General features: G+C 43.1%; 6 protein-coding genes and 2 long non-coding RNA genes across 11 annotated transcripts; 4 read left to right on the top strand and 4 right to left on the bottom strand.

Moving 5' to 3' along the window:
* Window positions 1-50,139: 50,139 nt before the first annotated feature.
* Window positions 50,140-52,588, bottom strand: adra2b (adrenoceptor alpha 2B). Its single transcript, XM_034170670.1, has 2 exons — window positions 52,247-52,588; window positions 50,140-52,157 (listed from the first exon to the last, which is right to left on the bottom strand). Exon 2 carries the CDS (start codon window positions 52,104-52,106, stop codon window positions 50,538-50,540), a length of 1,569 nt encoding a protein of 522 aa, XP_034026561.1. The 5' UTR covers window positions 52,107-52,157; window positions 52,247-52,588; the 3' UTR covers window positions 50,140-50,537.
* A 36,893-nt stretch (window positions 52,589-89,481) lies between these two features.
* Window positions 89,482-97,875, bottom strand: dusp2 (dual specificity phosphatase 2). The gene is made up of 4 exons (XM_034170669.1): window positions 97,338-97,875; window positions 97,072-97,187; window positions 96,136-96,355; window positions 89,482-90,436 (listed from the first exon to the last, which is right to left on the bottom strand). The coding sequence occupies exons 1-4, from the start codon at window positions 97,729-97,731 to the stop codon at window positions 90,219-90,221; spliced, it is 948 nt and encodes a 315-aa protein (XP_034026560.1). The 5' UTR covers window positions 97,732-97,875; the 3' UTR covers window positions 89,482-90,218.
* Window positions 97,876-133,394: 35,519 nt separating this feature from the next.
* Window positions 133,395-174,269, top strand: LOC117510796 (myogenesis-regulating glycosidase-like). Its single transcript, XM_034170666.1, has 6 exons — window positions 133,395-133,452; window positions 157,995-158,450; window positions 161,988-162,519; window positions 170,508-171,312; window positions 171,436-171,554; window positions 173,404-174,269. Exons 2-6 carry the CDS (start codon window positions 158,173-158,175, stop codon window positions 173,749-173,751), a joined length of 2,082 nt encoding a protein of 693 aa, XP_034026557.1. The 5' UTR covers window positions 133,395-133,452; window positions 157,995-158,172; the 3' UTR covers window positions 173,752-174,269.
* A 328-nt stretch (window positions 174,270-174,597) lies between these two features.
* LOC117510799 lies at window positions 174,598-190,510 on the top strand. The gene is made up of 3 exons (XR_004560816.1): window positions 174,598-176,437; window positions 184,956-184,966; window positions 190,500-190,510. It is a non-coding gene; the product is annotated as an uncharacterized LOC117510799 (long non-coding RNA).
* LOC117510797 (lymphocyte antigen 6G-like) lies at window positions 178,474-179,757 on the bottom strand. Its single transcript, XM_034170667.1, has 3 exons — window positions 179,605-179,757; window positions 179,062-179,169; window positions 178,474-178,651 (listed from the first exon to the last, which is right to left on the bottom strand). Exons 1-3 carry the CDS (start codon window positions 179,651-179,653, stop codon window positions 178,497-178,499), a joined length of 312 nt encoding a protein of 103 aa, XP_034026558.1. The 5' UTR covers window positions 179,654-179,757; the 3' UTR covers window positions 178,474-178,496.
* Window positions 190,511-192,183: 1,673 nt separating the features above from the next.
* msh3 (mutS homolog 3 (E. coli)) lies at window positions 192,184-342,136 on the top strand. 4 transcript variants are annotated; one of them, XM_034170665.1, is made up of 24 exons: window positions 192,184-192,381; window positions 192,473-192,578; window positions 193,673-193,932; window positions 198,598-198,807; window positions 208,606-208,722; window positions 208,820-208,937; window positions 211,782-211,921; window positions 214,184-214,350; window positions 230,656-230,765; window positions 233,448-233,562; window positions 234,943-235,027; window positions 235,660-235,769; window positions 245,788-245,920; window positions 251,242-251,429; window positions 253,848-254,016; window positions 254,210-254,274; window positions 257,042-257,158; window positions 257,347-257,454; window positions 267,796-267,910; window positions 268,161-268,318; window positions 306,462-306,648; window positions 338,284-338,416; window positions 340,196-340,364; window positions 341,950-342,136. In XM_034170665.1, the coding sequence occupies exons 1-24, from the start codon at window positions 192,259-192,261 to the stop codon at window positions 342,029-342,031; spliced, it is 3,285 nt and encodes a 1,094-aa protein (XP_034026556.1). In that variant the 5' UTR covers window positions 192,184-192,258; the 3' UTR covers window positions 342,032-342,136. The 4 variants fall into 4 exon arrangements, with proteins under 4 accessions (XP_034026556.1, XP_034026554.1, XP_034026555.1 ...); XM_034170663.1 differs by having other exon boundaries at window positions 193,670-193,932; XM_034170664.1 differs by having other exon boundaries at window positions 192,470-192,578.
* On the bottom strand, window positions 253,105-266,269 carry LOC117510798. The gene is made up of 3 exons (XR_004560815.1): window positions 266,259-266,269; window positions 255,161-255,166; window positions 253,105-253,196 (listed from the first exon to the last, which is right to left on the bottom strand). It is a non-coding gene; the product is annotated as an uncharacterized LOC117510798 (long non-coding RNA).
* Window positions 342,137-343,682: 1,546 nt separating the features above from the next.
* On the top strand, window positions 343,683-563,517 carry rasgrf2b (Ras protein-specific guanine nucleotide-releasing factor 2b). The gene is made up of 28 exons (XM_034170661.1): window positions 343,683-344,154; window positions 371,465-371,571; window positions 384,277-384,424; window positions 417,776-417,865; window positions 418,007-418,143; window positions 420,899-421,015; window positions 421,171-421,250; window positions 426,069-426,262; window positions 427,304-427,413; window positions 427,551-427,669; window positions 439,568-439,728; window positions 439,828-439,894; window positions 440,422-440,558; window positions 445,443-445,525; window positions 454,569-454,817; window positions 466,478-466,965; window positions 472,592-472,717; window positions 479,016-479,105; window positions 502,827-502,933; window positions 536,534-536,646; window positions 538,613-538,673; window positions 542,076-542,179; window positions 550,929-551,013; window positions 551,093-551,290; window positions 559,293-559,372; window positions 559,480-559,597; window positions 559,678-559,746; window positions 563,193-563,517. Exons 1-28 carry the CDS (start codon window positions 343,879-343,881, stop codon window positions 563,283-563,285), a joined length of 3,807 nt encoding a protein of 1,268 aa, XP_034026552.1. The 5' UTR covers window positions 343,683-343,878; the 3' UTR covers window positions 563,286-563,517.
* The last annotated feature ends 13,199 nt before the right edge of the window (window positions 563,518-576,716 follow it).

Below are 576,716 nucleotides of genomic sequence, written 5' to 3'. Positions count from 1 at the left end.
GACATGAAAGGTAGGGTGAACACGCATGGAACCAGGCAAAGAAGACAGACGGAAACAGGGTTAATGACGTTTGACACGGGGAAGGGACCAATGAACCTGGGAGCCAGTTTCTGAGAAACACCTCATAATGGCAAATGCCGCATAGAGAGCCAGACTTTTTGACCAGGTGCGTAGACCAGAGCTGTGGACTGTTTGTGGTCCGCAGCAGTTTTATATTGGGCTGAGGAACAACATAGGGCACGATGTGCTCGCTCCCAGGTTCGTTGGCACCTGACAACCAGACTAAGAGCAGACGGGGCCGGGGACCGAAAGGTGGAGGAAGAAAATAGAGAGGGGGTGACCAAACACAACATGAAAAGGGGAAAAAAACAGAAGAAGCAGAGGGCAGACTGTTGTGGGCTAGTTCAATCCAAGGCAATTGGGTGGACCAGGTAGAAGGATGCTGAGAACACAGAATTCTAAGACCTTTTTCTAACTCTTGATTAAATTGTTTGGTCTGACCATTTGCTTGGGGATGATAGCCGGACGTGAGACAGGAGGTGACCCCGAGTAAGCGGCAGAACTCCCTCCAAAATCTGGAAACAAACTGTGGGCCACGGTCAGAGGCGAAAATACACGTGTTAACATAATCTCACCAGTTTCTTTGGCAGAAAGCAATTTGGGCAAAGGCACAAAATGACACATTTTGGATAATCTGTCCACCACAGTTACGACCACAGTGTTGCCATGTGAGAGGGGAAGACCAGTGACAAAGTCCATAGTGATATGAGTCCATGGCTGTTTGGGAAGTGCAAGAGGCAGTAATGAGCCCGCAGGAGGGCGTGACGAGGACTTATGCATAGCACAGATATGACAGGCATTGACATATTCCGTAACATCTGCAACCATATGTGGCCACCAAAATCATTGTTGAACAACATAAACCATCTTTTTTTATTCCTGGATGACAAGAAAACCGGCTATTGTGGGCCCACTCAATTATCCCCCCCGAGGGCATCGGGTACAAATAACTTGCCCGGTGGACAGTCAGATGGCACGTAAACATCACGGAGGGCTTCCTTAACCCGCGATTCAACCTCCCACGTAATGGCAGAGATGAAGCATGTTGCTGGGAAAATATTGCCGGGATCATAAGGAGTATCGGGCTTATCGTATTGTCTGGAAAATGCATCGGGCTTTCCATTTTTTGAACCAGGCCGGTATGAGATGACAAAATTGAAGCGGCTGAAAAAGACTGCACAACGGGCCTGACAAGCATTTAAGCGCTTGGCAGTGCGAAGATAGGCAAGGTTTTTATGATCAGTATACACTAAAAAAGGCAACTGTGTCCCCTCGAGCCAGTGACGCCACTCCTCCAAGGCCACTTTAACCGCCAGCAGTTCGTGGTCGCCGATGGAGTAATTTTGCTCTGCTGTAGTCAACTTATGGGACAGAAAGGCACATGGATGCAATTTCTTGTCATCGGGACTCATTTGTGACAGAATAGCTCCCACACTGATATCAGAAGCATCTACCTCGACCACGAACTGCTGGGCGGGGTCGGGAAGGTGCAGCACAGGGGCAGCAATAAGGCGTTGCTTTAGGACCCTGAATGTCTCATCGCACTCAGGCGTCCACTTGAATGACTGAAGAGACGAGGTGGCGTTATGGAGAGGAGCAGCGATGGTACAATGATCAATCATTGATCATTGATTAATGATCAATGATTCCTAATAAATTTGCGATAAAAGTTAGCAAATGCTAGAAATCTTTGAACATCCTTACGATTGTTGGGCACTGCCCACTCACGCACTGCCACTACCTTGTTTGGGTCCATTTGAATCTCTCCTTCGGAGATGACGAATCCCAGAAACAATATTGTGGCCCTGTGGAATTCGCATTTTTCTGCCTTGACAAAGAGATCATTATGTAATAGGGTCTGCAAAACAGAACGGACATGCTGGGTGTGAGTGTGTAGGTCGGGAGAGAAGATCAGGATGTCATCCAAGTAAACAAAAACGAACTTATTCAAGTACTCATGCAACATGTTGTCTACTGGGGCATTTGTGAGCCCGAAAGGCATCACCAGATACTCATAGTGCCCAGTTGGGGTGTTAAAAGCAGTCTTCCACTCATCTCCCTCTCTAATTCTGACCAAATGGTAGGCATTACAAAGATACAATTTTGTGAACATTTTAGCGCCCTCTAACAGCTCAAAGGCTGATGAAATCAGTGGCAGAGGATAGCTGTTTTTTTACTGTGATGTCATTTAAACCCCGATAGTCAATACATGGACAAAGTGACTTATCTTTCTTTTCCATGAAAAAGAACCCTGCTCCAGCGGGGGATGACGAGGGACGAATCAACCCAGCATCCAGAGATTCCTGGATGTACGTGTTCATAGCTGCTCTTTCTGGAGCTGAAAGAGAAAACAATTTTCCTTGGGGAGGGGTTGCCCCGGGGAGAAGATTGATGGCACAGTCATAATCCTGATGCGGAGGTAGTGACTTAGCCTTAGCTTTGCTGAAGACTAGTACTAGATCATGGTAACAGGCAGGTATGCCATCCAGATCAGGGTTACTAGCATTTGACTGAACCACGGGTGCAGACAGGCAAGACTTTTCACAAGAAGGTCCCCATGCGTCAATTTTACCCTGAGTCCAGTCTAGACTTGGTCTATGGCGTTTTAGCCAAGGGTGCCCCAGAATCACAGAGTGAGTCATATTATCAAGTACATGAAAGCTAATTAGTTCAGAATGATTGCCGGAAATTGTCATGCGAACAGATTGGGCGTGGTGCACAATTTGGCCTAATTCATGGCCGTCCACCGCACGGACCACCAGACCACCAGCTGATAAAATTTAAGGTGGAGGGACCTGGCAACAGAAGATAACATGAGATTAGAATCAGCACCTGAATCAATGAATACAGGACAATCTATGGCGGTATGATCAGACGAAAATTAAGCAGTTAAAACATTCTGAGATGACGTATTAATTGAACTTTGACTCACCTGCACTACCGGTCTTGGCCACACCGGGGCACCCTTTACTGGACAGAGGGTTACAACATGACCTGACAGACCACAATAAAAACAAAGTCCTTCCGCTCGGCGCTGCTCACGCTCCGCCAGTGAGAGGCCTGTCCGTCCCACTCGCATGGGCTTCTCTGCAGCACTGGGCGGAGTGTTGCCGCCAGAGCGGCTGGAAGTGGATGGTCGATCCGACGATGAGAGGACTCGCTGGGCGGAATGATGGCTATTTTGGCGAGGGAGGTCAGACAGACGGCGATCAGTCCGGATAGCCAGTGCTATCAGTTCATCAAGGTCGTTCGGCAAGTTTATTGCCACCAGCTGATTTTAAATGACGTCACTCAAACCCTGGAAGAAGACATCTTGGAGCGCCGCTGAGTTCCACTCACTCTTCATGGCCAGGATGCGAAAATCAATAGCGTAATCTGCCACCTGGCGGCTGCCTTGCTTGAACCTCATCAATGAACGTGCCGCCTCACACCCCGGCAAGGTGTGCTGGAAAACCTGCTCAAGATCATGAGTGAAGGCCACCAGGGAGGAGCAAGATGGCGAACCGCGGCTCCACTCAGTCGTGGCGCACACTGCAGGTCTGGTGAGTAATGACGAATGCTATCTTTGCCCTTTCGGACGGAAACATTGATGCCATTAATTCAAAGTGAAGTTCACATTGTGTAATAAATGGTTTGACGTCCCTGGACTCTCTGGAAAAATGCTCTGACCGTGAGAGTTGAATGCAGACCTCGGGTAAGGAAGCCGGCAGGGCAGTCGACAGTCCTGGAAGTGGTGTGGCGGCGGGAGCCATACTGGTCGTAGCCTGATGCTTTATAGTCATGAGTAGTTGTTGTATCTGAGAGCTCACTGAGGCCATGAAGGAAGCCTGCCGCTTGGCTAACTCACTGATCCCTGCGTTCAGAGCGGCTAGCTGGTCCTCTTGCTGAGCGAGCTGCCGACTGTGGTGGCATACCACCAGCTGGAAGGCGTCTGCATGTGCTGCATCCATAGTTGGCCAGATTGTACTATCAGGTTTCACAGACAAGATGGGCTGGACACAAACGCAGGATGCAGGTACACAGCTCAGTGGAGTTAAGGCGTTTACTCTGTAAACAGCCTGGAGTCGGTGCACAGATAGGCAGTCCAAAACAAGCAACAGTAACAAAAACATCAGGCTTAGGTGTGGTCGAGGTACACAGGCAGGTAGTCAAAAAACACGATGAGGCAAATGAAGCAAGGCAAGGAAATACAAGATACTGAGCTGGAAAGAGGCACAAGGCGCTACAATCTGGCAAAGGAGCAAGGTACAATGGGGAGCTTAAATACACGCAGGTGATGAGGTGCAGATAGAGAACAGGTGTGCGTGGAACATACCAGAAGGAGGGTGTGCCAGACAGAGGGAAACACCCACCACCAAGAGCCAGCAGAGACAGACAGGAAAGACAGAAAAACCCCAGCAAGAGAATAAACAAAATGTAACTGAAAAAACACGAAGCCAAGAAATAAAAGCTGGCAAAACCCAAATCATGACATATTTTGTACATATACAGAATACTGCATACATTTTCTTTATGTACTTTATGTAATGTATGGAAGTTACTTTATGTGTGTGAATAAAAATGGTTATAATTTCCTTGGCAGTATGAGTGCAGTGTTTGATGTCAAACTGTGGAGGCTGCTCTTACTGTGAAATCCTTTTTCTTCAGTTTTATACGTAATTGTATTCTGTTAGTTAGACCTCTGCCATAGTGACAAAACACTGAGGCATTTTGACTTGCAGTGCTTACACAATGCCAAAGGGATGATGCATTTTGGGGGACTGACTATTTATATGAGGAAGGAATTTAGTTTTGACCAATGGTTAAGCCATTTTGGTGATCCATGGTGTGTTGTACTGAACCATGTTGTGTGGGCCGCCAGAAGAGGAGGTACTGCTGGCCCACCACCAGAGGGCGCCCTGCCTGAAGTGCGGGCTTCCGGCACGAGAGGGCGCTGCCGCCTTACAAGAACAGCCGAGGTGACAGCTGTCACTCATCAACTATGACAGCTGTCACCGATCATCTGCATCTCACCCTGGATAAAAGCAGGATGACACCTCCACCACGTCGCCGAGATATCGACTTCTTTGAGAGGTAACTTTCTCTGCCTGCATTGATTGATTCCAAGAGCTATTGTGTTGCAGCTGTCTAACCAGAGGACCGGCGTGGGTCACGACTGTTTCGTCCTACTTCCCGTCAGATAAGTGGTTAAACAGATGCTGCACGAGTGTGTGTTAGAGGTGGAGGTGGAATTCCCACCGTTATTGTTACGGGGTGTATACACACCCACACTTGACTGTCTTTGTTCTCCGCCAGCAGTACCAGATCCGACACGCTGAGACAGTGGCCACCTGGGGACTTCGGGACTTGGCGGCTCCAGTATTCTTCGGGTTCGGTGGCGGTGGAAATCGTGTGGTTCCGGTTCATCTCCAGACGGGCGTCTCCTGTCGTCGAGCCTGCCCACACGACACCTTCATTAATTGACTTGTATCTATTCTATAATCTGCTGTGTGTGGTTGTGACATTCACAACAGTAAAGTGTTCTAATTTAACTCCCTCTATTGTCCGTTCATTTACGCCCCCTGTTGTGGGTCCGTGTCACTACACTTTCCCAACAGGATATCTCGGCCAGCGTCATGGACTCCGAGGGGCGTCACCCAGCTGTTGAACGACCAATGGGAGAGCAGGGAGCGCAGGCGTCTGCAGGAGGCGTGATTGGTGAGCTGCAGCACATCCTCACCGCCTTTACGGCTCGGTTGGATCAGATGACCGAGCAAAACATCCTCCTGAACCGCAGGGTGGAGGCTCTCTCCGCGCAGGTGGCGGCGAGCGCTCAGGGCGCTGCGGCAGCTCCTCCTCCTGCCGACCCTGTGCAGGATATGAATGTTCCAGTGGTTGTTCAACAACCCCTCCCACCATCCCCTGAAGCATACATAAGCCCTCCTGAGCCGTACGGAGGTTGTGTGGAGACGTGCGTGGACTTTCTCATGCAGTGTTTGCTCGTCTTTGCACAACGTCCCGTCATGTACGCGTCAGATGCTAGTAAAGTAGCTTATGTAATTAATCTGCTTCGAGGAGAGGCACGCGCTTGGGCTACGGCGCTTTGGGAGCAAAATTCACGGCTCCTTCACACGTACACTGGGTTTGTGAGGGAGTTCAAGACTGTGTTTGATCACCCTAACAGGGAAGAGACCGCTTCGACTATGCTGCTGTCAATGAGACAGGGACGCCGGGGCGCAGCCGCTTATGCAGTCGACTTCCGCATCGCGGCTGCGAGGTCCGGCTGGAATAACGCTGCGCTCCGCGCCGCCTTCGTAAACGGACTGTCGTCGGTCCTGAAGGAGCACCTGGTGGCCAAGGATGAACCGCGGGAATTAGATGGGCTTATCGATCTTGTTATACGGTTAGACAATCGGTTGGAAGAACGCCGTCGGGAACGAGACGAAGGGTGTGGCCGGGCACGCGCCGTCCCTCTTCCTTCCGGGTCCGAAAAAGGTCCGCCCTTCCCACGCTTCCTGGCCTCTACGCCCCGTGTGGCGACAGCTCCCCCTGCTGACGAAGCTATGGACACGAGCAGGGCCACATTCAGACCACCGAATAGACAGAGGAGGCTTCCCCGCGGGGCCTGTTTTGTTTGCAGCTCAATTGAGCACCAATTGAGAGATTGCCCCGAACGGTTAAACACCAACGCCCGCCCCTAGAAACTGGGCTTAGGGTGGGCCAAGAAATTCACTTGGGACACACACACATTTCCACACGGCTCCCAGTTACAATCCTTAGCGGGGATTTAACCCTTCAGGCCCCAGCACTGGTAGACACAGGGTCAGAAGGGAATCTGCTAGACAGCAGATGGGCCAGGGAGGTAGGGCTCCCTCTGGTGGCGCTTCCTTCACCATTGCAGGTGCGAGCACTAGATGGCACCCTACTCCATTTAATCACACACAGGACGCTACCGGTAACTCTGGTGGTGTCAGGGAATCATCGGGAGGAGATAGAGTTTTTTGTGACCCCCTCTACCTCCCGTGTGATTCTGCGGTTCCCCTGGATGCTAAAACACAATCCCTGGATTGATTGGCCATCCGGGGTGGTGGTACAGTGGAGCGAGACCTGCCATCGGGTGTGTTTGGGATCCTCGGTCCCTCCCGGTTCCCAGGCTAAGGAGCAGGTCAAAGTTCCCCCCAATCTGTCGGCGGTGCCGGTTGAGTACCACGATCTTGCTGACGTTTTTAGCAAGGATCGGGCACTCACCCTTCCCCCGCACCGTCCGTACAATTGTACCGTCGATTTGATGCCAGGCGTGGAGTTCCCGTCCAGCAGGCTGTACAACCTCTCACGACCTGAGCGTGAATCGATGGAGACCTACATCCGGGACTCCTTAGCTGCCGGGCTGATCCGTAACTCCACCTCCCCGATGGGAGCAGGTTTCTTTTTTGTGGGCAAGAAAGATGGCGGTCTTCGTCCATGCATTGATTACCGGGGGCTGAACGAGATCACGGTTCGCAACCGATACCCGTTGCCTTTGTTGGATTTGGTGTTCACCCCCCTGCATGGAGCCAAAATATTCACAAAGCTGGATCTTATGAACGCATATCACCTAGTTCGGGTCCGGAAGGGAGACGAATGGAAGACGGCATTCAACACCCCGTTATGTCATTTTGAGTACCTGGTCATGCCGTTCGGCCTCACTAACGCCCCCGCGACGTTCCAAGCTTTGGTAAATGACATCTTGCGGGACTTCCTGCACCGATTCGTCTTCGTATATCTGGACGATATACTCATTTTTTCTCCGGACCCTGAGACCCATGTACGGCATGTACGTCAGGTCCTGCAGCGGTTGTTAGAGAACCGGCTGTTTGTGAAGGGCGAGAAGTGTGAGTTTCACCGCACCTCTTTGTCCTTCCTGGGGTTTATCATCTCCTCTAACTCCGTCGCCCTGGATCCGGCCAAGGTCACAGCGGTGAGAGACTGGCCCCAACCTACGAGCCGTAGGAAGCTGCAACAGTTCCTCGGCTTCGCAAATTTTTACAACAGGTTCATTAAAGGGTATAGTCAGGTAGTTAGCCCCCTGACAGCCCTGACCTCACCAAAAGTTCCCTTCACCTGGTCGGATCGGTGCGATGCCGCGTTCAGGGAGTTGAAACAGCGCTTCTCGACTGCACCCGTCTTGGTGCAGCCCGATCCCAGTCGCCAGTTTGTGGTTGAAGTGGACGCCTCTGACTCAGGGATAGGAGCCGTGCTATCCCAGAGCGGAGAGACCGATAAGGTTCTTCACCCGTGTGCCTATTTCTCCCGCAGGTTGACCCCAGCAGAGCGGAACTATGACGTGGGCAATCGAGAGCTCCTTGTGGTGAAAGAGGCTCTTGAGGAGTGGAGACACCTGCTGGAGGGGGCGTCAGTGCCTTTCACGGTTTTTACTGACCACTGGAACCTGGAGTATATCAGGACCGCCAAACGACTGAACCCCAGGCAAGCCCGCTGGTCACTGTTCTTCGGCCGTTTTGACTTCCGGATCACTTACCGCCCCGGGACCAAAAACCAGAGGTCGGATGCCCTGTCCCGGGTGCATGAACATGAAGTCAAGACCGAGCTGTCGGATCCACCGGAACCCATCGTACCGGAGTCCACTATCGTGGCTACCCTTACCTGGGACGTGGAGAAGACCGTCCGGGAGGCCCTGGCACGGAGCCCAGATCCTGGAACAGGGCCGAAAAATAGACTGTACATCCCACCAGAAGCCAGGGCTGCCGTCCTGGACTTCTGTCACGGGTCCAAGCTCTCCTGCCACCCAGGGGTGCGTAGGACCGTGGCAGTGGTCCGGCAGCGCTTCTGGTGGGCATCTCTGGAGGCTGACATCCGGGCTTATATCCAGGCCTGCACCACCTGCGCCAGGGGCAAGGTGGACCACCAGAAGGCACAGGGACTCCTTCAGCCGCTTCCTGTGCCTCATCACCCCTGGTCCCACATCGGTCTGGATTTCGTCACGGGCCTCCCGCCGTCCCGGGGGCACACCACCATCCTCACGATAGTAGACCGGTTCTCCAAAGCGGCCCACTTCGTGGCCCTCCCGAAGCTCCCATCGGCCCAGGAGACAGCGGATCTCCTGGTCCACCATGTCGTCCGTCTGCATGGGATACCAACAGACATCGTCTTGGATCGCGGTCCCCAGTTCTCCTCGCAGGTGTGGAGAAGTTTCTGCCGGGAACTGGGGGCCACCGTGAGCCTCTCGTCTGGGTATCACCCTCAGACTAACGGACAGGCTGAATGGGCCAATCAAGAGCTGGAGCAGGCCCTGCGATGTACGACATCCGCACACCCGATGGCTTGGAGTGAACACCTGGCCTGGATCGAGTACGCGCATAACAGCCAAGTGTCCTCTGCCACCGGCCTCTCCCCGTTCGAGGTGTGTCTGGGGTACCAACCCCCTTTGTTTCCTGTGGTGGAGGGAGAGGTCGGTGTGCCCTCGGTCCAGGCCCACCTGCGGAGATGCCGTCGGGTGTGGCGCACCGCCCGTTCGGCCTTGTTGAGGGCCCGGACGAGGGAAAAGGCCCATGCAGATCGTCGACGGTCCCCGGCCCCTGCATATCAGCCCGGGCAGGAGGTATGGCTATCTACGAGGGACATACCACTCCAGGTGGCTTCCCCAAAATTAAAGGACCACTATATAGGGCCATTCCGAATCCTCAAGGTCCTCAGTCCCACCGCAGTGAGGCTCCAACTCCCGGCCTCACTGCGGATCCATCCAGTCTTTCATGTCTCCCGGTTGAAACCACATCACACCTCACCCCTCTGTGCACCCGGTCCGGCGCCGCCTCCTGCCCGTATCATCAACGGGGAGCCAGCTTGGACAGTACGCTGGCTCTTGGATGTCCGTCAAATGGGCCGGGGCTTCCAATATTTGGTGGACTGGGAGGGGTATGGACCCGAAGAACGCTCCTGGGTGAAGAGGAGCTTCATCCTGGACCCGGCCCTCCTGGTCGATTTTTACCGACGCCACCCGGACAAGCCTGGTCGGGCGCCAGCAGGCGCCCGTTGAGGGGGGGGTCCTGTTGTGTGGTCCGCCAGAAGAGGAGGTACTGCTGGCCCACCACCAGAGGGCGCCCTGCCTAAAGTGCGGGCTTCAGGCACGAGAGGGCGCTGCCGCCTTACAGGAACAGCCGAGGTGACAGCTGTCACTCATCAACTATGACAGCTGTCACCGATCATCTGCATCTCACCCTGGATAAAAGCAGGATGACACCTCCACCACGTCGCCGAGATATCGACTTCTTTGAGAGGTAACTTTCTCTGCCTGCATTGATTGATTCCAAGAGCTATTGTGTTGCAGCTGTCTAACCAGAGGACCGGCGTGGGTCACGACTGTTTCGTCCTACTTCCCGTCAGATAAGTGGTTAAACAGACGCTGCACGAGTGTGTGTTAGAGGTGGAGGTGGAATTCCCACCGTTATTGTTACGGGGTGTATACACACCCACACTTGACTGTCTTTGTTCTCCGCCAGCAGTACCAGATCCGACACGCTGAGACGGTGGCCACCTGGGGACTTCGGGACTTGGCGGCTCCAGTATTCTTCGGGTTCGGTGGCGGTAGAAATCGTGTGGTTCCGGTTCATCTCCAGACGGGCGTCTCCTATCGTCGAGCCTGCCCACACGACACCTTCATTAATTGACTTGAATCTATTCTATAATCTGCTGTGTGTGGTTGTGACATTCACAACAGTAAAGTGTTCTAATTTAACTCCCTCTATTGTCCGTTCATTTACGCCCCCTGTTGTGGGTCCGTGTCACTACACTTTCCCAACAGAACCATCCAGGTTATTTTGGCAAAACGCACTAAGTGAATGCAAATGAGCCAAAGCAGTTGAGAAGGATCTTTGCAATTTCGATGGTACTGACTCGTTATATGGGAAAGGAATCTAGTTTTGAAGCATGTGTGAACCATTTTGGGAGAGATATAAGCTTTTGCTAGTGATCTGTAATGTTGTGCAGAACTGTAAGACTGTTTGGCCAAATGATCTTATAGTTTTAAGAATGTCATTTCTGTTTCAAGAAACGAGCCAAACCAATAGAGAAAAACTGTAATATAGAGAAGCCTTTGTCTCAAACAAGTGGTTACTTAGTGAGACTTTGATCAGGACATGTGGTGCTTTTCTCTTTTGCTTGATCCAGCACACAGATGCCTCAGTGTTCAGGACCTCGGTGGATGGAGAAGGCCAAGTCCATGTCCACATTTCACTTGGCTGCAGAAGATTGATGGTTACCTTGCAGAAGTGGGGACAGGTCAGTTGCCTGCCTGGGCGGTTGTCATCCAGGACTCATGGTGGCACATGGTGTGGTGATGTGAAGACGCCTGACACCAGTCCATACTCCGAGATTTGACTCGTCTTGACTTTGTGTGTGTGTCCTCAATAAAAATTACACACTTTTACTGTGACCAGTCTAAGACACATCTGTGCAGCAATCATGCTGTTTCATCAACATTTTGATATGCCACACCTGCCAGATGGAGGAATTAACTTGACAAAGGTAAAGTGCTCACTAAGTCGGATTTTACCAAATTTATGAACAAAACTCAAATGAAATGAGCCTTTTGTGTGCACAGAAGAAATCTTTGATCTTTTACTTCAATGAATGGAAAATGGGAGCAAAAACAAACTTGTTGCATTTATTTTTTCTGGTATAAATGTACCAGACAAAGTGGCATCAAAGCACTCCTTGCACATTTTAATTTTTATTATATGTCTATAAATGGCAGTGACAGTAAGAAAAACATTAGCAAACAGTGGGAACAGCTTAGTGAAGAATGTGGTTAAGAATTCAGATCCTGAGTAAATGTGGAGCGTGGAACAGAGCTTTAAGCAGAAAGTATTTATCTCAAACATTTCAGATAACCAGTGTAAGAAAGGAGCAGACAAGTCAGTCTGATACCTTTACATCCAGACAATCACAGACTAAAAAACACTGTGCGTTAAGTCATTTAAAAGAAAAACATCAGTGACAGATTTCTATCCGCCTACGCCTGCCAGCATTACCACTGGATCTGACAGTGGATAAAAAAACATGCTCATATTAAAATACCGTGAACTGCTGAAGGCATAAAGGAGACTGTTGATTAAAAAAGGCAAAAAGAAGGATGACTCTGATAAGTGCCTCTTTCTCTTTACTGTGCTGCAACTCTCCTCATGTTAGTCACATGGAGACTGTGACCCACGCTAAAAATGAAAACCTAACCACAAAAGTCATTCATGGTTAGTCATCGTCATACTTCAACAATGGGGTCAACCCAGAAAATGAAGGTGGGTGCTTGTGGGACAAATTAATAATTTTGATTAGACTGAATGACTTCCCACCATTCTGGATGCACCATACAGTGCATCCAGAAATTATTCACAGCGCTTCACTTTTTCCACATTGTTTGATCTTACAGCCTTATTCCAAAATCGAGGAAATTCATTTTTCCTCAAAATTCTACTCACAATACCCCATAATGACAATGTTTAAAAGTTGTTTTTTTTTTAGGTTTTTGCTAATTTATTAAAACAAAACAAAACAAACAAACAAACAAACAAAAAACTAAGAACTCATACGTGCATAAGTATTCACAGCCTTTGCCATGAAGCTCAAAACTGAGCTCCGATGCATCCTGTTTCCACTGATCATCCTTGAAATGTTTCTGCAGCTTAACTGGAATCCACTTGAGATAAATTCAGCTGATTGGATATGATTTGGAAAGACACACACCTGTCTACAGTTGACAGTGCATGTCAGAGCACAAACCAAGCATGAAGTCAAAAAAATTGTCTGTAGACCTCCGAGACAGAACTGTCTCGAGGCACAAATCTGGAGAAGGGTACAGAAACATTTCTGCTGCTTTGAAGGTCCCAGTGAGCACAGTGTCCTCCATCATCTGTAAATGGAAGAGGTTCAGATGCACCAGGACTCTTCCTAGAGCTGGCTGCCCATCTAAATTGAGTGAACGGGGAGAAGACCCTTCGTTAGGGAGGTGACCAAGAACCTGATGGTCACCCTGTCAGAGCTGCAGCATTCCTCTGTGGAGAGAGAAGAACCTTCCAGAAGGACAACCATCACTGCAGCAATCCACCAATCAGGCCTGTATGGTAGAGTGGCCAGACAGAAGCCACTCCTTAGTAAAAGGCACATGGCAGCCCACCTAGAGTTTGCCAAAATGCACCTGAAGGGCTCTCAGACCATGAGAAACACAATTCTTTGGTCTCATGAGAAAAACATTTTCTCTGTGTCATGAATACCAGGCGTCATGTTTGGAGGAAACCAGGCACCATCTCTACAGTGAAGCATGGTGGTGGCAGCATCATGCTGTGGGGATGTTTATCAGTGACAGGAACTGGGAGACTAGTCAGGCTTGAGGGAAAGATGAATGCACCAATGTACAGAGACATCCTGGATGAAAACCTGCTCCAGTGCTCTTGATGTCAGACTGGGGTGACAGTTCATTTGTCAGCAGGACAATGACCCTAACTAAGCACCAAGGTTGGGTAGGATTACTTTGAAAGAATACATGTGGATTACATGTATATACGTGGTGTGTCCATAAAGTAACGGTCCTTTTTATTTTTTTTTAAAAACTATATGGATTTCATTCATATGTTTTTACGTCAGACATGCTTGAACCTTCGTGCGCATGCGTGAGTTTTTCCACGCCTGTCTTTGACATCATTCGCCTGTGAGCACGCCTTGTGGAAGGAGTGGTCCTGCCCCCTCGTCGGATTTTCATTGTCTGGAAATGGCAGAATGAAAATGACTTTTTTTCCATCAGAATTTTTTCAGAAGCTGTTAGAGACTGGCACCTGGAAACTATTCGAAAAATTTATCTGGCTTTTGGTGAAAATTTTACGGGCTTCACAGAGAATAAGGACTTTAACTACAGCTTAAGGACCCCTTTAAGGACGGTCGGTGCACCGCGCTCCGAGCTGCGACGTCGCGGCACAAACCACTGGATCATTTCTAAGCTGATGGCTCTGTGGATATGAGACCGTCGTGTGCGCTTTCTCTGGTTATCACAAGAACTGGACATCAGCCATTTTCCAGCAGATTTCACTTTTAACAAGAGATTTTGTCATAGAAAGCCGCGCGGAGGCTTCGCGCGTCACGACCGATTTGCTGATGAAGTGAGACAAAGGAACACCTCCGTTTCGGAGTGTTAGAGGACAAGTTTGGACATGCCTATCTCGGCTTTCAGTGCTTACCAGTCGAGTGAGTATAAGAGAACTTGTGGAGAGCTGGACATGTCCAAACTTGTCCTCTAACACTCCGAAACGGAGGTGTTCCTTTGTCTTGCTTCATCAGCGATTCGGTCGTGACGCGCAAAGCCTCCGCACGGCTTTCCATGACAAAATCTCTTGTTAAAAGTGAAATCTGCTGGAAAATGGCTGTTGTCCAGCTCTTGTGATAACCAGAGAAAGAGCACACGATGGTCTCATATCCACAGAGCCATCAGCTTAGAAATGATCCAGTGGTTCGTGCCGTGACGTCGCAGCTCGGAGCGCGGCGCACCGACCGTCCTTAAAGGGGTCCTTAAAGGGGTCCTTAAAGCTGTAGTTAAAGTCCTTATTCTCTGTGAAGCCCGTAAAAGTTTCACCAAAAGCCAGATAACTTTTTCGAATGGTTTCCAGGTGCTAGTCTCTAACAGCTTCTGAAAAAATTCTGATGGAAAAAAGTCCTTTTCATTCTGCCATTTCCAGACAATGAAAATCTGACAAGGGGGCGGGGCCACTCCTTCCACAAGGCGTGCTCACAGGCGAATGATGTCACCGACAGGCGTGGAAAAACTCACGCATGCGCACGAGGGTTCAAGCATGTCTGACGTAAAAACATATGAATGAAATCCATATAGTTTTTTAAAAAAATAAAAAGGACCGTTACTTTATGGACACACCATGTATGTACATACATTTGGATTACTTGTAATCTGATTACTTTTGGATTATATTTCAAAGTAATCCTACCCAACCTTGCTAAGCACACAGCCAAGATATCAAAGGAGTGACTTCAGGACAACTCTGTGAATGTCCCTGAGTGGCCCGGCCAGAGCCCAGACCTGAATCCAAGTGAACATCTTGAACTTGAAACATTCTGCAAAGAGGAGCTTGTGGCATCATATTCAAGAAGACCCAAGGCTGTAATTGCTCCAAAAGTGCATCAACAAAGTATTGAGCAAAAGATGTGAATATGTATATATACACTCAACAAAAATATAAATGCAACACTTTTGGTTTTGCTCCCATTTTGTATGAGATGGACTCAAAGATCTAAAACTTTTTCCACATACACAATATCACCATTTCTCTCAAATATTGTTCACAAACCAGTCTAAATCTGTGATAGTGAGCATTTCTCCTTTGCTGAGATAATCCATCCCACCTCACAGGTGTGCCATATCAAGATGCTGATTAGACACCATGATTAGTGCACAGGTGTGCCTTAGACTGCCCACAATAAAAGGCCACTCTGAAAGGTGCAGTTTTATCACACAGCACAATGCCACAGATGTCGCAAGATTTGAGGGAGCGTGCAATTGGCATGCTGACAGCAGGAATGTCAACCAGAGCTGTTGCTCGTGTATTGAATGTTCATGTCTCTACCATAAGCCGTCTCCAAAGTCGTTTCAGAGAATTTGGCAGTACATCCAACCAGCCTCACAACCGCAGACCACGTGTAACCACACCAGCCCAGGACCTCCACATCCAGCATGTCCACCTCCAAGATCGTCTGAGACCAGCCACTCGGACAGCTGCTGAAACAATCGGTTTGCATAACCAAAGAATTTCCGCACAAACTGTCAGAAATCGTCTCAGGGAAGCTCATCTGCATGCTCGTCGTCCTCATCGGGGTCTCGACCTGACTCCAGTTCGTCGTAGTAACCGACTTGAGTGGGCAAATGCTCACATTTGCTGGCGTTTGGCATGTTGGAGAGGTGTTCTCTTCACGGATGATGCGAAGGAGATGTGTTGCACTGCATGAGGCAAATGGTGGTCACACCAGATACTGACTGGTATCCCCCCCAATAAAACAAAACTGCACCTTTCAGAGTGGCCTTTCATTGTGGGCAGTCTAAGGCACACCTGTGCACTAATCATGGTGTCTAATCAGCATCTTGATATGGCACACCTGTGAGGTGGGATGGATTATCTCAGCAAAGGAGAAGTGCTCACTATCACAGATTTAGACTGGTTTGTGAACAATATTTGAGGGAAATGGTGATATTGTGTATGTGGAAAAAGTTTTAGATCTTTGAGTTCATCTCATACAAAATGGGAGCAAAACCAAAAGTGTTGCGTTTATATTTTTGTTGAGTGTATATATATATATAAGGATTACACAACAAGAAGCTGTGCATTATACGGTTTTGAATGCACGACACGGAGTCTAAAACACCATGACGCGAAGCGGAGTTACTCCACGAAGTGCATTCAAACCGTATAATGCACAGCTTTGAGTTGTTTAATCCGCTTATACCACCAGCTAACACACAAATATTTATTTAAGTTAACTTCTTTCCTGTTTTCTTCTTCTTTCCCGTCTTCAATCTTGTCCAGTTCATCCAATGTTAAATCTTTATGCTGTTGCTTTTGATGTTCTTCTCGTTTGCTCGCCTACTCTTCCCATTCCTCAAACATTTTATTTTGGCCAAAAATATTAAAATTCACTTGGAAATCCATGTTTTATCGCGTTTCTATCATTCACCTGTCAAAACACAGCTGATCTGCGCCAACTGATTTGCGCGTGTTGCTGTGGTGACGACCAGAGCAGAGTGATATTACAATGACTTAACTCGCCGATCTACGTGTGCGTATACACGAAAATAATGCACGCCAGTTGGACATGGAATTCTCACTGACCATGGTGGTTGTATATATATATATATATATATATATATATATATATATATATATATATATATATATATATATATATATATATATATATATATATATATATATATATATATATATATATATATATACAACCCCTGGCAATAATTATGGAATCACCGGCCTCGGAGGATGTTCATTCAGTTGTTTAATTTTGTAGAAAAAAAAGCAGATCACAGACATGACACAAAACTAAAGTCATTTCAAATGGCAACTTTCTGGCTTTAAGAAACACTATAAGAAATCAGGAAAAATAATTGTTGCAGTCAGTAACAGTTACTTTTTTAGACCAAGCAGAGGGAAAAAAAATATGGACTCACTCAATTCTGAGGAATAAATTATGGAATCACTCTGTAAATTTTCATCCCCAAAACTAACACCTGCATCAAATCAGATCTGCTTGTTAGTCTGCATCTAAAAAGGAGTGATCACATTAAGTCATCATTAAGTCCATGCCTCAGAGACTGCAAGCTGTTATAAAAGCCAGAGGTGGTGCAACAAAATACTAGTGATGTGTTGGAGCGTTCTTTTGTTTTTCATGATTCCATAATTTTTTCCTCAGAATTGAGTGATTCCATATTTTTTATATTGAATAATTTAAATGAAATTGTTTTACACTCGAAAAAATAAATTCATTTTGACAAAATACCAATACGAGGTTAACTGATGCCTCCTGTTGGCTGCTGCCACCATTGGGCAAAGTTAGATGCACCGCTTGGGTCAGGTGGTCGATGACTAAAATCGTGAGGAAGGAAGTGAGTGCAAGTCATGTCTCAGAAAAGAAATTATCCCTCTGGAGTGGAGAAAAGAAAAAAGAAGTTGGAAGACGAGAAAAAACAACAAGACAAAGGTAGGTTTGCATGTCCAATATTACAATTTTTATTGTCATTGTTTGCGAAATGCTCCGTTCGTTTAGTGTAAAGTGCTTTAGGTGTCTTAAAGTCAGATGCGATTGCTCTAAGACTGCAAGGGAAGCTCAGCTTCCCCTAAAATGTAAAAAAAATAAGTGATCAAATATATACTGTTGTGTGTACGTCATTGACTAAATATGCGCTACAACGCGCTCAACTTTTGTTCAGAATCAGCTTCTTATCACTGGTAACGACGCGGCTTTCCTCTCACTCAAACCCGCAGCTTCACAGTGCTTTAAACAGTGTGGACGCTGAGTGTCCACAGAGTTCAATAGCGACACAAAGCATGGAGCGAAACAAGACGAGTCATTGGATAAATGCTGGCCTTTGTCCCGCCCATCGGACGCTCAGCGTGTCTGGGGGTCTATGGGGCAGTGGGCTGGCCTCAGCTGGCCCAGACGCTCAGCTTCTGCATGATGATTGGACGATCTGTCTGAGGCTGAATCCCTTTTTGATTAACAGCAAAATGAGCGAATCAGCGATCTTTTGGTGTAAACATCCGTGGGAGCATTTTCATTCTGTTCTGAGTTGAACCGGAGACTTTCGTAATCCTCTTAGCGGCATTTTCTTTGTTAAAAACGACTAGCGACAAATCAAGCTTCTGTTTCTGGTGTTTGTTTTTTTTTTTGTAGCTGCTTGTGTTTGGAGACTGACTTCTATCACTCTTTCTGACTTCTATCGCAGTTTCTGTCCCTACCGAGCAGCGGGTGCTGCTGAGCCCCTCCACCGTCACAAAGCACTCACGGCGGACAAACTTCACATTAGCCTTGCGCCAGTCCCAGCTAGCGAGCTAGCTAGGTAGCAAGCTGCACATAATGGCAGACAATTTGAATGTTGTGGACCGGATTTTGGCGAAACCATTTGATAGTCTTCCTTACGAGCAGGGCAGATCAACTCCTCAGGTTAATTTGGTGCAAAAGGTGGGAAAAGTAGGTCATTGCAGGTGCGGGCACTAGATGGCACCCTTCTCCCTTTAATCACACACAAGACACAACCAGTAACTCTGGTGGTGTCTGGAAATCATCGGGAGGAGATCGAGTTTTTTGTAACTCCTTCTCTCTCCCGCGTGATTTTGGGCTTCCCATGGATATTGAAACACAATCCCCGGATTGATTGGCCGTCTGGGGTAGTGGTTCAGTGGAGCGAAACCTGCCATCGGGTGTGTTTAGGATCCTCGGTTCCTCCCGGTTTACATGCTAAGGAGGAGGTCAAAGTCCCTCCCAATCTGACAGCAGTGCCGGTTGAGTACCACGATCTTGCTGACGTCTTCAGCAAGGATCTAGCACTCACCCTTCCCATGCACCGTCCGTACGATTGTGCCATTGATTTGGTTCCAGGCGTCGAGTTCCCGTCCAGCAGGCTGTACAACCTCTCACGACCTGAGCGCGAATCAATGGAGACCTACATCCAGGACTCATTAGCTGCCGGGCTGATCCGGAACTCCACCTCCCCGATGGGTGCAGGTTTCTTTTTTGTGGGCAAGAAAGATGGCGGACTCCGTCCATGCATTGATTACAGGGGGCTGAATGAGATCACGGTTCGCAACCGATACCCGTTGCCGTTGTTGGATTCTGTGTTCACCCCCCTGCATGGAGCCAAAATCTTTACTAAGCTAGATCTTAGGAATGCGTATCACCTGGTTTGGATCCGGAAGGGAGACGAATGGAAGACGGCATTTAACACCCCGTTAGGTCACTTTGAGTACCTGGTCATGCCGTTCGGCCTCACCAACGCCCCCGCGACGTTCCAAGCCTTGGTTAATGACGTCTTGCGGGACTTCCTGCACCGATTCGTCTTCGTATATCTGGACGATATTCTCATCTTTTCTCCGGATCCTGAGACCCATGTCCAGCATGTACGTCAGGTCCTGCAGCGGTTGTTAGAGAACCGACTGTTTGTGAAGGGTGAGAAGTGCGAGTTTCACCGCACTTCTTTGTCCTTCCTGGGGTTTATCATCTCTTCTAACCCCGTCGCCCCTGATCCGGCCAAGGTTGCAGCGATGAGAGATTGGCCCCAACCAACAAGCCGTAGGAAGCTGCAACAGTTCCTCGGCTTCGCTAATTTCTATAGGAGGTTCATTAAGGGCTACAGTCAGGTAGTTAGCCCCCTGACAGCCCTGACCTCTCCAAAAGTCCCCTTCACCTGGTCAGATCGGTGCGAAGCCGCGTTCAAGGAGTTGAAACGACAGTTCTCTACTGCGCCAGTTTTGGTGCAGCCCGACCCTAGCCGCCAGTTCGTGGTTGAAGTGGACGCCTCTGACTCAGGGATAGGAGTCGTGCTATCCTAGAGCAGAGAGACCGATAAGGTTCTTCACCCGTGTGCCTACTTTTCTCGCAGGTTGACCCCGGCTGAACGGAACTATGACGTCGGCAATCGAGAACTCCTTGCGGTGAAAGAGGCTCTTGAGGAGTGGAGACACCTGTTGGAGGGAGCGTCTGTGCCATTCGCAGTTTTCACTGACCATCGGAACCTGGAGTATATCAGGACCGCCAAGCGGCTGAACCCCAGGCAAGCCCGCTGGTCACTGTTCTTCGGGCGTTTTGACTTCCGGATCACCTATCGCCCCGGGACCAAGAACCAGAGGTCGGATGCCTTGTCCCGGGTACACGAAGAGGAGGTCAAAACTGCGCTGTCAGATCCACCGGAGCCCATCCTGCCTGAGTCCACTATCGTGGCCACCCTCACCTGGGAAGTGGAGAAGATCGTCCGGGAGGCCCTGGCACGAAGCCCGGACCCGGGAACTGGACCAAAAGACAAACTATACGTCCCACCAGAGGCCAGGGCTGCGGTCCTAGACTTCTGTCACGGTTCCAAGCTCGCCTGTCATCCGGGGGTGCGAAGGACCGTGGCAGTTGTCCGGCAGCGCTTCTGGTGGGCGTCTATGGAGGCCGACGTCCGGGAGTACATCCAGGCCTGCACCACCTGTGCCAGGGGCAAGGCTGACCACAGGAAGTCCCAAGGTCTGCTCCAACCGCTTCCTGTGCCTCATCACCCCTGGTCCCACATCGGCCTGGATTTTGTCACGGGTCCCGAAGCTCCCTACAGCCCAGGAGACAGCGGACCTCCTGGTCCACCACGTTGTCCGTCTGCATGGGATCCCTACTGACGTAGTCTCGGATCGTGGTCCCCAGTTTTCCTCTCACGTCTGGAGGAGTTTCTGCAGGGAACTGGGGGCCACCGTGAGCCTCTCATCCGGGTACCATCCACAGACGAACGGACAGGCAGAGCGGGCCAACCAGGAGTTGGAACAGACCCTCCGCTGTGTGACATCCGCGCACCCGACGGCCTGGAGCAACCACCTGGCCTGGATCGAGTATGCGCATAACAGCCAGGTGTCTTCTGCTACCGGCCTCTCCCCGTTTGAGGTGTGTTTGGGGTACCAGCCCCCATTATTTCCCGTGGTGGAGGGAGAGGTCGGTGTGCCCTCGGTCCGGGCCCACCTTCGGAGGTGCCGTCGGGTGTGGCGCACCGCCCGTTCTGCCTTGTTGAAGGCCCGGACGAGGGCCAAGACCCGTGCAGACCGCCGGCGGTCCCCGGCCCCTGCATACCAGGCCGGGCAGGAGGTGTGGTTGTCAACGAAGGACATCCCGCTTCAGGTACAGTCACCGAAACTGATGGACAGGTTCATCGGACCCTTCCGCATCCTCAAGGTCCTTAGCCCTGCCGCAGTGAAGCTCCAGCTCCCAGCTTCACTGCGGATCCACCCGGTGTTCCACATCTCCAAAATCAAACCGCACCACACCTCACCCCTCTGTGCTCCCGGTCCGGCGCCGCCTCCTGCCCGGATCATTGACGGGGAGCCGGCTTGGACAGTGCGCCGGCTCCTGGATGTCCGTCGAATGGGCCGGGGGTTCCAATATCTGGTGGACTGGGAGGGGTATGGACCCGAGGAACGCTCCTGGGTGAAGAGGAGCTTCATCCTGGATCCGGCCCTCCTGGCCGATTTCTACCGTCGACACCCCAATAAACCTGGTCGGGCGCCAGGAGGCATCCGTTGAGGGGGGGGGTCCTGTTGTGTGGGCCGCCAGAAGAGGAGGTACTGCTGGCTCACCACCAGAGGGCGCCCTGCCTGAAGTGCGGGCTTCAGGCACGAGAGGGCGCTGCCGCCACGGACACAGCCGGGAGTGACAGCTGTCACTCATTATTTCCTGACAGCTGTCACTCATTTATGCTTCATCATCTCACTCCATAAAACCCAGACGTCATCTCCACCTCATCGCCGAGATATCGTACTTCTTTGGAGGTAACCTTCTCAGCCTGCATATCCAGATAAGTGAATAGACAGACGCTGCATGAGTGTGTGTTAGAGGTGGAGGTGGAATTCCCAGCTTAGTTGTTACGGGGTGTACACACACCCACACTTGACTGTCTTTGTTCTTCGCCAGCAGTACCAGATCCGACATGCGGAGACGGTGGTCACCTGGGGGACTCGGGACCTGGCGGCTCCAGTATCCTTCGGGTTCGGTGGCGGTGGAAATCGTGTGGTTCCGGTTCTTCTCCAGACGGACGTCTCCTATCGTCGAGCCTGCCCACACGACACCTTTATCCATTGACTTGTATTTATTCTATAATCTGTTCTGTGTTGTGCTCATTCACAACAGTAAAGTGTTTATATTCGACTCTTTCATTGTCCGTTCATTTACGCCCCCTGTTGTGGGTCCGTGTCACTACACTTTCACAACAAAATACTAACATTATATAAGTTCTTCCTCTTGGCAAAGTTCATTAATCCACTACACTGCATGGAGATCAGCTGAAAGTTTTGTTTAATTTTTTAAATGAAAAAAGTAAAATAAAATCATAAATGTACATAGAATTCACAAGTGTTTCCCAGTTTATATAAAAATGTAATGGGCTCTTCCTCTTATTAACAGATTATTCCAATAAGTTTTTTGTTTTTTTCTCAAGATCAGGTGAAATTTTTTTGTGAAATTGCTTGAAATGTCCAAGTTCCAATCTTTTGAAATTTTGAATGTTCTTCTTCTTGACAAGACTGGTTATCACATTTCATGGTGACTGGCTGAAAACCTTTAGAGAAACGGATTCAGATATTGAAAAATTCTCCAAGTTGTTGCTATTGTTGTTTGTCTTTTGGCTGCCACCAGTTGTTCAGGGTCAAATTTGTGTCCTGATCAAGGCCAAAATTTAAATGGTTTGTTCCTCAAATTCATACTGATAATTCTAGTACAGTTCCCGAAGACCAGGATGAACCTTTTTGGGTGTTCCTTTCAACAAACAGATGAAAACAGTGACTTCTGTCTTGGTGCAACAACAATGCAGGTGTCTGAAGATGTTATCTTCCATGCTGAAATGCAATTCTAATGCAATTGTAATTTATAATTTTTCTGGGGCCCAACAATTTTCTGTTTGTTAGTCTTTTTAACAATGTTGGAGAGGAGGTAGGAGTGCAGTTTCATCAAAGCACAAATATCTTAGAACTCAATGGGAGTTATCATAAATGTAAACACTTATGGATTGGCTCATATTCAAATCACAAACTAACCATCAACCAAATGTCATGTGGTCATGTGTTTTTCAGATGTGTTGGTAACAAACAAACAAGCAAGCAAACAAACAAATAGTGCTGAAAACAGTAGTGGCATTTTACAAAAAAGTCAAGGACTGTGTCCTATAAATATGAGGTCTGTTAGAAAACTATCCGACCTATTTATTTTTTAAAAACTATATGGATTTGAATCATGTGCGCTTGCATCAGCCAAGCTTGAACCTTCGTGTGCATGCGTGAGTTTTTTCACGCCTGTCGGTTGTGTCATTCGCCTGTGGGCAGGCTTTGAGTGAGCACTGGTCCACCCCCCTCGTCGGATTTTCATTGTCAGGGAAATGGCTGAGCGATTGGAGCAGCGCTGAATCAAATTTTTCCAGAAACTGTGAGAGACAGCCAGGTGGAAACCATTTGGAAGATTCAGACTGCTTTCTGTGAGGATACTCTGGGCGTCACACAGACTAAGGAGCATTACAACCGGATTAAAGACGGCCCACAGCAGCGGAGGGCGCGCCACGCTCCGAGCGGCATCGATAGGCTGAATCGACCAGATCATTTCCAAAGTGAAGGCTGTGTTGATCCAGTACGTCGTCTAACTACCAGAGAAATTGCAGAAGAGGTGTACATCAGCACTTTTGCGGCACATTCCACTGTTACAGGAGATTTTGTAATGAAAGACGTGCGGACGAATTCACGCGTCGCCACGGAACCACAATGGCGCACAACAACAAGCACGTCCGTGTTGGAAGTCTCACAGGACAAGTTGTGACATGCCCAGCAGTTACACAATTTCTCGGATACTCACTCGACTGAAAGCCACCGAAAGCTGTCTGACTGTTCCGAATGGTTTCCAACACGGACGTGCTTTTTGTTGTGCGCCACTGCGGCTCCGTGCCGACGCGCGAATTCCTCCGCACATCTTTCATTACAAAATCTCCTGTAACAGTAGAATGTGCTGCAAAAGTGCTGATGTACACCTCTTCTGCAATTTCTCTGGTAGTCACATGACGTGCCGGATCAACACAGCGTTCACTTTGGAAATGATCTGGTCTTTTCAGCCTGTCGATGGCCGCTCGGAGCGTGGCGCGCCCTCCGCCACTGTGGGCCATCTTTAATCCGGTTGTAATGCTCCTTAATCTGTGTGACGCCCAGAGTATCCTCACCGACAGCCTTCTGAATCTTCCGAATGGTTTCCACCTGGCTGTCTCTCACAGTTTCTGGAAAAATTTGATTCAGCGCTGCTCCAATCACTCAGCCATTTCCCTGACAATGAAAATCCGACGAGGGGGGTGGACCAGTGCTCACTCAAAGCCTGCCCACAGGCGAATGACGCAACCGACAGGCGTGAAAAAACTCACGCATGCGCACGAAGGTTCAAACTTGGCTGATGCATGCGCACATGATTCAAATCCATATAGTTTTTTTTTTTAATAAAAAGGTTGGATACTTTTCTAACAGACCTCGTATGCGTTGCAATCCTTCTCAGATCACTCGCTGTGGTTTTATGTGCCAAGGTTGCTGCTGAATGTATTTCAAAACAGAATTATGGCTTATAGGTGACAGCTGCAGTAATCTGCCTCCTGATCGCTGTTGTTTTCTCTGAAAGCACCTCTGCTGTCTCCTTCCATCCAGCTATGTTTGGAATCAATTGTTGGTCTGAGTTTTATAAACTTCCCTCCCCATCTGTTATCATCCTTCTGCACTTTGCAAATAAAGCTACTTGAAAAAGCCTGACTGATTTTTTTCCTTTTTTTAAATGTTGTGCATATTTCTAACACTAAGCTGCAGAAGAATAATAGAAATATTTTCTCGGACAAAACATAGCAAATAACCATTTTAGCAAAAATAAAGAAAGTATAGAAAGAAAGAGTGTGATATGAAAGCACATACCTCAGCCAGCACAGCATATATTTCTGTAGCTGTTATAAATGTGATGTGTCCCTTTTTCAGTGAGGCCCAGAAAGATACATTGAGAAACATCCACATGTTGCAAACAGCATATGGAGCAGGATGCCAGTACTGACCACAAACAGTCAGATAAGGAGACTAAACTTGATACATGGGTATGATTAGACTTGTTTGTTTGATTATTGTGCAATTTTGAGATGTGCTAATATTCATGTGGTATAACCGCGTGATAAGACTTGCTAGCAGTCTTTCAGTTTGCAGTTTTCTGTCCCAAAACAATTTCCTATCAGTTTAGCCACAGGTGTCACTTTAGGAGAAAGAGGAAGCAAGTACACTCCATGGCGCGTGTGGGTAGGACCAATGCCACGAAGAAGAGGGATGAAAACCACTCAGATGAAGGACAATGCCTAAGATTAGCATGAATCATTGTATTAGCATAAGAAGACAGAGGAGTATAAAAACAGAGCCCAGCCCACTGTTCGGGGTTCCTCTTTGCTGAGAGCTTGCTGGAACACCTGGTTGGAAGCTCTCAGCTCCTGGGACCCTCAGAACGCCTGCGTATGATCTCACTCATTCTGTAAAACTTGCATTCTGTTAAATTCTGTGACATTTAAATTCTGTTTAAACAGAATTTAACCCTAACCCTAACTCCGCAGACTAACTCCTCACAGAAGCTGTGCGATGATGTGCGCAATGTGAGTGTCCAATCAGAATTGGTTCACCGTCACATGGTTTTCCAAAGTCCAATTGTAGGGCAGATTTACCTCACGTGAAAAGCCAAAGATTGTTTTCAGGAGTGATATGTTACTAGTTGGCCTGTTTGAATAGCCTCCTGGGTGCTCCAATGAGTACATACTATTAGTACATACTCAGGGAGCCCTGCGCCATTACGTACAGTGAAAGTGAAAGCAGAGGAGCAGATGGATAGCCTCTGATGACAATCTCACGTACTCAAACAAAGAGTGTGTAACTATCAGGATTGCTCCACTAGTTTGCATGTGAATGTTACTGGATAACTCTGGTGCTTTCTCTGCATAAAGCACTGTTTACCATATCAATGGACAACAAAACGCATAGACCATTTTGCATATATTGTTCAAAATGTGCATTTGTGTTTATGTTTGAACCTTTTTGTTGTACATTCTTCCACACAAGACCTCAAATTATCTTTATAAAGTGTCAAAACAGTTGTTTATTATAATTTGCTGTGTGTTTTGAATAAATGTGTGTAAAATTATTTTTTGCTTTATTTTTTCCTTGCCTATTTTTCATTGTAAACCTTTATTACACTTATAAAACACAACAAAAACATATATATTCTGAAAGCACAGGTTGTCCTGAAAAAAAGAGACATAAAACGTGATTGTGGGATGCAGGGAGAGCTGTTAAAAGCAATAATAAAACATTTATGCCAGGCAAGTGAACTGTTCAAAAAATGCCCTCGGACCCCAGAGGGTTAATAAATCTGTGGATTGTGGTCTAGCCCTCAGAGTAATTATGTTCAAACTTAAATAACTGGACAAAACCTTCTTTCAAATCAACGGACGCGCAGGATAAGAGAGACAGGGGAGAGCGAGGTCATTAGAGACCCCTGAATTATCCCAAGACTTCACATGAGTGAATGAATCACAAAGATTTTAGTGACTTCTTATCTTCAATTTTTAAGTTGGATAATGTTTTAATCCTTGGAGATTTTAACATTCATATTGATGACAGCACCTCCTGCCCAGCAACTGAACTTTTAACATTGACTGAAACTTTTAATTTTGAGCAACACGTTTCGGGTCCTACACACCAGAAAGGCCACACCATTGACTTAGTTTTTTCATTGGGTCTTAATGTTGCCAACCTTTGTGTCATTTAAGGTGTTTTTCACTCATGAGCTTGCACCGCCTGAGGTTAGATCTCAAAGGCACATTATCACTGAGGATCCTGCTGTCAGGTTTTCAGCCATGTTTGATGCTAATCTGCTCTTCGACTGTCCTGATGCTGACAGTATGGTTCACAGTTTTAATAGTCGCTGTGAATCCATTTTGGACCAGGTTGCACCAGTTAAATCCAACCTGGTGACTAAGAAGACAGCTTGTTCTTGGCTTAATGATTCAGTTCAACATATGAAAAGACTTTGTTGAAAAACCGATCGTCTGTGGAAGTCGACCAAATCTGAGGTCCATAGACTGCACCTTAAGGAGCTGATGTCTTCGTTAAAAGACTCAATAAAAAAAGCCTCATCGGAATACTTTTGTCAGCTGATAATCATGAATAAGAAAAAACCTCAAGTTCTGTTTGATACTATCAGTTCTATTGTTTGTCCTGCGACAACTCCTATACCTGTTGTGTGCAAAGCTGACAGTAATACATTTCTTAAGTATTTCATTGACAATATTCTGGACATTAAGGCAAAATTACCAGCGCTTTCCAGGGCCGTATATAGGAATGTGAAAGGGGGGGTTCAAATCCTTGAGTTGGGGGTCCAGTGGGCCGCAGGGCCCTCGGTGGGGTCGAGGGGCAACGCCCTCGTGGGGGCTCAGGGGGGCTTTTTGGGGATTTCGAGGGGTAAAAAGCTACATAAATTTCATTTGAAACCCAAAATGTATCATTTTAGGAAATACATTTTTATATACAAATAGTCCTTGCTTGGGATTGGATCAGTTACCATAAGAACCACCCAGGAAGAACCAAGATAACATTAATACAAACTTTATACCTGCCTGTCGGTTGCGTCATTCGCAACCGACAGGCGTGAAAAAACTCACACATGCGCATGAAGGTTCAAGCTTGGCTGATGCAAGTGCACATGATTCAAATCCATACAGTTTTTGCAAAAAATAAAAAGGTCGGATAGTTTTCTAAAAGACCTCGTATTTAGTGGTATTAATATTCGCGTTTACATTATGAATATGTACGTTATGTATTAAAATAGCGGTATTTAATTTGGCGACCTTGTTTAACTCGCGAAATTCGCATAATAAATCCCATGCGAATATTTGCACCTTTACAGTATTTGCAACAGGAAGGAGAAGCTCCCTTTATTTCTCAGCTTATACATACAAACAAGTTTTTATAAACCAGACAAGTGTAATTGTGTGTCTACATGGGTATTTACAAGCCTACTAATCTGTTTGATATTAGAGGAGGAAGGGACCAGGGAACAAAAATTCTCAACCCCCATGGGAAAAGTTTATCTAGCAGTTTCCCCTTTCATCACTTAAGGGATTACTCTGGCAGAGGAAATTGAAACTTGAGGGTGTGTGATAATAGCTGTGTAACAGTTAGTGCTTGTTTCTTATTATCAATGAAAAGAAAATACATAACGTTGATATCCAGATCAGAAAAAAATCAGCAGAAAAAAATCAGCAGAATTCTCCGGGGGGTGGGGGAGTTCGGTTGAACCCCCTGAACCCCCTCTATATACGGGCATGCTTTCTTCTTTTTGTGACTCAACTGTTGTGCCTGCTGCCCCCAAGTGGTCATTTTTCAAACCTGTAACGCAGTTTGATGCTGCTGTGGTGTCAAAAATGAAGTTGTCCTCCTGTCCTTCTGATCCTCTTCCCTGTAAACGTTTCTCAAGACTTTTTAGTGACATTTGCCCCTAGGTCACAAAAATGATTAATGCCTCTCTCTCTACTGGTGTTTTTCCCAGCTTTTTTAAACATGCTTTTGTGGAACCTCTTCTCAAAAAAACAAACCTGGACCCTACAGATCCTAAAAACTTCAGAGCAACAGCAAAACTTCCATTCTTGTCTAAAGTCTTAGAGAGGGTGGTCTCTGAACAAAATATTGAACATCTCTTCTTTCAAATCAACGGATGCGCAGGATAAGAGAGACAGGCAATATTTTCAATATTTTTGACGCTTTCCAGTCTGGTTTCCGCAAGCATCATTCAACGGAAACTGCCCTGCTTAAAGTGTCCAGTGACATTATGATGTCTGCAGATTCTGGGAAATGCACTGTCCTTGTTCTGTTAGATCTTTCTGTGGCCTTTGACACGGTCGATCATAACATCTTACTAACAAGATTGCAGAACTTAGTTGGAATGTCAGGACCTGTCCTAGCACCAGGCCAGCAGATGTGGACATCAGAGCTCATTGCTTCTCATTCATGTCATTTCATGACCATACGTCTATGACCATGGGTCATCTACAGAGGAACAGACAGTTCATACTTGTATTGTTCGCTCGATAAGAGGGATTCAATAAAATGCTGTGTTTTTCATGGTATGTGGTTTTATTTTTTAAATACGTTTATCTCCTTGTTGATTTCAGGCATTTTACGCACCTTTTATAGGAGAGTGATAGCAGTACACTGGTAAAGGTTCTGACTTAGACTTAGACTTGTTATGTGCCGACGCGGGTTGAGGAGCAGACCTGCGTCTGACTGAACCCAGCGCTAAATAACCAGAAAGCGGTTCCAAAAACAAAACATTTATTTCTCTTTCTGTGTAATAATTGTGTACAACATAATATATGGTTTGTCTGGTGGAGTGAAGGACGGCGCGAAGCCCGGCACTTCTGGACTCAAATTCACTGCCAAACACCCCCCAGGTGGACACGACAAACTGACTCTGTGAAGGATAGAAGAGGTGAGGTAAGTCAACAGCTACAACTAATATCCTTCAAAAGGCACACACTGTCAGCAACACATTCATGTCTGACTTTAAGCTTTATGTAAATGAGCAGCTTCTCACAACAGGTGGAGGATCATCAGTCCGCACGCCACGGCCATGAAAAGCGAGCTGCACAATTCTCATCAATGTTCAAATATACTGCGTAACAAAATACCAAATTACTATTAACACTTATTCAGACAGTCAATCACCTCTGATGTGTGCTGACAGCATGTGTCCCTCACCCGTCCTCCTTCACAGGCACGATGTGTCAAACCCAGGCGCGGTCCTCAGCGTCTCACAAACGAACGTCACAAGGTCGAGTTCCCGGCAATTCTGCTTGAACCACTCATGGCTTAAATGCAGAACGCCATCTCATTATCTGCTTCAGCTGAAAGTCTTTAAGTTTACACGTGAGCATCATCCACAGGTGCTGCGAGTCAGTAGGCCTGCACGTAAACATCCTCCACAGGTGCAGCTAATTATGCTGATGAGGGTGAAGGACTCTTCTGCCAGCACCTTCTCCACAGACAAAAAACCAGTTTGCATACCACCTGGAGTGCAAAGAAAAGAAAACACCAAAATGTCCAGCCAAACCCCCCAACACACAACAGTACCCCCCCATCAACGGGAAGCCTCCCGGCGACCGAACAGACCAGGCCCGAGAACAGCACCTCCCTCCGGGGTCCTCGTCAGGAAGCAGACGGCGTAACGCTCCCAAGGTCCACCGCAGACAGCAGGACAGGGCACCGCGGCTGAAAGGCCGGCTGGCATCAACAAAAAAAAACCAAAAAGTCCCATATACAACCCAACATACAAGAAAAAAAACACAAAACCCCCCCAAACCCTCCCCAGGAGACCGTCCCATCCAACCCCGGGAAGAAAAGAAAAACACCCAAATCCAAAAACCCAACATAGCCCCAACAACACAATACCAGCATAAATTCACAAAGAAAAATAACAAACAATCCCCCCAGAACGACTTGCAGAGCCCAACACCCCCCAGAAGACCTTTACCGCCAGTTCCAGGAGTAACAGCCAAAGCCGGAATCCCACAGAGGTCCCCAGGTATTCATGGAGCAACAGCGCCCCCCAGAGGACCGTACCATCAACCCCAGGAAGCACCCTCCCCACAACCCAAGAACCCCAGACCCGGCCACACTTGGCTAGTCGGCCCCACAAGCCAATTCCCCCCCAGAGGACCGTCCCATCAACCCTGGAGGTGGAACCTGGAAGGAAACATAAAAAACACAAAAAGCCAACCCCCGGCGGACTTCAAAAAACCACCCCGGGGGCAAATAAAACAACCGGCAAACCCTGTTACCCCCCCCAGCACCCCGAAAGACCCCAGATCACTCCCAGAGCCAGCCGTTAGCTCTGTTTTGGCGAACGGCACAAAATCACTAAGCCGGGGAAGGAAACAGGAAAAACTAACCCGGTCCCAACCCCGAAGCGCAACGGAAAACCAGAAATACGTCCGGTTCCCCTACCCGACCATACCACCAGCCAGGGGGAGGGGTGGAACTACCGAAATGGCGAACGGCAACAGATCGGCCCACCCCTCCGACTGAGGTATGTTCCCGCTGCACCACACCCCCGTAACACCAATGACGAACGGTCAAAGGCCCACCGAGGCTGGAGTGGAACCGGGCCCTAACAAAACCCAAAAAAACGCCCCTGACAACCCCGCCCTAGGTGCAGAGGTCTTCTGAGAAACACTCAGCGTGACCAACCTGCACCACCCCACAACCCACAAGACGAACGGTATTAGGGCAAGTGAGGTTGGGGTAGGGAAGCAGGGAAATAAAAAAAAACAAAACGACCCAATCCCAAACAGAAAATACCTAAATTCAAATGATAAAAACCGACGATTGGCTGAGTCCAGCCGAGCTCCGACCCGCCAGTCGTTCACTCCACCAGAACCGCCTCCAAACACCCAAACAATTTATAACCCCTCACAAAAAAACAAAAACAGCCCAAGAAACTAATTATGTTTTTTTTTTTTGTGTCCATTATCGTGCCTGTCCCAGAACACCTGGAGATACGTCATCACTATCTTTCTTGACGCTTATGTGACCGGGGCAATATGGCGGCTTCAGCTCGTCCGAGCTGCATGGGCTCATCCGCAAGAGGAGCCAGAGGTCCCGTCGGAGGAGTCACAGTGGGGCGAAGAAGAGGCGGCCCAGATCTGTGTCGGGGAAAGCCCCGAGACGAAAAGACCCGCTCCGAAGTCCGCCCTCTCTCGCGTCCACGCTCCTTTATCCGATCATCCAGACGAATAACCAAAGATATTAGCTCATCTAAATCATTTGGTTCGTCACGGACTGCTAGCTCGTCTTTTAATGAATCGTTCAAACTATCCACAAACACTCCTCTTAAAGCTGCGGTATTCCAACCGGACTGAGCAGAAAAAATTCGGAAATCCACGGAATAATCCGCCGCACTCCGCCTCCCCTGCCTGAGATTCAGCAACCGTTGGGCAACGGTATTTGTTTTCACCGGATGGTCAAAAACCAATCGGAACTCCCGGGAGAAATCCTTAAAGGATCCTAACAATGGAGAATTATTACTCCACAACGCAGTGACCCATGCTAAGGCGTCACCTCGGAGCAAATTTGTCACATATGAGACACGGCTACCATCAGAAGGGAAGGAAGCCGGTCGCTGAGCAAAAACCAGAGAACATTGCATCAAAAACGGAGCACAAGCTTCAACGTTTCCCGCATAAGGCTCCGGAAGCCGAATCTCTGGGTGACGGAGTTATCTGCACCGGTATCGATGGTGCCGCAGCTGGAGCAGCAGGAAGCGGAACGGCTTGCGCTGCAAGCTTTGTAACGCGGGCATCTGTTTGTTTGATTTGGTTTGCGAGATGCTGTAATTTGTTGGGAAAGTGTCAGTACACGGACCCACAACAGGGGGCGCAAATGAACGGACAATGAAGAAAGTCAAATAACAAAGCTTTACTGTTGTGAACACGCACAACAAACACAACAAATTACAATTTTGGTCACAAGTCGAATTCCAACGGTGTCGTGTGGGCAGGCTCGACGATAGGAGACGTCTGTCCAAGTCGAACCGGAACCACCCGATTTCCTCTGCCACCGAACCCCGGGAATACTGGAGCCGCCAAGTCCCGAACTCCCAGGTGATCACTGCCTCCGTTCGTCGGATCCGGTACTGCTGGCGAGGAACAGAAAACAGTCAGATTTGGGTGAGGCTGCACCCAACAATACGTGGGGTGAAAAACACTACCTCCACCTCTACTCAGAAACAACGCTGTAATGTGGGAATAAGAGTACTTATCCAATTACGTCCTTTTCAGTCTTCAGTCGGTTTACACACAAGCAACAATGGATTAATCCGTATGGCTGGCTGAGTTCGTTACCTCCTTGGTAGAGCTATATCTCGGCAATGAGGTGGAGATGCTGTCCTGCTGATATACCTCCCTGTTGAGTGATATCAGCTGTCTCAGGTGATGGGTGACAGCTGTCACCCTGGCTGCTCCTGTGAGGCGGCAGCGCCCTCCGGTGCCTGGAGCCTGCACTCCAGGCAGGGGCGCCCTCTGGTGGTGGTGGGCCAGCAGTACCTCCTCTTCAGCGGCCCACACAACAGGACCCCCCCCTCAACGGGCGCCTCCTGGCGCACGACCAGGCTTGTCCGGGTGGCGACGGTAGAAGTCGGCCAGGAGGGCCGGGTCCAGGATGAAGCTCTTCTTCACCCAGGAGCGTTCATCGGGGCCGTACCCTTCCCAGTCCACCAGATACTGAAAACCCCGGCCCATCCGTCGGACGTCTAGGAGCCGGCGCACAGTCCAAGCCGGCTCGCCGTCGATGATCCGGGCAGGAGGTGGTGTCAGACCCGGAGTGCAGAGGGGTGAGGTGTGATGAGGTTTGATTCTGGAAACATGGAATACTGGATGAATCCGCAGTGAGGCCGGAAGCTGAAGCCTCACTGCGGCGGGGTTGATGACCTTGAGAATTTTAAACGGACCAATGTATCGTTCCTGTAGTTTCGGGGAGTCCACTTGTAGGGGAATGTCCTTGGTGGACAACCACACTTCCTGCCCAGGACGATACGTGGGAGCCGGGGTCCGCCGCCGGTCTGCATGGGTCTTCGCCCTCGTCCGGGCCTTCAACAAAGCAGAACGGGCGGCACGCCACACCCGACGGCACTTCCGTAGGTGGGCCTGGACCGAGGGCACACCGACCTCTCCCTCAACCACCGGAAACAACGGGGGCTGATACCCCAAACACACCTCAAAAGGGGAGAGGCCGGTGGCTGATGATACTTGACTGTTGTGGGCGTACTCGATCCAGGCCAGGTGGGTACTCCAGGCTGTCGGGTGCGCGGCTGTCACACAACGTAGGGTCTGCTCCATCTCTTGGTTGGCCCGTTCTGCTTGCCCGTTGGTCTGGGGGTGATACCCGGACGAGAGACTGACCGTGGCCCCCAGTTCCCGGCAGAAGCTCCTCCAGACGTGCGAGGAGAACTGGGGACCGCGATTGGAGATGATGTCTGATGGTATCCCATGCAGACGGACGACGTGGTGGACCAGGAGGTCCGCTGTCTCCTGGGCCGTTGGTAGCTTCGGGAGGGCCACGAAGTGGGCCGCCTTGGAGAATCGGTCCACTATCGTGAGGATGACGGTGTTTCCCTGGGACGGCGGAAGGCCCGTGACAAAATCCAGGCCGATGTGAGACCAGGGGCGATGAGGCACGGGCAGCGGCTGTAGCAACCCCGATGTCTTGCGGTGGTCGGCCTTGCCCCTGGCGCAGGTGGTACAGGCCTGGATGTAACCCCGGACGTCGGCCTCCAGGGATGCCCACCAGAAGCGCTGCCAGACGACTGCCACGGTTCTTCGCACCCCAGGATGACAGGAGAGCTTAGAACCGTGACAGAAGTCCAGAACAGCAGCCCTAGCTTCTGGTGGGACGTAGAGTCTATTCTTCGGCCCGGTTCCGGGGTCCGGGTTTCGTGCCAGGGCCTCCTGGACGGTCTTCTCCACGTCCCAGGTGAGGGTGGCCACGATAGTGGACTCCGGGATGATGGGATCCGGGGGATCCGACGACTCCGTTCTGACTTCATCTTCATGTACCCGGGACAAAGCGTCTGATTTTTGGTTTTTGGTCCCGGGACGGTAGGTGATCCGGAAGTCAAAACGGCCGAAGAACAGTGACCAGCAGGCTTGCCTGGGATTCAGCCGCTTGGCGGTCCTGATATACTCCAGGTTCCGGTGGTCAGTGAAAACCGTGAATGGCACGGACGTTCCCTCCAACAGATGTCTCCACTCCTCAAGAGCCTCTTTCACCGCAAGGAGTTCTCGATTGCCGACGTCATAGTTCCGTTCGGCCGGGGTCAACCTGCGGGAAAAATAGGCACACGGGTGAAGGACCTTATCGGTCTTCCCGCTCTGGGACAGCACGGCTCCTATCCCTGAGTCCGAGGCGTCCACTTCAACCACTAACTGGCGGCTAGGATCGGGCTGCACCAGAACGGGTGCAGACGAGAACCGGCGTTTCAACTCCTTGAACGCGGCATCGCAACGATCCGACCAGGTGAAGGGAACTTTTGGCGAGGTCAGGGCTGTCAGGGGGCTAACTACCTGACTGTAGCCCTTAATGAACCTCCTGTAGAAATTTGCAAAGCCGAGGAACTGTTGCAGCTTCCTACGGCTTGTGGGTTGGGGCCAGTCTCTCACCGCCGCAACCTTGGCCGGATCAGGAGCGACGGAGTTGGAGGAGATGATGAACCCCAGGAAGGACAAAGACGTGCGGTGGAACTCACACTTCTCGCCCTTCACAAACAGCCGGTTCTCCAACAACCGCTACAGGACCTGACGTACATGCTTAACATGGGTCTCAGGGTCCGGAGAAAAGATGAGTATGTCGTCCAGATATACGAAGATGAACCGGTACAGGATATCTCGGCCATGAGGTGGAGATGCCGTCCTGCTGATATACCTCCCTGTTGAGTGATATCAGCTGTCTCAGGTGATGGGTGACAGCTGTCACCCTGGCTGCTCCTGTGAGGCGGCAGCGCCCTCCGGTGCCTGGAGCCCGCACTCCAGGCAGGGGCGCCCTCTGGTGGTGGTGGGCCAGCAGTACCTCCTCTTCAGCGGCCCACACAACAGTAATTGCTCCCATATTTTCTCCAAGTGTTCTTGAACTCTTTCGGCAAACGGAACCGCTTCTGCCGCTGGGTTCATTTTAAAATGGCCGGGAACTACTGTTATGTGCCGACGCGGGTTGAGGAGCGGACCTGCGTCTGACTGAATCCAGCGCTAAATAACCAGAAAGCGGTTCCAAAAACAAAACATTTATTTCTCTTTCTGTGTAATAATTGTGTACAACATAATATATGGTTTTTCTGGCGGAGTGAAGGACGGCGCGCTCTCCAGCGCCCAAAGGGATCGAAGCCCGGCACTTCTGGACTCAAATTCACCGCCAAACACCCCCCAGGTGGACACGACAAACTGACTCTGTGAAGGATAGAAGAGGTGAGGTAAGTCAACAGCTACCACTAATATCCTTCAAAAGGCACACACTATCAGCAATACATTCAGGTCTGACTTTAAGCTTTATGTAAATGAGCAGCTTCTCACAACAGGTGGAGGATCATCAGTCCGCACGCCACGGCCATGAGAAGCGAGCTGCACAATTCTCATCAATGTTCAAATATACTGCGTAACAAAATACCAAATTACTATTAACACTTATCCAGACAATCAATCACCTCTGATGTGTGCTGACAGCATGTGTCCCTCACCCGTCCTCCTTTGCAGGCACGATGTGTCAAACCCAGGCGCGGTCCTCAGCGTCTCACAAACGAACGTCACAAGGTCGAGTTCCCGGCAATTCTGCTTGAACCACTCATGGCTTAAATGCAGAACGCCATCTAATTATCTGCTTCAGCTGAAAGTCTTTAAGTTTACACGTGAGCATCATCCACAGGTGCTGCGAGTCAGTAGGCCTGCACGTAAACATCCTCCACAGGTGCAGCTAATTATGCTGATGAGGGTGAAGGACTCTTCTGCCAGCACCTTCTCCACAGACAAAAAACCAGTTTGCATACCACCTGGAGAGCAAAGAAAAGAAAACACCAAAATGTCCAGCCAAACCCCCCAACACACAACAAGACTTAGACGACTTTATTCATCCCACCAGGGGCAATTAGTTTCAGCAGCTTGTGTACTGGCACACAAAACACAATAACCACCCAATACAGAAAAACACATAGAAAATAAGTTAGCCAAAAATAAATAAATAAATACATAAAATAGAATAAAATAAAATACCATGGGATAATGGGATACAGTGTCATCACAACCATCTAATATATATATATATACACACACACACACATACGCACGGTTCTGGTTGGCAATCAGAACTTTTGTAAACTGCAGGTTTGAATCCTCTGTACGGCATGTTGTTTTTTTTTCACAGCAGCTGCGCAATGTGGTTATACATGCTCCAGCTGCTCGCACTGTGTTCCCGCTGCGACGGTTTCGTACGCACTCATGCATAGTAGGAAATTATGAACTACTAGGTATGCATGAACAAGAGTTGCCATACTCAACACAACTTTCTTTTTTATTAGATTTTTTTAATTTTAGGATTTTTATTTTTCAATTATTTATTTAGTTTTACAACCTAACGTTCTTGGCATTTTTTTTCCACATAAAGTTAAACAATGTTGATTAATGTGTCTGTGTGTGTTTGTGTGCATGTGTGTGTGACTGAGTGAGAGGAAGAGAGAGAGAGGTTGTTCTAAGACTGTTTATTTTTTAATGATCTGTGTGAACTTGGTAATTCATGCAAACATCCAGTGATGGCAAACAGGGAAATAATATGTCACCCTTATTTACTGTATTCTTCTCAAAAGCACCGTGTTCAGTACGCACAAAGTTTTCCAACTGAATTTATATCATCCACCAAACTAAGAGCAAACAAACATTTAAAAAAAAATGACCAGAGTGGAGCCAGTGACCAACACAACACGAGCCGTTTTCAGCTCTGTTCACCAAGCACAAGTTCACCAAGTAACTTTAAATATCATACAAACCGTAACAGAGGCGAACTGAAGAAAACCTAAGGAGTGCTGTGAGAGCAACGTGAGGTAGAGTCAAGCCAAGCACAGAAAGAGAGATCAGTTCCTGTCTGTGTGTGCGAGAGTCAGGTCTGGGTGCAGAGATGTGTCTGTGTAGGGAGGGGTGGGCGCTGTGTGTGACTGGCCAATCACAGAGCGTGAAGACAGTCAGTTACCCAATCAGGATTTTCCATCAGCATGAGCACAGATATTGCTGAGTTTTACTCGTATCATGCTCGTACTCGTCAAAAATGCTTTATCCGTACTGGATACTCATCTGAACTCATCAAAAAGAGTGGATCCCAACTTCTACTCAAAAATGCTGCTTCCTGAAAAAATGGTGGTAAGTTGTGTAGTCTAACAGTGCAGATTGGGAGCCCAACTTCAGTCCACTGGGATGCGATGGCAGTTGAAGATGTGAGCGGAATATCTTGCACCGCATAGGGACCTGAGAAGTAGGACGCTGCAGAAGTGGCACAGTATTGATGGCTTCCAGCAAACAGAGAGAGATTTGTGAGGAGTGAGAAGATGACAAATAGCACAAACCTACACATGCTTACTGAACACACTCTTCTGCAAACAAGTGTCACATATTGTGTTCGTGTCATGAAATATGCATGATGCACAACACACACACAGGCTTGTCATGACAGCTTGTTATATTTGAGGTCATGGAGCCGACGGTGAATTATAATTGATTTTTTTTTTTTTTTAATAGGCAGTTTGGGGATGTCTCAACGTTACCCAACCAAGAGTGAAGCCTCTGAGCTCCTCTTTCTGTACCGTAGGCAGTTCAAAGAGGTGGCTTAAGTGATGTCTCACTTTTCTGTCTTCTCAGTTTAATTTCCATATTCATGGGTGTTATCAGATAAGTTATCATGCCCAAGCACACATTTGTTTTCCCACTTCATCCTTCAGCCACTGCATTTGCTAGCCTCAGCAAAAAAAGAAAAAAAATGGACTGATCTTGGTTTATTATTCACAAAAGCTGCTTGCCTCAAGAAACTAAAATGCATACTCATATATGCACGGACAGGCCTACACGGATGCACTCGCATATGTGCAGCAGTTACACAGACAACATCACATTAGGTTCCGTTTTCAAATTTATGATAGATGGCGTGCTCTACAGCATGAATATGTATGTGTTTGCAGGGTGTTCCAGCGCTCAGCATTTCCATTTCCAATCTCCTCCATGTTATAAGGCCAGATAGATTTCCTCACTCTGTAATTTGGCTGTTGAAAAACACCCAAGAGGCAGGATGAAAAATGACAGACAGAACATAGGCAGCCACTCTGGCTTGCTCCCTTTTTGAAGGTGCAGGAATTAAAATGCACTTTCGTTTTGTAAAATGTGTGATAAAAATGTCATTTTTAGAGGCAGTAATAATTAGAATCACTTTAGAAGTCTGCAGCTGTTTAACAGACTGGCGCTCAGCATGACTGCGCGTACGTGTGTGCGCCTATGTGTGTGTGCATGTGTGTGAGAGAGAGAGAGAAAGAGAGAGAGAAAGAGAGAGGGGTGGGTGTTGACAAAGCCACTTTGATAAAGGTAACATTTTATAAAGTTGTACCAAAAGGGAAACACTTCTCCCACAGGAAGTATGAGTAGTTTGAATTGTGCTGTATGGTGATGTCATTAAATTAGGGATGCAACTTATTTACTGTCCCCATGGACATAATTACGCCCATGGTTTTAATTATTTTTTTTTTTTAAACATGACATGATGTTATGCCTCCTTGTGTCACCAAAGAAAGTAATCAAGAGACAACAAAACAGTCACATTATTATCATGGGCAGCATCAGGCTCAGCAGTAATATCTTTACTACTGCAGCTGCACACATCAGGGGAAAATTAAACTGTAGCCAGAATTCTGATGTGGATCCAAATCACAATCAAATAATCTAAAAAATAATAATAACAATAAAGTAAGCCTTGGTTTGAAACAGCTTAAAACCAATAACAGATGCACAGTAAAGCGAATCAAGTTAGCAGAACTCAAAAACATTGCTGTAACTTGGATTATGAAGTCACGATATGATTCAGGAATTTTACTTTTACTCTGTATAAACTGATTTGATGCAGTGTGATACAATGCAATTTGATACAATTCTTTGTTTAATGTACACATTCATTTTCAAAGATAAGTTAGAATAAGCCCAAGGTAGCACTTCTTCAAATGCATATTTGATGAAATGTGGCCTTTTCATGTTTTAGGGACTGTGCTGCCTCTGATTACCTTTTGTTAACCACTGGGGCAGCAACGTACAGAAGAAGAAAGCACAGCATAGAAGAAGCTCAGAACAAGCCAACTGTTGTTAGCATAGCATAAACAGCATCACATAGCATAATTTTTCCATTCTGAACTGGTATGATGGTATGAGTTTTTACCGAATAAAAATCACATCATCTCATCATTTCACTCATCTTCAACCACTTTTCCGGGTTCAGGTCGGGGCAACAGCTCTAGCAGGGGACCCCAGACTTCCCTCTCCCAGGCCACACTGACCACTTCTGACTGGGGGATCCCGAGCCATTCCCAGGCCAGTGTGGAGGTATAATCTCTTCACCTAGTCCTGGGTTTTCCCCAGGGTCTCCTCCCAGATGGACGTGCCTGGAACACCTCCCCAGGGAGGCTCCCAGGAGGCATCCTTACCAGATGCCGAACCACCTCAGCTGGCTTCTTTCAATGCGAAGTAGCAGCGACTCTACTCCGAGCTCCCCACGGATGACCGAACTTCTCACCCTATCTCAAAGGGAGACACCGGCCACCCTCCTGAGGAAGCCCATTTCAGCCGATTGTACCATCGATCTAGTTCTTTCGGTCATAACCCAGCCCTCATGAACATAGGTGAGAGGAGGACCGAAGATTGACCAGTAGATCGAGAGCTTCGCATATTGGCTCAGGTCCCTTTTCGTCACAACAGTACAGTAGAGCGAATGCAATACTGCCCCTGCTGCACAGATTCTCCGGCGGATCTCATGCTCCATCGTCCCCACACCTGTGAAAATGACCCAGAGGTACTTGAACTCCTTCACTTGGGGCAAGGCCGTATTCCCTACACAGAGTAGGCAATCCATCAGTTTCCTGCTGAGAACCATGGTCTCAGATTTAGAGGTGCTGATCCTCAACCCAGCTGCTTCACACTCGGCTGCAAACCGATCCAGTGTGTGTTGGAGGTCACCGGCCGATGAAGCCAACAGGACCACATAATCTGCAAGAAGCAGTGATGGGACCCTGAGCCCACCAACCCTCCTCCCCTGTCTACACCATGATTCCTGGTTCTCAAGACCAGGCACCTAAGTGGATCTACTCTACTCTTTTCTACTCTCCTATTTTACTCTTCCTTTTTAGATATTTAGATATACCTTTCTATACTGGCATAGTTCCACCTTAGAATTGGAATATAATATATAAGATATACCTTACTGAATTTTTATGAATATCACAAACAGGATTAGTGACAAGGCACAGCCCTGGCGGAGGTCAACCTCCACCGGAAACAAGTCTGACTTATTGCCGAGCACCCGAACACACTCGGGTTGGATGGCCCTGAGAAGGGACCCCCTCACTCCATACTCCTGCAGCACCTCCCACAGTATCTCCCGGGGTACCCAATCATACACCTTCTACAAGTCCAGAAAACATATGTAGACTGGGTGGGCATACTCCCAGGCACCCTCCAGGATTCTTGTGAGAGTAAAGAGCTGTTCTTTGCACTGGTAACAATTTGGATGGTCTTTTTCCTCATTTGTCCAGAGGACACGACTTCCAAGATTTCCAAAAACAAGTAGAAATGTGGACTCATTAGACCACAGCACACTTTTCCACTTTGCGTCTGTCCCTTTCAAACGAGCTTGGGCCCAAAGAAGGTGGCAGCATTTCTGGATGTTGTTGATGTATGGCTTTCGCTTTGCATGGTAGAGTTTTAACTTGCACTTGTAGATGTAGTGATGAACTGTGTTAACTGACAATGGTTTTCTGAAGTGTTCCTGAGCCCACGCGGTAAGATCCTTTACACAATGATTGTTATGTGGGCCGCTGAAGAGGAGGTACTGCTGGCCCACCACCACCAGAGGGCGCCCTGCTTGGAGTGCGGGCTCCAAGCACGAGAGGGCGCCAGACCCAGAAGAAGTGACAGCTGTCATTCATCCTCTGCACCAGCTGTCACTCGTTCATCATCATCATCATCATCACCATAAAGGCCGGACTGCAACTCAACCTCCTCGCCGAGAAATCGACTACTGAAGAGGTAATTTCCCTGCTGACTCATACGTTGTGTAATAATCTGAACTTCTGTTGCAGCTGTTTTCCTGGTGTTTTCCTTATCTGTGGGATTGGCGTTTGGTGTGACAGCGACGGCTTCGCCTCACACCCCAAACCAGATAAGTGGTTAATCAGGAGCTGCACGAGTGTGTGATTGGAGGTGGAGGTGCTCCCTCCTAACTGTGTGCAGACTGTGGATTACTGAGTGTGCGGACTCACACTCATTCATCTTGTCTCTGCTTTCTGCCAGCAGTACCAGGGTCGACAGCCAAAGACAGAGGCCACCTGGGGACTCGGGACTTGGCGGCTCCGGTGTTCTTCAGGCCGTTGGTGGTGGAAGCCGTGTGGGACGCGGCTTCTCTCTCGTCGGGGGTCTTCTATCTTCAAGCCTGCCCACACGTCACCTGGTGTCAATTGACTTAGCAAATTCTGTGTATTTAGTTGTGTATTATCACAACATTAAATTGTTACTTTTTGGCTTATTCATTGTCCGTTCATTTGCGCCCCCTGTTGTGGGTCCGTGCTACGACACCTTCCCAACAATGATGTCGGTTTTTAATGCAATACCGCCTGAGGGATCGAAGGTCACGGGCATTCAATGTTGGTTTTCGGCCTTGCCGCTTACATGTAGAAAGTTCTCCAGATTCTCTGAATCTTCTGATTATATTATGGACTGTAGATGATGGAATTTCTAAATTCCTTGCAATTGAACGTTGAGAAACATTGTTCTTAAACTGTTGGACTATTTTTTTCACGCAGTTGTTCACAAAGTGGTGATCCTTATCCCATTTTTGATTGTGAACAGTTGAGCCTTTTGGGGATGCTCCTTTTATACCCAGTCATGACACTCACCTGTTTCCAATTAACCTGTTCACCTGTGGAATGTTCCAAACAGGTGTTCTTTGAGCATTCATCAACTTTCCCAGTCTTTTGTTGCCCTATCCCAACTTTTTTTAAATGTGTTGCAGGCATTTCAAAATGAACAAATATTTGCACAAAAACAATAAAGTTTATCAGTTTGAACATTAAATATCTTGTCTTTGTGGTGTATTCAATTGAATATAGGTTGAAGAGGATTTTCAAATCATTGTATTCTGTTTTTATTTACATTTTACACAACGTCCCAACTTCATTGGAATTGGGGTTGTATTACAGCGTGAGATCCGTCCAGCTCCGAGCCTAACGTGTGCAATGATGCGGTACTCCATACGACAGAGAGACGCAGCTGCCCGTGTTATATGCAGTTATGATGGAGACAATAGTTCACATTACTTACGTCGCCCATTTGAAGGAATGGACACATATCTGTACTGTAAGATCTATTGTGGATATAACAGCTTGTTCAGATTGGCAGCAGCGTGCACGCAGTAACACACAGTGCTTTTGGTTTGATAGCTGCTGTTCACATTCACTGTACATGATAATAATTCATAATTATTATCATGATGAAGCGTAGCACATACATTTCAACAGTTCCTTTGCTCTCCAGTGGGGTGGGGGTGGAGGTGGGGGGGTTGGGGTGGACATTATTATACGTTGCACGTGCAGGTCATACCGGCAGGCTTTGCAATGCCAGATCCATCTCGAGGTTCCCTCGTATGTACTCAAATCATTTTCAAATCCCATTTTGCTGCCATCCGAATATGTAAATTGCAGTCAGATGGTCCTCAGATTGCACATGGACCACCGTTGGATAGGTGTCCCATCTCGACCGCCCCCCAAGAGTTTTGAACATGTGCATCACACTAGGGGCCGCCGGCCGATTTTGACCAATTGTGTCGACTTCCGCAGATGGCTGTCAGAACGTTTTGGAACTGAAATCGGACACTTTTCGGATGGGCGTCGATTCATAATTCCAACGCCGTTCTGCGTGATTCCGGCTATGTGTGATGGGGGTATAATGGTTACAGCAAAACATTACGTGCACTCAGAAAGAAAACCCTCATTGGATAAACATAAATATTTGAAGTCCCAAGTCAGTTAAATTAAATTGTATATGACGGATGTTCTTTGAGTTCGGGCCACATATATTTACTGGATGGAAATGATGTATAATATTGAGTTTATCATTTGTTCTGGTATTTTCCAGTGCTTCCTAAAATGTTGACAAGACTTTGATGTTAACTGAAAAACAAAAACAAAAAAAATATTCTGAAATGCTCAGAGACATCAGGGAGGGCTGGTATTTATGATAAACACATTTAAAATACAATATAGCACTGATTCCCAAATTATGGGCTACAGCCCCGTGTTGGGCTGCGAAAGTACTGCAGAAGCTTAAATAATAAAGCTTAAATTTAACAAATGAAGATTAAATTTCCCGAAAATTACTTTAGATTTAAAAATGTAATCAGAAGTAATAAAAAAGACATGAGATATAAATTATATGTAATTCTTTATTTATCTGACCTAGATGCCCATATGTGTGGAAATAATCCATGTTAGTCTCAGGTGTCTTTAAGAATTGTGATTAAAGATTTGGGTGGGTCCCAGAAGATTTAGAGATTTCATTCTCGTTTGGGAATGAATGCTGAAAACACAGCACATTCCCCTTTGAGGTCTTGTTTTTGTTGATTGTGGCTGCTCTAAATAGTTGGAGCTGTGCATAATAGTCATGTGTTACAATGGCTGCTGGCATTGTTGGAGGACCTCGCCAATGAGACAGTAAGAGAAAAACAAGTACTTGGAGACTGTACTGATTTTCTGGCTCCAGATTTGGCTCATGTGCTGCTTTAGGCCTTTTATAGCTGTTCTCTGTGACTCGTGTAAGGTGACAGGTTGAGCTGTATAGGAAACGTCAGGCCCAGAAATTTGTAGGCACAAATGATTCAGTGAGGGTGTTTCTGCAGCCAAATAATTGACTGTCGAAGGTACAGAAAATACGAGTCGTCTGTACCCTAATATCTATCTATGGTGGTGCAAATTTGGTCAGAATCCATAGTTTTGACATAATCCTACATATATATAGAGTGATGAAAATAAGTATTTGAACACCCTGCAGTTTTGCAAGTTCTCCCACTTAAAAATCATGGAGGGGTCTGAAATTTTCATCTTACATTAGGTGCATGTCCACTGTGAGAGACATAATCTGAAAAAAAAAAATCCGGAAATCACGATTTTTTAAATAATTTATTTGTATGTTACTGCTGCAAATAAGTATTTGAACACCTGCTAATCAGCAAGAATTCTGGCTCACACAGACCTGTTAATTTTTCTTTAATTTTTTTCTTTATATTTCTTTATATAACTTTATATATACTATATCTGTGCTGGAAAGTTCGTCAACATCCATGCAGTAGTTTTGATGTAATCCTGCTAACAGTCAGACAGGCAGACAAATAAATAAACGCCGTCCTTGGTGGACGTAACAAAAAGCTTTCCAATAAAATATTGTTAAATTTCTTTTACCACAAACTTGTTGTGGCTTCCTTGAGGATTGAGTTGAAGTCTTGCAGACTGCCATCTGCTCATTGTCCAAGATTAAATCAAGACTACAAGACTACAAGATCAGACTGTATTCCGGGAGTTTGTGCACAAAATTAGGAGTAGGTTTTCTAAAATATACAATCAATTTCTAAGCACCAACTGTAATTTCATTGGAACTTTGAGCAACAAAACTTCTCTGCATATGAGGACTTTTGTCTGGATGATATTTAACGTGCATCCAAACAGTATTCACAGCATTTCACATTTTCCACATTTTCCTATGTAATTTTTTTCCCCCTAAAAATTCTACTAACAACACCCCATAATGACAATATGAAAAAACGTTAATGAAATTTTTGCAAATTTATAAAAAAAAATATAAAACTAATATAAACGCAACACTTTTGGTTTTGCTCCCATTTTGTATGAGATGAACTCAAAGATCTAAAACTTTTTCCACATACACAATATCATCATTTCCCTCAAATATTGTTCACAAACCAGTCTAAATCTGTGATAGTGAGCACTTCTCCTTTGCTGAGATAATCCATCCCACCTCACAGGTGTGCCATATCAAGATGCTGATTAGACACCATGATTAGTACACAGGTGTGCCTTAGACTGCCCACAATAAAAGGCCACTCTGAAAGGTGCAGTTTTGTTTTATTGGGGGGGATACCAGTCAGTATCTGGTGTGACCATTTGCCTCATGCATTGCAACACATCTTCGCATAGAGTTGATCAGGTTGTCAGTTGTGGCCTGTGGAATGTTGGTCCACTCCTCTTCAATGGCTGTGCGAAGTTGCTGGATATTGGCAGGAACTGGTACACGCTGTCGTATACGCCGGTCCAGAGCATCCCAAACATGCTCAATGGGTGACATGTTTCTTCCTGTTAAAAGGGAGTTTTTCCTTCCCACTGTCGCCAAGTGCTTGCTCACAGGGGGTCGTTTTGACCGTTGGGGTTTTTACGTAATTATTGTATGGCCTTGCCTTACAATATAAAGCGCCTTGGGGCAACTGTTTGTTGTGATTTGGCGTTATATAAATAAAATTGATTGATTGATTGATTGAGTATGCCGGCCATGCAAGAACTGGGACATTTTCAGCTTCCAAGAATTGTGTACAGATCCTTGCAACATGGGGCCGTGCATTATCTTGCTGCAACATGAGGTGATGTTCTTGGATGTATGGCACAACAATGGGCCTCAGGATCTCGTCACGGTATCTCTGTGCATTCAAAATGCCATCAATAAAATGCACCTGTGTTCTTCATCCATAACAGACGCCTGCCCATACCATAACCCCACCGCCACCATGGGCCACTCGATCCACAACATTGACACCAGAAAACCGCTCCCCCACACGATGCCACACACACTGTCTGCCATCTTCCCTGGACAGTGTGAACCGGGATTCATCCGTGAAGAGAACACCTCTCCAACGTGCCAAACGCCAGCGAATGTGAGCATTTGCCCACTCAAGTGGGTTACGACGACGAACTGGAGTCAGGTCGAGACCCCGATGAGGACGACGAGCATGCAGATGAGCTTCCCTGAGACGGTTTCTGACAGTTTGTGCAGAAATTCTTTGGTTATGCAAACCGATTGTTCCAGTAGCTGTCCGAGTGGCTGGTCTCAGACGATCTTGGAGGTGAACATGCTGGATGTGGAGGTCCTGGGCTGGTGTGGTTACACGTGGTCTGCGGTTGTGAGGCTGGTTGGATGTACTGCCAAATTCTCTGAAACGCCTTTGGAGACGGCTTATGGTAGAGAAATGAACATTCAATACACGAGCAACAGCTCTGGTTGACATTCCTGCTGTCAGCATGCCAATTGCACGCTCCCCCAAATCTTGCGACATCTGTGGCATTGTGCTGTGTGATAAAACTGCACCTTTCAGAGTGGCCTTTTATTGTGGGCAGTCTAAGGCACACCTGTGCACTAATCATGGTGTCTAATCAGCATCTTGATATGGCACACCTGTGAGGTGGGATGGATTATCTCAGCAAAGGAGAAGTGCTCACTATCACAGATTTAGACTGGTTTGTGAACAATATTTGAGGGAAATGGTGATATTGTGTATGTGGAAAAAGTTTTAGATCTTTGAGTTCATCTCATACAAAATGGGAGCAAAACCAAAAGTGTTGCGTTTATATTTTTGTTGAGTGTATATATATATATATATATATATATATATATATATATATATATATATATATATTTGCTGGTTAGGTAACTGTAGGTGAGCATGCGGGTGTGAACGCATGTGTTAGACTGGTTTTCTGTCCAGGCCGTACGCTGTCCTGTGACTGCTGGGATAAGCTTCAGCACCTCCCTCAAAATAAATAAAGAAAACCATATCTAATAATAACATGAAATCCACAAGCACAGTTTCCAGAAGAATCACAATATAACCTATATTCAAATCTGGATTAGAGTAATTTAGTTATTATTTTAGAAATTGAAAAATTCTGTTGCAAATCAAAAATTATGCCTCGGCAGAGGTTTGCACTCTGGTGTTTATTGGCTATTTCATGGATATTGGATCAGTTACGTGTGGTAGTGTTACCGGTCTGTAAATCATCCAGCCAAACCTGTATGATTGCTGTTAACACTTTAATGCATGATCAGGAAAAGTTAATGACAGTAGCACTGAGGGAGCCTAAACCACACCCCCCCTGCCCCCTACAATATAAGATAAATTGCACTTCAGAGAATGTGCTTATACCCCTGATTGAACAATCCACATAAGCATGAATAAACAGTAAAGACAACTTTACCATTGTACTTGCATTTGGAAAAATGTCACGTTCTTTCCAGTCAACACAAACATAAAAAAGCTTAAATGCTTCAATTCCATAAAGCCAGAATCCAGCAGCACCAATCAAGTTCAACTTATTAAAAATCTCTACAGTGCTCTTATTGTTAGATCAACTCAACTGTGCCTGTCTTTCATAATAAAAGCACAGTAACAGAATAACAAACCGTAACAGAGGACAAACCTGACATAAAAAAAAATAAAAATAAATCAGTGCTCTCTGTCTTTGATTCTCCTCACATATAAACTAATGCTTCATTAAAAGCAACTACACACAGATATCACTGAGTCATGTCGGTCTCCCGAAGCTCTTTGGAGCTTTGATGGTAATCACTAATAAATGTCAGTGACAAATGCTGCATTTAATTCAATAAGACTCTCTCAATGTAATTACAGCTCACTGATTTCAGTCATAAAGCAGAAACTGCCACATGGCTATCTGTCCAAGGGTCACCAGCAATAAATACACTTGCTATTCTTATGGACTTTACAGCTGCAGATCTCTCACGCACACACACACACACACACACACACACACACACACACACACACACACACACACACACACACACACACACACACACACACACACACACACACACACACACACACACACACACACAGGTCAGCAGATTTAGACAATTATTAAATTGAAGTGATGCCGCTGACAGCCCTTGTCCCATTGAGTCAATAATCCTGTGAGCTGCTCACAGTTATAGCCACATTTTTTTTTATGATGAGCAAAAAGGTAGTGCATCCATGTCTTTCCAAGGAAAAATAAAAGGTATCTTTTATCTGTGCCTCTCAGCAACAAACCAACACACCATGTGTCTGCTGCAGGCAATATGCCAAAGGCATTTAAAAAAATGACTCGCCTAAACGCTTTTTAAAATAACTCATGGAGGCATAATTTGTGTTAACATCACACATCCATAAATGCATTGTTCATCTGCCTTTTACGCTTAAATAGAAAATGTTTGAAACAGCTGAATACATGGTGAAGCATGACTTCTGGAAATCAACGTGCACACGTTACAGCAGAGAGATTCTAGATCTCCTTCTTCAGTCCTTAGTAGAGATTCTGCAAATTATCTCAAAGTCATTTTCAAAAGATTTAAATTTGTGTGCTGCAGCAGTTCGTTGGATGATTGTGCAATCCAGGCCTTTGATATTGATATATCAGTTTAAGAAAAAAAGCAGACAAACCAAGCCGCAGATGATGAGCTCATGCTGTCTTGTCTGCATGGTTTTTATCTTCCTGTCATTTTTTTTTCTCTCAGATCCACCAAATGTTCGATAGTCTGCATTTCTGCATTAAAGTCAGTAGTGTGCAGTGTCACTGGGGAGGAAAAAACAAAAACAAAAAGCAGTAAAAAAAAAAAAAAAAACAAGCTTGGGGGTCCTAGGTCCATATCATGCCTGGAGCAAGGTGTGACCTGTGGGTTTCCAAATAAAAATCCTGAATTTTTGGTTTGAATGGGAGCTGTTGTCTGTGTTAAGTGCTATCACATTTTGCAATCTTCAGCAGGCCTGACTTGCTGTGCATCTGCTAAACCTTGGAACACATGGTTGCCCTGCAGCTGCTGCAGACATAAGAAATCACCAATAACTTTGTGTGCTCCTTGTGCTCTGTATTGATACATAAATCACTCTGGGCTCATAAGAATTTAAGGTCACTTTTCTTCTTTTTTACTCATTTTATCATTCGCAATAGTCATGTTGTCTATAAAAGTCATATTGGATTAGAAATTGTCTATACTCCACGAGTAAATAACCAGCAGGTTTTTCTTTTTCTGTCAGGCCCAGAATGCTTTTTTTTTCTTTCTTTTTTCGACACTCATTGTCCTCTCATACTGTGTTCCAGCAATATCCATTAATATCAGCTGCAAAAACATATTACAGTCTGGGCTGCTCAATTTGTGCACATTGTGGTGGTTAAAGAGTGCCTCCATTATCAGCTTTATAGTGGAAAATCCACCATTCAACACATATTTAAAACAGCCCTTTGTAGTGGTCTTTATGTGTCTTCTTTTATCTTTTGCCTGCAAAATTTGGGTCTGTACATTAAAAGAAAGTACCCTTTGTATGTCTGCACAGTATTTTTTTAAAGGCCTTCCGGAAGTCTTTGTTGAATATGGTGTATATAACTGGGTTGAGTGAGGAGTTGCAGTAACCGATCCAGAAGAAAAACGTAAAGAGCGGTCCAGGGATGGTGCAAGTCTCTGGGCACACTGCCTGAAGGGAGTAGGAGAAGAAGAACGGGAACCAGCACACCACGAACACGCCTATGACCACTGCTAGGACAAAAGTGAAGCGTTTCTCTCGATTCATCATTGCTTTACGCCTCGCCGCTCCAGGGCTGGTCTCTGGTTTTGACCTCCTCCCTGGTGCCAAGTGAGTCCCTTTAGATGTGGTGACCATGTCTCGATAGCGTTTGACTAGGGTTGGGGAGTGGACGCCCCCTTCTGCAGGTGAACCTGCCGTGCTAGCGTTGCCTCTGCCTCCGTTCTGACTGTGGTCCATGTCACTCTCTGTGCTTGAGCTATCGCCATTATTATTGTCAGCTTTTTTTCCTGCCTTGCGCTTGGTCTTCTTCTCTTGTTCGCTAGTCTTGGCTAGACCAGACTGAGGTGCAGAGGAGGGGGTCAAAGAGCCGGAGGGAGAATTATTATGTGGGGAGGGGTCAGGGCTCAAAGATGGAGAAAGCAATGGAGGGTGCAGGAGATTATTTTGGACGAGACCGTGGGAGGCCTGACAGTCTCCTTGGGAAGGAGGAGTGATAGCCAGTGTTGGAGATCTGGTTTTGGGGGATTTATTTGCTAAAGGAGGCCTGTTTTCTTTGTCCTCCTTTCCACTGGCTTGTTCATGTCGTGGAGTTTGATGTGGAGTGGCACACCCGGTGCCGTCCTTCCTGGGCTCTCCTGGTGGGCATCTTGTTCTCTGCTTGGCGATTTGGTAAATTCTTATGTAGACCAGGATCATAATGAGGCATGGGGCAAAGAAGGAGCCAATAGTTGAGTAAAGAATGTACCAGCGTTCATCATTCAGCTGGCACTGAGGACCCCTCTCACTCCCTTTCGCTCCTCCTTCACTTTTGTTGAGTGAGAGCAGAGGTGGGAAGGAGATAATGGCAGAGATGAGCCACACCACCACGATGGCGCCTTTGATGCGCCTTGTTGTCCGCTGCCGGCCGTAGGTGACCCTGGAAATGGACAGGTAGCGGTCGAGCGAGATGGCACACAGGTGCACAATAGAGGAGGTGCAGAACAGCACATCCAGTGCCAAGTAGATCTCACACCACAGAGACTTGAAGTACCAGTAGCCGAGCAGTTCGTTGGCAAGGGAGAAGGGGATTATGAGTGTAGCCACCAAAATATCTGCAGCAGCCAGGGACACTAAAAACAGATTCTGTGGACCTCGTAGTGAGTGGCTGGTCAGCACAGCGATGATAACCATGATGTTCCCCACAATGGTGAAGAGGACCATCAAAGTGATAGCAGTGGCAAAGGCTGCAGTGGCTTCAGGGGAGTAGGGCGCAAGCTTTAGGACACTCTTGTTGCAGGGGAAAGATGCTCCTAGGCTCACATTGCTGTTCACATCCATGGAACAATCTGTGTTCACAAGCGTGGCCATGCTTGGTTTCTTTTTCCAAAATTGTCAGTGATTCAAAAATAGATTTAATTGCTGAAAAAAAAAGTTTAAGTTAGTTAATTAGCAGACATCTTTTTTTCCACAACAAATGAAGTATGACGTATTATGTGCTTGATATTTACCTTGGATCTTCTGGTTTTGCTTCCGTATTGTTATTTACAAAACGTTAACTTCCTTGCATCTTCCACCGCAGCTCTTCCAAGTCCATTTTACGCACGCAGAGTCCTGGGCGATGCCTTCAGATGCGGATCACCGCTCATCAGTTCCAAATTCTAGCCACTTTGATCCCCAACAACACAGGATTTTTTAAATCTATCCTGTAATGCTGATTATTGTGGAGCAGACTTGGCACATTTGCAGTCCGATCATCTATAACTTATTTCTTGTACGACAGATTCCTCTTTGTTTCGCGGTGGATAATTCACTGAGGCGCTTTGGGGGGCTGAATGTAATTTTAGAGCATTTACAAAAAATAAAAAAATAAAAAATAAATACCCGAGGATGTCTGTTAAAGGGGAAAAAGGAGTGGAGCTGATTAATTAGGACACTTGTTCGATCGGGCGTCCTTGATTTGCGATGCGCGTAAAATTTAACTTCACATCTGAAGTGCGACTATCGAATTGTTATAAAGTGAAAGAAAGTTAATTCCGTGCAACATTTACATTAAATGGTAAATAATAATTAGAGAAGGCGCGCATATTTCCCAGCTCCACAAAGCGACAGCTTTCAGAATCGAGCCAGAACAGTCAAATTGGAGCGTTTCCACCGCGCGCATTTCTTCAGGTCCGAGACGATTCCCGCACCGCAGCTTCAGCGTGCGTGCGGATGGAGTTGGTTTTTGTCGCTCCTCGGTGCTCCCGTCTCCTCTGGAGTTTATCCGAATGCCCTGATTCTGCAGCTCCGCTTACGCACATCACAAGTCTGGCTCACGGACGCGCAGCAGCATCTTCATTTGTGAACAGGACCTTCCGACCAAATCTAATAAGTGGGGTGCCTCCCTTCTTCTCCCATCCGCGCTTATTCTCGTCAAAGCCAGTGATGTCACTGTGGAGCTGTGGGCGTCACGGGAGTGGTGCTTTCTTCTCCATCCCACTGTAGACCCCCGAAGGGCGCAAACGATTTAGGCGACGCAGCTTTGAAATAGTTTGTTGGTTGGGGATGTTTTGGCAAATAAATTTACATTTTAAGTGTGCAGCTTGAGACTTGAAGCCATCTGCTTTAGAGCTGTCATTCTCACCCTCCTCCTCAACATCATTATTTCAGTTAAAAAGCGTTGTGAGGGTTTATTCAGGCTTTTTTTTCTTTTCTATTTCTTTTGCCACACTGTTTTTTTTTTTGTTTTTTTTTTTGCCTTCAAGTGCTCCATCATTTAGAGTCAATATGCAGCTTCAGTGGAGCATTGAGGGGAGGCGTGTGCGCCTTGTACAAAACCTGTTCTGACCTTTACAACACCATCAATGGTCAATATTTGAAGCTGCACTCTTTTGACAGACTTAAAGCTGCAGTGTGTAGGGTTTAGAGGCGGTGATGAGCAGAAATGTGACAGCCTTCATATCCATCTGTTCAATAGTGTTTAATTCTGCAACAATGCCTTCAATATGTTTTCATGAGCTAGAATGAGGCCTTCATATGGGAGCGGCCCCCCCTCATGGGCGCTGCCATGTTGCATTACCATGATATGGTAGAAAGGTACATACATATGTTGCGTTCATGACATATAAAGTCAGACATGGGCTCCAATTCAGAAGACAATGTAAATATGAGGTACACAAAAATGGCTCATTGGATGAACTCAATTCAATTATGTGCAGGATTTCCATCTAATAAATATATGTATCCCCAACTCAAATAAAGCACATCCATGCAAGATAATTTAATTTAATGTACTTGGGACTACATATATTTATTAGACTGAAATCCAGTGTTCTGTTTTATTCATCTTGATGTCATAAAAACTATCCTCCATTATTAATATTACAAATGCTGTTTAATTACTTTCATCAAATCATTTACAGTTGTAAGTATGTCTGCATTCTTAATAAATCAGAGAAGTTGTCAATATTATAGTCAAGACTGCAGATATAAATCATCCATTTCATTTTCCATCTCTCACCCATGGCAAGCAGCTGTAATAACTTATTTATGTGTTCCTCGTAAACACAACAACAAAGTGACAATATGTTACTGGGGGCATCGATAATGTCTTCTGAGTTCATGGTGTAAATACACGCTTTTCCAAATTGGATTTTCTAAGTTTGCTGCCGTCTTGAATGCAGCATTATGCTTGGATTCCACATACCATTTGTATAACGTCCATAATATACAATCAGAATCACAGAGGAATCAGAATGTCAAGTGATTCGTCAACAAATGTGTTAAGTAACTAGGATATATTATTTTTTAAAATATGGACCCAATCAAATCAAATAAATTATACTTGAATGAATTGTGTATATTCAACTCAATTAGATTAGTTTGTTTTCATAGCTTATTCTTATATTGAACCAATTTACTATAATACTGTTATGTTCAACTAATTAAAATTAAGAATATAAGAAGAACATAGTCAACTTAAGTTACTACTAAACATAACATCTGTCCATTTTTTATACCTGTTTACTCCAATTAAGGGTGACAGGGGCTGTCCTAGGGCAGGAGGCAGAGTACCCTGGACAGGACATCAGTCTGTCACAGGGCCACATATAAACAAACAAACAAACACATTCACACCCACACGCACACCTACGGACAATTTAATGTTTCCAATCCACCTAACCTGTGTGTCTTTGGATGTGGGAGAAAGCCAGAGCACACGGAGAGAACCCACACAAACACGGGGAGAACATGCAAACTCCACACAGAAACGCCACAGATGAGAATCAACCCCATGACTTTCTTGCTGTGAGGTAACAGTGTTAACCACTAAGCCACTGTGCTGCCCACTAAACATAACATTCTTTAGTAAAACCAAGTGCAGTATTTTTTTGGAGCATAAATTACACCCGTTTTCTTTATTAGCAGCTCTTTAATTTGTGATTTTTCTGCATTTGTTATAGGGTACGTTTTAAAATCGGCATCAATGTTCCCACAGTTACTTTGAAAAAGTAATCTGATTACTGATTACTCCTTGAAAGAGTAATTTATTACTTACTGATTATTCAATTTTGAAAGTACCTAAATTAGATTGCTAGTTACTTTATTAGTTACATTCAGTTGTCAGCAGCAGCTTGTGGCAACACTGATCAGCATTTATACTTTTATTCTTGGAATTAATTTTGTTTAGTGCTTTGATTCCTGGGAAAGATCGATATAAGTAGTTCTTATATTTTATATATTAAAAACCAAGTGACCTCTCTGTCCGTGTGTGCGTGTGTATAAGTTCGATCATGGAGAAACTGGGGAGAGTTGACATTTCCCGTTTGGTTATGTACTTTGGGTCAAGGATGAACAGTGCAAAAACATTAAGTTGTTAGGACTAATATTTTTGGAGAAATTAGGGATATTAGCTAACAACAGTGAATAATGGACATTGATATCACCATTAATGAGGTCCTGGTAACCACACAAGCTCTGAAAAAAAGGAAATATCTCAACCTCGCCAGCTGTAAAACATGACATCAACTAAATGTACCAAATAATAAATACAATTAGTCACAAAACTTTCTCATTTTAATTTCCTGCAGTTTCAGTTAAAGACATTATAGAAACTTTGTATAATTTATTACCACCCTTGAAAAATGTCAGCTATTTTTTTTTTTTTTTACATTATCATGGATCCCCATCTGCAACATGCTAATATTATTGTAAGTAACAATCATATGATTTTTTTCAGAGTTTAAATTGCACAGTCTCTCTAATTAGTTTTTTAAGTAGTTTGGGAGCTTATACTTCTGAAAATACAATAATTGAGTTGAATTTGTCTTTCTGTTAAATTTGCCTCTTTTAAATATAAAACATTCCACAGAAACAGGCAAAATATTATTGCAAATAAACAGCTAAAGTGCAAATTAACAGCTAAAGAGCAAATTAATTGCTAAAGTGCATAGGAATTAATTATTGTTTAATAGGCAGGTACACAGGAGAGAAACAGTTCAGGAACAACAATCTGTCAAGCAGCTTGACAAAATAAGAACAGTCAAATAAATGGCAGTGCACTTTGTGGAGGTGTGGCATCAGTAGAGGGACAATTGTTATTAAAGGGACAAAGCTACTGCATTTTGCTCAAGAATGTTGAGTTTGTTCAATGAAAAACTCTTGAGTTAACAATTCCAGTGAAGTTGAAGTTGTGTAAAATGTAAATAAAAACAGAATACAATGATTTGCAAATCCTCTTCAACCTATAGTCAATTGAATACACCACAAAGACAAGATATTTAATGTTCAAACTGATAAACTTTATTGTTTTGTGCAAATATTTGCTCATTTTGAAATGGATGCCTGCAACACGTTTCAAAAAAGCTGGAACAGTGGTATGTTTACCACTGTGTTACATCACCTTTCCTTCTAACAACACTCAATAAGCGTTTGGGAACTGAGGACACTAATTGTTGAAGCTTTGTAGGTGGAATTCTTTCCCATTCTTGCTTGATGTACGACTTCAGTTGTTCAACAGTCCGGGGTCTTCGTTGTCATATTTTGCGCTTCATAATGCGCCACACATTTTCAATGAGCGATAGGTCTGGACTGCAGGCAGGCCAGTCTAGTACCCACACTCTTTTACTACGAAGCGTGCAGAATGAGGCTTGGCATTGTCTTGCTGAAATAAGCAGGGACGTCCCTGAAAAAGATGTTGGATGGCAGCATGTGTTGCTCCAAAACCTGGATGTACTTTTCAGCATTGATGGTGCCATCAGAGATGTGTAAGTTGCCCATGCCATGGGCACTAACACACCCCCATACCATCACAGATGCTGGCTTTTGAACTTTGCGCTGGTAACAATCCGAATGATCTTATTCCTCTTTTGTCCGGAGGACACAACTTCCATGATTTCCAAAAACAATTTGAAATGTGGACTCATCAGATCACAGCACACTTTTCCACTTTGCATCTGTCCATTTCAGATGAGCTCAGGCCCAGAGAAGGTGGCGGTGTTTCTGGATGTTGTTGATGTATGGCTTTCACTTTGCATGGTAGAGTTTTAATGTGCACTTGTAGATGTAGGGGCGAACTGTGTTAACTGACAATGGTTTTGTGAAGTGTTCCTGAGCCCACGTGGTAAGATCCTTTCCATATTGATGTCAGTTTTTAATGCAGTGCCACCTGAGGGATTGACGGTCATGTGCATTCAATGTTGGTTTTTGGCCTTGCCGCTTACGTGTAGAAAGTTCTCCAAATTCTCTGAATCTTCTGATTATATTATGGACTGTAGATGTTGGAATCCCTAAATTCCTTGCAATTGGACATTGAGAAACATTGTTCTTAAACTGTTGGACTATTTTTTCACACAGTTGTTCACAAAGTGGTGATGCTCACCCCACCTTTGCTTGTGAATGACTGAGCCTTTTGGGGATGCTCCTTTTATACCCAATCATGACACTCACATGTTTCCAATTAACCTGTTCACCTGTGGAATGTTCCAAACAGGTGTTCTTTGAGCATTCATCAACTTTCCCAGTCTTTTGTTGCTCTGTCCCAGCTTTTTTGAAACATGTTGCAGGCATCCATTTCAAAACAAGCAAATATTTGCACAAAAACAATGAATTTTATCAGTTTGAACATTAAATATCTTGTCTTTGTGGTGTATTCAATTGAATACAGGTTGAAGAGGATTTGCAAATCATTGCATTCTGTTTTTATTTACATTTTACACAACATCCCAATTTCATTGGAATTGGGGTTGTAAAAGATGCTGACAAACGTATTAACACGCAGAGCTTTTTTGACACTGGACTTGTTTGTATTAAAAGTAGCAATGCCCACAGTGGCAACATGGAGCTGCTGAGGTCAGTTAAGATGTGGTGCAGCAGTAGAGGAGTAAAAAGCAAAAGCAGCCTTTCCACAGACCGTGTGGGCACATTGCAGAGTGCACAGACTGGCTCAGTGGGTGTTGCACAAAACAAGCAGAAATCCACATATTCATAAATGAGTTTAAGGCCTAAATGTTGCTTATGTAAGTTTCTATGTGTACCAACATCTTGTGTACAGTAATCCTTTTGTGACCCATGATTTCTTTGTGGTGAAACTAGCAGATGTCAGTTGCAGTTGTGTGCACAGCTCACCTAAAAGTTAGCTTTGATAATAGCCCGACAACCGGCCCTGAATTGGGCCAGATACTGGCCTCTCTCCCCTAGCCTGTGATTGGTCGGTGGCCAAAATGCTGACGTCAGCCCATGCGTAAGCCTCACGTTGATGTGGCGCGAGTGCTGCTCTCCTATTGGTCGTTTAGGAGTGGGGAAATCTCATGCCAAAATGGAGGCCAGTATCCAGACCAATTTGTAGCCGGGCCGGTTGTCGGGCTAGCTTTGATACAACTTACTTTTATGATATGAATTTTGCTTTGACTTTATTGTACTCTCTAAGACCCCCAAAACCAGACTTAAAAACCCCAGAATTTTTAATATGCTGAAGCGTAACATCAACGTTTCGAAAAAGGTTCAGCGTCCCAAAATCAGATGATGATCAACGTGTACATAATTAAATGAATAAAATAAATTAAACAGCATTAAACATGTACAGAAAATATTAAATATATCAATAAATAAAATCACACGGACCATTTTAATAATGTAAATGCGTTTACTCTGGTTTGGCCTCCTGTTTTTCTGTCTTGAGGTGATCCTTGTTGCCTTTGCGCGATGTGTTGGTTTGCTTATTCAGTTAAGCTCCAACAAGGAAAAACATTTTTAACGACATTTATTCAGAAACTGTTGTCAGGACTAAATTTAGTGCGAGTTAATTGGTCTGCTAATGTTTTTCAAAGTTATCTGAAAAGCTAATCTGCTAATAAAAGTTATCTTAACTAATTAGGAGGGAGGTGATGGTCTAGTGGTTAAGCGATGGGCTTGAGACCAGAGGATCCTTGGTTGAAATCCCAGCATGACTGGAAAATCAGTAAGGGCCCTTGAGCAAGGTCTTTAATCCCCCAGTTGCTCCTGGTGTGTAGTGAGCATATTGCATGGCAGCAGCCTGACATCGGGGTGAATGTGAGGCATTCCATGTTGTCGAACTTAGCTTTGGCAATGACGAACTTGGCCAGGTTGAGACGCTTCACCTGGGAGTACACAGGCGGGCCCGTGGTGGAGATATGGTGGTCAACTCTATGTCCATTATGTGTTGAATGCCCGCCACAGAATCGAAATATAAAGCAACAGTGTGTAGAATTTGGGGGTGTTTATTAGCAGAGAAGGAATCTAGCATTCATCTCTTCATTCGTGTATAACACAGAGTCACCAAGTACGGGGCTGTGCCACTCTCATCTAAGGTGGGCACGGTCTTAACCTTTCCACGGCCAGTCATGGTACAGGCCCGGCAGGAGTTTTTGGGAATGGTGAACTTTTACCATCGCTTCATTCCCAAAGCAACTGTGGTTATGTGCCCCCTGTATGAGGCTTTGAAGGGGAAAGCGCCCAAGCACCTGGGGCCTCAAGCGTGGGCGCACAGGGCTTGGTTGGACTGAACTAACTGTAATGAATGCATAGGGGTGTTAAACGTGTAATGGTATGTCCCAACCTTAGGCTTTGGAAAAGATAACAGCATTGCAAAAGAAGCAGTCTTAAGTTATTTTCGTGACTGTAAATCATTTATAACACTTAATGTCTTCTCTTTAAGATACAGCAGCCCAAGTGTCTTGCTGTGTAGCCTAACAGTTAGTGGTGGTCATATATGTATGCATATATATTAACACCCCCTCACAACGGCCCCAGGTTGGACCAGCCCACCGGGAAAACTCCCGACTCTCCCGATTACCCAGCACGTGGTAGGCCTCAGGTACAAAGATTTGCCTGAATTTCGTACTAAAACATAGTGTTCACCCAAAACCCAGAAACTGGCGTAAGCACAAAAATATTAAGCTGTATCAAAGTGTGCGGATACATGGATCCATTCATGTTCCACTTGTACATCCTAATCAGTGTGGAATTGAGCACACATGCACACACACCAAACTCTGCCCTGGCCACCCCCTATTTAAATATGCAAATTCATGTAAATAGGCCCTGTGAGCTGGGATTCCCCATGCTGTCACATAAGACAACATGAACAGAGGCAAGAAAAGGAACTTTACTGACTGTGAGCAAGAGACACTGCAAATTGAAGTCGAGACATGCAGAGATATCGTGTTTGGTCAGTGGGTGTAACCATGAAAAGGAAGAGACGCGAGTGAGACCGTGTGTGTGATGCCGTGAATGCTGTGCGCTCAGAGCTGCACACACACGCTGAAATTTAAAGAAAGGTCAGAGATTAAGGTGGGCATCAAGTGGAGGATTGCTGCCCACCACTGAAGCGTGACCACAACAGGCGGGGGTGCAGGTATGGAGGAACTCAGCCTCTTCGACAAAAGAGTGGCCACGATACTGGGTGGCACAGCTCTCACTGGAATGGTGGAGGCCCATGTAGACCATCCCCAAGGTAAATATGCTGGGCACATACATGTCATTATTAGCCTCCTAGGGCCTGGCATCCACATATGTGGACATGACATTTTTGGTTGTCTAGACCATAATACTAAGTTTTGTTTCATGAGAACCTCCGGGTCTTAGGAGGTTAGTAGTCATACAAAAGGCTCCTCAATACACATAGCTTGTGCGTAAAGATGGCAAGATATTAAACACTTTGACATGTTTAATTGCGTTACATTTTTATTTTTGTGAGTAGGCAATGAGCCACAGGAGGGCATTCATTGACATATACTGAACACAGCGAGCCAATCAGGGGCATGTTAAGGAGCTCTGCAGCTGTAGCATCACATCACAAAACAAGCAAACAACATAGACACAATAAATTATAACACAAACCATGTTAGGCTGCGCATATGCCCAAATGTGGTTGCACTGATTCCCATTCGGGACAATGTAACAGAGAAACTATTCACCAAGCAGCCACCCATCGCTCACCATGCCAGCCTGTAGCCTGTCCCCAACCATGCTTCTGGTCAGGATGAATGAATCATGCATTGAACCAGGCCACCTAGCTACGATGTAAGTCAGGTGCATTTGCAAATCATGCATGATTTGCATATTGATGGGATTGGAAATGTTTCCTATTAACAAATACATATTCATCATGTGATTGCGCCTTTATGGCAATATGTGTGCAGTCAATAGCTCCGATTACATTTGGGAAACCAACTCTTGCTTCAAATTGCACTGTGATGTTGTCCTGTTCAATAGTATTGCATGGAAATGTGATGTACCTGGATGACATTTGGATGATTGTGTTCCACACAGCTGGCGTGGCTCGGCTCAAGGTTGACCGGCACACTCCTGACCGATTGGTCAGCTCCCGCTGGAATGCCCCTGTTGCCAAGAAGCCCAGCGTGGTCAGCACCTGTGTGGGCACAGACAACCCCTGGCTTCTCGCCATATTGTGCTCAAGGGCTGGCTGCAGGTCTGCATGCAACTCCAGTAACACTGGTCTTGGTAATCAAAATTGGCTTATGGGCCAATTATCATCAAACATCACCTCATGTTTCTTGAATACATGCTCACGTCGGATTGCACCATTTGCAAGGTCCTCTAACAATGCTAATGCTGCCATAGTTCCTGCCATTTTACACATCACTTTGCACCTGCTTTTATGTCCAGCCATATAATTGCAAACATGTGGATGTGTTAATTGCTCATCAGTGTGTCGCTGATGTGCACGACCTTCTGTCTTCCTACACTCTCTCATACCTGCAGTCAGAGGAATACCTCAGCCCTATTGATGTTTTCTTATCAGGACCCCTGTGTGGTTATTGGGTGGACCAAGCTGTTCTATAAAGTCTGTGTTTTGTGTGAACCATTCATTGTTGTTTCCACAATTTGTAAAGAACATATTCAACATATTCTGGTAGCTAAGCTCTGCTAATCATTTTAAATTCTCTATACATATTGAATATGATAGCATTTTCTATTGAGAATAAAAGTTAAATATTTCCATATGCAAGTCTCATAATTACAGATACCTTAAAACTGGCAGTCTTGGATAAATACTTCAATGATGTGTAGTTTTGCTCATTTTGCAGTGGAGGGCAACGGTATAAAGTGCTTCTGTTCTCATGCATTTACATCATCACTTGACTTCAATTTAAATCCTTCAGCATTATGCAACCTGGAACATTTCTTCCTCACAGAAGCATGGACATCTAAAGCATCCTTCATAATTTATGTCTATAAGAGCTCATTGTTTAATTAACATTTCCAAAAAAAAAAATTGCCAGCTATTTTCCTGAGCCATAAATTCAATGGGGGCAGAGAAAGATGGTCTTTGTTAATAGCCTATGCTCACACAAAAACACAATATACATATATTATACCCCCCACCCCCACTACACGTGTACACGTATACATGTACATATGCATGCAAGCACACATTCTGCAGCCTACACATGCATGTTTTCTTATGAATGGTGGTGTGTGGGTAGGAGGACCTGTTTATTTTTTTAATCTCCCACACACTGGTGCTTTAACTAGAGTGAAGCCCCGTTAGTCAACCTTGGAATTACAATTGGGTGCTGTGTACTTTGTTGCTTGACCTGAATTATCTGACAAGGGTTGCGCATTTTTGTTCAACACATTCTAAATATAATGGAAAAAAAGGATAAAGCTTTTAGCAGGAGAGAGCACTCCAATTGAGTGTATGCGTTTCCGTGGGTGAACTCTGCTTTGGAACATACTGAAAATGCATTCTGGGGGAGAGGGTTGTGTCATGAAAGCCAAGGTTACGATGACTGAACAACGAACAATGTTCACCGCACTGTGCCCTGTTCCTGTTCTTGTGCCTGTTGTATAAAAGTATATGGTGCACAAACATTTGCACACATACAGTAATTCTATTGTCATGGATCATGCGCTGTGCTGTTTGGCTCAGGCTGCACACGAAAACTTTGCACCTGATCTCTTAATAAGGGCCCTCATGGTTTGAAAAAAAAATCTCATATCGATCCATATGTACACACCAAGACTTATATAACTCAGAAATATGAAGAGAACTGCTTTAAAGTTCACATAATTGTATGTCAGCATCAGTGGTGGGCACACTTCTGATAATCCGATAACAGATAATTATCGAAGATAATGTCTTCATTATAGGATTATCTTTTTAGATAACTTTAAAAACCATTATCGGACCAATTATCTTCCAATTAATTTTTGTCCGATAACTTTTAAACCGATAACGTAAACAAAGCTGAACAGCAACAAGCATTTTTAAAATTTAAAATCAGTTCAGCACCCACCTGTTAAAAGCTTTGTAACACACGCAAAGTTATAACCTCTGCAAACAGAAGAGAACTGCTTGTATGAAAAGCGTCTCAATTCTCTGCAGACAAAGAAGAAACAGCCCAAAAAAAATAAAAAGTTTCCTTTAACACCTTACTAATATACTGGCAAATCACCTAAGTCACCCAGAGGCATACATTTTTAACTTATGGTTCAAATTTTAACCAAACTAATTTTGGACAAGTTATTTAAAATTACTGTCATGTCTGAAGTTTTATAAAGTGAAAATATCAGATATATGTTTTAGTTTTAAAGTAATGTGCTAATCTTTAAGGTTTTGTGAGCATATGCTGTGCCCCACAGTGCATTATGGGTACGATCATGTAATCTCAGTACGTCAAGACAGGACAAATGCATTTCAGACACTCTGTTCAGGCTCCATGGACAACAGCATGAAAAACTCTACTGAATATATTCTCTGCGTTTATAGACGTTGGTTTTGTATTTGCGTTTGTTAAATTCCACGCATTTTAAATGTAGCAAACAGGGATTAGCTGGAATTTTGTTTTCAAGGCCTCTACAGCCATCTACTGGCCAGTAGTGTTCATGGCAGTATTCGCCCTAAGTACTAAGCATCTGGGAACCAGTAGATGGCAGTGTTCTATTTATTTTGACCCCGGTTATATCAGATGATTGTCAAATCAACTTTTTGGCTTTGCAAATGGCTTTTTTTTTCTTTTTTTTTTTTACAAATGAAGTTTAAAAACAAAACAAAACAACAGCAAAATAATAATAATAATAATAATAATAATAATAATAATAATAATAATAACATTACAAGCCAGCTCTGCAGTGTTTGCACAGGCACAGTGCAAGCGTTTGGTGGTCGTCAGATGTTGACCGCAGCTTGATACTCCATGTACACTACACGATACAGGACGCACGATTAACCTGAAACTCGGTCCAAAAAAATTCCTGCAAGAAAAATCATCTCGCACAGTGTAAAGCACATTTTACAACATCATAAAACGTGCGCACATTCTCTCCACATGCAAAACATTTTGCGATGACACTTCCAGGGCTCCGTAAAAATGCCTGTTTTTACAAATAAAAAATGGAATATTTTACAAAAACACATTTATCTTTAAGCACCAACACACGACAGACGTCACATTAACGTGTTGGTTTACATAATGAATGACTGAACCAATCAGTGTTTAGCAGAGGCACTTTTACCCAGAATCCTTTGCGATCTGTCTGTTTGTTACAAAACCTCAGAATTAGTGCATTATTCAACATTAAAAGATATATGTTATATTTTAACTTTGTACAAATGACAGAATTGACATTAATGGAGTTTTTCTATCAGTATTAATGTTATTTATAAATCAAAACCATAACTCAGCATGACTTTATTTTTCAAGATCTCCACCTGACCGGAGCATTTTAATTGATAGAGAGCTGGTTTTATGGCTGCTCTCGGTGTGCCTCTGTGCTGGGAGCGGTGTAGTAAACAAGAGCTTCCAGCAGGAGCAGAATGTTGAAAGAAAAAAGTGTGGTCTCATTGTTTGGGTCTGTTGTTATTTTTAATATTACTAGAAGCTATTAAATTTGTTTTGCTAGTAGTTGTAAATGTGCCAGAGATAATATTGGAATTTATCGGTTATCTGTAACTTCCGATACATTTTTGTGTAGTTTATTGTTTTATCTTTATTGAAAATAACTTTTCGGTTATCTGATTATCTGTTATCAAAGTTAATTTTTTGGTTATCCGTGCCCACCACTTGTCAGCATAATGCACAGATCAGGTCCAATCCAATTACAGCCCAATACCTGCCCTTTGGCTACATTCAGTTTGGCCATTGTTTGAGCTAATCTTCCCTTGTTTTACTCTTTGTGAAAATCAGCTTGAGTTTTAAGCATTTAAAAGTTTTCTGGAAAATGAAGACCTGGTGTCCTTTACTTCAAACTGTTGTTTGAAGACGAGCATGTGGTGTTCATATCAAAGTTAGAAGTGCAGAATTCAAGACGAAGGTTAAGTTTTGTATGCAGTTGTTGTTTATAGGAAATGTATTATGACATGAAGATACCTCATTAGCTCAGATAGTGGTGTGTATTTGGTACTTTAACGTTTCCCATAATCCCCCTGCGCTTCCCAGAATGCACAGCGGCGCCAGCAGAGTTCCGGTGTTTCAAAGCCATGTAAACAATGGCTAGCGAGGATGTGGATGATGTCATTTCAGTGAGTTCACGAGCAATTATGATGATGATACATTCTCCCAAGTTGTGGAGAGTTATTTAGAGGAGGGGTAGCACCTGTGATGAACTTCTGCAGTGCTCCAATGTTGTCTTGTTGTCCATACTTCACGAGGTGTGTTTGCATTGTGCCCTAAACTGGTGTCACCGACCGAATGGTCCCCTCTAAAAATCAGCCCGCCCTGCCTTCACTGCGCATGCATCATTTGGGAGCCCAGCAACATCATTTTTGAACATCACCAGTGATTCAACAATTATCACCTTGTTTCTGCTTAAAACTGCACTCTATCTCAGCGACAGATATCTGAAGTTTTTGTACAACAATCATTTCCACATAAATTCAACATTATTTCATAATAAAAGACGGGGGAAGCGATCAGAGCAGCACGTCTGAGTCTGACGTGCTGCTGCTGTGCCTACATCATTTCAGAGCATCAGTAGCGACTCACTGATTATCGCCTCGTTTCTGCTTAAAACAGACTTTAGAATGATTTAAGAGGTTTTACTTTGTCATCTGATGGTTAACAATCACATTATTCCCTTTGATCGCTTTGGGTGTAGAGACTCAGTCTCACACGTGCTGCTGTGGTCCCAATGATGAATGTGCAGTGAAGGCAGGGCGGACCCATTTTTAGGGGGGACCGTTCGGTCGGCTACACCGGAACTCTGCTGAAACCGACCTCTCGCGTAAGTCATGGACCGCAAGCTTCACAACTGCAAAATACTGAATGTTTGCATGCTGCATCCCAGTGTGGGTGACACCTTAGCAGCACAATAGTTTCCACCCTCATGTGGTTTTGCACTGGGAAAGCATGTTTAAAATGTGTGCAGAAACAGCCCTTCCACTCACAACTCTTAGGAGATGAAGCTAGACTCCATGTTTTGATAGACTCAAGCATATAGGGAGAACATGATAAAGGATGTTTGGTGAAACCAAACCCATGAACTTCTACCCATCAGACAAAAAGTGCTATCCACTAGTCCATCATGCTACCCACGAAAATGTATGCAAACATAAATTAACATAAAAGTAAGTGAATTTTGATTTAACTGTACATACAACTAATTGAATATGCAATTATGTACATAGATAACTGGACAGTGACAGTTTGTGTTATTTTTTCTTCACCACCTCAATGGAGTTGAAATTAAACAGTCAAGATATAGCTTCTGGCAAACTACATTTGAAATTTCATGCTGTCTTTTATAATAAATTCCACTCCAACATAACACTGTATAACTGGTGATCCAACTGGAAAAAGTTGCACTATGTGATTCCTCCCATCAGTCACAGAAGCGATAACTCATTCAAAGTTGTCAGGGTGTCTTTAAGGCTACCTTCATTGGTCTGTTTCTTGTAATAATTTTTTTAGAACTGCCTACTCCAGACAGATTTACCTTACAGTACCATACCATACTATTTGCATTTCTTACTAAGTCTGATGTAAATAAAGTCCAAGACCAATTCAGCGACTTGAAAATGTTCAAGTATCCATTACCTTATTTGTCTAAAGGAAAATGGCTGTGTAAATTATGATTTGTAGGTACAATAAATTATCCTTAAGTTAATTTGTCTAATCAATAAAATGGATAAATAAATGTCTAATTCCTCAATGGTTAATGTAATATTTTTTGTTGAACTCCTTGAATTAAAACTAAAAGTCAACACTACACGCATGGCTTGACTGTTGTGTTTTAACTCCACTGTGATGAAGTACAGAGGCAAAATTTTAAAAAATCGGATCACTACACAAGTACACTCTTGGCTGTAAAACTGCAGCCTCTTCAACTTACTGAATGTGAGGGTGATTCTTAGACTACGGGCACTTATTATGTCCTTTGATCATATTGTATGAAAAACAGAAAAAAGGGGAAATTTCACACTTTTATAGTTATCTTTACAATGAAAGTGTTTTAAGAAATTTGTTCTAGTAGTCTATGATGACTTTTTCACCTTTTTTCAGCATCATTATATGCAAATATTGCCGTTTTGTGCTTGTCCCACACCCAGACTTTTGATCTTCAATGATAAAAATGAATGGTAAAAAAACGTTTGTTTTTTTTTCTAATGTTTTAAAATATCTCTGAATAAAATATCAGTAAAATAATCAAAACATAATTGGGGTATTCAATGTCATACAACTGTTGTGATTTTTTTAAACAAAATGTAGTTGTCCCACACTATTGCCGTAATTTCCACCACAACACTGTAATGTCCCTTTAAACAGTTTGTATGAAAGATTGTTTGGGTAGTTTCTATGGAGATAAACAGTGAGATCAGAGCACATGTATATAGCGCTAAATCACAACAAACAGTTGCCCCAAGGCGCTTTATATTGTAAGGCAATGGTGTGGTGGAAATTACATTTACAAGGCCAATAGTGCCCGTAGTTAAAGAATCACCCATGAAGATGTGAGAATATAAAGCAAACTAAAATCTAATTCTATGAAATCAACTGTAAAATTCACAGAACCTAAAGTGAACAGAATACAAGGCTAACTGAAAGTTAACTCAATTTAAAATAAACTTGAAATTAAAAAAGTGTCCTCACAAGTAGAGAACTGCAGTGAAACAGACTGAAAGCTAATCTAAAATGAACTGAATAGAAAGTTAACAGATACTAATCAAAAATTAAAAAATAACAGCATATAGAGCTAACAGACCACTATCTAAAAAGTAGCTCAATCTAACCCTGAATATAAAGCTAACAGACTATACCATCATCTAAAAACTACCTCAGTCTAAGCCTAAGTAAATATGAAGTTAACAGACTATAACACCATCTAAAAGCTACCTCATTCTAACCCTAATTGAATATAAAGTTAACAGATGTGAATAGAAAATTAAAAAATAACAGACTATAAAGCTAACAGACTATACCACCCTATAAAAGTAGGGTGACCAAACGTCCTGTTTTCTCAGGACATGTCCTGTTTTCACATCCTGTCCTGGCCATCCTGTTTTTTTTAAGTGATGAAAATGTCTTGGTTTTCATTGTTTTTCATCTTTGAGTAAACTTCAAGTATCATTTGAGTTTCTCATTGCTGGGCTGAGTGTCTTGGTTTTTGGTGATCAAAATATGGTCACCCTAATAAAAGCTGCCTCAGTCTAACTCTAACTGAATACAAATTAACAAATGCTAACAAAAAATTAGAAATAACAGACTAACAGACTTTTCTGTCATCTAAAAGATGGCTCAATCTAACGCTAACTGAATACAAAGCTAATAGCATCTTATACACAGAATATGAAGCTAACAGAATGCTAGCTCAATATAAAAATAGAACAAAAAATGAACTGAATATAAAGGTAGCAGAATATAATGCTGACTGAAAACTAAGTCAATATGAAATTGAATAATAATAAATGAACTACATATAAATGTGAGGGAATATAATGTTGACATAAAGGTAACTCAATCTAAAACTAATTACATATAAGCTAAAAGTAGCTTCAGCTTACTAAATATAGCACTAATAGAATCTAATGGTAGAATGCTAAGTGAATATAAACCTGAATATAAAATTGCTGAATATATGCTGAATATAAAGGTAACAGTCTAAAATGCTAACTCAAGAAAGGTATTGCGGAAATTGCAACGAATGAAAAAAAGAGAAACAATTTCCCATTTTGACAACTCAATGGCATGTCACTTTATTTTCTATAACAGCTCAGCCCCACCCATTAACCTCACAGGAGTCCTGACAGGAAAAGCACCACAGGGGTCGAGACAGCTTAGCATAATGATTATATTTTTTATTTTCCTATAGTATGCTAACAGAGTTACTTTAGATAGATACCAGTACACTCACACACTCATAGCTTCTGCTTCTATAGCTTAGCCTACTAACTATATTTGATTTTACGACTAGTCTACACTAATTACCTATACTACAATCTTCTCCTGTGATGTCTTATCCTTCTTATGTCTTATTATTTCTTATATTATATATACCATTTTCTTGAGCTGCTTGGGTGGGTAGGGAGAGTTCCCATGGGATAAAAAAGCTTTGTCAACCTACCATCCCTGGTTCTCAAGACCAGGCACCTAAGTGGCTCTACTCTACCCTTTTCTACTCTCCTATTTTACTCTTCCTTTTTAGATATTTAGATATACCTTTGTATACTGGCATAGTTCCACCTTAGAATTGGAATATAATATATAAGATATATCTTACTGAATTTTCATATGCATAGCAGGAATAAACATTGCCCATTGCCCGTGCAGGTGCCGAGACAGGAAACATCAATATGCACACCTCGGGGCGTTAACATATGCAGAACAGGGACACATTCTAATCATAAGTGGAAGCATGTTGGTATGTGCTTAGGGAACATGCTCGGTATGGTGAGTTATGTCGATTACATGATGAATGTCTGCCACAGTATCTCATATCTTTAAAGGTAGCTCAATCTCAAACTAACTAAAACTAACAAGAGTCCTCACAATATTTGGTAAATTATAATGCAAACTGTTAAGCTCCACAAAATGCTCATGAAGTTGTCCCAAATAAAAATAATAAATAAAAATGCTAATAAAAATGCTTTACCAACAAACATTCAAAATATGTTTGAGAAAAGAGTAAGTAGTTATAAACTGAAAGGAATAGAAGTCTTTAGAAAACCAAGATACATAACCAAAGTAAAAGAACGAAGTATTGCAGTAAATGGTGTAAAATTATGGAACAATCTCAACAAAGAAATTAAAGAATTAAGGTCGCTTATATTATTTAAAAAACGTATTAAACTAGATGTATTAAGTAAGTATGAAACTATAAAATAAGTTAGTTGGCTGTAAGGAAGTAAAAAAAAAAATGTAATTTGTTAATAATGTATAAAATGTTTTAAGTTTAAAAATGTAACCTGTCAGAGATGTAATCTATTTAATAATGGTCATAATTATGAAATAAGTCAGTGGTATGTGACAAGTTAAAGAAATACAATCTGTTAAATAATGTTGAAAAATGACGCTGGATATTGAAATATTGTATTGTAAAAAGGGGCAGAAAATATAAGACTTGTTCTTCTCTCTGCTCCTTTTCATTCTGGTAATGGAGATGCTTTATTTCTGCTTTTCTGTTTTTTTTTTCTTTTAAATGAATGAAATAAATAAATAAATGAAAATGAATGAATGAAATGAATATATTCATAAGGACAAGAGACACTTCCTTAAGCATGGGTTAAAAGCACATACTGTAGTAATTGTCCAGTTGACACAACATCACATCTATTTCACATTTAATATTTGATGGCTGACATTCATTGTGTGACAGATACAGTCTCCCTCTCTCTCTCTCTCTCTCTCTCTCTCTCTCTCTCTCCCTCCCTCTCTCTCTCTCTCAGTGCATACCGCTGACAGGTATTCCATTTCACATTACCACAGCCTAATGCACTCTGACTGATCCTGACACTAGTTTAATCAGCACGCGGAAGGTGAAGAACAGCATGAGTCTGTTTTTATTAAGCAGCTTGACTGACTGAGAAGAAATTAAAGAAAACAACCGAGCTGGGGGACACATTTCCACACATGAATAAATGAAAATGAAAGCAAAAGTCATTTAAATGTGAAAATGGATAACGATGAGAAGGGGAACATGACAGAGAGGTATGTGTGATGTGGATGGATGTGTGTGTGGCTGAATTCACAGATCAGTGTGCTGGAGCAATGAGCAGGTTTTCCTGTGCCATAGAAGGTTTATGAACAGGCTCGTAGCGACCCCTGCTGGCAGAATCTCATTGTGCACCACTTTAGGTAGTTTAACAACTTATCATTAGAGAGCACTATCTCACTTTGAACAAATGTCCACTGCTGGTTTAATGGTAAAAATTATTGCTGTTAGTGTTGTTATTGAGTAATTGATTAATTCTTTGCTCCTCGGGCCTCTCATGTAAGATGAACAGATAGCATTATCAGGAGTCAAACCCAGGTGTGCTTATTGGCAGCCAAAATTATATACCACTGAAGTAATCTGCTCTGCATGCTGTAAAAAAACAGATAAGATATTGCATAACCACGTTATCATTTTTTTTTTCAGATTTTTTTAATTCAACAACAGCAAAACCATAAAAATTGCCTGGATCTGTAGATACTTTGTGGGTTCTGGACCCTCAGTGTGGTTTTGCCAAGGGCCAAAAATCCATCAGGTCTCCAGAGTCAACTTCTTTCTCTTTAGTAATCTACAGTGACTACAGTGACATTGCTGATTATATTGTGTAAAATCTGTATTTTGTTTTTACAAATAAACTGTAAAATTCCAACATAAATTTGTTTCAGTTCGTTGTGAGAAAAAAAAGTACTTATCTCATGGAAGGAAGAAGTCGAACGCTTACGTCAGTGAGAGGAAGTGGGTTATTTTTTGTTGTGGCCTGATACAGCAGTGGGGGTGGCATAATTAGGATCAGGGTGAAGTGCCAGCTGTTTTTATATGGCTTGTGCGTGGTGGGATTTGGATGGCGGTTTTGCTCACATTGAGCATCGTACAACTGCATTGTTATTCAAAAACTGTTATTTCTGTGTGTGGTTGTTCAGTGAATGGAAAGAAGGTCTTTGACCCATCATGCTTTGAGGCACATCATCTGTTTGTGATATTCTGTGATTAATCATAAAAGAACAAATATTGGCATGTTTGCACGCTTTAGAAATAATAGGAATCCTGCCGGAATATTGAAAATTACTAAACAAGTTTGATCAATCAAGAATGCAGCAAAACAGTGTGCATGGATAGGAAGTCGTGAGGTGTAGTTAGAAGGGTACACATTAACATGTACATCTCCACAGACTACAAAAGGATACACGGTGCTGGAGAGCGATAGATTTTTAAAAGCTTACTGGTTCTGCCCCTTTATGTGGATCTGCCCATAGTAAATCCCTTTGGCTGCCCCCTTGTTTTGGGGGCACCACAGCAGACCTGAGGTGGATCTGCACGTTGATTATGCACATGTTCTGCACTAGATGCCCTTTCTGACACAACTCCATATTACATGGAGAATGGGCATGGGGTGTTTGAACCGGGAGCCTTCCACACTAGAAACAAGAGCACTTAACTGCTTGCTGACCAATGCTGGCCCTTATATGGATCTGCCCCAAAATTTCACAATGTCTATTCAAGGATCTAGTTTCAGTTTTTAATTTAATTTAATTTAATTTTATTTACTGTTGAGGGAATGCTTCCTACCTGGTCCTTTCTGTGTGGAGTCTGTGTTTGCATGGGTTCCCTCTGAGAGCTCCAGCTTCCTCTTACTTCTAAAATCATGCAGGTTAGGTGAATTAGGAACCTTACACTGACCTTAAGCGTGAATGCGCTTGTCTGTCTATATGTAGCCGTATGATAGACTGATGGACTGATTGTCCTGTCCAGGGTGTACTGTTGGGAAAGTGTAGTGACACGGACCCACAACAGGGGGCGTAAATGAACGGACAATGAAAGAGTCGAATATGAACACTTTACTGTCGTGAATGAGCACAACCACAATACAGAGGAATGTAAAATTTTGCAAACAGTCAATCACAAAGGTGACGTGTGGGCAGGCTCGAGGATAGAAGACGTCTGTCCTGAGAAGAACCGGAACCACACGATTTCCTCTGCCACCGAACCTGGAGAATACTGGAGCCGCCAAGTCCCGAGTCCCCAGGTGGCCACCGTCTCCGAATGTCGGATCTGGTACTGCTGGCGAGGAGCAGAGACAATCAGATGTGGGTGTGTGAACACCCAGTAACAACAAATGTGGAGATTCCACCTCCACCTCAAATCCAGAAAACTGGTACGTGCAGTAGTAGTTAGTACTTATCAATAGTTTGGCGTGGGGAGCGAAGACGTCAGCTCTCCACGTATCACAAACTCAGCTTCCAGCTGCGAGTACTCACAGAACTGACTGCAAAACGACACAGAAGCAAACACTGTCTGAAAAGACAAAAAACAACGGCTGAGAAAGTTACCTTCACAGGTCGACGATATCTCGGCAATGAGGTGGAGATGACATCTGGGTTTTATGGAGTAGCATGATGAAGTGTTGATGGGTGACAGCTGTCATGAGATGAGTGACAGCTGTCACCCCCGGCTGTGTCTGTGGCGGCAGTGCCCTCTTGTGCCTGAAGCCCGCACTCCAGGCAGGGCGCTATCTGGTGGTGGTGGGCCAGCAGTACCTCCTCTTCAGGCAGCCCACACAACAGGACCCCCCCTCAACGACCAGGTTTATCGGGGTGTCGGCGGTAGAAATCGGCCAGGAGGGCCGGATCCAGGATGAAGCTCCTCTTCACCCAGGAGCGTTCTTCAGGTCCATACCCCTCCCAGTCCACCAAATAGTGGAACCCCCGGCCCATTCGACGGACGTCCAGGAGCCGGCGTACTGTCCAAGCTGGCTCCCCGTCAATGATCTGGGCAGGAGGCGGCGCCGGACCGGGAGCACAGAGGGGTGAGGTGTGGTGTGGTTTCAATCTGGACACGTGGAAAACAGGATGGATCCGCAGTGAAGCTGGGAGTTGGAGCTTCACTGCGGCAGGGCTGAGGAGCTTGAGGATTTTGAAGGGTCCGATGAACCTGTCCATCAACTTAAGGGAGTCCACTTGGAGGGGGATGTCCCTCGTCGATAACCACACCTCCTGCCCGGCCTGGTATGCAGGGGCCGGGGACCGCCGGCGGTCTGCATGGGCCTTAGCCCTCGTCCGGGCCTTCAACAAGGCAGAACGGGTGGTGCGCCACACCCGACGGCACCTCCGCAGGTGGGCCCGGACCGAGGGCACACCGACCACTCCCTCCACCATGGGAAACAACGGGGGCTGGTACCCCAGACACACCTCAAATGGGGAGAGGCCGGTGGCAGAAGACACCTGGCTGTTATGTGCATACTTGATCCAGGCCAGATGGTCACTGCAGGCCATCGGGTGCGCGGATGTCACACAGCAGAGGGTCTGTTCCAACTCTTGGTTGGCCCGTTCTGCCTGTCCGTTCATCTGTGGGTGGTACCCGGACGAGAGGCTCACGGTGGCCCCCAGTTACCTGCAGAAACTCCTCCAGACTTGAGAGGAAAACTGGGGACCACGATCCGAGACTACATCAGTTGGTATCCCATGCAGACGGACGACGTGGTGGACCAGGAGGTCCGCTGTCTCCTGGGCCTTTGGGAGCTTTGGGAGGGCCACGAAGTGGGCCGCCTTGGAGAATCGGTCCACTATTGTGAGGATGGTGGTGTTGCCCTGGGACGGTGGGAGGCCCGTGACGAAATCCAGGCCGATGTGGGACCAGGGGCGATGAGGCACAGGAAGCGGCTAGAGCAGTCCTTGGGACCTCCTGTGGTCTGCCTTGCCCCTGGCACAGGTGGTGCAGGCCTGGATGTACTCCCGGACGTCGGCCTCCATAGACGCCCACCAGAAGCGCTGCAGGACAACCGCCACGGTCCTTCGCACCCCTGGATGACAGGAGAGCTTGGAACCGTGACAGAAGTCTAGGACTGCAGCCCTGGCCTCTGGTGGGACGTACAACTTGTCCTTCGGACCTGTCCCCGGGTCCGGGCTCCGTGTCAGGGCCTCCTGGACGGTCTTCTCCACGTCCCAGTTGAGGGTGGCCACGACAGTGGACTCCGGAATGATGGGCTCCGGTGGATCCGACAGCACAGTTTTGACTTCGTCTTCGTGTACTCGGGACAAGGCATCCGATCTCTGGTTCTTGGTCCCGGGACGGTAGGTGATCTGGAAGTCAAAACGTTCAAAGAACAGTGACCAGCGGGCTTGCCTGGGGTTCAGCTGCTTGGCGGTCCTGATATACTCTAGGTTCCGATGGTCGGTGAAAACCGTGAACGGCACAGACGCTCCCTCCAACAGGTGTCTCCACTCCTCAAGAGCCTCTTTCACTGCAAGGAGTTCTCGATTGCCGACGTCATAGCTCCGTTCGGCCGGGGTCAACCTGCGAGAAACGTAGGCACACGGGTGAAGAACCTTATCGGTCTCTCCGCTCTGGGATAGCACGGCTCCTATCCCTGAGTCAGAGGCGTCCACTTCAACCATAAACTGGCGGCTAGGGTCAGGCTGCACCAGAACTGGTGCAGTCGAGAACCGTCGTTTCAACTCCTTGAACGCGGCTTCGCACCGATCCGACCAGGTGAAGGGGACTTTTGGAGAGGTCAGGGCTGTCAGGGGGCTAACTACATGACTGTAGCCCTTAATGAACCTCCTGTAGAAATTTGCAAAGCCGAGGAACTGTTGCAGCTTCCTACGGCTTGTTGGTTGGGGCCAATCTCTCACCGCCGCAACCTTGGCCGGATCAGGGGCGACGGAGTTGGAGGAGATGATAAACCCCAGAAAGGACAAAGAAACGCGGTGGCACTTCTCGAGCGCTATCTGGTGGTGGTGGGCCAGCAGTACCTCCTCTTCAGGCGGCCCACACAACATGTACACCGCCTTTCACTCAGGGACTATATCTCCCTCATGACCCTTAATTGTAATAAGTGGGTATAGAAAATGAATGAATTCCTGTTTTATGTTCAAACTTTATTTTAAAACACTTGTCACCTTATGTCTGACTTTTGAACCAACATCTATATCAATGGTGTACAAAGACATTACAGAAAGAGCCAAGAGGCTGCAGGTTTTCTTTGCAGCTACTGACTCCAGCAGGTGATTTCACTGATGAACTCATCCCATCTGCTCAAAATGATGTTTATCACCTGCTGGAGTCAGTAGCTGCAAAGAAAACCTGCAGCCTCTTAGCCCTTTCTGGAATACTTTGGGCACCACCAATCTATATACTAAGAGGCAACTGTGTGTGGGGGGGGGGCCTTGTGTGTGTGTGTGTGTGTGTGTGTGTGTGTGTGTGTGTGTGTGTGTGTGTGTGTGTGTGGGTGTGTGTGTGTGTGTGTGTGTGTCCCACTCCAGTCCAAACAGTAACCCAAAATTGAACCAATTGAGCCACACATACTTTGACATATGAGGAGTGACATAGGCTATTGAGCACTTTAGTAGCAATAATAGTATAGTAGGGAAGTAGTTATCTCAGTCCCATGGGGTGTACAGCCAGTACATTGTAAGTGCCGGTCCCAAACCCGGATAAATGAGTAAGGTTGCATCAGGAAGGGGAATCTGGTGTAAAACAAGCCAAAATAACCATGCAGAGTACAAATCAAATTTCCACAGTGGATCGGTCAAAGCCCGAGTTAACAATGACCGCCTCTGGTGCCATTGTCCAACAGTGTGCCGGCAGAAATTGGGTTACTGCTAAGCAAAGTAGAAGAAGAAGGTGAGAATGTGTCCACAAACAGTGGGAAAAGAAGAAAACTAGAAAGGTGGAAGTGAGAGTTGGGACTTTGAATGTTGACAGTGTGACTGGTAAAGGGAGAAAGCAGGCTGATATGATGGAGAACAGAAAGGTAGACATATTGTGTTTGCAAGAGACCAAGTGTATTAAAGTTGTTGTATCATGGTGTGGATAGGAAGAGAAATGGTGTTAGGGGGTCATTTTAAAGGAAGAGAATGTTAAGAGTGTGTTAGAGGTTAAGCAAGTGTCACAGGTAGATGGTATCAAGGACAGGAATGTAGAAGGGCAGATATGGAAATGGCTGTGGTAAATACCTGCTTTAAAAAAAGAAAGGAGCACAGAGTGACATATAAGAGCAACCCAGTCTCACAGCGAGTCGTGATTCAGCAGCATGAAATATACATTAATCTATTGGTTCATGACATTGTGACTAAAAGTGCCTCATTTTCGTCACGTCAGCACAAATTCATTCTAATTCATTCCGTGATGGCTCCATGAAATTAAAAGTGAAGCAGGGGGGTCGGGGTGGTTATGGTTAGGGTGGGAGGAAGGAGTAGGATTAGGTTATGGTTAAGGTTAGGGTTGGGGGTAGGAGTAGGGTTAGTAATAGTGAGTTTAAAAAACTCCCATCACAAAAATTTGAATCATTTCGTGACAGAGCACGAAAAAAAATGTGAGACTGGGCTGATAAGAGTGAAGGAAAGTGCACACGGATGGACTGCATTCTTTGCAGGAGATGCAAGCTCAAAGAAACTGGAGACTTAACGTGGTGGCAGGAGAGAGTGTAGCTAGACAACACAGGATGGTGGTTTGTAGGATGACTTTAGAGATGAAGAAGAAGAGAGTGAGAGCTCAACAAAAACTCAGATGGTGGAAGCTGAAGCAGGAAGACAAGGAGACTTGATGGTGGAATGAAGATGTCCAGGAAAGCATAAGGAGAAACAGGTTGGGGAAAAAGAATTGGGATAGTTGGAGAGATGAAGAAAGTAGACAGGAGTACAGGGAGACGCAGGGTAAGGTGAAAAGAAAAGTGGCAAAAGCTAAGGAAAAGGCATCTAGAAAGCTGTACAAGAAGTAAGGAAGGAGAAAAGGACTTTTACCAAGTAGGCAGACAAAGGGACGGAGAAAGGATGCGCAGCAGGTTAGGGTGATATAGGATACAGATAGTAACGTGCCGACAAGCAAAGAGAGTGTGTTGAGAAGTTGGAGGGAAAATTTTGAGGAGCTGATGAATGAATAAAATGAGAGAGAGAAAAGGCTGGATGATGTGGAGAGAGTAAATCAGGAAGTACAAGAGATTAGTCAGGATGAAGTGAGGGCAACTATGAACAGGATGAAATGTGTAAAGGCAGTTGGTCTAGATGACATTTCAGTGGAGGCACTGAAATGTCTAGGAGAGATGGCAGTGGGGTTTCTAACCAGATTGGTTAACAAAATCTTGGAAAGTGAGAGGATGCCTGAGGACATGGAGATAAAGTGTGCTGGTGCCTATTTTTAAGAATAAGGGTGATGTGCAGAGCTGCAATAACGACAGAGGCATAAAGTTGATCAGCTACACCAAGTTATGGGAAAGAGTAGTACAAGCTGGACTTAGAAAGCAGGTGAAGATCTGTGAGCAGCAATATGGTTTCATGCCAAGAAAGAGCGCTATAGATGCAATGTTTACTCAGAGAATACTGATGGAGAAGTATAGAGAAGGCCAGAAAGAGTTACATTGTGTGTTTGTGGATTTAGACAAAGCTTATGACAGGGTGCCAAGAGAAGAGTTGTGGTATTGTATGAGAAAGACTGGAGTGGCAGAGAAGTATGTGAGGGTAGTGCAGGACAATGACAAGGGTAGTGTGACAGAGGTGAGATGTGCAGTAGGAATGACAGACTCATTCAAGGTGGAGGTGGGATTACACCAAGGATCAGCTCTGAGTTCTTTCTTGTTCACAATGGTGATGGACAGGTGGACAGAGGAAATCAGATAGGAGTCTCCATGGACTATGATGTTTGCAGATGACATTGTGATCTCTAGTGAGAGTAGAGGGTAGGGTGAGTCTAGCCTGGAGAGGTGGAGATATGCTCTGGAGAGCAGGGGAATGAAAGTCAGTGGGACCAAGACTGAGTAAGTGTGTGAATGAGAGGGAGCCCAGTGGAATAGTGTGGTTACAAGGAGTAGAAGTGGTGAAAGTAGATGAGTTTAAACACTTGGGGTCAACTGGTCAAAGTAATGGAGCGTGTGGTAGAGAGGTGAAGAAGACAGTGCAGGCAGGGTGGAGTGGGTGGAGAAAGGTGGCAGGAGTGATGTGTGACCAAAGAATATCTGCAAGAGTGAAGGGGAACATTTACAAGACAGCAGTGAGACCAACTATGTTGTACAGCTTAGAGACGGTGGCACAAACAAAAAGACAGGAGGCAGAGCTGGAGGTGGCAGAGCTGAAGATGTGTTTCTCTATTCATGAGAATGGACAGGATTAGGAACGAACATATCAGAGGGACAGCTCAGGTGATACGGTTTGGAGACAAAGTCAGAGAAGCAAGATTGAGATGGTTTGAACATGTGCAGAGGAGGATCCCAGGGTATATAGGGAGAAGGATGTTGAGGATGGAGCCACCAGGCAGGAGGACAAGAGGGAGGCCAAAGAGGAGGTTTATGGATGTGCTGAGGGAGGACATGTGGTTGGTGTGACAGAGGAAGATACAGAGGACAGGGTGAGATGGAAATGATTGATCCGCTGTGGTGACCCCTAACGGGAACAGCTGAAAGAAAAAGTTGGGGAGTAGTTAAGAGGAGAAACACTTTCATGCTGCAGAATTGAGCCAAACTTGTTAAACATGCACTTACACATACATTAGTGACATAGGCTTTTGAGCTCTTTAGTAGTAGTAGTAGTAGTAGTAATAGTTAAGGGGAGAGACACTTTTACACTGCAGAATAGAGCCAGACTTGGCAGGTACATACTTTGACATATGGCAGTGGCATAGGCTCTTGTGTGCTTTGGTAGTTGTAGTAGTAGCAGTAGTTGTAGTAGTAGTAGCAATAGTAGTAGTTAAGGGGAGAGACACTGCTATGCTGCAGAATTGAGCCAAACGTGGCACAGATATACTTTGACATACAGGGAGTGAAATAGGCTCTTGAGCACTTTACTACTGTTGGAGTTATTCTGTAGATACACTGTTTTATTTTATCATGCATGTTTTGTGTTCTCTGCTCTGGTAGAATGTAGTTCTCTCTGCTCTGATAAAGTGTACTGTACTGATGTGATGGGTGAAGGTTACTTAAGATATGTGACATGAAGTGTTTCTGCAAGTTGTGGTATCTCTGTGTGCACGCTAAGCTCTTTTTCAGGATATGTGAAGATGACCCAGGCAGAATGCAGCCGTAAGCGGAGCAGTGAGATAAAGAATAGAGAATTGAATGTTCCAACCACAGTGTGATTATGATACATTAGTCCTTGTGTCAGAAGAAGTGTGATTAATCGATAGATGTCTTAAACACATCTTAATCGAGCCCAAGATTAAAAAGGTTCTGAACGTCCTGAATGTATTGTGCAATCAGCGGTTCTGCGGCAACAGCTCACGCGCTATCACTCCTCCCCTTAGGAGCTGTACCGCCCATGTATGTAGGGAAGTCCTTAATAAAAAGAGCGGGAGCGCAGGCCAGACTTTAGTGTAGCTTTGGTGTACAGCCTGACTGCACTCCTCGCGAGCTAAAATTGACATTCTGTCTCACTGGTGTTTCTTGACTCTGTTTGTCTTATCAAGGTTTTAAGAATGTTTGGAGGCGAAAATACCCAACATTGACTGGGGGCTACGTCCGGGATCTCAACAACACCGGAGGTGTCCGGCGGAGGTCGTCAAGTCCAGACGAAAATCCTTGGCCAAGGTCCGATCGATTGATCGTGTCTGCAATTGTCGACCGCCGTTGGCATCGTCTGGTTGACGAGATTTTCCCGAAGAAGACAGACAGGAGGTCGAGTCAGTGAGTAGAATTTCTTTGTAACAGTACTGAGTGAGTGGTGATCAGATCACATAAACAGTTAAATTCCGCAAGCGATGGCGTAGAATCGTCTGTTAATGAAACACAGTTAAATTCTGCGAGGAGGTCGGACTCCTCTACGATGGCGAGGAACGCACGTAGTTAAATTCCGAAGGAGGGTGCGGACTCCTCTGTTTATATACATGTACCGGTAGGGAATAAAAGTGTGAAAGTTGTTGTGTGGGCCGCTGAAGAGGAGGTACTGCTGGCCCACCACCACCAGAGGGCGCCCTGCCTGGAGTGCGGGCTCCAGGCACCAGAGGGCGCCGCCGCCTCACGTGAGCAGCTACGGTGACAGCTGTCACCCATCACCTGAGACAGCTGACGGCAATCATCTGTGGGGTATATCAGCAGGACGGCACCTCCACCTCATTGCCGAGATATCGTTTCTACCGGAGAGGTAACGTATCGAAGCTAACGGAGTGTATCTTTTTGGATTGTGCTAGTTTGTGGATTACTGTTCCAACGAGAGGTGGAGCAGTACCAGGTCCGGCACGCGGAGGCAGTGGCCACCTGGGAGTTCGGGACTTGGCGGCTCCAGTATTTCCGGGGTCCTGTGGCGGAGGAAGCCGTGTGGTTCGGGTCTTACCTTGGAGAGGCGTCTCCTATCTTCGAGCCTGCCCACACGACACTTTTGTGAATTGACTGTTGTCCATTTCGTGATTGGTTGTATTCGTTGTGCACGTTCACAACAGTAAAGCCTTGTTATTTGACTTTCTCCATTGTCCGTTCATTTGCGCCCCCTGTTGTGGGTCCGTGTACTGACACTTTCCCAACAAAAGTCACGGTTAAACAGAGAAATAAGTGCACAGTGAAAAGGCAGTTAAACGTCGCAGGGATGGTGGAGTCCCCTAATGCAGGACATTAGTTAAATTCCACGGGAGGGCGAGCTCCCCTGGCCTAAGAATACGCGTACGGTTATTAAAAGTGTTTCTATGTATTTGTGTAAATAAAATAACTGTGTGTGAGTGTAATAAAGGTGACTGAGTGAGAGTGTGGAGTCACTTCGACTCCCCTCTATGAAAATCTCACAGGAAAGTAAGTAGTAAGTTTTGAGAAGAAGCAAAGGCAAGGCCTTCCCGTGCCCTCCGGGGTGGCGAAAGGGAACGCACTTCTCAGAATAGTTGATTACTACCCTGTGATTGTAACAACACCAGTGGAGTAGGACCCTGTAGGGGCAAAACCATCACTGGTCTAAAACGTTCTGAAAACACAAAATGGGAAAATCTAACAGTAAAAATGAGAGACCTAAGTCCCGGGACGATCTAAAAACAAAAGATTGGATATACATGAATAAAATTGATCCAAATTCAACAAAACACTTAGATAAGTGGATAAAAGATCATGGATTTGATGGACGCTTGCAGAAAGAGTCATTAACTAAACTAAAGAACAGTATTGAGAAAAAGTGTGGAACAAGTGAAAAAAAAGAAAAAGAAAAAAGAAAAAGAAGGTCAAGGTGAAATTGTAGCATGGGAAAGAGAAGTTGAGAAATGAAAGAAGGGCCTTAGAGAAGCAAAGGAAAGACAGAAAGAAACAGTAAATGATAAGAAGGAGCAGGGGAACGTGATGTTTCACAGACAAGAAGATAATGAGACAGGGCCTGCGGCTCCAAAAGTAGAAATGGTAGTAAAATTGGATACTACAAAACACAGTTAGCCAGAAGCTGAAATAAAGGAGAATAAACTCTATCCAGATTTACCACAGGGACAACCCCCATCATATGTAGACCCTACACAACACGTCATGAGAACACGATCCAAAACACCAAAAGATGAAGAAAAACAACCTGGACCATCAGCCCCACCGGCTGATCAGGAACCAGGTGGATCAGGAGTCTATCCAATGATTCATGTGGCAAATCCACATACGTCAGGACCAAGAACTATTCTTGTGTACCGAACTTGGACACAAGCAGACGTTAACGCAGCTGTGGAAGGTGTAACTCCCCCACGAGAAGATGTAGCCCAGTACATTATTGACGTAACCGCTTTGGTTAAATCCTACAATCTTAGAGGGGATGAAGTTCAACAAGTCATAATGGCAACTGTGACAAAGGATTGGGCTGATGTAAAAGGAGATTGGGATCCTGCAGAGGCAGACCACACTCCATTAGCCCATGATAGTCAGGAATTGGAAGATCGATTGGCCGCACTATTGCTGAGACTTAAGCAGAAATACCAGCAGAAGTCAAATTACACAGAAATAAATCGCACAAAACAGAAAGATGATGAACCATTCGAAGACTATCGACATCGAATGGAAAAAGTTTTTAAAGTGCACAGTGGTCTTCTACCACTGAAAAATGATAGCGTGTATGAACATCAATTGAAAAATGCACTCCATGCCAACTCCAGATCAGATATCCGAGCATGGGTAGACAAACACATGATAACGTTCCCAACAGCTGGGTTACAAGAGTATGTAGACCACGCCATACACGTTGAAAGAAATCTGAAAACAAAAAAGGCAGCCCGCTACTGTATATACAAATTTGGCCCAGGCCTGGCAGTGCTCTTTGGATCTGTCGGAATTGAGACAAACTGAACAATTATTGGAGGAAGGTCTGATGACCTGTGAAAACAGCGAACATGTAGTAATGATGTCACCTAAAGATCTACACATAACTATGCTATTCACTCCACGAAAGGATGAAAGGTATGGAGCAGGATTTCTGAAAATTCCATCAGAATTACAGACAGTAGCACACCTATACACAGACAGAAAAACCACCTCTGTGTGTAGTGTAGTGCTGACCCAAAGTGCAGACAAATGGTACAGAGGAAAACCTGAGGCTGTGCCGCATATTTCACTGATAAGGGCAGACACTCAGTCCTGGAAGGACCTTGGAAGAATTGTTAAAATAGCTGAGGAAGCAACTGATTGGCATGAAGCAGATGCAATGTCGGTGTGGGATTTCAGTCCATCCACAGGCTTGTATCGGAAATACAAGTTTGTAAGTGCTTGGACGACACCGGTGATACATGAAGTAGATCTGAATGATTGAAATTTAACATCTGTGTTGTTGACACAGGAAGATGAGACTTTATTGGCCAAACTGCCTCCTCATCTCTGGGTGAATGCACCCACAGATGTAGGACTGTTGAAAAATATTCCGCCAGTCAAAATTAAGCCACGATCTGATTGGAGACCACGGATCAAACAATATCCATTAAAACCTGAAGCAGAAAAAGGAAATGATGACTTTTCTAGGTATCTGTAATTATTGCAGAGCCTGAATTCCATGTTATGCAGAGATGGTGCAGAAATTGCAGGATTTAATACACTCTATACCAATGGCTATGACTGACAAAATACAGTGGAATAAAGAAGCTGAAGAACAGTTTACAGCTCTTAAACAAGAACTTGTGAGTTCCACAGTATTATCTCTGCCCAATTATGCCAAGCCATTCACTCTCATGGTGGACACAAAACGGGGATTCATGTGTGCAGTCTTGCTACAACAACATGGTAATAAAAATAAACCAGTTGGCTATTATTCCAAACGTTTGGATACATTCTTATCGCCTGCCAGACAGACAATGAACCATTAATAGATTCTGACCTTTTATTGGATATGCAAAAACAGGCACCAGCGCAGGAACGACATTTGTGGTTGAAAAATGGGGCAACCCCAAACCCCAAAGGACTTTATTGTATACATAACAAACCCATCCTACCCAAAAGCTTATTCAAAGCAGCTGCAATTGCGACACATGGGTGTGTCGACAGGGGGGATGGTATATATGGTAGACCAATACTTTACTACCTATGGATTTAATTTATACTCAAAAAATTTTTGTAAAGCCTGTGTTACCTGATTGAAACACAACCCACAGGGAAGTATAAGACCCCGGAGAGGGCAATTCCCAAAACCACAGTATCCTTTTCAAATTGTTCATATGGACTTTATTGAACTAAATCGATGTGGACCTTATCAATACTGTCTAGTATTAATTGATGCCTTTTCAAAATGGGTAGAAATTGTTCCATCACAAAAAGCAGATGCTTTAACAGTAGCAAAAGCATTGTGTAAGACAATTATTCCGTATTATGGAATACCAGAGACATTGTACAGTGATAATGGAACACATTTTGTAAATGAAGTTGTACAAAGAGTAGCAGAACACATGAAAATTAAGTTAAAACATCATTGTGCTTACCACCCACAAAGTGCAGGATTAGTGGAAAGGACAAAGGGCACAATAAAAATAAGATTAAGGAAATGTATAGAAGAGACAAAACAAACCTGGATTGAATGTTTGGACCTAGTAAAATTGTATATGAGAATAACACCAACACCATCAGGTTTAACACCATTTGAGATACTTTATGGACGACCATATCGTCTACCAATTTTTGACATGGATACTAAAACAGCAGATGAGGAACAAACATTAGCAGATTTTATGAAAAAGACATTAACACAGAAAGAGATAACTTAAACACATTTACTGCCGAATAATTTTGATCTTCCACAGGACGGCCTTCCAGTAGTCCAGCCAGGAGACTGGGTGTTCATCAGATTAAGAGGAAGAACTGGTCCAGTCCTCGTTGGGAAGGTCCATACCAAGTGCTGTTAACAACACCAACTGCAGTAAAGATAGCGGAGAGATCAACGTGGATACATCTAAGTCATTGTAAGATACAGCGTGTGTTGGCTGCCTCCACAGTGTAAGGGGAAGTCTGGCTACAAAGGGAGTCTATTTAATTAGCAATAGATTGTCTCAATGCCAGTGAAGCAGGGAGATCCTTGCACTATTAGGTGAGGTTGGCTAACAACACTGTATCCTAGCAATCATGACTGAACTACAGCAGACCCCAGAGCAGCGTGCTCAGCGCCGCCGCTGCCGGACTGCTGGTAGGGCAGCCGGTTGCGTTGTGATCTTAGTGTGTTTCGTGCTCCTCGGATTCCTGGCCTGGTGGTTGACCCAAGAATTGCAGCTCACTGTGGACCGAGCCAGAGAACAACGCAAGCAACGTCAGAAGAGGTTTATTCATAATGTGAATGAGACAGATGGACACCCTCATATATACCATACTAATTTGTGGTACAGAGATGTTCATTTATTGGCTATGGAATTACGTTACTAATTGTTATGTTTGTTCGCAAATGCCTATATCCTCAACACACCCAGCTCTGACGGCTAAACCGTACCCTGCTAGGGTGACAGAATGTCTTATCATACGGATGCATAATCAAACTGTATTTCGGGGGCAACAGTTCTCAGCAAATCTGACAAGACGTAACACCACTTGCCTCAGTGCAACCACTTATATGATAGGGATTTTAACAGAGGACGTACAAGCGTGCCCAAGTGCTGCTCCATTGACTAGACTGAAGGGAAATGCAAAAATATCATCACGTTAAATTGTCATCACAACGGCCATTCCCGATTTGCTTTTACGGGACAGGGAATAAAACTGTAGGTAAAATTAAGAAACGTCTGTGTACCCAAACGTATGTTTTATCAAATAATTTAAGCCTAACCAAAACATAATATGTGGATGGTACTTATCTTCATCACATTGGACGGGGATGTAATTATACAGGCTCCTGTCCACGGGGAACGGATGAAGCATGTGCTTATGTTAGTAAGTTTTTGCTACCACCTGTAAATGGTACTCCGGTGTATGATGACATCTATTGGCTTTGTGGTTCCAGACTGTACATGAGTCTCCCACCAAATTGGGGTGGTGTGTGTGCACCTACCCAGGTGACTGACCATACATATGTGGTAGTGCCAAGGACCTCCACAGAGAAGAATGGCAGCACCAGACGGAGGAGATTGATATACCCAGATGTGTTACCACATGATCACATGTGGGGCTCGGATGTACCAAAGGATCAAAAATTGTGGTCTGTAGGAGATAAAATAGCACATTCATTGTTCCCCTGGATAGGAGTGGGAAAAAAAAAAAAAAAAAAATTCATTAATGACTGAAACTCTGAATTATCGATTGGGTCTGTTCATGAATGTAACTGAGAAAATAGTAGCAGCTCAAAACACTGAAATAGATGCTTTACGTACCATGGTGATGCAAAATCGCATGGTTTTAGACTTGCTTACTGGTTCACAGGGAGGAGTTTGTGTTCTGCTGAACACAACATGCTGTACTTTCATCCCAGACTCCATTCATTCAGTGGATGTGCAGGACGCATTGGAAGAGCTGAATAAACTTCGTGATGCAATGCATAAAGACACCCTAGCCGTGAACCGGTGGAATCCCTGGTCCTGGTTGACTTCAGGACCATGGTGGCAGTTACTATTGAAAATGGTGACACCAGTTATTATAGTCCTAATTCTGATTGGACTTTGCATGTGGTGTGTGATCCCTTATATCAAAACAATGGTTGGCAAATTGGTGTCAAATACATTTGTACAGTGTAATCTGGCTTTCCAACAAACTATGCCAAAATATCAAGCATTGAAACAGTCAGACCTTAGTGGAGAAAACTATAATGACTGTGTTGAGAATTATGATGATATTGAAAAGCTCACAACTCCAGTTCAAGCTTGAACTGTTGACATGATGAGTTAACACACTCTTAGCCTATGAAGCTTTAGCTGAAAATGTAATAAGACAAGTGGTGTAGTCGAATAATACAGATAAACGGTTCATTTATACCAGTCAGCCGAAGTGGCGTGTGGTGGTGGTGTGGAGATAATAGAATTTTGACAGATTGCCTAGGAATGTGTCAGGCTACTGTGCTTTAGTGTCCCTACTCCTCCCAGTAAAAGCCATTCCCGTTTTAGCCAAGGACTTGTTGACGCACCTAAAGTCTGTGGTGCCTGAAAATTGCAGCTGAAAATCTGAATAAGAAGTGGTTGCTTAGTAACAATTGTTTACTTTTAGGTGAAGATGTAATACCGTTGGAATGCATGATAAACAGAGGGGAAATGTTGGAGTTATTCTGTAGATACACTGTTTTATTTTATCATGCATGTTTTGTGTTCTCTGCTCTGGTAGAATGTAGTTCTCTCTGCTCTGATAAAGTGTACTGTACTGATGTGATGGGTGAAGGTTACTTAAGATATGTGACATGAAGTGTTTCTGCAAGTTGTGGTATCTCTGTGTGCACGCTAAGCTCTTTTTCAGGATATGTGAAGATGACCCAGGCAGAATGCAGCCGTAAGCGGAGCAGTGAGATAAAGAATAGAGAATTGAATGTTCCAACCACAGTGTGATTATGATACATTAGTCCTTGTGTCAGAAGAAGTGTGATTAATCGATAGATGTCTTAAACACATCTTAATCGAGCCCAAGATTAAAAAGGTTCTGAACGTCCTGAATGTATTGTGCAATCAGCGGTTCTGCGGCAACAGCTCACGCGCTATCACTCCTCCCCTTAGGAGCTGTACCGCCCATGTATGTAGGGAAGTCCTTAATAAAAAGAGCGGGAGCGCAGGCCAGACTTTAGTGTAGCTTTGGTGTACAGCCTGACTGCACTCCTCGCGAGCTAAAATTGACATTCTGTCTCACTGGTGTTTCTTGACTCTGTTTGTCTTATCAAGGATTTAAGAATGTTTGGAGGCGAAAATACCCAACAACTACTACTACTACTACTAGCAGTAGTGGTAGTAGTAAAGAGGAGGGACATTTTTGTGCTACATCATCATCGACAAGTGTGCTAAAATGTTGGTGCCATACTTTTCTATTCTCTTCTTTTTCCTTTGAACTTTTTACCGCTTTCATTTTTGCATGTAACAGTAGCAGTAGCATAGTAGTAGTAGTAGCAGTAGCAGTAGTTCTCTGGAATCCGGGATAGATAGGAGGTGATAGCTTTGTTGGTGAGGATGAAGTTTTCATTTCAGTTTCTGAATGAAACTCATAATCAACTAGTTTAGTAATGAATTATCATCTAAAATATGCACGTGTTTTTACGTGTGTGCTATATTTTATGTGTCCTCAAACTTGCATTTTTATGCTGAAAATGCTCTAGAGTTTAAACTATACACACTTTGAGGGCTTAGCGCTGTGATCTTACAACCAGGTGATCCAGGTTTGATTCCTCATCAGACAGGGGGAAAAAAAAAAAATCACAAAACAGTCTGCAGGTTGCTCCCGGTGTGCAATTGAAAACCTTGCAAGGCAGCATCGTGACACTGATGGCTGAATGTGAGTCACTGCTGTAAAGTGCTTTATGTCTGCATCGGCTGAACAAGCAGTCAGTTTATTCATTCATTTTCTATACCTACTTAATCCATTAAAGGGTCATGGGGGTGGGGGGAGGTGGGGGCTGGAGCCTATCCCAGCAGTCACAGGGAAAGAGGTGGGGTACAACCTGAACAAGAGGGTGCAGTCAATTAATTTACTGTGAAAATGATACTGACCTATGGTGTCTCAATAAACATGCACAGGCAGTTCAACTGCAACCAAACTGACACGAGTGTGTCTGAGAAAAAGATGTAAGTATAAACCTTTTCTTTCAGGGCTTAAAAAGTAAAGATGTCATCCAGACTCAGTGCATTCTTCAGCATGTTTTATTCTGGTAGAAAAACAGCAAGAATCAGTCCGTTCTTGCTTATCATATACATATAAAGTCTAGTAACACAGTACCAGCAGTCGTAACAGTTTTGAAAAATAAATACAAATAAAATCTCTATTTACATCATGAAAGCACCTGGCATTTTTCTACTTTGAAATCCATCATTAATGATTTTTATCTCAGGATGTAGAATAATTAGACAGCTGTAATTAAGTGCATTTATGCATAGTGGACATAACACTTGAGTTATGCATTACTGCCTTAAATTCAGTGTGTCACAACACATCATGACACTGATTGTCTTCTTGTGAAAACAAAACAGCCTTTGCAAAAAGGCACATGTATATATTTCAAAATGCAAAACAAGACTCACATCTGCACACAAAACCAAACAGAGGAATGATTCACCTAAATATAATATCTAGGAAATTAGATCCAAGGTGTTTCAGTTTGCTCTCTGTGAATCACAGTTATGCATACTGCAGTAATTTAATTGGAAATTTTCGCCGCCAAATGCTGCGTGTTGAATCAGGACAAATTTCTCATTTTCTTCTGAAAGTAGAACTCCAGCTGGCATGCAACAGTGGCAACACAGACGGCTTTTCTCCAAAGGTTTATGGCTCAAAATGACACAAGGCACACACGTGTGTGTGAGTCCAGGTAATGTTCCGAGTTCAGCACAACACCTACAGTTTTGTCACTGTGCACGTTCACATCTTCATCCCTGACAGAGAACATCAGTCTCAAACTGCAGCAGCTGCCCCATGAACGCCAGGTTGGGGGAAATGACGTGACGCCGCTGCTTGACAAAGTCAAAGGCCTCATCCAGTCTGACGCGCTGTGTGTGCATGAGGTAGGCCAGACAGATGGTGGCAGACCGTGAAATACCTGCCTGACAGTGCACTAGCACCCGACCGCCGCTCTGCTTCACCGAATCTGCAGAGGAGACAGAAAGAAAAAGAAGAGCAATCAGGAGAGGAAGCCACAACAGAAGAACCTCAAACGTATAGAAAGTCAGTTTTTTATAGATCTGCTGCTGCTCGTCTACGTCATCACAGTAAAATATGTGAGAGGAAAATAAAATATAAATGTGCATTGATTCCCCCCTCTCCAAATGTTTGTGGGGTGTAATTTTTTTAATGACTATGCAGTTGGTAGATTGAAAAAAATGATGATGTTGCACAAGCTGCTTAGAGAAGCAGCTTTTCTTTTTGATAAAGCAAAGTGGAAGGATTATAGAAATGCTTCTAAAGAGCTACTGTATGTGGAATTTAACTGTTGCACAGCTTCGTAGCTGCTGGAAAAGATGAAAATAGGGTTTAACTTCAACTCTGTCTTTCCACTTATCTTTTTCAAGCTCACTAGCCACTACATTAGGCATGTCTCTTCATCTGCCCATCAAAGCAAGTATCTAATCAGCCAATCACGTGGCAGAAACTGTCATGGTCCAGTTTCCATTCTCAGTTCTGGTTTTATTTTATAACGCCAAAACTCACATTTTGGCTTTCTTTCTTTCCTCTTTAGCATGTAATGGTTTGTTATTTTCAGTGATGAGTTCTTGTGTTTAAAGACGTCTGTCGCATGTCCACCTGTGCCTTCAACATCTCACACCTTCAACTATGTCCTCTTGCATTCAGATTCCTAGTGATCTCTTGTTTCAGTGTAAGTTTCCTAGTGTAAGTTTCATTACACTAGAAGTCTTTCAGAAAGCGCTGTAACTAGGTTTAAGGATATGATTCCTTCTTTATGTTCTCTAATGCCATATACCAACACAGTGCAGAGTAGCTACCTAAACTCTGTGAGTGAGATAGAGTATCTCGTCAATAGTTTTACATCCTCATTGAAGACAACTTTGGATGCTGTAGCTCCTCTGCAAAAGAGAGCCTTAAATCAGAAGTGCCTGACTCCGTGGTATAACTCACAAACTCGCAGCTTAAAGCAGATAACCCGTAAGTTGGAGAGGAAATGGCGTCTCACTAATTTTGAAGATCTTCACTTAGCCTGGAAAAAGAGTCTGTTGCTCTATAAAAAAGCCCTCCGTAAAGCTAAGACATCTTACTACTCATCACTAATTGAAGAAAATAAGAACAACCCCAGGTTTCTTTTCAGCACTGTAGCCAGGCTGACAAAGAGGCAGAGCTCTACTGAGCCGAGTATTCCTTTAACTTTAACTAGTAATGACTTCATGACTTTCTTTGCTAATAAAATTCTAACTATTAGAGAAACAATTACTCATAACCATCCCAAAGACATATCGTTATCTTTGGCTGCTTTCAGTGATGCCGGTATTTGGTTAGACTCTTTCTCTCCGATTGTTCTGTCTGAGTTATTTTCATTAGTTACTTCCTCCAAACCATCAACATGTCTATTAGACCCCATTCCTACCAGGCTGCTCAAGGAAGCCCTACCACTGATTAATGCTTTGATCTTAAATATGATCAATCTATCTTTATTAGTTGGCTATGTACCACAGGCTTTTAAGGTGGCAGCAATTAAACCATTACTTAAAAAGCCATCACTTGACCCAGCTATCTTAGCTAATTATAGGCCAATCTCCAACCTTCCTTTTCTCTCAAAAATTCTTGAAAGGGTAGTTGTAAAACAGCTAACTGATCATCTGCAGAGGAATGATCTATTTGAAGAGTTTCAGTCAGGTTTTAGAATCCATCATAGTACAGAAACAGCATTAGTGAAGGTTACAAATGATCTTCTTATGGCCTCAGACAGTGGACTCATCTCTGTGCTTGTTCTGTTAGACCTCAGTGCTGCTTTTGATACTGTTGACCATAAAATTTTATTACAGAGATTAGAGCATGCCATAGGTATTAAAGGCACTGCGCTGCGGTGGTTTGAATCATATTTATCTAATAGATTACAATTTGTTCATGTAAATGGGGAATCTTCTTCACAGACTAAGGTTAATTATGGAGTTCCATAAGGTTCTGTGCTAGGACCAATTTTATTCACTTTATGCATGTTTCACTTAGGCAGTATTATTAGACAGCATTGCTTAAATTGTCATTGTTACACAGATGATACCCAGCTTTATCTATCCATGAAGCCAGAGGACACACACCAATTAGCTAAACTGCAGGATTGTCTTACAGACATAAAGACATGGATGACCACTAATTTCCTGCTTTTAAACTCAGATAAAACTGAAGTTATTGTACTTGGCCCCACAAATCTTAGAAACATGGTGTCTAACCAGATCCTTACTCTGGATGGCATTACCCTGACCTCTAGTAATACTGTGAGAAATCTTGGAGTCATTTTTGATCAGGATATGTCATTCAATGCGCATATTAAACAAATATGTAGGACTGCTTTTTTGCATTTGCGTAATATCTCTAAAATTAGAAAGGTCTTGTCTCAGAGTGATGCTGAAAAACTAATTCATGCATTTATTTCCTCTAGGCTGGACTATTGTAATTCATTATTATCAGGTTGTCCTAAAATTTCCCTGAAAAGCCTTCAGTTAATTCAAAATGCTGCAGCTAGAGTACTGACAGGGACTAGAAGGAGAGAGCATATCTCACCCATACTGGCCTCTCTTCATTGGCTTCCTGTTAATTCTAGAATAGAATTTAAAATTCTTCTTCTTACTTATAAGGTTTTGAATAATCAGGTCCCATCTTATCTTAGGGACCTCATAGTACCATATCACCCCAATAGAGCGCTTCGCTCTCAGACTGCAGGCTTACTTGTAGTTCCTACGGTTTGTAAGAGTAGAATGGGAGGCAGAGCCTTCAGCTTTCAGGCTCCTCTCCTCTGGAACCAGCTCCCAATTCAGATCAGGGAGACAGACACCCTCTCTACTTTTAAGATTAGGCTTAAAACTTTCCTTTTTGCTAAAGCTTATAGTTAGGGCTGGATTAGGTGACCCTGAACCATCCCTTAGTTATGCTGCTATAGACTTAGACTGCTGGGGGGTTCCCATGATGCACTGAGTGTTTCTTTCTCTTTTTGCTCTGTATGCACCACTCTGCATTTAATCATTAGTGATTGATCTCTGATCCCCTCCACAGCATGTCTTTTTCCTGGTTCTCTCCCTCAGCCCCAACCAGTCCCAGCAGAAGACTGCCCCTCCCTGAGCCTGGTTCTGCTGGAGGTTTCTTCCTGTTAAAAGGGAGTTTTTCCTTCCCACTGTCGCCAAGTGCTTGCTCACAGGGGGACGTTTTGACCGTTGGGGTTTTTCCGTAATTATGGTATGGCCTTGCCTTACAATATAAAGCGCCTTGGGGCAACTGTTTGTTGTGATTTGGCGCTATATAAATAAAATTGATTTGATTTGATTTGATTTGATTTGTTGCCGACCAGTGGTTTTGCTCCAAGGATTCCTCGTCATCTTCAGCTGCCTCCTTGTGGGTTTCACTGGTTTATTTCCTTTTGTATATTGAACTCTGCTGCTGGACTATGGATTATTCTGCTCCTTTACAGCCGCCTTTGCCTCACTGAACGCTCTCCTGTGTTTTGGACTTTGGTCTATTTACGAAGAAATTTGACCTCACTCCTGCTGATGTCTCTGCACTGGGATCGCTTGTTGAATTCAGTTCATTACATAGACTAGTTTAGGTGTGAAGACATGGTTGACGGGATCTGCTGACCTTCAACTCAAACACCAGAATGAGGAAGAAATATGATTTAAGTGACACTGAATATGGCATGGCTTGATGTCAGAGAAGACTGAGCAGACTGGTTTAACTTCACAAAAAGGCAACTCCAGTTGCCACTCGTTGCTACAAAGGCATGCAGAAGAGCATCTCTCAAGGCATAATACATGAAACCTTGAAGCAGATGACTACAGCAGTACAAAACCACACTGGGTGTCTCTGCTGTCAGCTAAGACCAGGAAACTGAGGCTATAGAGGGGGCTTACCAAAATTGGACTGCATTGGAAGAATGTCCACCACAATCCAAATTTAATTCTGAAATCAAAGGATGTCTTAGCAGAAATCAAAACTCTGATGAGTTTTGATTTCTGCCCAGACATTCATCTGGCCAGAATTTGGAGTAAAGAATGTGAAAGCATGGATCCATCCTGCCATGGATCAACAATTCCAGTTGGTGGTGTAATGGTGAGGCACACTGTTTGATGCTGTCATGTCAATATGGATCAAGGGCGCAATTTAGAACTAGAAATTGGGGGGGGGGGGGGGGACAAAATGTGAGGCCCGCGGGGCCGAAGCCCATAGGCCGGGGGTCTGGGGCCGCTTTAGGCCCCCAAAAGCCAGCGGTTTCTAGATAAGCTCAGATGCATTCTGAGCATCCAGCACAGTAATTTTAATGTTTTGAGAAGACCATAAAGTGGACACCATTTGACTTATGCAATTTGAAACTGTGGATATAAGTACTTTATTCTGAGAATAGCCAGCATTGATTTTATTAACATCGTGGTGTAAATAAGGTATCACCACATGTGTAGAACTCAAAAAGAATGATAGGTTGAGTTTTCATTAAAAAGACAACTGCAATGTGGTAAAATGTATTCATAAATATGAAAGAACAGGCTCTTAATAATTATTAACTATCGCATACTGTATTTTTTTTTCTCAAGATTTGTTTTTGCATAAGTTTGAAAAAACAACAGATCATAAGTTTAGGATAAATTACTTATCATGAATTTAATTTTCGAAGTGGCACTAATAACAACACTCATACTGAACATAATTTTGCTTGCATAGACTGATTTTGGAGATCAAGCAATAATTGCAGATGGGCTTTCTGAGGTCCCAGATAGATTTTCTGATTTCCTTTTCTAACTTTCAGAATTTAGTAAATTAGCATATGGTCCACTGATACTTATGTGTAGACACTAGTCCCTAGAGGCAACTATTTTTGGTTTCAAATCTTGGCAAATGCAGTCCCAGAAAATTCCGAATGTGACAAACAAGAAACAGGTGTTGCAAACAAGTCAATGCTGCTAAAAATACAAACTTGCAGAAACAAAGATACTATTCTGACATGGTTTTGCACATAAGACTGACATAGCATGTTTCAAGTACACACATATATGTCAGAAGGTGGGGGGGGGGCATACCATATTCTGTCCCCCCTGGTTGAAAAGGTGGGGGGAGACATGTCCCCCCTATGCCCCACAAAATTGCACCCATGATATGGATTGAAATCACTGAGGAATGTTTCTGGCACCTTGTGGAATCTATGCCCAGAAAAATTAAGGCAGTTCTGGGAGGGAAAAAGTTTTTAACTTGCCACAAACAAACTGTACCTCATGAAGTGATCTGTGAGTGTATAAAGAGAATAATTAAATGTTTTAACCTGCCGACAGGTCCTCTGGCAGTTCAATCACAAATGGCATCTTTTGTTTGAAGTGATAAAAAAACATATTTAAGAACGTATCAAGCTGATTACAAGCAGTCTTTCAGATCTGTTATTAGTCACATTTGTCAGTGTGTGTACACTATGAACCACTTTTTTCTGCACAAACCTAAAATACGACTTCAAAAAGGGCCACAGCAGGAGAGTAACAGTTTGTTAGTGACAAAAACAGCATGACAGTTATTTAGAATCTGACTTGCTGGTATAATGCAGCAGATAACATTCAGGGAAATGTGGGAAAATAATTACTTTTGGGTTTTAGGGGAGGGATTTGTGGGTTTGTGGGAGGCACTCACCAATGAAGGCAATGGCTGTGGAGAAGCAGGCCCTGATATCAGCAGCCAGACTGTCCTCCACAGTGAGCCGGAGGTACTGCAGCTCCCCCTCATACAGGTTTGGACATGATGAAGAGACGTTGAGCACAGCTGTGATGCCCGCTGCTGCAAGGGTCTCTCTGCGGGACGAGTGGACAGCACTGCCCAAAAACAGAAAGGGCAAAAGTTCCACCGGACCCCCCTGGAAGACATTTAGGATTTATACTTACAGTAAGCAACACTTCACACAGCCACAATGCATTTTGTTATTTTTGCCCATGTATGTTTGTTGGTTAGGTAGGATTTCTCAAAACATAGAAGATTTTCATAAATGTTGGTGCGAATGTTGGGACTAAACGGATGTAAAAAACAAAACAAAACAAAAAACTATGTTTAATACAAAATGAAAAAAAAAAAAAAAAACCCTCCAGAAAAAAGTTTGGTCTAGAAATACAGTACCATTTTTTTATTCCAGAATGGGATGTGTTAGAATTTATTTTTGATTAAACTTGTTCTGTCTTGAAAGAGGTGGTACAGAAACTTGACATTTCAAAATCATTTCTGCATTATGAATGAAGATATATTAAATTATTCGAATTCATTTTCCTGGAAATATCCGATGTGGGTGGAAAAGTACATTATTACAGTGTGGAATTATATATATATATATATATATATATATATATATATATATATATATATATATATATATATATATATATATATATATATATATATATATATATATATATATACATATACAGGGTTGGGTAGGATTACTTTGAAATGTAATCCAACATCCAAAAGTAATCAGATTACAAGTAATCCAAATGTATGTACATACATACATGTAATCCACATGTATTCTTTCAAAGTAATCCTACCCAACCTTGCATACATGTCACAGTGTTTGCTCACCTGGTCATATGCTGGTGTATTTCGACCTGTGGCTGCTTGTTCCACTGCTGAGAAATGACTGTTGTGAGAGCTGGAACAAAGATCTGGGTAGGCCTCAGAAAACCCCACAAATCCACCTAAAAACATGTCACCTGCATTAGTGCCTTCACTGAAATCTTCCCTAAGAGTAAGTATTAGATGTGATGGTATTTAAAAACATGACAAATCTTTACGGTGGTTTCCTCAGACATTTTCGGGATTTTACGCACAGGTTGCGCACACGGTACCTTGCAAGAAGCAGATCTGTGACTGGGTCTCGCTGAGCAGTGCGCTGAGCAGCATGCACGCCAGGCTCTCCGACTTCAGCTCCGACACCGAGCTGCTCCTCTCGTCCACCACCACCACAGGAGACAGCTCCCCGCGCCGCAGCCGCCCAAGGAGCGCTTTGTCAGGGATCAGCCACTCCAGACACACCACAGAACTTTTGGACCTGCGGCGCAGCATGGAGTTCCAGTTGACATTACGCGCCTCGCAGATGCGCGCCAGAGAAAAGTCCAGGAAAGGTCTGCAGTCCAGCAACACCCAGCCTGCAGCAGAGGAGCACTGCTCCCTGCAGGAGGTGCTCAGGATGTGAACCAGCTCGCTGCCATTGATTTCCAATGGATCCCTGCTGTAAATCATGATGAAAAGCTCAAATATCAATAAATCTAAATGTAATTCTAAACACAATATAAGTTGTATTTTATTATTATTATTATTATTATTATTATTATTATTATTAAAGTTGAATTGTACAATAAATAAGAGTAGTGTGATCCGCTTGAATTCTCCTGTAAGCTTTAAATTCTGAGTTTCACTTGTTTCGTTGATAAAAGGAGAGGGAGGAGCGGAGTCACCGCGGCCCCGCCCTATTTTCCACAGAACAGGGACGTCAGAGACGGAATAGCCATATATGGGTAACCGGACACTCCTCATATGGATAGTGACGTCAGGTCTGAGTTTCCGAGGCGTGCACGTGGTTGTTTGGAATTATACCGTGGCTTAGTGTTCAATGACGTTATTCTGAGGAAAAAAGAAAACAAAGCTTGTGAGGCAGCGCTTAAAAGGTCTTTAAAACGGACTTTATGAAGTTGAGTTTTATTAAACCAGACTTTTCCTGGGCCATGCAAAGTAAAGCCAGTTTTATGAACGCTGTCCTTTTGTGACTTCTGAGCATGCATTCACTTTCAGGAAAACTGAAATATTAATCCAAGCACACGCCAGCGCACAGTCAGAGGAAATCAGCAACGTTTTCTTTTAGTACCACACTGTGAAATCCGTGTCAGACATACAGAAAATCTGTTGTTTTCACTCACTTTGTCAAAGATCCAGATGTGCTGGGGATTGCAACATTCACAGAAGTAGCAGGAAACTAACTACAGATACTCTGTGACAAAATGCATGTCTGAGGAACTTTATATTCTTTCTTAAAAATCAAATAAAATCAAATAATTTATTATTCCCTTTTATAGCTATATTTCATAGTACAAATCCCAAAATAGGACAAAATATCCTGAAAACGGACACAATATGCTGAATTTGTTTCAATCTACCTTTAAAGGGACACTCCACTCATATTAAAATAGCAGTTTCTAAAAGATAAAGATCATATCAACCTTGAAATACAGTTTCTGATCATTATTGGAATTTTTTTTTTTTTTGAGAATTTTTCAAATGAAGTTTCCTCCAGTTGCCTGTGCTGTGACATCACAAGTGCTCTTAACATACTGTTGAATGTAAACACATGTACAGAGATATCAGTAATACTCCTTACAAAATCTCAAAAATAGGCTAATGATTTCACTAATATTCATAAATAAGAGCAAGAAATATAATTTGCTCCTTTCTGATGTCACATTATAATTTAAGTGTAAGATTTTCAGGTGTTTTACTGCAGTATCTATACATGTATGTACACCAGGCTGTGCAAAATCAGCACTTGTGACTTCATACATGTAGCACATGGATGGCTGATCAGTTTTTAAAAAAATCATAAAAATTAAGCTAATTTATTGCAAATCTTGTTTTTATTTAAGATGTCACTATTTCAATATATAATCTCTTATTTTAGGGGTTAACATTGATGAGTAAAATGTCCCTTTAATTTTCTTTAATTTCATTTTTTAAGCTTACAGATACTAATATAATGTATGAGCACAAACATCAAAAAATAGATCTGACGATGAGCAACAAGTGACATGAGAACCACAAAAGGAAAAAAGGAACAAAATAAATAATTTAAATAAAAGCAGAACATGCTTTGAAAAGCAGTCATTTGGGCAATTATAATTGTAATTATCATTGCACACACATGACTGGGTTTTACGTTCAATGTCTCCAAGTTCTGTGAGTCACAATAAATCAATTTTATGCTTAAAATAGCCACTCTTAAGTTCAGTTGCTTCATCTTCCACCTGGGGCTAAGCAGGAGTTTCCAGGTGTCATTTTCACACCCAGCACCCATGTATTTTTTTTTTTAATTAGTCTGTATAGTTGTGGTCATCTGTGCAGCCAGAGTTGTGTTTGTTTCAGGAGCAGCTGTGATCAGGCACAGTGCTGGTGTGTATTTCTATCATGAAGCAGCAATACACCACCCAAAATCTGTTTTTTTTACAGCCAGCTCCATAAGTATTTGGCTGGTGACAAACTTTATTTTATTCCTTTCTTTATTTTACTTATTTATTTGTTCCATTGGTTGAGAGGTTTTTTTTTTAAAATATGAAAACAAGGTGTTTTGCAAGTAAAAAAAAAAAAAAAAAAAATCCAGCGGGGTCAGTTAAATTTCTTGAAGTAAGATCTTGAAATTAGTTCAGAAAACACATTTTGAGCTTTATTTTACAAACATTAGAAATGTTCCATTTGCTTTTACAAATTAAACAACAGCTTTAAAATTTTAGTTAGATTATTTAAAAAAAAGCATTTAATCTAAGATATGACTCAAGATATTTCCAAGACTCTTTCATTAGATTTATTTTTAAAAAAGGTTGATTTTCAAAGTCCTTCTTATTGAAATTTTACTTGTTAAATTAGTTTGTTTCATATTAGTTGCAGATTGGATATTTGGATGAGAAATCAAACAAATATAATGGTAAGATTTTACATTTTGCCGTGGTTCAAAGGGAATTAAAAAGCTTGTTGCTTTTTGAAGGTGACACTGAATTAGAAAAGGATGTATTTAAGTTGAATTGGTTCATCAGGATGCCACATTTCCTATTTGTGTAATTTATTGTCTGCACCTCAAGTCGTCTCAGTTCAGTCAACTTTTCCACTCATGTACAGTATGTGTGGGAGTATCAGTGGGATGGTTTATATTGCAAAGTGTAATCTGACGTCACGTATGTCACTCTGTCTTCATGTCATGGTAACAAATCATTCTGCATCTTCCTACTAATCTCTCCCACTCAAGCCTCCTCGAGTTCCCGCTTTCCAGCTCTGTTTCGTCCTTGCTCCCACTTTGTCATGCTTCCACCCTGCTGAGGCTGCATTTTCATCCCACAGTTTCATCATGGCTGTCAGCAGAGCTGCTGAGGATGCATTTACTGCACCCTCAAACTCAACTCACAAGCCTACAGTCAACCAAGGCTGTGATGGGAGTTTGTAACTGTGCATACACCCCATCTTAAACATACAGGAAACAGCACGGCACAGACATCCTGTCACCATCCATGCAGTCCTCAGCCTCCACACACAAGCACACACCCACACAAGGTACAAACAGATTTACATTTCTCAGCACTTAAAAAGCCAAATATGTTGAAACTACCATAAAAAGTCTGAACAAGTGCCCCGATGGCTCCAGCAGTGACTTTCATAACGTCGATGACTCATGTAGTCAATCGCTGACTGCCAGAATTAGAACGGATTAAGACCAGACATAATACTGAGCAGTGGGCGTGATGCTGATGATGCTCCTGGTAATGATGACATTTGTCCTCTTGAAGGTAATGTGACTTTTAAATGATACACTCCTTGTGCATGAGAGTGGAAAAAAGCCGTAACGTGACACTGCTATTATCAGAAAGTATTTTTTAATGAGGAAAAGAAGGAAATATAAGAAAGCTGAGTGAAACAGCCCTGTTTTAATAAATTATGTGCTATGAGCTCCACATTAAAGTTGTAACTCTTCACTGATCCAGGAACAATAGCATAAAGTTTAATTAGACTGAATATAGGAGGCTAGGGTATGGCTCGATGGAATAAGAGCACTGCCAACAATTTAAGTCGACCCTACTATAATTTGAAAAAGGCCTGTCTCTGTTTGTTCCCCGATTCCTCACAGGTCCATGACCCAATTTCCACCTAACTAACTGTGTGGATGAAGGTTGAGCCTATAATTGCCCTTAAAGAAGTCTATCAGAAAAGGGTGATGTCATTGGGAAGTGATGGCCAAGCAGTAGGCTTGTGATTAGAGAATCCTTGGTTCAAACAATATCAGACCTGAAAATCACTCAAAACCCTTGGGCAGGTCCTTAATCTCAGAGTGCCTTGCATGGCAGAACCCTGACATCAGTGTGTGAGTATGAATGGGTGAATGTGAGGCATAAAGGTAAAGCACTTTGTAACCTTCAATACTTCCAAGTTCTAGGAGTTTCACATGTAAGTCCCTTTGGCTGCTCCCTTGTTTTCACTCGGTGTCACCACAGCAGATCTGCATGTTGATGTGGCACAAGTTTTACACCGGTTGCCCTTCCTGACACAATTCCGTATTATATGTAGAATGGGGAGGGGTGGGTTTTGAACTGCGAGCTGTCTGTACTGAAAACAAGCACACTTAAGGGCTTACGCCACGTCTGCCTTCTACAAGCTTGACACGGCGGTCAGTAAACATCTGATAGCCATCGTCACATTTGTGTTGCTTGTGTGACCGTAGGACCTTTATGGCCGGGTCGGCGGTGGGATCGAACCTCAGACGGCTCGCACTAAAGACCATTCCTCTACCAGGTCAGCCAAAGGGGAATTCCCCGTTAGCCAAGCTAGCGGGAACGTCTTTTCAATCAGGACCCAGGACTTTCATCCTGCTACACTCGATCCTTTCATTTGTCCTTCCTCCGTCAATAAGCAGGTAAGCATCCACATCACTAACAGGAATGGCTGGTAGCCGTTTCAAATCCTGCGTTCACATCACAGCTCTCCCTTTGAGGTCGTGAACAGAGCCATTTGCTGTCATCACCCACTGGTGTTTTCTCTCAGACTCTTCATGATCGCACTTCTCCAAAATCAGGTAAACTTGTGTGGATTTCTCCATAAGACTTATCAGCTCCTGACGTAGTTTTCACTGCAGGAAACACGCATGCAGCCAGAAATTTTTTTCAGTTGTTGGACTGTCACATTCCTGAAATTTTCAAGCTCCTCACTGATGACAGACTTGTAATAACGCATGTGAAATTAATAGTCAACAAACACTAAAATTAATTACAAAATAAATCACATTAGTCAGGTGCAGCTAATTATCACTGTATTAATGCTACTGGAAGTGTGTCTACCTGCAGAAAACATAAAAACCAATGACAAGTTTTCTTGTGTGTTGTAGGCAGTGGTGGGCACATCAGATGACACTGTTGGCTACTGATAAGCCAGTTTCAAGTTTAGGTGCCGCAGGGGCTGCTGGAGAAATTTAAAGGTCAAGTCACAATCAATCAATCAATCAATCAATTTTTTTATATAGCGCCAAATCACAACAAACAGTTGCCCCAAGGCAAAGTCACATAGTGCGCACATTCCCAGGATGACAAATACAAAACACACGAAAAATAAATAAATAAAAATAAAAACCCAAACACTGTCATCATCTTTATCAAAAGCAGTAAATCACAGCATTAGAAGTCACAGTTTATCTCTATATGATATAATTACAAACCGTTAACAGAGGTACGGGTCACCCATATTGCGTTCACAAACACAAAACAAATGCACAAAAAGTAAATTAATAAAAAATAAAATCCCAAACACGGTCATCGTCTTTATAAAAAGCAGTAAACTGCAGTATTAGAAGTCACAGTTTATCTCTGTATTATATTTTTAAACTGTTACAGGAACGACTCACCCATGTTGTGTTTGTAAACATGACACAAAACAAATGCACAAAAAGTAAATGAATAAAAAATAAAATCCCAAACACGGTCATCGTCTTTATAAAAAGCAGCAAATTGCAGTATTAATAGTCACAGTTTATCTCTGTATTATATTTATAGACTGTTACAGGAACGACTCACCCATGTTGCATTTGTAAACATGACAAAACAAACGCACAAAATAAATAAATAAATAAAAAACCCATACTGCATTCATAAACACAACAACAGTTCCTTTTCATAAACAGGAACTAACATGTATGATTTTAGGGTTTCCAAACGTTTTTCACCATTAAACTTTACTCACTTTACCAGCAAAAAAAAAAAAAAAAATGTTAGCGGACTGAAGGTTAGTGGAACTAAATTTAGCAGAAGCTAATTGGTCTGCTGATAGTTTTCAAAGTTAGCTGAAAAGCTAATCCGCTAATGAAAAAGTTAGCTTCACTAATGAGCTGATAGCAGATGAGCGGAACTGTGCCCACCACTGGTGGCAGGGAGAATTGCCCAGTAGGGTCAAATATGGCAATGGTCAGTCATTGGGGCCAAGGTCCTGTCTGCCTGTCTGTTTGTTGGCCAACTCCTCCCAGGTTGTTCTGCTGATTTCTACCATACTTGGTATGTCAATGAAGATAAAATCCAACAGTGACCTCAAATCATTCATTTTGCCAAAAGTAACGGTCATGGAATTTGACTTTCAATTTGATTTTGACCAAATATGGTGCACGAAGGTAGATTTCAGAAATGTAGTGTAGTATAGGTTTTTGCCAACAAGACTCAGGTTTCAGCTTCCCTTGTATTTGCTAATTAATAATGTCCATATCACTGATCAGAAGCAGTTGGTAGTAATTTAGTGATCAACCCCTAACAAACAGGAAATGGTTAAATCATTTAAAGATGTCAATCCTGACACCTCTTTTTATTTGCAGGCATGTCTGAGAATTAGCCACTTCCTCCCCGCGGGCTCTTGTTGCTCCCTGGCATGCCTTTGCTCTCTGTCGCCTCCTGTTGGTCTCCATCTGCCACTTTCATGACTTCTGTCTCTTCCTCTTGTCACCTCTCTTGGTTCCAGCGGTGCCCTGGTTGCTGTCCTGTCCTGTCCTGTGTGTGCCCTCCTCCACCCTTCGCCCACAGTTGGTCTCTGTCCGGCAGCAGGGGTAGGGTCAGCCCCTGCCTTTCTTCTATGGCAGGATTTGTTCTGGCACCTCAATGCGCAGAAGAGGGGGCCAGCCCCAAACTAAAGACTATCTTTTTCTGTCAAATTTAAATCTATGAATAAATGTTTAGTCTTGCATCACCTGAGTCTTGATGGTACAACCGCCTTGACAAGGTCAATTGGAGGCCAATCACTTGGGTGAAGATCAAAGTCACTGGAGTCAAATGTCAGACTGCCATAGTACATAGTGTCTTCATGCCCATTGGTACAATAACTTAGTTTGTACAAAGCTCCCTGCAGCTTGAACTGAAGCGGATAACCTGAGCTCAGACCTCGCTGGAAGCTTTGCTCATCAACAGATCAAAGTACGACGGGTTTCGTGTTCATGCATTCCATTCTTTACTGTGTCCATTTTCCAACCATGTATGAAGCTACATGTTATAAAATGATTTGCGAGCAGGTCACAAAGTGTGAGTGGGCCAATAAGAGCATCAGGCATCTGTCCAACAACTAAATAAATACTTTAGTATTAGATTAGTCTTTACTTCTTTAAGTCATTCTGGCAACAATCTCACTAACAATCAGGAAGTCATCTGCTGGAAAAGAGTCCATACGCATTAAAAGTAACATTACTGAAAAAATGATTTATCTTTTACTCCTCCACTTCTCCACCTCCTCCCACAATAGATTATCTGGGATTAATTACATCACTGGTTCTATTAATCTGTTTAAAAAAAAACTACTAATCCTGGAGATTTACTTTGTCCCCAATTGCTCTCATGAACACGAACATGTCAGCGTAAACATGTTCGTGCACAGTCAGATCACTGACGCGTCCTGTCAAGCTGGTGCTTGATATTGTAGAAGCCTCAGTGGATTATTTATGTCTGAGCTGAGGTAGTCGTCTGTGTGAGAAACATGTTATGATGTTATGTATTTCCATTCATGCTGATTGGCTGTAAATTGCCACCCCTCCCTCCTTTATTGGATCACATGAGCATTGTATCGAAACTTAGGGCTAGTGGCCGGTGATCACCTTAGTATTTCTTGTGTTTTTCTTGTTGCTTAATGTTGACAAATTATACTCTTTCTGATGTCTGATTCTGTTTTTTTTTCTCTCTGTTTGAGGTGCGTGAGATGGGTGTGGTGTCTGTTTCTGTAACCCTCCTGTCCTGTGCACCAGCAACATTTCCTGTATATTCGTTTTGTGAATTGTTTTGTAAATTGTGTCAGTAGCATGGCCCAAGCAGAGGGTCACCCCTTTGAGTCTGGTCTGCTTGAGGTTTCTTCCTCAGAGGGAGTTTTGCTACCTGTGTGCTTGCTCTGGGGGTTAGCAAGGTTAGACCTTACTTGTCTGAAGCGCCTTGAGGCAACTTTGTTGTGATTTGCCGCTAAATAAAATGAAATAAAAGAATCGTATCAGCATTATAAAGACAGATTAGATGACAGGACTGGCCAACATGACTGGATTGATTTTTTTAAAGTTATTATTTCAACTTAGTTATTTCAACTTCCAACTGAGTTAGACTTAGTTAAACTTCTCTAGTTAACTTGAAATAATTTTAGTTAAATTGAAATAACTTTAAGGGCAACACGGTGGGTTAGTGGTTAGCACTGTTGCCTCACAGCGACGAGGTCGTGGGTTCAATTCCCGTGGCCTTTCTGTGTGGAGTTTGCATGTTCTCCCCGTGTTTGCGTGGGTTTCCTCCAGGTGCTCCGGTTTCCTCACACATCCAAAGACATGCGGGTTAGGTGGATTGGAATCTTTAAATTGTCTGTAGGTGTGTGTGTGTGGGTGTGTCTGTGTTTGTTTGTCTATTTGTGGCCCTGCGACAGACTGGCATCCTGTCCTGGGTGTACGCTGCCTCGCGCTCTATGACTGCTGGGATAGGCTCCAGCCCCCCGCGAACCTTAATTGGACTAAGCGGTAGAAGATGAATGAATGAATGAAAGAAATAACTTTAAAAAAATCTATGCAAATTGTTACATCACTTTTTCTTGCTGAGACAGCGGTTCATTTTTAGATTGTATTACCTCATAGACACAATATGCAGTAGACACTGAAACAAGCAGCAACTATCTTTATCCAGTCTGCTGTATGTGATTATGTGGCAAACTTTCTGTATTTTTACTGACATCATAATGAAAGAGGAAGTCAAACTCTTTTGTGTTTCTTTTTTAATTCAAAGTTTTTAAAAAAGCTTATTAAAACAAAAATATTTTTCTTAAACTATTTGTGTGCATATTTTTTTTTACAGTGGGTGGGGTCAGCTCAGGTCAACAGCAAACATTTAGCTGCAATCTGCTCTATTGCTTCTTTAAATCTAAGATGCTGATTTTACACTTAAGGAATTGAGTTTGTAGAAGGAATGAATCAGTTTGAATATTTATAAATCTATTTGATCATCATGTGAAATATGCATAAGCCTAATAAATTAAACTAGTGTGGCCAGTGGCCACTTCCTCCTCCTTCAAGTTTTAAATGATTGTTTTCTGCCTCCTCTGTTGCTTCCTTCACCTCCACCCTTCCTTCTCACCCTCCTTGCTTCCTGTCCTCTTTTTTGTTTTCATTTTAACCACCGCCCACTCTTTGCCTCTCACCTTATGATGTAGATGAGGAGGAAACTTGAGATCAGGCTTAGAACCGCAATCAAGTAGATGACTGACACCAGCTGTGTGGATGACAGGGATCTGTCTTCTTGGAACAACTGGGGCAGATGGACGAGAGGTCAGACAGTTGAATCAGGAAGAACGGTGACTGTTGGGAGGAATTGATTAGCACAGTGCCATTAGTGCAGGGAAAAATTACAGCAGGCTTGTGCTTCTGCTGGTCTCCAAACAGTTACTAAACACAGTGGGGAATATCAGTTTATTTAAGTTTAATTTATTGCATAGAAGTATCACACCTCTGCAGCACTTAGGGTGTACTCACCCTCAGCAGTCTGGATGACGCCTGTTATTGCATTATCTGCTTTATTATATTAACAATGTAGACAATTGTTATGTTACTGGCAGTTATCATGTTGCTGGCTGGTACACCATCTTTGATAGTACTAACCATGACCCTATCCGGCACCATTTAGCACTGATTGTGACCTTTAAAGTCACTTGAGGTGGAATGCAATGGTGCATTTTGAAAGGACACATATGACTTCCTATTGATGTGTAAGTGTGCTGGTCTATCACCTCTGATTCATGAGTTACAAGTCTTAGAAAATTAATAATAATAATAATAAAATACATATTTTATTAACATTCACACAGACACACAGCTCTGTGAGAACAATAATCCCTCCATCATGGAAAAGTGACTCATATTATATGCATATACATATTAAAATTGTATACTTCCTTATTTGCACATTTTTCTGAAGAAAAAGATCAAATATATACATACACCATAGCTTCTGGTATATAAAAACTGCTATCTCAATAAAATAACTATAGTAGAACATTGTTATTAAAAAAAGGTAATTCATATAAGGGGTGAAAATTTTCCATAGCAGAAAAGTAACCGGGGGGGGGGGATTCAGTGGAGACAGAATTCCATATGGCACAGGTGCAAGTGGAGTATTAAAATGAAACAAATATTTCAGAGATGATGTTAAGTTAAAAAAAGAATGTTTTGACACTTTTGGTGTATTGGAAACTTTAACTGAGAATCAGTGAGAATTAGACTCATGAAGTGTTTTTTTTTTATTGCTGTGAGAGTTGAATTAACACTAACAAATTTGTTGTGTATACACCAAGATTGTGATTGTGTCAGTGATAAAGGTTTTATAACACTGTGTGTCACTGTGTGTCAACCACCTGACTGCCACACAGTCAGTGATCACAACTGAATGAAAAACCCACAATTTTGCTTTAATGACGTGTGTAATTATTGTGCTGCACCACTGACAAAGAAGGAGACTCGATAGCAGACGTTTCCACTGTAATCTGCAGCACACAGTGATATGTGCTTTGCTCATGCACGTGCAGCTGATTCAAGACCACAGAAGAGTCATCTGTCACAACCAAACCTCAGAAGTCACTGTCACTCATTTGCACAGAAGAATCAGAACATGAGAGAACACAGGAAATGTAAGGATTCTCCAAAACAAGTCACAACATTAAAAAAGGATTAGTTGCTAATGAGTGTGTTTGTGCCGAATCTGTGATGAGGGACTTTTTTGGTTCCTGGTGCACAAGAGTAGTGGTTCTAATCAGGAGTAAGTGCCACTCTTAGAAACAGTTAAACACGAGTGCTTCTCCCTCTTCAGCCTGCAACCACAGAGAGAGAGAGACACAGAGAGAGCGTGTGTGCATGGTGGACAGATTTTATTCATTGCTTTGGATTACTTGAATAATCGCTTTCATTATCCCTGCACATGGGCTGGCAGAACACACGTTTGCACAGTCATAACAGTATGTGGTCATGCAGCCTGTAGAACTTTACATTCCCACCACATCAACATCAAATCCTTCTTATCCATTCACCCACCCATCTGCCAAAAAACAGGTAAATAATTGAAGATAGTTGGAAAAATAAATCACACCACCACAATCCTGCTGGTGGGACGGGCAGACGTAGCTCTTCACTCTTTGGTGCAAAATTCCTGAATAACAGACACAAACATCTTGTTAAGATGCAGAATATTATGTTTGCATGCAGTCAATTTAAGGCTTTGCAATGATGCAGGAGAAAGGATCAGACATAGAAAACTTACCACACGTTAAGGCACAAATCTAAGGATGAGAAACAAGTTTTTTAGAAACTAAACCACCTGAGACACAGAAAACAGTCTAAAAAATATTACTTTTACTTTTAGTATTACGTCACTTACTTTTGCTGAGGGATTCTTGCAAGTGCTTCTGCAAGATGCTTCTGTCATGGTCCATGATGTGGTAGGAATTTGAAACATCTTTTTAAACAACAACAACAAAACAGGACAGTGTGGTTTTAAAATGTAACACACATATCTTATGTGACATGTAGTAGACAGACAGATACATATATCTCATCATACCTGGTGGTTCATTTGTTTTCATTTCATTGGTCAGATAGTTCTAATACTCAGCTACTGCATTATATAAAGTGGTAGAATCAGGGTAATGAAAAACTGAAAACCTACTTACTGATTTGACTAATATTTTATAGTACAGGAGTTATGCTTGGACTCTGTAACATAAAAGTCAGTGCAATATAAAGCTGAATTTCTAGATCAGTAAAATTCCAAATATTCAAACATGTAAACTCTACTAATCAAAATATAATGAAAAGAAATAACAGACATGATCAGAGAAGATTAAAATGACACATTATTGTTCCCACCAATTACTCCCTTTCCTTTCCTGCTGGTAAAGGGTGTACGCATGATCCCGTTACTCTGCCACAAAGATCTGCTCCAGTACTCTGGAAAATGACTGGATGCAAGATGTAGTCCTGATGGAGTTGGAGGTTCCTGATGCGGCTGTCACACTGCAGACAAGCCTGTACTGTAGAGAAGCAGCAGACCAGGATCATCAGGCTCAGCAGCACGGGACTCATTTCTCTTCTGCACAAACACCATCACATAAATAACAACTGAAAAGCAAGGTTTAAACCCCCCCCCCCCCAAAAAAAAACAACTTACTTTTCACTCAGATTTTTTAAATTATTGTTTTAATATTACTTTAACACATGAAGTACATTGTGACATTATCTTCTTCAAAGTTTCAATGAAAGTAAAACTTACTTATCAGCAGTTCGCAGTATTAAAGGACACGTTTCACAGAATTCATAACAACTCAGACTTAAGCTAGAGGTTGTGTGATGATACACCTATATTAATTTGTGCACTTCTGTGAACAGCCTGTAAGCATACACCAATCAAACCAAACAGCTAGGGAGATTGCTGAAAACAAAGTACTCATCAGCACTCATTTCTCCGAGTGTTTCCGACAGAGTTTACGGCACTCTGATCAAACGTCCCACCGTGCTGTTGATTGGAGTATAGAGCCTCAGATTAATTGCAAAGTTTACATAAGTGTGGCATCGTGTCATGACTCAGTCGCAGACGCAGTCAAAAATTAAAAGCGTTGAGGGTGAAGTCTGTCGTCTCCTCTCTATGAGGACTGTAATGCTCGTGTGCATTCACCAGCTGGTAGAAAGTCCATATTGTTGAGAAAGTGAATGCACAGACCCACGTTAGGGGGCGTAAATGAGCGGTCAATAGGAATACCAATAAATAATTTATTGTGCAAAAGTGCAAACAGGTCTCAAATATGCAGAGTCCAATCAAATAACAAATGGTGACACGTGGGCAGGCCTGAGGGTAGGAGACGCCTATCCAGAGAAGAGCCGGAACCCACGAAGTTCCACCGCCAGCCGGAGGCCTGCAACACACCAGAGCCGCCAAGTCCTGGTACCCCAGGTGGCCACCGCTCGAGGCTGTCGGACTGGTACTGCTGGCAGGAGCAAAAACAGATGAGATGGGTGTGTGCACACCCAGCAAACAGTTAGCAAAACCACAGTAATCCTCCTGAGGGAAAACTCCAAATAACTCCCAGAGTGCAGAGGAAAACTGGAAAACGTGCAGTGTCAATTGTTATACTTAGCAAGTAAGAAGTGAGGAGTGGAGATGCCAACTCCTCCAAACTTCCAACAAACCCAACTACAAGCTGCAAGTATATAAATCACAACTGCAAAGACTTCAGTAGCAATGAATGTGCAGACGGCACAAAAAGGCTGAGTAGGTTTACCTGTTAGGTAAGCTGATAACTCGACAGAGTTATGGTGTCTCTCCCAGGCTTTTATGGATGTGGTGATGAGTGATGACAGACAGCTGATGACGGCCTAACAGTGCACACCTGGTGGTACCAAAAAGACCAGTGCCCCCTCTAGAGGCCCAAACGCTGCCAACATGGCAGGGTGCCATCTGGTGGTGGGCCAGCAGTACCTCCTCTTCAGCGGCCCACACAACACATATCTCCTGAAAATAATATATTTCCAACTTTTTTCAGTTTAAGAAATATAGCTGCTTTTTCAGGCAGCCTGAAAAAACAGCGTCGTGGTGATTTCAGATACACGCATCTGAAACCACTGCATCTGTCTTGTCCCCTCCTGTGCTGGAGACCCTCCTGTCCTGTGCACCAACAGCATTTCCTATATATTCATTTTGTGAATTGTTCTGTAATTTATGTCTGTAGCATGGCCCAAGCAGAGGGTCACCCCTTTGAGTCTGGTCTGCTTGAGGTTTCTTCCTCAGAGGGAGTTTTTCCTTACCACTGCTGCTCTGGGGGTTAGTAAGGTTAGACCTTACTTGTGTGAAGCGCCTTGAGGCAACTCTGTTGTGATTTGGCGCTATATAAATGAAAAAAAATTGAAATTCAAAACATATACACAGCCGGGTTAAAAGAGCGTTATGGAGCATTCACGTGCGTGTTCACAGTGCCAGTTAGAACCGCATTAAAACAGTTTCCTGCTCATATACAGAAAGCACACATCTGGATCCTAAATCCAACAGACTTGCTCAAAAAGTAGGAGTTGAGAACAAAGAGTCTGTCTCCTCTCTGTACGCAGCACTAAACCGGACGGTGCACGCAATGCTGGTGCACATCCGTGAGCTACTAGAAAGTCCATAGCTCCTGAAAATAACATATTCCCAACTTTTTCATTGTAAGAAATACATGAATGTTTAGGCAGCCTGTAAAAACTGCATTGTGGTGAAATTTCAGCTGCATGTCCAAACAACCAGGTTAAAAGAGAGTTTTGAATAGTTTCATGTGTGTGTTCATTGCAGCAGTTATTAAACAACCAGCGTCATGCTCCGGTGTTGTGCAGTACAGACAGCAGGCTCAGCAAACATCTGGATCCTCAATCCAACAGACCCTCTCAAAAATTAAAGGAGTTGAGAGTGAAGTGTCTGTCTTTTCTCTGTACAGAGAACTGAACAGAGTGGCATGAATGACGCTCGTGCACAACCATGAGCTGGTAGAAAGTCCATAACTCCTGAAAATAACATATTCCCAACTTTTCCAAGTGTCTGCTTGCAGGTCCAATGATGTGAATGAATGCTGCAGAGCCATAGGAATGGTCACTAATTTCATGATCTGATGTTGCAGCATTCGTGTCACTTTGTCTGTTCGCCATTATGCTGTTTCTGTGTTTCCTCGAATTTCAATTTTTCAATTTCAATTTATTTTCATTTATATAGCACCAAATCACAACAGAGTTGCCTCAAAGCGCTTCACACAGGTAAGGTCTAACCTTACCAACCCCCAGAGCAACAGTGGTAAGGAAAAACTCCCTCTGAGGAAGAAACCTCAAGCAGACCAGACTCAAAGGGGTGACCCTCTGCTTGGGCCATGCAAACATAAATTACAGAACAATTCACGGACGAATATACAAGAAATGCTATTGGCGCACAGGACAGGAGGATCGCCAACACGAATACAACTCCCATCTCTGGATGGAGCTGCACCTTAAACAGAGAAAAAAAACAGAATCAGGCATCAGAAAGACAAAAATACTGTATAATTTGCCAGCATTAAACAACAAGAAAAACAGAGAAATACTAAGGTGATCGCCGGCCACTAGCCCTAAACTTCACTAAAAGACCAAGAATTTAGGTAAAGTTGAGGCCGCAGTCCGCTCCAATTACTAATAAATGAATTAAAAGAGTAAAAAGTGTAAAACAAAACTGTTCCAGTATGCTAGCCATATGAAAGGGAAAATAAGTGCGTCTTAAGTCTGGACTTGAAAATCTCCACAGAATCTGACTGTTTTATTGACGCTGGGAGATCATTCCACAGAACAGGGGCACGATAAGAGAACGCTCTGTGACACGCAGACTTCTTATTCACCTTAGGGACACAAAGTAGTCCTGCACCCTGAGAACATAAAGCACGGGCCGGTACGTAAGGTTTAATTAGGTCAGCTAGGTAGGGAGGTGACAGTCCATGAATAATTTTACAGGTTAGTAGCAGAACCTTAAAATCTGATCTCACTGGGACAGGAAGCCAGTGAAGAGACGCCAATATGGGTGTAATGTGGTTGTACTTTCTGCTTCGTGTCAAAAGTCTGGCTGCAGCATTTTGAACCAATTGAAGACCCCTAATGCTGGACTGCGGTAAACCAGAAAATAGAACACTGCAGTAGTCCAATCTAGAACAGATAAATGCATGGATCAGGGTCTCAGCATCAGCCATAGACAGGATGGGACGAATCTTCGCTATACGAGGTCTGTCAATAAAGTATAGGTCCTTTTTATTTTTTTCAAAAACTATATGGATTTCATTCATATGTTTTTACGTCAGACATGCTTGAACCCTCGTGCGCATGTGTGAGTTTTTCCACGCCTGTCGGTGACGTCATTCGCCTGTGAGCACTCCTTGTGGGAGGAGTCGTCCAGCCCCTCGTCGGAATTCCTTTGTCTGAGAAGTTGCTGAGAGACTGGTGCTTTGTTTGATCAAACTTTTTTCTAAACCTGTGAGGCACATTGAAGTGGACACAGTTCGAAAAATTAAGCTGGTTTTCGGTGAAAATTTTAACGGCTGATGAGAGATTTTGAGGTGATACTGTCGCTTTAAGGACTTCCCACGGAGCGGGACATCGCGCAGCGCTCCCAGGCGCCGTCATCAGCCTGTTTCAAGCTGAAAACCTCCACATTTCAGGCTCTATTGATCCAGGACATCGTGAGAAACAGAGAAGTTTCAGAAGAAGTCGGTTTCAGCATTTTATCCAGATATTCCACTGTTAAAGGAGATTTTTTTAATGAAAGACGTGCAGATGGGTCCGCGCATCGGGATGCAGCCGGTGCGGTGCGGCGGCACAGGAAAAACACCTCCGTGTTGATAACCATTTGTAAAATCCAGGCGGCTTTTGATTGTTTTCAGTGGAGTGAGTATCTGAGAAATTGTTTAACAGCTGGGCATGTTCCAACTTGTCCTTAAGGCTTCCAACAGAGGTGTTTTTCCTGTGGCGGAGCGTCGCGGCGGCTGCGAGCCGATGCTACAATCCCTCCGCACGTCTTTCATTAAAAAAATCTCCTTTAACCGTGGAATATCCGGATAACATGCTGAAACCGACTTCTTCTGAAACTTCTCTGTTCTCTCACGACGTCCTGGATCAATAGAGCCTGAAATGTGGAGGTTGTCAGCTTGAAACAGGCTGACGACGGCACCTGGGAGCGCTGCGTGACGTCCCACTGTGTGGGAAGTCCTTAAAGCGACAGTATCACCTCAAAATCTCTCATCAGCCGTTAAAATTTTCACCGAAAACCAGCTTAATTTTTCGAACTGTGTCCACTTCGATGTGCCTCACAGGTTTAGAAAAAATTTTGATCAAACAAAGTGCCAGTCTCTCAGCAACTTCTCAGACAAAGGAATTCCGACGAGGGGCTGGACGACTCCTCCCACAAGGCGTGCTCACAGGCGAATGACGTCACCGACGGGCGTGGAAAAACTCACGCATGCGCACGAGGGTTCAAGCATGTCTGACGTAAAAACATATGAATGAAATCCATATAGTTTTTGAAAAAAATAAAAAGGACCTATACTTTATTGACAGCCCTCGTATTTCGCAGGTGGAGGAAAGCAGTCCTAGTAATATTTCTAATGTGGAGGCCAAAGGACAACGAAGGATCAAAAATTACCCCAAGGTTCCTCACTTTGTCAGTGTGATGTATGACACACGAGCCGAGGCTGAGCATTAACTGGTCAAATAAGAAGGTTTAGGGTTTAAGCGCCGCAGCGGCTGCTGGGTAATGTGGAAGGTCAAGTCACTTAAACATTGCGCACAATCACAAACACAAACGCATGAAAAATAAATTAATAAAAACAAAATAAAACCCCAAACAATCATCATCTTTATCAAAAAGCAGTACGTTGCTGTATTAATAGTCACAATTGATCTCTATATTGTACTTATAAACCGTTACAGGAACTAACAGCTCACTTGTGTTGCGTTCGTAAACGTTACACAAAACAAATACTCAAAAAATAAAATAAAATAAATAAGTAAAACCCCAAACACAGTCATCATCTTTATCAAAAGCAGTAAAACACAGAACAGTTTAACTGTACATTATATTTATAAACTGTTAACGGAACTAACGCCTCACCTGTGTTGCATTTGTAAACATTTGGCTAGTGCCACCTGTCTTGCTGTATGGTTGTGAGACTTTGATACTAAACAGTGACCTAAGCTGACGACTGAATGTCTTTGGCACAAAGAGTCTCCACAGTATCCTTGGGTACTGCTGGTATGACTTTGTACCACATGTGCGGTTACTGAGACAGACTAGGTTGAGGAGGATCACTTGCATTGTGAGGGAGCGTCAGCTCTGATATTTTGGCATTGTTGCCTGTTTCTCCTCAGTAGCTGGAGAAGGCCAAGGGGACGTCCATGTTTCACCTGGCTGTGGCAGATAGATGGTTAAATTAAAGATGTGGGAATGACACCGGTTGTCTGTCTGAGTAGCTGCCATTCAGGATCCTGAACAGTTCCATGGTGTTGTAGATGCGGCAAAGAGCAGCCCCAGTGCGTGCTCCCAGACTTGACTTGACTTAGAAATTTGTTGAAAAGCAAGCAGTGAAATCCTTGATGGACTGTTTTGTTTGTATTTACGTTGTAAAACAGCAACTTCATTTTTTTCCACCGTGTCTTTTTAGTGACATAATGTGTCACTAAAAAGAGAGTTATTGCTCCATGTGGAGGAGTTTGAGCATCTCAGGGTCTTGTTCTTTTTCAGCTGGTTTGGGAACACTGTGGGGTTTTCTGGGAAAAGTTACAGGACTTGGCTGAGGGAAGTGAGCTGCTTGGTCTTGTTGGGTAGAATGTTCCATGATGCCTGTCCTCAGACCACTTAATGTTAGACTGGATTTGACCTGACTGCTTTGTGTGCGGCTCTGATGCATGCCCAAAAATGTAATCATTTCCATACAGTCTAAACTGATCTTCGTATCTTTGTCTGAGACAGCGGTGCCATGAAATGTTCTGTTCTTTGCTTAAGACGCTGACACAAACACATTCATCACAAAGTTTTGATATAACACATACCGCTTGAATATAACAACACGATCACAGTCACCCTCTTACAATCAAATGCAACACTTGTTACAACCAATCACATAGCATGGCAAGACCCGCCCACCTGGGGGTGGGCAGAGTGCAGGCTTAAATAGCAGCTTAATCTTAATGTCGTGACTCTTGTCCATAATGGTGCATGTGACGTTTTGTTTCACTGTCTTAGTTGATTCTGTTCTTCCAACCCAGTCTCACATTTTTTTTCGTCCTCCTGTCACAAAATGATTTACATTTTTGTGACACGTTTTTTTTAACTCACTATTACTAACCCTACTCCTACCCCCAACTTTAACCTTAACCATAACCTAACACTACTCCTTCTCCTAACCCTAACCCTAACCATAACCACCCCACCCCCACCCCCCACCACTGCACTTTTAATTACGTGCACCCATCACGGAATTAATTAGAATGAATTCATGCTCCCATGAAGAAAATTCTGCACTTTTCGTGACAATATGACAAACCAAGATTAATGTATATTTCGTGCTGCTGAATCGCAACATGCCGTGAGACTGCTGGTTGTTCAGTGTAGGCATCTTACATCTGGTTTTGAAGTGCGTCCCCTGTCAGTCTTTGAGAGTTTGAGATGCTCACCACATAAAACTACAGCGAGGGGTTGAACAGGCAGAAAAACCCATCTGCTGCCACCATGACCTGGAGCTGGTTAAGTTGCATAAATGAATGAATGAGCAAGTTAATGAACAATATCTGCATCATATTTTGTTACTTTATTCTAAATAGTCACCAGTGGGTGATTTAACTGTCCACGTGGAAGACTTTTGAGTCTATTCTATTTCATTATCCGTTTCCAGCACAACAGAGGTTATGGCAAAATGTAGGAAGATCTGAGAAAGGTCTGATAAATATCACACAATATTATTGTCAATGTGTAAAACAGTAAAATTGGAATAGCTGTTGCCTAACGACATCATATGTAAATAAAAACACAGACCGACAATGATAATAAGTTTTTGTACTTTACACGTTGTATTAATTCAATAAAACTAAAGGCAGTTCAACAATATTAAAAGTTGTTGGAGCACTACTGACACCACGTGGCTGAAAGGCGCATCGACCGCTCATTGCTTCTGAATGAATCATCGATACGATCCCTTATTATCGATTCAATGCTCAGATACAGACCTTAGATGGTCACGTGTTATCCAAACAACGTTGTCACGTGACTCCGAGGTCGTAGTTTGATATCAATTTTCCAGTTCATTTAATATACATTTTAAATAGCAGCCATTAGCAATTTGTTGGAAAGTAAAGTGAAATTTTACATTACAGTGCTCCATTTTTAATTAAATCCTGGCGTAAGTTTTGCCCTGTGGATCCAATTTTACTAAACACATTTGCATTGTGTTTTTGTAGTTTTTATAAACTGGGTGTTTTAACTGTCCACGTGGACAGCTTTTGGATCTGTTTTATAATCTTTAGAGGGTAAGATGTAGATCTGAGAAAGGTCTGATAAATATCACACAACATGACACATGATAATAATTGCCACTGTGTAAAACTGTAAAATTAGAATGAGTTGTTGCCCAGGAATGACATTTGTAAATACCAGTACAGAATAACAAAGACAATGAAACTTTCATGCACAGGGGAAACCGGGGCACTGTGAATCGTGGGGCACAGTGAATCAGTAGCTATATCTGCAAAACGATATATTTGCAGCAGTTATGCCATACTTTTTATGCATAAAGACATCCCCCTTATAAATGAGTGTTTTGTTTTGGATACATTAAGGGTAAACATAAGTGACAAGTAAAGTCAGTTTTTCCTATCAAAAGTAAATTTTGTGGATGTCAGTGTCTTTGTATTTATTTCTGACAACAGAAGAAAGGTGGCCCAAAAAATTTGTTATTAGTTAGAAGACTACTCTGTCCAACTGATGAGCATGTGTTATGTCTTCTCCAGACTATCAGCTATTTGATAACATGACTCGTGTGTCACAAATACCCGGGACACAGTGAATCGGGGCACAGTGAATCAGTCTAGAAAGTGATTTACTAAGCCCCCAGTATCAAGTTATGTTACTTGTTGAAGCTTATACGTTCATTTTTTCCATGAATTATTTCTATAATTTGTGTATATAAACAACTGTTGTGATGTTTGAACAGAAATTATGACAGTTGTAATTATAATAGTTTTTAAAGGACTTACGAGGTCTGTCAATAAAGCAACGGTCCTTTTTATTTTTTTCAAAAACTATATGGATTTCATTCATATGTTTTTACGTCAGACATGCTTGAACCCTCGTGCGCATGCGTGAGTTTTTCCACGCCTGTCGGTGACGTCATTCGCCTGTGAGCACTCCTTGTGGGAGGAGTCGTCCAGCCCCTCGTCGGAATTCCTTTGTCTGAGAAGTTGCTGAGAGACTGGTGCGTTGTTTGATCAAAATTTTTTCTAAACCTGTGAGACACATCGAAGTGGACACGGTTCGAAAAATTAAGCTGGTTTTCAGTGAAAATTTTAACGGCTGATGAGAGATTTTGAGGTGAGACTGTCGCTTTAAGGACTTTTCACGGTGCGAGACGTCGCGCAGCGCTCTCGGGCGGCGTCGTCAGCCTGTTCAAGCTGAAAACCTCCACATTTCAGGCTCTATTGATCCAGGACGTCGTGAGAGAACAGAGAAGTTTCAGAAGAAGTCGGTTTCAGCATTTTATCCGGATATTCCACTGTTAAAGGAGATTTTTTTAATGAAAGACATGCGGACGGGTCCGCGCGTCGGGACGCAGCCGACGCGGTGCGGCGGCACAGGAAAAACACCTCCGTGTTGATAACCATTTGTAAAATCCAGGCGGCTTTTGATGGCTTTCAGTGGAGTGAGTATGTGAGAAATTGTTTAACAGCAGGACATGTTCCAACTTGTCCTTAAGGCTTTCAACAGAGGTGTTTTTCCTGTGACGGAGCGTCGCGTCGGCTGCGTCCCGACGCTCGGACCCGTCCGCACGTCTTTCATTAAAAAAATCTCCTTTAACAGTGGAATATCTGGATAAAATGCTGAAACCGACTTCTTCTGAAACTTCTCTGTTCTCTCACGACGTCCTGGATCAATAGAGCCTGAAATGTGGAGGTTTTCAGCTTGAACAGGCTGACGACGGCGGCTGAGAGCGCTGAGCGACGTCTCGCACCGTGAAAAGTCCTTAAAGCGACAGAATCACCTCAAAATCTCTCATCAGCCGTTAAAATTTTCACTGAAAACCAGCTTAATTTTTCGAACCGTGTCCACTTCGATGTGTTTCACAGGTTTAGAAAAAATTTTGATCAAACAACGCGCCAGTCTCTCAGCAACTTCTCAGACAAAGGAATTCCGACGAGGGGCTGGACGACTCCTCCCACAAGGAGTGCTCACAGGCGAATGACGTCACCGACAGGCATGGAAAAACTCACGCATGCGCACGAGGGTGCAAGCATGTCTGACGTAAAAACATATGAATGAAATCCATATAGTTTTTGAAAAAAATAAAAAGGACCTATACTTTACGGACAGCCCTCGTATGACATTTCACCAGTCATACACCCAGTGTTACAGGCTCTCAGATCATCAACATATAAATTAAATAATACCGGGGATAAAATCCTCCCTGCCTGACAACACTGCAAACACCAAAGCGGCACCGATATACTGCCTCCCAATTTAACCTGCATAGATTAAACAGTATTCTAATCCAATGACATTTTTTTCACAAATCTGATTGGTTAAAGGTGTGAGATTTCAGACTGTATAATATCGGGGTAACTGTTGTGAAAGTGTGGGAACACGGACCCACAACAGGGGGCGTAAATGAACGGGCAATGGATAAGCCAAAACAGTAACAATTTAATGTTATGACGTGCACAACGGAATACAGACAAAACAGGTTTGGAAAAACAGTCAATTATACGTTGAGTGACGTGTGGGCAGGCTTGAGGATAGGAGAAGACGTCCATCCAGAAAACGAGCCAGATCCCACACGGCTTCCACCACCAACGGATCTGAAGAACACTGGAGCCACCAAGTCCTGCGTCCCCAGGTGGCCACCGTTTCCATCTGTCAGACCTGGTACTGCTGGCAGAGAGAACAGAAACAGTGCAGGTGAGTGTGAGTTCGCACATTCAGTAATTCTTCAGTCTGTGTTCCGTAAGGAGGGAGAACCTCCACCTCCAATAACACACTCGGACAGCTCCTATGAAAACCACTTATCTGGTTGGGGTGTGAGGCCAAGCCGTCGCAGTCCACACCAAACACCAATACAGCAGATATGGAACACGTCACAGGAAAACGGCTGCAACTGAGATCAGACCATTATTCATTGTAAATACAGCAGAGAAATTACCTTTAGGGTAGCTGATTTCTTGGCGGGGAGGTGGAGTTGCAGTTCGGCCTTTATGGTGGTGGTGATGATTAGTGGATGAGTGACAGCTGGTACTGATGATGAGTGACAGCTGTCACTCCTGGTCGCTCCGACGCCCTCTCGTACTTGAAGCCCATACTTCAAGCAGGGCGCCATCTTGTGGTGGTGGGCCAGCAGTATCTCCTCTTCAGTGGCCCACACAACAGTAACGGTGGCAAAATATGCGACCGTTTCACATTTAGATGTATTACTCCGTGCTCTGACCAGTTTTCTGATGAGATGTCATTCCTGTCAACAGGCCAGTCCTCCGCGCAACTGCACATGTGCATGCATGCGCAATATTGTCGGGACGCGGAACTGTTGAGACACACAATTCGACAGAACACCGGCTGGACCCTGCTACGCACATGTCATAATGGGGCTGTTAGCTGAGAGAGAAAGAAAGTCGTGTACTGCTGCTGCCGCTGAAATGGGTGAATTTAAGCTAGTACCACACGAAAATATTGATGTGCATTCTGACACAGAATTACCTTTTCACATTTGATGGATTTGATGTATTCTCACATTGGATGGATTACTCCATGCTCTGACCACTGTTGGAGCAACGCTGCCTCACAGTAAGCCTCGCCAACCGAATTACCTACAAAAAAATTAACCGTGCAAACGATGGAATTGGATTAGACTGGGAATAACCCCCTTGCATCTGATGATTTGTGGACATTCATGCTGTTATACGGTCATAAATATACATTTTACCGTTTTACCTAACGCATCGCCGGTAAAACGGTCACTAACACATCACTGGTTATACGGTTGCAAATTGAGTGACCGTATAACAAGCATGAATGTCCGCAAATCATCAGACACAACAGGGTTATTTCCTAATTAACATTGATGAGAAAAAGTGTTAAACAAAATGTGTTAGCTCTTCTTTCTGAACAATTCTTCAACCTGTTTCCCAAAGTTTTTTTTTTTTGGTCTTACACTACATTTCCCAGAAACACACCAGACAGAATGGCATGTGAATGACAGGCGACAGGGCAAATCAGGCTCCTACGTCTGTTTTGGGCGGGGCCAATCTCAGCGGCTGCGCAGTCAGTGTGGTCGATTGTCAGAGCGCTGCTGCACCACCAAAAGCCAGGTGTTGGTACTCCGAATGTGTCGGTAGGGAACTTATCTATTTGTCATTGTTCTAACACAGCAGTTCGCTCTCGAATACATTTCATACCTTAGTTTTCATCGGCGAAGTAGCTAACGTAGACGCTAACTGTGTCCGAGCGTGCAGGAACCTTTATTGTGACCGGTTTGACCGGTTACAGCATCGACGATGCTTCGACGTTTGTTTTCCGTGGACCACATTCAGACATGATCAGGAATGTTGAATTCATGTGTCGAAGCAGGTTTTTTTTTTTTTTTTTTTACTATCTTATAAACCGCTGTAATGCCAGTATGATCATTTAGTCAAATGATCACACTGGCATTACACTAAATTTTAGTGCAACTATAAAAGACGAATCAAAGTATTTCTCACACACAACACAGGAGTTTATGCCAGTCACAGTTTGCTATCTCAACCCATGATTTTGGTTTCGAATTGATTTTGCCTGGTTAGCGGTCTCAATAAGTCTTTTCAGCGTCACCAGTACGCATGCACAGCGCGCGCTTCCGGTGTCGTGCCAAAGTACTGATCCCCGTCAGAATTTGGATCCCCTGGCGCGGGATCGCGCACTGACTCAGTGCAGCGCTTCCAGACTTTCTGCAGCTCTTTAAACGGTCTCCTCCTGCTCCCAGGCAAAAATAACAGCATGTTCGTTGTTCAATACATGACATTAAAAAATAAGTTTCATAATCTTTTGACGACGTTTAATGCATGCGTGTCTTCACGTCAATTACACACACAGACACAGAAACGGTGTCCAACATAAAAACCGCTGAAGACGTTTACAAAAAAAAAAACGCTGTAAGACGTTGATTAAAAAAGAAAACGCTGCAACCCGTTTATATATGTAAAAAAACAAACAAAAAAACACGCTGTAAGATGTTTATGATCGCACCACTGTCAAGATAATAAAATGATTTTCACTCTTCAGTTCGTTCGAGATTAAAATATGAACAGTCACAAACTGTACGCTCTTGTACTTGTCTGTGACTTTTTCTGTTTTTAAATAAAAGATAAGCAGACAAACGTGATGTGGGTGATGGTTGTTTTGGTTTACAAGAAATAAATTCAGCTTTTATACTGTAAAAAAAAATCCAGTTTTTACAGAAAAATTCTGTCAGCTGTGGTTGTCAGGGGAATTCTGTCAAAATTACAATGAATATGTAAATGGTTTGCACATACATCCATTCATTCATTCATTCATTCATCTTATACCGCTTAGTCCAATTAAGGGTCGCGGGGGGCTGGAGCCTATCCCAGCAGTCATAGAGCGCGAGGCGGCGTACACCCAGGACAGGACGCCACAAATAGACAAACAAACACAGACACACCCACACACACACCTACGGACAATTTTAAAGATTCCAATCCACCTAACCCGCATGTCTGGATGTGGGAGGAAACCGGAGCACCCGGAGGAAACCCACGCAAACATGGCAGACTCCACACAGAAAGGCCACGGGAATTGAACCCACGACCTTCTCGCTGTGAGGCAACAGTGCTAACCACTAATCCACCGTGCTGCCTTGGTTTGCACAGACATATTTATGTAAATTTTGCAGTTTAAACCTTTAATTAAAAAATATGAATCTGTAATTTTGACGGTCTTTTTCGTGTTGAATTGGCATGGCCATGCTGATATTACACCTTTTTTTTTTTTTTTTTGTAAAATTTACAAATATATTAAGTCCCTTTGGCTGCTCCCATAATTTCACTCAGGGTCACCACAGCAGATGCAAGGACGGTCTGCATGTTGATTTGGCACAAGCTGTACACCAGATGCCCTTCGGACTGCAACATCACATTACACAGTGAAATGTGGCAGGAGTGGGGTTCGAACCAGGAACCTTTGTTACTGAAACCAAGTGCACTAAACACTTGGCCACCACCCCTGATATCTGTCTGTATCTTAAAGATTAATAAGCACAGTAGCTTTGTGGTTAGCGCATGTTGCCTCAGAGCAAGAAGGTCATTGCTTCGATTCCCACCTGTGGCCTTTCTGTGTGGAGTTTGCATGTTCTCCCCATGTTTGTGTGGGTTTCCTCCGGGTGCTTCAATTTCCTCCCACATTTAAAGACATGCAAGTTAGGTGAATTGGAAACTTTATACATGTTCAGGTCTCCCTTGCAAAAGAGATCTTGATCTCCATGGGACTAACCTGGTTAAATAAAGGTTAAATTAAAATTACACCCTACCATCAGATATTTCAACTTCATATATACGTTAGCTCATCCACAATCACTACAGTAAGTTTCAGGAAGTTTTGTCTTTATTTAGTAGAGTTGCATAGGGGATACATTTTCTAGCAGCCACCATCTGTCAGCCTGCCAGAATTTGTATCCCCTATCTTTATAGCTGGAATTGCAACCTACCATCAGGTGTTTTATGTTGTGAAAGTGTAGTGACACGGACCCACAACAGGGGGCGCAAATGAACGGCCAATAGATGAGCCAAAAAGTAACAATTTAATGTTGTGAAATGTGCACAACGAAATACAGACAATCTCAGAATATAATTACAGTCAATTCACAAAGGTGACGTGTGGGCAGGCTCGAGGATAGAAGACGTCTGTCCTGAGAAGAGCCGGAACCACACGATTTCCGCCGCCACTGAACCTGGTGAATACTGGAGCCGCCAAGTCCCGAATTCCCAGGTGATCACCGTCCCCGACTGTCGGATCTGGTACTGCTGGCGAGAACAAAGACAGTCAAGTGTAGGTGTGTGCACACCCAGTAACAACAACGGTGGGAATGCCACCTCCACCTCTCACTCAATATGTGTTGCAGCGGTCCCTCAGAGGAAAAAGAGTGCCGTCCTGCACAGCCTCCACAAACGAAGGACCGGTACTCCTGCAAACACTCACAATAGACAGATTCAGAAAATAGCACAAAGGCTGAGGATATTACCTCCAGTGAAGTACGATATCTCGGCGATGAGGTGGAGATGACATCTGTGTTTTATGGAGTGCGATGATGAAGAATGAGTGACAGCTGTCAGGAGTTAATGAGTGACAGCTGTTACTCCCGGCTGTGTCTGTGGCGGCAGCGCCCTCTCGTGCCTGAAGCCCGCACTTCAGGCAGGGGGCCCTCTGTTGGTGGGCCAGCAGTACCTCCTCTTCTGGCGGCCCACACAACAGGACCCCCCCCTCAACGGGCGCCTCCTGGCGCCTGACCAGGCTTGTCCGGGTGTTGACGGTAGAAATCGGCCAGGAGGGCCGGATCCAGGATGAAGCTCCTCTTCACCCAGGAGCGTTCTTCGGGTCCATACCCCTCCCAGTCCACCAAATACTGGAACCCCTGGCCCATTCGACGGACGTCCAGGAGCCGGCGCATTGTCCAAGCCGGCTCCCCGTCAATGATCCGGGCAGGAGGCGGAGCCGGACTGGGAGCACAGAGGGGTGAGGTGTGGTGAGGTTTGATGCGTGACACATGGAAAACCGGGTGGATCCGCAGTGAAGCTGGGAGTCGGAGCTTCACTGTGGCAGGACTGAGGATTTTGAGGATCTTGAATGGTCCAATGGAACGGTCCTTCAACTTAGGGGAGTCCACTTGGAGGGGGATGTCCTTCGTGGACAGCCACACCTCCTGCCCGGGCTGGTAAACAGGGGCCGGGGATCGCCGGCGGTCCGCATGGGTCTTCGCCCTCGTCCGGGCCTTCAACAAGGCAGAACGGGCGGAGCGCCACACCCGACGGCACTTCCGCAGGTGGGCCTGGACCGAGAGCACACCGACCTCTCCCTCCACCACGGGAAACAATGGGGGCTGATACCCCAAACACACCTCAAACGGGGAGAGGCCGGTGGCAGAGGACACCTGGCTGTTATGTGCATACTCGATCCAGGCCAGATGTTCACTCCAGGCCGTCGGGTGTGCAGACGTTACGCAGCGTAGGGCTTGCTCCAATTCCTGATTGGCCCGTTCTGCCTGTCCATTGGTCTGCGGGTGATACCCGGACGAGAGGCTCACAGTGGCCCCCAGTTCCCGGCAGAAGCTCCTCCAGACGTGTGAGGAGAACTGGGGACCACGATCAGAGACGATGTTGGTGGGTATCCCATGCAGACGGACGACGTGGTGGACCAGGAGGTCTGCTGTCTCCTGGGCTGTTGGGAGCTTTGGGAGGGCCACGAAGTGGGCCGCCTTGGAGAATCGGTCCACTATCGTGAAGATGGTGGTGTTGCCCTGGGACGGCGGGAGGTCCGTGACAAATCCAGGCCGATGTGGGACCAGGGGCGATGAGGCACAGGAAGTGGCTGGAGAAGCCCTTGGGACCTCTTGTGGTCTGCCTTGCCCCTGGCACAGGTGGTGCAGGCCTGGATGTACTCCCGGACGTCGGCCTCCATAGACGCCCACCAGAAGCGCTGCCGGACAACTGCCACGGTCCTTCACACCCCTGGATGACAGGAGAGCTTGGAACCGTGACAGAAGTCCAAGACTGCAGCTCTGGCCTCTGGTGGGACGTATAGACGGTTCTTCGGACCGGTTCCAGGGTCCGAGCTCCGTGCCAGGGCCTCCCGGACAGTCTTCTCCACGTCCCAGGTGAGGGTGGCCACGATAGTGGACTCCGGAATGATGGGCACCGGTGGATCCGACAGCACCATTTTGACTTCGTCTTCGTGTACCCGGGACAAAGCATCCGATCTCTGGTTCTTGGTCCCGGGGCGATAGGTGATCCGGAAGTCAAAATGTCAGAAGAACAGTGACCAGTGGGCTTGCCTGGGGTTCAGCCACTTGGCGGTCCTGATATACTCCAGGTTCCGATGGTCAGTGAAAACCGTGAACGGCACAGACGCTCCCTCCAACAGGTTTCTCCACTCCTCAAGAGCCTCTTTCACCGCAAGGAGTTCTCGATTGCCAACGTCATAGTTCCGTTCAGCTGGGGTCAACCTGCGAGAAAAGTAGGCACACGGGTGAAGAACCTTATCGGTCTCTCTGCTCTGGGATAGCACGGCTCCTATCACGTTGTATTAATTCAATAAAACTAAAGGCAGTTCAACAATATTAAAAGTTGTTGGAGCACTACTGACACCACGTGGCTGAAAGGCGCATCGACCGCTCATTGCTTCTGAATGAATCATCGATACGATCCCTTATTATCGATTCAATGCTCAGATACAGACCTTAGATGGTCACGTGTTATCCAAACAACGTTGTCACGTGACTCCGAGGTCGTAGTTTGATATCAATTTTCCAGTTCATTTAATATACATTTTAAATAGCAGCCATTAGCAATTTGTTGGAAAGTAAAGTGAAATTTTACATTACAGTGCTCCATTTTTAATTAAATCCTGGCGTAAGTTTTGCCCTGTGGATCCAATTTTACTAAACACATTTGCATTGTGTTTTTGTAGTTTTTATAAACTGGGTGTTTTAACTGTCCATGTGGACAGCTTTTGGATCTGTTTTATAATCTTTAGAGGGTAAGATGTAGATCTGAGAAAGGTCTGATAAATATCACACAACATGACACATGATAATAATTGCCACTGTGTAAAACTGTAAAATTAGAATGAGTTGTTGCCCAGGAATGACATTTGTAAATACCAGTACAGAATAACAAAGACAATGAAACTTTCATGCACAGGGGAAACCGGGGCACTGTGAATCGTGGGGCACAGTGAATCAGTAGCTATATCTGCAAAACGATATATTTGCAGCAGTTATGCCATATTTTTTATGCATAAAGACATCCCCCTTATAAATGAGTGTTTTATTTTGGATACATTAAGGGTAAACATAAGTGACAAGTAAAGTCAGTTTTTCCTATCAAAAGTAAATTTTGTGGATGTCAGTGTCTTTGTATTTATTTCTGACAACAGAAGAAAGGTGGCCCAAAAAATTTGTTATTAGTTAGAAGACTACCCTGTCCAACTGATGAGCATGTGTTATGTCTTCTCCAGACTATCAGCTATTTGATAACATGACTCGTGTGTCACAAATACCCGGGACACAGTGAATCGGGGCACAGTGAATCAGTCTAGAAAGTGATTTACTAAGCCCCCAGTATCAAGTTATGTTACTTGTTGAAGCTTATACGTTCATTTTTTTCCATGAATTATTTCTATAATTTGTGTATATAAACAACTGTTGTGATGTTTGAACAGAAATTATGACAGTTGTAATTATAATAGTTTTTAAAGGACTTACGAGGTCTGTCAATAAAGCAACGGTCCTTTTTATTTTTTTCAAAAACTATATGGATTTCATTCATATGTTTTTACGTCAGACATGCTTGAACCCTCGTGCGCATGCGTGAGTTTTTCCACGCCTGTCGGTGACGTCATTCGCCTGTGAGCACTCCTTGTGGGAGGAGTCGTCCAGCCCCTCGTCGGAATTCCTTTGTCTGAGAAGTTGCTGAGAGACTGGTGCGTTGTTTGATCAAAATTTTTTCTAAACCTGTGAGACACATCGAAGTGGACACGGTTCGAAAAATTAAGCTGGTTTTCAGTGAAAATTTTAACGGCTGATGAGAGATTTTGAGGTGATTCTGTCGCTTTAAGGACTTCCCACGGTGCGAGACGTCGCTCAGCGCTCTCAGCCGCCATCGTCAGCCTGTTCAAGCTGAAAACCTTCACATTTCAGGCTCTATTGATCCAGGACGTCGTGAGAGAACAGAGAAGTTTCAGAAGAAGTCGGTTTCAGCATTTTATCCGGATATTCCACTGTTAAAGGAGATTTTTTTAATGAAAGACGTGCGGACGGGTATACTGCCTCCCAATTTAACCTGCATAGATTAAACAGTATTCTAATCCAATGACATTTTTTTCACAAATCTGATTGGTTAAAGGTGTGAGATTTCAGACTGTATAATATCGGGGTAACTGTTGTGAAAGTGTAGGAACACGGACCCACAACAGGGGGCGTAAATGAACGGGCAATGGATAAGCCAAAACAGTAACAATTTAATGTTATGACGTGCACAACGGAATACAGACAAAACAGGTTTGGAAAAACAGTCAATTATACGTTGAGTGACGTGTGGGCAGGCTTGAGGATAGGAGAAGATGTCCATCCAGAAAACGAGCCAGATCCCACACGGCTTCCACCACCAACGGATCTGAAGAACACTGGAGCCACCAAGTCCTGCGTCCCCAGGTGGCCACCGTTTCCATCTGTCAGACCTGGTACTGCTGGCAGAGAGAACAGAAACAGTGCAGGTGAGTGTGAGTTTGCACACTCAGTAATTCTTCAGTCTGTGTTCCGTAAGGAGGGAGAACCTCCACCTCCAATAACACACTCAGACAGCTCCTGTGAAAACCACTTATCTGGTTGGGGTGTGAGGCGAAGCCGTCGCTGTCCACACCAAATGCCAATACAGCAGATAAGGAACACGTCACAGGAAAACGGCTGCAAATGAGATCAGACTATTATTCGTTGTAAATACAGCAGAGAAATTACCTTTAGGGTAGCTGATTTCTCAGCGGGGAGGTGGAGTTGCAGTTCGGCCTTTATGGTGGTGGTGATGATTAGTGGATGAGTGACAGCTGGTACTGATGATGAGTGACAGGTGTCACTCCCGGTCGTCCGACGCTCTCTCGTACTTGAAGCCCGCACTTCAAGCAGGGCGCCATCTTGTGGTGGTGGGCCAGCAGTACCTCCTCTTCAGCGGCCCACACAACAGGACCCCCACCTCAACGGGCGCCTCCTGGCGCCCGACCAGGCTTGTCCGGGTGTCGTCGGTAGAAATCGGCCAGGAGGGCCGGGTCCAGGATGAAGATCCTCTTCACCCAGGAGCGTTCTTCAGGTCCATACCCCTCCCAGTCCACCAAGTACTGGAACCCCCGGCCCTTCCGACGGACATCCAGGAGCCGGCGCACGGTCCAAGCCGGCTCCCCGTCGATGATCCAGGCAGGAGGTGGCGCTGGTCCAGGGGCACAGAGTGGAGAGGTATGGCAGGGCTTAAGTCTCGACACATGAAAGACTGGGTGAATCCGCAGTGAAGCTGGCAGCTTCAGCTTTACTGCGGCCGGACTGAGGACTTTGAGGATGGTGAAAGGTCCAATGAATCTGTCTTTTAGCTTCTGGGATTCCACCTGCAGGGCGGTACGTCACACCCGATGGCACCTCCTCAGATGGGCCTGGACCGAGGGCACCCCGACCTCTCCCTCCACTAGCGGGAACAATGGGGGCTGGTACCCCAAACACACCTCAAACGGGGAGAGGCCGGTAGCAGATGATACTTGACTATTGTGAGCGTACTCGATCCAGGCCAGATGGTTGCTCCAGGCCATCAGGTGCGCGGAGGTCACGCAGCGGAGGGCCTGCTCCAAATCCTGGTTCGCCCGCTCTGCCTGTCCGTTCGTCTGAGGATGGTACCCGGACGAGAGACTTATGGTGGCCCCCAGTTCCCTGCAGAAACTCCTCCAGACCTGAGAGGAGAACTGAGGACCACGATCTGAGACGATGTCCGATGGAATCCCATGCAGACGCACGACGTGGTGGACCAGGAGGTCTGCAGTCTCCTGGGCCGTTGGGAGCTTCGGGAGAGCCACAAAGTGGGCCACCTTGGAGAACCGGTCCACTATTGTGAAGATGGTGGTCATGCCCTGGGACAGCGGGAGGCCCGTGACGAAGTCCAGGCCGATGTGAGACCAGGGGCGATGAGGCACGGGCAAAGGCTGGAGGAGGCCTTGGGCCTTATGGTGCTCAGCTTTGCCCCTGGCGCAGGTGGTGCAGGCCTGGACGTATTCCCGGATGTCGGCTTCCAGAGACGCCCACCAGAAGCGCTGCCGGACCACTGCCACGGTTCTTCGCACCCCTGGATGGCAGGAGAGCTTGGAACCGTGACAGAAGTCTAGGACTGCAGCCCTGGCCTCTGGGGGGACGTACAACTTGTTCTTCGGACCAGTCCACAGGTCCGGGTTCCATGTCAGGGCCTCCCGGATGGTCTTCTCCACATCCCAGGAGAGGGTGGCCACGACAGTGGACTCGGGGATGATATGGTTTCCGTTGGGTCTGACAGCTCGGTCTTGACTTCCTCCTCGTGCACCCGGGACAGGGCGTCAGATTGTTGGTTCTTCATCCCGGGGAGATATGTGATCTGAAAGTCAAAACGCCCGAAGAACAGTGACCAGCGGGCTTGCCTGGGGTTCAGACGCTTGGCGGTCCGAATGTACTCCAGGTTTCGATGGTCCGTGAAAACCGTAAATGGTACCGTAGCTCCCTCCAACAGGTGTCTCCACTCCTCAAGAGCCTCTTTCACCGCTAGAAGTTCCCGATTGCCGACGTCATAGTTCCTTTCAGCCGGGGTCAACCTGCGGGAAAAGTAGGCACATGGGTGGAGAACCTTGTCGGATTCCCCGCTCTGAGATAGCGCGGCTCCTATCCCTGAGTCAGAGGCGTCCACTTCAACTATAAACTGGCGTTCTGGATCGGGCTGCACCAGAACCGATGTTTCAACTCCCTAAATCAGGGGTTGGCGTCGAGGATCCGAGACACTGCAGGTTTTCCATGTAACCATTCACCTCAGCAGGTGGGTTGCTGATGAGCTTCTGCTCTGAACATAAACACCTGGTTGTCAATGAAATCACCTGCTGAAACACCTGATCTTTAATGAAATCACCTGCTGAGGCGATTGGTTGCATGGAAAACCTGCAGTGTCTCGGCCCTTTATGGCACATGATTGCCCACCCCTGCCCTAAATGCTGCTTCGCACCGATCCAACCAGGTGAAGGGGACTTTGGTGGAGGTCAGGGCTGTCAGGGGGCTAACTACCTGACTGTAGCCCTTGATGAACCTCCGGTAAAAATTTGCAAAACCGAGGAACTGTTGCAGTTTCCTACGGTTTGTTGGTTGGAGCCAGTCTCTCAACCTTGGCCGGATCAGGGGCGATGGAGTTGGAGGAGATTATGAACCCCAGGAAGGACAAAGAAGAGCGGTGGAACTCGCACTTCTCGCCCTTCACGAACAGCCAGTTATGACGTGCACAATGGAATACAGACAAAACAGGTTTGGAAAAACAGTCAATTATACGTTGAGTGACGTGTGGGCAGGCTCGAGGATAGGAAACGTCCGTCCAGAAAACGAGCTGGATCCCACACGGCTTCCACCACCAACAGATCTGAAGAACACCGGAGCCGCCAAGTCCTGGGTCCCCAGGTGGCCACCGTTTCCATCTGTCAGACCTGGTACTGCTGGCAGAGAGAACAGAAACAGTGCAGGTGAGTGTGAGTTCGCACACTCAGTAATTCTTCAGTCTGTGTTCCGTAAGGAGGGAGAACCTCCACCTCCAATAACACACTCGGACAGCTCCTATGAAAACCACTTATCTGGTTGGGGTGTGAGGCCAAGCCGTCGCAGTCCACACCAAACGCCAATACAGCAGATATGGAACACGTCACAGGAAAACGGCTGCAATTGAGATCAGACCATTATTCATTGTAAATACAGCAGAGAAATTACCTTTAGGGTAGCTGATTTCTTGGCGGGGAGGTGGAGTTGCAGTTCGGCCTTTATGGTGGTGGTGATGATTAGTGGATGAGTGACAGCTGGTACTGATGATGAGTGACAGCTGTCACTCCTGGTCGCTCCAACGCCCTCTCGTACTTGAAGCCCGCACTTCAAGCAGGGCGCCATCTTGTGGTGGTGGGCCAGCAGTATCTCCTCTTCAGTGGCCCACACAACAGTAACGGTGGCAAAATATGCGACCGTTTCACATTTAGATGTATTACTCCGTGCTCTGACCAGTTTTCTGATGAGATGTCATTCCTGTCAACAGGCCAGTCCTCCGCGCAACTGCACATGTGCATGCATGCGCAATATTGTCGGGACGCGGAACTGTTGAGACACACAATTCGACAGAACACCGGCTGGACCCTGCTACGCACATGTCATAATGGGGCTGTTAGCTGAGAGAGAAAGAAAGTCGTGTACTGCTGCTGCCGCTGAAATGGGTGAATTTAAGCTAGTACCATACGAAAATATTGATGTGCATTCTGACACAGAATTACCTTTTCACATTTGATGGATTTGATGTATTCTCACATTGGATGGATTACTCCATGCTCTGACCACTGTTGGAGCAACGCTGCCTCACAGTAAGCCTCGCCAACCAAATTACCTACAAAAAAATTAACCGTGCAAACGATGGAATTGGATTAGACTGGGAATAACCCCCTTGCATCTGATGATTTGTGGACATTCATGCTGTTATACAGTCATGAATATACATTTTACCGTTTTACCTAACGCATCGCCGGTAAAACGGTCACTAACACATCACTGGTTATACGGTTGCAAATTGAGTGACCGTATAACAAGCATGAATGTCCGCAAATCATCAGACACAACAGGGTTATTTCCTAATTAACATTGATGAGAAAAAGTGTTAAACAAAATGTGTTAGCTCTTCTTTCTGAACAATTCTTCAACCTGTTTCCCAAAGTTTTTTTTTTTTTTTTTTGGTCTTACACTACATTTCCCAGAAACACACCAGACAGAATGGCATGTGAATGACAGGCGACAGGGCAAATCAGGCTCCTACGTCTGTTTTGGGCGGGGCCAATCTCAGCGGCTGCGCAGTCAGTGTGGTCGATTGTCAGAGCGCTGCTGCACCACCAAAAGCCAGGTGTTGGTACTCCGAATGTGTCGGTAGGGAACTTATCTATTTGTCATTGTTCTAACACAGCAGTTCGCTCTTGAATACATTTCATACCTTAGTTTTCATCGGCGAAGTAGCTAACGTAGACTTTTTTTTTTACTATCTTATAAACCGCTGTAATGCCAGTATGATCATTTAGTCAAATGATCACACTGGCATTACACTAAATTTTAGTGCAACTATAAAAGACGAATCAAAGTATTTCTCACACACAACACAGGAGTTTATGCCAGTCACAGTTTGCTATCTCAACCCATGATTTTGGTTTCGAATTGATTTTGCCTGGTTAGCGGTCTCAATAAGTCTTTTCAGCGTCACCAGTACGCATGCACAGCGCGCGCTTCCGGTGTCGTGCCAAAGTACTGATCCCCGTCAGAATTTGGATCCCCTGGCGCGGGATCGCGCACTGACTCAGTGCAGCGCTTCCAGACTTTCTGCAGCTCTTTAAACGGTCTCCTCCCGCTCCCAGGCAAAAATAACAGCATGTTCGTTGTTCAATACATGATATTAAAAAATAAGTTTCATAATCTTTTGACGACGTTTAATGCATGCGTGTCTTCACGTCAATTACACACACAGACACAGAAACGGTGTCCAACATAAAAACCGCTGAAGACGTTTACAAAAATAAAACGCTGTAAGACGTTGATTAAAAAAGAAAACGCTGCAACCCGTTTATATATGTAAAAAAACAAACAAACAAAAAAACACGCTGTAAGATGTTTATGATCGCACCACTGTCAAGATAATAAAATGATTTTCACTCTTCAGTTCAGTTCGTTCGAGATTAAAATATGAACAGTCACAAACTGTACGCTCTTGTACTTGTCTGTGACTTTTTCTGTTTTTAAATAAAAGATAAGCAGACAAACGTGATGTGGGTGATGGTTGTTTTGGTTTACAAGAAATAAATTCAGCTTTTATACTGTAAAAAAAAATCCAGTTTTTACAGAAAAATTCTGTCAGCTGTGGTTGTCAGGGGAATTCTGTCAAAATTACAATGAATATGTAAATGGTTTGCACATACATCCATTCATTCATTCATTCATTCATTCATCTTATACCGCTTAGTCCAATTAAGGGTCGCGGGGGGCTGGAGCCTATCCCAGCAGTCATAGAGCGCGAGGCGGCGTACACCCAGGACAGGACGCCACAAATAGACAAACAAACACAGACACACCCACACACACACCTACGGACAATTTTAAAGATTCCAATCCACCTAACCCGCATGTCTGGATGTGGGAGGAAACCGGAGCACCCGGAGGAAACCCACGCAAACATGGCAGACTCCACACAGAAAGGCCACGGGAATTGAACCCACGACCTTCTTGCTGTGAGGCAACAGTGCTAACCACTAATCCACCGTGCTGCCTTGGTTTGCACAGACATATTTATGTAAATTTTGCAGTTTAAACCTTTAATTAAAAAATATGAATCTGTAATTTTGACGGTCTTTTTAGTGTTGAATTGGCATGGCCATGCTGATATTACACCTTTTTTTTTTTTTTTTTTGTAAAATTTACAAATATATTAAGTCCCTTTGGCTGCTCCCATAATTTCACTCAGGGTCACCACAGCAGATGCAAGGACGGTCTGCATGTTGATTTGGCACAAGCTGTACACCAGATGCCCTTCGGACTGCAACATCACATTACACAGTGAAATGTGGCAGGAGTGGGGTTCGAACCAGGAACCTTTGTTACTGAAACCAAGTGCACTAAACACTTGGCCACCACCCCTGATATCTGTCTGTATCTTAAAGATTAATAAGCACAGTAGCTTTGTGGTTAGCGCATGTTGCCTCAGAGCAAGAAGGTCATTGCTTCGATTCCCACCTGTGGCCTTTCTCTGTGGAGTTTGCATGTTCTCCCCATGTTTGTGTAGGTTTCCTCCGGGTGCTTCAATTTCCTCCCACATTTAAAGACATGCAAGTTAGGTGAATTGGAAACTTTATACATGTTCAGGTCTCCCTTGCAAAAGAGATCTTGATCTCCATGGGACTAACCTGGTTAAATAAAGGTTAAATTAAAATTACACCCTACCATCAGATATTTCAACTTCATATATACGTTAGCTCATCCACAGTCACTACAGTAAGTTTCAGGAAGTTTTGTCTTTATTTAGTAGAGTTGCATAGGGGATACATTTTCTAGCAGCCACCATCTGTCAGCCTGCCAGAATTTGTATCCCCTATCTTTATAGCTGGAATTGCAACCTACCATCAGGTGTTTTATGTTGTGAAAGTGTAGTGACACGGACCCACAACAGGGGGCGCAAATGAACGGCCAATAGATGAGCCAAAAAGTAACAATTTAATGTTGTGAAATGTGCACAACGAAATACAGACAATCTCAGAATATAATTACAGTCAATTCACAAAGGTGACGTGTGGGCAGGCTCGAGGATAGAAGACGTCTGTCCTGAGAAGAGCCGGAACCACACGATTTCCGCCGCCACTGAACCTGGTGAATACTGGAGCCGCCAAGTCCCGAATTCCCAGGTGATCACCGTCCCCGACTGTCGGATCTGGTACTGCTGGCGAGAACAAAGACAGTCAAGTGTAGGTGTGTGCACACCCAGTAACAACAACGGTGGGAATGCCACCTCCACCTCTCACTCAATATGTGTTGCAGCGGTCCCTCAGAGGAAAAAGAGTGCCGTCCTGCACAGCCTCCACAAACGAAGGACCGGTACTCCTGCAAACACTCACAATAGACAGATTCAGAAAATACCACAAAGGCTGAGGATATTACCTCCAGTGAAGTACGATATCTCGGCGATGAGGTAGAGATGACATCTGTGTTTTATGGAGTGCGATGATGAAGAATGAGTGACAGCTGTCAGGAGTTAATGAGTGACAGCTGTCACTCCCGGCTGTGTCTGTGGCGGCAGCGCCCTCTCGTGCCTGAAGCCCGCACTTCAGGCAGGGGGCCCTCTGTTGGTGGGCCAGCAGTACCTCCTCTTCTGGCGGCCCACACAACAGGACCCCCCCCTCAACGGGCGCCTCCTGGCGCCTGACCAGGCTTGTCCGGGTGTTGACGGTAGAAATCGGCCAGGAGGGCCGGATCCAGGATGAAGCTCCTCTTCACCCAGGAGCGTTCTTCGGGTCCATACCCCTCCCAGTCCACCAAATACTGGAACCCCCGGCCCATTCGACGGACGTCCAGGAGCCGGCGCATTGTCCAAGCTGGCTCCCCGTCAATGATCCGGGCAGGAGGCGGAGCCGGACTGGGAGCACAGAGGGGTGAGGTGTGGTGAGGTTTGATGCGTGACACATGGAAAACCGGGTGGATCCGCAGTGAAGCTGGGAGTCGGAGCTTCACTGTGGCAGGACTGAGGATTTTGAGGATCTTGAATGGTCCAATGGAACGGTCCTTCAACTTAGGGGAGTCCACTTGGAGGGGGATGTCCTTCGTGGACAGCCACACCTCCTGCCCGGGCTGGTAAACAGGGGCCGGGGATCGCCGGCGGTCCGCATGGGTCTTCGCCCTCGTCCGGGCCTTCAACAAGGCAGAACGGGCGGAGCGCCACACCCGACGGCACTTCCGCAGGTGGGCCTGGACCGAGAGCACACCGACCTCTCCCTCCACCACGGGAAACAATGGGGGCTGATACCCCAAACACACCTCAAACGGGGAGAGGCCGGTGGCAGAGGACACCTGGCTGTTATGTGCATACTCGATCCAGGCCAGATGTTCACTCCAGGCCGTCGGGTGTGCAGACGTTACGCAGCGCAGGGCTTGCTCCAATTCCTGATTGGCCCGTTCTGCCTGTCCATTGGTCTGCGGGTGATACCCGGACGAGAGGCTCACAGTGGCCCCCAGTTCCCGGCAGAAGCTCCTCCAGACGTGTGAGGAGAACTGGGGACCACGATCAGAGACGATGTTGGTGGGTATCCCATGCAGACGGACGACGTGGTGGACCAGGAGGTCTGCTGTCTCCTGGGCTGTTGGGAGCTTTGGGAGGGCCACGAAGTGGGCCGCCTTGGAGAATCGGTCCACTATCGTGAAGATGGTGGTGTTGCCCTGGGACGGCGGGAGGTCCGTGACAAATCCAGGCCGATGTGGGACCAGGGGCGATGAGGCACAGGAAGTGGCTGGAGAAGCCCTTGGGACCTCTTGTGGTCTGCCTTGCCCCTGGCACAGGTGGTGCAGGCCTGGATGTACTCCCGGACGTCGGCCTCCATAGACGCCCACCAGAAGCGCTGCCGGACAACTGCCACGGTCCTTCACACCCCTGGATGACAGGAGAGCTTGGAACCGTGACAGAAGTCCAAGACTGCAGCTCTGGCCTCTGGTGGGACGTATAGACGGTTCTTCGGACCAGTTCCAGGGTCCGGGCTCCGTGCCAGGGCCTCCCGGACAGTCTTCTCCACGTCCCAGGTGAGGGTGGCCACGATAGTGGACTCCGGAATGATGGGCACCGGTGGATCCGACAGCACCGTTTTGACTTCGTCTTCGTGTACCCGGGACAAAGCATCCGATCTCTGGTTCTTGGTCCCGGGGCGATAGGTGATCCGGAAGTCAAAATGTCCGAAGAACAGTGACCAGTGGGCTTGCCTGGGGTTCAGCCGCTTGGCGGTCCTGATATACTCCAGGTTCCGATGGTCAGTGAAAACCGTGAACGGCACAGACGCTCCCTCCAACAGGTTTCTCCACTCCTCAAGAGCCTCTTTCACCGCAAGGAGTTCTCGATTGCCGACGTCATAGTTCCGTTCAGCTGGGGTCAACCTGCGAGAAAAGTAGGCACACGGGTGAAGAACCTTATCGGTCTCTCTGCTCTGGGATAGCACGGCTCCTATCCCTGAGTCAGAGGCGTCCACTTCAACCACGAACTGGCGGCTAGGGTCGGGCTGCACCAAAACTGGCGCAGTAGAGAACCGTCATTTCAACTCCTTGAACGCGGCTTCTCCACCTGACCTCCAGGTGGAGAGGTCAGGGCTGTCAGGGGGCTAACTACCTGACTGTAGCCCTTAATGAACCTCCTATAGAAATTAGCGAAGCCAAGGAACTGTTGCAGCTTCCTACGGCTTGTTGGTTGGGGCCAGTCTCTCACCGCCGCAACCTTGGCCGGATCAGGGGCGACGGAGTTAGAGGAGATGATAAACCCCAGGAAGGACAAAGACGTGCGGTGAAACTCGCACTTCTCGCCCTTCACAAACAGTCGGTTCTCTAATAACCGCTGCAGGACCTGATGTACATGCTGGACATGGGTCTCAGGATCCGGAGAAAAGATGAGGATATCGTCCAGATATACGAAGACGAATCGGTGCAGGAAGTCCCGCATTACGTCGTTAACCAAGGCTTGGAACATCGCGGGGGCGTTGGTGAGGCCGAATGGCATGACCAGGTACTCAAAGTGACCTAACGGCGTGTTAAATGCCGTCTTCCATTCGTCTCCCTTCCGTATCCGAACCAGGTGATACGCATTTCTAAGATCCAGCTTAGTAAAGATTTTGGCTCCATGCAGGGGGGTGAACACGGAATCCAACAATGGCAACGGGTATCGGTTGCGAACCGTAATCTCATTCAGCCCCCTGTAATCAATGCATGGACGGAGTCCGCCATCTTTCTTGCCCACAAAAAAGAAACCTGCCCCCATCGGGGAGGTGGAGTTCCGGATCAGCCCAGCAGCTAATGAGTCCCGGATGTAGGTCTCCATTGATTCGCGCTCAGGTCGTACAGCCTGCTGGACGGGAACTCAGCGCCTGGAACCAAATCAATGGCACAGTCGTACGGACGGTGCGGGGGAAGGGTGAGTGCCAGATCCTTGCTGAAGACGTCAGCAAGATCGTGGTACTCAACCAGCACTGCCGTCAGATTGGGAGGGAATTTGAGCTCCTCCTTAGCCTGTAAACCGGGAGGAACCGAGGATCCTAAACACACCCGATGGCAGGTTTCGCTCCACTGAACCACCACCCCAGATGGCCAATCAATCCGAGGATTGTGCTTCAACATTCATGGGAAGCCCAAAATCATGCGGGAGGTAGAAGGAGTTACAAAAAACTCAATCTCCTCCCGATGGTTTCCAGACACCACCAGAGTTACTGGTTGTGTCTTGTGTGTGATTAAAGGCAGGAGGGTGCCATCTAGTGCCCGCACCCGCAATGGCGAAGGAAGCGCCACCAGAGGGAGCCCTACCTCCCTTGCCCATCTGCTGTCTAGCAGATTCCCTTCTGACCCCGTGTCCACCAGTGCTGGGGTTTGAAGGGTTAAATCCCTGCTCAGGATTGTAACTGGGAGTCGTGTGGCAATCTGTGTGTGTCTCACGTGAATGTTTTGACCCCCCCTTAGCCCAGTCTCTGAGGGCAGTTGTTGTTGTGGCCGTTTGGGGCAGTTTTTCTGTGTGTGCTCCTTTGAGCTGCAGAGAAAACACTCCCTGCGGATCAGCCTCCTCATTTTGGCCCTGTGCGTTTCCCTAACAACGTCAGCAGGGGGAGCTGTTGCTGTTGCTCCACAGAGCGCTGCGGCTGTGGAGCGTGGGGAGGGCGGCCCCTTTTCGAACCCGGAAGGGAGATGGGTGGCGCGTATCCGGCCACGTCCTTCGCCTCGCTCCCGACGGCGTTCCTCCAACCGATTGTCTAACCGTATAACGAGATCGATAAGCCCATCTAAATCCCGCGGTTCCTCCTTAGCTACCAGATGCTCCTTCAGGACCAACGACAGTCCGTTTATGAAGGCGGCGCAGAGCGCAACGTTATTCCAGCCAGACCTCGCAGCCGCGATGCGGAAGTCGACTGCATATTCGGCTGCACACCGGCGCCCCTGTCGCATTGACAGCAGCATTGTTGAAGCGGTCTCTCCTCTGTTAGGGTGATCAAACACTGTTCTGAACTCCCCCACAAACCCAGTGTATGCTGATAACAACCGTGAGTTCTGTTCCCAGAGCGCCGTAGCCCAGGCGCGTGCCTTACCCCGAAGCAGAGCAATCACATAATCTATTTTACTAGCGTCTGACGCGTACATGACGGGACGTTGTGCGAAGACAAGCGAACACTGCATGAGAAAGTCCGCGCACGTCTCCACACAACCTCTGTACGGCTCAGGAGGGCTTATGTATGCTTCAGGGGATGGTGGGAGGGGTTGTTGAACCACCACTTGAATGTTCATATCCTGCACAGGGTCGGCAGGAGGAGGAGCTGCAGCAGCGCCCTGAGCGCTCGCCGCCACCTGCGCGGAGAGAGCCTCCACCCTGCGGTTCAGGAAGATGTTTTGCTCGGCCATTTGATCCAACCGAGCTGTAAAGGCGGTGAGAATGTGCTGCAGCTCACCAATCACGCCTCCTGCAGACGCCTGCGCTCCCTGCTCTCCCATTGGTCGTTCAACAGCCGGGTGACGCCCCTCGGAGTCCATGACGCTGGCCGAGATATCCTGTTGTGAAAGTGTAGTGACACGGACCCACAACAGGGGGCGCAAATGAACGGCCAATAGATGAGCCAAAAAGTAACAGTTTAATGTTGTGAAATGTGCGAAATACAGACAATCTCAGAGGAAAAAGAGTGCCGTCCTGCACAGCCTCCACAAACGAAGGACCGGTACTCCTGCAAACACTCACAATAGACAGATTCAGAAAATACCACAAAGGCTGAGGATATTACCTCCAATGAAGTACGATATCTCGGCGATGAGGTGGAGATGACATCTGGGTTTTATGGAGTGCGATGATGAACAGCTGTCAGGAGTTAATGAGTGACAGCTGTCACTCCCGGCTGTGTCTGTGGCGGCAGCGCCCTCTCGTGCCTGAAGCCCGCACTTCAGGCAGGGCGCCCTCTGTTGGTGGGCCAGCAGTACCTCCTCTTCTGGCGGCCCACACAACATTTTATCTTCATTTCTACTTTAGCTCATCCACAATTACAGTAAATTTCAGGAAGTTTTGTCTTTATTTAGTTGAGTTGCATAGGGGATACATTTTCTGGTAGCCACCATCTGTCAGCCTGCCAGAATTTGTATCCCCTGTCTTTATAGCTGGAATTACACCCGGCCATCAGGTGTTCTATTTTCATTTCTACTTTAGCTCATCCACAATTACTACAGTAAATTTCAGGAAGTTTTGTCTTTATTTAGTGGAGTTGCATAGGGGATACATTTTCTGGCAGCCACCATCTATCAGCCTGCCAGAATTTGTATCCCCCATCTTTATAGCTGGAATTGCAACCTACCATCACGTGTTTTATCTTCATTTCTACTTCAGCTCATCCACAATTACTACAGTAAGTTTCAGGAATTTTTGTCTTTATTTAGTGGAGTTGCATAGGGGATACATTTTCTGGCAACCACCATCTGTCAGCCTGCCAGAATTTGTATCCCTTATCTTTATAGCTGGAATTGCACCCTACCATTATCTTCATTTCTACTTTAGCTCATCCACAATTGCTACAGTAAATTTCAGGAAGTTTTGTCTTTATTTAGTGGAGTTGCGTAGGGGATACATTTTCTAGCAGCCACCATCTGTCAGCCTGCCAGAATTTGTATCCCCTATCTTTATAGCTGGAATTACACCCGGCCATCAGGTGCTTTATCTTCATTTCTACTTTAGCTCATCCACAATTACTACAGTAAATTTCAGGAAGTTTTGTCTTTATTTAGTGGAGTTGCATAGGGGATACATTTTCTGGCAACCACCATCTGTCAGCCTGCCAGAATTTGTATCCCTTATCTTTATAGCTGGAATTGCACCCTACCATTATCTTCATTTCTACTTTAGCTCATCCACAATTGCTACAGTAAATTTCAGGAAGTTTTGTCTTTATTTAGTTGAGTTGCATAGGGGATACATTTTCTGGTAGCCACCATCTGTCAGCCTGCCAGAATTTGTATCCCCTGTCTTTATAGCTGGAATTACACCCGGCCATCAGGTGTTCTATTTTCATTTCTACTTTAGCTCATCCACAATTACTACAGTAAATTTCAGGAAGTTTTGTCTTTATTTAGTGGAGTTGCATAGGGGATACATTTTCTGGCAGCCACCATCTATCAGCCTGCCAGAATTTGTATCCCCCATCTTTATAGCTGGAATTGCAACCTACCATCACGTGTTTTATCTTCATTTCTACTTCAGCTCATCCACAATTACTACAGTAAGTTTCAGGAATTTTTGTCTTTATTTAGTGGAGTTGCATAGGGGATACATTTTCTGGCAACCACCATCTGTCAGCCTGCCAGAATTTGTATCCCTTATCTTTATAGCTGGAATTGCACCCTACCATTATCTTCATTTCTACTTTAGCTCATCCACAATTGCTACAGTAAATTTCAGGAAGTTTTGTCTTTATTTAGTGGAGTTGCGTAGGGGATACATTTTCTAGCAGCCACCATCTGTCAGCCTGCCAGAATTTGTATCCCCTATCTTTATAGCTGGAATTACACCCGGCCATCAGGTGCTTTATCTTCATTTCTACTTTAGCTCATCCACAATTACTACAGTAAATTTCAGGAAGTTTTGTCTTTATTTAGTGGAGTTGCATAGGGGATACATTTTCTGGCAGCCACCATCTGTCAGCCTGCCAGAATTTGTATCCCCTATCTTTATAACTGGAATTGCACCCTACCATTATCGTCATTTATACTTTAGCTCATCCACAATTGCTACAGTAAATTTCAGGAAGTTTTGTCTTTATTTAGTTGAGTTGCATAGGGGATACATTTTATGGCAGCCACCATCTGTCAGCCTGCCAGAATTTGTATCCCCTATCTTTATAGCTGGAATTGCACCCTACCATCAGGTGTTTTATTTTCATTTATACTTTAGCTCATCCCCAATTGCTACAGTAAATTTCAGGACGTTTTGTCTTTATTTAGTGGAGTTGCATAGGGGATACATTTTCTGGCAGCTACCATCTGTCAGCCTGCCAGAATTTGTATCCCCTATCTTTATAACTGGAATTGCACCCTACCATTATCGTCATTTATACTTTAGCTCATCCACAATTGCTACAGTAAATTTCAGGAAGTTTTGTCTTTATTTAGTGGAGTTGCATAGGGGATACATTTTCTGGCAGCCACCATCTGTCGGCCTGCCAGAATTTCTATCCCCTATCTTTATCGCTGATATTGCACCCTACCATCAGGTGTGTTATCTTCAACTATACTTTAGTTCATCCACAATTGCTACAGTAAATTTCAGGAAGTTTTGTCTTTATTTAGTGGAGTTGCATAGGGGATACATTTTCTAGCAGCCACCATCTGTCAGCCTGCCAGAATTTGTATCCCCTATCTTTATAGCTGGAATTACACCCGACCATCAGTTGCTTTATCTTCGTTTCTACTTTAGCTCATCCACAATTACTACAGTAAATTTCAGGAAGTTTTGTCTTTATTTAGTGGAGTTGCATAGGGGATACATTTTCTAGCAGCCACCATCTGTCAGCCTGCCAGAATTTGTATCCCCTATCTTTATAGCTGGAATTGCACCCTACCATTATCGTCATTTATACTTTAGCTCATCCACAATTGCTACAGTAAATTTCAGGAAGTTTTGTCTTTATTTAGTGGAGTTGCATAGGGGATACATTTTCTCTCAGCCACCATCTGTCAGCCTGCCAGAATTTCTATCCCCTATCTTTATCGCTGATATTGCACCCATCCATCAGATGTTTTATCTTCATTTATACTTTAGCTCATCCACAATAACTACAGTAAATTTCAGGGAGTTTTGTCTTTATTTAGTGGAGTTGCATAGGGGATACATTTTCTGGCAGCCACCATCTGTCAGCCAGCAGGTGTTTTATTTTCATTTATGCTTTAGCTCATCCACAATTGCTACAGTAAATTTCAGGAAGTTTTGTCTTTATTTAGTGGAGTTGCATAGGGGATACATTTTCTGGCAGCCACCATTTGTCAGCCTGCCAGAATTTGTATCCCCCATCTTTATAGCTGGAATTGCACCCTACCATTATCGTCATTTATACTTTAGCTCATCCACAATTGCTACAGTAAATTTCAGGGAGTTTTGTCTTTATTTAGTGGAGTTGCATAGGGGATACATTTTCTGGCAGCCACCATCTGTCAGCCTGCCAGAATTTGTATCCCCTATCTTTATAGCTGGAATTGCAACCTACCATCAGGTGTTTTATCTTCATTTCTACTTTAGCTCATCCACAATTATTACAGTAAATTTCAGGAAGTTTTGTCTTTATTTAGTTGAGTTGCATATGGGATACATTTTCTGGTAGCCACCATCTGTCAGCCTGCCAGAATTTGTATCCCCCATCTTTATAGCTGGAATTGCAACCTACCATCAGGTGTTTATCTTCATTTCTACTTCAGCTCATCCACAATTACTACAGTAAATTTCAGGAATTTTTGTCTTTACTTAGTGGAGTTGCATAGGAGATACATTTTCTGGCAACCACCATCTGTCAGCCTGCCAGAATTTGTATCCCCTATCTTTATAGCTGGAATTGCACCCTACCATTATCTTCATTTATACTTTAGGTCATCCACAATTGCTACAGTACGTTTCAGGAAGTTTTGTCTTTATTTAGTAGAGTTGCATAGGGGATACATTTTCTGGCAGCCACCATCTGTCGGCCTGCCAGAATTTCTATCCCCTATCTTTATAGCTGGAATTGCAACCTACCATCATGTGTTTTATCTTCATTTATACTTTAGATCATCCCCAATTACTACAGTAAATTTCAGGAAGTTTTGTCTTTATTTAATGGAGTTGCATAGGGGATACATTTTCTGGCAGCCACCAGCTGTCAGCCTGGCAGAATTTGTATCCCCTATCTTTATAACTGGAATTGCACCCTACCATTATCGTCATTTATACTTTAGCTCATCCACAATGGCTACAGTAAATTTCAGGAAGTTTTGTCTTTATTTAGTGGAGTTGCATAGGGGATACATTTTCTGGCAGCCACCATTTGTTAGCCTGCCAGAATTTGTATCCCCTATCTTTATAGCTGGAATTGCAACCTACCATCAGGTGTTTTATCTTCATTTATACTTTAGATCATCCACAATTACTACAGTAAGTTTCAGGAAGTTTTGTCTTTATTTAGTAGAGTTGCATAGGGGATACATTTTCTGGCAGCCACCATCTGTCAGCCTGCCAGAATTTGTATCCCCTATCTTTATAGCTGGAATTGCACCCTACCATCAGGTGTTTTATCTTCATCTATACTTTAGTTCATCCACAATTGCTACAGTAAATTTCAGGAAGTTTTGTCTTTATTTAGTGGAGTTGCATAGGGGATACATTTTTCTGGCAGCCACCATCTGTCAGCCTGCCAGAATTTGTATCCCCTATCTTTATAGCTGGAATTGCACCCTACCATCAGGTGTTTTATCTTCATCTATACTTTAGTTCATCCACAATTGCTACAGTAAATTTCAGGAAGTTTTGTCTTTATTTAATGGAGTTGCATAGGGGATACATTTTCTAGCAGCCACCATCTGTCAGCCTGCCAGAATTTGTATACCCTATCTTTATAGTTGGAATTACACCCGACCATCAGTTGCTTTATCTTCATTTCTACTTTAGCTCATCCACAATTGCTACAGTAAATTTCAGGAAGTTTTGTCTTTATTTAGTGGAGTTGCATAGGGGATACATTTTCTGGCAGCCACCATTTGTTAGCCTGACAGAATTTGTATCCCCTATCTTTATAGCTGGAATTGCAACCTACCATCAGGTGTTTTATCTTCATTTATACTTTAGATCATCCACAATTACTACAGTAAGTTTCAGGAAGTTTTGTCTTTATTTAGTAGAGTTGCATAGGGGATACATTTTCTAGCAGCCACCATCTGTCGGCCTGCCAGAATTTCTATCCCGTCTTTATCGCTGATATTGCACCCTACCATCAGGTGTTTTATCTTCATTTATACTTTAGCTCATCCATAATAACTACAGTAAATTTCAGGGAGTTTTGTCTTTATTTAGTAGAGTTGCATAGGGGATACATTTTCTAGCAGCCACCATCTGTCAGCCTGCCAGAATTTGTATACCCTATCTTTATAGTTGGAATTACACCCGACCATCAGTTGCTTTATCTTCATTTCTACTTTAGCTCATCCACAATTACTACAGTAAATTTCAGGAAGTTTTGTCTTTATTTAGTAGAGTTACATATGGGATACATTTTCTAGCAGCCACCATCTGTCAGCCTGCCAGAATTTGTATCCCCTATCTTTATAGCTGGAATTGCACCCTACCATTATCTTCATTTATACTTTAGCTCATCCACAATTGCTACAGTAAATTTCAGGAACTTTTGTCTTTATTTAGTGGAGTTGCATAGGGGATACATTTTCTGGCAAACCCCAGCGAATGTGAGCATTTGCCCACTCAAGTCGGTTACGACGACGAACTGGAGTCAGGTGGAGACCCCGATGAGGACGACGAGCATGCAGATGAGCTTCCCTGAGACGGTTTCTGACAGTTTGTGCAGAAATTCTTTGGTTATGCAAACCAATTGTTTCAGCAGCTGTCCGAGTGGCTGGTCTCAGACGATCTTGGAGGTGAACATGCTGGATGTGGAGGTCCTGGGCTGGTGTGGTTACACGTGGTCTGTGGTTGTGAGGCTGGTTGGATGTACTGCCAAATTCTCTGAAACACCTTTGGAGACAGCTTATGGTAGAGAAATGAACATTCAATACACAAGCAACAGCTCTGGTTGACATTCCTGCTGTCAGCATGCCAATTGCACGCTCCCTCAAATCTTGCGACATCTGTGGCATTGTGCTGTGTGATAAAACTGCACCTTTCAGAGTGGCCTTTTATTGTGGGCAGTTTAAGGCACACCTGTGCACTAATCATGGTGTCTAATCAGCATCTTGGTATGGCACACCTGTGAGGTGGGATGGATTATCTCAGCAATGGAGAAGTGCTCACTATCACAGATTTAGACTGGTTTGTGAACAATATTTGAGGGAAATGGTGATATTGTGTATGTGGAAAAAGTTTTAGATCTTTGAGTTCATCTCATACAAAATGGGAGCAAAACCAAAAGTGTTGCGTTTATATTTTTGTTGAGTATAGTAGAGTTGCATAGGGGATACATTTTCTGGCAGCCACCATCTGTCAGCCTGCCAGAATTTGTATCCCCTATCTTTATAGCTGGAATTGCACCCTACCATCATGTGTTTTATTTTCATTTATACTTTAGCTCATCCACAATTACTACAGTAAATTTCAGGAAGTTTTGTCTTTATTTAGTGGAGTTGCACAGGGGATACATGTTCTGGCAGCCACCATCTGTCAGCCTGCCAGAATTTGTATCCCCTATCTTTATAGCTGGAATTGCAGCCTTCCATCAGGTGTTTTATCTTCATTTATACTTTAGCTCATCCATAATTACTACAGTAAATTTCAGGAAGTTTTGTCTTTATATGCTGGAGTTGCACAGGGGATACATGTTCTGGCAGCCACCATCTGTCAGCCTGCCAGAATTTGTATCCCCTATCTTTATCGCTGGAATTGCACCCTACCATCAGGTGTTTTATCTTCATTTCTACTTTAGCTCATCCACAATTATTACAGTACATTTCAGGAAGTTTTGTCTTTATTTAGTGGAGTTGCATAGGGGATACATTTTCTCGCAGTCACCATCTGTCAGCCTGCCAGAATTTGTATCCCCTATCTTTATAGCAGGTATTGCACTCTACCATCAGATGTTTTTATCTTCATTTATACTTCAGCTCATCCACAATTACTACAGTAAATTTGAACAAGTTTTGTCTTTATTTAGTGGAGTTGCATAGGGGATGCATTTTCTGGCAGCCACCATCTGTCAGCCTGCCAGAATTTGTACACCCCTATCTTTATAGCTGGAATTGCAACCTACCATCAGGTGTTTTTCTTCATTTCTACTTTAGCTCATCCACAATTACTACAGTAAATTTCAGGAATTTTTGTCTTTATTTTGTGGAGTTGCATATGGGATACATTTTCTGGCAGCCACCATCTGTCGGCCTGCCAGAATTTGTATCCCCTATCTTTGTCGCTGGTATTAGATATTCCAGTAAATGCTCATTAGTTTATTCCATCGTAATGTCACCACAAGCTGGCATGAGACGGAGTGATAAATAATGTTAACGGAGGGGCTCACATTGCTCACTTCCATCCTATGCTTTACTCTGAAAATACTTTTATGCTATGTGTTTTTGTCAATAAGGATGGCACTCTCTCTTAAAGCAATACGTTATGTTGGTGCAATTCCAGCTATAAAGATAGGGGATACAAATTCTGGCAGGCCGACAGATGGTGGCTGCCAGAAAATGTATCCCCTATGCAACTCTACTAAATAAAGACAAAACTTCCTCAAATTTGCTGTAGTAATTGTGGATGATCTAAGGTATATATGAAGTTGAAATATCTGATGGTAGGGTGTAATTTTAACTTAACCTTTATTTAACCAGGTTAGTCCCATAGAGATCACGATCTCTTTTGCAAGGGAGACCTGAACATGTATAAAGTTTCCAATTCACCTAACTTGCATGTCTTTAAATGTGGGAGGAAATTGAAGCACCCGGAGGAAACCCACACAAACATGGGGAGAACATGCAAACTCCACACAGAAAGGCCACAGGTGGGAATCGAAGCAATGACCTTCTTGCTCTGAGGCAACATGCACTAACCACAAAGCTACTGTGCTTATTGATCTATAAGATACAGACAGATATCAGGGGTCGTGGCCAAGTGTTTCGTGCACATGGTTTCAGTAACAAAGGTTCCTGGTTCGAACCCCACCCTTGCCACATTGCACTGTGTAATGTGATGTTGCAGCAGGAAGGGCATCTGGTGTACAGCTTGTGCCAAATCAACATGCAGACCGTCTTTGCATCTGCTGTGGTGACCCTGAGTGAAATTATGGGAGCAGCCAAAGGGACTTAATATATTTGTAAATTTTACAAAAAAAAAAAAGGTGTAATATTAGCATGGCCATGCCAATTCAACACGAAAAAGACCGTCAAAATTATAGATTCATATTTTTTAATTACAGGTTTAAACTGTAAAATTTACATAAATATGTATGTGCAAAGCCATTTACATATTCATTGTAATTTTGACAGAATTCCCCTGACAACCACAGCTGACAGAATTTTTCTGAAAAAACAACTGGATTTTTTTGACAGTGTAAAAGCTGAATTTTATTTCTTGTAAACCACAACAACCATCACCCACATCACGTTTGTCTGCTTATCTTTTATTTAAAACAGAAAAAGTCACAGACAAGTACAAGACTGTACAGTTTATAACTGTTCATATTTTAATCTCGAATGAACAAATGAACTGAAAAAAGAGTGAAAATCACTGAATTATCTTGACAGTGGTGCGATCATAAATGTCTTACAGCGTGTTTTTTTACATATATAAATGGGTTACAGCGTTTTCTTTTTTAAAACAAACGTCTTACAGCGTTTTTTTTTTAAATAAACGGCTTACATTGTTTCTTTTTTAAAATAAACATCTTATAGCATTTTCTTTTTTTTTTTAGCAAATGACTTCAGCGTTTTTTATGTTGGACACCGTTTCTGTGTCTGTGCGTGTAATTGAAGCAAAGACACGCATGCATTAAACGTTGTCAAAAGATTATGAAACTTATTTTTAATGTCATGTATTGAACAACCAACATGGTGTTATTTTTGTCTGGGAGCAGCGGGAGATCGTTTAAAGAACTGCAGAATGTCTGGAAGCACTCCACTGAGTGAATGCACGCTCCCGCGCCAGGGGATACGAATTCCGACGGGGATAAGTGCTTTGGCACGACACCGGTCGGCAGCTATCGGGACAAACAAAGCCATGTGCGCAGTAAGTTGGTTCCACTCCAGCCAAGGCAAAGGAGTCTGTATCAGGTTATTTGGTTACGTGACTTTTAGTCAGGATTTTGACATTTTGCTGATTGGCTGCAGCCTTTATTTACAACGTAATTTGGTTCCACTCCTCCAAAGAGACTGTGGTACCAGTGCTATTCGGTTTGTTTTTCACATTTTTGGCGGTTACGCCACAGCCAATAACAGAGCGTGGCGTGATAGCCAATACCGGCCGACGTATCAGATGGACCAATCACAGCCATGTTTTCAAAACGCTACCAGTCTCTTTGCACAAGAGACTGTGGTACCAGTGCTATGTGCGCAGCTGTCAGTTACGGAAGCCTAATGCATTCACTGGATAAAAAAAAAAAGACCGCTGATCTCTTAATTACGAGAAAAGATCTCATAATTATGACATCAGGATCACAAGATCAGTCTATTTTTATTTTTTTATTTATTGTGTGTGTGTGTGTGTGTGTGTGTGTGTGTGTGTGTGTGTGTGTGTGTGTGTGTGTGTGTGTGTGTGTGTGTGTGTGTGTGTGTGTGTGTGTGTGTGATTGATTGCTTCCGTACAATGTGCTTCCGTACTTCCAGTCCCTCGGTAAAGACAAGCATGAGAATTCCTGAGTTATAATCGAAAATCGGCCAATTTGTAACCTCCGACACTAGACTGTGATCACACACCACAGTGCGCTCAAGGTGTGGATTTCCCCCTAAACTATTCCTGGATGAATGAAACTCCTCCAGGGAGGCGGGGCACGGGACCCACAGACTGGCATGCCCCCAGCTGGGAGTGAGCCCCGCTGTGTCCCTCAGTGGTCAGTGGGGCTGTATGAGTGAAAGCTGAAAGACACCCCGTGCTCCTCCCTGGACATTCATCCAGGAGCACTTCAGGGGAAAATCTACACTTTGTGTTTAATTGCAGTGTGTTATCATCGGCTGCGTTCAGCCCGCTTCTTTGCTGAGGGACTGGAAGTACGGAATTATATACATAAAACAATTTAGACACCTGATCTTTTCTCATAATTACGAGATCCTGATGTCGTAATTATGAGATCTTTTCTTGTAATTACGAGATCAGCTGTCTTTTTTTTTTTTTTATCCAGTGAATGCAATACGCTTCCGTAACAACACAGTCCAGTAGACTGGGAAACATTTATTATGCTTACTTTTGATGAGAAATGCCATTTACCACACGCAGTAGTGAGCGATATTACGTTGATTACGCGTCCACCGTCACGAGCTTGCATTTCTTTGTCCCGATGCCTTCCCATCAGCCCCGTGCGCCTGAAATGCTGACAAGGCTTATTCGATGATATTATCATTGAAAAGGTGCCAAACCTCTGATTGAAGTGAATAATTGATTTTTAAAAATAATGTTCTTAAATTGGTCTAGATGCCTACATCCAGTTTTGACCTAATCTGTACCATCTAAAGTGACTAAACAACACTTAGAATAAAGCACCAGTATACTCAGGCAGGATTACATGTCATTTGTCTTTTGACTGCCCCCATTTTTTTTCAAGGTCACCACAATGGAACCAGTACAGCATTGGGATTTGGTTTTATGGCAGATGCTCTTCCTGACGCAGCTCCAGTTATACTTGGAGAAACACGCACAGCCCCTGGTCTTCCTAAGAAGTCTTCGATTCACATGTTAATCAGAACTCACCCTGCTTAGTTTTGAGATCTGACAGGCTTAGACTTACACAAAGCAGAATACCTGCTCAGTGAAGGATTACATAGGAGTCAAAAACTTAAAGGTTGTTGCTGTTGATACGGTATCATACGCAAACAGCGAATTGCTATTATTACAGCACTTATTCTTGTTTAAACTACCCAGTGTTTAGGGATGTGTATAAAAATTCTGTCCCATACCAATATAAAATCTGACTGTGAATTCAGAAAGCACATAAAAAAAACATTTAAAATGACACCAAAATCATGTGATTATCTTAAGTATTAAGGAAGTTAGGGCATTTTTTGTGCTGGGAATCAAGCTTGTTTTCCTGGCCTCGGTTAGTAGATGAAACAATAGGGCCTTTGTGATTGATTTGGACTCTTCTCATAACTTCCTTTATATCCAAGATATCTCCATGAAATTTTCAGGAATGATGGATTACCACCTCTCCTTCAAAAAGTCCAATATGGTGGATGCATGCGTCTCAACACTGGCAGTCACTGCATTTCTGGCGATTGACCAAACTCTTTGTGAAACGGCCAATCCTTCTGAAAATCAGCAAAAATGAAGAGAAATACTTCCTCCTTATTACCTATACATTGATTTTTAATCCCTATTCTTCCTTCCGGTACAGTTTAAGTGACTTTGACAAAGCAAAACAAGAAATCAGGCAACTTCCCTCTCCAATTGCCTGTGACGAAAATTCGAACACGAGGTGGGAGCTGGGTAATTCTTCTACATCATCGACTTACAAATAGATCAGGATATCCCTTCAACAGCCAATAGCAACGCGAATTGCAGGGAGCTCCCTGTGCGACTCCCGGAAATAGGGTCACATGCAGTTATGCAGAACCTAATCGAGGCACTGGCCTACTTTGTCCACATCCCTACAGTGTTACATATGCATCCCTATCCCTAACCCTAGCCCCAGCCCAAAACTTTGAGCTTAATATTGTCAAATGCCTTCTGTACAGCTTCAAAGCCATGATGTCAATCGTTATCTTGTGATAATCATGCCAAGTTCTTCTCGGATGCCGTATGATCATGGTGGTTTGTTATTGCATGCTGTACATGTAAATGGCAGAATATGGCACCATATCAGTTGCAACTTTAAATTTAAAAATGCTTAAATAATAGTGAAAAATATACCACAGTATTTGTCTCATCATAAGGATTATATTATAAAATGGTATATTTAGCATAATCTACAGTCAAACAGTATTGATTTATGGGATAAAAAGCAAATATTGTTACGAAGGATGACGGGACAGTGGCTTAGTGGTTAGCACTGTTGCCTCACAGCAAGAAGGTTGTGGAATCTCTTTCCTGCCCGGTCTTTTCTGTGTGGAGTTTGCATGTTCTCACACCTCTGACCACCTCTGACTGTAGGTTTGAATGAATTGTCTGTCTATATGTGGCCCTGCGATAGACTGGGATTCTGTCCAGAGTGTACCCTGCTTCTCACCCTGTGACTCCTCCTGAATAGGCTCCAGTCCCCCTATGAACCGTGATTGGAGTAAGCGGGTATAAAAAATGAATGAATGAATGTTATAAAGGCCAATTTTGGTTTGTGCAGGGGCCAGAAATTATAGTTGTTGCAAAGGTAATGCAAATTATTGGTCAAGATAATAGGTCCAAAAATGAAATAGCTTTATTGACTGTTTTGAATGTTTTGTCTCCAAAGTAACTGGCAAAAATCATCACCTTTGATTGGTACTGTGACATATGTTATCACAGACTGTGATAACTAAGCTTAACAGCTGGTGCATACTCTTTATTTTTATAAATCCTACTGGTTCAACCAATAATTTGTGTCATATTTTAAATAAAAAAAAATTGGAGATGCTTTTAATTTTTGACTCTTGTGCAAGCCACAATTGACCTTTGTCACAGTTTTTGCTCTTGTCAGCCAATAGGTCAGTAATGAATAATTTCAGGTCTAATTTCTTTTTTTTTTTTCCTCACAGAAGGGTAGTTTCTACATGCACAGTCATAAATTGTGAGAGGCAGTAGTGTCTTATTAACAACTCATTTAATGTACCTTCAAAGACTACATGCAAAGGTCTGGAAATCTACATTTTCCTTGAAGGCTGTTCTATATAAAGTCAAAATCGTCTGTGTATTTTCCTCAAATCGATCGGTGTCAGTTTATTTAATTTGTTATTTGGTCAAACATTGCTCCTGAAAATATCCCCTGCTCGAGAGAATGTGTGCTCCTGCGTGATATCAGAGCAGGGACAGCCCATTATCAAATGTGATTTGGAATACTTTTCGTCCAATATTTCTCTGAATGGTGACGATGAAAGGGACCAAATTGAGGAGATTTTGACAGTGTAGAATCCAGGTAGTTTATAGTCTTACAGGTTAGAGCCAGAACAATCATAAGGAAAAGATTCAGGTGAGGAATGGCACTAAAACAATGACTGTGACTGTGAACGTAGCCAGGAAGCCAGGCATTTGAGAGGTCAGAAAGGTTAGTTTTGTTTGTGTAATCATCCAAACCACAACTTTAAATGGGTAACACATTGGACACGTGGGCCTTTGAAGTGTCGAAATAGCCATATGATCAAATGAAGCATCTGACAGACTACATGTACAATACTCACCCTTAAAGATAGTCCATGTTCTAATGTGAAATTGTGTGCACAGATGAAGAACTACTATACAGCATATTAAAGTGGTCACAAAAATCTTATCAACTTTTTTGCGTTCAGACACTTTTCTTTGCAGGATATGCACATGCAAGTTTTACTTCCAGGAGAATAAACACTTCAGAATGTAATAATACCTGCAGGGATGTTAAGTAGGGCCCTGTTCTGGATGATTGGCCTGTACTGCACCAAAGTACTGTTATCACACAGTAGTGCACTTATTTAAGGGCTACAACTTGTAAATGTTATTTACTGGTGTCTACGGTGCTCTCACCTCACAGATAAATATAATGTATGCTGACAGGTCATCTCTTTTGTCTACACAGACATATACAGTATGTAATGGTAACAACTCTAATGGCGTGAGAATGTGTGGGTGCAGGGCTGCAGTATCTGCATTTGCCAGCATAAAGTTGTGTTTTTGTGCAGCTGGATACAGCATGATGGCTTAGTAGTTGTCACTGTTGCCTCACAGCGAGAAGGTCACAGGTTTGCTTCTGACTTCGTCTTTCTGTGTGCAGTTTGCATGTTCTCCCTGTGTTTGTGTGGTTCCCTCTGGGTGTGACTGTGATGTAAATGTGTTTGTATGTGTGTCGGCCCTGCGATAAAATGTGTGTGTTTTGAGAGAAAGCACAATAACTTGAGAGTTTTAAAGTTTTGAACAGAAAATATTCCAGATATGCACCTTAGCATATACACGTGTGGAGAAAATTGTTGGTACCCCTATATTTTATGTACATATTTTAATATATGGTCAGAAATAAATGCAAACAGTTATTTTGTTTAATCAAAAATGTTTTAAAAATGTCTGAAGTTATTTGGCAACAAGAACAAAACAAAATGCTTTTGTAAAGCGAAACCAAAAATCTTGACATAAAATGTATGCTGGACACAGTTATTGGTACACTTTGATGAATTTATAGTAAATCATCACTTTTACAGCAAGTTGTATTTAGGCAAGTCAGGGGATGGATACATGAACATTTCTAATTCACTGAATAGGACTTGGTCTTCATTTTCATCAGTCTTTAAGAAATACAAACAGTATAGTACTGTATGATAAATCTGTTGGGGGGAGGCAGTTCTCAAAAACTGAGTGACTATGAAAGAAGGAAAGTAGTGAGGGAAGCCACCAAGACATGCATGACAATTCTGAAGAAGTGATAGGCTTCTGTGTGACTGGAGAAATTCTGCATAGCGCAACTTTTGCCTCTTGCACCATCATTTACAGCCTCACAGTTGAGTGGATCAGAGTAGGATTTCCATATGACAAAATGGATCAAATCTAGACTTGGATCTCTCATGTACCTTCTGGCAAGCTATCGGAAATGTCTCATCTTCTTTTTAAGAAAATACTTCTCTGTGCCACTCCACCATGAAGCCGTATAACTGGTGATGCAACAGTTAAAAGTTACACTGTGCGCAGTTTCTACAGTCACAGCTACAGACACCTATAACTTCTTCAGGGTTGTCATGGGTGTCTTGGTGGCTTTCCTCATTTCCTTCTTGCACGGTCACTCAGTTTTTGAAAACAGCCTCCTCCAGATCAATTAACCATACAGTACAGTACGGTTTGCTTTTCTTCAAGATTAATGAAATGATGTCTGAGACATTTTCAGTGACTTGTAAATGTTCATGTATCTATCCCCTGACTTGTCTAAAGAAAACTGTCTGTAAAAGTGATGATTTACTGTAAATTCATCAAAGGGTGCCAATAACTGTGTCCAGCATCTACATTATAATAGCCAAGTGGCTTCTGTGTGCTTGCGTGAGTATGTATGGCTTTGATCACGCAAAATCCAGGTCGAGCTGACATTTACTGTTTAGTATTTTGGGTCAAGGATGAACGCTGCGAAAATGGAAAGTTGATAGGACAAATATTTTTGGAGAAATCAGCAGTTTTAACTAACCAATAAACAATGGATGTTGTGCTGCAATGCACCATGGGAGTTTGGGGTTTTGGAGTTTTAAATGTTGTTATTGTGGTTCATGTTACTTTAACAGTATTGTTAGTGCTATTGATTTATTGTGTTTTTGTAGTTCAGTTGGTTTAATCAGTTTAGATAAGTGTTATGTTGCTGTTACCATGAGTGAGTTAAGTGTTATGTTGGCACCATGAGTGAAATGTGTAGTGTTTTTAATGTCTTTCGCCACCATAGTGTTTGTCAAATTAAAATCAACTGCATACAGCATAATGCAGAAAAGATGAACAGCTGTGCTTGTACTATGCGTACGTGTGTGCAATTTTAACTGTGCACAAACTGGGGAGAGCTAACATTTGCCATTTGGGTCAAGAATGAACGGTGCCAAAACCGAACACTGATAGGACTAATATTTTTAGAGAAGCTACATATATTAGCTAATAACACAGAACAATGGACCTTGATATTTACATTCTGGACTCACATGCCAATCCAGCAGGGGGCGAGTGCGTGATTTTATTTTTTAAATTCAAAGTAAGTACATAATATAATTGTAAATACACTAGAAATACATGGATGTCACAAGAAAATGAAAGCACTTATTTCCACTGTGGTCCATTTAAAAATCAAATGACAAAATATAAGTAAAAATAAAATAATAATAATAGTCATAATAATAATAATAATAATAATAATAATAGTGTGTATATGATAGCAATAACCTAAACAATTGATAAATACATTAAGACAGTAAACTAACGGTAAATAAACAAACACTACCCAATCTAGAGCTCGTGGATCCCCATAGTCAGTGCGCTAGTACATTTTATGTGAGGTTTTTTGTTTCAATTCATGAAAGCATTTTGTTTTGTTCTTGTTGCCAAAGAATGTTAGACATTTAAAAAATAGTTTGATTAATCTGCTTTGCTTGCATTTATTTCTGACCATACATATATTATAATGCGCCTTGGGGCAACTGTTTGTTGTGATTTGGCGCTATATAAATAAAATTGATTGAAATTGATTGATTGATAATGTGTACATAAAATAAAATATCCAGGTACCAACAGTTTTGTCCATGTGGATATATTTTCGACGTGTTTGCATATAAATGTTATGGCCAAGTTTGTGTTCATCCAGTTATTATGTTTTTAATTTCACCTGCACACAGTACTAATACATGCCAAGGTATTGCTTTCGGTCCTGTGTCCCATCGGTCTGTGAACAAAATAACTCGGAAGAGTTTTTATCCAACTTGGATGAAACTTGGTGAAAATTATTGGTGGAATGATTGACGGTCAACCAAAGACAAAACTACACGTCAAAGCCATGGGTCATTGTCAGAATTTGGACCTGTGTGGTTATGGTTATGATCCTTCAGGTCCACTAGCTGTTCCAAATATTAAAATGTAACCTTAGTTGATGGGATATCACACTGATGATATTCAACCTGACTTTCAAACATATTGCATATTGCAAACTGTATTGAATATTTATTTCTGTTTTGTTACCCAGATATACAACTCTGCAGTGGTTCAAAAATGGAGTTTTTGTTGATGGTCACCAGGTAAACGTCAGGTAATCTCTCTTCCTTCTCCTCCGCTTCTACTGTTGTGAAGAAGACAACTGATGAACTACATCTGTGCACTCTGCTAACCTGCTCCTTTACACCCGGCTGCCTCAAGTCTTCAACATGTATGAGATTGTTCCGGTGGCTCCTGTGGAGCAGCACATGTCTGGGAAAGCTGGTGGTTCTCCCTTAAAAAAGAAACTGGCTCCAGAGACACAGCCCCTGGTGTTTTCAGGTATGCTGGGCTGTGTGTTGGTGCTTGCTGCTGTGATCTCCTGGTGCTACTACTCGGCGTCTGTCCGTAAAGCCCACCTGCTGAAGAATGAGCAGCTGGACCTCAACAAGGATGGTTTCGTCATTCACAACCAGGCGGGGGCAATCATCTTCACAATGACCTTCAGGTTGGTTTATTATAAAACCTCTTGTCCCTTGAACTTCATGCAGGGTTCTACAAAGTGACTGATAAAATGGAAGATGTACACACATTAATAAGTTACAGTTCAGCTCAAAACCAAAAATATTCTTGTTTGGCATGACAGCTGTTGTGTTTTGGTCTGACTTCCCTTTTGTGTGCTGAGTTTTGCCACGGTTGTTTGCGTGCATTGTGTGGATGGATAATGAAAAGCTCAGTGAGGCAGATACATGGTTACAGCTCAAGGGAAGAGTCATGTCTTTTAGCACAACAACTTTCACTGACACAAATAGCCACAGTGTAATACCTGCGGAGAAACGGAAGAGAAGACACAGTCGTTTGCCGGATGTAAATGTACTCATCACGTCAACCAAGCAGATTATATGTTTGCTTGCAGATGCTTTTTGGATTGTCAGCAGGATTACTCAAACACAGATGAACTTATTCATCCAAACTTGCTGAAATAAGACTTAGAAACTTTTAGGGTGGACCTGAATAAAATACCACTGACAGAATATTGTAAAATATGAGGTCTGTTAGAAAAGTATCCAACCTTTTTATTTTTTTCAAAAACCATATGGATTTTAATCACGTGTGATTGCATCAGCCAAGCTTGAACCTTCGTGCGCATGCATGAGTTTTTTCACGCCTGTCGGTTGCGTCATTCGCCTGTGAGCAGGCTTTGTGTGAGCACTGGTCCACCCCTCTCGTCGTTTTTTTATTGCAAATAAATGTCTGAACGATTTGGAGCTTTGTTGCATCAATTTTTTTCCAGAAACTGTGAGAGACCTCCAGGTGGACACTGTTCGGAAAATTAATATGGCTTTCAGGGACGATTTTATGGGGATTACACAGATTAAGGAGTGATCCAGATGGTTTAAAGACCACCCACAACTGCTGAGAGCGCGCCACGCTCCGAGCGCCGATCGACAGGCTCAAACCCCACTGAAACAACCAGATCATTTCCAACGTGAAGGCTTTGTTGATCCGGGACGTCGTCTGACTTTCACAAAAAGGCAGAAGGCGTGGATATCAGCACTTTTTCGGCACATTCCACTGTTACAGGAGTTTTTTTCATGGAAAGACAAGCGGAGGGACGCGCCACGGAGCCGTTCATTACGCGGCACAAAACTACCTCCGTGTTGGTCTCACAGGACGGCTTTCAGGTGGATTTCAGACGGCTGTCGGTTGCTTTTCAGTCGTGTGATTATCCGAGAAATTGAGCATGAGCTGGACATGCCCCAACATGTCCTGTGAGGCTTCATCACGGCGTTGCTTTGTGCCATGCGGCTCCACCGCGACGCGCGGAATTCCGCTCCTCTTTCCATGACAAAAACTCCTGTAACAGTGGAATGTGCCATTCATTTCTAAACTGGACGCTGTCTTGATCCGGTATGTTGTCTGACTAGCACAGGAATTGTGAAAAGACGTGGACATCAGCACTTTTTCGGCACATTGAGACAGATGTGCGGAGGAGTTCCGCACATTGCGGTGGAGCCGCATAGTGCAAAGCAACGCCGTGATGAAGCCTCGCAGGACATGTTGGGGCATGTCCAGCTCATGCTCAGTTTCTCGGATAATCACACGACTGAAAAGCAACCGACAGCCGTCTGAAATCCACCTGAAAGCTGTCCTGTGAGACCAACATGGAGGTGGTTTTGTGCCGCTTAATGAACAGCTCCGTGGCGCGTCCCTCCGCTTTTCTTTCCATGAAAAAAACTCCTGTAACAGTGGAATGTGCCGAAAAAGTGCTGATATCCACGCCTTCTGCCTTTTTGTGAAAGTCAGACGACGTCCCGGATCAACAAAGCCTTCATGTTGGAAATGATCTGGTTGTTTCAGCGGGGTTTGAGCCTGTCGATCGGCGCTCGGAGCGTGGCGCGCTCTCAGCAGTTGTGGGCGGTCTTTAAACCGTCTGGATCACTCCTTAATCTGTGTAATCCCCATAAAATTGTCCCTGAAAGGCATATTAATTTTCCGAACGGTGTCCACCTGGAGGTCTCTCACAGTTTCTGTAAAAAAATAGATGCAGCAAAGCTCCAAATCGTTCAGACATTTATTTGCAATAAAAAAAACGACGAGAGGGGTGGACCAGTGCTCACACAAAGCCTGCTCACAGGCGAATGATGCAACCGACAGGCGTCAAAAAACTCACGCATGCGCACGAAGGTTCAAGCTTGGCTGATGCAATCACACGTGATTCAAATCCATATGGTTTTTGAAAAAAATAAAAAGGTCGGATACTTTTCTAACAGACCTCGTATACTTTTAAACAATCAAAAGTTAAACTGTTGTGTGTGTCAGTGTTGTGTTTGGTGCAAGGTGTACAGTACTTTGCCTATGATGGTACAGGATTAGTGACCTTGCAGAGGTACCAGAACCCCACCAGGCCAAAAACATGTTTTGAGTAATGCCAAGGGAAAATAATGCTGATGAAATTACAAAAATTAATGGGCAGTTTCCAATCATTTCTCTTTGGGTGAGTACCACTAGGCCTGAAAACAATCCAGGGGAAACCCTGTGATGTAGTTACTCCAAGTCTGAGACAGGGTTGGTGTATGTGCCTTGGCATCTTTAACCTCCATAAAGTTTTGTACTCATTTTATTTTATTTTGTTATGGTACTAGTACCTCTGAGGTGTGGCAGTAAAGATGTCCAGTTTGCGGTTGTAATTTAAATTAGTATAAACTCTGTTTCTTGAGTGTAATTAAGTCACCATTTAAAGGGTGATGATTGAAACTAGTGAGCTGAGCTGATGAGTTGCACTTTTTTTTCTTTGAGAGAATTTATGCAAGGAAATCACTTAGCTTTTATTGTATATATATTAATGTGTTTCTGCTAAAATTGATTGCTCGTTGTACCATTCAAAATGAGATTAACATTTTAATGGTGTTTTAATGCACTTGCAAAGTGAACGTCCTCCTGTCTAATGTGTTTCAGTAGGTCTCTCTCTCTCTCTCTCTCTCTCTCTCTCTACTGTCACCTGCTGTTCCACAGAATGTTTCAGTGGTTATTATGCCTTTAGAAGCCTTTTCACTCTTGAACTGTACATTCTGTGTCTGACAGCCACAGATAAAACTATGGCAAGGTTTAACATTTTGAAGCAGGAAGTTTTAAAACAGTTTTTCAAGGATCTGAAGAGTAAGAACCCATTCTTCAAAAGATCTGTAAAAATGTTGGGACTGGCCTGATACGTTGAAGGTGGCAGAGGCAGTCCAGGTGTAACGATTTTAATATTAGATTGTGTGATTGTTTTAGTCCTTGGTAGAGATTTGTATTGTTTGTATGTGTAAGTGCTTTTCTGGGTTTGTTGCATTTTTTTTTAAATATTCATTCTGCTTTTTCATAACTGCATTTTAGTTGTGTTGATTATTTTTTAGTAAGCTTAATTTGTCAGCATTGTCATTTTACATTCTTCACATTGCTGCTGTAAAGTACAGCTCACTGCTCATGACGCTCAAGCTTTGAACATTGTGCTTCACCACTTTGTACTCTGACTCTCTCTCTTGTCAATGTGCCTTTTCAGGTCTGGCACACTAAATTTGGACTCCTGCTCAAAGGAGGGAAATACTCTAAGCTGCACTCAGTCAGATTCTGGTAAACTCAACTTCTTTATTCAGACAGTTCAGCCCAAGGACACAGTGATGTGTTATCGCATTCGCTGGGAGGAGCTGGAAAAAGAGCTTGCGGTGGAACATGCCATGGCCTACAATAACTCATATTGGTATGGAGGGGCAGAGTTAGCCAAACAGTATTGGCCTATCAGGATTTGGGGGGAAGAGGAACCACGACCATTCATCACCAGTGATGTCTACTCAAATCGGAATGCTTTTGGAGGAATCCTGGAGCGCTATTGGCTGTCATCTAATGCAACTGCAATCAAGATTAATGACTCTGTACCTTTTCATTTGGGTTGGTCAGAGCAGGATCGGATACTCAGGTTCCAGGCCCGGTATCAGGACACCTCCTACAGACCACCAGACGGACAGAAGCCCTTTCCCGAACTCAGCTATAGAGTTTGTGTGGGTTCTGATGTGACCTCCATTCACAAATACATGGTGAGTGATGCGCCATCATATTGTTTTGATTGCAGATCCAACAGTGCTTGTCCTGTCTTATTAATTACAGAATATAGACGCTAGTGCTATGATGAAATTCAATAAAATGGGCTTTAAAAGTAGTGAAATTAATGTCTGGAGCATTTTGACATTATATATAGTAATAGATAGATCAAGGGTGGGCAATCATGTGCCATGAAGGGCCGAGACGCTGCAGGTTTTCCTTACTACCATTCACCTCAGCAGGTGATTTCTTTCATGATCAGGTGTTTCAGCAGGTGATTTCATTGGCGATCAGGTGTTTATGTTCAGGGGAGAAGCTTATCAGCAGCCCACCTGCAGAGGTGATTGGTTGCAAGGACAACCTGCCATGTCTCTGCCCTCGCTGCCCACCCCTGAGATAGATAGATATCTATCATGTTGTATGTATATAAAACTTACTTATCCGACAGCTTTGTGTTGTAAGATACAAAAGCGCATAATAAAAATGAAGTGAGGGTATTGATTTTTACAAAGTATTGCTGCTTTAATGTTTATTTTTTTATTATATGATAAATATCTATCTATCTGTCATCGATCTATCTATCTATCTATCTATCTATCTATCTATCTATCTATCTATCTATCTATCTATCTATCTATATATGTGTGTGTGTGTGTGTAGCCAAGTGGCCTCTGCGTGTACGAGGTCTGTGAGAAAAGTAACGGACCTTTTAATTTTTTTCAAAAACTATATGGATTTGACACATATGTTTTTACGTCAGCCAAGCTTGAACCTTCGTGCGCATGCGTGAGTTTTTCCACGCCTGTCAGTTGCGTCATTCGCCTGTGGGCAGGCTTTGAGTGAGCACTGCTCCACCCCTCTCGTCGTCGTTTCATTGCGAGGAAATGGCGGAATGATTTGGGCTTTTTTTCCATCAGAATTTTTTCAGAAACTGTTAGAGACAAGCAGCTGGAAACCATTCAAAAAATTTATCTGGCTTTCGGTGAAAATTTTACGGGCTTCACAGAGAATGAGGAGTGTTACTACAGCTTTAAGGACGGCCCACAATGGCGCTCGGCGCACCGCGCTCCGAGCCGCCATCGAGAGGCAGAAACCACCACATCATTGCTAAACGGATCACTGTGTGGAGCCGGGACCGTCATGTGCAATTTCTCTGGTTATCACAAGAGCTGGACATCAGCCATTTTCCGGCAGATTTCACTTTTAACAAGAGATTTTGTCATGGAAAGCCGCGTGGAGGCTTCGCGCATCACGACTGATTCGCTGATGGAGCGAGACAAAGGAACACCTCCGTTTCGGAGTGCCAGAGGACAAGTTGGGACATGCCCAGCTCTCCACAATTTCTCTTATAGTCATTCGACTGGTAAGCACTGAAAGCCGAGATAGGCATAAGTGTTATGATGGTATGAGCATAATTTTTCTGACATGTCCCTCCTGTTTGTAGTTTGTGAATGCAGAACATCAGATGACTATCACTTGCTTTCACACCTTCAATAGGCACATCATAAAAGCATTACGCATTCTCATATCCTGCACTGACATTGTCAATTTGTTGCCGCATAGGTTCATAGCTTCTATTCTGCTGTTGTATCAGGACTTGGTACTGCAAAAAAGAACGGTTCACCGTGCGGGTGAGCATGCTACGGATACATGGAAGCACACAAGTCATCAGAACACAAAACAGAATCACAACAGCAAGGAGAGGAATACAAGTTTTCAAAAGGAGTTGCCACCAAGTTCCAGATGTGAACCAAGACCAAACGTCCCAGCTCTTTGAATTCATGGAAGCCTGCACAGCATCTCTGGTGGTAGTCATTTCAGCGATGGCCTTTTGATTGGCCCCTCCGTCGGCAGTGGGGTCCGGAATAAAGGTGCAGCATGCAGTTCCCACTGTCACGCACACACCTCCTTATGGTGCGGTTAGGAGGTCGAGAACCATGCAGTTCTCTAGCACCATCAGTCGTAGAGCGGTGAGTTCTTCCGAAGTGGCCTTTGCGAAAGTCAGTGATGAGTTCATGAACTGTACGACCTTGTATCTGGTGAATTCCACTTCTCTTCTTACATCGGAGATTCCAAAGTTGGGAAAGAGTGCTTTGGCGATGTCTCGTCCTGTGGAAAAGATATGTTGATCGTTTGGGATTTCTGCATATCCTCGCTTGGTCCAGTGATGGCTCGGACGGAGACGGTCTGGTAGCTTGGATAGCTTGAGGAGCTGGTCTTTCGGGATGTAGACCAGAGCCTGATGTAAAATCACCAAGCTGCAGACTCCGGACCAGTTGGTAGGTAAATTGACATATATGTTTGTGCCACACTGCCAACAATAGTCTGTCAAGACTCTGGTGCCTTTTAATGATGGGGCAATGGGCGAACACAACACCTGTAAGGGCCGTCTCTACATCATGCTCTGTCTGGCTCATGTACCTTGTTGTACCTTGTTACGCCCGCAGTCTTCATGTTCAGCACAGCGTAGATGTGCCTTCTCACTGACGTATGTGCAAAAGGTGTAAGTTTTCTTACAGAGTGAGGGTGGTATTTCTCCTACTTTGTTTGTTCCGTTTCCTGTCACGCACACGTCATAGACTCCATAGTGGGTAACACCCACCATCATCTGGGGTTTGGACATTTGCGGCCAAGCCATGTACACTGTGACGTGGATTCGTGCAGCCGAAGAAGTTTAGGGGATTGTTTGTCTTGTATGGCTTTGAGTAATCAGCCTGTGCCATTGTCTTTCCCCTGCCAGGGTTTGTTGTCGCTGCTATCAGACATCCTGGGGCCACAGTCCGAGGACTAGTGGTGTAGACGCTGTGGTGGGATGTCGACGCTGGCATGAGAGCACAGACATAACAGTTGGTCATGTTGTTGGAGGTGGCGGTGTAGTTGATAAAGCGCCACCACGTTACCTTGGTAATGATGCATCAATGTACCATTGGGAAGTGCTTCAGAGCGGCGGTGTCTGTCTTGAAGCCCACTTCTTCTCTCCCACTCTTGGGTCAGCCACCACATAAGGAGTCCAAACAGATTCACACACACTAAGCCCACAACACAACAGCTACCTTCGCAACGCCGGTGACAGCGACGTTCCTGTTGACGTTGTCCAGCCGGAACACGGCGCACCACCAGGGATCAGGTGGTTACTTCACTGACGTTGAGACGAATCACCTCTAGATGGTGAAACCCCTTTGTAGTCAGACTTCCCTACTACTCGTTGGAGGGTCTGGCACACGCTGTAGCTTACAGTGGCTGAGGTGGATCCAGCTGGGTCGCTCGGCGATTTTCACAGCGGTGGGTGACATTAACAGCACTTGGTATGGCCCTTCCCAACATGGACTGGACCAGCACTTCCTTTTGATGACCTTCACGAACACCCAATCACCGGGCTGAACCAGTGGTCTGTCCTGTAGGGGCAAAGAATCAGACGGCAGTAAGTTTGTTTTTGACACATCTCTTTCTTGCAACAATCTCCTCATATAGTCTGCTAATGTGAAACCCCCCCTCAGCAGTTTCAAGGTCTTTTGGGAACACTGACAACCTATAAGGTCTACCATATAAAACCTCGAATGGTGTGAGGCCTGTTCCTGCAGGTGTGATACGCATATAGAGTTTAACTAGTTCCAAACATTCTGGCCGTGGTCTCCTCGTCTCTTCCATGCATTTTTTTAAGTCTGCCTTTATCTGTACCATTAGTTCTTTCCACCAACCCTGCACTTTGTGGGTGGTAGGCACAATGGTTTTTCAAAACCATTTGTAAATTTTCTGCCATTCGTGAAATCACTTTGTTCACAAAATGAGGTCCATTATCACTGTAAATGATCTCTGGAATGCCATAATTCGGTACAATAGTTTTGCAAATGGCCTTTGCTACAGATAATGCATCCGCATTTTTGGATGGAACGATCTCAACCCATTTGGAAAACGCATCAATAAGAACCAGGCAGTATTTATATGGTCTACTCTGGTTGAGTTCAATGAAATCCATGTGGAGCGTTTGAAATGGATACCGTGGTTGTGGAAACTGGCCACATTTTGGTCTCACATTTCCTTGTGGGTTGTGTCGAATGCATGTTGGGCACATTCTGCAGAAATTTTTGGAGTAGGAACTGAACCCAAATGTTGCAAAATGTTTACTAATGAGGGTTACCATCCCTCCTGTGGACACATGGCATGGCCCGTGCGATAAAATGGCTGCTGCTTTAAATAACCTTCGAGGTAAAACCGGCATGTCACGTATACAATAGAGTTGTTTATTGTCGAGTGTAGCGCCTTTGTCTGTCCAGAGTCTTTTTTCTGTGAGTGGAGACCCCTGTTGGCAGCTCCTCAGTACCTCAACATCAATCAAGGATGTGTCAGTCTCAGCTGAGTAAATATCAGACACTCCAAATGTACCTGAGGCAGCAGTTTTAGCAATTTCATCAGCGAATCTATTACCATTAGACACCATATCTGTGCCTTTAGTGTGTGCTGCACATTTGCACAAAGCCAATGAGGTGGGTAAACAAATACAGATAAAAGGTCTTTTAAAAGAGCAGCATGTGTTACTGGTTTGCCAGTAGATGTCACCATTCCTCTTCGCTCCCATTGTTTAGCGAAGAAAAAGATTGTTGAAAACGCATACTGGCTGTCTGTATAAATAGTCACTTTTTTATCTTTGGCCAAAATACAAGCTCTAGTCAGAGCGATGAGTTCAGCAGCTTGTGCAGAATGTATGGGTGTTATCTGTTTTGCTTCAGTAACACCATTCTGTGATGTCACTACAGCATATCCTGTTTGTGTCTCTCCCTTATCATTCTTGGAGCAAGAACCGTCAACAAACCAGACTTCTCACTCAGGCAGGGGAGAATCTGTCAGATCGGCTCTGGGGAGCTGGAGACTTTCAGTAACAGCAACACAGCTGTGTGGGTCTCCATCCTCCTCGGTGGGGAGGAGAGTAGCTGGATTTAGTGTGGTGCATTGCTTTATGACCATGTGGGGTTGTGACAACAGTGTCGCAGTATAAGATAAATCTCTCGCTGGCGATAGAAAGTTAATTTTAGCCTGCAGCAACAACACATCTACAGCATATGGTACTAACAGTGTAGTTGGATGAAATAATACAACATCAGCTGATGAATCAATAGCCATGGCTGCAGCACAAACAGCTTGAACACAAGGGGGCAGCGCCTGTGCTACAGGATCCAATCTTTTTGAATAGAACGCAATCGGTTTCAATTTTCCTCCATGAGGTTGTAGGAGCACAGATTGCATGAAACCTGACCTGCAGTCAACTGTTTGTGCGAATGGTTTAGAATAATCAGGCAGTGACAGGTTGTTCCAGTGTGGCTTGAGCCATAATTAGCAAGCTGTTAGTGACCTTAGAAAATGGGTTTTGTGTCAAATCAAGCGAATAATAAACTCTATGGTTATCAGCTTCTACGTGTGCGTGAAGAATGTCATCTGGGTTGATCCTGACTGCTTTCATGCCCTTTGATGTAGGAACAACAGCGATATGGAGGAGCTTCATTAAATCTCTCCCCAGCAAGTTAACAGGACAGTCTGGTGAGAGAACCACTGAAGCTCGAACATTATCACCACTCTCAGGATCAGCGACACAAATTGGTTTGGATAATCTTCGTTGCTCAGTAGAACCATTAGCCGATTTAACCCAAATTGTTCCATTTGACACTTGGACGTGAGGCACTGCTGTTTTAAGAACGGTCCTGCACGCACCTGAATCACAGAGAAACTCAAAGTGTTATGATGGTATGAGCATAATTTTTCTGACAGTGTATATGATAACAGGAACCTAAACGATTTATAAATACACTAAGACAGTAAATTAACATTAAGAAATTGTGTAGTTAACAGGAAATAAAAGGGTTGAGTTCTTTGTGTCTCCCAGATACGGGGAGAAGCTCGGTCATCCGTGGGGAGCTCGAAGTAGAGCCGCTGCTCCTTTGTGTTGAAAGGAGCCATCTGAGGTGGCTCGGGTATCTGGTAAGGATTCCTCCTGGGTGCCTCCCTAGGGAGGTGTTTCAGGCATGTCCATCTGGGAGGAGACCCTGGGGACTCCCCAAGACTAGGTGGAGAGATTATATCTCCACACTGGCCTGGGAATGCCTCGGGATCCCCCAATCAGAGGTGGTCAATGTGGTCTGGGAAAGGAAAGTCTGGGATCCCCTGCTGGAGCTGTTACCCCATGACCAGTTCCCAGATAAGCGGTTGAAGATGAGTGATGAGTGAGTGAGTTCTTTGTATAAAACCTGTTGAGGTCTAAGGTTTTAAAAACATTCTGGACTCACACGCCATTCCAACTCATTATAGAAACTTGGCACAATTTATTATCACCTTTGACAAATGGCAGCTACCTATTTTATAAACACGACCCAATCTAAAGCCTGTGGATCCCCACTAGCAACGAGCTAGTATGTATATACGAGGTCTATTAGAAAAGTATCCGACCTTATTATTTTTTTCAAAAACCATATGGATTTGTATCACGTGTGATTGCGTCAGCCAAGCTTGAATCTTTGTGCGCATGTGTGAGTTTTTTCACGCCTGCCGGTTGCGTCATTCGCCTGTGAGCAGGCTTTGAGTGAAGAGTGGTCCACCCCTCTCGTCGTTTTTTTCATTGTTTAGGAATGGCTCAGAGACTGCCGCTTTGCTTGATCAAAATTTTTTCAGAAACTGTGAGGGACATCAAAGTGGACCATTCGAGAAATTCAGATGGTTTTTGGTGAACATTTTATGGGCTTCAAAGAGATTACGGAGTGTTACTGTCGCTTTAAGGACGGCCCAGAGCGACTGGTGGTGCGCCGCGCTCCGAAGCCGCCATCGACAGGCTGAGCGACCATTTCATTTCTAAACGGATGGCTGTATGGATCCATGACCATCGTGTGCAATTTCTCTGGTTATCACAAGAGCTGGACATCAACCATTTTCCGGCAGATTTCACTTTTAACAAGAGATTTTGTCATGGAAAGCTGAGCGGAAGCGTCGCGTGTCACAATGGATTCGCTACTGGAGCGAGACAAAACCACCTCCGTTTTGGTCTCACAGGACGGCTTTGAGATGGGTTCAAGCTTGGCTGACGCAATCACACGTGATTCAAATCCATATGGTTTTTGAAAAAAATAAAAAGGTCGGATACTTTTCTAATAGACCTCGTGTATATATATATATATATATATATATATATGTGTGTGTGTGTGTGTGTAATGCTATACAGCCGCACCTGCAAAAGCTGCTGTTCTGTGGATGTGATTGTGGAGACCGAATAGGGCACATTTGATGTGTTACATCACTAGTCACAGCTTCATAGCTGGAGCTGAATAGAAAAGGTGTTTAATACAAAGAAAGAGATCAGATAATGGTTCAAGTTTCCCATGTGCCTTCAGGCAAACTGCACGTGAACTTTCAAACCTTCTTTTTAAGAAAATCCTTTTCTGTTCCACTTCACCATAATGTCATACAAAACTTGTACGAGTCCCACTTTTCCAACTGTAGCCAGAGAATTCAACTTCTTTACAGTTACCATATTTGTCATGGTGGCTTCCCTCACTTTTCTCTTTCTGGAACAATCACCCAGTTTTTGAGAACTGCTTCCTCCAGAAAGATTTACAATAGAGGACTGTATACAATTTGTATTTTTTAGTGACTAAATTACGTTCAAGACACACTGAGTGACTTGTGTCCGTCTCCTGAGTTATCTGAAGAAAACTGTCTGAAAAGAGATATATTACTTGTGTTATACTCAAGTATCATCATTTTGCCTTTGATCATTTTATTTAATTTACACCAAGCTGTACATATTTGTTTTCCGTTTGAATTTAAAGAGGATAATTTTTGATATTTTAATACAGAGAAGTCTGAATTGCTTTTTTCCTAAAGAAATCAAAATGTTTAAAGGCTCAGTGGTGTCTGTCAAGTTCAACAGACTTTTACCACGTGGAGGCTAAGATAAGCACTGTATATGAATACACTTCTCATAGCCTTTTTGTTTTGCTTTCAGGTGCGTCAGTACTTCCAAAAGCCTATCAAGGTTCCTTCTCCTGAATTTTTTAAACACCCAGTGTGGTCAACGTGGGCTCTCCACAAGGCTGCTATCACACAGGAGAAGCTGCTGCTTTACGCCTCAAACATCACCAAACGTGGCTTCACATGCTCACATCTGGAGCTGGATGACCAATATACTGCTGATTATGGAGAATTTGACTTTGACCCACAGAAGTTCCCCAGTGCCAGTGGCATGTTCAACAAACTCCGAGAGGATGGGTTTAAGGTCACACTCTGGACACATCCTTTTATTAACTACGACTCTATTAATTTTGGTGTTGCCGTTGAAAAGGGCTTACTTGTTCGTGAACCACGAGGTGAATTGCCTGCACTTGTCCACTGGTGGAACGGCATTGGTGGAATTTTGGATTTTACAAACCCAGATGCCCGTGAGTGGTATTCTTTCCATCTACGCATGCTCAAAACCCGCTATGACATCGCCTCCTTCAGGTTTGATGCAGGAGAGGTGAGCTACCTCCCTTGGCAGTTCAACACTTTTGACCCAGTTGCCGACCCCTCCACCTTCACGCGCCGCTACTCAGAGATGGCTATACCGTTCAGTGAGCGTGCAGAGCTAAGGGTAGGTTACCAGAGTCAGAACATCTCCTGCTTCTTCAGAATCATTGACAGAGACTCTGTGTGGGGTTATGAGTTGGGTCTCAAGTCCATCATCCCAACTGTTTTGACTGTCAGCATACTGGGCTACCAGTTTGTCCTGCCTGATATGATTGGGGGCAACGCATACCCCAACCGCACAGCAGGTATGACATGCCACAACTTCCATACTTAAGAAAGTAATGAAAAAAAAAGGTTAGTTATGGTTGCGAAACACTGAACATAACGTGATGATTTTAGTCTACAGTGTCATCTTTATTGTATTTTAGGTGGTTTAAATGAAAACAGTGGTCTGCCAGACAGAGAGCTTTACATCCGGTGGTTGGAGCTGTCTGCTTTTATGCCTGCCATGCAGTTCTCAATACCTCCTTGGGCCTATGATGATGAGGTGAGCAAATATATATATATATATATATATATATATATATATATATATATCTCGGCTGGCTTGGGAACGCCTTGGGGTTCCCCCGGAGGAGCTGGGGGAGGTGTGTGTGGATCGGGAGGTCTAGGCGGCTTTGCTTGAGCTGCTCTACTCTGGATAAAGCGGAAGAAAATGGATGGATGATGGATGGAGATATATATATAAGTGTTCGGAATAATAGTAGTGCTATGTGACTAAAAAGATTAATCCAGGTTTTGAGTATATTCCTTATTGTTACATGGGAAACAAGGTACCAGTAGATTCAGTAGATTCTCACAAATCCAACAAGACCAAGCATTCATGATATGCACACTCTTAAGGCTATGAAATTGGGCTATTAGTAAAAAAAGTAGAAAAGGGGGTGTTCCCAATAATAGTAGCATCTGCTGTTGACGCTACAGACTCGAAACTATTATGTTCAAACTGCTTTTTTACTTTTTCCTGTGAATCACTAAACTAGTATTTAGTTGTATAACCACAGTTTTTCATGATTTCTTCACATCTGCGAGGCATTAATTTTGTTGGTTTGGAACCAAGATTTTGCTCATTTACTAGTGTGCTTGGGGTCACTGTCTTGTTGAAACACCCATTTCAAGGGCATGTCCTCTTCAGCATAAGGCAACATGACCTCTTCAAGTATTTTGACATATCCAAACTGATCCATGATACCTGGTATGCGATATATAGGCACAACACCATAGTAGGAGAAACATGCCCATATCATGATGCTTGCACCACCATGCTTCACTGTCTTCACCGTGAACTGTAGCTTGAATTCAGAGTTTGGGGGTCGTCTCACAAACTGTCTGCGGCCCTTGGACCCAAAAAGAACAATTTTACTCTCATCAGTCCACAAAATATTCCTCCATTTCTCTTTAGGCCAGTTGATGTGTTCTTTGGCAAATTGTAACCTGTTCTGCACATCTTTTATTTAACAGAGGGACCTTGCGGGGGATTCTTGCAAATAAATTATCTTCACACAGGTGTCTTCTAACTGTCACAGCACTTACAGGTAAGTACAGACTGTCTTTGATCATCCTGGAGCTGATCAGTGGGTGAGCCTTTGCCATTCTGGTTATTCTTCTGTCCATTTTGATGGTTGTTTTCCGTTTTCTTCCACGCGTCTGTTTTTTTGTCCATTTTAAAGCATTGGAGATCATTGTAGATGAACAGCCTATAATTTTTTGCACCTGTGTATAAGTTTTCCCATCTTCAGTCAACTTTTTAATCAAATTACGCTGTTCTTCTGAACAATGTCTTGAACATCCCATTTTCCTCAGGCTTTCAAAGAGAAAAGCATGTTCAACAGGTGCTGGCTTCATCCTTACATAGGGGACACTTGATTCACACCTGTTTGTTCCACAAAACTGATGAACTCACTGACTGAATGCCACACTACTATTATTGTGAACACCCCCTTTTCTACTTTTTTTTTTTTTTACTAATAGCCCAATTTCATAGCCTTAAGAGTGTGCATATCATGAATGCTTGGTCTTGTTGGATTTGTGAGAATCTACTGAATCTACTGGTATCTTGTTTCCCATGTAACAATAAGAAATATACTCAAAACCTGGATTAATCTTTTTAGTCACATAGCACTACTATTATTCTGAACACTATTGTATATACACATATGCAGCTTTAATGCAATTATGTATTGGCATTTATGTGGTCATATATGGAAAACTGAGGCTTTTATGTTTTGTTTTGTTTTTTTTGTTTTTTTATTCAAACTGTGAGGCAGACTTCTTTTTACACAAATGTTTATTTTTGGTCACAGTGGAATTCTAACATTATTTCTATGTTTCTTCAGGTTGTAGAGATAGCACACAAGTTCACAGCCCTCCATGAAACTGTGGTGGCCCCAAGGATTCTGGAATTGGCTAGTGAGGTTCTTGACACAGGTGACCCAATCATAAGACCTCTCTGGTGGATCGCCAGTGATGACGAAGCGGCCTATAGGATTGACTCCCAGTTTCTGATCGGGGATGACCTGATGGTGGCTCCAGTGTTGGAGCCCGGGAAGCGGGAGAGAGATATATATTTGCCTGCAGGGCGGTGGAAAAGCAACAAGGAGAAGTACTTTGATAAAGGCTCTATGTACCTTCCTGACTACCGCGTGGACTTAGATGAGATAGCGTACTTCACGTGGGTGCACTAAAGATATGAATGTATGCACAGTACACATGATTCCTTATGAGTGCACAAACCAGAAAGAGCAGTTGTTTGTTTTCCATCACAAAGTAGTCATGCATGGTCTGCTCTAACAGCAAAACATGATCTGGTAAGCATTTCAAAGTCACGTAGATTCTGACCTGCTCTTGGCCCGGAGTACTATCTGCAGTTTCTGACGCTCCAACAAAAGAACTTTCATTTTACTCCTGATTGTCATTTTCAGTCATTTTAGTTTGGTGTCTGAAAATCAGCCTATGTTCCAGTCAAGATCAGGTGTATTGATTACCAAATAACCATATGGCAATGTTTGATCTGCCAGCCAGAGTACTTTTATTTCATTGCCAAAATGTTGTTCATGTGCCCACTTTGAATTTACAGCTCAGGGTAGATTAAAAATAAAGCATTAGCTTTATGAGTTGATGGCTGTTGAAAGCAAGTGTTATACAAATAATGAATGTTTATGAATTCAGTGGTATGAATATTTCATGACGTGAAAGCTGGAACAAACCATTCAACGAGGCGAAGCTGAGTTGAATGGTTTGTTCCAGCTTTCACCGAATTAAATATTCGTTCCATTGAAAGAATGTAAAAACATTCATTATTTGTTTTATATAATGGGTAAAATAGATCCTTGTCATTTAATATTTTATTAATTTATAAACAACACAAAAGGGACTTACATTTTGGTGTTCCACTGCTGCTAAAGTCCAGATTGTAATGTGTAGTTCAGTGATGCTGTGCACTGACTTCGAACTTCCATAAAAAAAAGACTTGTGCGTGCATGTATAGAGTGCAATGGTATCAAATGTATGGAACCAAATTTGCACTCTAAATGGAACCAAGCCGCACTCTAAATGCAATGCAACACAAATGGGATGAATTAATCCATGTGATGTGACATACAAAGCACCAATCAAATGACAAGGATCCACTCAGCCGTTATATAAAGTCAAATACTAATGTGACATAGTACCGCTGCCAATTTTTCTCGTGAAACAGAAGTTGCTTTTTTTGATGCTATCTAGTTCTGCCTTTTTTTTTTAACCTGCTTTGCCTTTTTTGCAGAATTAAGCTATACTGAACTTAAGGCAGACAATAGATATCAAAAACTCCGCTGTGAACACAGTCAGCTACTGTAACTTACATTCTACTGTAAATTACATTTTTATTATTATTTTACCATAGTGTAAAGTGTATGACAATTTATTTCAAAAGCACATTGGTCATGTTAAGGTTTGTGATCTCTACTGGTGTGAGAGTACACAGCAGTTCTCCTGTATAAGAGAGACGCCTCTAACAACGTTGATCCACACCGTTTGTACTCTCATACATTTAATATGCACATGGAATACAAAGTGATAGCTGCAATAAAACAGTTGTACACCTTTTTGGCAAACTAATGTCAAACATTTAAAAACAAATTTGATGCAGCTTAAGAAAAAAAATCAGTTCTCCAAAAGCATCCTGTTTCTGTGGCTGGTGCTTTAAATGGAAAGGAGCTTCTGTTTGTCACGCCCTCTTTTCCTTCACAGAGGGAGCGTTTCCATGTGCCTCCCAGGATCAGGAGTCCAGATATGGACTTCTGTTTTGTCACACAAATTATTTTAAATCAAATAGATTTGATTTAAAGTAGAATTTCTACATTCATGTTCACAGAATTGTGTGACATTGGGAGTGTTTAATATCAAATATTTATGTGAGACTGTAAAAAGCAGATAAAAACAGGTTGTACAGATGTGACTTTTAAGTGAGCATCACTGAATGTGAACAAAATTTGAATCATTGATGACTAAAGAGTCACATTGAACAGACAAATAAAAAGCCTGTGCTAACAGAAACCTGTGGTGAAATGTGGCAAAGAAAAATTTGAGGAATTCCATTGATTAATGTTGGAATAGGATGTAACCGGGAGCGAATGTACTGCTGATGAATATTAATAGGTTTTGCATTGTTTTGAAAAATTTACTGGTTAGAGCTTGTACTTTCTATTCCAAATAGTTTCACTTTGACATTATAGAGAAGGTGATTCCTGAAAACCTTCTAAATGATAAGTGGTTATGACAACTATGAAATTTTCTAAATGAAGTGAAAACCAGAACAGAGCTGGCACTGTGTTTTTACACAGCTGCAGTGAAATACTGCATTTCACATTGATGAGGTGATGAATGTGTCTTGTTTGAGCTTCTACGTACATATGAACAATACTAACTTTAGATCATGCTCTTAACCATCTGTTATTTTGATTGCAAATGTATGTTTTGCACAAACTTGCTTTCACAGATTTTGGATGTGTTCAGTCTCTGTGTGCCATATGAACACTCAACCATGTTGCCAGATATGTGTGTGGATAAGCATGTAATCCAACAAAATGTTTCACAGATGATAGAAATGTATATTTTTAACAGGTTCATATCTATATAAAGAACTGGGATCATTTTGTTTGAATAAATTCCTATTTTGATCATAGAATGCAGTGCATGCTGAATCTTTTCTGCACGCTGAATTGGTGCTTTGTAAAGCACTGGCTTATCATAGCAAAGTGGGAAGATTGAAATATTTGAATGTCTGCTTTGTTGTTCCTCAGGTTTAACTACACTATTAATAGTTTTCTTATGATTGTTCATCTTTCATGTACATTTTATTTAAAGCAGCAGTGTGTAGGATTTAAGGGAGTTTATTAACAGAAATGGAATACAGAATTCATAACCATCCATTTATTGTAGAATTAATGTAAATAATAAATGTGCTTGTATGAGCTTTATAACTTTAGAATGAGATCTTCTTATCTTCATGGGAGTGCACCCCCATGGAGATCACCATGTTGATACTGTAGCCCAAAAGGGACATACTACTTCCTCCATCTTTTGCATTTTGTAGGCTGAAATAAAAAACAGAGGGATCAGCGGTTGCTGTCCTATGCACCGTTTATTGGTTGCTAGTTTAGGCTAAGACGTTTGAGAAGCCAGGGCCCTTATGCACGAAGCAGCCTAAGGCTAAAAATAGCTCCTAGTGACATTATTCTAAGAAAAAATCTTAGAATTTCTCAAATTCTTAGACATTTCTTAGAATTTTCACTTGGTAAGATGAAAGTTGTCTGCAACTTAGGCCGTAAGAGAGCTCCTAAGGTGCCAAACTGGTAAGAGTAGTGAGGAGGACTTTTAAGAAGCCTAAGCAGACAAGCTGGTGGAAAATACAGAGGAAGCAGAGATATTCTTTGTATAGAATGACAGTGAGTAACACAATACCAGCTTGATCTATGTAATTATTTTATGTTAATTTACTGTCTGAATGTATTTATAAATTGTTTAGGTTCTTGTTATCATATTCACACATTAATAAAATTATTTTATTATTATTATCAGTATTATTGATACTTTATTTTATTCTGTCATTTTAAATGGATAACAACAGAAATAAGTGTTTTCACTTTCTTGTCATGCATGTATCTTTAACATATTTACAATTATATTATGTACTTATATTAAAGTTAATAAAGTCACGCACCCACGCACACTTTTAATATGTAGATAATCGGCATGTGAATGAGATACATTCAAACATCTTCAAGGTGTGTAACAATTCAGTTTGTGGTGAGCTGTGTGAAATAATGAAAGAAGCGAGAGCTTTTGTCTTTTTGGCACTCTGCCACTAGGAGGTGATCTTATTTTTCAGATAAAACAACACGGACAGCATCAAACATAACACTTTTCACTTATGGTGACAACATGGTGACACTTAACTCACTAAGTCAATTGAACTACAAAAACAATAAACAACACTAACAACATTTTTAAACTATTATGAACCACAATAACAATATTTAAAACCCCAAAACTCAGAACTCCCATAATGGATTGCAGCACAACAATTTACAGGTTTAGTGACCGGCCGGTGATCGCTCCAATTAAATTTTGCTGAGTATCATCATCATGACATTAAATTATTTCACGGTTACACATTTCTTAATGCAGTTATAATTAGTTGATTTTATTGTTCATTCGTATGTGGGAGCACAGAGCGCATTATCCCCCCCCCCCCCTTTCCTTTTTGTGACAGCCAATCACAGCTCTGACAGGACTGCATCATACCTAGCAATGGGGTCAACCCCTGCCTCCTCACAAAGATAGAAGTTTCAGTCTTCTTGCTCAGACTCACTCTCAGATAAATGCTGGCTCACTCTTAGGCTAAGATTCCTTGCCAGGAAATTCTGGGCTCAGTTAGGAGCTCTTTGAGAGGACTTTGACATGCTTCCTGCACACGGGCCCAAATCGGAACTGGTGACAGCTTAATGCAATCTGCATTCTCACCACTAGATGACACTGAATCCTACAGACTGAAGCTTTAAGGAGTTCACTGCTGTTTGTTGTAGCTACTGATATGAAATGTGGAAACAAAAAAATAAAACTGATTTTGTGGGTTTTGTTGAACAGATGTCATTTTCTTCCATGGACACAGATAATAGAAGAAAACAGCAAAAAATAAGACTTGTAGCAGAATTTAAACATAGTAAGTCACTTTATTTCTCAGTTTTACAGTTTGTGTGAAAAGAAGTGCATGTTGCACTTCTTACCACTGTTTTTTCCTTACCACTGCTGCTCTGGTAGTAAGGTTAGACCTTACTTGTGTGAAGTGCCTTGAGGCAGCTCTGCTGTGATTTGGCTCTATATAAATGAAAATAAATTGAAATTGAAAATTGAAACATGTATAACTGCCCTAAGCTGTTCCAAAGCATCAGAAGAGAAGTGTGATGATGGCCAAGGGCCCCAGCAGGAGGATCACAGAGGGGCCGGTGTGTGTGGCAGCGTTACACAGGTCCCCTTCACAGCAGGACATGGGACCTACACAGAGCACACTGTTCTGACAACCCTTATTGACCAGGCCATCCCCTGTAAGACATGATGGGAAAACTCAAAATACTCCTTTAACCCAGATGGTGAATTTTCAGAGTTAAGAAAACTGATTGTTCATGCACGTCAGTTTCTTTGTCAGAATGAAAAATCTGGGTCAGACAGACTTGTTTGTGTAATGCTAATGTGAGGAATGGTGCAGGGAAACAATGGAGCTGTTTGGGTCACTCTGACATTTAAACCACCCAAAGTGTTTCGGAAAATTCTGTCCATCTGTAACTTAACCCATTACATGGTGCAGAACTTTCTGCTGTAATCTTATTAAAAACCTATGCATCTTGAACAGGTGTCATCATGGAAACTTCAAATAGAGCTCAGAAGTTAATTTTAGTGTAACTCAATTTGATAAATATTAGTTATCAATACTTAGGGGGTTTATTCCAACTTACCTTCCACTTTTAATGTAAAACAGCGATTCAATAGGGCAGGACAAGAAATGGTGTCAGTGCAGGATTGAGGTTTACTCATTATGCAGCTGAAGCATCTTAATCCTTGGGCTGTGCAGAAAAGTTAAAAACACGTTTTTATTATTATTATTATTATTGTAGGGTGAGCACCTTAATGCAATTTTCAACTTATATGTTTCCCAACAAAAGTTTTGTAGCTCTGTTGCAAAAATGTATACGAATCAGAGACATCGCTTATTTTAATGTGAAAACGTGAAAGAAGATGCACGAGTTGTTCAATGTCGTGTATAAAGCAAGAAGACATGATACAACTGAAAAATGATTACATAGAAACAAAAGTTTAAAAAATTTGTTAGGAATTAAAATTGATACACTTTAAATTTATATATGTGTAATACACATAAAATAGTGAACTCTATGAATCTAACTTCATTTGGCACCACATGGTGGTTTCACCTCCACACATATGTGGAGTCTGTGTGTTTGTTTACTCAGTCTCAGAATATAGTTGTTGTGTTTAATTACCTGCAGACAGAGTCATGAAAAGGACGATCAGTGATCCACCGAGCTTCATCGTGCCTGAAGAGCAAATCGGAGCGGAGCAGAACCAGAGCAGCTTTCCAAAGACTTCGTTATTCAGTGCAGCTTTTCAAGAAGCTTTGAAAACTTTGGGAGTATTTGCATTTCCTTACACAGCCTCCTCCCACCTGACAGCCATTATAAACATACTCTTTGTGCCCTTGAGACAGCTCGCACACTGATTACACAAAATAACAGCGAATCGATGCTGGCAGATATTGACATCCTGTAGCATTAAAAAAAGAAAAGTCTATTTCAAACAATATCGCAAATAGATCTGCCACCTCATCTCTGAATTACAAACCTTTAAAAACTACTTTTATTCTGATTTGTTAGATATATTAGTGTGTTTACTATCATTTTGTTTTCTTTGCTATTTGTTTTAGTACTAACTAATTATTTTACTTAAATGATTGTATTTTAGTTTGATATACTTTTATTCTGTTATTTGTTTGAATGTGCATTTTAAACTGGGTTGAACCGGTTTGACTGCTCAGAACAAAGAGATTCAGATTACAATATGAATCATACTAAGGTTAATCAGACTAAGGTTAATTATGGAGTTCCACAAGGTTCTGTGCTAGTACCAATTTTATTCACTTTATACATGTTTCCCTTAGGCAGTATTATTAGACAGCATTGCTTAAATTTTCATTGTTACACAGATGATACCCAGCTTTATCTATCCATGAAGCCAGAGGACACACACCAATTAGCTAAACTGCAGGATTGTCTTACAGACATAAAGACATGGATGACCTCTAATTTCCTGCTTTCTGTTGGGGAAAGTGTAGTGACACAGACCCAAAAGGTAACAATTTAATGTTGTGAATGTGCACAACGATTATACAGACAATCACAGAATCTGACAGCAGTCAATACACCAAGGTGACGTGTGGGCAGGCTCGAGGATAGAAGACGTCTGTCCTGAGAAGAGCCGGAACCACACGATTTCCACCGCCACAGAACCTTGAGAATACTGGAGCCGCCAAGTCCCGAATTCCCAGGTGATCACCGTCCCCGACTGTCGGATCTGGTACTGCTGGCGAGGAGCACAAACAGTGAGATGTGGGTGTGTGCACACCCAGTAACAAAAACAGTCAGAAAGTGGAAAGTCACCTCCACCTCTAATCACACACACGTGCCGCTCCTGTCTAACCACTTATCTGGTTGGAGTGTGAAGCGAAGCCGTCGCTGATCACACCAAACGCCAATCCCACAGATAAGGAAACACTTACAGGAAAACGGCTGCAAAGAAGTTCAGACTATTAGTGTTTTCAGTTTAGCAGAGAATTACCTTCACAGATAGATATCTCGTCAGCGAGATGGAGATGACATCCGGCTTTTATGGAGTGATGAAATGAAGATGGGTGACAGCTGTCATGAGTTGATGTGTGACAGCTGTCGCTCCCGGTTGTGTCCGTGGCGGCAGCGCCCTCTCGTGCCTGAAGCCCGCACTTCAGGCAGGGCGCCCTCTGGTGGTGGGCCAGCAGTACCTTCTCTTCTGGCGGCCCACACAACACTTTTAAACTCAGATAAAACTGAAGTTATTGTACTTGGCCCCACAAATCTTAGAAACATGGTGTCTAACCAGATCCGTACTCTGGATGGCATTACTCTGACCTCTAGTAATACTGTGAGAAATCTTGGAGTCATTTTTGATCAGGACATGTCATTCAATGCGCATATTAAACAAATATGTAGGACTGCTTTTTTGCATTTGCGCAATATCTCTAAAATTAGAAAGGTCTTGTCTCAGAGTGATGCTGAAAAACTAATTCATGCATTTATTTCCTCTAGGCTGGACTATTGTAATTCATTATTATCAGGTTGTCCTAAAAGTTCCCTGAAAAGCCTTCAGTTAATTAAAAATGCTGCAGCTAGAGTACTGACAGGGACTAGAAGGAGAGAGCATATCTCACCCATATTGGCCTCTCTTCATTGGCTTCCTGTTAATTCTAGAATAGAATTTAAAATTCTTCTTCTTACTTATAAGGTTTTGAATAATCAGGTCCCATCTTATCTTAGGGACCTCATAGTACCATATCACCCCAATAGAGCGCTTTGCTCTCAGACTGCAGGCTTACTTGTAGTTCCTAGGGTTTGTAAGAGTAGAATGGGAGGCAGAGCCTTCAGCTTTCAGGCTCCTCTCCTGTGGAACCAGCTCCCAATTCAGATCAGGGAGACAGACACCCTCTCTACTTTTAAGATTAGGCTTAAAGCTTTCCTTTTTGCTAAAGCTTATAGTTAGGGCTGGATCAGGTGACCCTGAACCATCCCTTAGTTATGCTGCTATAGACTTAGACTGCTGGGGGGTTCCCATGATGCACTGAGTGTTTCTTTCTCTTTTTGCTCTGTATGCACCACTCTGCATTTAATCATTAGTGATTGATCTCTGCTCCCCTCCACAGCATGTCTTTTTCCTGGTTCTCTCCCTCAGCACCAACGAGTCCCAGCAGAAGACTGCCCCTCCCTGAGCCTGGTTCTGCTGGAGGTATCTTCCTGTTAAAAGGGAGTTTTTCCTTCCCACTGTCGCCAAGTGCTTGCTCACAGGGGGTCGTTTTGACCGTTGGGGTTTTTCCGTAATTATTGTATGGCTTTATCTTACAATATAAAGCGCCTTGGGGCAACTGTTTGTTGTGATTTGGCGCTATATAAATAAAATTGATTTGATTTGATTTTGATCATAAACGGACAATAAATGGAGTGTTTATACGCCCAACCGTTGGTTCAATAAAATACGCGAGCATATACACCCACCCACAACTGACCAATGAGCGCGCTTGTAAATTCAGAAGAACACCGTCGGGAGCGGGGTGAAGGGCGTGGCCGGGCATGAGCCGTCCCTCTTCCTTCCGGGTCCGAAAGGGTGCCGCCGTCTCCATGCTCCACAGTCAGAGAGCTCCGTGGAGCCACAGCTCCTCCTGCTGATGAAGCTATGGACATGAGCAGGGCCAAAGTAAAATCACATGACAGACAACAGAGGCTGGCTCGCGGGGAGTGTTTTTTCTGTGGCTCTGATGAGCACATACAAAGAAACTGCCCCAAACGGTTAAACTACGACGCCTGCCCTTAAAGACTGGGTTAAGGGTGGGCCATAACATCCACGCGGGAAAAGCTCATAGATCAGCACTCATCCCAGTGACGATCCTTTTTGGGGATCTTACCCTTCACGCCCCAGCTCTGGTGGACACGGGGTCTGAAGGGAATCTGCTGGACAGCAGATGGGCCAGGGAGGTAGGGCTCCCTCTAGTGGCACTACCTTCCCCATTGAAGGTACGGGCACTAGATGGCACCCTTCTCCCATTAATCACACATCAGACACAACCAGTGACATTGGTGGTGTCTGGAAATCACAGGGAGGAGATTGTTGTGGGCTGGGGTGTTTGGCTGGCTTTGTTTTTGTTTTCTGTTTCTTCCTCCAGGTGGTATGCGTTCAGGACTGAGTGGCTGACGTGTGGCTGAGTATTAGGACCTCACCCTGAACACCTGAGGCTTGTTATCACGTGCAGGTCATCAGGACTCACAGCTGTGGTGTATCTGTCTTGATCAGAGCTTGCTGCACTTAAACCATGACTGCACAGTGTGTGATTGCCAGAGACTCGACCTTGTGAGCAGACGTGTGAGATCAACGTCAGGAGAACAATCTCACCATTACGGACACAGAGACCGCTCCAGGTTTTACGCCACAGTCTGTGAAGGAGGATTGGGTGAGGTCTCACGCTCTTCAGCACACTTCCTGAGGTAATTTGGTTTTGGTGACTTTCATGAAGTAATGACAGTGGATTTGGTGTCCCTCACACCTTGTTATATTGAGCTGTTATGCTATGCTAATCACCTAATCGGCTTCTGCTGCAGTGGAGATTTGAACTGAGTTGTTGCGTGCCTGCAGGGTGAGAAGCTGAGTTATATTAAAGCCAGGAAGTGTTTGCTGATTGTGTGCACCTTTGAGCTGTGTCTCTCTGTGTGGAGAGTGTTGGACTCACCTCATGATTTCTTCCTTCGCAGACTCGGTTTGTCGCGGCCGCCTGGGGGGGTGTCGGCGGGGTCCCTGGGTCCGAACTGCTGTGGCTCCATTTGCGCTGCTGAGAGCGCGCCGTGTTTTCCACCTCACCAGATGGTGGACTTTTTGGGTTGTTTATCACTCCACTCACTATTATGTTTATTAAATTCTGTTACCTTTTGAACCGTGCTCTGCTTATTTTATGCTGGGTCCTGTCAAATGCTGGGTCGATGCTCCGACCGCGTCCGACACATAACAGAGATTGTGTTTTATATAACACCTTCTACCTCCCGAGTGATTTTGGGGTTTCCATGGATATTAAAGCACAATCCCCGGATTGATTGGCCGTCTGGGGTAGTGATGCAGTGGAGCGACACCTGCCACCGGGAATGTTTAGGATCCTTGGTTCCACCCGGTGTGACAGCTAATGAGGAGGTTAAAGTCCCCCCCAATCTGTCAGCGGTGCCTGAGGAGTACCATGATCTTGCCAACGTCTTCAGCAAAGATCTGGCACTCGCTCTTCCCCCGCACCATCCGTACAATTGTGCAATTGATTTGATCCCAGGCGCTGAGTACCCGTCCAGCAGGCTGTACAACCTCTCTCGTCCTGAGCGCGAATCAATGGAGACCTACATCCGGGACTCCTTAGCTGCCGGGTTGATCCGGAACTCCACCTTCCCGATGGGTGCAGGTTTCTTTTTTGTGGGCAAGAAAGACGGTGGACTCCGTCCATGCATAGACTACAGAGGGCTGAACGAAGTCACGGTTCGTAATCGATACCCGCTGCCTCCGTTAGATTCTGTGTTCACACCCCTGCATGGAGCCCAAATTTTCACCAAATTAGAAATGCGTACCACCTGGTTCGGATCCGGAAGGGAGACGAATGGAAGACGGCATTTAACACCCCGTTAGGTCACTTTGAGTACCTGGTCATGCCGTTCGGCCTCACCAATGCGCCCGCAATGTTCCAGGCATTGGTTAATGACGTCTTGCGGGACTTCCTGCACCGGTTTGTCTTCGTATACCTGGACGACATCCTCATCTTCTCCCTGGATCCTGAGACCCATGTCCAGCATGTACGTCAGGTCCTGCAGCGGTTGTTGGAGAACCGGCTGTTTGTGAAGGGCGAGAAGTGCGAGTTCCACCGCACTTCTTTGTCTTTCCTGGGGTTCATCATCTCCTCCAACGCCGTCGCACCCGATCCGGCCAAGGTTGCGGCGGTGAGGGATTGGCCCCAACCGACAAGCCGTAGGAAGCTGCAACAGTTCCTCGGCTTTGCGAATTTCTGCCGGAGGTTTATTAAGGGTTATAGCCAGGTAGTTAGCGCCCTAACGGCACAGGGTTAGGGGGGCCTGACCTCCACTAAAATCCCCTTCACGAAGCCACGTTTAGGGAGTTGAAATGTCGGTTCTCGCCTGCACCCGTTCTGGTGCAGCCCGATCCCAATCGCCAGTTTGTTGTTGAAGTGGATGCCTCTGACTCAGGGATAGGAGCCGTGCTGTCCCAGAGCGGAGAGTCCGACAAGGTTCTCCATCCATGTGCCTATTTTTCCCGCAGGTTACCTGACCTGACCTAATAACTATGACGTTGGCAATTGGGAACTTCTTGCGGTGAAAGAGGCTCTTGAGGAGTGGAGACACCTGTTTGAGGGAGCTACGGTACCATTTACGGTTTTCACGGACCATCGGAACCTGGAGTACATTCGGACCGCCAAGCGTCTGAACCCCAGGCAAGCCCGCTGGTCACTGTTCTTCGGGCGATTTGACTTCTGGATTACCTACTGTCCCGAGACTAAGAACCAGTGATCTGATGCCCTGTCCCGGGTCCATGAAGAGGAGGTCAAGGTCGAGCTGTCAGATCCACCGGAACCTATCATCCCCAAGTCCACTATCGTGGCAGCCCTCACCTGGGACGTGGAGAAGACCGTCCGGGAGGCCCTGGCATGGAACCCGGACCCGGGGACCGGCCCAAGGAACAGACTCTACGTCTCACCGGAAGCCAGAGCTGCTGTCCTGGACTTCTGTCATGGGTCCAAGCTCTCCTGTCACCCAGGGGTGCGAAGAACCATGGCAGTGGTCAGGCAGCGCTTCTGGTGGGCGTCTATGGAAGCCGACGTCCGGGAGTATGTCCAGGCCTGCATCACCTGCGCCAGGGGAAAGGCAGACCACCAACGGGCACAGGGTCTCCTCCAGCCATTACCTGTGCCCCACCGCCCCTGGTCCCACATCGGCCTGGAGTTTGTCACGGGCCTCCTGCTGTCCCAGGGCATGACCACCATCCTCACGATAGTGGACCGGTTCTCCAAGGCGGCCCACTTCGTGGCCCTCCCGAAGCTCCCGACAGCCCAGGAGACTGCAGACCTCCTGGTCCACCACGTCGTACGTCTGCATGGGATTCCATCCGATGTCGTCTCTGACCGTGGTCCCCAGTTCTCCTCGCAAGTCTGGAGGAGTTTCTGTAGAGAACTGGGGGCCAACATGAGCCTCTCGTCCGGGTACCATCCCCAGACCAATGGACAGGTACAGCGGGCCAACCAGTAATTGGAACATGCCCTTCGCTGTGTGACCTCGGCGCACCCGACGGCCTGGAGCAACCATCTGGCCTGGATTGAGTACGCACACAACAGTCAAGTCTCGTCTGCCACCGGCCTCTCCCCGTTTGAGGTGTGTTTGGGGTACCAGCCCCCATTGTTTCCACTTGTGGAGGGAGAGGTTGGGGTGCCCTCGGTTCAGGCCCATCTGAGGCGGTGCCGTCGGGTGTGGCGCTCTGCCCGCTCTGCCCTGCTCAAAGCCCGGATGAGGGCCAAGGCCCATGCAGACCGCCGGCGGTCCCCGGCCCCTGCATACCAGCCTGGGCAGGAGGTTTGGCTGTCGACTAAAGACATTCCGTTACAGGTGGACTCACAAAAACTGAAGGATCGGTACATCGGCCCCTTCCCCATCATTAAGGTCCTCAGTCCTGCCGCGGTGAAGCTCAGGCTGCCAGCTTCACTGCGGATACATCCAGTCTTTCATGTCTCCCGGATCAAGCCTCACCACACCTCATCCCTCTGTGCCCCCGGACCGGTGCCGCCTCCTGCCCGGATTATCGACGGGGAGCCTGCGTGGACAGTTCACCGGCTCCTGGACGTCCGTCGTAAGGGCCGGGGGTTCCAGTATCTAGTGGACTGGGAGGGTTATGGACCCGAAGAGCGCTCCTGGGTGAAGAGGAGCTTCATCCTGGACCCGGCCCTCCTGGCCGACTTCTACACCCGTCACCCGGACAAGCCTGGTCGGGCGCCAGGAGGTGCCCGTTGAGGGGGGGGGGGTCCTGTTGTGTGGGCCGCTGAAGAGGAGGTACTGCTGGCCCACCACCAGAGGGCGTCCTGCCTGAAGTGCGGGCTTCAGGCATGTGAGGGCGCCGGAGCACCGGGAGTGGCAGCTGTCACTCATCAACAACGTCAGCTGTCACTCAGCGTCACACACAGCATCTTCACCTCACTGCAGAGAAATCGTCTACCGACAAGTAAACGTCTCAGCCTTTTGGTGTCATACAGTGGTAACGTTTTTACTTCTGTGCTGACTGACATAATTCTGAGTTTGCAGACTCTGTTTAAGTGTGACTTCAGGATCTGTACAAGCTCCATGTGCATTGTGATTGAGAGGTGGAGGTGCTTTCCACCTTTATGTTGAACTGTTTGCTGGGTGTTCATACACCCACCATCACCTGTCTGTTCTTCCTGCCAGCAGTACCCGATCTGACAGCCGGAGGCAGTGGCCACCTGGGGACCCAGTGCTTGGTGGCTCCAGGATTGCTTCAGGTCCGGTGGAGTGGAAGGCGTGTGGGATCCGGCTCTTTTCTGGACAGGCGTCTTCTATCCTCGAGCCTGCTCACACATCACCGTAACTTATTTGACTGTTGATCTCAATTGTGTTGTCTGCTGCTCTGTTGTGCACATTCACAACATTAAATTGTTATATTTGGCTTATTCCATTGTCCGTTCATTTGCGCCCCCTGTTGTGGGTCCGTGTTCCTACACTTTTCACAACAATTGCGGTGTTTTTTGGTTTTTTTTGCAGTAATTAAAGACGGCGCCTTTAAATGTGTCAAACATACGCCGCTTTTCACGCCGCAATAGAGCCTTAAAAAGTGGTGTGAAAAACGTAGTTTAGATGCACAAAACGTGTCAAATATACGATTACGGTTGGGCGAATAACGTAAGACATTATCTGCCCAACTGTTGGGCGAATAACCTTTGCCAATCATAAATCCTGTTATCGTGTGAGTTATGGGCAGTGTTGGGGAAAAAACACCTTCCTACAAAAATAACCTTTACTCAAAACATAGAAAATCTCAGGTTTCCCCTCGTGAGTCCGTGGGCAGTGCAAATAGAATACACAGACAACAATAATTTAAATTCAAGTTAATCCTACCAGGTTTATTAAAACAGCAGAGCAGATCAGTCATCAAAAATCATTCTTTGAGCAAAAATGGGTTCAGAATGCATACACATATTTAATGCCACAAAAACCTTTACCCACAGCATGTGCAGCAAAAAGAACACACTTCTTTTCAAAAACAGAGTTTTTAAGCTTGCGGTTCAGAAATCTGTCCGGGCGGGGCTCCCAGTCCCACACGTCCTCGGCCTCATGTAAATATGTAACTCCATGAAGTCCATAAAGCAGGCATTGTTGTTAATTCTTAATGTCCAACGTTGTGATGGGAACTGATTTGATAAATGCCCTGGGTGCAGAGATTGCCAGTACATACATCCCCAGTTTCTGCCTTTTTGCAGCAAAGTGTAACTAATTAATTAAAGAATCACTGTTTTCAGCTCCGTATGAGAACAGGTCCATGTGTTCAGTTTTAGTGTCGTTAATGTCTCTACAGACACTTTCAAGGTTGCCTCCCCGATAACACATAATCCAGTCATTGTTCTTCCCTGTGGAAACAAAGTTCTTTCACAGTCAAAATATGAAATCACTCACATTTTACAGAATGCAGAAGCAGCAATTAATCTGAACAATATAATCATTCAACTGTTCATTATTGATCAGCATAGTTCAAACATAAATGTCCAAACCATTTGATTATAAACAGAGGCAACAACAAAATTATTTGCAGTACATATCTTGACCTCATGACCTTTGAATATATCATGAAACATCATGTCAGGCATTAGTCAATGTCTGACATGTTTTAAACCAACATGTTACACCCTACTTAAGCATATATTTTTTTATGAAAACCTTAAACCAAAACACTTTACTGATTTGAGAGTCAACAAATCTGTCAGCAGTTCAACATGTTCAATACAATTCATCATAAGCACATATTTCAATCATTAATCAAACTGTATAATATTGCATCATTTCAAAACCATCATAAATCAGTTGAACACCTCTCAAAGCATAGGCATACACATTTTCATTCATTTGACATCATGATAAAACCCTTAAACACATTATGGCACAAGTATACACTCTGTTCAACTTCATTCATTCAATACAATATCTAGTTCATTTAAACCTGCATGGTGTACATACTTCTAAACATTTGTTACTTTTTGTAAATAATGAACACAAAACCTTTTATTCAGTTTGGTAACTTTTAGCATTGTTAGCATGCAAAGCTAATTATAAGTAAAATAGCACATATTTTCATTTATTCTTAACAGCAGGGTGGCAGGACCTCCCCTGAATGCCCAAGGGGACCAATAAGGATTTTGCGAAATAAGTTCCACCTTTGTTACGCCCATGTTGTGCTTTATAAAAAGTTTTGTCCTTTGTTCATGGTTCTGAACAGTAGAGGTGGGCGATACCGGGAATTTGGTATTGATCCAATACCAAGTAAATACAGGCCCAGTATCGGTGATATCGATACAGATACCGATACTTTTTCATATTTAAGCTTCATAGATCCAAAGGATCCAAAAGACCTAGGATAAAAGTTCGCCAAACATTGTACGTGACAACAAAATACTTTCTTATCACAATCAACATTTTTATTAAAAAAAAATATCACTCAACACAACTTAAACTCTCCTGAGGCAGAGGTCTGACAAACCACAATACAAGGGTGCGCTGCTCTGTGTGTGACAGCGCAGCTCTGCTCTTACAGAGAGTAGACTTTGATGAATCTGCGTGCGCAGCAGTCAGTGCATGCGGGAGAGAAAAAAGCTTGAGTATTGATCTTTTTACATGAGGATCCTTCAATTTCAATTTTCAATTTAATTTCAATTAAGTTCAATATCAATACCAGCGTTAGTATCAATATTATCGATATTAGGATCGATCTGCCCACCTCTACTGAACGGATGGATCTCCTCTGTGAGAGAAGTTCTTCAGAATCTAGGCCTGTTTTTCCACTGTGACTTTGAATAAATTTAAAAATGCAAAATAGTTTGACTTGGAAGAAAGTTGTAACACTATAATACTGAAAGACAAAAAAACATCTACAAAGTGATGCTTAAATCAGCCTGAAAGCCAGAAAGCTGCTGCAATCAAAACAACACAGAGAAACCACATGATGACAATTGCAAATGAAATGTACATTTTTATGCCTTTCCTAACATTTATAACACCTCCCCATAAATATATGGGGATGTAATGGTGTAGTGGTTAAGCCTTGGGCTTCAGACCAGAGGATCCTCAGTTGAAATCCCCGGACAATCACTACAGACCTTTCTTTGGACAAGGGCATTAATCCCCAAGTTGCTCCAAATGTGTAGTGAGCGCCTTGCATGGCAGCACGCTGACATCCGTCTGTGAGTGTGTCTGTGTGAATGGGTGAATGTGAGGCATCATTGTAAAGCACATTGAGCTTCTGATATAGATGGAAAAGCATTATGTAAATGCAGTTCATTTACCATTTATAAGAGACTGCATGCATGAGACCCTTGAAAACGTGCTAAAAGAAATACTCCAAATATTCCATGTGTGCTACCTTCAACCTGCGTGGAACTTCATAAAGGCAAACTGAATTTCAGACATCTTACATATATTACTCTGGAACAAACAGCACAAACAGTGTTGTAAAGGACAATAACCACAGGTTATTGACACTCTAAGATGACATGGTGGTATGGTGAATTATGTTCATAATGTCCATTACGTGTTGAATGTCCACCACACACCTTTCTTTTGTCCAGACTGAGGGCAAGATTGTGAGATATGCGCCATGCTGTTAAAGTCTCTACCTCCATACTATATTTACACTTAGACTCGTTCTTATTATTATTCAGTAAAACAAATCACAAATGTTGTCTCAGAATGAAATATTGATGTACCACCACTGTTGTGTCTTCGGCAAACTTAATAACGTGATTGTTGCTAACTCTTGTAGCATATATGTGGGTGAGCAGACTGAACAGTACAGGGCCTGTGGGGGGGTGTCTGTGTTTACAGTGATGGCACTTAATCTGAGGCTTCTTCTTCCAGGAAGTTGAGGACCCAGTTGCACATGCTGATGTCCATGTTTCCCCATGTACAATGAATTGTCAGATTTTCAGTATGTTTACTTTAAAATCCAACCACAATTCACTGTAAAATATAATTTTATACAATCTCTTTACAATATTTTGTTAGTTAAAGAATATCTCCAACAATTTGTTTTAGGTAGTTTCCATTTGGGATATCATTAAGAAGAGTCTATAGTTTTTCTAAATCATTTTATTTGTTAAACAAAGAAGAGGAAAATGGAAAGATTAATATTTACAAGTGCCTCCTTCAAATTGTAACATCAGTGTGATTTGTCACTTTTACGTTGGTATTGGATAAAAGCATCAGCTGAATGAATGTAATGTAACTTTTTATCTTGAAGGAACGTGTGGTGTATCTGCCACAGCCACTGGACTGTGGTTTGTATGCAATAAGTTTACAGTGCGGTTTGGATTGGATTTATTTAGGCAAAATTCATGCCAATAAAAAAAAAAATACAAGGTACAAATAAAACCGAGTATAACACATTAAAGCAAGTAAGTCCCTTCAGCTGCTCCCGTGTTTTGCACTCGGGGTCGCCAAGCAAACAAGCACTTTTTGATTTATTTGGCAATAAAATACAAGCACATAAAATACATACAAACAAGATATAAAATTGCAGAGGATAACACAAAAAAGCATAAACACTTATTTCCATTGTGGTCCTCGAGAAAAAAAGAGCAAATTAATTAATAGTAAACAAAATCCTGATGATTATCAACTAAACGTTTAGTCATAAAGAATTCCTTAATACTTTTCTTAAAAACATCTTTAGTCATAACAATTTAACTGAAACAGGGAGACCATTGCATAATTTAACACCTGTATGACTAAAAGAATTCTTACTGAAACTACCAACACGATTAACAATGAAAGATGTCTGACTATTTCTGGTACGGTTAATAGAAGACACTAACCACTTGTTTCTGTTAGTGTATTGGTGGCTAACAAACTCCAGCACTTCCTATGCCAAGATGGCGGGCAAAAATATCGCAACAAGTAGCTCCCTGTCCTTTCTCGTGTATCTCGAATCTCTATGGAGGTGTAGCTTGACTCACGGCGTCATTGGCGCGACTGTGACATCAGCACATGCGCCGCTATGTTTTGAAAATCAGGTAGCTGAAATAATTTGTGTACATCATGCCGAGGTCGATGAAAAAGCCGTGCACCGTTCAGACGTCAGTCAGCAGCTACTTCAGAAGACCGAACAATCCGTGTACCGTGAAACAAACTGGTGCTGATGGGCAGCAGGTTAAAGCCAGGGTAAGGTGTTTCTCTCTGTCTCTCTCTCTCCCCCTCACACACTCACATATGTCCCTTCTGTGGTATTTGACTTTTCCTTTTCCTGAAGCAGAAATTTTCCTCTGATGACGTCACTTTGCCAAGAAAAAGAGCTAAACTTTGTGTGCAGGATGAGCAGGTGGAGGACTGTGAGCAGCACTTACATCACAGTGCTGAAGGTGAAGATCAGCTCATTCACAGCCACATGCACATTATCCTCATCCAGGAATGAAAAACAAAAAGTGTCTGCAGAGACTGACAGCACGGGGTCGGTGACATGTCAGTTTATCGCAGAGAGATTGTCACCTCTCCTCATGAGGTTTGGAGGTGCATCAGGAAGAAAGAAGTGAAGTCTGGGGGAGGGTGCAGGTTGCATGCAGCATATAGTGTACAAATAATGAATAATGAATAATGTTTATGAGTTTAATCGTACGAATTTTTAATGAGGTGAAAGCCAGAATATACCATTCAACAAGGCTCATTGAATGGTTTGTTCCAGCTTTCACCTCAAATAAAGAATCTAAAAAATTCATTATTTGTTTTATATAAGAGCTAAAATATATCCTTGTCATTTGACATTATATTATTAATTTATAAACAACAGAAAAGGGACTAAAATTTTTGTGCATCGCTGCACAAGTAAAAGACTGTGTACCTCCTCACTCCAACAAAAAGTCACATCAGAAATTTGTCCAGCTTTGGTTCATCACTGCTGCTCTGACATCAACAGTCCAACGCGAACTTTAAATAGGAGTGCAAACTTAAGTGAAAAAGTCACATCCGAAATTAGTCCAGCTTTTCATTCTAACTTCTTCCTGACAGCTGTTCTTGCCTCCAGACTGCTTACAGTGCAGTGGATTTGTTTTTTTGTGTGTGTGTGTGTGTGTGTGTGTGTGTGTGTGTGTGTGTGTGTGTGTGTGTGTGTGTTTGTGTGTGTGTGAGCGCGTGAGCGCGTGTGTGTTTGGAGATTTAGCACTGTCAACTAGCTCCTCCAAATCATCGTCTGTCAGCAAAACAAACTCTGCATGTTTAGCTAAACGCTGCCTGCATTAGTGGGCGGGGTTCGCAAATGTATGGAACCAAATTTGCACTCTAAATGGAACCAAATTGCACTCTAAATGCAACACAACACAAATGGGATGAATAATCCATGTCACGTGACATACAAAGCACCAATCAAATTACAAGCATCCACTCAGCCGTTATATAAAAGTTTCTAGGTGTGTTTGATCTCATAATAATGATGATTTCACTATTATCCTTCTTTGCTCAGAGCTGAAGGTGCAGACGGTGGGAGGTGCGAATCGCCTCTGCTCCTCTACCATGGAGAAGCTGAAACGTTTCTCTTGCACAGCTGAGTCATGCCACACTGATGGAGACACAGGCAGTGCTAGTGGCTACAGGAGCGGTAGCTGTTCCCCCCCTAAAGCTACAAATCGTCATGGCACTGATACGAGGCTCCACCCACCAGAGGAGGATCAGAGACACACAGAGCAGAAACAGGAGACGTCAGCACTGGTTGATCCACAGCAGGTACTGTGCCACTGACATATCAGACACGACTAACTGTACCTTCTTCCCAACAAAGAAGAAACCTGCCCCAACGGGAGAGGAAGAGAGTGGAATGAGTCCGGCAGCCAGGGAGTCTTGGATATAGCGCTCCATCAATTCCCTCTCTGGGTGTGACAAATTGTAAAGCCGACTGGAAGGCAGGGGCGTACACGGGAGCAAATCGATGGCGCAATCATAGGGTCTATGCAGAGGAAGGAAACAAGCACAGTCTTTGTTACATACCTCCTGGAGGCCATGTCACTGTATAGGGACATGTGCCTTAAATAGTCTGTGCCCCTTATCCCCAGTGCCAGGAGGAATGACCTTAAACTTCCTGGCACTGGGGATAAGGGGCACAGACTATTTAAGGCACCTGAGGTGGCAGGCTTCGCGTCACCAGGTGATGGCACCGGTCGGTCAATCTAAATCAGGGTTGTGTAAAACTAACCTGAGATGCCCTAGCACTAGCGACAGTGAGGCGGTGCAAACAAAAAAAAAAACGAACGGATTCCTGGTGATTACCTGAGAAGATCAGCATGTTGGGAACAGTTTGATGTGTGATTTCGGGGAGTGGAGTCCCATCTAACACGTTCACTGAAATAAAAGTGTTGAGTGCCTCCACCAGAATGTCTGCTTTAGTGACGAAGCTATGGTCAATTAAATTAGCATCAGCCCCGGAATCCACAAGGACAGGGATAGAAATGACTGATCTTGGAACAGAATAGTGGATTTTAGTGCGAGTGGTGCAATCACCCATGACATGCGTACGGCTCACCAATAGCCCGGGGTGTATTGGTGAGCATTGGCTTTTCGCCATACTGGGCACGACAATACAAACACTCCCTGGCCGTGAAACAGCACTTTTGTTCTTCAGGTGTTAATCGAGCCCTGCCGAGTTGCATAAGCTCCTCAACAGGGGACGATGTCTGTGCGGGGAGTGTGCTCCCGGTGGAGCACCAGGAATAAGGTACGGAATCCAGATGTTGCTGAGTGTATGCCGAACGTCTGGTCCTTTGGCCTTTCTCCCACCGCCTTTCTCTTAAGCGGTTATCAATTTTGATGGTTAGGCAAATAAGCTTGTCAAGGGAGTCAGGTTCGTCCTGGATCGCCAGTTCATCTTTGAGGGCCTTGGATAATCCATTAACAAATGGCGTTCCAGCCTGACTCCATGGCAAGAATCCAGAAGTCAACTAAAAATGCTGCCACACTGCGGTTCTCCTGCTGGAGATAAAGCAACCTCTTGGAGGTTGTCTTCCCCCGCATCGGGTGATCGAATACCATCTGGAACTCCAGCTCACAGGTGGTGTATCTGGCTAAAATGGGGGACTTCTGTCCCCATAAGGCCGTAACCCGGGACATGGGCTACGGCAAGTCAGAAGGATCTTGAGGCCCCGCTTTCACGGTCTGCAGTCATACTGAAAATCAAGATCAAGCGAGCTTTTGCCCTTCTGCTCTACGGGAGGTTTCTGTTCTCCAGGAGTTTGCCTGAGGACACCTGTGTTACCGTTTGACAGGTGTACCGCCCCACTCAACCCCCCCAACTGCCACTATCTCCGGAGTGGGTCACGCCCAACGGGGGCCGGGTGCTTGATACCAGGGTTTGCTATCAAAAATTCCTGAAGTAATTGAACTGTAAACTAGTTAAACTGAAAGAAAATATATATCATGAGTGATATTCACATTTTGCGACTTATTTTTTGCGAGACCTGCGTTCAGGTTTTGTGGGATATTCTATTCACGATTTGCAGCAAAATAATTGTTTGTGGATAATTCATGATTTGCAGCAGATTCACGTTTTGGGGGTCAGCAGAACTTTTGAGGCAGAAGAAAAATATAGCAACTTTACAAATAAGTTAACCAGTATTATGCAGATATGCAAAAAGGAATATAAGATTAGGACATAATAAAAACAATATCAAAGATATTTGAAATTTGTTGAATAGTATAATTACAACCAGATCAATTCACGCAAATCATGCAGGCAATTTTATTGACAATGATGGAACTCTAAATAATGTGAAGGATGTAGTTTATGGTTTGAATTTAATAAATCTTTGTAAATATTAAGCCTGAATTAGCAGAAAAAATAGCTGAGCCAGGCACAACCAGAGAAGGAGCAGGGCAAGATAATCTGGATAGAAATCCACGGTCAGTGTATCTCAGTCTAGTAGATGAAAAGGAAATAATAGACATTGTTAATATATCAAGGCAAGTCTGGGAGCATGTGCTGGTGTGGCACTTTACCACATCCACAACACCAGGGAATGTATGCAGATGAGCAGGTTCACAATGAGAGATGGGTTTATGTAGATATACAGTGAGGAAAATAAGTATTTGAACACCCTGCGATTTTGCAAGTTCTCCCACTTAGAAATCATGGAGGGGTCTGAAATTTTCATCTTAGGTGCAAGTCCACTGTGAGAGACATAATATAAAAATAAATAAATAAATAAATAAAATCTGGAAATCACAATGTATGATTTTTTTAATAATTTATTTGCGTGTTACTGCTGCAAATAAGTATTTGAACACCTACCAACCAGCAGAAATTCTGGCACTCAAAGACCTGTTTGTCCGCCTCTAAAAAGTCCACCTCCACTCCACTTATTATTCCAAATTAGAAGCACCTACTTGAGGTCGTTAGCTGCATAAAGACACCTGTCCACCCCGCACAATCAGTAAGACTCCAACTACTAACATGGCTAAGACCAAAGAGCTGTCCAAAGACACCAGAGACAAAATTGTAGACCTCCACAAGGCTGGAAAGGGCTACAGGGCAATTGCCAAGCAACTTGGTGAAAAAAGATCAACTGTTGGAGCAATTATTAGAAAATGGAAGAAGCTAAACATGACTGTTAATCTCCCTCGGACTGGGCCCCCATGCAAGATCCCACCTCGTGGTGTATCAGTGATCCTAAGAAAGGTGAGGAATCAGCCCAGAACTGCACGGGAGGAGTTGGTCAATGACCTAAAAAGAGCTGGCACCACTGTTTCCAAGGTTACTGTGGGTAATACACTAACACATCATGGGTTAAAATCATGCACGGCACGGATGGTTCCCCTGCTTAAATCAGCAGACGTCCAGGCCCATCTTATGTTTGCCCATGACCATTTGGATGATCCAGAGGAGTCATGGGAGAAAGTTATGTGGTCAGATGAGACCACAAATTTTGGGGAACAACCTCCTTCCCTCAGTTAGAGCATTGAAGATGGGTCGTGGATGGGTCTTCCAACATGACAATGACACGAAGCACACAGCCAGGATAACCAAGGAGTGGCTCCGTAAGAAGCATATCAAGGTTCTGGAGTGGCCTAGCCAGTCTCCAGACCTAAACCCAATAGAAAATCTTTGGAGGGAGCTCAAACTCCGTGTTTCTCAGTGACAACCCAGTAACCTGGCTGATCTAGAGAAGATCTGTGTGGAGGAATAGGCCAAAATCGCTGCTGCAGTGTGTGCAAACCTGCTGAAAAACTACAGGAAACGTATGACCTCTGTAATTGCAAACAAAGGCTTCTTTACCAAATATTAACATTGATTTTCACAGGTGTCGAAATACTTATTTGCAGCAGTAACATACAAATAAATTATGAAAAAAATCATACATTGTGATTTCCGGATTTTTTTTTTGATTATGTCTCTCACAGTGGATGTTAGATAAAATGTATTTGTAATTTTGCTCTTGCCATCAGGGAGACGGTATCGTGCTGTCATGTGTAAGAGTAACAGATTTAAAAATTCTTTTGTTCTTTTGTCTATTACTCTTCTGAATAAATCTGGATAGTATTTGCAGATGCATTACTGGATGTTGAGGGGTCTCACTAAAGACTGTAATTTTAACTGACTGTTTCCTGTGTTCCCCTATTTGTATATTATGTTCTTGTTTTATGATTGTATGTGTTTTTACTATTTTAACCACAGCATTGCAAGCCCAAGACAAATTTCCTTTAGGATAATAAAGTTAACCTTGACCTTGACCTTGGCATGAATGTCATGATAATTTTAGGGTTTTAATGATGCTTTCAAATTGCATACATCATTAATGACTTTAAAAGGACTTGGAGAAGTATTGGTCAGTTCATTGGGTGCTGTCAAACACATCCTTTTTATTTTATGGTGGCAAAGAGAAACTACCAGTTGTAGTCAGTCATGATCACGAATGAGAAGTTAATAAACCTTGGCCTTGTCACGTTAAAATACATTGTAGAACCGTCAGCACCACTTATAAATATGTATGTACATATTTGAGACTGTATGTATAATTTTGACTCTGTGTGGATTAGAGATTATCCAAAATCAATTCAAGTTTTGTGCACCCAGTCCTTGTTTTTCAAAGTCACTAATGATGCATGCTGTACAATCATTCCACCCTGGCAAAGAACATCATTAAAAGCCCCAAATGATCATGACATTCACGCCCATGATGAGTGTATTTACTGTACTGCAGGATGGTTCTACATGGATTTAACATGCAAATGTAATGCAAATGTCTGCATATATTTGTGTTGTGATCTTTGCTATATGCATATTAGGCCATTCTTTCTTTTTTAACAACAGTGCCTTGTTTCAGAAAAAGTATTTATTTCCAGTACAAGTGTGTGTAATCCGCATTGACCAGTTTCTTTCTAAATTTCTTTTGTCATTTGCAGGGTACATGTTTGTCTCAGTTTGCCAAGCCAGGAGGAAGAGTAAAGGGTGCAGAGTGCTCTCCTGCAGAGGGTAGCGTCCCCTGCAAACACACAAAGAGTGTGTACACACCCTTGGAGCAACAGGTCATCCAGCTGAAACGGCAGCATCCGGGTGCCTTGCTGGCAGTGGAATGTGGATACAAGTACAGGTTCTTTGGCGAGGACGCGGAGGTCAGAAAAACACAGTGTCTGTGTCAAACAAGGGTATCACATGTAAAGTATATTTTAAATATTTTGTTGTTTTGAAGTTTATGTCACTATTCTGTTAAAGCTATAGGGCCTTTCACATTTCACAAAACAGAACATTTAGTTTCTATCGAAATCCAAGCATTATAATGTAGGTTTATTTTGTAAATTGTTGCAAAATTACAGTTCATTTTAATGAAGATGACATAAACTGGGGGAAATCCCATATTGAATGTTGTCTTTTCCTTCCTCGCTGTCATGCAAACTACGGGAGGAAGCACATGTGTGCATTCGTGAGGTTTTGAGATTACCTGTGACCCAGCTTACATTAACATCCATAAGATTTCTTGTAAATGACTTCCAAGCTACCACATGTTGGTCATAGCATCTGATCCCTTGAGTTTCTCCCCCACGGGTGTTGAAATTCTGAATTGTTTCCAGAGAGCATGAATTTTCATCATATTGGCAATATCATATTATGAATCCCTTATCTAAATACTAAGGAATAAAATTATAGTGGTGCCAAAGAAAATTATTTTTATGACTTAAGTATTAAAAACCCATTGGCAGTATACCTTTAATGTGCAAATTTTAAATTTCACATTTTTTAATTTCAATTTATTTTAATTTATATAGCAAAAAATCACAACAAAGTTGCCTCAAGGCGCTTCACACAAGTAAGGTCTAACCTTAACAACCCCCAGAGCAAGCACACAGGCGACAGTGGTAAGGAAAAACTCCCTCTAATGATTTGAGGAAGAAACCTCAAGCAGATCAGACTCAAAGGGGTGACCCTCTGCTTTGGCCATGCTGTCGACACAATAGACAATACAGGAAATTAAACAGGAAATTTTGGGAGTCCATGCTGGTGCACAAGACAGGAGGCCTGCAGAAGAAAAACACCCACTCTCATCTCTGGATGGAGCCACACCTTAAACAGAGAGAAAAAAACAATCAGCCAACAGAAAGACAACAAATACAGTATAATTTATCAGCATTTAGCAACAAGAAAAACAGAAGAAATAATAAGGTGATTACCAGCCATGAACCCTAAGCTTCACTAAAAGACTCAGACTTTAGATAAAGTTGAGGCGCCGGCCCGCTCTCTTTACTAATAAAATTAATTTAAAAGTATAGTACCACACTATGCTAGTGTGCTAGCCATACGTAAAGGAAAAGTCTTCTTAAGTCTGGACTTGAAAGTCTCTACAGAATCTGACTGTTTTCTTGATGCAGGGAGATCATTCCACAAAGCAGGTGCATGATAAGAGAAAGCTCTGTGACCCACAGACTAAGAGAAAGCTCTGTGACCCACAGACCTTTTATTCACCAACACACAAAGTAGTCCTGCACCCTGAGAATGCAGAGCCCGGGACGGTACGTAGGGTTTAAGTAGGTCAGCTAAGCGTGCCTAGGCTAAGCGTTAGCTGATCACATTGATGCCGACGTCTCACTGGACCAAGAACCATCATTTCAGTCTTGTCAGGGTTTAAAAGTAGGAAATTGCTAGACATCCAGCTTTTCACTGATGCAAGGCAGTCCTCTAAGGATTTTATGTGGATAAGATTACCAGCAGTTATCGGCATGTATAACTGAGTATCATCAGCATAGCAGTGAAAGGTAATCCTAAAACGCCATAATATGTGCCCATATTATGGGCACATATTATACATGTGGGGTGCTATATAAAGGGATAAAAGCAGAGGGCCTAAGACAGACCCCTGTGGAACCCCAAATTTCATGTCTCTAAGGTTAGTGTTATTGTGCAAAACACAGTGAGAATGACTGGTCAGGTATGATGTCACCCATGCAAGGGCAATCCCAGTAATCCTAAAATGATTCTCCAGCCTACTGAGTAGAATATGGTGATCCACAATATCAAACGCAGCATTAAGATCTAACAGCACCAGAACTCTACTGGTGTCCGAATCCATTGCAAGCAAAAGATCATTCACCACTTTAGTGAGCGCTGTCTCTGTGGAATGATATTTTCTAAAAGCAGACTGCAGTGGCTCAAAAAGATTATTCTCAGTAAGGTAGTCCACGAACTGCCGTGAAACCACCTTTTCCAGAATTTTAGAGCAAAATGATAGATTTTATATCGGCTTATAGTTTTTCAATACACTAGGGTCAAGATTAGATTTTTTAAGTAATGGTTTAATCACTGCTGATTTGAAACATTTAGGAACAGGTCCAGAGGTTAATGAAAGATTAATAATTTCCAGCACAGTCTGCCCAAGAGTGGGCTACAGGTCCTTAAACAGTTTTGTTGGTATGGGATCAAATAAGCAGGTTGTGTTTTTTGTAGATGTTACGGGTTTTGTCAGCATGCCTAGTGAGATACTATCAAATTCTGTAAATCTAGGTAATACCTCAGTGATGGGACCCACCTCAGTAGCAGGGTGTCGTGGCTGGGTTAAGGCATGCTATTATATATCTATTTTCTTCTTGAAGTAATCCAAGAAATCTTGTGCTGTAAAAGGAGAGTGGCTTATAGGTGGTTGTCCATGAATAAGTGTTGCCACCATGTCAAACAAGAACTTGGAGTGCTTGTTTTTGTTGATCAAATCAGAGTAATTGGTCCACTTTTGTAATATTGATGTATTTTTTCTGTTGGGGTGCCCAAATTTATGCACCTGCCTAATTTTGTTTGAAGAACACACAAAAATACATCAGTATTTAGTAGATCAATCAATCAATCAATCAATCAATCAATTTTTTTATATAGCGCCAAATCACAACAAACAGTTGCCCCAAGGCGCTTTATATTGTAAGGCAAGGCCATACAATCCTCCTAGATCCTCCTGTTGCAGAAATAACAGCCTCTAAAAGCTTCTTATAGCTTCCAATGAGAGTCTGGATTTTGGTTGAAGGTATTTTGGACCATTCTTCTTTACAAAACATCTCAGGTTTGTTGGTTTCTGAGCATGGACAGCCTGCTTAAACTCAAACCACAGATTTTCAATAATATTCAGGTCTGGGGACTGAGATGGCCATTCCAGAACATTGTACTTGTTCCTCTGCATGAATGCCTTAGTAGATTTTGAGCAGTGTTTAGGGTTGTTGTCTTGTTGAAAGATCCAGCCCCGGCGCAACTTCAACTTTGTCACTAATTCATGAACATTGTTCTCAAGATTCTGCTGATATTGACTGGAATCCATGTAACCCTCAACTTGAACAAGATTCCCAGTACCTGCACTGGCCACACAGCCACACAGCATGATGGAACCACCTCCAAATTTTACTGTAGGTAGCAAGTGTTTTTCTTGGGATGCTGTGTTCTTTTTCAGCCATGCATACCGCCCCTTGTTATGTCCAAATAACTCAATTTTAGTTTCATCAGTCCACAGCACCTTATTCGAAAATGAAGCTTGCTTGTCCAAGTGTGCTTTAGCATACCTCAAATGACTCTGATTGTGGTGTGTATGCAGAAAAGGCTTCCTCTGCATTACAGCATCTTCTTGTGGAAAGTGCGCTGTATAGTTGAACGATGCACAGAGATACTATCTGCTACAAGATCATGTTGTAGGTCTTTGGAGCAGGTCTGTGGGTTGACTATGACTGTTCTCACTATCCTTCATTTCAGCTTATCTGAGATTTTTCTTGGCCTGCCACTTCAGGCCTTAACTAGTACTGTGCCCGTGGGCTTCCATTTCCTCACAACGTTCATCACAGTGAAAACTGACAACTGAAATCTCTGAAATAGCTTTTTGCATCCTTCTCCTAAACCATAATGTTGAACAATCTTTGTTTTCAGGTCATTTGAGAGTTGTTTCGAGGGTCCTACGTTGCCACTCATTAGAAGAGATGCAAAGAGGGGAATTATTTGCAAATGGCGACCTTAAAAACCCTTTCTCATGATTGATTCACCTGTGTACGGAGGTCAAGGGTTAATGAGCTTAAAGTGTCCCTGCCACGCTATGATATTTTTACATATTCTTGTAGAATAAAAAAAAGCTTTTTCCACATGTTGTCTTTGTTTTTTTTTTACCATAAAATTACTCTGAACAAGTATTTAGACATTTCGTTACCCATCTGAGAATTTGAATTTACCGCCTCCGAGTTGACCTACTTTTTCGCTGCGACGGGTGTGACGTCATTCGAGTAAATGTCTCGCAACGCCGCTCTGTTTACCAATACGGCAGACACAGACAGCGAAGGCATAGTGTGCGATTATAGCGAAGATTTAAGTGACATATCGATTGTTTTTGAAGAAGATGAGGAAGTTTCTGATGAAGATTTTAACGGTGTAAATAATGAGCGGATCCAGACCGTGTATATGTTCCAGCCGAATGCGACAGAAAGAGGATGAAGCTGCAGCTGTCAGCTGACAGCAGCAGCGTTGTGGAGGATGACAGAATGATTTGTTCACTCACCACTTTCTTATAAATGATCATTTATTCCTGGCACGGTGTGTTTGTATATGAAAAAAATATTTGAGCAGCACAGTGTGCTTTAATTCAGGAGTTTGTTCTAAAATTACTGAAAATAAAGTTTCTGTACATTCTGTATATATTTAATCATTTATAAGTCAGTTTCTTGTGATTGCTAATTCTTCACTTTTTATTCAAAGCAAATGATTGCAAATCATTATCTGAAAAGCTGTAGACCCACATGGGATGGGGGAAAAGATTTCTAAATAAAAGAAAATTTTACTTCTATATCTGTTGTCAAATTTGATCAGGCATAATATTGTAGAAAAATGTTTATGCTAAATGGGGACTTTCCTGTCTAAATACACATACAGAACATCTGTTATCATAACTTGTATCACATCTAATCTACTTTGAATGAACAGACATCTGAACAAAAAACAGGCTGTTCAGTTTACATGCATATGTATATTTGGAAAACAAAAAAGTCAATGTTCTGTTTTTTTTTCAGGTGCTCATGTGAACACAGTCAGCCGATGCCACTCGTGATCGAGTCTGGCTGTTGCAGGGAAATTTCTGCAGTCTTGGCGGAGATGCAAAGTGGTGGCGAAAAGCCTCAATGTGTCACACAGCTGGCTAGTTTCTCGATTGTGTGTTTGGATGCAGATGTCCTCAGAGTGGCACACTATGCCTACATGATGCTCCACAGTACGAGTCAGCACATGAAATAGAAAGTTTCATTTACATGGTTTATAGAAAAAAGTAAAAAATATTAAAATAAAAAGAATGAACTGTTGTTTTGAACATAAATCCATGCTATTTTTTGTTGCAGAAAGTATCGTCATATCAGCAATTTGTGTGGTTGTGCTGGGGACACTTGGGAAGGCGCAGAAGGGTGCCACTACCAGCTTGTGTTGTATTCAAAATAAGGTACATTTCCATCACCATCATCCGACTACACTGGCTTCCAGTTTCCTCCTCTGGAGTGAGGGGTTGGGTCATCGGTGGTACCTGGTCCGCTTGGCAGCATCAGCCTCAGCTTCGTCCGTTCACGTTGGCTGCTCAGTGGAGGAGGATCATTGGTGGGGATTTCTGGTTGGTTTGGTGTTTTGCAGATCTGAAGAACCTCTTTTGCTATGTTGCTCATATAGACTGAATAAAATGTTTTTTAACAAATTGTAAAACACTTCTCATTTGAATGAAACAATGTGAAACTTATGTGAAATTATATTTTTATTCATTTTATCATGCTATATAAAAATATACAAATAACAATCTGTTATTTGAGTGTCTCGCAGATGAGTGGCATCTGCGAGACATTTACTCAAATGACGTCACATCCGTCGCAGCGAAAAAGTAGGTCAACTCGGAGGCGGTAAATACAAATTCTCAACGAAACGTCTAAATACTTATTCAGTGTAATTTTTTGGTAAAAAACAAAGACAACATGTGAAAAAAGCTTTTTTTAATTCTTCAAGAATATGTAAAAACGTCATAGTGTGGCAGGGACACTTTAACAAACCAATTTTGTGTTCCAATAATTAGTGCTAAATGTATTCAAATCAATTAAAGGACAAGGGTGCCCAAATTTATCCACCTGCCAAATTTTATTCAAATAATTATTGCACACTTTCTGTAAATGGCAGAAACTTCATTTCACTTCTCAAATATCAGTGTGTGTTTGTCTGCTGTATGATATAGTAAGTCCCTTCGGCTGCTCCCTTGTTTTGCACTCGGGGTCGCCACAGCAAATCCAACATGGATCTGCATGTTGAATTGGCACAGGTTTTATGCCGGATGCCCTTCCTGACGCAACTCCACATTACATGGGGAAATGTGGCAGGGGTGGGATTTTCTTTATGATATATTTAACTGAAATTGCTGATCCAAACAACCAATGATTTGTAAAGGAAAATCATGGAAATCATCAGGGGTGCACAAACCCTTACATACAACTGTACTTCTAAGTAAATAAAATGTTTGTATATTTTTCAGCTTTGAAACTTTGTATAACTTATGTTTGTTTTCTGTAAATAAGATTTTGGGTTGTATTTTATCATGTGTTGCATTATTTCCCTGGATTTGTGTTTTTATGTACCAGGTAGTACTCTAGATGCTGTATTTAATGAAATAGTTCAAAATGTCTCATTTGGTTTTTGTTAGAAAAAGGAGTGTGAACACATTTCAAATTATTTTCTCTTTATCCACTTCTTCTTCTTTGTCTTTCGGGTGTTCCCGTTAGGGGTCGCCACAGCAGATCAATCATTTCCATCTCACCCTGTCCTCTGTATCTTCCTCTGTCACACCAAGCATGTCCTCCCTCAGCACATCCATGAACCTCCTCTTTGGTCTCCCTCTTCTCCTGCCTGGTGGCTCCATCCTCAGCATCCTTCTCCTTATATACCCTGGGTCCCTCCTCTGCACATGTCCAAACCATCTCAGTCTCGCCTCTCTGACTTTGTCTCCAAACCGTCCCACCTGAGTTGTCCCTCTGATATGTTCATTCCTAATCTTGTCCATTCTTGTCACTCAGAATGCAACATCTTCAGCTGTGCCTCCTGTCTTTTTGTTAGTGCCACCGTCTCTAAACCGTACAACATAGCTGGTCTCACTACTGTCTTGTAAACTTTCCCCTTCGCTCTTGCTGATATTCTTCGGTCACAAATCACTCCTGCCACCTTTCTCCACCCACTCCACACTGCCTGCACTCTCTTCTTCACCTCTCTACCACACTCTCCATTACTTTGAATATTTAAACTCATCTACTTTCACCACTTCTACTCCTTGTAACTGCACTATTCCACTGGGCTCCCTCCTATTCACACACATGTACTCAGTCTTGCTTCTACTGACTTTCATTCCCCTTCTCTCCAAAGCATATCTCCACCTCTCCAGACTAGACTCAACTTGCTCTCTACTCTCACTACAGATCACAATGTCATCTGCAAACATCATAGTCCATGGGGACTCCTGTCTGATCTCATCTGTCAACCTGTCCATCACCACTGCAAACAAGAAAGGACTCAGAGCTGATCCTTGGTGTAATCCCACCTCCACCTTGAATGAGTGTGTCATTCCGACTGCGCATCTCACCGCTGTCACACTATTCTTGTACATGTCCTGCACTACCCTAACATACTTCTCTGCCACTCCAGACTTCCTCATACAATACCACAGCTCTTCTCTTGGCACCCTATCATAAGCTTTTTGTAAGTCCACAAACACACAATGTAACTCTTTCTGGCCTTCTCTGTACTTCTCCAACACTATTCTCAGAACAAACATTGCATCTGTAGTGCTCTTTCTCGGCATGAAATCATATTGCTGCTCACAGATCTTCACCTATTTTCTAAGCCTAGCTTCTACTACTCTTTCCCATAACTTCATGCTGTGGCTGATCAACTTTATGCCTCTGTAGTTGCTGCAGCTCTGCACATCACCCTTGTTCTTGAAAATAGGAACCAGCACATTTCGTCTCCACTCCTCAGGCATCCTCTCACTTTCCAAGATTTTATTAAACAATCTGGTTAGAAACTCTACTGCCATCTCTTCTAGACATTTCCATGCCTCCACTGGAATGCCATCTGGACCAGCTGTCTTTCCACTCTTCATCCTTTTCATAGCAGCCCTCACTTCTTCCTTACTAATCTCTTGTACTTCCTCACTTGTCAGCACATTACCATGTGCATCTTTTACCACCCTAACCTGCTGCACATCCTTTCCAGCGCTGTCCCTTTGTCTGGCAAATCGGTACAAGTCCTTTTCTCCTTCCTTACTATTCAACTTCTTGTACATCTCGCAATATGCCTTTTCTTTCACTTTTGCCACTTCTCTTTTTGCCTTACACCACATCTCCTTGTACTCCTGTCTACTTTCTTCATCTCTCCGATTATCCCAAAACGTTTTCGCCAACCTCTTTCTCCTTTCCTGGACCTCTTCATTCCACCACCAAGTCTCCTTGTCTTCCTTCCACTGTCCAGATGTCATACCCAGTACTGTCCTAGCTGGCTCCCTCTCCACTTCTGCAGTTCTTTTCCAGTTATCCAAAATTGCTTCTCCTCCATCCAGTGCTTCTCTCACCTGCTCGCTAAATTTCACACACCAGTCTTCCTCCTTCAGCTTCCACCATCTGATCCTTTGTTGAGCTCTCACTCTCTTCTTCTTCTTTACCTCTAAAGTCATCCTACAAACAACCACCCTATGCTGTCTAATGACACTCTCTCCTGCCACCACCTTACAGGCTCTGATTTCTTTAGCTTGCATCTTTTATAAAGAATGTAGTCCACCTGTGTGCACCTTCCTCCACTCTTATATGTTACCCTGCGCTCACCACAGCCATTTCCATCCTTTTTGCAAAATCAACTACCATCTGTCCTTCCCCATTCCTATCCTTGATACCATATCTACCCATTACTTCCTCATCACCTCTGTTCCCTTCACCAACATGCCCATTGAAGTCCGCTCCTATCGCCACTCTTTCATGCTTGGGCACACTCTCCACCACCTCATCTAACACACTCCAGAAATCTTCTTTCTCCTTCATCTCACAACCTACCTGTGGGGCTTATGCACTGATGATATTCATCATCACCCCTTCAATTTCCAACTTCACACTCATCACCCTGTCAGACACTCGCTTAACCTCCAACACACTTTTAACATACTCTTCCTTTAAAATGACCCCAACACCATTTCTCTTCCTGGCCTCACCATGGTATAACAACTTGTACCCACCACCGATGCTCCTGCTCTTACTTCCCTTCCACTTGGTCTCTGCACCCACAATATGTCTACCTTTCTCCTCTCCATCATATCAGCCAGCTCTCTCCCTTTACCAGTCATACTACCAACATTCAGAGTCCCCACTCTCATTTCCACCCTTCTGGTTTTCTTCTTCTCCCGCTGTTTGTGGAAACATTCTCCTCCTCTTCTTCGTCGTCTTCGCCCAGCAGTAGCCCAATTCCCGCCGGCACCCTGTTGGGCAACAGCACCGGTGGCAGATGTTGTTAACCCGGGCCACGACCGATCCGGTATGGAAATTCGATTCTTAGTCTGCATAGTTGGGTTGGCTTGTTTTACGCCGGATGCCCTTCCTGACGCAACCCTTCTCATTTATCCGGGCTTGGGACCAGCACTCAGAATGTACTGGCTGCACACCCCATGTGGCTGAGTTTTTCTCTTTATCCACGATGTAAGGAAAAAAAAAAAAAATCCCCAAACATTTACATCAAACTTCGTGGGTGCCTAAATCTTTTGTGCAGTGGCACAGTACTGTGTACACAAGATCATATCAAAAACCTACTGTACAACTTTGGAAATCAGATGAACTGTCACTCATGATTCATTTCATGTAACGCAGCAGTGAGTGCATCAGTACTATGTGTGTGTGTGTGTGTGTGTTCATGCACAGATTGCAGCAAAGGAGTTGAACATCTTCTGTCACCTGGATCATAACTTCATGACCTGCAGCATCCCCGCACACCGCTTGTTTGTTCATGTGAGACGGCTGGTGTCCCAGGGACACAAGGTACACGATGTACTTTAAAAAAGGTTAACACCAGACAAACTGTTCTTTTAGCTCTTCATTGTTGTGATTTTTGTGTTTTTTGTCTTTGATTTTGGAGGTTGGCGTGGTGAAACAGACAGAGACGTCTGCAATCAAAGCCTCCGGAGCCAGTAGAAATGCTCTGTTCACTCGTCAGCTCAGTGCTCTCTACACAAAGTCCACTCTGGTGGGAGAGGGTATCCTGATCCTGTGTGCTTGCAGTATTTCTCAGTGCTTTGTATATGTGTGTCTTTGAAGTGATGTCCTCAACAGTTTGAAAGATCATTTTGATTCCAACACTTAGTGCCGGATAACTCTTCTGAGTTACCTTTGTAAAACCATGGAGACAATGGCGAATAACCATCTGGATTGGATGCTAGTATCTGAGAGCCAGATGAGTCGATTCCTGTGTATTTCAGATGAGGCAGGAGTGCTGTGGACCATCTAATCAGATTAGAGTCTTATGTACTCAATGGTTTTCAGAAAGGAACATGTGATTGCTGCCCTTTTTTAATATGTAGAAGTGTGTGATAAAACACAGAGATATGACATTTTAAAGGACCTATGTCAAAGGTGTTTAAGGGGATGTTTGCCCATTTATTATTTTTAGTGTTTTATCCATTAGACAGTTCAGAGATCAGACTGAAACTACTTTTTTGAATTTGCGCTTGCAGGAGCTAAAAATTACTCAGGAAAGCATTCGCTCCGCTGTTGCATCTGCTACAGTGGAAAATACACAAGTACATTTGAGAGACAGTTGCATCGTGACTCTAAGCTCTACATGGGTGAAGCTATTAAAGTGGAAAAGGAAATTCATTTCCTTGGACTTAGTATAATTAATAACATGCTGTCTTGTATTCCATACATGACATTTTTGAGAATGAGCAGTGTGGTGGCCAAATGATTATTCCACTGGCTTCCAAAACAGAAGGTCCCTGGTTCAAGACCACCGATGCTTATTCCTCATGTCACGTGGAGGTGTGTCACAAAGGGCAGCAAGCATAAAACCTTTGCCAAATAAGTGTGCAGATCTGTGTCTGATTCACTCGGTGACCCTGAGCAGAAAGGGAGATGCTAAAATAACTGGGACCGGCACAAAAATACAATTGCCACACATTTGTACTTCTATGGTTTTATAGAACGCTGGGCAGATCCTAGACTATGGCAGCATAGTTTACAGGGCTGCAAGAAAGTCGTATATAGAGGTGGTTGATGCTGTTCATTAGGGTGCATCAAAAATATGAAGGTTGGAAATCTAACTTTTACCTATGCTTAATTTTTACATTGGTATAGGGTATGTCACATGTGAAATATTATGGAAATACACGCATGTTTAGAGGTCCCACCGAACACAACAAATTATGCTCAAAAGTCCCGAAATCGTATAATTTGTGTATTTGGAGTGTGTGTTTGCATTGTGTATATAATATATCACAATTTATAGTATTGACCTGCCAAAAAGTTGCCGTTTTTAATGAATAAATTGCTATTTAAATTTCTGATTTCAACTTAAATCATATAAAACACAATACATCCCATTTTTAGTCCAACCTTATGTTCTGAAAGCTTCAGAATGCTCGCTACAAAATTGTCCATTTTTTAGAAATATGCTTGGCCGCCAAATTTCCCCAAATATACAAGTGGCTGGTGGGACCTCTAAATATTGAGCAACTTCAATAGTATTGGGTTTGGATATCTGAGAAGAGCAAGTGTAAAAAAATTAGACAGGGTAAAAGTACATTCTATGATTAAATTTTTTTTTTTTTGCATAATAACATGATGCACCCTACTGTTCATCAGTAAGAATTCAAATGGGCTTTGATAGCAGCCTCTATGTGGAAGCACATGAGAACAGGTGCTTAAAACAGGTTCTTTGGTGCACAGTCAAATTCAGAAGCAATCAGAGATAACTGAGCCTACTCTGGCACCTTTCACTCCCAGCAACTACAGTGGTATGAGGCAAGATCTAAGTACATCAGTGCTTTTGGAGTCTGCATAAAACCTCATCTGGAACCCAGTTACATTTTTGTTGTATTCTCCCTTGGAATTTGAGACTACCAAATATCATTGTGGATTTAAGCCTGTACAAGAAGTCATACACACTCCCACTTGTATATCAGCAGCAATTTTTGCAAATATGCAGTTTTTCTTGTCATACAGCTATATACACTAAGGGGTCTAAAGTGGATGACCGTGTATCTGTGGTAGTAGTGACTGTACACAATTCCAGGGCAGTTTTCACGGCCGTACTTTGTGCTTAGCAGTGGAATATGTAGTGACTACCCCAAAATAGCACTCTTCAATGTTTGCAGACTCTCAATCATGACTCCAGGCGCTTAACTTTTTAAGTATGGATCACCGATAGATTATCTGTATTTTATTGAATTTTAGAAAGATAAAAGTTTTACAGAGACAGAACTTGAGTGTGGTGTTCTATTGGGTCACAGGCCAAGTTGACCTGCTCTAGTAAGGAGCAGGCAGACATTGCTGCCAGGAAAGACCTCCCTGAAGACATCATTGAACCTCAGATCCCAGCTGTGGACCCCAGATCTGTATTGTTCATGTATATTTCAAGGAAATGCTAAATTGAATCGGATGCTGTTCTGGAAACAAATTGCTTGAAATGAATGTCAATAAGAGATTGTTACATACCTTTGAAACCATTCAAGGCTCACACATCCTTGTTTATAAAGGGGGAAGAACAATCATTATGCCATCTTCCAAATGATTAGGTATATTTTACTTTCTTTCCTGCTCTTAATGCCCTGTGCTTTTGAACAGTATTTTTACAAAAGTGCCACTGCCAAATGTTTTGCACTTTTTAATCATGTGTGGATCTGAAGAATCTTATTTAGTTGTTTTCTTATCTGTGTAACTTATTTATTTGTTTATTGTTTTCTTATCTGTGTAACTTACTTATTTGTATTTTCATAATGTCTTTGTATTTAAGACATTTTTGTTGTGAAATACCATAGCCATAGATGCTGATGTGGCATTAAATCACAACTTAAGACTATTACTACTACCCTTAACAGTTTGAGATGTGAACCCAGTGTGCCGCCTGGGAGATGTGGATGAGGGCAGCTGTGAGGATGTGGTGTTGGACCCTCCTGACAGCTTCTTGTTGTGTATCAGTGAGAACTGGGACAAACTGGGGAAGCAGCTCACTGTTGGACTTGTGGTGAGTTACTGAATTCTGATGCAGAACAAACTGTGTTTAGTTTTTTGACAATAAATGGAAAATTGTACCCTGTATCACATTTGTTCAAAACAAGCAGAGGTCTCATTTCTTGTACCCATTAGGGCCCTGTCCCACTGGCGTTTAGGAGGATTTGCGTATGGATTGCGCACACAATTGGCCCATATTCGGCAAACATCCGCAATATCCGTGCAACATGCCTGTATGAGTCGGCCGTCATCCGAACACGCCCGTGATCATCCGCAGAGGTACGCATGTCCGCAGCCAGGATTTTTGAGCTGTTCAAAAATCTGAATGTGGATGACATCTGCCTTACATACTCCATATATACTCAATTTATACACAAAACATACTCACTCGCTGTATATCTTTCCTTAACCGCTGATATCCGCAACTGACGGGGATTTGCGGCTTGGCAGCGGACCGGAACCGTGTGTAAAACAGATATATATCGTGCCTATCATGTCCCCATCACAAGCTAAAATATGTTGTAGCGAATGCGCATGACATCCGCCTTACATACTCCATATATACTCAATTCATGCACAATACATACTCACTCTGTGCGCTGTATATCTACCGTTAACCGCTGATATCCGCGACTGATGGGGATTTGCGGCTTGGCAGCGGACCGGAACAGTGTGTAAAACAGATATATATCGTGCCTATCATGTCCCCATCACAAACTAAAATATGTTGTAGATAATGCGGTTAACATCTGCCTTACATACTCCATATATACTCAATTCATACACAATACATACTCAGTCTATGCACTGTATATCTGCCGTTAACCGCTGATATCCGCAACTGACGGGGATTTGCAGCTTGACAGCGGACCGGGACAGTGTGTAAAACAGATTGCGTGCCCATCATGTTCCCATCACAAACTAAAATATGTTGTAGCGAATGCATACAAATTGGCCACGAATAAAGCGTTTTTATTACATCTGCTTTGCAGCTAATCTGTGAATGCATAACAAACACGTCACGTAAACCCAAAGTGTGGCAGAAAGCGACATACCTGCCAGTCAGTGCCGGTCTGGCTGTGTAAATCCACAAAGACGTAGCCGCTGCAATCCAGGACTTTTATTTAACACCAACAAAAGGAAGAGTTGCTGTTTACCCACAACTCACTCAAAAAAAAAACAAAACACTGTCTCACACCCCGAGCGGCTTCCCCCCCTCCCGCTCCCCAAACTCATGAACAGTTAACCCTCGCATGACAAAATGAACATTAACTCTGTGATCAACTTGTCCAAGTCCAACAAATGCTCCAGAGGCTGTATTGTTGGTGGGAATAGTGATGCCGACGGCCCTAGTGAGCTTATTTTATGACTGCAATGCAGATGCCGTGCACGTGCAACACGTGCGCAATGCATTCACAATACACCCGTAATACTGCCGCGATAATCTCAATGTGTCGGATCAGTTTCCTCACTACATGCGTTATATAACCATGATTGTTCATCATATATTCGCTGTATATTATTAATATATCCGTAATTCATACTGGGACATTTGTCATTTTTGGCCATTTTTGTTGCGGACGACAACGAACGCCTGCAATTTGTATACTCAATTCATGCGCAATTAATCCTCTCCCCAGTGGGACAGGGCCCTTACAAGAACAAAAATTTTGCATGGTATATACAATAGAAGTCACCCTGTCCCTGTGTCCATGAGTCTTACAAGTGCAGGTCCTCAGTTTGGTGGATAGCATTGATACATCACACAATAGTAGCACACCATACAAAGATTTGCATGAAGGAAAATAATAGTGGTCAAATTCTTCAAGGGGAGATGATTGGACTTTTGTTTTTAATTGATGCATTGTACTCTATAATATTGACACTGTCAACAATCAACTCCTATGCCACTTTATAGATTTCAATAAACCTTCACATGATAATAGCACAACATGTGAGGCTGTGCATGACTGTAGTCTAATGTCTTCAATAGGAAATAATTAGGCTTTTATTTTTTTTAAACACATTTATTAATTTCACATCCAGAAGTTAAAAGATTTACTACCACTAATATACGTACAGTACTTTCATGTAACAGAGTGACATGTGACACAGATGCAGGAGCATAACAACATTTTGTGAGGTGAGGGCAAATTAGGCAACACCCATGGTTAGCCTCGCAATACACAGCAAAGAAAAATATTTTTACTATGACATATGCAAGGTGGTTTTTAATTGTTATAGTGGTGCACTGATTACATGTTGATGTTTGCAGGCAGTTCAGCCGAGCACTGGAGATGTGCTTTTGGACTGTTTCCCTGACGGTCCATCCCGCTCTGAGCTGGAGGGCCGTATCCTAAAGGTCAACCCTGTGGAGATCCTGGTGCCCTCTGACCTCTCAGAACAAACCCACAGACTTTTGCAGAGCATCAGCAGTGCCAGGTAAACTGACAACCAGACAGTAGGGGTCAGTCTCTGCCTGTTTTCTGGGGAACACCACACTGTATTTTGGATGAAGCGTTGAACAGTGCTGCAAGAGTGAGTGAGTGAGTGAGTGAGTGAGTGAGTGAGTGAGTATTTGTCCTGCGTTGCTGCCTATGTAAATGTATTCCTCACCACCCTGGTTTTACCTGGGCTAAACAAAGCACAACCACCACTTTGTTCTGCGATGTTCATGCTCAAGCTTCCCTTAAAACAGCTTTAATAAAGTGATTTGATATATGATAAATTAAAGGTTTATACTTTTGATGCATGTAAAATATTGTTACTGGAGATACCAGCAGCCTCTTTAAAAGTTGGGGTTGTGGGGGGGGGGGGGGGGGGGGTTGACTCATTATAATTCCACATTATCATTTATTGAGTTTCAGTATAATTATACAGAGATAATGTATGATCTTACCAAGTCAATGTTGTACAACGTTATTTTTTGTTGTTCAAAATAAGCTCTAATTATAAAACTTCTGTGACATTGCAGTACATATGTTTATTTCTTTTAAATAAGGATTTGTGTATAATTATATTCTTGGTACATATCCAGTATCAGAACCTAGTATTATTATTATTATACTAATAATTAACACCACAGTAGAGCACTGCTGCATTGTTATAAATCCTCATTATTGAAAACATTACTAAGGCAAAGTAGAAACAAAAATGAAGAGCAAATACCAATAGGTCTAACAAATGTATAGTAAAATTGAAATATTAAATTAGATTGTGAGTATTCCTATATCTGATAGCTTAATTTCAAGTCATGATAGACGATGGCCAGAAATCAGATCCCTGTGATTATGCTGATCAACACGAGTTTTTCAACAGATTTTGGGTAATTTTGGGGCCCTGAATCCGAATCTAGTTTTAGTTTTTGCGAATCACATCACATTTTTGAGATATGAAAATATATTTCTTGTATCAAGCATTGAAGCAAAAGCTACAGTCTCGCACACCTCTTTGGGGCCATAAACAATATTACGGCTCTTGTTCACATTTTACGAACCTGGCTTAAAACTGCTTTTGAAGCTGCTTTTGTGCATGATTAGTGGTGTCGAACTCATGAGTGAATGAGCAACTTTTGCATAATTCATCAATAAAGAACATGCAGATTGTAAAAAAAACATGAAGTGATAGAGGAAATCTGAGCTCAGATTTAGATTCAGCACCTCAAAATTACCCTAAATCAGTTCTCAAAGTCCATGCAAGAAAAAAAATTGTTGACCAGTGTTTTTTGAACAGGAAGTTGTCAACTTTTATGTTGCATAATTCTGCAGCGTGTTGCCGTGTGTGCTGTAATAATGATAATTAAAAAGAAGTAATTGTTTCTTGTCACTATGTGACTGAAGATTGCAGTATTTCATAAACAGGAGCACACAAGTGTTACATTGGAGAGTGGTGGTGAGGGGTGGGGGGCAGCTGGATAATAAGTATTATGCAAAGCTTTTATTCACTCTTGTTATACTTGAAACCTTTTAAAATAATGAAAATCTCCTGAATGTAGATTCACTCACTCACTCATCTTCAACTGCTTACTCCAATTAAGGGTCACAGGGGACTGGAGTCTGTCCCAGCAGTCATAGGGCATGAGGTGGAGTACACCCTGGACAGGATGCCAGTCTGTCGCAGGACCACATATAGACAAACAAACACATTCACACCCACACGCACACCTACGGACAATTTAAAGTTTCCAGTTCACCTAACCTGCATGCCTTTGGACGTGGGAGGAAGCCGGAGCAGCCGGAGGGAACCCACACAAACACAGGAAGAACATGCAAACTCCACACAGAAAGGCCACAGGTGGGATTTGATCCCATGACCTTCCTGCAGTGAGGCAACAGTGCTAACCACTAAGCCACCGTGCTGCCCATAGGTTATTTATAAAAATTTAAGGAGACTGGTGAGGGAAGCCACCAAGACACCCATCACCACACTGAATGAGCTGTAAGCTTATGTGCATGTGATTGGTGAAGCTGTGTAATGCAACTTAAATCTGTTCCATCACCAGTTGTACAACATACTCTGTTATACTTGCAGATATTTGTTTTCACTGTTAGCTTAAAGGGCATAAAGAAACCTGATTCTCTATTTTTGAATTTGATGTCACCAAAAACATTAAATCAATCAATGAGTACTTTATTTGTCATTGTCATAATAACACAGCTATAAATATCAACAAGATATCGTTTAGAGCAACTTATTACTGACACAAAAGTATACTTAGAAAGTGCAAATAGTGCATATGACATGACATGAGGGACCATAAACCTTTTCTATTTTTATTTTAACCAACACTGTAACTTGAACATATTGTATGTGATTTTCATTAAATTTGAACTGAACATCCCAAATGAAAGTATCTTGGCTGAATTTGAATTTGAGCATGAATGGATTTCACTGTGACTATGTAGGTCGTCCCAAGTGAGTGTATTTTGGGCTAGATGGAGTTTGAGCATGATTAGTTTTAACCAAGGTTCTCTAAAGGCATTTTATTGATCAGAGTATTGATTATTAGAATTTATTATCAATCAATATTTGGTTCATAAATTATCAACTTGCCAACTGTGTTTTGGAAGTAACACCTAAATCTCATGGTAGTGTGATTTGGTCAACAACACAGCTTATTGTTGTTGCTTACAAATGCAGTTGTTGTATGGCTGGGGGGGCCTGGCTGCCTTTTTGTTTCTGTCTTTTGGTTTTCCTTCCAGGTGGCTTGCATTTGGGACTGAGTGGCTGTGTAGCTGAGGTTATCAGGACCTCACCCTGATCACCTGCGGCTCGTCAGGACTCACAGCTGAGGTGCATCTATATGGATTGGAACATGGTGGCATTTAAGACTGGAGTATACAGTGTGTATTTGCCAGAGACTCGACCTTGTGACCAGACGGGTGAGATCGTCGTCTCGGGAGCCATCTCATCATCAGTGGATGCAGAGAACGTCCAGGGTTTGATGCACGGTCTGTGAAAGAGGAGGGGGTGAGGTCTCACGCTCGTCAGCACACTTCTTGAGGTACGTTAGATTTTGTGACTAACATTTATACAGTCAGTAAATGTGGTGTCCCTCACACCTTATTATATTGAGCTGTACGTTAGTCATGTATCGGCTTCCACTGCAGTGGAGTTTTGTGAACTGGATGTTCCATGCCTGCAGGTTGGGAAGCTGATTAGTAATTAAGCCAGGAAGTGTTTGCTGTTTATGTACACCTTTGAGTGGTCTCTCTGTGTGTAGAGTGTGGACTCACATAATGGTTCCTTCTTTCACAGACTCGGTTTGTTGCGGCCACCTGGGGGGTGTCGGCGGGGTCCTTGGGTCCGAACGGCTTCTGGCTCCGGACCGTTAGCGCTGCTGGGAGCGCACCGTATCACCACCACGCCAGACTGCACACTCTTTTGTTGTTTTGTATCACATCACTGTTATGTATGTAAACAGTGGCTTGCCTCTACTGGTGGTTGGCTCTCACTGCGGTATTGTATCACTTCCTGTTCCGGAGCACAGCGGTGTTTTTCTGTATCTGTTAGCTGTTTAATCTGCGCAGTTAGATTGATCTAGTTATCTAGATTACGATTTGTTTCCCAGTGTAATCTTTACGTGCCTTAACTAAAGCACTCCTTCTGCTGAATCACCTCTAAATTATTTACACATTATTCACTTTGCGTGTTTTTAGGAATCCGCTAGCTTAGCGTAGCTACTAGCTCTTAGCCAGTTTAGCATGGCGGCTTCTCCTGTCTCTCCCGCACTTTTCTGCTCTGGGTGTGAAATGTTTAGTTATTCCTCGGCCTCCTTTAGCAGTAATGGTACTTGTAATAAGTGTAGCTTATTCGTAGCTTTGGAGGCCAGGCTGGGCGAATTGGAGACTCGGCTCCGCACCGTGGAAAATTCTACAGCTAGCCAGGCCCCTGTAGTCGGTGCGGACCAAGGTAGCTTAGCCGCCGTTAGTTCCCCCCTGGCAGATCCCGAGCAGCCGGGAAAGCAGGCCGACTGGGTGACTGTGAGGAGGAAGCGTAGCCCTAAACAGAAGCCCCGTGTACACCGCCAACCCGTTCACATCTCTAACCGTTTTTCCCCACTCGACGACACACCCGCCGAGGATCAAACTCTGGTTATTGGCGACTCTGTTTTGAGAAATGTGAAGTTAGCGACACCAGCAACCATAGTCAATTGTCTTCCGGGGGCCAGAGCAGGCGACATTGAAGGAAATTTGAAACTGCTGGCTAAGGCTAAGCGTAAATTTGGTAAGATTGTAATTCACGTCGGCAGTAATGACACCCGGTTACGCCAATCGGAGGTCACTAAAATTAACATTAAATCGGTGTGTAACTTTGCAAAAACAATGTCGGACTCTGTAGTTTTCTCTGGGCCCCTCCCCAATCAGACCGGGAGTGACATGTTTAGCCGCATGTTCTCCTTGAATTGCTGGCTGTCTGAGTGGTGTCCAAAAAATGAGGTGGGCTTCATAGATAATTGGCAAAGCTTCTGGGGAAAACCTGGTCTTGTTAGGAGAGACGGCATCCATCCCACTTTGGATGGAGCAGCTCTCATTTCTAGAAATCTGGCCAATTTTCTTAAATCCTCCAAACCGTGACTATCCAGGGTTGGGACCAGGAAGCAGAGTTGTAGTCTTACACACCTCTCTGCAGCTTCTCTCCCCCTGCCATCCCCTCATTACCCCATCCCCGTAGAGACGGTGCCTGCTCCCAGACTACCAATAACCAGCAAAAATCTATTTAAGCATAAAAATTCAAAAAGAAAAAATAATATAGCACCTTCAACTGCACCACAGACTAAAACAGTTAAATGTGGTCTGTTAAACATTAGGTCTCTCTCTTCTAAGTCCCTGTTAGTAAATGATATAATAATTGATCAACATATTGATTTATTCTGCCTTACAGAAACCTGGTTACAGCAGGATGAATATGTTAGTTTAAATGAGTCAACACCCCCGAGTCACACTAACTGTCAGAATGCTCGTAGCACGGGCCGGGGCGGAGGATTAGCAGCAATCTTCCATTCCAGCTTATTAATTAATCAAAAACCCAGACAGAGCTTTAATTCATTTGAAAGCTTGTCTCTTAGTCTTGTCCATCCAAATTGGAAGTCCCAAAAACCAGTTTTATTTGTTATTATCTATCGTCCACCTGGTCGTTACTGTGAGTTTCTCTGTGAATTTTCAGACCTTTTGTCTGACTTAGTGCTTAGCTCAGATAAGATAATTATAGTGGGCGATTTTAACATCCACACAGATGCTGAGAATGACGGCCTCAACACTGCATTTAATCTATTATTAGACTCTATTGGCTTTGCTCAAAAAGTAAATGAGTCCACCCACCACTTTAATCATATCTTAGATCTTGTTCTGACTTATGGTATGGAAATAGAAGACTTAACAGTATTCCCTGAAAACTCCCTTCTGTCTGATCATTTCTTAATAACATTTACATTTACTCTGATGGACTACCCAGCAGTGGGGAATAAGTTTCATTACACTAGAAGTTTTTCAGAAAGCGCTGTAACTAGGTTTAAGGATATGATTCCTTCTTTATGTTCTCTAATGCCATATACCAACACAGTGCAGAGTAGCTACCTAAACTCTGTAAGGGAGATAGAGTATCTCGTCAATAGTTTTACATCCTCATTGAAGACAACTTTGGATGCTGTAGCTCCTCTGAAAAAGAGAGCTTTAAATCAGAAGTGTCTGACTCCATGGTATAACTCACAAACTCGTAGCTTAAAGCAGATAACCCGTAAGTTGGAGAGGAAATGGCGTCTCACTAATTTAGAAGATCTTCACTTAGCCTGGAAAAAGAGTCTGTTGCTCTATAAAAAAGCCCTCCGTAAAGCTAGGACATCTTTCTACTCATCACTAATTGAAGAAAATAAGAACAACCCCAGGTTTCTTTTCAGCACTGTAGCCAGGCTGACAAAGAGTCAGAGCTCTATTGAGCTGAGTATTCCATTAACTTTAACTAGTAATGACTTCATGACTTTCTTTGCTAACAAAATTTTAACTATTAGAGAAAAAATTACTCATAACCATCCCAAAGACGTATCGTTATCTTTGGCTGCTTTCAGTGATGCCGGTATTTGGTTAGACTCTTTCTCTCCGATTGTTCTGTCTGAGTTATTTTCATTAGTTACTTCATCCAAACCATCAACATGTTTGTTAGACCCCATTCCTACCAGGCTGCTCAAGGAAGCCCTACCATTATTTAATGCTTCGATCTTAAATATGATCAATCTATCTTTGTTAGTTGGCTATGTACCACAGGCTTTTAAGGTGGCAGTAATTAAACCATTACTTAAAAAGCCATCACTCGACCCAGCTATCTTAGCTAATTATAGGCCAATCTCCAACCTTCCTTTTCTCTCAAAAATTCTTGAAAGGGTAGTTGTAAAACAGCTAACTGATCATCTGCAGAGGAATGGTCTATTTGAAGAGTTTCAGTCAGGTTTTAGAATTCATCATAGTACAGAAACAGCATTAGTGAAGGTTACAAATGATCTTCTTATGGCCTCGGACAGTGGACTCATCTCTGTGCTTGTTCTGTTAGACCTCAGTGCTGCTTTTGATACTGTTGACCATAAAATTTTATTACAGAGATTAGAGCATGCCATAGGTATTAAAGGCACTGCGCTGCGGTGGTTTGAATCATATTTGTCTAATAGATTACAATTTGTTCATGTAAATGGGGAATCTTCTTCACAGACTAAAGTTAATTATGGAGTTCCACAAGGTTCTGTGCTAGGACCAATTTTATTCACTTTATACATGCTTCCCTTAGGCAGTATTATTAGACGGTATTGCTTAAATTTTCATTGTTACGCAGATGATACCCAGCTTTATCTATCCATTAAGCCAGAGGACACACACCAATTAGCTAAACTGCAGGATTGTCTTACAGACATAAAGACATGGATGACCTCTAATTTCCTGCTTTTAAACTCAGATAAAACTGAAGTTATTGTACTTGGCCCCACAAATCTTAGAAACATGGTGTCTAACCAGATCCTTACTCTGGATGGCATTACCCTGACCTCTAGTAATACTGTGAGAAATCTTGGAGTCATTTTTGATCAGGATATGTCATTCAAAGCGCATATTAAACAAATATGTAGGACTGCTTTTTTGCATTTACGCAATATCTCTAAAATCAGAAAGGTCTTGTCTCAGAGTGATGCTGAAAAACTAATTCATGCATTTATTTCCTCTAGGCTGGACTATTGTAATTCATTATTATCAGGTTGTCCTAAAAGTTCCCTAAAAAGCCTTCAGTTAATTCAGAATGCTGCAGCTAGAGTACTGACGGGGACTAGAAGGAGAGAGCATATCTCACCCATATTGGCCTCTCTTCACTGGCTTCCTGTTAATTCTAGAATAGAATTTAAAATTCTTCTTCTTACTTATAAGGTTTTGAATAATCAGGTCCCATCTTATCTTAGGGACCTCGTAGTACCATATCACCCCAATAGAGCGCTTCGCTCTCAGACTGCAGGCTTACTTGTAGTTCCTAGGGTTTGTAAGACTAGAATGGGAGGCAGAGCCTTCAGCTTTCAGGCTCCTCTCCTGTGGAACCAGCTCCCAATTCAGATCAGGGAGACAGACACCCTCTCTACTTTTAAGATTAGGCTTAAAACTTTCCTTTTTGCTAAAGCTTATAGTTAGGGCTGGATCAGGTGACCCTGAACCATCCCTTAGTTATGCTGCTATAGACGTAGACTGCTGGGGGGTTCCCATGATGCACTGTTTCTTTCTCTTTTTGCTCTGTATGCACCACTCTGCATTTAATCATTAGTGATCGATCTCTGCTCCCCTCCACAGCATGTCTTTTTCCTGGTTCTCTCCCTCAGCCCCAACCAGTCCCAGCAGAAGACTGCCCCTCCCTGAGCCTGGTTCTGCTGGAGGTTTCTTCCTGTTAAAAGGGAGTTTTTCCTTCCCACTGTAGCCAAGTGCTTGCTCACAGGGGGTCGTTTTGACCGTTGGGGTTTTACATAATTATTGTATGGCCTTGCCTTACAATATAAAGCGCCTTGGGGCAACTGTTTGTTGTGATTTGGCGCTATATAAAAAAAATTGATTGATTGATTGATGTATTAAATTCAGTTAGCCTTTGTACCGTGCTCTGCTTATTTCATACTGGGTCCTTCAAATGCTGGTCGGTTCTCCGAGCTGCGTCCGACACATAACAGCAGTATTGGGAAACAAAATACATTTTTATTAATAAATACATTAATTTTCAATTTAATTAAATCTATTTTATTGATATAACAATGCTGCCTCACGGCACTTCACACTGGTAAGATCTAACCTTACCAATCCAAAGAATATCTCCTAATTTATTTACCAAAGTGATGAAGCCAGTTGAATGTCATGGTTCACGAGATTCAGATTCAGATTCTTTACTGTCATTGTAACAAGTACAATGAAAGGTAAGGTGCAGGTCTTTCAGTGCAAATATAAACCTGAGTAAATCACGCGCAGAATTAAAAGTCTGGAGAAGAAAAGAAATTAACATAAAATTCAACAGAATGAAAAAGGTGTGTTCAAATCACAAATAAAAAAGAAAAAATTATAAGTACGTAGCAGGAAAAAAGAGATTGTGTATATACAAAAAAGTATGTACAAAACTGGATATTTTAGTGGCAGTGGATATTGCACATGAACAAATGTTGCACTCATTTCAAGTGTGGCATGTGACCTGGATATTTGGTTGCAGTGGTATTCAAAGCCTTAACAGCAGTTGGGTAGAAACTGTTTTTCAGCCTATTTATTCTTGCTTTAATGGCCCTATGCTGTCTGCCTGATGGCAGTAGCTCAAACAGAGAGTGGCCAGGGTGGGATGAGTCTTTTAGGATGGTGTTGGCTCTCCTGAGACAGTAAGAGCCATGAAGTTCCCCCGGTGTGGGTAGAGGGCACCCCGTATCGGCAGAGGGTGCTTGGCATGAGTGTAACTTTTGTTTTGCTTTAATTGAATGTTGTCTTTGTGATTTCATGTACCAGGCAAGAAACCTTAAAAAAAATCCTGTTTTTCAGTTGTTTCTTTAATTTAACTGGGTTGGGGGTGATGGTGGTGGTGGTGGGGGAATTATTGCATTTGATTCTGGTTGTATGAGGAGTATTTAAACATTTCAGTTTTTCTGTTGCCCATCTGATTAAGAACAAGACACCATCCAACACTGCTTTGTAATTACGAGTGCCTGCCTAAAACGTTTGCACAGTATTGTGTATCTGGTGTTGTCAGCTGATCACGACTCAAGTTTTACAGCAGGCAGCAAACTTAATGTAGATATTTTGTTTTAGCAGAAAACCAAACATTTAATGCTGTGATAATGTAATTTGAGTAAAATAAAACTAGTCTCTTGTGACTCTGTAGTGCAGGGGTGGCCAAGTACGGTCCTCGAGAGCCACCTTCCTGACACTCTTAGTTGTCTCCCTGCTCCAACACACCTGAATCCAATGAAAAGCTCATTAAAGGTCTGCTAATGAGTCTTTCATTGGATTCAGGTGTGTTGGAGCAGGGAGACAACAAAGAGTGTCAGGAAGGTGGCTCTCGAGGACCGTACTTGGCCACCCCTGCTGTAGTGTTTGATCAGTATTAAGTGATTATTTCCGGAGGGGTGTTGGTTGCTGTTTTCCTTGCGAAGGCTTTGAGAAGCACTGACACATTGTGTTGCAGACGCCTGCTGCCTCCCGTTGTGTTGCGACTCGATGCCTCTTTGCTGACAGTTTGCACCCAGTGTGGTGTCACCAGTGGGGACGGGCTCCTCTGGAGGCTGCCAGTGATTGCATTATGCTGTAAAAATGAAACGAGGGAGTGCAGCAGATGAGATTACGATGGGATGGTGGGATAAATGGGCGGAGGGATGTCTGCTGCTTTTTGCCTCTTGTCCTGGGCTCTTTACATCTTGATTTCTCATGTTCACCTTTTTGATGTCTGGGCCTATTTTCTTTCATTTTTCCCCCTGTTTAAATTCTACACTGGGAAATTTGCTTCATTTGTATTCATTCTTCTTGTTCACTCACTCACTCACTCACTCACTCACTCACTCACTCACTCACTCACTCACTCACTCACTCACTCACTCACTCACTCACTCACTCACACACACACACACACACACACACACACACACACACACACACACACACACACACACACACACCAGCAGTGTTGAGTAATTATAGTTGAGATGGGCCTGCAAAGGCCAGTTCAATTATTCTGTTTGAAGAGTACGGCTCTTGAGACTCTTCTCAACTTGTAGATCCTGTCAAACATATAGAAGTGCAGCTTCGTCAGTTCAGCTCTGACAGAATATCACATTTATATTCATGCACGACACAGCTGTATTTCTGCTGTTTTTTTTTCTTTCTTCAGTCTTCCAGCTTTGGTGTAAATAGTGTAAGGCAGAGCATGTATGTCCCTTTTGAGCTACTATATCAGGATGGTGGTGCAATATGGCGCCCTCCATGATGGGGCCCGCTCCCATGGAGATATTAAAGACTCATTGTAAGCTAATGAAAACACATCAATTCATTGTTGGTATTACATACTAAAGAACAAATGGTTATGAATGCTTTATTCTATTTCTGCTAATAAATGCCCCTATTTCCTACACACTGTAGCTTTATAAAAGGATAAAGGATCCTGATTTTTTTTTTTGCTTTTTAAATAACATTTATTTATCTTTTTTCCAAAAAGAAACAAAGCACCAGCACACCATCTTCAAAAGTACAAGCACAACTAAAGCAAAATGAAACATGTGCTACAACTCCAACATTCATGAACATCCAATCCCAACATACCAACCACAGGCACCATGAAACAACAATACATAAATAAAGAAGAAAAATAAAGAAGAAACCCACAACACACCCCTGACAATCAGCTCAATCAGTTCCAAAACTTTTCAGTGATCCAAGATAAGCGATACACTCTAAAACATTGCAGCCTTGTTTAGTTTAGTTATGTCCACTTGCTACTAGAGGTAGCAAATGGACATAACTAAACAAGGCTGCAATGTTTTAGAGTGTATAAGGTTGCCACAATTTTAGAAACCTATCAGCCCTCCCTCTGAGTCCAAACTTTGGACGTGGAGCTTTCCAGGATAATTATCGTGCGTCATGCTAGCAATGAGGTAAAGGCATATGACTTAAATCACAGGGAGAAGTGTTACATCTATCACACAGATCAGAAACATTGGGATAAATTTTGGATAATTTGGAGTTTGATAAATGCAGCCTGTATACTACTATAAATTTTTAAATTGAATTAAGGAAAGTCTTGTACAAGATGATGACATACAAATTCTGTCTACAGCCTTATCCCAGAAACCTTCTCCAAACTCAAGACCCAACTCTTGTTCCCACTTACATATAATTTTATTGACTGGACGATTATCCATTGAAAGAACAAGATTATATATCCGTGATATAAAAGCCTTCTTATGGGGCATAAGTTCCAAGAGGTCCTCCCAAGGATGTTTAACGGGCCGAGTGGGGAATGCCGGAAAAATAGTAGGTGCACAACGTGCAATTTGGAAAAAAAAATGAAATAAATCAGATGAGGGCAGGCCATACAAGGAAGACATATCAGAAAATTAAGAAAGGCATTATCCTTAAAAAGATCATGAAAACATTTAAGTTAAAATTGATACCATATTTTATATATTTATTGTCTGTATACTGAGACGGGGACACGGGGAGAGAAGAAAATAATAAGGCTGGGAGAGAGGTAGATAACACGACTGAGCTTCTAACTGACACCAAGTTGTACTCGTATGAGGATCTTTTAACCAGCAAATGTATTTTTGAATGTTAGTTGTCCAGTAATAAAAATCTAATTTGGTAAAGACAGACCTCCACTAAGCTAACATTTTTGTATTAATGTCTTATGTACTTTTGGAGTTTTATCCTCCCATATAAATGAGGAAATCATTTTATCAATAGATTTAAAAAAGGTTTTGGATTATTTTCAACAATATATGCTGATACTCTGATCCATGCTTTTTTGTCTCTTCTTGACCGGGTTGCTTTCACGGCCTATTCTCTGGCTTTCCGCAATCCAACATTAGAGGTCTCCAACTGGTTCAAAATGCTTTTGCTAGAACTTTTGGCTAGAAAATTTTGCCTCCCTTCATTGGCTTTTTGGCCCCTGCAAGGTCCGAGTTAACTTTTTATTAATAACTTATAAAATCCTTCACAGACTAGCTGCCTCCCTACCTAGCCAACCTAATAAAACCTTACATAATGGTCCATGTTCTGTGTTCTCAGGATGCACAACTATTGTTAAAAAGAAGGCAGCAGGCCACAGAGCTTCCCTTGTCGTACACCGATTCTGTGGAACAATCTGGCTGCGGAGATAAAATAGTCTGATGCTGCTATCGTGACAGATGCCTCAAGCTTTAATGCCACCTGCTGGATCCCTGGTGGAAGACACAGCGATTAACTCCCCGTGGACATTTACAATGACCTGCCACTGGACTTTTGTTTTCCATGTTTGGCAATTCTTTGTTGTACTTTCTTTACTGGATCTCTGTTACTGCTAGAATGGTTTAAGAAGTAGGTCACCCCTCTGAGTCTGGTCTACCACTGTCACCTATGTGTCTATGTGTTTGATCAGGGGGGTTGGTAAGGTTAGACTGTACCCTTGTGAAGCGCCTTGTGGTGATTCATGTTGTGACGCCATATAAATAAATTGAAGTGGATTAACATCAGAGCAATGGTACTTTCTATAAAGCATACCCCACTCAGGTAATATTTAGAATACAGAGTTTTTGTGGCCATTGACATTGGCTTGACAGCCACTCTGTCTCCAGGGAGGGGGGGGATGAGATGGGCCCTCTGGCAACGGGGCGTACGTGTGTCCATGGAGCAACAAGTAATGAGTCCCTGGGAGTTTGGTGGCAGCTAGGTGCCGCTTTGGTTGCTTAGGTTTTCTGCAACCTGGAGTCAGGGATCTGAGCAGTGTAGGGGATTAGAAGAGCAGGAAAGCTTGCTGCTTAATGATGTCAACACAAATACACAATGCTGTGACTCAGGCTGCGTCGACAACACACACGCCAACTGACGTGTTTGTTTATGATGTTTTATAGGCTGCTGCAGTCATTGATTTGTGTTTATGCCAGTTTTATACAAATCGATCATCTTCATTAACTTCTGATCTCTGGGTGGTGACACTTCTGTGTTGACATTTAGCTTTTCCTTCTTTCGAATGTCACTCTCACAGCGCTTTATGAGTTAAAAAATCTCTGACAGTGTCACTTCAAAAAAAAATTACTATGCACTTGTAGAGTGAAGCTCTCATCCTTCATATTTGCAGTGGTAAACTCTTATCTGACTTTAAGCTCAACTGGATTTATGAGAGAAGCTGGAATTGTTTGAAGTTGCTTTTTGCCTAAATGTTAGAATCATGTCAACCTGAATTTGCCTTAGAGCTCCTAAACCCGAATGATCACTTCCATTATCTGTTGATTTGTGCGTTATAAGGTAGCTGTTTACTCAAGTTGAAGTTTATCTCTTCAGTGCAACAAGTTTGTTGACCTGTTACTGAAATACAACAACAGGTTATTTCCTTGCTGCCAAAGGTGAAAATGGGTATTTCTGGTAATCATCAGAAAAAGTATTTCAATATATCAAATTTGAACTGTGGGGTCATGAGTAATTTAAGCTCCATTAACTCATCAAGACAGCACAGAGGATTGTCTGCTCTCCTTTCCCAAACCTTTTTTGTTTAATTGGAGCCAGGCATGGACTACCACGGCCCACCCAGAAGGCGTCTTGCATCACCCAGACAGACCCACATCACACCACCCCCACCACATGCCTGGGTTGGACTGAGAAGTCTGAGTGTTTGGGTTTGTGGTTGTCCTGGATCAAGATGAAGATTCAGGCTTTCATCACTTCTTGGACCTGGCCATCAGAAGTGTGTCTATGTGGTGAAAATGCTGAACTTCTAAGAGACCTGCGCTTATGTCTGCAGTGACATTCACGTCTCTGGGTCCTTGGCCTTTAAGATCGAGAGACTCCTGGGAAGAGCTGATTGAACCATGAGGCCAATGGACAGAAATGTTTGGTGATGCCAATACCTTTGCAGGTGAATGAAGGTTCAAGTTTCTTCACTCTTGGTGCTTCTTGTGTTCCTGTGTGGTTGTGACAGGTGGGCACTATTCAGTGACCTAAGGCACCTAGGTTCACTGGTAGTAGGTGAGTTTGGAGACTTCTTTGGATACCACTGGAATGACTTCAAATGGTCACTTAGGGACACAGTGCCACAGCGTCACTTGCACTGTGAGGGAACATCAGATGTGACATTTTGGCCATGGGGTGTCTTTCTCAGGGTATAATCCAACACACAGCTTGCCTCAGTGACGAGGACCCCCAGCACCAAGTGGACACCCATGTTTCACATAGATGTAACAAATACATGTTACTTTCAAGAGGTGTGGATGCAGCAAGTTGTGGCACCAGCGCATGCTCCCAGACCTGAATATAGTGACGTGTCAAGGTTGTATCTGAAAATAATACAACACCAAAATTAATTAGACACACCAACAGAATATCATTTTTAAATGTTTTTAAAAATGTTTTGAGTCATTTCGTCAGGTTAGTGGATTTGTTGGGTTGGTAGATGAGTAAAGCATTGATGAGGACTTTATTAGTACCTGCTGCTGTAGTGTTATACTGTAGATGGGTTCCACCCATGTGTATTTTCACTGTGCGATTTCTTGACACCAAATCTTTGCAGACCAATCAAATTTGGCATATAAATGAATGTCGCAGTCCTCTTGCATGAGTTCTGAGGGCACTGACCTTGACCTACTTTTTCTGGGTGAAATCGGGGAGGATTCAAATGTCAGCAAGTGTTGCCCACTAGCGACAACAGCTTTCCAGGCCGTTACTGGGTTGATTTTAAACTTGTAATTGTTTTTAAAGCCCTCAATGGCCTGGCCCCAGTGTATCTTTCGGCGCTTCTTATTCCTTACACCCCAAACAGAGCCTTGAGGTCTTCTGACCAACTGTTGTTGGAGGTGCTAAAACCAGATTAAAGACTAGGCATGACAGAGCCTTTGCAGTGGCTGCTCCCAGGCTGTGGAATAGTCTCCCTTTTAATATTAGATCATCCCTGACCCTAGAGAGTTTTAAAGCCTCTTTAAAAACCTATTTCTTTTCTTGCGTTTCCTAAATGAGCGATTACGTACATCTCTGTTTCACCTTGGTATTTCTTCTGTTTTTCCTGTCGCTTAATGCTGACCAATTATACCTTATTTGTAGTCTTTTGGTAGCATGGCCCAAGCAGTGGGTCACCCCTTTGAGTCTGGTCTGCTTGAGGTTTCTTCCTCAATATCATCACAGGGAGTTTTTCCTTACCACTGTTGCCTCTGGGCTTGCTCTAGGGGTTGGTAAGGTTAGACCTTACTTATGCATTGTGCCTTGAGGCAGCTTTGTTGTGATTTGGTGTTATGTAAATAAAATAGTGAGTGAGTAAATCAAATTAAATTATTTCCTATTACTTTTTACTCTTTATTTTACTTTATCTTTTATTTGTTTTATTGCCTGTTGTAATTTTATTGTTATTTGTAATTCATTTATTTACGTTTGGGCACTTTGGTCGACTGCTGTTGTTTTAAATGTGCTTTAGAAATAAAGGTTGAGTTGAGAGCTGCTGGTCCTTCAGGACAGATCTATTGTTTTACAGCAAATGAGAAGCTGAAATAAGAGAAATGCTTAGTACATTGATTTTTTTTTTTTGTGTGTTAATTTGCTTTCAATCAAATTAATCAAATAATTGTCTTATCTAACATTTTCCTCTAAAGGTCAAAACAATGTTGAATTGACGTGTTAGTGATGGAGTCAGGTTTTGTTCACAGTGCAACCAGCAGCAGAAATGAACGAAGAAGATTCCTTCATGGGTGGTTTATGTGTATGCATACTGTACATTAGGAAGTGAAGGAGGAAATTTCACAATCCACAGCTTTGTGTTTGCCTTGGTTGCCCTGGCAACAACAGAACAGACAAAAGAAGAGTCCTTAAAGTCAGCAGTGGCGAGCGTGTGAGTGGAGCAATGTGGAGGCGCTGGGAAACCATGCACTCCTCTGTGCATCCATTTACGCCACGCAACGATGCATGAAACACGCAGTGCTGAGGGGAATAATGCTTCACATGGCACACAGACATGATGACTGCATTAACATGTTGCCGCCATTAGCATCAGTCATGTCATGCTTTCACCTGCTTTGACCCCTCCTCCTCTTCCTCCTAGTGCTCGGGCTGACGACAGAGTGCGGGTGGAGCAGAAAGACAGAGCTCAGTTCGAGTTTGGTTCTGCAATGAACACGGTTACTGAGTTCTATTGCCACGCCAGCGACAAAGGTGTGTTAGTGTTGCACATGTAAATGTATGTGACACTTTTTCTCCATACTGCAGTCTCATTGTATTCATTCATAAATATTTTTTTTCTTTCAATTTCTTTTGTTTGAAATAATGAGTGATTGATTCATGGAAGATGTTCAGATCCAGGATTTAGTCTTTATATGTAAGTTATCTAAAATTGGTTGTCAGTGGTAGAAAAAAGCTCAAATCCTCCAATATGGGGAGAGCAATCTGTCGTGCAAATTATCCAGCTGGGGAAAATATATATTACAACCCCAAATCGGAAAAAAGTTGGAACAATATGAAAATACAGAAAAGAAGAAGGAGAAAAAAGCCTACAATATTTATATATTAATGTAATTTGCATTTTCCATATCATCCCAACTTTTTTGATTTGAGGTTGTAGAATAAAGATGATGATGTGTGCTAGTACTACAATATTTTGAGCAAAGCGTTACAAAATTGACATGGTTCTGTGATGAAAAATATCGGGCTGTCCACAGAAATCACAGGAGGATGTACTGGGGCAGATTAGTGCCAAAAAGCACTCGCGCAATAAAACATGCATTCGGGTGTATTATATTATTTCACATGCGAAGATATTATCCGTGATGTTATCTTTGCGCACGCGCACTTAGAGGAAACTGCTCCCCGAGCATGGAAAAAGTGCCGTGAATGAGGATGAATATGTAACCAGCGTGCTAAACAACCACTCAAAAATCACCTCACTCTCTCGAAGTTGATTTCTGCTCCCACAAAGTGGATTTCGCGCGAAACCTTTGGCACAATGGGGAAGGGAACCAGTGTCAGTACTGGCTCTGCTGTGATTGGTCATTTCTGAAGAACGAGATTTCATTGACAGCCCTCCATTCAGAAAGCCCGGTAAAGTGAACTCTCAGTTCCGGAAGAAGAAGATGTCACCACTTCAGTTTTGTTCATTACAAGTGCTCGAATTCAGCCAGCGTTTTCTTACCTGAAGGAAGCTCTGCCCAGACACCGCTGTTTTCTTTGTTTCAGCAGAGTTCCGTGTCTGAGAGGAGGGCTGTCTCAATCAATCAGGAAGGAGTTTCCTCTGAGTTATTGCACAAATGCTTTTTGACACTAATGTGTTGCCATAAGGATGTGAAGAAATATCCAGGAGAAGCCATCACTGCTGTGCCACTCCCTCATTCTCTGTGACTCAGCAGTGTTAATCTGTGGATGAAGAAGTAACTCCTATACACGCCCCGGGGCTCATTGTGACAATACGTATTACGCTTGTATTCCAAAGCGTGAAGTGAAATAGTCTCTGACTTCCCTTGAATGGGACGCCAGTCCATCCCATAGGGGTGTGAAGGATCACAGAGATCATGGTTGAGATCGGATCACGTTTTTTAGTCATGAATTGGATCATTTTTTTGGTTCAGCAGAAAAACAGGGGAGACAATCTTTTTTCCACTTTAAAAAGATGCTAAAGAACAGTAATAACAAGCAACTTTTGCCAGTGGTCCTGAATGGAAAACAAGGTGTCCATTGTTAAAACAGTCTTTTAAAATAAAATACTTGTTATATTAAATTGCAATATGAGCAGTTCTAGTAAATAAAAATAGCCAAAGTCAAAGTCAATAAAAATGTAAAAGAAATAAAGGATGGTATGAAAAAGACATTATGCACAGTCACTGACCTGAATGCAATTTCATTCTCAACTCCTGATATTTCGGAGTGAGTCTTTTCATGTTTAGACCCTGATGTGTGTCAAGCCACAGGGTGCCTTGAGCAGGCACAAAGTGATGGGGGCTGTCTGTTTCGTTCATGTGAATGTGCAACTGCTTTAATTTAACTACCGCTCTGCCTCGAGAGTTATACAGTGAGTGCATTAAAAATCATTCACCATGACAATAGAAATCTGTTTTTAAAACTGTTTACAATTAATCCACTGTTCATATGCGTGCCAATCCGTGGTCAGGATCTGTACAAATCATGGCACAGCTTTGGCCCATTACACCCCAGGTTACTTTCCCAGCCAATGCTACTACCCATTTACAGTTGGTTGGCCTGAGACAATGTAGATGAGGTGTCTTGTCCAAGGACACAGATAGATAGCCTGAAAATCCAACTCAGGTTGATGATGAATAGATGGTGATGCAAATTAGAATAAAAAAAAAACATATATCAGCTTTTGCATGGAAAGTATGGAGATGTTGGTCAATAGAAGCCCAAATATTTTAAACTCACTTTGTGGAAGAGTCATATGAAGCATCATAGGATTGAGAATCTCCTGCTGTAGAGATCAGTCATCAAAGACAGGTTTTAAAAATGATTTAGAGTAGTATGTGTACTGAGAGGAATGTCACTCAAGGGAAAACTGTGAAATATGTGAAGATGTGTTACTGTGCTTGTAATTTTTTTCTTTCGGGTGTTTTTCTGACGTCTGTTGTGGTTGATCTGCAGTTTTGTTGGCCAGAGCGGATTGTAAGCCACAGCTCAAATCCTTCGAATTTATCCTGAGCACTTGTATATTTAGGTGTCATGAACATTTTGGAAATAACACTGAGTTGCATAAAATTGTGACTCCCACGCATCCAGAGCCAATGCATTCTGTAACTGTTTATTGAATGATGCAAGTCAATAACACAGCGAATGTTTCTGTGGAGACTGTGTTTGTGTTGTGGAAAATGTGCAATGTGTGTTTGTGTCATGCAGGTTCACGCTGTCTGTCGAGTGTCGTATCACTGGAGAGGCCAGTGATCTGCTGTCTGGGGCCTCTCATCCAGTACCTCCAGGATTTTAACTTGGAAAGAATTCTTACAGATGACAGGTGTGCGCACACTCACACTTCAAAACAGATGGTGAGCATTTTATTTCAGTGTATGTGGCATTAAAAGGCAGCTTTAACTTGTTTCTGTCATAGTCAAACCACATTCAGCCTGTTTGAGGATTAACTACAGCGTTTCCCAGTTATAAGTTTGAGCTGTGGAAGAGATACAAGGAAGCTTTCATTACATTCTTATCAGGGACAAATTACAACCAGTAATTGTCTTTAAAAATGTTCAGAAATAAAACTGTATTGATTGTACTTTCCCCAAGAAAAAATACTCAGCTTCACATTGTTTGACGGGACACAGAGTGTGGTGCAAAGTGATATTTTGCCTGGGCAGCAAAGTACACCATTGGTAGTCCATGCAGAAGCAGAAAGGCTGCTATGAAATGGTCATCAAATACATTTGTACCATCAGTGAAGAAGGGAGATCTGGTATAGCTGCTGGCTTTGCTAAACGGTGTGCTTCGTTGAGCTGGGAAAAGGTAGAACAGAGAAGCTCAGCTGGCCAACCCTTACTCATATGGAGCCATTGCGAATCAGCTTCCTCCTTGAGCTATGACCTCCTCCCTAAGCCCACACACCTCAAGCAAACCTGAAAACACCAGCTCAGGAAGAACCTAACCAAGTCATGAAGTTCCACAGGGAGGTTGAACAGCATCAGACAGTTACTGTAGAGAGAACTAAACAGCCCAGACTGCTGAACTTAGGCCAAAACCTGTAAATGTTGGTTGACCTCTCTGAAGGCTTGTACTTTCTTACTCATGATAGAGGCACAATTTAATGTCCAGATATTGTAATTTAGCCCAGTGCATACAGATGTGTGTACCTCGTTGAACTAACCGTACTGTGGCAAGAGAGCTTTGTCAAGGAATGCAAAATGACTCAAGTCAAGCTCCTTTGAGCTATATTTGAAAAACCGAGACTGGTCCTGCCCTTGAAGTCAGTTGCCTTGGCTTCATCACTAGATCGGCAATGTCCTTCCTGTCAAACTCTGGACCCGGACCCTCCAAGAATTCAGTGATTAAACATCAAGTCTTTCCAAGAAGAAGTGGTGGCAGCATCTAACTGCCCCTGGCAAACAATGCACAGTGTTTCACACAACTAAGCATGTACTGACCAAGGATGCAGTTTCATTGGTACTGCACTGAAACTGGCAGAGATTTTTCATATCTGCTACCTGGGATTACAACAGCCCCAGGTCAAGGTGATGGCTTGCAGTTGGCATTTGAAGCCTTTGTGTGATGTTCTCGCACTTGGTGTTTCGGTACTAACCCTCAAATGTAAAAAAACAAACAAACAAAAAAAAAACTTTTCTGACAATGAAAGTTGAGTTTTTGCTGATGTGACAGTGTAGTTATGATCCCGTGCTTCTTGCAGTTCATTTCGGCATTTGTCCTGTGAGTCTGAGGGGATGAGTCTCAGTGCTGCTACAATTAGGAACTTGGAAATTCTCACCAATCAGGTAAACACATATCACAGCTTGTCATGATGACTTATTTAAAACATTGAATGGGTCCAAGACATTTCTGTTACATCTTTGACACTATACTGTTATATTTAAACCACCTTAGATTGTGCCATTTTTGTGCTCACTTCATAGAACTGTGTCAACCCAAATGAGAAAACACTTTCCTTATACTAGACATGAAAATCATCTGGCTATTTTTTTTGTACTGTTTGCATAAATTGGTTATCCATGATTGCTAAATTTGTTTGAACCAAAATAAAGCTCAGTGACTTGTCAAGCTTGTGTAGGTGACAGCACAGAAGTTCAGCACAATTTCTGTGGTGTGCATGTCTGTCATGCGTATCACACACACACACACACACACACACACACACATGCACACGCACTTCAAATGTGCCTTTGCAGTTGGAAGACCTCTTGCAGCCTTCTCACTTTTCTGTGTTTGGCTTCCATCACTTTCTCACTTGTTAATAATGTCAGGGCGGCATTCTGCTTCCTCTCTTGATGTCATTTGGCACATTCAGGCTGTCACCTTCTGCTCGAACTTCTGGCATCATGTGGGCTTTGGGTAATGTACAAGTTGTGGGTATGTGCGCACAATTTAGTGTGTATTATTTCCATGACAGACAGATGGTGATGTGAAGGGCAGCTTGCTGTGGGTGTTGGACCATACTCGCACTCCGTTTGGGAAAAGACTGATGAGGAAGTGGGTGAGCCACCCACTCACAGACTCAAAGTGAGTAGAGAAGACCCTTGACCTCTCATGACCAAACTGCTTTGTTTTTTTGTTTTTGCTATGAATGATGGTTTTCAGGCATGCTGTGCCTCCAAGGCTTTGTACCATCGATGCCTATTTACTCTCTAGATGGAAGGATGGGGCAATTCGCTCATTCGCTGACTGTTGCCAGAGCGCCACCATCTTGGTTAGCGTCTAACAACCAGACATCAATAGAAATCAACGTGGACATGATCAATGTTTTTAAGAGAGTTTCAGGATAAATCTGCATTTTCTGTGCTATTACTGTGCTGTTACATTTATTCAAACTCAGTCCCACATTTGTACAGCCACTATTTGTCAAAACAAATACAGAAGAGGATCAGATTCTTTATATAATAGACTTTAATGAATTTGTATAGAAAATAATACCATCAGATTGTCAAACACACTGTCTGCCACAACATGAGATACTAGTCTGATCCTTAATTAATTTCATTATAAAGTTAAGTTAAAGATGGAAAATAATCAGGGGTGAAAGTAAGAGCTTCACACGCTCACATCATATTAGAGATATTAATATTAAAGACTGCTCTTAACCCACCTGCAGCGCCGCTGTTATGGAGCGCTTCTCCGCAGAAATATCAAATAAAATAAATAAAATGAAACAGCTACGCCAGTCAGGGTGAAAGTAAGATTATTCAATAATTTTTGGACCAAGTTGATAGAAATCTGAAAAACACTACACTGGAATGTAGATTATATCATAGAGAAATTAATCTCATTCATGTATATTCTTACACAACCCCAATTCCAGTTAAGTTGGAGCGTTGTGTAAAATGTAAATAAAAACAGAATACAATGATTTGCAAATCCTCTTCAACCTATATTAAATTGAATACACCACAAAGACAAGAAATTTAATGTTCAAACTGCAAATATTTGCTCATTTTGAAATGGATGCCTCCAACACATTATAATAATAATTTGTTATAATAAATAATAATAATAATAATAAAAATAATAATAAACAGCGCAATTACAATAGGGTCCTCGTAGGACTTTTTCCTACTCGGGCCCTAATGAAGTTGGGACGTTGTGTAAAATGTAAATAAAAACAGAATGCAATGATTTGCATTATTCAACTGAATACACCACAAAGACAAGATATTTAATGTTCAGCCTGATAGACTTTATTGTTTTTGTGCAAATATTTGTTCATTTTGAAAGGGATGCCTGCAACACGTTTCAAAAAAGTTGGGATGGGGCAACAAAAGACTAGGAAAGTTGATGAATGCTCAAAGAACACCTAATTGGAAACAGGTGAATGTGATCATGATTGGGTATAAAAGGAGCATCCCCAAAAGGTTCAGCCATTCACAAGCACAGATGGGGCCAAGATCACCACATTGTGAACAACTGCATGAAAAAAATCATCCAAGAGTTTAAGAACAATGTTTCTCAATGTTCAGTTACAGGGAATTTAGGGATTCCATCATCTATAGTCCATAATATAATCAGAAGATTCAGAGAATCTGGAGAACTTTCTACACGCAATCGGCAAGGCCGAAAACCAACATTAAATGCCCGTGACCTTCAATCCCTCATGCGGCACTGCATTAAAAACTGACATCATTGTGTAAAGGATCTTACCGCGTGGGCTCAGGAACACTTCAGAAAACCATTGTCAGTTAACACAGTTCGTCTCTACATCTACAAGTTCAAGTTAAAACTCTACCATGCAAAGCGAAAGCCATACATCAACAACATCCAGAAACGCTGCCACCTTCTCTGGGCCTGAGCTCATTTGAAATGGACAGACGCAAAGTAGAAAAGTGTGCTGTGATCTGATGAGTCCACATTTCAAATTGTTTTTGGAAATCATGGACGTTGTGTCCTCCGGACAAAAGAGGAAAAAGACCATCCAGATTGTTACCAGTGCAAAGTTCAAAAGCCAGCATCTGTGATGGTATGGGTTTGTATTAGTGCCCATGGCATTTGTAACTTATACATCTGTGATGGCACCATAAATGCTGAAAGGTGCATCCAGGTTTTGGAGCAACACATGCTGCCATCCAAGCCACGTTTTTTTCAGGGGCGTCCCTGCTTATTTCAGTAAGACAATGCCAAGCCACATTCTGCACATGTTACAACAGCGTGGCTTCGTAGTAAAAGAGTGCGGGTACTAGACTGGGGGTACTGCGGGTACTAGACTGGCCTGCCTGCAGTCCAGATCTGTTGCCCATTGAAAATATGTGACACATTATGAAGCGCAAATACAACAACGGAGACCCCAGACTGTTCAACAACTGAAGTCTTGCATCAAGCACGAATGGGAAATAAGTCCACCTACAAAGCTTCAACAATTTTTGACAAAATTTTTGACAAAACAAAATTGACAAACTCACTGACTGAATGCCACACTACTATTATTGTGAACACCCCCCTTTTCTATTTTTTTTTTTTTTTACTAATAGCCCAATTTCATAGCCTTAAGAGTGTGCATATCATGAATGCTTTGTCTTGTTGGATTTGTGAGAATCTATTGAATCTACTGGTACCTTGTTTCCCATGTAACAATAAGAAATATACTCAAAACCTGGATTAATCTTTTTAGTCACATAGCACTACTATTATTCTGAACACTACTGTACGTGTAGAAATTTCTCCAGATTCTCTGAATCATCTGATTATATTATGGACTGTAGATGATGGAATCCCTAAATTCCTTGCAATTGAACGTTGAGAAACATTGTTCTTAAACTGTTGGACTATTTTTTCACGCAGTTGTTCACAAAGTGGTGATTCTCACCCCATCTTTGTAACGGCTGAGACTTTTGGGGATGCTCCTTTTATACCCAATCATGACACTCACAATTAATGTCCTCAGTTCCCAAATGCTTATTGAGTGTTGTTAGAAGGAAAGGTGATGTAACACAGTGGTAAACATACCACTGTCCCAGCTTTTTTGAAACGTGTTGCAGGCAACCATTTCAAAATGAGAAAATATTTACACAAAAACAATAAAGCCTATCAGTTTGAACATTAAATATCTTGTCTTTTTGGTGTATTCAATTGAATATAGGTTGAAGAGGATTTGCAAATCATTGTATTCTGTTTTTAATTACATTTTACACAATATCCCAACTTCATTGGAATTGGGGTTGTACATATATTGTAGTGGTTTTTCTTTATGGATACAAGTAGGAAACCTGAGCCATCTTCGTGGAGCAGAAGGGTCTTCAGTGCAAGAACTGTACAGCTTTTCATTCGTTATTCACAGTCTCAGAGATTCACCCAAAAAAAACTGCATAGTGTAGGGGTGTCTGAAGCATGCAGGTGTGAAGAAGCTACAGGCCACAAATATAACACCAACACAGTTTGTCACAGACATTTGCTGCACACCTTTATGTAATGTATAAATACCGTATTTACTCATTATTACTCTTTATTAAAGCTCCCCCCCAATTAAAACTCTCCCTGATTTTTTTCTGACACATTGCATGTAGTGAAATTTTGAAATCCTGAGAGAACAGATTAAAATGAAAATGAAATAGTCCTACTTCACTGCCACAAACTCTCATCAAGTCTGTTCTGGTTTCCATGTTGTTTATGCACCTGCTGTGCCTCGTATTTCAGAATCTTCCCTTTCACGCAAACACGTGCCATTCTCCTTTCCTGGAACCATTTTATCAGCTCCTCTTCAATGTCCTGATAATGCACTTTCATTCCCCACCAGGCAGCCATTTTGCTGTTTTGGGCAAGGTTGCAAGCTTATCCTTGTTCCTACACCACTCCCGGACGTGTTTCCTACAGATGAGGAAAATCCAAGCAGCATGGTGCTTCCCCTTCTCTTCTGCTTCTTTCATGACTTTTAGCTTGAACACTGCCAAGTAGCCAATTGACTTCACCTACAACACAGACAGCTGCCATGTCCAGAAGTTCTCTGATGACTCCGTCATTGTGGGTCGCGTGTCTGAGGGGAACGAGCTGGAGTACCGGTCGGTCATCACAGACTTCGTGGACTGGTGTGAGCGCACCCATTTGTGTCTCAACACCAGTAAGATGAAGGAGATGGTGATCGGCTTCAGGAGGAAACCACCACCTCACCCACCGGTGAACATCCAGGGGGAGGACATAAAGACTGTGGACAGTCTCAAATACCTGGGTGTTCACCTCAACAGCAAACTGGACTGGACTCACAACACAGATGCCCTGTACAAAAAAAGCCAGAGTCGCCTCCACCTCCTGAGGAGACTGACATCCTTTGGAGTGAGCAGGCCTCTGCTTAAGACCTCCTACGACTCTGTTGTAGTTTCTGCTCCCCTCTATGCTGTCATCGGTTGGGCCCCAGGCAGCACAGAGCGGGAGAGAAAGAGACTGAACAAGCTGGTCAGGAAGTCCAGCTTTGTCCTGGGCTGTCCTCTGGAGTCTCTGGAGGAGGTGGCTGAGAGGAGGGTGTTAACCAAGCTCAAATCCATCATGAACAACTCCTCTCACCCTCTGCACCGGACTGTAGTGGAGCTGACCAGCTCGTTCAGTGACAGACTCAGTGCAAGAAGGAACGATACCACAGGTTGTTGAACGATACCACAGGTTGTTCCTCCCTGCTGCTGTCAGACTGTACAGTAACACTGTGAAATAACCACATGCAATAATATGTCCACAAATCACGTGCAATATCAATATTAATACGTCCACATATCATGTGCAATAACAACTCGTTTACAAATCCCAGCACTAATGTCACCTTACCACATCTAAACTCCATTTCACATATTGGAAAGAAGATGCTCCTATCTCCTATCTCCCTTTCAATCCCAATCATGTTTATATATATGCATATGTATATGTGTATGTGTATAGGTATGTGTGTGCATATGGGTATGCGTGTATGGGTGTATATGTATGTGTATGTATGTTTATATATACTCAACAAAAATATAAACGCAACACTTTTGGTTTTGCTCCCATTTTGTATGAGATGAACTCAAAGATCTAAAACTTTTTCCACATACACAATATCACCATTTCCCTCAAATATTGTTCACAAACCAGTCTAAATCTGTGATAGTGAGCACTTCTCCTTTGCTGAGATAATCCATCCCACCTCACAGGTGTGCCATACCAAGATGCTGATTAGACACCATGATTAGTGCACAGGTGTGCCTTAGACTGCCCACAATAAAAGGCCACTCTGAAAGGTGCAGTTTTGTTTTATTGGGGGGGGATACCAGTCAGTATCTGGTGTGAGTGACCACCATTTGCCTCATGCAGTGCAACACATCTCCTTCGCATCATCCGTGAAGAGAACACCTCTCCAACGTGCCAAACGCCAGCGAATGTGAGCATTTGCCCACTCAAGTCGGTTACGACGACGAACTGGAGTCAGGTCGAGACCCCGATGAGGACGACGAGCATGCAGATGAGCTTCCCTGAGACGGTTTCTGACAGTTTGTGCAGAAATTCTTTGGTTATGAAAACCGATTGTTTCAGCAGCTGTCCGAGTGGCTGGTCTCAGACGATCTTGGAGGTGAACATGCTGGATGTGGAGGTCCTGGGCTGGTATGGTTACACGTGGTCTGCGGTTGTGAGGCTGGTTGGATGTACTGCCAAATTCTCTGAAACGCCTTTGGAGACGGCTTATGGTAGAGAAATGAACATTCAATACACGAGCAACAGCTCTGGTTGACATTCCTGCTGTCAGCATGCCAACTGCACGCTCCCTCAAATCTTGCGACATCTGTGGCATTGTGCTGTGTGATAAAACTGCACCTTTCAGAGTGGCCTTTTATTGTGGGCAGTCTAAGGCACACCTGTGCACTAATCATGGTGTCTAATCAGCATCTTGGTATGGCACACCTGTGAGGTGGGATGGATTATCTCAGCAAAGGAGAAGTGCTCACTATCACAGATTTAGACTGGTTTGTGAACAATATGTGAGGGAAATGGTGATATTGTGTATGTGGAAAAAGTTTTAGATCTTTGAGTTCATCTCATACAAAATGGGAGCAAAACCAAAAGTGTTGCGTTTATATTTTTGTTGAGTATATAAGTTGCTTCAGAATACATCACAGGACCTTTTATCGCCAAACATGAATATTGTATTTTTTAAAGGTGTAAAGTGACCATACATATTAGCTATTGATACATTTTAGATATGTGTAAATTTTCATTAAATATTATAAGCACCTTAAGTTTAAATTTAATGTGCATTAAGTTTTAAAGGTTTTATGCAGTACTGCATGTCATTTATTAGAGTTTTCACTAGTGTCACACAGGACTTTGAAAATGTTAGAGATTTTAAATCCAAATTGTTCAGAAAATCAAGAATGATTTTTACCTTATTTATCCTCAACCGTAAGATGTTAATCAGCTTCGGCAGTTCCTGAAAGCACTGGATATTCAAAGTTGTTGGTATTTTTATCCCAGTGTGTGACTTTTTTTTTTCTTTTCAGCTCCAAAGTTGACTAGCAAAGTATTATGTGTTGCTTCAAGATGCTATCCTTTTACATGGTTTATCAAATCTATTTTGGAGATGCATTTCTAAATGAATTCCCAACAAAATTTGATAACGTGAAAAGAAAACTAACACATCAGCTAACTTGGGTTTTTGGTGGAATTTTGCTAAATGTTAACCTGCCACAATGATACATAATGCAGGTCGTGCTGCTTTGACATTAAAATAGTTTTATTGTGAAGTGCGGTCAAGAAAATTAGTTCCCAGCAGCAGTTTTACATTTAAATTGCTACTTGTAGCACAGAAACCTGCACACTGCACAATGTTGGGGTAACCCAGGGGATGCAAAACGACCCAAAAGCAGCACAGAGCGGTAATGGTACGGTGTAACATCAGGCGAAACCCACAGTCTGCGCTTGCAGTTACATAGAATGCAGTACTCAGTGATTGCAGTATTATTGCTATTTGTTCTGCATTGCTTTGAAGAATAAAGCGTTTCTCATTTCATTTCATAAGTTAGAATCTTGAAAGGCACAAATGTAGCACATATACAGTAAGTCGGTATCAGGTAGCTCTTTCTTCACCAAGTGTCTGAAACTTACTCTGCATACTGATACCTATTAATTATATTATTGCTGTAGTATCTGCAGTGTAATATGTTATTATCCAAATATTGATTGTGTAATTTGTGTGTTTCACCCTCTCCCCACAGTGAGCAGGGATTACAGCTGTGGATTGAAAACTGCTGTCAGATTACAGAGACAGCTCCTCGACACAATTCAGCATCACTAAACCCCAGATTATACCCAATAACTGCCAGACACACAACGCAGCAATACAGTACACAAAACATTGACAGTATTTTTATGAGTGAATAAGAATGTTGTGTCTGTTTAAGTAATTGTTAAGGCTGTTGTTTATTTGGTTTTGGCTTTGGTTTTGGCTTTCTGGTTTACGCTTTTTGTAGCAGCATAAGTACTGAGCCTGTTCGTGTAAAGCATTTAGTTCAGTTGGTCTGACTGTACTTTGAAATATGCTGAGAATTTGTGGGATCCCAGTAACTTGCTGGACTTCATAATCTGCCTTTGCACAGATACTGTCAGTGCTGTGTGGGGCGGGGGCAGAATGGCTGGCTACTTCTCAGGGAATACTGGTGTTGGCCTCTTTATAGATATAATGAGTGCTAAATTCTGTAGGCTTTCCAGACATTTTGCATTGGGATTGAGAATGTTTTGCAGGTGATTTAATAAGAATAATTGCGCAAATGACAGTGGGTGGTAACATGATGTAGACATTCGTATGTAAATGAGGATTTTGTGTGTGTGTTAATGACCAAGTGCAAAATTAAATTCAGTCAGTCACTTGTAGGTATACACACAATAACACAAACATTCACATTTTAATGGAAAACATTTATTGAACACTGGCCAAGTAAAAAATGAATATGCCTTCATAATATTTTATCAATGGAGGTGCACAGTTTTTGGCACAAGTCCACACTCGGCTCCACTTGCATTAACTTTCAGTTTAAGGTGGCAATCTTCAAATGTGGATGATCACTCTGTTGTTAACACATTCTCTTTACCTTCACAAGATGTCGAATGAAAACACGTGAACACAGAGCTGTCCGCAGTCCTGACCATATACTTGTGCTGATGCTGTCAACCCCTGGGTGCAGTGACATGCTGGAGCTGAACAGATGCGCACAGCACAGATGTGAATACATAATAAGGCATAATGAGTTTCCTGTTAAATTTTTTTTAGGCAGTTGGTGTTTTGTTTTGTTATAGGCCACTATAAATGACTGTTTAGTTGTGGTGTTTTGTCATAAAAGATTGAGTGAAAATAAAGAAATGCAAACCCAAACAGCTCATGGGGAATGACTGAATCAAATTTATGCATGTCTGCCTTTATTGCAGAACACTTTGTATATTTATATGTGCTGAATTATGCTGCGTTTACACATAGGCATGGCGCGTTACCAATGTCATATTTGCTTCATTCTTGGCACATTCCTGACATTCTTAATGTGATTTAACGCATTTGAATAGGTTTCTTAATAATGCGTGTTGGAGCGTGATATTTGTGATTTTCGTGGAGCATGTTTTTGGCTGTCAAAAAATCTTCCACGAATGTCACGCACCATCCTCATTTCGCCTCATGTCTTGGAGGTTGCAACTGAGCGTGTTGATCCGTCTTGATTAGTGGTGATCCTTAATAGAGTGTGACAGTGTTCTTCTCTGACATGTGCACATTTAAACCCTGCTGCACCGTGTTCAGTTCCATTGCTGCAGTATGCTGAAGAAGGACAGTGACGCCAAGTCGGCTAAAAGTCTCGTTCCAATGCTCATCAGTATGCTCATGCAGGTGTTCCATCTGCTGTTGCTGCTGTGCCAGATGTTTGGGAAAATGAGCAAGACGAGAGCCGCATGGAGCCACACATCTGGTTCTCTCCGTCTCCTCCTCCTGTCTGCGTCACTCCATGGCACAGAGCCCAACTAAGCATGCAATCACAAAGTTTTGCTGTGGATTAATCTAGATTTTGAGGAGCAAACTGGAGTGATCTGAATTGTTCAGCAGCAGATGGTAGGATGAATATGGGTGGGTGTGTTTGTGGAGACAATTCGCCTCATTCACAACGTGACAGAACGTAACGATGTGCTGTTGCGCGCAGTCGTGAGGAACATTATTTTTGACCGTGTGTAATGGTTCCTGATAATTCACCAGCAACATGTGCCATTAATCGTAACGCGTGGTAACAGGTTGCAGAAGTTCTGAGGACACTTGATGCCTCTGCCTCAAATCATCACATTCGTGATCAGTGGCCAAAAATGTATACTTTGTGGCATTCGTGACTTGTTGTCGTTATGTGTAAATGCACCATTACAGACACAGTTTCACCTCCTGAAATTGCTTTTAGCCTTGATAAATCGTATTGTGTGTGTAAACCTTATCTATTTGTATGTTCAAAACCCACAATGTTGCACACTCAAGTGGACACACCCCAAATTGCATATGCATGAAATCAAATATGATAAATGGAGGATGTGCTCTATTTTGCGCATTGGGAAGACTCTATCTCTGGTGTGCACCATTTGTAAATCAGTATGCATGGTTGTTTTTAATGCTGTGTTTGCACATGTTTTTACACAGGCAAACTTTTAATAATTCAATCTGTATATGTAAAATGCAAGTTGCTTATTGATGTAAGATTAATCTGTTGATTTACTGTTTTTATAGGTCAAAAAGCAAAATTTATTTGAGGCCAGACACCTGCCCTTCAGCTAGTTTTGTGATAACACTGTTTTTGATTAATCCTGCTAAGGAACCAGGTGTATATGTCTGTCATGCATATGACACAGACAGACACACACATGCGGTACAGCTGATAGTGTCACCTCTTCTTTCAGACTCATCACTGGATTTATGAAGAAACTAATCAGTGGCCATCATCTGCTCTGCCTTTGATGCTCCTTTCTATCATTCACTTTTTGCCATTGTGGCTTTTTAAATGATACGCTTCATGTGCTGATGACTCCTCTTTATTTCTGTTTCCTTGGCTCCTTCTCTTGAGCACAGGTCTATCTCAGAGAGGCAGGAGGCGCTGCAGGAGATTCTGCGGTCGGAGTCTCTCACTTTAAATTCCATCAAAACTCTGCTGTCACATTTGCCAGACCTGGAGAGAGGCATCTGCAGCATATACCACAAAAAGGTAAATGAATAAATATTAGTGGGACAAAAACAACAACAACAAACCTTGGCTCAAAGCAGAACTGTAAAAGTTGTGTCTTTTTAAAAATTTCCAAATAATCATTCATCCCTGGTGGCTGCCAGTGAAATTAAGATCTTATTTTATTATTATTTTGTGTGTGTGCGCGTGCGTGCGTGCATGCTTGGCCATGGCCATCACTTCTCCCTGTTACTGCATTATATTAGTCATCAACTAAGATCTGCTGGTGCGGTGATTGTGCTAGTTTATTAAGACAAACAAACTGTGGATTATTTAGGTATGAAAACATAGATGGCTGTGCCTACACAGATCCAGCTGACTATGTCATGGTTACTTGCATCGTTGGACTCAATTCTAATGATGTTTTTAACAATATCACATTTTAAAATATCACACAAAAACCAGAGATAACTGACATTTGCCGTTTGGTGCCTGGTTTCTTCCAAACATGAGGCTTGACATTCATGCCAAAGACTTCAATCTTTGTCTCATCACAGCAGAAAAGTTTGTTCCTCATGGTCTGAGAGTCCTTCAGGTGCCTTTTGGCAAGCACCATGTTTGCTGTCATGTGCTTTTTACTAAGGAGTGTCTTACATCTGGCCACTCTACCATATAGGCCTGATTGGTGGATTGCTGCAGAGATGTTTGTCCTTCTGAAAGCTTCTCCTCTCTGCACAGAGGATGCTAGAGCTCTGACACGTTCTTGGTCACCTCCCTAACTAAGGCCCTTCTCCCCCGATTACTCAGTTTAGACGTGTGGCCAGCTCTAGGAAGAGTCCTGGTGCATCCAAACTTATTCCATTTATGGATGATGGAGGTGCCTTTGCTCATTGGGAACTTCAAAGCAGCAGAAATTCCTTTGACTTCATGCTTGGTTTATGCTCTGAAATGCACTGTCAGGTGTGGGACCTTATATGTAGACAGGTGTGTGTCTTTCCAAATCATGCCCAGTCAACTGAATTTACCCCAGGTGGACTCCAGTTAAGCTATAAAAACACCTCAAGGATGATAAGTGGAAACAGGATGCACCTGAGCTCAGTTGTGAGCTTCATGGCAAAGGCTGTGAATACTTATGTCTGTGATTTCTTAGTTAGATTTTTGTTGTTGTTTTTTTTGTTTTTTTTTTGTATTTTTAATAAATTTGCAAAAATCTCAAAATACTTCTTTCATATTGTCATAATGGGGTATAGTGTGTAGAAGTTTGAGGGGCAAAAAAGAATTTCATCCATTTTGGAATAAGGCCGTAACATAACAAACTGGAAAAAGTGAAGCGCTGTGAATACTTTGCGGATGAACTGCAATGGAGGATGGCAAGCTCATGGGCTCGACTCTTTGTCCTTCTGGGTTCCAAAAAGAGCATCACGGGAGACAAAATGGCAGTGTCTGATTAACACAATACACCATTACTTGTGACTCCTATTAACCTTTGACTCTGTACTTACGCAGTAACATTACTCAAAGAAAGCAGAAGCTTGATGATTTAAACTGATTGCATAATCAAGTTATGATTAGTGGTGATGGTTTCATTTTTTCAAGCACATTGTGGGATTCAGAGCGCAGCACTACATGTGTCTATAAAGCTGCAGTTCATGAAAAGTAAACTATATTCATTTGTGCTAAATTTGTAGCCATGAATCAGAGTCTGTCTAACCTTACCTGAAGGTGATGGTAAACAGAAATAAATAAATGTTTTACCATATGTGTAGTGCTTGAAATCAGCTGACATGATTTGTTTTTGTGATCTCCCTCCCACCGGGAATGGTTGTTGGCTGTACTGCTTTAAGCTTGGCTGTCATATCAGTCTAGATGAGATTTAGTGGTCTAATCTCCCTGGTCTGCAGCCTCCCCATGCAATAGAAAATACAGATATAAATATACAAACAAATCGAGGGACATTCATGAGAGTGCATGCCTCCATCAAGGTCATGGAAATTACACTTTTAGAATTACCTTGCTCTACCCCCTTTAACAGTATGTACCCTTATATGTAATAGATTTTATGCCGGGCTACACCTTATAACACAGGTCTTCAATTCTTTCCAGAACGGGCTGAGAAGTGCAGGTGTTTTTTTTTTTTTGTTTTTTTTTTGCAATCACCCACTCCACCAGGTGATTTCACTGATTATCATCATTTTGAGCAGATGAAATCAGTTAATCAGTAAAATCACCTGGTGGAGTGGGTGGTTGCAAAGAAAACCTGCACCCTCTCGGCCCTTTCTGGAATTTGTTGAAGACCTCTCTCTACCTTATAACTTTAACATGCCCTGTTTGACAACTTTAATGAAACTTTCTTCATTTACTGATTTCAATTTTTTTTCAATTTATCTTCATTTATATAGCGCCAAATCACAACAGAGTTGTCTCAAGGTGCTTCACACAAGTAAGGTTTAACCTTACTAGCCCCCAGAGCAGCAGTGGTAAGGAAAAACTCCCTCTGAGGAAGAAACCTCAAGCAGACCAAACTCAAAGGGGTGACCCTCTGCTTGGGCCATGCTACAGACACAAATTACAGAACAATTCATAAGTTGGAGAGCCCTAATGCTGGACTTCGGTAAACCAGAAAATAGAACATTGCAGTAGTCCAATCTAGTCAATATTCGTGACAGCAATACCACATGCGAGAACCAAATCCATGGTATTTCCACTAATGTGCGTCGAGTCCTGAATGTTTTGCCGAAATCCTAATGCATCCACAGTTTCCGTAAATGATTTGCAGATGGGATCAGAAGGCTTATTTATATGAACATTAAAGTCAGCAATGATGAGAATGTTATCTGCACTTGTTGACAAGTTACAGATCAACGCACCAAATTCATCTAAGAATTCAGAATATGGGCCAGGAGGCCTATATACAGTGATGAAGTAATACGGCTGATTTTTATTCTTCTGACCTTGGCAATGCGTAATATCCTGTTCATAGTGGAGAATCAGATGCTCAAACGAGTTATATTTGTGACCCCCAACAGCTAATAAGCTAAACCTAGATTTAGAAATAAGAGCAACACCTCCGCCTTGTTTTGCATCACGAGGGATGTGACTAAATGTATATGCTGGGCAGATTCAGTAGATTCTCACAAATCCAACAAGACCAAGCATTCATGATATGCACACTCTTAAGGCTATGAAATTGGGCTATTAGTAAAAAAAAAAGTAGAAAAGGGGGTGTTCACAATAATAGTAGTGTGGCATTGTCAGTGAGTTCATCAATTTTGTGGAACAAACAGGTGTGAATCAGGTGTCCCCTATTTAAGGATAAAGTCAGCACCTGTTGAACATGTGTTTCTCTTTGAAAGCCTGAGGAAAATGGGACGTTCAAGACTTTTCAAGACTAGTTTGATTAAAAAGTTGATTGGAGAGGGGAAAACTTATACGCAGATGCAAAAAATTATAGGCTGTTCATCTACAATGATCTCCAATGCTTTAAAATGGACACAAAAACCAGAGACGTGTGGAGGAAAACAGAAAACAACCATCAAAATGGATAGAAGAATAACCAGAATGGCAAAGGCTCACCCATTGATCAGCTCCAGGATGATCAAATACAGTCTGGAGTTAACTGTAAGTGCTGTGACAGTTAGAAGACGCCTGTGTGAAGCTAATTTATTTGCAAGAATCCCCCGCAAAGTCCCTCTGTTAAATAAAAGACGTGCAGAAGAGGTTACAGTTTGCCAAATAACACATCAACTGGCCTAAAGAGAAATGGAGGAATATTTTGTGCACTGATGAGAGTAAAATTGTTCTTTTTGGGTCCAAGGGCCGCAGACAGTTTGTGAGATGACCTCCAAACTCTGAATTCAAGCCACAGTTCACAGTGAAGACATTGAAGCATGGTGGTGCAAGCATCATGATATGAGCATGTTCCCACTATGGTGTTGGGCCTATATATCGCATACCAGGTATCATGGATCAGTTTGGATATGTCAAAATACTTGAAGAGGTCATGTTGCCTTATGCTGAAGAGCACATGCCCTTGAAATGGGTGTTTCAACAAGACAATGACCCCAAGCACACTAGTAAACGAGCAAAATCTTAATTCCAAACCAACAAAATTAATGCCTTGCAGATGTGAAGAAATCATGAAAAACTGTGGTTATACAACTAAATACTAGTTTAGTGATTCACAGGATTGCTAAAAAAGCAGTTTGAACATAATAGCTTTGAGTTTGTAGCGTCAACAACAGATGCTACTATTATTGTGAACACCCCCTTTTCTACTTTTTTTTTACTAATAGCCCAATTTCATAGCCTTAAAAGTGTGCATATCATGAATGCTTGGTCTTGTTGGATTTGTGAGAATCTACTGAATCTACTGGTACCTCGTTTCCCATGTAACAATAAGAAATATACTCAAAACCTGGATTAATCTTTTTAGTCACATAGCACTACTATTATTCTGAACACTACTGTATGTGCTGAGATATATATTAAGAAGTGACAGTAAACCTGATTCTGATTCAATTAAGTTTTCTTTAATACAGTGTGAAATCTAAATAAAAGTCATGCAAAGCGCTATAGATGCATTCTAGACCTTACCCGCCCCATGAGCAAGCACAGTGGCAAGGGAAAAACTCACCAATAGGTTTTTGTTATTTTTGAGGAAGAAGCCTAAAGCAGAACAGACTCAGTGTGGTGGCCACCTGCCATTCTGTCAAGACAGAACAGAAGAAGAACAAGTACAAAATAACAGAATATGTGGTGACTGATAAGGGGAAAGTGGCAACTGATACAATCAAATATAATTCATTGTGCCCAAAGGTAAGTGAATAGACAATAATAAAAAGGACAACAGATCAATTAGAGTTTCAGAGTACAAAGTGCATACACTCTGCATCTCTGTCAAAGTCTGATCTAAGTCATTCAGATACCAGAAATCCAGAATTATATGTCACACCAACTGTACCGTCCAGTGGTCCCAAAGGCATCCCATCACACACCCAAAGGACTTCGTGTGTAAAAGTGTGATGATGGTGAATTGGAGCTGATATTGGTGAGTTAGAGATAGATCAGAGTTGGCAAAGGCAGATTGAAAAATTGGGTATTTGGCAGCAATGGGAGCCCACGGTTGCAACTTATTCTCAGTAATGTTGAAAGCCATGGAGCAGCGTAGAGGGGGTCCACATTGCAACAGATCAGGCAGAAGTACAGATCTGAGCTAATGTGAAAAGGAAATAACAGTTTAACATTGGTAGAATATGTGTTTAAAATTGAAACTTCCTGTACATTTGACCTGCAGTATTGTTGGATGCTTATATTATATAGTCACTTACACTTGGTCTTCATTTTGATATGTGTGTGTCTTCTAGTCTTCCACTCAGGAGTTTTATCTCATTACGAGCAGTCTTTCTCAACTTGGGCTGAAGCTGCATTTCCTGTTACCTGCTGTACAATCACAGCTACACTCAGAGTTGCTTCGAACCCTTTTGCTCGACATTCCTGACCTACTAGTTCCTGTCCATGATTTTCTCAAGGTGCTGAATGAAAAGGCTGCCAAGTAAGTATCGTTAGTATGACCAGACTGAATGCAGGAAATGTTCTCTGAGATACCTGTAATGCAAAAACATTACACTGTGAAGAGTTATCTACAAGTCACATGGGCAACTTTTAGGATTCATTCACAAGTAAGGAAGGGAAGAATATTTTCTAGCTAAAGGTGAGATGGTGATGAAGGTTGAAGGTGATGAGGAGCCACCAGGACAGGGAGGATCCTCTAGCCATCCAATCATCTAAAATCCTTCCAGAACTAGGACATGTGGGGTCTGTGTGGTTTGACATGAGAAGTGGTGTAATCTGGAGCCGCCTATAGGCTGGAGATCACCATATGGATGAAAAATAGGTGATCCATTTGTGAATCCATTTATGTCGGACTTTACGGTTCACCTCTTGGATGTCTTTTGAGCCATTTGTCATGCAATATTGCTAATTTAGTGACTTTGTCGCTAAATTTAGTGACTATTCAGATCTCACTAGCAACTTTTTTCAAAAAAGTAATTAACAAGAAATCTAGCCACTTTTCCTGGTGTTATTGGAGACTAACAATAGACTAACCAAAGCACTCACAGGAGACCGTTCACCTCCTCAGCTTGCACAGAAAAGGAGGCAGATAACCAGCAACATGTTCCTTCATTTCATTGGCTGAGAGCTCTTTGCACTAAGTACTGAGGACTGATTGGCTCACACAGACGCAAGATAGGCTTGTTCCCACCTCTGTCTTCGCAACTGTACATGTTGTTTATTTTTTGCCACATAAAATTCTGTCCATAAATCATTTTTAGTCCGAGTGTTAAATGTTTTTTTCATGCAAAATTAAAGCAGAACAGCAAATTAATAAATGGTAAATGGACGGCTTTTCCATCTGCATCAGACGCTGAAAGCGGTTTACAATTATGCCTCACATTCACCCAATCACACAAACACACTCACACACCGATGTCAGGGTGCTGCCCTGCAAGACATAACGTGAACAACTTGGGGATTAAGGACCTTGCCCAAGGGCCCTTAGTGATTTTCCGGTCAGGCTGGGGTTTGAACCGAGGATCCTCTGGTCTGAAGCCCAACGCTTAACCACTAGACCATCACCTCCCCAAACATAAATAAATAAATGTCCCAACTGCCTGCTTGTCACTTCAATTCCAGCAGATTTTTCTTTGTCAAAATAAATCACTGCACTAAATACTAGAAAGTTCATTTGTAGTTCTTAACATATGATGTTAATCCTTTCCCCTACAACGTCAGTAATGTACACCTGGCTATTTACGCAAGTTAGGTGATGATGTCATTAGCGACTTCTTGCAACTTTTCGGACAGCCAATAGCGACTTTCCTTACTGAGAATTTGGCAACTGTGAACAACTGAACTCTATATGTATGTGGTTGCTTAGCAGCAGCATTTCTATCTCTGCTTGTTTGACAGTTCCTTCTTGTACTTTTGTTCTGTTTTTGTTAATATGGTCAAAACAGATCGTCACCCCACTGAGTCTGGTCTTCTTGAGGTTTCTTCCCGTAATAAATAAATAAATGCCCGAGGGAGTTTTTCTTTACCCCTGTAGGCAAATTGCTCCCTCGGGTGGTGGGTGAGGTTACATAGATCTTAATCATATGTAGTCCTTTGGAGCGACTTACGAGGGGATATCAAAAAGTTTTGAGCCTCACACATTTTCCCAGTCGGATATTATAATGCATCACACCTGATCTACATTAATGCCTTAGCTACTTATTTCATGTAGGATCATATTGCTCACTTCAATTGTTGAGTCATAACACTGTGTGGAAGAGACATACCCTCCAGTGTCAGTTGTGGCATTCTGCTTTTCCAGGACAGTGCACCAGTCCACACCAGCCGGGTTGCCATGGACACTGTGCGCAAGTGTGGCTATGAACTTCTTCCTTCCCTTGCGACTTCCACCTCTTTCCCAGGCTGAAAAAATACCTTCGGGACAGAGATTTGAGGATGATGATGAGCTGACTGCTGCAGCGGAGGGCTGGTTATTAGCAGAGGATGTTGACTTCTACCCATTGGGTATCAGTAACTGGCAAACTAGATGGAACAAGTGTATGGAGTTGGAAGGGGACTATGTTGAAAAATAAAACATTATAAATCCAAATATCTTGCTCTTTTTGTTTGATGCTCAAATCTTTTTGATATCCCCTCGTATGTTGTGATTTGGTGCTGTATGATGAAATTGAATTGAATAGATAAAAACCTGGAATTGAATGTGAAGAAAGCTTTAGGGTAGACAAACTTGCTGGTGACTAATGACCTGTCCACAGTGTATCTCCCATTTCTCCCAGTGCATGCTGGGATTGACTCCAGCCTTCCATTACTCTCAACAGGATAAGCAAATTAGCAAACAGAAGAAAGTATTTTGTTTGCACCTTGAAATAATGACACATTGTAACTGCGTTGTATGCAGGTCAGGGGATAAGGCTGAGCTGTTCTCAGATCTGTCCAGCTTTCCACTGCTGTTGGAACGGAAAGATCAGATCCAAACTGTTCTCGGTGAAATTCAAGAGCACCGCAAAGAAATCCGCACCACACTGAAGGCCCCCACGCTGGACTACGTCACAGTGTCTGGACAGGAGGTACAGTCTGAGTGTGACTGAGACAGACCGGGTAGGAGGAGACTGATGTTGTTCTTTGACTGCAAGGCTTAGTCACAGCTTTGTGTGCATTTCAAGTGCATGTGGTTCAGTTAAAAGTGATACATTATTACGTCTGCCAGCAACAGTCGTATTTATCAACACCTTCCTCCTCCTCTTCCTCCTCCTCCCTCAGTTTCTGATTGAGGTGAAGAACTCACTATCGTTCAGCATTCCGACTGACTGGGTCCAAATCAGCAGGTGAGACATGGACCTAATCACAACTCTAAACATGTCGTATTTTAAATTTTCCTGGATCAGACCCAAAATTTAATAGTTAGGTCATGACTTTTTAACTTTTCTATGTATAAAAAGATAATTAGTGTTTTTTTTAGAGTGCCCTGGCCCATCCATTTATTCTGCTGTAATTTCATGGTACCCTTTTCACTAGAGGCCTAGCGTTTTAACCAGGATTTGTGAAAATCTTTCAGTAGGTTTTTATTTTAACTTTTAAATAATAAACAGCAATAAACATTAACTGAAGTAAAAATTACTGAGACATCAAACATGCTTTTATTTGATCTTTCATACATATGAAAGAATAATTCCTCGAATCAGACCAAAGTGTCACTTTTAAAAATTACTGACTTGGCAGCAAAAAGTGTCACTGTGTGATCTGTCCCCATCATATTCATTAATTTCTCATATTGTTACTATGGCTGCACGATTTGGATAAATGTTGAGACATTTGATGAACTCCTGGATAATCTGATAATGATTGATTCACTAAACCAGACGTGGGCTCTATCTTCCATCTGAATTCAATCGATTTTATTTATTTAACTCCAAATTACAACATACGTCACCTCAAGGTGCTTCTCAAGGGTAAGGTCTAACCTTACCAATGCCCCTGAGAAAGCATCTTGGCAACAGTGATGAGGAAAAAACTCCCTCAGATGTTTTTTGAAACCTCAAGCAGAAAAAGACTCAGAGGGGTGACCAACTGCTTTGACCATACAAATAATAACAAAGATCAAATCAACAAGGTACATCAAAGAATTGCCAAACGTAAAACAAAAGCAAGAACAAAAAACAAACAAAAACAAAAAAACAAACAAACAGAAAAAGCAGTGTGTATAGTTTCCACCTGCCACTGTTGTGATTTCCACGCATCCTTTAAATTGCACTCGTCTTGGCACCCACGGGTGTGTTGTTCTATAAATGAGGTCTGGTCAGACAGGTGGATTACTGTCGCAAGGCAGCAGAAAGTGTTGACACCACTCACTCACTCATCTTCAACCGCTTACTCCAATTAAGGGTTAGGGGGGCTGGAGCCTATCCCAGAAATCGTAAGGCGTGAGGCGGAGTACACCCCGATCAGGATGCCAGTCTGTCACAGGACCACATATAGACAGACAAACACATTCACACTCACACCTACGGACAATTTAAAGTTTCCAATCCACATTACCTGCATGTCCTTGGATGTGGGAGGAAGCCAGAGCACCCAGAGGGACCTCACGCAAACACGGGGAAAACATGTGTTTACACCATCAACTGGCAAAAAGCTGGCCTAAAGTCTAACGCAGAGTGGTTCTGCTACTTAAAGGACTCGATAATCGCACACATCTTACATGGCATTACAGTCGCTCAGCCATCACAGGGTTAACTCACACAGACATTCACATCCATGGTCACATATTCTGTACATCTGGATTGTTTGAGTAAAGATTTGAATACATCAAAATTCCTACTGCCCAGTTGGGATCAAACACAAGACCTTCTTGTATTGTGACACTCAGGTCTAATTATTTAGGATGCTAAAGTAGAGAAAAAGTTCTATCCCTTTAAAGAAAATTCTGTGTAGAACTGCAACTCAGGAAGGGAATTTGACATAAAACGTGTGCCAAATCCCAATGCAGATCTGTAGCACATTGGCTGAAGTGACCCCTAACAACTAGGGGTAGCAGAAAGTACCCCCCCCCCCCCCCATACACACACGCACACACACACACACACACACACAAAAAGGTGGTACAGATCACAACTGCAACAAAAGAACATGCCATGCATCTGAAATGAAATGAAATGCCTTTATTGTTATTGTACATACATATATACAATAAAATTTGTCCTCTGCATTTAACCCGTCCTAATTACAGTTGGACACAATTCAGCCACTAGGAGCAGTGAGCAGCCACAGTCCAACGCCCTGGGACCAACCCCAGATGTAGAGATGCTGCCTTGGTCAGGGGCATAGAAAGGAGTAGACCCAAAATAAGCATGTTTTTGATCTGTTCTGTTTCATTTTAAAGAAGTAGATGAAGTAAGTTATATACTGGTTGTAAGGCCCATTGGTACTGTTGCTTATAACCAAATTCCATAGCGTGAAGTGGATTACACTCTGTGACTCCTCCTGCAGTGGATGCCAGTCCATCACAGGTTACATCTGCAGCTAAGGCCGTTACCCATTTCCAGCTGGGTGAAGTGGGACAGTATAGATGACGTGCGCTGTTCAGATATCAGTGTTGCCACAGTTATTTTGAAAAGTTACTTTATTAGTTACTTTTTACAGTTACATTTTAAAGTTACTTTATACAGTTCCTTCATTTGCAGCTGTGGACAACTTGTTGCTGAATGTAACTAAAAAGTAACTAGTAATCTAACTTGGTAATTTTTAAGATTGAATACTCAGTAAAGTAACTTATAGTTACTTTACTGAGTATTCAATCTTAAGAGTAACCAAGTTAGTAGTTACCTCATGAGTTACATTACTTATTAGTTACAAGTTGTCATTAGCTGCTAATGAAATAACTGTATAAAGTAACTAATAAAGTAACTTTTCAAAATAACTGTGGCAATACTGCCAGGGACACAGACTGGTAACATGCCCAGGAATTGAAAAAAGTGCTGCATATTGGTAGTCCAACTCCTGATCCTTTTTATTCAGGGGACTGTCCACTGTATCTCTCAACTGTGTTTTTGTATGATGATGGATCTCTACCCACCACCTCCATCTCCTCTGTAGCACCAAGACGGTCATCAGGTATCACTCGCCTTTCCTGGTGGAGCGTTACAAGAAGCTGCTGCAGCTTCGAGAGCAGCTTCTGCTGGACTGCCAGCGGGAATGGACCAGATTTCTGGAGTATGACGGCCACACACACAGTTTATTACACACTCAAGATAATAATAATAATAAGCTGTCATTGTCCTCAGCCTCTCATAAACAATGTGTTTTACTTAAGTATAGTATCACAGGTCTCTGCTCAGAATTCTAAATACATTCACCTCATATCACTCATGAAAATCTCTTTCCTCTCTGTTTTTCTGCAGCCAGTTTGGGGAGCACTATCATACCATGAAAAGGGCTATTAGTCACCTAGCAACCATGGACTGTCTCTTTTCATTGGCTGAGGTGGCTAAACAAGGGGGCTATTGCAGGTGATGTCCTCTCATGCTGATCGTAAATATTGGTGTACGTGTGTGCGCTTGCATTAGTATGTGTTTGAGTGGGTGTTGTGTGTCGTGTCCTGTAGTCTCAGACAGGCTGTGTGTGGGAGTCTGCACCGGGCTCAGCAGCGCACTTAGCCAGAACGCCAACATCTCTCCCACTCGTGCAGACACACAAACTCACAGCCACCTTTATATTGTCCATTTGTACCAATTTAGCTAAAAGCATTTCACCAGTCTGTCTCCTGTAATCCCTCTACTTTTGCTGGATTTGGGCGTTTAGTTCATCGTTCCTGTTGTTTGTGTTAAACTGTTCTTCTCCCTTACTGTTGTTCGCTCTATTTAAATCATAGTCACTTTTACAGGTTTGGTGCATGTAAATGTTTCAGTGGGGTCAGAGGCTGTGTTTTACACCAAGGGACCAGGTACAGCATCCAAGCACCATTCCCTGTTAAGTAAGGTGTTAATATTTCACCAGTCATTCCTTTGTCTTGGGGTACAATTTTCTGATTTTCTGAAATATCTATTGTTACATCATCCCAGTTCAGAGGCTGCTATGGCGTCAGATCAGTGCCAAAACCACTCTTGTGATAAAACATGAATTCCGTCATATTGTATTAGTTCACACACATTGATATTAACTGTGAGCGCACAAATTACCTCTGTGTGCACGTGCACACTTATAGGAAACTGCTCGAGTGAGGAAAAAGGTGCTGCGAGCGAGGATGAATATGTCTTCGCTCCCCCGCCCCGCCCTCTATAAATGGATTTCTTCTCACGCGCAGTGGATTTCTACTCTCTCGCTTGAAGCTGGGGGAGGGAACCAGGGGTTGGTACTGGCTCTGCTGTGATTGGTCGTTTCTGAAGCGCGATATTTGATTGACAGCCTTCCTCTCAGACATGGAAGTCTATTGAAATGACAGAGACAACAGTGTCTGGGCAGAGCTTTGTTACCTGAAGAAAGGAGGTTTCTTAACCCTGCCCAGACGCCGTCGTCTTCTTCAGGGAGGTGGTGGCGAAATGGTTTTGGACGTGATTTAAGTGGTTTTACTTTGTCATCTGATAGTTAATAATCACATTATTCCCTTTAGTTGGTTTGGGTAGAGATTCATACTAATGCCGCGTTCACACCGGGTGCGACGCGAGCGACAGGTTGCCATGTAATCCCTATGGAAGGAGGCGTTTTGGAGCCATGCCGCTCAGCACAACGAGATGGACGCGAATGAAGTAATGCGAGTGAAGCGATTTTGAGCGATTGGCGCTTTTGTGGCGCGATATTGCGTCACGTCGCGTCGCGTTGCCCTCCTCCCCAAGTTGAAAAATCAGAACTTTTTCGTCTTGTCGAGCCTCGATGACCAATCAGGGACTGAATATGTAGTGACGTGGAGATGTCTGGAGTTTGACTGAAGATGTGAACATGTCCTGTATCTGGTAGCAGCCTGTGAGCAGGTGTCTGAACAAGGAACACTACTAGCCAGCCTGTGAGCCTGTGAGCTTGTCCCTTTTGTCCTTTATCAGTTTTTGGAGCGAGCAGCAGCCCCACAGCAGGGGCAGCGGAGATTTTTTTTTTCTGTTACGTGCGCACGCGAGCGAATTGTCCATGAAGATTATTTTATTTATTAACTACATAGATGTATAATAAAGCAAATGGTGACTGGTTTCTAAGCACAATTGTGACAGAGTTTTTTGGGGAAGAGCGAGGAGCAGCCCCGCAGCAGAGGGAGCGGAGTTTTTATTTTATTTAATTTTTTTATGTGCATGCGCGAGCAAGCGAATCCTCCATGAAGATTATTTTATGAATTAACTGCACAGATGTATAATAAAACAAATGGTGACTGGTTTCTAAACACAATTATGACAGAGTTTTTGGAGCGAGCAGCAGCCCCACAGCAGGGGCAGTGGAGGTTTTCTTTCTTTTTTTTTTTTTTTTTTTTTTTTTACGTGCGTGCGAGCGAATCGTCCGTGAAGATTATTTTATTTATTAACTACACAGATGTATAATAAAGCAAATGGTGACTGGTTTCTAAATACAATTATGACAGAGTTTTTGGAGCGTGCAGCAGCCCCACAACAGGCGCAGCGGAGGTTTTTCTTTTTTTTAATTGTATACATGTGCGCGTGAATGGGACAGAAGGTCCTCAAACTGGGTCCTGCAGAGGTGGAAGGAAAGCGGCCGTCATCCAGATGCAGCTCCTGCAGCAAATAATGATAATCCCTGAATTGGGAACGTCTCATGATGTTTGTCAGCTTTCCACAACAACTCGCTCCATGTGATCAAGGTCCGTCATGTTAACTTGACTGACAACCAGAGCCGGCGAGCGGAATGGAAGCTCCCCCTATTTGATGATGCACTGGGGTGAATTTTCGCAGAGAAAGCAGAGCGACACACTGGGCGATGGTGGCACGTCTGTCGCCATGCGACCAATGGGAATTTGTGGCATCTGGTCGCGCCCGGTGTAAATCCAAAAGTAATCAGATTACAAGTAATCCAAATGCTGGGTTTCATTAATCTCAGGTGATTTTTAGGACTTTCTCTAATTTATTGTTAAATAATGTTGAATTTATATGGAAGTGGTTGTTGTACAAAAGCTTCAGACATCTTTCGCTGTGATAGGTGATGAGTAGAGTGCAGTTTTAAGCAGAAACAAGGCAGTAATCAGTTATTTGCTGCAGTGCTCTGAAATGACACATGCGCAGTGAAGGCAGGGGGATCGATCAGACGGGGGACCCGATCAACTCAACTCTCAACTCAACCTTTATTTCTAAAGCAATGACAACAGTCGACCAAAGTGCTGTACATAAAAAAAAAAAAAACTCCCTCTGATGATATTGAGGAAGAAACCTCAAGCAGACCAGGCTCAAAGGAGTGACCCTCTGCTTGGGCCATGCTACCGACACACTAGACAGATATACAGGACATTTTGGGAGTCCATGCTGGTGCCAAGGACGGGAGGCCTGCAGAAGAAGACACCCACTCCCACCTCTGGATGGAGCGGCACCTCAAACGAAGAGAAAAAAACAGAATCAGCCGACAGAAAGACTACAAATATGGTATAATTTGTCAGCATTAAGCAACATGAAAAACAGAAGAAATACTAAGGTGAAATAGAGATGTAATCACTCATTTAGGAAATGCCAGAGAAAAGAATTTTTAAAGAGGATTTAAAAGTCTCTGATCTAATATTAAAGGGGGGACTATTCCAGAGTCTGGGGGCAGCTGCTGCAAAGGCTCTGTCACCTCTTCTCTTTAATCTGGTTTTAGGCACCTCCAACAACAGTTGGTCAGAAGACCTTAAGGCTCTGGTTGGGGTGTAAGGAAAAAAGAAGCTCTGAAAGATACACTGGGGCCAGGCCATTGCGGGCTTTAAACTTGATTAAAAGAAGTTTAAAATCAATCCAGAACAGACCGGAAGACAGTGAAGAGTAGACAAGACGGCGTAATATGGTCAAACTTTTTCTTTCCCAAAAGAAGACAAGCAGCAGCGTTCTGAATAAGCTGGAGGCGGCTTAGAGAGGTCTGATCCAAGCCAAAGTACAGAGAGTTACAATAATCTAGTCTACTTCTGACAAAGGTGTGGATAACCTTCTCAAGGTCAATCCTAGAGAAATATGGCTTGGACTTGGCTAAGAGACGGAGTTGGAAGAAAATTGTTCTAACAACAGTACTGATCTGTTAATTAAATTTAAAATGGCTGTCAAAAATCACCACAAGGTTTCTCACACAGTAATGAATGTTGGAACCCAGGGGACCCAGGACATCGGCACAGCAGGCTGTGGAAGTGCTCCCTCAAACAGGATAACCTCTGTCTTGAATTCATTAAGATTTAATAGATTAGCACTCATCCAAGATTTGACCCCACTCAAACAATCCAATAATGGCTGCATTGGGTCATTGCGTAATGACCTTAGTGGCAGGTAAATATGGACATCATCGGCAAAGCAAAGATATTTGGTATTTTCAAAAGATACAGCTGAAAAGCAATATGTACAAAATGAAAAGAATAAGACCTAAAATGGAGCCTTGAGGGACTCCACAGGTCAGTAGGGCCACATCTGAAGAAAAGTAGCCCAGCTGCACAGAAAAGCTCCGCCCTGTGAGGTAAGAACTGAACCAGGTGAGAGCAGAGCCTGTAATCCCCACACACTGCTTGAGACGACGCAGCAGAATTGCGTGGTCGCTGTGTCTAAGGCAGCTGACAAGTCTAAAAGCATCAGGATGACAGGACTACCTGAGTCAGCTGCTAAAATCAAATCATTTAAAACTCTCAGTAGAGCTGTTTCGGTGTTATGTCTTGGTTTGAAGCCAGACCGAAACTTTTCAGAAATGTCATGCTGAGCTAAAAACGACTGCAACTGGATCAGACCGCAATTTGCCAAGCTCCCAACTGGCACTTTCAACAGGAGTGCTGGGAAGGAGTGACAGACACGTGCTTAGGGCTAACTTCTTTTTCTTATTCTTCAGCATCTGGGCAGAGGTTCCTTCAGGTTGTCTCCTCTGTGTGAACCCTTCAACATTTACATTTTGAATTTTCTAATAACATCAGATTTAAAAAAAACACACACACTCACGCAATTCAGGCTTCTTTATACTTTTCTAAAATGAAGGCCTATAAACTCACATGACATGAATAAAACAAGAGCAGTCAGAGATTTCTGATGTCCGCCAATCTGGATCCAGATCACCTCCAAAATTCAGTGCAGTCGTCCATGCCCTAATATGTATCTGTGGTGCAAATTTGTTGAGAATCTGTGAAGTAGCTTTGACATAACCCTTCAAAGCCTATATAAAGTGAAATTTTGATCCAGTATCTAGATCGCCTCCAAAATTTAATGGACATAATAAAAATGGCAGATGTAATAAAATTGTAAAAGTCAAAACAATGGTGTACTGGGTATATACCCTTTAGGATAACACAGCCAACTCAGAACTGACTCCTCCAGACCGATTTAGCATACTTTACCATACTGTTTGTATTTCTTAATATTTGAATGATGGTGGTCAACCGCACAGTGGGGACAACTTGGGAATTAAAGACCTTTGGTGATTTTTCCAGTCTGACAGGGATTTAAACCAAGGATCCTTTGGTCTCAAGCCCGCTATTATGTAGAGCTAGCAGCCACAGATGGTCACAGTCCACTCTGTCTGTTTTCTGCCTGTTCCTGTGGGGTTTGGTGTGTTTTAATTGGTGATCCCTGGTTTTTCTTGACTTGACTGCTTGCTTAGTCCACCCCCAGTCTGTCTGTGCCCCTGCTCTCCATGGATGAGTTTGTGTGAATGGATGTGTCACTACAATTTGTCTGGTCTCGTTCCACACAACTGCGCTTCATTTAATCATGCACTTGTCTCAAGATCTGTGTTCATCAGCAGGTGGCTATCTATCACTGGGTTTTTGTTAGCATTTGTCAGCATTGTTTGTCATTACTGAGTATCACCCTCATGCTCATGCGTGGGTTCCTTCTGTAGTCTTTTCCCGTTTGAAGCTTGCGCTGGTTTTTTTCCTGTTCTGCTGTCTCCACACCACGGCTGCCACCTTGCCTGCCATCAAGATCTGTCAGCCCATTTGTCTACCTGTCCGAGGTCCCTCTCTGTACTGTGTGCAATTTCAGCGCTTTGTTTCATGAATCTTTGCCACTTGTAAAGTCTGTTTTTTTTTGTCTGCAAATTGGTTCAACTCAAATCCTGTAAATGTCACACTTTAAGTCAACTTAACTGCTTAACCATATTTTACAGACTATAAGTTGGAGGTTTTTTTTTTTTTTCTTTCTTTCTAGTATGGGAGGTTCTGTACTTCTGAAGCAACTTGGATGTCAAAAATTGGGGTGTAACAGTTGCAGTTCTTTTTTTTCCTTTTCAGGACAAAATGGTTGGTAAATTAAGTAAAGCATACATTCATTTATTCATTCATTTACCATACCTGCTTACTCCAGTTAAGGGTCACGGGGCGGCTGGAGCATATCCCAGCAGTTATATGGTGTGAGGTGAGGTACACCCTGGACAGGACACCAGTCTGTCGAGGGGCCACATATAGACAAACAAATGTATTCAAACACACACCTACTGACAATTTAAAGTTTCCGTAAAGTATGCAGTTGTGCTCAAATTTGTGAATCCTTAAACTTTTAGAAAAAACAAAAACAAACATAATTCAGGTGCCATATCAAGATGCTGATTAGACATCATGATTAGTGCACAGGTGTGCCTTAGACTGCCCACAATAAAAGGCCACTCTGAAAGGTGAAGTTTTATCACACAGCACAATGCCACAGATATCGCAAGATTTGAGGGAGCGTGCAATTGACATGCTGACAGCAGGAATGTCAACCAGAGCTGTTGCTCGTGTATTGAATGTTCATTTCTCTACCATAAGCCGTTTCCAAAGGCGTTTCAGAGAATTTGGTAGTACATCCAACCAGCCTCACAACCGCAGACCACGTGTAACCACACCAGCCCAGGACCTCCACATCCAGCATGTTCACCTCCAAGATCGTCTGAGACCAGCCACTCGGACAGCTGCTGAAACAATCAGTTTGCATAACCAAAGAATTTCTGCACAAACTGTCAGAAACCGTCTCAGGGAAGCTCATCTGCATGCTCGTCGTCCTCATCGGGGTCTCGACCTGACTCCAGTTCGTCGTCGTAACCGAGTTGAGTGGGCAAATGCTCACATTCGCTGGCATTTGGCACGTTGGAGAGGTGTTCTCTTCACGGATGAATCCCGGTTCACACTGTCCAGGGCAGATGGCAGACAGCGTGTGTGGCGTCGTGTGGGTGAGCGGTTTTCTGATGTCAATGTTGTGGATCGAGTGGCCCATGGTGGCGGTGGGGTTATGGTATGGGCAGGCGTCTGTTATAGACGAAGAACACAGGTGCATTTTATTGATGGCATTTTGAATGCACAGAGATACCGTGACGAGATCCTGAGGCCCATTGTTGTGCCATACATCCAAGAACATCACCTCATGTTGCAGCAGGATAATGCACGGCCCCATGTTGCAAGGATCTGTACACAATTCTTGGAAGCTGAAAATGTCCCAGTTCTTGCATGGCCGGCATACTCACCGGACATGTCACCCATTGAGCATGTTTGGGATGCTATAAGACAGCGTGTACCAGTTCCTGCCAATATCCAGCAACTTCGCACAGCCATTGAAGAGGAGTGGACCAACATTCCACAGGCCACAATTGACAACCTGATCAACTCTATGCGAAGGAGATGTGTTGCACTGCATGAGGCAAATGGTCACACCAGATACTGACTGGTATCCCCCCCCCCAATAAAACAAAACTGCACCTTTCAGAGTGGCCTTTTATTGTGGACAGTCTAAGGCACACCTGTGCACTAATCATGATGTCTAATCAGCATCTTGATATGGCACACCTGTGAGGTGGGATGGATTATCTCAGCAAAGGAGAAGTGCTCACTATCACAGATTTAGACTGGTTTGTGAACAATATTTGAGGGAAATGGTGATATTGTGTATGTGGAAAAAGTTTTAGATCTTTGAGTTCATCTCATACAAAATGGGAGCAAAACCAAAAGTGTTGCGTTTATATTTTTGTTGAGTGTACATAAAATAAAAATGGAAAAGTCAAAACAGTGACATGCAATGGCAAGTATACACCCTTTAGGATAACACAGTCAATTTAGAACTGACTCCTCCAGACAAATTTCACATACTGTCCCATACAGTCTGTATTTCTTAATGATTGATGTAGACACATTTAGTGACTTGGAAATGTTCATGTATCCATCCTCTGACTTATCGACAAAAAAGTGCAGATTTGGTTGTGTAGTACATATAATGGTCTGCATAGTTATGCACACTATTATTTTGGCTTTTATATTTTTATCTTAGTCATGTCATGTTGTAGAGATTATTTTTGACTGTGAGTTTAAAGGGTGTCATTTTTTTTTAAATTTTAATATGAAGTAGCCTGAATTATGTTTTTTTTTTTTAATATTTGATGTCATCACAGAAGTCAAACGCGTAAAAGCTCAAGTTGTCATAAACTTTCAAGCACCACTGTTAATTAGTGTTGAAAATGATTACTGAACAATGGGTTATGCCCACTACGCTAACTTGTTGCATACAGCTGTCAAGGTTGCTAAGCAACAGGGGGTAGGAGCTGGATGAGCTAATGACACAATTGCAGAATTCTCCATAGGCTAGATTCTCTTATTTCAGTTGCAGTTGGTTCATCCGTCACTGTCTCAGGTCAAATATTCATGCAACACAGCCTTCTAAGGCTGCAGTCTCAGAATTGAGACACAGCCACTGAATATATTTTGCGTAGTGTTCCTTGTTCAGACACTTTGCATATATCTATAAAGCTTGGAAAATAACAATTTTCAGTTTTATTTCAACTGTGGTGCATAGATTATTGGCAGTTCTTGTTTTACTGTAGGTAGCATCCATCTTAATTTTGCTGGTCCAGAGTGGGAATTGTACAATAAATTCACAATATATAATAAGGGGCAAATCAGATTTCAGCTGGGGCCAGTGCTCCTCAAGCCCTGCCCTGGAGCTACTGCTTTCAATGAACAAAAACAAAATAAATAAATAAAGAGCTCATCATTTTTAATTTGAATATTTTAACAGAGTTCTCTCCCAAATCTGATCAAATGTGGGCACTCTTTTTTTTGAAGGAGGGCTATAAATTTGCTGCTTGTCTGAGTGTTGTCATTAAACCCCTCAGGCAGCTGTTTCCAGCAGAGAGGCTTTATTAAAGCCACGCTCTCATACCTACACCAAATGACACAAAGACGAAAGATAGCTGGAGGGGAAAGGTGGACAGAAGAAAGCCACATTCTCAGGAGGAAATTACCAAAATGGAGCAAAAAGGACAAGTTTTGATTGATGAAATCACGATACCCCCACACACACCAGGGTGCTATCATGCAAGGCATTCAACTGTACACCAGGACCCACTTTTAGTGATTCTGCAGTCTAACGGGGATTTGATCCAAGGATCCTTTGGTCTCAAGCCTACTGCTTTAACCACTGCACCATCACCTTCTTGAAATTTTATATGTAGAGCTAGCAGCCACAGATGGTCACAGTCCGCTCTGTTTTCTGTCTGTTCCTGTGGGGTTTGGTGTGTTTTAATCGGTGATCCCTCCCTTTGGTTCACTTGACTACTTGTTTAGTTCAACCCTAGTCTGTCTTTTCCCCTGTGCTCTTCATGGATGAGATTTGTGTGAATTGATGTATCTGGTCATTCCACATACGTGTGCCTCATTTAATCACACACCTGTCTCAAATTCTGTCTTCATCAGCAGGTGGCTGTCCGCCCCTAGGTTTTTGTTTGTGTTTGTCAGTGTTTGTCACCAGTGAGTATCACAAACATGCTCATGCACAGTTCCTGTCTGTAGTCTACTCCCATTTGAAGCTTGCGTTCCTGTTTCTCTGTCCTGTTTTTTGTCCTGTTCTGCTGTCTGCACACCAAGGTTGCCACCTTGCCTGCTATCAAGGTCTGTTAGGCCATTAGACGGAGGTTTGAGGTCATTCCCTGTATTGTGTGCAGTTCCAGCATCTTATTTCATAAATTTTAGGGACTATAAATTGCAGTTTTTTTAACTATTTTGGGAGGTCCTGTGGCAAAAAAGAAAGGGGGGAAAATGAGGGTGTAACTGTACACAAAAATCATGGTTTGGTATGTTCTCAGTACAGTGGAAAAAAGAAAGACATTAAAGATATTAAGTCTGTGTCCAAATTTAGGCTAGTGTGTGACTAAATAGTTTCTCCAGATTGTTATAAAATGTTTGTTCTTGAATTCTTGAGAAATTGTTTCAAAAATAAATGTGACTTGTACTCCAGAATGACATATGTTTTGTTTTGTTGTTTTTTTTTTTCCCTCTTGCATTTTTTGACTGGTGCGCTTATTCTCCAGTGTAAGCTGTAGTCTGGAAAACACCGTACTTGTAAATGAAATAATGAGACAGTAATTTGAGCCAGGCTGTGGAAAAGCTAACCATAAATAGTCCTTTTGCTTTTGAGCTCCTTAAATTGGGAATCTGCATTTTAAAATGGGCATCATTGTGACACCTTTCACACAATAGTGATGTAAATACACTTAAATTAAGACTGAAGGCCATGCGAATATCTCCATTTCTACCATGCTTTCATCGATTTCTTTTTAAATCCATTGTGGTGGCTACCAGACACCAAAAGACAAACTACTGTTAATGCTCAGTTGCTTGAAGAACTAACTTTATGTATTCACTGTCAATCGTCAATCTGTCAGCTTGTTTAAACAGTTTTTTTCTTTTGCCCTCTAAAGGTTAAAATTGATCCATATATATATTGACTGAGCATGTTTTCTGTCTTCAGGCCAGAGGTGTGTAAAAATCGACGTCAGATCATGATTAGGGACGGCAGACATCCTGCTTTAGACTTACTAATGGGAGAACATGACCAGTATGTGCCCAACCACACTGAACTACAGGTATGTGCACACATGAACGCTGATATGCACCCTTGAACATAATGCCCTTGTCCGCTCAGAGCTGGAGTGGGTGTAGGTTTTTTGACAGTAGAAGAGCAACCCAATAGGAAGAGAAGCCTAGTTTTTGATCCACTCACCTCCTCAGCTGTGAAGGACAACACGCAAATATCATATCATTCCATCTCAATGCCTTCTGTCTATGTCGCCTCTGTTTTTATTTTCTCCTCTCACCCAAAACACTTCCCTGCAGGGTGATGGCAGAAGAATTATAATAGTAACTGGTCCTAACATGGGGGGTAAGAGTTCGTACATCCGGCAGGTTGCACTGATCTGCATTATGGCGCAGATTGGTTCCTACGTCCCGGCCTCTGAGGCCCGTCTAGGCGTGCTGGATGGCATATACACCAGGTATGAACACAAATAAACGTGGAAGAGAACTCTGCTGTTGATGTGACAAGCAGTCTTGAATAAATAACCAAGAGCAGTTGTCTTCAAATGTTTCTGAGCAAACTGACAAAGTCAAGCACTGATCCACGCTCCCTGTATGGCAGTCTGCTTTAACTTTAAACTAGTGTGTTGCCTGTGGGAACCCACGGGCAACACGCTAGGCTGACATTTTTCAAGGGTGGTAATAAATTAAGCAATGAGTTGGAATGGCGTGTGAGTACAGAATGTTTGTAGAACCTCAGACTGCAACAATTTTTAGAAGGGGAACTCAACCCTTTTATTTCCTGTTAATTATGTAATTTTTTAATGTTAATTTACTGTCTTAACATATTTATAAATTATTCAGGTTGTTGTTATCATATACACACTATTATTATCATCATTATTATTACTTCTATTTTGTCATTTTATTTTTAAATGGACCACAATGGAAATAAGTGTTTTCACTTTCTTGGATCATCCATGTATTTTTAATGTATTTACAATTATATGCACTTTCACGCTTTTAATATACAACCCCTGGCAATAATTATGGAATCACCGGCCTCGGAGGATGTTCATTCAGTTGTTTAATTTTGTAGAAAAAAAGCAGATCACAGACATGACACAAAACTAAAGTCATTTCAAATGGCAACTTTCTGGCTTTAAGAAACACTATAAGAAATCAGGAAAAATAATTGTGGCAGTCAGTAACGGTTACTTTTTTAGACCAAGCAGAGGGAAAAAAAAATATGGACTCACTCAATGCTGAGGAATAAATTATGGAATCAGCCTGTAAATTTTCATCCCCAAAACTAACACCTGCATCAAATCAGATCTGCTCGTTAGTCTGCATCTAAAAAGGAGTGATCACACCTTGGAGAGCTGTTGCACCAAGTGGACTGACATGAATCATGGCTCCAACACGAGAGATGTCGATTGAAACAAAGGAGAGGATTATCAAACTCTTAAAAGAGGGTAAATCATCACGCAATGTTGCAAAAGATGTTGGTTGTTCACAGTCAGCTGTGTCTAAGCTCTGGACCAAATACAAACAACATGGGAAGGTTGTTAAAGGCAAACATACTGGTAGACCAAGGAAGACATCAAAGAGAACATGTAAATTTCCACAGTCATTGATGATATGGGGCTGCATGTCAGGTAAAGGCACTGGGGAGATGGCTGTCATTACATCATCAATAAATACACAAATCTACGTTGATATTTTGGACACTTTTCTTATCCCATCAATTGAAAGGATGTTTGGGGATGATGAAATCATTTTTCAAGATGATAATAGAGAGCATAAACTGTGAAAACATTCCTTGCAAAAAGACACATAGGGTCAATGTCATGGCCTGCAAATAGTCCGGATCTTAATCCAATTGAAAATCTTTGGTGGAAGTTGAAGAAAATGGTCCATGACAAGGCTCCAACCTGCAAAGCTGATCTGGCAACAGCAGTCAGAGAAAGTTGGAGCCAGACTGATGAAGAGTACTGTTTGTCACTCATTAAGTCCATGCTTCAGAGACTGCAAGCTGTTATAAAAGCCAGAGGTGGTGCAACAAAATACTAGTGATGTGTTGGAGCGTTCTTTTGTTTTTCATGATTCCATAATTTTTTCCTCAGAATTGAGTGATTCCATATTTTTTTTCCCTCTGCTTGGTCTAAAAAAGTAACCGTTACTGACTGCCACAATTTTTTTTCCTGATTTCTTATAGTGTTTCTTAAAGCCAGAAAGGTGCCATTTGAAATGACTTTAGTTTTGTGTCATGTCTGTGATCTGCTTGAACATCCTCCGAGGCCGGTGATTCCATAATTTTTGCCAGGGGTTGTAAAGAGGATTTACTGCCCTCTGCTGGAAAGACGTGTGAGCCCAAAATGTAATTAGCAACTGTAGCTAATATTCTCCAAATCTATTAGTCCTATCAGTGTTCCATTTTGGCACCATTCATCCTTGACCCAAAATACATAAGCATACCAAACAGCAAAAGTCAGCTGTGCTCTGTTTGTCCCTGATCAAAGTTGCATGTATGTACAGCTGCTGTAAGCAGGTGCTTTGAATTTGACAAACAAATACAATGGCTGAAAGACATTAAAACCACGGCACATTTCATTCATGGTACCAACATGAAACTTAAGTCACTCATGGTAAGAGCAACATTGAACTACAAAAACACAATAAATCAATAACACTAACAACACTGTTAAACTAAGCTAAACCACAATAATAACATTTAAAACATCAAAACCCCAAACTCCCATGGTGCATTGCAGGACAGCATCCATTGTTTATTGGTTAGGTAAAATTGCTAATTTCTCCAAAAATATTAGCCCTATCAACTTTCCATTTTCGCAGCGTTCATCCTTGACCCAAAATACATAAGCATGCCATACGGCAAATGTCAGCTCTTCCTGGTTTTTGCGTGATCAAAGCCGCACGCACGCGCGCGCACACACACACACACACACACACACACACACACACACACACACACACACACACACACACACACACACACACACACACACACACACACACACACACAGGCTACTTGGCTATTATAATGTAGATTAAACTTTTACTGATGCCAAAATATAGCCATGGTTCATGCATGTTTTTTCATTTAAATTTTATTGTTACTGTTGAACAAATGAAAAATGCAAGTTACAAGTTGTCCAAGCTGTCCTTGTGACCAAAATATCTTTGCAAAATTGACAGGGTACCCAGGTAAGTGATACTGCAGTATTACTTCTGTTTTGGGTTTGACAGTTTGAATGTCATTTCATTTTGTTTTCTTTGGCATCAAAAATCTATCTGGTGGTTCTTTTTCCTATCGAAAAACCTATTTTTTTTTCCCCCCAGTGTACATCATTATTTTTCTGTACCTGCTTATACCAATTAAGGGTCGGGGGAGGGTCTGGAGCCTGTCCCAGCAGAGGCAGGGTACACCATAAACAGGACACCAGTCTATTGCAGACCCACATGTAAGCAGAGAAACACATTCACACATATGGTCTATTTGGAGTCATCAATTCACCTAACTGGCACATCTTTGCAAGTGAGAGGAAGCTGGAGCACCCAGACAGAACACTGGGAGAGCAGGAAAACTCCACAGAAAATCCCACAATTTGCATGTCCCTATATTGCTCCCTGTTTTAGGTTAGAGTCTGGTTGGTTTAGAGTCAGCATTAGTGGCAGACTGCATTTGACAAATGGCAGAACAAGCAGTAACTTGGTGCTTTTTTAACATGTAACTTCACAATCACACATATGCTCAGAGGTGCACTACAACCCCTGGCAATAATTATGGAATCACCGGCCTCGGAGGATGTTCGTTCAGTTGTTTAATTTTGTAGAAAAAAAAAGCAGATCACAGACATGACACAAAACTAAAGTCATTTCAAATAGCAACTTTCTGGCTTTAAGAAACACTATAAGAAATCAGGAAAAAAAAATTGTGGCAGTCAGTAACGGTTACTTTTTTAGACCAAGCAGAAGGAAAAAAATATGGACTCACTCAATTCTGAGGAATAAATTATGGAATCACCCTGTATATTTTCATCCCCAAAGCTAACACCTGCATCAAATCAGATCTGCTTGTTAGGCTGCATCTAAAAAGGAGTGATCACACCTTGGAGAGCTGTTGCACCAAGTGGACTGACATGAATCATGGCTCCAACACGAGAGATGTCAATTGAAACAAAGGAGAGGATTATCAAACTCTTAAAAGAGGGTAAATCATCACACAATGTTGCAAAAGATGTTGGTTGTTCACAGTCAGCTGTGTCTAAAGTCTGGACCAAATACAAACAACATGAGAAGGTTGTTAAAGGCAAACATACTGGTAGACCAAGGAAGACATCAAAGCGTCAAGACAGATAACTTAAAGCATATGTCTCAAAAATCGAAAATGCACAACAAAACAAATGAGGAACGAATGGGAGGAAACTGGAGTCAACGTCTGTGACCGAACTGTAATAAACCGCCTAAAGGAAATGGGATTTACATACAGAAAAGCTAAACGAAAGCCATCATTAACACCTAAACAGAAAAAACAAGGTTACAATGGGCTAAGGAAAAGCAGTCATGGACTGTGGATGACTGGATGAAAGTCATATTCAGTGATGAATCTCGAATCTGCATTGGGCAAGGTGATGATGCTGGAACTTTTGTTTGGTGCCGTTCCAATGAGATTTATAAAGATGACTGCCTGAAGAGAACATGTAAATTTCCACAGTCATTGATGATATGGGGTTGCATGTCAGGTAAAGGCACTGGGGAGATGGCTGTCATTACATCATCAATAAATGCACAAGTTTACGTTGATATTTTGGACACTTTTCTTATCCCATCAATTGAAAGGATGTTTTGGGATGATGAAATCATTTTTCAAGATGATAATGCATCTTGCCATAGAGCAAAAACTGTGAAAACATTCCCTGCAAAAAGACACGTAGGGTCAATGTCATGGCCTCCAAATAGTCCGGATCTTAATCCAATTGAAAATCTTTGGTGGAAGTTGAAGAAAATGGTCCATGACAAGGCTCCAACCTGCAAAGCTGATCTGGCAACAGCAATCAGAGAAAGTTGGAGCCAGATTGATGAAGAGTACTGTTTGTCAATCATTAAGTCCATGCCTCAGAGACTGCAAGCTGTTATAAAAGCCAGAGGTGGTGCAACAAAATACTAGTGATGTGTTGGAGCGTTCTTTTGTTTTCCATGATTCCATAATTTTTTCCTCAGAATTGAGTGATTCCATATTTTTTTCCCTCTGCTTGGTCTAAAAAAGTAACTGTTACTGACTGCCACAATTTTTTTTCCTGATTTCTTATAGTGTTTCTTAAAGCCAGAAAGTTGCCATTTGAAATGACTTTAGTTTTGTGTCATGTCTGTGATCTGCTTTTTTTCTACAAAATTAAACAAGTGAATGAACATCCTCCGAGGCCGGTTATTCCATAATTTTTGCCAGGGGTTGTACATCCTGCCTTTGAAGGATCATAAATCAAAAGGGGAGGTGATTGCCTTGAGGTTAGAGAAGGTGGACTTGTGACCAGGATGCTCGGTTTGATTGCTTCATCTCCACTTTGCCCCCAGTGTGCAGCTAAAGAAACCAGGAGCAAATTGTTGATTAAGGACCTTACCCAAGGACCATTACTGATTTTTCCAAGTCTGAGAAGGAATTAAACTGAGCATCCTCTGGGCACAAGCCTACACAGTAAATTTTGCAGAGTAAAATCAACTCTTATTGGAGTAGACACATTTGACAAGACTGTAGAGCTGATTTCACTCTTTAACAGAGTGTATTTTACTCTCTTTAGACTGGGACCAAATGTAACGGATACCATTGACTGGCTGCGTCGCTCACCTGACCTTAATCCAACAGAGCACCTCTGAGACATTATATTTTCATCCATCTGACACTCCCAGGTTGCAAATCACACTGTCCAAGAGCTAAGTGATGCCCTGGTCCAGATCTGTGAAGGGATTCCCCAGGACACCACCCGTCGTCTCATTTAGGAGCGTGCCCCGACATTGTCAGGTGTGCATACAAGTATGTGGGGGCCTGTACAAATTACTGAGTACCATTTTAAGTTGCTGCAGTGAAATTTCGGCAAAATGAACAAGCCTGCTGCATCATTTTTTCACTTTAATTTTCAGGCTCTCTTTAAAATCAGCCCTCTCTAGGTAGACAATTTTCATTTCTATCAGTCAATGTGGCATCCTTTCATTCCTAACACATCACTCAGTCCATATCAGGAAAGACATCCAGCTTGATTCCCCCCCCAATTGAGATCTGAAGTGTTTATTTATTTATTTTTTTGAGCAGTATGAGACATCATTGTAAAGGGCTTTGATCGTCTGCTTCACACAGAAAAGCACTGTAGAAATGTAGGCCATTTACCATTGTTGTGCAGTTGCATTTATGTTTCACAGAAAAGTAACATTTAAAAATCAAATCAAATTTATTAATTTATATAGCGTCAAATCACGACTAGTCTCCTCAAGGCGCTTCACAAACATCATTTAAAAAGCAGAATAAAATGAATTAAGATTAAAACACAACAAGAAAATTAAAACATAAATAAGTAAAAGGAATAAAATAAATAAAAAGAATAAAAGAAGACACACAATCATATAAAATACTAATGATAAAACAGGGAAAACAAGTGTGTCTTCAGTCTGGCTTTAAAAGTCTCCACAGAGTCCGACTGTCGGATCTGCGCAGGCAGATCATTCCACAGAGCTGGGGCACGGAGAGAAAAATCTCTGTAGCCCGCTGACTTTTTTTCACCCTAGGGACACAACAAGCCTGTCCAACCGGTGGCTGGACAGTCTGTGCGCACACGCACCAAATGGCTGTGCGCACGTTCACATGCCGTCTGTGGCTGGAACATGCGTGTGCACACACATTGTTCTCAAGACAGACCTGTTGTCAAAACCACCAGATCTTGCACCTGCAGGTGTTGTGGAGAGCGTAGAAATGATCACAGGCTGGTGCTTTGTCTGATACCCGCTGTCAGTCACGTCATCATGAATTTCAATTTAAATTTATTTCATTTATATAGCACCAAATCACAACAAAGCTGCCTCAAGGCGCTTCACACAAGTAAGGTCTAACCTTACCAACCAATGAATGTTTTTTTTAATTTTGTTTAAAGCATCAAGGTTGCCGTTTGCTTAGTTTTTCTTTTGAGTTTCGGTTTTGTTTTGTTCTTTTATGCGCTCTTGACTCGCAGGCTTTTCAGTGATGGGGAAGTGCAGGCTCATTTATCCACATTTCCTCAACGATTTGTGACTTTGTGACTTTTTTCCTTCGTTCAGCTATCGCCGTGTGCCGTGTGATCGGGCCCTAGATTCATGCAAAAACCTTTCTGCAGGGTGGTGTGGATTTGTAATTAATAATGATAGTTATTTGACTCACTCTCTTACACAAACATGAAATAATGATTTATTTCTCTGAGTTAGTACATTTCTTTGTGGAAACAGTGTCTCTCGCAGAAGCCATAAAGTGGAGCTTCACCATCGCTCTCCCCTTCTTTTATTTTATTTATTTTTGCTAAATTCTTGGAAACATCTCATATATTCATTCCCAGATGACATGATTAAGTTGCTTCCCTGACATTTGTGCTTTCTTCCATTCTGTAAAGCACTTAAGACCCATCTGCTTTAATATTGATGACGTGTTTTAGGTACCTTCAAATTAATGGCATTGTTTTAATGTTGCTTCATTACTGCCTACCTACTGTAAAACACTAATAAAACACTTGGTTCCTATACAACAAAGTCTGGTTTGCAGCCTTAAAGCCAAACAAAGTTTGTCTGATCGAATAAATTCAGATTATTGCTGAATGTTGATCCATTCGCTAGTGAATTGCTTCCATAAGCAACAGGGGACAAAATAAATTGGCCAGTTTAATTGCAGCAGAAATTAACACAGCTGACCTTTAAATGCTGCAACCACTAAATGTGCTCTTCGGCAGTGCTCCAGAGAGAAAATCCTGCATTCTCTTTGTGAAACCTCTCCATATTCATATAGTTTGAGCCTTACAGATTAGGCTGTAATCCTTCAAACGTTTCAGACCAACATTTCCAGTGATTCACCTTGTGTTGTGAAGTGCAGGTTTGGTTTTTTTTAATCAAGTTAAGTCTGGGTGCATACGCTGGTGCTGCACTTTGCCACATCCACAACACCACCGGAAATGCCTTGGGTCCTGGATGACAACCACTCAGGCAGACAACCGGCCCATTACTACATCTCTGGAAAAAAACATCTATCTGCCACAGTTAAGTGAAACGTGGTCATCCCCTTGGCTTTCTTCAGCTACTGGGGACCTCCACTCTTAGGCACCTGCACGCTGGATCCTGCACAGAGAAACGGCCACATGGCCACATGGGCCAAATGGAAGCTGACGCTCTCTCACAATGCAAGTGATACTCCTCATTTTAGCCTCTCTTAGTAACCGCTTGTTTGATACAAAGTCATTACAGCGGTATCCAAGGATCCTCTGGAGACGCCTACTACCAACGACATCCAGTTGTCCTCTTTGGTTACTGGTTAGCGTCCAAGTTTCATAACCATACAGCATGACAAGCAGCACCAGGACCTGAAAAACCTAGACCTTCTCTCGCCTGCAAAGATATCACCAAACACCAACGACCTCATGAGGCACCTCTCAATCTCAAAGGCCAAGGATCCAGAGACATAAAGCCCTGGTCCCACCGAATAATGAAGGATGAATAATGAGCCACGTAGCATGTTTTTTTGGTACGAGTCCAGTTATTCAACAATCATGGCAGAATTGTGGCTCTGAGAGGCTCTTACAGGCAGAATATTTGGCTAATGAGGCTCATCTCTGAGCGTGGTGCTAATTTCAAGAAGTTAAAAATTTTGTGACAACAGCATGGGGCAGTTTGTGTACGAGGTACTACGAGGACAAACAAGGATTTTGGAGGCATGTTTGTAGGGAGGATGAGGCTGTTAAATACCCTGGTGGCTACGAGGAGAGAACAGGCTATTTTGGACAGACTATTTTGGCTCAACCCTCTTGTGCACTAGAATCCCACCTGCTTTGTGCACGAGACACTGTATATAAACTAATTATTTTGCAGCAGATTAATCATTTTCTGTCAGAGCTTGGCAGTTGAAAACATCTCTAATTACTTCTGGAATCACAGAGGACTGTTTCATCTGGACCCTTTTTTCCGCTCTCTCTCTTCTTCCACTGAGGTGGAGAACGTATTTGAAACAGCTTAAAAGGTGAGCATTTTTAATGTTTTCATTGTAATAGCTTGGTAAAACAGTTGCATGTTCATTCCTTCTTTATAAGCAGCTGTAAAAGTATGTTTATGATAGATTCATCTTGTTATAATGGATCAGATGAGCTCCACTGTGTGTGCACACTGACACAATGACTTGCACTCAAGACGAGCATTTACGCAGAATGCGAGCGTGCAGAAGAGCGATTTTGGAGACATTGATGGACGAAAGCGAAGTTAGAAGTTGGATCACCAGTGAGCCGCAGAAGAAATATAGCCAGCAAGAAGAAGTGCATTTAATGACTCTGGAACACAGGTGAACTGCAGCCTGGCGCTCTAGAGTGACCCTTATTTGGTGATTTTTGAAATGTTTTGCTCTCACCCCTCTAAATGAACCACCATAATGAAAAACTCAAGTGTACCAAATATTTTTTTTAGATTTGAGTTTATTTAGGGTGTGCTCAACAAAACTGAAAATAAATATACTGCGCGCATAAGACATTATAGACTTTTGTATATAATAAATGTGCTCTATACAACTGAAAATAAATATACTCCTCACATAAGACATTATAGTCTTTAATACATACACACAAAATGCTGTTAAACATGGCAAAAACCAGTGCAATGATATACATGAGATGCTAAGTTTGTCTTGCTCTCTCCAGCAGAAGAGCTAGAGTTTCTGCCAGCGAGATCAGCTTTGTGTCGCTGTTTGTCATTCCGCCTAAGTTTTGCCTTGGATTTTGCAACTTCCTGCTTTGACAGCTTTATGTCTACTCCTGCCATAATTACATGCTTGCCTTTCTCCCGCTGTACTTCCAGATATTTCTGTCTTCCTCAGTGGTGATCATCTTTAGTGCGTCTTGGTGGGCGATATCAAAAAGTTAATTAAATATCGCTTTGAACTGTTCTTCTTTCTCCTTTTGCATTTCACTTTCTCACCCCTTATTTTTCTTCAAAGACTCCCATTTTCCTACAAGCTCTTTTAGAGCAGTGGCGTCCAAAGAATTCCAGAAATGGCCAAGAGGGTGCAGGTTTTCTTTGCAGCTACTTGCTCCAGCAGGTGATTTCATTGATGAACTCATCCCATCTGCTCAAAGTGATGTCAATCAGTGAAATCCCCTCTTGGAGTCAGTGTCTGCAAAGAAAACCTGCACTCTCTTGGCCTTTTCTGAAATACTTCGGATACCACTGTTCTAGAGCCTTCACTGCATGCTGGAAGGGTCAAATGGGAATCCGGGCCCTTTTCCAAAAGTCTTGTACCTCCTTCACAGTCTGCATTGTTGTATCTTTTCTTAGTGCCTTTTGCCCCATTCTGTACAAATACACTCTGAGTACATCACCAACAGATGGCAGGTTGCACCCTGTCAAACAGTTCTTCTTTCTTCCTAGCAAGTATACTTCATCTTACTTGCGTAAAGTGGCCACAGTCATGAGTAAATCATAAATGGAAGAAACTACGACACCCATCACCAACTAAACCTTGACGTACCTGAAAAATAGAAAAATGGAAAACATTACTGGATTAAGCATACCCGAAATCACTCTCTATTAGGATGAAATTTCAGAGATATTAGTTTCTACCAACGGTGAAACAAATAAGAGGGTGAGAAGTCAACATTTCTAAAAACAACAAAAAACATTGCATCATATAAGGGCCACCCTACTGGCGCACAGATGCGCACACAAGCAGGATTGTGCAGGAGTGTATTTTTTTTGGACTGCGTTTAAAAAAAAATCAGACATCTTGAATGGATGCTGTGAATTGAAAACCCACACTTTAAAGGGACCAAGTGTGGGAGGGGTGGAGGGTTGGCCCAAACCCTTGCCTAAGTATGCACAAACGTCGCATTACATGGCACTACATGGATCATATGTGGCTTGATGTGGATCATATGCGGTGACATGAGCCATTCGAGGCTGGACGGGGGTCAAATGGCAATCGATCGTGGCTGTTTACAGGCTGATATGTGGCACATGTGAGCTACTTAGAGGCACGTAGAGGCTTCTTCATAGCGTATATGTTATAGATTTATACGTGGTTCATTATTCAAATTATCACTGAAATTTCTGGCAAATCCATACGTGGCTCATTATTCATGGCTTTATTATTCGATGGGACCGAGGCTTAAATGTCAATCTCGAGATAAGTGAAAGTCTCTACAAGTTCAACACTTTCAACACATACACTTCTGATGGCTGAGTCCAGGAAGTCATTAAAAGCCTGAATCTTAGTCTTGATCCAGGACAATTTCAAACCCAGACACTTGGATTCCTCACTCATCTTCTAGTAAGTAAGTAAGTAAGTAAACTTTATTTATATAGCGCCTTTCACAGACAGGGGTCACAAAGCGCTTTACAAGGTAAAACAATAAAAATATACAGTAAAACACTCAGTACTAAAAGATTATTGGCCATGAAAAGCCTGTTTAAAAAGTAGAGTCTTTAGTTGCTTTTTGAACATCTCAACAGAGTCCAGGGATCGCAGGGACAGAGGGAGTTCGTTCCAGAGACGAGGCGCTACGGCTTTAAAAGATCGGTCTCCTCAAGTTTTAAAGGAGGTTCGAGGAACCATCAACAGGTTCTGACCTAAAGATCTGAGGCTGCGGGCTGAGGTGTAAGGCTGAATCAAGTCAGCAATGTAATCAGGAGCCTGACCATGTAGTGCTCTGAAAGTCAAAACCAAGATTTTAAAATTAATTCTGGAGGCAACAGGGAGCCAGTGGAGGGATTCCAAGATAGGCGTGATGTGGGCTCTCCTGTTGGTGCGGGTCAGAAGCCTCGCAGCAGAGTTCTGGACATACTGCAACCGATTTATCTCCTTCTTACCCAGGCAAGTGAACAGGCTGTTGCAATAGTCCAACCGCATGGAGACAAAGGCATGGATAATTTCCTCTAATTCTTTCTGTGACACCAACTGTTTAAGTTTGGCGATATTTCGCAGTTGAAAGAAGCAATTCTTCACAAGCTTGCTTGCGTGCTGAGCAAGAGACATTCCTTCATCAAAAATAATGCCAAGGTTTCTAAGGCTTGTTTTTGCCGTTAAGCCCAAGTCACCAATGAGGCTCCTGATAACAGGAACAGCACTGTCAGGGGCAACAATAAGTGTCTCAGGTTTTTCAGAGTTCAGTTGCAGACGGTTTCCATTAAGCCACTTCTTCACCTGTGACAGGCAGTCAAATAAAGAGTTCAGTTTGTGGACTTCTGAAATCTTAAAGGAACAGTACAGTTGTAAGTCGTCCGCAAACAGGTGGTAGGAAATATCCCTGAAGTCCTGAATCAACTGGCCGAGGGGAAGGACATACAATTGAAACAGCAGTGGCCCCAAAACAGAACCTTGCGGGACACCATACTGTAAAGCAGCTGTTTTCGATAGTTTATGGCCAGCCAACACACTAAAAGTCCTCTCCTCCAAGTATGAGGCAAACCACTTCAGCACTTCTTCTCAAGTTCTGCAATCACAGTCTCCATTGTTTCCGCAAAGATCACATCTTTGTCTGCAAAGTCAAGGTCTGTAAACCTTTCCTGTCCAACACAAGTACAAAAGTCACTGGTTTCCACGACCCGACCAAACACCCAATTCATAGACTAGAGTAGGAGCCAGAACACACACCTGACAAACACCAGTTTTACCTGGGGAAATCTCGGTCTCTGCCTCGACTCCAAACCGCACTCTCAGTATCCGTGTACAAGGTGGCCATGATGTCCAGTAGCTTGTTGCACTTTTTTCTAAACACTTTTTTAAATTAGAGTACTAATTAGATCAGATATTTTAACAGTGTTCCAGTGATGTTATTCCAGGACCACCGAGTAAATCTTTGCATTACACTGAGCAACCGGTGATAGTGATTTCTTTATGCACAGGAAATGAAGGAAATCAGCAGTGATGCACAATATTTATATGATTTTGGTGTATTGTGTGTGTTGGAGTAGTAATAACTCTAATTTGTTGAAAACAACAACAAAGTAAGATGAGTGTACTTGCACATACTCAGACAACCTTGTCATGAACAGACCAAAAGTGCAAAATAGAATAAAACTTGGCACACTATTTAAAAATGTGCGGTTTTTACACACTTGATACCCGATCTGTATTTTGGAGGCAGATGCAAAAAGGACTTTTGTAAAGGGCGCAAGTCTGTATTTGGGTAAGTTCAAGCACACCTTGCTGTTTACGTGGTAGGAAACACTACCACAAAGCTGGACACTGGGTACAAAAGGGTTTGGTTTACTGTGTGCATTGTTCATGGTCATTTTGCAGTGACATCAACCAATCAGAGTGGCACCTATCTTCTCTAAACTGGAGTGCCTCCGTTGCACAGTGCAGAGGTATCAAAGAAATGGACATGAGCAAAAGGATTTCTGGCTTGTTAACATAATAGTGCACATACATTTGTCCTTCTTATAACTTCATTCTTGGAGACTCCATCATGAAGCTGTCATTCTTTGCAATACCATTCATTGTGTGTCAAACCTTTCTCTCTCTGGGAGACCATGGCAGAGCTGACTGAGTACAAACACAGGCTTTTCAGGTGCAGATTCTCTTGATTCAGAGCAATTAAACAGACATTTACCAGTGATTCTAAACTGGTAACTTGAGGGGGGTAAAAGGTTTATTGATTCGCAAACACTTCATGCACCCGCTGTCACTTTCTCTTCATGTCTGTGGTGTCTGATCCCGTGTGAAGACGAGACAGTTTTACTTTTAAAAGCTGCCAATGATTGCGTCAAACTTTGCTGTGTTCCTCGACGCACAGGAGGAGCTGTGTGACAGGAAAAGAGGCTGTTTAACAAGGCTGCCTCAATTGTTGTGTCATGGTTTGGTGCGGTGCACCTCTCACACAATAAGGCTTTGTTGGAGAACATCTTTTTTTCCAGCTGATGATCATTCCCACTATGATGAGAGTAAGCCCCCTATAGCATGAAGCACTCCGTGTAGTTTCCAGCCCTGACTACGTATTAGTGTGGAACACAGGCCAATATACTGTACATACTCTGTTATTCTGCTTCTCTCTGTGATTAGGCCTAATGACTTGCAGATGTGTGCAGTTGTCTTTTTTCTAGCCTTAAGCATGTTCTTATGTATTAACCCAGTGGGAGCCAGGCTTGTCAGCAGACCAAGGCTGTGTGCTTGCCTCTGAGTGTGTGCGTGCACTTGTGCTTCAGTCCTTTAAAGAACCAGATGTCCTATTAGTTAAATTTTTTTTTTCTTTATTGCAATTGAACAAAACAACAGATAGCACAATCATACAACATGACAAAAACACAAAGAAATACAGGGATACAGAAGGTATAAGGAGGAATGTGCGTGTGTGTGTAGTGTGTGCGCAGAGTAAGTACATGACTGTTATTTCACAACAAATTTAGCATCTGAGAGAATAAACAATTAATAACATCATAAATGTGCAGAAAATAGGGACAAACAATAACAGGCACTGGCAACAAATAAAGGCAAGATAAAGGCAAGAGGACAAAGACAACATGACAACACAAAACGAAACAGGCAATAACGAGCACTGGCAACAACGGTAATATAAATAAAGATAAATGCAAGAGGATAATAACCATATAACATAAAACGATACAGACATGGTACACAAGGAGGTATATATACATACGAGGTCTGTGATAAAAGTAACGGACCTTATTATTTTTTTCAAAAACGATATCGATTTGAATCACGTGTGATTACATCAGACATGCTTGAACCCTCGTGGGCATGCGAGAGTTTTTTCACGCCTGTCGGTTACGTCATTCGCCTGTGGGCAGTCTTTGAGGAGTGGCCCACCCTCTCGTCATTTTTTCATTGTTTAGGAATGGCTCAGAGACTGCTGCTTTGTTTGATAAAAAATTTTTCAAAAACTGCAAGGCACAACTGAGTGGACACCATTCGATAAATTCAGCTGGTTTTCGGTAAAAATTTTAATGGCTGATGAGAGATTTTGGTCTGTAGTGTCGCTTTAAGGACGGCCCACGGCGCCTGACGGCGATCTGCGCTTCGAGGCGGCAGCGTCACGCCGTTTCACGTTGAAAACTTCCACATTTCAGGCTCTGTTGACCCAGGAAGTCGTCAGAGAACAGAGAACTTTCAGAAGAAGTCGGCATGAGGAGTTTATTCGGACATTCCATTGTTAACGGACATTTTGTAATGAAAGAACGTGCGGGCAGAGTCGCATGTCGGGCCGGACCCAACCGCGGGGGGTCGCGACAGGAAAAACACCTCCGTTGGAAACCTTAACGGGCAAGTTGGAACATGCCCAAGCTGTTAAACAATTTCTCAGTTACTCACTTGTTGAAAGCCATCAAAAGCCGCCTGAATTTTACAAATGGTTTTCAACACGGAGGTGTTTTTCCTATCGCGGCGCACACAGATTTGCCGAGTCATCACGGAAACGACTCGGCGAATTTGCGCGCACGTCTTTCATTACAAAATGTCTTTAAACAGTGGAATGTCCGCATAAAGTCCTCATGCCGGCCTGTTCTGAATCTTCTCTGTTCTCTCACGACGTCCTGGGTGAATTAAGCCTTAAATTAGAATGTTTTCAGGTCGAAACAGGCCGACGACGGCGCCTGGAAGCGCTGCGCGATGTCCCGCTCCGTGGGAAGTCCTTACAGCGACAGAAACACCCCATAATCTCTCATCAGCCGTTAAACTTTTCACCGAAAACCAGCTTAATTTCTCGAATAGTGTCCACTCGGATATCCCTCACAGGTCCAGAAAAAATGTTGATAAAGCAACGCACGCCATCCGCAGCGGCTATTCAGACAAAGAAATTCCGGTGGTTTAGTATACGGAGCTCAAACTTGTCAAGGCGGTTGTGAGGGCGAGAGAATGTAGCTACTCTGGTTAGCTGTATAGGCTAACACTTACTGACATGACTGCTCCCATTTGCCTCGTCTTCCCTTCTCCATCGGGAACCGAAAAAAACCTGCACTTTTCACGACTGCTTCAGTGATTCCAGCCAAAAACAAAACAGTACTGTCAGGTTTTGAAATTTTGTCTTGTTTTCTGTTTTATTTTTTGGTCTGTTTTATTATTTCTTTTTGTTTCATTGCTTTTCTGTATGTTCATTCTCTTGCTGGTTTTTTCTGCTTGGGTCTGTCTGTCGCTATCTCTCTTGTCTGTCCCTGGGTTCTTTGGTGGTGGGCATCTCTCTTTCTCTCTGACCACGCCCTTGCTCTGGTGCTATCCACGCACACCTGATCCTAATTTGCTGCTCATCGCCTGGGTTATATAAGGTTCACTGGGTACAGTAGTTCCTCGCCAGATTGCTAGACCTTGTACGGTCTCTCCAGCTCTATACTTCGTGTTCCATAGTTCTGCCTGCCTTGTTGTGTTCCTGACCTCATGCCTGTTTGAACGAACATGCCTTAGCCTGATGATTTTTGTACTGCTGTGTTTTTTGGACTGGCTTCTCATGTACCGACCTCTGCTATCCACATCAGAAAAGCCTTTTACTAATCAGAGCTGTTTGTTTGAGCCTTGCATTTGTGTCCAACCATTTTTGGCCAACCTTGCCTGTCAAATACACCATTTTTCCGTATGAAGTTATGCTGTGTATATATTGTGCAATGGGAGCTGTCCCCATAAGCGGTCAAATCCCGCAATACCACGCAGGGTTCAGTCGAGACTGCGCTGCCCTATTTTCAGACTGGCTGTACTCAGTGGGTGGGACAAATCAGCCTTTCCTCATGGGGAAAAGTGATATAGAGTTGAGATACTGGCCAACCAGTTCAGAAGTTCAGAAATTTTGTCATCTTTCTGATCCATTTGTAATTTGTGACTTACCTATGTTGACTGAAGAAATTATGTAAATTAAAGTGTATGAAGAAAAGTGCACCCAATCTACTGATGCTAGTGCACAACTTATGGTTTATGGCTCTGACATATCTGTCAGAGCCATAAAGTTACACTATTTATCATGTAATGGGTATTTGAGTATTAGTGCAGAAGGTAACTTTTTTGAGATCAACTTTTTATTTTCTTTTTAAATCAGAAATATAATCAGTCAAATAATCAGTGGATAACAAATTGTAACTCAACAAACATTTGATACCTGGAAAAAAAGAAAAAGGGGAGGGCGCAAAACCCCACAGAGAACCCTGTGACAACCCCTCCCACACCATCCCATAGGTCTCCAATTGCAAGTTTCCTAACAAAGCATGAAAAGTATAAGGTACAGATGTTTCTTTTTCTTTGCTACCATTTCTTGCCATGCTGAAATGGTCCTAGCTTCAGCATCATGCATTCTTGACACTGGTAATTTCATATTAGTGATGTCAATATATGTGTTGATCCATTGAGTTTTGGTGAGTGTGTGAAGTGGTTTCCAGCTGATAGCCAGCATCTTTTTGGCTGCAGTGACACCTGAGAAGAGGGTCCGTCTTGCTGCACCTGTTAGTATCAGTGAGGTGGTCCAGTCAAAAGTAACAGTATGGGGGAACTTAGCACAGTTAAGACCAAGATGTCAGGCAACATGGCACATACATTCCCCCAAAGATTTTCACCTCTCTACAAACCCAATAATGTCCCAGGGATGAGAATCAGCACCTTTAAATCTGAGGCCATGGTTCTCAGTAGGAAACCAATGGATTGCCTACTCTGGGTAGAGAATGAGGTCTTGCCCCAAGTGAAGGAGTTCAAGCACCTCGGGGTCTTGTTCACGAGTGAGGGGACAATGGAGCGCGAGATTGGCTGGCGAATCAACACAACAGGGATAGTGTTGTCACAAAAAGGGAGCTGAGCCAAAAGGCGATGCTTTCGATCTATTGGTCAATTTTTATTCTTACTCTCACCTATGGTCATGAGGGTTGGGTCTGAAAGAACTAGATTGTGGTTACAAGTGGCTGAAATGGGTTTCCTTGGGGGGGGGCTGGTGTCTCCCTTAGAGGTAGGGTGAGAAGCTCCATCAAGGGGAGGTGATGGTCTAGTGGTTAAGCGTTGGGCTTGAGACCAGAGGATCCTTGGTTCAAATCCCAGCCTGACTGGAAAATCCCTAAGGGCCCTTGAGCAAGGTCCTTAATCCCCTAGTTGCTCCCGGTGTGTAGTGGGCGCCTTGCATGGCAGCACCGTGACATCGGGGTGAATGTGAGGCATTGGTGTGTAAAGCACTTTGAGCATCTGATGCAGATGGAAAACCGCTATATAAATGCAGTCATTTGCCATTTATCTTCCGTGAGGAGCTCGGAGTAGAGCTGCTGCTCCTTTGTTTCATGAAGTAAGCGTTCCTTGGAGTGACATAAGTCCTGTGAATATAACTGAAATTTATCGGCTGGTAGTCCAGATTTTTAAAGGCAAGTACAATGGAGGGCCATATCCTGTCCCAGTCAAGAAGGTTCTCACAAATGCAATGCTCCAGGTCCCTGAGGAGTGAAATATAATTGAGACACCACACATCTTTTGTAATGCAGAAGGTAACTGAAATAATCTTTCAAATATTTGTGCAAGCACAAAATTTGGTAAAAATACTCCTTAGATATTTCTCTTTTGAAAAAGGTGATGCTCCACTTGAATTTTCAAGATGAAAAAGAAAGATGAAAAATGACTGTCATTCTGGCATATCAAACTTCACAGAATCGTACCACATGGGCCAATTTGGTGCCCAGTAATAGTTTTTGACTATGAACAGCTAAGTCCTTCACAGGCCATGAGGCCCATCATTCTGGTGCTTATTGCCATATGTCATGGCACAAAGGGGATGAGAGTCTAAAACACCCAGTGCTGGTATATTAATTCATCACAGGTATATTAATTCATTACAACTGTTTTGTTTGCGATGATGCAAATGAAGTGTCTTGTACAAGGACACAGACAGGTGGTGTGATTGGGAATCAAATCCCAGTTTACATACTGATAGGCAGTATGCTTGTTATGTTGAAGTAATGCTGCTTGAATTGAGGAATGCAGTGATCCATATATGGTTTCAACATGGTTAAAAGCTGTTATTTGGTGCCAAAGATCATAAACTCAAACCTTGTGGCACAAAATCTCTACTGTCACTCAAGCTTGAGCCACCAGATGTGGGACAGAGGATGGCCTCTGGACTACAAGGATGTTTTGGAATGTTCACAGCATCACCCACACTCAGAGGGAGTGACTACAATTCTCAAATACATGTACATATGTTTTAGGCATCATAACTATAATCATTCATATTTTGTCTTCATTCATTTGCTATTGAAGTCTTTTGAAAGTTAGTAAATGAGCATCTTTAAGTATTTCAGTGAAATAAAACACTTGTTGGCTCATCTGGGTTAGTTGCATTCAGTAGACAAGAAATTAACATGTAATGTTCACTGAATTTAAGAATGGTTAAGTGAGCAGGTCAGGTCATGTCTGGGAGCATACACTACACCATGGAACTGCCTTGAGTCCTAGATGACAACCACCCAGGCAGACATCTAGTCCAGCTCACCAATCAGACATAGCTATCTATCTTTTGTAACCAGGTGAAATGTGGGCATCCCCTTGGCCTTCTCCAGCCACTGGGGCCCTCAACATTGAGGCATCTGCATACTGAATCATGCCACAGTGAAATATCCTACATGGCCAAAATGTCATAGCTCCAAATTCCACCAAGTTCTCACCTGAGACCTGCTAAGTAACTGCACGTTTGGCAAGTTATTCCAGTGGTGCCCAAGGATCCTCCAAAGAGATCAACTACTAAAGTCACCCAGTTATCACTTGTACACTGGTTAGCATCGAAGTCTCACAACCATACAGTAAGATAGGAAGCACCAGGATCCTAAAGACTTGGACCTTCGTTCTTCTACAGCAGTACCAGCATCACCAAACACCTCTATCTCTCCATCTCAAAAGCTGACAACTGAGAGAGTCAGTGTCACAACTGAGATTGGTGAAGTTCAAAGTTTTCACTGTATACAGATACACTTCTGATGGCCTTGGTTCAGGACAATCGCAAACCCAGATGCTCAAATTCCTCACTCAGCTTTTCAAGTGCTGGAGTCAGGGTATCTATTCATTCCACAAAGATCACAGCATCAAAACCTTTCCTTGGCAATAAAGGTACCTAATTGTCCGATTTCCACAACCCTGGCCAAAAATAAGTCCATGCTTTCATTTAAAATTGAAAATGATACACATTGAAAATTACTTTTTAAATCATGTAATTTGTTTCCTAAATTTTTGTACTTTTTAAAAATGTTTTTTAAAAAGTCAACAGCTTGTTTGCATTTTCTGACAGTTTTTACTCAATTTCCTTTCAGTGAAGTTTGTGTTGCATTGATGGACCATTTTTGGTATTCAGAATTGGATTGTGGGAAATACTAATATCTACTTGATGTTTAATTGGTGATACAAGTTCATTTTTGAGAATAACAGTCATTAGCCAAGGTCCCAACAGACTCCATGAAACGACGAGGCCACGACAGGTGAACGGCGTTATAGCGAGGGACCACTGTATTCTCTTTTCACATGTCAATAATTCCCACAGGCAACACGCTAGTTGAGAGGAAGTTGATACGTGTTCAGATACGTGTTGGTTTACGTGTTGGCATCAGAATTTTGGCTCTCTGTTGGGACTGTTTACACAGAGACTGCTACCTGCTGCTTTGGACTTGAATTAACAGTCTTTTTCAAGACTTTTTTACTTTTTTACCTTTTTACTTTTTTTTACTTTTTTACTGTGCTCCAACGCCTAAGGAAGACCTCTAACGGTCAAAACATCGCGACGGAGCACTTTTATCAGCTAACTTTCATCAGCGTTGGCAAGCTAACTAGCTTGCTAACGCTTTCGTTTTATTTATTTATTTTTATTTTTTTATTATTTATTTATTTTTTTTCTCTTTTAGCACTGTTGTCGTGCGTTATCTGTGCTGCTCCACAGCGTGTTTAGTTGATTTTTATTTTATTTTAGCACCGTTGTCGTGCGTTGACTGTGCTGCTTCATGGCCTGTTTGGTGCCTTGATTGGGGCACTCCTTCTGCTGAATCACCTTTAAATTATTTACACATTATTCACTTTGTGTGTTTTTAGGAATCCGCTAGGTTGCGTAGCTACTAGCTCTTAGCCGATTTAGCATGGCGGCTTCTCCTGTCTCTCCCGTACTTTTCTGCTCTGGGTGTGAAATGTTTACTTATTCCTCGGCCTCCTTTAGCAGTAACGGTACTTGTAATAAGTGCAGCTTATTCGTAGCTTTGGAGGCCAGGCTGGGCGAATTGGAGACTCGGCTCCGCACCGTGGAAAATTCTACAGCTAGCCAGGCCCCTGTAGTCGGTGCGGACCAAGGTAGCTTAGCCGCCGCTAGTTCCCCCCTGGCAGATCCCGGGCAGTCGGGAAAGCAGGCTGACTGGGTGACTGTGAGGAGGAAGCATAGCCCTAAACAGAAGCCCCGTGTACACCGTCAACCCGTTCACATCTCTAACCGTTTTTCTCCACTCGACGATACACTCGCCGAGGATCAAACTCTGGTTATTGGCGACTCTGTTTTGAGAAATGTGAAGTTAGCGACACCAGCAACCATTGTCAATTGTCTTCCGGGGGCCAGAGCAGGCGACATCGAAGGACATTTGAAATTGCTGGCTAAGGCTAAGCGTAAATTTGGTAAGATTGTAATTCACGTCGGCAGTAATGACACTCGGTTACGCCAATCGGAGGTCACTAAAATTAACATTAAATCGGTGTGTAACTTTGCAAAAACAATGTCGGACTCTGTTGTTTTCTCTGGGCCCCTCCCCAATCAGACCGGGAGTGACATGTTTAGCCGCATGTTCTCCTTGAATTGCTGGCTGTCTGAGTGGTGTCCAAAAAATGAGGTGGGCTTCATTGATAATTGGCAAAGCTTCTGGGGAAAACCTGGTCTTGTTAGGAGAGACGGCATCCATCCCACTTTAGATGGAGCAGCTCTCATTTCTAGAAATCTGGCCAATTTTCTGGGATCCTCCAAACTGTGACTGTCCAGCGTTGGGACCAGGAAGCAGAGTTGTAGTCTTACACACCTCTCTGCAGCTTCTCTCCCCCTGCCATCCCCTCATTACCCCATCCCCGTAGAGACGGTGCCTGCTCCCAGACTACCAATAACCAGCAAAAATCTATTTAAGCATAAAAATTCAAAAAGAAAAAACAACATAGCACCTTCAATTGCACCACAGACTAAAACAGTTAAATGTGGTCTATTAAACATTAGGTCTCTCTCTTCTAAGTCCCTGTTGGTAAATGATATAATAATTGATCAACGTATTGATTTATTCTGCCTAACAGAAACCTGGTTACAGCAGGATGAATATGTTAGTTTAAATGAGTCAACACCCCCGAGTCACACTAACTGTCAGAATGCTCGTAGCACGGGCCGTGGCGGAGGATTAGCAGCAATCTTCCATTTCAGCTTATTAATTAATCAAAAACCTAGACAGAGCTTTAATTCATTTGAAAGGTTCTCTCTTAGTCTTGTCCATCCAAATTGGAAGTCCCAAAAAACAGTTTTATTTGTTATTATCTATCGTCCACCTGGTCGTTACTGTGAGTTTCTCTGTGAATTTTCAGACCTTTTGTCTGACTTAGTGCTTAGCTCAGATAAGATAATTATAGTGGGCGATTTTAACATCCACACAGATGCTGAGAATGACAGCCTCAACACTGCATTTAATCTATTATTAGACTCTATTGGCTTTGCTCAAAAAGTAAATGAGTCCACCCACCACTTTAATCATATCTTAGATCTTGTTCTGACTTATGGTATGGAAATAGAAGACTTAACAGTATTCCCTGAAAACTCCCTTCTGTCTGATCATTTCTTAATAACATTTACATTTACTCTGATGGACTACCCAGCAGTGGGGAATAAGTTTCATTACACTAGAAGTCTTTCAGAAAGCGCTGTAACTAGGTTTAAGGATATGATTCCTTCGTTATGTTCTCTAATGTCATATACCAACACAGAGCAGAGTAGCTACCTAAACTCTGTAAGGGAGTTAGAGTATCTCGTCAATAGTTTTACATCCTCTTTGAAGACAACTTTGGATGCTGTAGCTCCTCTGAAAAAGAGAGCTTTAAATCAGAAGTGTCTGACTCCGTGGTATAACTCACAAACTCGTAGCTTAAAGCAGATAACCCGTAAGTTGGAGAGGAAATGGCGTCTCACTAATTTAGAAGATCTTCACTTAGCCTGGAAAAAGAGTTTGTTGCTCTATAAAAAAGCCCTCCGTAAAGCTAGGACATCTTTCTACTCATCACTAATTGAAGAAAATAAGAATAACCTCAGGTTTCTTTTCAGCACTGTAGCTAGGCTGACAAAGAGTCAGAGCTCTATTGAGCTGAGTATTCCATTAACTTTAACTAGTAATGACTTCATGACTTTCTTTGCTAACAAAATTTTGACTATTAGAGAAAAAATTACTCATAACCATCCCAAAGATGTATCGTTATCTTTGGCTGCTTTCAGTGATGCCGGTATTTGGTTAGACTCTTTCTCTCCGGTTGTTCTGTCTGAGTTATTTTCATTGGTTGCTTCGTCCAAACCATCGGCATGTTTATTGGACCCCACTCCTGCCAGGCTGCTCAAGGAAGTCCTACCATTATTTAATGCTTCAATCTTAAATATGATCAATCTATCTTTGTTAGTTGGTTATGTACCACAGGCCTTTAAGGTGGCAGTAATTAAACCATTACTTAAAAAGCCATCACTTGACCCAGCTATCTTAGCTAATTATAGGCCAATTTCCAACCTTCCTTTTCTCTCAAAGATTCTTGAGAGGGTAGTTGTAAAACAGTTAACTGATCACCTGCAGAGGAATGGTCTATTTGAAGAGTTTCAGTCAGGTTTTAGAATTCATCATAGTACAGAAACAGCATTAGTGAAGGTTACAAATGATCTTCTTATGGCTTCGGACAGTGGACTTATCTCTGTGCTTGTTCTGTTGGACCTCAGTGCTGCTTTTGATACTGTTGACCATAAAATTTTATTACAGAGATTAGAGCATGTCATAGGTATTAAAGGCACTGCGCTGCGGTGGTTTGAATCATATTTGTCTAATAGATTACAGTTTGTTCATGTAAATGGGGAATCTTCTTCACAGACTAAAGTTAATTATGGAGTTCCACAAGGTTCTGTGCTAGGACCAATTTTATTCACTTTATACATGCTTCCCTTAGGCAGTATTATTAGACGGTATTGCTTAAATTTTCATTGTTACGCAGATGATACCCAGCTTTATCTATCCATGAAGCCAGAGGATACACACCAATTAGCTAAACTGCAGGATTGTCTTACAGACATAAAGACATGGATGACCTCTAATTTCCTGCTTTTAAACTCAGATAAAACTGAAGTTATTGTACTTGGCCCCACAAATCTTAGAAGCATGGTGTCTAACCAGATCGTTACTCTGGATGGCATTTCCCTGATCTCTAGTAATACTGTGAGAAATCTTGGAGTCATTTTTGATCAGGATATGTCATTCAAAGCGCATATCAAACAAATATGTAGGACTGCCTTTTTGCATTTACGCAATATCTCTAAAATCAGAAAGGTCTTGTCTCAGAGTGATGCTGAAAAACTAATTCATGCATTTATTTCCTCTAGGCTGGACTATTGTAATTCATTATTATCAGGTTGTCCTAAAAGTTCCCTAAAAAGCCTTCAGTTGGTTCAGAATGCTGCAGCTAGAGTATTGACGGGGACTAGCAGGAGAGAGCATATCTCACCCGTGTTGGCCTCTCTTCATTGGCTTCCTGTTAATTCTAGAATAGAATTTAAAATTCTTCTTCTTACTTATAAGGTTTTGAATAATCAGGTCCCATCTTATCTTAGGGACCTCGTAGTACCATATTACCCCATTAGAGCGCTTCGTTCTCAGACTGCGGGCTTACTTGTAGTTCCTAGGGTTTGTAAGAGTAGAATGGGAGGCAGAGCCTTCAGCTTTCAGGCTCCTCTCCTGTGGAACCAGCTCCCAATTCAGATCAGGGAGACAGATACCCTCTCTACTTTTAAGATTAGGCTTAAAACTTTCCTTTTCGCTAAGGCTTATAGTTAGGGCTGGATCGGGTGACCCTGGACCATCCCTTGGTTATGCTGCTTTAGACGTAGATTGTGGGGGGGGTTCCCATGATGCACTGTTTCTTTCTCTTTTTGCTCCATATGCATCACTCTGCATTTAATCATTAGTGATCGATCTCTGCCCCCCTTCACGGCATGTCTTTTTCCTGGTTTTTTCCCTCAGCCCCAACCAGTCTCAGCAGAAGACTGCCCCTCCCTGAGCCTGGTTCTGCTGGAGGTTTCTTCCTGTTAAAAGGGAGTTTTTCCTTCCCACTGTTGCCAAGTGCTTGCTCATAGGGGGTCGTTTTGACCGTTGGGGTTTTTCATAATTATTGTATGGCCTTGCCTTACAATATGGAGCGCCTTGGGGCAACTGTTTGTTGTGATTTGGCGCTATATAAGAAAAAAGTTGATTGATTGATTGATAAGTAAACACTGCTTATACAGTTCTCTTGGTTAGTTCAGGCTACCATTTAAATTGTAAGTCAAAAGTGTCAGCATTCCAGAAAATTGAATTTTAAACTCATTTCCACAGAGGACACCAGCACTTAAAAATCACCCACATCCATTTGTTCACCCCCCTCTGTTGCATTTGTTGTTCTACCCAACACTGAGTAGAAGATGGCACAGAAAATTTGTCTCACCATCAATCAGTTGCCACTGCTGTGTCTAACACCAGAGAGTCTCGGTGGGAATCGCTTCATTTTGAGATGTTAGTGGTTTATGAGAGAAAGAGAGGTTGTGAATTTCATTCGCGTGGATGATTAAAATGATCTGTGGAATGGGGGTAATGAGTTGGTGCGTAGGTGTCTGATGGGATATCCTGTCTGAACTGATCTAGATGATTGATCATCAATGAGGGTAAAATTGAATCATCAGGGGATCAGATTTTGTCTGCAGTATTCTGCCTTATAGTGTTTTGGTCTCATATTTCTGCTATGTAGTGCTTTATTTGTAATTGTGCGTGTGTGTGTGTGTGTGTGTATGACTTTTATGCGATTTGTCATTTTGTCATGTTTTTGTTTTCTAGAAGCTGATCTATGCACGTCTTTATTTGTGTACATATTCATTGCTGTTGTATGTTTTCTTGTCAGTATTTAGTCCTGAAGGTTATAGAGCACATTCTTACACCCCTTCATGGTTGTTATGGAAACAGCAAAAGGAAGCAGAATTTAAAACAGTTTTGAAAAGGACCTTCAAATTGGTCATGGAGTTGTAGCAGTGATTGTCATGTTTTACAAGTGCTTCACAAACTCCCCTCTTCTCCAAAAAATTAAAAAGTGAGAATTTTTACCAATGGCACACTGAAGCTGAGGTTATGTGCTCACTAATGTTTTTTTATTGTTTTATTTGGGATGGTAAAACTCAAAAAATAGTTTTTGGGTTATAATTATATTTATTTCAGAGATGGCTTTTGGATATAGGAAGGGTAGAGCAAATTTGGTGCCAATCACGATCCTTTAATACTATTTTCCATCAGTTTCTGTAATGGTTTATTTTCCTTTTATTGCCTTCATGTTCATGCCTTATGATGTCACAGTCAGATACCAGATGGGGATAAAATTCTGTATTCTGGCTGTCCTCTTCTGTTAATTGGCAGGAGCAATTATTCTTGGCAATTTGTGTCCTGGAAGAGTTATGCAATTTCTGAGTGGATTTATTATTATTGTTTATAATTGGCAGGAGTCAGTCTATTATGTTTAATCACGAATGTTGTCATGATGTCATGTTTCTGTGTAGCAGCATTACTGAATTCAGTATTTACTTTTTTTTTTTTTTATTTTGCGGTTACAGTGGCATGCAAATATTTGAAACCTTTAGGCTGGTCATTTTTTCTATGATGCCACATTCTTAAAAACAATTCACATTTCTCTACATTAAAATTTCTATAATTATGCCCTTTAAACTTATGATGAAAACTTGGAAAGGATTTGTTTTAATATTATTTTTAAAGAAAGAAACAAGACATTTCAGCTGACGTTTGCCAGAAGACACACGGGAGGCTCGCTCCTAGAGTTTGTTTTCTTGTGACAAAGTATTTTTCTTTTCTGCCCTACCATGAAACTGTATAACGAATCATGCTACAGACACAAGTTGTACTGTGAACAAGTTTTCCCATAACAGTCAGAGAAGTCTATACTTTTCAGAGTTGTTATGTCTGTCTTGATGGCTTCCCTCACATTATCTTTCTTGCAGGGTTACTCATTTTTGAGAAAAAAATATGGACTCACTCAATTCTGAGGAATAAATTATGGAATCACCCTGTAAATTTTCATCCCCAAAACTAACACCTGCATCAAATCAGATCTGCTCGTTAGTCTGCATCTAAAAAGGAGTGATCACACCTTGGAGAGCTGTTGCACCAAGTGGACTGACATGAATCATGGCTCCAACACGAGAGATGTCAGTTGAAACAAAGGAGAGGATGATCAAACTCTTAAAAGAGGGTAAATCATCACGCAATGTTGCAAAAGATGTTGGTTGTTTACAGTCAGCTGTGTCTAAACTCTGGACCAAATACAAACAACATGGGAAGGTTGTTAAAGGCAAACATACTGGTAGACCAAGGAAGACATCAAAGCGTCAAGACAGAAAACTTAAAGCAATATGTCTCAAAAATCGAAAATGCACAACAAAACAAATGAGGAACGAATGGGAGGAAACTGGAGTCAACATCTGTGACCAAACTGTAAGAAACCGCCTAAAGGAAATGCGATTTACATACAGAAAAGCTAAACGAAACACCTAAACAGAAAAAAACAAGGTTACAATGGGCTAAGGAAAAGCAATCGTGGACTGTGGATGACTGGATGAAAGTCATATTCAGTGATGAATCTCGAATCTGCATTGGGCAAGGTGATGATGCTGGAACTTTTGTTTGGTGCCGTTCCAGTGAGATTATAAAGATGACTGCCTGAAGAGAACATGTAAATTTCCACAGTCATTGATGATATGGGGCTGCATGTCAGGTAAAGGCACTGGGGAGATGGCTGTCATTACATCATCAATAAATGCACAAGTTTACGTTGATATTTTGGACACTTTTCTTATCTCATCAATTGAAAGGATGTTTGGGGATGATGAAATCATTTTTCAAGATGATAATGCATCTTGCCATAGAGCAAAAACTGTGAAAACATTCCTTGCAAAAAGACACATAGGGTCAATGTCATGGCCTGCAAATAGTCCAGATCTTAATCCAATTGAAAATCTTTGGTGGAAGTTGAAGAAAATGGTCCATGACAAGGCTCCAACCTGCAAAGCTGATCTGGCAACAGCAATCAGAGAAAGTTGGAGCCAGATTGATGCAGAGTACTGTTTGTCACTCATTAAGTCCATGCCTCAGAGACTGCAAGCTGTTATAAAAGCCACAGGTGGTGCAACAAAATACTAGTGATGTGTTGGAGCGTTCTTTTGTTTTTCATGATTCCATAATTTTTTCCTCAGAATTGAGTGATTCCATATTTTTTTCCCTCTGCTTGGTCTAAAAAAGTAACCGTTACTGACTGCCACAATTTTTTTCCTGATTTCTTATAGTGTTTCTTAAAGCCAGAAAGTTGCCATTCTAAATCACTTTAGTTTTGTGTCATGTCTGTGATCTGCTTTTTTTCTACAAAATTAAACAACTGAATGAACATTCTCCAAGGCCGGTGATTCCATAATTTTTGCCAGGGGTTGTATACCGAGGATGCTGAAAGACCAAAGTGGGAACAGTGCATATCAGAGCGCACGGTTTGTTTTCTGCAAGCCTGTTTTGAGTGTTAGTTTGAATGGTGGAGGAGGAGGAACTAACTCTGTTGGACGTCACAATTCCTTTTTGTTCAACGTTTTATCAGAGCCTGTCTGGCATCAGTTTTCCTGAGAGTCCAAGGCATTAACGCACTAACAGCGCAAATTGGCCAAAGAAATGCAGCAGCATGTCTGCCACACCCCTCTGATATCCAGCATGTGGCATATCCATGGCAACTCAAGTGCAAGAACCTCTTGTTAGCAGTTTATTGATACGTACTATGATGTAGGTCAGTGTGGACAGGAAAAGGCAGATGCAGAGGTAAAACACACAGCTCAGCTACATGGGGTGTGCAGCCAGTACATTGAGTGCCGTGCCCAAGCCCGGATAAATGAGGAGGGTTGCGTCAAGAAGGGCATCTGGCGTAAAAACAGAAAAGCCAACCCAAATATGTAGAACACAAATCAGTTTTCCATACCAATCAGCCGAGGCCTGGTGTCGTCGACCAAACGGTCCCCCCTAAAAATTGGTCCGCCCTGCTTTCACTGTGCATGCGTCATTTCTGTGTCAGCCGTGGTTCGCCGATTATCACCTCATTTCTGTTTAAAACTGCACGCCAGTCATCATCTAGCTCACAGACAAATATCTGAAGCTTTTGTACAACAATCATTTCCACATAGATTCAGCATTATTTCATCATAAACGACGGAAGAAGCGATCAGAGCGCCGCTGCTACAAGAGTTGCTAGTTGATGTGTTCACTGCGCGTCGGTCATTTCAAAGCGTCAGAGTATCACCTCGTTTCTGCTTAAAACAGCCTCATTTCTGCCTTAAACTGACTTTAGAATGTTTTAAGAGGTTTTTCCTTGTCATCTGATGGGTAATAATCCCATTAATCCATTTGATCGCTTTCGGTGAAGAGACTGTCTCACAGGAGCTGCTGAGATCCGAAATGGCACATGTGCAGTGGAGGCAGGGCGGATCGTTCGGTCTGCGACACAGGGTTAACAATGACTACCACCAGTGCTTTTGCCCAACAGGGTGCCTGCGGAAACTGGGCTACTGATGGGCGCGGAAGAAGAAGAGGAGGAAAATATGTCCACAGACAGCGGGAGAAGAGGAAAACTAGACGTGAGAGTTGGGATTTTGAATGTTGGCAGTATGACTGATGAAGGGAGAGAACTGACTGATATGATGGAAAGGAGAAAAGGTAGACATATTGTGCAAGAGACCAAGTGGAAGGGAAGTAAGAGCAGGAGCATAGGCAGTGGGTTTAAGTAGTTGTATCATGGTGAGGTTAAGAAGAGAAATGGTGTTGAGGTCATCTTAAAGGAAGAGTATGTTAAGAGTGTGTTGGAGGTTAAGAGTGTCTGACAGGGTGATGAGTATGAAGTTGGAAATTGAAGGGGTGATAATACAATAACATGCTTTTGGAGGGCGGTATGCATTTTCAGAGGCCCGACGTCCATGCCCAGGTGCCCAAAATGACCGATATTTGTCCAAGTTAGACGAAGGCAAATATCTGTCATTGCGGGCGACTGGGCATGGATGGAAGGACTCTGAAAATGCATACCGCACGACAACTGCATGATATTTGCATTATTAGCACTTACTGAGATACACAACACGTGGAATCACATTAACAATATTTAATGTCATTTCGTAATGCACGACACCCAGCAAATGCGTACATAAAAAGTTGGCTCACTTTAACTTTTGCCGTGTTGGCTGGTACGGCGCTGCTCTCCAAATTTGGCAGGGCATCCTAATCAAGCTGGCTGCTTTGACTGCTGTTCATTGTCGTACTATTCATGATAAAATCATCCGGAATATCCATATTGGGACCAACACACACTTCTCGCCTTTCCATGTTATCGTCTGCGGACAGTTCTTGGGTTGCGCATGCTATAACGTCATCACGTTATGCACAGAGGGCGGGTATTGGGATACCTGCCCACTACTCAATACTGCGGGCAGGTATGGACAGGTAGCATAAATGTAAATCTATGCTACCGGCCCAGCAACGCCTCAGTAAGTGATAATAATGATGAATATCAGCTGTGTATGTATGCCCCACAGGTAGGTTGCGAGATGAAGGCAAAAGAAGATTTCTGAAGTGAGTTAGATGAGGTGGTGGAGAGTGTGCCTAAGCATGAAAGAGTGGTGATAGGAGCGGACTTCAGTGGGCATGTTGGCAAAAGGAAAAGAGGCGATGAGGAAGTGATGGGTAGATATGGTATCAAGGACAGAAATGTGGAAAGGCAGATGATAGTTGATTTTGCACAAAGGATGGAAATGGCTGTGGTGAATAAAAGTTGCTGTTCTTTTTCCTGGAAGACCCCCACACACTTTTCTGTTAAATACAACAGACAGGCTCTTGTGAAACGGAACAGTCATATATATTATAGCTACACAGTTGTGCCAAATTTAAGGAAAAGTAAAAAAAAAAAAAAAAAAAATGCAATATTCACCACCACCAACCACTACAAAGTAGGGCTGGGTATTAATTCCAATTCTTAAGATTCAGAATTGATTATTTCCATCCGATCCGATCCCATATTGATTTGTGTTTTTGAAAAACTTTTTTCTTTTTTTTAGCTGTTACCTGATTGTCTAGTTATGCATCATATTAATACTACTTCACAAAATTTGGCTCTCAAAATTCAGGCAATAGTGTTTCAGAGAGTTATAAACTAAAACATTTTCAGGGGGAAAATAGCCCCGGTCTCCCCTACAAAACCCACGCCTGCAGCGCGCTGCGCATCACGCTGCAGGGGCAGTGGGGGGAAAGTTCTCCTAAGTTCTCCTGCTGTAGGAGAATTCCACAGAACTTTTCTCCTGTAACAGGAGAATGCGGCTATGGGAAACGTTCTCCGACACACCAGAGAACCTTCATGCGCTGTCCCATGGAAATGGCACATTATGAGGACGGAAAAAAACCCAATGTGTGAATTAAATGGCAGACGATTCTTTTTTTTTTACCTGCAACAACAGTCACGGTAGTCACGATTGACATCTTTAAATGGCTTTGACAGAGGTTGATGAATAAATTCTAAATCAGAACCAGCATGTCCACAATCAGTGTAGAGATATGATTATTTTTCCATTTGAAACAGCCACGCCGGCCAGTTTTATCAGTGCTGAACTTTTCCCCTTAACTCTGATCATGCGCTGGGCTCCAGCAGGAGCCGATCCGTGTGTGTGTGTGTGTGTGTGTGTGTGTGTGTGTGTGTGTGTGTGTGTGTGTGTGTGTGTGTGTGTGTGTGTGTGTGTGTGTGTGTGTGTGTGTGTGTGTGTGTGTGTGTGTGTGTGTGTGTGTGTGTGTGCTCGTTTGGAGTCCCAGGCACAAATGGTTTTCACCCTCCACAGTCTCCTGTTCCTCAGTGGGGGCGCAAATTCAACCTGTCATTTTATATATTATTTGTCTTTTAAACTTGTTTTATGTCAAATACGACACTTGTTGCAACAGGAATGGAAGGCACTGCGCTCCGGCTGTAAAGGACTGTATCTCTTCCCGTTGTACAGCTGTGCTCTGGCTTACTTTCACCACACTCATTGCCTAATCAAATTTCTTCTACTTTTATATTGTAGTAACAAGTAACGAAGGTGTTTAAGGGAAATGTATCAGAGTAAAAGTATACGAGGGCTGTCAATAAAGTAACGGTCCTTTTTATTTTTTTCAAAAACTATATGGATTTCATTCATATGTTTTTACGTCAGACATGCTTGAACCCTCGTGCGCATGCGTGAGTTTTTCCACGCCTGTCGGTGACGTCATTCGCCTGTGAGCACTCCTTGTGGGAGGAGTCATCCAGCCCCTCGTCGGAATTCCTTTGTCTGAGAAGTTGCTGAGAGACTGGCGCGTTGTTTGATCAAAATTTTTTCTAAACCTGTGAGACACATCGAAGTGGACACGGTTCGAAAAATTAAGCTGGTTTTCAGTGAAAATTTTAATGGCTGATGAGAGATTTTGAGGCGATTCTGTCGCTTTAAGGACTTTTCACGGTGCGAGACGTCGCGCAGCGCTCTCAGGCGGCGTCATCAGCCTGTTCAAGCTGAAAACCTCCACATTTCAGGCTCTATTGAACCAGGACGTCGTGAGAGAACAGAGAAGTTTCAGAAGAAGTCGGTTTCAGCATTTTATCCGGATAGTCCACTGTTAAAAGAGATTTTTTTAATGAAAGACGTGCGGACGGATCCGCGCGTCGGGACGCAGCCGACGCGGTGCGGCGGCACAGGAAAAACACCTCCGTGTTGATAACCATTTGTAAAATCCAGGCGGCTTTTGATGGCTTTCAGTGGAGTGAGTATATGAGAAATTGTTTAACAGGCAGGACATGTTCCAACTTGTCCTTAAGGCTTTCAACAGAGGTGTTTTTCCTGTGGCGGAGTGTCGCGGCGGCTGCGTCCCGACGCGCGGACCCGTCCGCACGTCTTTCATTAAAAAAATCTCCTTTAACAGTGGAATATCCGGATAAAATGCTGAAACCGACTTCCTCTGAAACTTCTCTGTTCTCTCACGACGTCCTGGATCAATAGAGCCTGAAATGTGGAGGTTTTCAGCTTGAACAGGCTGATGACGCCGCCTGAGAGCGCTGCGCGACGTCTCGCACCGTGAAAAGTCCTTAAAGCGACAGTCTCACCTCAAAATCTCTCATCAGCCGTTAAAATTTTCACTGAAAACCAGCTTAATTTTTCGAACCGTGTCCACTTCGATGTGTCTCACAGGTTTAGAAAAAATTTTGATCAAACAACGCGCCAGTCTCTCAGCAACTTCTCAGACAAAGGAATTCCGACGAGGGGCTGGACGACTCCTCCCACAAGGAGTGGTCACAGGCGAATGACGTCACCGACAGGCGTGGAAAAACTCACGCATGCGCACGAGGGTTCAAGCATGTCTGACGTAAAAACATATGAATGAAATCCATATAGTTTTTGAAAAAAATAAAAAGGACCGTTACTTTATTGACAGCCCTCGTACATTTTATTTAGGAAATGTAGTGGAGCAAACGTGAGTCGCCAGAAATGTAAATAATGAAGTAAAGTACAGATACGTCAAAATTCTACTTAAGTACAGTAACAAAGTATTTCTACTTCGTTACATTAAAACACTGCAGACAGCATAGGATGGCAGTTTGTAGGATGATTTTAGAGATAAAGAAGAAGAAGAAATGAGAGCGCTCAACAAAAGATCAGATGGTGGAAGCTGAAGAAGGAAGACTGGTGAGACAGGTGAGAGAGGCACTGGATAGAGGGGAAGCAATTTTGGACAACTGGAAAAGTACTGCAGATGTGATGGAGACAGCTAGGAAGGTAGTGAATGTGACATCTGGACAGTGGAAGGAAGACAAGAAGACTTGGTGGTGGAACAAAGATGTCCAGGAAAGCATAAGGAGAGATTGGTGAAAAAGAATTGGGATAGTCTGAGAGTTGAAGATTGTAGACAGGAGTACAAGGAGTTGTAGCGTAAGGTGAAAAGAGAAGTGGTAAAGTCTAAGGAAAAGGCATATTGTGAGCTGTACAAGAAGTTGAATAATAAGGAAGGAGAAAAGGACTTGTACCGATTGGCCAGACAAAGGAACAAAGCTGGAAAGGATGTGCAGCAGGTTAGTGAGGTAAAAGAATAGAATAGAGCCTTATTTTCATTGTACATATATACAATAAATTTGTCCTTTGCATTTAACCCATTCTAATTATAGTTAGACACAATCCAACCACTAGGAGCAGTGGGCAGCCACAATCCAGCGTCCAGGGACCAACTCCAGATGTTTTGATTTAACCTTTATTTAACCAAGTAAGTTATTAAGAAAAAAAATTCTTATTTGCAATAATGACCTGGTGGAAATGTAGAGCTACTGCCTTGGTCAAGGGCAGAGAAAAAACATAAGCATGTTTTTGATTTTGGGAGGAAACCCGAGTGCCCGGAGGAAACCCTCGCAGACACAGGAAGAACATGCAAACTCCACACAAACAGGGTGGGAAGTGATCCCACAACCTTTTTGCTGTGAGGCACCAGTGCTAACCACTAAGTCACCTTGTCACCCAGATGGTAATGTGCAGATGGTGCATATGGTAATGTGCTGATAAGTGAGGTGAGTGTGCTGAGAAGGTGGAGGGAATATTTTGAGGAGCTGATGAATGAAGAAAATGACAGAGAGTAAAGGCTGGATGATGTGGAGAAAGTAAATCAGGAAGTGCAAGAGGTTAGTAAGGATGAAGTTAGGGCAGTTATGAAGAGGATGAAGAGTGGAAAGGCAGTTGGCCTGATGATATTCTAGTGGAGGGATGGAAATGTCAAGGACAGATGGCAGTGGAGTTTCTAGCCAGATTGTTTAATAAAATCTTAGAAAGTGAGAGGATGCCTGAGGAGTGGAGACAAAATTTGCTGGTTCCTATTTTTAAGAACAAGGGTGATGTGCAGAGCTGCAGCAACTACAGAGGCATGAAGTTAATCAGCCACAACATGAAATTGTGGGAAAGAGTAGTAGAAGCTAGGCTTAGAAAATAGGTGATCATCTGTGAGCAGCAATATGGTTTCATGCAAAGAAACCGCACTACAGATGCAATATTTGCTCTGAGAATACTGATGAACTACAGAGAAGGCCAGAAGGAGTTACATTGTGTGTTTGTGGATTGATGAAAATTGAGAGTTTTTACCCAAGGTGTTTGCAAGCATATGCTTCATCTATACCATAAGTGAACTTAGGTGTGTGGGTCTGTAACTCTGTATGTGTCCTTATCTGAAACGTAAACGGCACTCTTGGCATAGTGGCTCTGTGTGCGTAAACTGCCACCTCACTTGTGAGAAAAACCCGGGGAACACACCTCTTCGATGATCTGTTTGGCCAATTAATAAAAAAAAGCCATATTACCACAAATGTTTGTAATAAAATGCACACAAAAGAACCATTCGGTCATGCTAATGTTAGCTGTTACCAGCATGCTCTGAAATGTTAGTGCCTTTTATATAATGGTTGAGTGGATCATTGTCATTTGATTGGTGGCTTGTATGTCACGTGACATGGATTATTCATACGATTTACCATTGTGTTTCATTGACTGTGCAATAGTTCTTTTTTTGCGTGCAATTTTGGTGCTAAATATACTATTGCACTCCCTGACCACCACGGATGCTCACACTACTGGGGGCGGCGGCTGAGTTCATTTTCCTGGTGGATGACGATTTGAAGGAGCTAATTGACGCTACTAATTCTTTTAACACCCCCCCCCCCCCCCCCCCCCCAAAAAAAAAACAAAAAAATAAAACAAATCCACCATGCTATAAGCCACCTGGAAGCATAAAGAGCTGTTGGGATGAAATGCTGGACAAATTTTGGACGCAATTTTTTGCTGGCGTGAGGAAAGGAGACAGCAATCTGTACACGAAGTAAGTGGACGGCATCACGTACTATTAAGATCAATTTTGGACTCCTGTATAAAGTTCCAGTTGGACTGTTCAGCACCAGTGATGCACACCAAAATATAAGTCCCATTTCTGTTATGTTTTCTGTTATAAATTAATAAAATATCAAAAAAATACAGATCTATTTTCAGTGTTATATAAAACAAATAATGAATGTGTTTCCGTTCTTTCAATGGAACGAATATTTAATGAGGTGAAAGATGGAACATACAATTCAACTCAGCTTCGCCTCGTTGAACTGACGTTCCATCTTTCACCTCATGAAATATTCATACCATTGAACTCAAAAACATTTGTTATGTGTATACTAAAATCTGGCATAGTTTTCATGGTGTGAACAATTAAATCCATCCTGAATCAGTTCTTTAAGGCGCTTGCCTTAAAGCCTTTGTTGGATCATTAGCCACAGTTTGAAAATAAACTTAAACTTCTAAATAATAAAAATGAAACTTCTTTGTGTTTACCAGTGAATTGCAAACCAGCTTTAGAGCTGCATACCGCCACCTATTGTATCGGAGCATGTGGAATTATGACATTAATTATTCTGTCATTACTGTACAGAGCGTGAAGCAATAAAGTGAAAAATAATATTATTAAAATGTATCATAAATAAATAATATTAAGACTATTAGATTACAAGTTTGACAGTTTAAGCACAATGTTGCAGCACTTTTAAAAGCAGAACATGAACAAAGACAGAATCCATTTAAAATGGTTTGTGATGGTGATGAGGAGCTTCAATGGTTTTCCTTCAGATTAAAATGCCTTACTGCTGTTTGCAGTTCAGTATTATGTTGTTTCTGTATCTTTTATTGTGTGTAATTAGATTTGCTCACAGTAAACCTTTTACTTGTAGACTCTTTATCAGAAAGCCACCATAACCGATTCTCAGTTTTTCGGTTTTTGTTTTAAATCATACCACTATGTCCAACTGTGAAATAATCTCAATGGTCAGCAGGTGTCAAACAGCACTGAATCGGTAAACTACTGTATTAAGGTAGAGGTTGGTTAATGACTGCAGTCTTCACCTTTGTTTAATTTATGAATTTATGCTTCAGTATTGTCATTATTTTCTTGTTCGTTTGATGACCTCAATATGACACTGGGCATCATCCCAAGAAGTTGGGTTTTTGCTTAATTTGTTAAATTTGCATATTCACAGGGAACAAATTAAGCCTCGGTCCCACCGAATAATGAAGGCTGAAGAAGGAGCCACGCATGGGTGTGGAGTGATTATTCAAATAATGACCCACGTTTTCATCTAACACGTATCCACTACTAAGGTGCCTCTCTGTACCCCGCACGTGCCACGTAGAAGCCACGGCTGGCAGGTCATTAGAGCCTCGAATGGCTCGTATCAGCCATGTCTGAGCCACGTATGAGCCACGCAGTGCTGTGTAGTGTGATGTTATCAAGCTATAAAAACATTAAAAATAGTTACCTTAAGCTGTTCAAAATATATTCCACATGGAGCAGGAAAGAGAGGGGAAAAAAAGCATCCAGATGAAACAGTCCTCTGTGATTCCAGAAGTGATTAGAGGTGTTTTCAGCATCCAAGGTTTGGCAGAAAATGATTACATTATTTATATAGAGCTCAGCGCACAGAGCAGGTGGAATTGTGTGCGCAAGAGGAGAGCCGTTCCAAAAATAGTGTCTCAGGTCCTGCGTAACTGCCAGGCGCACGGATAATGGGCTTTTAGCAGACTCGTAATCACCACGCAAATGCCTCTAAGCCGTCGCAGTAACTCGAACACAAACTGCGCCACGCTGTTGTTGCTAAATTTTGAACATCTTGAAATTAGCGCCACGCTCAGAGAGGAGCCTCGTTAACTGAAGATAATGCCTCTAAGAGCCACTCTGAGCCACTATACTGCCACAATAGCTCACGAAAAAAAAAAAAAAAAACAGGGTGCGTGGCTCCTTCTTCACTCCTTCTTCACTCGGTGGGACCGAGGCTTTATAAAGATTGTTTTGAATGAAATTCACACTGAGTTATTAAAATTGAGTGCAAAATTAGAGAGACGTTAAAGGTCCTTCAAATTTTTTTGAATAAGCGCACTTGTTTTTGTGCTTGTATTGGTTTAGTTGTGACAAAAGCATCAAAAGCATTCAGCACTAGAGGCACAGAGGATCACAGCATTTTCAGTCTGCCTCTTTTCACTCGTCGTACATGTGAACTCTGGACTTTCTTGTTTTCTTTGTGTGATTGGCTGTCAGGATGGGGGCTTCAGACAACATCTACAAAGGTCGCAGTACCTTCATGGAAGAGCTGACCGAAGCTTCAGAGATCATTTCCCATGCGACCGAGAACTCTTTGGTTATCCTTGATGAGCTTGGGCGAGGAACTAGCACACATGATGGAATAGCCATTGCCTTTGCCACCCTGGAACACTTCATCAGACAGGTAAGTACATTTACATGTGTCCATAGTAGTGATGCTACAATAGTAAGACAGACTGAATTTTTAAAAATAAAACAGAATCTCCTAAGAGGAAACAGCTTGGATTATGCAGCATTCTGTGGCTGCAGATACTATCAACCACATACATATTGCGGGATATTGTCTAGCCCGATTAGCCATCAACTAATTTTATCCTCGAGTAAAGTGTGTATTTGTGTGTCAGTTTCTGTACACTTGGATCAGGTGACCCTAAACCATCCCTTAGTTATGCTGCTATAGACTTAGACTGCTGGGGGGTTCCCATAATGCACTGAGTGTTTCTTTCTCTTTTTGCTCTGTATGCACCAATCTGCATTTAATCATTAGTGATTGATCTCTGCTCCCCTCCACAGCATGTCTTTTTCCTGGTTCTCTCCCTCAGCCCCAACCAGTCCCAGCAGAAGACTGCCCCTCCCTGAGCCTGGTTCTGCTGGAGGTTTCTTCCTGTTAAAAGGGAGTTTTTCCTTCCCACTGTCGCCAAGTGCTTGCTCACAGGGGGTCGTTTTGACCATTGGTGTTTTTACGTAATTATTGTATGGCCTTGCCTTATAATATAAAGCGCCTTGGGGCAACTGTTTGTTGTGATTTGGCGCTATATAAATAAAACTGATTGATTGATTGACTTGCTAGAGAGTATTTGCACAGATTTCCTGTACCTTCACTTTGTGTTACTAATGATCAGTTGAGGTGTGCTTGTGTTGGTCTGATAGTATTGTCCCTTCATTGTTCCAGTGTAGCAGTATTGCTTGTCTGTGTCTCCACACTCATCGATACACTGACAACAGGTGCGTAGTGTTGGAATTTGGCTCGTCATAGGTGACGTATTTGTGGGTGGAGGAGCTCGTACAAGTTCATCGCTCAAAACAATCTCTTTTGAATGCCATAGTTCCCCGTGCTCACAAAATTCTGCTACTGTCCAATAAATAAATAAATAAAAAATCAGTTTTGAATTTCAGGCTTGTGTTGTCACATTTTATTCCAAAATATATCATTTCATGGAGCAAGCAACTCTGTAGGGTAAGATTTGGACTACCAGTATGTAGACGTGGGTTCGATACCCTGTCAAGCTACCAATCAGTGAGACAATTAATCTGCATTGTCTCAGTCCACATGGGAATGTGCAAACAGAACAACATAAAACTATAATGTAGCACTAAAATCTTACACAAATCTGGTCTACCTTCACTGTCTGTCTGCCTTATAACAACAGTTCGGTGATCCATCATGGCACCTTGCAGCTCCACTATGAATCGTGGTATCATGTGAAATCTCTCTTTGAGTAGGATTTCCCCTCTTCCCCTTATTGTATCTTTATTTTATACAGTCTTACTTACGGGATTTAGTGTATGAAGCTCCTGGATTTTAGGCAGAATTACTTTATTCTTAAATATTACAAATACAGTAGTAAGCCAGTAATAATAATAATAATAATAATAATAATATTCATTATCTTATTTTTTCAAAGCATTAGAATCTGTTTATTATTATTATTATTATTATTATGAGTAGTAGTAGTAGTAGTAGTGATGTAAGACCTTTTGGCTGCTCCCTTGTTTACACTTGGGGTTGCCATAGCAAATCCGAGGTGGAATCCACATGTTGAATTGGCACAGGTTTTATGCTGGATGCCCTTCCTTACGCAACTCCACATTACATGGAGAAATGTGACAGGATGGGGTTTGAACTGGGAACTTTCCACACTGAAACCAAGTGCACTAACCACTTGGCCACCGCCCCCTTATTAATATGTGCAAAAATGTCTTTTAATGTCTTCAAAATGGCTACAAAAGTGGACTTTTAAGGGGTTTTGGTGGGGGGCCATTCCCACCCTTTGCCCCTGTGGTTTCACTCCTACACCAGGGGCCTGCAGAGTGTGTACAGCTGCAGAGAGAGTTCTCTGTCTGTTCTAATCGACCCTGTGCTCTTGAACAGTGACACAGGTAAACTTAAATCCACTTATTGTGTTTTTAAAGTGAAGCAGTGTGTTCATGTTTTAAACAAAAACACACACCGCGCTGTGCCAACCCTAGCCCTAACCCTTGGAGAGAAAGGACACAACTTTTTTTTTCTTTAAGTGAATCAACTGACTAATCAAAAAACACCTTTATTGGACAGGTTCTTTTTGGATTTCATATACTCATATATTAATCCAAAGGATGAACAGGAGATTTATGAGGGGGGTGGTGACATAATGGTTTACACGTTGGACTGGGATGCTGGCAATTTCCAGTCGCAGCCAAGCTCCTACCTGGAACATTGAACAGGTGTGCTGGGGAGGAGGAGAGACACGTGCTGTGGGCCCTTGTGGAACTAAGCTGCTAATAAGAGCTTTCCTTCCCACATTAAATAAGGACCTCGTCTTTAATGTGACTTTTGTGGAAAAGCTTCACACACGCAAAGCTGATTTCACAGGCTACGGTCACAACGTGTGCGCTATCGTGAAAGCTCCGAATCTCGCAATGACACAAAAACAAAAATGATTTGACCACATCAGAAAGAAAAATTGGACTTGTTCCATTCGGGCAAGGTTATAAAGAATCTGCACTTTTTTTTTTTTTTACATGTAATCGTTATTTTTTGTAGGGCTTGCAGCATTGCCCCTCAGCAGGTGGCACCCTAGGCAACTGCCTGTGTGGCCTATACCAAGAGCCGGTGTCGCAGACCGTACGGCCCCCCCTAAAAATCGGTCCACACTGCCTTCACTGCGCATGTGTCATCAGCCAAGGTTCACGGATTATCACCTTTTTTCTGCTTCAAACTGCACTCCAGTCATCATCTATCTCAGCGACAGATATCTGAAGCTTTTGTACAACAATCATTTCCACATAAATTCAACATTATTTCATAATGAAAGACGGAGGAAGCAATCAGAGCGCTGCAGTTACACGAGCTGCTAGTTGATGCATTCACTGTGCCTCCGTTATTTCAAAGCATCACGGAATATCGCCTCGTTTCTGCTTAAAACTGACTTGAGAATGATTTAAGAGGTTTTACCTTGGCATCTGATGGTTAATAATCCCATTAATCCATTTGATTGCTTTGGGTGAAGAAAGTCCATCTCAGACGTGCTGCTGTGGTCCGAAATGCATGCGCAGTGGAGGCAGGGTGGACCAATGTTTAGGGGGGACTGTTTGGTCTGCGACACCAGCTTTGGCTGTAACATAAAAAAAAATGTGGAAAAAGTGCACTGCTGTCAATACTTTCTGAATGCACTGTACATATAGAGTGTAGTAATTACGAGTTGACCAGTGGCTCAAAAGACAACCAAGAGGTGAAGAGCAGAGTCTCAATAATGTGGACTACAATTTGTTTTTTTGGGGGGTTTTTTGTGGCCATATGATAATCCCCAACCTATAGGCACACACCGGATCTCAAACAGCTCCTATGTAGACCTTATTTGTCCCAGTCCTGGCTAGAACTTGGATGGGTCCTTCAGACGTGCCATCTAGCAGCACAGACTCCCAACATGTACCTGTGCTCCGCGAAGCTCCCCTGCTTTTGCCTGAAGTGCAGTAGAGGAACCTTCTGGTCTAGGTGGACCTTGTCACTTTGACTTTCCATGATGGGCGGTGAAGCTGGCTTGCCAGGGACATAACTTGTGATGGACTTCATGCTACGGTATCCAGGACCTGTACAGGACTTACTACTTCTTTTCTTCTTTATATCAGTGTCAATAAGTCAGAAAACAAATATCCTTTCTGATTCAATCTTGTAAAGCAAAACTGGAAACGTAAAGAATATGTATAATTTTCATACACAATGAAAAAAAAACTAGTACACATGTACCGTAACATTACTAACATATGGTGACTTGAGAGTGCACATGAATGTGTGTGCTCTGTGGGAAAACACACCTCTGGTTTCTCTGGCGGACTCAGACTCCATGTACAGTATTACATGTTGTGCACCTCAGTACACAGTGACAGATGACTAGTGATACTTTTGTAGAGTTTTATTTTTACTGCATACCATACCTGTTGCATCATTTGTTCCCTTCAGGATAATCACTACTGACAAGCTCTTGACTGCATCCAATCTATGAACTCTGGTATTTTAGTGTTTATTTCCTCTTTTTTTTCTTCCAATACCTAAGTCAGTAAGCTCACATTGCCACGAACATTCCTTGTTCAAATATAGAAAAGTAAACATTAATTTTCCAGTTCCTTCCAGTTTCATGTTTTGCCAGTTCTGCATGAATCTTTGGACACGATCTTGGGAGTTATATAATGTGTGCTGGAAAACGTAAAATGAAAATGTTTAAGGTGCTGCTAATGCAGCATGGAGGTGTTGTTGGCAGGAGGACGGAGCGCTCTAACTGCCTGTTGTGTAACACCATTGATTTGTTCGAAAGCTCTGCTATTCAAGGAAATGCAAACCAGAGAGCAAGAAAGGTTTCAGTGAGAGAACTCGTCAGCACAGGCAGACCTGCAGTATGGTCCGTGCACGCTCCTCATCCTCCTCATTCTTATCTTTTCTAGACTTGACTGCAAAACTATCCGCCTACTCATTGTTTGACTCAGTTGTTATAGTAACATGTTTTGCTGTGTGCAGCACTTGGCTGACAGATAGATAGAAAATGAGATGTGTTTCATAACATCACATAATACAGTGACAGCCTTGAAAGGGTAAATATAGCAGAGGTTTCCCAACGTGTGGATCCGCACTTTCTGATCAGGACCAGTGAGGCACCTCATTTATCGTCCTGTTTGGATTCAGCTGAACTGACTGATGTGAAGATGCCGCAATATATTTTGCACAAAATGTGCACATTTTCGACACTCAGACTTGCGTGTGATGAAATTGGAGCCACATTGAGCTTTTGCACTTGAACTTGCACACAGTCAAGCTCACGTTTTGCTTCACACTGACTTCATTTGCAGAGGAGCCTGAAGTGCTCACGTTGGTAATCAAATCTACAAAACTTCTTGCATGGTCCGCTGTGCTCTGCACGGCTTTTCAATGAGCCTACTCACCACCATGCATGCAGCGTATTGTAATTGCTCATGTGCGTGTGTTAACCTTTGGAACAAATCAAAGTCAAATGTCAAGGTCAAACAAAACCTAAGGGCTCGGTCACATGGCACACAGCGATAGCTGAACGAAGGCTAAAAAGTCAAAAAGACACAAATCTTCAAGGAAAGGTGGACGAATGATTCTGCACCTTTCCTATCACCGAAAAGCCTGCAAATCAAGAGCGCTCATAGGAACAAAACAAAACGGAAACCAACGCAAGAAAAACAAAGTGAACGTCAACCTTAATGCTTTAAACAAAATCAAAAGGAAACATTCACGATGACGTGGCCGACGGCAGGTATGAGACTGAGTGCAGCCAGCCTTGTCCTGTGCGCAGTACTTGCAGGTATGAGATTTGGTTGTTTTGACAACGGGTGAGAGATGTTTGTCTTCACAACAACGTGTGTCCACATGCAGGCCAGTCACAAATGGTTGAAACTTGTGTAAATAGTAAAGTAATTAATAACACGTTTGTTTCTGTATGAAAACGTTGCTTTTCGTCCCACACATGAATGAGTCATCAGCAATGCAAGGATATTACGTGTAGCTCCTCGGAGCTTTAGTTATTGATCCGTTCAGATATCGTCAACAGTCGTGCAATATGTCGGACTTGGGAAGTTGGACAAAGTTGGATGGCAGTCAGACAGAACACTGATGTTGCGGAAACTACGCAAACGATTAGGAACCGTCAAGACACAACAAAACGAAACTCGGCTGAATTGAGGTTGTCGTCGGGTTTCGTTTACATTTTTCAGCAGTTTGAAAATTCTGACGAAGCGCCAATTACAGGAATGAAGCTGGATGACGGTTAAACGATGCCTCCAAAAGTCTACATCAGTCCAGATTTCTTGTTTCGTTTGGGCTTCGTTGTCCTCGATCGTGCCGTGTGACCGCAGCTTAACCCAAAAAACATGTTTACTATAATATCCCAGTTACTAATGTGACTGGAGATTTGATCAAACGCTCATGTTGATCAGTAAAATATTTGTGATTGATTGGTATAACTGAGTTCATGGTGAAGTCACACTCTGAAGTCTTGAATAGTAAAAACTCTACCTTACCTGACTATGTGTGGTCCTTTGAAGCTCACTGCTTATATTGCTGACAATAAATATAATTCATAATATAAACTTATATCTCAATGGCTTTTGGAATGTAACTTATGTCACACATTCTTTACAGTGAAATTCAAATTAAATTTTTAAAATGTTTTTAACTATTGGATTCACTTTAAGCAGTGGAGGACATTTGTTTGGATCTTGGCCAAATGATCACATGCACAATTCCTTATGTAGAAAGATGATGATACTGACATTATTACACAAACATAGGGCTCTGTCACACCTTGATGATTTAGTCAGTGTATGCCGACTGTATTAAAAACATTGGCATACACCATTTTTTTTCCCACTGTTGGACGCATACAAAGTGTATTCATAGCCAGTATATGTCATATTCTTAACTTATATACATTGAACAATAATATAAGCGCTCCCATTTTCCATGAGCTGTACTCAAAGATCTAAAATATTTTTTATATACACAAAAGACCTATTTCTCTCAAATATTGTTCACAAATCTGTCTAAATCTGTGTCAGTGAGTACTTCTCCTTTGCCGAGATAATCCATCCCACCTCACAGGTGTGGCGTATCAAGATGCTGATTAGACAGCATGATTATTGCACAGGTGTGCCAACAAAGGAAATAGAAAATGTTATATTAAATGTTTTAGATCTTTGAGTTCAGGTCATGAAAAACGGGAGTAAAAACAAAAGTGTTGCATTTATATTTTGTTCAGTGTATAACATTTCAATTAGTTTACATCAATGACTGTGTATCGTGTTGGCAGCGTACGCAACTTACAGCCAACAATAATTCCACTTACGCAAAGCGTGCGGCAATGTACCACTGACAAGCACGTGGTGATCGCAGGCACCTTGATACTTGCATGAATTTGATCCCCTAACTGGCACGCAATTTGGCGTGCGGGATAGTAAACTACTTGTGAGCATTGCACATCCTATTTGAAAATACTGCATGTCAATGGATGTCATTGCGTGCAGCGCATCTGAAGGATTATGATGCAGTGTTTAATTTAATTTAATTAGCTTATAATGCGCCAAATCACAGCAAAAGCCGTCTCAAGGCGCCTTACATAAAACAAGTCAACATAAAATTTAATAAATAATTAAAAATGAATAAAAAAATTTTTTCAAATACATAAATAAAAACAGAAGTAAAAGAATAAAACAAATAAAATAAAAACTATTCATAAGAAAGAGAATAAAAATAGGTTTTGAGTCTTGACTTAAAAATGTGCACGGACTCAGACTGCCTCACGGTCGCAGGAAGACTGTTCCACAGGGTGGGTGCATGATACGAAAGGCTCTTTGACCTGCTGACTTCTTCTTCACCTTGGGAACACAGAGAAGTCCCGCATCCTGCGACCGCAAAGCCCGGGCCAGCACGTAGAGTTCCACCAGATCAGCCAGATAAGATGGGGCCAGTCCATGAACAACCTTATAAGTCAATAGCAAAACCTTAAAATCTGCTCTCACAGAGACAGGGAACCAGTGCAGAGATGCCAAAATGGGTGTGATATGTTCAGATCTTCTGCTACGTGTCAGAAGTCTGGCGGGAGCATTCTGAACCAGCTGAAGACCCCTAATGCTGGACTGTGGTAACCCTGAAAATAGAACATTACAATAATCTAGTCTAGAAGAAACAAAAGTCTGAATCAGGGTCTCAGCATCAGCCATGGACAGGATGGGGCGGATCCTCGCTATATTTCTCAGATGGAAAAAAGCAGTCCTAGTAACATCCCTGATGTGGAGGTCAAAAGACAACGTGGGATCAAAAATTACCCCAAGGTTCCTCATTTTGTCCGTATGATGTATGACACACGAACCCAGGCTGAGCGCCAGCTGGTCAAACTGATGCCGATGTCTCGCTGGACCAAGAACCATCATTTCAGTCTTATCAAAGTATAAAAGTAGGAAGTTACTAGACATCCAACTTCTCACTGATAGAAGACAGTCCTCCAGGGATTTTATGGGAGTGAGACTTCCCGCAGTTATCAGCATGTACAGCTGAGTATTATCAGCATAACAATGAAAGGCAATCCCAAAACTCCGCAGTATACACCCAAGGGGTGCCACATACAGGGAGTAAAGCAAGGGGCCTAAAACAGATGCCTGTGGAACCCCAAATCTCATGTCAGCAAGGTCAGAGGCAGTGCCATTATACAAGACACATTGAGAAGGACTGGACAAATTCTCCAACCTATTGAGCAAAATATGATGATCCACGGTATCAAATGCAGCACTGAGATCTAACAACACCAAAACCGTAGTGGTGTCTGAGTCCATTGCCTGCAGAAGATCATTCACTACTTTAGTGAGCGCTGTCTCTGTGGAGTGACATTTCCTAAAAGCAGACTGCAGTGGCTCAAAAAGATCATTCTCAGTGAGGTGGTCTATAAGCTGCCGTGAAACCACCTTTTCTAAAATTTTGGAACAGAATGATAGATTTGATATCGGCCTGTAATTTTTCAATACACTAAGCAGGGGTGGGCAAAGAGGGCCGAGACACTGCAGTTTTTCCTTGCAACCAATCACCTCAGCAGCTGGGTTGCTGATGAGCTTCTCCCCTGAACATAAACACCTGATCATCAATGAAATCACCTGCTGAGGTGATTGGTAGCAAGGAAAACCTGCAGTGTCTCAGACCTTCATGGCACATGATTGCCCACCCCTACACTAGGGTCCACATTAGATTTCTTAAGTAATGATTTAATCACTGCTGATTTAAAACATTTTGGAACAGATCCAGAGGTTAATGACAGATTAATAATTTCCAGCACAGTCGGCCCAAGAGTGGGCCACAGGTCCTTAAACAATGTTGTTGGTATGGGATCAAATAAACAGGTTGTGCTTTTTGTAGACGCCACAAGGTTCGTCAGCACACCCAATGAAATACTATTAAATTCTGTCAATCTAGGTAACACCTCAATGGTAGCGCCCACCTCCATCGCAGGTTTTAATGGCTGAGCTGAGGCATGCTCAGCCTAATATCTTCTATTTTCTTCTCAAAATAATCCAAGAAATCCTGTGCTGAAAAGGGAGAACGACTAACACGTGGCTGCCCGTGAATAGGAAATGCTACCGTATCAAACAAAAACTTTGAGTTATGTTTGTTTTTACTGATCAAATCAGAGTAATAGATCCGCTTCATGGCGAGTAGTGCATGCTTATAATCTAAAATAGCATCCCGCCACACAAGGCGGAACACCTCTAATTTGGAACAATGCCATTTCCGTTCCAAACCTCTAGTCTTCTGCCTGAGGTCACGCAAATAATCATTGAACCAAGGTGACTGTGCCTTAGGAGGGTATGACCTTAAAAGAGGAGGTGCAATCTTATCAAGTGTAGTTTTAAGCACTAAATGTAGGCTATCCGCAAGGCTGTCCGCTGATTTAGCATTCTCCAGACTCAAAGCTAAAATATCAGGTAGTCTGGCCTCAAGTTCAGTCACAGTTGAGGGTTTAATATGACGCCGCAATTGTAGACAAGGTTGTTGTTCCACTAAACGCGGCAACGTAAATGTAAACCTGATAAGTGAATGGTCAGAGACTATAGATGCGAGAGGCAAAATGTCAATATTTGTGACAGTAAACCCATGTGCAAGAACCAGATCCAGGGTATTTCCATTAATGTGTGTTGGGTCCTGAATGCATTGCTGGAATCCTAAAGCATCCACAATTTGCATAAATGATTTGCAGAGGGGATCAGAGGGCTTATTTATATGAATGTTAAAGTCACCAATAATCAAAATGTTATCTGCACTAGTTGACAAACTACAGATGGACGCACCAAATTCATCTAAGAAATCAGAATATGGGCCAGGGGGCCTATAAACAGTTACAAAATAACATAGCTGAGCTCCAGTTTTATGACCCTGACAGCACTTAGCATCATAGGCATAACGGAGAGTCAGATGCTCAAAGGAATTATATTTGTGACCCCCAACAGCTAATAAAGAAAACCTAGATTTGTAAGTAAAAGCAACACCCCCGCCTTGCTTCACACCATGTGACACGTGACTAAATGTGTATGCTGGTGGGCAGGCCTCATTCAGAGGGAGGAGAATTGTGGGTTTGAGCCAGGTTTCACACAAGCCAATCATGTCTAAATGATAATCCATGATTAAATCATTAATCAACAATGATTTCGAGGACAGTGATCTAATGTTCAGGAGACCCAGGGTAAGGACCTCAGTGGGGATGAGAGTCTCACTGTTCGGAACCCGGCGAAGCAAGCCCAGGTTCTGAGAGCACCACTGGTGCACATCAATCCGGCGAAGACGTGGACGGCCGGGCCGACAGTCCTCAGAGCCGACCAGCGGCACCACACAGGCTTTAACCGGATCCACAAGGCGCCAGGGCAGCACAGATCCTGCCAGAATTCTGTGCACAGCTTGTCCGGAAGCCAAACAGCAGACTAAACAGAGCTTCAGCTTCACCAGACGTCCACTTTGTCTCCCGCCGTGATGACTGTGCTTTCGGCCGAAAGGCAGCGCAGGAGCATTGCACAGAAAAGCCGGCACCTCCAATAAAAATGGGGGGCGGAAAGTTCTGTCCACCCGCCGATAACCACACCGCACCACGAACCGGGGGCTGGAGATCCAGCAGAGTTTGGTGATCATACACCCGCAGTGCCTCTGATTCAAAAACAGCATAAATTAAAAACAATAAAATAACAAACGGACTGGAGAGCAGCAGACGAGCAGCCAGACACAACGGCGCCATCTTGGCACTCTGTTACATCTGTAAGAAACAAGGAATGAAAACACAACTGTTTTACCATTCTATTACAATATATATTATAATTACCTTTGAGACAAAAGTCCAACTGTGTTTTCCAGCGCGTGATGCGCATGGGGCAACCTGCAGCTGTCAATAATTTCTCTGTGATTCTGGGAGCGATGAGCGAATGGTTTCATCAGCCGAGCTCTGAGCGCAAATGTGTCATCGGCTACGAAATGATTATTTGATATAGTGTGGAGACAAGTGGGACAATGCAGGCATCAAATTCATGCAAGTGTCAAGGTGCCTGATCGACATTGCTGTCATGCCGAAATGAACTTCTGCTAACAAAAACTCTCCTGGCTAAGGCCATGGTCGTGGACATGAGCGTACCCATGTCCTTCTCCCTCATTCATTTCTTCTCCTGGCTCTGTTGGCATGCAGCTGGTGCAGTGTCAAATCCATGAGATCATGCTGATGTTGGAGGACAGCTAGGAGGTATTCTCATTGCCTGGCTGGATACTGCATGTCTGTTCATCGTGGAGTCCGAAGAGTACTGATGGGTTCCTCCTGCCAAACCCTATTTTTTATACCAATCGCTGCCAGTGCGCTATTATACCATAGCTGACATGTTTAGTAAGTTCTGTGGTCGCCGAGAACACATCAAATAAGTTACACATGGGTTCACAGCAGATTACTCATAAGTTATAAATACGTTTTGGGTACACTAAACATTATCTCTCTGTATTTCATCTTATAAGTCACTTACAAGAAATGTGTGTGGGTGTGTGCATAACTTACCTACAACTTGCCTGGTTCTGCTGGAGGTTTCTTCCTGTTAAAAGGGAGTTTTTCCTTCCCACTGTCGCCAAGTGCTTGCTCACAGGGGGTCGTTTTGACCGTTGGGGTTTTTACGTAATTATTGTATGGCCTTGCCTTACAATATAAAGCGCCTTGGGGCAACTGTTTGTTGTGATTTGGCGCTATATAAATAAAATTGATTGATTGAATTGATTGAACTTATGTCCCACACATGCGGGACATATGAGACATATGCTGGTATCTGCTGAAAATAAATTTGACAAAATGGCTATGATAATTGTCTGTGTGTGTGTGTGTATATATACAACCCCTGGCAATAATTGTGGAATCACCGGCCTCGGAGGATGTTCATTCAGTTGTTTAATTTTGTAGAAAAAAGCAGATCACAGACATGACACAAAACTAAAGTCATTTCAAATGGCAACTTTCTGGCTTTAAGAAACGCTATAAGAAATCAAGAAAAAAATTGTGCCAGTCAGTAACGGTTACTTTTTTAGACCAAGCAGAAGGAAAAAAAATATGGAATCACTCAATTCTGAGGAAAAAATTATGGAATCATGAAAAACAACAGAACGCTCCAACACATCACTAGTATTTTGCTGCACCACCTCTGGCTTTTATAACAGCTTGCAGTCTCTGAGGCATGGACTTAATGAGTGACAAACAGTACTCTTCATCAATCTGGGTCCAACTTTCTCTGATTGCTGTTGCCAGATCAGCTTTGCAGGTTGGAGCCTTGTCATGGACCATTTTCTTCAACTTCCACCAAAGATTTTCAATTGGATTAAGATCCGGACTATTTGCAGGCCATGACATTGACCCTATGTGTCTTTTTGCAAGGAATGTTTTCACAGTTTTTGCTCTATGGCAAGATGCATTATCATCTTGAAAAATGATCATCATCCCCAAACATCCTTTCAATTGATGGGATAAGAAAAGTGTCCAAAATATCAACGTAAACTTGTGCATTTATTGATGATGTAATGACAACCATCTCCCCAGCGCCTTTACCTGACATGCAGCCCCATATCATCAATGACTGTAGAAATTTACATGTTCTCTTCAGGGAGTCATCTTTATAAATCTCATTGGAATTGCACCAAACAAAAGTTCCAGCATCATCACCTTGCCCAATGCAGATTCGAGATTCATCACTGAATATGACTTTCATCCAGTCATCCACAGTCCACGATTGCTTTTCCTTAGCCCATTGTAACCTTATTTTTTTCTGTTTAGGTGTTAATGATGGCTTTCGTTTAGCGTTTCTGTATGTAAATCCCATTAGGATTTACATACAGGATACATTAGGATTCATTTTAAAATTCTTTTGTTTTTTTAAATCCCTGAATGCTCTTTCACCGCCATACCTCTTTCAGCTCCTACACCCTTATAAACCCAGCCGGTCTCTCAGTTCAGCTGACCAGCTGCTCCTAAGTGGGCCTAAAACTAAGCAGAAACTCAGAAGGAACCGCGCATTCACTGCTGCAGCTCCAAAATTCTGGAACAACCTGTCTCAGCAAATGTATGTTTTTAAATCTCTTCTGAAAATCCAGCTCTTCTCCTAGGTCTTTGACACCTATTAAGACATTGACATTATCTTATTGCTTTCTATTATATAGTTGTTATTTTTACTCTTGTTTTATGGCTTTTATTTATTTTAGTTGTATTTTATGTCTTATGTGAACTGTTGTGTCTTTTATGATGATTTTTATTTATTCTGTACAGCACTGTGGTCCACTGTGGTTGTTTTAAAGTGCTTAACAAAGTTAAAGTTGATTCCTTTGTTGGTATTCTGCAAATTCATGAATATAATATATATATATATATATATATATATATATATATATATATATATATATGTACAGTAGTGTTCAGAATAATAGTAGTGCTATGTGACTAAAAAGATTAATCCAGATTTTGAGTATATTTCTTATTGTTACATGGGAAACAAGGTACCAGTAGATTCAGTAGATTCTCACAAATCCAACAAGACCAAGCATTCATGATATGCACACTCTTAAGGCTATGAAATTTGGCTATTAGTAAAAAAAAAGTAGAAAAGGGGGTGTTCACAATAATAGTAGTGTGGCATTCAGTCAGTGAGTTTGTCAATTTTGTGGAACAAACAGGTGTGAATCAGGTGTCCCTTATGTAAGGATGAAGCCAGCACCTGTTGAACATGCTTTTCTCTTTGAAAGCCTGAGGAAAATGGGACGTTCAAGACATTGTTCAGAAGAACAGTGTAGTTTGATTAAAAAGTTGATTGGAGAGGGGAAAACATATACGCAGGTGCAAAAAATTATAAGCTGTTCATCTACAATGATCTCCAGTGCTCCAGACTCTACTGCAGTGATGTAATCTACTGTCGGTATATGTTTAGGGGTCACTGAGAAATTTAGTCCTTTAGCGAGCACATCCTTTTCTGACAGAAAAGGATGTGCTCGCTAAAGGACATTAAACATTCAGCCATTAAACATAACAGTTTGTCAGAGTCAGAAGCTGGGGACCTCCGACTAAGAGTCACAGCAGTGCTGAACAGTGCTAAGCCTCCTCCGTCCAACATCACAGGGGAAGAACGGAAAGCTTTGTCAGCACTGAAAAAGGACCAAAGCATCCTTATCCTGCCAGCGGATAAAGGCAGATGCACGGTGGTCCTGAACACATTGGACTACGAGGCCAAGTTCAACAACTTGCTCAGTGACTCCAATACATAGGAACGTCTGAAGAGAGACCCTACGAGCGGCTATAAGAAGAAAATCATTAGCTACCTCCAAAACCTGGAGAAAGAGGGACTCATCGACAGGCAGACATACTACAGACTGTACCCTGGGGACGCCACTCCGTGCATCTATGGACTGCCCAAAATCCACAAACAGGACGTGCCACTCAGGCCTATTGTATGTAGCACAGATTCCATCACATACAATTTGTCCAAGCACCTCAAGTGGATTTTGGCTCCTCTAGTGGGTAACTCAGACCACCATGTGGAGAACACACAAGATTTTGTGAACAAGATCAAGGACCTGCAGCTGGAGGCAGATGAAACAATTGTGTCATTTGATGTGACTTCGTTGTTCACCTGCATCCCCACCGCTGAGGCCGTCTCAGCTGTGAGGCAGAGACTGCTGGAGGATGTGTCTCTTCTTGAAAGGACCAAACTTACACCAGACCACATCTGCCAACTCTTGGAGATGTAATTGATGTAATTATTCGTGTGTCGATTGATGATGCTTTGTGAGATTGTATTGTAAAAAAGGGGGCAGAGTATATAAGACTTGTTCTTCTAAACTGCTCCTTTTCATTCAGTGGTTTGTGGTGTTTTGTTGATTCTGCTTTTCTGTTTTTTATTTTCTTTTAAATGAATGAAATAAATGAAAAATGAAATGAAATGAGATCTGTCTTAATACCACATATTTCCTGTTTAGGGGGAATTACTACAGGCAGATTCATGGTTGTGCAATGGGGTCGCCGGTATCCCCCATTGTGGCCAATCTGTACATGGAGCGAGTGGAGAAGACAGCCTTGACGTCTTTCACGGGCATCTCTCCCAGTCACTGGTTCAGATATGTTGATGACACATGGGTTAAAATCAAGCAACAGGAAGTTGAGGACTTGATAGAACACATCAACTCGGTTCAAGGTTCAAAGGTTCAAAAGGTTTATTGTCATATGTACAGTAAGAAACGTATTTCCCTGTGCAATGAAATTCTCTTCTTTGCTGCTCTCACCGGGTGTCTATAATAATAGTCAAAATAGGCATTAAAAAAAAAAAAAAAAGCATTAAAAGCATTAAGCATTAAAAAGTAAAGTAACAATAAAGGTGCAGTTACAGTATGAAGTGAAATTAAATAATGTGCAAATAGCAAGATTCAAGTATTAACAGTTAACAGTAAAGTAACAGTAAGGTGCAGTAACAGTGTGAAGTGACCCCAGGGGGTCTGCTCAGTCCTTAGCAGCATTCAGCAGTCTGATGGCAGTGGGGTAGAAAGAGTTTTTGAAGCGGGTGGTTTTGCATTTCACACTCCTGAACCTCCGTCCTGAAGGCAGCAGTGTGAACAGTCCGTATTGGGGATGTGTAGGGTCTTTTATGATGGCGGCAGCTCTATTGTGGACTCTCCGATGGTAGATGCTCTGCAGAGATGGTAGTGGCGTCCTCGTGATCTTTGATGCGGTCTTCACTACTTTCTGCAGGCGTTTGCGGTCATTCACCGTTGAGCTGCCATACCACGCAGTAATCGAGGTGGTGAGAATGGACTCAATGATGCAGCTGTAGAAGTTGCTGAGAATCTTGGGTGACATGCCAAATTTCCTCAGCCTCCTCAGGAAGTACTGCCGCTGCTGAGCCTTCTTTACCACCTGTGTGGTGTTAAGTGTCCAAGTGAGGTCACTACTGATGTGGACCCCCAGATATTTAAAGCTGCTCACTCTCTCCACCTTGCGGCCTTGGATAGACAGTGGCTGATGAGGTTCCCTCTCTCTCCTCATGTCCACTATCATTTCCTTGGTTTTATCTGTGTTCAGGGTGAGGTTGTTGACTCCACACCATGTCACCAGGCCTTCCACCTCCCTCCTGTAAGCTGCTTTGTCTCCGCCGGTGATGCGTCCAATCACAGCAGTGTCGTCAGCAAACTTTATGATGGTGTTGTCGGGGTGAGAGGCGGGACAGTCGTAGGTGAAGAGGGTGTAGAGAATAGGGCTGAGGACGCAGCCCTGCGGGGTACCGATGTTGGTGGTGATGCTGGCTGAGGTCTTATTCCCAATCTTGACAGACTGTGGTCTGCCAGTCAGAAAGTCCAGAAGCCAGTCACAGAGGGTGGGGTGGAGTCCAAGGGCAGACAATTTGTAGGTGAGTTTGTGAGGGATGACCGTGTTGAAAGCAGAGCTGTAGTCAATGAAAAGTACTCTGATGTAAGAGTCTTTATTTTCCAGGTGGGAGAGGGAGGCGTGCAGGGCGGCGGCAATGGCATCCGAAGTTGACCTGTTGTGCCTGTAAGCGTACTGCAGGGGGTCTGTGATGTCCGGTATGCAGCCCTGAATGTATGACAGTACCACTCTCTCGAAACACTTCATAATGATTGGAGTGAGTGCCACTGGCCTATAGTCATTCAGGCAAGATGGGGGGTTCTTCTTGGGGAGGGGGATGATGGTGATGGTCTTGTAGCAGGTGGGAACAGTGCATTGACTGAGGGAAAGGTTGAAGATGGAGGTAAGAACGTCAGTCAGCTCGTTGGCACACGCTCTGAGGGCACGACCAGGTATGTTATCCGGGCCAACAGCTTTCCGGAGCCGAATACTCCTCAGTGCTCTGTGTACCTGGGCTGGTGTGATAACGAGAGGGGAGGAGGGAGGTTGGGCAGCCGAAGTGTGTGTATGATCTATGGATGTGGTACAGGTGGAGGTGGAGCTCTCAAAGCGTGAGTAGAACACATTGAGGTCTTCCAGGAGGCTGTCTGAAGAGCTGATGGTGGTGGTCCTGGAGCCGGTTCTGAAGTCTGAGATGTGGTTCAGACCTTGCCACATCCTCCTGGGGTCAGCATTGGAGTAGAAGTTCTCTGTCTTCTCTCTATGCTGCCTCTTGGCCGCTCTTATGGCCTTCTTCAGTCTATATTGTGTGGCTTTGCGCTCAGCCTCGTTGCCAGATTTAAATGCAGCAGTGCGAGCACGCAGTAAGCGCCAATATCAAGTTCACACGTGAGGATGCCAGAAACAACCATTTAGCCTTCTTGGACTGTGATGTTACGATTGGAGAGAACAGGCAGCTCCAGACAGGGGTTTACAGAAAACCAACTCACACTGACCAATATCTGCTCTTTGGCTCAAACCACCCCCTTGAACACAAGCTCGGGGTGATCAGGACACTTCAACACAGAGCCCTACAGGTGTCCACAACTGCAGAGGGAAGGGCTAAAGAACAACAACTTGTCCGGACAAGTTATTGCCCTCACAGTATGTGGGTACCCACGATGGTCCCTGGACAAAGTGCAGAAGTCCCAGAGAACAAAGAGACCAGATAGACAGGAGACGGAGACAAGAAGAAGAGGAGTGTCTCTCCCTTATTTAGCAGGAGTAGGGGAAAAACTACAGAGGATCTTCAGACAGCACAAAATCCCAGTTTACTTTAAACCGGTTAACACCTTGAGACAGAAATTAGTTCACCCTAAGGACAGGATCCCTAGTTACAAACAGAGCAATGTAGTGTATTCTATCAGATGTCAGGAAAACTGTAACGAACACTACATAGGTGAGACTAAGCAACCTTTACACAAAAGGCTATACCAGCACCGCATAGAGGGTGCCAGTGGACCTCAGTCTGCAGTTCATCTCCACCTTAAAGCCACTAACCACACGTTTGAGGACAAGGAAGTTAAAATATTAGCCAGAGAGAAGAAATGGTTTGAGAGAGGGGTCAAGGAGGCATTCTTTGTGAAATGTTTGAAACCCAGCCTTAACCGGGGAGGAGGTCTGAGACGCGCTTTATCCCCTGTTTACAATGGGGTACTCAGGTCAAAGCAGTTTCAGTCTTTTGTTTATGGTAATGAGTCATTCACGTCATCAGCAGAGTTGTCAAGGGAGCCATCAAGAGAGGGTCCATCCCATCATTAGGAGGGACAGCTGCTCTGTCATTAGGAGGGTGCTAATTAGAGCACAATAGGTGCTAATTAGAGCTATTGGTTAGTCACTGGCCTATAGCAGTCTGCCTCTCGGTAGGAGGGGTCTGGTTAGGTTTAAAACTCCAGCTTTTGTGACTTCTTGATTATTCTTCTCTACAAGAGTCAAGATAGAAGTCAGACCACCAGAGCAAGAATTTTAGCTGAGGAAGCTTCTGCGATTTGAAGCGAAACGTCCTCGCATCAAGCAACCCAGTCCAGTCGAAGATTCAAGCTTCTCTACTATGGAAACCACCTGGACAACTGAGAGCCTACACAGAAACTCCCACACTATAAAATATGCTTATTTACATCTGCCCTCGCTGCATTGGCGACGCTCGCCCAATTGACGGCCACCCGTTCACTGAAGTCGATGTGGACGGCACCATGCTGGACCATGCCAAGCTTCTGCTACCTCGGCGACATGATATGCAGTGGAGGAGGCAGTGAATTGGCCATCATCACCAGATGCAGATGTGCTTGGGGCAAGTTCAAGAAACTGCTACCCATCCTCACCTCTACATATGTCACATCTAGGATGTGAGGGAGGTTGTACACCGCCTGTGTGCGCTCAGCACTGTTGTACGCAAGCGAGACCTGGGCGCCAAATGCTGAGGACCTGCAACGACTGCAGCACAATGATCGAGTGATGGTGAGGTGGATGTGTGGTGTGAAGGCGTCAGATGATGTCCCCATTGACTCACTCCTCATAAGGCTGGGGCTAGAAACATGACCACCGTACTGCGCTCCTGACGCCTCAGCTGGTATGGTCATATCTTACGTGCTGATTCGGCCATCAACACCATCACGAGTATGGCTATGCCTGGTCGAAGAGAATGAGGAAGATCCAAGAAGACCTGGTCTGACTGTGTCAAGGCCGACATGAAAGTTGGCAACCTGGCCAGCACTGACCTGTTGGACCGAGTTGCTTGGAGGGCCTCTGTACGAGGAGCTAGTCACTGCTGCCTACCCCGATCCCAGGGACTCGCTCTCCTCCGACAACCAGAAGCCAGGGGCGGGCATCCGCAGCTGTAAATAATCCCAGGATATGATGATGATGATGATGATCAGGGTTTGCTCCTTTCTCTGCCCCTGACCATGGCAGCATTTACATCTGGAGTTGGTCCCCGGGTGCTGGACTGTGGCTGCCCACTGCTCCTAGTGGTTGGAATGTGTCTAACTGTAATTAGGCTGGGTTAAATGCAGAGGACAAGGTTGTTGTGTGTATATATGTGCAATGACAATAAAGATTCTATTCTATTCTCTGTCCATACTTCAGTCCAGAAAGGCAGCGTTACAGGCTTAATTAGGTGCTTGGAACATATTGGCATCCTCAACCAGTTGATCCGGGAGGCCAAGGAGAGTAAAGACAACCTTACAGTTGTCTGACTTGAGTTGGCCAAATCATACAGATCGATCCTTCATAACCTCATTAATGTGGGTATGAAACTCTTCCAACTCCTCAATCACATCAGGGGAATGATCACCAGCTAATTTGGAGGATTCAGATTGCATTTCAAGTCTGCCCATTTCACAATCCATTGGCATGATTCTGAAAAGGGAGTTATAACGGGTTGCACCATCTCTCCCATGATCTTACTATAACAGCGCTAACCAATGTACAAGCAAGATGGATACTGAAGGCACTTGATGACGTGGCATCTTGGGCCCGAATGAAGTTCAGGCCAAGGAAATCAACAAGCACGGTGATCAGAAATGGAGGATGACCAGTAAGTTTCAGCTGTGAGTCCAGGGGGAGACTATTGCATCCATTGAGGGGAACCCAGTAAATTACCTAGGTAAGTGGTATGATGCCTCTCTTACGGAGAGAAGTAATGTTTCCAGGACAGTAAAACAGGCAGATTGACAGGCTGGAAAGGGTGGACACAAATGCAGGGCTCACACAGACAGCTCTGGTTGCAGAAGGGTTTTAATGTGGGAAGCAGTGGTCGGTACACGTGAAGGCAGTCCAAAATACACAGCAGCAGTACAATGAGCATCAGGCTTAGTCGTAGTCGTAACAGGCAGGCAGGAGGTCGAGAACACACAAAAGCAGGCAGGACTAGACAACACAAACTCAAGAGCTGGAAAGATGGCACAGGGCGCATCAATCTGGCGAGGAACAGACACAAGCAGTGAGTATATATACTCCCGGGAGCTAATCAGCAAATCCAGGACAGGTGTGCATGGAAAGGACCAGAAACAGGGCGTGGCCAGAGACCGAGTGCAAGAAAGCAGCAGACACACTCCAACCAGAAAAAGAACATAAAGAAAAGCATACATGAACAAAGAGGAAAAAGGCAAAGCTAAGCAGAAACAAAGCAGAAAACCAACCCCACCGTCAGACCCTGACACAGATGAATGATTGAGAAAGATCAAGGGGTCAGGACTACCAGCAAAATTCCAGGCCTGGTTCTTTGAGCATAAGCTGTTACCAAGACTGATGTCGCTACTGACAATTTATGAAGGGCCTCTGACAGCAGTGGAAGGAGTCGAGAGGCGAGTGAACAAACATCTTTGCAAGTGGCTTGGGATTCCAACAAGCTTCATGTCAGTAGGGCTTTACATCAGATCCAGTCAGTTACAGCTACACCTGTCTTCACTGGTTGAAGAATACAAAGTGGCCAAGTGCAGAGTCACAATGGTGTACCAAGATTCCATCAATGAAAAGGTCAGGAGCGCAGATGTCACCATGAGATGAGGATGCAAATAAGCAGCTGACACATAAGTGGCACAAGCAATAAGTACACTGAAGCTGAAGGGTATCATCGGGAACCCTTGCACGGGGAGGCAAGGACTCAGATCCACCCATTTTCAGCAGTGGGGTAAAGCAGACCCAAGGCAGAGGAGAGACGTGATCCAAGCCGAGGTCTGACACCTGCAGGAGGAGAATCGAAGGTCCAGGTCCATGGAAATTGAATCGCAAGGGGCCTGGACAAAGTGGGACCTGCTGAAACGGAAGATCACTTGGCCTCAGTTCTGGAGGCTGGAGCCCTTTTGCGTCTCTTTCCTGCTCTGTTCAGTGTATGACACCCTTCCATCACCATCAAACCTTTATAGATGGGCAATGAGGGAGGACCCACTATACAGGAGAGAGAGCAACCATGGTGCACATATTGGCAGGATGCAAGATTGCTCTTAGCCAGGGAAGATACAGATGCGTCATGATAAGGTCATCTGTTCACTGGCTGACATCTTGGAGCAGATGAGGCTGGAAAAGCGACAGTCCAATGAGAGACCGGCACCGGCCATACAGTTTGTCAGGGAACGGGAGAAGCCACCAGTCCCCAGGAAGACTAAGAAGAGCATTCTACAAGCAGCACAATTGTGGGAGATGAGAGTGGACCTGAGAAGGAGACTAATCTTCCCCAAGTTTGTGCAAAGATCCCTGAGGCCTGACTGTCTTATGGTTGGAAGAGTCGAAGAAGATCACTGTGATTAAGCTGACAGTCCCATGGGAAGACAGATGCGAGGAGGCGCACCAGAAGGAAAGCTTCTTGGCTGAAAGCTACAGTCATACAGGTGTGACTGAAATATATAGCATCAATGGAGATGTATTCGACAGCTCTTCAGAATAGTTAGTAGTTCCTACTTTCTTACCTTGGATGTCAAAACTAAAAACCACAAGATTTGATGTGCACAATCTTGCATTTAAAGAAAAGAGAAAACGTTCCTTAAAGTAAAAGTGTTGAGCAATGCCACCTGCCATTGACCCAGGCAGGGACAATGATAATGGTTGAACATGATTGGCTAACAGCCAAGGTCAAGGGTCAAGTCACACATGTATGACTCATTTCCACAAATTCTTTCCTGTCTATAGCATAACAGACTGAACACTCGAGGGAGCTCCTTGTTATTCTGAGGTGAGACCAACTTGAAGAAGGGAAAGGCCTTGTTACAATTTGATTTGTGTCAAATTGGATCGAGAAACTTGAGACAGAGAACAAGAATGTTGTTGACACTTCTAGCCTTTTCTTCAGTGGATCACAGTGAAACATGTGCCTTTGTGCAAATAAGTGATATCTCATAGGGTCTTTGACAGCATGTCAAAAAAAAAAGAAACGTGGTGAGGCTCTACAGGTATGCAGTAAATCAGACGCAGGGAGCTCAAACCCTATCAACAGACAGCGTTACTGCTGCATTGTCAGAAATGCTGTTTTATTTCACTTCCACTCAAATCTAGTGGGCTGAGCAAGTGTTAGCATGTTTTTACTGCTGGACAGGTTGTTGTGGTCAGTATATTTTGTCTGTTTTTAACAAACAACCCTGAAATATTTGAGATTATGGTTCCTTTTTTGTCTTGTGCTTCACTTATGGTGAAAGCTATTCCTTCCATGGCTTCAATTTGTGACAGTCACTTACCACAAACAAATAATAAATAGATTATATATATTATAATAGCCAAGTGGCCTCTGTGTGCATTTGTATGGCTTTAATCATGGTGAAACTGGGGAGAGCTGACATTTGGCGTTTGATGTACTTATATTTTTGGGTCAAGGATGAATGCTATGAAAATGGAAAGTTGATAGAACAAATATTTTTTGAGAAATTCACCATTTTATCTAACTAGTAAACAATGGACATTGTGCTACAATGCACAATGGGAGGTTTTGGTTTTGATAGATGGATAGATACACTTAAAGTTCCTGAATCTGGGGCTAAGCACATACACCAGTGGGGCTCAGGGCCTGTATAGGACTTAGTTCGCCCCATTGATATTCGCCCTCGTCTAACTCGGGCGAATATCGGTCATTTTGGGCAACTGGGCATGAACGTCAGGCCTCTGAAAATGCATACCACCATCCAAAAGCATGTTATTGTATTATTGTTCCATTCTGGTGTTATGTTTGAAAAAGAGAGATCAGTTGATGCATAAAGGATGGCGACCTAGTACCAACGATAATTCTGTAGAAAAAAGAGGGATGATTTCCATAGCATTTGACACTAACAGAGTGGTGTTGCATTTAGAACAAGTATGTTGTTTTCAGATAACCTTATACAATTTTTATGTATCCATCCTGTCATCCTGGCTCTGTGCAACAGGAAAGCCATCAGTCTGAGACAGTGCTGCAAAACAGCTGTATCCCATCACAACCACAACTTTTTTTAATATGTCATTTTATTTATTAATCCATGCTGTGCTATAGAAGATGCACAGCACAGAGAGTCACTGATGTGAACACAATCGCCTGATTTCAGAGAGTCCATTGGTACTATATATGAACAAGAGTGATATGGTCAGTCTTTCATAACAAAAAAACTTAAATGTGAATGTCAAATCTCTGCTGAGGCTGGGTTGACTGCCTTTTGTAAATGTAACCAGTGTAAAAGGGGCTTCTGAGTGCCCTCTTATTTAGTACTGTAGCTTCAGGACTGCAGTAATGAGAGTGACCACATGTCAAACAAGCCATCAGAGCAGCGTGCGCTCTGTTCATGAAAATCCATTAGCACCTGCTCAGCTTTTTACCCAGACTGCAGTTGCTCTCCGTTTGTTATAGCTGGTCGATTTGTATGTGAGCATATTGGGTGTGTGAGTGCATTGTTTGGGAGTCACCCTTCACGCATCCTTCAGAGGCAGCTAATTCTCCTGACGTGACCTTTCGTGCACTGAGCTGATAGCGGACCCTTCTTGAAACCTGGCAGGTCCTGCAGAGACCTGTCTGCTTTGATGATGTAAGACACAGACCTGCTTCGTCTTGATTTCCAGTGTTGATTTATCACAAATACCATTATTGGCTGTGATGATGGTTCACAGTAACATATTCTCCAGGCATTTCATACAGCATTACCAACTGTGTGCACAGAGGTTGCAAGACGATTTCCTTTTAATTGAGAATTCTACAGAATATTTCTCAGATTGATATAATAGTCGGTATAGAAGGACATCCAGTCTCCTTAGCTCAGCTCCAAACCAAAATCGAATACTTGGTCTACTCTAGTGGACCACATCTGTCCAAAAATGTGCTGTATTTTTCACACCGAAATGGGATCATTATCTGGATCTTGACAAAATTTCACCTACCTCAGCATACACAGTATGCTGCACTTTAATTGATCCTGATTGTTGAACTAATTACTAATAATGATGAAACAATCAGAGGTGTCAGGCTCAAACATCAAAGATCAGAGACAGGAATAGGATCAAAGGAATCATGATCAAAGGTTGTCGTGATCTTTGTTCCTGTTCATAAATATAGTGGGCGATTTTAACATCCACACAGATGCTGAGAATGACAGCCTCAACACTGCATTTAATCTATTATTAGACTCTATTGGCTTTGCTCAAAAAGTAAATGAGTCCACCCACCACTTTAATCATATCTTAGATCTTGTTCTGACTTATGGTATGGAAACAGAAGACTTAACAGTATTCCCTGAAAACTCCCTTCTGTCTGATCATTTCTTAATAACATTTACATTTACTCTGATGGACTACCCAGCAGTGGGGAATAAGTTTCATTACACTAGAAGTCTTTCAGAAAGCGCTGTAACTAGGTTTAAGGATATGATTCCTTCTTTATGTTCTCTAATGCCATATACCAACACAGTGCAGAGTAGCTACCTAAACTCTGTAAGTGAGATAGAGTATCTCGTCAATAGTTTTACATCCTCATTGAAGACAACTTTGGATGCTGTAGCTCCTCTAAAAAAGAGAGCTTTAAATCAGAAGTGCCTGACTCCGTGGTATAACTCACAAACTCGTAGCTTAAAGCAGATAACCCGTAAGTTGGAGAGGAAATGGCGTCTCACTAATTTAGAAGATCTTCACTTAGCCTTGAAAAAGAGTCTGTTGCTCTATAAAAAAGCCCTCCGTAAAGCTAGGACATCTTTCTACTCATCACTAATTGAAGAAAATAAGAACAACCCCAGGTTTCTTTTCAGCACTGTAGCCAGGCTGACAAAGAGTCAGAGCTCTATTGAGCTGAGTATTCCATTAACTTTAACTAGTAATGACTTCATGACTTTCTTTGCTAACAAAATTTTAACTATTAGAGAAAAAATTACTCATAACCATCCCAAAGACGTATCATTATCTTTGGCTGCTTTCAGTGATGCCGGTATTTGGTTAGACTCTTTCTCTCCGATTGTTCTGTCTGAGTTATTTTCATTAGTTACTTCATCCAAACCATCAACATGTTTATTAGACCCCATTCCTACCAGGCTGCTCAAGGAAGCCCTACCATTATTTAATGCTTCGATCTTAAATATGATCAATCTATCTTTGTTAGTTGGCTATGTACCACAGGCATTTAAGGTGGCAGTAATTAAACCATTACTTAAAAAGCCATCACTTGACCCAGCTATCTTAGCTAATTATAGGCCAATCTCCAACCTTCCTTTTCTCTCAAAAATTCTTGAAAGGGTAGTTGTAAAACAGCTAACTGATCATCTGCAGAGGAATGGTCTATTTGAAGAGTTTCAGTCAGGTTTTAGAATTCATCATAGTACAGAAACAGCATTAGTGAAGGTTACAAATGATCTTCTTATGGCCTCGGACAGTGGACTCATCTCTGTGCTTGTTCTGTTAGACCTCAGTGCTGCTTTTGATACTGTTGACCATAAAATTTTATTACAGAGATTAGAGCATGCCATAGGTATTAAAGGCACTGCGCTGCGGTGGTTTGAATCATATTTGTCTAATAGATTACAATTTGTTCATGTAAATGGGGAATCTTCTTCACAGACTAAAGTTAATTATGGAGTTCCACAAGGTTCTGTGCTAGGACCAATTTTATTCACTTTATACATGCTTCCCTTAGGCGGTATTATTAGACGGTATTGCTTAAATTTTCATTGTTACGCAGATGATACCCAGCTTTATCTATCCATGAAGCCAGAGGACACACACCAATTAGCTAAACTGCAGGATTGTCTTACAGACATAAAGACATGGATGACCTCTAATTTCCTGCTTTTAAACTCAGATAAAACTGAAGTTATTGTACTTGGCCCCACAAATCTTAGAAACATGGTGTCTAACCAGATCCTTACTCTGGATGGCATTACCCTGACCTCTAGTAATACTGTGAGAAATCTTGGAGTCATTTTTGATCAGGATATGTCATTCAAAGCGCATATTAAACAAATATGTAGGACTGCTTTTTTGCATTTACGCACTATCTCTAAAATCAGAAAGGTCTTGTCTCAGAGTGATGCTGAAAAACTAATTCATGCATTTATTTCCTCTAGGCTGGACTATTGTAATTCATTATTATCAGGTTGTCCTAAAAGTTCCCTAAAAAGCCTTCAGTTAATTCAAAATGCTGCAGCTAGAGTACTGATGGGGACTAGAAGGAGAGAGCATATCTCACCCATATTGGCCTCTCTTCATTGGCTTCCTGTTAATTCTAGAATAGAATTTAAAATTCTTCTTCTTACTTATAAGGTTTTGAATAATCCGGTCCCATCTTATCTTAGGGACCTCGTAGTACCATATCACCCCAATAGAGCGCTTCGCTCTCAGACTGCAGGCTTACTTGTAGTTCCTAGGGTTTGTAAGAGTAGAATGGGAGGCAGAGCCTTCAGCTTTCAGGCTCCTCTCCTGTGGAACCAGCTCCCAATTCAGATCAGGGAGACAGACACCCTCTCTACTTTTAAGATTAGGCTTAAAACTTTCCTTTTTGCTAAATCTTATAGTTAGGGCTGGATCAGGTGACCCTGAACCATCCCTTAGTTATGCTGCTATAGACGTAGACTGCTGGGGGGTTCCCATGATGCACTGTTTCTTTCTCTTTTTGCTCTGTATGCACCACTCTGCATTTAATCATTAGTGATCGATCTCTGCTCCCCTCCACAGCATGTCTTTTTCCTGGTTCTCTCCCTCAGCCCTAACCAGTCCCAGCAGAAGACTGCCCCTCCCTGAGCCTGGTTCTGCTGGAGGTTTCTTCCTGTTAAAAGGGAGTTTTTCCTTCCCACTGTAGTCAAGTGCTTGCTCACAGGGGGTCGTTTTGACCGTTGGGGTTTTACATAATTATTGTATGGCCTTGCCTTACAATATAAAGAGCCTTGGGGCAACTGTTTGTTGTGATTTGGCGCTATATAAAAAAATTGATTGATTGATTGATTGATTGTTCACTCACCTTTGATCTTGTTTGCTAAACTGAGATCATGATTCTTGAGCTTTGATCTTGATCTTTGTTGATTGTTGAACTAGTCAATAAAACTAATTACAGGATGAGATGAGGCAGGAGCAAAGATCAAAGATGGGATCAGCCTCAAAGGAATCATGGTCAAAAGTAAATGATTAAAATTATTGAAGGCAAGATCCACCCATTTATCCAGATCTGTACCACAATTTCATAAACTCTTGTTTGAACTTAGGCTTCACTGAAAGTCAACTCTGACTCTTAGTCTAGGACGTAGCTTAGACACGTATGTACATCATTTAGGAGAGGATAACTCAACTGTTTTAGACGAATACGACCCCAATGAACAACTTGGGATATCTCTATCCAAAATCTCTATCCAGGGCGAACAGCCCGAAAATAACCACACCCTTTTTCATCTCGAGTGTTACTTCAAATAGAGCTGCAAATAGAACCTCCCTAAACTGCAGCAGCTACACATTTTCTAAGGTGTTCAAAATGTTCAGAATTACCAGTACATGCTTGGGAGAGTCACAGAAAAGTGTAATTTTTTTATTTGATATTTTAAGAGAAAAAAAAAACACATTAGGTCAAATAACCTACATACAGTCCGGAATCATTTAGTAACTTAAACTTTCTGGGCTTAAATTATGTGCATTTGTGTTGGGAAATTTCCATGATAATCTTTAAAATATTTAAGATTTCTAGATGCTGATGTCTTGCTAAAGCAAAAAGTTTTGTTTTATATTTTCAGTTTAAATCAATATTCCCTTGATAACAGTATGACTGAAAATAAAATGTCATTATATTTGGAAAATGATCATTTTCTTTTGATGTTTTTCGATAAGTTGACCCACTTATTTTAGCCATTTTCTCTTAAAATATCAAATTAGAAGTTCACTTTTCTATGACCCTCCCAAACATTATTCTGAACATTTTGAATACTTTGGAAAATCTGTAGCTGCTGCAGTTTAGAAAATACAGCTATATTTGAAGTAACACTCGGGATGTAAAGGGTGTGGTCATTTTCTGGCTGTTCATCCCACATAGAGATTTTGGCACATATCCCAAAGTGTTCATCGGGCTCCTATTAGTCTAGAACAGTTGCGTTATCCTCTCCTAAATGATGTGCATACACCCTCTCTACTTTTAAGATTAGGCTTAAAACTTTCCTTTTTGCTAAAGCTTATAGTTAGGGCTGGATCAGGTGACCCTGAACCATCCCTTAGTTATGCTGCTATAGACGTAGACTGCTGGGGGGTTCCCATGATGCACTGTTTCTTTCTCTTTTTGCTCTGTATGCACCACTCTGCATTTAATCTTTAGTGATCGATCTCTGCTCCCCTCCACAGCATGTCTTTTTCCTGGTTCTCTCCCTCAGCCCCAACCAGTCCCAGCAGAAGACTGCCCCTCCCTGAGCCTGGTTCTGCTGGAGGTTTCTTCCTGTTAAAAGGGAGTTTTTCCTTCCCACTGTGGCCAAGTGCTTGCTCACAGGGGGTCGTTTTGACCGTTGGGGTTTTACATAATTATTGTATGGCCTTGCCTTACAATATAAAGCACCTTGGGGCAACTGTTTGTTGTGATTTGGCGCTATATAAAAAAAAATTGATTGATTGATTCTCAGCTAGATCCTCTACTATCTACAAATCTGGCTTATTGTCAGAACAGTGTTTCTCATATATGGGAGTCAATATTGTGGCATTATTTTGGATGTGAACAAATTTGCATGTAATTGATTACTACAAGGAACTGGATTTGTTTTAGTGAAGCGCTCTACACAGCCATCCTGAGAGGAAAAAGCATTTGCGAGTGGGTGCAACCTGTTTTGTATGTAATTTTCTTGACTTAACCTTTAAGCAGCCTGAGGGTGGTTTCCAGGCCTGATGTTTTAAAGAATGGTGAGACAAGGTGAAATACCTTCGCTTAGGTGGAAAGTGTTTGCTTTTAATTAAATTACATAAATCCAAAACAAAGCTAACACAATAAAATAATGAAGTTAATAATGCGATACTGAAAATGTGTTTACGCTGGTAGTAAGAATCACAGGTCATCTGTTTATGTACTCACACAACATACTGTAGAGTGCACACACACACTTTAATAAGACAATGCACAATAAATGTAGATGTAGATTTTAGCTGTGACTGTTGTTTAGTTGTGTTAGACTGTTACATAATGCAACATTTGCAGAGCTGCCAACCGTCCTGCATTCAGCAGGATTTACCCTCGTGTCCTGCATCCCGCATGAGTGTGTGTGGGACGTCCATTTAGTCCTGCAGTTGTATGGGTCCGGGCGGGCCCCCGGACCCCCCTGTTTACACTCCATGCCGTTGCCGCTCGAGGCTACACGTGAGTGTCCCACACTGGTAACATCAAATGTTGGCAGGTATGCATTTGTTATACCAACCAGGGTTTTACTCTGAAATTTTATAGTTCTCCCATTGCTTTCTTTTCATTTTAAAAATTAAAAATGAAATATTGTGGCACACTCGCTGAGGTCAAAGGTCATACTGGTACTGTGCCCCCACACTATGTAACTGCCCTCAATCCTGATTAGCAACCAACTATGAAGACCAAAGGCCCACCCACACCTTCCTAGAGTGGCCATCTCTCTGTTACAACTAGGTGAAACATGACTACCACCTTGGCCTTTCCCAATTGCTGGGGTCTTGAACGCTGAGGCACCTGCGTGCACTGACTGGATCATGCTCAGGGATGCCGGCCACATGGCTGCAGCGTTGTTGCTGAGCTTTCTTCACAATACACGTAGTATGCCTCCCTAAGTAAATGTTTGACAGAAAGCCATTCCAGTGCTACCCAAGGATTCTCCAAAGACAGAGTATCAACGACTTCCACTCATCACCTTAGGTCAGTGGTCTGACCAACATAGAGTAGGTTACTGTGAAGCACAAATATGATGCTATGTATTGCCTTGCTGGCTGTCACATGACCTCTGGCCTTGTGTAACCTTTAAAGGTCAAACTCAAGGTCATAACTGTTTAAACTGAGTTTGGAACCAATATGGATTAAACGTGCTGGAAGTGTTAGTTGAGAACACAGTCATTCAGTTTTTAACAGACTGGCTCAAATATTAAGAGGACTCAGAGCTGTACCAGTATATTATGGTAAGGCTTAATCCAGGAGAGTTCATTTGCATAGTTGTCAAATATACAAGGTGCATGCGTTGCGCTCTATAAGGTGTATTGTGGCTTTGCCTGCGAAGTCTAATCATGTCGTCAAGTTTGGGAGCATGTGCTAGTACCGGGTGTCACCACATCCACCATGCCATGGAACTCCCCTGGGTGATGGATGGCAGCCACTCAGAAAGACAACTGATCCATCCCTACCTCAGCATTGATCCTGATAATAGTAACATTGTAATGCAGCACAACCTGCTGCATGGACGGGTGATTGGCATCTAAAAACACTCCCCCTCTAGGGTTCACCCGTGGTGATGAGCGTGGCATGTCACCCAGCAAGACGAAAAATAAGAGATGTCAACGGGCGGATGGGCTCCTTGTGAGTCAACAGCTGTCATGTTTTTGTTACTTATTTTTAAATTTTCCCATGGCACTGTGTTTTATGTATTTTATATGTGTGCGTCCTGGCCATGGCATCACCCTGCCTCCAGGGCCTGTAGGTGGTCCTCTAGCCTGCACATAATCATTTTTGGGGGTTGTTTGCAGAATTTGTACTCTAGCAAACATAAAAATAGCTTAATGCCAACAAAGTACAATTCTTGTTTCTGTACTTTGTGGGAGTAACTCTGCAGCTGCCTTCCATCGGCGGGTAGTGTGTGCTATGACAGGGATGGGGAAGTGCAGTTTGGAGCTTCATCTCTGGACAAGAGGAAACCACAGAAGAGCACCAAGGGTCTTCTCTTTGGAGGGTGGCGACTGTCAGGGTGCGGATGGATCCTCCAGTGCATAGTGGCACCCAGGTCCAAACCTGTGGCAGCTCCTACAGGTGGACACCTGAGACATTTGTTGCTCTCCAGTTTGTACTAAATCTACAGACTAACCTCCCACAGGTTTGTCTTCTATGAGCCCTCACTGTGATGAAATTCCTGCCCTCCACTTTAATGTTTTTACCAATTATGGATATTGTTTTTGGCATTGTGAACACTTTGACTATGTTTCACCTGGCACTATTTCATGCATTATTTTCTGTTTTGAAAGGCTTCTTTTTTGCAGTGGCATGCTAAAATCTCCCTGCTCGCTCTTCCCAGGTGAAGTCCCTCACCCTGTTTGTGACTCATTACCCTCCTCTTTGTGAGTTGGAACAACTGTACCCCACACATGTGTCAAACTACCACATGGCTTTCCTACTCAATGAACCTGACATCACCACCGACACTGAAGGTGTGTGTGGAAATGTATGTGTGGAAATGGCTTCACTGTGACTTCTTGCCAGTGTTTTTTTTTTTTCTTTCTTTTTTTGGGCTGTTGCCTTACAGCTACAGTAAATGTGTAATAGTCATAGTTTGCTCATGTCTGGTCTGAATCAGGATCCCTGTGTATTTCCCTTACCAAAAAGTAGTACAACCCCTGGCAAAAATTATGGAATCACCGGCCTCGGAGGATGTTCATTCTGTTGTTTAATTTTGTAGAAAAAAAGCAGATCACAGACATGACACAAAACTAAAGTCATTTCAAATGGCAACTTTCTGGCTTTAAGAAACACTATAAGAAATCAAGAAAAAAAGATTGTGGCAGTCAGTAATGGTTACTTTTTTAGACCAAGCAGAGGAAAAAAATATGGACTCACTCAATTCTGAGGAATAAATTATGGAATCACCCTGTAAATTTCCATCCCCAAAACTAACACCTGCATCAAATCACATCTGCTCGTTGACATTGACCCTATGTCATGAAATTGACCCTATGTGTCTTTTTGCAAGGAATGTTTTCACAGTTTTTGCTCTATGGCAAGATGCATTATCTTCTTGAAAAATGATTTCATTACCTCAAACATCAGACAAGTGTCCAAAATATCAACGTAAACGTGTGCATTTATTGATGATGTAATGACAGCCATCTCCCCAGTGCCTTTACCTGACATGCAGCCCCATATCATCAATGACTGTAGAAATTTACATGTTCTCTTCAGGCAGTCATCTTTATAAATCTCATTGGAACGGCACCAAACAAAGTTCCAGCATCATCACCTTGCCCAATGCAGATTCGAGATTCATCACTGAATATGACTTTCATCCAGTCATCCACAGTCCACGATTGCTTTTCTTTAGCCCATTGTAACCTTGTTTATTTCTGTTTAGGTGTTAATGATGGCTTTCGTTTAGCTTTTCTGTATGTAAATCCCATTTCCTTTAGGCGGTTTCTTACAGTTCGGTCACAGAAGTTGACTCCAATTTCCTCCCATTCGTTCCTCATTTGTTTTGTTGTGCATTTTCGATTTTTGAGACATATTGCTTTAAGTTTTCTGTCTTGATGCTTTGATGTCTTCCTTGGTCTACCAGTATGTTTGCCTTTAACAACCTTCCCATGTTGTTTGTATTTGGTCCAGAGTTTAGACACAGCTGACTGTGAACAACCAACATCTTTTGCAACATTGCGTGATGATTTACCCTCTTTTAAGAGTTTGATAATCCTCTCCTTTGTTTCAATTGACATCTCTCGTGTTGGAGCCATGATTCATGTCAGTCCACTTGGTGTAACAGCTCTCCAAGGTGTGATCACTCCTTTTTAGATGCAGACTAACAAGCAGATGTGATTTGATGCAGGTGTTAGTTTTGGGGATGAAAATTTACAGGGTGATTCCATAATTTATTCCTCAGAATTGAGTGAGTCCATATTTTTTTCCTCTGCTTGGTCTAAAAAGGTAACCGTTACTGACTGCCACAATCTTTTTTTTCTTGATTTCTTATACTGTTTCTTAAAGCCAGAAAATTGCCATTTGAAATTACTTTAGTTTTGTGTCATGTCTGTGATCTGCTTTTTTTCTACAAAATTAAACAACTGAATGAACATCCTCCGAGGCCGGTGATTCCATAATTTTTGCCAGGGGTTGTATATGCAAGTATGTTTCAAGTATACTTCTAGTTTACTTTTTATATACTTATCAGTACTATTTTTTGGTAAGGGTTTGTGGAGATTTTAAAAGGTTCATGTGTGTTTTAGGGGGAGAGCTGCAGCCAGAGTTCATCACTTTTCTCTACCAGTTAACTGAAGGAGCTGCCGAGCGAAGCTATGGCCTGAATGTCGCACGATTGGCTGACATCCCAGACCCTATAATACACACTGCTGCACTCAAGGCCCGAGAGCTGGAGAACATGGTCAATGCCAGAAGGTACAGTGAGTGCACCCCAGCTGCTTCTCTCACAAATCACAATACAGAACTTTGTCTGGTTTGAAGAAGTACCAAAGTGTGGGTGGACAAAGTCCAAATGCAGTGGCATCTTGCGTTTGTGACCACATGCCATAGATTACCAACAAAGCACACTTTGTGTTTATTTTTAATGATGCACACTGTAATGGCTCATTTTCCACAGGTACATATTTTTGCATTTTTCCCCACCTGTAGAGTGTACAGCTTGAGAGGAAAGATGAGAAAATTTTATATAATAGCCAAGTGGCCTCTCTGTGCGTGTGCCTGCGTGGCTTTGATCACACAAAAACCGGGGGGAGCTGACATTTGACATTTGGCATGCTTATGTATTTTAGGGTCAATGATGATACTGCGAAAACGGAAAGTTGATAGGACTAATATTTTTGGAGAAATGAGCAATTTTAGCTAACCAATAAATAATGGATGCTCTGCTGCAATGCAGCATGGGAGTTCAGGGTTTTGAGGTTTTAAATGTTATTGTGGTTTATGTTAGTTTAACAGTGTTGTTAGTGTTAGGGATTTATTGTGTTTTTGTAACTCAATTTGTTTAGCCTATTTAGTTAAGTCTCATGTTGCTCTTACCATGAGTGAGTTGAGTTTCATGTTGGTGCCATGGTTTAGTGGTTTTAATGTCTTCAGCCACTGTCTTTGTTTGTCAAATTAAAACCACCTGCTTACAGCAGCTGTGCCTGTGTGCGTGCATGCAACTTTGATCAGGGACAAGCAGAACACAGCTGACATTTGCCGTTTGGTATGCTTATGTATTGTGGATCAAGGATGAAAGGCGCCAAAATAGAACACTGATAGGACTAATAGTTTTTGGAGAAGCTATGAATATTAGCTAACATTGCTAATTACATTTTGGACTTGCACACCTTTCCAGCAGGGGCAGTAAATCATCTTTACATTAAAAGCGTGAGTGTCAGGGCATATAATTGTAAATACGTTAAAAATACCTGGATGACACAAGAAAGTGTCTTATTTCCATTGTGGTCCATTTAAAAATCAAATGACAAAATAGAAGCAATAATAAAATAATAATAATAGTGTGTACATGATGACAACCTAAACAATTTATAAATACATAAAGACAGTAAATTAACATTAAAAATGACATAATTAACAGGAAATAAAAGGGTTGAGTTCCTCTTCTGAAAATTGTTGAGGTCTAAGGTTTTAAAAACATTCTGGACTCACACACCATTCCAACTCATTGCTTAATTTATTACCACCCTTGAAAAATGTCAGCTACCTACCACATGATACGCTGTCACTATCACAGATGGCCTGCTGGGAGCTGCTGATCCACATCATCACTTATCCTCACTATATGAGCAAACTCTGTCAGTGTAATCCCCCAATATGAAATATTTGTAGTTTGACACAGTTGGTGCAGAGTAAACTATTAATATTTGAGTTGCTAGCGGAAAGAAAACTTATTGCACTCATGCGTGTGAATTTTGGGTCAACATTTATGAAGCTGTACGAGGTAATAACATATTGTGATATATTTTGTTTGAGCAGCTCGTCTGTGTTTGCTTTCTAGGAGGAATAAGAAACTCCTTTCAGAGGTTTGGAGCATCGCAGACAGATCATCGCTCACGGAGTGGCTGCAGTCAAACTCCTGATGTGACGGCAACATGCACGCACAGCATTCTGTAGTGCACATACACTCTGACACACACTAACTCATAGAAGGAAATGCTCCTGTCATGCTGCAGTATGTGTATAGATTTTACATTATAAAGAGGTGATTTGGTGCAAAGCTGTGACTGTTGCACTTGAGTGTGGCTGGTGTCTTATTTTCAACATCCCAAAGTCCCACAATTCTGTTTTTAAGACTCATGCTGCCATAAATGTGACCCCTTTAATCACCTCAGGGTCTCCTCCTCATCAGGTTCTGTACTATGAATGAACATGAGCATCAGTTCAATATTATCTGAGTAAGTGTGAACATTTGCTGACATGCTTGTTTGATTATGAAATAAAGACTAAAAATGTAACAGTTTACACACTTGTTGCATTTGTTTTGCAGTTTAGACAGTGGAAAAAGGAAGCTTTGACATCCCGAGCAATAAAGTACATGCCAGTTTATTTAGTTTTATCATTACGGCACAGGTAATGTTTTCGCCCCTATTTGTTTGTTTGTTTGTTTGTTTATGAGCATCCTGTAGCCCACAATTTTTCATATATCATGAAATTTTTACTGAAGATTCATTTCCTGGTAGGCAAGAACTGATTTAATTTTCAAGGTCAAAGTCAGGAAAAAATCTAGGAAAATTGGAAAAATCCCTATTTGTAACATTGTGATTTTTCAAAAATTAATAACTGTCAGAAAATTTTCAATTTTCTTTCGTATTTGAGAGAATTGTGTAGAATGGTATCCTCTATCGACTGACAAAGATCTGATCCAGATTACAAATTTTGTGTAACATTGAAACTCCATTTAATGTATATTTTACATTATATCTTAATCAAATGTACCCCAATCACACTCATATTTGAAAGTGAGGTGCAGACTGGCACTCACTATCACCTTACAAAGTTTGATCTGGAGCTGAGCTGGATTGTGGGTTTTGTGGACATTTGAAATTAATATTGAAAAGCCCATGATATCTCAATCAAAAGTGCCTTAATCACTCTTGTTTTTCTGTTATGGGTTTATCTACACCACCAAAATTGGATGGAAGTTCCAATTTAACGCCTGTTTGTCTATCTTCCAGTTATCAGTCTGAAACCAAGTGCCAAAAAGCAATGACAAATTGTGCACAGCAGAGATAACCAATGTTCTGTGAAAATGATCTGAAAAAGAATTCAGAAACTGAAAAAGCTGGATTAAAAAAAACCTGTCAACACTACAAAAAACTTTGATTAAAGTGCATGAACTAAATCTGTACTCCTGATATTTGATCACATCTAATTTATATTATGAAAAGACACTTCTAACAGGACTTTGACCTTGAAATTTTTTTCCAAGGTAAAATTTTGTGCAATTGGAAACTAGTGTTGGGTATAATTACTTATTAGAATATCATTTGTTTAACCCAGTTTAATTAATGACGCAGGAACAAATCCCCCCCCCCCCCCCCCCCCCCCTCTTGCTCCGCCTTTAATTCCACCAACTCCACGACCGTTGAGCATCGAGAGCGAAAGACAGACACGGGGCGCGCGCGCACGAGCGTGTGAGAGTTACCCACAGTCAAAGCCGATTACAGTTTATCGGATGTGATTGAGCGCCTGAGCGCCTCTTCTCCCCCCTGTGCTGTCTTTCTTTCGTTCCTTTGCAGCAGTGTGACAGGATGGTCTGTTGGCTCGGTGAGCTCCTCTGCTGAAGCTTCCACCGGCGGATGAACTTTTCCGCGCGCCACGGCTCCGCTGAGCCACGCGCTCGTCTCTCGGCGGTTCAGCCGATGGGAGCGCACTGAAACTCTGCCGCTCTCACTTGGGTCTCTCCTCTTCCAAAACGTTTGAGAAAATGCAGAAGAGCGTCCGTTACAACGAAGGGCACGCGCTGTTTCTGTCGGCGGTGGCGCGTAAAGACGGAACCAAGCGTGGCTACCTGAGCAAGAAGACGACGGAGAACAGCCGCTGGCACGAGAAGTTCTTCGCTCTTTACCAAAATATACTGTTCTACTTCGAGAACGAGCAGAGCGCGCGACCTGCAGGGATTTACCTGTTGGAAGGATGCACCTGTGAGCGCGCGCCGGCACCCAAGATGTGCGCAACAGCGAAAGAGGCGCTGGAGAAACAGGTGAGAAATGACAAAAGGGGAGTTCATCCTCAGAATCCTGCTGGGATCGGATAATATCTGAGCAAATAGGTAAATTAAGTGACATCCTCGAGGCAAATAATCACACGTGCACATCAAAATGAAATCCAAAGTGCGCATCTGTTGCGCAATTATTTCGGGTGGAAGTTCAACAAGAACTGACTGCAGCATCTCTGCAGTAACAAGTTCTTCAGGTGGGTTGGACACTTCAGTTCGAATACGAGTAAGTCTTAACTTTTCAGAGGAAATACAAAATTTGCCGTCTAGTATTTAAAAAAAAAAAATATTGTGTCTGGATGTGAAGCTAACTGGAGGACTCCAGTCAGGATTATATGACACCTGTGTTTCAGCGTGTGTGCACCCTGATGAACATGAACACAAGTGCAATATTTTAATGACAGACAAATACAAATAAGTCATTCTAAAGCCCAACTTGCAGTCTGCTCCGTAAGTATTTAGAGAGTGACAGATTATTGTAGTTTTGCATCTGTACACCACCATAATGGACTAGAAATAAAACAATATGTTCTCATAGTGTTGACTATCAGCTTTCATTCAAGGGCTTTTAAGGTTCAATTGATTTTCATTTATATAGCGCCAAATCACAACAAAGTTAACTCAAGGTGCTTCACACAAGTATGGTCTAACCTTATCAACTCCTAGAGCAAGTACACAGGCGACTGGTAGGAAAAAACTCCTGATTTCAGAACACACACATAATTGGACAAAAAATTATTATGACTCGCTTTTTAAAACAGTTTTCTTTAGACAACTCTGGAGATGAAGATGAGAGACCGAGTATGTCGGACTTCACTAAAAGTCAATAAGAAATACAAAAATCGGACTTGAATCAACAACTCTCAAAAACTGACACCAAGTCACCCAAACAACTCTGAAGGAGTTAACATCTGTGAGTGTGACTGGAGAAACGGAATGGTGCAACATGTTGCTGTTGCATTCCAGTCAGCTTCATGGTGGAGTGGAACAGACACAGCAACAGGGATCAAATCTAGCCTCAAGTCTCCCATGATCCTTATGGCAAACAAGCAGAAATATCACACAGTTTTTGGGAAAAAAAAAAAAAAATCTGCATGCCACTCCACCATGAAGCCGTACAGTTAGAACAGACAAAAGTTGCACTACACAGTAAGCTTCCTTCAGAGTTGTCTGGGAGTCTTTGTGGTTGTACTCACTCTTCTTACATGGCCACTGTTTTTGAGAACTGCCTACTCATGACAGATTTATGCTACAAGCACATATTTTTTTTTTAAATTCAACTTTGCTGTGTTGATGTACAGAGGCAAAATTACAAAAACTGTCACTGCCTCAATACTTATCACACTGTATAAATGAAAACGACAGCTGAAAGACAAATCTCTCCCACTGAGCTCATATTGATTGTGAAGGCACAGTGAAAGGCAAATACAACAGGTTTGCCTTATAAAGTTAAACAAATCCACTAGTTCTATGATCAAATAACATTCATAATTTACTTCTTTCAAAAAGTCATTGAAAAATATAGTTTGCACAGTTGCAGAAGTGTGACATACCCAGAAGTTACACTGGACAAAAATATAAAATAAACACCTGTTTTTGCTCCCATTTTTCATGAGCTAACTCAAAGATCTAAAACATTTTCTATATACACAAAAGACCTATTTCTCTCAAATGTTGTTCACAAATCTGCCTAAATCTGTGTTAGAGAGCACCTTCTCCTTTGCTGTGATAATCCATCCCACCTCACAGGTGTGGCATATCAGGATGCTGATTAGACAGCATGAGTATTGCACAGGTGTGCCTTAGGCTGGCCACAATAAAAGGCCATTCTGAAATATTCAGTTTTATCACACAGCACAATGCCACAGATGTCACAGGTTTTGCGAGAGTGAGTTTTGAGGGACCATCTACCAGAGCTGTTGCTCATGAATTGAATGTTCATTTCTCTACGATAAGCCGTCTCCAAAGTCGTTTCAGAGAATCTGGCAGTACATCCAACTGGACTCACAACCGCAGACCACGTGTGACCACATCAGCCCAGGACCTCCACATCCATCATGTTCACTGCCAAGATCGTCTGAGACCAGCCACCCGGACAGCTGCTGCAACAATCAGTTTACAGAACCAAAGAATTTCTGCACAAACTGTCAGAAACATCTCAGGGAAGCTCATCTGCATGCTCGTCATCCTCATCAGGGTCTCGACCTGACTGCGGTTTGTCATCATAACTGACTCAAGTGGGAAAATGCTCACATTCAATGGTGTGTGGCTCCTGATCAACTCCATGCGAAGGAGATGTGTTGCACTGCGTGAGGCAAATGGTGGTCACACCAGATACTGACTGGTTTTCTGACCCCCAGTAAAGCAAAACTGCACATTTTAGTGTAGCCTTTTATTGTGGCCATCCTAAGGCACACCTGTGCACTAATCATGCTGTCTAATCAGCATCGTGATATGCCACACCTGTGAGGTGGGATGGATTATCTCGGCAAAGGAGAAGCGGTCATTAACAGATTTAGACAGATTTGTGAACAATATTTGAGAGAAATACTGTAGGTCTTTTGTGTATACAGAAAATGTTTTAGATCTCTGAGTTCAGCTCATGAAAAAAATTACGGATTATCATTATGGATGTGTCATTACATAAAATGAAAATGATTGAGATGTCCTTTGTTCCTGAGTGTCTGGATTATTTTTAACTTGAATTCATGCCTGATCTTTGGGTGCTTGTCATCTGTGGAATGCATCAGAGACTTGTGACTTTGGAAAAATATCAGGACATACTGATGTAATTATTTGGTGGCTGTTGTACAATCTCAGACGTTGTTGCAGTCATACTTTTTTGCTTGGAAACAATTTAGTCACCTGGCTCATTAAGAAAATGATGACAAAAGTGTACACTCAAGCTTTGGAGTGTAGGAAAATATCTTAATGTTGTATAACAATAGTGCCAGCATGATTTCTGCTTTGAACCTTTTCACTTAGCAGTGTACATTGCTTGTGTGTACCATTCATGCTTCAAGTAAATCCGCATTTCTGATTGATTGATTGAGATATACATCTTTTGATGTGCTTAGATACATCATTGAAGTACTTGGAGTCATAGGGGGTTTTGGGTCTTTCAACTTCAGACCCCCTCGCCTGGGTGACCCGACCAGAAGTGATCAGTTCCGATCTGTGTCCAAGCTGCATTCGCCCACTGCTTGTCCCGCATGATCCACAACCATCTTGAGGCATTTTCTGCCTTTTGAGGCCTTGCTGATGGCTTTCCTTTTGCATGTACTAGTGATGCCCAGGAGGCTGTAGACCTTGCATGGTGATCTTCCCGCAAAGCCCCTGTTCCCCACTTCAATAGGCATGCACTGTGCACGTCAACCCCGACTGCAGCAATCCTCCACTAAATCTGCATATTTCTCCATCTTCCTTCCGCTGGCCTCCTCTATGGAGCTAAATCAAGGCCAAAAGTTTTGTAATCTGAAAATAAAAAAAGATTGAAAAAATAAGTTTTGAAACTGAAAATTAAAGTTTTGTAATCTGAAAATAAAAAAGATTGAAAAAATACATTTTTGAAACTGAAAATTCAATGTTTGTTCTTGAATTTTATAATCATTTGAAAAGTATTATCAAAATAAAAATAAGTGTAAGATATATATTTTTCAGTTTAAATAAATTTTTGATTCAGCTCTGTAATTTTTTTGATCAAATAATTTTTTTTCATTCATATTTGTTTTTTTCACTTTCAGATCTTATTTTTTCAGTTTCAAACTTTTGGCCCCGTTCTGGCGTGGGAGGGCGTGGCTTCGATTGAGAGGGGTGTGGAATTGTGAGTGACAGGAGAGCAAACAGTCCTCACATGATGTTGTTTTCAGGAAACGTGGGTACTTTGATAGATAATGACTCTGCTCCCGTCTCCATCGTTTATTTACTACACGGCTGGCGCATGAAAGAAAATAGAGAGAATGAAAGCTTATTACAAGGCTTTAAACCCTCAAGATAAAGCTGTTTATTGTGATCGATGTGTAGCAGTTGGTTCAGTGGATCCGTATGTTGTACCGGATAGTGAATTTAATGACAATGTAACAAAGTTGACCGCCCGTAAATCCAAAGCCGCCCGGAAGAGCGCTCCGGCTACTGGCGGTGTGAAGAAGCCCCACCGTTACAGGTGCGGCACCATGGCGCTGAGAGAGATCCACAAGCTGCCCTTCCAGCACCTGGTGAGAGAAATCGGTTAGGACTTCAAGGCCAACCTCCGCTTTCAGATATCCTTCCAGGATATGTTATCTCGGAGGACTCCAGAGGCAGTTGCAAAGTACCGACAGGCCCGAAGGGCAGCAGCCTCTGCTGTGGGGGAGGTAAAGCAGTGGGTGTGGGAGGAGTTCGGAGCAACCATGGAAAAGGACTTTCGGTCGGCACCAAGGTGCTTCTGGTGGACTGTGAGGCACCTCAGGAGGGGAAAATGGGGAACCATCGAAGCTGTCTACAGTAAGGATGGGACTCTGTTGACCTCAACTGAGGATGTACTCCGGTGCTGGAAGGAACACTTTGAGGAACTCCTGCATCAGACCGGAGCGCCCTCTATAGTAGAGGCATCGTGAGGATTTTCATAAATTTCCCTGGTGGAAGTCACTGAGGTAGTCAAACAACTCCGCAGTGGCAAGGCCACGGGGTTGATGAGATCCGTCCAGAAATGCTGAAGGCTCTGGGTATGGAGGGATTGTCTTGGATGAGACATCTCTTCAACATTGCGTTGAGGTCTGGGACAGTGCCTAAGGAGTGGCAAACTGGGGTGGTGGTCCCCATATTTAAAAAGGGGGACCAGAGAGTGTGTGCCAAGTACAGGGGCATCACACTACTCAGCCTCCATGGTAAAGTCTACTCCAGGGTGCTGGAAAGGAGGGTTCGGCTGATAATCGAACCTCTGATTGAAGAGGAACAATGAGGGTTCCGTCCTGGTCATGGAACAACCGACCAGCTCTTAACTCTCACAAGGATCCTGCAGGGTGCCTGGGAGTATACCCACCCAGTCTACATGTGTTTTGTGGACTTGGAGAAGGCGTATGATTGGGTACCCCGGGAGATACTGTGGGAGGTGCTGTGAGAGTATGGAATGTGGGGGTCCCTTCTCAGGGCCATCCAATCTCTGTACTCGCAAAGCGAGAGCTGTGTTCGGGTGCTCGGCAGTAAGTTGGACTCGTTTCTGGTGGAGGTTGGCCTCTGCCAGGGCTGCACCTTGTCACCAATCCTGTTTGTGATATTCATCGACAGGATATCGAGGCGTAGTCGGGGGGAGGAGGGTTTCTGGTTTGGTGGGCTCAGGGTCTCATCACTGCTTTTTGCAGATAATGTGGTCCTGTTGGCTTCATCGGCCAGTGACCTCCAAGACTCACTGGCCATGACTCACTGGATCGGTTTGCAGCAGCGTGTGAAGAGGCTGGGATGAGGATCAGTACCTCTAAATCTGAGGCCATGGTTCTCAGCAGGAAACCAATGGATTGTCTACTCCAGGTTGGGAATACGGCCTTGCCCCAAGTGAAGGAGTTCAAGTACCTTAGGGTCTTGCTCACGAGTGAGGGGACGATGGAGCGTGAGACTGGCCGGAGAATCGGTGCAGCAAGGGCGGTATTGCATTCACTCTACTGTAATGTTGTGAGGAAAAGGGGGCTGACCCAAAAGGCGATGCTGGTCAATCTTCGTTCCTACTCTCACCTATGGTTATGAGTGTTGGGTCATGACCGAAAGAACTAGATCGCGGGTACAAGCGGCCGAAATGGGCTTCCTGAGGAGGGTGGCTGGTGTATCCCTTACTGATAGGGTGAGAAGTTCGGTCATCCGTGGGAGGCTCGGAGTAGAGTCCCTGCTCCTTCACATTGAAATGAGCCACCTGAGGTGGTTCAGGCATCTGGTAAGGATGCACGTCCATCTGGGAGGAGACCCCGGGGAAGACCCAGGACTAGGTGGAGAGATTATATGTCCACAGTGGCCTGGGAACGACTCGGGATCCCCCAGTCAGAGGTGGTCAATGTGGCACGGGAAAAGGAAGTCTGGGGTCCACTGCTGGAGCTGTTGCCTCCGCTACCCGAACAGGGAAAAGCGGTTGAAGATGAGTGAGTGATCAATCAATCAATCAATTTCTTTATATAGCGCCAAATCACAACAAACAGTTGCCCCAAGGCGCTTTATATTGTAAGGCAAGGCCATACAATAATTATGTAAAACCCCAACGGTCAAAACGACCCCCTGTGAGCAAGCACTTGGCTACAGTGGGAAGGAAAAACTCCCTTTTAACAGGAAGAAACCTCCAGCAGAACCAGGCTCAGGGAGGGGCAGTCTTCTGCTGGGACTGGTAGGGGCTGAGGGAGAGAACCAGGAAAAAGACATGCTGTGGAGGGGAGCAGAGATCGATCACTAATGATTAAATGCAGAGTGGTGCATACAGAGCAAAAAGAGAAAGAAACAGTGCATCATGGGAACCCCCCAGCAGTTTACGTCTATAGCAGCATAACTAAGGGATGGTTCAGGGTCACCTGATCCAGCCCTAACTATAAGCTTTAGCAAAAAGGAAAGTTTTAAGCCTAATCTTAAAAGTAGAGAGGGTGTCTGTCTCCCTGATCTGAATTGGGAGCTGGTTCCACAGGAGAGGAGCCTGAAAGCTGAAGGCTCTGCCTCCCATTCTACTCTTACAAACCCTAGGAACCCTGGATAGTCACGGTTTGGAGGATTTAAGAAAATTGTCCAGATTTCTAGAAATGAGAGCTGCTCCATCCAAAGTGGGATGGATGCCGTCTCTCCTAACAAGACCAGGTTTTCCCCAGAAGCTTTGCCAATTATCTATGAAGCCCACCTCATTTTTTGGACACCACTCAGACAGCCAGCAATTCAAGGAGAACATGCGGCTAAACATGTCACTCCCGGTCCGATTGGGGAGGGGCCCAGAGAAAACTACAGAGTCCGACATTGTTTTTGCAAAGTTACACACCGATTTAATGTTAATTTTAGTGACCTCCGATTGGCGTAACCGGGTGTCATTACTGCCGACGTGAATTACAATCTTACCAAATTTACGCTTAGCCTTAGCCAGCAGTTTCAAATTTCCTTCAATGTCGCCTGCTCTGGCCCCCCGGAATACTTTTGGAGTGGACTGTATTTATCCCCTTTTATGGACAGCATGGTGGATTAGCGGTTAGCACTGATGTCTCCCAGCACCATGGTTGTGAGATTGCTTCCCGCCCTTTCTTTGTAGACTTTGCATGCTCTCCCTGTGTCTGCATGATTTTCCTCCCACAATAATAAAAAACCATGCTGTGGAACATCTACCAGTGATAACAGATGGAAATTAATCAATGGCTGTAATCCGGCTTGTTTACTTCGTTGTACGGTGATGTTCATGAACTTGCACTGTCCCTTCACAAATAACCTTTACAAACTTTACCCTGTTGATGCGTGTCTCACTTTGTTTCATGCAGGATCTTTTCAATCAAACATGCTACATTCTCACTTTTTCCAGCCGTACAGATGAGGAATCATATGGTTTGATAATGTTTCATCTGACCTATCAATCTGTCAAAGCTTTCCGTGTGTGGACCAGGTGAGGTTTCCCATGTTGGGTCAAATTAATCCAGGAACCTGGTGTTTGATAAGCCCCTGCAGGTCAGCTCCTGCCACTGTTTGTTTGGTAGATGTTAGAAATGGTGAACCCCTCATGTCCTTTCTGCTTGTCACTCTTTCTCTGTGCAGTAAACCCACCTGCAGCACCACAGCCCCTCTCGCTCTTTTTCTCACTCTTGTACTCATCGACAAAAATGCTTCAAATCTCTTGGTACATTTGCTGAGCTAAATGGTTTCCACAGACTGTGAATGTGCCTCTCTGTAAAAGACTGCAGATTTAAGGTGCGTTTACACATAACCAAGACGCGTTACGAATGTCATTTTTCTGTCATTCGTGACACATTCCTGACATTCTTAATGTGACTTAACGCATCTGAATAGGTTTCTTAATAGTGCGTGTTGGTGCGTGATATTCTTGATATTCGTGGAGCATGTTTTTGCCTGTCAAAAAATCTTCCACGAATGTCACACACCACCCTCATTTCGTCTCACGTCGTGGAGGTCGCAACTGAGCGTATTGATCTGTCTTGATGAGTAGCGATCCTTAATAGAACGTGACAACGTTCGTAGTGGTTCCTGTGATGGTTCTTGGAGCCCAAACTGTCACGCGTTATTACGAAGTGACACAGAAACTGTCAAGTTTTGACACGACTTGTAATGCGGCGTCACATTTCATTGCGCGCCACGACAAATCAGTTTTCTGTCACGTGCGCACAATTAAACTCGGCTCCAAATGTCGTTCCACAGTTCCTGCTGAAGCTCCTCAGGATGCTCCTGCAGGTGTTCCACCTGCTGTTGTAACCGATGAGCGGGAGAACGAGTCTGAGCAATCAGAGGAGCGAGAGGAGACTCACGTGCAGCCAGACATCTCTGCACCTCCTCCAGTCCGGCGGAGGAGGAAGCGCGTGCACAATTAAACCCTGCTGCACCGCATTCAGTTTGATTGCTGACACCAAGTCGGCTAAAAGTCTAATTTCAGTGCTCTTCAGCGCGCTCCTGCAAGTGTTCCACCTGCTGCATGTGCCTGATGTTTGGGAAAATGCGCCAGACGAGAGCCGCATGAAACCACACATCTGGCGCTGTCCTCCTCCTCCTCTCTGCGCCACTCCATGGCACAGAGCCCAACTAGGCATGCAGTCACAAAGTTCTTCTGAAAAACTGGAGCGATCTGAATTTGGTTGGATGAATATGGGTGTGTGTGTGGAGACAGTTCACCTCGTTCACAACGTGACAGAACTTAACGATGCTCTGTTACGCGCAACAACACGGAACACTATTCTTGACCGTGCGTAATGGTTCCTGATAATTCTCCAGCAACACGTGCCCTTAATCGTAACGCGTGGTAACAGGTTGCAGCAGTTCCTGAGGACACCTGACGCCTCTAACCCGAATAATCACATTCGTGATCAGCGGCCAAGAATGTGTACTTTGTGGTATTCGTGACTGGTCGTCATCATGTGTAAACGCAGCATTAGGTGTGTATAATTGTTGCATTGTTGCTTCGCTCCCATCGTTAAACGCTTAGCATTTTACTATCCCTGAGGAGAAGCACAATTCTTCACAGGCAGATTGGAGAAGATGAACATATGGTGTGCTGGCTCTAGATTTATCTTTTTAAAGGTTTAATATTATTTTATCAGGTAATGGCCTTTTTCTGGGATCCAATCAGTACCTTTGTATATGCAAGGCCCTTGGCCCCTTCGAAGTGCATCACTGGTACACTGGACAGTAAGTGAGGGCTTGAAACATCTTTAAACAAGCTACTCTCTTGTTCCACCAACCTCACGCTAGCCTCCATTTCCACACAGGAAAGGTGTTGCTCTCAAATCAACCACGGTACCAGAGTTTGGAAGTCTTGGTGTTGCAGGCTTAACAAACCAGTCTTTTATAATGTACATAGTTCAGATGTCAAGAAATTAATGGTTGAACTCACATTTTTACTTTTTTTTTTATTTTTGTTGTGTTAGCATTCTATGATAGTGAATGGCAAAAGCTACTAGGGATAGTGTGACACACACACACACACACACACACACACACACACACACACACACACACACACACACACACACACACACACACACACACACACACACACACACACACACACACACACACACACAGAGAGTCGGGTACAAAAAATAGTTGAACACTGACACAATTTTTTTTTTAACTTTGCCACTTTACTTCACCATAATGGAATTGAAATGATTAAGTCAAGATGTGCTTGTAGTGTGGAACCGAAAAGTTCTACACAGGCCCTGGACACCGTAGCATGAAGCAGATGATGGTGTACGATTCTTTCGAAAAGGTTGAAATCAAAGTAAATCATTGCTTGATGACTTAAAGTGGCTTCATGCTGCGAGACAGATCCTACTGTAGTAACTATTAGACATGAATAGGAAGTCATATATGGGCATGCTGTTGGATTTGACCTTGACTGGCCCTGCAGAGCAGGCAGATCAGTGGATAAGGAGCTGCACTGCCAATATATAGACTACATGCTACCTGTCTGTGCCATTGGACAAGACACTTAATCTGTATCGTCCCAGTCTATCCTGCTGTAAATGCGAACCAGCTTTGTATGGGGAAGCAAGCATTGTCAGACTGGTATCCCGTCCAGGGGAGTCTCATCCAATTCGCACTATGGAATCTACTGATAAGCATTGGCATCAGCAATCCTTGAAGGGTTAGGGTACATCACACTGACAAAGTGAGGAATCTTGGGGTAATTTTTGATCCTACTGAACATTAGAGATATTATGAGGACTGCTTGCTTCCACCTGCGAAATATAGTGAAGATTCGTCCCATCCTGTCTATGGCTGATGCTGAGATCTTGATTCATGCATTTGTTTCTTCTAGATTGGACTAGTGCAATGTTCTATTTTCTGGTTTACCGCAGTCCAGCATTAGGGCTCTCCAACTGGTTCAAAATGCTGCTGCCAGACTTTTGACACGAAGCAGAAAGTTTGACCATATTACACCCATTTTGGTGTCTCTTCACTGGCTTCCTGTCCCTGTGAGATCAGATTTTAAGGTTCTAATACTAACCTATAAAACTGTTCATGGACTGGCACCTCCCTACTTAGCTGACCTAATTAAGCTGTACGTACCGGCCCAGGCTCTGCATTCTCAGGGTGCAGGACTACTTTGTGTCCCTCGGGTAAATAAGAAGTCTACGGGTCACAGAGTTTTCTTTTATCATGCACCTGCATTGTGGAATGATCTCCCTGCGTCAATAAAACAGTCAGATTCTGTAGAGACTTTCATGTCCAGACTTATTTTCTCTTCAGTATGGCTAGCATACTGGCATAGTGTTTCTATGCTTTTTACCCTTTTAAATTCATTTTATTAGTAAACAGAGCGGGCTGCGACCTCAACTTTATCTAAATTTTGGGTCTTTTAGTGAAGCTTAGGGCTAGTGGCCGGTGATCACCTTAGTATTTCTTCTGTTTTTGTTGTTGCTTAATGCTGACAAATTATACCTTATTTGTTGTCTTTCTGTTGCCTGATTCTGGGGTTTTTTCTCTCTGAGGTGTGGCTCCATCCAGAGGTAGGAGTAGGTGTCTTCTTCTGCAACCCTCCCATGCTGGGCACTGTATATTTATATTGTCAAGTGTGTTGGTAGCATGGCCGAAGCAGAGGGTCACCCCTTTGAGTCTGGTCTGCTTGAGGTTTCTTCCTCAGAGGGACTTCTTCCTTAACACTGTCACCTGTGTGCTTGCTTGCTTGCTTTAGGGGTTGGAAAGGCTCGACCTTACTTGTGTGAAGTGCCTTGAGGCAGCTTTGCTGTGATTTGGTGCTAAATAAATGAAAATAAATTAATTAAAACTGAAGGCAAGAAAAAAGGAGAGACTCATATTTGCATGTCTGAAAGTAATTCTACAGTCACTTTGGTCGACCAAGAGAATAATGTCTCGTGTTCAAATACATATTTTAAATGTTTTAATCAGCAATACGCTCCATCAATTTGTATATGTATGCATGCATGTGTGTACATAATTTTCACTCCATAGCTCATTGTATGACCCCCTCTAGTCTGATCACATGGATTAGCTGTGGATTTTCCCCAAGTGTGATGTTTTGCCGCTGCAGGCTGTTTTGTAATTTCTGCAGTTGTCTGCTGTTTTACAGCCATTTTCTCACCCATTAACATATAACAGTTTAAGGCTGGCATTTGTTCTAAAATGTGTCTCTAGTGCTTGAAATCCTCACATTTATTAGGGTGTCGGAGCAGACGTAAATGATTGGTTGAAGGCATTTGGAGCTGGTGTGTGTGCTCAGACTCCCTGGGTGATAGAAGCTCTCGGTGCATTGAGCCCAGATGATTTTCACTTGTGTTGCTGCTTTTTGACTTGTGTTGCTTTGAGCTGCTTCTGTCAGCAGCTACAGGTGCTGAAGTGGAGAGAAGAATGTGTGCACAGTCCCTGCAGGGAGTGGAGGAAAAATCATGCATGCTCGTTGTTGACTGTGCGCAGTTTAACTGTGTGCTCAAGGACATGGTAACACGGGATTTGTGTGTGTGTTTCAACACCGCTGGGAGCTGAAAAAGAACTGTTGTTTATTTTTATGCCCTGTGTAGCGCTTGCGCCGCGAGGCGGGGCATATGGCATCTGCGTTGTCCGACCCTCCGTCCTTCCGTCAGTTCGTCTGTCAGTCTGTCTGTCCGGCCACAATTCGCCCGCCACAACGTAGCTTGGCACCTATTGCTCGCAGAAACGTATTTGGTGGGTACATGCCTTGGAGGAGTACACATGGTTCGAAGGCCAGTGACCTTGACCTGCTTTTCAAGGTCACCAATGGTCGAAACTGTCAAATCCTTTGCCACAACGCAGCTCGGCACCTATTGCTCGCAGAAACTTCATATTTGTTGGGTACATGCCTTGGAGGAGTACTTCGCATGTGTTCGAAGGCCGGTGACCTTGACCTAGTTTTCAAGGACACCAATGGTCACAACTGTCAAATCCTTTGCCACAACGTAGCTCAGCACCTTTTGCTCGTAGAAACTTCATACTTGGTGGGTACATGCCTTGGAGGAGTACTTCGCATAGGTTCAAAGGCTGGTGATCTTGACCTCCATTTCAAGGTCACCAGTGGTTGCATTTGTTCTGAAGGCTGGAGACCGTGACCGACTTTTTATGGTAACTGTGCCAATCTCCAATTTTTTTCATTGAATATCCCAGTTTACATCAAACACATAAGGCTTCAACCAAATACCCACCCCATACAAGTACATATTACTGCACTTTGCATGGAAAATAATACTGCACGTGGGGCATTTCATGATGAATCTCTCCAGTTTGCTTTGTTTTTGTTTTCTTGTCTATTGCAAAAAATTGCTTTTCAAAGTTACTTTTCTTCTTAAATTCCCTAAAGATTTAATGTTAGTGATTGAGTGATTGCAGCTGCAGAAAATATGTAAAGTGATATGAGAGAGAGAGAGAGAGAGAGAGAGAGAGAGAGAGAGAGTATTAACCTGTATAATCAGCAGATAGACAGGTAATCCCTGATCACAGTGTTCTGAGCTAATGCAACACTTACTTTACTTGTGTGACTCTGCACAGATGCACAAGAAAGCGTGTCAGATGGAATGCAATTTGCCTTTTTTTATTTTTTTTTTTCCAGGACAATGAAGAAACAGCAGATTGTGGGATGTAGTGTCACTGACTCACTGCCGTCGGACAGATGCTCAACGCACACACACACACACACACACACACACACACCATGTTGATGTAGTTGCTCACAAAACAAAATTCTGTGTTCTGATGAGACAAAGATGGAACTCTTTGGCGTGAATGTCAGGCATCATGTTTGGTGGAAACCAGGCACCATCCCTACAGTGAAGCATGGTGGTGGCAGCCTCATGCTGTGGGAATGTTTTCAGTGGCAGGAACTGGGAGACTAGTCAGGATTGAGGGCAAGATGAATGTAGCAATGACCAGAAGCATCCTGGATGAAAACCTGCTCCAGAGCGCTTTTGACCTCACACTGGGGTGACGGTTCATCTTTCAACAGGACAATGATCCTAAGCACACAGTCAAGATATCAAAGTAGTGCCTTCAGGACAACTTTTTGATCAGGATATGTCATACAAAGCGCATATTCAACAAATATGTAGGACTGCTTTTTTGCATTTACGCAATATCTCTAAAATCAGAAAGGTCTTGTCTCAGAGTGATGCTGAAAAACTAATTCATGCATTTATTTCCTCTAGGCTGGACTATTGTAATTCATTATTATCAGGTTGTCCTAAAAGTTCCCTAAAAAGCCTTCAGTTAATTCAAAATGCTGCAGCTAGAGTACTGACGGGGACTAGAAGGAGAGAGCATATCTCACCCATATTGGCCTCTCTTCATTGGCTTCCTGTTAATTCTAGAATAGAATTTAAAATTCTTCTTCTTACTTATAAGGTTTTGAATAATCAGGTCCCATCTTATCTTAGGGACCTCGTAGTACCATATCACCCCAATAGAGCGCTTCGCTCTCAGACTGCAGGCTTACTTGTAGTTCCTAGGGTTTGTAAGAGTAGAATGGGAGGCAGAGCCTTCAGCTTTCAGGCTCCTCTCCTGTGGAACCAGCTCCCAATTCAGATCAGGGAGACAGACACCCTCTCTACTTTTAAGATTAGGCTTAAAACTTTCCTTTTTGCTAAAGCTTATAGTTAGGGCTGGATCGGGTGACCCTGAACCATCCCTTAGTTATGCTGCTATAGACGTAGACTGCTGGGGGGTTCCCATGATGCACTGAGTGTTTCTTTCTCTTTTTGCTCTGTATGCACCACTCTGCATTTAATCATTAGTGATCGATCTCTGCTCCCCTCCACAGCATGTCTTTTTCCTGGTTCTCTCCCTCAGCCCCAACCAGTCCCAGCAGAAGACTGCCCCTCCCTGAGTCTGGTTCTGCTGGAGGTTTCTTCCTGTTAAAAGGGAGTTTTTCCTTCCCACTGTAGCCAAGTGCTTGCTCACAGGGGGTCGTTTTGACCGTTGGGGTTTTACATAATTATTGTATGGCCTTGCCTTACAATATAAAGCGCCTTGGGGCAACTGTTTGTTGTGATTTGGCGCTATATAAAAAAAAATTGATTTATTGATTGATTGACAGAAGCCAAACGTTCTTCCAGAGTTGTGTAATTATACTACAATAGTAGAATATAAAGAAGGGGGAAAAAAGAAAAAAAAAATAGACAATATATTCGGCAATCGCAATTATTTGTCTGACAATTAATCGTCTCCAGAAATTTCTAATCGTGACAGCCCTACTTGAGATCAGAGCGCAAAATGCTTGAGGATTTTCGAAATGCGATGTTTTCTGTATCGATTTTCTATTGCGATAATTGGGTTTTGCGCAAAACCAGAGGTAATAGCATTATAATATTATTTTAGTTAGTGGTGTGCCGCAGGATTTTGTAAATATAAAAAGGGTGCCGCGACTCAAAAAAGGTTGAAAAACACTGATTTAATGTATTATTTGTGTTCGGCCCCTTTTGTTACTGATCTCTGTGGGAGAGGGGCATGTCGTATGGAAGTCACTGACCGGAGGATTTTTATTTTTATTTTACTTTATTTTTATTTTTAGAGACAACCTCCAAAGATACCCACGTCTGAGACTATTCTTTAAACACAACGCAGAGTCAGACACAACCGGTTACATAAAACTGGATAACAACAAAGTAGTAATAAGTACATACCCTGAAACACAGCTGCATCCCGCTGATATTACGTCTCCTGTGTTAGCACATAGGAGTCATTTGTCAACAAAGTTACTGTACACTTGATACTTCCAAGTTCTATGAGTTCCACATGATGGTCAGTGAACATGCGATAGCCATAGTCATGTTTGTTTTGCTTGATTTTTCCATTTGACTGTGCTCAGTCAATAAGTAGATGAGCATACACATCACCAACACGAGCGGCTGGTAGCCGATTCAAGTCCCATGTCCACATCACACCTGTCCCATTGAGAACGCCAACACAACCGTCCACCACCATAACCCAGCATCTCTTTCTCTCTGACTCTCCATGGTCACACTTCTCCAAAATTTAATAAACTTGTGCAGCTTTCTTCATGAGACTCACCAGGTCCCAGCGTAGTTTGCCTCTTACAGGGAGACATTTTTTTCAGCTGTGGGGCTGTTCTTTTGTTTATCTTCACATTGTACTACAGACTGTTCTGTTGTGTTCACTTATGTTATTTTATTGATTGGTACTTGTTGTTATGAGTGTATTTAAATGTGTATTTAGTAACGTGCGTTTATAAGCTTTTTCTTCAGCCCACACCCTTTTGGCCTCACCAAATTGGGAAGTTGTTTGAGTTATTGTTGTATTTTCTTATGTTCCTTTTGTTTTGTTAATGAGAGATTTTTTTGTTGAGTGTGTTTGCGTGCGTGCTGAATAAAAAACTCATTCATTCTCATTCATTCATTCATATGTGGCGTATTCCTGTTGCGTGTAAATTGCCCTTTGAGGGGCAAAGAATAAATTGAACTTGAACTTGATAATATATCCAAATTTGTGTCCCGTTGAAACCCACAGTTGGAAGCTGGGGTGGAGGTGGGGCTGAATGCATACAGCAGCATTAATGCAGTGGAGGCAGCAGTTAACAGGTAGCGGGGAAGAGCTGGGAAATTGAGATTTAAATAGCCCGCCCTATTTACAGGAAGTGATTGGAAGTTATGTGAAGAGTGAGGCATCACAAGTGAATGTGCGGCAAAACACACACAGAGTTGCCTTCCAGAGTGAGCTCACAGGTTTGCTCCATGTTTCCAAAAGTGTTGTATAAATCAACTTATGTTTCATAGTAGAGATCAGGGTCAGACGTCTCATCACCCTTCTTCCAGTTATAAAAAACACACACAAAACTAGATCAATATATATATCACGGCAAGATATTAAAAATAATTCACATTTTTAATGTTATGTACAAATAGATATGGAAAAACAACAGAGTAACACAAGTTAAAATATATTTTATTTTGTGCGCTTTCCATGACAGCTGAAGTTTTTCTTTGTTCTTGGTGCATTTTGTGAAGCTGCGTTTGGCACAAAACGACAATGCTGCTCCTGTGGGCGAAATTAGAGGCATATAAAGAGGGAAGAGGCTGACTGTAAGTCTGATCCAGAAGAGTGGTGGGTGGAAACCTGCACTTTTCTCCACGTCTTCATCGGCAACACATCATTTCACAAATGATTTTTATTGTTTTAAAAACTCTTGAATATTGTAACTGTGACAAAACAATTTTAAATGCTCTGCCTGTGTGCAAACGTAGAATGTTCAGTTGTTGTATAGTACAGTAACTACTTCCACAAATAAAGCCAATCAAGTACTTGGATTATGTCTCTTGTAGCAAATGTGGTGGCATGCATGTTTTGTTGACCATATCAGCTGGAGTTCATTGTTTATATCTCTTTGATGTTTTACCTGTTTGCACGTGAATGTTAGCAATACCTGAAGGTATGTATTTTTGAAACAGTCAGAGTTGATGTAACATTGGGTGCTGTGTGATTACACTTACTCAGAGCTCTGTAGCCACCTGCTGTGGGATAAACTCTGAATTATAAATGGTTTGGTAAATTTTGACAAATATTTTTGTACTTCATCCTGTATTAATTTAGACAGTGGCCATATGAGTTTGAGTGTGTGTTTTCAAACTGATGTTTGGTTAACACCATTGTTTAGGGCCCCTTCACACATAGCACGAATAGGTAAGAATCACGGCGAAACAGGCCGAATGAGCAAACCCCGAAAACATCGAGCAGATGTTGGAAGGGACACATAGTCGGACAGGCGTGCACGATACACCGGCGATGGTTTTGTGCATGCTTGTGCGCATGCATGAACACAGTGCGAGCAGCTGGAATGTGTTGCGCCACATCGTGCCGCTATTGTGGAGAAACAGACCAAAAAAACAAAACAAAACACACAGACCATAAAAAAAACCACCACAATTTATTTAATCACTCTTATCAAGCGGATAATACAATTATGAACGGTCTGTTCCTTTGTATATGGTCCGTGCTCATAGATGTACAGTCATGAAATGACATGAATGAAGCAGTGCACACTTATCATATCCACATCTGCTGGCCCCACATGTCCAGCGAGTGCCGCACCGGAGGAGTGACACCACATCATGTGGACCAGAGCTCACGTGGGTGACGTGACATTCAGATCACCAGCTGAGTGTTCACACAGTCAGATGGTCCTTTTCACATGGAGCAGCCTGCCGATGTGCACGCTGAGCAGCCACTCCAGCCTGTGACAAAGGCGATATATATTTTATGTATTTCTACGTGAGGACAGCAAGCACACAACCTCACGGTGTAGAGTTGTTATGTCCTTAAAAACACAGTACGTGTTCTCCAGCTGTGAGGTCCATGTCCAGAGATTCCATCAGCAGCGGTTTGCGTGGACACGCCCCCTTTGTCAATCATCCGACAGAACAAAGTGTCACTCTCCTTTTTTTGCTTGTGATTAATTTTTTAGTTATTTGTTATCTAATTATGTCTGTAGTTATTGTAGTAATTATTTATATACCTGTCCTGGCTGTGGTCTCTTTGTTTGTAATGTTACACATCGTGTGCACTGCGCCATCATTTCCAGCTGTCAGTGTGTGGTGATTAGCTGACAGGCGCCTTGCTGTTCTGCGTGTGCTTAGACATGGTTGGCCGTCCCCATGTGATCATGTCTGTACATACATATCAGCATTTCATGCAAGTGTGCCTCCCCCTGCCCCTCGCACACCACCTGTTGCGGTTCGACACGTGCGATACACGCATATCACCACGTATTGAGGGGGGAGCTGACACTCTGGCATGCCACATGTGTGTTGCTTGCCGATGCATCACTTGTGGGGCACTTAGACAAATTTCACTGTAAGCTCGAAAGTAGTCACCTGCTCTCTGTTTTCCTAAGAAAAACTAAGAAATCACGTGCACAAGTATTCACAGTCTTTGCTATGAAGCTCAAAATTGAGCTCAGGTGCATCCTGTTTCCACTGATCATCCTTGAGATGTTTCTACAGCTTAATTGGAGTCCACCTGGGGTAAATTCATTTGATTGGACAAGATTTGGAAAAACAAACACCTGTCTACATATAAGGACCCACATTTTACAGTGCATGTCAGAGCACAAACCAAGCATGAAGTCAAAGGAATTATCTGTGGACCTCCGAGACAGGATTTTCTTGAGGCACAAATCGAGGCACATTTCTGCTGCATTGAAGGTCCCAATAAGCACAGTGGCCTCCATCATCCATAAATGGAAGAAGTTCGGATCCACCAGGACTCTTCCTAAAGCTGGCTGGCCATCTAAACTGCATAATTGGGGAAGAGAAGGGCCTTAGTCAGGGAGGTGACCAAGAATACGATAGTCACTCTGTCAGAGCTCCAGCATTCTTCTGTGGAGAGAGAAGAACCTTCCAATAGGACAGCCATCTATGCAGCAATCCACCAATCAGGCACATGGCAGCCCACCTGGAGTTTGCCAAAAAGCACCTGAAGGACTCTCAGACCATGAAAAAAACAAAATTCTCTGGTCTGATGAGACAAAGATTGACCTCTTTGATGTGAATGCCTCATGTTTGGAGGAAACCAGGCACCATCCCTACAGTGAAGCATGGTGATAACAGCATCATGCTGTGGGGATGTTTTTCAGTGGCAGGAACTGGGAGACTCATCAGGCTTGAGGGAAAGACAAATGCAGCAATGTACAGAGAGGTCCTGGATGAAAACCTGCTGCAGAGCGCTCTTGACCTCAGACTGGGCGACGATTCATCTTTCAGCAGGGCAGTGACCCCAAGCACACAGCCAAGATATCAAAGAAGTGGTTTCAGGACAATTCTGTGAATGTCCTTGAGTGACGCAGGCAGAGTCCAGACCTGAATCCGATTGAACATATGGAGAGCCCTGAAAATAGCTGTGCACCGACGCTCCTCATCCAACCTGATGGAGCTTGAGAGGTGCTGCAAAGAGAAACTGCTCAACGATAGGTGCACTAAGCTTGCAGCATCATACTCAAGAAGACTTGAGGCTGTAATTGTTGCCAAAGGTCCATCAACAAAGTATTGAGCAAAGGGTGTGAATACTTACGTACATGTGATTTCTTAGTTTTATTATTTTTCATAAACTTGAAAATAAATAAATAAAATCCTGTTTCATGTTGTCATTAGGGGGTGTTGTGAGTAGAATTTTCAGGGGGGAAAATTAATTTTGGAATAAGGCTCTAATATAACAAAATGTGGAAAAAGTGAATTGCTATGAATACTTTCTTGATGCACTGTAAAATGTCGTCTTAAATTTTAATCCTAGTTTCATTCTGGAAAACTACACCTGAAATGTTATGTCTTCTTTTTCTTTATTGCTCCTCTGTCTTTTTATGTAACTGAGTAAAATAAAATAAAAAACTAAGACTCACTCATTCATATACCTCACTATATAACTCACTAATTCATGTACCTCATCTACAACTAAATTTCAATCTGTTCTTTGTTTCACACATCCTTTTTTTCTCTTCTCTTATTTTCTTTTATATTCTTTTTTATATATATTTTCTTTTCTCTTATTGCACATTTTACTTTTCTTGCACATTTCATTTTATTACTGTGAATTATTCAGTGTTAGTGTATATTTTACATGCCGTATAGAGAGAGTGCAGCTCAAACTGAAGCCAAATTCCTTGTATTCTGTGGATACTTGGCGAATAAAAGCTATTTGAATTAAACATAAAATTCACACAGACAATGCTTTGAAATGCTTTGGTGCAGACTCTGTTATGATTTCTGCCTGTTGTAAAAAGCTAAATGTTACTGTACTGGCTGAGAGAACTCTCCTTGAAAAAGTGAAATAACTAAATAATCTCTTCCTTTGAAGATCTGGCAACTTGCTTCTGACGGATTGTTTGTTGCTGTGACGCCACTCTTAACTTCACACGGTTGTATACGCTTCTTTTATTTCTGTTTAGCACTCTTCTGATTATTAATTGTATTTACTCTGAACGTTATTTAACAACAGTCTTGTTGTGAATCGCTAGCGGTTCGCATTCGCTAGCTAGGTCGACCCCTCCCCTCTCCGTCATTACTTTTTATACCTGTTTCTTTTTTACCCGTTTAATACTTCTGTTCGTTTTTCAGTCGAACTGCTGTGAATTTTAAGTAATTATTTTACTCCTGTGTAATATCTTAGGAGCGTTTAGCATTTTCGCTAGCAGTTACCATGCGTTAGCTATTTCGGACCCTCGTCATCATTTTTTCATTTCATTTTCTTACACTCCTGTTAGTTAATTAACTGTTTAGTGTATTTTATAGCTGCTGCTTTTTTAACCTGTTTAATACGTCTGTTAGTTTTTCAGTGTAACTGCTGCGAATTTTAATTCATTTATTTGTGTCTGTGTGAGCCTTAGGAGTGGTTAGCTTATCCATTATTGGTTAGCTCGTGTTTGCTCGGCTACATTCTTGAATTTCTTAGTGCACAAAGTACACTACTAATTCTACTTGACACCCTCCGTAAATCCTGCATGATGTTGGAAGATAGGGTGGCTCTCCTAGAGAGCCGTGTCCATAAGTTAGAGCAGCTTCTTAGCTCAGTGGAGTTAGATGTTACTGGCACTCCAGATGAGGTTAGTGATGGGCCGGCTAGCAAGCCCATTAGCATCAGCTTTGAAATGCTGGCCGTGGAGGACGGCTTTCGGACTGTGGCTAGGTGGAGGAAGCCCCGTAGGGCTTGGTGCCTGGTTGTGGCACCCCGATCACACTCACCAGTGCGAACTGTGAATCGGTTCTCCCCCTTGGATTTGCCTGATGTGAATTCTCTGAGCCCACAAGTGACTTCCACTCCTGTCTCCAGGCCGAAACACCGGACTTTAGTGATAGGGGATTCTATCACCCGCAAAGTCAGGTTACAGACCCCGGCTGATGTTAAATGTATTCCTGGGGCCAGAGTTCCCGACATTGCATATCATCTTAGGTGCTGACACTGCACAAGGGAAGACAGATGAAGGAACATGACATGAGATATAGTCACATAGTTATTCACGTCGGCACCAATGATATCAGGATGAAGCACTCAGAGGTCACAAAAATGAACATAGAGAGGACTTGTGACCTTGCCACAGTTAAATGTGGTCTATTAAACATTAGGTCTCTCTCTTCTAAGTCCCTGTTGGTAAATGATATAATAATTGATCAACATATTGATTTATTCTGCCTAACAGAAACCTGGTTACAGCAGGATGAATATGTTAGTTTAAATGAGTCAACACCCCCGAGTCACACTAACTGTCAGAATGCTCGTAGCACGGGCCGGGGTGGAGGATTAGCAGCAATCTTCCATTCCAGCTTATTAATTAATCCAAAACCCAGACAGAGCTTTAATTCATTTGAAAGCTTGTCTCTTAGTCTTGTCCATCCAAATTGGAAGTCCCAAAAACCAGTTTTATTTGTTATTATCTATCGTCCACCTGGTCGTTACTGTGAGTTTCTCTGTGAATTTTCAGACCTTTTGTCTGACTTAGTGCTTAGCTCAGATAAGATAATTATAGTGGGCGATTTTAACATCCACACAGATGCTGAGAATGACAGCCTCAACACTGCATTTAATCTATTATTAGACTCTATTGGCTTTGCTCAAAAAGTAAATGAGTCCACCCACCACTTTAATCATATCTTAGATCTTGTTCTGACTTATGGTATGGAAATAGAAGACTTAACAGTATTCCCTGATAACTCCCTTCTGTCTGATCATTTCTTAATAACATTTACATTTACTCTGATGGACTACCCAGCAGTGGGGAATAAGTTTCATTACACTAGAAGTCTTTCAGAAAGCGCTGTAACTAGGTTTAAGGATATGATTCCTTCTTTATGTTCTCTAATGCCATATACCAACACAGTGCAGAGTAGCTACCTAAACTCTGTAAGGGAGATAGAGTATCTCGTCAATAGTTTTACATCCTCATTGAAGACAACTTTGGATGCTGTAGCTCCTCTGAAAAAGAGAGCTTTAAATCAGAAGTGTCTGACTCCGTGGTATAACTCACAAACTCGTAGCTTAAAGCAGATAACCCGTAAGTTGGAGAGGAAATGGCGTCTCACTAATTTAGAAGATCTTCACTTAGCCTGGAAAAAGAGTCTGTTGCTCTATAAAAAAGCCCTTCGTAAAGCTAGGACATCTTTCTACTCATCACTAATTGAAGAAAATAAGAACAACCCCAGGTTTCTTTTCAGCACTGTAGCCAGGCTGACAAAGAGTCAGAGCTCTATTGAGCTGAGTATTCCATTAACTTTAACTAGTAATGACTTCATGACTTTCTTTGCTAACAAAATTTTAACTATTAGAGAAAAAATTACTCATAACCATCCCAAAGACGTATCGTTATCTTTGGCTGCTTTCAGTGATGCCGGTATTTGGTTAGACTCTTTCTCTCCGATTGTTCTGTCTGAGTTATTCTCATTAGTTACTTCATCCAAACCATCAACATGTTTATTAGACCCCATTCCTACCAGGCTGCTCAAGGAAGCCCTACCATTATTTAATGCTTCGATCTTAAATATGATCAATCTATCTTTGTTAGTTGGCTATGTACCACAGGCTTTTAAGGTGGCAGTAATTAAACCATTACTTAAAAAGCCATCACTTGACCCAGCTATCTTAGCTAATTATAGGCCAATCTCCAACCTTCCTTTTCTCTCAAAAATTCTTGAAAGGGTAGTTGTAAAACAGCTAACTGATCATCTGCAGAGGAATGGTCTATTTGAAGAGTTTCAGTCAGGTTTTAGAATTCATCATAGTACAGAAACAGCATTAGTGAAGGTTACAAATGATCTTCTTATGGCCTCGGACAGTGGACTCATCTCTGTGCTTGTTCTGTTAGATCTCAGTGCTGCTTTTGATACTGTTGACCATAAAATTTTATTACAGAGATTAGAGCATGCCATAGGTATTAAAGGCACTGCGCTGCGGTGGTTTGAATCATATTTGTCTAATAGATTACAATTTGTTCATGTAAATGGGGAATCTTCTTCACAGACTAAAGTTAATTATGGAGTTCCACAAGGTTCTGTGCTAGGACCAATTTTATTCACTTTATACATGCTTCCCTTAGGCAGTATTATTAGACGGTATTGCTTAAATTTTCATTGTTACGCAGATGATACCCAGCTTTATCTATCCATGAAGCCAGAGGACACACACCAATTAGCTAAACTGCAGGATTGTCTTACAGACATAAAGACATGGATGACCTCTAATTTCCTGCTTTTAAACTCAGATAAAACTGAAGTTATTGTACTTGGCCCCACAAATCTTAGAAACATGGTGTCTAACCAGATCCTTACTCTGGATGGCATTACCCTGACCTCTAGTAATACTGTGAGAAATCTTGGAGTCATTTTTGATCAGGATATGTCATTCAAAGTGCATATTAAACAAATATGTAGGACTGCTTTTTTGCATTTACGCAATATCTCTAAAATCAGAAAGGTCTTGTCTCAGAGTGATGCTGAAAAACTAATTCATGCATTTATTTCCTCTAGGCTGGACTATTGTAATTCATTATTATCAGGTTGTCCTAAAAGTTCCCTAAAAAGCCTTCAGTTAATTCAAAATGCTGCAGCTAGAGTACTGACGGGGACTAGAAGGAGAGAGCATATCTCACCCATATTGGCCTCTCTTCATTGGCTTCCTGTTAATTCTAGAATAGAATTTAAAATTCTTCTTCTTACTTATAAGGTTTTGAATAATCAGGTCCCATCTTATCTTAGGGACCTCGTAGTACCATATTACCCCAATAGAGCGCTTCGCTCTCAGACTGCAGGCTTACTTGTAGTTCCTAGGGTTTGTAAGAGTAGAATGGGAGGCAGAGCCTTCAGCTTTCAGGCTCCTCTCCTGTGGAACCAGCTCCCAATTCAGATCAGGGAGACAGACACCCTCTCTACTTTTAAGATTAGGCTTAAAACTTTCCTTTTTGCTAAAGCTTATAGTTAGGGCTGGATCAGGTGACCCTGAACCATCCCTTAGTTATGCTGCTATAGACGTAGACTGCTGGGGGGTTCCCATGATGCACTGTTTCTTTTTCTTTTTGCTCTGTATGCACCACTCTGCATTTAATCATTAGTGATCGATCTCTGCTCCCCTCCACAGCATGTCTTTTTCCTGGTTCTCTCCCTCAGCCCCAACCAGTCCCAGCAGAAGACTGCCCCTCCCTGAGCCTGGTTCTGCTGGAGGTTTCTTCCTGTTAAAAGGGAGTTTTTCCTTCCCACTGTAGCCAAGTGCTTGCTCACAGGGGGTCGTTTTGACCGTTGGGGTTTCACATAATTATTGTATGGCCTTGCCTTACAATATAAAGCGCCTTGGGGCAACTGTTTGTTGTGATTTGGCGCTATATAAAAAAAATTGATTGATTGATTGATTGAATGTGTCGGCATCGATTAATAGTCTCTGGTCCCCTCCCCTCCCGGGGTACTGATGAGGTGTTTAGCAGGCTGACATCATTAAATAGGTGGCTGGCGCAGTTTTGTCAACAGCAAGGCTTTAGCTTTATTGATAACTGGCCTTCGTTCTGGCTTGCTGATGCTGGACTGCCTTCACCCTACTGGGGAAGGCCCCGTCATCTTGTCTGCAAACATAGATAGAGATCTACAGGGAGGGTAACATTAGGAATCTACAGCAGGCCACGGAGGAGGTGATTAGAGACCCTGCAAGGCTTATGACAAATGTGGGTGTTGAATCCATTAGCTTAGCGGGGAATTTAGTGCAGAAAGTCCACTATGGTGATAGTGCAGTTTATTTGCCAGGGAGGGAATTTCAACAAGTTGAGACTGTGGCCTGCTTCCGTAGTCATGTCCATAAAAATCATAGAAGGATATGCTTTCCAAACTTAATACCCATTACTATATTGGATGATGTTGAAATTGAGGATGGCCCAGTGGTTGTTCCAGCAATAGCAAAGATTTCGTGTCTGCTAGCTAAAAACGCACGTGGAATGTCTCAAACCTAAACCTACTTCTAGGCATCTTATATATCATCTTAAGAAAACATGCTTAAAGTTGCTGTGAAAATAATGAAGAGCTTGTAAGCATTAATGAATAAACACAATGAATATCTTATGTGACTATTCGTTCCCTGTAAAATTCCTTTAGGTGATTTGTCAAGAACATCATGTTGATCAGTTGATTATTTCCCCCTACTTGCTCTTTGTGTTGAATCATGCACTGGGCTATACAGTGTTACTTTTCTAAAACAGAAAAAAAAGTCTATGTAGCATCTCATTTTTAAAAATTAACATTTGGACATACTAATGAAGAAAAACACCAAACCTACACTTACATGTAAACATGAGGTTGCTTAAAACTTTTGTGCTTTTGCAGCATTAACACATGAACATGATCAACAGGTGATTTGATAGTTGAATAAAAATGTGATTGTTGTGTGTTGTCTCATCACTAACTAGGCTCCAGAAGTCTGATTTATTGTAAATTCCTGATTCTTAGTGTCAGTATGTTACACACAAAAATAAATGTGCAACTCGAGCCTGGATCTCAGAAACTGACGGCAGCAAAATAGTTTTATTTTCTACTTGGTGCACCTTTTAGCATGATGTCTAAAACAGTAGGATCGATGAATAAAAGCACAGCGGTGACACCGAACAGAAGAAGATGGAAGTGCAAAACCCTGCAGAAACATCAGATATTGTGTTGCCATGGAAATGTTATTTTGTTAGGTGGTGACACAATTCGGAAACATAGTCGGTTAGGAAATATTATGTAATGTCTCTCTTTTCCTGCATTGTGTCTCTCATCCTCCTGTCAAAGATGATTAGAGCTCAGATTAGTGTTGATGTAATAAAATGCTTCCAGCGGTGAATTGAAATGACAGCGAGATAAAATGCAGGGGCATGAGGACAGAGATGGAGGAGGGCATACGTCTCCATCACCGTGGTGACTGTGTCCTTAGCCCGTCTTCACTGTAGGGCTGATCCCGCCCAGGTTCATGCAGGGAAATCATCTCTTCTATGGATTCTCTTTGCTTCACTGAGTCCTCACTGTGAGGGCGAGATGCATAAAGAGAGGAAAGTATGAAGAGATGGAGGAGGAGAAAGAGGAGGACTGGATTTCAACATGAAGAGCAGTGAGGATAGTAACAGAGCAGGGCAGAGGAGGTGGAGTGGGATGAGAGGTGAAGGGCAAAGAGAGATGCTGGATGCAGGAAGAACGAGTGCAGTCTTCTCTCTTCTTCCCTGACTAAGAATAGCGGCTCTTCTAATCCAGTGCTGCAGGACAGGAGCATTTTTATAAAAGCCTGTATCACTTCACATCATGCTGCTGTGAGTGCACATATAGATGTGTGCACGTGCTGGCATGTGTGCTCAAACGAGTATTGTTAAGGCAAATGCTCAGGGGAATTCATGAGGATGATAAAGAGAAAGACAGGAAAGAGGACAGAGTGTGACTTGGGTGTGGGCTGGAGCTAGTTGATGTTGATGATAACGGGCTGGTGAAGAAAGAGACGCGTAGTCTGAATGTTTTATTTCCCTGAGCAAATAACTCTGTCATGTGTGTGGAATCAGGCAGCCGCCCCCGCCCTGTCTCCCCTGTCTGCGCGGCTGAGATCTCTGAAAGTTTCCGGGTAAATTCTGGGAAAGACAGCAGCAGAATCCCGCGTGTCTGAGCCATATGATCTGCTTCTGTCTCCTCAGCATTACTTCCTCATTGTGTTTGGACACGATGGACAGAAGCCCCTGGAGCTGCGCACAGAGGAGGAGAGCGAGTGTGATGAATGGGTGGAGGCCATTCAACAAGCCAGGTACTAACATGTCCTTTAAAGTTACATTTTCTGTGTCCAGACATAACTGGACAAACAAAATACAGTGGAACCTCAGTTTTAGAACTTAAGTGGTTCCTAAATGTTGTTCTTAAACCAAGTTGTTCTTACAGTGGTCCCTCATTTATCGCGGGAGTTACGATCTAAAAATAACCCACGATAGGCAAAATCCACGAAGTAGTCAGTGTTAGTTTTTAGAATTATTATAGATGTTTTAAGGCTGTAAAACCCCTCCCTACACACTTTATACACTTTTCTCAAACAGACATTAACATTTTCTCACTTTTCTCTCCTGTGTAAACACTCAAAGTTCAAACCTTAGTAGAAAAAAAATAGAACGTTTTCCTATAAATAATTATGATGGCTTTTAGATCCGCTGTCCAGATTGGCTGATTACTCGGGTGGTATGAAAAATATTACCCGTCCGCGAAAAGGGTGTATAGCTATTTATTCTTTAGTGTTTTATCCAATCATATTGGTGTATCATTTATAGGTATATGATAATATCAGTTATGAAGTTGTTCACCAATGAATATGGCTTCGGCCTCAGGGTGTATGGTTTTCTTCAGGGTGTAAAAAGCCATATTCATTGGTGAACAACTTGATAACGATTTTATCATATACCTATAAATGATCAATGTACGCAGAACACAATGCGCGTGCTCTCCCTTCGCTCACTGCCTCCGGGGGTACGGATGCGGTTACCGAGACCATGCAGCGGGCGCTGTGCATCAAAACAGCGAGTGTAGTCTCTGGACCTGGTGCTGGAGTTGGATGCAGCTCGGCACAGCAGACAGGGGGACGGAGTGAGTGGCCCGCTGCGGCACTTACCGAGCCCGCAGACACAGTAAGCACATCGGTGTTGTGAAAGTGTCGTGACACGGACCCACAACAGGGGGCGTTAATGAACGGACAATGGATAAGCCAAAAAGTAACAATTTAATGTTGTGAATCACACAACGATGTACAGACAATAACAATACAGTGACTGTCAATCATACACCAGGTGACGTGTGGGCAGGCTCGACGATAGAAGACGCCTGGCGAGAGAAAAGCCGGATCCACACAGCTTCCACCGCCAACGGAGCTGAAGAACACCGGAGCCGCCAAGCCCTGCGCCCCGGGTGGCCGCTGTCTTCAGCAGTCAGACCCGGTACTGCTGGCAGAGAACATAGACAGTCCAGATGAGTGTGAGGTCGCACACTCAGTAATCCCACAGTCTGTATTCAGTAAAGGAGGGAGAACCTCCACCTCCAATCACACACTCGTGCAGCTCCTGAGATAACCACTTATCTGGGTGGGGTGTGAGGCAAAGCCGTCGCAGTCCACACCAAACGCCAACTCCACAGACAGGGTATCTGTCCCAGGAAAAATGGCTGCAAAAAGAGATCAGACTAATACTTAGTCAGCAGAGAAAATTACCTGATTGGTAGTTGATTTCTCGGTGGGGAGGTGGAGTTGCAGTCCGGCCTTTATGGTGGTGGTGATGAGTAGTGGATGAGTGACAGCTGGTACGGATGATGAGTGACAGCTGTCACTCCTGGTCGCTCCGACGCCCTCTCGTGCTTGAAGCCCGCACTTCAAGCAGGGCGCCATCTTGTGGTGGTGGGCCAGCACTACCTCCTCTTCAGCGGCCCACACAACAGGACCCCCCCCCCCTCAACGGGCACCTCCTGGCGCCCGACCAGGCTTGTCCGGGTGACGGGTGTAGAAGTCGGCCAGGAGGGCCGGGTCCAGGATGAAGCTCCTCTTCACCCAGGAGCGCTCTTCGGGGCCATAACCCTCCCAGTCCACCAGATACTGGAACCCCCGGCCCTTTCGACGGACGTCCAGGAGCCGGCGTGCCGTCCACGCGGGCTCCCCGTCAATGATCCGGGCAGGAGGCGGCGCTGGTCCCGGGGCACACAGTGGTGAGGTATGGCAGGGCTTGAGTCTTGACACATGAAACACGGGGTGTATCCGCAGTGAAGCTGGCAGCTTCAGCTTCACTGCGGCTGGACTGAGGACTTTGAGTATGGGAAATGGTCCGATGTACCTGTCCTTTAGTTTGTGGGATTCCACCTGCAGGGGGATGTCCTTAGTGGATAGCCAGACCTCCTGCCCGGGCTGGTATGCAGGGGCCGGGGAACGCCGGCAGTCTGCATGGGCTTTAGCCCTCATCCGGGCTCTGAGCAGGGCAGAGCGGGCGGTATGCCACACCCGACGGCACTTCCTCAGATGGGCCTGGACCGAGGGCACCCCGACCTCTCCCTCCACCAGTGGAAACAACGGGGGCTGGTACCCCAAACACACCTCAAACGGGGAGAGGCCAGTGGCAGATGAGACTTGGCTATTATGAGCGTACTCGATCCAGGCCAGATGGTCACTCCAGGCCGTCGGGTGCGTGGAGGTCACGCAGCGGAGGGCCTGCTCCAGTTCCTGGTTAGTCCGCTCTGCCTGCCCATTCGTCTGGGGGTGGTACCCAGACGAGAGACTGACGGTGGCCCCCAGTTCCCTGCAGAAACTCCTCCAGACCTGGGAGGAGAACTGAGGACCACGATCCGAGACAATGTCTGATGGAATCCCATGCAGACGCATGACGTGGTGGACCAGGAGGTCTGCAGTCTCCTGGGCCGTCGGGAGCTTCGGGAGGGCCACGAAGTGGGCCGCCTTGGAGAACCGGTCCACTATCGTTAAGATGGTGGTGTTGCCCTGGGATGGCGGGAGGCCCGTGACAAAGTCCAGGCCGATATGAGACCAGGGGCGACGAGGCACAGGCAGAGGCTGGAGGAGGCCTTGGGCCTTGTGATGGTCGGCTTTGCCCCTGGCACAGGTGGTGGAGGCCTGGACATACTCCCGGACGTCGGCTTCCATAGACGCCCACCAGAAGCGCTGCCGGACCACTGCCACGGTCCTTCGCACCCCTGGGTGACAGGAGAGCTTGGAACCGTGACAGAAGTCAAGGACCGCAGCCCTGGCCTCTGGTGGGACGTACAGTTTGTTCCTCGGACCTGTCCCCGGGTCCAGGCTCCGTGTCAGGGCCTCCCGGACAGTCTTCTCCACGTCCCAGGTAAGGGCGGCCACGACAGTGGACTCGGCGATGATGGTTTCAGGGGGGTCTGACAGCTCGGTCTTGACCTCCTCTTCGTGCACCCGGGACAGGGCGTCAGATCGTTGGTTCTTTGTCCCGGGGCGGTAGGTGATCCGGAAGTCAAAACGCCCGAAGAACAGCGACCAGCGGGCTTGCCTGGGGTTCAGACGCTTCGCGGTCCGGATGTACTCCAGGTTCCGATGGTCCGTGAAAACCGTAAATGGTACCGATGCTCCCTCCAACAGGTGTCTCCACTCCTCAAGAGCCTCCTTCACCGTAAGAAGTTCCCGATTGCCGACGTCATAGTTCCGTTCAGCTGGGGTCAACCTGCGGGAAAAGTAGGCACATGGATGGAGAAGCTTGTCGGACTCCCCGCTCTGGGACAGCACGGCTCCTATCCCTGAGTCAGAGGCATCCACTTCAACAACAAACTGGCGCTTGGGATCGGGCTGCACCAGAACCGGTGCAGTCGAGAACCGGCGTTTCAACTCCCTAAACGCGGCTTCGCACCGATCCGACCAGGTGAAGGGGACTTTTGTGGAGGTCAGGGCTGTCAGGGGGCTAACTACCTGACTGTAGCCCTTGATGAACCTCCGGTAGAAATTTGCAAAACCGAGGAACTGTTGTAGTTTCCTACGGTTTGTTGGTTGGGGCCAATCTCTCACCGCTGCAAGCTTGGCCGGATCAGGGGCGATGGAGTTGGAGGAGATGATGAACCCCAAGAAGGACAAAGAAGTGCGGTGGAACTCACACTTCTCGCCCTTCACAAACAGCCGGTTCTCCAACAACCGCTGTAGGACCTGACGTACATGCTTGACATGGGTCTCAGGATCCGGAGAAAAGATGAGAATATCGTCTAGATATACAAAGACAAACCGATGCAGGAAGTCCCGCAAGACGTCATTAACCAATGCTTGGAACGTCGCGGGCGCATTGGTGAGGCCGAACGGCATGACCAGGTACTCAAAGTGACCTAACGGGGTGTCAAATGCCGTCTTCCACTCGTCTCCCTCCCGGATCCGAACCAGGTGATAAGCATTCCTAAGATCCAATTTCGTGAAAATTTGGGCTCCATGCAGGGGCGTGAACACTGAATCCAACAGAGGTAACGGGTATCGGTTGCGAACCGTGATCTCGTTCAGCCCTCTGTAATCAATGCATGGACGGAGTCCGCCGTCCTTCTTGCCCACAAAAAAGAAACCAGCACCCATCGGGGAGGTGGAGTTCCGGATCAACCCGGCAGCTAACGAGTCCCGGATGTAGGTCTCCATTGATTCGTGTTCCGGACGTGAGAGGTTGTACAGCCTGCTGGACGGGTACTCAGCGCCCGGTATCAAATCAATGGCACAATCGTACGGACGGTGCGGGGGCAGTGTGAGTGCCAGATCCTTGCTGAAGACGTCAGCAAGGTCGTGGTACTCGGCCGGCACCGCCGTCAGATTGGGGGGGACTGAAACCTCCTCCTTAGCAGTCACACCGGGTGGAACCGAGGATCCTAAACACTCCCGGTGGCAGGTTTCGCTCCACTGAACCACAACCCCAGACAGCCAATCAATCCGGGGATTGTGTTTTAACACCCATGGAAAACCCAAAATCACTCGGGAGGTAGAAGGTGTTACATAAAACACAATCTCCTCCCTGTGATTCCCAGACACAACCAAAGTCACTGGTTGTGTCTGGTGTGTGATTAGTGGAAGAAGGGTGCCATCTAGCGCCCGCACCGACAATGGTGACGGTAAGGCCACTAGAGGGAGCCCAACCTCCTTTGCCCATCTGCTATCCAGCAGATTCCCCTCCGACCCCGTGTCCACCAGTGCTGGGGCGTGAAGGGTTAGATCCCCACTCAGGATCGTGACTGGGATTCATGCAGATCGTCGGGGTTTTCCCACGTGGGTGTTGTGACCCTCCCCTAGCCCAGTCTCTAAGGACGAGTGCTGTTGTTTTGACCGTTTGGGGCATTCTCTCTGTATGTGCTCGGTAGAGCTGCAGAGAAAACACTCTCCACGGATCAGCCTCCTTTGTCTCTGATCTGATCGTTTTTTGGCCCTGCTCGTTTCCATAGCAACGTCAGCAGGGGGAGCTGTTGTCACGTGGAGAGCCCTGGCAGTGGAGCGTGGGGAAGTCGGCTTCCTTTCGGACCCGGGAGGAAGAGGGACGGCTTGTGCCTGGCCACGCCCCTCGTCTCGTTCCCGTCGGTGTTCCGTTAATCGGTTGTCTAACCGTATAACCAGGTCGATAAGCCCATCTAAATCCCGCGGCTCGTCCTTCGCCACCAGGTGCTCCTTAAGGACCAGAGACAGTCCATTTACAAAGGCGGCGCGGAGCGCAACAGCATTCCAGCCGGCTCGCGCTGCCGCGATGCGGAAGTCAACTGCATACTTCGCTGCGCTCCGACGCCCCTGCCGTATCGACAGCAGCACACTTGAAGCGGTCTCGCCTCTATGAGGGTGGTCGAACACCTGTCGGAACTCCCTCACAAACTCAGTATAAACCGTTAGGAGCCGTGAATTCTGCTCCCAAAGCGCCGTAGCCCAGGTGCGTGCCTCTCCTCGAAGCAAATTGATCACATAAGCCACCCAGCTGGCGTCTGCTGCGTACATGACGGGACGCTGTGAAAAGACGAGCGAGCACTGCATCAAGAAGTCCGCGCACGTCTCCACACAGCCTCCGTATGGCTCCGGAGGACTTATGTATGCTTCAGGGGAAGGTGGGGGGTTCGTTGAACAACCAGCGGAATGTCTGTTTCTGGCACACGGTCAGCAGGAGGAGGTGCTGCAGCAGCACCCTGAGCACGCGCTTCCACCTGGGCGGTGAGAGCCTCCATCCTACGATTGAGAACACTGCTCTGCTCGGTAATTAAGTCCAACCGAGCGGTAAAGGCGGTTAAGATGTGCTGCAGCTCACCCAACATGCCTCCTGCTGGCGCCTGTGCACCTCGCTCTTCCATTGGCCGTTCAAGCGATGGTTGACGCCCCTCGGGATCCATGACGCTGGCCGAGAAATCCTGTTGTGAAAGTGTCGTGACACGGACCCACAACAGGGGGCGTTAATGAACGGACAATGGATAAGCCAAAAAGTAACAATTTAATGTTGTGAATCACACAACGATGTACAGACAATAACAATACAGTGACTGTCAATCATACACCAGGTGACGTGTGGGCAGGCTCGACGATAGAAGACGCCTGGCGAGAGAAAAGCCGGATCCACACAGCTTCCACCGCCAACGGAGCTGAAGAACACCGGAGCCGCCAAGCCCTGCGCCCCAGGTGGCCGCTGTCTTCAGCAGTCAGACCCGGTACTGCTGGCAGAGAACAGAGACAGTCCAGATGAGTGTGAGGTCGCACACTCAGTAATCCCACAGTCTGTATTCAGTAAAGGAGGGAGAACCTCCACCTCCAATCACACACTCGTGCAGCTCCTGAGATAACCACTTATCTGGGTGGGGTGTGAGGCGAAGCCGTCGCAGTCCACACCAAACACTAACTCCACAGACAGGGTGTCCGTCCCAGGAAAAACGGCTGCAAAAAGAGATCAGACTAATACTCAAATTTTAGTCAGCAGAGAAAATTACCTGATTGGTAGTTGATTTCTCGGCGGGGAGGTGGAGTTGCAGTCCGGCCTTTATGGTGGTAGTGATGAGTAGTGGATGAGTGACAGCTGGTACGGATGATGAGTGACAGCTGTCACTCCTGGTCGCTCCGACGCCCTCTCGTGCTTGAAGCCCGCACTTCAAGCAGGGCGCCATCTTGTGGTGGTGGGCCAGCAGTACCTCCTCTTCAGCGGCCCACACAACAATCGGAGGCAGTGAGAGCAATCGCGGTGATGCCAACCGGTGCCGCGACTGGCCTGCCTGATAAGGATGCAGAACACAATGTGCTGTTAAAAAAAAAAAAGAAGCAGCATGCAAAATTGCAGTAAAAAAAAATCTGTGAAACTGCGAGGCCGTGAAAGGTGAACCGCGATATTGCGAGGGACCACTGTAAACCGAAACCAATTCTCCCATAAGACACAATGTAAAATGGATTAATCAGTTCCTGGTTCCAAAAAGAACACTGTGTGTTTACCTTTTTAACAGTATTTCATGCCTAAAAGGCAGACAGAATTCAAAGAATATGCCTACTATCTTCTACGAAGTACTGTACTCCTTCACTTGGGGTAAGACTAGTGAGGGGAGCCACCAAGAAACCCATGGCAACTCTGAGGCAAATTTAGACTTCTGTATCTGTGATTAGAAAAACTGTGCCTCATGCAACTTTTGTCTGCTGCACCACCAGCGTCATGGTGGAGTCTCACAGAGAAGGATTTTCTTCAAAAGAAGATGTGAAAGTGGGTTTTTGTATAAAAAAAATCCTTCTCTGTGTTGCTCCACTGAAGCTGTGATTGTCAGAACAGCATACAATAGCTGCACAAGGCCCAGTTTCTCCGATTACAGCAATAGAGGCCTACGGGACAATTTGAGCCAATGTCACTTCTAGGGATATCCTGCTCCTGTAGTGGCCTGGCCTTCACTGCAGCTAACGTGCGACCGCCATAATCCACATCAGTGCACAGGTTTTAGCAATCAACACTGAAATGGACAATGGGTAGCAATGCATCACTTATGAATGTACAAATAGGGACACAAATGAACAAATTGGCCTGAAGGTCCAAAGGGTGAATAAGGAGAAAGCAGTGGTTAGAAGCGACCAACAGGAGGGACCCAAGTCATGAGAAAACACTGGAAACCAAGTGACAAATGCATGTGATTGTAGTGGTCACTCCATCAAAGGTATGTTTTCTATCACAAATAATGTCCTATCATATAATTAATTTGATTTGTAAATAATGCTCATCAGTCGTTAAGGGTGGTATCTCACTGAGCTGCAACTGATGATGAGTAGTTGGAGACTCAAATGTGTGACAAAACACGTTAATTAGTGACATTTTGCATTTGGAATCCTACTGAAATGATGACACGTTTGTGCACAGAGTGCTCAGGATGCCTGTGGGCTGTTATTATACTGCTATTATGTGAAAAGAGGCTGTGGAAATACCCCAGACTATAGCCATGGAAGGCAAAGCCCTGTAAATAATAATAATAATAATGAAGAAATAATAAATAACATCCATCCATCCATCCATCTTATCCTAGGTCGGGTCGCGGGGGCAGCTGCTCAAGCAAAGCCACCCAGACCTCCCGATCCACACACACCTCCCCCAGCTCCTCTGGGGGAACCCCGAGGCGTTCCCAAGCCAGCTAAGAGACGTAGTCCCTCCAACGTGATCTGGGTCTTCCCCAGGGCCTCCTCCCAATGGGACGTGCTCGGAACACCTCTACAGCGAGGCGTCCAGGGGGCATCCAGAAAAGATACCTGAGCCACCTCAGCTGGCTCCTTTTGACATGGAGGAGCAGCGGCTCGACTCCGAGCTCCTCCCGAGTGACAGAGCTCCTCACCGTATCTCTAAGGGAACACCCAGCCACCCTGCGTAGGAAACTCATCTCGGCCGCTTGTACTCGTGATCTTGTTCTTTTGGTCATGAAATCTGACCATAGGTGAGGGTCGGAACATAGATCGATCGGTAAATCGAGAGCTTTGCCCGCCTGCTTAGCTCTCTCTTCACCACGACGGTCCGATACAGCAACCGCAACACTGCAGACACTGCACCGATCCATCTATTGATCTCACGCTCCATCCGTCCCTCACTTGTGAACAAGGCCCCGAGATACTTAAACTCCTCCACTGAGGCAAGGACACCCCACCGACCTGAAGAGGGAAAGGCACCTTTTTCCGGTCGAGAACCATGGCCTCGGATTTGGAGGTGCTGATCTTCATCCCGGACGCTTCACACTCAGCTGCAAACCACCCCAGTGCATGCTGAAGGTCCTGGTTTGACAAAGCCAACAAGGACCACATCATCCGCAAACAGCAGAGATGAGATTCTGTGGTTCCCAAACCGGACCCCCTCTACATCCTGGCTGCGCCTAGAAATTCTGTCCATAAAGGTAAGGAACAGAACCGGTGACAAAGGGCAGCCCTGGCAGAGGCCAAAGTGCACTGGAAAAAGGTTTGACTTACTACCGGTAATGCGAACCAAGCTCCTGCTCTGGTTGTACAGGGACCGGATAGTGCTTAGCAAAGGACCCCGGACCCCGTACTCCCGGAGAACCCCCCACAGGGCGCCTCGATGGAAATGGTCAAACGCCTTCTCCAGATCCACAAAGCACATGTGGACTGGTTGGGCGAACTCCCATGAACCCTCGAGCACTGATGGAGGGTGTAGAGCTGGTCCAGTGTGCCGCGACCAGGACAAAAACCATACTGCTCCTCTTGAATCCGAGGTTCGACTATCGGTCGAATTCTCCTCTCCAGCACCCTGCAATAGACCTTACCGGGGAGGCTGAGGAGTGTGATCCCTCTGTAGTTGGAACACACCCTCCGGTCTCCCTTCTTAAACAGAGGGACCACCACCCAAGTCTGCCAGTCCAGGGGTACTGTCTCTGATCGCCATGCGATGTTGCAGAGACGTTTCAACCAGGACAGTCCCACAACATCCAGAGACTTAAGGTACTCAGGACAGATTTTGTCCACCCCAGGAGCCTTGCCACCAAGGAGCTATCTGACCATCTTGGTGATTTCGGCCTGGGTGATCGACGAGTCCGCCTCTGAGTCCCCAGTCTCTGCTTCCTCTTCGGAAGGCGTGACGATGGGATTGAGGAGATCCTCAAAGTATTCCTTCCACCGCCCAACAACATCCCCAGTCAGGATCAACAGCTCCGGGATCTGGGAGAAGCTCTCCCGGAGGTGGGAGTTGAAGACCTCGCTGACAGAGGGTTCCGCCAATCGTTCCCAGCAGACCCTCACGATATGCTTGGGCCTGCCAGGTCTGACCGGCTTCCTCCCCTCCCAGCGAATCCAACTCACCACCAGGTGGTGATCGGTCGACAGCTCAGCCCCTCTGTTTACCCGAGTGTCCGAGACACGTGGCCGAAGGTCAGATGATACGACCACAAAGTCGATCATTGACCTCCGGCTCAGGGTGTCCTGGTGCCATGTGCATGTGGCACCAAATAACAATAAATATAATTTCAAAAGCATAGGGTGGCTCCACAGAGGAGAAAAAGGAAGTAAAGGGTGGATGACAGCACACTCACCAACTTGCAGATTGTTATCCTTAGTGACACCCCGCTGTGTCTCATCATTATTATTGTCCTGCTAGATCCACTGGAGTAGGGGTACATACAGATCTTCATTTTGCTTCTCAGGATTGTTAAGTATACTATCCTCCACTGGACGGGCTCCGGGATCGTCTTGAAGAATTCCTCAATGAGCAAGGGCTCCGAGGCCCTCTCAAACCATTTCTTGATGCACTAGAATGGCCATCTCTAGGCGTCTGGTGCACCACCATGTCCAGCAACACTTTGGCTTAGTGTGTCTTGGCTGCTTGGTTGGGGGCTGCTGGAATCACTTGCTCATGTTTGCACCACTTCCACAAGCACTGTTCCTCTTTGATCATCTACGCAATGTTTTTGCACTGCCATAGGTCCCAGGGCAGTGCACACGTGTCTCCTACCCAGAATGTCAGATTCTCAATTTTGTGTTCATCTCCTCACAAAGTTGTGTCACATTTCTCGCATGTTCTGAGTTGCGGAGACTAAAACCCCTGTCACACATAACAAGAATGTGCAGGAACCAGGCCAACACGGCAAAAATGGCCATACTCCGGATGCAGTTGGGAGGGAAAGAGGTGTGGAGACTACCTCATCCACAACTGCATGATTGCATCCAAGGCATATTTAGGCAACAGTTAGATGACACAGACTGCTGTCAGACGGCCATAAAAGGTGCTGAACCGAGTGCTGGACATCGGCGTACAACCAGCGTATGGATGGACTCACGCCATATATGTCCAAGCTGGCATCGGTGCAGTCACTCACTCTCTCATGCAATCACATGTACACTCGTCCTCCCCTTCCCAGCGCTCACTGATTTCACATGCGTGTACTTGCGTAGAACAGGTGGTGACATGATGAGATAATCACTCAGTGTGTATATGTGTGTGTGTTCATAACGGCTGAATGAGCTGCTACTTGTGTGCGGGGTGCATGTGCGTGCCGCTGTCAGCCACTGGACACCTTTGCTGAAAGTTTGCTGGCAGTGGGCCAGACACGGTCCAAAAAAATAAACAAACAAAAAAACAAAACAAAAAACATTATATTCCTGTAGGCTTCCAAGTTTTTGTAATTTTTCATAGCTGTTGAGCTGGACTCACAATCAAATGTGTAGATTTGTTCCAATTCCAAACACAGTTTGTCAGGTCACAGCCCCATTTCCCCACTGAAATTTTGTATGGCTCAGGAAGAGTTTTCAGTCCCTTACCACACCTCAAGTTGGTGAGGTATTATTCCAGAGCTTCCGCTTCTATTGACACAGCGAATGTTGAAACATCAGACATAATTTTAGGGTTACAAGAATTGTTGCCAGTGTCAAATGGTAAGTGGACTACTTTCCCAGCTGCATCAAAGCGCTTTACAAATAATGCCTCACATTCACCCCGAAATGGTAAATGGACTGCATTTATATAGAGCTTTTCCATCTGCATCAGACGCTCAAAGTGCTTTACAAATAATACCTCACATTCACCCTGATGTGTGGCTGCTGCCATACAAGGCGCTCACTAGCCGCAATAGGGGATTAAAGACCTTTTCCAGTCAGGCTGGGATTTGAACAGAGGATCTTCTGGTCTCAAGCCCAACACCTTAACCACTAGACCATCACCTCCCCTATGTCACAATTCAACAAGAATGATGTCACTTTTGGGATCCCCATGCTCTATGACTCCTTCAGAGCTGTCTGGGTGACTTGGTGGCTTCCCTCACTAGTTTTTGTGAAGCGCCTACTCCAGATTTTCCATCCAGTACAATGCTGTTTGTATTTCTTAATGACTGATGTAAATGAAGTCCAAGACATATTCAGTGACTTGGAAATGTTCAAGTATCCATCCGCTGACTTTTCTAAAGAAAAGTGCATAATGAAGTGATGATTTACTGTAAATTCATAAAAGTGTGATAAAGTGTGCCAAAGTCTACTTTTTGAGTCTGGTTTTCATTTGACTGTATCAATGCATTTTGTTTTGTTGTTCAGTAACTTTAGACATTTAATTAACTGTACTCATTAAACAAAGCTGGTTAATTTGCATTTATTTTTTGAGCATAGCTGTCTATTCTGACCAGGACCGTATAAATATTCAGCTTCACCCATTGATTTTTGAATTTAAAATGGAGAAAACAGTTTGTGAATTATCCAAAATGACTTACTGATAATAATTGATCTGTTTTGAAACTAGTTGCAGGAATCTTTTTTTTTTTTTTTTGCAGTGTGCAGAGCTGTACGAAAAACCATTCTAAGTAATATAAAGACCTCTTATTAGAATTCAGTTTTTTGTTGTCTTTGTAAAAGTGGAAAAGCTCTCAATTCATGGATCTGTATCATTTCCGAAACAGCATCAACAGTGATGATCACCTCCTGTTTACACGTGAAGTCTCTACTACATTGTTTTGTTAGACTCATACTCACATTTCACACTCAGGCTCCTCTTAATACCTCATACTTATCATACTTCGTCTGTATTTTCAGTTACTCAGACATCATCATCGAGCGTGAGGTGTTGATGCAAAAATACATCCACTTGGTGCAGATTGTGGAGACTGAGAAGGTGGCGGCCAACCAACTGCGCACACAGCTGGAGGATCAGGACACAGAAATCGAGAGGCTGAAATCAGAGGTACAACACAAACTCTTAGATTCAGCTTCATTGTCAAAAACAAAAAGAAAACATCAGTCATTTGACTACAAATCCTGTGAAGATCATGCACTTGGTTAAAGGATAAATTTGCATTTTCTTTTTTAACCACATGCATTAAATGCATTAAAACATTGTTTGCAGTCAGTCATAATAACCTTTGATGATTGCCTTGTTAGTGAGAAATTATTTTTTTGGAAAAATTGGTTATGGAAATTGGCAGCACAGTGGCTTAGTGGTTAGCACTGTTGCCTTGGTGTGGGTTCCCTCCGGCTTTCTCCCACATCCAAAGACATGCAGGTTAGTTGGACTGGAAACTTTAAATTGTCCGTAGGTGTGCATGTGGGTGTGAATATGTTTGTTTGTTTACATGTGGCCCTGCAACAGACTGACGTCCTGTAGTGTCAGCCTCATGACCTATGACTGCTGAGATAGGCTCCAGCCCTTAATTTGAATAAATGGTTGAAGATGAGGGAGTGAGTGAGTTTTGGAAATTAATCAATGAGAGTGAACAAACCATCTGTCCCAGGACTTTAACCCTCTGGGGTCCAGGGGTATTTTCTCGATTTTTCCACACTTCTAATGTACTAATGTTTTGGATAATGTCCATGTGTTGCATATCAAAATGGTTTCAGCACATGCAGCTTTCAGAATATGCATCACACATTTGTCTGGAACACTGCATAGAGAGATAATTTGATGTTAAACCTGAATAAATGAAAAGCATTTTTGTAAATTCTTCAAATCTTTTGTGAAAATAAACCTTTATTCATGTGGATGAACTGTTTTGGTGCTATAAATGGGTTTACCAACATCACACAATAGTAGTGTAATATATGAAAACGATTTTAACACAATATGAATAAATTCAGCCATCAGAAGTGTATCTGTATGTGGTGAAAGCATTGAACTTGGAGAGACATTGACTTACCTCAGCAGTGACATATATGAGAGGGAGAAAGAGAGAGAGAGAGAGACTCTGTATGTTCCAACATGAACAGCCGCCAAACATGATGCTTACTTGTAGCAGCCACTACACATTTCTGTTGCCTTCTCACAGCACAACAAAGTGTAGACAGTCATTCACACAAACACAATCATATAAATTCACAACGCCACAACAGTGCCCAGCAGAATGACTCCATTGATTGGATGTTGTTTAATGAGAGCCCTTATCAGGCTTCCATCTCTGAGTGTTGACAGATTGTCTATACTTCAGTACACATGGGCACGCACAGTATGTGCACGCTGCACTAAAATTACTACAGAAGGAAACTGACCCAATTAAACTGCCAAACACAGATGTGCTGTAATTTACCAAATCAGATCTGTTGGTCCTCATATACAGTTTGGTCCATGCTCATTTGGACTTTGGCATATTTTGTTATTTTAGATGCCCATTACAGAATATTAGTGTTGAAAGCACAGCATGTGTTTGTAGTCTGAGGGTAATTGCGTTCACATGAACAGTGTTGAAATTACTTTGATTTTGTGTGTGGTTTGACTTTTTTGAATAATCATAAACACTTCAACTGGCTGCTGAGCTGTTTTACCAAAGGGTCTTTACTATTCTGTGTTCCATGTCAGAGGCTGACATTTATAGAATTTTGTTTCATAGGTTCATGTCAGTGTGTTACAGAAAAGACAGAATGAAGAAGACATATTAAACCTTCTCTGTGCAACTCTACCACAAAGCTGTAAAGATATATACAAATATTGTGTCCATAGTCTCTCCAGTCACAGCAACTGAAGCATGCAGTGTTGTGTAATTCTGATATTATGGAAATGATGGATAGAGGTCCTGCTTGGCTGAGGCCGATATGGTCATACGCCCCGGACAGGCCAGCAGTCTATCGCAAAGCAAACACATATCGACAGACAAACACATTCATTTTCACACTCACACCTGCAGTACAGTCAGTTTAGAGCAGTGGTGTCCAAACTATTCCACAAAGGGCCAAGAGGGGGCAGGTTTTCTTTGCAGCCACTGACTCCAGCAGGTGATTTCACTGATGAACTCACCCCATCTGCTCAAAGTGAAGTTAAGTTTAGCTGGCACTAAAATTCACCATCAAAAGCTGTCAATTGACACTGACCTGGCGCCACGAGGGGGCGTTTGGGGGCGATGCCCCCTCACGTCATCAACCTCGCCCCCTCGGATGTGAGAGTTATCAAAAAATAAAAATAAAAAAGAAAGAAAAAGAAATACTGGAAAATATAGCAAAATATTAGTTATTCAATAATATCACGTATTTAACAAATAAACCAAATTAATTAACTAAAGTAATTAATTTTAAAACAAACGGATATGGCGTGTGTCTGTGTTCAAGCGATTTGATAGGTTGAGGGTTGTGCTTGTCAGTGCGGCAGAGGTCAAGGATCCTGAGTCCAGCGATTATGGCAAGGTGGACGAATTTATCGATTTACTCAAGCAGTGTCAGAGCTGGAGTTCTTGGGATTCGTCAAGTCCACCAGGTCCACCTTGGACCCTGCAAGTGAGGACTTTTTGAACACCCAAAAACTGAAACCTTTATTGGATTTAAGTCACACTGAAATAAACAAGACGCAGTTCATCGTTGCACGCGAGTTTGTCCGGAGCCAGCCAATGACTTTAAGTGAGCTAGTCACTAAACACAGAACTGTATTCACTGCTATGCCTCAGGTCTTTGCAGCCTTCAAACAGGCAATGACATTTGGGGCTTCGACTGCCATGTGCGAGAGTGTTCAGTGATCACAGACGCAGCATGCTGCATGAATGAAAGGCGAACTTAATAAGGCTGGCATTTGAGAATGACCTAACCAGGAAATTCAATGGAGAGTGGCGAGATGTCCTTCTCAGAAGATTCAACGCGGCATCCAACTGAAGGCTTCAACTCTTCTGAGGTAGGCTAGCATCCAGTTTCCACACAGAATTTTATGTTAAGATATGGACTTTTATGGTAAGATAAAAGTTATGTATTGTTGTAAATATATCTACATGAAAGGTTTATCTTTGACCCGTTGTGTGACTGTCATGCCCAATTGCGCTGTTTGCGCTTGTGATGGAGGGCTGTATGTGGGGTTAATCTACTGTCTCGTGTCGTTTCTCAGATCAGTTGTTGGTTTGGTTTTGTGGTATGCAGGAGATCACTTGATCGAGGGTCTATACGTTCAAATAATAATTAAAAAATACTGTCATCACTCTTTACTCTTACTCAGTCAATCTCTTACAACGGTGTAGCCTAAATACATGAGCTTTCCAGGAGCGCACCCAATTCATTACGCAAGCTCAGAGGCACGTCCCCTCCGGTGCGCACTTTTTTTGGGGGGGGGGTGTACCCCGCCCATAAACTCATCGCCCCCTTAATATTTTTTTTTCTGTCGCCGGGCTTGATGACAGCTGAGCACACGCGCACACATGCCTGCACACGCACTCACACATAGTGGCTTGTTAATGAAAACACACACACACTAAGCGGTCATTTCCTCATGTCAGCAGTTCTATGCACACACGCATGTGAGGTCAGTGAGCCTGGGAAAAAGAGGATGAGTGAAGGAGTGATTGAATGGGACTGTGGGTGACCACACGGATGGACACATATGGCGTGTGTCCGGTCTATACGTTGGTTGTTGTTTGATGTCCAGTACAGGTCCTGTGCAAAGGGAGAACAGAGCTCTGCTGCCTCCCACTCCCTGTGTTTGCCATTGTCGCGGCTCGTCTTTAGTCTTCTCAGGATGTCGTCTTTTAGATAACACAAACTAATTGCAAGTGATATGCTAGAAAATGACACAACACTTTAGAATAATTCAGCCTTAAGCAAGATAAAATGCACAGAGTTTTTAAGTTTATTTAAGCCTTCGACACAAAGCTTAGACAAACTGAGTCCTCTAGAGAGACTGAATATGACAACCGCGCTCGTCTATTTATTGGAGACCCGCGGGCATCGCTCCTCCTTCGACTTTTTTATTTATTTCATTCCCAAGACATGGTTTTCTATTGGAAGCGTCCTCTAGTGAACCCTAAGCAGGTGTTAGGCCATTATTTCAATGTGACAAACGCTCCCATTAAAACATGAAGGATTTACAACTGATTTTTTTAAAAGACCTTCAGCCACAGGTGCAGCTGGCCTGAGGCCCCCTCCACACGTGGCCTCAGCCACACGTGCAGCTGGCCTGAGGCCCCTGTACGCGGCCTGCGGGAAAGCACCTAAAAGGCCTTGGAAAGCCCATGACAGACTAAATGACTAATAGAGCCCTTTTTTTTGGGTTGAACACCTGCTAGTTCAACCAGAGGACATACAGTTCGGATCAGGACACTTGATAGTTCATCACAGTTCAAATATGGACCTAAAAATTCTTCTACAGTCCCTCCTCTGGGACTCGAAAGAGTCCCATTACATCAACTATACTCTTGGGTTGTTTACTGACAAGACATCCTCGTTTGTGCATTGCAATAAAAAAGAAAAACACATCACTAGACTTACTGATAACTCTGGTGCGGATATGAATATCAGTGATACTTCACACGGTAAATATATTGCAGTGCAGGTGAACCTACATACTAAGGCACAAGGTGAGCAATTAGCTGGATTATATCAACGCAAGGTGACATTCAAACATTGAGTTTTGGTGTAATTCAAGGCACTTAAAATGGCCACATAAAACAAGTTACAGCAACCTCTTAATCATGGCAAAGTAAAGGCTTCACATTGACATCAGTGCAACCAATCATCTTCTGGCATCTATTGACTCACTCAACCAGAGGCTCCAACCCATTATACTTGGTTCTACATATTATTTTGTTAAAGCGTCACACATTTATTATTTAAATGCATCAAATAACCCCTACGTTACCACTATTTAGTCAACCAATCAAGAAACTATTCTAAGGTTAGCGCAGCTATGTCTAGTTAAATGATAAACACAATAAATGGTTTCCCTTCATGTCCGTCCTTAAGTCATTTGCCTTAGTCAATCATATAATGGTTTTCATTATAGGCCATTTCTCAACATTCTCCACTTTGTTTTTCTTCTTTTTCAGCTTGTTTTCTAATGCCCTTTTTGGCCAGACGCCAAATTTAGGCGATGCATGTCTCTTGAGGCATGCTATAATTTAAGAAAAAGGGGTCCCTATGGTGCATTTTTACTACTAAATCTACAAACACGCCGTGTAAGGGTCCCCTTTTTATAACTTTGCAATGTGATATCTATGTGTATGCATTTAGCTTTATCTGTGTTACGCAGATGATGGTAAGGACAGACATTTACCCAACCTTCGTTACTAACATATATCCTTCTTTGTTTTTATTTACACTCAGATTTCTGAAACCAGTCCGCAATTCAAACTCAAGAACCAAGATCATAGTCCGTGTTCAGTGCCATTACGTCAGTCCGCGCTCCTCAGCATTTACTCAGCATCTGAAGTTTTGGGAGAAGTTGGGGAACATGGGGAGGTTGGCCTTTCAGGGGTAGTGGGGGGAGGATCAGGAATTCTGGCTTTCAGACAGTCGTGCAGTTCTCTGATGGATCTTTCCAGCTCCTTGTGCTGCTTGGCCAGGTTGTACAGGGCCCCCAGAGAATTCTTGCCCACATTCAGGGTGGTGGTGGCCAGCCCTAGCTGTTCCCTTTCCATATGCTCCATCATGCAGGCTAGCATGTCCATACTAGACTGAAGACCACACAGTTGAGTATGGAGGCCCTCCTGAGCACAAGAGATGTTGGCATTGTCACGGTGTATCCTGAACAGGTATGCAGCTGTCTGACTTAGTTGTGGCATGATTTCCTCAAATAGCTCATGGGGAATGTGATTTGTGAGGGGCAGGAGCTGCTCCAAGGTTTTTGGAACAGACTCTTGTGGAAGACGAAGCTCTCGAACCAAGTTTGCCATGTCCTGTGGGGTGACCATGACCAGATTAAGGTTGTGCAGTCCAGGGGACAGGAAGTACAAGGGGGAAGGCATTTCGTGTGTGGGGGGAGTATTGTTGATGTCGCACAGGCAAGTGTGTGGGACACTCTGGGCATTTAGCAGCCTGTACAAAGCTCCCCTCTGTCCTGGTGGGTGAGTTCGGCTAAGGTCTACCCCTGCTGATCCTCCTCCAGAGGTACTGGGCTGATCAGAATATCTCTCCTGCCTTGGGGGTGGAAAGCTGGGGACAGGTCCTAGCAGTGAATTGGGTCTAGGATGCACTCGGGCGGTTGCTGCATATGGCCGACCTTGGCTGCCTCCCCTGGAGGGTATCGTTGCCACTGGCACATGTGACTGTCTCCATGGCATCTGCGGAAGGGGTGTGTTCCTGAGTCCAAAGGGTCCTTCAGGTGATGGTGGAGTCCTCGGGCCGACTCTTGCTGCAGGCAGATTCTGTGAAGCCGTCATCGCCAGGTGCTGGAACGATGAAGATCCTTCTGTTGCCAACTGGTTTAGCTGCTGGATGGAAGGCGGCTGTGGCGACCAATCATGTCTCGACCATCCCTCCTGTATATCCTCTCCTCCAAACAGTTCTGAGAGTCCAATCAGACTTGATAGAAGCAGATCAGGCATAGGTCCCTGATCAGGGGAGTCTGGTCTCTCAGCCATACTCCTGTGTCCTAGTAATATACATATACGTTCATTATTACAGCTCCATGTCATTCTTTCAGATATTGTCTATCCTATCCCTCATTTTTGTGGGTGCATGTGTGTGAATGTAAATGTGCGTGCATGTCTTCTTCCTCGTCTACAATATCACCAAGCACGGTCCATCCCAGTCCTCCCTATCTGGGGTATACGCCACAATATTAGGGAGCTGGGGGCTGTCGGGGAGGATAATTGGTATTTCATCCATTTCCATATATTCTGGTTCTCTGTCTGTTTCGTTTGTGCTTTCTTCTAGGGCTCGGATGGCTAACAGTGGGAGCTGTCCTACTGTGGATGAAATCAATTTATTGACCAGAAATTTTATCAAGGGAATACCACAACATATTACCAGCAAGACCGCCACCCCTGTTAGTGCCAAAATTACACCTATCTGGTATAACCAGTCTTTCCATGATATCCACCCTCTCCTTAGAGTCCCAAACAGTGAAAACAGTGGGCCAATATTCATTCCATTCCCTACAATGTATCCAGAATCGTCAGTTTCATTTCTCCCTCCTATGGAGTTACTTAATAGTTCCTGTTGCATCTCTTCAAGTGTGATTAAGAGCTCTGTCAAATTTCCGTCTTCCCCTGTACGCATGGGAATAGCTGTGCAACATTCGGTGGCTTTGATCATAATACAAACTCCTTGTTCATCAGCCATCATCATCTCAATAGCTAATCTATTTTGCATTGTCATTAGCGAGGTGGCGTGCAGTTGTTCGGTTAAGGCTCCTACTGCTGCCAATGTCCAGTTCAGGTATCTTTGCTGATTATACCACAAGTAATTAATCCACTGCACCTCCTGGAACCTAGAACGGATTTTTGGAGTAACCCCAAATAGAGCCAATGCCCATCCCCATTTATCCGCATCTTCATCTGCTTTAACTCTGCTACTGTCTATGGCTTCTAACTGTCGGGGTATCCCTTCTGGTATCCCGTTTCTTACTGTGATGTTGTAGTCTGTTTTAAACGTCATTATTCCTCTTTTCTTACGAAGTTTCTGTGGCATGGGTTGTATTGAATTTGGCATTTCAATTACTGTTATTGCTCCTGTGAGCATCACAGGAGCACAAAGGCCTTTCCATTTCGGGGACAGCGATGACAGGAGTTTCCTTTTTTGTCCGCATATCCAAAAGATGTCAGCTAAGGGTACCGTTCCCTTAGCTAAATTTGGAGTAGATACCCATGAAGCATGGGTGAGATTCAGTCCAATTACAGACCCCCCTGTGGCCGGTACTATTTGTTCACACTGTATGCCTGCTGCTGGCAGGGTGTGACAGACGGTAATGTTCCATGCTGTTTTGGCCGGTTTGTATTCTTGCTGCTTTTGCATACACTGTATGTGGTGTTTTGGCTGGGTCGTCCCTACCTGCCAATCGCTTATGTATTGTGCTACTAAGCCTTTAGCTATACAGAATGGGTGTATCATCCCTTTCTCTATTTTAATCATAGGTGGAACGGTTCCTTCTGTACTTAGGGGCACTGGACAAAGTTTACTGTCGGCAGCATATTTTTCATCACCTACTGCCATTTTCATAACACATTGTGTATAGCATTCTGCTTGGTCTGAGTTATGTTGGGGACTCCTATAACAGTTGTTGATATCAGGTAGGGGTTTAGCCTGAGGTATCACACCTTTCCGGTGACAGGCTATGCAAGGCTTTTCACTGATCTGCCTAGCCGAAAATTTCAACCATTGGTAAAATAAATTGGTCTTCAACCCTTGTGTGCGGGCTAGGTCTGTACTGGGATCCCATCTCCCTAAGTGACTGCTTGTTTCTAGGCTTCTAATTGTCCTCTTTTTCCTTGGTTTGATTTTTACCCATTTTGTGGCTTCATGTACTGTAACAGTTACGTCTTGCTTGGTTTCCCTGCATCCTCTTTTATCACAAATTACCTCTATGTTGAGTGTTCCCTCCTCTTCACATTTGATGCTAATGGCTTCGCCTAATATGTAATCCCCCAGCTTTCCCTGTATTCCTATGTTCTTGTAGGCTTTTGATTTAATGTATACCAAATTATATGTTTTTCCTGTGTTTAGAATGCCTTGTTTAGCTGTTATTGCGGCCATGGCCACGGCACAGTCCGTTGTATGTTTTGGATGTCTATTTTCTCCCATACTGACCACCAGTAGTATTGTCAATCCCTTGAATAATTCCTTAATCATTGCTCTGATGACTGTTGAGATGTGCTACTAGATGTGCTACTAAGTGAGCCGTCACTAGATGAGCTGTCACTAGGGATGTGTGGTGTATCTGTGCTTTGTCTGGGTTGTACTTCCTGCGGTTCTTCTGTCGGTAAATCTACTGAGTTGCTGTCCGAGTCTGATGTCTCCTGTGGCCTGTCTATCTGTCGGTCTGTATTTCTGTCTGTCTGTTGGCCTGCGTCTCCAGTTGTCTCTGAGTCTGCATCTGAGTCTGTCGCTGCTCTATCTGGCAGGGATCCACTACTCTCTGAAGCTGTGCGTCATCTTTGTTCAATCAGTCTCTGTGAGCGCCTTGGCCAGTGTTCGCCTGGCTGCAGGGAGGCGTGGCCTTCCCTCGGTGCTTCTTCTGGTTGCAGGGAGGCGTGGCCATCCCTCGGTGCTGCTGTAGGGTCTCTGGCTTCTCCTGCTTCCCCCCTTGGCCCGGCGGCTCTGCCAAGACGAGCTTGCCGACGCCGCAGGGGCGCTGGGCCACCAACCCTACAGCAGTGGTTTAAATGAAACCAAGTGTCCTTACCGTCTACTTTGACTGCTGTACGTGAGGCAAGAATAACTTTGAAAGGACCTTCTCGGCGGGGCCTGTCCCACTTCTTTTTGAACACCTTGACGTAAACCAGATCACCAGGCTGGATGCTCTGATTTTCAAGTGGAATCTCTGCTTCTCTGTCTTCTGTAGCACCTTTGACCTGCAAAAAGATAGTTTTGTGTATTTGGGTTAACTGTCTCAGATAATTATGCCATTCGTCTTGTAGCTGCTCCAGCGATGGTCCTTCGTAGGGTCCTCTCAGGTATGGAATAGGCATCGGCCGACCTGTAAGAGCTTCAAATGGTGTCAAATGGGTTAGTCGGTTAGTTTGTGAGCGCATTGACAATAAAGCAAGCGGCAACGCATCCAGCCAGGTTAGTTTGCCATTGCTGTCTGCTATGATTTTTGCTAGTTTGTTCTTTAAAATGCCATTAGCCCGTTCCACCGCCCCATTTGATTGGGGGTGATAAACACACCCAAACTTCTGTTTGATACCCAATTGTTTGAATGTTTCTTGTGTAACCTTGGCTACAAAAGCCCTACCGTTGTCAGATGAGATAGTATCTGGAATGCCAAATCTTGGAAAGACATCTCGGCACAAGAATTTGGCTACCGTTTTATGGTCTTGATTTGCAGAGGCTACTGCCTCAATCCATCGGCTGAATCTGCATATCACTACCAAAACAGATCTCATTCGTTTAACTCGGTTTTCAGCTCCCATGTCTATGAAATCCATCATAAGATGTCTGAATGGCCCATCAGGGACCGGAATGTGGGCTAAAGGGGCTGTGAATGATTTCCGGACATTGTACTGTGCACATACCTCACACTCATTCAACAAACGGTCCACTGTTGCTGCCATATATGGTGACCACCAGACAGCTTTTAGTTTGTTCATAATTTGGACTCGCGAACAATGATCGGGTCCGTGGGCCCAAATGATTGCATGTCGTAATAAATTGGTGGGTAACACAAAATGTCCATGACTACTGCGCCACAGCTTGTCCGCTGGCCCCTGACTGCGTGTCTCAATAGCGCCTCATTTAACCCACATTCGTTTTTCTTCTCCACTGGCCCTACTTTGAGCCACTATCAGTGCGTCAAGTGAAACCAGTGGGGCACAATCTTGGATGGTTAGCAGGGGAAACATATTTTCTCCTTGTGCTCCTTTGCGAGCTGCGTCATCTGCTAGATTGTTACCTTGAGCTATGATGTTATTATTCTTTTGATGACCTGCACATTTAATGATGGCTACCTCAGACGGTAATTGGAGAGCTTGTAACAGTTGGGAAATCGCTTCTCCATGAGTGACAGGGGTGCCATCTGCTCTCAGGAATCCCCTTTGTTTCCAAATGTTTGCATGTACATGACATACGCCATAAGCGTAGGCTGAGTCTGTGTAGATATTAACACGTTGATCTTTAGCTATCTGGCAAGCCATAGTTAAGGCTTTGATTTCTGCCAGTTGGGCTGAACAAGGCTGATCAATTCCTTGGGACTCCAGTAATTCAAAGGTCTCGCCATCCGTGTTTAGTTTAACTATCCCCATACCCGCATGCAATCCCGCGGCATCCCGAAAGCATGAGCCATCCACGAACAGGGTTAGATCTGCATCTATGGCGTGATTATACAAATGTTCTCTGGCTCTCAAAAATTTCTCTATCTCTGCCACACAGTTATGTGGAGTACCATCTAACGGTGTGGTCAATTTGGTGGCGGGATTCACCGTGTGACAACGTTGTATTGTTATTTCTGGAGCGGACAACACAACTTCATATCCAGTGCGTCTAGCTTGTGTTAAGACAAAACGTTGACTGGTTAGCAGGGCATGTAACTGATGCGACGTGTACAACGTTACTGCATGTCCCATGATTATGGATGATGCTTTTTGAAATGCAAAAGCAGCTGCTGCTAGACCCTGATAGCATGGTGGCAATCCTGTTTCAATGTTGTCAAGCTTTGTACTATAATAGGCCAATGGTTGTTTTCCTTCATTTGTTTCCTGCATTAGTACAGCACAAGCATATCCAGTTTTTTCAGTAACATACAAATGGAAAGGTTTCCCATAATCTGGGTTACCTAACGCGGGAGCAGATTGCATGTCTGTTTTTAGGGCCTCAAAAGCTCCCGTTGCCTGATCTGTCCAGACGAGGAGAGCTGCATTGCTTGTTTGCCCCACTGCTCTAATCATGGCACGCAAAGGTGCAGTTTTTATAGCATAATCACAAATCCACGGCCGACTGTACCCTGCCATCCCAAGGAATGAAAGCATCTGTCCCACTGTTTGGGGTTTGGGAGCCTTGACTATAGCCTCCACTTGGCTTGGGGCTATACATCGCGTGGTCCCACACAACTGTCTTCCCAAGTATTCTACTTGTTGTTTGCAGAACTGCAATTTGTCCTTACTTACTTTATGACCTCCATCTGCCAATGCATGCAATACAATTAATGAATCTTTTTCACACTGTTCTTGAGTCTCTGATGCAATAAGGAGATCATCCATATATTGCACCAATGTACTGGGTATATCAAGGTGTTGTAAATCTTCAGCCAGGACTTTGTTAAAGATGGCTGGGGACAGGTTCAGTCCCTGAGGTAGCCGTGTATACGTTAGCTGTTGTCTCAGAAATGTGAATGCAAACAAATGTTGTGAGTCTGGGTGCACAGGCACACTGAAATAGGCTGAACACAGATCAATTACTGTGTACCATTTTGCTCCAGCAGGGATGCTTGATAGTATAGTATGCGGATCAGGTACTATAGGTGCATCCATTTCTATTATTGCATTGATAGGACGCAAATCATGTACCAGCCGATACTCTTTGGTATTGTTTTTAGGGATAGGGTAGATAGGAGTATTGCATGGGCTTGCAGTTTTTATTAAAACTCCAGCTGCCATTAGTCCCTTAATTACTGGTTTTATGCCTTCAATAGCCTGAGGTTTTAATGGATACTGCCTTTGGTGAGGCAGTTTTGCTCCCGGTTTTACTTTTATTTTTACTGGTAAGGCTGTTTTTACTAGTCCTACATCCGTTTTGCTTTTGGACCACACCACTGGTGGTATTTGCTCTAACAATTTCTCTTGTTGGGCCGATAACACCATCTGTCCCTCTGGTCTAGGATTGAGCTCCACTTTTTGAGCTATAGCCTCATCATTTACTTTTAAATTAATTCGTACAAACTGCTGGTCTTTTGACAGATGTACTTGTGGACTTTCCATGTTTTGCCATTCTTCAACTTCTGAGGCTGTCTTTACCATTGGACCTAGGTCATGGGATTCGTACTTTTCTGAGACTAAAAGGGTCACATGAGGTGTGGCATTCGGCACTTGATACCATTGTTGTTCAGCTGAAGTTAGCTTGACAGAAGCTGCGGCCCCTTGGGGGCCTAAATAAATTTCTGTGGTTGTTATGTGAAACAGCCGTTGATTCATCAATACATCCCAGCAGCATGCATAGTCAGTTTGTTCTTGTTTGGCATCGAACATCAGGGTGACATGTAAAGGTAAACTAGGTGTATATACTGCTTCATAGTGTTGTTCGGCCCAGGGCTTCCATTTTTCCCATTGCAGTTGAAGATTTGAATTTTCTGGTTGTAACTTCAGCCAGTATACCATGGGTTGCACAGGTCGGACCTTGTTTTCCATGTCCATAAGCACCATAATGTTGGCGAGTGCTTCGTCAGGAAAGTGTATTTGCAGTCCTTGGTGGGTACACACTATCTGGGTTTGTAGCTTACATAAAATGTCTCTTCCCAGCAAATTCACAGGTGTATTTTGTGAGTATAACAGGGGTGCTTCAATTGTTTTTCCTGCAATCGTTACAGGAAGTGGGCGTGTAAAAGGTATTATTTGAGTCTTCCCAGAGAAGCCGATGGTCTTAATTACAGACCCAGAGAGGGGGAGATGAGCGCCCATTTTCCCTATGCAAGAGTATGTTGCCCCTGTATCCACCATGAAAGGGAAATCTCTGTTTTGTATATTAACAGTGACGGTAGGCTCTTCCTTAGGTATCATCGAAATAGCCAATGCCACCGTTTCCCCCTCTGTCTTCTCTAGGCCCCCCTATTGCCAATAGGCAGAGGGTCCAACCCAAGGTCGGGCCGGACAATTTCTCATTCGATGTCCAGGTTGTCCACAGCTCCAACACTCATTAGAGGGTTGATCCCCTATTGGGGGTGTTGGTCCCATAGGCGGTCCCGCTTGACTGTTCCTGGGAGCTGAGTTTTGGAATCTGTTTCCAAATGAAGGTTGGCGAGATCCTCTTCGCCACCCTCCTCTTTGACCTTGAAAGTTCCGTGACTCTCCTCTCCACCCATGACTGTAGGTGGGTCCATTTCCGGGTGTGCCAGTGCTATGGTAGTGATAGTGATGCTCCACTGGTGCTGAGACTTCTCCTGCAGCAGTGCTCCCTGCTGCTCCTTGGGGGCTCTGTGTGGCTGTTACCACAGGTGCCTGTAAGGTGGCAGCAGTGTTTGCCGTAGGGCCTGTGCTTGCCGACTCAGAAGGAACAGGGGTCATCATTGGTGCCTGGGTCTTTGTTTTTTCTTTCTTGACTTTGGTTAGCTCTCCCAACTGCATCTGCACCAATTTTTTCGTCAGGGATTTTGCTGCATCTTCTTCTTTTTGTTTTTCTTTCTTGTAGATTTCAAGATGGTGACAAATATGCTCAGAGTATAAAGCCCAATTCATTTTTGATAGTCCCACAACTCCATCTAGGGCTTTCTGAACCTCATCTGGTAGAGCCTTTTTTACAGTTATTTTAAACAGGATTTCAGTTGCTGGAGAATGGTTCCATGCATTTCCTGTTTCCTCCGCCCATCTCTTCTGGAATCGGTGCAGGAACTTCTTTGGGCACTCTTCAGGTGTCCACTCCTCATCATCCAATTTAGAGGGATCCAAGACCTCAGGGTACTTTCTTCTCAGTCCTTCCCACATGGAGTTTCTATAGCGATTAAAGGGGACTTCATCATGTTGATTTGTGCCCATCATTTGTGTTAGTCCAACCTTTCCTGCTAATTCTTCAGTGTCATGTTTTCCCATGACATGCATTAGCAAGGCTTTTATGTCACCTAAAGACAAGGTTACCCCTGCAGTGCCTTCTTCTAAGGCAGTTATCCATCTCCCAGCTCCTTGGGTGATGTCTGGCAGCCTGTTGGCCAGCCCCACCATGTCTGTCCAGCTCCATGGGGTATACACATGATGGCCATTTCTAACCACCAATGGGCATATTAGGTCTTCGTCCTCCTCTTCTTCTGTGCGGGCTCCATACTGTCTTCCAGATCGAGTGCGACTGACTGGTTCCAGGCAGTCCATCCAGTCGGTTATATTCTGTTCTAAAGCCGCTATGTCTTTGGCTACACATTGTTGTCTTTGCCTGAGTCGGGCCTCTTTTGCAGTCTCAATGATGATCTCACCAGAAATTTTTCGGGTGGGTGGCTCTATAATGTGATTCCCTTGATTGGGCGTCGATTGTTGTAATATTCTTCTTTCCTCGGCGTCCCTATGTCTTTGTATTCTTTCCTTCGCTAGCCGAAGTTGCTCAGCTAGTTCTTCATTATCTCTTCTGGCCAGATCCAGTGTGTCACAGAAGCTCTTGTGCCACTCTTTGGAGCCTCTATAGCCTGTGAAGGTCCAGTCGGCTGACTTATGGTGGGAGGGGACGGTTTTCAGTGGACCTCGATGTGCAGGCGGAGCCTTCAGGTCTCTCTCTTTATCCTCGTCTGCCTCCGTGTCACTGTTATTTGTGGCCCCCCCTGCTGGTCGTGGTGAGCGACCACTTACTTTCGGACTTGGAGACCTTGTATGATCCATTTGACAGACTGAGGACCTGTCTCCTTGTGGCTCTCGAGCTTTTAGTGTCAGTGTGAATTTGCCCTCCACATCCATGCCTTGGTCCTCTTCACGAGTTCCTAATACAAATTGTCCAGCTGTCTTCCCCATATCATGACGTTTATATGGGGGTGGCTCTGCTTCCCAGCTCGGTGCACTGGCTTTAGTCTCTTTGGATCTTTCCTCTGTCATTTTTTCTCTTTTCTGCTGTAGCCTCTGTGCTTCCTGCTTGAACAAGGCCAAAACTTCTTTTTCTTCAGTGCGTTTTTTGTTGTTTTTTACGTTCTTCTGCTGATCTTTAATTTCTTTTTTCTGTATTTCTACCGCAACTGCTTCACACATCACCGGATCAAATGATCCCACCAAAGGCCATTGCCTGCCCCCATGTGACCTTTTGTGCCACTTTCTCATACATTGGTTGGCCTTAGTGCGTTTTCCTGGATATTTTCTTAGTACTAAGTCTAGCGGGGTACTTTCCCGACCTTGACCTTGAGAGTTACCCATGTAACCCTGACAAACGCTATGTGAGGTGTTTCTATGGTGTTCTGGTAGTCCCTCAGGGGCTGTCCTGATCCAGACCAATAACTTGCTGGCTGTAACACCTGTTTTGTACTTTAAACCCTTAAAAGGATTAAATTTCCAACTGCTATGCCCGTCTTCTTTTTCTTTAACTAAATATGAAAATTTACCTGTTTCCCACCGAACCTTCCTTGGGACCACAGTCAGAGTCAACCTAGGAAACAGTTCTTCACCTGGATCGGTTGGTAGTGTTACTAAATGATTTAATGGTATGCTAAGTTCTTTATTAGGGTCAGCACAAAGCAGCTCCAGCCACGGGGTTAAACCCTGATGCCACAGACGTCTTATCAGCAGCTCCCAATTAATTAGAGGGAATTGTTCTTTCTTTTGCTTCAGATTGATTACCTTAGTAATCTGCCATAATTTCTGATTGATCTCTTGTTCGTCCTGCCAATGTTCTGCTCCTACCCTGTCAAAATAGGTCCTTTCCAGCCAAAAATGTGTCCTGATTCCCTGGGTTTCGATGTCTCCGTCAGTCAAGTAATGTTCTGGGAGTATTATTTCATCATCACTTAAGTCTCCCATCAATGACTGTCCCAAGCATTGATCAGTCTGTCAGCTTTTTCACTATAATCTAAGCTTTATCTCTTTTGATTTATAACCAATTTTATTTATTTAATCCTCTTACAACCCTAACACTTCCTAATGTCTTTGCTCCCGACTTTCTATTTTCCTTCTAATTTTTTTTTTTAAATTTCTGCTTCTCGTCTTTTTCTGCTATGTTTGTTTATTAGTTTTCTCTCTTTGAAATAATATATTTACATAGCACTCTTCTCCTGTCTTTTTCTTCACTGTCTCTGTTTCACACTTTCCTCTCTGCCTGTCATGCACCTCCCAAGTCCTCCTGTTGGGTCTAAATACCTCCCCCTCGTACTCTTTCACATTAATCTTGTATGTCAGCCAGCCTGCAAATTCTCACAGCTTTACACAGATTACTCTCCACTCTCCCACACACCAATCTTCAAAAGCTTTATACACAAAAATTATTAAAAACAACTTTCTATATATCTCTATCTAGACTTCTGCCACTTTTCACTCCGCAGCTTTAAACAACCTTTTTATTCACTTAACACCAATGTGTTCTGTTTAAGCATGTATCTCTTCTTCACGTTAGACAGCTTCTCCGGCGCTGTCATTAACTTCATATATTACTTTTTTAAAGCCCTCTTTGAGCGTACAATATTTCATTTACTTCTACGCCTTACCGCGCCTCGCGTGCGTATCCTGTGCTTAATATATTATTTTCCACCAGCTCCTTTCTGAGCATACAATATTTCATTTACTTCTACGCCTTACCGCGCCTCGCGTGCGTATCCTGTGCTTAATATATTATTTTCACAAGCTCCTTTCTGAGCATACAATATTTCATTTATTTCTACGCCTTACCGCGCCTCGCGTGCGTATCCTGTGCCTTTCTGCACTTTCTTCTGCCTTTTTTTTTTTTTTCACTTACTGAGCTCCTCGTGAGCTTAATGTGCCTTTGCACTGAAAATATTCTCTTTTTCTTTTCTTATAAAAAAAACTCATATTACTGTGTACTTAATTACTTATTCTTCTCCCACGCCCCACAAGCGTGTATTTGGTGCCTTACTGCACTATTTTCTGCTTCATTAATTCTCATGTATTCTGCACTAACTCTCTATTTATTTTATTATTTTTTTATAGTTTTTCTCTTTTCTTAAAAAATGACGTCCTTTATTGAGCTCTTTTACTTACTGTCAGCTGTGCTTCTTTGCACTTTTCTCTTTAAATCTCTTTATCACGTACGGTATTTCTACTGCGCCCCCTCAGGCGCTTATCTTGTGCTTTCTCTGCACGTATTCTCTTGTTAAACTCTTTTTTCTCACTTATTTCACTTCAGTCTCTGTTAAACTCTTTAAATAACCTTGTATTACCTTGTATCTATTTGTCAGTATACTCCCCTAAATTAACCCCTACAGCGCATGCTATCAGCCGGCACGTTAGTAACGAATTTCAACACCAATTATTCCCCAAGCATCCAGGTTAGTTCTCCACGCACTCTTTCCGCACCAGAGTTCATGAACATTCCTGACCTTTCACTCACATAGACATTCTTTTTCCCGGGAACACACACACCTTCTGAGCATTTTATCTACAAGGCCTGATAATTTTCAATCTTATCTTTTTTTAGTCTCTTATCAATTTTCTTAGTCCAGGTTCTTTTGGGTAAGAGGCAATTAAAAAATATCACCTGTCAACTTGGGCGGAAATCCCGACTCACTCCTCCAGATCGTGCAGAAATTATAAAAGGTTTCTGCTTACCTTTTAGTCGTGATCACTGTTATTTACGGTCTGGAGGGATGAGCTGGACTGCCCCAGGCTGCCGGAATGCCCCTGGACCCTCCTGAAGCTGGCTCGCCAAGTTCTGTCGCGGCTCGTCTTTAGTCTTCTCAGGATGTCGTCTTTTAGATAACACAAACTAATTGCAAGTGATATGCTAGAAAATGACACAACACTTTAGAATAATTCAGCCTTAAGCAAGATAAAATGCACAGAGTTTTTAAGTTTATTTAAGCCTTCGACACAAAGCTTAGACAAACTGAGTCCTCTAGAGAGACTGAATATGACAACCGCGCTCGTCTATTTATTGGAGACCCGCGGGCATCGCTCCTCCTTCGACTTTTTTATTTATTTCATTCCCAAGACATGGTTTTCTATTGGAAGCGTCCTCTAGTGAACCCTAAGCAGGTGTTAGGCCATTATTTCAATGTGACAAACGCTCCCATTAAAACATGAAGGATTTACAACTGATTTTTTTAAAAGACCTTCAGCCACAGGTGCAGCTGGCCTGAGGCCCCCTCCGCACGTGGCCTCAGCCACACGTTCAGCTGGCCTGAGGCCCCTGCACGCGGCCTGCGGGAAAGCACCTAAAAGGCCTTGGAAAGCCCCTGACAGACTAAATGACTAATAGAGCCCTTTTTTTGGGTTGAACACCTGCTAGTTCAACCAGAGGACATACAGTTCGGATCAGGACACTTGATAGTTCATCACAGTTCAAATATGGACCTAAAAATTCTTCTACACCATCCAGACATTTGGACATCGGGCAGTCTTCAGCGCCTTTTATGGCCATCTGACAGCAGTCTGTGTCGTCTACATACATTTTGGATGCAATCTGACAGGTGTGCACGAGGCAGTCTGTCTGCGTTCTGACACGGCTGACCATGCCTCTTTTCCTCCTGACTGCATTCAGATTATGACCATTTTTGCCGTGTCGGGCCTGCTTCCTGCACATTCTGGCTATGTGTGACGGGGCTTTAGAGTCACCAGTTTGCCTAACCTGCATGTCTTTTGAGGTAGGAGGAAGCTGGAGAACAAGTGGAAACCCACACAAACACTAGGACAACATGCAAACTCAATGCAGAAAAAAAAACAGGTCAAAGCAAACCCAGGACTGTCTCCTTGTGAGGCAGCAGAGCTGACCACTAAGGCACCGTGCTGCATAATAATAATAATAACAAAAAGCATCAGAGGGCTGATGCTTACCCTGCATGCAGAACATGATATAAATGTGCAAGCAACTATGCATACTTTGTGTATTTTCTGTGTAGGCTCTCAGTTGTCTAGGTGGTTTCCATAGTAAAGAGGCTTGAATCTTCGACTGGACTGGGTTGCTTGACGCCAGGACGGGTCTGGTTAGGTTTAAAACTCCAGCTTTTGTGGCTTCTGGATTATTCTTCTCTACAAGAGTCAAGACAGAAGTCAGACTACCAGAGCAAGAATTTTAGCTGAGGAAGCTTCTGCGATTTGAAGCGAAACGTCCTCGCGTCAAGCAACCCAGTCCAGTCGAAGATTCAAGCTTCTCTACATACTTTGTGTAATAACATTTTTGGCTATGCATGACTTCATCATATGATTTCTGTGTGAAATCATGATGAAGTCATTCATACCATTCAATCACAAATATTTTGCTGATCAATATGTGCTTTACATAATCCATCTAGGCTAATTAGTTGTTGAGATGTTTATTTTGGACCATGTTTTCCTTGACCTTTATCCAAACTATAAAATCTAATCACCTTGAGATATTTATCTCAGCAATATTCCCACCATGATTGAAGGAAATTCTGTCCAGTAATTTTTGAGTTATCTTGTCCACACACACACACACACGCACGCACGCACGCACGCACGCACGCACACACACACACACACACACACACACACACACACACTTTGGACATGCACAGGGTAATAATTTCATTTATATGTAGCACTTTCTCACAAATCAAAAATCAACAAGGTGGCTTCCATTAGTTTCCTTCATACAGTAGTGTTCAGAATAATAGTAGTGCTATGTGACTAAAAAGATTAATCCAGGTTTTGAGTATATTTCTTATTGTTACATGGGAAACAAGGTACCATTAGATTCAGTAGATTCTCACAAATCCAACAAGACCAAGCATTCATGATATGCACACTCTTAAGGCTATGAAATTGGGCTATTAGTAAAAAAAAAAAGTAGAAAAGGGGGTGTTCACAATAATAGTAGTGTGGCATTCAGTCAGTGAGTTCGTCAATTTTGTGGAACAAACAGGTGTGAATCAGGTGTCCCCTATTTAAAGCTGAAGCCAGCACCTGTTGAATGTGCTTTTCTCTTTGAAAGCCTGAGGAAAATGGGACATTCAAGACATTGTTCAGAAGAACAGCGTAGTTTGATTAAAAAGTTGATTGGAGAGGGGAAAACTTATACGCAGGTGCAAAAAATTATAGGCTGTTCATCTACAATGATATCCAATGCTTTAAAATGGACAAAAAAACAGAGACGCGTGGAAGAAAATGGAAAACAACCATCAAAATGGATAGAAGAATAACCAGAATGGCAAAGGCTCACCCATTGATCAGCTCCAGGATGATCAAAGACAGTCTGGAGTTACCTGTAAGTGCTGTGACTGTTAGAAGATGCCTGTGTGAAGCTAATTTATTTGCAAGAATCCCCCGCAAAGTCCCTCTGTTAAATAAAAGACGTGCAGAAGAGGTTATAATTTGCCAAAGAACACATCAACTGGCCTAAAGAGAAATGGAGGAATATTTTGTGGACTGATGAGAGTAAAATTGTTCTTTTTGGGTCCAAGGGCCGCAGACAGTTTGTAAGACAACCCCCAAACTCTGAATTCAAGCCACAGTTCACAGTGAAGACAGTGAAGCATGGTGGTGCAAGCATCATGATATGGGCATGTTTCTCCTACTATGGTGTTGGGCCTATATATCACATACCAGGTATCATGGATCAGTTTGGATATGTCAAAATACTTGAAGAGGTCATGTTGCCTTATGCTGAAGAGGACATGCTGTTGTGAAAGTGTCGTGACACGGACCCACAACAGGGGGCGTTAATGAACGGACAATGGATAAGCCAAAAAATAACAATTTAATGTTGTGAATCACACAACGATGTACAGACAATAATAATACAGTGACTGTCAATCATACACCAGGTGACGTGTGGGCAGGCTCGACGATAGAAGACGCCTGGTGAGAGAAAAGCCGGATCCACACAGCTTCCACCGCCAATGGAGCTGAAGAACACCGGAGCCGCCAAGCCCTGCGCCCCAGGTGGCCGCTGTCTTCAGCAGTCAGACCCGGTACTGCTGGCAGAGAACAGAGACAGTCCAGATGAGTGTGAGGTCGCACACTCAGTAATCCCACAGTCTGTATTCAGTAAAGGAGGGAGAACCTCCACCTCCAATCACACACACGTGCAGCTCCTGAGTTAACCACTTATCTGAGTGGGGTGGGAGGCGAAGCCGTCGCAGTCCACACCAAACGCCAACTCCGCAGATAAGGCACACCACAGGAAAATGGCTGTAAAAAGAGATCAGACTAATACTCAAAGTTTAAGTCAGCAGAGAAAATTACCTGATTGGTAGTTGATTTCTCGGCGAGGAGGTGGAGTTGTAGTTGGCCTTTATGGTGATGGTGATGAGATGAATGAGTGACAGCTGGTGCTGAGGATGAGTGACAGCTGTCACTCCCAGTGGCTCCGGCGCCCTCTCGTGCTTGAAGCCCGCACTCCAAGCAGGGCGCCATCTGGTGGTGGTGGGCCAGCAGTACCTCCTCTTCAGCGGCCCACACAACACATGCCCTTGAAATGGCTGTTTCAACAAGACAATGACCCCAAGCACACTAGTAAACGAGCAAAATCTTGGTTCCAAACCAACAAAATTAATGTTTTGGAGTGGCCTGCCCAATCCCCGGACCTAAATCCAATTGAGAACTTGTGGGGTGACATCAAAAAAGCTGTTTCTGAAGCAAAACCAAGAAATGTGAATGAATTGTGGAATGTTGTTAAAGAATCTTGGAGTGGAATAACAGCTGAAGGGTGCCACAAGTTGGTTGACTCCATGCCCCGCAGATGTGAAGAAATCATGAAAAACTGTGGTTATACAACTAAATACTAGTTTAGTGATTCACAGGATTGTTAAAAAAGCAGTTTTAACATAATAGTTTTGAGTTTGTAGCATCAACAGCAGATGCTACTGTTATTGTGAACACCCCCTTTTCTACTTTTTGTTTTTACTAATAGCCCAATTTAATAGGCTTAAGAGTGTGCATATCATGAATGCTTGCACATATCACAGTTGTGATATGTGTACAATTGTGATGTATTTGTTTTAGTATATTTAGATTTGTTGTGATTTGGCACTTTATAAGCCAATTAAATTGAAATTGAATTGAAATTGAACATTTTATTGAGTCTTAAAGTAAATAAATATGAAATTGATCACTGGATCCTTAAACTTTGGACATAATAAACTCTACATGGTGGATCCTTGATATCTGGACATAAACAGGAATAAACAAAATCTGTAGTTTTTGTCAAAAGCATTTCCTTTCAGACATTATTGGCATGAATGTCTTTCCATATATCTGAGTTGAGCTCTTGCAGCTGTGCAACTGACTGTGCTGCACGTCAGGATGTAATTTGTAAAGAAATACAGCACGTTTCATTTTGGGAAGAAAAAAACGATTTAGTCGATTGTAGTTTCTTGTCTGTATTACAATGTTTGTAAGAGGTGTCATTTTATTTAAAGTGGCAATTCATTTTGAAGTTATTAATTCCGACCGGACTCTGTCTCGGCAGAGAGCCGCGCAGTGTTTCAAGCTGTGTGAACGGAACGGAGGACGATTCTCGTTTCTTGACTGCAACAAGACAAGAGTCCCAGTTAGTGACTTTAATACACACAAAACTGACTCATGATATTTTAATGGCTTTGAGAGGGGTTAAGAAGCAGACTCACCACAGACTCTGAAGAGCAGCAAATCAAAGAGCCATGAGCCATTGAATCGAAGCATTGCTTCAGTGGTTCACGGCTTCAAAGTGGAGTCGCGCTGCAGAAGCGGTTGATTACACACCCGCTGCAGACCAAACCCTGAATATCTGACTTTATTTGTACGTCTGTATGACTCTGAAACTCGAAAAAATCCGTATAATTTATGGATTCCGTTGACATGAAAACCAAAGCTGTGTTCACCGTGGGGACTCGTTCGGCACTATTCGGGATTATTCAAGATTTTTTTTTTTTTTTACCGATGACGAACGATGCATAAAAAAATTTGACCGATGCAACTGCATTGATCCAAACTGGTCTGGATCCAGGCCTGGATTATCCCTCAGTTCCTCAGTGTTTGAAGTGGTTCTGCTGTGTGCAGATTAAGCAGACTGCCCTGTTGTTCCTGTTTCTTAATGACATATTTCATGCACATGTTCATAATAACTTGAACATTTATTAGATTTGTTTTTTCACACTGGACAGTCCAAATCAGTGCACTGAGATTAGTCAGAATTTGAGCACTATAAGGTTAAGGACCCCCTATAAGAACCCCCACACCACCACACACACACTTTACTGATTTTTTTTTTTTTTGTCAGCATCATTTGCACTGTTGTGCAAGAAAAAAAAATTATCTGTGTGCAAATCAACATATATGTATATGTTTCAAACTTGTAGACACACAGAATGCAGTGCAGAGGTACTCTTGTACAGGTGTTTCATAAAAAAAAAAAAAAAAAAAATCAATTCTCATCTGCACAATAGCAGGCCTGAGAAGAGTCTAAATGCTCAGTGCACCAACTGCCACAATCTCTGTAATCCCACACCGTCACTGTCATTTCCAATTTTGTGCCTGCTCATTTATGTCAACAAGCTCTTGTATAAACAAAAAGGCACGCGTGTGCCAAACATCCCCGCTGGTAATTTGTACTGTGGCATTTAACTGGCTTAGTTTTGGCTTGATCATTTTGTTGATGAATTAGGAGCTGTTCACTGAAGCATGACTTTTGTGTTGTCATATTGTTTTTGGAAATAAAGATGGCTGTGTCGCTGACCTAACTATGCTATCACATGGAGATTTGGGTAAATAGAATATCAACTGGTCAACAACAGTTTCTTTTTCTTGCATGGACTTTGAGAACTGATTTAGGTGGATCTGAATTTGATATCAGATTTCCTCAATCACATCATTTTTTTTTTTTTTTTTTTTGTGATGGATTACGCAAAAGTTGCTCTTTGACTCCACTAATCATGCACAAAAGCAGCTTCAAAAGCATAGGTTTTAAACCAGGTTCGCAGAATGTGAACAATATCGTTTATGGTGCCGAAGAGATGTGTGAGACTACAGCCTTTGCTTATATGCTTGATATGAGAAATATGTTTTCATATATCAAAAACATGATGTGATTGGCAAAAACTAACACCAGACTCAGAATCAGTGCCCCCAAAATACCCAAAATCTATTGAAAATCTACCATGCAAGAAAAATCGTGTTGACCAGTGTTACTGAGCCATTTGCGCTATTCGAGTTTAAGCAACACTTGAGGCAAACACGTGTCTCAGCCAGAATGTGTCTCCTGTTGATGATGATAATCTGAACACATTTATAGTCACAAACATCTGCCTGTTTAATGGGGCCTCTGATGAGAAAAGGATTAGATGTTAAGCGTGACTGTGCAGTTTGTGAAGTGTCTCATTAAAATGTACTCATGTTTGTTTGTGCATGTGCCACTCAGTGTTTATGAATAATTAATCTGACTGCACTGTAACTATAATCATTTGGCCGACTGGCTTCTCTCAAATGCTGTCTTAACGCCAAAACACGAGAACAACAAAGCACAACTAACTGAAAGTGTTCTTTTACTTTAGTCCAGTTGTGAAAAATTGCTGTTATAAGAGATCAGGATTTAAAAGTAACTCTACTGATTTGATTTCTGGCAAGAAAAAAGCTCATTAAATTTGGTCATCTGTGTTATTTTAAGAGAAATGATATTGTCTGTTATTACATTTACAACATGCAGTGAGAGTTCTCTCCCCAACTTAATAACTGGTGTTTTATATTCACCGGCCTCATTCTTTTTGTCATTTTTCATATCCGTGTTTCAATTTTCAAATCTGTAAGTTTACATTAATTTGTTGCAGAAAATTACTTGTACCACGAGCTGGGTGGATGTCTAAAGGCTAATCTGACCTTCCTGTGACAAGCCATTAAAAAGTAGATGACATCATTAGAAAATTGTTTTGGGTTTTGCTCAAACTCCTACAAATCTGGGTAACACTTTACTTGAAGATACCATCATAATAGTGACATGTCATTGTCATAACTGTTACATGACACAGTCATGAAGGTGCCATAAACATTATGTCAATGTCATAAATGTTTATGACTGCTGTCATTAAGTGTCATTCAGTTTTTGGAAAGACAAGTTGACAAGTTTGCATACAACTGAAGACCAAAAAGGCCAAAGACAACTTCTGGTTATGTCGCTTTGATTAATATAAAGTTGTCATATTCAAGACAATCCAAAAAATATCAACTTGTCATTGCAAAAACCGAATGACATTTAATGACAGCAGTCACAAACATTTATGACATTAACATAATGTTTGTGACACATTCATGACTGTGTCATGTAACACTTATGACAGTGTTATGTCACGATTATGATGATACCTTCAAGTAAAGTGTAACCCAAATCTGCATACATGATGTCCTGAACATTATTTCCTCAATAAAACAGTTTGGTATCCACAGCAAAAAAAAAAAAAGTAATTACAGACAAGTGGCACTGAGGTCCATGGGTCAAACCGTAACCTATGGGGCACCCACGCATCATGCAGCAGAGTTCCCACTCACATATATCTGCTCCTGATTGTGTACACAGGTGTTTGTGTGGCTGGAGGAAGAGGTGTTTCAGGAACGAGACCCTTATTTACGTCACCTCTGGGTGCTCTGGCGGATAACTGTTGCTTCCACGTATGATATTTTCTTGCTTGAAAAATTTCTGACTTCTGTCACCGACTTAGTCAACCATCTAAATAACAATGTGCCAGTTGCCACCACACATGGCTTTTAAGGCCCATGACAGATGACATTCTGATTGGTGTAACCCAAAACACACCCATATTTACTGAATTTCCTAAATACAACTCGTTTGCAGCCTGGAACCTTTTTGCACATTCAGATTACATGCTGTGTGAATAGCAAAAGTAGAATTGGATCTTATGTCATGCACTTTAGACCATGCCATAGATCTTCAAGATAGGGTCCAGCAGGTTTTGTGAATATATCCACATGTGTTTTACATATGTCTTGTAAATTTGTAAATGTAATAATTCATTATTTATTATCTTGGGTTTTTTTGTGCTGAGAACATCCCGTGTCCTTTGTCATTTGTATTTCTTAGTGAATGCATGAGGATGATTAGGTCTGGTGTGAATCTGGTAGAAATGTTGGGAAAGTGAATGCACGGACCCACGTTAGGGGGCATAAATGAGCGGTCAATAGGAATACCAATAAATAACAATTTATTATGCAAAGGTGCAAACAGAGTCCAAAATGTGCAGAGTCCAATTAATAATAAATGGTGACACGTGGGCAGGCCCGAGGGTAGGAGACACCTATCCAGAGAAGAGCCGGGACCCATGAAGTTCCACCGCCAGCGGAGGCCTGCAACACACCAGAGCCGCCAAGTCCTGGTACCCCCAGGTGGCCACCGCTCGAGGCTGTCGGACTGGTACTGCTGACAGGAGCAAAAACAGATTAGGTGGATGTGTGTACACCCAGCAAACAGTCAGCAAAAACTCAGTAATCCTCCTGAAGGAATAAATCCAAATACTCCCAGAGTGCAGAGGAAAACTGGAAAACGTGCAGTGTCAATTGTTATACTTAGCAAGTAAGAAGTGAGGAGTGGAGACGCCAACTCCTCCAAACTTCCCACAAACCCAGCTACAAGCTGCAAATATACAAAGGTCACAACTGCAAAGACTTCAGTACAATGAATGTGCATACGGCACAAAACGGCTGAGTAGGTTTACCTGTGTGGTAAGCTGATAACTCGGCAGAGTTATGGTGTCTTTCTCAGGCTTTTATGGAGTGTTGATGATGAGGATGAGAAACAGCTGACAGCCAGCAGAGCGCACCTGGTGGTGTCCAAGGAGGCCAACAGGCCCGTGTGCCCTCTAAGGGCCAAAAAGTGCCAGCATGGCAGGGTGCCATCTGGTGGTGGGCCAGCAGTACCTCCTCTTCAGCAGCCCACATAACAGGACCCCCCCCTCAATGGGAGGGCCGGATCCAAAATGAAGCTCCTCTTCACCCAGGAGCATTCCTCAGGGCCATACCCCTCCCAGTCTACCAGATATTGGTAACCCCGGCCCCTCCGACGAACATCTAGGAGTTTCTTGACGGTCCATGCTGGCTCTCCATCAATGATCCGGGCAGGAGGTGGCGCCAGTGCAGGGGTACAGAGGTCTGACTTATGGTGTGGTTTGATCCGGGACACATGGAAAACAGGGTGAATCTTCAGCGATGCCGGGAGTAGCAGTTTCACTGCAGCAGGGCTGATCACCTGAACTATTTTGAATGGTCCAATGTAACGGTCAGTTAGCTTAGGGGAATCCGTCTGCAGAGGTATGTTCTTAGTTGACAGCCAAACCTCCTGCCCGGGCTGATAAGCTGGGGCCGGGGCTCGTCGGCGGTCCGCATGGTCCTTAGCCCGCGTCCGAGCCTTCAGTAGAGCAGAGCGGGCTTTCTTCCACACTTGACGGCATCTCCTGAGGTGGGCCTGGACCGAGGGCACCTCGACCTCTCCCTCGACAGCTGGGAACAATGGGGGTTGATACTCCAAGCAGACTTCGAATGGGGAGAGGCCGGTAGAGGACGACACTTGGCTGTTGTGTGCGTACTCGATCCAGGCCAGGTGTTGACTCCAGGCCGTCGGGTGCGCTGATGTGACACACCTCAAGGCTTGCTCCAGGTCCTGGTTAGCCTGCTCTGCTTGACCGTTCGTTTGTGGGTGGTACCCGGACAACAGGCTCACCGTGGCCCCCAGCTCCTTGCAAAAGCTCTTCCAGACCTGCGAGGAGAACTGAGGACCACAGTCTGAGACGATGTCCGTGGGGATACCATGCAGATGCACGACGTGGTAGACCAGGAGGTCTGCAGTATTCTGGGCTGTCGGGAGCTTCGCGAGGGCCACGAAGTGGGCCGCCTTCGAGAACCAGTCCACTATCGTCATGATGACCGTTTTACCCTGGGATGCAGAGAGACCCGTGACGAAGTCCACTCCGATATGGGACCAGGGGCGATGAGGCACCGGTAATGGCTGGAGGAGCCCCCTCTCCAGTTGGTGGGATGCCTTGCCCATGGCGCAGGTGGTGCATGCCCGGACGTAGTCCCTGGTGTCGGCTTTGACTGACAGCCACCAGAACCACTGCCGGACCACTGCCACGGTCCTTCGCACCCCCGGATGGCAGGAGAGCTTGGAACCGTGACAGAAGTCCAACACGGCAGTCCGAGCGTCTGGTGGCACGTACAGTCTGTTGGATGGTCCACCTCCGGGGTCCGGGTTTCACGTCAGGGCCTCCCTGACCACTCCCTCCATGTCCCATGTGAGGGATGCGACGATAGTGGACTCCGGTAAGATGGTGTCTGGTGGGTCCAACAGCCTTGTTCCAACTTCCTCTTCGTGCACCCGGGACAGGGCGTCAGACTGGATGTTCTTGGTCCCAGGGCGGTAGGTGATCTTGAAGTTGAAGCGTCCAAAAAATAGCGATCATCGGGCTTGCCTGGGGTTCAGACGCTTGGCGGTCTGGATATATTCCAGGCTCCGGTGGTCAGTGAGAACCACAAATGGGACCACAGCTCCCTCCAACAGATGTCTCCACTCCTCAAGGGCCTCTTTCACCGCCAGGAGTTCCCGATTGCCAACGTCATAGTTCCGTTCAGCGGGGGTCAACCTGCGGGAGAAGTAAGCACAGGGATGGAGAACACTATCGGACTCCCTGCTCTGTGACAGCATGGCTCCTATCCCTGAGTCAGAAGCATCCACTTCAACTATAAACTGGTGATTAGGATCGGGCTGCACCAGAACTGGTGCAGTCGAAAACCGGTGTTTCAACTCCCTAAACGCGGCTTCGCACCGATCCGACCAGGTGAAGGGGACTTTGGTGGAGGTCAGGGCTGTAAGGGGGCTAACTACCTGACTATAGCCCTTAATGAACCTCCTGTAAAAATTGGCGAACCCTAGGAACTGTTGCAGCTTCCTACGATTTACCGGTCGGGGCCAATCTCTCACCGCAGCTACCTTAGCCGGATCAGGTGCGACGGAGTTGGAGGAGATAATAAACCCCAGGAAGGACAAAGAAGTGTGATGGAACTCACACTTCTCAGCCTTCACAAACAGCCGGTTCTCCAATAACCGCTGAAGGACCTGACGGACATGCTTAACATGAGTCTCAGGGTCCTGGGAGAAGATGAGGATATCGTCTAGGTATACGAAGACGAATCGGTGCAGGAAATCCCACAAAACGTCATTAACCAAAGCCTGAAACGTCTTGGGGGCGTTTGTGAGGCCGAACGGCATGACCAGGTACTCAAAGTGACCTAAGGGGGTGTTAAATGCCGTCTTCCATTCGTCTCCCTTCCGTATCTGAACCAGATGGTAAGCATTCCTAAGATCCAGTTTTGTGAAAATTTTGGCTCCATGCAGGGGCGTGAACACTGAAGCCAATAGAGGTAATGAGTATCGGTTGCGAACCGTGATCTCGTTCAGCACTCTATAATCAATGCATGGACGGAGACCGCCGTCCTTCTTGCCCACAAAAAAGAAACCTGCACCTAACGGGGATGAAGAATTTCGGATTAGCCCAGCAGCTAATGTGTCCCAGATGTAGGTCTCCATTGAGTCGCGTTCAGGACATGAGAGGTTGTACAGTCTGCTGGACGGATACTCAGCGCCTGGAACCAAATCAATGGCACAATCATACAGTCGATGCGGTGGCAGGGTGAGTGCCAGATCCTTGCTGAAGACATCAGCAAGGTCATGATACTCAGCCGGCACCTCCGTGAGATTGGGGGGGACTCTGACCTCCTCTTTAACTTCATCACCAGGTGGCACTGAGGATCTTAAACACTCCCTGTGGCAGGTTTCGCTCCATTAAGCCACAACCCCAGACGGCCAATCAATCCGGGGATTGTGCTGTACCATCCATGGAAAGCCCAAAATTATCCTGGAGGTAGAAGGTGTCACAAAGAACACAATCTCCTCCCTGTGATTCCCAGAGACAACCAAGGTTAAAGGCTGTGTCTGGTGTGTGATTTCTGGTAGTAGGGTGCCATCTAGCGCCCGCACCTTTAATGGTGAAGGAACGGCCACCAGAGGGAGGCCTACAGCCTTAGCCCACCTACTATCCAGTAGGTTCCCTTCCGATGCTGTGTCAATCAGTGCTGGAGTGGTAAGGGTTAAATCCCCACAGAGGATTGTGACTGGAAGTCGTGCGCATTTGCGTGGAACACCCGTGTGGTTTGTATGGCTCACTCTTAGCCCAGTCTCTAAGGTTGAGCTTTGGTGTTTAACCGCCTGGGGCCCCTTATTCGGCGCATGCTCATTTGAGCCGCAGTAAACACACTCTCCATGTGCCAGCCTCCTTTGTTTTACTTTCATTTTCGCCCTGCTCATGTCCATAGCTTCGTCAGCAGGGGGAGCTGGTGCTATGCGGAAAGCTCTGGCTTTGGAGCGGGGAGAGGACGGCGCTGCTTCAGACCTGGAAGGGAGAAGGACGGCATGCACCCGGCCACGCCCTTCATCTCGCTCCCGCTTGTATTCCTCTAACCGATTGTCTAGACGAATAACTAGATCGATAAGCCCACCTCAATCCCGCGGCTGATCCTTAGCCACGAGATGCTCCTTTAGGGCCAGAGACAGCCTGTTTACAAAGGCGGCGCGGAGTGAGACTGAATTCCAACCGGACCTCGCTGCCGCGATGCGGAAGTCGATTGCGTAATCAGCTGCACTCTGTTGTCCCTGTCTCATTGACAGCAGTATATCAGAAGCGGCCTCACCTCTACTGGGATGATCGAACACCAGTCGAAACTCCCTTATAAACTCAGTATAAGTAGAGAGGACCCGTGAATCTCGTTCCCAGAGCACCGTAGCCCAGGCGCGTGCTCTGCCCCGAAGTAAGTTAATTACGTAAGCCACCCGGCTGTGCTCTGACGCGTACATAACGGGCCGTTGTGAAAAAACGAGTGTGCACTGCATCAGAAAGTCCGTGCACATTTCAACACAACCACCGTACGGTTCCGGTGGACTTATGTAAGCTTCGGGCGACGGGGGGGGGGGGGGGACCTCTGAATGACCACTGGAATAACTCTGTTTGGTGGCTGATCCACTGGAGGGGGAGCGGCTGCAGCCGCGCCTGACGCGCGCGTGTCTACCTGCGCGGTGAGAGCCTCCATCCTACGGCTGAGGTGAGCTTCCTGCTCAGTTAATAAATCCAACCGAGCAGTGAGGTTAGACAGAATGTGCCGCAGCTCACCCAGCGATCCTCCTGATGGATCCTGCGCACCTTGCACTTCCATTGGTCGGTCATTAGGTGGTAAACGCCCCTCGGCGTCCATGACGTGGCCGGGTTATCCTGTTGGGAAAGTGAATGCATGGACCCACGTTAGGGGGCGCAAATGAGCGGTCAATAGGAATACCAATAAATAACAATTTATTATGCAAAGGTGCAAACAGAGTCCAAAATGTGCAAAGTCCAATTAATAATAAATGGTGACACGTGGGCAGGCCCGAGGGTAGGAGACGCCTATCCAGAGAAGAGCCGGGACCCACGAAGTTCCAACGCCAGCCGGAGGCCTGCAACACACCAGAGCCGCCAAGTCCTGGTACCCCCAGGTGGCCACTGCTCGAGGCTGTCAGACCAGTACTGCTGGCAGGAGCAAAAACAGATTAAGTGGGTGTGTGTACACCCAGCAAACAGTCAGCAAAAACTCAGCAATCCTCCTGAAGGAATAAATCCAAATACTCCCAGAGTGCAGAGGAAAAGTGGAAAACGTGCAGTGTCAATTGTTATACTTAGCAAGTAAGAAGTGAGGAGTGGAGACGCCAACTCCTCCAAACTTCCCACAAACCCGGCTACAAGCTGCAAATATACAAAGGTCACAACTGCAAAGACTTCAGTACAATGAATGTGCGTACGGCACAAAACGGCTGAGTAGGTTTACCTGTGTGGTAAGCTGATAACTCGGCAGAGTTATGGTATCTTTCTCAGGCTTTTATGGAGTGATGATGATGAGGATGAGAAACAGCTGACAGCCAGCAGAGCGCACCTGGTGGTGTCCAAGGAGGCCAACAGGCCCGTGCGCCCTCTAAGGGCCAAAAAGTGCCAGCATGGCAGGGTGCCATCTGGTGGTGGGCCAGCAGTACCTCCTCTTCAGCAGCCCACATAACAAGAAACATATAATCAGTGCTTTGGTGCACATCACATAGCAATGACATATTTACAGAAATGGGTTTCATTTTACCCTATTTTCTGGAGGATAAGTCACAATTTGTTTTAGTACTTTTAGAGGTCCTGCGACTTATACTCCAGTATAACATATATACCACAAAATCACACAGCACTAAACAAAATAACCTCCAGTTATACTATAATAATACTATAACAGTGCACAAAAATGCCAAATTAAAGAGCTCATAAAAAAATCAAATTGACTCACATTTTAATTATAATGTTTCCAATGCTGTGGACCAGCAATCTGTGTCCATCTGATGATCTCTTTTATCCAAACTGCATCAAGAAGTATCCAGTTTGTTGTGGATTGCACATTTATTTGTATATCCTGTTTAATTTTAGAATTTAACACTCCTTATGTTCATACCACAAGCTGAGGGCTTCCTGCATGAATCCACTATTCACTTCTCCATGTTGTTGTGCAGCAGTAAGCCGTGTCCATAACATCCAGTATGCACATGTATTTGTCCATCTTGATTAATTTTGGAATTTTAAAGTTCTTATGTTAAGTAACACCACATGCTGTGGCGTGCACATGTGCTACACTGAGTTCATGTGTGTTGTTAAACTCACCTCCAAGGAAATGCTGTGTTAAAAAGTGAGTTCCACATACAGAAAAAGGTTTGACTTCTATTATGGTGCAACTTATCCTCCAGAAAGTATGGTACTTGTAATCTTCATATATTATATCTTTCTGCAACACCTCATGAAACTACAGTCATAAACACAAAAAAATATTTTGTTCAAAAACCTGCTGTATTTTGTCCATCTTTGTATTTCTGTTACAAGATTGTAGCGCTGAACAAAACTAAGGCAAGGATGCGATCTTACCATGTGAGCCATGAAAATGAAGACCCGGACATTAAAAAGATCAAAAAGGTAATTAATTGTTTGCTTGTAGCATGCAGAATGTAGTCTTATTTGTTACCTGTGATTTTTGGATCTGTTGTGTACTAACGTGTTGTGTATACATGTGTTTACAGCACATGACTAGTAGCTTCTATATGTATTTGTGTTCAGGTGCAGAGTTTCATGCGAGGCTGGCTCTGCCGGAGGAAGTGGAAAATCATCGTTCAGGACTACATCTGCTCTCCTCACGCTGAGAGCATGAGGAAGAGAAATCAGATTGTCTTCAACATGGTGGAGGCAGAGACTGAGTATGTACACTGACTACGAGTATGAGCACATGTTTCAGAAATGTTACCAGGTAGTATGCTCTGATTTGTTAAGTGGATGATGTGTCTTACGATGCTTTGTATTGTTTCATTTTCAAAAAATTCTTGGATCACGGCTCTGGCATAATTCAATATGGTTTATATGTAATTCCCTGCACTGGTAACAGTTAGTGCTTAAACATTAAAAAATTATAGTTGAGTGAGTGAGTGAGTTCACACCAGCCTGGTTGTGGAGACAATAACCCAAGAACAACAAATGCAATCATCTTGTAACTCATCAAATTATAACAATATATTATAATGAGGACAAACAATACTGCATCTTTTGAACTTTGATGCACCTGATAGATTGAAAGAGCACCCTTGTACTTTGGTTTGTAAATTTGGTATGTAAGAGCCCATAGACATTTTGACCCCTCTTGTTTGGAACAAATTGTACTTGAATGTGCACTGATAATGACTTAGTTTACAAAGTTTTTCTTGAATTGATTTTTACAGCTTGTCTTCACAATCATCTTTAAAAAAAAAAAAAATCCCTCCGTACCCAAGACCATTGCAGCAGGCTTTCTTAAGACAAAAAGTAGTCATGAAGCACAGACTGGAGTATGCTGCAAATGATCATGCAGTAAATGAATCAGAATAATGTTTGTCGATTGTTTGTTTGTAAAATCATTTTTAGGTTTGTGTACAGATTTGCAAACATAATATTAAACATTCAGGCCACACCCAAGCTTTTCACCATTGAAAATCACTTGAACAGACCATTTATTATTTTTGTTTTATTTATTTACTTCTTTTTATGAACAGGTTTAAAGTCAAGCTAGAAATTTGTTTAAAAAAAAGCTTACTATAGAGATTATTGTGAGAAATATTGGAATTTGCAGTTGTAATATAGTAAATGCATGGTTTGTTTACCAAGTTACCAAAGTTAATGACTAAAAGCATCATGTGTATTTTACCATATTTATTTGGCAAATCAATTAAAGTATAAAGTGTTTGTGGTATTTCTGTGTGTTGTAGCACATTTCACCTTGTATAAGGGGAAATTTTTGCTAGGATTTCATTCCTAATGAAGTTTTAATTAACTTCTGTTGTATTTAAAATATTAACCAAGTTTGTAACTCTAAAGTCAGAGAAACTGCTGGTTTTGAACTTTAATGCAACACGAGTCACATGGAAATTTTAATTTAGTTAGGCTGACTTGTATTCAGGGGCAGATTGAAGTTGCCAGGGTAAAATACATAAATAAATAAATAAAAACACCCCCCCCCCCAAAAAAAAACAAAACAAAAAACAAACACAAAACAGAAATACCTTGTTTAAACCACACTTTTAATACATGATTTGCATGGCAATATTCAGTATTATAAGAAACTCCATGAGATGTGTTAAGCATTCAGTGGAACAGTTCTATGTATTTAACAAATAAATGGCTGTTAAAGCTTGCTCTTTTAACAAGTGCTGTCAATGTGTTTGTGCAAATGTATACAGTTCACACAACAGAATCATATTTTGGTGATTTTGGTGCCTGATGTTTCTTTGTCTGGTTGTTGTTCATTCTGTTCTCCCTGTGCTTTTTTTCCCTCAGGCGGACTTATTTTCTGGTCGTGTCCTATATATTTCCCTTGGTGCAATAGTATTGTTTCTCTCTGTGGCTTTAGCGACCTCGCTGGGTTGTTGTTTCCTACAATGCATGGAACAATGTTCTGGTGTCTCTTCAGTTTACTTTTGGTTGGGTGCACTCCTGTCGTTTTTGTCCTCCCAGGATGAAATACTGGGGGATGTAGCGATCAGCATGTCTGTCCATCTGTCCATCCATCCATCCATCTGTCCATTTTAGCTTGTTAGCATGATATATCAAGAACCAGTTGACCAATTTCATTCATATTTAGCATAAGGGCGTATTTGGGTAATCCCCTCACCCCAGTCCATTCTGGTGACTTTGGGGTCATGTTCATCATCACAGCAAGATATTCAAGATATTGTCATTGCCACCCTTGTTAGCGCGATATCACAAGAACCAGTTGACCAGTGTCATTTATATTTAGCATAAGCGTGTTCTTGGGTGATCCCCCAACACTTTGTATTACTGACTTGTGGGGACTAGGGGAATATTTCATCTCCTGATGACTCTTGTTATATTATTCTGTCATGTTTGGGTCTTTTTCCTCTGTGCCTTTTGTGTTCTTGTTCACATCCCTTCCTTGATTATAATTAATCAAGGAAGGGATTAATTTCCTTGTCATGTAATTGGAGTTTCTTAACAAGAGGTGTTTTCCAGCCTGTCACACAGCTGGCATGTTCGTAGTGAGTTAGAGGTGTGTAAAGGAAGGCCCTTTGTAGAGTGGTGAGGGTTTTGGACATGTTCAAAACATTTGCCACACCCTGGTGGGTGTCACGAACCATGTGGCATTATGTGCCCTGTTTATGGTGAGTAGGATTGCGGCGGATAGTGGTGAATTGGGTTCCGAGTGCTACACGTGCCTCTCATACCTACTGACTGCTTTGGTCACTATCAGTGTACAGTTTGTTAAAGAATTTGAACACACCACTTTCATTCTATTTGTGTAAGTCTGTGCATTTTTAATGTGTTTTGCTGTGAATTCACGTTTTCAATTGCATTCTTCATTTTTCACTTGCATCTAAACTCTACAAAAATGGATATTATTATTTTAATGTTCCTTCTTCATGCACAAAGTGCATTTTGCATCACGTCATTGTGCTTCTGTGATGGCAGGTACGTCCATCAGCTCTACATCTTGGTGAACTGCTTCCTCAGACCGCTTAGGATGGCTGCCAGCTCCAAGAAACCTCCCATTAGCCATGATGACGTCAGCAGCATCTTCCTCAACAGGTGCCTGTGTTCTGCTGTTTTGGCTTTCTGTTCATCTTTGCCATGATCTGATGCAGTGATTTGTGAATTCTGATGCAGGAACAATTAGACAGTAACAGTTCCTATCCACAATGAAAAAAGTCATCTTGTATTTTGACACTGTGCTTCATCTTCAGTGAGACCATTATGTTCCTGCATGAGATTTTCCATCAAGGCTTGAAGGCGCGGATAGCCAACTGGCCAACTCTGGTGCTGGGTAAGCTCGTCTTTATTACAAAGACAATATCACAGACTCATAAATATTCACTGTGTGCACACATTCTGCAGTGACGTCAACTCAGGGTTTTCAGTGGATCTCCGTTTCATTCAAACATTAGTCTTGATGTTACACTGCACCGTTCACACATACAGTCGTCCGCTTATCTCAGCCTGCAACTCGCTTATTCATTGTCCTGAGAGACAAACACCACCCACACGCCAAGGCATCGCATAATTTCACCTCTTAAAGGACAGAAAATAGAATCACCAAGGAGATGGGCTGTCAAACGAAACAACACTAAATTACTTTAAAAACGAAAAAGGCCCACTGACGCGCTACTTTCATTTAAATATCTTGAGAGTGGTCATCAAAAATGTTTGACATCTATCTCATTTTCTAGTTTTTCATTTTTCTTTGTAGTAGGTTTTTTTCATGTCTCTGGGTCCTCTGCCTTTAAGATCGAGAGATGCTTGAGGAGTCATGAGGTTGCTGGTTAGAGGTGTTTGGCAATGCGATTTCTTTACAGGAGAATGAAGCCTTTCAGGTCCTGGTGCTTCCTGTCTTACCAGTGACCTAAAGCAATGCCTACATGTCTTTGATGCCAGGTCTCTTCAGATCCTTGGGTACCACTGGAATAACTTTGTGTCAAATTAGAGGTTACTTAGTGAGACTGAGAGGAGTATCACTTGCATTGTGAAGAAGCGACACTATGACAGTTTGGCCATGTGCCGTTTTTCTTTTTGCATGATCCAGCAAGCAGATGTCTCAGTGATGAGTATTCCAGCATCTGAAGAAGGCCGAGGGGGACGCTCACATTTCACCTGGCTGCAGCAGATAGATGGCAGGTTTTGGAAGGTGGGGTAGACTGGAGCCTGGGTGTTTGCCATTTAGGACCAAAGGCAGTTCTGTGGTGTTTAGAATTTATGGGAGTTTATTAGCAGAAATGGAACACGACTTTATTAAGCCTCTGTTCATTAGTGTACAGCTATGAATCAGTGTTTTCATAAGCTTAGAATGAGACTGTCATATTTATCTCAGGGAGGCTGCCATGATGCAGCACCATGTTCATACAACAGCCCAAAAGGGACATACTTACTCCACATTTTGCATTTGACAGCATGGCTGGAAGAATGAAGAAAAAAGAAGAACAGGAGTCAGTTGTTGTTTCTAGTTTTTTCCCCATGCACTGTCTACTGGTTGCTAGTACAGACGAAGAATCAGAATCAGAATCGCCTTTATTGTCATTGTAATTTTCATTACAACGAGATTTGAGTGCAACTCCAAAAAGGTGCTTTCCATGATGTGAGTTATTTTTAGCCAGTATAAAAGATAGTGAAATTTAACGGTAAATTATTCAGAGTATATGTACAACTAATATAAACATAAGGTAAAATAAAATGAAATGTGGACTAAGTAATGTAAAACTGCACGGGAAATTGCACGGGAAAATTGCACATGGTTTACAGATATTGCACAAGAAACTTGAAAGATGTGGATTAGAGTGATTTGTTATTGTTCAGTGCAGTGATTGCTCTGGGGAGAAAGCTGTCCCTGAGTCTGTTTGTCCTAGTTTTGATTGACCTATACTGTCGGCCGGAGGGTAGTAGGTCAAACAGGTGGTTGCTGGGGTGGGATGTGTCTTTGCTGATGCTGGCAGCTCTGCTGAGGTAGCGAGAGCTGGCAGTGTCTTCCAGGCTGGGCAGAGAGCAACCAGTGATCCCCTGGGCCATTTTGATCCATTTTGATCACCCTCTGCAGCACTCTCCTGTCTCCCCCCCGCCCCCCCGTACCACACTGTGATGCAGTATGTCAGGATGCTCTTGATGGTGGCTCTGTAGAACAACACCAGCAGCTTCTCCTCCAGATTGTTTCTCCTGAGCACCCTCAGGAAGTGGAGTTGCTGGTGGGCACCACAGTGGACACAACCACTGTGGTGTTGGCAGTCCAGGAGAGGCTGTCAGAGAGCTGCACTCCCAGGAACCTGATGGAGCTGACCCTTTCCACACAGTCCCCTTGGATGTGGAGCGGGGCTGAGTCAGCCCTGTTCTTCCTGAAGTCCAGGATTATTTCTTTTGTTGTTGTAGTGTTCAGCGGCAGGTTAGCTGAACACCACGCTGTCAGTCGATTGACCTCATCTCTGTAGTCAGTCTCATCCCCCCCTGAGATGAGCCCAATCACGGTGGTGTCATCCGCAAACTTTATGATGGTGTTTGTGAGATGGGTCAGAGAGCAGTCGTGCATGTAAAGGGTGAACAGGAGGGGGCTCAGTACACAGCCTTGAGGGGAACCGGTGCTGAGTGGGATGGTGGATGAAAGGTGGGGGGCAAGTTTCACGGACTGTGGGCGGCTTGTGAGGAAGTCCTTGACCCACTGGCAGATGGGGGTGGAGATGCCCAGATGTGTCAGTTTCTGGACCAGGATCTCCGGAATGATTTGGTTGAAGGCTGAGCTGAAGTCCAGGAAGAGCATCCTCACATAGCTCCCCTGGTGCTCCAGGTGGCTCAGCACGGTGTGGAGAGCTGTGGTGATAGCATCCTCTGTGGCAAACTGGTGGGGGTCCAGAGTGGGAGGCAGACAGGCTCTGATGTGCTGAGAGACCAGTCTTTCAAAGCACTTCATGACTACAGGCGTAAGTGCAACAGGCCTGTAGTCATTTATGCTCTCCACTGCTGACTTCTTTGGGACTGGAGTGATGGTGAAGGATTTGAGAAAGAGTGGAATGATGGCCTGCGACAGGGACAGGTTGAAGATGCAGGTGAAAACTCCAGCCAGTTGAGCATCTTTCCAGGTACACCATCAGGGCCGGCCGCCTTCCTGGGGTTCACCGCCTTCAGCACACGTCTCACTTCGTGTTCCTGAAGTGTTAGTGTGCTCGTGCTGGAGGGTGGTGGGTGTGGAGTTGCTGCTGGTCTGTCTGCTTCGAAGCGGGCAAAGAAGCGGTTCAGCTCCTCTGCCAGCGAGGCGTCAGACTTAGCATTTCCTGGGTTGCTGCTTCTGTAGTTGGTTATATGATTTATTCCCTGCCACATCCTTCTGGGGTCATTTGCAACGAAGTGGTCCTCTATCTTTTTCTTGTAGGCAGCCATGGCCTCTCTGATGCCTCTTTTCAGATCGGACCTGGCCGCTCTGTACAGGGCCTTGTCCCCTGATTTAAAGGCGATGTTGTGGCTTTTTAATAGGGACTGGACTGCACTGTTCATCCAGGGCTTCTGGTTTGGAAAAACCCTGACCCTTTTGTTGACGGTGACAGTGTCAACACAGTTCTTAATTAAGAGAGTATGGTGTCAGTGTACTCCTGCAGATTGTGGCTGGAAAATAATCCCATACAGTCCGTGAGAAGCAGTCCTATAGCTGGGAGAGCGCTCCCTCAGGCCAGGTTTGGATAGTCTTTTGTTGTGGCTTTGTTTGCCTCAGGATGGGTGTGTAGGTGGGGGTGAGGGACAGGCAGAGATGGTCAGATCCAGCGAGATGGGGGAGGGGAGTGACTTTGTATGCATGTTTTATGTTTGAGTAAACATGGTCCAAAGTATTTTCTCTTCTGGTGGCACACTTCACGTACTGGATGAACTTAGGCAGCACAGTCTTTAAACACGTTTGGTTGAAGTCACCAGCAACAATACAAATGCCATCCGGGTGGGCCAGCTGCTGTTTATTTACACAGGCAAGCAAGAGGCTAAGGGCTGTGCTAACTTTAGCATCGGGTGGGATGTAAACAGCAAACACGACTACTGTGAACTCCCTTGGGAGATAAAAAAGTGTGCACGAGACTGCCAACACCTCTAAACAGTGAGAGTCAATGATCCTGCTGCTACAGCACCACTCGCGGTTCACATAAACACAGAGCCCTCCACCTCTGCACTTACCCGAATCACTGGTTCTGTCCTGCCGGTGTAGCGTGCGGCCTGCTAGCTCGACTGCAGCGTCGGGGATCAGCGGGTGAAACCACGTCTCTGTGATGAAAATAATGCTGCAGTTCTGCACAAAGCTGTTTGTGGCCATTCGTAGCTCCAGTTCGTCCATTTTGTGGGTGATGGATCTGGGGTTTGAGAGGAAGAGGCTCGGTAATGCTGGCCTGTGAGGTTGTTTACGTAGCCTAGCATCGGAGCCAGACTGACATCCTCGCTTCTGCTTCCTGTCTCTACGCCACCTTCCCCGCCTGCTGGGCAGGCTGGTAATCCATGGAGAGCCCGGTGTTCTCGCTATGTCCTCCGGGATGTTGTGGTACTGGTGGAATTTGCTCGTAACCGACAGTTTGTACCTCAGATTGAGGTTGATAAGGTTCTGGCGGCTGAAGCTGTGGGTCGCTTTACACAACTCGAAGAATATACGCGCAAAGAGTAAGAAAAACAAGCACCAAATTGGAGTGCTAAAAGCCGCTGCACCCATGCGCACCGCCATTTTGCTTTTGTTTGAGAACCTTCATTTTTGCAAATGGGGGGGGGGGGGTGGAATCACACGTGTTGCTTATAGAGAAGGCAAGTGAGCATGAATCCCCACCCTCACAGAAGAAAAAACAAGGGAAACGGTAACATGACTGCCGATGGCATCATGCAATTCACACACTCACCACTAGATGATACTCAGTCATACACCCTGTAGCTTTAAAGGGTTCTCTGTTGCCCTTATGCCCCAACTCTCCACCAATCTTCCTGAAAAATAGAAAATAAATTATTGAGTAATTATAGGAGGACGCAATAAGCACCACCTCCTTTTGGATAATATTATACCATTAAATTGCTATTTACCTTTTACCACTCCTGAACATTTTCCTACATGACTAACACACATTATGCAAAAATGTGTTTTTGTGTGTAGCTGACCTGTTTGACATCCTGCTGCCCATGCTAAACATCTATCAGGAGTTTGTGCGGAATCATCAGTACAGTCTGCAGGTTTTGGCGAACTGCAAGCAGAACAGAGACTTTGACAAGCTGCTCAAACAGTACGAGTCCAACGCTGCCTGTGAGGGAAGGATGCTGGAGACCTTCCTCACATACCCCATGTTCCAGGTACCCAATGAGCATTAACAAGCATCCACATTTGTCATGCAAATTCTCATTCAGTTCTTTAATTAGTACATCGTAGGCTGTGTCAGCAAGCTGCTAATTGTCTCAGACACCGTTGACTATACTTTCTTGTGAAAGAAGCTGCTGATTACGTAAAACAAACAAGTATAAAGGACGAATTAAGATTTTAGACTCAAATGTAAGGTGGTCATGAAAGGCCACAACACTTCCAAATTAAGACAACACTAGCAAATGCAGAAAACACTTTCAAATACAAAAACACACCTGCTTCAAAAAGTACTTACTGTGAATCAAAAAACACCTTGCAAGTTGGAAAAAAATGCTTGCAGACACAAGAAGATGTTTCTGCCCAGGGGACTTTTACTGACTCTTCAATGCATTGCCAACAAAATGACAAGGCACAAAAATATATCTACGTTAAGAGCAAAATCATCAGTAAAGAAAAAAATAACTTATTCAGCTTTGCCGGCCAGGTATAAATAAACTTCTTTTTGTGTTGTCAGTATGTCCATTGTGTTGTGGAGATTTAAAACACATTTTTTCAAATTAAATTGTTGCACATGCTGCAGATTTTGATGTGTTGCCTTTGTTGCAAGCATTTTTTTTTAAATTGCAAAACATTTTTGATGCAACTACATGTTGTTGAATTGATACAGGTGTTTGTGTGTGTGTGTTTGCATGTGTGTGTGTTTGTGAGTGTTTTCAGCCACCATGCAAATGTGCCTACTTCATGGCAGTTATGTGAAATTTGAAATTGTTGCTGTAAAATTTATAAATGATCTTAAAATAAAAAATTTGCACATATTGGTGCACAAATTGTTATTTTCGAGCTGTTTAAGCTGTATGTAGTTCAGTGTAGTCCAATGTACACACAAAAACTACATTTACATCTGTGATACAACCATTAATTTAATTTAATCCCATGAATTTGATTTCTGTAATTTTACATTTGAATTTATAATGCACAGGGTCTACTAGCAGATTTAAATAGTCTTTTGTAACACTTTTTCTCCCTCCTATGAGATCCCACGCTACATCATCACCTTGCATGAGTTATTAGCACATACGCCTCATGAGCACGTGGAACGCAAGAGTCTGGAGTTTGCCAAGTCCAAACTAGAAGAATTGTCCAGGTATGTGACTAACTGTGACAATCACCAACTCTACTGATGCACTTTAATGTCTCATACTGTGTGTGTGTGTGTGTGTGTGTGTCTACATATAGTGTATGTTCATTTAATGCACACCTTTTGTGTTTGTGATTGGCCAGAGTAATGCACGATGAGGTGAGCGACACAGAAAACATCCGGAAGAATCTGGCCATAGAGAGGATGATAGTGGAGGGCTGTGACATCCTGCTGGACACCAGCCAGACGTTTATCCGACAGGGTGAGTCTGCAGCAGCATCAAATATGCTCCTGACTGTCGTTATATGATTTGAAAGCACAAACACAGAACCAGTGTTGAATTCAGTCACTGAAATCTGATGAGAAATTATGTATACTATGGAAGATTTAGCAATTTGACAGTTTGACAGAAAATAAATTGAAAGCCTGCATAGATCCCTCATCAATTAAGGCCTCTATTTCAAATCAAATCAAATCAATTTTATTTATATAGCGCCAAATCACAACAAACAGTTGCCCCAAGGCGCTTTATATTGCAAGGCAAAGCCATACAATAATTACGGAAAAACCCCAACGGTCAAAACGACCCCCTGTGAGCAAGCACTTGGCGACAGTGGGAAGGAAAAACTCCCTTTTAACAGGAAGAAACCTCCAGCAGAACCAGGCTCAGGGAGGGGCAGTCTGCTGCTGGGCTGGTTGGGGCTGAGGGAGAGAACCAGGAAAAAGACATGCTGTGGAGGGGAGCAGAGATCAATCACTAATGATTAAATGCAGAGTGGTGCATACAGAGCAAAAAGAGAAAGAAACTCTCAGTGCATCATGGGAACCCCCCAGCAGTCTAGGTCAATAGCAGCATAACTAAGGGATGGTTCAGGGTCACCTGATCCAGCCCTAACTATAAGCTTTAGCAAAAAGGAAAGTTTTAAGCCTAATCTTAAAAGTAGAGAGGGTGTCTGTCTCCCTGATCTGAATTGGGAGCTGGTTCCACAGGAGAGGAGCCTGAAAGCTGAAGGCTCTGCCTCCCATTCTACTCTTACAAACCCTAGGAACTACAAGTAAACCTGCAGTCTGAGAGCGAAGCGCTCTATTGGGGTGATATGGTACTATGAGGTCCCTAAGATAAGATGGGACCTGATTATTCAAAACCTTATAAGTAAGAAGAAGAATTTTAAATTCTATTCTAGAATTAACAGGAAGCCAATGAAGAAAGGCCAATATGGGTGAGATATGCTCTCTCCTTCTAGTCCCTGTCAGTACTCTAGCTGCAGCATTTTGAATTAACTGAAGGCTTTTCAGGGAACTTTTAGGACAACCTGATAATAATGAATTACAATAGTCCAGCCTAGAGGAAATAAATGCATGAATTAGTTTTTCAGCATCACTCTGAGACAAGACCTTTCTAATTTTAGAGATATTGCGCAAATGCAAAAAAGCAGTCCTACATATTTGTTTAATATGTGCATTGAATGACATATCCTGATCAAAAATGACTCCAAGATTTCTCACAGTATTACTAGACGTCAGGGTAATGCCATCCAGAGTAAGGATCTGGTTAGACACCATGTTTCTAAGATTTGTGGGGCCAAGTACAATAACTTCAGTTTTATCTGAGTTTAAAAGCAGGAAATTAGAGGTCATCCATGTCTTTATGTCTGTAAGACAGTCCTGCAGTTTAGCTAATTGGTGTGTGTCCTCTGGCTTCATGGATAGATAAAGCTGGGTATCATCTGCGTAACAATGAAAATTTAAGCAACGCTGTCTAATAATACTGCCTAAGGGAAGCATGTATAAAGTGAATAAAATTGGTCCTAGCACAGAACCTTGTGGAACTCCATAATTAACCTTAGTCTGTGAAGAAGATTCCCCATTTACATGAACAAATTGTAATCTATTAGATAAATATGATTCAAACCACCGCAGCGCAGTGCCTTTAATACCTATGGCATGCTCTAATCTCTGTAATAAAATTTTATGGTCAGCAGTATCAAAAGCAGCACTGAGGTCTAACAGAACAAGCACAGAGATGAGTCCACTGTCTGAGGCCATAAGAAGATCATTTGTAACCTTCACTAATGCTGTTTCTGTACTATGATGAATTCTAAACCCTGACTGAAACTCTTCAAATAAACCATTCTTCTGCAGATGATCAGTTAGCTGTTTTACAACTACCCTTTCAAGAATTTTTGAGAGAAAAGGAAGGTTGGAGATTGGCCTATAATTAGCTAAGATAGCTGGGTCAAGTGATGGCTTTTTAAGTAATGGTTTAATTACTGCCACCTTAAAAGCCTGTGGTACATAGCCAACTAATAAAGATAGATTGATCATATTTAAGATCGAAGCATTAATTAATGGTAGGGCTTCCTTGAGCAGCCTGGTAGGAATAGGGTCTAATAGACATGTTTGTTATATGGCTGGGGGGGCCTGGCTGCCGGTTTGTTTGTCTTTTTGTTTTCCTCCCAGGTGGCGTGCATTTGGGACTGAGTGGCTGTGTTGCTGAGGCTGTCAGGACCTCACCCTGATCACCTGCGACTCGTCAGGACTCACAGCTGAGGTGCATCTGGCTGGATTGGAGCATGTTGGCATTTAAGACTGGAGTGCACAGTGTGTATTTGCCAGGGACTCGACCTTGTGACCAGACGGGTGAGATCGTCGTCTTGGGAGCCATCTCATCAGCAGCGGACGCTGAGAATGTCCAGGTTTGATGCACGGTCTGTGAAAGAGGAGGGGGTGAGGTCTCACGCTCGTCAGCACACTTCCTGAGGTACGTTGGATTTTGTGACTAACAGTTATACAGTCAGTAAATGTGGTGTCCCTCACACCTTATTGTATTGAGCTGTATGTTAGTCATGTATCAGCTTCCACTGCGGTGGAGTTTTGTGAACGGGATGTTCCATGCCTGCAGGTTGGGAAGCTGATCAGTAATCAAGCCAGGAAGTGTTTGCTGTTTGTACACCTTTAAGTGTTCTGTGTGTAGAGTGTGGACTCACATAATGGTTCCTTCTTTCACAGACTCGGTTGTTGCGGCCACCTGGGGGGTGTCGGCGGGGTCCTTGGGTCCGAAACAGCTTCTGGCTCCGGACCGTTAGCGCTGCTGGGAGCGCACCACGCCAGGCCGCACCTTTCTGTTATTACATTTTCACTGTTATGTATTAAATTCAGTTAGCCTTTGTACCGTGCTCTGCTTATTTCATACTGGGTCCTTCAAACGCTGGTCGGTTCTCCGAGCTGCGTCCGACACATAACAGTAGTCTCTGGCCAAACATCACGGACCCAGCGTTAGCAGAGACGGTAACGCGCCGGGAAGGCGGCAGCAGACGTTCAGTGGTTATCCGGATCAGTTGCGGGGCTCTCCGCCCGGAAGGTGCGTGTTGGAGACCCATTACTGGATACTAATTTGTGCTCTCTTGCAGCCGTGTTCCTGTGTTGTGCCTCATCCGTGGATCGTGGTGGAGTGTGACTGGCGACGGCTTCGCGTCACACTCCGACCGGATGGGAGGTGTAAACGGGAGCTGCAAGAGTGCGTTTGTAATGGGTTCACGCGCACGGCGGAGCTCTGTTAGCACGGGTCGCTGGGCTTCCTGTGTTACAGTCGTAGCCCCGTTTCCCCGGATAAAGGTAACTACTGCGTCTGTTGTATCAGCTCCGGCGTTATTTAGTTGAGCACATTTTGGTTGTGTGTTGCACTCAGCTGCGCACACAAAAGCAGCTCGTTTGTTTTTTTCTGTCGCCCAAGGGGTTTTTTCATTTTTAGCACTCTGGTTCCCCCTTGTGGTGACTGAATCACGGTACCGTCAAGCTCTGGAGTAGGAACAGGTGTGTTCCATTTGGTTGAGCTTGACGGTATAACTCACTGATTTGTTTTGTGTTAGTTCATTTTGTGTGGGTGTTTTTTGAGTTGGTTTTTGTGTGGGCTTTTCTTTTTTGTTGTCCACTATTTGTCTGGGGGTGTGACCCTGTAGCCTTTGCTAAACAAGAACAAAAAAAAAAAAAAGAAAAACGGGGACCCAAACAACTGTGTGTTGGTCTGTTTTTTTTTTCTTTTGTTTCTTTTTGTTTCACATCCCCAGGGTTAGATGGAACGGTCCCCTGGGGGGTGATGGGGTGGTATTTGGGTTGTTTTTTCTCTTTGTTTTTTGTTGTGCCCTCTCTTCTCCTCTGACTCCAGCCGGGTGTGCCGTAGTGTCGGCATTGCTGGAGGGGTGCAGTTAGGTTGTGCTGGGCGTTTCCCAGGTGGCCTCTGCACCCGGGAGGGGGGGGGGGGGGGGGGGGGGGGTTTTGGGTTTTTTTTTTTGTTTTCCCTCCCCCAGTTTCCGCCCTCAGGGTTTGACTGTGGTGTCCTCTGGGGGGGAAAAGGCGTTGGGTCCATCTAGCCGTGGACGGCCGGGGCTGGGTCCATTGGTCGTGAGGGGAGGCGTCTCCTGGGGTTGACGAGTGGTCCTCTGGGGGGCGCTGGTAGTCCCCGTGGGTGACGGTGGATCCCAGAGGGACCTCGGCCGTGGTTATTACTCCTGGAGCTGGCGGGTGGCCCTCTGGGGGGTGTTGGTCCCTGCGTGTCGTTTGGGGGGGAGGAGGGGGGGTATTTTGGCATTTTTGTTTGTGAGCTTACATGTGGGTTGTTTTTCTTTCTCCCCTTCCCTGGGGTTTGATGGAACGGTCCTCTGGGGGGGGGGGGGGGGGGGGGGGTGTTTTAGTATTTTTGTTTGTAGGCTTGGGTTTGGGTTGTTTTTCCTTTTTCCCCTTCCCTGGGGTTTGATGGGACGGTCCCCTGGGGCGGGGGGGGTGTTTTGGTTGTTTTGTGTTATGACTAATCACACATGTTTGGTTAAAGGCTGACCGCACAGGTGTAGGAACTCCTGGCCACACCTGTGCTGAGACTGTCAAACAAGGGCAAAGATGCAGCCAGTTCAACCAGTCTGTTGGAGGACGAACGCAGACGCGGTTTCCAGCCATGGTCCCTGGAGGGGGGTGTTTCTCCTGGGCCAGGTGTGTGTGGTCGCCGGGAGGCTTCCCGTGAGGGTGGGGTACTGTTATATGGCTGGGGGGGCCTGGCTGCCGGTTTGTTTGTCTTTTTGTTTTCCTCCCAGGTGGCGTGCATTTGGGACTGAGTGGCTGTGTTGCTGAGGCTGTCAGGACCTCACCCTGATCACCTGCGACTCGTCAGGACTCACAGCTGAGGTGCATCTGGCTGGATTGGAGCATGTTGGCATTTAAGACTGGAGTGCACAGTGTGTATTTGCCAGGGACTCGACCTTGTGACCAGACGGGTGAGATCGTCGTCTTGGGAGCCATCTCATCAGCAGCGGACGCTGAGAATGTCCAGGTTTGATGCACGGTCTGTGAAAGAGGAGGGGGTGAGGTCTCACGCTCGTCAGCACACTTCCTGAGGTACGTTGGATTTTGTGACTAACAGTTATACAGTCAGTAAATGTGGTGTCCCTCACACCTTATTGTATTGAGCTGTATGTTAGTCATGTATCAGCTTCCACTGCGGTGGAGTTTTGTGAACGGGATGTTCCATGCCTGCAGGTTGGGAAGCTGATCAGTAATCAAGCCAGGAAGTGTTTGCTGTTTGTACACCTTTAAGTGTTCTGTGTGTAGAGTGTGGACTCACATAATGGTTCCTTCTTTCACAGACTCGGTTGTTGCGGCCACCTGGGGGGTGTCGGCGGGGTCCTTGGGTCCGAAACAGCTTCTGGCTCCGGACCGTTAGCGCTGCTGGGAGCGCACCACGCCAGGCCGCACCTTTCTGTTATTACATTTTCACTGTTATGTATTAAATTCAGTTAGCCTTTGTACCGTGCTCTGCTTATTTCATACTGGGTCCTTCAAACGCTGGTCGGTTCTCCGAGCTGCGTCCGACACATAACAGTAGTCTCTGGCCAAACATCACGGACCCAGCGTTAGCAGAGACGGTAACGCGCCGGGAAGGCGGCAGCAGACGTTCAGTGGTTATCCGGATCAGTTGCGGGGCTCTCCGCCCGGAAGGTGCGTGTTGGAGACCCATTACTGGATACTAATTTGTGCTCTCTTGCAGCCGTGTTCCTGTGTTGTGCCTCATCCGTGGATCGTGGTGGAGTGTGACTGGCGACGGCTTCGCGTCACACTCCGACCGGATGGGAGGTGTAAACGGGAGCTGCAAGAGTGCGTTTGTAATGGGTTCACGCGCACGGCGGAGCTCTGTTAGCACGGGTCGCTGGGCTTCCTGTGTTACAGTCGTAGCCCCGTTTCCCCGGATAAAGGTAACTACTGCGTCTGTTGTATCAGCTCCGGCGTTATTTAGTTGAGCACATTTTGGTTGTGTGTTGCACTCAGCTGCGCACACAAAAGCAGCTCGTTTGTTTTTTTCTGTCGCCCAAGGGGTTTTTTCATTTTTAGCACTCTGGTTCCCCCTTGTGGTGACTGAATCACGGTACCGTCAAGCTCTGGAGTAGGAACAGGTGTGTTCCATTTGGTTGAGCTTGACGGTATAACTCACTGATTTGTTTTGTGTTAGTTCATTTTGTGTGGGTGTTTTTTGAGTTGGTTTTTGTGTGGGCTTTTCTTTTTTGTTGTCCACTATTTGTCTGGGGGTGTGACCCTGTAGCCTTTGCTAAACAAGAACAAAAAAAAAAAAAAGAAAAACGGGGACCCAAACAACTGTGTGTTGGTCTGTTTTTTTTTCTTTTGTTTCTTTTTGTTTCACATCCCCAGGGTTAGATGGAACGGTCCCCTGGGGGGTGATGGGGTGGTATTTGGGTTGTTTTTTCTCTTTGTTTTTTGTTGTGCCCTCTCTTCTCCTCTGACTCCAGCCGGGTGTGCCGTAGTGTCGGCATTGCTGGAGGGGTGCAGTTAGGTTGTGCTGGGCGTTTCCCAGGTGGCCTCTGCACCCGGGAGGGGAGGGGGGGGGGGGGGTTGGGTTTTTTTTTTTGTTTTCCCTCCCCCAGTTTCCGCCCTCAGGGTTTGACTGTGGTGTCCTCTGGGGGGGAAAAGGCGTTGGGTCCATCTAGCCGTGGACGGCCGGGGCTGGGTCCATTGGTCGTGAGGGGAGGCGTCTCCTGGGGTTGACGAGTGGTCCTCTGGGGGGCGCTGGTAGTCCCCGTGGGTGACGGTGGATCCCAGAGGGACCTCGGCCGTGGTTATTACTCCTGGAGCTGGCGGGTGGCCCTCTGGGGGGTGTTGGTCCCTGCGTGTCGTTTGGGGGGGAGGAGGGGGGGTATTTTGGCATTTTTGTTTGTGAGCTTACATGTGGGTTGTTTTTCTTTTCTCCCCTTCCCTGGGGTTTGATGGAACGGTCCTCTGGGGGGGGGGGGGGGGGGTGTTTTAGTATTTTTGTTTGTAGGCTTGGGTTTGGGTTGTTTTTCCTTTTTCCCCTTCCCTGGGGTTTGATGGGACGGTCCCCTGGGGCGGGGGGGGTGTTTTGGTTGTTTTGTGTTATGACTAATCACACATGTTTGGTTAAAGGCTGACCGCACAGGTGTAGGAACTCCTGGCCACACCTGTGCTGAGACTGTCAAACAAGGGCAAAGATGCAGCCAGTTCAACCAGTCTGTTGGAGGACGAACGCAGACGCGGTTTCCAGCCATGGTCCCTGGAGGGGGGTGTTTCTCCTGGGCCAGGTGTGTGTGGTCGCCGGGAGGCTTCCCGTGAGGGTGGGGTACTGTTATATGGCTGGGGGGGCCTGGCTGCCGGTTTGTTTGTCTTTTTGTTTTCCTCCCAGGTGGCGTGCATTTGGGACTGAGTGGCTGTGTTGCTGAGGCTGTCAGGACCTCACCCTGATCACCTGCGACTCGTCAGGACTCACAGCTGAGGTGCATCTGGCTGGATTGGAGCATGTTGGCATTTAAGACTGGAGTGCACAGTGTGTATTTGCCAGGGACTCGACCTTGTGACCAGACGGGTGAGATCGTCGTCTTGGGAGCCATCTCATCAGCAGCGGACGCTGAGAATGTCCAGGTTTGATGCACGGTCTGTGAAAGAGGAGGGGGTGAGGTCTCACGCTCGTCAGCACACTTCCTGAGGTACGTTGGATTTTGTGACTAACAGTTATACAGTCAGTAAATGTGGTGTCCCTCACACCTTATTGTATTGAGCTGTATGTTAGTCATGTATCAGCTTCCACTGCGGTGGAGTTTTGTGAACGGGATGTTCCATGCCTGCAGGTTGGGAAGCTGATCAGTAATCAAGCCAGGAAGTGTTTGCTGTTTGTACACCTTTAAGTGTTCTGTGTGTAGAGTGTGGACTCACATAATGGTTCCTTCTTTCACAGACTCGGTTGTTGCGGCCACCTGGGGGGTGTCGGCGGGGTCCTTGGGTCCGAAACAGCTTCTGGCTCCGGACCGTTAGCGCTGCTGGGAGCGCACCACGCCAGGCCGCACCTTTCTGTTATTACATTTTCACTGTTATGTATTAAATTCAGTTAGCCTTTGTACCGTGCTCTGCTTATTTCATACTGGGTCCTTCAAACGCTGGTCGGTTCTCCGAGCTGCGTCCGACACATAACAATGTTGATGGTTTGGAGGAAGTAACTAATGAAAATAACTCAGACAGAACAATCGGAGAGAAAGAGTCTAACCAAATACCGGCATCACTGAAAGCAGCCAAAGAGAACGATGTCTTTGGGATGATTATGAGTAATTTTTCTCTAATAGTTAAAATTTTATTAGCAAAGAAAGTCATGAAGTCATTACTAGTTAAAGTTAAAGGAATACTCGGCTCAATAGAGCTCTGACTCTTTGTCAGCCTGGCTACAGTGCTGAAAAGAAACCTGGGGTTGTTCTTATTTTCTTCAATTAGTGATGAGTAGTAAGATGTCCTAGCTTTACGAAGGGCTTTTTTTTATAGAGCAACAGACTCTTTTTCCAGGCTAAGTGAAGATCTTCTAAATTAGTGAGACGCCATTTCCTCTCCAACTTACGGGTTATCTGCTTTAAGCTGCGAGTTTGTGAGTTATACCACAGAGTCAGGCACTTCTGATTTAAAGCTCTCTTTTTCAGAGTAGCTACAGCATCTAAAGTTGTCCTCAATGAGGATATAAAACTATTGACGAGATAATCTATCTCACTCACAGAGTTTAGGTAGCTACTCTGCCCTGTGTTGGTATATGGCATTGGAAAACAGAAAGAAGGAATCATATCCTTAAACCTAGTTACAGCGCTTTCTGAAAGACTTCTACTGTAATGAAACTTATTCCTCACTGCTGGGTAGTCCATCAGAGTAAATGTAAATGTTATTAAGAAATGATCAGACAGAAGGGGGTTTTCAGGAAATACTGTTAAGTCTTCAATTTCCATACCATAAGTCAGAACAAGATCTAAGGTATGATTAAAGTGGTGGGTAGACTCATTTACATTTTGAGCAAAGCCAATCGAGTCTAACAATAGATTAAATGTAGTGTTGAGGCTGTCATTCTCAGCATCTGTGTGGATGTTAAAATTGCCCACTATAATTATTTTATCTGAGCTAAGCACTAAGTCAGACAAAAGGTCCGAAAATTCACAGAGAAACTCACAGTAACGACCAGGTGGACGATGTTGGGGAAGTGTCGTGATACGGACCCACAACAGGGGGCGTTAATGAAGGGACAATGGAATAGCCAAAAAGTAACAATTTAATGTTGTGAAGGTGCACAACGTAGGACAGACAAATACAAATATGCGGTATATCAATCTGACACAAGGTGACGTGTGGCAGGCTTGAAGATAGGAGACGTCCGGTGCGAGAAGAGCCGGATCCCACACAGCCTCCACCACCAATGGATCTGAAGAACACCGGAGCCGCCAAGCCCTGCGCCCCAGGTGGCCACCGTCTTCAGCAGTCAGACCCGGTACTGCTGGCAGAAAACAGAAACAGTTCTGGATGAGTGTGAGTTCGCACACTCAGTAATCCCACAGTCTGTATACAGTTAGGAGGGAGAGCCTCCACCTCCGAATCACACACTCGTGCAGCTCCCGAGATAACCACTTATCTGGGTGGGGTGGGAGGCAAAGCCGTCGCAGTCCACACCAAACGCCAACTCAGCAGACAGGGTATCCGTCCCAGGAAAACGGCTGCAAAGAGATCAGACTAATGCTCGGATTAAGGTTCAGCAGAGAATTAATTACCTGTATGGTAGAAGATTTCTCGGCGAGGAGGTGGAGTTGCAGTCTGGCCTTTGTAGTGGTGGTGATGGGTGACAGCTGGTGTTGATAGGTGACAGCTGTCACCTCCCGCGGCTCCGACGCCCTCTCGTGCTTGGAGCCCGCACTCCAAGCAGGGCGCCATCTGGTGGTGGTGGGCCAGCAGTACCTCCTCTTCAGCGGCCCACACAACAGACGATAGATAACAACAAATAAAACTGGTTTTTGGGACTTCCAATGTGGATGGACAAGACTAAGAGTCAAGCTTTCAAATGAATTAAAGGTCTGTCTGGTTTTTTGATTAATTAATAAGCTGGAGTGGAAGATTGCTGCTAATCCTCCGCCTCGGCCTGTGCTACGAGCGTTCTGGCAGTTAGTGTGACTCGGGGGTGTTGACTCATTTAAACTAACATATTCATCCTGCTGTAACCAGGTTTCTGTAAGGCAGAATAAATCAATATGTTGATCAATTATTATATCATTTACTAACAGGGACTTAGAAGAGAGAGATCTAATGTTTAATAGACCACATTTAACTGTTTTAGTCTGTGGTGCAGTTGAAGGTGCTATATTATTTTTTCTTTTTGAATTTTTATGGGTTTGAATTTTTAGGTTTTCCCCAGAAGCTTTGCCAATTATCTATGAAGCCCACCTCATTTGTTTTTTTTTGGTTTTTTTTGGACACCACTCAGATCACCACCATTTGAACAATGGTTGCAAAATGACCGTGTACAACTGGCACTGGAGGCCATTTGGGGCATGTCCCAGCACACTTTCCTAGTTAAGAAGTACCAGCACAAAGCTGGTGTCGCAGACTGAACGATCCCCCCTAAAAATCCATCCACCTTGCTTCACTGCGCATGTGTCATTTCAGACCACAGCAGCTTGTCTGAGACGGGGTCTCTTCACCCAAAGCGATTAAATGGATTAATGTGACTATTAACCATCAGACAATAAAGGTAAAATCTCTTAAATCATAATCATAAGTCAGTTTTAAGCAAAACTCAGTGAAATTCCGTGACGCTTTGAAATGACTGACGTGCAGTGAACACATCAGCTGCAGCTCGTTTAGCCACAGTGCTCTGATCGCTTCCTCCATCTTTTATTATGAAATAATGCTGAATTTATGTGGAAATGATTGTTGTAGAAAAGATTCAGATATCTGTCACTGAGATAGATGATGACTGGAGTGCAGTTTGAAGTAGAAACGACGTGATAATCCGTGAGCCGCGGCTGATGACGCATGCATAGTGAAGGCAAGGGAGACAGATTTTTAGGGGAGACTGTTCGGTCTGTGACACCGGCACTATGGACAAAAAGGTTGGGATGAGAGAGAAACAACCAGTGAATTTCCTTTTTAAATGTGGTTTTATTCTTTGTCCTCCCTTTTTTCTTTGCCTACAGTGATCATAATAACCATCATATTAATATTACACCATTACAGGTGACCAATGACGATAAGTGCAGGCAGTGTATTCCATTGTGAAGCTGCTTATACTGAGTGCATCTGACTTTGTGCATCGCTAGACAAAAGTCCTCAAAACATGATTTCAACATGGCTCTAAATAAATTGCATTTATTTTTGTTTAGTTATATTTTAGTACATTTAATTACATATACCATGTTTGGTAAACATCAGGCAGTTCAAATGAAGTTATTGCATTCTTACAATTTTTGCAAAGTATACTCCAGTGACTTTGGCTATTGACCTTTTGACCCCAAAATTAACAGGCTTCTTGAAGTCACTATGCGTAATGCTTAGACCAAGTTTGATGAGTCTGGCTAGTACATCTGATGTAATCTCACTCACATGTGAAACGCCGCACTGCTGGCTGACCGTTATTCAGAGTCTGATCTGATCTCAGCTTTCTTGCCTTATGACATCACAAAGGTCTAATAAGGAAAAAGTCATAATTCTGACCACCCTCCTTTCATTTGGCCAGTTTTTGTACAGTTTGTGAGCTCTTCTTACCATTTTAATAATGTCCATTTCTAATCAGTACTTTTCTTTCATGTGCAAACATCAATCAGAAATAATTTCCTGTGATACCCTGGTTGATCTTCAGGTTCTCTGATCCAACTGCCATCGGTGGAGCGAGGGAAGCTTAGTAAGGTCCGCCTGGGCTCTCTGTCTCTGAAGAAGGAAGGGGAAAGACAGTGCTTCCTCTTCACCAAACACTTCCTGGTCTGCACACGCAGCTCTGGGGGGAAACTGCACCTTCTCAAGGTCAGCACACTTTTACCTCATTAAAAAAAGCTTATGTTTAATCCAGTCGGCAGCAACAGTCTAAAGCCGCCGTCCACTCTTGTTGTTAAACTCTTGCAGCAAGGTGGAGTTTTGTCCCTAATTGACTGCACACTCATAGAGGAACCAGATGCCAATGATGAGGAGTGTAAGTTCTCCGTGGCAAGTGACACACAGACACGCCTCACTGGCCCGCTCAGGCGCTGCACTGCTCATTGAGGTTAATTAAGTGTCAGGTGATAAGTGTTGAGAAAGGACTCCCCTTAAAATATCAGATGGCTTCACCTTTAAATGTCACGATCTGATATTTGGACGTCACTGGTCCATTAATTGCCCCCTGTCAGGCTGCTAAATTAATGTGATACACACACACACACACACACACACACACACACACACACACACACACACACACACACACACACACACACACACACACACACACCTTCAGTGATGGGGGTACAGAATGGAGATAGCAGGGTGACTTAACCCCTTTAGCTGTGTGTGTGTGTGTGTGTGTGTGTGTGTGTATGTATGTGTGCATGCATGTGTGTGTGTGTGTGTATGTATGTGCGTGCATGTGTGTGTGTGTGACTTTTCCCTTGTATTTTTTTTTTTACTGTACAGGAAACATTTTAAAATCTGTGTTTTTATTTTTATTTTCTGTGCGTACAGCTAAATCTGGTGGTCAGGTATTCGGTCAGCTGGACTTCAAGCTTGTTGTGGAGACACCAGACTCTCCTTCATTCACTGTAGTCTTATTGGCACCATCGCGCCAGGAAAAAGCTGCATGGACGAGTGACATTAGTCAGGTAATACACAAAGACATGGAATAACAAGAAGCTCCAAATAGTCAGAGCACATCTCCACTGGGTATTGTGGAGGCTTAGAGATGAAGTAAACACAGACACAGGTGCAGTTCCCCCAAGGTAACTCCAGTTCACTGCCACACTTCTCCACAAACACAGTAAAGCACTGGATCCATTCTCATCACATCACATCACATCACATCACATCACATCACATCACATCACATCACATCACATCACATCACATCACATCACATCACATCTATCTATCTATCTATCTATCTATCTATCTATCTATCTATCTATCTATCTATCTATCTATCTATCTATCTATCTATCTATCTATCTATCTATCTATCTATCTATCTATCTATCTATCTATCTATCTATCAAGAGTTTCAATATCATAAGCAAATGTATAATTTTACAAAATTATATTTTGGAAATATAAATTATACAACATTTTACAAAAGTATAACAAGCTTGAACTGCTGGGATGGGCTCCAGCACCCCCCAAACTCCCTTGATTGGAGTAAGTGGGTATAGAAGATGATGGATGGATGGATGGATGGATGGATGGATGGATGGATGGATGGATGGATGGATGGATGGATGGATAACAAGCTTGGAACCATACAGACTTTATGGGCTGTATCTGTATCTTTCACCTGGTTTCCGTTGTAAATGACAGGTGACGCTCCAATTGGTTTGTTTTCTTGTTAATGCCCAAAACACACCCATGACTAATTAGAAGTACAACCTCGCTGCACACTGTGCCCTAATTTGTGCTCAGATTTTCACAGCTAAGAAATTTAATGAAGGATTTGGAGGCATCAGACAGAAATGTGACATTGTGCACCTTTAAGAGACCACGGCATCACCTTGACTTCAAAGGATATTGCTGCACTGGGTTCTTGCTCAGGAAAAATAACAATAAGATCGGTGTCTTGCTCACTAGCTGACCAAATGAGACAGTTACAAAATCAGTGAGATAAGTGTCTCTTAACATAATCATTTTGATGAGACAATTGTATTTGCATGCTTATCTTTAAGTTTTTTCTTGCTTAATGCAGCCTTTTTAGTCGTTAATTTTATTTGTTTGAGAATGTAAGTGTGTATGCCTTAAGCTTTATGTGCCCTTTAATTTACCCACTGCAGTATCAGTATACCAGTGCGCTTGTAACATGTCTGCATAGTGAGTGACTGAATGACAGTGATGTATTTGGGTGTTGTTGCTATTTGTTTATTTTAACTTCACATAGATGAACATATTTATAATGCACATATCCTATTTATTTACCAAAGTGCATTTCTTACATTATGTAGGACCTTGGCATGTATGAAATTAATGTTTATCTTAAGTTTTAAACATTTTTATAGCTTAAAAATTCTTTCTTGCATGAACAATATTGAATAATGACTATGATTATTTCTATTCAGTAACGTTGCTGGTTCCCTGTGGAACATTTAGTACTTAATAAAACTTTACATAATTATCCTCAGTGAGTGGTTTGTTAAGTCATTTTTATTTCTATTTTCATTCTTATAAATGTCAATGAAGTTTCTTATTTAACTTAAATTTTACATAAACCTTTACATTGTACTAATAAAATAAAAATGGCCCTTGAGGTGCATGTCAGTAACCCTGTTTCAGCTGCTGCAAAGGGTTGTGGATCTTCAAAGTGTTTATATTGTTTTTAAAATGGCACTTTGCCCTTAACAACTCAGATGTCTGGTGTGAAACGGAAATTACTGAGGAATTTTTAGGGCACCAATGCGTCATTTGAACTGTAAGAGAAGGTTTCATTAAAAAAAAGGCTGAAAAATAAAGTCTGCACAAAAATATATTCTAGGCAGGAGGAGGAGGGTAATTTTCTAATATTGACATATCAATGTCTGCTTCCGTGAAAGCTCTGACTGATGCAGAATTTTTATCTCCAGCTGGTTGAAGGCTCGAAGGGGGATTATGTCATGGCTATTTCCATCTGTCTGTCCGTCCGTCCGTCCATCCATCCGTCTGTCTGCTTGTCCCAAAAAGGGTACAAGCACTTGAAATCAACTCCTCTCACATTTTTAGGAGGAATTTCATGAAACTTGGTGCAAGTCCTTCTTATAGGCAGAATAGGTATAATACACATATTATCACATTGCTCGAGTTGGACCCATTTTACCAGAGTTATGGCCTTTGATTAACAAATCGACCCTACGTCAAGTTCATGAGAGGGTGCTTGCATTCGGAAATCAACTCCTCTCACACTTAAGAATTTTGTGAAACTTGGTAGAAGTCCTTCTTATAGGTTGGTAATACGCATATTATCATATCATTCGACTTAAGGTGCATCATAGAAAATCTCTTTTTATTTATATTTTTCATTGCAGAGTCTGAATCAACAGGCTAACTTTGAAAAGTGATATATTTATTATTCTATCCTGTGATTCATTAACAAGAAATATTTCTTTTGATTTTTGAAAGAAATTCTTTAAAATTAGCTCATTGTACAGTTTTTGCTAATAGGTGCAAATAGGTGATGTATGTTCATAAAATAAATGTTATCAGATACCTTGAAATATCTAAATGTACCAAGCACATGTACCAAAGCAGTATTTGCCAGCGGGGGATACTGTGCTCTCAGAGCACTCTTGTTAACATTGTGGTGCTATCTGTCAACCGACCTCTTCTTAGGGCCCTGTCCCACTGGCGTTTAGGAGGATTTGCGTATGGATTGCGCACAAAATTGGCCCATATTCGCCAAACATCCGCAATATCCGTGTAACATGCCTGTATGAGTCGGCCGTCATCCGAACACGCCCGTGATCATCCGCAGAGGCACACATGTCCGCAGCCAGGATTTTTGAGCTGTTCAAAACTCTGAATGCGGATGACATCCTCCTTACATATTCCATATATACTCAATTGATACACAATACATACTCACTTTATGCGCTGTATATCTGCTGTTAACCGCTGATATCCGCAACTGACGGGGATTTGCGGCTTGACAGCGGACCGGGACAGTGTGTAAAACAGATTGCGTGCCCATCATGTCCACATCACAAACTAAAATGTGTTGTAGCGAATGCATACAAATTGGCCACAAATAAAGCGTTTTTATTACATCTGCTTTGCAGCTGATTTGTGGACAATCTATGAATGCATAACAAACACATCATGTAAAGCCAAAGTACTATATGTGGCAGAAAGCGACATACCTGCCAGTCAGTGCCGGTCTGGTTGTGTAGATCCACAAAGACGTAGCTGCTGCAATCCAGGACTTTTATTTAACACCAACAAAAGGAAGAGTTGCTGTTTAGCTGTTTGTGACACTCTCAAAAAAAAAAAAACACCATCTCACACCACGAACAGCTTCCCCCCCTCCCGCTCCCTAAACTCATGAACAGTTAACCCTCGCAAGACAAAATGAACATTAACTCTGTGATCAACTTGTCCAAGTCCAGCAAATGCTCCAGAGGCTGTATTGTTGGTGTGAATAGTGATGCAGACGGCGCTTCTTTTATGACTGCAATGCAGATGCCGTGCACGCGCAACACATGCGCGATACATTCATAATACACCCGTAATACTGCTGTGATAATCTCAATGTGTCGGATCAGTTTCCTCACTACATGCGTTATATAACCGTGATTGTTCATCATATATTCGCTATATATTATTAATATATCCGTAATTCATACTGGGACATTTGTCATTTTTGGCCATTTTTGTTGCGGATGACACGGAACACCCGCAATTTATGTACTCAATTCATGCACAATTAATCCTCTCCCCAGTGGGACAGTTAGGTAAAATATTAAAACATAAGCGGATTAAAGCTGTGTCAGATCAACAGTCAAAGTGCTGTGGATGCACCACAGTGACTGACATCCAAATTAATTAATACTTTAAGCTCTTCAAGTCACCAACTGACGATGTATTTTGTGAATGTACTTGCAGCCAACATATTAAGGTGAAAAATGGTGACTAACTGGTCACCACAGCGAGTGCTTTTAAATGGACTTTAATGATGCCACAGTGGATGCTTCCATTGTGGGACCCATTGTAACATTTTGCATTGCCCTGACAAGAACCCTGCTGGAAAATCAACATAAAAAGCTATACACAATTTTACAGTTGATCACCTGGACCGTTTTCCTTTTCTTTTTTGTTTTTCCTCTTTGGCTGACATCCTTTTAGCTGATAGTGATGCAGTGCTCTCTTAACAGTGAGCAATGTTACATTTCTCTCTGATAGTAGAGAAACCGAATGATCCGCACAGCCACAGTGTTCCGATACAAAAATTTTTATTTAACAAAGGATAAATGTAACATTTCGGGCAATAGCCTTTCGTCAGACGGGCTGTTGCCCGGGCTGTTGGTATGACGAAGGGCTGTTGCCTGAAATGTTACATTTATCCTTTGTTAAATAAAATTTTTTGTATCAGAGCGCTGTGGCTGTGTGGATCATTCGGTTTCTCTCTTTGGTATATATATTTTTTTTGGTCCTGCACGCCTTTTTATGTGTTTTGGATGTGTGTGTCTATATTACATTTCTTTCTGATGCCTTTAGATCCTTCATCGATTCCTTAATTAATTTAACACACAAACTGTATTGTTTGATAAAACAGAATGTGTACAGTACGAAAAGATCAAGTTTAAACATTTTTAGACAAGGATTAACTTATTTGGGAAAGCAAACAGACAACAAACATACAAATGATTACTAGAAACATGAGATTATATCATGTTGCCAACTCCACTCATGTTCTGCTTCAGATAGTGGAAATCAAACAAATGTAGCAATGCTTTGCAGATGTTGACATTTGCATGCTTTTAGCCTGTACTATAAATGTGTTGTTACTTACTTTGCTTTTGCATTTGCTCTGTCTACAGTGCATAGATAATATCCGCTGTAATGGCTTGATGACCAGTGTGTTTGAGGAAAACTCTAAAGTCACTGTGCCTCTTTTGATCAAGTAAGTATGTTGGTGTGTGTGAAGAGGAACATCCATCTCTTCATACCCATGTTGCAAAACATAAAATAACCTTGTTGCAGTGGTACCAAACTTTGGGTGTCAGGTTCCTTTTATGACCTGAAAACATTCAGGTATCCAGGCTCATATTTGTCTGACAAAACATTAAGGCCCCTCCACACACAACACGAATGAAGCCAACTGGCTCACAAAGGAGGAATTGTATGCCATGCGTGAAAAAATCAGAGCCGCCTCAAATGCCTCGTACAGCTGTCGCCACAACCGTTTGCACACACAAGCAGCCGAAAGACAGCGAGTGCCCTGTGAGTGCTCATTTGACCCTGTCTCTTTGCAGGTGTCAGTCAAATTCAACATGCAACACCGCTTGCTAGACACTTAGAAAAGGTGGGGCTATTCACGCTGGCATGATAGTAGAGTGCAGATGACCACATTCGATCTGTTTGTGAAAATTGTCAAAGTGCAACATGAGTGTGCATTTCCAAGCAACACACATGGGTGATACTGTGCCGAACCCCCCCCAACACAAACACACAAATGGCTTGTGGAGTGTGTTGTCCCCCCCAGCACAGTGCACTGCTGGAACAGCTGACCGCTGTGTACTGCAGCTCAGTTGGTGAACACGCAATGCACATTTGTGGGCGGCGCTCATGCCCTCATGAGGACCGGCCTGCATCTGAGCATGTGGCACGGTGTGAAATTAATGCTCTGGCTGGGCAGGCTGATGTCACTTCCACCACATAAATTGTAGTTTACATGACAGACAGAAAGAGTGGAAATTAAATAAATCAAATAAGTGTAAAGGTGTGAACTCATTCATGTGTGATTGCGTTGCTCATACTCTTTTCTGTGGACATATGGCACATGTTAGCTGACTGCCGACTGCACACAAGGTGTTAAATTACAAAAACACAGATGCACGACAAAAAATAATAATACATACATAAAATTAAACTCAGAACAAAGGAACAGAGAGTGAGCCTTTTTTCTATGACCTGACGAGGCCCACAGACAAAGATGGGCGTGTCCCTGTGACGTGAAGCTGTTCAGATATCTTTGATCGCAAGTCACAGCTGGAGAACACCTGTAGTGGCTTGTAGAATATGTCATTGCATAACTTCACTGTGAGGCGTGGACGTCAGCTTGCTGTCCTCATGTGGAAATAAATTAAAACACATATGGCTTCAGCTGACCACTGCGTCAGTGCACTGCTACGCTGGTGAAGATTGTGCCATGCTGAAAATCACCACGAGGCGCATGTCACTGCGGGATTTCCCCACTTTATAATACTTAAAACACATATTACATTTGCAATGCGGTCACCAGTGGAACACTGTGCGCCATGCTGACTGATGTGTTCATCACATAGGAGCTGGCTCTGCATGAGACGAGAAACCAGTTGATACATAAAAGGGAGAACAGTAATCCATGTAATTTCATTACTTCCTGGTGTACGTCGAGGCATTAAATTGTGGTGTTATTTAAATTTTTTGCTCCGCTGCTGTGTGCGCAACTTTCCACGTGCTCGCACTGTGTTCATGCGCACGAACATGAGCACGCACAAAACCGTCACCACGGTATTATCTACACCTGTCCAACTATGTGTCCTTCCCAAAGCGTGTGGAATGTTTCTTGGTTCCCCATTTTGTTTTTTGTTCGTGGATTTTCTTCCGGTTTCGGCATCTATCACCCAACGTCGTGTTATGTGTGAAGGGGCCCTTACAAAAACCAACATGTGGAGTCACCCTAAAATGCTCATATCTTTAACATATGCAGCACTTCCAAATTAACACAAACAAATGCAGAAACAATTGCAAATACAACTAGAACACTACACTCATAGAGCGCAAGCCTCCACCAACACAAGCTGACAATTCCACAAAATTTTATATTGGAAAAAAATTTCAAGGTCAAAGTTAGAAGTGGCTTTTCATAGCTAAATTAGATGTAATCAAATGTCAGGAGTATATAGTTCATGCACTTGAATTAACAGTCTTTTGTGGTGTTGTCAGGTTTTGTTTTGTTTTTTTTTCTCAACTTTTTCGGTTGTAGAATTCTGTTTCAGATAATTTTCATGGTCAAACCCTATCAAGGAGAGTAATTGTTGGACTGTGAAAACCTCGACCAGGAACAACCGACCAGCTCTTCACTCTCACAAGGATCCTAGAGGGTGCCTGGGAGTACGCCCATCCAGTCATGTGTTTTGTGGACTTGGAGAAGGTGTATGATTGTGTACCCTGGGAGATACTGTGGGAGAGGTACTGCGGGAGTCAGTGACATGCGGTGCGGTTGATGGCTGGTGAGACACTGACTTCATCACAATCAGAATTAAATACATATGAAGCTCACAGAGTAGCTTATTCACCGTTTGATTGACAGCAGTTAACGGGTTATGCTTAAAATCTCATATCAGTATTCTGTACACATACAAACTGTAGCACACAAAAAGCACATTTAATTAAAAAAAAATGTTATTATGGTCTTACCTTTACTTATAAATGAAGTCCATGTGCCGCTCCTTCTGAATAAAACCATTGATGACTTGCTTGTGGAAGTTTTCCTTATCTTCCTTCAGTTTTAGAAGTCTCTCTGTCTCAGTGGAGATCACTGCCAGGCAAGAAAGTCGTCCTTCATCTGTCCTGTTCCGACTCTGCTTTCTGGCTTTGACCGCTCATCTGTGATGACACTTCTTTGTAAATTCTTCAGGTCACAATATCCCATCTGAGTCCAGACATTGTCACAAGTTGAGAAAATGAGTCAGGAAAAACAGAAAAAGGCAGTTCCTTGCTGGATGTCTACACAGTCAGACTTTAGTGTGTCCCACTGCATTTGAAAAGAGCGGGTCTTCTGTTGTCTGAAGCAAACTGTTCAGCTCTGGTGTTGGTTGTCCTTTAATTACTACCTCCTGCTTCGATTAAAAGTGCAGTTTAGAAAATTGTTTCAGTTTGGGTATGTAATCCTCCATTCTGAAACTAAAGTCCAGGCGAGAGGAAAATATAAATGAACGGCTGCTCTTGTATCTCACCCTGCTCAGAGTGCCGCTCTCATTGGACCGAAATCTCTGCTATTATGGAATTGTGGGACAGCTCGCGCCCACAGATTGAGATCACCGGACTACTTTCGCCACACTGCTCTGTGTGCCGCTCTCATTGGCGTGACCATGGAAATATATCAAGTATCAAGTCAGCATTATTGTCATTTCTACAATACATCGCAGACATATTGAGAACTGAAATACCTGATCTCTGGACTCCCTGACCTCACAAAAGAAGGTATTTAAGAAATATAATAACAAAGTATAAATATCAAGTGTAGAGATCTAACAGCTGTAAAAAAAAAAAAAGTTGTAACAGTGTAATTGTAACAAAATTGTACAAAGTTATACAATTTAAGTTAAGTTATAGGTATATATTTCCATGGGAGCGACAACACACAGAATGTGTCTCTTCCCAGAGAGATCTCTTTCAGTGCAGCTTCTTGTTTTGACTTTAACACCCAAGTCTTTCATCGCCAACTGTAAATAGTAATCAAAACATTCCAATTGTATCTTTCTGAACTCTTCCACATCAAACTCCATCGTGTCAATGTTTACAATGTGCTTGAGCGATAACAGGTGAAGTTGCTCATAAACTTTAAGTTTCTTAAATATTTATTGCGGCGACTCTTAAAACTTCAGTTATCTTTAGAATTTTATTACTGGTAAATTTTAGAATTAATGTAGATGTGATATACTCATTATCAGTTATCTGGGAACTACTTTTTGCGCAGGAATTCATCGAGCACGTCGGCCACGGGCGCGTACTAACACAGAATACCCAGAAACTGGAGAGTTGTTTGGCCATAATGAGAGCGTCCACTTTTAGCTTGACATAAGCTAAGCTAGTGGCGCTCGTGAGAGTGTGCTTGTATCTTGCTGTCACTTATTCTGCAGCTGAGGAATTGCTGCAGGAAGAATCCCTGGGATCACTAGTGCCCCCTAATGTGAGGCAGGAGAACTGCGTGCCTCAATTAGTGCCTTTTTAGCAGCCTTTTATGATCGATCGCTCAGCACACGAAACACGTTACACACACATACAGCTGTTGACAAAAAACACAGTGTTTGACTATTTTAATAGTGCCATACAGAGAGACAGCGAGACAGTCTCCCTGCACAGCATGCCAGCAGTTAGCCCAGTGATTGTGCAATCCAAGGTGAGGCACAGCTGGCTGCTGCCTCAGAGCACGGCTCTTCTCAGTATTTGAACGGCAAATGTGAAAATTCAGCGATTTTGAATAAAAAAAAAATCATCTAAAACTGGTGAAGTTATATGGAAAATAATTTTATAGTACAAATGACTGGATAAATATAACAATTTAATTTATTTTTTCATTTTACATTTTTTTCATTTTACATTTCAGCCGCACCTGACTGCATGTCACTGGCAGAAGTATGGAGTGAGGGGTCCCTTCTCAGGGCCATCCAATCTCTGTACTCACAAAGTGAGAGCTGTGTTTGGGTGCTCGGCGGTAAGTTGGACTTGTTTCCGGTTGAGCGTGGCCTCCACCAGGGCTGTGTCTTGTCACCAATCCTGTTTGTGATATTCAAGGACAGGATGTTGAGGCGTAGTCGGGGGGCGGAGGGTTTCCCGTTTGGTGGGCTCAGGGTCTCATCACTGCTTTTTGCAGATGATGTGGTCCTGTTGCCTTCATCGGCTGGTGACCTCCAACACTCACTGGATCGGTTCTCAGCCGAGTGTGAAGCGGCTGGGATGAGGATCAGCACCTCTAAATCTGAGGCCATGGTTCTCAGCAGGAAACCGATGGATTGCCTACTCCGGGTAGGGAATGCAGTCTTGCCCCAAGTGAAGGAGTTCAAGTACCTCGGGGTCTTCTTCAGGAGTGAGGGGACGATGGAGCATGAGATTGGCTGGAGAATCAGTGCAGCAGGGGCGGTATTGCATTCGCTCTATCATGCTGTTGTGGCGAAAAGGGAGCTGAGCCAAAACGTGAAGCTCTCGACCTACTGGTGAATCTTTGTTCCTACTGTCACCTGTGGTCATGAGGGTTGGGTCATGACCGAAAGAACTGGAACGCGGATGCAAGCAGCTGAAATGGGCTTCCTTAGGAGGGTGGCAGGTGTCTCCCTTAGAAACATGGTGAGAAGCATGGTCATCTGTGGGGAGCTCGGAGTTTCAGCACATGTAGCTATTTAATTTGATAATGTATCTGCTGTTAAGTCACACAACACACCCAAACTCAGATGTGCTGCAAAGCTCCACAACACAATGGATGTATTCACAACACAAAAAGTTTTTTCTGCCAGGAGGACCTTAATCGACAAATAGTTCAGTCCACACGGCATTCTGCTAGGTATCTCTACATGGTTCCCCTCCCTCAGTTTGAGAACCACTGCTTCATGGGGTAAAAATGGTCAAATTGCACTGTTCAGTAGATGTAAGCTCTTTCAGTATTTTTATTTTTTATGCTCATTTATGGCCTAGTTCAAAAATAATGAAGCCTAACTGCTGATTTGCATTGCATTTGTCATGAACAGTGTTGCCACAGTTACTTTGAAAAGTAATCCAATTACTGATTACTGATTACTCCTTGAAAAAGTAACTTAGTTACTTTACTGATTACTCAATTGTAAATGTAACTAAGTTAGATTACTAGTTACTTTTTTAGTTACTTTCCCCAGCTGCCGACAACAACCCACGTCAACATGACAATGATACCTGTTTTGCCAAAACTCACTTTATAGTCACCCTTTCTTGACTTCAATGAAAATAAATACTTGTTTTATAAAAAGTAAAATAAAGACCTCTTTCTTGACCTCATATTTAACTGTTGACAGCACTGTAACAGTAAAACTTGCAATTTCAAACCTACATTTTTTTATAAATGTAACTATTAAATTCTAACATTTTTCTAACATTTAAATTCTCTCTAAACATTTTACTTGTCGAAATTATTATTATTTTAAGCAATATTAGTAGTTGTAGTAAAAAACGGCTTCAAAACTGGACCTTTAATCTAGGGGTGTTGTGAGGGGGGCACATCCCTCCCCCACGCCCCCATTCCATCTGGATTCGCCCCTGCTTTGGTGTTTGAGCACAAATAATGGATAACATTTATTTATGCAGAAAACAGGACCAGATTTACAGGTAAGAAAGTTTTATTGCGTTTTCACATCATGTGGTCCTCAGAAAGAGAGTTTAGGTGCATTTGAGTGGAAAATAGTGTTAGTTGTTGACGCGTCGCGGACAATCAGCTGTTTTTAACGAGACGATACGGAGCGGCTCAGCTCAGAATTCTAAATAAAGGAGGGAAAAAAGCATAAAAATGTCTCACCTGCTCAGTGCAGGTGTGCTGATCACCGCGCTTTAAGATGTGAGGACGAGTCGAGCAGCTGCAAAAAACCGTGGATGAAAAGCTCACAGCTCACTTAAAGTGGGCAGTTCAGTCGAACCCCGACCTCCTGCCCACAGACCAAGTTTAATGCTGCTATCAACCCACAATGAAAAATAATAGTAACGCACAGTGACATGGAGAAGTAACTTTAATCTGATTACTGTTTTGGAAAGATTAACGCGTTAGATTACCCGTTACTAAAAAAAGTGGTCAGATTAGAGTAACGCGTTACCGGCATCACTGGTCATGAACAAGCCATTATTTTATTTAGCACCATCCAGATTTATCTGTGAGTTGCCTATAGTCTCTTTGACAGGTACTGAAAATTTCATGGAAAAATTCCGCACAGTTCCAGAGATATGCATGAAATTTACCCCAAAAATAGCACTTTTTCATCAATTTTGTGTGACATTGATATTTAGCATTATCATTTAAAGTTGAATGTTAAAGAAATAACCTTGTATTTTGTCAGTTTGTTTGTGCTTCATAGTAACATACAGTAATACATTTTTGTAAAGGTAGAAATGTCATTTCCTAGAACAAACATCATGTTTCTAAAGCAAGGTAAAACTGTCGCAAGCGTAATGCGGAGAATAAGTCCTTGATTTATTTGTGTCAGAATCTTAGCTATATCTCCTACGCTGCTTCAATAGTACCAGGAATTAATGGACAGAATTTTTTTGTTTCAGGCTTCTGCAGACTGAAGAAGATACCTCCAACTGTTGTCGCAAGCATTGCACTCTAGCACATTATAGTATACAGTAGTGTTCAGAATAATAGTAGTGCTATGTGACTAAAAAGATTAATCCAGGTTTTGAGTATATTTCTTATTGTTACATGGGAAACAAGGTACCAGTAGATTCAGTAGATTCTCACAAATCCAACAAGACCAAGCATTCATGATATGCACACTCTTAAGGCTATGAAATTGGGCTATTAGTAAAAAAAAAAAAAAGTAGAAAAGGGGGTGTTCACAATAATAGTAGTGTGGCATTCAGTCAGTGAGTTCATCAGTTTTGTGGAACAAACAGGTGTGAATCAGGTGTCCCCTATTTAAGGATGAAGCCAGCACCTGTTGAACAAGCTTTTCTTGTTGAAAGCCTGAGGAAAATGGGACGTTCAAGACATTGTTCAGAAGAACAGCGTAGTTTGATTGAAAAGTTGATTGGAGAGGGGAAAACCTATACGCAGGTGCAAAAAATTATAGGCTGTTCATCTACAATGATCTCCAATGCTTTAAAATGGACAAAAAAACAACAACAACAAAAAAAACAAAAAAACAGAGACGCGTGGAAGAAAATGGAAAACAACCATCAAAATGGATAGAAGAATAACCAGAATGGCAAAGGCTCACCCACTGATCAGCTCCAGGATGATCAAAGACAGTCTGGAGTTACCTGTAAGTGCTGTGACAGTTAGAAGACGCCTGTGTGAAGCTAATTATTTGCAAGAATCCCCCGCAAAGTTCCTCTGTTAAATAAAAGACATGTGCAGAAGAGGTTACAATTTGCCAAAGAACACATCAACTGGCCTAAAGAGAAATGGAGGAATATTTTGTGGACTGATGAGAGTAAAATTGTTCTTTTTGGGTCCAAGGGCCGCAGACAGTTTGTGAGACGACCCCCAAACTCTGAATTCAAGCCACAGTTCACAGTGAAGACAGTGAAGCATGGTGGTGCAAGCATCATGATATGGGCATGTTTCTCCTACTATGGTGTTGGGCCTATATATCGCATACCAGGTATCATGGATCAGTTTGGATATGTCAGAATACTTGAAGAGGTCATGTTGCCTTATGCTGAAGAGGACATGCCCTTGAAATGGGTGTTTCAACAAGACAATGACCCCAAGCACACTAGTAAATGAGCAAAATCTTGGTTCCAAACCAACAAAATTAATGCCTCGCAGATGTGAAGAAATCATGAAAAACTGTGGTTATACAACTAAATACTAGTTTAGTGATTCACAGGATTGCTACAAAAGCAGTTTGAACATAATAGTTTTGAGTTTGTAGCATCACCAGCAGATGCTACTATTATTGTGAACACCCCCTTTTCTACTTTTTTTTACTAATAGCCCAATTTCATAGCCTTAAGAGTGTGCATATCATGAATGCTTGGTCTTGTTGGATTTGTGAGAATCTACTGAATCTACTGGTACCTTGTTTCCCATGTAACAATAAGAAATATACTCAAAACCTGGATTAATCTTTTTAGTCACATAGCACTGCTATTATTCTGAACACTACTGTATGTATATGCACTGATCATTTCTAGCAATGACTGAACTGAGACCAATAGAAATATTGAAACTCTGATATATAACCATAGCTAAAATGATAACATTTCACATAAAACACCACTTTTAAATTTTGATGGTTATGTCGCACTTTGGCTTCATTATTTTTGAACCAGGCCTTATGTCTTCTCATTTATGCTGTCACTGAATCCTGCTCCAAATTATCCTTTGGATTTAAATCTTTTAATCTTGTGTTTAGCATCCTTTGTGATAGAAGCTTCTTTTTTTAATTTCTCACTTTTAATCCACTGGATTTGTTACTTTTGTGAACATTTGTTTCGCAGCCCAGCAGTCACCCATGCTTGGTTATGTGTGTGTATATGTGTTTACACGTGTTCAGATCCGATGTGCGCCTCCATAAAGATGATGTTGACATTTGCTTCAGCAAGACGCTCAACTCCTGCAAGGTCCCCCAGATCCGCTATGCCAGCGTGGAGCGGCTGCTGGAAAGGCTGACTGACCTGCGCTTCCTCTCCATAGACTTCCTCAACACCTTCCTGCACACGTACAGGATTTTCACCACGGCAGCTGTGGTCATGGACAAACTGGCTGACATCTACAAGAAACCCTTCTCTTGCATTCCTATCAGGTCATCCTGTGTTCCCACACAAACATGCAAACTCACAAAAGAAACCATGCTTAGATGTGGAGAAAACTCGAGAGCCAGCTGCACACATTTACCATTACCAATGAATTTTCCCAGAATTCCTCTTTAATGAATCTTTATAAATACATCTTTTTCTTAATTTGTAGTAGGGGTGTAAAAATTCACAGATACAAATCAGAAAATGGTTTTAAAGTAAAAGATACGACTATTGAGGCTTTTCAGGTTTCAAATCCCGCAAAACCTCGGAGAGGTCACCGCGCTGCGAGATCTCAGTAACATTGAGAACTGCATTGAGACGCTCTGATCACGCTGCACTTTAACCGCTGCACACAGACAACACCATTAACATTGCAACATAAAAGTATTTTTATATTGTGCCTGAAACTGTCGTAAATATTATCTCTGGGTTTTTGGACATTGTTATTGCATTTGTTTTATGTAAACATGCAAGAATCACAGGCTGTCTCTCTGTTATTTTCAATGGGAGCTGCTGTGAGCTACGCTCGCTTCCTGTCGTTCTGGGAGAAAGTGAAGTTTGCTCTTTAACGTCTTGATTATTGTTCTTTACAACACTGTTTGCCGTCTTTGTTCCAGACTAATATATATAATATGTCTGAAATTCGGTTTGCGCTTATTAAATTCCACGCAGATTAAACATAGCAGACATGGATTATTTGTTATAAGTATAACTTATAACATAACTTCAATGGTTTTTGTTGAGTGAACGATGCATGGGGATATGGCTCAGGGTTTTGGACTTAGCAGGAAGTTTTTACCTCTGCCCACAAGGTTAAATACACACTGGCTGGAACACTTTGTGACCTGTGTGTGTACTGCAGGCCAGCAGAACAGATACTTCTGCAGAGTTACACCGTGCCTTAAAGAGTTGCTCTCTGCTTTTCATTTTCTTGTTGAATACAGGTTTTGTGTTTATGTTGTGGCCTTGACTGTACTCAGATTTTTAACTTGGAAAAGTTTCTTTTTTTCCTCTGCCCAAGGGCAACTTTCTACACAAATCCATGTGGCCTCTTTCCCTGGAAGAGAACACGGTGACTCACTCGGGCACCATAAGGAGCACAGGACCTGTGGAGAAGGGTTGCATAAGAGGGTTTTTTTTAAGTAGTATTGAAGGGGATTCATCTTATTTGGTTCTATAACAGTTTGATCAAAAGTCACAAATAATTCAAAACCTTTGATGAATAATTTTTTTTCTCAACTGTTTATAAACTAATATAGCCAAATCATTGGTAACAAAAGAGAAGCCAAATGAACTCACTTGACTGGGAGATAATTTTGATACACAGGTTCCCTGGTTGGGGCAATGTGGTGTCTTAGAGGTTGGTGCTGTTGCCTCTTGGCTTCCCACCTGATCCTTTCTGTGTGGAGTTAGCATGTCTCCACATTTTCTGGCTTCCTCTAACTTCCAAAGACATGCAGTGTTTAGTGAATGGCAAACTTTAAACTTTAAACTGCATGGTTAGCACTGTTAAAACTGACCTAGTCCAACCTGTTCTCCCCAGGTTTCCAGTGGTCCTTCTGGATTCTCCGGCTATCTCTCTCTTCCAGAGACATGCAGGTTAGGTGAATTGGACATGTTAAATTCACTGGAGATGTGATTAAGTTTGTCTGTCTGTGTATCGACTTTGCGATTGACTGGCAGCCCATCCAGGGTGTACCTCACTTCTCACCCAACAGACTACAGCCACCCCTCCCACCAGTGACCCTTAATTTGAATAAGCAGGTTTAGAAAATGAATGAATGAATGAAGAGAAATAATAAAAACACTCATGGAAAGATAAACAATTTCACCTTACTGCTGGCTTCACCTCAGGGAGTTTTTGGTGGTCTTTTTTGTTTAAGGTTTAGAAAAAAAATGTTTATTGCCAATTAAGCAATTTTTGAAAATGGGATTCTGGAAGAGTTTCAGTCAGGTTTTAAGCCGTTTCATAGCACACAGTCTGCGTTAGTTAAGGTTTTTAATTACATTTTTCTTGCATGTGATGCTGGGAACTGTGTTATCTTGGTTTTGCTCTATTTAACTGCTGCTTTTGATACTGTTGATCACAGTATTTTATTACCTACGGTTCTGGTCCTATTTGACAGGCAGGGTGTTTTCTGTGAATATTAGTGGCTTTGAATCTTCTGTAGTCCCTTTGTCATGTGGTGTTCCAAAGGGCTCTATTTTGGGACCTATGCCTTTTTCTCTGTGTTTATTGCCTCTGGGGACTATTTTTAGAAGACTTGGGATTTTATTCCATTGTGATGCAGATGATCGCCAAATGTATTTGCCTGTGACTCAGAAGGATGGTCAGTTGTTGAAATGACTCCTGACATGTTTAGAAAAAATTAAAGCCTGGCTTGCCTTGAATTTCCTAATTTTTACTGAAAAGAAAACAGAGGTGGTGGTTTTTGGACCTAGTAGTCTTTCTGAGCACTCCTCTGTCGATTTGGGACCCCTGGAAGCATATTTTAAACCTGTTATTCTTAATGTTGGCTTTAAGATGGATGGGGATCTTAAAATGGACAGTCAAATTGCAGCAGTGGTGAAATCTGGTTTTTATCAGTTGAGACATTTGGCGATAGTGAAACATTTTCTTTCCAGGCAACATTTTGAGATGGTTATTCATGCTTTTGTGTCATCTCGTCTGGAGTACTGCAATTTGCCCTATGTGGGTGTAAATCGATCACTTCGTTCCCGTCTGCAGTTGGTCCAGAATGCTGCGGTGCGGCTTTTAACAGGGTCTCAGAGGAGGGAGCATATGACTCCTGTCCTGACTGCACTTCACTGGTTGCTGGTTCATTTTAGGGTTCATTTTAAAATTGTTATGTTTGTTTTTAAGTCCCTCCATGGTTTAGCTCCATCGTACCTCTCTGGGCTTCTTCAGCCTGATACACCTAGACGGTCTCTCAGATCGGCTGACCAGCTGCTCCTGCAAGTGCCCAGGTCGAAGAGAAAGCTCAGAGGGGACAGAGCTTTTTCTGTTGTTGCTCCCAAATTGTGGAACATCGTGCCTCTGGGTGTTAGGGAGGCACCCTCATTGGTCTTTTTTTAAAGTTTATTTAAAAATGCATCTTTTTTCCTTGGCTTTTAACACCAATGAGGCTTAGTTTGATCATTTTTTCATTTCTTATTTGCATTGTTGTGGTTCTTTTTAATTTTATTGTGCTTTAATTTGTATTATGTTTGTAGTGTACAGCGCCTTGTGTCAGCGCTGGCTGTTTTAAGGTGCTTCATAAATAAAGTTGGTATGGTATGGTTCTCCAGTTAGGGCTCCTTCACACATAGTGCGAAGTTTGGACGAAGTGCACACTTAGTGCGCATGACGCAGGAATCTGTTGCAAACCATGTAATGTTGTCCCTGCCTCCAACTCCTCGTACACCTATTACTACAACTATTTGCGCACACAAGCACCTGACAGACAAACTGTGCGCTGTGCGAACCCATCACACCCTCCCGCGGCAGGTGCCGGCCAAATTCCAGATGACACGCACGACCGTCTAACACCGTTTGCATGGCACTTAGAGAATGTGTGGCCAGTCACACTCTTCACACAACAACAGACTGCAGATGACCACTGTCGTACTGCTGTGAAATTTGTCTCAGTTCCCCATGAATGTGACTTTGCAAACACACACTGACACGTGGGTGTGTACGCTCCACTCACGGGAGGTGTGGCTTTCCGACAGAAGCAGCTGTGGTGATCTGTCATTCTGGACATTCCAGCTAGACAACACCTACTGTGTTGGGACAGACATGGACTAACAACTGTCCACTGTGAGGCATGTGTGTCTGATTGCTGTATTTACATGGACATAAATAAAAACATATATCGCTGTGGTGGTGACAAGCTGCAGCAAATGAGCGCGCACACAGAGTGGACACTGACAGCCCCCCAGGTTGAAATGGACCATCAGATAAGAACACGCAGCAGGCGATCTGACTGTCATGTCACCCACGTGAGCTCTGTTCCACATGACGCGGTGTCTGTGCTGCGGCGCGCCATCCACAAGACATGCGTGTCGGCCAGAACACGCACACGGCCGACTGGACATACTGGACCAGTAGATGTGGACATGATCAGAGCACAGTGCTTCTTATTCATGTCATTTCATGACTGTATGTCAGTGACCATGGGTCATTTACAGAGGAACAGATGGATTATATTTGTATTGTTCGCTTAATAAATGCTGTGTTTTTATATGGTGTGTGATTTTATTTTTTGTAATACTTCCATGTCCTTCCTGATATGAGGCTTCCCGCAGCTTTCAAAGAACAGCTCTATAGCTCAGTGGTAAAGTCTCTGACTAGGAATCAGAGGTTTTGAAAGGCGCGAGTTCGCATCCCGGGTTGTGTATTTTTTTTAATTGTTATTATTCCACATAAGCGGCATGATGTGGTTCCACGTGTACCAGCTGGTTCTTATTTCTTCCACATAAGTGGCCCCATGTGCTGCACTTGGCACTGTTCCTGCTCGTCGGACACCAGCGCATGCATGAACTCTAGCACTGGGTTCGTGCATGCCTGCCCGTCAGTGCAGTGTTTCGTGTGCGATGTTTTGTGCGCTAATCTTGAACTGTTTTGCGCTGCTTTGCCGTTTTTCGCCCAAACGGTGTCCAAACCTCGCACTGTGTGTGAAGGGGCCATTAAACTGGAGTGGGCCAGGTATACAGAAAATTCAACCCTTAGCAGTCAGTATTCTGCTGTTTGTGCTGTGTACCCTTGTACACACTCCTGTGTTTAAAAAAGCTTTGCTAATAATATATATTTGTGGAACTTATTGGAACTGTGTGTATAAATGCATGGGGGGATGTTGGGGTCATTAAACAGACAGAGGGAAAGCACAACCTGCTGGCAACATTGAGAAAACAAGTTTTCAAATATCTTTGTATTTGCTAAAACGTTGATTTGTTATTATTGCAGCTTTATGATTGATATTATGTACTTTGCTCTTTTCTCAGCCACATTGTGGGATTTGAAAAAAGGCAAGGTTGTGCAACATCAAATTCTGCAATCATGAGATTTCAATGTAATTGAGGGACTGTATATTTCTACAAGACCTACAGGACTGTAATTTTCATTTTGTTCCGTAAAAAGTCTGTGCATACTGCCTTTAGGGAGATTCATGTCTGAGCTTCATTGCTCAGTTCATCCTCTATTATGATCATGTCTTTGACTTGCTGTTTGTGTATGTCATACCTGACCATATCCAACAGAGCCACGCAGTCATGTTTCCACCTCATCCATCGCTTTGTCTCTTCATGTCCGCTCCCACTGCAGGACTCAGCACTACTCATTTGACCGTCTGTCCATCACATCCATCAGTCCTGACTACAGTCTGAAGATCAAGAAGATAGCCATGGACCAGTCCAAGTAACCATATCTTTAATTTTGTCATGTTACTTTCTAATTTTCCACTTGATGTCTCGTTCCTGATTTTGCTGCTTTTGTTTTGTCCAGTCTGTTTGGGTTTTCCCTACTTTGACTTGTTTCTCTTGCATTTTTAAAAATATTTACATGTATTTTGTATTTTTTAATTACTCAGTGACCCCAATGTTCTCTTTACTTCAACTGCTAATTTTTCCTGAACGTGACTGTAGAATCTTCTTTTTTTTCCAATTTTGATACTGATGAGCTGAGTCCTTGCTGTATTTCAGTCACCAAGATGGTTCCATTGAAGAAATAAGTGAAACAGTTTGGTAAAAAAAAAACCAAAAAAACAAAAAACAAATAAATACCAGAAACATCACAGTTAAATACCAGTCTTTCAACTTATGGTGACTTAATGCAAAAGTGAAATCATTTAGCATGTTGTGAATATTTTGACAGTAAACTTAAAAGTGCTATGAATGATTTCTACACTCTAAAACATTGCAGCTGGATTTAATTATGTCCATTTGCTGTGTCTCTTTAACATAAAGAGCTCTTACAAGTTTTGGATGTTGAACTCAACTTTACAACTCAACTCAACTTGTAAAGTCTGTAATGGAACCAAAGTTTGCATGATTTGTTTCACTCCAACAGCTACAACTGTGGCGTTCCAGTATCTCAAGTTAGCATGCTAACATATCAATAACATGTCTTGTAAATCACTTCAGAGATACTAATATCTTGTTACAAAAACAACATTTTTACATTTAAAAATGCTTATTTCTCTGTAAATTTTACGAAATATATGAGAAAAATGAAAAACATATTAGATTTATACAGCACATGCAAAGACTGCAGCTGTTTCGCACCATATTCTGCCATCTTGAGCAGCCATCTGACGTCAAGCTGCCTTTTTACTCAAATTGACAGTTGCCACGTTACATCTATGAGCATTTGCATAAAATAGGCTTCTGATTTATTTTGGCCCTGTCTAACTGTCGCCATAGCAACTGTTGTCTCTAGTTGTTGCAAAAATCCCACTCTGAAAATTAAAGCAATGAATGGTTCCTTTGCCTCTGTCATGTTAGTCCATGTGTCCTTTTGACATTTGACTTGTGGTGCTGCAGTGTTGCAGCTTGCTTAGGGTGTGAATGCACATACACACACACCATTCATTTCTTTACTCCTTGTGCTGGTGGCGTATTGGTGACGAGGATAATTGGCTTTGATCAAACATCAAACCAACCCAACCAGTCCCAGCAGAAGACTGCCCCTCCCTGAGCCTGGTTCTGCTGGAGGTTTCTTCCTGTTAAACGGGAGTTTTTCCTTCCCACTGTAGCCAAGTGCTTGCTCACAGGGGGTCGTTTTGACCGTTGGGGTTTTACATAATTATTGTATGGCCTTGCCTTACAATATAAAGCGCCTTGGGGCAACTGTTTGTTGTGATTTGGCGCTATATAAAAAAAAATTGATTGATTGATCATACTTGGATCATAGATGTTTCAGGAACTGACTCAGCAGTTGTAACTTTGCCAATTCCAAACACACCAGGTTGACATGTAGGTGGAATGTTTTCCTGCTGGAGTGAGAAAAATGAAATTATTTTGGAGTCTTCCTGCTGCAGAGTGTATCACTCCCTGGAGTGTCTCTTCTGTCACCTCTCTCCATATTGGTCTGTTTGTTGCTACCCTGTGTTTCACTTCCCTCTCTGAAAGCTCAGTTCTCTGGCTTCTCTCTTTTTCTCTGCTGCTGGCTTCAGGAATCTTCAACACTCTGCTCACTTTTAGGATTTTCTTTTCTTTTCTTTTCTTTTCTTTTCTTTTCTCAGTGTTCTTCTTGGTCCATCATAGATGCTGTTTGTTCTCCTCTTTTCTGCTGATTTCCAAACAAATGTGAATGATGTTTGGCTGTTTATCTGTGTGCTCCTCCTTCAAATGTATTGTCAGAACAGGATTGATGGAGTCACAAAAATAACTAGACCTGCCAGCAGCTATACACGGGGTCCAAGTCCTGCATACAGGCCGCCTCCCGAGCCCCTGCAAGCCCCACATAACTTGTAACGATGCAGCTATGAGATATGGGTCGGACTCGCAAAACCACATAGATGATGGCGCTGTCATGGTAACTTTGCCGTCAAGAGGACTTTGAATATATTTTGAAAAATATATAGTGACGGACTTCAAAGCAGACAATGCATCATTGTATGAAAGTTTGGTCTTAATCATTGGATATGCTAAAAATGTTTCAGCTCTGTAAGACAAATGGGTGATTATCGATGAATTTTTGAAATTTTGAGCAGGGAGGTATTTTTGAATATCTTTTGTATAATGAGGCATGCCCACTTTGTGCAATCATTATCAAATTGTAGGGTTTAACTCAGGCATGATCCCTTATCATGCCATGCATTTATAGCACTCCTTATTCACATACGCAGCCTTTACTTGTTCTTCTGTGTTCTTGTGTTAAGTTTCATGTTTATATGAGGTACTGTTGCAAACATATGTAACACTTTCTGTTTTGACTGCTCTCAGAAGTCTGTTTTCCTTTTATAAAGTTGGCATCTTTTGAGCAATCATGCTCCTTTTAATAACTTAAGCTCTAATTCATCCCTAGACAGCACATGCAAAGACTGGTATTGATCTAAGTGATGGCCTTGGGTGAGATAGATTTTTCAGGTTTTAACATATTTTGTAATACTGTGTAAAAATGGAGAAAAGAAAGGGGTGTGGCTTATATCAAAAGAGTTGTCACACTCTAGAGTTGTTACTAAGACATAAAGAATCTGATGATATATGAATGTTTACTGTATAGGCACCTTGACACTTGTACGAATTTGATCCCCGCACGGCCGTGCAATTTGTCACGCCAGTGCGTCCCTCTTTGGCCCTCTTGATGCCATGAAATATAAAATAATAATTTCGTAGCCAATGACGCATTTGCTCTCAGAACTTGGATGATGAAACCATTGTCGCATCGCTCCCAGAATCACACTTTAAATATCTGCAGCTGCAGGTTGTCTCGTGGGCATCGTGAGGTGGAGAACGCATTTGAAATCTTGTCTCAAAGGTAATTATTTATAATATATATGGTAATGGATGGTAAACACTTGCATTTTCATTCAAATTATGTTTATTATAAATGTAACATCTCGTCATAATCGTTCAGATGTGCTGTGTACAGTGACACACATTGACATGCAGTGTTTTTGAATAGGTTACACAATGTTCATGACTAGCTCACAAAATTAATGCATGCAATTTTTTTTTTTTTTGTGCACTGGCATGCAGCCGGACACAGTTCACACATAGTTTACAACAGTTTATGACATGTTTACTCATTGGCACGCAACATTGTGTGCCAGTGCGTGGATCAAATTTGTGCAAGTTTCATGGTGCCTTATGAAGTACAGTGTTGGACGTTTGGTCCAAAATGTATTTTTCTTTATTATAGTACCACCTGTAAATGCAAAAAATGTCAGACGGGGCAACAAAAGACTGGGAAAGTTGATGAATGCTCAAAGAACACCTAATTGGAAACAAGTGAGTGTCATGACTGGGGATGAAAGGAGCATCCCCAAAAGGCTCAGCCGTTCACAAGCAAAGATGGGGAGAGGATCACCACTTTGTGAACAACTGCGTGAAAAAAATAGTCCAGCAGTTTAAGAGCAATGTTTCTCAACATTCAATTGCAAGGAATTTAGGGATTCCATCATCTACAGTCCATAATATAATCAGACGTTTCAGAGAATCTGGAGAACTTTCTACACGTAAGCAGCAAGGCCGAAAACCAACATTGAATGCCCGTGACCTTCGATCCCTCAAGCAGCAATGCATTAAAAACTGACATCATTCTGTAAAGGATCTTACCGTGTGGGCTCAGGAACACTTCACAAAACCATTGTCAGTTAACACAGTTTGTCGCTACATCTACAAGTGCAAGTTAAAACTCTACCATGCAAAGCAAAAGCCATAAATCAACAGCATCCAGAAACGCCGCCGCCTTCTCTGGGCCTGAACTCATTTGAAATGGACAGACGCAAAGTGGAAAAGTGTGCTGTGGTCTGATGAGTCCACATTTTAAATTGTCGTGTCCTCCAGACAAAAGAGGAAAAAGACCATCCAGATTGTTATCAGCGCAAAGTTCAAACGCCAGCATCTGTGATGTTATGGGGGTGTGTTAGTGTCCATGGCATGGGCAACTTACACATCTGTGATGGCACCATCAATGCTGAAAGGTACATCCAGGTTTTGGAGCAACACATGCTGCCATCCAAGCAACGTTTTTTTCAGGGACATCCCTGCTTATTTCAGCAAGACAATGCCAAGCCACATTCTCCACGTTACAACAGTGTGGCTTCGTAGTAAAAAAGTGCCGGTACTCGACTGGCCTGCCTGCAGTCCAGACCTGTCGCCCATTGAAAATGTGGGGCGAATTATGAAGTGCAAAATACGACAACGGAGACCCCGGACTGTTGAACAACTGAAGTTGTACATCAAGCAAGAATGGGAAAGAATTCCACCTACAAAGCTTCAGCAATTAGTGTCCTCAGTTCCCAAACGCTTATTGAGTGTTGTTAGAAGGAAAGGTGATGTAACACAGTGATAAACATACCACTGTCCCAGTTTTTTTGAAACATGTTGCAGGCATCCATTTCAAAATGAGCAAATATTTGCACAAGAACAATAAAGTTTATCAGTTTGAACATTAAATATCTTGTCTTTGCGGTGTATTCAATTGAATATAGGTTGAAGAGGATTTGCAAATCATTCTGTTTTTATATACATTTTACACAGCATCCCAACTTCATTGGAAATGGGGTTGTAGTAAAAGAAAAAAGAAAAGAAAAAAAAAAAAAAGAAAACACACACACACACACACACACACACACACACACACACACACACACACACACACACACACACACACACACACACACACACACACACACACACACACACACACACAAAACCCCACAAAAAAGAGCTGTGACTTATACTCCAGAAAATACAGTATATAGAAATTACCCTGCCTGGCCATCTGTTCTTGAGTCTTGTTTGCACAAGTCCTGCGAAACCGGTTCATGAATTTCAATGGAACTTCACACAATGGCAGTGTACCATATGAAGATGTTCATGAAGCAAAACATTTCTGGTCCAGTGTCTTCAAGGGGAGACATTGAACTTTTATGTTGGTTTTTAATACATCATCCAAATTTGTCATATGCATTGGGCTCTTCAATACACAGAGTGACCAGTTTGTTAATTCAGGTATTTCATTAACTACTACCAATAAATATACGAGGTCTGTGAGAAAAGTAACCAACCTTTTTATTTTATGCAAAAAATATATGGATTTGATTCATATGTTTTTACGTCAGCCAAGCTTGAACCTTTGTGCGCATGCGTGAGTTTTTCCACGCCTGTCGGTTGCATCATTCGCCTGTGGGCAGGCTTTGAGTGAGCACTGCTCCACCCCTCTCGTTGTTGTTTCATTGCGAGGAAATGGTGGAATGATTTGGGCTTTTTTTTCCATCAGAATTTTTTCAATCACAATGGCAGAAACCACCACATCATTTCTAAACGGATCGCTGTGTGGAGCCGGGACCGTCATGTGCAATTTCTCTGGTTATCACAAGAGCTGGACATCAGCCATTTTCCGGCAGATTTCACTTTTAACAAGAGATTTTGGCATGGAAAGCCGCTCTCAATTCAGTTGCACACACGATGGTCCTGGCTCCACACAGCCATCTGTTTAGAAATGATGTGGTGTTTTCTGCCTCTTGATGGCGGCTCAGAGCGCGGCGCGCCGTGCGCCATTCTGGGCAGTCCTGAAAGCTGTAGTAACACTCCTTATTCTCTGTGAAGCCCGTAAAATTTTCACCAAAAGCCAGATAAATTTTTCGAATGGTTTCCAGCTGCCAGTCTCTTAACAGTTTCTAAAAAAATTCTGATGGAAAAAAAGCCCAAACGACGAGAGGGGTGGAGCAGTGCTCACTCAAAGCCTGCCCACAGGCGAATGATGCAACCGACAGGCGTGGAAAAACTCACGCATGCACACAAAGGTTCAAGCTTGGCTGACGTAAAAACATATGAATCAAATCCATATATTTTTTGCATAAAATAAAAAGGTTGGATTCTTTTCTCACAGACCTCGTATAATGCATGCAAGCAGCTGCTATGGGAGACTGATAACATATTATTTTGTGAGCTTTTTCACAAATCTCGAGTTAAATTGTTTTCCTAACATCTTGTCCCCCCCATCCCACCCCTTCAGGTCCTTGGAGTTGTTTTTTGCCACCAGTCAGAATAACAGAAGCAGTGAACACATGAACGACAAATCCCCTCGTCTCTGCCGCAAGTTCTCCTCTCCTCCTCCTCTTTCCATCTCATCCCGCACATCTTCTCCTGTTCGTACAAGGAAGCTGTCCCTCCACTCCCCCATCACATCAAGGGTCGGGGGCCTCGATCTTGCCAGTCCTCTTTCTCATTCTACCATCATCCACAGCAGCTCCCAGTCTGCAGCCAGCAGCCCCACATCTGCATACAGTCCACAGACCCCGATGCCTCAGACGCCGACTCCAACCACTTCCTCTCCTCCCCCCTCCTCCACATCTCCCCCACCCAGCAATGGCAAGCCGACACAGGATCAAGTTCTTCCTGATCCTTCATCCCCGGACCAGAGTCCCTACTCCAACGTAGAGGGAGATGAGCTGCCAAGGATCGACCCTTTCAGTGGCAAACTGCGAAGAAGCTTCCGCAGAGGTGATTTATAAAAGTCTAGTCTCTGGTGTGAAAAACTTTTACCCTGTATAAAATAATAGTGTAGATAAAATTTTGCATTAGTTCATCATATTGAAACATTTTCCTGTCTGATTTTGTTATTTCAACAGTTTGATGGTGGTTTTTGTAGTGATCCACATCTGAAGGTTCTATTATTTGTGATGTAGCTAAATTAAAAAAAATGGGCCCTCATTCTTCAATATTGTGTAGAAAAGCATTTAAATTCACAATCAGAATTTGCAGTGTTCACACCCATAAAACGTGAAAGATATCAATTTTTCATACGCTTGTTGTACTTACTTTATAAAATACCAAATCTAAAACACGAGTCTGATTCACATAAAGGACTGTGTTTACAGTTTACAAAGACAAAGGTTAATAAGACTGACCTTTATATGAGGAAGAACCACATATTTAAATGTAATAGAGGACAAATTTAACATCTAAATTAGTTGACATTAGTTTGAAAAGAACATTCCATAAGATGGCTTCAGAGCTGTTGGTGCAAGAATAGTTAGCTGCATGTACAGGTGCATCTCAAAAAATAGAATATAGTGGAAAAACATCAATATTTTTTGTCAGGTGTTTCAGAGAGTAAAAATGTTATATATTCTTGTTTCAATTCATACAAAACCTAAAACGTCTCAGTCATTTTTTTTTATTTAATTTTGATAATTACTGCGTACAGCTATAAAAAAATTAAAATAAATATCTCAAATTATTAGAATATTTCAGCAGATCATATTTAAAAAAGGATTTATAATACATAAATGTCTAACTTATGAAAAGTACAGTAAACCCAGAAAGTATCTTTACTTTTTCCACATTTTATTATATTACAGCTTTATTCCAAAATGGATTAAATTAAATTTTTTCCCTCAAAATTCTACATGCAATACCCCATAATGATGTTGTGAAAACAGTGTTTGACATTTTTGCAAATTTATTAAAAATAAAAAACCCAAGAAATCACGTGTACACAAGTATTCACAGCCTTTGCTATGAAGTTCAAAATTGAGCTCAGGTGCATCCTGTTTTCACTCATTATCCTTGAGATGTTTCTACAGCTTAATTCACTTGATTGGACATGATTTGGAAAGGCACACGCCTGTTTACATATAAGGTCCCTCAGTTGACAGTGCACGTCAGAGCACAAACCAAGCATGAAGTCAAAGGAATTGTATGTAGACCTCTGAGACAGGATTACCTAGAGGCACAAATCTGGGGATGGATACTAATATTTCTGCTGCTTTGAAGGTTCCAATGAGTACAGTGCCCTTCATCATCCATACATGGAAGAAGTTTGGATCCACCAGGACTCTTTCTAGAGCTGGCCGCCCATCTAAACTGAGCAATTGGCGGACAAGGGTCTTAGTCAGGGAGGTGACCAAGAACCTGACGGTCACTCTGTCCGAGCTCCAGCATTCCTCTGTAGAGAGAGGAGAACCTTCCAGAAGGACAACCATATCTGCAGCAATCCACCAATCAGGCCTGTATGGTAGAGAGGCCAGACGGCAACCCATCTGGAGTTTGCCAAATGGCAAACTTATGGTCTGAAGGACTCTCAGACCATAAGAAACAAAATCCGCTGGTATGATGAGCTAAAGATTGAACTCTTTGGTGTCAGTGCCAGGCATCATGTTTGGAGGAAACCAGGCACCATTCCTACAGTGAAGCGTGGTGGGAGCATTATGGAGTGTTGCTGGTATTATTGTTGTTTTGTCATTGCATTTTCTATTTTTTTTTATTAAGTTTAACCATTATTACAAAATTGACAATCATATACTATACTGAATATACGTCCACATACATTCAGATTCTTATTGGCATGCTGACATGTTTGTGCTGGAGATCACTTTTTAAAGGAGACAATGAAGTGGTAGTTGTCAGAGCAGTACAGGCTCCTGGTGAGACAGTATTATCTCCTTGAATCTGTGCGCTGGAGTCAGCTGAGCAGATCTTCCGTCACACTTGCTCTGATCTTGTAATTGTGATGTTATGAGAGCCCTCAGACTAAAAAGAGGCACTGTCAGATCATCTGACACAGCACAGCAACGACAAGCTGCAGTTAGACTCTCATTAGCACACACACACACACATATATGATGTGTGTGCATGTGCACAAAACATGTGCATGCAAAGCAGTTGCTCCCCTCTCACTAAGACATAAAGAGCCATTAGCGCTCAGCATGCTACTCTCATCGACTCTTTCTCTTTTTTCTGTAAGTCTTAAATGTTTGTGCATTTGTATACTGATCTCACCCTTCAAATGCACAATGACAATTTGCCACATTTCATAAATACATGTAAATGATATAAGCACTGGATTATCAGATTGAGTACACTTCAAGAAGACGTCAGCACGTGTTGATGCGTGGTGCTGAGTGTAGTCATCAAAATGCTGAATTTACTCATGCTTTAGGCTCAGTTTTAACACCTGCTGAGATCCCTCAAGACAGACTCAAGTTATTTGTCTTTTACTCTGAATGCATACTGGTGTGTGTTTGTTGACATCTGTGTCCATCACATGTGACACAAGTGCACTCTTGATCCATCTCAAAGAGATAGTCAACAAGTGAGCTAAGGTGATGACTGGATGTCTTTGGTCACACACAGTCACAAATCATTGAGAAATGGTAGATGAATGAGCTTTCACTTTTCCCATCACCGAATAGCCTGCGAATCAAGAGTGCAAAAAGAAGGAAAGAGGAAGGAAATGAAACCAAAACTAATGTTGACCTCAACGCTTTAAACGAAACGTTCACGATCACATGACCGACAGAAGCAAATTGTTCAAAATAACATCTCTGTTTTGTTTCAGCGAGTTGCTCCTGTTCCTCTTTCTTGCTGAGGAGGTGTCAGTGAGCTGTGCATTCGCGCATACGTGTGTGCGTGCGCGTATAGGCTGAAGGCACACTAGAGCTGCAGCATGCATCCCTTTGTCTGAAGCGTCTGGAAAAAAATTGAATTTGCATACTGCTGCAGGCAGCCTCTCCCTCATTTCCACAGTAGTTGCAGGTGAGTGGGGAACTGTCCATGTGACATGGACAGTTACCCATGACCAGTGCCAGACATGGACAGTTCCCCATGACCAGTGCCAGACACGGACAGTTACCCATGACCAGTGCCAGACATGGACAGTTCCCCATGACCAGTGCCAGACACGGACAGTTCCCCATGACCAGTGCCAGACACGGACAGTTCCCCATGACCAGTGCCCGACAAGGACAGTTCCCCATGACCAGTGCCAGACACTGACAGTTCCCCATGACCAGTGCCCGACAAGGACAGTTCCCCATGACCAGTGCCAGACACTGACAGTTCCCCATGACCAGTGCCCGACATGGACAGTTCCCCATGAACAGTGCCAGACACTGACAGTTCCCCATGACCAGTGCCTGACATGGACAGTTCCCCATGACCAGTGTCAGACACGGACAGTTCCCCATGAACAGTGTCAGACACGGACAGTTCCCCATGACCAGTGCCAGACATGGACAGTTCCCCATGACCAGTGCCTGACATGGACAGTTCCCCATGAACAGTGCCAGACACTGACAGTTCCCCATGAACAGTGCCAGACACTGACAGTTCCCCATGACCAGTGCCTGACATGGACAGTTCCCCATGAACAGTGCCAGACACTGACAGTTCCCCATGACCAGTGCCTGACACGGACAGTTCCCCATGAACAGTGTCAGACACGGACAGTTCCCCATGACCAGTGCCTGACATGGACAGTTCCCCATGACCAGTGCCAGACACGGACAGTTCCCCATGAACAGTGCCTGACATGGACAGTTCCCCATGACCAGTGCCAGACACGGACAGTTCCCCATGACCAGTGCCAGACACGGACAGTTCCCCATGAACAGTGTCAGACACGGACAGTTCCGCCTGACCAGTGCCTGACATGGACAGTTCCCCATGACCAGTGCCTGACATGGACAGTTCCCCACTCATCTGCAACTACTGTGGAAATGAGGGAGAGGCTGCCTGCAGCAGTATGCAAACAAATTCAATTTTTTTCCAGACGTTTCAGACAAAGGGATGCATGCTGCAGCTCTAGTGTGCCTTCAGCCTATACGCGCACGCACCCACGTATGCGCGAATGCACAGCTCACTGAAATAAAAATATCAAATTAATATAAAATAAGACTAAAATAACAAAAAATGTAATGGAAAAGCAATAATACATCAAATAAGCTCACCAATATTAGTCACAAAATGTAGTAAAAACTTGAAAAAATATTTAAAGGCCTGGTCACACAACACAGACGAAGGACAACAAAGCCCAAATGAAACAAGAAATCTGGACTTTTGTTGATTTTCGTTGGCATTGTTTAACCTTCGCTCAGCTTCGGTCCTGCAGTTGGCGCTTTGTCGGGATTTTTAAACTGTCGAAAAATTTGAACAAACGTCGCCAATAACCTCAATTCGTCCATATTTCCTTTTGGGTTGTTCTTCATGGTTTCTTATCGTTTGCTTAGTTTTTGTAATGTTAGCCTGTCGTTCTACTTCGTTTACACTTCATTCAACCTCACAAGTCTGACGTATTAAATGAACGCAACAACATCTGAACGACTCAATAACTAAAGCCTCAACCAGCTGAATGTTTTCATACAGTAACAGTAGCGTTAAGAACATTTTATCAACTATGTACGGACGTTTCAGATGTTTGTGGCTCACATGCGTGTGGGTGTGGCTTTCATCTGACACAGACAGTTCCCCATGACCAGTGCCAGACACAGACAGTTCCCCATGAACAGTGCCTGACACAGACAGTTCCCCATGACCAGTGCCTGACATGGAGCATGCGCATATAGGCTGAAGGCACACTAGAGCTGCAGCATGCATCCCTTTGTCTGAAACGTCTGGAAAAAAAATTGAATTTGCATACTGTTGCAGGCAGCCTCTCCCTCATTTCCACAGTAGTTGCAGGTGAGTGGGGAACTGTCCATGTCACATGGACAGTTCCCCATGACCAGTGCCAGACACGGACAGTTCCCCATGACCAGTGCCAGACACGGACAGTTCCCCATGACCAGTGCCAGACACGGACAGTTCCCCATGACCAGTGCCAGACACGGACAGATCCCCATGAACAGTGCCAGACATGGACAGTTCCCCGTGAAGAACAACCCAAAACGAAATATGGACGAATGGAGGTTATTGGCGACATTTGTTCAAATTTTTCCACAGTTTAAAAATCCAGACAAAGTGCCAACTGCAGGATCGAAGCTGAGCAAAGGTTAAACAATGCCAATGAAAATCAACAAAAGTCCAGATTTCTTGTTTCATTTGGGCTTTGTTGTCCTTCGTCCGTGTCGTGTGACCAGGCCTTTAAATATTTTTTCAAGTTTTTACTACATTTTGTGACTAATATTGGTGAGCTTATTTGATGTATTATTGCTTTTCCATTACATTTTTTGTTATTTTAGTCTTATTTTATATTAATTTGATATTTTATTTTAACTGCAAAGCACATTTTACTTATCTTTTGAAAAGTGCTATACAAATACTTTACACAGTTAGGTAAGTACCACCAACAACAAAATCATCATCATCACAAATCATTACATGTCATTCTTTCCCTCCTGCTGTATAGCTGTCCTGGAATCTGTATCATCTGAGAAAATAATCCCAGAGTCTCCTCAGAACAGTGAAGCAGGAGACATGTCCCCGTGCCGCTCCCCTTCCACACCGCGACACCTCCGCTACAGGCAGCCTGGAGGTAAGACCCTGTGTTTGAGTTTATTTACACATCAATAAATCAAAAAAAAAAAGAAAAAAAAAAGACATTCATCATGAAATGCCCCGCGTGCAGTACTATTTTCCATGTAAAGTGCAGTAATATGTACATGTGTGGGGTAGGTATTTGGTTGAACCCTCATGTGTTTGATGTAAACTGGGATACACAGTGGAAAAATTGGAGATTGACATTATATTTATTTAGAGGATGTGGCCAACAGTGACCATAAAAAGTCGGTAGCCTTCGAACAAATGGAAGTATTGGTAATTTTTTAAAAGTAGGTCAAGGTCACTGGACTTCAAACCCATGCGAAGTACTCCTCCAAGGCATGTACCCACTAAATATGAAGTTTCTGCGAGCAATAGGTGCCGAGGCACATGGTGGCAAACAAATTTCAGGCGAAGGATTTGACAGTTGTGACCACTGGGGACCATGAAAAGTGGGTCAAGGTCACCGGCCTTCAAATCCATGCAGAGTACTCCTCCAAAGCATGTACCCACCAAATATGACGTTTCTGCGAGCAATGGGTGCTGAGCAATGCTGTGGCGAAGGATTTGACAGTTGTGACCTTGAAAAGTAGGTCAAGGTCCCCGGCCTTCAAACCCATGCGAACTACTCCTCCAATGCAAATACCCACCAAATATGAAGTTTCTGTGAGCAAGAGGTGCCAAGCTACGTTGCTGCAAAGGATATGACAGTTGTGACCATTGGTGACCTTCAAAAGTAGGTCAAGGTCACTGGCTTTCGAACCCATGCGAAGTACTCCTCCAAGGCATGTACCCACCAAATATGAAGTTTCTGCGAGCAATAGGTCCCGAGCCACATGGTGGCGAACAAATTTCAGGTGAAGGATTTGACAGTTGTGACCACTGGTGACCTTGAAAAGTAGGTCAAGGTCACCAGCCTTCAAACGCATGCAGAGTACTCCTCCAAAGCATGTACCACCAAATATGAAGTTTCTGCGAGCAATGGGTGCCAAGCAATGTTTTGGCCAAGGATTTGACAGTTGTGACCTTGAAAAGTAGGTCAAGGTCCCCGGCCTTCAAACCCATGCGAACTACTCCTCCAAGGCATATACCCACCAAATATGAAGTTTCTGTGAGCAAGAGGTGCCAAGCTACGTTGCTGCAAAGGATATGACAGTTGTGACCATTGGTGACCTTCAAAAGTAGGTCAAGGTCACTGGCCTTTGAACTCATGCAAAGTACTCCTCCAAGGCATGTACCCACCAAATAGGAAGTTTTTGCAAGCAATAGGTGCCAAGCTACGTTGCGGCGAACGAATTACGGTCGGACAGACGGACGGATGGACAGACGGACAGATGGAAGGACGGATGGACAACCCAGATGACATATGTCCCGCCTCACGGTGCAAGCGCCGCATGGGGCATAAAGATTCCAACAGAACACATGTGGCCTCCGTGTTTATACATGATAAATCTCTCGTTCCCAGTTTAATGTTGGAGCCCACCTCAGGATGGCGCCAAAGATCACAAGGGGTGCCCTAACTTTTGTCTTTTCATAATCTAAATAATCAAAATCAGACATGCACATGTTAAAGCTACAATATGCAGGATTTAGGGCATTTATTAGCAGAAATGGAATATTCATAATCATCTGTTCATTAGAATTTACTGCAACAAAGAGCTGATGTGTGTCTCAAGGTTAGAATGAGCCCTGTACATGGGGTGGACCCCCTCATGGAGGCCGCCATGTTGTACCACTATGCTGCTACAGTAACCTAAAAGGAACATATTTATGGCTCCTTTTGCATTTTGCAGCATAACCAGAAGACTGAAGAAAAAAGAAGAGGATTCAGTGGTTACATTTCAATTTATTTCATTTATATATAGCACCAAATCACAACAAAGCTGCCTTAAGGCACTTGGTTGCTCAGTTATACATACACTCAACAAAAATATAAACGCAACACTTTTGGTTTTGCTCCCATTTTGTATGAGATGAACTCAAAGATCTAAAACTTTTTCCACATACACAATATCACCATTTCCCTCAAATATTGTTCACAAACCAGTCTAAATCTGTGATAGTGAGCACTTCTCCTTTGCTGAGATAATCCATCCCACCTCACAGGTGTGCCATATCAAGATGCTGATTAGACACCATGATTAGTGCACAGGTGTGCCTTAGACTGCCCACAATAAAAGGCCACTCTGAAAGGTGCAGTTTTATCACACAGCACAATGCCACAGATGTCGCAAGATTTGAGGGAGCGTGCAATTGGCATGCTGACAGCAGGAATGTCAACCAGAGCTGTTGCTCATGTATTGAATGTTCATTTCTCTACCGTAAGCCGTCTCCAAAGTCGTTTCAGAGAATTTGGCAGTACATCCAAGCAGCCTCACTACCGCAGACCACGTGTAACCACACCAGCCCAGGACCTCCACATCCAGCATGTTCACCTCCAAGATCGTCTGAGACCAGCCACTCGGACAGCTGCTGAAACAATCGGTTTGCATAACCAAAGAATTTCTGCACAAACTGTCAGAAACCGTCTCAGGGAAGCTCATCTGCATGCTCGTCGTCCTCATCGGGGTCTTGACCTGACTCCAGTTCGTCGTCATAACCGACTTGAGTGGGCAAATGCTCACATTCGCTGGCGTTTGGCACGTTGGAGAGGTGTTCTCTTCACGGATGATGCGAAGGAGATGTGTTGCACTGCATGAGGCAAATGGTGGTCACACCAGATACTGACTGGTATCCCCCCCCAATAAAACAAAACTGCACCTTTCAGAGTGGCCTTTTATTGTGGCAGTCTAAGGCACACCTGTGCACTAATCATGGTGTCTAATCAGCATCTTGGTATGGCACACCTGTGAGGTGGGATGGATTATCTCAGCAAAGGAGAAGTGCTCACTATCACAGATTTCGACTGGTTTGTGAACAATATTTGAGGGAAATGGTGATATTGTGTATGTGGAAAAAGTTTTAGATCTTTGAGTTCATCTCATACAAAATGGGAGCAAAACCAAAAGTGTTGCGTTTATATTTTTGTTGAGTATATTTACTGGTTGGTAGTTCAGCCTAACAAGTTTGAGATCCTTCATTTTTGTGAAATGGAGGGATCATATATATGGCTTACACAAGCGAAGAGAAGGGAGCATGAGTCCCTGTCACCAAAGAAGCGAAAACATGAAGGGAAACAAAATTGTTACTGGCGGCTACATAATGCAGACTGCAACCTCACTGGTAGATCACACTGAATCATACACAATGTAGCTTAAAAAAAAAATCATAATAACACACTTACTGCTCAATCACAGCTAATTAAAAATATCACTCTTTTTGATGAAATAACGTGAAGGGGGGGGGGGTCTGTGTGTGATGTGTTCAGCCTTTTTACGTACAGATATGGGGTCTCCAAGAAAAAATGGTTGGGAACAACTGTTACAAACTAAATGACAAAATATATTTTCATACATTTACTGACTACTTGACTATGTCTCAGCTATCAGAAGTGTATGTGTATGTGATGAAAGTTTGTTTTAACTTGTAGAGACATTCATTTATCTCAGCAGTGGCATACATGTCTCTGGGTCCTCAGTTTTTGTGATCGAGAGGCGACTGGGAAGCGCTTATTGAGTCATGAAGTTGCTGAACATTAGCTATGCTAATTTCACCATGCTAACATCTTTGCAGGAGAGCACATGTCCAAGTCTTTAAGGTCCTGGTACTAGCTGTCTTGCTGTATGGCTGTGAGACTTGGATGCTAACCAGTGACCTAAGGTGATGACTTGTCTTTGGTACCAGTTCTCTTTGGAGGATCCTTGGGTACTGCTGTAATTACTCTGTATCAAACAAGTTGTTACTAAGAGAGGCTAAGATGAGGAGTATTGTTTCCGTTGTGAGGGAGCATCATCTTTGAGATTTTGGCCATGTCACGCATTTGTCTGTGCATAATCTAGCACACAGGTGCCTGAGTGTTGAGGAGTAGCTGGAGAACACCCAGGGAACGCCCATGTTTTATCCAAGGTGGATTTGTTTTTTGATTTTGGCAAAGGTTTTACAATGTATGCCTTTCCTAATGCAACTCCACATTACATGGAGAAATGTGGCAGAGGTGGGATTTGAACCCGGAACTTTCCGCGCTGAACCCAAGTCCACTACCACTTGGCCACCACCCTTGCTAAGAGTGTGAATAGTTATGTATGTGTGTATTGTACTTGTACAATAAATTTTTAATAAACTTTTGTTCATGTTGTCATTATGGGGTGTTGTGTGTAGAATTTTGAGGTAAAAAAAATTAATTTACTCCATTTTGGAAGAAAGCTGTAACATAGCAAAATGTGGAAAAAGTGAATCTTGTGAATCTTTTTACCATGCACTATATATCATATAATTTATATAATACTAAATCTGACATAAAGAGGTTATGGTAACATCATCAGACTACTCAATTTAGAGTAGTGTTGTGACGTTCGCGAACGAGCTGGTTCTTTTGAACGGCTCTTTAATATGAACGAAGGGAGCCGAGTCGCGGCTGCGCGGGAGCCGTTCTTTTTTTTCATGCGTGTTTGTTTCACACGCTCCCAGGAACATAATCCAGTTGCGGTTGCGGCTGTGGCTCCCCCCGCATAGAAAGAGAGCAGCTACGGGGGGAGACGCACAGGCAGCAGCAGCATGTGCCTTCTCCTGCAGGGGGGAGGGGGGTCCTTGTGGCACGAATAAGCGGCGCCATGCCGACACGCGCACACGGTGAGGGGAAAAAAAGTCACCCAGAGTCAGGCCAGGCCAGTCTTGTGCCACCCACATACGGACGGAGGTGCTGAGGTAAATTTCTGAATTAATCGAGAACAGCATACATTTAGCCTTCAGTGTATTTTCACCATGGTATACAACAAGTTGTCTTATGCCGCGTTCACACCGGGCGCGATCAGACGCTACAAATTTGCGTGGGTCGTGTGGCGACGGACGCGTCTCCTTCGCCCGGTGTGTCCCTCTGCTTTTGCTGCGAAAATTCGCCCCAGTGCGTCATCAAATAGGAGGAGCTTCCATTCCGCTCGCCGGCTCCAGTTGTCAGAGTCAAGTTAACATGATGGACCTTGATCACACGGAGCGAGTTGCTGTGGAAAGCTCCCAATACAGAGAGTATTTTTCCTGCAGTATATTTGCTGCAGAAGCTGCGTCTGGATGACGGCTGCTTTCAGCGGTCTTTCCTCCTCTGTGGGACCCAGTTTGAGGACCTCCTGTCCCGTTCACGCGCGCACATGTAAACAACAAAAAAAAAAAAAAAAAGAAAGAAACTGCTGCCTGCTGTGGACTGAAGCTTGCTCTTCCCCCAAAAACTCTGTCATAATTATGTTTAGAAACCAGTCACCATTTGTTTTATTATACATCTGTGAAGTTAATTAATAAAATATTCTGGACAGACAATTCGCTCGCGCGTGCACATAAAATAAAAAAAAAGAATGAAAGAAACTCCGCTGCTTGCTGCTGAGGCTGCAGCTCGCTCTTTCCCCCCAAAAAAACCTCTGTCATAATTGTGTTTAGAAAACCAGTCACCATTTGCTTTATACATCTGTGTAGTTAATTAATAAAATATCCTCAACAGACGATTCGCTCGCGCGCGCACGTAAAATAAAAAGAGAAAAAAAACTCAGCTGCTGTGGTGCTGCTGTTCGCTCCAAAAACTCTGTCATAATTGTGAAATAAAGGACAAAAGAGACATAATTTCTGCTCACAGGCTGCTCTATATACGGTATATATGTCCACTGCTGGCAGAAAAGGTAGGGAGACACAGAATGGGGAGCAAATTTGAAAAGTGACATTGAGATGGCTCATTTCTCTCTCTCTCTCTCTCTCTCTCTCTCTCTCTCTCTCTCTCTCTCTCTCTCTCTCTCTCTCTCAATATTTTTAGGCTTAATTATCAATTTATGTCACAAATGGCACTAGGAATTTCTAACCAGAATGGATTGTAATGGCAAAGTGCGCATGCACGCTGCAGCATGCACCACCACGAATGTGCACATGGCAGAAATTGATAATTAAGCCTAAAATACTTAAAAAAAAAAAAAAAAAAAGAGCCATATGAGCCACTTTTTTGAACGGCTCTTTGAAAGGAACGAGCCATAAAGATCCGGATCCCCCCAAAGAGCCATAAATCCCATCTCTAATTTGGAGCCAGTGACTGCCAATAATTGTTTTTATGTTGTTTTAGAATGAGAAAAAAACAAAACAAAACAAGGTGTAATGGGATTAACTCCACTTAATGATGCTAAATATTCTGACAGTGTTGTTGATGATCATTTATGTGTGTGTAGTCCAGTTAGGGGAGAACTCATGGTGCTCAGTTTCTCCAGCATCAGCCTTCGCTATTGCCACTGCAGCAGCAGGACATGGTACAACACCAGGTATGTACATGCAAAAAGACTCAAATATCAAAAACTTTGTCTCTGGTAGGCAGGACTCGTACCTCTGACAATGAAATAGAAAGGCACCACCCCCTCCAAATCTGAGAGGTTTTGCTCTTCTAATGTTGAAAAGTTCTTCTGAAGTTACTCTGAAACTGAACGGTTTTCATATGATTATCATGTGTTTATGCATTAACTGTACTGCAATGTGCTGCTACATGCTATATGTTTGAAAACTACTCTTAAAATTTGTAGTACAAAATATTTCTCATTTCTCACCCTGAAAATATCAGAATATTTTTGATGATGCTCTTTATTTAATGTTATCAAATGTGCTTTAAGTCATCTTTTTATCCATTATCTTTTCATCATAGTAGCAAATGGAGCATTTGGATTAGATTAGAAAGAACTTTATTAACCCTTGGGAAGACTCCCTCAGGGTAATTGAGGTGGGAATTATGTTGGAATTGTGTTTTATTTCCATTTCTCAAAGTGATGTAGTTATTTTTGCACCACCACGTTTCATAAATTATGCTCTTCTGTATTTATATGGTGACTTTAGTTTGTAGAATGCAGAAAATGACTTGTTAGGCAACATGTGATCAGCTCATAAATCACAATATTCCACCCTATTGTGTGCTTATGTGAAAGCTGTTACGTGCACTGGGCACATAATGGAGGAGGTAGTGACCTGCAGGTTTGAGAGGTGGTCTTCTGACAGGAAATGTACTAAGGCGCCTTTGATTAAACTCCGTAATCATCAAGATTAAGGAGTACATCAAGAGTAAAGTTACTCTTAATGTACAGTTGGGCACTTTGGATGGAGCATGATGGTATCTGTGTGTGTGTGTCCTTCCCACTGTCGCCAAGTGCTTGCTCACAGGGGGTCGTTTTGACCATTGGGGTTTTTACGTAATTATTGTATGGCCTTGCCTTACAATATAAAGCACCTTGGGGCAACTGTTTGTTGTGATTTGGCGCTATATAAATAAAATTGATTGATTGATTGATTGATTGATTGATTGATTGTGTGTATGTGTGTGTGTGCATGCATGTGTGAATGTGAAGCATTACGTAAAGCGCTCTGTCACTATTAACGATGTGAACAAAAAATACCCAGGAAAACAGAGAAGGAACATCCTAAAGTGGAAAATCTGCATGATGGCATAGCAGCATTGTTCCATTGCTTAAGGAGAGCCCTGGCACTATTAACATTGTTGTTACCTCCGCCAAGGAGGTTATGTTTTCGGTCACGTTTGTTTGTTTGTCTGTCTGTCTGTTTGTCAGCAGGATAACTCAAAAAGTTTTGAACGGATTTTGATGAGATTTTGTGGAGTGGTTGGAAATGACACTACCTAAACTCTGTAAGTGAGATAGAGTATCTCGTCAATAGTTTTACATCCTCATTGTAGACAACTTTGGATGCTGTAGCTCCTCTAAAAAAGAGAGCTTTAAATCAGAAGTGACTGACTCTGTAGTATAACTCACAAACCCGCAGCTTAAAGCAGATAACCCGTAAGTTGGAGAGGAAATGGCGTCTCACTAATTTAGAAGATGTTCACTTAGCCTGGAAAAAGAGTCTGTTGCTCTATAAAAAAGCCCTCCGTAAAGCTAGGACATCTTACTACTCATCACTAATTGAAGAAAATAAGAACAACCCCAGGTTTCTTTTCAATCAATCAATCAATCAATTTTTTTTTTATATAGCGCCAAATCACAACAAACAGTTGCCCCAAGGCGCTTTATATTGTAAGGCAAGGCCATACAATAATGATGTAAAACCCCAACGGTCAAAACGACCCCCTGTGAGCAAGCACTTGGCTACAGTGGGAAGGAAAAACTCCCTTTTAACAGGAAGAAACCTCCAGCAGAACCAGGCTCAGGGAGGGGCAGTCTTCTGCTGGGACTGGTTGGGGCTGAGGGAGAGAACCAGGAAAAAGACATGCTGTGGAGGGGAGCAGAGATCGATCACTAATGATTAAATGCAGAGTGGTGCATACAGAGCAAAAAGAGAAAGAAACAGTGCATCATGGGAACCCCCCAGCAGTCTACGTCTATAGCAGCATAACTAAGGGATGGTTCAGGGTCACCTGATCCAGCCCTAACTATAAGCTTTAGCAAAAAGGAAAGTTTTAAGCCTAATCTTAAAAGTAGAGAGGGTGTCTGTCTCCCTGAACTGAATTGGGAGCTGGTTCCACAGGACAGGAGCCTGAAAGCTGAAGGCTCTGCCTCCCATTCTACTCTTACAAACCCTAGGAACTACAAGTAAGCCTGCAGTCTGAGAGCGAAGCGCTCTATTGGGGTGATATGGTACTACAAGGATCCCTAAGATAAGATGGGACCTGATTATTCAAAACCTTATAAGTAAGAAGAAGAATTTTAAATTCTATTCTAGAATTAACAGGAAGCCAATGAAGAGAGGCCAATATGGGTGAGATATGCTCTCTCCTTCTAGTCCCCGTCAGCACTCTAGCTGCAGCATTTTGAATTAACTGAAGGCTTTTTAGGGAACTTTTAGGACAACCTGATAATAATGAATTACAATAGTCCAGCCTAGAGGAAATAAATGCATGAATTAGTTTTTCAGCATCACTCTGAGACAAGACCTTTCTGATTTTAGAGATATTGCGTAAATGCAAAAAAGCAGTCCTACATATTTGTTTAATATGCGCTTTGAATGACATATCCTGATCAAAAATGACTCCAAGATTTCTCACAGTATTACTAGAGGTCAGGGTAATGCCATCCAGAGTAAGGATCTGGTTAGACACCATGTTTCTAAGATTTGTGGGGCCAAGTACAATAACTTCAGTTTTATCTGAGTTTAAAAGCAGGAAATTAGAGGTCATCCATGTCTTTATGTCTGTAAGACAATCCTGCAGTTTAGCTAATTGGTGTGTGTCGTCTGGCTTCATGGATAGATAAAGCTGGGTATCATCTGCGTAACAATGAAAATTTAAGCAATACCGTCTAATAATACTGCCTAAGGGAAGCATATATAAAGTGAATAAAATTGGTCCTAGCACAGAACCTTGTGGAACTCCATAATTAACTTTAGTCTGTGAAGAAGATTCCCCATTTACATGAACAAATTGTAATCTATTAGACAAATATGATTCAAACCACCGCAGCGCAGTGCCTTTAATACCTATGGCATGCTCTAATCTCTGTAATAAAATTTTATGGTCAACAGTATCAAAAGCAGCACTGAGGTCTAACAGAACAAGCACAGAGATGAGTCCACTGTCCGAGGCCATAAGAAGATCATTTGTAACCTTCACTAATGCTGTTTCTGTACTATGATGAATTCTAAAACCTGACTGAAACTCTTCAAATAGACCATTCCTCTGCAGATGATCAGTTAGCTGTTTTACAACTACCCTTTCAAGAATTTTTGAGAGAAAAGGAAGGTTGGAGATTGGCCTATAATTAGCTAAGATAGCTGGGTCAAGTGATGGCTTTTTAAGTAATGGTTTAATTACTGCCACCTTAAAAGCCTGTGGTACATAGCCAACTAACAAAGATAGATTGATCATATTTAAGATCGAAGCATTAAATAATGGTAGGGCTTCCTTGAGCAGCCTGGTAGGAATGGGGTCTAATAAACATGTTGATGGTTTGGATGAAGTAACTAATGAAAATAACTCAGACAGAACAATCGGAGAGAAAGAGTCTAACCAAATACCGGCATCACTGAAAGCAGCCAAAGATAACGATACGTCTTTGGGATGGTTATGAGTAATTTTTTCTCTAATAGTTAAAATTTTGTTAGCAAAGGAAGTCATGAACTCATTACTAGTTAAAGTTAATGGAATACTCAGCTCAATAGAGCTCTGACTCTTTGTCAGCCTGGCTACAGTGCTGAAAAGAAACCTGGGGTTGTTCTTATTTTCTTCAATTAGTGATGAGTAGAAAGATGTCCTAGCTTTACGGAGGGCTTTTTTATAGAGCAACAGACTCTTTTTCCAGGCTAAGTGAAGATCTTCTAAATTAGTGAGACGCCATTTCCTCTCCAACTTACGGGTTATCTGCTTTAAGCTACGAGTTTGAGAGTTATACCATGGAGTCAGACACTTCTGATTTAAAGCTCTCTTTTTCAGAGGAGCTACAGCAACAGCGCTTTCTGAAAGACTTCTAGTGTAATGAAACTTATTCCCTACTGCTGGGTAGTCCATCAGAGTAAATGTAAATGTTATTAAAAAATGATCAGACAGAAGGGAGTTTTCAGGGAATACTGTTAAGTCTTCTATTTCCATACCATAAGTCAGAACAAGATCTAAGATATGATTAAAGTGGTGGGTGGACTCATTTACTTTTTGAGCAAAGCCAGTAGAGTCTAATAATAGATTAAATGCAGTGTTGAGGCTGTCATTCTCAGCATCTGTGTGGATGTTAAAATCGCCCACTATAATTATCTTATCTGAGCTAAGCACTAAGTCAGACAAAAGGTCTGAAAATTCACAGAGAAACTCACAGTAACGACCAGGTGGACGATAGATAATAACAAATAAAACTGGTTTTTGGGACTTCCAATTTGGATGGACAAGACTAAGAGACAAGCTTTCAAATGAATTAAAGCTCTGTCTGGGTTTTTGATTAATTAATAAGCTGGAATGGAAGATTGCTGCTAATCCTCCGCCCCGGCCCGTGCTACGAGCATTCTGACAGTTAGTGTGACTCGGGGGTGTTGACTCATTTAAACTAACATATTCATCCTGCTGTAACCAGGTTTCTGTTAGGCAGAATAAATCAATATGTTGATCAATTATTATATCATTTACCAACAGGGACTTAGAAGAGAGAGACCTAATGTTTAATAGACCACATTTAACTGTTTTAGTCTGTGGTGCAGTTGAAGGTGCTATATTATTTTTTCTTTTTGAATTTTTATGCTTAAATAGATTTTTGCTGGTTATTGGTAGTCTGGGAGCAGGCACCGTCTCTACGGGGATGGGGTAATGAGGGGATGGCAGGGGGAGAGAAGCTGCAGAGAGGTGTGTAAGACTACAACTCTGCTTCCTGGTCCCAACCCTGGATAGTCACGGTTTGGAGGATTTAAGAAAATTAGCCAGATTTCTAGAAATGAGAGCTGCTCCATCCAAAGTGGGATGGATGCCGTCTCTCCTAACAAGACCAGGTTTTCCCCAGAAGCTTTGCCAATTATCTATGAAGCCCACCTCATTTTTTGGACACCACTCAGACAGCCAGCAATTCAAGGAGAACATGCGGCTAAACATGTCACTCCCGGTCTGATTGGGGAGGGGCCCAGAGAAAACTACAGAGTCCGACATTGTTTTTGCAAAGTTACACACCGATTTAATGTTAATTTTAGTGACCTCCGATTGGCGTAACCGGGTGTCATTACTGCCGACGTGAATTACAATCTTACCAAATTTACGCTTAGCCTTAACCAGCAGTTTCAAATTTCCTTCAATGTCGCCTGCTCTGGCCCCCGGAAGACAATTGACTATGGTTGCTGGTGTCGCTAACTTCACATTTCTCAAAACAGAGTCGCCAATAACCAGTTTGAGTTTGATCCTCGGCGGGTGTGTTGTCGAGTGGGGAAAAACGGTTAGAAATGTGAACGGGTTGGCGGTGTACACGGGGCTTCTGTTTAGGGCTACGCTTCCTCCTCACAGTCACCCAGTCAGCCTGCTTTCCCGGCTGCTCGGGATCTGCCAGGGGGGAACTAACGGCGGCTAAGCTACCTTGGTCCGCACCGACTACAGGGGCCTGGCTAGCTGTAGAATTTTCCACGGTGCGGAGCCGAGTCTCCAATTCGCCCAGCCTGGCCTCCAAAGCTACGAATAAGCTACACTTATTACAAGTACCATTACTGCTAAAGGAGGCCGAGGAATAACTAAACATTTCACACCCAGAGCAGAAAAGTGCGGGAGAGACAGGAGAAGCCGCCATGCTAAATCGGCTAAGAGCTAGTAGCTACGCTAAGCTAGCGGATTCCTAAAAACACGCAAAGTGAATAATGTGTAAATAATTTAGAGGTGATTCAGCAGAAGGAGTGCTTTAGTTAAGGCACGTAAAGATTACACTGGGAAACAAATCGTAATCTAGATAACTAGATCAATCTAACTGCGCAGATTAAACAGCTAACAGATACAGAAAAACACCGCTGTGCTCCGGAACAGGAAGTGATACAATACCGCAGTGAGAGCCAACCACCAGTAGAGGCAAGCAGCACTGTAGCCAGGCTGACAAAGAGTCAGAGCTCTATTGAGCCGAGTATTCCTTTAACTTTAACTAGTAATGACTTCATGACTTTCTTTGCTAATAAAATTTTAACTATTAGAGAAAAAATTACTCATAACCATCCCAAAGACGTATTGTTATCTTTGGCTGCTTTCAGTGATGCCGGTATTTGGTTAGACGCTTTCTCTCAGATTGTTCTGTCTGAGTTATTTTCATTAGTTACTTCATCCAAACCATCAACATGTCTATTAGACCCCATTCCTACCAGGCTGCTCAAGGAAGCCCTAACATTATTTAATGCTTCGATCTTAAATATGATCAATCTGTCTTTATTAGTTGGCTATGTACCACAGGCTTTTAAGGTGGCAGTAATTAAACCATTACTTAAAAAGCCATCACTTGACCCAGCTATCTTAGCTAATTATAGGCCAATCTCCAACCTTCCTTTTCTCTCAAAAATTCTTGAAAGGGTAGTTGTAAAACAGCTAACTGATCATCTGCAGAGGAATGGTCTATTTGAAGAGTTTCAGTCAGGTTTTAGAATTCATCATAGTACAGAAACAGCATTAGTGAAGGTTACAAATGATCTTCTTATGGCCTCAGACAGTGGACTCATCTCTGTGCTTGTTCTGTTAGACCTCAGTGCTGCTTTTGATACTGTTGACCATAAAATTTTATTACAGAGATTAGAGCATGCCATAGGTATTAAAGGCACTGCGCTGTGGTGGTTTGAATCATATTTATCTAATAGTTTACAATTTGTTCATGTAAATGGGGAATCTTCTTCACAGACTAGGGTTAATTATGGAGTTCCACAAGGTTCTGTGCTAGGACCAATTTTATTCACTTTATACATGCTTCCCTTAGGCAGTATTATTAGACGGCATTGCTTAAATTTTCATTGTTACGCAGATGATACCCAGCTTTATCTATCCATGAAGCTAGAGGACACACACCAATTAGCTAAACTGCAGGATTGTCTTACAGACATAAAGACATGGATGACCTCTAATTTCCTGCTTTTAAACTCAGATAAAACTGAAGTTATTGTACTTGGCCCCACAAATCTTAGAAACATGGTGTCTAACCAGATCCTTACTCTGGATGGCATTACCCTGACGTCTAGTAATACTGTGAGAAATCTTGGAGTCATTTTTGATCAGGATATGTCATTCAATGCGCATATTAAACAAATATGTAGGACTGCTTTTTTGCATTTACGCAATATCTCTAAAATGAGAAAGGTCTTGTCTCAGAGTGATGCTGAAAAACTAATTCATGCATTTATTTCCTCTAGACTGGACTATTGTAATTCATTATTATCAGGTTGTCCTAAAAGTTCCCTGAAAAGCCTTCAGTTAATTCAAAATGCTGCAGCTAGAGTACTAACGGGGACTAGAAGGAGAGAGCATATCTCACCCATATTGGCCTCTCTTCATTGGCTTCCTATTAATTCTAGAATAGAATTTAAAATTCTTCTTCTTACTTATAAGGTTTTGAATAATCAGGTCCCATCTTATCTTAGGGACCTCATAGTACCATATCACCCCAATAGAGCGCTTCGCTCTCAGACTGCAGGCTTACTTGTAGTTCCTAGGGTTTGTAAGAGTAGAATGGGAGGCAGAGCCTTCAGCTTTCAGGCTCCTCTCCTGTGGAACCAGCTCCCAATTCAGATCAGGGAGACAGACACCCTCTCTACTTTTAAGATTAGGCTTAAAACTTTCCTTTTTGCTAAAGCTTATAGTTAGGGCTGGATCAGGTGACCCTGAACCATCCCTTAGTTATGCTGCTATAGACTTAGACTGCTGGGGGGTTCCCATGATGCACTGAGTGTTTCTTTCTCCTTTTGCTCTGTATGCACCACTCTGCATTTAATCATTAGTGATTGATCTCTGCTCCCCTCCACAGCATGTCTTTTTCCTGGTTCTCCCCCTCAGCCCCAACCAGTCCCAGCAGAAGACTGCCCCTCCCTGAGCCTGGTTCTGCTGGAGGTTTCTTCCTGTTAAAAGGGAGTTTTTCCTTCCCACTGTCGCCAAGTGCTTGCTCACAGGGGGTCGTTTTGACCGTTGGGGTTTTTACGTAATTATTGTATGGCCTTGCCTTACAATATAAAGCGCCTTGGGGCAACTGTTTGTTGTGATTTGGCGCTATATAAATAAAATTGATTGATTGATTGATAGATCCAGAAGAAAACCGCCATTAACGAAAAATTGTTTTATACAATATCTTTTGAACTAATAAAGACATAAAAGTGATTCCAAGTTCTAGTGGTATGTTTTCATGGTCAAGGATGTCAAATATAAAGGAAAGAAAAGTGTATGTATCATAATTTTGGTTGTAACACTGAATTGTTGAATAGATCACTGTGCCAAGGAGGGAATCTCTTTAGGGTCAGTGACCCTATGGCCTTGTTTAGAGAAGTGTTTCATAAATGTTAAAAAATTCATATATTTGCAGTTTAGTTGAATAATAAATTGAATTTTGTGTCTTATTTGTTTTTTTCTATAAGCACATGCAATATCAATATCAGTGCTCAGATGACAGTAGCTTCTGGGAAAGGTGCAAGTTGCAATAAACTGTGATGCCAAGCGCTAAGGATACATGCTATCCAGTCACAGCAGATGAAACTTTTTTTACTACTGAGCAAACATAATTGTTAGACTTTTTTAGGTTCAATGATTCCACAGCGTGGAATCATGTTATGGCTGTTGTGTGTTGGGGGGTTTGGCTGGGCATTTTGGTGCTGTTTTCTTTTCTTTGCTCTCCAGGTGGTATGCAAACTGTTTTTTTCTGTGGAGAAGGTGCTGGCGGAAGAGTCCTTCACCCTCATCAGAACTATTGGCTGCACCTGTGGAGGATGTTCACGTGCAGGCTTAACAACTTGCAGCACCTGTGGATGATGCTCACGTGCAGACTTAAAGACTTTCAGCTGAAGCAGATAATGAGATGGCGTTCTGCATTTAAGCCATGAGTGATTCGAGCAGAATTGCCGGGAACTCGACCTTGTGACGTTCGTTTGTGAGATGCTGAGGACCGCGCCAGGGTTTGACACATCGTGCCTGTGAAGGAGGACGGGTGAGGGACACATGCTGTCAGCACACATCAGAGGTGATGACTGTCTGAATAATTGTTAATAGTAATTTGGTATTTTGTTATGCAGTATATTTGAACATTGATGAGAATTGTGCAGTTTGCTCCTCACTGTCGTGGCGTACGGATTGATGATCCTCCACCTGTTGTGAGAAGCTGCTCATTTACATAAAGTTTAAATTCAGACCTGAATGTGTTGCTGATAGTGTGTGCCTCTGAAGGATATTTGTTGTAGCTCTGTTTACTTACCTCACCTTTTCCGTCCTTCACAGAGTCAGTTTGTCGTATCCACCTGGGGGGTGTTCGGCGGTGAATTTGAGTCCAGAAGCGCCGGGCTTTGATCCATTTGGGCGCTGGAGAGCGCGCCGTCCTTCACCTCGCCAGACAACTGAACATTTATGTTGTACACAAATTATTGCACAGGAGGGAAATAAATTTGTTTTGTTTCTTGGAACCGCTTTCTGGTTATTTAGCGCTGGGCCATTGTCAGATGCTGGTTTGGTTCTCTGACCCGCGTCAGCACATAACAGTAGTTCCCGGCCATTACAGGATGGACCCAGCGGCAGAAGCAGTTCCATTTGCGGAAAGAGTTCAAGAACACTTGGAGAAGATATGGGAGCAATTACAGCATCTCGCAAATAGAATTAAACAAACAGATGCCCGCGTTACGGAGCTTGCAGTGCAAGCCGTTCCGCTTCCTGCTGCTCCAGCTGCGGCACCATCGATACCGGTGCAGATAACTCCGTCACCCAGAGAGTCGGCTTCCGAACCAATTATTGGTCATTCGGAGCCTTATGCAGGAGACGTTGAAGCCCATGCAGCTCGGACGAGCTGAAACAGCCATATTGCCCCGGTCACATAAGCGTCAAGAAAAATAATGATGACGTATCTCCACATGTTTTTGGACAGGCATAATATATATATATATATATATATATATATATATATATATATATATATATATATATAAAAAAGGCAGACCTTTGGTTATTTAGTTATTTGGTCTGTTTTTGTTTTCATGTAGTGGTTATAAAGTGTTTAGGGAATTAGAGGTGGTTCTGGTGGTGTGAACGACTGGCAGTTCGGAGCTCGGCTGGACTCAGGTAATCGTATGTCTTCATTATTTGAACTTAGGTATTTTTTGTTTGTGGATTGGGTTGTTTTGTTTTGTTGTTTTTTATTTCCTTGTTTCCCTAACCCCAACCTCACGTACTCTAAGACCGTTTGTCTTTTGGGTTGTGGGGTGGTGCAGGTTGGTTACGCTGAGCGTTTCTCAGAAAACCTCTGCACCTGGGGGGGGGGGTTGTCAGGGGCGTTTTTTTGGGTTTGGTTGATACCCGGTTCCACTCCAGCCCCGGTGGGCCTTTGACCGTTCGTCATTGGCGTTACCGGGGTGTAGTGCAGCGGGAACGTACCTCAGTCGGAGTGGTGGGCCGATCTGTGCCATTCGCCATTTCGGTAGTTCCACCCCTCCCGATAGGCTGGTGGTATGGTCGGTTTAGGGGCACCGGACGTATTTTCGGTTTTCCGCTGCGCTTAGGGGATGGGACTGGGTTAGTTTTTCCTGTTTCCTTCCCCGGCTTGGTAGTTTTGTGCCGTTCGCCAAAATTGTACTGACGATAGGCTCTGGGAGTAATCTGGGGTCTTTCGGGGTGCTGGGGAGGGTAACAGGGTTTCCGGTTGTTTTATTTGCCCCCGGGGTGGTTTAATGAAGTCCACTGGGGGTTTGGATTTTTGTGTTTTTTATGTTTCCTTCCAGGTTCCACCTCCAGGGTTGATGGGACGGTCCTCTGGGGGGGAATTGATTGTGGGGCTGACTAGCCAAGTGTGGCCGGGTCTGGGGTTCCTGGGTTGTGGGGAGGGTGCCTCCTGGGTTTGATGGTACGGTCCTCTGGGGGGCGCTGTTGCTCCATGTATACCTGGGGATCTCTGTGGGATTCCGGCTTTGGTTATTACTCCTGGAACTGGCGGTAAAAGTCTTCTGGGGGGTGTTGAGCTCTGCACGTCGTCTGGAGGGGTTGTTTGGTATTTTTCTTTGTGAATTTATGTTTGTATTGTGTTGTTGGGGCTGTGTTGGGTTATTGGATTTGGGAGTTTTTCTTTTCTTCCCGGGGTTGGATGGGACGGTCCCCTGGGGAGGATTTGGGTGGGTTTTGTATTTTTCTTGTATGTTAGGTTGTACTTGGGACTCTTTTGGGGTTTTTGTTGATGCCAGCTGGCCTTCCAGCCGTGGTGCCCTGTCCTGCTGTCTGCTGTGGACTTTGGGAGCGTTACACCGTCTGCTTCCTGTCGTGGACCCCGGAGGGAGGTGCTGTTCTCGGGCCTGGTCTGTTCGGTCGCCGGGACGCTTCCCGTTGATGGGGGGGTACTGTTGTGTGTTAGGGGGGTTTGGCTGGACATTTTGGTGCTGTTTTCTTTTCTTTGCTCTCCAGGTGGTATGCAAACTGTTTTTTTTCTGTGGAGAAGGTGCTGGCGGAAGAGTCCTTCACCCTCATCAGAACTATTGGCTGCACCTGTGGAGGATGTTCACGTGCAGGCCTAACAACTTGCAGCACCTGTGGATGATGCTCACGTGCAGACTTAAAGACTTTCAGCTGAAGCAGATAATGAGATGGCGTTCTGCATTTAAGCCATGAGTGATTTGAGCAGAATTGCCGGGAACTCGACCTTGTGACGTTCGTTTGTGAGACGCTGAGGACCGCGCCAGGGTTTGACACATCGTGCCTGTGAAGGAGGACGGGTGAGGGACACATGCTGTCAGCACACATCAGAGGTGATGATTGTCTGAATAATTGTTAATAGTAATTTGGTATTTTGTTACGCAGTATATTTGAACATTGATGCGAATTGTGCAGTTTGCTCCTCACTGTCGTGGCGTACGGATTAATGATCCTCCACCTGTTGTGAGAAGCTGCTCATTTACATAAAGTTTAAATTCAGACCTGAATGTGTTGCTGATAGTGTGTGCCTCTGAAGGATATTTGTTGTAGCTCTGTTGACTTACCTCACCTTTTCCGTCCTTCACAGAGTCAGTTTGTCGTATCCACCTGGGGGGTGTTCGGCGGTGAATCTGAGTCCAGAAGCGCCAGGCTTTGGGCGCTGGAGAGCGTGCCGTCCTTCACCTCGCCAGACAACTGAACATTTATGTTGTACACAAATTATTGCACAGGAGGGAAATAAATTTGTTTTGTTTTTGGAACCGCTTTCTGGTTATTTAGCGCTGGGCCCTTGTCAGATGCTGGTTCGGTTCTCTGACCCGCGTCAGCACATAACAATGGCATCAGTGACCCCATGGCCGTGGCGGAGGTTTGCACTCTCTGAGTGCTTCTAGTTTTAAAATGCAAAAGTTTTTTTTATCCGATTACTCGATTAATCGATAAATCAATCAATCAATCAATTTTATTTATATAGCGCCAAATCACAACAAACAGTTGCCCCAAGGCGCTTTATATTGTAAGGCAAGGCCATACAATAATTACGTAAAAACCCCAACGGTCAAAACGACCCCCTGTGAGCAAGCACTTGGCTGACAGTGGGAAGGAAAAACTCCCTTTTAACAGGAAGAAACCTCCAGCAGAACCAGGCTCAGGGAGGGGCAGTCTTCTGCTGGGACTGGTTGGGGCTGAGGGAGAGAACCAGGAAAAAGACTTGCTGTGGAGGGGAGCAGAGATCAATCACTAATGATTAAATGCAGAGTGGTGCATACAGAGCAAAAAGAGAAAGAAACACTCAGTGCATCATGGGAACCCCCCAGCAGTCTAAGTCTATAGCAGCATAACTAAGGGATGGTTCAGGGTCACCTGATCCAGCCCTAACTATAAGCTTTAGCAAAAAGGAAAGTTTTAACCCTAATCTTAAAAGTAGAGAGGGTGTCTGTCTCCCTGATCCAAATTGGGAGCTGGTTCCACAGGAGAGGAGCCTGAAAGCTGAAGGCTCTGCCTCCCATTCTACTCTTACAAACCCTAGGAACTACAAGTAAGCCTGCAGTCTGAGAGCGAAGCGCTCTATTGGGGTGATATAGTACTATGAGGTCCCTAAGATAAGATGGGACCTGATTATTCAAAACCTTTTAAGTAAGAAGAAGAATTTTAAATTCTATTCTAGAATTAACAGGAAGCCAACAAAGAGAGGCCAATATGGGTGAGATATGCTCTCTCCTTCTAGTCCCCGCTAGTACTCTAGCTGCAGCATTTTGAATTAACTGAAGGCTTTTCAGGGAACTTTTAGGACAACCTGATAATAATGAATTACAATAGTCCAGCCTAGAGGAAATAAATGCATGAATTAGTTTTTCAGCATCACTCTGAGACAAGACCTTTCTAATTTTAGAGATATTGCGTAAATGCAAAAAAAGCAGTCCTACATATTTGTTTAATATGCGCTTTGAATGACATATCCTGATCAAAAATGACTCCAAGATTTCTCACAGTATTACTAGAGGTCAGGGTAATGCCATCCAGAGTAAGAATCTGGTTAGACACCATGTTTCTAAGATTTGTGGGGCCAAGTACAATAACTTCAGTTTTATCTGAGTTTAAAAGCAGGAAATTAGAGGTCATCCATGTCTTTATGTCTGTAAGACAATCCTGCAGTTTAGCTAATTGGTGTGTGTCCTCTGGCTTCATGGATAGATAAAGCTGGGTATCATCTGCGTAACAATGAAAATTTAAGCAATGCCGTCTAATAATACTGCCTAAGGGAAGCATGTATAAAGTGAATAAAATTGGTCCTAGCACAGAACCTTGTGGAACTCCATAATTAACCTTAGTCTGTGAAGAAGATTCCCCATTTACATGAACAAATTGTAATCTATTAGATAAATATGATTCAAACCACCGCAGCGCAGTGCCTTTAATACCTATGGCATACTCTAATCTCTGTAATAAAATTTTATGGTCAACAGTATCAAAAGCAGCACTGAGGTCTAACAGAACAAGCACAGAGATGAGTCCACTGTCCGAGGCCATAAGAAGATCATTTGTAACCTTCACTAATGCTGTTTCTGTACTATGATGAATTCTAAAACCTGACTGAAACTCTTCAAATAGACCATTCCTCTGCAGATGATCAGTTAGCTGTTTTACAACTACCCTTTCAAGAATTTTTGAGAGAAAAGGAAGGTTGGAGATTGGCCTATAATTAGCTAAGATAGCTGGGTCAACTGATGGCTTTTTAAGTAATGGTTTAATTACTGCCACCTTAAAAGCCTGTGGTACATAGCCAACTAATAAAGACAGACTGATCATATTTAAGATCGAAGCATTAAATAATGTTAGGGCTTCCTTGAGCAGCCTGGTAGGAATGGGGTCTACTAGACATGTTGATGGTTTGGATGAAGTAACTAATGAAAATAACTCAGACAGAACAATCTGAGAGAAAGAGTCTAACCAAATACCGGCATCACTGAAAGCAGCCAAAGATAACAATACGTCTTTGGGATGGTTATGAGTAATTTTTTCTCTAATAGTTAAAATTTTATTAGCAAAAAAAGTCATGAAGTCATTACTAGTTAAAGTAAAAGGAATACTCGGCTCAATAGAGCTCTGACTCTTTGTCAGCCTGGCTACAGTGCTGAAAAGAAACCTGGGGTTGTTCTTATTTTCTTCAATTAGTGATGAGTAGTAAGATGTCCTAGCTTTACGGAAGGCTTTTTTATAGAGCAACAGACTCTTTTTCCAGGCTAAGTGAAGATCTTCAAAATTAGTGAGACGCCATTTCCTCTCCAACTTATGGGTTATCTGCTTTAAGCTGCGAGTTTGTGAGTTATACCACGGAGTCAGGCACTTCTGATTTAAAGCTCTCTTTTTCAGAGTTACAGCATCCAAAGTTGTCTCCAATGAGGATGTAAAACTATTGACGAGATACTCTATCTCACTTACAGAGTTTAGGTAGCTACTCTGCACTGTGTTGGTATATGGCATTAGAGAACATAAAGAAGGAATCATATCCTTAAACCTAGTTACAGCGCTTTCTGAAAGACTTCTAGTGTAATGAAACTTATTCCCCACTGCTGGGTAGTCCATCAGAGTAAATGTAAATGTTATTAAGAAATGATCAGACAGAAGGGAGTTTTCAGGGAATACTGTTAAGTCTTCAATTTCCATACCATAAGTCAGAACAAGATCTAAGATATGATTAAAGTGTTGGGTGGACTCATTTACATTTTGAGCAAAGCCAATTGAGTCTAATAATAGATTAAATGCAGTGTTGAGGCTGTCATTCTCAGCATCTGTGTGGATGTTAAAATCGCCCACTATAATTATTTTATCTGAGCTATGCACTAAGTCAGACAAAAGGTCTGAAAATTCACAGAGAAACTCACAGTAACGACCAGGAGGACGATAGATAACAACAAATAAAACTGGTTTTTGGGACTTCCAGTTTGGATGGACAGGACTAAGAGTCAAGCTTTCAAATGAATTAAAGCTCTGTCTGGGTTTTGATTAATTAATAATCTGGAATGGAAGATTGCTGCTAATCCTCCCCCTCGGCCCATGCTACGAGCTTTCTGGCAGTTAGTGTGACTTGGGGGTGTTGACTCATTTAAACTAACATATTCATCCTGCTGTAACCAGGTTTCTGTAAGGCAGAATAAATCAATATGTTGATCAATTATTATATCATTTACTAACAGGGACTTAGAAGAGAGAGACCTAATGTTTAATAGACCACATTTAACTGTTTTAGTCTGTGGTGCAGTTGAAGGTGCTATATTATTTTTTCTTTTTGAATTTTTATGCTTAAATAGATTTTTGCTGGTTATTGGTGGTCTGGGAGCAGGCACCGTCTCTACGGGATGGGGTAATGAGGGGATGGCAGGGGGAGAGAAGCTGCAGAGAGGTGTGTAAGACTACAACTCTGCTTCCTGGTCCCAACCCTGGATAGTCACGGTTTGGAGGATTTAAGAAAATTGGCCAGATTTCTAGAAATGAGAGCTGCTCCATCCAAAGTGGGATGGATGCCGTCTCTCCTAACAAGACCAGGTTTTCCCCAGAAGCTTTGCCAATTATCTATGAAGCCCACCTCATTTTTTGGACACCACTCAGACAGCCAGCAATTCAAGGAGAACATGCGGCTAAACGTCACTCCCGGTCCGATTGGGGAGGGGCCCAGAGAAAACTACAGAGTCCGACATTGTTTTTGCAAAGTTACACACCGATTCAATATTAATTTTAGTGACCTCCGATTGGCATAACCGGGTGTCATTACTGCCGACGTGAATTACAATCTTACCAAATTTACGCTTAGCCTTAGCCAGCAGTTTCAAATTTCCTTCAATGTCGCCTGCTCTGGCCCCCGGAAGACAATTGACTATGGTTGCTGGTGTCGCTAACTTCACATTTCTCAAAACAGTCGCCAATAACCAGAGTTTGATCCTCGGCGGGTGTGTCGCCGAGTGGGGAAAAATGGTTAGAAATGTGAACGGGTTGGCGGTGTACACGGGGCTTCTGTTTAGGGCTACGCTTCCTCCTCACAGTCACCCAGTCCGGCCTGCTTTCCCGGCTGCTCGGGATCTGCCAGAGGGAAACTAACGGCGGCTAAGCTACCTTGGTCCGCACCGACTACAGGGGCCTGGCTAGCTGTAGAATTTTCCACAGTGCGGAGCCGAGTCTCCAATTCGCCCAGCCTGGCCTCCAAAGCTACGAATAAGCTACACTTATTACAAGTACCATTACTGCTAACGGAGGCCGAGGAATAACTAAACATTTCACACCCAGAGCAGAAAAGTGCGGGAGAGACAGGAGAAGCTGCCATGCTAACCGGCTAAGAGCTAGTAGCTGCACTAAGCTAGCGGATTCCTAAAAAACACACAAAGTGATAATGTGTAAATAATTTAGAGGTGATTCAGCAGAGGGAGGTGCTTTAGTTAAGGCAGTGAAGATTACACTGTGAAACAAATCGTTATCTAGGTAACTAGATCAATCTAACTGCGCAGATTAAACAGCTAACAGATACAGCAAAACACTGCTGTGCTCCGGAACAGGAAGTGATACAATACCGCTGTGAGAGCCAACCACCAGTAGAGGCAAGCAAGAGGCAATAAAGAATGCTTGATTCCAAAAATATTTGATAGCCGCAGCCCTAAATTACTGGGATTGGCCCTTTCACGTTGCACTGCTGTATGACACATTAGCTCAAAAAGGTCATACTTACTTTTCACTATTTTGCCCCCACAGCTGGAAGATGGTCATCTTACTGAGTGAAAAGATGTTCCTAGTACCAAAATATGGAGGATCATTGTGTACCACTGGAATGACTTTGCATCAAATGATTACTTAGAGAGGTTAAGATGAGGATTATCATTTGCATATGGGAGGGAGCATCAGCGCTGACATTTTGACCAGGTGGTGTGTTTCTCTGTACAATCATCCAGTGCATAGGTTGCTTGAGTTGAGGGTCGCAGTAGCTGGAGAAAGCCAAAGGGATGCCCGTGCCTCACCTGGCTGCAGCTGATAGATGGTTATGCCTTAGGGCCCGGTCCCACTGGGTTTAGGAGGATTTGCGTATTGTGCACAAAATTGGCTCATATTCGCTTAACATCCGCAATATCCGTGAAACATGCTTGTATGAGTCGGCCGACACCCACACACGTCCGCAATTATCCGCAGAGGCACGTTTTTCCATTACCAGGATTTTGAGCTGCACAAAATTTTGGCTACAGATGACATCCGCCTTACATACTCCATACATACCCATACATACTCAACACACACACCAATACATACTCTATATATATCTATGCGCTGTATATTCGCCCGTCATCTGCTGATATCCGCAACTGACAGGGATTTGCAGCTTGGCAGTGGAATGGGACAGTGTGAAAAGCGGATATTTTGCTTGCCCATCATGTCCACATCACAAACTAAAATAAGTTGTAGCGACTGCATACAGATTGGCCACGAATAAAGCATTTTTATTACGTTTGCTTTGCATCTGATTGTGGCGGATGCAAATCAGATGTGCTTGTGTTCACAGCTGATGCCGTTTCTTTGTTCTACCGGTGGCCACGAGCTCTGCGCTGAATGCTGCATATATGAAATAATAATTTTGTGGTGGATTAATCATTTTATTCTGCAAATTGGCTGTTGAAAACGGCTCTAATCACCTCCTGAATCACAGAGGAAGCTGCAGCTGGTGCACGCGCGCACGAACGGCTAACAAGCTGTAGAAAGCATTTTGAGCCGTCTAAAAAGGTAATTATTTGACTTGTTTACATTGTCAAGGTTTGATAAAACAATTTCGTGTTTTTCCTTCTTGTCTGCAGCTGTTACAGTATTTATTCCTATGCTTATAACAGATTTAACTTCTTGTTATAATCGTTCAGACGAGCTGCGCTCTGATGCGATCCGCTGACATCACCACTCGCCCTGTTCACTGCTTGTTTACTCCAGTCAACTTGTCCAAGTCCAGCTATTGCTCCAGAGGCTGTATTGTTGGTGTGAATAGTGATGCCGACGGCCCGAGTGTGCTTCTTTTATGGCCGCAATACAGATGCTGTGCATACGCAACATTCATAATACACCCGTAATACTGCCGTGATAATTGCAGTGCGTCGGATCCGTTTTCTCACTACATGCGTTATACAACCGTGATTGTTCATGATATATTCGCTATATATTATTAATATATCCATAATTCATACTGGGACATTTGTCATTTTTGGCCATTTTTGTTGCGGACGACAACGAATGCCCGTAATTTGTTTACTCAATTCTTGCGCAATTAATCCTCTCCCCAGTGGGACCAGCCCTTAGATGTCGGGATGGACCACGTGTCTGCCTCTGTGGTTGCCATCCGGACCCAAAATTACATGGTACCAGTTTTGTGCTCCCAGACTTCACTTGGCTTCACTTGACTGGAAGCCTGAATCAAAAAAAACAACCCAAATTCCAATGAAGTTGGGACATTGTGTAAAATGTAAATAAAAACAGAATACAATGATTTGCAAATCCTCTTCAACCTATATTCATTTGAATACACCACAAAGACAAGATATTTAATGTTCAAACTGATAAACTTTATTGTTCTTGTGCAAATATTTGCTCATTTTGAAATGGATGCCTGCAACACATTTCAAAAAAGCTGGGACAGTGGTATGTTTACCACTGTGTTACATCACCTTTCCTTCTAACAACACTCAATAAGTGTTTGGGAACTGAGGACACTAATTGTTGAAGCTTTGTAGGTGGAATTCTTTCCCATTCTTGCTTGATGTATGACTTAGTTGTTCAACAGACCGGGGTCGTTGTTGTCGTATTTTGCACTTCATAATGCACCACACATTTTCAATGGGTGACAGGTCTGGACTGCAGGCAGGCCAGTCTAGTACCTGCACTCTTTACTACGAAGCCACGCTGTTGTAACACGTGCAGAATGTGGCTTGGCATTGTCTTGTGATGAAATAAGCAGGGACGTCCCTGAAAAAGACGTTGCCTTGGATGGCAGCATGTGTTGCTCCAAAACCTGGATGTACCTTTCAGCATTGATGGTGCCATCACAGATGGTAAGTTGCCCATGCCATGGGCACACACACCCCCATACCATCACAGATGCTGGCTTTTTGAACTTTGCGCTGGTAACAATCTGGATCGTCTTTTTCCTCTTTTGTCCAGAGGACACAACATCCATCCATCCATCCATCCTCATCCATCCATCCATCCATCCATCCATCCATCCATCCATCCATCCATCCATCCATCCATCCATCCATCCATCCATCCATCCATCCATTTTCTTCCGCTTTATCTGGAGTCGGGTCGCGGGGGGCAGCAGCTCAAGCAAAGCCGCCCAGACCTCCCGATCCATACACACCCTCCTCCAGCTCCTCCGGGGAACCCCAAGGCGTTCCAAGCCAGCCGAGAGATGTAGTTCCTCCAGCGTGTCCTGGGTCTTCCCCGGGGCCTCCACCCAGTGGGACGTGCCTGGAACACCTCTCCAGCGAGGCGTCCAGGGGCATCCGGAAAAGATGCCTGAGCCACCTCAACTGACTTCCTTTCGACGTGGAGGAGCAGCGGCTCGACTCCGAGCTCCTCCCGATGTTGTGTGGGCCACCTGAAGAGAGGATGGTACTGCTGGCCTACCAACCACCAGACTGGCGCCCTGCCTGGAGTGCGGGCGTTCAGGCATGAGAGGGCGCTGCCGCCACGGGACACAGCTGGGGGTGACAGCTGTCACTCATCATCTCATGACAGCTGTCACCCATCAACACGTCATCATGCTACTCATAAAACCCGGACGTCATCTCCACCTCGTTGCCGAGATATCATCGACCTGTGAAGGTAATAATCTCAGCCGTATAAATAACTGTGTCTAGTAAACTCATTTTTTGCAGCTGTTTTTTCCTGTGGAGTGCACTATCTGGAGATTGGCGTGACCAGCGACAGCTTCGCTTTACACCCCACCAGATAAGTGCTGTGTGACAGGAGCTGCACGAGTGTGGATGAGAGGTGGAATCTCCACCATTGCTGTTACTGGGTGTGCACACACCCACATCTTGTTGTTTCTGCTCCTTGCCAGCAGTACCAGATCCGACATTCGGAGACGGTGGCCACCTGGGGACTCGGGACTTGGCGGCTCCAGTATTCTCCGGGTTCAGTGGCGGAGGAAATCGTGTGGTTCCGGTTTTCTCAGGACGGACGTCTTCTATCCTCGAGCCTGCCCACACGTCACCCTTGTGATTGACTGTTTGCAAAATTTCACATTCCTCTGTATTGTCGTTGTGCTCATTCACAACAGTAAAGTGTTCATATTCGACTCTTTCATTGTCCGTTCATTTACGCCCCCTGTTGTGGGTCCATGTCACTACACTTTCCCAACACCCGAGTGACCGAGCTCGTCACCCTATCTCTAATGGAGCGCCCAGCCAGCCTGTGGAGGAAACTCATCTCGGCTGCTTGTACTCGCGATCTCGTTCTTTCGGTCATGAGCCAAATCTCATGACCATAGGTGAGGATTGGAACGTAGATCGATCGGTAAATCGAGAGCTTTGCCCCCCTACTCAGCTCTCTCTTCACCACGACGGTCCGATACAGCGACCGCATCACTGCAGATGCTGCACCGATCCGTCTATCGATCTCACCCTCCATCCTCATTCGTGAACAAGACCCCAAGATACTTAAACTCCTCCACTTGAGGCAAGGACATTCCACCGACCTGAAGAGGGCAAAGCACCTTTTCCGGTCGAGAACCATGGCCTTGGATTTGGAGGTGTGCTTTTCACCCCGGATGCTTCACACCTGGCGGCTGCAAACCGCGGCTGCAAACCGCCCCAGTGCACGCTGAAGGTCCTGATTTGACGAAGCCAACAGAACCACATCGTCCGCAAACAGCAGAGACGAGATTCTGTGGTTCCCAAACCAGACCCCCTCTACACCCTGGCTGCGCCTAGAAATTCTGTCCATAAAAATAATGAACAGAATCGGTGACAAAGGGCAGGCCTGGCGGAGGGCAACATGCACTGGAAACAGGTTTGACTTACTACCGGCAATGCGAACCAAGCTCCTGCTGCGGTCGTACAGGGACCGGATAGCCCTTAGCAAAGGACCCTGGACCCCGTACTCCCGGAGCACTCCCCACAGGGTGTGCTGAGGGACACAGTCGAATGCCTTCTCCAGATCCACAAACACATGTGGACTGGTTGGGCAAACTCCCATGAACCCTCGAGCAACCGATGGAGCGTGTAGAGCTGGTCCAGTGTGCCGCGACCAGGACGAAAACCACACTGCTCCTCCTGAATCCGAGGTTCAACCATCGGTCAAATTCTCCTCTCCAGTACTCTGGAATAGACCTTACCGGGGAGGCTGAGGAGTGTGATCCCCCTATAGTTGGAACACACCCTCCGGTCCCCCTTCTTAAACAGAGGGACCACCACCTCGGTCTGCCAATCCACTGGCACTGTCCCCGATCGCCACGCAATGTTGCAGAGGCGTGTCATGACAACGTCCATGATTTCTAAAAACAATTGAAATGTGGACTCATCAGACCACAGTACACTTTTCCACTTTGCGTCTGTCCATTTCAAATGAGCTCAGGCCCAGAGAAGGCAGCGGCGTTTCTGGATGTTGTTGATGTATGGCTTTCGCTTTGCATGGTAGAGTTTTAACTTGCACTTGTAGATGTAGTGACTAACTGTTAACTAACAATGGTTTTCTGAAGTGTTCCTGAGCCCACGCGTTAAGATCCTTTACAATAATGTCGGTTTTTAATGCAGTACCGCCTGAGGGATCGAAGGTCACGGGCATTCAGTGTCGGTTTTCGGCCTTACCGTTTACGTGTAGAAAGTTCTCCAGATTCTCTGAATCTTCTGATATTATGGACTGTAGATGATGGAATCCCTAAATTCCTTGCAATTGAACATTGAGAAAATTTGTTCTTAAACTCTTGGACTATTTTTTTCACACAGTTGTTCACAAAGTGGTGATCCTCACCCCATCTTTGCTTGTGAACGGCTGAGCCTTTTAGGGATGCTCCTTTATACCAATCATGAGTGTCCTCAGTTCCTAAACACTTATTGAGTGTGGTTAGAAGGAAAGGTGATGTAAAACAGTGGTAAATGTGTTGCGGGCATCCATTTCAAAATGAGCAAATATTTGCACAAAAACAATAAAGTTTATCAGTTTGAACATTAAATATCTTGTCTTTGTGGTGTATTCAATTGAATATAGGTTGAAGAGGATTTGCAAATCATTGTATTCTGTTTTTATTTACATTTTACACAGTGTCCCAACTTCACTGGAATTGGCTTTGTAAGAGGAATTGGTGGTTGCCCTTCCAATACTCTGTCTACTTGTTGTAGTGCAGGCTGACAAGTTTGAGAACACCTTTTTTTTTGTGAAATAGAGGATGATGCATATTGCTTATTGCAAGAGAAGACAAGGAAGCATGAATCCCTGTCAACACAGAAGCAAACAAGGTGAAGCGAAGCAAAATCATGTTCAGTGACTGCATAATGCAATCTGCAACCTCACCATGAGATGGCACTAAATCCTACATACTGTAACTTTAAGTATATAGTCAGCAACACTGAAGTAAAGGTGTGCGCAAAATATCAAAGATATTCATCATACAGGGGCAAAGTGGGACTTTGGAAACCTCTATGTCTAATAAAGTAGATTAAAGAGGACTACTCTACAAATCTGAGTCAGATCTAGGTTCCAGAAAGACCAGTGTTTTATATATAAACAAAAACAGATACAATCTTCTATAGGTATTAGAACCTTTAAATGAAAGACATTTGCTTTCAAGCATTTTTCTCTTGTGATGTTACTACTTTTACTTACATTAAGTACAGCATTTGAATATTTCTGCACTGCTGATATATGTCTTATGATGGGTAATACAGTAAATCTATTATGTTACTAGATAATATTTTGAAATGTGTATAACATCTTCTGTTTCTGTGTTTGTTTGTTTAAATTCCCCCAGTTTTTTCCAACTCTGAAAGAATGTGCGATAAAGAGTTCATCATCCGCAGAGCTGCAACTAACAGAGTGCTCAACGTGCTGCGTCACTGGGTCTCAAAACACTCCCAGGTCTGAAACTATCACTGTATATGTGTGCGGTTCTTAGTTTTGCTGCGCAGTCAAGCTTGCGGTCTCATTAAAGCCAGTGTCTGACATGCTCTGTCTGCGTGCCGCTGCTCTCATTTGATCATATAAGCTTCCGGTCACACACACAAATGCACATGTAGCAGTACTGCAGTGCGTTCTGGACGACCGGCCTGAATCACCTCAGCCCACCTATCGACATAAGCAGCCAAGTAAACAGCCAGTGGTGCCTCTAATGAATGCAGTATGAAGGGAATTGTCTGAGTCCCTGCGTGCAGGTCTGTGCAGTCAAACTGCATTGATCTGGTTTATGTGTTTTATTCAATAATCCAAATTGCTTTGTTGTCAGTTTGACTTTGGCACGTCTATTAACACATAGCAGGAACCAAACAGTCACTTTTCTTTGGGCCACGAAAGAAGTTGTTAAAAATGACTGAATTGGGTGAGAACAAACAGGCACAGAAAAGTACACAATCGTGATGACTGATTGGCCAACATGGAGGAGTATGGAAACGAGAGAAAGAATTCATGCGTTAACGCTGTAGGTCCAATGTTTGGCACTGGACCTGATACAGCCCTTATATTGTTTATGGTCTTACAACCCCAATTCCAGTGAAGTTGGGATGTTGTGTAAAATGTAAATAAAAACAGAATACAATGATTTGCAAATCCTCTTCAACCTATATTCAATTGAATACACCACAAAGACAAGATATTTAATGTTCAAACTGATAAACTTTATTGTTTTTGTGCAAATATTTGTTCATTTTGAAATGGATGCTTGCAACACGTTTCAAAAAAGCTGGGACAGTGGTATGTTTAACACTGTGTTACATCACCTTTCCTTCTAACAACACTCAATAAGCGTTCGGGAACTGAGGACACTAATTGTGAGTGTCATGACTGGGTATAAAAGGAGCATCCCCAAAAGTCTCAGCTGTTACAAGCAAAGATGGGGTGAGAATCACCACTTTGTGAACAACTGCGTGAAAAAATAGTCCAACAGTTTAAGAACAATGTTTCTCAATGATCAATTGCAAGGAATTTAGGGATTCCATCATCTACAGTCCATAATATAATCAGATGATTAAGAGAATCTGGAGAATTTTCTACACGTAGGAGGCAAGGCCGAAAACCAACATTGAATGCCCGTGACCTTTGATCCCTCAGGTGGCACTGCATTAAAATCAACATCATTGTGTAAAGGATCCTACCGCATGGGCTCAGGAACACTTCACAAGACAAGACCAATGTGAACTGGATGGGACAAATTAAGCCTGAACATGGCGCCAGTCACAAAGTTACCAAACAAACTAATTCTACCAGCCTAACCATGGTTTGGTATTTTTGTGGACTGGGTGGTGTTTGTCATAATGGGTGGCTAAGGTGTGTATGCTGCCTCATATGCTGCATATTGCCTCAATAACAATGGCCTCATCAAGGGAGCTGATAATTAGTGCTAACAGTGTATACAAATTCATTAATTCTAAAATTTCATACAAGGGAAATACTAGAGCACTGACTTCATATTGTGCAGCACTAGAAATTTGCAAAAAAGCGTTTTTCAATGTTAATATTGAAAAATGCTTTCTTCTTAATGCATGACAGTGCTGTTAAAGTGTTGAGGATGTACACTGGATTGACTGCAATGTGTTTGCAGTATCCTCTGTGTAAGTGCTATATCTAGACAGGTTTTGGCAGACACTCAATATTAATTGACTTGGATTGAGATTAGGGCAAAAACAAAAAACACCTGGTTGGGAAATCCTGAGTTAAAAGTATCAGTATCAGACTCAGTACTGCCAGAAACTCATAACTAAAGGACCTCTTCTTGGCTCGAGATATCCTGAATATACTATGTTGTTGTGTGCCAGGACTTTGAGATGAATGGGGAACAAAGATGGCGGTGGTCTGGCTCCTGGAGGAGGTCCTCAGAGATCCAGACCTTCTCCCTCAGGAGAGGAAAGCTGCTGCCAACATACTAAGGTACACTGCACTCCACATGCAGCACAAATTCAGTTCAATACCTCATTATGTCAGTCCCTCCAGGAATTTCCAATGTTGCAACTCCAACAATTAACACAAATTCAACCAATGCCTGAGAATTCTGTGCAAGTGTAATGTTGTGAATTCACTGACAGGTGATGGTCTAGTGGTTAAGCTTTGGGCTTGAGAACAGAGGATTCCCGGTTCAAATCCCAGCCTGACCGGAAAATCACTAAGGGCCCTTGGGCAAGGTCCTTAATCCCCTAGTTCAGAGGTCTCAAACCGGTTCCAGAAAGGGCCAAGAGGGTGCAGGGTTTCTGTGCAACCACCCACTCCACCAGGTGATTTCACTGATTAACTGATTCCACCTGCTCAAAGTGATGTTAAATCAGTGAAATCACCTGGTGGTGTGGGTGGTTGCACAGAAAGCCTGCACCCTCTTGGCCCTTTCTGGAACCGGTTTGAGACCTCTGCCCTAGTTGCTCTCGGTGTGTAGTGGGCGCCTTGCATGGCAACAGCCTGACATCAGGGTGAATGTGTGGCATTATTGTGAAGCATCTGATGCAGATGGAAAAGTGCTATATAAATGCAGTCCATTTAACTTTTCTGCAAATTGGACCAATCAGCATTGTTTCTTGCAACAACACGTTCAGCTGTACATCAACAAACTCAATTTCTTGTTTGCGAAGAAATGCATGTGTGACAAGAGTGTCTCACATTTACCAACAAAAAGCACTGTGAAATAGAGGTGAACGTATAAATGTCATATGAAGTCCATCGGGATGGATTTTGTTTTGCGTAGATTTTGTTGTCACTGCAACAATGTAGTGTCTGGAAAATGTTCAGTGTGTGACGGTCTTCCTCGAAAACAGCCTTTCTCACTAATGGACCCTAGTGGCCTATGAGTGTATTGGTAAAAAGTTACAAATTAATAGCATATCTATATTATTAAAAGTGTTTCTTAAACTGTTTAAAAACAGCTTCAGTGTCTAATAAATAGTAACATGCTGTTGTAAAATACTCTTGGAGTGGTAAGCAGAGCTACTGCTTTTGGATATTTAGGGACTAAGGTGGTGGTCCACAATATAGATATTTTTATTGTTTAAATGGTCTTGCTCTGACACAGTTTGAGAACCACTACTCAAAAACAAAGGTGTGACTCAGAGAACTAAAATATTATTTTGTGTGCCAGTAAGTTGTAAAACACAAGTAACCACAGACACACACCACCACAAGCTTCCTCCTGTCTTCATGTAGCTCTGCAAGTGCTTGTGCAGGGCTGCCCACAGCGGGGCCCTTGGGCCACATTTGGCCTGCCTTCTCTTTGTTTTGGCCCACCTTGATAATTGACATGCTCTCTGGAATCTATAAATTACTGTTAAGCAAATTACATTGATTTTATTATACTGGGTCATTTTAGACTGAGAATGTAAGACTAAATCTAATGCATTTAATTGTAATTGTATGCAATTCACACAAGATTTATTTTATTTTTTTTTTTTTTTTGGTCTATGGCTCTTATCAGATTAATTTATGGATAAAAGAAAAAAAAATCAGGCACCTGTGTTTTTAAGAGAAAAAATAAAAACAGATCCATAAGATCCCTCATGATAGAGGCTGTTGCATCCAAGTCTATTACAAGTAATAAAAGAATCAAGTTGAGTTCAATGAAATCTGGGTGATTCTGTTAGTTTGACAAGCTGTCTGTCTGTGCGTGCATGTGTGTAATTATTACTGAAACTATTTTTGAAATTTTCATTTGTTCCTGCAGTTTCACTGAAATAACAAAACAAAACAAACAAACTAAAAGCAGTGCCAGTTGCATTGCAACTTTTTAGGAAAGCTGCAGTAAAATCAGGAATTTTAGGTTGCAACAATGCCATAAAGAGGTGGCCATATCCTGGAGGGACTGCTTTCTCTAACATCTATCCAAATCACTTTCTCCATACTGTTCTGTTGCACAGTGCCCTTTCTCAGGATGAGCAGGATGATGCCCAGCTGAGGATAGAAGACATCCTACAGATGGTGAGAAAATTGCAGCACAAACAATCCCATGACAATGAATTTGTTTTTTTGTTGAAAAAACAAAACAACAAACAAAACAAAAAAAGGTGATGGTCTAGTGGTTAAGGTGTTGGGCTTGAGACCAGAAGATCCTCAGTTCAAATGCCTGTCTGACTGGAAAATCACTAAGGGCCCTTGGGCAAGGTCTTTAATCCCATATTGCTCCTGGTGAGTAGTGAGCGCGTTGTATGGCAGCACCCTGACATCGGGGAGATTGTGGGGCATAATTGTAAAGCGCTTTGAGCGTATGATACAGATGGAAATGCGCTATAAATGCAGTCCATTTATTTACCATTGATAAGCAAAAGCTCTTGCAGCAATCTTGCCAATTAAAAAAGTTAATTGGAAAACAATCATTCCTATAATTACCCCATCTACTAGGTTATGTTTTTTTTTCATTTTAAATTGTTTTCAATTTATTTTTTAAATTTTGTAGTTGATCTCAATGTAGAAACATTTCAATCAGTTTCTCAAAAATTAAAACACACGATTAAGCCTTTCACTCATGGCCCCATGACAGACAATTTAGAAGTGTACTTTTTGTGCAGATCTCGATAACCTGCCAGGGTGGTTGCTGCCCAGTCTCAACAGGTTCTGTAGTGTGGTGGATGCAGTGGAACATGACACCAGTGCACATTCCCAGATCTGGCCTGTGACATAGTTACAGTCTTGGCACGATTATATGTATAAAACGGACAAAATCCATTATATGTATAAAATGGACAAAACCTGTTGTACATATAAAATGGACAAAATCCATTATATGTATGTAAGGGATTAGTTACAGTCAGGAGGCACTGAGCATCTTCGAGGAATCCTGAATCGGAATCTGCCTCATTTAATGACTGGGTCAAAACTTTGTCTGAAAAATAAACACCTGCCTTAAATAAATGCCAGACATTATGTGCATTAAAAGATTACATTTGGCCAAGTCAGTCTTTTTTCTAAGTGCGCTGCGGAGTGGTACCTTAAAATCCCAGGGCCTGAGTTATGCTTCTCCATCTCTGTAACCCGTGGCCTTGCAAAGACGTCAACGTGTGCGTTACCCTTTAAAGTTCAATTTGCTGCAGGAACAGTGGCTTTTTCTGGATTAATTTATCCCTCCAGAAGCTCAACTTCTTTATACAATCATCAACCTCCAAACCAATGTTACGGTACATGTAATTTTCCTTCATGATTTGCGGGTCATTTGAGTGTCTTTTTCTGACTCTGTGTTGTAAAGTTGGTCATATTTGCGGACTTTTCTGCCAAACGTATTTGATCCATGACTGAAATGAAATTGGCGTGCACACTAAAAAACTTAAAATATGACGGGAGAAGAAGGAGTGAAAACATAAAAGTGACAAATCACAGCCTTTGTGGTCTACATCATTTAGCAGGTGCACATCATGAGGAGGGCTCGCAGCCAGGCAGAGGGCTCTGATCTAAAGCTCTTTGGTTCGTCACACCCAGGAATATGTTTGAACCTTAACACCATATTACAGTGTAATGCCCTTTTCACACCGGGGCTGCTTCAAGTTGCGTCGTGCAGCATCATGACGATGCCACGTGAAAGCAACCAGTGCCTAGACGATGTAGCTCAACGCCCCACAGCGCAAGGGACGCAAAGGACGAAGTGAATCGGACGCCAAAAATTAAACATGTTTAATTTATTTTGCATTCTGTGCTTGACGCAGAAATTAAGTAGCGCAAGTCAGGGCAACGCAACGGTACTCAACGTGACTGGAAGCCACACCCACACAATACAACATTACCCGGTGGCAATTTATGATTCTGACTGTGTTCCATTGTTCCCGAAGTATAAATCACACAGGATTGTTTTTATACCATGTACACAATGCAGTGAAACTACATGCTCAAAAAGAGCACAGAAAAAAAACCCTGCTGATTGCAGCCTGACTGCAGCTGCTGCAGCTCCTCACTCTTAAATTCTCTCACAAAAGTATTTAAATAAAGTCCATAACAGTCCTGCTCACACACTGATTGCCAGAGACAAGACATGTCCACATCCAGTAAAAAGTCCAGCTTGCAGTCGTAGGAAGAAAGATAAACCATAACAGAACTCAGAGCGCAGACCTGCAGCTTAGCACAAGAAAAATATAAACCCGAAGAGAAATCAGAGTGCAGTCTGGCTGCAGCCAAACTATGCACTCTGATTTCTCTGTGCAGAGGAGCTGCAGGCTGCGTCCTCACCTCCTCTCCCCCCGCTGCGCGGACCTGACGCAGACATTCCTGTATCGTCATGACGCCACATGAAGCAACTTGAAGCTGCCCCAGTGTGAAAGGAGCTTAAGCAACAAGCAGCATTTTGTTGCACTTTCCTCGAATCGCAGAGTGTCAGTGCTGAACTTCACTTCATACCTCTGTTACTGTGCACGTCCATACTGTTCTGTGCAGTACATGCAAGGTGTTTTTGATGGAAATGCCTTGCGATCGGACAGGATGTTTTGTTTGATGTGAGAGAAAATCCGTTATACAAAATCGGGTATATGCAGTGTTTATTGCATGGAAAACCATACAAAAGCATTGGGACTTTTGCTTTCGCCCGGTGAGTGCAAATATCTGGTTTATATGATGGTGGTTTCGGCGAGTTTTACTGTTCTTCCATTCCTGCATTTAAGGCTTTCAACACATTCCAAAAAAAGTTGGGACACAAAAGCATTTATAACTTTTCCAATCCATGTCACTGTGGGAAAGTGAATGCATGGACCCACGTTAGGGGGTCGTAATGAACGGTCAATAGGAGTACGAACAAATAACAATTTATTATGCAAAGTGCAAACAAAGGTCAAAATATCCTTAGTCCAATTCACAACAAAATGGTGACACGTGGGCAGGCCCGAGGGTAGGAGATGCCTGTCCAGAGAAGAGCCGGAACCCACGAAGCCTTTTCTGATTTGGGGTTGTAAACAAAATTGGTTTATTTGTATTTATCTCTGTAGACATCTCTTATTTATAATAACTGTCAATAATGTGACCAGGATTGTAAAAAAATCAAAAGTTCAGATCTAACTGTCTGTTTTTTTATCTGACTTACACTTTTGCTTATACGAACTAGCACCTCCCATAGATACTTTTTCAGTTTTATAGATGGCCCCAGGTTCTTTTAGTTGAAAATACTGGGGCATTATGATAACCTTGTTGTTTATAAGATGTGAAAGTTCTGTGTGAATCCGTCCTTTCCTGTGGTGCAGGCTGCAGGGGTAAACACACACCACCACACTGCAGTACACTCTGGGGGACTGACAGCTGTCATAATACATATTTGTCATAACTGCTGCTTCTGTTTGACATATGTGTCTCCTTGTTATGTGTGTTTTTGTGTTCCTCCATGTCCATGTGTGTTCAGGCGGACTGTCCAAAGGCTGAGTGCTTTGAGTCTCTCTCAGCGATGGAGCTGGCCGAGCAGATCACTCTGCTGGATCATATCATCTTCAGGAGCATTCCTTACGAGTCAGTCCTCTCCTCATACTACCTCGCTGTCATCACAACAAACAGTCAAAACCAACAGTACTTATTAACCAGCAACATTTCACTGAACTTAAACTGTGAGAAACACCAACGCTATGCCTCCAAGTTTTATGTTCGGGTTTGAAAAGTGAGGAAGAGTGAAGAGAGATTTTGATCAATTTTTATTCAGTGACATGACACTGACCTTATATGTTGGAGGTTGTTGAAGATGCTAATTTCCATCCGTAGTACGAGTAACATAAAAACATACTAAGACCCACAACATACCAAAATACATTAATCATGACAGAAAAACAATTAAAACAGAATACGCATACACATATTTACAATTCAACGTAACAATAACTGATAGATAATAAGCAGCCGACAGGTAGAGGAACCAAAAGAGTTTCATGATGGGTTTGAGGTGCAAAAGTACTGTATTAAAGTGACAAGTGCTAAGTGCAAATTACTTCAGTGCCTGGTTGTAATTGCACATTACAGTACTAGGTTGTATTGCACGTTGCCCAATACACTCATTTGCACATGCACAAGTGTAAATATTGCACAAGGTGTCATACACATTTTGCGATCAAATGGTTTCTTAATTGCAAATGACATGACTATAATTCAGACTTTGATGTGACCATTTGACCAGCAATTAATGTTCTACATCAGGCATATGATGATGAAACAGGGCATTCAGAAAAATATGTTAAAAAAAAGGTTAGTTTCACCCACTGAAGGTCATAAGTTGTTACATTAGCAAAAAAGCACACGTCACGAGCATTTGGATTAGATTAGAAGAACTTTATTAACCCTTGGAAGACTCCCTCAGGGTAATTGAGGTGGGAATTATGTTGGAATTGTGTTTTATTTCCATTTCTCAAAGTGATGTAGTTATTTTTGCACCACCACGTTTCATAAATTATGCTCTTCTGTATTATATGGTGACTTTAGTTTGTAGAATGCAGAAAATGACTTGTTAGGCAACATGTGATCAGCTCATAAATCACAATATTCCACCCTATTGTGTGCTTATGTGAAAGCTGTTACGTGCACTGGGCACATAATGGAGGAGGTAGTGACCTGCAGGTTTGAGAGGTGGTCTTCTGACAGGAAATGTACTAAGGCGCCTTTGATTAAACTCCGTAATCATCAAGATTAAGGAGTACATCAAGAGTAAAGTTACTCTTAATGTACAGTTGGGCACTTTGGATGGAGCATGATGGTATCTGTGTGTGTGTCCTTCCCACTGTCGCCAAGTGCTTGCTCACAGGGGGTCGTTTGACCATTGGGGTTTTTACGTAATTATTGTATGGCCTTGCCTTACAATATAAAGCACCTTGGGGCAACTGTTTGTTGTGATTTGGCGCTATATAATAAAATTGATTGATTGATTGATTGATTGATTGATTGATTGTGTGTATGTGTGTGTGTGCATGCATGTGTGAATGTGAAGCATTACGTAAAGCGCTCTGTCACTATTAACGATGTGAACAAAAAATACCCAGGAAAACAGAGAAGGAACATCCTAAAGTGGAAAATCTGCATGATGGCATAGCAGCATTGTTCCATTGCTTAAGGAGAGCCCTGGCACTATTAACATTGTTGTTACCTCCGCCAAGGAGGTTATGTTTTCGGTCACGTTTGTTTGTTTGTCTGTCTGTCTGTTTGTCAGCAGGATAACTCAAAAAGTTTTGAACGGATTTTGATGAGATTTTGTGGAGTGGTTGGAAATGACACTACCTAAACTCTGTAAGTGAGATAGAGTATCTCGTCAATAGTTTTACATCCTCATTGTAGACAACTTTGGATGCTGTAGCTCCTCTAAAAAAGAGAGCTTTAAATCAGAAGTGACTGACTCTGTAGTATAACTCACAAACCCGCAGCTTAAAGCAGATAACCCGTAAGTTGGAGAGGAAATGGCGTCTCACTAATTTAGAAGATGTTCACTTAGCCTGGAAAAAGAGTCTGTTGCTCTATAAAAAAGCCCTCCGTAAAGCTAGGACATCTTACTACTCATCACTAATTGAAGAAAATAAGAACAACCCCAGGTTTCTTTTCAATCAATCAATCAATCAATTTTTTTTTTATATAGCGCCAAATCACAACAAACAGTTGCCCCAAGGCGCTTTATATTGTAAGGCAAGGCCATACAATAATGATGTAAAACCCCAACGGTCAAAACGACCCCCTGTGAGCAAGCACTTGGCTACAGTGGGAAGGAAAAACTCCCTTTTAACAGGAAGAAACCTCCAGCAGAACCAGGCTCAGGGAGGGGCAGTCTTCTGCTGGGACTGGTTGGGGCTGAGGGAGAGAACCAGGAAAAAGACATGCTGTGGAGGGGAGCAGAGATCGATCACTAATGATTAAATGCAGAGTGGTGCATACAGAGCAAAAAGAGAAAGAAACAGTGCATCATGGGAACCCCCCAGCAGTCTACGTCTATAGCAGCATAACTAAGGGATGGTTCAGGGTCACCTGATCCAGCCCTAACTATAAGCTTTAGCAAAAAGGAAAGTTTTAAGCCTAATCTTAAAAGTAGAGAGGGTGTCTGTCTCCCTGATCTGAATTGGGAGCTGGTTCCACAGGACAGGAGCCTGAAAGCTGAAGGCTCTGCCTCCCATTCTACTCTTACAAACCCTAGGAACTACAAGTAAGCCTGCAGTCTGAGAGCGAAGCGCTCTATTGGGGTGATATGGTACTACAAGGTCCCTAAGATAAGATGGGACCTGATTATTCAAAACCTTATAAGTAAGAAGAATTTTAAATTCTATTCTAGAATTAACAGGAAGCCAATGAAGAGAGGCCAATATGGGTGAGATATGCTCTCTCCTTCTAGTCCCCGTCAGCACTCTAGCTGCAGCATTTTGAATTAACTGAAGGCTTTTTAGGGAACTTTTAGGACAACCTGATAATAATGAATTACAATAGTCCAGCCTAGAGGAAATAAATGCATGAATTAGTTTTTCAGCATCACTCTGAGACAAGACCTTTCTGATTTTAGAGATATTGCGTAAATGCAAAAAAGCAGTCCTACATATTTTTAATATGCGCTTTGAATGACATATCCTGATCAAAAATGACTCCAGATTTCTCACAGTATTACTAGAGGTCAGGGTAATGCCATCCAGAGTAAGGATCTGGTTAGACACCATGTTTCTAAGATTTGTGGGGCCAAGTACAATAACTTCAGTTTTATCTGAGTTTAAAAGCAGGAAATTAGAGGTCATCCATGTCTTTATGTCTGTAAGACAATCCTGCAGTTTAGCTAATTGGTGTGTGTTGTCTGGCTTCATGGATAGATAAAGCTGGGTATCATCTGCGTAACAATGAAAATTTAAGCAATACCGTCTAATAATACTGCCTAAGGGAAGCATATAAAGTGAATAAAATTGGTCCTAGCACAGAACCTTGTGGAACTCCATAATTAACTTTAGTCTGTGAAGAAGATTCCCCATTACATGAACAAATTGTAATCTATTAGACAAATATGATTCAAACCACCGCAGCGCAGTGCCTTTAATACCTATGGCATGCTCTAATCTCTGTAATAAAATTTTATGGTCAACAGTATCAAAAGCAGCACTGAGGTCTAACAGAACAAGCACAGAGATGAGTCCACTGTCCGAGCCATAAGAAGATCATTTGTAACCTTCACTAATGCTGTTTCTGTACTATGATGAATTCTAAAACCTGACTGAAACTCTTCAAATAGACCATTCCTCTGCAGATGATCAGTTAGCTGTTTTACAACTACCCTTTCAAGAATTTTTGAGAGAAAAGGAAGGTTGGAGATTGGCCTATAATTAGCTAAGATAGCTGGGTCAAGTGATGGCTTTTTAAGTAATGGTTTAATTACTGCCACCTTAAAAGCCTGTGGTACATAGCCAACTAACAAAGATAGATTGATCATATTTAAGATCGAAGCATTAAAATGGTAGGGCTTCCTTGAGCAGCCTGGTAGGAATGGGGTCTAATAAACATGTTGATGGTTTGGATGAAGTAACTAATGAAAATAACTCAGACAGAACAATCGGAGAGAAAGAGTCTAACCAAATACCGGCATCACTGAAAGCAGCCAAAGATAACGATACGTCTTTGGGATGGTTTGAGTAATTTTTTCTCTAATAGTTAAAATTTTGTTAGCAAAGGAAGTCATGAACTCATTACTAGTTAAAGTTAATGGAATACTCAGCTCAATAGAGCTCTGACTCTTTGTCAGCCTGGCTACAGTGCTGAAAAGAAACCTGGGGTTTTCTTATTTCTTCAATTAGTGATGAGTAGAAAGATGTCCTAGCTTTACGGAGGGCTTTTTTATAGAGCAACAGACTCTTTTTCCAGGCTAAGTGAAGATCTTCTAAATTAGTGAGACGCCATTTCCTCTCCAACTTACGGGTTATCTGCTTTAAGCTACGAGTTTGAGAGTTATACCATGGAGTCAGACACTTCTGATTTAAAGCTCTCTTTTTCAGAGGAGCTACAGCAACAGCGCTTTCTGAAAGACTTCTAGTGTAATGAAACTTATTCCCTACTGCTGGGTAGTCCATCAGAGTAAATGTAAATGTTATTAAAAAATGATCAGACAGAAGGGAGTTTTCAGGGAATACTGTTAAGTCTTCTATTTCCATACCATAAGTCAGAACAAGATCTAAGATATGATTAAAGTGGTGGGTGGACTCATTTACTTTTTGAGCAAAGCCAGTAGAGTCTAATAATAGATTAAATGCAGTGTTGAGGCTGTCATTCTCAGCATCTGTGTGGATGTTAAAATCGCCCACTATAATTATCTTATCTGAGCTAAGCACTAAGTCAGACAAAAGGTCTGAAAATTCACAGAGAAACTCACAGTAACGACCAGGTGGACGATAGATAATAACAAATAAAACTGGTTTTTGGGACTTCCAATTTGGATGGACAAGACTAAGAGACAAGCTTTCAAATGAATTAAAGCTCTGTCTGGGTTTTTGATTAATTAATAAGCTGGAATGGAAGATTGCTGCTAATCCTCCGCCCCGGCCCGTGCTACGAGCATTCTGACAGTTAGTGTGACTCGGGGGTGTTGACTCATTTAAACTAACATATTCATCCTGCTGTAACCAGGTTTCTGTTAGGCAGAATAAATCAATATGTTGATCATTATTATATCATTTACCAACAGGGACTTAGAAGAGAGAGACCTAATGTTTAATAGACCACTTTAACTGTTTTAGTCTGTGGTGCAGTTGAAGGTGCTATATTATTTTTTCTTTTTGAATTTTTATGCTTAAATAGATTTTTGCTGGTTATTGGTAGTCTGGGAGCAGGCACCGTCTCTACGGGGATGGGGTAATGAGGGGATGGCAGGGGAGAGAAGCTGCAGAGAGGTGTGTAAGACTACAACTCTGCTTCCTGGTCCCAACCCTGGATAGTCACGGTTTGGAGGATTTAAGAAAATTAGCCAGATTTCTAGAAATGAGAGCTGCTCCATCCAAAGTGGGATGGATGCCGTCTCTCCTAACAAGACCAGGTTTTCCCCAGAAGCTTTGCCAATTATCTATGAAGCCCACCTCATTTTTGGACACCACTCAGACAGCCAGCAATTCAAGGAGAACATGCGGCTAAACATGTCACTCCCTCTGATTGGGGAGGGGCCCAGAGAAAACTACAGAGTCCGACATTGTTTTTGCAAAGTTACACACCGATTAATGTTAATTTTAGTGACCTCCGATTGGCGTAACCGGGTGTCATTACTGCCGACGTGAATTACAATCTTACCAAATTACGCTTAGCCTTAACCAGCAGTTTCAAATTTCCTTCAATGTCGCCTGCTCTGGCCCCCGGAAGACAATTGACTATGGTTGCTGGTGTCGCTAACTTCACATTTCTCAAAACAGAGTCGCCAATAACCAGTTGAGTTTGATCCTCGGCGGGTGTGTTGTCGAGTGGGGAAAAACGGTTAGAAATGTGAACGGGTTGGCGGTGTACACGGGGCTTCTGTTTAGGGCTACGCTTCCTCCTCACAGTCACCCAGTCAGCCTGCTTTCCCGGCTGCTCGGGATCTGCCAGGGGGGAACTAACGGCGGCTAAGCTACCTTGGTCCGCACCGACTACAGGGGCCTGGTAGATGTAGAATTTTCCACGGTGCGGAGCCGAGCCTCCAATTCGCCCAGCCTGGCCTCCAAAGCTACGAATAAGCTACACTATACAAGTACCATTACTGCTAAAGGAGGCGAGGAATAAACTAAACATTTCACACCCAGAGCAGAAAGTGCGGGAGGAGACAGGGAGAAGCCGCCATGCTAAATCGGCTAAGAGCTAGTAGCTACGCTAAGCTAGCGGATTCCTAAAAACACGCAAAGTGAATAATGTGTAAATAATTTAGAGGTGATTCAGCAGAGGGAGTGCTTTAGTTAAGGCACGTAAAGATTACACTGGGAAACAAATCGTAATCTAGATAACTAGATCAATCTAACTGCGCAGATTAAACAGCTAACAGATACAGGAAAAAAACACCGCTGTGCTCCGGAACAGGAAGTGATACAATACCGCAGTGAGAGCAACCACCAGTAGAGGCAAGCAGCACTGAGCCAGGCTGACAAAGAGTCAGAGCTCTATTGAGCCGAGTATTCCTTTAACTTTAACTAGTAATGACTTCATGACTTTCTTTGCTAATAAATTTTAACTATTAGAGAAAAATTACTCATAACACATCCCAAAGACGTATTGTTATCTTTGGCTGCTTTCAGTGATGCCGTATTTGGTTAGACGCTTTCTCTCAGATTGTTCTGTCTGAGTTATTTTCATTAGTTACTTGCATCCAAACCATCAACATGTCTTATAGACCCCATTCCTACCAGGCTGCTCAAGGAAGCCCTAACATTATTTAATGCTTCGATCTTAATATGATCAATCTGTCTTTATTAGTTGGCTATGTACCACAGGCTTTTAAGGTGGCAGTAATTAAACCATTACTTAAAAAGCCATCACTTGACCCAGCTATCTTAGCTAATTATAGGCCAATCTCCAACCTTCCTTTTCTCTCAAAAATTCTTGAAAGGGTAGTTGTAAACAGCTAACTGATCATCTGCAGAGGAATGGTCTATTTGAAGAGTTTCAGTCAGGTTTTAGAATTCATCATAGTACAGAAACAGCCTTAGTGAAGGTTACAAATGATCTTCTTATGGCCTCAGACAGTGGACTCATCTCTGTGCTTGTTCTGTTAGACCTCAGTGCTGCTTTTGATACTGTTGACCATAAAATTTTATTACAGAGATTAGAGCATGCCATAGGTATTAAAGGCACTGCGCTGTGGTGGTTTGAATCATATTTATCTAATAGTTTACAATTTGTTCATGTAAATGGGGAATCTTCTTCACAGACTAGGTTAATTATGGAGTTCCACAAGGTTCTGTGCTAGGACCAATTTTATTCACTTTATACATGCTTCCCTTAGGCAGTATTATTAGACGGCATTGCTTAAATTTTCATTGTTACGCAGATGATACCCAGCTTTATCTATCCATGAAGCTAGAGGACACACACCAATTAGCTAAACTGCAGGATTGTCTTACAGACATAAGACATGGATGACCTCTAATTTTCCTGCTTTTAAACTCAGATAAAACTGAAAGTTATTGTACTTGGCCCCACAAATCTTAGAAACATGGTGTCTAACCAGATCCTTACTCTGGATGGCATTACCCTGACGTCTAGTAATACTGTGAGAAATCTGGAGTCATTTTTGATCAGGATATGTCATTCAATGCGCATATTAAACAAATATGTAGGACTGCTTTTTTGCATTTACGCAATATCTCTAAAATGAGAAAGGTCTGTCTCAGAGTGATGCTGAAAAACTAATTCATGCATTTATTTCCTCTAGACTGGACTATTGTAATTCATTATTATCAGGTTGTCCTAAAAGTTCCCTGAAAAGCCTTCAGTTAATTCAAAATGCTGCAGCTAGAGTACTAACGGGGACTAGAAGGAGGAGAGCATATCTCACCCATATTGGCCTCTCTTCATTGGCTTCCTATTAATTCTAGAATAGAATTTAAAATTCTTCTTCTTACTTATAAGGTTTTGAATAATCAGGTCCCATCTTATCTTAGGGACCTCATAGTACCATATCACCCCAATAGAGCGCTTCGCTCTCAGACTGCAGGCTTACTTGTAGTTCCTAGGGTTTGTAAGAGTAGAATGGGAGGCAGAGCCTTCAGCTTTCAGGCTCCTCTCCTGTGGAACCAGCTCCCAATTCAGATCAGGGAGACAGACACCCTCTCTACTTTTAAGATTAGGCTTAAAACTTCCTTTTTTGCTAAAGCTTATAGTTAGGGCTGGATCAGGTGACCCTGAACCATCCCTTAGTTATGCTGCTATAGACTTAGACTGCTGGGGGGTTCCCATGATGCACTGAGTGTTTCTTTCTCCTTTTGCTCTGTATGCACCACTCTGCATTTAATCATTAGTGATTATCTCTGCTCCCCTCCACAGCATGTCTTTTTCCTGGTTCTCCCCCTCAGCCCCAACCAGTCCCAGCAGAAGACTGCCCCTCCCTGAGCCTGGTTCTGCTGGAGGTTTCTTCCTGTTAAAAGGGAGTTTTTCCTTCCCACTGTCGCCAAGTGCTTGCTCACAGGGGTCGTTTTGACCGTTGGGGTTTTTACGTAATTATTGTATGGCCTTGCCTTACAATATAAAGCGCCTTGGGGCAACTGTTTGTTGTGATTTGGCGCTATATAAATAAAATTGATTGATTGATTGATAGATCCAGAAGAAAACCGCCATTAACGAAAAATTGTTTTTATACAATATCTTTTGAACTAATAAAGACATAAAAGTGATTCCAAGTTCTAGTGGTATGTTTTCATGGTCAAGGATGTCAAATATAAAGGAAAGAAAAGTGTATGTATCATAATTTTGGTTGTAACACTGAATTGTTGAATAGATCACTGTGCCAAGGAGGGAATCTCTTTAGGGTCAGTGACCCTATGGCCTTGTTTAGAGAAGTGTTTCATAAATGTTAAAAAATTCATATATTTGCAGTTTAGTTGAATAATAAATTGAATTTTGTGTCTTATTTGTTTTTTTCTATAAGCACATGCAATATCAATATCAGTGCTCAGATGACAGTAGCTTCTGGGAAAGGTGCAAGTTGCAATAAACTGTGATGCCAAGCGCTAAGGATACATGCTATCCAGTCACAGCAGATGAAACTTTTTTTACTACTGAGCAAACATAATTGTTAGACTTTTTTAGGTTCAATGATTCCACAGCGTGGAATCATGTTATGGCTGTTGTGTGTTGGGGGGTTTGGCTGGGCATTTTGGTGCTGTTTTCTTTTCTTTGCTCTCCAGGTGGTATGCAAACTGTTTTTTTTCTGTGGAGAAGGTGCTGGCGGAAGAGTCCTTCACCCTCATCAGAACTATTGGCTGCACCTGTGGAGGATGTTCACGTGCAGGCTTAACAACTTGCAGCACCTGTGGATGATGCTCACGTGCAGACTTAAAGACTTTCAGCTGAAGCAGATAATGAGATGGCGTTCTGCATTTAAGCCATGAGTGATTCGAGCAGAATTGCCGGGAACTCGACCTTGTGACGTTCGTTTGTGAGATGCTGAGGACCGCGCCAGGGTTTGGACACATCGTGCCTGTGAAGGAGGACGGGTGAGGGACACATGCTGTCAGCACACATCAGAGGTGATGACTGTCTGAATAATTGTTAATAGTAATTTGGTATTTTGTTATGCAGTATATTTGAACATTGATGAGAATTGTGCAGTTTTGCTCCTCACTGTCGTGGCGTACGGATTGATGATCCTCCACCTGTTGTGAGAAGCTGCTCATTTACATAAAGTTTAAATTCAGACCTGAATGTGTTGCTGATAGTGTGTGCCTCTGAAGGATATTTGTTGTAGCTCTGTTTACTTACCTCACCTTTTTCCGTCCTTCACAGAGTCAGTTTGTCGTATCCACCTGGGGGGTGTTCGGCGGTGAATTTGAGTCCAGAAGCGCCGGGGCTTTGATCCATTTGGGCGCTGGAGAGCGCGCCGTCCTTCACCTCGCCAGACAACCTGAACATTTATGTTGTACACAAATTATTGCACAGGAGGGAAATAAATTTGTTTTGTTTCTTGGAACCGCTTTCTGGTTATTTAGCGCTTGGGCCATTGTCAGATGCTGGTTTGGTTCTCTGACCCGCGTCAGCACATAACAGTAGTTCCCGGCCATTACAGGATGGACCCAGCGGCAGAAGCAGTTCCATTTGCGGAAAGAGTTCAAGAACACTTGGAGAAGATATGGGAGCAATACAGCATCTCGCAAATAGAATTAAACAAACAGATGCCCGCGTTACGGAGCTTGCAGTGCAAGCCGTTCCGCTTCCTGCTGCTCAAGCTGCGGCACCATCGATACCGGTGCCAGATAACTCCGTCACCCAGAGAGTCGGCTTCCGAACCAATTATTGGTCATTCGGAGCCTTATGCAGGAGACGTTGAAGCCCATGCAGCTCGGACGAGCTGAAACAGCCATATTGCCCCGGTCACATAAGCGTCAAGAAAATAATGATGACGTATCTCCACATGTTTTGGACAGGCATAATATATATATATATATATATATAATATATATATATATATATATATATATAAAAAAGGCAGACCTTTGGTTATTTAGTTATTTGGTCTGTTTTTGTTTTCATGTAGTGGTTATAAAGTGTTTAGGGAATTAGAGGTGGTTCTGGTGGTGTGAACGACTGGCAGTTCGGAGCTCGGCTGGACTCAGGTAATCGTATGTCTTCATTATTTGAACTTAGGTATTTTTTGTTTGTGGATTGGGTTGTTTTGTTTTGTTGTTTTTTATTTCCTTGTTTCCCTAACCCCAACCTCACGTACTCTAAGACCGTTTGTCTTTTGGGTTGTGGGGTGGTGCAGGTTGGTTACGCTGAGCGTTTCTCAGAAAACCTCTGCACCTGGGGGGGGGGTTGTCAGGGGCGTTTTTTTGGGTTTGGTTGATACCCGGTTCCACTCCAGCCCCGGTGGGCCTTTGACCGTTCGTCATTGGCGTTACCGGGGTGTAGTGCAGCGGGAACGTACCTCAGTCGGAGTGGTGGGCCGATCTGTGCCATTCGCCATTTCGGTAGTTCCACCCCCTCCCGATAGGCTGGTGGTATGGTCGGTTTAGGGGCACCGGACGTATTTTCGGTTTTCCGCTGCGCTTAGGGGATGGGACTGGGTTAGTTTTTCCTGTTTCCTTCCCCGGCTTGGTAGTTTTGTGCCGTTCGCCAAAATTGTACTGACGATAGGCTCTGGGAGTAATCTGGGTCTTTCGGGGTGCTGGGGAGGGTAACAGGGTTTCGGTTGTTTTATTTGCCCCCGGGGTGGTTTAATGAAGTCCACTGGGGGTTTGGATTTTTGTGTTTTTTATGTTCCTTCCAGGTTCCACCTCCAGGGTTGATGGGACGGTCCTCTGGGGGGGAATTGATTGTGGGGCTGACTAGCCAAGTGTGGCCGGGTCTGGGGTTCCTGGGTTGTGGGGAGGGTGCCTCCTGGGTTTGATGGTACGGTCCTCTGGGGGGCGCTGTTGCTCCATGTATACCTGGGGATCTCTGTGGGATTCCGGCTTTGGTTATTACTCCTGGAACTGGCGGTAAAAGTCTTCTGGGGGGTGTTGAGCTCTGCACGTCGTCTGGAGGGGTTGTTTGGTATTTTTCTTTGTGAATTTATGTTTGTATTGTGTTGTTGGGGCTGTGTTGGGTTATTGGATTTGGGAGTTTTTCTTTTCTTCCCGGGGTTGGATGGGACGGTCCCCTGGGGAGGATTTGGGTGGGTTTTGTATTTTTCTTGTATGTTAGGTTGTACTTGGGACTCTTTTGGGTTTTTGTTGATGCCAGCTGGCCTTCCAGCCGTGGTGCCCTGTCCTGCTGTCTGCTGTGGACTTTGGGAGCGTTACACCGTCTGCTTCCTGTCGTGGACCCCGGAGGGAGGTGCTGTTCTCGGGCCTGGTCTGTTCGGTCGCCGGGACGCTTCCCGTTGATGGGGGGGTTACTGTTGTGTGTTAGGGGGGTTTGGCTGGACATTTTGGTGCTGTTTTCTTTTCTTTGCTCTCCAGGTGGTATGCAAACTGTTTTTTTTCTGTGGAGAAGGTGCTGGCGGAAGAGTCCTTCACCCTCATCAGAAACTATTGGCTGCACCTGTGGAGGATGTTCACGTGCAGGCCTAACAACTTGCAGCACCTGTGGATGATGCTCACGTGCAGACTTAAAGACTTTCAGCTGAAGCAGATAATGAGATGGCGTTCTGCATTTAAGCCATGAGTGATTTGAGCAGAATTGCCGGGAACTCGACCTTGTGACGTTCGTTTGTGAGACGCTGAGGACCGCGCCAGGGTTTGACACATCGTGCCTGTGAAGGAGGACGGGTGAGGGACACATGCTGTCAGCACACATCAGAGGTGATGATTGTCTGAATAATTGTTAATAGTAATTTGGTATTTTGTTACGCAGTATATTTGAACATTGATGCGAATTGTGCAGTTTGCTCCTCACTGTCGTGGCGTACGGATTAATGATCCTCCACCTGTTGTGAGAAGCTGCTCATTTACATAAAGTTTAAATTCAGACCTGAATGTGTTGCTGATAGTGTGTGCCTCTGAAGGATATTTGTTGTAGCTCTGTTGACTTACCTCACCTTTTCCGTCCTTCACAGAGTCAGTTTGTCGTATCCACCTGGGGGGTGTTCGGCGGTGAATCTGAGTCCAGAAGCGCCAGGCTTTGGGCGCTGGAGAGCGCGCCGTCCTTCACCTCGCCAGACAACTGAACATTTATGTTGTACACAAATTATTGCACAGGAGGGAAATAAATTTGTTTTGTTTTTGGAACCGCTTTCTGGTTATTTAGCGCTGGGCCCTTGTCAGATGCTGGTTCGGTTCTCTGACCCGCGTCAGCACATAACAATGGCATCAGTGACCCCATGGCCGTGGCGGAGGTTTGCACTCTCTGAGTGCTTCTAGTTTTAAAATGCAAAAGTTTTTTTTTATCCGATTACTCGATTAATCGATAAATCAATCAATCAATCAATTTTATTTATATAGCGCCAAATCACAACAAACAGTTGCCCCAAGGCGCTTTATATTGTAAGGCAAGGCCATACAATAATTACGTAAAAACCCCAACGGTCAAAACGACCCCCTGTGAGCAAGCACTTGGCGACAGTGGGAGGAAAAACTCCCTTTTAACAGGAAGAAAACCTCCAGCAGAACCAGGCTCAGGGAGGGGCAGTCTTCTGCTGGGACTGGTTGGGGCTGAGGGAGAGAACCAGGAAAAAGACTGCTGTGGAGGGGAGCAGAGATCAATCACTAATGATTAAATGCAGAGTGGTGCATACAGAGCAAAAAGAGAAAGAAACACTCAGTGCATCATGGGAACCCCCCAGCAGTCTAAGTCTATAGCAGCATAACTAAGGGATGGTTCAGGGTCACCTGATCCAGCCCTAACTATAAGCTTTAGCAAAAAGGAAAGTTTTAACCCTAATCTTAAAAGTAGAGAGGGTGTCTGTCTCCCTGATCCAAATTGGGAGCTGGTTCCACAGGAGAGGAGCCTGAAAGCTGAAGGCTCTGCCTCCCATTCTACTCTTACAAACCCTAGGAACTACAAGTAAGCCTGCAGTCTGAGAGCGAAGCGCTCTATTGGGGTGATATAGTACTATGAGGTCCCTAAGATAAGATGGGACCTGATTATTCAAAACCTTATAAGTAAGAAGAAGAATTTTAAATTCTATCTAGAATTAACAGGAAGCCAACAAAGAGAGGCCAATATGGGTGAGATATGCTCTCTCCTTCTAGTCCCCGCTAGTACTCTAGCTGCAGCATTTGAATTAACTGAAGGCTTTTCAGGGAACTTTTAGGACAACCTGATAATAATGAATTACATAGTCCAGCCTAGAGGAAATAAATGCATGAATTAGTTTTTCAGCATCACTCTGAGACAAGACCTTTCTAATTTTAGAGATATTGCGTAAATGCAAAAAAGCAGTCCTACATATTTGTTTAATATGCGCTTTGAATGACATATCCTGATCAAAAAGACTCCAAGATTTCTCACAGTATTACTAGAGGTCAGGGTAATGCCATCCAGAGTAAAGAATCTGGTTAGACACCATGTTTCTAAGATTGTGGGGCCAAGTACAATAACTTCAGTTTTATCTGAGTTTAAAAGCAGGAAATTAGAGGTCATCCATGTCTTATGTCGGTAAGACAATCCTGCAGTTTAGCTAATTGGTGTGTGTCCTCTGGCTTCATGGATAGATAAAGCTGGGTATCATCTGCGTAACAATGAAAATTTAAGCAATGCCGTCTAATAATACTGCCTAAGGGAAGCATGTATAAAGTGAATAAAATTGGTCCTAGCACAGAACCTTGTGGAACTCCATAATTAACCTTAGTCTGTGAAGAAGATTCCCCATTTACATGAACAAATTGTAATCTATTAGATAAATATGATTCAAACCACCGCAGCGCAGTGCCTTAATACCTATGGCATACTCTAATCTCTGTAATAAAATTTTATGGTCAACAGTATCAAAAGCAGCACTGAGGTCTAACAGAACAAGCACAGAGATGAGTCCACTGTCCGAGGCCATAAGAAGATCATTTGTAACCTTCACTAATGCTGTTCTGTACTATGATGATTCTAAAACCTGACTGAAACTCTTCAAATAGACCATTCCTCTGCAGATGATCAGTTAGCTGTTTTACAACTACCCTTTCAAGAATTTTTGAGAGAAAAGGAAGGTTGGAGATTGGCCTATAATTAGCTAAGATAGCTGGGTCAACTGATGGCTTTTTAAGTAATGGTTTAATTACTGCCACCTTAAAAGCCTGTGGTACATAGCCAACTAATAAAGACAGACTGATCATATTTAAGATCGAAGCATTAAATAATGTTAGGGCTTCCTTGAGCAGCCTGGTAGGAATGGGGTCTACTAGACATGTTGATGGTTTGGATGAAGTAACTAATGAAAATAACTCAGACAGAACAATCTGAGAGAAAGAGTCTAACCAAATACCGGCATCACTGAAAGCAGCCAAAGATAACAATACGTCTTTGGGATGGTTATGAGTAATTTTTTCTCTAATAGTTAAAATTTTATTAGCAAAAAAAGTCATGAAGTCATTACTAGTTAAAGTAAAAGGAATACTCGGCTCAATAGAGCTCTGACTCTTTGTCAGCCTGGCTACAGTGCTGAAAAGAAACCTGGGGTTGTTCTTATTTTCTTCAATTAGTGATGAGTAGTAAGATGTCCTAGCTTTACGGAAGGCTTTTTTATAGAGCAACAGACTCTTTTTCCAGGCTAAGTGAAGATCTTCAAAATTAGTGAGACGCCATTTCCTCTCCAACTTATGGGTTATCTGCTTTAAGCTGCGAGTTTGTGAGTTATACCACGGAGTCAGGCACTTCTGATTTAAAGCTCTCTTTTTCAGAGTTACAGCATCCAAAGTTGTCTCCAATGAGGATGTAAAACTATTGACGAGATACTCTATCTCACTTACAGAGTTTAGGTAGCTACTCTGCACTGTGTTGGTATATGGCATTAGAGAACATAAAGAAGGAATCATATCCTTAAACCTAGTTACAGCGCTTTCTGAAAGACTTCTAGTGTAATGAACTTATTCCCCACTGCTGGGTAGTCCATCAGAGTAAATGTAAATGTTATTAAGAAATGATCAGACAGAAGGGAGTTTTCAGGGAATACTGTTAAGTCTTCAATTTCCATACCATAAGTCAGAACAAGATCTAAGATATGATTAAAGTGTTGGGTGGACTCATTTACATTTTGAGCAAAGCCAATTGAGTCTAATAATAGATTAAATGCAGTGTTGAGGCTGTCATTCTCAGCATCTGTGTGGATGTTAAAATCGCCCACTATAATTATTTTATCTGAGCTATGCACTAAGTCAGACAAAAGGTCTGAAAATTCACAGAGAAACTCACAGTAACGACCAGGAGGACGATAGATAACAACAAATAAAACTGGTTTTTGGGACTTCCAGTTTGGATGGACAGGACTAAGAGTCAAGCTTTCAAATGAATTAAAGCTCTGTCTGGGTTTTTGATTAATTAATAATCTGGAATGGAAGATTGCTGCTAATCCTCCACCTCGGCCCATGCTACGAGCGTTCTGGCAGTTAGTGTGACTTGGGGGTGTTGACTCATTTAAACTAACATATTCATCCTGCTGTAACCAGGTTTCTGTAAGGCAGAATAAATCAATATGTTGATCAATTATTATATCATTTACTAACAGGGACTTAGAAGAGAGAGACCTAATGTTTAATAGACCACATTTAACTGTTTTAGTCTGTGGTGCAGTTGAAGGTGCTATATTATTTTTTCTTTTTGAATTTTTATGCTTAAATAGATTTTTGCTGGTTATTGGTGGTCTGGGAGCAGGCACCGTCTCTACGGGGATGGGGTAATGAGGGGATGGCAGGGGGAGAGAAGCTGCAGAGAGGTGTGTAAGACTACAACTCTGCTTCCTGGTCCCAACCCTGGATAGTCACGGTTTGGAGGATTTAAGAAATTGGCCAGATTTCTAGAAATGAGAGCTGCTCCATCCAAAGTGGGATGGATGCCGTCTCTCCTAACAAGACCAGGTTTTCCCCAGAAGCTTTGCCAATTATCTATGAAGCCCACCTCATTTTTTGGACACCACTCAGACAGCCAGCAATTCAAGGAGAACATGCGGCTAAACGTCACTCCCGGTCCGATTGGGGAGGGGCCCAGAGAAAACTACAGAGTCCGACATTGTTTTTGCAAAGTTACACACCGATTCAATATTAATTTTAGTGACCTCCGATTGGCATAACCGGGTGTCATTACTGCCGACGTGAATTACAATCTTACCAAATTTACGCTTAGCCTTAGCCAGCAGTTTCAAATTTCCTTCAATGTCGCCTGCTCTGGCCCCCGGAAGACAATTGACTATGGTTGCTGGTGTCGCTAACTTCACATTTCTCAAAACAGTCGCCAATAACCAGAGTTTGATCCTCGGCGGGTGTGTCGCCGAGTGGGGAAAAATGGTTAGAAATGTGAACGGGTTGGCGGTGTACACGGGGCTTCTGTTTAGGGCTACGCTTCCTCCTCACAGTCACCCAGTCGGCCTGCTTTCCCGGCTGCTCGGGATCTGCCAGAGGGAAACTAACGGCGGCTAAGCTACCTTGGTCCGCACCGACTACAGGGGCCTGGCTAGCTGTAGAATTTTCCACAGTGCGGAGCCGAGTCTCCAATTCGCCCAGCCTGGCCTCCAAAGCTACGAATAAGCTACACTTATTACAAGTACCATTACTGCTAACGGAGGCCGAGGAATAACTAAACATTTCACACCCAGAGCAGAAAAGTGCGGGAGAGACAGGAGAAGCTGCCATGCTAAACCGGCTAAGAGCTAGTAGCTGCACTAAGCTAGCGGATTCCTAAAAACACACAAAGTGAATAATGTGTAAATAATTTAGAGGTGATTCAGCAGAGGGAGTGCTTTAGTTAAGGCATGTGAAGATTACACTGTGAAACAAATCGTTATCTAGGTAACTAGATCAATCTAACTGCGCAGATTAAACAGCTAACAGATACAGCAAAACACTGCTGTGCTCCGGAACAGGAAGTGATACAATACCGCTGTGAGAGCCAACCACCAGTAGAGGCAAGCAAGAGGCAATAAAGAATGCTTGATTCCAAAAATATTTGATAGCCGCAGCCCTAAATTACTGGGATTGGCCCTTTCACGTTGCACTGCTGTATGACACATTAGCTCAAAAAGGTCATACTTACTTTTTCACATTTTGCCCCACAGCTGGAAGATGGTCATCTTTACTGAGTGAAAAGATGTTCCTAGTACCAAAATATGGAGGATCATTGTGTACCACTGGAATGACTTTGCATCAAATGATTACTTAGAGAGGTTAAGATGAGGATTATCATTTGCATATGGGAGGGAGCATCAGCGCTGACATTTTGACCAGGTGGTGTGTTTCTCTGTACATCATCCAGTGCATAGGTGCTTGAGTTGAGGGTCGCAGTAGCTGGAGAAAGCCAAAGGGATGCCCGTGCCTCACCTGGCTGCAGCTGATAGATGGTTATGCCTTAGGGCCCGGTCCCACTGGCGTTTAGGAGGATTTGCGTATTGTGCACAAAATTGGCTCATATTCGCTTAACATCCGCAATATCCGTGAAACATGCTTGTATGAGTCGGCCGACACCCACACACGTCCGCAATTATCCGCAGAGGCACGTTTTTCCATTACCAGGATTTTTGAGCTGCACAAAATTTTGGCTACAGATGACATCCGCCTTACATACTCCATACATACTCCATACATACTCAACACACACACAATACATACTCTATATATATCTATGCGCTGTATATTCGCCGTCATCTGCTGATATCCGCAACTGACAGGGATTTGCAGCTTGGCAGTGGAATGGGACAGTGTGAAAAGCGGATATTTTGCTTGCCCATCATGTCCACATCACAAACTAAAATAAGTTGTAGCGACTGCATACAGATTGGCCACGAATAAAGCATTTTTATTACGTTTGCTTTGCATCTGATTTGTGGCGGATGCAAATCAGATGTGCTGTGTTCACAGCTGGATGCCGTTCTTTGTTCTACCGGTGGCCACGAGCTCTGCGCTGAATGCTGCATATATGAAATAATAATTTTGTGGTGGATTAATCATTTTATTCTGCAAATTGGCTGTTGAAAACGGCTCTAATCACCTCCTGAATCACAGAGGAAGCTGCAGCTGGTGCACGCGCGCACGAACGGCTAACAAGCTGTAGAAAGCATTTTGAGCCGTCTAAAAAGGTAATTATTTGACTTGTTTACATTGTCAAGGTTTGATAAAACAATTTCGTGTTTTTCCTTCTTGTCTGCAGCTGTTACAGTATTTATTCCTATGCTTATAACAGATTTAACTTCTTGTTATAATCGTTCAGACGAGCTGCGCTCTGATGCGATCCGCTGACATCACCACTCGCCCTGTTCACTGCTTGTTTACTCCAGTCAACTTGTCCAAGTCCAGCTATTGCTCCAGAGGCTGTATTGTTGGTGTGAATAGTGATGCCGACGGCCCGAGTGTGCTTCTTTTATGGCCGCAATACAGATGCTGTGCATACGCAACATTCATAATACACCCGTAATACTGCCGTGATAATTGCAGTGCGTCGGATCCGTTTTCTCACTACATGCGTTATACAACCGTGATTGTTCATGATATATTCGCTATATATTATTAATATATCCATAATTCATACTGGGACATTTGTCATTTTTGGCCATTTTTGTTGCGGACGACAACGAATGCCCGTAATTTGTTTACTCAATTCATGCGCAATTAATCCTCTCCCCAGTGGGACCAGGCCCTTAGATGTCGGGATGGACCACGTGTCTGCCTCTGTGGTTGCCATCCAGGACCCAAAATTACATGGTACCAGTTTTGTGCTCCCAGACTTCACTTGGCTTCACTTGACTGGAAGCCTGAATCAAAAAAAACAACCCAAATTCCAATGAAGTTGGGACATTGTGTAAAATGTAAATAAAAACAGAATACAATGATTTGCAAATCCTCTTCAACCTATATTCAATTGAATACACCACAAAGACAAGATATTTAATGTTCAAACTGATAAACTTTATTGTTCTTGTGCAAATATTTGCTCATTTTGAAATGGATGCCTGCAACACATTTCAAAAAAAGCTGGGACAGTGGTATGTTTACCACTGTGTTACATCACCTTTCCTTCTAACAACACTCAATAAGTGTTTGGGAACTGAGGACACTAATTGTTGAAGCTTTGTAGGTGGAATTCTTTCCCATTCTTGCTTGATGTATGACTTTAGTTGTTCAACAGACCGGGGTCGTTGTTGTCGTATTTTGCACTTCATAATGCACCACACATTTTCAATGGGTGACAGGTCTGGACTGCAGGCAGGCCAGTCTAGTACCTGCACTCTTTTACTACGAAGCCACGCTGTTGTAACACGTGCAGAATGTGGCTTGGCATTGTCTTGTTGAAATAAGCAGGGACGTCCCTGAAAAAGACGTTGCTTGGATGGCAGCATGTGTTGCTCCAAAACCTGGATGTACCTTTCAGCATTGATGGTGCCATCACAGATGTGTAAGTTGCCCATGCCATGGGCACCAACACCCCCATACCATCACAGATGCTGGCTTTTGAACTTTGCGCTGGTAACAATCTGGATCGTCTTTTTCCTCTTTTGTCCAGAGGACACAACATCCATCCATCCATCCATCCATCCATCCATCCATCCATCCATCCATCCATCCATCCATCCATCCATCCATCCATCCATCCATCCATCCATCCATCCATCCATCCATCCATCCATTTTCTTCCGCTTTATCTGGAGTCGGGTCGCGGGGGCAGCAGCTCAAGCAAAGCCGCCCAGACCTCCCGATCCATACACACCTCCTCCAGCTCCTCCGGGGGAACCCCAAGGCGTTCCCAAGCCAGCCGAGAGATGTAGTTCCTCCAGCGTGTCCTGGGTCTTCCCCGGGGCCTCCACCCAGTGGGACGTGCCTGGAACACCTCTCCAGCGAGGCGTCCAGGGGGCATCCGGAAAAGATGCCTGAGCCACCTCAACTGACTCCTTTCGACGTGGAGGAGCAGCGGCTCGACTCCGAGCTCCTCCCGATGTTGTGTGGGCCACCTGAAGAGGAGGTACTGCTGGCCTACCACCACCAGATGGCGCCCTGCCTGGAGTGCGGGCTTCAGGCATGAGAGGGCGCTGCCGCCACGGACACAGCTGGGGGTGACAGCTGTCACTCATCATCTCATGACAGCTGTCACCCATCAACACGTCATCATGCTACTCCATAAAACCCGGACGTCATCTCCACCTCGTTGCCGAGATATCATCGACCTGTGAAGGTAATAATCTCAGCCGTATAAATAACTGTGTCTAGTAAACTCATTTTTTGCAGCTGTTTTTTCCTGTGGAGTGCACTATCTGGAGATTGGCGTGACCAGCGACAGCTTCGCTTTACACCCCACCAGATAAGTGCTGTGTGACAGGAGCTGCACGAGTGTGGATGAGAGGTGGAATCTCCACCATTGCTGTTACTGGGTGTGCACACACCCACATCTTGTTGTTTCTGCTCCTTGCCAGCAGTACCAGATCCGACATTCGGAGACGGTGGCCACCTGGGGACTCGGGACTTGGCGGCTCCAGTATTCTCCGGGTTCAGTGGCGGAGGAAATCGTGTGGTTCCGGTTCTTCTCAGGACGGACGTCTTCTATCCTCGAGCCTGCCCACACGTCACCCTTGTGATTGACTGTTTGCAAAATTTCACATTCCTCTGTATTGTCGTTGTGCTCATTCACAACAGTAAAGTGTTCATATTCGACTCTTTCATTGTCCGTTCATTTACGCCCCCTGTTGTGGGTCCATGTCACTACACTTTCCCAACACCCGAGTGACCGAGCTCGTCACCCTATCTCTAATGGAGCGCCCAGCCAGCCTGTGGAGGAAACTCATCTCGGCTGCTTGTACTCGCGATCTCGTTCTTTCGGTCATGAGCCAAATCTCATGACCATAGGTGAGGATTGGAACGTAGATCGATCGGTAAATCGAGAGCTTTGCCCCCCTACTCAGCTCTCTCTTCACCACGACGGTCCGATACAGCGACCGCATCACTGCAGATGCTGCACCGATCCGTCTATCGATCTCACGCTCCATCCATCCCTCATTCGTGAACAAGACCCCAAGATACTTAAACTCCTCCACTTGAGGCAAGGACATTCCACCGACCTGAAGAGGGCAAAGCACCTTTTCCGGTCGAGAACCATGGCCTTGGATTTGGAGGTGCTGATTTTCACCCCGGATGCTTCACACCTGGCGGCTGCAAACCGCAGCTGCAAACCGCCCCAGTGCACGCTGAAGGTCCTGATTTGACGAAGCCAACAGAACCACATCGTCCGCAAACAGCAGAGACGAGATTCTGTGGTTCCCAAACCAGACCCCCTCTACACCCTGGCTGCGCCTAGAAATTCTGTCCATAAAAATAATGAACAGAATCGGTGACAAAGGGCAGGCCTGGCGGAGGGCAACATGCACTGGAAACAGGTTTGACTTACTACCGGCAATGCGAACCAAGCTCCTGCTGCGGTCGTACAGGGACCGGATAGCCCTTAGCAAAGGACCCTGGACCCCGTACTCCCGGAGCACTCCCCACAGGGTGTGCTGAGGGACACAGTCGAATGCCTTCTCCAGATCCACAAAACACATGTGGACTGGTTGGGCAAACTCCCATGAACCCTCGAGCAACCGATGGAGCGTGTAGAGCTGGTCCAGTGTGCCGCGACCAGGACGAAAACCACACTGCTCCTCCTGAATCCGAGGTTCAACCATCGGTCAAATTCTCCTCTCCAGTACTCTGGAATAGACCTTACCGGGGAGGCTGAGGAGTGTGATCCCCCTATAGTTGGAACACACCCTCCGGTCCCCCTTCTTAAACAGAGGGACCACCACCTCGGTCTGCCAATCCACTGGCACTGTCCCCGATCGCCACGCAATGTTGCAGAGGCGTGTCATGACAACGTCCATGATTTCTAAAAACAATTTGAAATGTGGACTCATCAGACCACAGTACACTTTTCCACTTTGCGTCTGTCCATTTCAAATGAGCTCAGGCCCAGAGAAGGCAGCGGCGTTTCTGGATGTTGTTGATGTATGGCTTTCGCTTTGCATGGTAGAGTTTTAACTTGCACTTGTAGATGTAGTGACTAACTGTTAACTAACAATGGTTTTCTGAAGTGTTCCTGAGCCCACGCGTTAAGATCCTTTACACAATAATGTCGGTTTTTAATGCAGTACCGCCTGAGGGATCGAAGGTCACGGGCATTCAGTGTCGGTTTTCGGCCTTACCGTTTACGTGTAGAAAGTTCTCCAGATTCTCTGAATCTTCTGATTATATTATGGACTGTAGATGATGGAATCCCTAAATTCCTTGCAATTGAACATTGAGAAAATTTGTTCTTAAACTCTTGGACTATTTTTTTCACACAGTTGTTCACAAAGTGGTGATCCTCACCCCATCTTTGCTTGTGAACGGCTGAGCCTTTTAGGGATGCTCCTTTTATACCCAATCATGAGTGTCCTCAGTTCCTAAACACTTATTGAGTGTGGTTAGAAGGAAAGGTGATGTAAAACAGTGGTAAATGTGTTGCGGGCATCCATTTCAAAATGAGCAAATATTTGCACAAAAACAATAAAGTTTATCAGTTTGAACATTAAATATCTTGTCTTTGTGGTGTATTCAATTGAATATAGGTTGAAGAGGATTTGCAAATCATTGTATTCTGTTTTTATTTACATTTTACACAGTGTCCCAACTTCACTGGAATTGGCTTTGTAAGAGGAATTGGTGGTTGCCCTTCCAATACTCTGTCTACTTGTTGTAGTGCAGGCTGACAAGTTTGAGAACACCTTTTTTTTTGTGAAATAGAGGATGATGCATATTGCTTATTGCAAGAGAAGACAAGGAAGCATGAATCCCTGTCAACACAGAAGCAAACAAGGTGAAGCGAAGCAAAATCATGTTCAGTGACTGCATAATGCAATCTGCAACCTCACCATGAGATGGCACTAAATCCTACATACTGTAACTTTAAGTATATAGTCAGCAACACTGAAGTAAAGGTGTGCGCAAAATATCAAAGATATTCATCATACAGGGGCAAAGTGGGACTTTGGAAACCTCTATGTCTAATAAAGTAGATTAAAGAGGACTACTCTACAAATCTGAGTCAGATCTAGGTTCCAGAAAGACCAGTGTTTTATATATAAACAAAAACAGATACAATCTTCTATAGGTATTAGAACCTTAAATGAAAGACATTTGCTTTCAAGCATTTTTCTCTTGTGATGTTACTACTTTTACTTACATTAAGTACAGCATTTGAATATTTCTGCACTGCTGATATATGTCTTATGATGGGTAATACAGTAAATCTATTATGTTACTAGATAATATTTTGAAATGTGTATAACATCTTCTGTTTCTGTGTTTGTTTGTTTAAATTCCCCCAGTTTTTTCCAACTCTGAAAGAATGTGCGATAAAGAGTTCATCATCCGCAGAGCTGCAACTAACAGAGTGCTCAACGTGCTGCGTCACTGGGTCTCAAACACTCCCAGGTCTGAAACTATCACTGTATATGTGTGCGGTTCTTAGTTTTGCTGCGCAGTCAAGCTTGCGGTCTCATTAAAGCCAGTGTCTGACATGCTCTGTCTGCGTGCCGCTGCTCTCATTTGATCATATAAGCTTCCGGTCACACACACAAATGCACATGTAGCAGTACTGCAGTGCGTTCTGGACGACCGGCCTGAATCACCTCAGCCCACCTATCGACATAAGCAGCCAAGTAAACAGCCAGTGGTGCCTCTAATGAATGCAGTATGAAGGGAATTGTCTGAGTCCCTGCGTGCAGGTCTGTGCAGTCAAACTGCATTGATCTGGTTTATGTGTTTTTATTCAATAATCCAAATTGCTTTGTTGTCAGTTTGACTTTGGCACGTCTATTAACACATAGCAGGAACCAAACAGTCACTTTTCTTTGGGCCACGAAAGAAGTTGTTAAAAATGACTGAATTGGGTGAGAACAAACAGGCACAGAAAAGTACACAATCGTGATGACTGATTGGCCAACATGGAGGAGTATGGAAACGAGAGAAAGAATTCATGCGTTAACGCTGTAGGTCCAATGTTTGGCACTGGACCTGATACAGCCCTTATATTGTTTATGGTCTTACAACCCCAATTCCAGTGAAGTTGGGATGTTGTGTAAAATGTAAATAAAAACAGAATACAATGATTTGCAAATCCTCTTCAACCTATATTCAATTGAATACACCACAAAGACAAGATATTTAATGTTCAAACTGATAAACTTTATTGTTTTTGTGCAAATATTTGTTCATTTTGAAATGGATGCTTGCAACACGTTTCAAAAAAGCTGGGACAGTGGTATGTTTAACACTGTGTTACATCACCTTTCCTTCTAACAACACTCAATAAGCGTTCGGGAACTGAGGACACTAATTGTGAGTGTCATGACTGGGTATAAAAGGAGCATCCCCAAAAGTCTCAGCTGTTACAAGCAAAGATGGGGTGAGAATCACCACTTTGTGAACAACTGCGTGAAAAAATAGTCCAACAGTTTAAGAACAATGTTTCTCAATGATCAATTGCAAGGAATTTAGGGATTCCATCATCTACAGTCCATAATATAATCAGATGATTAAGAGAATCTGGAGAATTTTCTACACGTAGGAGGCAAGGCCGAAAACCAACATTGAATGCCCGTGACCTTTGATCCCTCAGGTGGCACTGCATTAAAAATCAACATCATTGTGTAAAGGATCCTACCGCATGGGCTCAGGAACACTTCACAAGACAAGACCAATGTGAACTGGATGGGACAAATTAAGCCTGAACATGGCGCCAGTCACAAAGTTACCAAACAAACTAATTCTACCAGCCTAACCATGGTTTGGTATTTTTGTGGACTGGGTGGTGTTTGTCATAATGGGTGGCTAAGGTGTGTATGCTGCCTCATATGCTGCATATTGCCTCAATAACAATGGCCTCATCAAGGGAGCTGATAATTAGTGCTAACAGTGTATACAAATTCATTAATTCTAAAATTTCATACAAGGGAAATACTAGAGCACTGACTTCATATTGTGCAGCACTAGAAATTTGCAAAAAAGCGTTTTTCAATGTTAATATTGAAAAATGCTTTCTTCTTAATGCATGACAGTGCTGTTAAAGTGTTGAGGATGTACACTGGATTGACTGCAATGTGTTTGCAGTATCCTCTGTGTAAGTGCTATATCTAGACAGGTTTTGGCAGACACTCAATATTAATTGACTTGGATTGAGATTAGGGCAAAAACAAAAAACACCTGGTTGGGAAATCCTGAGTTAAAAGTATCAGTATCAGACTCAGTACTGCCAGAAACTCATAACTAAAGGACCTCTTCTTGGCTCGAGATATCCTGAATATACTATGTTGTTGTGTGCCAGGACTTTGAGATGAATGGGGAACTAAAGATGGCGGTGGTCTGGCTCCTGGAGGAGGTCCTCAGAGATCCAGACCTTCTCCCTCAGGAGAGGAAAGCTGCTGCCAACATACTAAGGTACACTGCACTCCACATGCAGCACAAATTCAGTTCAATACCTCATTATGTCAGTCCCTCCAGGAATTTCCAATGTTGCAACTCCAACAATTAACACAAATTCAACCAATGCCTGAGAATTCTGTGCAAGTGTAATGTTGTGAATTCACTGACAGGTGATGGTCTAGTGGTTAAGCTTTGGGCTTGAGAACAGAGGATTCCCGGTTCAAATCCCAGCCTGACCGGAAAATCACTAAGGGCCCTTGGGCAAGGTCCTTAATCCCCTAGTTCAGAGGTCTCAAACCGGTTCCAGAAAGGGCCAAGAGGGTGCAGGGTTTCTGTGCAACCACCCACTCCACCAGGTGATTTCACTGATTAACTGATTCCACCTGCTCAAAGTGATGTTAAATCAGTGAAATCACCTGGTGGTGTGGGTGGTTGCACAGAAACCCTGCACCCTCTTGGCCCTTTCTGGAACCGGTTTGAGACCTCTGCCCTAGTTGCTCTCGGTGTGTAGTGGGCGCCTTGCATGGCAACAGCCTGACATCAGGGTGAATGTGTGGCATTATTGTGAAGCATCTGATGCAGATGGAAAAGTGCTATATAAATGCAGTCCATTTAACTTTTCTGCAAATTGGACCAATCAGCATTGTTTCTTGCAACAACACGTTCAGCTGTACATCAACAAACTCAATTTCTTGTTTGCGAAGAAATGCATGTGTGACAAGAGTGTCTCACATTTACCAACAAAAAGCACTGTGAAATAGAGGTGAACGTATAAATGTCATATGAAGTCCATCGGGATGGATTTTGTTTTGCGTAGATTTTGTTGTCACTGCAACAATGTAGTGTCTGGAAAATGTTCAGTGTGTGACGGTCTTCCTCGAAAACAGCCTTTCTCACTAATGGACCCCTAGTGGCCTATGAGTGTATTGGTAAAAAGTTACAAATTAATAGCATATTCTATATTATTAAAAGTGTTTCTTAAACTGTTTAAAAACAGCTTCAGTGTCTAATAAATAGTAACATGCTGTTGTAAAATACTCTTGGAGTGGTAAGCAGAGCTACTGCTTTTGGATATTTAGGGACTAAGGTGGTGGTCCACAATATAGATATTTTTTATTGTTTAAATGGTCTTGCTCTGACACAGTTTGAGAACCACTACTCAAAAACAAAGGTGTGACTCAGAGAACTAAAATATTATTTTGTGTGCCAGTAAGTTGTAAAACACAAGTAACCACAGACACACACCACCACAAGCTTCCTCCTGTCTTCATGTAGCTCTGCAAGTGCTTGTGCAGGGCTGCCCACAGCGGGGCCCTTGGGCCACATTTGGCCTGCCTTCTCTTTGTTTTGGCCCACCTTGATAATTGACATGCTCTCTGGAATCTATAAATTACTGTTAAGCAAATTACATTGATTTTATTATACTGGGTCATTTTAGACTGAGAATGTAAGACTAAATCTAATGCATTTAATTGTAATTGTATGCAATTCACACAAGATTTATTTTCTTTTTTTTTTTTTTTGGTCTATGGCTCTTATCAGATTAATTTATGGATAAAAGAAAAAAAAATCAGGCACCTGTGTTTTTAAGAGAAAAAATAAAAACAGATCCATAAGATCCCTCATGATAGAGGCTGTTGCATCCAAGTCTATTACAAGTAATAAAAGAATCAAGTTGAGTTCAATGAAATCTGGGTGATTCTGTTAGTTTGACAAGCTGTCTGTCTGTGCGTGCATGTGTGTAATTATTACTGAAACTATTTTTGAAATTTTCATTTGTTCCTGCAGTTTCACTGAAATAACAAAACAAAACAAACAAACTAAAAGCAGTGCCAGTTGCATTGCAACTTTTTAGGAAAGCTGCAGTAAAATCAGGAATTTTAGGTTGCAACAATGCCATAAAGAGGTGGCCATATCCTGGAGGGACTGCTTTCTCTAACATCTATCCAAATCACTTTCTCCATACTGTTCTGTTGCACAGTGCCCTTTCTCAGGATGAGCAGGATGATGCCCAGCTGAGGATAGAAGACATCCTACAGATGGTGAGAAAATTGCAGCACAAACAATCCCATGACAATGAATTTGTTTTTTTGTTGTAAAAAACAAAAAACAACAAAACAAAACAAAAAAAGGTGATGGTCTAGTGGTTAAGGTGTTGGGCTTGAGACCAGAAGATCCTCAGTTCAAATGCCTGTCTGACTGGAAAATCACTAAGGGCCCTTGGGCAAGGTCTTTAATCCCATATTGCTCCTGGTGAGTAGTGAGCGCGTTGTATGGCAGCACCCTGACATCGGGGAGATTGTGGGGCATAATTGTAAAGCGCTTTGAGCGTATGATACAGATGGAAATGCGCTATATAAATGCAGTCCATTTATTTACCATTGATAAGCAAAAGCTCTTGCAGCAATCTTGCCAATTAAAAAAGTTAATTGGAAAACAATCATTCCTATAATTACCCCATCTACTAGGTTATGTTTTTTTTTCATTTTAAATTGTTTTCAATTTTATTTTTTAAATTTTGTAGTTGATCTCAATGTAGAAACATTTCAATCAGTTTCTCAAAAATTAAAACACACGATTAAGCCTTTCACTCATGGCCCCATGACAGACAATTTAGAAGTGTACTTTTTGTGCAGATCTCGATAACCTGCCAGGGTGGTTGCTGCCCAGTCTCAACAGGTTCTGTAGTGTGGTGGATGCAGTGGAACATGACACCAGTGCACATTCCCAGATCTGGCCTGTGACATAGTTACAGTCTTGGCACGATTATATGTATAAAACGGACAAAATCCATTATATGTATAAAATGGACAAAACCTGTTGTACATATAAAATGGACAAAATCCATTATATGTATGTAAGGGATTAGTTACAGTCAGGAGGCACTGAGCATCTTCGAGGAATCCTGAATCGGAATCTGCCTCATTTAATGACTGGGTCAAAACTTTGTCTGAAAAATAAACACCTGCCTTAAATAAATGCCAGACATTATGTGCATTAAAAAGATTACATTTGGCCAAGTCAGTCTTTTTTCTAAGTGCGCTGCGGAGTGGTACCTTAAAATCCCAGGGCCTGAGTTATGCTTCTCCATCTCTGTAACCCGTGGCCTTGCAAAGACGTCAACGTGTGCGTTACCCTTTAAAGTTCAATTTGCTGCAGGAACAGTGGCTTTTTCTGGATTAATTTATCCCTCCAGAAGCTCAACTTCTTTATACAATCATCAACCTCCAAACCAATGTTACGGTACATGTAATTTTCCTTCATGATTTGCGGGTCATTTGAGTGTCTTTTTCTGACTCTGTGTTGTAAAGTTGGTCATATTTGCGGACTTTTCTGCCAAACGTATTTGATCCATGACTGAAATGAAATTGGCGTGCACACTAAAAAACTTAAAATATGACGGGAGAAGAAGGAGTGAAAACATAAAAGTGACAAATCACAGCCTTTGTGGTCTACATCATTTAGCAGGTGCACATCATGAGGAGGGCTCGCAGCCAGGCAGAGGGCTCTGATCTAAAGCTCTTTGGTTCGTCACACCCAGGAATATGTTTGAACCTTAACACCATATTACAGTGTAATGCCCTTTTCACACCGGGGCTGCTTCAAGTTGCGTCGTGCAGCATCATGACGATGCCACGTGAAAGCAACCCAGTGCCTAGACGATGTAGCTCAACGCCCCACAGCGCAAGGGACGCAAAGGACGAAGTGAATCGGACGCCAAAAATTAAACATGTTTAATTTATTTTGCATTCTGTGCTTGACGCAGAAATTAAGTAGCGCAAGTCAGGGCAACGCAACGGTACTCAACGTGACTGGAAGCCACACCCACACAATACAACATTACCCGGTGGCAATTTATGATTCTGACTGTGTTCCATTGTTCCCGAAGTATAAATCACACAGGATTGTTTTTATACCATGTACACAATGCAGTGAAACTACATGCTCAAAAAGAGCACAGAAAAAAAAACCCTGCTGATTGCAGCCTGACTGCAGCTGCTGCAGCTCCTCACTCTTAAATTCTCTCACAAAAGTATTTAAATAAAGTCCATAACAGTCCTGCTCACACACTGATTGCCAGAGACAAGACATGTCCACATCCAGTAAAAAGTCCAGCTTGCAGTCGTAGGAAGAAAGATAAACCATAACAGAACTCAGAGCGCAGACCTGCAGCTTAGCACAAGAACAAATATAAACCCGAAGAGAAATCAGAGTGCAGTCTGGCTGCAGCCAAACTATGCACTCTGATTTCTCTGTGCAGAGGAGCTGCAGGCTGCGTCCTCACCTCCTCTCCCCCCCGCTGCGCGGACCTGACGCAGACATTCCTGTATCGTCATGACGCCACATGAAGCAACTTGAAGCTGCCCCAGTGTGAAAGGAGCTTAAGCAACAAGCAGCATTTTGTTGCACTTTCCTCGAATCGCAGAGTGTCAGTGCTGAACTTCACTTCATACCTCTGTTACTGTGCACGTCCATACTGTTCTGTGCAGTACATGCAAGGTGTTTTTGATGGAAATGCCTTGCGATCGGACAGGATGTTTTGTTTGATGTGAGAGAAAATCCGTTATACAAAATCGGGTATATGCAGTGTTTATTGCATGGAAAACCATACAAAAGCATTGGGACTTTTGCTTTCGCCCGGTGAGTGCAAATATCTGGTTTATATGATGGTGGTTTCGGCGAGTTTTACTGTTCTTCCATTCCTGCATTTAAGGCTTTCAACACATTCCAAAAAAAGTTGGGACACAAAAGCATTTATAACTTTTCCAATCCATGTCACTGTTGGGAAAGTGAATGCATGGACCCACGTTAGGGGGCGTAAATGAACGGTCAATAGGAGTACGAACAAATAACAATTTATTATGCAAAGTGCAAACAAAGGTCAAAATATCCTTAGTCCAATTCACAACAAAATGGTGACACGTGGGCAGGCCCGAGGGTAGGAGATGCCTGTCCAGAGAAGAGCCGGAACCCACGAAGCCTTTTCTGATTTGGGGTTGTAAACAAAATTGGTTTATTTGTATTTATCTCTGTAGACATCTCTTATTTATAATAACTGTCAATAAATGTGACCAGGATTGTAAAAAAATCAAAAGTTCAGATCTAACTGTCTGTTTTTTTATCTGACTTACACTTTTGCTTATACGAACTAGCACCTCCCATAGATACTTTTTCAGTTTTATAGATGGCCCCAGGTTCTTTTAGTTGAAAATACTGGGGCATTATGATAACCTTGTTGTTTATAAGATGTGAAAGTTCTGTGTGAATCCGTCCTTTCCTGTGGTGCAGGCTGCAGGGGTAAACACACACCACCACACTGCAGTACACTCTGGGGGACTGACAGCTGTCATAATACATATTTGTCATAACTGCTGCTTCTGTTTGACATATGTGTCTCCTTGTTATGTGTGTTTTTGTGTTCCTCCATGTCCATGTGTGTTCAGGCGGACTGTCCAAAGGCTGAGTGCTTTGAGTCTCTCTCAGCGATGGAGCTGGCCGAGCAGATCACTCTGCTGGATCATATCATCTTCAGGAGCATTCCTTACGAGTCAGTCCTCTCCTCATACTACCTCGCTGTCATCACAACAAACAGTCAAAACCAACAGTACTTATTAACCAGCAACATTTCACTGAACTTAAACTGTGAGAAACACCAACGCTATGCCTCCAAGTTTTATGTTCGGGTTTGAAAAGTGAGGAAGAGTGAAGAGAGATTTTGATCAATTTTTATTCAGTGACATGACACTGACCTTATATGTTGGAGGTTGTTGAAGATGCTAATTTCCATCCGTAGTACGAGTAACATAAAAACATACTAAGACCACACAACATACCAAAATACATTAATCATGACAGAAAAACAATTAAAACAGAATACGCATACACATATTTACAATTCAACGTAACAATAACTGATAGATAATAAGCAGCCGACAGGTAGAGGAACCAAAAGAGTTTCATGATGGGTTTGAGGTGCAAAAGTACTGTATTAAAGTGACAAGTGCTAAGTGCAAATTACTTCAGTGCCTGGTTGTAATTGCACATTACAGTACTAGGTTGTATTGCACGTTGCCCAATACACTCATTTGCACATGCACAAGTGTAAATATTGCACAAGGTGTCATACACATTTTGCGATCAAAATGGTTTCTTAATTGCAAATGACATGACTATAATTCAGACTTTGATGTGACCATTTGACCAGCAATTAATGTTCTACATCAGGCATATGATGATGAAACAGGGCATTCAGAAAAATATGTTAAAAAAAAAGGTTAGTTTCACCCACTGAAGGTCATAAGTTGTTACATTAGCAAAAAAGCACACGTCACCTTCCAGTTAGGCTATTTGTATAATTAAAATGGTATAATGCAAAGATATAGGAAGCAATTCTGATGAACAGGACAGCTATGAAATCCAGATGCTTTGTGTCTGTGTGAAAAAACTATGCTGCCAAATGCTTCAAATTGGAACTACAGAACATTCCTCTCATTACAATCCATCAAACATCATGCACAAGGTCATCTTCCCCTGCATTTGCAATGCTGCCCTTTTCAATCAATCAATCAATCAATTTTTTTTTATATAGCGCCAAATCATAACAAACAGTTGCCCCAAGGCGCTTTATATTGTAAGGCAAGGCCATACAATAATTATGTAAAACCCCAACGGTCAAAACGACCCCCTGTGAGCAAGCACTTGGCTACAGTGGGAAGGAAAAACTCCCTTTTAACAGGAAGAAACCTCCAGCAGAACCAGGCTCAGGGAGGGGCAGTCTTCTGCTGGGACTGGTTGGGGCTGAGGGAGAGAACCAGGAAAAAGACATGCTGTGGAGGGGAGCAGAGATCGATCACTAATGATTAAATGCAGAGTGGTGCATACAGAGCAAAAAGAGAAAGAAACAGTGCATCATGGGAACCCCCCAGCAGTCTATGTCTATAGCAGCATAACTAAGGGATGGTTCAGGGTCACCCGATCCAGCCCTAACTATAAGCTTTAGCAAAAAGGAAAGTTTTAAGCCTAATCTTAAAAGTAGAGAGGGTGTCTGTCTCCCTGATCTGAATTGGGAGCTGGTTCCACAGGAGAGGAGCCTGAAAGCTGAAGGCTCTGCCTCCCATTCTACTCTTACAAACCCTAGGAACTACAAGTAAGCCTGCAGTCTGAGAGCGAAGCACTCTATTGGGGTGATATGGTACTACGAGGTCCCTAAGATAAGATGGGACCTGATTATTCAAAACCTTATAAGTAAGAAGAAGAATTTTAAATTCTATTCTAGAATTAACAGGAAGCCAATGAAGAGAGGCCAGTATGGGTGAGATATGCTCTCTCCTTCTAGTCCCCGTCAGTACTCTAGCTGCAGCATTTTGAATTAACTGAAGGCTTTTTAGGGAACTTTTAGGACAACCTGATAATAATGAATTACAATAGTCCAGCCTAGAGGAAATAAATGCATGAATTAGTTTTTCAGCATCACTCTGAGACAAGACCTTTCTAATTTTAGAGATATTGCGTAAATGCAAAAAAGCAGTCCTACATATTTGTTTAATATGCGCTTTGAATGACATATCCTGATCAAAAATGACTCCAAGATTTCTCACAGTATTACTAGAGGCCAGGGCAATGCCATCTAGAGTAAGAATCTGGTTAGACACCATGTTTCTAAGATTTGTGGGGCCAAGTACAATAACTTCAGTTTTATCTGAGTTTAAAAGCAGGAAATTAGAGGTCATCCATGTCTTTATGTCTGTAAGACAATCCTGCAGTTTAGCTAATTGGTGTGTGTCCTCTGGCTTCATGGATAGACAAAGCTGGGTATCATCTGCGTAACAATGAAAATTTAAGCAATACCTTCTAATAATACTACCTAAGGGAAGCATGTATAAAGTGAATAAAATTGGTCCTAGCACAGAACCTTGTGGAACTCCATAATTAACCGTAGTCTGTGAAGAAGATTCCCCATGTACATGAACAAATTGTAATCTATTAGACAAATATGATTCAAACCACCGCAGCGCAGTGCCTTTAATACCTATGGCATGCTGTAATCTCTGTAATAAAATTTTATGGTCAACAGTATCAAAAGCAGCACTGAGGTCTAACAGAACAAGCACAGAGATGAGTCCACTGTCCGAGGCCATAAGAAGATCATTTGTAACCTTCACTAATGCTGTTTCTGTACTATGATGAATTCTAAAATCTGACTGAAACTCTTCAAATAGACCATTCCTCTGCAGATGATCAGTTAGCTGTTTTACAACTACCCTTTCAAGAATTTTTGAGAGAAAAGGAAGGTTGGAGATTGGCCTATAATTAGCTAAGATAGCTGGGTCAAGTGATGGCTTTTTAAGTAATGGTTTAATTACTGCCAGCTTAAAAACCTTTTCTTTGAAGTTGCTTTGATTTGTGCATTTATACAACAGAGGAATAAAAAACAAGCTCTTCATTAATACAAGAATGCTACTCTTTAAACATCTGACAATTACTGAAGAAATGCCGGAGAGCAGATATACGAGGGCTGTCAATAAAGTAACGGTCCTTTTTATTTTTTTTAAGAACTATATGGATTTCATTCATATGTTTTTACGTCAGACATGCTTGAACCCTCGTGCGCATGCGTGAGTTTTTCCACGCCTGTCGGTGACGTCATTCGCCTGTGAGCACTCCTTGTGGGAGGAGTCGTCCAGCCCCTCGTCGGAATTCCTTTGTCTGAGAAGTTGCTGAGAGACTGGCGCTTTGTTTGATCAAAATTTTTTCTAAACCTGTGAGACACATTGAAGTGGACACGGTTCGAAAAATTAAGCTGGTTTTCAGTGAAAATTTTAACGGCTGATGAGAGATTTTGAGGTGATTCTGTCGCTTTAAGGACTTCCCACGGTGCGAGACGTCGCGCAGCGCTCTCAGGCGGCGTCATCAGCCTGTTTCAAACTGAAAACCTCCACATTTCAGGTTCTATTGATCCAGGACGTCGTGAGAGAACAGAGAAGTTTCAGAAGAAGTCGGTTTCAGCATTTTATCCGGATATTCCACTGTTAAAGGAGATTTTTTTAATGAAAGACGTGCGGACGGGTCCGCGCGTCGGGACGCAGCCGCCGCGACGCTCCGCCACAGGAAAAACACCTCTGTTGAAAGCCTTAAGGACAAGTTGGAACATGTCCTGCCTGTTAAACAATTTCTCATATACTCACTCCACTGAAAGCCATCAAAAGCCGCCTGGATTTTACAAATGGTAATCAACACGGAGGTGTTTTTCCTGTGCCGCCGCACCGCGTCGGCTGCGTCCTGACGCGCAGATCCGTCCGCACGTCTTTCATTAAAAAAATCTCCTTTAACAGTGGAATATCCGGATAAAATGCTGAAACCGACTTCTTCTGAAACTTCTGTTCTCTCACGACGTCCTGGATCAATAGAGCCTGAAATGTGGAGGTTTTCAGCTTGAACAGGCTGACGACGGCGGCTGAGAGCGCTGAGCGACGTCTCGCACCGTGGGAAGTCCTTAAAGCGACAGTCTCACCTCAAAATCTCTCATCAGCCGTTAAAATTTTCACTGAAAACCAGCTTAATTTTTCGAACCGTGTCCACTTCGATGTGTCTCACAGGTTTAGAAAAAATTTTGATCAAACAACGCGCCAGTCTCTCAGCAACTTCTCAGACAAAGGAATTCTGACGAGGGGCTGGACGACTCCTCCCACAAGGAGTGCTCACAGGCGAATGACGTCACCGACAGGCGTGGAAAAACTCACGCATGCGCACGAGGGTTCAAGCATGTCTGACGTAAAAACATATGAATGAAATCCATATAGTTTTTGAAAAAAATAAAAAGGACCGTTACTTTATTGACAGCCCTCGTATTTAAATATATATTTAAATTTTTATATTTATATATTTAATTCAGGGGCTCAGCTGAGGGCCTAAAGGGAACAAATTGAAAGAGAGGCTCAGGTGACTTTGGGAGAGTTTAGGTTAATTCAAGTGGATTAATTTGGGCATCATTCAAAAAGTAGAACAAGAAGCAAGGGCTATACATGACCTGACCAACAACAGGGCGGAACTTAACCCAAGGATAGCATGAACTGTGACCCCCTGTTGGACTGGATGCAAGTCCATCACAGGTTATTTCTCTAGCCAAGTTACACATTTACAGCTGGGTGGAGTAGGACAGTGCAAATGAATTGTCTTGTCAAAGGACACATGCTTGCTCTTGAACCCTGGTGTGTATAAATAATGAATATTTATGGTATACAAATAATGACTGTTTATGAGTTCAATGGTATGAATATTTCATGAGGTGAAAGCTGGAACATACCATTCAACGAGGTGAAGTTGAGTTGAATGGTTTGTTCCAGCTTTCACCAAATTAAATATTCATTCCATTTAAAAGAATGTAAAAACATTCATTATTTGTTTTATATAACGGTTAAAATAAATGGACTGCATTTATATAGCGCTTTTCCATCTGCATCAGACGCTCAAATCGCTTTACAATAATGCCTTACATTCACCCCGACGTCAGGGTGCTGCCATACAAGGCGCATAAAATAAAATAGATCCTTGTCATTTGATATTTTATTAATTTATAAACAACAGAAAAGGGACTTACATTTTGGTGTTCCACTTCTGCTAAAGTCCAAATTGTAGCGTGTAGTACAGTGATGTTGTGCACTGACTTCGGACTTCCATTAAAAAAAAGATGTTGTGTAGGGCCTCATTCCAGCCAAAAATCACATCAGCTTTTCATCTGAACAGCTCTTCATGCATCCAGATGGCTTACAGCAGAGTGGAATTTGTGTGTGCGTGTGTTACAATAATTAGCAACGTCAGTTAGCTCAATCAAATCGTCATCTCAGTAGAGTCATTGTCCCCCGCGCATGCGCACATGCAACCAGGTTGCTGCTTGTGTGCACGTGTACTACCAAAAAAAAAAGACTGTACATCCTCAGTGCAAAAAAATCACATCAGAAATTTGTCCAGCTTTTCATTCTAACTTCCTGCCAACAGCCTCCAGACAGCGCAGTGGATTTATTTTGTGTGCATGCGCACGTGCATGTCTGTGTGCGGGTGTGCATGTGCGTGTGTGCATACATGTGTGGAGTGCAATGGTACCAAACATATGGAACCAAATTTACACTCGAAATGGAACCAAACTGCACTCTAAATGCAATGCAACACAAATGGGATGAATAATCCATGTCATGTGATATACAAAGCACCAATCAAATGACAAGGATCCACTCAGCCGTTATATAATAAAAAATATTTGAATGGGTTTATAAAGAAGGAATGGCTTCACCTCATTGAAGAGAACGTTTATTCAACTAGCTTTACCTTGTTGAATGAAATGTTCCATCTTTCAATGAACAATTGGAAGCTGACAGCAGTGAGCAGAGTTGGCTGTGTGTCTGCTAAGTGGTTCACACCGCCTCACAGGTGAGCTGAGCTGACATCCCAGTGGTATGTGTGAAGCACACATCTGGTTTCCTCAATCCAGATAAAAATTATGACAGGAACTTGTCCAGTTCTTCATCTGACATCAAACTGGATCCCATCTAACAACTTGGCACTCATACACTGTAGCAATAACTGACCAATAACAACAACAACAACAACAACAATGGCCTTTATTGTCATTGTACATATACATACATAGAGCGAAATTTGTCCCCTGCATTTAACCCATCCTAATTACAGTACAATTAGACACAATCCAACCACTAGGAGCAGTGTGCAGCAACAGTCCAGTGTCGGGGACCAACTCCAGATGTTGACACTGCCTTGGTGAGGGGCAGAGAAAGGAGTAGACTCTACATATGCATGTTTTTGATTGTGGGAGGAAACCAGAGTGCCCAGAGGAAACCCACAGAGACATGGGGAGAACATGCAAACTCCACACAGAAAGGCCAGACGTAATTGCAGGACTTTCTTGCTGTGAGACAACGGTGCTAACCACTAATCCACTGTGCTGCCATTGCATTATGAGTGACACCAAAACACTGTCTATCAGTTCTATAGTACAAATATATGACTTTTCAAAAACATAATTTTACCTGTTTGTTGCTCTTTAAAAAACAGGCTCAACTTTTTACAACCCTATTCATATTAAAACATTGTTAACAATCAAATTCCTGGGTGCTCTACTAACCCTTAATAACAGTCATATGAGAGAAATTCCATTAAAAAAAAAGTGTCTTAGAGGAAATAAATGGATATGAACAGGGCAGCAGCAGAGGAGCTCTCAAATAAGACTGTTTTGTTCATCCATTTTGGAATAAGACAAAATTTAGAAAAATTGAAGCACTGTCAGTACTTTATGAATGCACTGTAAGTGTTCACTGTTGAGATGGCACGTGGTATGTACCTCGAGAACAGCATCTCCACCCTCCTGGGGGGGGGGGGGGGGGGGGGGGGGGGGGGGGGGTTCAGTTTCAGTATCACAGATCCCTGGAGCTATCCTGCCCTCAGTTTTTTCACCTCTCTTGCAGTCTTACTGAACTTCGGCAGCATGCATTTGACTGGCAGATCAGCCACCAGAACCCTGGAAGCACAGATGTGCAACATCCCGAAAACACGTAGCTGGCTATACGGTGCATCCAGAAAGTGTTCATGGCGCTTCACTTTTTTTTTTACATTTTGTTATTTTACAGCCTTATTTCAAAATGGAGTTAATTCATTTTTCCCTCAAATTCTACTTACAACACAGCACAGTGACAACAGGAACAAAGTTTTTTTTTAATTTTTGCAAATTTATTAAAAATAAAAACTAAGAACTCACGTATATATAAGTATTCACACTCTTTGCGCAATACTTTGTTGATGCACCTTTGGCAGCAATTACAGCCTGAAGTCTTCTTGAATATGATGCCACAAGCTTGGTGAATCTATCTTTGGGCAGTTTTGCCCATTCCTTTTTGCACCACCTCTCAAGTTCCATCAGGTTGAATGAGGAGCGTCGCTGCACAGCCATTTTCAGCTCTCTCTAGAGATGTTCAATCGGATTCAGGTCTGGACTCTGGCTGGGCCACTTAAGGACATTCACAGAGTTGTCCTGAAGCCACTCCTTTGATATCTTGGCTGTGTGCTTAGGGTCATTGTCCTGCTGAAAGATGAACCGTCGCCCCAGTCTGAGGTCAAGAGCACTCTGGGGCAGGGTTTTATCCAGGATGTCTCTGTACATTGCTGCATTAATCTTTCCCTCAATCCTGGCTAGTATCCCAGTTCCTGCCACTGAAAAACATCCCCACAGCATGATGCTGCCACCACCATGCTTCACTGTAGGGATGGTGCCTGGTTTCTTCCAAACATGACGCCTGGCATTCTTGGTTTGTGCTCTGACCTGTACTGTCAGCTGTGGAACCTTATATGTAGACGGGGTGTATCCCTTTCCAAATCATGTCCAGTCAATTGAGTTTACCCCAGGTGGATTCCATTTAAGCTGTAGAAACATCTCAAGGATGATCAGTGGAAACAGGTTACGCATGAGCTGTATTTTAAGCTTCATGGAAAAGGCTGTGAATACTTATGTACATGTGATTTCTCAGTTTTTTGTTGTTTTTTTTTAAATAAATTTGCAAAAATTTCAAAACAACTCTTTTCACATTGTCATTATGGGGTATTGTGTGTAGAATTTTGAGGAAAAAAATTCATCCATTATGGAATAAGGCTGTAACATAACAAAATGTGGAAAAAGTGGAGTGCTGTGAATACTTTCCGGATGCACCGTAATGCTTTAGACATTTTGTGGCACATACCGATGATTACAGAGTAGATAGTGAGCGTAATGTTTCTAGTGTGTACAGTAGATTTTTAACTACCGGATGGCGGCTTTATTGACTCCCATTGATTCCTTCCTCAACTCATTTTTCAAAGGAAGCATTCAGCAAAGCAAAGTAGAACACTCAGAGACATGATTGCTAACAATGATTTCATATCACAGAGGTTGTCAAAGCTGAACTCATCATTATACCTTTAGGCTGTATGCTTTAGCGATGGAAACTAAGAATATTGCTAGTTTCTGATTCATATTTTAATGTTATGGAAAAAACATCTAAAACTATAAATATTACACATTAAATATCTAAACTGCTAAACTGAGCTAAGTTTTTCTCAGCAGTTCTCTTGACATACTGTGCATTAGTTAGGCATTTGTGGCATCAGTAGTGCTACTTAAAGTATGTCTGGATTCTGGAGTGTATGAATGGTGTTTAATTAATTCAAGAAAACATCATCCCTCCTTGAAGAATCTTAAAGTTGTGGTATTCAATAAGAATGTAATCTGATTTGACATCTGTGTTCACCCTCTTTAGAGAGTTCCTGGGTCAAGGCTGGATGAAGGTTGATAAGACAGAAAGGACACCTTACATCATGAAAACAAGTCAACACTTTAATGATGTAAGCTCTTTTTGATCCTCTGTATGATGCTTCTGCAAATACCTTTCCCTTCACTTCGTTTGTTCCTTTTCATTTGAAGATGAGTAACCTGGTGGCCTCGCAGATCATGACTCACACTGATGTTGGTTCGAGGGCCAGCTCCATAGAAAAGTGGGTAGCTGTGGCTGATATCTGCCGCTGCCTCAACAATTTCAATGGTGTGTTGGAGATCACATCTGCACTCAATCGCAGTGCCATCTACCGCTTAAAGAAGACTTGGGCAAAAGTCTCCAAACAGGTACAAACAAATGCTATTGCTACATGGATTTATTCCCCGTCAGACGTCTTGACTACAGTCTCAGTGCACAGTTTGATGACAATCAAAATAAAGTATTTTAGCTCTAAATTTACAACTTGTAGCAGTATGGATGCTATTGCCAAGGTCACAGAAAAATGGGAGCACTGAAGATGCTTTAAAGATGCAATGAATGGATTTTTTTCCCACTACGTGTCACACCTGCACCAGATTTTAGGATATAAACAATGTTTTCCTCTTCGGCCACTCCTCCTCAACCCTCCTTCCTCCACATGCACCAGAATGAATGAATGCTGGAGCCTTTAATAGATCTAACAAGTCATCATGTGGAAAAAGCTTACTTATGTGGATTCTAGTTTGACTATGTTCTTACTCATAGGCATTTTTAAGGCTGAGTAACACTGATAGAGCAAAAGGATCAGTTACGTATTTAAATATATTATTCGTTGACAAATTTGTCCGTCTTTATCAGTCACATGTCCACAGAGTTCTGTGCGGAGCAGAGGGATTTTCTCGGTTTACAGACAAATATGTGCGGGGAAGGCTGCCTGCCAAAGTTTTGAACACGCACAAAACTTTCTGATGCAAAAAAAACAAACACGAACGTATAGGATCAGTTCTTCATATGTTTCTTTGAGCCATCACAGTGTGACTGTGGCTTTAGCCTCCGAATGTGAGTTTTGGATGTACGAGGGCTGTCCGTAAAGTATAGGTCCTTTTTATTTTTTTCAAAAACTATATGGATTTCATTCATATGTTTTTACGTCAGACATGCTTGCACCCTCGTGCGCATGCGTGAGTTTTTCCACGCCTGTCGGTGACGTCATTCGCCTGTGAGCACTCCTTGTGGGAGGAGTCGTCCAGCCCCTTGTCGGAATTCCTTTGTCTGAGAAGTTGCTGAGAGACTGGCGCTTTGTTTGATCAAAATTTTTTCTAAACCTGTGAGACACATCGAAGTGGACATGGTTCGAAAAATTAAGCTGGTTTTCAGTGAAAATTTTAACAGCTGAAGAGAGATTTGAGGTGATTCTGTCGCTTTAAGGACTTTTCACGGTGCGAGACGTCGTGCTGCGCTCTCAGGCAGCGTCATCAGCCTGTTTCAAGCTTAAAACCTCCACATTTCAGGCTCTATTGATCCAGGACGTCGTGAGAGAACAGAGAAGTTTCAGAAGAAGTCGGTTTCAGCATTTTATCCGGATATTCCACTGTTAAAGGAGATTTTTTTAATGAAAGACGTGTGGACGGGTCCCGCGCGTCGGGACACAGCCGATGCGGCGCGGCGGCACAGGAAAAACACTCCGTGTTGATAACCATTTGTAAAATCCAGGCGGCTTTTGATGGCTTTCAGTGGAGTGATATATGAGAAATTGTTTATCAGCTGGAGATGTTCCAACTTGTCCTCAAGGCTTCCAACAGAGGTGTTTTCCTGTGGCGGAGCGTCGCGGCGGCTGCGAGCCGACGCTGCAATCCGCCTGCACGGCTTTCATTAAAAAAATCTCCTTTAACAGTGGAATATCCGAATAAAATGCTGAAACCGACTTCTTCTGAAACTTCTCTGTTCTCTCACGATGTCCTGGATCAATAAAGCCTGAAATGTGGAGGTTTTAAGCTTGAAACAGGCTGATGACGCCGCCTGAGAGCGCTGCGCGACGTCTCGCACCGTGAAAAGTCCTTAAAGCGACAGAATTACCTCAAAATCTCTCATCAGCTGTTAAAATTTTCACTGAAGACCAGCTTAATTTTTCGAACCATGTCCACTTCGATGTGTCTCACAGGTTTAGAAAAAATTTTGATCAAACAAAGCGCCAGTCTCTCAGCAACTTCTCAGACAAAGGAATTCCGACGAGGGGCTGGACGACTCCTCCCACAAGGAGTGCTCACAGGCGAATGATGTCACCGACAGGCGTGGAAAAACTCACGCATGCGCACGAGGGTTCAAGCATGTCTGACGTAAAAACATATGAATGAAATCCATATAGTTTTAGAAAAAAATAAAAAAAGACCTATACTTTACGGACAGCCCTCGTATTTCTGGAAAATCAGACTCAGCTAAGTAGTGAGTAGTGAGTACTGTTGTTTAGTTATAAATGTGGGGACGGACAACTGCTTCACAGGGCAGGGCTTACATGCCCAAATCTCACTGCCACTCTGTTATCAGTATTTAAGCAATTATTACTTTTAAAAAATTCACCTTGTTCTTTTGACTTCTCCCGTTATCACTTGGGGTCGCTACAGCAGATCCGATATGCTTCTGAGTGTATTTCACACTATTATGTAAGTTTGACAATTAATCCATAGATCATTTTCAGGCAGGGCTGTGGAGGGCAGTCCATTACATCACTATTGTTGGCTGTTGTATTAATGTTTAAAATGTCATCATACTGTAGCACCTTTAAAGGTTGAATCATTGTGGAGGGTGAGGAATCTATTGCTTAGTGGTATTTATAACTTTCAACACTCTAATCAGCCTGTTTGATATTTACACTGCACAAGGTAAAGTTGGATCAGGGCAGTGCAAAGGACCTTTTTTGTATTTTGGTGCAACAAATATGAAATCAGGCCCCATTTAAACACAACTGTTACTGACACAAAGTTAAATAGCTGAGCAAGTGGATTCAAGCAACTCCTGACTATAATAATACTTCATGGAAGAGTGTAAGGATTCCAGAAACATTCTTAAAATTGTAAATTAAAAAGTTTAATGAGACACCCCACTATGGTTACAGCAGTAACCATAGTTAAGACACAATCATGAATGAAAGTTTAATGTGACAGCAGCAGGAAATCCAGTAAAGCAGCTTGTAATGATCCATAAATTAGATGGATTTTGGAGAAATTTGTGAGTGAAATGTTTTATTAAATTTTGGTTGTGATCTTAATTTGACTCAGAGTTTTTCCTCTGTTCTTTGAAATGGTCACACAGTAAACTAATGTACTGTAGGTCTCCAGATGTCTTCAAACCAATATTAAAGTTTCTAATTAAACCTACACCAAACACACTTAAGTAATAATTCCTTAAAACATATTCATTTCTAAGACAGGGGCAGATCCAGGGAAGGGGAGAGTGAGGGCCCCCCCTTTTCATGAACCAAAAATCCCTGTCAAATGCATACTCTCACATGCGGCACTAGCTCAGGCAGTGGACACTCTCATTTTGGCTGAACAATGATATACAGTTTCTGTATAAACATTGACATGATGGAGTTTGATGCAGAAGAGTTCAGAAATATACCATTGGAATGGTTTGACTGCCATTTACAGTACAGTTGGCAATGAAAGACTTGGGTGTTAACGTTGTGTTAAAGTCAGAACAGAACCTGCACTGAAAGAGATCTATCTGGGAAGAGGCACATTCTGTGTGTTGCAGTGGCGGATGCTGGTCTTTCAAGGAGGGTAAGCTCATTTCGGCCTACATCATAAAATGTGTAGGTTATTTATACGTAAATTCTACCCTCCGTTCCTTTTCAAGAAAATGATCTGTGACCCTGTCGTACCAACAAGGGCGTCTTTTCCCAGGGACTTGACTAGTGTCCTCTCAATGGTCAGCAGAGCTAGGCTGCTTAAACGGCCTTGGCCCATGGTGTTGCGGGTGTAAGACTTGAGCCGCTTTAAAGAGGAGAAGCTCCTCTCTTACACCTGCAGATGTAGCTCCAATCGTTGCCACTAATGACAATAGTTTGTACACCTGAGGCATTGCACTGTCCAACTCCATGTCTTTCAGAAACAGCAAGAAATCACATAGCGTTCCCCCTGTTGCCCTGCAAGTCCTGGTCTGAATATAAGACTTAAAGTTCAGACCTCAGTCTCCTTGAATCAAAGAACTGGCCAAAACTTTTCAGGACACTCTGAAATGCCTCCTCTGGAAACACTTGTCCTCATCTCATCAAATTTCCCCGGATTTGACCAATTCCAAGAAGCGCAGACTTTTCCAAATTTGCAAAAACACGAGGGTAGCTGCTCTGTGAGATTGTCTAGGCTGGCCATGTACAGATTTCTGTAGCGTTCCTTGGATCCTTGTGACAGACGGCGTTTTCCTCATGGGCTCAGTTTGTGGGTCTGATGTGAGATCTGCTGCTTAGGCATAAACAGTTTGGAAAGCCCCCTCTGACCTCTTCTCTTTGACAAAAGCAAGAAGAGACTCAATTCTTTTTGTGCAGTACAGAACATCCATAGCTCTCTGCTGACAATGTCAAACACCACATCAGTCTCAAGAGAGATTTGTTCATATGTGTACAACATGAACACAACTCAAAATCCTCCAGTTTCATCAGAAGGCCTTTGGCACAGTCTAATGTGTCATCATCCATGGACTTATCTGCAATGATCATCTCAAAAGTTTGCAGGAGGGCATCATAATTGTTTGCCACAGTGCTCACTATCTGTGATGTTTAATTCCATCGAGTAGGAGCATTTCTGGGCAACCTTGAGCAGCCTGCAGATTCAAGAAAAGACATCTTCTTTGTGGATTTTGAGAAAAATGTGGCAAACCCAGAGAGTGATGCAAAAAATATTCTGCACTCAGATAAGCATTTAGCCCCCTGAGACAGAACCAGATTCAGTCTGTGCATAGCAATGCACAAACATTGCACTGGGGGCTATTGCTTTAACTTTGGCCTGCAAACCATTGAGAGCTGAAGCCATGACAGCAGCCCCATCATAGGTTTGCACAAGTTTCTCCCTGAAATTGTAGCCCTGCATGTTCTCATTCAAGACTTCAAAAACAGACTGAGCATCTCTTCCCCCAGAAACATCAAAAAATCCAATAAAGCGCTCCTGAATTTTACCTGCCTTATCCACATAGCGAACAATGACAGAGAGTTGAGCATGGCAAGCTATATCAGTTGTTTCATCCACCTGCCATGCAAAAAAGGGAGCAGCCTGGATTGCATCCTTGATATTAAAGGCACTGCGCTGCGGTGGTTTGAATCATATTTATCTAATAGATTACAATTTGTTCATGTAAATGGGGAATCTTCTTCACAGACTAAGGTTAATTATGGAGTTCCACAAGGTTCTGTGCTAGGACCAATTTTATTCACTTTATACATTTCCCTTAGGCAGTATTATTAGACGGCATTGCTTAAATTTTCATTGTTACGCAGATGATACCCAGCTTTATCTATCCATGAAGCCAGAGGACACACACCAATTAGCTAAACTGCAGGATTGTCTTACAGACATAAATACATGGATGACCTCTAATTTCCTGCTTTTAAACTCAGATAAAACTGAAGTTATTGTACTTGGCCCCACAAATCTTAGAAACATGGTGTCTAACCAGATCCTTACTCTGGACATTACCCTGACCTCTAGTAATACTGTGAGAAATCTTGGAGTCATTTTTGATCAGGATATGTCATTCAATGCGCATATTAAACAAATATGTAGGACTGCTTTTTTGCATTTGCACAATATCGCTAAAATTAGAAAGGTCTTGTCTCAGAGTGATGCTGAAAAACTAATTCATGCATTTATTTCCTCTAGGCTGGACTATTGTAATTCATTATTATCAGGTTGTGCTAAAAGTTCCCTGAAAAGCCTTCAGTTAATTCAAAATGCTGCAGCTAGAGTACTGACAGGGACTAGAAGGAGAGAGCATATCTCACCCATATTGGCTTCTCTTCATTGGCTTCCTGTTAATTCTAGAATAGAATTTAAAATTCTTCTTCTTACTTATAAGGTTTTGAATAATCAGGTCCCATCTTATCTTAGGGACCTCATAGTACCATATCACCCCAATAGAGCGCTTCGCTCTCAGACTGCAGGCTTACTTGTAGTTCCTAGGGTTTGTAAGTAGAATGGGAGGCAGAGCCTTCAGCTTTCAGGCTCCTCTCCTGTGGAACCAGCTCCCAATTCAGATCAGGGAGACAGACACCCTCTCTACTTTTAAGATTAGGTTTAAAACTTTCCTTTTTGCTAAAGCTTATAGTTAGGGCTGGATCAGGTGACCCTGAACCATCCCTTAGTTATGCTGCTATAGACTTAGACTGCTGGGGGGGTTCCCATGATGCACTGAGTGTTTCTTTCTCTTTTTGCTCTGTATGCACCACTCTGCATTTAATCATTAGTGATTGATCTCTGCTCCCCTCCACAGCCCCAACCAGTCCCAGCAGAAGACTGCCCCTCCCTGAGCCTGGTTCTGCTGGAGGTTTCTTCCTGTTAAAAGGGAGTTTTTCCTTCCCACTGTTGCCAAGTGCTTGCTCACAGGGGGTCGTTTTGACCGTTGGGGTTTTTCCGTAATTATTGTATGGCCTTGCCTTACAATATAAAGCGCCTTGGGGCAACTGTTTGTTGTGATTTGGCGCTATATAAATAAAATTGATTTGATCTCATCAGAAACAGTGGCTGAAAGAGCAGAGATCAGAGTCATTTTGGATTGCATGGGACATATCAGAAAACACAGCTGATGACTGGAATTGTGTGGCCAGGACAGAGTCATATTTAGCTAATGTTTCATTATACTCCCTGTAATTCCCCTTGTTGGATGATTCAACACTTTCATCATGCCACCTAAATGACAGCTCCTGACGGCCAAGCAAGGAAGTCACATCAATAAGGCGGTTTAGGAAAGCTCTGTTTTGTTTAACTGCTTCATTATGTTTTACCACTTGAATGCGAGCGCCTTCATTGATTGCATGCTCAACCCTGACTCTGTCTAGGCAACTTAACCTTGCACATGCACTCACATGTTCATTGCTTTTTTCATGCCTTTTGTATGCCCTGTCAAAGTTGGACAGATCCCCAAAACCCACTTTTGACCAGACAACACATCTCTGAGATGGTTTCATCAAGAGGCATGGCCAACGTTTCTGTGTAGGCTCTCAGTTGTCCAGGTGGTTTTCATAGTAGAGAAGCTTGAATCTTCGACTGGACTGGGTTGCTTGATGTGAGGACGTTTCGCTTCAAATCACAGACGCTTCCTCAGCTAAAATTCTTGCTCTGGTAGTCTGACTTCTGTCTTGACTCTTGTAGAGAAGAATAAACCAGAAGACAACAAAAGCTGGAGTTTTTTAACCTAACCAGACCCCTCCTACAGAGAGGCCGACTGCTATAGGCTAGTGACTAAACAATAGCTCTAATTAGCACCTATTGTGCTCTAGTTAGCACTCTCCTAATGATGGGATGGAAGCCAGGTAGCGTCGACGTGGACATGGACTGCCCCGTCGACGGGACAGTGCAGTCTCGTTTCAGCACCTGCATGATATCGTGGGATTTGACCACTTCCGGGGACAGCCTGCACAAATACAGCATCACTTCTAACGTAAAAATGGTGTTTTAGTGAGATTTACACACCTTGACAGAGGAGCTGGGTTCCCTCTCCTGCACAACCGCCTCGACATGTTTGAGCTCCAGGTCATAACCAAACCACTTTCCACCGCATCCTCAGCTTTTCTTTGCATTTTCACTTTGTTTTCCATGTAATTTGCCCAAAAACTCTGACAGATGAGAGCCTGGGCAATAATGGGGCTGTCCCCAGAAGTACATTTATTGCATCACATGCTCTTTCATTTTAACCCTTTAGTATAACGAGACTATGGTACCCAATTAGGATACAGCCCCTGTCTCCTTTTGGAAAGGGGTGTGTCTGTTGGTCTTAAGATGCCATGTGGGAGGGGACACTAGATCAACTGCTCAATTCATAAAAGTAACACGTCACAAAAGCCTAAAATGAGTTGTTCCAGTCCAAAATTTTGCATATAGTGGGAGAATTTCTACATGTAGAATCATGGTATTGTCAAACATTGATGCCATATAGATCTGGTATGGGAAAAATAAAAATCCAAAGTTTGACTTCCCTCCTTTCTTGGTGGCCAGAAATAATAATGTTTGGCAACTATTATCCCAGTTAAGATACGCACTATCTGACTGAATTACTACTTTCTCAATTGATATGCAATTAATAGGAGGGGTTTTGGGGATTATTGCAAAAGTCTCTCCAATTAATGTTCAATGATCTTAAATGTGTGTTTTTGGTTTTGTACAGACTAAAGCCCTAATGGACAAACTGCAGAAGACCATTTCATCTGAGGGAAGATTTAAAAATTTGAGGGAAACCCTTAAAAAGTGAGATTTTTAAAAAACATTATTATTTCTGCAAATAATAATGGTTATATTATGCTTGGTGTTCACATTATGCCTTCATACTTTCCTACTTCCCATTCTCATTGCAGCTGCAACCCTCCATGTGTGCCATACCTGGGAATGTACCTGACAGACCTTGCTTTCATTGAGGAAGGAACACCCAATTTCACTGAAGAAGGCCTCGTCAATTTCTCCAAAATGAGAATGGTAGGCACACAAACACATCGCAACATGTGCACACATACATGCTGTACTCATAAAGCCATTAAAATCCACATTTCCTTCAGATCTCCCACATCATCAGAGAGATCCGACAGTTCCAGCAGACACCATACAGAATTGAGCATCAAGACAAGGTGTGTTGCTTTCACTCTCTCACCAAAGAAGCAACAGACTATACAAAAGAATACTGAAGGATAACAAACTTTAATAAACGACACACTAAAATGTATGAAAACTAGAAGGGTGTGCTGTAGTTCTCATAGTTATAAGATGTCCCACAAGGCTCTAAACTACATTGAGCCTCACGCAATGAACTGCAAACACACTAACAGATTTGTTTGTAAATGGGATGTCCGAGTGGTTTAAAAGAAGTTCCCACATTCTCCAACTTTCCCATGTTTAGAGGTTTCTCATAGGAACGAACATGTAAACCTGTCATCTGAACCTAGGTTTTCAGTAATTTGTTGTATATTTCATGCCTTTGAAGCTGTTGTAGTTTAAAAATTCCACATCAAATACATGTCATGATTAATTTCATGATATCCTGATGTTAAACCCATTCAATTTAATGGAAAAGTGTATCCAAAGTTTTGACTGGTACTGTATCCAGCGTATCCGGAAAGTATTCAAAGCGTTGCACATTTTCCACATTTTTTTTATTTATTTATGTTACAGCCTTATTCCAAAATGAATGAAATTTATTGGTTTCCTCAAAATTCTATACACAAAAGGCCATAATGACATTGTGAAAAAGATTATTATTATTATTTTTTTTTTTTTTTTTTAGATTTTTGCAAATTTATTAAAGATTAAAAAAATGAAGAAATCACATGTATACTCAACAAAAATATAAATGCAACACTTTTGGTTTTGCTCCCATTTTGTATGAGATGAACTCAAAGATCTAAATCTTTTTCCACATACACAATATCACCATTTCTCTCAAATATTGTTCACAAACCAGTCTAAATCTGTGATAGTGAGCACTTCTCCTTTGCTGAGATAATCCATCCCACCTCACAGGTGTGCCATACCAAGATGCTGATTAGACACCATGATTAGTGCACAGGTGTGCCTTAGACTGTCCACAATAAAAGGCCACTCTGAAAGGTGCAGTTTTATCACACAGCACAATGCCACAGATGTCGCAAGATTTGAGGGAGCGTGCAGTTGGCATGCTGACAGCAGGAATGTCAACCAGAGCTGTTGCTCGTGTATTGAATGTTCATGTCTCTACCATAAGCCGTCTCCAAAGGCGTTTCAGAGGATTTGGCAGTACATCCAACCAGCCTCACAACCGCAGACCACGTGTAACCACACCAGCCCAGGACCTCCACATCCAGCATGTTCACCTCCAAGATCGTCTGAGACCAGCCACTCGGACAGCTGCTGAAACAATCGGTTTGCATAACCAAAGAATTTCTGCACAAACTGTCAGAAACCGTCTCAGGGAAGCTCATCTGCATGCTCGTCGTCCTCATCGGGGTCTCGACCCGACTCCAGTTCGTCGTCGTAACCGACTTGAGTGGGCAAATGCTCACATTCGCTGGCGTTTGGCACGTTGGAGAGGTGTTCTCTTCACGGATGATGCGAAGGAGATGTGTTGCACTGCATGAGGCAAATGGTGGTCACACCAGATACTGACTGGTATCCCCCCCCCAATAAAACAAAACTGCACCTTTCAGAGTGGCCTTTTATTGTGGACAGTCTAAGGCACACCTGTGCACTAATCATGGTGTCTAATCAGCATCTTGATATGGCACACCTGTGAGGTGGGATGGATTATCTCAGCAAAGGAGAAGTGCTCACTATCACAGATTTAGACTGGTTTGTGAACAATATTTGAGGGAAATGGTGATATTGTGTATGTGGAAAAAGTTTTAGATCTTTGAGTTCATCTCATACAAAATGGGAGCAAAACCAAAAGTGTTGCGTTAATATTTTTGTTGAGTATACATAAGTATTCACAGCCTTTGCCATGAAGCTCAAAATTTGAGCTCAGGTGCATCCTCTTTCCACTGATCATCCTTGAGATGTTTCCACAGCTTAACTGCAGTCCACCTGGGGTAAATTCAGTTGATTGGACATGATTTGAAAGACACACACCTGTCTACATATAAGGTCCCACAGTTGACAGTGGATGAGGGAGCACAAACTAAGCATGAAGTCAAAGGAATTGTCTGTAGACCTCTGAGACAGGATTGTCTCGAGGCACAAATCTGGGGAAGGGTAGAGAAACATTTCTGCTGCTTTTAAGGCCCCAATGCGCACCATCGCCTCCATCATCTGTAAATGGAAGAAGTTCGGATCCACCAGGACTCTTCCTAGAGCTGGCTCCATGGTGGTTGGCAGCATCATGCTGCAGGGATGTGTTTCAGTAGGAACTGGGAGACTAATCAAGTGCACCAAGTTTGTGGCATCACATTCAAAACTTGGGGGTGTAACTGCTGCCAAAGGTGCATCAACAAAGTACTGAGTGGCACCATCATTTGTAAATGGCAGAAAGTCGGATCCACTAGGACTCTTCCTACACTCTAAAAAAGGAACTGCTGTCTCAACAAGGAAAAACTGATGTAACAATTTGCATATTTTTTTTTAAAGTTATTTCTGTTTAGTTATGTAAACTTTCAGTGGCGTTACCTCAGGCTGCACAGGATGTGAAGCTGCACATCTCCATGCAGCTTCAATAACTGCGTATCCACTAACTGAAAAGTTTACTGTGATAAGCTAATAGTCCGCTAAGGAATCACATATACTCATGTGTATGTGATTTCTTAGTTTTTAATTTTAAAAAACAAAATTCCCCCAAAAAAACAAACGATTTTAATATTGTCATTATAGGGTGTTGTGGGTAGAATTTTGAGGAAAATAAAGTCAATTTACTCCATTTTGGAATAAGGCTCTACATAACAAAATGTGGAAACATTGAAGCGCTGTGAGTACTTTCTGGATGCGCTGTATAATTTAAAAAAATGTTCATATTCTGAACAAATGACATGGTAAACATATTCAGATGTTCAGAGTGGTGACAGTTGTGAGCCTTTGAAACTTATGTGGGGAAAGGAGTATAAATATGTTCACTTTTGCTTGCAGTAGGCCAAGTTCACCAAAAGAGAACTGTTATGTAACAGTTGGCCGGATTACTGAAGACCCTTTGAAATATGACAGAATTTTGGATAATGTTGAAATCATCAAAAAAATAAGACCAACTAAAAGCCATCCTAAATCTCAGTTTGTGCTTGTGCTACAAAATATTAATGTAAAACATCAAGTGTTGGTTTAAGCCTTGCAGCTATAAACCGGGTGGTCAGGAGGGTAGTTCAGATATGCTGACTCTGAAATTAGCACCATACGTTGTGCAGTATGTGGCTCCAGCAGCACAGGATAAAGTCCAACAGATTTTCTTACACTCACTTTTCATTATAATTCTCTGAAAGCAAATGATTTTTGTTGCAGTTCTGGACTACAATGAGCACAGTCAAATTTGCTACCTGATTATATAACATAAATTTAAAAAAGGCACCAGATTGCACTTTAATCCAAAACAGTATATGCAGTGCTTTGTTCTTGTCCCACCCAGGTGACCCAGTACCTTCTGGATAAGACTCTCGTCATGGATGAAGACACCCTCTATGATCTGTCTCTGAAGATTGAACCCAGGCTGCCAGCCTGAGTGACAGATGCCTTGGCCAGTGGGAGCCTTCAGATCTGGGACCCCCTCACTAGGGGCCCACACATTCTCATCAGTGAAGAGGGATGACAAGTTTTCAGGACAATGTAGAAATGTTTAACAGAGAGAGCTTCAGTCAACGGCAAGGCTGAGTGACCGTGAGAAGACAAAGTGTAAAGGATTCAAGGAGAAAACGATGGAATGTTTTTTGGTTTTGGAGGACAGTACATGGCCCAGGGTACGCATGTTCCTCAGTGGGCTGTACGGTAGCCATAGGGTCACACTTCCTCAGCCTGAGTTTACAGAGCGGCTGCAGGCGTGGATCTCACAGTGGTGGATAATGGGATTTTACAGAGATGTAGCATATAGAGTGTGACACAGAGATGTCTGCTGCACTCGTGTCTGTGCTGTTGTCTGCTTTTCATTGCCTGTATATTTCTGTCCCATGTCCTGGTGCAAAAGCCCCCAAGTGCTTTTTGTTATGGTGGTCATATGGAATAAATTTGCATGATTTTCAACTTGGGATGTAAGAGTTTACACGGCATTCATACTGACCCTTAAACCATAGATTGGCACACTTCACTCTTTCCTAAGTGACCACTTAAAGCCACGATACATCTTCAGCCGGGCACATTGAAGCAGTGGTAGGTACAGCTAACCTAGAGTGCCTTAACTGAGAGAGTGCATCAGAACACGGCCCGTTTTTGTTCCAACTGTGCTGAACTACTGAATGAAATGTTTATGTTTTCGACATTTTTTTTAAATCATTTAACCACATACAGCAACACATCCAGGTACAGGTACTATCAAAATAAATAAATATAAAAATAGTTAAGCTATCAAATTTACAATTTATGATGATTTATTTAATTAATTTAAAGCCTGATTTATGCAGCTGCACAGCTGTAACTGTGTCATGCAATGAAGTGTGTGACAGTTTTAAAGTTCTCCATCTCTGGATTATGCTTTATTATGGACTAATTTGACCCTCAACAAGCTTTTCTTTCTACAATCATCACCTCTAATTCAAATGTAAGGTGTACAATTTCCTCTTTTACCGACTTTGTGCTGTAAATGTGCGGACTTTTCTGATCCATTTGTAATCAGCGTGCGCACTGCAAAAACTATTAAAATATGACGGCAGATGAAGCAGTGAAAGCAGAAAAGTGTCAGATCAGGTGTACGTCCAGGCTGCGGGTCCGAGTCTGAACACATTGTGAAAAAATAAACGGTTGGTCTTTTAATCACAGAAATGAATGCAGTCCCACTTTCCTCAAATCGGTGAGTGTCAGAGCGCTGAACTTTAATTTGTACCTCTGTTACTGTGCACGTCCAGACTGCTCTGGGTTTTTAATGGAAATACATTACGAGCAGACGGGACATTTTATCCGATGCGAGTGAAAATCCGTTATACAAACTCCGTTATATACGGTGTTTATTACATGGAAAACAATACAAAAACATTGGGATTTTTTTGTCCAGTGACTGCGAATATCTGGTTTATATGATGACGGTTTAGGTGAGTTTAACTGTACATGGAACTGAACAATAAATTTACCTCTCAAAGCTTTGACGATGATGTCAGCTTTCAACCCACAGAGCTGACTTTATTTTCCCAAAAGTTTCTTCTGTTCGGCTCTGAAGGGAATCTGTACATCTTGAAGCCCTTGTTGTGTCTATTTGTGCACAGCAACCTGACATTTTCAATGAATAAATAAATAAAATAGCTGGACTTCCATGCAGACAGCGAAAGCTATTTTGAACCCAAGACAGCATCACGAGTCATGTGACTTTTTTTCCCGACTTGTCATGTGGCCACTCTCTCAATTAAGGCACTCTACAGCTAACCTAAACATTAGCTTCAATTACTGCTAATCCGCTAACTAAAAAATTTACTGTGATAAACTGATAGTCCACTAAGGAATTTTTTTGTTTGTTTTGCACTAAAACCCTGAAAAACACACCTGATGACTTGACATTTTAACATATTGAACCGTAAACACGGAAGTTCCCAAAATGGTTTAGCATGACGATCAAGAGATGTACATAAATAATTCAATGAGTTTCCATTCAACATACATTTTATTCGCAGTACAGAAAGTATGAAATGAATAAGTAATCTTAAGAAATGAAAATACACATGGGATCTTTTTAAATAATCTAATGCATTTACTTGTGAGGTGATGTTTATTGCCTTCATACAGTGTGTCTATTTCTCTTAATGGATTAATGTTTAAACTCCAACAGAAACAAACATGATAATAGGATTTACAAAAGTTCTTGATGAAAAAGAAATATTACCAATTTTTTTAAGCTGACTTAAAGTGGGCAGAACTAAATATTGTGGAAAATAATTGGTCTGCTAGTGGCTTTCAAAGTTAGCTGAAAAGCAAACCTGCTAACTAAGAAGTTAGCTTCAATAACTAGCTGTTAGCTTAACAGTGGCCACCACTGCTTTTCAGTTTTCAAATCTAAAGGGGAACACACAAACAAACAAACTGACCTCCTAAAAAAAACAAAACAAACAAAAAACAAAATAGGCAAAATGGAAAATTTAAAAAGTTGCACTTATGGAATAATATTTATTAGGTGATTTCTGCCTATGGGTTCTCCATGAGAATGGACAGAACTTTTTATGTTTACTTAAATGGTAACAAAAACAAAGCTGATAATTTATTGGTGTCTTGTAGTGTGGTGTATTATCCACAATCATTATTATTAGAAAATAAAATGACTTAAGGCAGCTTTCAATTTTTATTTTTTATTACAGAAAACATTGTCGTCCAAAGCAAGAACTGATCACAGGCAAATATCTCCCTCTAGTGTCCAAACATTATCACATGCTCTTTTTTTTTGTATTACATGACCCAAACATTTTTTTTAGCCTTTGTGTGTAGTTTGACCTTTGACACCTGCAAGCTGTTGCACACTGGACTGTACACTCATGTCAGTGTGTAAGTTGTGCATGCAAGCTGAGGTTGTTTTTGCACTCTTTATAACATGTAGCTTTGCTGTGAGTGACAGGCTGATATTTACAATGCTATTTATTAAATCTGATTTTTTTTGTGTTATTTTTGTACATAGTGACTCTTCACACGTCACATGATTGCTGAAGACTTTAAATTGTTATGCTATAGATAGTTTTTGTCTGTTACGCTTACAGCAAGAAATTCTTAGCTTTATTAAGAAAAACAACCCTGTCTTTTGATGGTTTAAAAAAACATGTAGCATTTAATTCATGAAGGTAAGTTTTGTGTTTTGTTGATATGACTGAATCAAGTTGTCTTGCATGCAAACGACAGCTGCATGCCTGTCTGTCTGCCTGCCTGCTGCTGTATCTTCTTTATATGACAATCCTCTCAGTTGGCTGGATCTCGAGGAATAACAGATTATTATTGTATCTCACAAATTCAGGAATATGCTACAATCAGCACAACAGCTTGCTATTGGTCTCAGTGTCTAAAGAGAAAGTTTTACACAAAAAAACAAACCCTTTTCTTTTAAGGGTGAATTAAAACTTGTCCTTTGCACTCTGTCTGCATTTCTGAGTGTGAGTCTGATGTGCAAGTTTGTATTTTGTTTGTTTTGTATTGCATTTTTGTCTGTTTCTTGTTTATTTATTTGTTGAAATTTCATTTGTAGATACAAGGGAAAAAATAAAGTAAAACATACCTTATGTGTTCAGTTGTTTTCCTGTATGATGTATACACTGTTAAATAACAATAATAATAATATATATATTTTTTAAAGTTACAGGGTGACTGGTAGGCAAAGAAAAAGTGCATAATTAAAGTAAGATATCCTGATTCAAATGAAGTTGAGAAACAATAAATAAATAATTAATAATTTTAAATTTTATTTAATATTAATGTTTTACACAGAAGCACATGTGTTTTACAGATTTTCCCCAAATTGTTGTGATCAAACTTTGAAAATGCTCTGGCTATAAAAGTTCAGTAACCATAAAATTGTTACTGAATACACACACTCACACACTCATCTTCAACCGCTTTGTCCAATCAAGGGTCGCGGGGGGCTGGAGCCTATCCCACCAGTCATAGAGCGCGAGGTGGGGTACACCCAGGACAGGACGCCAGTCTGTCACAGGGCCATAAACAAACACAATCACACCCACTCGCACATCTACGGACAATTTAAAGATCTCAATCCACCTAACCTGCATGTCTTTGGATGTGGGAGAACATGCAAACTCCACAGAGAAAGGCCACAGGCGGGAATTGAACCCACGACCGTCTTGCTGTGAGGCAACAGTGCTAACCACTAAACCATCGTGCTGCCCTGTTACTGAATACAGTAACAATTAAGTTCTTAATGTGGACACTGGAAACAAACCCTTATATAATGAAATATATATATTTAATTATAAATAATGAGTCATTTTATATAAATTTACATGTAACATTTGTACATAATTTAAGAAAGTGTATAAATCAAACAGTAATTTTACTGTAAAAAAAATGAGAAAAAAAATTTTTTTTTATAGGATTACACAACACCCCCCCAAAAAAACACATTTCACATTTTGCATGCAATTAAATTGTAGCTTTCTTGTCTGCAGCCTCCTGTGCTGTCACACCTGCATCGTCTTCTGTCAGTTTCTCACCATCCCTCTGTATGTCAACTGTTGTTATTAATGCAAACTTACATTATAAATCACAGTATGTATAACACACATTGCAAACAGCCAAATTAAGCAAGAAATGTTGATAGGATTCAGGGTTTGGGGTCTGGAAATGGACAAAACTCACAATTCCAACAACTCCTGTTCAACTGTGTTTTACTTCCACACAATGCCGGAGAACTACAAAGTGTAAAATCATCAGGTGCTTCATAAATGATGACTAATTAACAGGTTGTTGATGTTTTAGATGTACAGTTATGTTGTATGTCTAAGATGATGTTACTCTCACATTCAGATTCACCATACAGTAGAAGCAATACTACAAATATTTGAGCACACCAGAATAAATGGATCAAACAGAGAGAATGAAACTGATGCTTGATTGCATTCTTGTAAACATTAGAAATGATCAAGGAATCTACTTCAAGGAATGTTTCATAAATTAGTTATTTTTTCAGCTTTTTTCACTCTCAGTCACTCACTCATCTTCAACCACTTACTTTAAAATCAAGGGTCACAGGAGAGAACTCACACAAACAGGGGAGACAACACGGAGGTTGTACAAAGATGCCCCAGATACAGTCCAGCACATAAAGGAAGAGTGCAAGGTACAAGCTGAGACACCATACTGTATACTGAGAGGCACAACCAATTAGGCACAACCAACAATAGCATTTGTACCAAGAAATACCAAAGTCCTAGTTGGGAACTCCACACATTTTTCAGTGCTCCCGTAGTGAAATGAGTCACATGTTCATGATGCTTTTGTTTTGTAGTTGTTGTTTTTTTAAACTGTTTTCTAACCCTAACCCGTGCCCCTAATCCTAGCCCAACAATTGACCAAGCTATGAATTGGGCCGATACTGGCCTCCATTTGGAGTGAGAGTTCCCATTCCTAAACGACCAATAAGAGAGCAGCGCTGGAATTCCCTCTCCTAAACAACCAATAGGAGAGCAGTGCTCGTGCCACATCAATGTGAGGCTGACGCCTGGGCTGACATCAGCGTCTCAGCCGCCAACCAATCACAGGCTCGGAGAGAGAGGCCAATTCAGGGCTGGCTGTCAGGCAACCCTAACGTTAACCCAAACCCGGCCCTAACCAATTTGGCACCCTAGGCAAGAGTTTAGGTGGCGCCCCTTGCATTGCAAAAAATTCCACTGCTAGAGTACATATACTCACAAGAAATCAAATAGCTTTGTTTTAGTCATTGTTAGGAGGATTTTCAAGGGTGGGACTGAGGAATTTCAGCAAAGCATCTGAAAAGAGAGGAGAAGTATACACTAGTCAAGCAAATGATGTGAAACATAAAATAAAAGGAAAATACAAAAAGAAAACAAAATGATATAAATAAAAAACCTAAAAAAAACCTGCACATCAATGGTGTTAACTATTGTACAGCATAATTCACAATAGATGTTTCTGAAATGCTCATTATATTAGTAATTGATATATTAGTAGGCCTTATGATATCAATTTTATTGTCATTACAGTGGAATGCAAATAATCAATTAGGCTACAGAGTACAAAAAAGAATCAACAATAAACGTAAGTATTATTAATATATATATCAATATAATATTGCATGTAGGAATGTACACTGACAGAAAGTTTAACAGCCACTATGAACAACAGGCTTACAACTATAGATACAGGAGTGGGAAATAAATAGCATGGAAAACTTTTAGCTAACCAGATGTCAAAATACATGATACAGAACAACATAACAACACCTGGTGGATAATCTAATAGATCGACATACATTTACCTGAGGAAGGTAACGGGGGGCAATTACATTATTAATTTCCATTATAGCTTTGGCCCTTCTATCAGTCAGTCAGATATTGCTAGAAAATAAGTCTCTGCTTCCATAAACTGACGCAGTTAGCGCTAGCTATTACTGATTAGCTATATGATATGCTAATAGTTAATGACGTTCTCAAGTAATATTCTTCTGCAAAAGGAAAATAATCATCATGGCATCATCTTTACTGTAACATTACCTCTGTCTTTGTTGCGTTTTTCCTCCTCTTATTTTCTTTTTTTCCTCCCCTGAGCACCAGACAGTTTGGGACGTTTTGACGTTGTCCAACTTGACGTTGTTTCAGCTTGGCTGGTTGATATGACGCATTTACAAGAACAACAACAAAAAACGACGAATCCCCCAAGAAGTAAAGTCTGATTAGTCAGAGGGGGGTTGTGGAAGGGGCAGGGAGCGTCTTAAGTAACATAGAATCATCGTCATTATTATTATTATAGGCTTTCCCAAACAGTTAAATTAATACATAATAAAACCAATCACCTTTAAGAATAGTGGAAATTTTTTTCCTCCCCAATTTCTGGCGCTGCTGCGCCATCTAGTGGTCATTGTGCCCTTAGCACTTGACTATACTGCCTAAGCCAGGGGCCGGCTATGCATTAACCTGTGACTTTACTCTGCTCCCACCCTATGGCTATGGAGGGCACTGATTCCTTCTGCAGCACTGAAGGCTTTTACATAACCTTTGACTTCATTTTATTATTCCTGTTCATTGTCTCAGTCTGACACTCAGACAAAGACAACAACACAAAGACATTGCACTAAAATCACCTGCAGGCCACTGGCCAAGCTGTTCACACAGAGGGAGGTCAACTGAACAGTAAATGAAAAAAAGCAAACAAACAAGCAAAATTTACTGAGTTGCATTGTTACTGGTGAACATGTGTTAAGTGGCTAGTTTGGTTCCCTTCCAAACAGAAGGTTCTGAGTCTGAGGCCACTTCTGCTCCATTCTCCATGTACATCGGTTTTGGCCTTCTGGTTAGAGAGTCCAACTTCCATGCCGAGGATCGTGAGTTCGCCTCCCAAGGGGAGCGAATGGGCGGAGTCATAACAACACAATGCAGAGTGCAGCCGCTATATACATATGAGTAGGGGGGCAAAGCTCTCAATTTACCGATCGATCTACGTTCCGATCCTCACCTATGGTCATGAGATTTGGTTCATGACTGAAAGAACGAGATCGCGAGTACAAGAGGCCGAGATGAGTTTCCTCCGCAGGGTGGCTGGGCGCTCCCTTAGAGATAGGGTGAGGAGCTCGGTCACTCGGGAGGAGCTCGGAGTCGAGCCGCTGCTCCTCCACGTCGAAAGGAGTCAGTTGAGGTGGCTCGGGCATCTTTTCCGGATGCTCCCTGGACGCCTCGCCGGAGAGGTGTTCCGGGCATGTCCCATTGGGAGGAGGCCCCGGGGAAGACCCAGGACACGCTGGAGGGACTACATCTCTCGGCTGGCTTGGGAATGCCTTGGGGTTCCCCCGGAGGAGCTGGGGGAGGTGTGTGTGGATTGGGAGGTCTGGGCAGCTTTGCTTGAGCTGCTGCCCCGCGACCTGACTCCGGATAGAGCGGAAGAAAATGGATGGATGGATGGATATATATATATATATATATATTTCACCAAATTAAATGTTCATTCCATTGAAAGAATTGAAAGAATTCATTATTTCTTTTATATAATGGCTAAAATAGATCCTTGTCATTTGATATTTTATTAATTTCTAAACAACAGAAAAGGGACTTACATTTTGCTGTTCCACTGCTGCTAAAGTCCAAATTGTGATGTGTAGTCCAGTGATGCTGTGCACTGACTTCGGAAAACTGAAACAAACCCTTCAACTCGGCTTTGCCTTGCTGAATGGTGCGTTCCAGCTTTCACCTCATGAAATGTTTGTACCATTGAACTCAAAAACATTCATTATTTGTAGTATATATGTATATACGAGGTCTCTTAGATAATAAACCGACCCTTTTATTTTTTTTTTAACTATATGGATTTGAATGACATGCGATTACACCAATCATGCTTGAACCCTTGTGCGCATGCGTGAGTTTTTTCACGCGTGTCGGTGACGTCATTTCCCTGTGGGCAGGCCTTGAGTGAGATGTGGTCCCGCCCTCTCGGCTGAATTCCTTTGTTTCACACGCTGCTCTAGACGGCGCGCGTTGCTTTATCAAAATTTTTTCTGGACCTGTGAGGAATATCCGAGTGGACACTATTCGAGAAATTAAGCTGGTTTTCTGTGAAAAGTTTAACGGCTGATGAGAGATTATGGGGTGTTTCTGTCGGTGTAAGGACTTCCCACGGAGCGGGACGTCCTGCAGCGCTTCCAGGCGCTGTCGTCGGCCTGTTTCGAGCTGAAAACATCCTAATTTAAGGCTTAATTCACCCAGGACATCGTGAGAGAACAGAGAAGATTCAGAAGAGGCCGGCATGAGGAATTTATGCGGACATTCCACTGTTTAAGGACATTTTTTTAATGAAAGACATACGCGCAAATTCGCCGAGTCGTTTCCGTGACGACTCGGCAAATCTGTGTGCGCCGCGACAGGAAAACACCTCCGTGTTGAAAACCATTTGTAGAATTCAGGCGGCTTTTAATGGCTTTCAACAAGTGAGTAACTGAGAAATTGTTTAAACAGCTTGGGCATGTTCCAACTTGCCCGTTAAGATTTCCAACGGAGGTGTTTTTCCTGCCGCGACCCCCCACGGTCGGGTCCAGCCCGACATGCGACTCTGCCCGCACGTTCTTTCATTACAAAATGACCGTTAACAATGGAATGTCCGAATAAACTCCTCATGCCGACTTCTTCTGAAAGTTCTCTGTTCTCTGACGACTTACTGCGTCAACAGAGCCTGAAATGTGGAAGTTTTCAACTTGAAACGGCGAGACGCTGCCGCCTCGAAGCGCAGATCGCCGTCAGGCGCCGTGGACCGTCCTTAAAGCGACACTACCAGACCAAAATCTCTCATCAGCCGTTAAAATTTTTTACCGAAAACCAGCTGAATTTATTGAATGGTGTCCACTCAGTTGTGCCTACAGTTTTGAAAAAAATTTTATCAAACAAAGCAACAGTCTCTGAGCCATTCCTAAACAATGAAAAAATCGACGAGCGGGTGGACGACTCCTCACTCAAAGACTGCCCACAGGCGAATGACGTAACCGACAGGCGTGAAAAAACTCTCGCATGCCCACGAGGGTTCAAGCATGTCTGATGTAATCACACGTGATTCAAATCCATATGGTTTTTGAAAAAAATAATAAGGTTGGATACTTTTCTAATAGACCTCGTATATATATATATATATATATATATATATATGTGTGTGTGTGTGTGTGTGTGTGTGTGTGTGTGTGTGTGTGTATGTATATACAGTGAGGAAAATAAGTATTTGAAGACCCTGCAATTTTGCAAGTTCTCCCACTTAGAAATCGTGGAGGGGTCTGAAATTTTCATCTTAGTCCAAAATTGTTCTCAGTCAACTAGGAAAAACAGTTATAGTTCAAAAGTAATTCTGACGATGTAGCCGTGATGCTGTGCACTGACTTTGTGTACTTCCAAAAAAAAAACCAAAAAACTGTGTGCTTCCTCAGTCCAGTGAAAAAATCACGTCACAAATTAGTCCAGCTTTTCATCCTAACAACTCTTCATGCCTCCAGACAGCTTACAGCGTAGTGGATTTGTGTTGTGTTGTGTTGTGTGTGTGTGTGTTGTGTGTGTGTGTGTGTGTGTGTGTGTGTGTGGGTGTGTTGTGTGTGTGGTGTGTGTGTGTGTGTGTGTGTGTGTGTGTGTGTGTGTTAGAAGAATTAGCACCGTCAATTAGCAAATTCAAATCTTCATCTGTCAGCAAACCAAACACTACCATGTTTAGCTAAACACTGCCCCCAGTATTGGCTGGGATTCACAGCATGCAATAGTACAAACGTATGGAACCAAATTGCGAGGTAAATGGAACCAAATCGCACTTTAAATGCAATGCAAAACAAATGAGATGAATAATCCATGTCACGTGACATACAAAGCACCAGTCAAATAACAAGGGTCCACTCAGCCAAATCAAAATCAAAATCAAATTTATTAATTTATATAGCGCCAATTGACAACAAACTCGTCTCAAGGCGCTTCACACAACATAAAAACAAAAAACTGAATTAAAAATTTAAAACACAATAAAAAGATGACCATAAAAGAATACAAGAATAAAAACACATCATAACATTATTGATAAAACAGGGAAAACAAATGAGTCTTTAAACATGACTTAAAAGTCTCCACAGTATCAGACTGCCGAATGTGTGCCGGGAGATCGTTCCACAGAGCTGGAGCATGGTAAGAGAAAGCTCTGTGACCAGCAGACTTTTTATTCACCCTGGGAACACACAGAGGTCCTGCACCCTGAGAACGCAGGGCCCGAGCTGGTACATAGGGGCTTACCAGGTCAGCCAGATAGGGAGGTGCAAGTCCATGAACAATTTTCTAAACTAATAACAGTACTTTAAAATCCGATCTTGCAGCAACAGGAAGCCAGTGCAGGGACGCCAAAACGGGCCGTTATATATACCTACTTTGAGATCTGAACAGACCAGGTGTGCACAACGTATCACAGCTGCACCATTAAAACAGCGAACAGTGCGACTCCCAGACTGAAATGTGAAAAAGCAAAAATCAGGTGGAACCAACTAATTTTTAAAATTTTGCTCAACATTTAAACAGTTTGAGAAACACTTTTCAGTTTTTGATGCCCCGTCCCCCTTATTGATAATGTAATTTTCAGTGGATTTCCAGAAAATCAATTTTGAAATGTCTAAAACAGTCTTATTCCATCTTTCTTACTGCTTGTTTAAAAACGTGATTAATGATGGAGCTCTTCAGTTAGATGTCAATCAGTAAATGAGCTGGTGACACTCAAGCAACAGGGACCCCCAGTGGCCACCAGGACCAAGTGATTAGAAACGAAGCCTCACAGGTCTGTCTTTCTTGATTTATGCTGTGGTCACTGTGCATGTAAAAGATGCCAACATGATCCAAACAAGAGGTTCTTTTTCCTCTTGTGTATTTATCAGAATGTAAATTTCAAAGCAGAATATGGAGCAGTTTTTACACAAATACTTATGGAAATCTTGAAGACTCATTAACTGACTCCATTTAATTTGAATCTCATGCTTTATTGAATTTAATATGATTTGTTTAGCTGGCAAGGCATCAGACGTGTGGTTGTAATAGTGGCATGTTACATAACAGAATCTGTTATGGACAGAAGAACAATGTGTCAGACCAGATGTTGAAATGTTTTCTGCGTGATAATATCATCATCATCATCTTCAAACTGCTTATCTGGGATCGGGTCGCGGGGTGGGTGATAATATGATCTGTGACAATGTTTCCAAGCAGAAGTGCCATGTTAAAAGTGTTAATCTGTTAATGCTGCTCACAAATCAAGTAGGGACTGGCAGTTGCACGTTCTGAGCATTTGTCATTCAGTGGAGTTTGACTGTAGTGTTTCCAACTCCTGTTCTGTTTCTGTACGACAGATGGTAACAGTTTACTTAAGTTTACCAACACGTGTGTGTAATGTTCCAGACATGGGCACAAATTACTCTCCATTTTTCTATTGTAAAATGTTGCCAGATCTTGAGGAACATGGCTGAAGAAGTGGATATATTGATAGGGGAGGTGATGGTCTAGTGGTTAAACCGTTGGGCTTGAGACCAGAGGATCCTCGGAAAATCACTAAGGGCCCTTTGGCAAAGTCCTTAATCCCTTAGTTGTTCCAGGTGTTTAGTGAGTGCCTTGCATGGCAGCAGCCTCACATCGGGGTGAATGTGAGGCAGTGATGTGTAAAGCTGTTTGAGCGTCTGATACAGATGGAAAAGTGCTATATAAATGCACTCCATTTGTATATTGTTGCAAATTTTCAGCCTTCCCCTTGTCTCACCTTGTCTCTAAGGCTCGGTCATCCATGAGGAGCTCGAGTAGAGCCACTGCTCCTTCGCATTGCGAGGAGCCAGCTGAGGTGGTTTGGGCATTTGGTAAGGATGCCCCATGGGTGCCTCCCTAAGGAGGTGTTCCAGACACGTCCAGTTAGGAGGAGATCCTGGACTAGGTGGAGTGATTATATCTTTACAGTGGTCGACTCGGAATCCACTAGTCAGAGGTAGTTAATATGGCCTGGGAAAGGGGAAGTTTGGGGTACCCTGCTGGAGCTGTTACCCCCGCGACCCGGTGTCACCGACCAAATGGTCTCCCCGTCTTCACTGCGCATGCGTCATTTCGGAGCATCAGCAGCATTTCACCGATTATCACCTACTTAAAACCGCACTCCAGTCATCATCTATCTCAGCGACAGATATACGAAGCTTTTGTACAATAATCACTTCACATAAATTCAGTATTATTTCGTCATAAAAGATGGGGAAGCGATCAGAGCACCACAGCAGCACGTCTGAGTCTGACGTGCTGCTGCACCTACATTATTTCAGCATGTCAGCAGCATTCACCAATTATTGTCTCGTTTCTGCTAAAAACTGACTTTAGAATGATTTAAAAGGTTTTACTTTGTTATCTGATGGTTAATAATCACATTATTCCATTTGATCGCTTTGGATGTAGAGAATCAGACTCAGAGGGTTTGTCTCAGGTGCGCTGCTGCTGCCCAGATAACTTAATGTTTTTACAAGTTCAGCACCTGCACAGCTTACATATACACTTCTGATGGCCAAGACCATGCATGAAGTTACTGAAATCCTGGATCCTGGTCTTGATCTGGGACAGTCACAATCCCAGATTCCTCGCTCAGGTGTTTAAGTGCTGCATTCAGAGCATCCACTGATGCCACAAAGATCACAGCATCGTCCACAGTGTTAAGACCAGTAAACCTTTCCATAACAAAGGCACTTAATTATGTTGTTCTCTACAACCCAACATCCAGTCCAGGTGAGCACTGAACAGACTGAGCAAAACACATTACTGATCAGCACCAG

Source organism: Thalassophryne amazonica, chromosome 5, assembly GCF_902500255.1.
Source record: "Thalassophryne amazonica chromosome 5, fThaAma1.1, whole genome shotgun sequence".
Lineage (NCBI taxonomy): Eukaryota > Metazoa > Chordata > Actinopteri > Batrachoidiformes > Batrachoididae > Thalassophryne > Thalassophryne amazonica.
Note: the sequence above shows the minus strand (reverse complement) of the source record. Positions and strands in the feature narration are given on the sequence as shown.

Coding starts and splice junctions, on each gene's coding strand:
- adra2b (XM_034170670.1), bottom strand. CDS start 52,106: ATGGCCACGCTTGTGAACACAGATTGTTCCATGGATGTGAACAGCAAT.
- dusp2 (XM_034170669.1), bottom strand. CDS start 97,731: ATGATTTACAGCAGGGATCCATTGGAAATCAATGGCAGCGAGCTGGTT. Junction 96,356..97,071: donor ATACACCAGCATATGACCAG/GTGAGCAAACAC, acceptor AATGTCTTCCAG/GGGGGTCCGGTGGAACTTTT. Junction 90,437..96,135: donor CACAGCCATTGCCTTCATTG/GTGAGTGCCTCC, acceptor TCTCCTCTGCAG/ATTCGGTGAAGCAGAGCGGC.
- LOC117510796 (XM_034170666.1), top strand. CDS start 158,173: ATGTATGAGATTGTTCCGGTGGCTCCTGTGGAGCAGCACATGTCTGGG. Junction 162,520..170,507: donor CCTCCATTCACAAATACATG/GTGAGTGATGCG, acceptor TTTTGCTTTCAG/GTGCGTCAGTACTTCCAAAA. Junction 171,555..173,403: donor CTTGGGCCTATGATGATGAG/GTGAGCAAATAT, acceptor ATGTTTCTTCAG/GTTGTAGAGATAGCACACAA.
- LOC117510797 (XM_034170667.1), bottom strand. CDS start 179,653: ATGAAGCTCGGTGGATCACTGATCGTCCTTTTCATGACTCTGTCTGCA. Junction 179,170..179,604: donor TTTCATGACTCTGTCTGCAG/GTAATTAAACAC, acceptor TTTTCTGCACAG/CCCAAGGATTAAGATGCTTC. Junction 178,652..179,061: donor TTTTACATTAAAAGTGGAAG/GTAAGTTGGAAT, acceptor CATGTCTTACAG/GGGATGGCCTGGTCAATAAG.
- msh3 (XM_034170662.1), top strand. CDS start 192,259: ATGCCGAGGTCGATGAAAAAGCCGTGCACCGTTCAGACGTCAGTCAGC. Junction 193,933..198,597: donor CACTGGTTGATCCACAGCAG/GTACTGTGCCAC, acceptor TGTCATTTGCAG/GGTACATGTTTGTCTCAGTT. Junction 233,563..234,942: donor AGAATTCTTACAGATGACAG/GTGTGCGCACAC, acceptor TGCTTCTTGCAG/TTCATTTCGGCATTTGTCCT.
- rasgrf2b (XM_034170661.1), top strand. CDS start 343,879: ATGCAGAAGAGCGTCCGTTACAACGAAGGGCACGCGCTGTTTCTGTCG. Junction 421,016..421,170: donor AGCAGCATCTTCCTCAACAG/GTGCCTGTGTTC, acceptor CTTCATCTTCAG/TGAGACCATTATGTTCCTGC. Junction 542,180..550,928: donor TTCAGGAGCATTCCTTACGA/GTCAGTCCTCTC, acceptor CACCCTCTTTAG/AGAGTTCCTGGGTCAAGGCT.